Here is a 576,716-nt window from a genome sequence, read left to right as displayed (position 1 = left end):
GATACAGCATTGCTATTTGTGAGGTATAAGGAGGGAACACGCAGGAAAGGGGGTATCCACTGTTCCAGATGTAACGAATTCGAAGGGCATATTATCAAGGACGGCGTTAAAGATTTTTGCCGGTTTAGTGGCAGAAAACTGCAGCTAAAGCGGCGATAATGGGCTTGATAATATGCCGCAGAGAATTCCCATAGAAGCCCATGTTCTGGTGTGAACATGGGCTTCTATTGGAATTCTCAAGGGCATATTATCAAGCCCATTATCGCCGCTTTAGGGGCAGTTTTCTGCCGCTAACGCGGCGATAATTTTAACGCCATTCTTGATAATATGCCCCTGAGTCTCTCTCTTTCTCTACTTGCAAAGAGGCCAATGAATAGATGGTCATGCAATTTGGATACTTTTCTGACCCAGTGACAAGCACTGACGAGGACATACACTGGTTTCAGCCTCAGCTCCACATCTCTAAATCATGTCCCATCCTCAACACCCATTCACCCTTTAAAGTCGCATTTTACAAGACTCATGAAAACCAAAACTACAGAAACTCATCGGAGAACAGGAAAAACTACTGCAGGTTAGGGGAGCACACCATGCAACACGATCCGAAATGATTGAAATGTAAAAGGGGACTGCGTGGCTGTCTTGAATTATTTTAAGGGTTCTTACAGTCTTTGCCGAGAACAGATCAGAGTTTTTTATTTGCAAAGTTAAAGACTTTAATATAAAACAGCATAGAATGACATTTCAATGGCAGGCTGTAATTACTTGAAGTGCTTACCACTGGCAGGGCCCTTCCCTGCACATAGCACAGTCAGAAATGTAAACGTAAAGGCTGTGTCTTTTCTGGTCGTTTCTCTTGTGGCAAAAAAAGCCTCCATGGTAATTGTAGAGCCACAAGGGCCTCCTGCTCCCATGACAGGCCAATGACATCTCTGGCCCTCTTCCGCACAGAATTTGCCTGCCCTGCTGCGCACCGAAAGAAAGACCAGCAAGCCGGTTGTCTTTTTATATAACAAACTGCTGCTGCAATCACAATCTTTCTTCTGGGGTGAGGAGTGGCAAGAGCGCTCCCACACAGCCTCTAAGCTCAAGGACAGCAAGATGGGCGAGCAGGCACGCACCTTGCTAGCTCCTAACCATGTGTGCTTTAAGCGCCGCACCCCAGCTTGGCACCCAGTGCCCTGCCTGGCCCCCACAGCAAGACCCATTCTTCCTCGCCCACTATGCCCTGAATTAGAAGGGCTGTGGGCGAGGTGAAAATGGCTCAATGGTCTGAGCAACACCTGGCCCCCAGGGAGGCCAATCCTGGCACACAATCACCTGCTCCCCGGCCCACCATCAGCGTGATTGCTTGGCTGGTGGTCAAGGAGAAGCCACAACTGATAATCGCTGAATGGCCATAACACATGGCTGACCAGTGAGGCTGCTTTACTCTCCCTGTCCAGTGCCCTCTGTGAACTGGGAAAGGAGAGAAAAAAAACGGCCCACAGAGGGCACTGAGACACCGGCCCTTCAGCCAATTCCCGAGTGCCCGCAGTACCAACCCGACCCTGGTAGGCAGGATTGTTTTTGTGCAGGAAGGAAAACCTTCCTGCACAAAAACAATCCAGAGAGGCATTTTCCTCTTACCGCACACACAGAAAGATGAAACAAGGAGGAGAAATAAACATATTTCTCCTCTGTACGCCTCTCCTGGGAACATGTAGCATTTTGGTGCATTCCCAGGTCTACCACTAATTGTAAATCCAAGGATGCATGGAAACACCGACGCTCCACCCATGGAATGCCTCCCTGCCGCAGAGTAATGCAAGGCAGTGATCTCCCCTGCATTGCGTTAATCTAGATTTCTCAAACCAGGCAGGGCCACGCAAGGTGGACTTGTGTGGCTTGATAAATCTCACTTAGGTTTTGCGTCACCCTTACGCCCCCTTGCATTGTGCAAGGGTGTCGCAAAAGCTTCATAAATCTGTCTCTTAGTATAGATCTTTGTCAACAATTTTAGATTAATAAGAAACAAATAATTGGTATGAATTCTCAATCGGTCTGTGGCGTAAACAAATACATTGAAGAGCAGTTTGACATTATAAAAATGGTTCTCAGGACGCCGGATAACGTTGCGCGTGTACCGCATCTACATCGCCTGTTTCCTCGGAAGAGCTTTCGTGAGGTTCCTACTTCAGAGGCCACCTGGGCCGCTATTTTGGCCATATCCGCACGTAGGAGCGCTATTCACCTTCTTCCCCCCACATTGAAGAGCCGGCGAGAGGTGAGAGGCTCAGCCGCTAACGGATACCGCTACTTGGGCGGTTGGTTACGTCTGCCGTAGCTACTTCTGGCCTCTGTTCTCTGGTGCCTTTGAATCCTCATTTCCTTCTGTTTGAAGTTGCTCCGGACTTTGTACTACGTACTGTGAGAAAGTGCCATCTTTCTTGCATGGTATGCCCCCACTTTTTGCTAAATTGCTTAATGTACTTTGAATGAGTGTACCCTGGACTCCTGCCAATCAGGTGCCCAGGGCCTATGTTCCTTCCTTAAACACACAAACTCCAAATTGGCAAACCCTGGCCACATGTCAGCCCCTGGTAAATGGTACCCTAGGTACCCAGGGCCTTGTGACCAGGGAAGGCCCCTAAGGGCTGCAGCACTCATTGTGCCACCCTTAGAGGCCCTGTACCCTTACACACACACACTGCCTTTGCAGGCTGAGTGTCTGGGTGCAGGACAAAAATGAAGAGTCGACATGGCACACATCTCTGTGTGCCATGCCATTACCTACACTGCCAAGGCATATGTCAGCCACCCCTCTGGCTGGGTGCCTTATGCCCATGGTGTGGGCACAGGAGCAGGAGCCCTGTGCCCCTACAGTACCCAGGTCCATTCCCGGGCACTGTAAGTGCAGTGCTGCCATTTAAGAATACATGGTGCTGAGAGCTCGTCAAACACGAGCTCCACAGCACCATAATGGCAACACTGAAGCCTTCAGCACATTGAACCCACACTGATGCCAGTATGGGATTTAATGCACCAAGCACCCCAGAGGGCATCTTAGAGATGCCCCCTTACAACTAACCTACAATCCACATCTGCGCACTGTGAACACCGGAACAGGCGTAGCAAAGTATTTTTACTTGCACTGAACCCTATGTAGGGACTTCTACATGCCCGCACCCGACGAGTTATCGTGGTCAGTAGAGAAACAAGCTTGATAAGTTTCCGCGTCAAATAATCTTACGCCAGGAATAGAAGGATTATTACTCTAACATTGAACCTAATACCTGGAAGTCTTTTCAGACTCGGAGGAGATAATTTTAAGGTGTCTACATACCCTATGGGAAGGGCTTATATGGGCCACAGAAAAACAGCTAATGGTGTCTACATACCCTATGGGAAGGGCTTATATGGGCCACAGAAAAACAATTGAAGACCCTCTGTTTGGAGATAGATTGGAATAAACTGCCAACCATTAAATATTTTCGTTTGTATTTGTAACGAAATTGGGACTCCATCTAATTTTTCCTGAAGAAGGTGTTGGCTGATAATCTAAGCCCACCGAAACGCGTCGATGCTTTTAAAAGAGAAAACCACATAAAATCATTGATCACTGGTTTGGTGACATGTACAATAGAAAACTACATTTTTAGGGTCACCTTTGATGAATCGTTGATTTGGTGATTTTTCTCTAATCAATAGGATATAACTGTCCTCTTTTATTGTGTTCCCAATTTGTATATTGTGTGATGTTCATCAATTTATAATATGTGTAGTGTTTTTTAATAATATATGTATAGTTGATCAATAATGGTTTATGAGACACTGATTTGATTAGATTGTTACCGCTTCATAAATTAGCTATATAACAATAGATTACATATACCCTGTATAGTGTTTAGCACAAATTAAATAAATATTGCTTTTTTAAGAAAAACATTTTTCTTCTTCTCAGTTGTTTTGATTACATTTGTCTTGCCGGTTCTCATCCTACTAGTGTGCAAGGTGTATGGATTGTCATGTATCTCTGACAAGGAGGTTCTATTTGTTTGACTAAGTGACCAGGAGCCCAGCTCCCACAGCCGCGTGGCTTGCCAGACAGCAGCCACCAACCAAGGCCCCCCTATCCCTCATAGGATAACATTGGGCCTAACTCTCTCTGCACCCGGCCGTCCTGAAACCGCTGAGGGTGAACTAACTGTACCTACCTGACACTGGGGGACCCCTGAGTCTATGCCCAGAACTTCAACTCTGCCAGTCGAGTACTTACCCTTAAACCGCTAACTTCATTTTCCTCATAGGGTAACATTGACTGGCTTTTTCTTGGAAATTCTTCTAAGTGTGAACTTTTCAAAACTCAAAATATTCACCAAAAATCAGCCGAGTACCAAAAACGAATTTACTCACCTGCTCTTAGGTGAGCTCCCAGTGCTGGATCTTGGTGCCCAGCACTGACTCTGAAAAGTACCCACAACTATACTTACCTTTAACTCATTTTTCTTCCATAGGAAACCATTGACTGCTTTTCTGTGAAATTTCTTTTAAGTGTTGATTTCTGCAATTTCTAAATATTCCTCAAAAATCGTATAACATCTGAAAACATAATTACTTACCTGTTTTGGATAAATGTCCCAGTACTGAGTCTAGACACCAAGTACTGGATTACAAAAGTAACGATAACCTACTGTACCTGTAACCTACATTTCCTTCCATAGGGAATCATTGATTGTTTGCTCTGAAATATTTTCTTAGTGCTCACTTTTGAAATAGCTAAATATTAGTTAAAAATCATTACAGTACCAAAGTCGACTTTCAACAGCTGATTCTGAGAACTGACCCAGGACTGGATCTAGGATCCAAGCCTGGAATTACAAAAGTAATCTACAAAGTAATCTGTTGCATATAATTTAAATTTATCATTGAGCTCAATGTATTGTGTTTAGAAATAGAGTTGCCTACTGCAACTATTTGTAACTGTTTACTAAAAAGTCTATTGCATATACAAAAGTATTTTTATGAAACATCTCCTGTCGATAAAGTATATTTTAATTCCAAGTGTTGGTTCTAAAATAAAACAAGCATATATTTTTTTTTATACAAACCATTGGCCTAGAGTTCAGTTATTGAGTGTGTGGAACTATTTGCTGACTGAGTGTGTACAACAAATGCTTTACACGTCCTCTGATACTGCCTTACTGCTCGACCAGGCTACCACTTTGGAGAGTAAGGTTATATCTAACTTTAACCTCTGTTAAACCCTTGGGGTCTGTGGACTCTGTACACCCTGTACCTATTAATGAACAGTATATACAGAGCCACTTTCTCACACGTACCACGGGGGGAGTGTTGGGACGGGACTGCGAGGACCAGCAGCCCTGTAACTTTGTAACTTTGTGCAGCTGTGTACCTCTTCCCGCCCTCTGCCCGTATGTACCCAATTGTGAAGGCCCACTGCTGTGCGGCCCGGGTCGGCCCGGGTCTCTTGTAGCTCATTTGAGCCCGGAGGAGATTGGACCGGGCCCCCTCTCTTTCGCCATCTTGGAAAATTGATCCTTCTCCAAAAACGTCCTGTAAGTACTGTGTTGTTACCGGTTCAGAACTCTTTTTAGAAATTCTTTTTTTTTTGTGTGTTTGTTTTTCGAATCATGGCTGGGAAGGAGTGCAGGAACAAAGCTCCTAATGGTAATTTAACGGGCACCCTGGACAATTTCATACTGAGAGCTAACTCCATGATTGACCAGGGCATTGTTTTGATGGAGCGTAGAGTTTCGCAGGATCTCGCTATGGCCAAAAGGTCTTCAATGGGCCATTATGCAAATGCTCGCACACCAAAGGCCACTAAGGACTTGAACACTGATAGCCCTGAAATGTCTGTGTATAACCAATCCTTAGCACAGCATTTGGATGAGTCTTCCCCTCATGGTCATTTGAGTCATTTGAGTCAGCAGGGGTCCCCTGTGACCTTGGGTGATTCTACGCCATCCAAGACTACGGAGAGGCCAAATACTCGCCAGCTCCGGGGAAAAGGCATGGGTGTGATATCGAAAAAGAAGTACCCCACTGCAGGAGCCAGGAAAGCTAAACCATCTAAACCACCTAAACCACCTAAACCATCTAAACCATCTAAATGCCGCAGTAACAGCGCACAGTTAACTGGCTCCAAGGATGATGAGGAATCCGGGGCATATGCCTTGCCAGGTGCCATGCCTGATTTACCCCTACAACGAGAAAGTCCTGGGGAAGGCATTGCGCAGGGTCCGGCTGCAACTACAGATGTATCATCACCAGGGGAGGATTCTTTATGTTTGAAAAATTCTGCACTTCTGTGTGTTTCACTTCGCCTGCTGGAAGAGAGACTTGCTCGCATTGAGAGTCAACTCTCCAAGTTTGAGCATGGTACATTGGGTATCTTAAATAGTATCGTTAATAAAGTACCAGATCGGGGCGATCGAGGTTTAATTAGTGTAACTGAAGGGCATGAGATGCATGACAAACCAGATATTTCTGCGACTTATCTAATAGATGGTAATTGTGTTGTATCACGGGGGGGTGCTGTCGCAGCCCCAAATCTACTGCAAACCAAACCGGGAGTGGGATCCAGGGCAGATCAGCATTTAGTCCCCAATAGTGCAGGAGTGGTCTATACTGATACGGCTAGACACGATGGGCGGGTATCGATGGATGGGGGCACGATAGAGGAACCCAGAAATAGGCCTAGAATTGATCTACCACCAGAGGTGAGCCCATACTTGGCTATTCTAACTGGGGTCCCTGAAATAAGTGCTTCGAATGTTGAGACATACAGTTCCTTGAAAAATAAAACCACCCACTGGCTTAATATGTATAGGCCACTCCCCCCTTACATTACAAGTGAAATATCAATGGTTCGAAGGGTGGGATGGGTGGGTCGTACCCCCAAAAATTCAACCGGCGATTGTATATTGGTCAATTTCAGGGACCCACAGACTGCAGACTACATCTGCAACTGGAATGTATCCAGCCCAGGTACAAAAATCGTAGCTCGCCCCCTTTCGTTTTTTTACCCCAGCGAACACTTGAGAAATCTGGATGATGGCTTGTCTTTTGTATCATACCAGCGAGGGGGTAGGGGCGGGAAGAATAGGTATGGCCACAATCTGTCAGCCCAGAGCGTTATCCCTTGTTATAATAGGTTTAGCGACCTGGATCAGGTTGATTGACTGAACTCAACCGGGCTGGAATCTTCAGGTAAAACCTTAAGCCAGGATGATAATACTGAGGCCATTAAGGCTTCAACGGGAAGCCACTCAGCGCTAGCATTACTAAGAGCTCATCATCCGCCACAGGGGAGCAGTATGAGTAGTGATATGCTCGATATAGGGTGGACACCCCAGGTTCAGAAATCATCATTATCACTAGAAATCACCGGTGCCGTAAACCCCCTGGGGAGTGATAACATTCCTGTAGTCACGGAACGGCATAATCCTGATAATATGAAGCATATGCTTATTATGTCATGGAACGTGGCGGGTCTCCCAAATAAATTAGCCTGTCCGCAGTGGGGATCTTTTGTGGATAGGAACGATATATGCTTATTTCAGGAGACTTTCGGCTAGGGAGGACCAATGCAGAGTAGGCTTTGCGGCCTTTAACATCGCTGCCCGCTGGGGAGGGAAGGGGCGACCATTTGGGGGCCTTACAATCTGGGTTGGGCTACATTTAGGCTGTAATGGTGTGTCTATCCCGACCAACTCTGTTGACATCCAGTGTGTCCTCCTGACATGGCCAACCTCTTATAAATTTGCAATCATGAACGTTTACTCCCGCCCGACAAGTGTGGCCAAAGAGTCTAGTACCATTGGGGAGCTGTCAATGTTTCTTGACTCCCTCAGTAATGATACACACAACATGGTGGCTGGTGACTTAAACTGTCACTTTGAGCCCTTGCGAGGGCTGAACGAGGGAGCGCTAACGGGGTGGATGAATATTGGGGAATCCCGCCATGCCAGTCTCCCCATGTAAGGTCCTGGTCCCCACTGGCCATGCAGATCACGACCCTTACACTAAACAACTCAATTAGGGCCTGTAATGGTCGGACGCCCTCCGATATCCCCTCAAAGTGCACCTTTAATAAGAGAGATCAAGAATCACAATTGGATTATATTATGCTGAAGACACCCCTATGGTCGAAGGTTGTTGACTTTGAGGTGATACCAAGGGCAGACAGCGACCATAACGCATTGAGTCTGAGGATGGACTTCCCATGCCCAGGGGCTAATGAGTATGAAGCTGCCCCAGATATGGTAGATGGGTTGATAGCCACCAATAATAGACGTAGGGTCAAGTGGGGGAAATTGGTGGCTTCTCAAGTTGCACTACCTAAACTATATAGTGCAATTTTACCTTTCCTCACGAAGGCCAGTGACATAATGGTTCAGCCATTGGCACCAGATTTGCATGGAAACATGCTGACCGTGCATCAGGATTTGGTAGACTATCTATTGGAATTTTTTAACCCGCCCAGCCCTTGCAGGAAGAGTAGGGTGCCTGTATCCTCCTGGTATAATGTTTCTTGCAGGAAGGTAAAAACGGAGCTCATGGGGGCTGTAAAAGATGGGAGAGATAAACCAAAAATCCGCTCTTTAAGATTATTATATAAAGAAACAATGAATCATGCAAAGAAAGAGTGGGACTTGAAAAGATGGCTTAATCTTTCCTCCTCCCTAGACATGAAAGATGCACGTATATTCTGGGCAATAGTCAGTACGGGGTCAGGTGAGCCCAGATCCGCGATTGAACCCAATATTGAGGCTGGGGTCTGGGAACTCCATTTTAAGGCCTTATATGCAGCAGCTCCTGGCCTAGACAGCATACAGTTACACACGCTGCCAGTTGCTGAGAATGATGAACTGGAATTTACATCCAAGGAGGTTTACATTGCCATAGGGAAATTGGCTACGGGAAAAGCTCCCGGCTTAGATGAACTCCCCGGCGACCTTTTTAGGGATCAGCCAAGGATATGGGCTCCTTACCTCTGTACCCTATACAATGCAATCTTGGGAGGCATGGAGGTGCCGGGTACCTGGCTGGGAGCAGAGATTATCCCAATTTTCAAGAAGGGCTCCCCTCTGCTCCCAGCCAACTACAAGCCCATCAGCCTCATCGATGTCCCCCAAAAAATCTTCTCACAACTAATTCTAGATCGTTTGCAGGAGTGGATTGACGAGCACGAGATTCTCACCCCATTTGAGGCCGGATTTAGGAGGAACACATCCACCATGGACCAGATCTTCAGTTTAATTCTGCTATACTGGAGGACGGTCACAGTAGAGGGTGGCAGACTCTACATGGTGTTTGTGGACCTCCGGTCCGCGTTTGATATGGTTCCTAGGGGGAAACTGTGGGCGGTGCTTTTGGACATGGGAGACCCACATGCAATATTGGGGGTATTGATGAGGTTGCATGCACAGAACTTTGCACAGGTTAGATGCGGGAGAAATGGGGCGTTGTCCTCCAGGTTTCCAGTTTGCAGGGGGGTCAGACAGGGCTGTGTTTTGGCACCAACCCTGTTCTGCCTCTATATGAACGATGTAATATCGCACCTGGACGCGGTTCCCAATAACGACGCACCCAGATTGGCAGGCAGGAGGGTGCCGGCGATAATGTTTGCCGATGACACCCTCCTGCTTTCCAAGTCCCCTATGGGGATACAACGCACATTGAACGGGTTTATGGATTTTTGCCGCTCCCGTGGTCTAGAAATCAACGTAGAAAAAAACAAATGTATGATCTTTAATTCCCCGGGATCCACCTGCCTTACACCTATCCTGGGCTCGGTTAGACTGGAGAGGGTACAGACCTTTCAATACCTAGGGGTCACGATATATGAAAATCTCTCGTGGGGCCCCCAACAGGTCAAGTCCCAACTCAAATTGTCTCAATTATCGGGTGGCATCCTTAAGATGTAAAATGCATCAACATTTAAGCCAGTGAGTCCTGCGCTTGAGATTTATAAAGTCAAAGTAAGGGCAGTGGCTCTCTATGGGGGGGAACTCTGGGGGCACTCCTGCAGGCTCGAAATCCCAAATGTGGAGAATAATTTTATGCAACAGTTATTGGCGCTTCCCCAGAGTACACCCCTCCTACCACTAAGGCTAGATCTAGGATTAAGTCCCATTCAGGATGAGCTAGCCCTAAAACCTCCCAGGTTCTGGCGGAGGCTCTGGATAACTCCTGAACTCCTAAATCACAGGCTGGAATTGAAGGACGTATTGAGCCATAGTAAAGCAGCAAATATACCTTGGATTGCATTTGTGAAACAGGAACTGGAGAAAATGGGTTTACCTGCTCTGTGGTATGAACCAGAACAGGCGTGTAGGGAGGTTTCAGGTAAATCCCTTACTAAGTCTTTCAGGGTTTACAAACGCAACATATAGCTGCACGATTCACGAGTTGGCATTATGACAAAACTATTTATAAATAATAAGACTGCTTATGTCTTTGAGGACTTCCTGAATGTTATCTATCCAGTAGCAGCAAGGAAGCTCTATATTCAATGGAGGTATGGTACACTACCACTAAGGGCCTTTACAAGTAAATGGCCCTCCTCCGTGAATAAAGCTTGCCCAAGCTGTGGTGCCGTCCACGAGGATGAACTCCATATACTCTTTTTTTGTCCTGCTTATAGTAAAGCCAGGAAGTTCTGGTTAGTACCTTTATGCAAGAACCTGGGCTGTGACAAATGCTCGGTTGCTTTGAGAATTCTCAAGACCAATACTTCAGGGCACATTGTCTTTGCACTATCGAAGTTTCTGATAGCCATATGGTCCAAGAGATGTTTTATAATGGCGAATAGTAGCCAGGGGTGATTGCTTATTCTTGTTTTTATGGAATTTTATTGTATAATATGAATTGACAATTTTATACTATGTGTTGAAATGCCTGTTTTTATTTGTAATCTTTTATGGCTGAAATAATGTCGAAATAAAGATTAAATGAAAAAAAAATGTACATAGTCAAGTGTTTTAGAGTTAATATATTGCTTAAAAATAGTAGCCTACAAATTAATGTTTTTATTTTTTATAAGGTCAAGCCTCAAGATCACAGCCATCAGCCACAAATGCATTGGCCACTCTGCCTGAGGAAAGAAAGCAACAAGCCTTCAGTGTGAGCAGCACACCTGCTGTTGAAGATCAGTGTGGCCCATCAGGGTTGGGTGACTTGTTCCCTTCACTTCTCCCTCAGAACACAAGATCTAATACTTCTAGCAGAGTCCTGGCCCCATTACATCCATCATTGGCCCCACAATCTCTCTGCTGCCCCACAACAACCATGAACAACCCTGTTTTGGGTCCTGCGACAACCACAGCCATATCTTCTGCTGTCCACTACACCTGTGGGCACCATATCAAGGTCACATGGTGATTCTGATATGGCTGGGGCAGGGCCTGCTGTCGAGAGGGATGCTCAAAGTGTGGTTACCAGTGTCAGCACCATGAGTAGATGCCTGGTGGGTGGAGGTACACAGCAGAAGAAACAGCGGGTCCAGATTATTGAACATCTAACGGCCCAGAATGCTCTCATAAGGGCTAGAATGAGATCCAAAAAGCTCAAAATGAACATCTGGTGTGGCACCTGAGTGTCGACACTTCACACGATGGGGTGGTGCAGGATGGCTTCAGAACATTTTCTGCAGCAGTGTCTGATTTTGCTGCCACTCTCTGTGGTAATTTTGTATACAAAACAAGTATTTAGTTGCATTAGTACACTATAAAGCTCTCCGTGGTAAAGCATGTTGTGCTGCCAGCTCAGTCCCAGAAACATTTACAGCTGTCAGCTCCACACAAAATAGGACACTATTGCATACAGAGCCATCTGTCACTACACCACCTCTTGACACTCAGGCCACTTCAGTGGCCCTTAGGAGAGGTTGTTAATCTTGCCATGTCGAGGAAAGCACCTAATACGTAACCACCAAGAGACACAAAAAGTCATGCCCAAGTGTCTTGGCTATTCAACGCATCCGCCTGGAAGGAGGCAAAGACCGAGGGCCAAGTTTGAGGTGCGAGGGAAGCATATTGACTTAATGATTGATTCAGGATCTTTATACACTATTGTTCCAAAAAATGTGTTTGTGTCAAAATGGCCAAATGTAAGATTGCTCCCCAGACATATTATCCCAGGAGGTTATCAAGGGGAAAAATTGACATCATAGGGTATATGGGTGCTCAGATTGTCTTTGGGGGCAGGAGCATAAGAGAGAACGGGTATGTAGCTGTGTCAGGTCCACCAATATTAAGATGGGTTCATCAATATGATTTATACATTTGATAAAACCTCATGCCCCAACTCAAATTATGGTAGATGAGGAGGTAGGACTGGATGACATCTTCGGGGATGCTGATAGAGTTTTTAGGGATGAGATGGGACAATTGAAGGGTGACACACACAGAATTAGGTTAAAACAAGGGGTTATCCCTGTACAGCACAAAGTTACAGGAGTTCCTATAATGGTTAGTGATGAATTCAGAAAATTGTTGGAAGAAATGTTGGAGAGTGGAGTGATAGAACCTGTGGAAACATCAAACTGGATCTCTCCAGTTGTTATCACACGCAAAGCTGATGGTAAACTCAGGTTTTGTGTAGACCTGAGTAGTTTAAATAAGAACGTGGTGGAGGTAATTTCCCCCTTCCCAGTATTAATGAGCTCGTATCAATGATTAAGGGGGGGTCTCATATCTACATTTAAAGCATTCTTACCATCAGGTTAAACTACACTACAACTCTTAACCTTTAACTGCGCTTATAACCATGGAAGGCACTTTCTAATTCACGAGGATGCCTTTTGGGCTATGCTCAGCAGCGAGTGTCTTTCAAAGGGTAATGAGGTATTCAAAGGTATGAGTAACGTCATTTATTTTCAGGATGGCGTATTGCCCTTTGGAGACACAGTGGAGAGTCACAATTTCACTCTGAAACAAGTCCCAGACAGGATTTCAAAATCTTGATCAACTTTGAGGAAAGAAAAATGTGTTTTGTCTTGCTAAAGAAATCGAATATCTTGGACATACATTGTCAGCAGATGGGATCAAACTTAAGAAAGACTTGTTGGATGCTATTAGGTTGGCACCACCACTTCAAGACAAGGATCAGCTGAGGTCTTTCTTAGGTTTGATTGAGTACTATTCCAAGTTTGTTAAATATTTTCTATCCAAGACAGCAAATCTTAAAACCTTGTTAAGGAAAGGTATCAATTTCACTAGGGCATCTCCGCAAAAAATGAGTTCTGAAAATATAAAGAAAGAAGTGTGTGAGTGTGTCATTCTAGTCCCATTTAATACCAAACATAAGTCTATTGTCACAGTGGATGTGGGAGTGAGTGGCATAGGAGCAGTCCTTTCACAAGTTCATGGGTCCAGTGAGAAGACGGTGGCGTTTGCATCACGCTCTCTAACTTCTACTGAACATTATTATACAGTCATCGAGAGGGAGGTGTTGGCAGTGGTATGGTGAATGGAGAACTTCAGGACCTATGTTTATAAAGGTCAGGTGAAACTGTGCACTGACCACATGCCTTTAATGAAAATCTTGTCTCCTGGAGGTGCTGGTAAGGGGTCAGCTAGACTTGCCAGATTGGCTGACAGGTTGCAAGAGTATAATTATATGCTAGAGTAGATTACTCAGTGCAGAAATGTACAGGCTGATTGTCTTTCATGCCTACTGTTGGATTGGGAATTAATGGATAAGCAAGCAGTGATGAGAAATGAAAGAGATGGTGCAGTGGCAAGTGTGAATGACATTGTGCAGTGGACATTGGGTGCTGTGACTAGTGAAGAATGGAGTGAGGCATACTATAGGATGAAGTTTTAAGAGGGGTAGTCATGGTATTGGGAGGTGGACAACGGGAAAGTACGTTACCTAAAGCCTTAAGGACATATGGAAAGGTGTTAGATGAATTGTCCTTAATAGGTGACAGGGTTTTAGTAGGAGGCAAAAGGGTTGTACCACCTGTTGGAGTAAGGAAAACATTTATTTATTTTCTATAGCCCACAAGGGACATCTTGGCTAGACCATAAAAAAAGGGCCCAGGGCTGAATTTTAGTGCTCAGGAATAGGTGAAGATGCTTTTACTAAAAGCTTTTCTTTTTTTCGGCAAAAGCAAATGAAGGATCAAACTAAGGATCGGCTTGATGAACTACGTAGAGCTGAAATCTTACTTACTACTACAATCAGGGAGGGCGAGGACATTACGCTAATTCAGGCTCAGGTAGCACGAATTAAAGTCTCAGTACAGGATGTGAGAAGTTGGCCTGATGTATGATGTCACTAGTTATAGTGTACACCTTATATCAGTCCAAATACCCTTATGGTGATTGGTTGTAAAGTCAACCTTATAGACCAGCTATCCTAGTGGTAGCATGGACAAGAGCAGTCTTAGGCTAAACTCTGAATGGCATGTGAAGCCAGCTGTGATACCATATATAATCCCTTGAATACCAAATGAAAGGACACCACAACAGATATATATATAAAATAAAGTGTATTTATTCTAAGCAAACCCTCAGCACTCTTTATGAGTTTAGAGGTAAGTACAACACAGTCTTATTAATGCATACAGTAAGTCACACAGGTAAGTAATACAGTTAGGCCCTAGGGGCCACGCAAACCATATACTAAATAAGTGGTATAAGAACCACTGTCACGGAAATAGAATAGGCCTAGGCCTGGGGAATCGCTGGGGCTACACTGCACTAGCGTTAGTTAGGAAGTGGGAGGCCCACGGGATTCGTGTGCAGAGTGGAAACACTCACGCGTAATGCGTGAAAGTCAATAGTAAGGTTACAGTTTAGAAATAGATAGATTTAGGACACTTCCGGAGTAGCTAGGAAGTTGAGACTTGAAAACTAGACACTAGGATAGTCACTATCCGGATGAGCACCGGAGTACCCAAGTTACCTAGCCCACAGGCTGCGGGTGCATAGGGGTGAAGATGCGTCGTTTTCGTCGTCGACTCCTATGGATGCCTGAAGAAAGATGCTGACAGGCAGTCAGGAGAGAGTGTCCGGTGGATCCCAAGCCTGGGATCAAGAAGAGAAGAAACCTGCAAGCAGAGGGGACAGAGTCAAGGTCACTAGCCAGTGACCACGTGGAACCAGGAAGGAACCAGGCGATGTCGTGAAGAGTTGCAGGTGAAGGTGAAGCTTGTCGCTGCAGCCAGGAGGACCAGGAAGCGTCGAGGACGACCAGGACCAGGAGGCGAGCTGTCCCACGAAGGCTCTTGCTGTCAGCGGCATCGAAGTTGGACTAGGACTCACCAAGCCTTGGCAAGCGGAACCCACGAAGAACAAGGGACTTGCTTCTGGTGCAGACCAGGAAGGTCTGGGGTGCTTCTCCTTTGCAGAGAAGCGGGAGCCAGTCTGGAGGAGCCAAACTAGCGCAGAAGATTTCAGGGAGCGTCGTCACAGAGGCCACTAGCCAGCGGGCAAGCAACCGGACAGACGCGGCAAGCAGGAAAATGCTGAAGGGCCCCACGCAGGACTCGTGGAGTGTGGGGGGCTGGTCTTCGGTGCAGATGGTGCTTGGTGTTGGGGCTTCTCAATCCCCGGTGCACAACTTCGAGGGAACCTCAGAAGCTGCGCTGTAAGTTACTAGCCACTTTTCCCAGGTAGCCGGTCCCACGTCGCTCGTCGCCTCCACGGATCTCAGCTCTGCTGCAGATGTGGATGAGGGTCGGAGGAGTCTGGAAATCAAGGCTCTGGTCGGGCTCTGCAATCGGTTCCTCGTCGAACGTTTCACAAAGCAAAGGGTAGTCACTTGATGGTGCCTGTTTGCACAGGGTAGCCACTCCTTGGCTACAAGGGAGATTCTTCAGTCTTCTTCTTTCGTCGAATGTCGAAGGTCCAGAGTTTCTGTTCAGTTTTGCAGGTTCAGGATAATCTAAAGTCTTGAGGCCCAACTCCCACTCTTATACTAATCTGGGGGGCTGGGATACCTGCTAGGTCACGCCTTATGGGTGGGACCTGGGAGGGGGTGGTTACACCCACTTCCCTTTGTCCAGTTTCGCGCCAGAGCTGGGGCTGGAGTGCCCCAGCGCCGGTTTGAACTGGACTATGCAAGGAACACCTTGTGTGCCCCAGGCATGTCTCATTCCTTTCAGCCCACCATGCCCCAATACACTAAAGGCTGTCTGGGGAGGTGCTAGCACCTCCCCAAGCAGGAAACCTATTGTCCAGGCCTCCCTGGCTGGGATCACTCCCAGCTGCAGGAGGTCAGACTTGTGTCGTGGCAGCAGCATCCATTTTGTGATGCTGAGGCTTTGGTCCGAGGCTAACAGTTGAAGTATGATTTTAACATGTCTCTCCCTCTAGAAGGGGGGAATAATATTCTCATGTCCAGAAATGGCATGGGGGTATTATTCCCGAGTGTTAGACACCTTACACGACATGTTTTGATAAAGCCAAACCATAGTTACCATAACCGTCTAAGATTATAAGGCACTTTAAGAGTATATGGTAGGCTATATCATAGAACAGCTATAAGGACATGGTTCCGAAAGCTGCAGACAGGCTCAGCTCATGCTAGAGCACCATCTCACATGTTACCAAGCACTCTGCCTCCAGGATTGTCAAGGCCTGCCATAGGAGTGACTGATAGGTACACATGTGTCTATATGTAAGTTAGGTATAGGAATACTACACCTAAGCAAGGGGTGATTACACGACCTTGCCCCAGCTGAGTGATCAGCCAGTTGTGTCAAAATGGAAGGCCAGGCCAGGGGTGGCACAATACATGCTGCAGCCCCTGGTAGGCCTAGGGTACACCTATGCCCTGGGTACCTAGGGTACACTGTACAGGGCCCAATAAGGTGATCCTATCCAAATGGGTTATGCACCTAAAGTACATAGTATTAATTTAGAGAGAGAACAGCAGGGCTGTGGGTCTGATTAGCAGGCCCACAGCCACATCTAAGTCGAAAACCAGTAAAGCAAAAGCAAAAAGTGGGGGTGAACATAGAAAGCAGACCCTACTCTCCTACACAACCCCCCCCAAACTTAGGGACATTAAACTAACCTTGACCAGTTGAGTCTTCATGTTCTAAGTGGAAATATCTGGAGAGTCCATCTGCATTGGCATGGTCAGTCCCAGGTCTATGTTCCACTGTGAAGTCCATCCCCTGTAGGGAAATGGACCACCTAAGAAGTTTGGGATTTTCACCCTTCATCTGATTTAGCCACAAGAGGGGCTTATGGTCTGTCTGAATCTTGAAGTGAGTGCCAAACAAGTATGGCCTCAGCTTCTTCAGGGCCCAAACCACAGCAAAGGCCTCCCTCTCAATAGCTGACCAACGTTTCTCTCTAGGGGTCAGCCTTCTACTTATAAAAGCAATGGGCTGGTCTTGACCATCTACATTCAGTTGTGAAAGAACAGCTCCCACACCTAACTCAGAAGCATCTGTCTGGACAATGAACTCTTTGGAGTAGTCTGGACTTTTCAGAATAGGTGCACTGCACATGGCCTGCTTCAGGTCATCAAATGCTTTTTGACAGCTTGCTGTCCACTGAACTTTCTTTGGCATCTTCTTGGAGGTCAAGTCATTAAGTGGTGTCACTATGGACCCATAGTTCTTAACAAACTTTCTGTAGTACCCAGACAGGCCCAAGAAAGCTCTGACCTGAGTCTGGGTAGTTGGAGGAGCCCAGTCCTTTATGGTCTGGATCTTGCTCTCCAGTGGTTGAACCTGACCCCCACCAACTAGGTGGCCCAGGTATACAACCTTGCTCTGCCCTATCTGGCACTTAGTGGCCTTGATAGTGAGGCCTGCCTTTTGCAGGGCCTCTAAAACATTCCTCAGGTGGACCAGGTGATCCTCCCAGGTGGAGCTAAAGACAGCAATATCATCAAGATAAGCTGCACAATAATCATCCAACCCAGTAAGGACTTGATTCACCAGCCTTTGGAAAGTGGCAGGTGCATTCTTCAAACCAAAGGGCATTACCACAAATTGATAATGTCCTCCTGGGGTCGAGAAAGCAGTTTTGGCCTTTGCACTCTCAGCTAGTCTGATTTGCCAGTAGCCTGCTGTTAGGTCAAATGTGCTCAAAAACTTAGCAGCTGCCAGTCTGTCAATGAGCTCATCTGCCCTAGGTATTGGGTGGGCATCTGTCCTAGTGACAGCATTGAGACCTCTGTAATCCACGCAAAACCTCATCTCTCTCTTACCATCTTGGGTGTGAGGTTTTGGCACAAGGACTACAGGACTAGCCCAAGGGCTCTCTGAAGGTTCAATGACTCCCAGCTCCAACATCTTTTGTACCTCAACTTTTATGCAGTCCCTGACATGGTCAGGTTGCCTGTAGATTTTACTCTTCACAGGCAGACTGTCACCAGTGTCCACCTCATGGGTGCACCAGTTTGTCTGACTTGGGGTCAGAGAGAACATATGTCTGTAGGCCTGCAGAACTTGTCTACAGTCCTGTTGCTGATGGACAGTGAGGCTGTCAGAAAAGACCACACCATCAACTGAGCCATCATCAGGGTTCTGAGTCAACAGGTCTGGGAGAGGGTCACTCTCTTCCTCCTGCCCCTCATCTGTAGCCATGAGTAGCCCCATGTCTGCCCTGTCAACATATGCCTTCAATCTGTTGACATGAAGCACCCTGTGGGGGCTTCTGGGAGTCCCAAGGTCCACCAAGTAGGTGACTTCTCCCTTTTTCTCAACAATAGTGTGGGGTCCAGACCATTTGTCTTGGAGTGCTGCTGGGGCCACTGGCTCCAACACCCACACTTTCTGTCCTGGCTGGTAAACAGTCAGCACAGCCTTTTGGTCATGCCAAGCTTTTTGGAGTTCTTGGCTTGCCTCAAGGTTTTTAGAAGCCTTCTTCATATACTCTGCCATCCTGGAGCGGAGACCAAGTACATAATCCACTATGTCTAGTTTGGGTTGTCTGAGAGGTCTCTCCCATCCTTCCTTCACCAAACACAGGGGTCCTCTTACAGGATGCCCAAACAAAAGCTCAAAAGGGCTGTAGCCAACCCCCTTTTGTGGGACCTCTCTGTAAGCAAACAGAAGGCAGGGTAAAAGGATGTCCCATCTTCGCCTAAGCTTGTCTGGTAATCCTTTTATCATTCCCTTTAGGGTCTTGTTGAATCTCTCAACAAGCCCATTGCACTGTGGGTGATAGGGTGTGGTGAACTTATAGTTAACACCACACTCCTTCCACATTGCAGTCAAGTATCCTGACATAAAGTTGGCACCTCTGTCAGAAATGACCTCCTTTGGAAAGCCCACTCTGGAGAATACTCCAAGCAGGGCCCTTGCCACAACAGGAGCTGTTGTGGTCCTCAGGGGAATTGCTTCTGGGTACCTGGTGGCATGGTCCACTATCACCAGTATGAATCTGTGCCCAGATGCTGTTTGTGGGTCCATTGGTCCTACAATATCTATGCCCACTCTTTCAAAGGGGACCCCCACCACAGGTAGTGGTATGAGGGGGGCCTTTGTGGTGCCACCTGATTTGCCACTGGCTTGGCAGGTGACACAGGAGCGACAAAACTCCTTAGTATCTTCTGACATATGGGGCCAGTGAAAGTGAGGGACAAGCCTGTCCCAAGTCTTGTTCTGGCCTAAATGTCCTGCAAGGGGAATATCATGGGCCAAGGTTAGAAGGAAGCCTCTGAACTTCAGTGGTATGACCAACCTCCTGGATGCACCAGGCTTGGGGTCTCTAGCCTCTGAGTACAGTAGCCCTTCATCCCAATACACTCTATGGGTACCTTGAGCATTCCCTGCAGCCTCAGCAGCAGCCAGCTGTCTGAGGGGTTCAAGAGAGGGGCAGTCTAATTGAGCCTGCCTCAGATCTGCCCTGGAAGGTCCCCCTGTCCCAAGAAACTCAACCTGATCAGGTTCAAGTTCTTCTAGGACAGTTCCTTCAGGGCTCTCAGAATCATCCTCCTGGGAGGGCTGATCCACCACCTGAGGCAGGGGGGAAGGCACAGCCTTAACCCTACTGCTCTTTCTCTTGGATTGTGACTGGTCCATAGTTTCAGGATCCAGCACTTGTTCAGTGTTGCACTTTTTGGCCTGTGACCTGGTCACAGCAAGGACATGTGCATCTATCCCCAGCATTTCTGCATGGGTCCTATACTCCACTTCAGACCAAACTGAAGTTTCAAGATCATTGCCCAGTAAACACTCTACAGGAAGGTCTGAACTAACAACAACTTTTTTGAGGCCAGTTACCCCTCCCCAGGAGAAGTTAACAATAGCCACACTATGGGAGGTAGTGGCATTGCTAGCGTTGGTCACTAGGTAATTCTCACCTAGTATGATCTGTCCAGGGTCCACAAAAGCAGGTGTCACCATTGTGACACTAGCCCCAGTGTCCCTGTAGGCCTGAGCCATTCTTTGGTTGATAAAAGGTGTCTGTCTGTACTTGCCCAGGTTACTGGGGCCTACAGTAGAGGACAAAGCTAAGTCCCCATCACAGATCAGGACAGCCTGAGTAGGTACTCTGACTAGGCCAGAATCCTCCTCAGTTCCCAGGGTTAACCCTACTACACCCTTTTGCTGGGAACCACCACTTACAGCTGAACTAGGGGGTACAGTTGCCTTAGGGGCAATGGTGGTTGGGGGCTTATCCTTTTTGGTGCACTCACTAAACCAATGTGAGGTAGACTTACAATAGTTGCACCATGGTTTCTTTTGGCCTTCTTTCTTCTTATCCTTTTTGGAACCACCCTCCCCCTGAGCCTTTTGGGGGCCTGGTGAAGACTTCTGGTCTTTTTGTTTCTGCTCATTACCCTTCTGGTCTGCCTTTTTCTGATCACCGCCCTGGTTCTGGTTTTTCTGCTTAACTCTAGTCCTGACCCATCTATCTGCCTTCTTTCCCAATTCTTGGGGAGAAGTCAGATCAGAATCAATCAGGTGTTGATGCAGTAGCTGGTTTTGACAGTTGTTAAGTATTTGTTATCTCATGATCAAATTATACAATCCTGTATAGTCCTTAACCTTACTTCCCATTAGCCAGCCTTCCAGAGCCTTAGTGGCACAATCTACAAAGTCAGTCCAGTCCTGAGTCTGTGTCTTCTGGGTATCCCTGAACAACAACCTGTATTGTTCAGTGGTTAGGCCAAACCCATCAATCAGAGCACTCTTCAGGACAGTGTAATTATCTGCATCCTCATCACTAACTGTGAGGAGCTTGTCTCTTCCTTTCTCAGAGAAGGAGAGCCACAAGATAGCTGCCCACTGACTTTGGGGTACCTGCTGTACTTTGCAAGCTCTCCCCAAAGCAGTTATCCATTTGTGGATGTTATCCCCACACTTGTAGGGAGGGACAATCTTGCTCAGGTTTCTATTATCATAGTGCCTGTCTCTATCTCTAGGAATGTTGCTGCCACCAGTGGGTTCTAACCCACTTAACTTTTGTTCTCTAGCCAGAGCAAGCTTCTCTTTGGCAAGGGCAAGTTCTTCCCTCTGAATCCTCAGATTAGCCTCCCTCATTCTGGCTGCATGCTCCTTTCTCTCAGGTGAAGTCATTCCCCTGTGAGAGGAAGCATTAGAGATGTTAGAGACATGGGAGTGGATGGATTCCCCTGAAGGGGATCTGTCCTTCCTGTTTCTCTGTGAATGTCTACTTGTGGGTCTGTATGGGGGGACCCCATGCAAACTCCCATGTAAACTTAAGTTAGCCTGGCTAAGTCTCCTTACTTGGCTCTGGCTGTCTACCTCCCCATCTGAAGCCCCATCTGACTCCTCTGTGGTGGGTAGACCCTCCTCTGTGCCTAGGGCACCTTCCTGTGATGCCCTCTGAGCATCATACTCCTCTAGGAGTTGTCTTAACTGAAGGAGGGTAGGGTTTGCACCCTGTTTTATTCCTCTGGAGGTACACAATTGTCTCATCTCCTGGAATGTTAAGGTATCATACCTAGAGGGGGTCTTCTGCAGACCTGCCCCTCCTGACAGAGCATCTACTTGATCTCCTCCCAGAGGCATGATCTAGTGAGGGTGTGGTGTGTGCACCTACCTACACTAGTTGTATCTACTAAACCTTTCTAGTAGTTGTAGTCAGGGTGTGTTATTCCCTTCAACCTACAACTACAAAGTCCAGTAGGACTTAAGTATAATAATCTATGTTATATGTACCTAGACAATATCTGTGTGATCTTTCAATTTAGTATCTCAAGATTACAATGGTATTACAACAGCAAGCTCAGATCCCAACCGCTGCTCACCAATGTGAGAAGTTGGCCTGATGTATGATGTCACTAGTTATAGTGTACACCTTATATCAGTCCAAATACCCTTATGGTGATTGGTTGTAAAGTCAACCTTATAGACCAGCTATCCTAGTGGTAGCATGGACAAGAGCAGTCTTAGGCTAAACTCTGAATGGCATGTGAAGCCAGCTGTGATACCATATATAATCCCTTGAATACCAAATGAAAGGACACCACAACAGATATATATATAAAATAAAGTGTATTTATTCTAAGCAAACCCTCAGCACTCTTTATGAGTTTAGAGGTAAGTACAACACAGTCTTATTAATGCATACAGTAAGTCACACAGGTAAGTAATACAGTTAGGCCCTAGGGGCCACGCAAACCATATACTAAATAAGTGGTATAAGAACCACTGTCACGGAAATAGAATAGGCCTAGGCCTGGGGAATCGCTGGGGCTACACTGCACTAGCGTTAGTTAGGAAGTGGGAGGCCCACGGGATTCGTGTGCAGAGTGGAAACACTCACGCGTAATGCGTGAAAGTCAATAGTAAGGTTACAGTTTAGAAATAGATAGATTTAGGACACTTCCGGAGTAGCTAGGAAGTTGAGACTTGAAAACTAGACACTAGGATAGTCACTATCCTGATGAGCACCGGAGTACCCAAGTTACCTAGCCCACAGGCTGCGGGTGCATAGGGGTGAAGATGCGTCGTTTACGTCGTCGACTCCTATGGATGCCTGAAGAAAGATGCTGACAGGCAGTCAGGAGAGAGTGTCCGGTGGATCCCAAGCCTGGGATCAAGAAGAGAAGAAACCTGCAAGCAGAGGGGACAGAGTCAAGGTCACTAGCCAGTGACCACGTGGAACCAGGAAGGAACCAGGCGATGTCGTGAAGAGTTGCAGGTGAAGGTGAAGCTTGTCGCTGCAGCCAGGAGGACCAGGAAGCGTCGAGGACGACCAGGACCAGGAGGCGAGCTGTCCCACGAAGGCTCTTGCTGTCGGCGGCGTCGAAGTTGGACTAGGACTCACCAAGCCTTGGCAAGCGGAACCCACGAAGAACAAGGGACTTGCTTCTGGTGCAGACCAGGAAGGTCTGGGGTGCTTCTCCTTTGCAGAGAAGCGGGAGCCAGTCTGGAGGAGCCAAACCAGCGCAGAAGATTTCAGGGAGCGTCGTCACAGAGGCCACTAGCCAGCGGGCAAGCAACCGGACAGACGCGGCAAGCAGGAAAATGCTGAAGGGCCCCACGCAGGACTCGTGGAGTGTGGGGGGCTGGTCTTCGGTGCAGATGGTGCTTGGGGTTGGGGCTTCTCAATCCCCGGTGCACAACTTCGAGGGAACCTCAGAAGCTGCGCTGTAAGTTACTAGCCACTTTTCCCAGGTAGCCGGTCCCACGTCGCTCGTCGCCTCCACGGATCTCAGCTCTGCTGCAGATGTGGATGAGGGTCGGAGGAGTCTGGAAATCAAGGCTCTGGTCGGGCTCTGCAATCGGTTCCTCGTCGAACGTTTCACAAAGCAAAGGGTAGTCACTTGATGGTGCCTGTTTGCACAGGGTAGCCACTCCTTGGCTACAAGGGAGATTCTTCAGTCTTCTTCTTTCGTCGAATGTCGAAGGTCCAGAGTTTCTGTTCAGTTTTGCAAGTTCAGGATAATCTAAAGTCTTGAGGCCCAACTCCCACTCTTATACTAATCTGGGTGGCTGGGATACCTGCTAGGTCACGCCTTATGGGTGGGACCTGGGAGGGGGTGGTTACACCCACTTCCCTTTGTCCAGTTTCGCGCCAGAGCTGGGGCTGGAGTGCCCCAGCGCCGGTTTGAACTGGACTATGCAAGGAACACCTTGTGTGCCCCAGGCATGTCTCATTCCTTTCAGCCCACCCTGCCCCAATACACTAAAGGCTGTCTGGGGAGGTGCTAGCACCTCCCCAAGCAGGAAACCTATTGTCCAGGCCTCCCTGGCTGGGATCACTCCCAGCTGCAGGAGGTCAGACTTGTGTCGTGGCAGCAGCATCCATTTTGTGATGCTGAGGCTTTGGTCCGAGGCTAACAGTTGAAGTATGATTTTAACATGTCTCTCCCTCTAGAAGGGGGGAATAATATTCTCATGTCCAGAAATGGCATGGGGGTATTATTCCCGAGTGTTAGACACCTTACACGACATGTTTTGATAAAGCCAAACCATAGTTACCATAACCGTCTAAGATTATAAGGCACTTTAAGAGTATATGGTAGGCTATATCATAGAACAGCTATAAGGACATGGTTCCGAAAGCTGCAGACAGGCTCAGCTCATGCTAGAGCACCATCTCACATGTTACCAAGCACTCTGCCTCCAGGATTGTCAAGGCCTGCCATAGGAGTGACTGATAGGTACACATGTGTCTATATGTAAGTTAGGTATAGGAATACTACACCTAAGCAAGGGGTGATTACACGACCTTGCCCCAGCTGAGTGATCAGCCAGTTGTGTCAAAATGGAAGGCCAGGCCAGGGGTGGCACAATACATGCTGCAGCCCCTGGTAGGCCTAGGGTACACCTATGCCCTGGGTACCTAGGGTACACTGTACAGGGCCCAATAAGGTGATCCTATCCAAATGGGTTATGCACCTAAAGTACATAGTATTAATTTAGAGAGAGAACAGCAGGGCTGTGGGTCTGATTAGCAGGCCCACAGCCACATCTAAGTCGAAAACCAGTAAAGCAAAAGCAAAAAGTGGGGGTGAACATAGAAAGCAGACCCTACTCTCCTACACAGGAGTTCTTTGGGCAGGACCTTGCGGCCAAATATCTGCAGTTTCGCTCGACAATGTTTGAGTATGGCGAGAAGTCAGGGCGGGTCCTTGCTAAGCGGCTTCAGCAGCGTGGATTAGCTAATCGTATCATCAGGATTCAGTATCCTTTGGGGGTTATTCATGAGACCCCGGAAGGGGTCCTATCAGTTTTCTCTGAATTCTATTGTTCCCTATATACCGAGGAAGCTACTTCTTATACAATGGATCATGAATTTGCTGCTTTTATTGAGGGACTCGACACAGTTAAAATCTCGGATCATCAGAATACGGTCTTGGAGGCCCCAATTCAGTGGGATGAAGTGGAATTAGCATTGAATTAATTGGCTAGTGGGAAGGCAGCGGGACCCGACCTTATTACCTTGGAGTTTTACTGCACATTTCGATCAGAAATACAGGAGGATCTCTTACGGATCCTGAGAGACGCCCAACTCGGGACTATTCCGGATTCCTGGCGTTTTACTTCTATTATTTTGTTTAAAAAAAAGGACAAACCCGAGCTGGATCCCGACTCATTTCGTCCGATTTCTTTAATAAATACGGACAGTAAAATTTACTCAAAGATCCTGGTGGCTAGATTTGCTTTGGTTATATCCCCTTTAGTCTCCATTCGCCAACATGGATTTATTCCCGGAAGGGACACGGCGGATCATGTCCGCCGTGTTATTGCTCTTCTGGATTGGGCGCAGGTCACTCATTTCCCTCTCGGAGCAATCCTGTTGGACGCCGAAAAGGCGTTCAACAGGGTTGCCTGGGATTTCATGTGGAGGGTTCTTCTGTGAAAGGGGCTTTCCCCGAATTTTGTTCACGCCCTTCAATCACTTTATATCGCCCCCCAAGAATTTTTGTTAATTTCAGGGAATCTTTCAAGACCATTTGCAATAAACCAGGGCACCAGACAGGGTTGTCCCTGCTCGCCCCTGTTGTTTGCTCTCTATATTGATCCTTTCCTAAGTAAAATAGAGCTTTCTAGTAAGATTTTACCTGTTGAGATCAACGCGGTTGATTTTAAGGCATTAGCTTATGCCGATGATATCATAGTTATAACTAGGAAAGTGACATTGGCGTTTTCGGCTATTAAGACCCTAGCGCATTCTTTTGGGCGGCTTTCAGGGTACAAACTTAATGTTCAGAAAACCCAGATTATTCAGTCGTCAACTATGGTATCTACGGAAATCCCGGTGGTACAAACTGCATCGTATCTGGGGGTTAAAATCTCGGCAGCAGTAGTGTGGTAAATATTTCATTACCGGTACTATTTTTTATGCGGTAAAGTCTAGTAAGAATAACTCAGTAAATATAAGAGGCAGAATCCGTGGTATTAGAGGTTCTAAAAGGCTTTATTCCTCTACAAAGGAATTACAGTTCGAACTATAGGCTTCAAATTCCATCACCACGAAGGTTCAGGAAGGGAAGGCAATACATTATTGACAAGTAATGGTATTTATATGGAAAGCATTACATTAAGACAGATGCAAGAGGCGTAACAGCTGATAATACAGATATGATACACATACGTAATGAAAAAAGGCGTAAACATAGGCGTAACTAAATACGTCATTAAACATGATGTCACAAGTGGGTGGATCCATAAGAGAATCCTGCAATGTCAGCAGAAAATATTTGGCAGAGATGCGCGCGCAGCCGCATGACGTGTGATTGACGTGCAACTAGAGGGTGAAGGGGACTTGACATTTAGCTCTACATGTGGAGACAGAAGTCTGAGGGGTCATGTCAACCTAATCCCAAATCATATCTAATATCTTATGTTTAAAGAACTGTATTATCCAAAAGGAAAGGTCTCTATGATGGAATCTATTCTATTCTGACTGTTAGTGCGTGTACAAGCGTCTAAGTGTCTACATGAGATGCGAGGGGGCAGAAATCTTCCATGGTAACAGGGGCTATGAATTACTTGCATGAGGACAGTGAGGCCTGGCCCTTTGCACGGTAGCTGGAAGAATGTTTACCTAAACTACTAGACAGGAATGCATCGGATGAGGAGCGGAGCAGATAATCTTGAAGGTGAAATACAGTTTTTGGCAGGCAACAGGCTGGATCAGGCACCGTTAGCCGCGCAGGGAGTAGGACAAAGTTCATGGATACAGATGCGGGCTCGGACTGGAGCTTTCAGAGGCAGAAGGCAGGAAAAGGCTTGATGGCAGAATTCAGGGCCTACTCGCCTGAATCTGTAAAATGTGGAAAGTGAACCACATAAAGTCGGTGGCCTTTCATACTTAGGAATGGAATATCTGACCCATTCATGGCGAATCTGAAAGAGGACATGTTGACGGTGGACGCACATGTATTTGCGTCTTCATAACTGGAACTGGAGGGAACATACATGTACTTATAGCATGCACATGGAGCCGTTGGGGTCTACGATAGGGGACATAACTGATCACAAAATTCATATTTCCTCATTCCCTCCTTGTCCCCTACGGACCCTCAGGAGATATCGATCTTCATCAATCCATCGATCTGTTCATATAGCATCATTTGTTCTTCTTTCTTCTTCCGAAATTTTGAACGAAAACTTGGATGCGGGATACACGATGTGGCACACAGACCACAAATCGCTGGCCCACATTGTAGACATAAGCAGCAACTGAATAGTATGAGAAAGCCAATACCTAGGAAGGATAGGATCCTCCATCCCCAGGCTGACAACACGCTCCAGAACCAACCGGACCAAGTCCAGGTGCCTGGACTCTGGTGTATCTGGCTTATAATCTTATGAAAGCGAGTTATGGCTTTATATACTGACGGCAAATTTTCTGGTATGAAAACACAGCAACTTGATCCGATGACCCTACAAGCTCCGCCCCTATCGGCCAGGATGACGTCAAGGACAAGACGATTTTGAAGCACAACAATCCGCATCGCAGACTGCTCTTCTGTTAAATTGCCTAAGGCGGAAGTAGTCTCGTTCACTACTGCTTCAAGGGTTCTAGTTAATCTACGTATCAGCTTACTATTAGTGACTGTACCTATATAGGGAAAGAAACCTTTATTGAAATCTGTGTATTGCTCCCATGCCGTTTCAGTGTAATCGACAATCGGGAGATCTCTCTCCTGTCTATTGTGTACTAAATGAGTATTTCTGTGATAGTCAGGAGGGGCTAGGAAAACAGGTGGCAGAAGGAATGCTATGTAACAGGTACCATCCCAATCTAGAGGTAGACGTATATATGCAGTCTGGCCACATATGAAGTAGGAATGACGGGAAGCTCTAAATGTAGACTTGCCTTGATCACTGAATTTTATTACAGTGGTGCATTTACTATGGCCCATGTGTATGGAACCATTCTTTCTTACACATAATTCCCCTGTAACTGGGAATACTGACACAGCGGATAAGATTGGCGTAGCTTCGGATTCAACATTCAGAATCATGAGGTTAAGTGTAAAATTACCTAATCCATATACTTCATTTTCTAGATCAGTTCCTGTTCTTTTGGGAAGTCCCTCCTTGTTAGGGTAACAGACTTTGAGTAAAACTAAGTTCAGATTTCCCCATACCCAGTTATTCTGGTAAACTGCAGAATTCGAATCTAGGGAATTAATTAAACTAAACCATGCTCCACAGGAGCCATTGTGTGTGAACGGGTATGGAAAGAGAGGCAGAATTCCTTTATAGTTCTGATAGGGAGGGAGTCGGCCACATATCCAACAATTTGTAGCATTGCTGGTCTGATGGGAATGATGTAACATACTAATAAAAGTGTTGTTGCGCAGCGCAAATCTATAGGACAACTCATGCGGAGGTAATTCGCTAAAAGAATGTTCAGCAGTAACATTGTAAACACGCTTAGAAATAGGGTAATACATATGAAGCAATACACTAGTTATAATGATCAGAAAACTTAGAGAAAACAAAATTAATAATGTTACTGTGCAGTGACTACGAAGTGATTTACAATACGCATGCTTTTTAAGCTGCATCTGTCGATTTCTTTCTCTATTCCGGTCTAGAGGATACATGTCAGAGACAAATTCAACCGATTCACCTTGGAGAGGACTTAAACAATCAAATTGTCTGACTTGCTAGACCTTAGCTTCAGTTTATAGAGTTCGTGTTTTGTTTGTTCAACCAAGGGGAGCTTTGAGTCTGTCTGTGAGGGAATACAGGGCTGAGTGTTCACATCGGACGGTAGTCCATAAAATTTCTTGATATGACTCGAGTGTAACCACCCTTTACGTCCCTCAACCTTCACGGCTGTCCTTGTTGTCAGCAAGACGAGTTTGGGCGACTTCCACCTGGGCTCCAGCTGGGTCTTTCGGTCGAAGTTCCTCACAAGAACCAGATCACCTGGAACCACGTCATGGGGCTTCACCTCAGTGTTATCGGGAAAAGCTGCAGCTACCTGTGAACGACAAGATTGTAGTGCAGACATCAAGGAAGCCAGGTAATCTGTCAGCATATTACAGTCAACATCAGTGATTTTGCGAGGTATAGGCGTCCCCCACATATTTGGTGGTCTACCGAAGATCACCTCGTACGGGGATAGCCCTGTTCGAGAATGTGCTACCATTCTCATGTAAAAGAGCGCAACTGGTAAGGCTACTATCCAATCGACACCTTTTTCTCTACATATTTTGGACAATCTAATTTTCAGAGTTTGATTATGGCGTTCCACGAGACCTGCTGCCTCGGGATGTCGGACACAGTGGAATTTCCATTGGTAACCTAACAGAAGTGAAACGTGTTTCATTAGTTCGGATGAGAATGGCTGGCCGTTATCTGAGTACACAACACGCGGTAAACCGAATCGTGGGAAGAATTCTCGAACTAGCTGTTTGGCAGTAGTCGGGGCAGTGTAATCTGAAACCGGGTAGGCTTCTGTCCAACGGGAAAGAGCACAGACAACTACGAGAACATATTTGAATCCTCAACATCGTTCCATCTGGATATAATCCATCTGGAGGACTTCAAAAGCATGATCGGGAGGTTGAAATCCACCCTGCTCTACGGGGATGCTTTTACCTGGATTAAACTGACAACATATCATACAGGTACGTACTTTCTGTTTGGCTGCTGCTCGCAGATGTTTGTTAAACCAAATGTGTTGAATGCTGTCTAGCATAGCTTTTTCTCCTAGGTGCGCTGGACTATGTATTGTGTTAATGATGACTTGAACCATGGAGTCGGGAAGAAACCATATAGATTTTTCCTTCGTCATCCATCCTTGATCCGTTTGGATCCCTCCTAATTCAGTCCATTTCTTTATTTCTTCTGGTGTAGCATGTGTCTGTATGTCAATTACATCAAGGGCGGGATCCTTAACTGTCATGCAATGTGTTGGTGTCTGAACTATTGTCTTTGTCGTGTCAGTTGTATGAGTCTGGTTCTGAGCAGTCTGTTTAGCTGTTCTGTCAGCTAGGTCATTACCCTGAGAAATGATATCGGTAACTTTTGTATGGGCTTTGCATTTCATAATCGATATTGCAGTAGGTAGATGAATCGCATCTAATAGAGCTTGAATGAGGGGTCCGTGTTGGATGTGGGCACCGTGAGAAGTTAAATAACCTCTCTCTCGCCACAGTACGCCGAAGTCATGGACGACTCCGAATGCATAACGTGAATCTGTGTATATGTTGACTTTCTTATCTTTGGCTTGAATACAGGCTTGTGTCAGAGCGATGAGCTCTGCTGTTTGAGCTGACAAAGTGTTAATACAATTTGTTTCAATTACTTCAGTGTCTGTTGTGACTGCGTAGGCGGCCACTAACTCTCCTGTACTTGTTCTCATACATGAACCATCTACATACAATGTCAGGTCTGGATCTGATAAAGGGATGTCTGTCAAGTCTTGTCTGGGTTTCGTCGTGATAGTAATGACTTCAATACAATCATGTGCTAATGGATCTGTTCCATTTACGGGCAAAAGTGTGGCAGGATTTAACGTATTACAACGTCTGATTTCTATATGTGGCTGAAACAATGTTAATTCATAACCGGTGAGTCTCGCTATAGTCAAGTGTTGTGTTTGTGTGCGGTTCAAGAGAACCTCTACTGCGTGTGGTACTTGTACTGTCAATTGATGTCCTAACACTATGGCATCGCTTTGTCTGATTGCTAAAGCTGTTGCTGCCACTGATTTCAGGCACGCAGGAAGAGCCTGAGCTACTGGATCTAATGTACTAGAGAAATAAGCACATGGTTTGTGTGATCCTGCTTGTTCCTGAGTGAGTACTGACAAGGCAGTACCTTCGCGTTCTGTAACAAAGAGTGTAAACTGTTTACTGTAACATGGTGTTGCTAAAACAGGTGCTTGGCATAAAGCTTTCTTTAAGCTTTCAAAGGCATGTGTATGTTCTTGAGTCCAAGGGAGGACAGTCGATGTGGCTGCCTCCTGTGTTGTCAACTGGATGAGTGGTTTTGCTAGAAATGCATATTGGGGGATCCACTGCCTACAGTATGAAGTGAGACCTATAAAAGCCCGCACCTCCTTTTGTGTCTTGGGTGGTGACATGTTAGCAATTAACTGGATGCGGTCGGGTGTAAGCTGTCTTCCCTCCTTGGACAGCGAGTGCCCAAGGTAAACAACTTGCTGGACACAGAATTGCAGCTTAGAAGGGGACACCTTGTGCCCCTTGTCGGCCAGAAATCTTAAAACCGTCAGTGACGCTTTTTCACATTCAGGTTCGCTTCGGGCGGTGATCAGCAGATCATCGACATATTGAAGCAAGGCAGTGTTGACTGGCATGTGGATACTGTCAAGTTCTCGTTTCAGTGCTTGGCTATAGATGCTGGGGCTTTCTGTAAATCCTTGAGGTGCGCGTGTGAATTTAAAACTTCGTCCATTTAAACTGAATCCGAACAAATATTGACTTTCCGGATCTATTGGGACGCTAAAGAAAGCATTCTTGAGATCAATTACAGTGAAGAACGTTGCTTCTGAGTCAATAGCTGTTAGTAATGAAGAGATATCTGGGACCACAGGGTATTGTGGTACAATACATTTATTTAATTCGCGCAGATCAATAACTAATCGATATACTGGTGATGCTTTTGGATCCGTTCTCTTAAGAATCGGAATTATCGGGGAATTACATACATTGGAGTCGGTTTCGACAACCACTCCTTGTGCAATGAGCTCGTCAATGATTTGCAGCAAAGCCACAACAGCATCTGGGGGTAACTTGTATTGTCGCATTCGTGGTAGTACCACTCCTGTTTTTAGTGTGACTCGGTATGGTGTAATGTTCATGCAACCAACATCAGTGGGGCCTTGTGCCCATAAATGTGTAGGTAAATTCTGCAGCCGGTGATCCATGTCTCTGGACACGTAGTGACCTTTAAAGTCACGTAAAAATAATCGTACTCCTTCCGGAGAACAACATATTATAGCTCCTAGAGCTTTCAATGTTTTTATACCTAACAAGTTTTCTGGACATGATTTAGTAAGCAATAAATCTGTAGTACGTGTCAATGGACCAACCGTAAGTGGAAGGGGTTGCGTTACTTCATTAATGATAGGCTTTCCTGAGAATCCAAGGGAAATATTCTGTGAGTCTGAGAGGGGTGCCCCTGGAACTTCACTGCGTCGTATAGTTGTTCTGCTTGCCCCTGTATCAAGTAAAAACTTTCTGTCTTCCCCTAATAGTTCACTATGTACATAAGGTCCTTCTTGATCTACAGGAACCTCAATAAGGGGTAAGCCAACTTCCCTCTCTAGGCTATTTCATGTGTATCGCTGATAATCGGGATAGTCATTTTGTGCATACTGGTACATCTGTTGCGTTGTTGCTTGTGTGGCAGCAATAGGCTGTGCTTGTGGTGGTGCTACGGGCTGTTGTGGAGCTGCCTGTTGCGGAGCTAGTTGTTGCGGAGCTGACCTAGGTTGTGCATGCTGAGGGATTTGTTGTTGATTCTGATCCTGTCTAGGCGGACGTGGTCTTTCCTGGGTTCTACCTGTGGCAATATTATGTTTCAGGACTGGACAATCGTGTATATAATGACCTTGTTGTTTACAATAGTTGCATGTCCCTTTCGTCGGACCTGCGGAATCACCCTTTTTATGACCATCAGCTGGAACTGACTGAGCCACAAGCATTTTCATTTTCGTATCTTTCATACGTCTTTGTTCATGTTCTTGTTCTTCTCTTATTCTATTGTGGTGATATTGTAACATCTGTAACATCTGTGATGGGGTGTTACCTTGCCAGGTACTCTCAAATTTCAATACTCTATTCTTAACTTGCGGCAGGGAATTTTCAACTAATTTTGTCACAAACAGATGTGGATATGACTCGCTACTTGCTTTTATGCCACTATTAATACCAAAACATTTTTCAAATCGGGAATAGAAATCACTAGTGTCTTCATCTTGCTTTTGTTTACAGGCTGAGATTGCACCCCAGTCTTCCTTTTTCGTAGTTAATAAACGTGGCAGTACCTGCACTAGTAATCCTGGTAGTGCTGTAGTCTTTTCCCCAAGTCCTGATCCTGCAGCTCGGGCCTTTTCTTCGTTTTCTAATGCTGTCCAATCTATCTTTTGGTCTCCCACCTCCCATTCCTTTTCTTTGAGTTTCTCGTAAACACCGGCAGGCATTAACACTTTCAATATTTTCATAATGTCGGGGTAGGTATACTCTCCCATGAGTAACATGTCTTTTATCTCACGGTGGAAACCTGCTGGATCCTTGTCATGGCTGGGTACTACTTTCTTCATTTCTAATAATTCAATTTTAGTTATAGGCGTGTACACAAACACGCGTGTAAAGTTATTATCTTCACCTCTGATTGGGTGTACTTCGCGTAACGGATTCTGTCTATCTATGTGATACATTTTCCTTCCCATAGTGGGAATTGGAACGTGTTCTGGGCATACGAAAACTATATACTGGTTTCGAAATTCTAGAATTTCTTTAATTAAATCAGTACCTGACCCTCTCCATTTATTCGTGAGTAGTTCTGTTAATATGTCAGGTAAGGGTCCAGGATCGGAGTGTTGGCTTTTATATAATATAAGGAGGTGTTGAATCATGTATATACTAGCTAAACGCTGTTCGTCTGGGGCAAGATTCAGAAACGTGTGTGCTAGTGCATCATCACTGTATTTGCTGGGACTGTCAGCCCATTGTACTGCTGACCTGGCTAATTCTTGTTCATCCATGGAATCGAGCATATGGTACCCCCTTCGGTCTCGGAGTAGTTTATCAGCAGCTTGGAATAGGTGTTCAGGGGATCTTGTATTTAACATAGGGGTTTGAAAATGTCTGTTACATTCTGGACGTATCGGACGTATCGGATCATTAAAGCATCTGGTTTTATTAAAAGACCTTCCTTTACCTACGTAAGCTATCGTTTCTAATTCTTCTAATTCTTGCTCCTCCTCTCCCTCTGATTCAATTCTGTCTGCTTCTCGTCTTTCTTTATGTATTCGTTCTACTTCCTTGCGGATCTTTCGATACATGGCTATTATACACGCCTGTCTATCATGTTTCTCGTCTGATATGTTCTGACCCCATTTGGCAAGTTTTTGCATGGTATCATGATCTGCCTCAGGCCTGTCTTGGTTCCTGATCACGCAGTTTATGAAAAAACGTAGTAGTTGTCTTTGTACATCCACTTTCTGGTATTCCATAGCTTCGTTAATACTTTCTGGGCCTCGCCCTGTTTGGACAAAGTGATATATATTGTCTAGGTGTTCAACCATTCCTGGTATCGTCATTAAATACAATGTAGCTCGTCGTATACGTAGTGATGATAGTAGCAATCTGTCCTGTTTACCTGGCACTGGATCGTATCTACAATCCACAAGATGTTCTTTAAACATGTCGGATGTCGCTAGTTGGGGTGTACGTTGGAGTGCTAAATCTCTAAGGGTCTGTTTATTTCGCGGCGGTGTGGCAAACATGTCTGTCGTACCTCCTGTAGCACCATCTGAGGTGCTGGGCAAGAAAGGATTTGTTGGACGTAGAATAGAAATTGTAGATGCGGGAAAAACGGTAGAAACGGACGGACCTGTGGGAATGGGCGTAGGAGTTTGTTGTTGCGGGGATACAGACGGATGATCTTGGTGTTGAACACCATCGGCAAGCGGTGTGTGTGGTATGGTATTAGCATACTCGGGAGCTACGTCATCTAAATAGGAGGAAAGGAAAACGTCTTTTGCTGTTTTGGGATGTGCTTTTATCGGGAGCAATGGAGGTGTCAAGTGTTTCGGTATTTCCGGGGTGGCCTGAGGTAACCCTTCGGCCAGAAGAGGATACATACCGTTCATAAGAGTGTTTCGTTGTCTGTCTACTTGTTCTGCTTTTACTCGGGTACCTTCCTCAATTAATAAATTTTCTCGGGTTTTATTCGAATTCTCCCTACCTTTCTCTTCCTGTCTGAGCGCTTTTTCTGTACGTCTATATGATTCTTTACGCCATAATTCAATGGCATCTTTCTGTGACTGTCTGGCTTTCTTTTTCCATAATTCTTCTTCTACTCTCATGATGCAATCTGCATCCCAGGTCCCCGCTGCGGGCCATCTCTGACTCTCTGGCAACTCTTTGGTGTAGTCCACCCATAAATCAAGAAATAACACGGCATCTAGGCCATGCTTATGATACATAAAGTATCCTGGAGTGTCCCTAGGTGGGATGGGAACAGCTTCTTCGAGTACCCCTTTTCTGGTTTTGATCTGTCTTAATTTTGAAAAGAGCGGCATTTTTAGACCTTATTACTTGAACACACTTAATACAATAAACACAATAATGAACAATCATTCACACCACAATATGTAGAACGTATTAAAACATTTAACATTTAACAGTTTAACGAACGATAATAATTAATAGGAAACTAGTTACCGACATAATACTAACACTAGATAATACTTAATTATATGCAAGACATACTAGATATACTGCTAAACAGTACAGATACACTGCTGAAACAGTGCAGACCGGATTTGTGTACCCAAACCCGTCTTGACCGGCACATCCTATGTGCACGTTTAAATGCCTCCCCGGCAATGGTACTCACCGGGTAGCGCGGAACGGAAGGCCTCGGAACTGAACTGAACTGGACCGGACTGGACTCGACTGGACTCGGAACTTTGGAACCTGGTGGGCCTCTGTATACCTCGGATCTTGCTCTCTCAGCTAGGCTCTGGTCGGGATACTTCGCACTTCTCACCGCCTCGTCTGGGTGTTGATCGCAGCCTCAGTCACCCCCGCTCGGCCGGAGGGAGATACAGGAAATCCTGCAGGTACGCGTTTTTGTCCGTTCAGCTGTGGCAGGAGACCGGGCCTGCAACGCACCTCCGGCGCGTGAGATGAGAAAGTGTCCCTATTCGGGCGCCAATTTATGTGGTAAATATTTCATTACCGGTACTATTTTTTATGCGGTAAAGTCTAGTAAGAATAACTCAGTAAATATAAGAGGCAGAATCCGTGGTATTAGAGGTTCTAAAAGGCTTTATTCCTCTACAAAGGAATTACAGTTCGAACTATAGGCTTCAAATTCCATCACCACGAAGGTTCAGGAAGGGAAGGCAATACATTATTGACAAGTAATGGTATTTATATGGAAAGCATTACATTAAGACAGATGCAAGAGGCGTAACAGCTGATAATACAGATATGATACACATACGTAATGAAAAAAGGCGTAAACATAGGCGTAACTAAATACGTCATTAAACATGATGTCACAAGTGGGTGGATCCATAAGAGAATCCTGCAATGTCAGCAGAAAATATTTGGCAGAGATGCGCGCGCAGCCGCATGACGTGTGATTGACGTGCAACTAGAGGGTGAAGGGGACTTGACATTTAGCTCTACATGTGGAGACAGAAGTCTGAGGGGTCATGTCAACCTAATCCCAAATCATATCTAATATCTTATGTTTAAAGAACTGTATTATCCAAAAGGAAAGGTCTCTATGATGGAATCTATTCTATTCTGACTGTTAGTGCGTGTACAAGCGTCTAAGTGTCTACATGAGATGCGAGGGGGCAGAAATCTTCCATGGTAACAGGGGCTATGAATTACTTGCATGAGGACAGTGAGGCCTGGCCCTTTGCACGGTAGCTGGAAGAATGTTTACCTAAACTACTAGACAGGAATGCATCGGATGAGGAGCGGAGCAGATAATCTTGAAGGTGAAATACAGTTTTTGGCAGGCAACAGGCTGGATCAGGCACCGTTAGCCGCGCAGGGAGTAGGACAAAGTTCATGGATACAGATGCGGGCTCGGACTGGAGCTTTCAGAGGCAGAAGGCAGGAAAAGGCTTGATGGCAGAATTCAGGACCTACTCGCCTGAATCTGTAAAATGTGGAAAGTGAACCACATAAAGTCGGTGGCCTTTCATACTTAGGAATGGAATATCTGACCCATTCATGGCGAATCTGAAAGAGGACATGTTGACGGTGGACGCACATGTATTTGCGTCTTCATAACTGGAACTGGAGGGAACATACATGTACTTATAGCATGCACATGGAGCCGTTGGGGTCTACGATAGGGGACATAACTGATCACAAAATTCATATTTCCTCAGTAGAACGGATACCCGATATGAATATTCTACCTATTATAGATACCATCAATTCTACCTTACGCAGGTTAGATAAGTTACATTTCTCTTTATTTGGTAGAAGGAATGTCCTAAAGATGCTGATCTTGCCGAAATTTCTGTACATTTTTAGGACAATTCCTCTGGAATTTTCACAGGCTAGCCTTAGTAGTGCAGAAAGATGCTGCAATAGATTTATGTGGAGCTATCGTATGCCTCGTAGAGCAGCTAAATGGATGGTTCTTACATTGGATAGAGGAGGGTGGTCAGTTCCTAGTCTTTTCTTATATAACTGGGCTGCTTTACTTCAGCATTTGGCTCCCCCACTTTTCGGCCTGCGTGGTGCACTTCCTATATCCTGTAGTCCCTCTATTTTTTAGATTAGTTTAGGACAAGAGGCTAAGGGGTTGCTCCTTCTTGAGCCGAGTTATTATAAGAAAACTAAATTTAAGGTCATCGCAGCTATGTACTCTGTTTGGAGGAAGGTTTGTCAGAAATGGTCGATACCAAAACTACATTTTTACACTTCCTTGGTAGCGGTTAGGCTTTTACCTCCAATTTTTCAAGACTCAGTTACAATCAGGTGGGGATCTTACGGCATCCTTACGTTGGGGGATTTGCTTTATGAGGGTAAGATGGCCTCTTTTGCATCTCTAAAAGATAAATATGCTTTGGCTTCATGCGATTTTTTTTTATTTTTTTTTTTATAAAAACCTTTATTTCTTCAAGAATCTGGACACAGCTATTCAGCCGACAACCCGGAGGTTCGGCAGCTTCATTAGGAGAGTATAGAGAATCGTCCACAGTACATTGAAGGAGCAGTGAGAAGGTTCCATTTTTAATAATTACAAACACACAACAAACCCCAGCAAGGCAACAACACTGAATGCCCACGGTGGTAGCCCCCCAGGGGGAGCCGGACCCCAATCATCTAACGGTCACAGTACTATGATAAGAGGAAAAAGGGGGAAAAGCAGAGGCCCAAGAGGTCAATTAACCATCACATCTACATACGGAGCTGGAAAGAAGGTCAAGAAGAAAGCTGTTCCTCGGGGGATCCAGATCAGGGGCAAGACATATTCCCCCCCTGTATTGGTTCCACCGCCCCCAGATGGCATGCCACCTCCGAGGGCGGCCTCTGGCGCAATATACTGTCTTCTCCCTGAGCATACTCCAGTCCATATTTTCTTTCCACGCAGTTAACGTGGGGGGCCCCCCGGAACCCCACAAGCGCGCGATGTCCCTCTTAGCAACCATGTTACCCAGGGTCACCCACTGGGTCTGTGCCTCATCATGGTCAGTGGGCCCCCAGACATTCAGGAGACAACACCGCGCCTCCGGCTGCTTGGCAATGCCCGTCACCTCCCCCATCACCGCATGAACTCGCCTCCAAAATTCCGTGATGACACCACATTCCCAGATGATATGTAGGAAAGTACCCACCATACCGCATCCCCTCCTACATAGGCCTTCCTCAGAGAATCCCATATGAACCAGTCGCGGCCCCGTCACATACACTCGATGCAGGATCTTAAGCTGCACCAGCCTCAGACGCGACGGGATCGCAACCTCCTTAGGAGAGGAAACAGCAGACTGCCAGTCCTCATCGTCCAACTCGAGTCCGTCCCTAGTCCACTGGTCCCGAAGCCCCAGTAGCACATCAGCCCGAACATTTATCAGTTTCTTGTAGATGAGCGAGATCGTGCTCTCCGGCATATGGCCATCAAGGATCCGGTCCTCCAAAGGAGAGGACTCAGGCACCTTCTCACCCTCCACAAGGACTGACCGCAGGGCATGACGCACCTGAACATATCGGAAAAACTCAGACGCCCCCAACTCATACTCCTTCTGCAACTCTTCAAAGGACTTCACCCTACCCTTAATCAGCATATCTCCAACCCTGGAAATGCCGATCAAATCCCATTTATCAAACCCTTTCGTATGCCAAAGCCTACCCAACCTTTCAGATTCAAACAACGGGGCAGCTAAGGTGAGCCTATCCTTCCAGCCCAGAGAGTCAGTCGCCATCTTCCATACACGCACCGCCACCCCAGTGGGCCCCGTGAGGGATGAGTCGAGGGACCGCGAGTACAACGCCCTAAGATAGTTCCCACCGCGCAACAACCATCTGTCCATGGTATAACCAGGGCTGAGGGCCGGGCCATAGAAACCGTGGTTAATCGCGGACAACTGGGTGGCCCAGTAATAGCGTCGGATGTCTGGAAGCGCGATACCCCCGTCATACCATGGAAGCGTCAATTTAGCAATCGCTATCCGTGGCCTCCCATCCCACAACAGCGTCCGTTGGAGGCTTTCGACCTCCCGGAAGTACTTGGCCGGCACCCAATCTAGAGTGTTTTGCAATGCGTAGAGGAACCGAGGAAGGGACATTATTTTGAACAAGGCAGCGCGCCCGACGAGGGAGAGCGGCAGCCTCCGCCAGCCCTCAACATCCCGCCGCAGGCGCGCCAGGGGGGGAGCAGGTTTCTCTCATACCGCAAAGCGGGGTCCATGGAGATAAAGATCCCCAGATACACGAAGCCCTGCTGAGCAATCTGGATCGAGCAAGTTCGCGGGACCGGCGGAACCTCACCACTCAGGACGTATAAATACGATTTACTCCAGTTGATGACGAGACCCGAATTCCTACTGAAGGATGTAAGAACGTCACAGACCACTATGAGTGAGTTCTTGGGCGAGGCAAGATACAACAAGATGTCATCAGCGTATAGCGAAATGCGGTCCTCGTGGTCGGGCGACCACCGAAGGCCACGTATATCCGGGTGCCAGCGTATCCACGTCGCCAGAGGTTCAAGAGCAAGGGCGAACAACAGAGGCGACAGGGGGCAGCCCTGCCGAGTCCCCCTCCCAAGCCGGAACGGAGTCGATACCCGGCCATTTACCACCACGCTCGCAAGGGGTCCCTCGTACAGCAACCTCACCCAGCTCACAAAACCAGGGCCAAAGCCGAACTTGGCTAGCACAGCCCACAAATACTCCCATTCCACCGTATCGAAGGCCATCGTGGCATCAAGAGACGCCACAATAGCCGGTTCTCGCAGCGTGCCAGCCCTGGCGATCACCCCATGAAGGCGCCGAAGGTTCAACGCGGTGTTGCAATGCGGAATAAAACCGGATTGATCCGGGTGAATCAAGTCTCCAAGTACCCTGACCAATCTGCCCGCCAGGATTTTAGCCAGGATCTTCGGCTCGGCGTTGAGGAGTGATATGGGCCTATATGAGGCACACTTATCTCGGGGTTTACCATCTTTATGTATCACAACAATTGCCGCCAGCCTCTGGTCCAACGGGAGGGTCCCACTCCCCCGCGCCTCCACAAACATGGCGCGCAGGTGAGGGGCTACCCTATCCGGGAACAATTTATACAGGTCAATCGGCAAGCCATTCGGGCCCGAGGCCTTGCCCGAGTTCAGCGCGCGAATAGCTCCCGCCACCTCATCGACCGTTAAGTCTCCATCAAGATCATCTCTATCTACATCAGAAAGACAGGGCAGAGCGATATCCCGCAAGAGGTCACGCGAGTCCCCGGGCGGCCTATCCGACACTGAGGCATAAACCTTACGGAAATAGTCCGAGAAACACTGGACAATCCCCTCAGGTTCCACAATCACCTCTCCCCCCTCACCCGTCAGCTCCGGCACTACTCTATTAACCCGTTCTTTTTTATCCAGCCAAGCTAGGAGCTTCCCGGCCTTGTCACCAACATCATACAGGCGGCCCTGCTGCTCCCTACTGAGGGTCTTAGCGGCATTTGTCACAAGGTCCTTATACTCGGCTTGCTTCAAGCTCAGCTCATGCAGTGAGGCCGCTGTTACCTCCTCCTCTAGCGCTCCTTCCAAAGCCATGATCTCCTCCTCCACCTGAATAACCTCGCCATCTCTCCGCCGCTTGGCCGCCACTACAAGTGAGAGGGCCTCCCCTCGCAGAACGGTCTTAAATGCTTCCCAGAGCGACACTGCCGAGTCCACGGACCCCTGATTATCCTTGAAAAAATTATCAACTGTCTTCACCAGTGCGCTGCGCATCTTGGAATCTCGAAAGTACCAGGGGTTAATAGGAGCCACCCTTCCCCCTCCCTCTCGGCCGACATCCAACCTGACCCACACTGGCGAATGGTCCGATATGCCACGCGCCATGTGCCTGGCCTCAGAAACCAAAGGGGCGTGCACAGCCAAAGTGAGCAGATAGTCAATCCTAGAAAGGCTACCATGCGCCCCGGAGTGGAAGGTGTATTGACGCTGTGTGGGGTGTCAGAGCCTCCAGCAGTCTATCAGGCCGAGTGTGTCTAGGAAGTCTGGAAGCCACTTCTGAGCCCCATGCGATTTTTTTAAGTACCTGCAGCTTCGTAGTTATATAGATCGTCTTGCCATTAATTCCCCTAATGCATTAATTAAGAATACTCTTATGGAGTTAATTTTGAGGAAGGCCCGTTTGAGTGCCCTTTATCAAACCCTATTAAAAGGACTTCCTGATTATCTTACTGCTCAGAAGGCAAAATTAGAAGGTAAATTTGGTAAGGCAGATATAGATATTATCTATGCACTGGATCTGTCTAATTCTGTATTGATCTCTGGGAGCTTACGTTCGCAAAGCTATATGGCTATGTTTGACTTATATTTCACCCCAGCCAAAATCTCAAAATGGGGAGGGAGTGGTGTTCAGGGGTGTCCTAGATGCGGGCTGGCGGCAGCCAATGATGTGCATATGTTTTTTTCATGTGTTAAGTTGCATACATTTCTTTATGATATTCAATTGTTTATTAATAATTCACTTAACATTCTGACAGAACTCTCTTCCGAATTAGTAATTATGGGGTGTTTGACGGATCCATGCCTGGATAGACCATTCTTTGAATCACGTTTTCTTTGTATTATAATGTCTTTAATTCGATTATGTATAACCTCCGAATGGATTAACCCCTCACCTCCGACTTTATGAATTGGAGGGTAAGAATTCTCGCCCTTTATAATTTGGAATCAGCTGTGTTCTTAAAAAGCGGGAAAAGGAGGCGGGAGAAGGGTTTAAGGATCTGGGCGCCCTTTTCGGCTTGGTATAATAAGTAATATCTTTTGGGCTTTGTGTTACTGTTGTTGAGACTATTTGTGTTTTTGTTTGCAAATCTATACTTTGTCCTGACTGCCATGATTGTCGATGTTATGTGTTTTTTTGGTTTTCCCTATGTCAAGCGGAAATAAAAAAAAAAGGAATAGGTGAAGATTTAGTGTACTGGGTGGAAAGATATGCAGTATGTATGTGAGAAGAGGTTGAAGATGGGAAGTCATATGGACTTTGGCAACTTTTGTGATCTTGGCCAAGTGTGGCACAAAATGTGTGTGGAGACTTGATAGGTCTCATTGATGGTGTTAGACATAATAAGAATTTTGCGTATGTGTTGCTTGACGTACATACGAGGTGGTTAGTTGTGAAGTTTATGTCAGAAATGACAGCATCCACCATAGGTGTGTTATCAGAAATCTTTAAAGATGAAGGTTTTCCAGAATATCTCCTAACTGACAACGGGACACAGCTGACTTCTCATGAGATGAGAGGGTTTTTGGTAGCGTGTGGGGTGAAACTGTCATTCAGTGACTTGTCTAAACCTCAGGCAAATGGAATTGTGGGAAGGGCCCATAGAATGATCAAAGGTGCCATTCAGCTGGCGTTGGTCAACAAGATAACATAACGTGTATTTGTAAAGCGCACGTTCACCGAGGGGGATCTTAGCGCTAAATAACAGATGTTTATTGTTTCCCAACTCAATGGTACTCATATTATCAACCTCAGAAGGATGAAAGGCTGAGTGTACTCGCTGTGATTTGAACACAATGAGATCAGTGTAGAGAGAACGGTTGCTGATCTGGTGTAGGCGTATCACACAATGGAGAATACCAAGGTAAAAACTTCACCGTTTTTGTTGATGCAAGGTAGTAAGCCTAATACCAAGTTGACACAGTCCTGGGTAAAAAGAACTAATGAAGGGTGATAAGGAAGTCTCTGTGGACTGTGGCAAGAATAATGGGACTGATGTAAGGGTGAATGGGACTGATGTAACAGTGAATAGGAGCAGTGGTGTGGCAAAAGTTGAGGGGGCCCCCTGCAAAGTACATGAAGGGGCCCCCCTTCAGAGTCAGTCCAGAGCGCTCAGGCCAGGGTATTGTGCTGAGAGGGTCCCCTGGAGCCTGGGGTCCCCCGCACCGCGGGAGCTGCGGGGGCATATGTTACACCAATGAATACGAGCAAGATTGTACCTGGTGATTGGGTGAAGATTAAGTCTGGACGTACGGTCAGAAACCTATATAAGTTTCGAGGACCGTTTCAAGTTAAAGAAGTCCATAGGTGGCCTGTAGTGTTAAACAATGGAGAAAGATGGTATTGCAGGAGAGTGGTGATGTTTGGGTCAAGGGAGAGTTTGCACGGGTACAATGAGAAAGAGGATGGATGCAGTGGGTTCTTGCTGTTGGATGAGAACAATCTAACCACTTCTGCTCCTTTGTCTGTTCCTTCTCCACAATCAGTTGATGTATCTTCTCCTTCTGATGAGATTGTAGGTGGGAGGGAAAATATCTGGAAGCGAATAACTTGATTTCTGGAACCAAAGGAGCTTAAAGACAAAAAAGAGTTCCTACGTATTTGCAGGATTATTTAACATAAGATATGTTTGAAATTTTGTTTTATGTGAGACGTTTACTTGATTGGCGGGTGGAAAAGGCTGATAACTGGGTTATTTAAGTGGTTACATATTTGACTTGTTATTGGTTTAGGTTACTTTGTCATGTGAAGGGAGGAGATGTTGTAATGTACTTGTACACTTTTGTTTTTTGCTTGTTAAATTGTTTGATGTGCCTCACCAAGGGAGGCTTAGAACATTCTTAGGTTCTATGGGTTGTCTAGAGATGTCCGCAATCAATTTGCCCCAATACACGCAGCACAGGCTGCACCAACAAGAGTGAAATATTAAAGACTACTACTGAAGTAAGTGTTATCATGCACTGCATATACCATGATGCATTGGGGCAAATTGAGTGCTGGGATATGAGGCAGTGCGCTCCCACCCTCCTTCTGTTCGAAAAGGCTCCATTGCACCACTGAGCTGACAAGCTTGTGTTGATGCACCTGCACCCCGTAAGCGGTACAGAGACCTGAGAAGACTTTGGGCAGCATTTCCAGACCTCCAAATAAACTTGTTGCCCTTTTCAGAAACACGTGTCTCAAGTTAGACAGCACAGCCTGCACCAACAAGGGTGAACAATTGCAAAAATGACCTTGATGCATTGGGGCAAATTAAGTTTTGGCATGTGAGGCAGTGTGCTCCAAACATTCTTCCATGTGTTTGTAAATTATCTGATATCATATCTATAACTGAGGGATTATGTTCTCTAAAATAATTCCAACCTATCCTTTTGTCAGGTGGTTCATGAGATTCACACTCCGGGGTGATGTCTTCTCTCAAATGGGTTTTAATGTAGATTATGTCACATTTTTGTTATCTCTTGGCTGTATTCTGATTAAGACATCGCAGTCCCAGGCAAGTGTATGAACACACTATTGTTAAAAAATTGGCTTAGGTATGGGCATACCTTTTCAAAATAGTAGTGCAACTAAGTAGAATTGTGAATGTTGGGCATGTCCTACGAGTATACACCATGGACAGAATAGTTCAGTCCACAATATTACAAACAAAACACATTCAATATGTGCCTGAGCTTCATTTCACCAGACAGGATAGTCTTTTACAAGATGTTAAAACACACAAACATCATTTTTCAAGAGTAAAAAAGTATTTGTAAATTGCAATGTGTTGGGCAAAAAGTATGCCATATATGTGACTTTGGCCCTGGCTGAGAGTTTGACAGAAGGGCTACTCTGTCACAACTGTTCTAGATTATGACATTATTGCTTCTATATGAATCTGCTCTTTTATCCTTTGTAAAGCGCTCTGATACCCACGAGGGACATGTTTGCTCTATCTAACACCTTTCAAATAAAATAAAAATGAAATGCAAGGAATATTCCATGGCTCTATTAAAGAGCATTATGTTCTATGGCACTTGTGATAAGGTGGACAGGATACCTGTAACATTTGTGATGGAGGAATCTGTATGTCAAAATCAGGCCCTTAGTTTAATGTACCTTGAAAGTAGATAAATAGCAGATATAGTGCATTCTCTAGAGTTTTTAGATGGGTAGTTTGTCACAAAAGCTGATAGTTATCCCATCCACATTATTACAAGTGCTACACCATATAATGTACTTGTAATACGGCAAACAGAATCTCCCTGAAAATTGTGATAGAGAAACTTCAGGCCCTTTACGATGTCCCATTGTGTGCCTTATTATGGTAAAATGTTTTATGTTTCTGCTCTCTTTGATTTGTGTACCTTTTGATATTGACCTCTGTGGTACATAACTGGTGTGTGCATATGTGTGCTTTCAGATTCTTCTGGTACAAGCAAGGGAGATGCTGGCCAGACTTCAAGGGACACTCTGGAGAGCCTCTGGAAGTTGGTAGGTGGAGCCATCTAAATCTGATCCTTCGACTCAGGCTAGCCCCTGCGGTGGTGGACAAACCAACACAGGATGTTCCATCTGTTCCTGTGTCTGCCACCCATACTACAAACATCCGCACACTCACTTCTGCCCCCCAGGTAACAAGCCAACACCCAGTCCATAAGCGGGTGAGGGTCTCCTTTGCCCCACACCTCTCCCCCTGTCCCCATTCCGCCAGTACTGATGTCAGAGGAAGCACTGGTAGTTCTCAAGAACCCCAATGTGGGGCAGACAACATTGGGGCATATTCTCAAGAACGTGTGATAACCATCGCAAAAGTTACTTAATGCAACTCTCTACTTCACAGTGTATCGTGGGAAAATTACACCGTGTTAACCAAGTATTCACAACACGGCGATACCATGCAATAGTCTCCAGATAACGCGTCAACTGACCGCATTAAAATCAACGCCACGCTGCAAGAATGCAAAACACGAACGCAAAAAAAGCTGCGATGAGGCCAATCGCGATACAAAAATCAACGAAACCCAGCTACAGGCCTGCAATTCACATTCGTCAAGGGGGAACAATCACCATAAAAGTAGAAAAAAAACAGACAAACAAATGCCAGACAACAGCGAAGCACAATGGATGTTGTCGGAGCAAGTACGGAGGAGAACCAGAACCCCACAAGCCCCGCGGAGGACCAGCCTGGGACCTCGGTGTCAGGAAAGGCCAAGGAGAAGAAGAGTAGGAAGAAAAGGAAAACAGGATCCTGATAACGGAGGTGGTAGAAGTCCATCAACAACTGTTCATCACCTCCACTGTGTCATTGGAAACAAAAAATGGACTATGGCAGACCATCGTGGACAAGGTGAATGCAGTCGGAGTGCTGAAGAGGGAGGACAATGGACGAGGTCAAGAGGCGCTGGAATGATGTAAAGCGAAAAACCAAGTTGAAACTCGCCAACAACCAGAAGGCAGCAATGCAGACTGGAGGTGGCAGTACAGCGCCACAGGAGGAGCTGGACGAGATGGAGGAAATGGTGTCCACAGTCATCAGCGGAGAGACTGTGGCAGGAGTTGGGGGCCCGGACACTGCTCAACATGACCGGACACAACAGCAACAGGGTGGGTAACAACCAGGGCCTGGGGGGACGTGGGAGATGGGCACAATGGCACACATGCACAATTAAGCAGAGCACAGCTGCGGACAAACCATGCCCCAGACCAACTCCCACCAAAAGACCAATGTACCCAAGTATGCAACATGTCAGCACTGTACAAGCACAGAAGTCAAAGGCACACCGCATGAAAGGGATAAGGGGCAGCAAAATCTGAGCTGTAGGGGCGACTACCCCAAAATGCAGCACACACACATAACATCCAGAGCACACCAACACTGACAATAATGTTGTACAAACAGCAAAACACCTACAACAGAACACAGGACACAACTGGTGCCGCTTGGGTGCAGACAATAGCCAATCAAATTTGGCATTGCAGGGAAATGTGAGCTGATAATGCAAAAGTACAAACACACACACGTCTGTTGTCGAAATATCCACTGTCCCCCATTAAATAGGCAGCTCCTCCCAAACAGCCACAATGTACCAGCCATGCAGTCTGTATGAAAAGATGTACAATGCGACAACATACATGTGGACACATTGTTAAACTGCATCTCCCCTTCACATTGCAGAGGAAGAATCAACACCTCCTGCAGAGCAGCCCGACCCTCTCTTCTCTGATGACGAAGAGGACAACCACAGCTTCGACTCCGACACCCTCCAACTGCTCGTGGAGAGCCTCCACAGCACACTTCCAGGAGCTGGGCAGCCCAGCTGCTACGAGGAGAACCCACCCCCTGCACAGAACACACAGCAGGCAGCACCCCCCACCACGGCTGCCTTCCAATGCCGTGTGTTGGGTGCCAGGAGAATCTGGCTGGACAAACTAGATGCCATACGTAGGTGTCTAGGTCCCATCAGGGACCACTCACAGTCCCTAACGGACACCCACAGTCCGCTCCATGCTCTCCAACAGACCATGGCTGACATCGCTGGAGTCCTGACTCAGAGATTCCTTTGGTTTTGCTTCAGAGATTAGAACAACTGTCCTGTCAGAGTGGCTCTAGTGATGTCACACGGGAGTTGGGAAACATGCGGAGGTTAATGGAGACTATGGAGCGGGCGAATGCGGAACGAGCGGATGCCAAGACTGTACACCAGCGAGAGGTAGCTGGGTTCCACAATGACCTCAGGAACATCCTCATAGCATAGCTACCACAAGGCCTGGCGCTGATGCATGCTGCTGCTACCACTCCATCCACATCGCCGGCCCCTGAAGTGTCAGTGCCACACAGTGCTGGAGACAGAACACCACCACCCACACGTGAGGCACATGAAACAGCAGAGGACAAAGATGCAGATGATTCTGCCCTCGTAGTAAGAAGGACGCAGTAGCATGCATCTCCGCCATAAGGCCGGCTTCAGCTTGGTTCTGCCCTCTGCATCATCACCTTCCACTGTCCCCCGATGCACTCTGCGACACTCACCTTGGAACTCGACATGGACCGCCATATGCTGTTTGATCACCAATGACACAGCAATCAGGCTGTGGACTGAACTCTTCCTCTCCCTTTGGACTTGTCATTCCCTGAAGGACTCTGGCTGGCCCTCCACGGGCCAACATCGTCATGTGGGGTTTGCATGGCCCTGTACTGTTCCAGATGCAACACTCCACTGAATGTGCATTAAACATTCATATTCACACAGATGTGTCAAGTCTATGGTCTTTCAAGTTTGCAAGTATGAATGAATGTAGGCTCACTGGGCTCCTCTTACATCCATATGGCTCATGTCGTAGAACAGGGTTCACAGGGTGACACACTGCCGAATGCGGTCCAGGTGGCGCTGGCACAACAACAGGGACACACACATGCATTACTTCCTTGTCCAGCCCAGTACGGAACCACGCCCAGGGCCCCGGGGTCATTTACAAACCCTTATGCTGGACTGGCATAAGCCAGGCCAGCCCACTCCACTTACACTCACAGGGGGGGACGGCAACGCTACATGTCCCAGGTCTACCCTGTAGTGATCTGCTGCTCACAGGTCTAGTTGTCAGCATGTCACAGCCACTCCCTCACGGCTGGTTTACACCCACACCACACCCATCCAGCACACATGTCACAGGACATGTGACCCTACCAATGAAAAGGCCCGGGCGCACGTGCTTGACGCCATTTCCACTCTCTATCTGGGTGCATCCGTGTGGTGTTAATGTAGGCATGAGGGCCTCGGGCCCTGCAACATCACATTCCTCAGGACCGGAGGAGACATGATGGCGTCCGCAACACGATGTCCAATCATACAGGGTCCATGACTTTGGGGCACAGACTTGGTGGCACTGGATACATTGCGGCCGGCACAGGCACACCACCATGGGACGCTGACTTTGGGTGCACTGAGGTAGGGGCACCTTAAGTGCTGAGCGGGTGTGCAGCCTGCAATGATGCCCAGTCCCGGTGGTCGGGACTGCTCAGGATTTGTGTGCCCTGCTGGACTGCAGTGTAGTCGATGTGGCATGTCTTTGCACCAGGTCAGAGCAGGGATTAATTTCCTGCAGCTAGCACGCCTAATCGTGTGTTTTGTGATCTTATCGCCGATCTGGCTGGTCGTTGAGAATGTTGCGGAGTGGTGTTGTTGCGGCTTTTTGCACGGGAATGCCTACTCTTCATCTCATTAGCGATAGTTGCAGGGGTCGTCTGTGGCGATGTTTTTTGCGGCTGCTATCACGGGTAAACTGGTGTTATGGGCTGTTAGCACCAGCTTGTGAATGGGACGATAAATTTATCGCAACTTTGGCTGCGATGAAGTGCCGATAACTCGGCAATAGCTCCTTGAGAAAATGCCCCATTGTTTTATGCTGTCTCGTGTGTTAGTCAGAGCCTGTCACAAGTAATTGCCAACTTGGATTGCGTGTGTTCTGCCCTGTCTGCCTTACTGAGAGGTGCTCTCTCTCCTAGTGCCTCAGCTGACACCAGGGCTTACTCTGGCCCTATTCCTCCTTCTGCCTCATCCCTCCAACATGGTTCAACCCCCTGCCCCATCCAAAGCTCTGACACCATTCCGCTACCTGCCCCCAGTCAAAGACCACAGGCCACCCCAATTCTTCCTTTGGACCCAATCCCTCCCCATCCCTCCACCATTGCACCTGGCCTGACAACACTCAAAACCCCCACAATTCCCATACCGCAAAACACTCCCACACGCCCAAATCTCACCATTCCTGACACCATTCATTCCCAGAACCCTTCCGGAGCTGCTCTATGTAAACAACCCCATAAACCCCCATCCAATCCCAAAATGTATGGCCCAGTATACCATCTCCTCTAGGAGGACAAGGAACCCTCAGAGGAGGAGATTGTTGCAGGTGTTGGGACAGAAGACTAATGCATGGGGGCAACTATAAATAGACTTTAATAGAACGCTAGGTTTTCTACCTCATTCCTGGACTTTTATTTTTATTCATTTTGATTTAAAAACATTTCTGGCCCCATTGGAAAAAGATATTTGTTGTCCCTTTTTCTTTCTTTGATATAGCAAATTAGGAAATGTCATATGTGGTTGTGTATTGCAATATGTTGCATAGGTTAACCATTAACTTCCATTTGCAGGTCTTGAAAGATTTCCTATGTGTTGCATTGTGGGAGATGTAGTTTATTCTCTTTCCCGTGTGTAAAAGGAAGTGGTAGTGTCGTTGTGAGGGCCTAGTGTGAGTGGCATTCAGAGTGTTAGTCTGTGGGACTAAATTAAAGTCCAATATTTTTGTGGTTAAATGTAGGAATAGCATGAGATGTGTGATTTACATATAGTCCATACCGGACATTATGTATGAAAACACCTAGGTTATATATTTGAGTGCAATGTCTGGCATGTGAGTGTGTGTCCTGCCCTTGATATTATAAGCCACTTTTAAAGAGATCAACTAGAAAGGGTTAGGCCCTTAATCAGTAAGGCTGGGCCTGTTTAATGGACTACTGACCCCAAGTAGCCATAACAAAGCAAGCACATATATACAACATTTAACAATCGCACAACTTCATACGTGCCAGTAAGTGATCAGTGGGATCATGATGTGAGATGGCAAATTGGCATCAGTACTGGCACGTATGAAGTTGTGGGAGATTATAAAGAGGTAACATCAGCGACTGTGTGGGGGAAATATATACTTGGAGCACATGGTTGTATCATATGATCGCGGAGCGTGTAGTAAGTGGGTAAAGTGGGGTAAAGGTTCGAATCTGAATACTCATGTGATTTATGTTAAACACTCCATATGTGGAATAGTATTAGTGTATGTTTATTGTTTCAAAGATTTAAAACAGGTTACTTATTGGGTGTTAACTTCATATGTTTGAGTGACTTTGTAGGTGTATTAAAAATGTGCATTAAGTGACTTTAGGTGGGCGGTGTAGTAAAATTGTATTAGGTGAGTATTTAACATGGGTGTGTGGTGTGAGGCATGTGGCCAGACAGGGTAAATGACAGTTAAATATGGTTTGGTGTTGAATAGCTGCAATTACATCTGACCTATAACCTATTGCATTTGGACATTTGGAGCCCACTCCGGCGGGTACCTGTTACTCCAGTATCATGACTCTGTGAATACGGCCACTACTGCAGTCTGAGAGAATGAGGGGGAAGGCTGTCCTGGATTCCCCAACGAAATGCCTCTGTCGATTGTGACTCTCTTCCTACCCATGTCACAAGGGAAGGTAGGAAAAGACTGGTACGTCATTCGCTGACCAGGCTCTCTCATCATGGCAATGTCCCATCACACAGTTATGCCCTGAAGTAATTTGTATAATTGGAATACGTTACAAGGTTGATGACACCCATTGTCAATTCAATTCAATATGTCTTTATTTCGATTGAAAATCATGAAAGACGTTTACATTTAAAACATAATAACCAATTTCATTTGCATGGGTTTTGACAAGTTTGTGCATTTAAAGGTAATAATAAAAGGGAAGGGAATAGATCCACAATGAAAAAATGCCTTAATACATAATAAATATTTAAAACTAATAAAACTTCTGACAGTGGTGCCACAAAAATCAGTACCTGTAACCTCATCTTATGTATAAAAATAACCAGGTGCGTGCACTGAATTTTAATACAACTCATTACTATTTGTACTTCTCCCTCATTATAAAATCAAAAAAACTGAGTATCATAGCTTCATCCTCTTTGCATGTGTGACCTACATCCAACTTAAAAATTTGGCAACAGCAATCACTATAGGTTCATTGGTAGCTGTTTTTAAGATCCTGAATGCTTCATTGCCAGAACTAGTGCCCAAGTTTAGGCAAATTGGTATGAGCCATGTGTGCCTAGGAATTTTATAAACAGGGCATACAAATAAAATATGAGCTAAGGATTCGTTCTGTGTTGGACAGAAGGGGCATTTACTATGGTTCAGGGCGTGCCATTTACTAACAAACTAATTGATTGGGAGTGAGCCCACTCTAAATTGATGGTAGAGTTTCCTATCAAAGAAACCGAAGACCTCTGAGGCGGAAGCCGGAGGTGGTGTGACTCGTGTTTTTGAATTGTTTATTTTGTGCTTACCTCATATTTTAAAACTTTGTGTCCTATACAGAGATCCTCTCTGTATTTTAAATTCCCGCAAGCATTTGACATACAGCGGATTTAGCGCTGTCCCTTGCATTGATTCACGGCCGCCATCGCTAGCGCGAGGCCACGCCCACCCGCTAGGCCACGCCCACCTCCCCAGCCTATGAATAGCGCAGATTGCTAGCGCGCCCATAGAAACCGAAGACCTCTGAGGCGGAAGCCGGAGGTGGTGTGACTCGTGTTTTTGAATTGTTTATTTTGTGCCTACCTCATATTTTAAAACTTTGTGTCCTATACAGAGATCCTCTCTGTATTTTAAATTCCCGCAAGCATTTGACATACAGCGGATTTAGCGCTGTCCCGTGCATTGATTCACGGCCGCCATCGCTAGCGCGAGGCCACGCCCACCCGCTAGGCCACGCCCACCTCCCCTCTCCCTAAATGTGCTACCCACGCAAGCGCAGCGGACGAGCGCAGCGGAAGCGCCGTTTGCGCGCCGAAGGCGCGCCTAAGGCAAGCCCGTCTGCGCCCGTCCGCGCCGGGACCGGGCCCAGGGCCACAACCCCTGCCCGACCGACGCCAGATACCGACAGGACGTACACAAGCCATGACTTATTGGCACTTCAGCCAGCGCCCAACACTCGCTGTACAAAAATAGAACCTTCAGGATTACATAGCCAGTCTGCTACCTACTGCCCCCATTGTAACCACACAATACCTTTACGATTACCTGTCGTAAATACGGTACCTACAAGGAAAGGAAAAACAGTTGTCAGAACAATTGCCCTTATCAATGCGCGCTCACTCGTTAAGCATAGGCAAGAGATCTCAGACCTCATTACTGACTTTAAATTGGATGTTCTGTTTGTCACTGAGACATGGACCGATGAATCTTCAGAGCCAGACTTAGCCATAGCAGTACCGGATGGTTACAAAGCATACCGCCAGGACAGATTTAGACAAAGAGGGGGTGGGCTAGCTATAATAGCCAGAGACTCATATCCTGTCAGAACGATTCCTATCCCATCCATATCCTGTGAAGCCATGCAGTTTGCCATCAAGTTATCACCTTCGTTTAATTTCAAAGGAATATTGATATATCGTCCCCCTGGAACAAAAACAGCCTTTCTCAACAGCATCAACACAATCATGCAATCAATTGCCACTGAAAGTGCATTTAAGGTCCTAGGTGACCTGAATTTTCACTTGGACCAATTCCATCTAACTGACACGGTCACCCTAACTTCCGATCTGGAAATACTAGGGTTAAAACAACGGGTCACTTCCCCCACTCACCTAGCCGGCCACATCTTGGATCCCATATTTTCCAATTTAGAAGGCCTACAAATAACCAATATATTACCGCTGCCATGGACTGACCATCATGCTATTTTTGCTATTATCACCATTAAAACTCCTTGCGATAACAAACCCACTCCCATCCCTCAAAAGCCTTTTAAAGATTGGAAAAACATCAATCTGGACGATCTAAGGTCAAAACTGGATCATACTTGCCCAGTACTATCTGCTGACCCCAATTCAGCACTATTTCAATTCCACTCCTGGCTGGGTTTGGCCACGAACCAATCAGCCCCGACTAAAGAATTATCTAAAAATAGATCTAAACCCACTGCCCCTTGGTATAACGAAGAACTAAGGGCACAAAAGCAAATCAACCGGAATAAGGAGAGACAATGGAGGAAAACCTACGATATAGTAAGCAAAGCAACCTATAAGGAATCTCTGGCACTCTACAAAGCCATGATTACAAAGGCAAAAAAAGACTACTACACTGATCAAATCCAAAAATCCAAAAATTCCAGTAGACGATTGTACCAAATCACAAAATCACTGTCAGGCAATTCCCCGGATCTCACTCCCCCCCCGTCACAATCTTCATGTGACTCTTTAGCCTCTTTTTTCTTTACCAAAGTTGACGATATCTATCAGGCATTCTCGGCAAACTCACTCCCCAGGACAGTCAATTCCCTCATTTTACCTCCAGCCAACACGTTCCCCAGTTTTCAACCAGTTACAATGGACCAAATCAAAATCATAGTGTCCACCATTAAATCAGGATCGGCCCTGGACCCTTGTCCACTCTCAGTGCTTCTGCCGGTAATGGACTTCATCATTCCACTACTCACCCAAGTATGTAATTCAACTCTACTTGCAGGCACTTATCCAGACCCCTTAAAAAACACCCTACTAAAACCCTTGTTAAAAAAACCTTCCCTGGATAAAAATGAGCTAAAAAACTACAGGCCCATTGCGAGTCTCCCGTTTGTGGCTAAGGTGATTGAAAAAGCCATGAACATTCAGATCTCTGAATTTATTGAGAAACACCATCTCCTGGATGACACGCAATTTGGATTCCGGAAATACCATGGGACAGAGACAGCCTTGATTAAGGCTGCCGATGATATCAGGGTAATCCGGGATCAGGGGGGAACAGCCATCCTGGGAATGTTGGATTTATCAGCGGCCTTCGACACGGTCGACCACACAATTTTGGTTGATCGTGTCGAGGGATTTGGAATCTGCCACTCCGCTAAAAATCTAATTGCCTCCTTCCTAGCCAAAAGAACGCAGGCTGTCATCTTAGGCCTATTTCAATCGGCACAACTTTCATCTCCCTGCGGAGTTTAATATTTATGTGTCGGACCTTGCTAAAACCATCAAAGCACACGGGATGAGCCTAACCTCCTATGCCGATGATACCCAGTTGGTACTGGCAATCAAAGGTGACGGAGATCAAGTGGCTGAAAAATTTAAGAAGGGACTTATCGACATAGGAGAATGGATGGCCACTAATTGCCTCAAATTAAACTCAGATAAAACTGAGGTGGTCATATTTGGACCTCTTCTCCCAGCCTGGCCATCAAGTTGGTGGCCAGTTGCCTTCGGTACCCCTCCCACTCCAACCGCCAAAGTTAGGAACCTCGGTATCGTTTTCGATGAAGGTTTACACTTCATGGATCACACCAATAAAACAGTTTCCACAGCACATCTAAAACTAAAGATGATCAGAAAAATTCGACCTTTTCTCCCGGAGTCTGCCATCAAAACTCTGGTCACCTCCCTAGTATTCTCCGCTCTGGATGACTGCAATGGCCTCTTTCTTAACGCTCAATCCAGAGTAATAACCAAACTACAAACCATCCAGAACGCAGCAGCATGCCTGCTTTCAGGAAAAACAAAATATGAATCAATATCAAGAAGCATAAAGGATTACCACTGGCTCACCGTTCGAAACAGAATCCATTTCAAGTCCCTTTGTATCGTGTTCAAAGCGCTCAATAATCAAGGACCTTACTTTTTGAAAGAGCAGCTGCAACTGTACAAACCTAGCAGAACGTTACGTTCAGCCACCCTCGGCCAACTGGTCATTCCTCGTACAAAGACGGTATCCTGGGGTGATCGACGCTTCCTGGTGGCAGCCCCAAAGCTCTGGAACACTCTACCCCTAAACATCAGGCAGAGCCCCTCCCTCCTTCACTTCCGTAAGCTCCTACAAACTTGGCTGTTCGATCAATGATTCCTCCATCCCCACGTTTCTCACCACAAGTAACTGGTTTCTTAGCGCCAAGACGCCCTAGGGTATATGCTGCGCTTTATAAATATTAAAAATAAATAAATAAAAATATCATTATAGGTAGTAATAAAATCCCAATAGCCTTCATACTCCAAATCGTGCTTATGCTCTAAGAATTCCCTTGTTAGTGATGGACTTGTTAAAGTGGAAAAGCGCTTCGTTTTGACCATATTCCAGTATATCGCCTTAAATTCCTTCTTCGGAGGAAAGGGGTTATCAGCAGGGTTTTCCCACAATCTACTCATCCCCATCTCGCTCAAGGTAGCTTTTACCCGTCTCAACCAGGGGATTTTACGCATACGGTCTGCCTCCCTAACTTCAAGAAGAGCCTCGGCATACCGGGACAATTCTGGTGTAACCCAGAGCCTTCTCCAATATGCACTGGTCTAAAGCGCGCCGTGTCCTCAATAGAACAGCAACCCAAATCTAAAAAGAGGGGCAATAATGACGTTGATTGGGGAAGACCAGTTATGGCCCTCAAGAACTTATTTTGGGCTGTAGCCAGGGGAACTAAGTTGTCAAATCCCCATAATTCAGCCCCATATAAAACCGAGGTGCTAATTTTAGAATTATATATTTTTAGGACCGGTGCAACAGGTTTAGTATAGGAGAGGCGCTGCTCCTTCAACAGGGCACCAGACAATTGAGCGTGTTTAAGGGCCAGAAGATCGATCTGCGGCTTCCAATTAAGTTTACTACCTAAGGTAATCCCCAAATATGTAAATACCTGAGTCTGCTCCAAGATAACTTCATTCATTGCAACTCTACCTTTTATTACCTTATGTTTATGTAGAACCATGAATTTGGTTTTCTTCACATTAACTATCAGGTCATGATCCCGACAAAACTCCTCAAATCTAACAATGGCCGACTGGAGTCCTTTTTCTGTTTTGGAAAATTATCAGGGTATCATCTGCAAACATGAGCAGGGGAATCTTCATGCCTGCTAGGGTAGGAGCATCGGTAGGGTGGTTCTGAAAATACTGCACTGCCCTATTGATGAACAAAGAAAAGAGGGTTGGTGCTAAAACGCACCCCTGCCGAACCCCCTTTGCAATGGGAAACCTATTGGTGACTCGCCCCTACGGGTCCCAACGTACCTGTGCATAATTGGAGTCATGTAGCGTAACTAAAAATGCCAAAAGTTCAAATAGCATTCCCTGTTCCACAAATGCTCTCCACATTTTGGTACGTGGGACAAGATCGAAAACCGAATTAAGGTCAATTAAGGCTGCATAAATGGTACCCCCTCCTATCATTACCACTCGCCAGTAAATAAAGATAAACCTAAAACCTGGTCAATAGTGCTGGTGTGTGATCGGAACCCCGCCTGTAGTGGAGACAAGATGTCAAATTTGTCTATCCAGGCCTGGATTCGACTTAATACCAGCCTAGTTGTGACTTTTTGTATACAGTCAACTAGGCTTATAGGCCTATAGTTGCCTGGGTTGGAGCGGTCACCTTTCTTAAAAATTGGGAGGATTTCTGCTCCTGACCATGTTTCGGGCATGGGGGCCCCACTGGCAATCGCATTCACAAGGAGCACCCGTTGTCACTTAGGGCCTTATTACGAGCTTGGCAGTGTGGCAGCCGGCCATCATGCCAATGCCCCGTTCCCACACCGCCAAACTCGACCGCCCGCTAGATTAGGAGTTTTTTCTTGTTCTGGCAGGCGGTGCTTAGGTGGTCCCAGGTGGTGAGCCTTAGAAAGGCACCGTAATGGGAACGCCAAGGCCCGTTCCTGCATGGCATGGACTGGTGCAGTCCATGCTGAGCAGGAACTGGGGTGCATGTGCCCCCCTGCATGCATCCCATGGCCCTGAGGCAACAGGGGGCTCTGTAGGGCCCCATTAGTTTTCTCACCACCACAGTTTTCATGGCGAGCTCACCGCCATGAAAACTGTAGCGGTGAAGAAACTCGTAATATGCTTGGCCGTGCCGTAGGGGCACCGCCAGCATATTGCAGGTCTCAGACCGCTGCAAGACCGCCAGGGATCGCAGACCCCTGGCAGTAGCAGCAGGAGACATAGTCTAGCAGGATGGGGCAAGGCTGAGACGTTCTTGAGTGTGACCCAAAAATCTTGGCCACCTCCAATAGAACTAATATCATAAAAGGGGTCTAGACAGGAATTCTGTGAAGTCTTTTTAGGTCTCGGCTAGCGAAGGCTGCGCTTGCGCAGTCTCGCTCGCGAGATTTAACGTTTTCAGAAGAGGGGCTTGAACCCGCCCCTCTTCTCCCCTCTTCTCCATTGGCTGGCCTCTTAAATGCTGGTCAGCCATTGGAGAAGAGCGTTGTCTCTCCAAACAAGCCCCGTCTTTTTCGGATTCGGGGCGTGTTTTTTACTTTCTTTCTCTCCTCTGGAATGTAAACATTCCAGCCAATGGCAAGAGGAGAGAAAGAAAAACACGCCCCTGAATCTGAAAATGCCGCTGTGTTTCTCCGAGGCATTTCTGCTTGACCTCGGAGAAAGGCGGTGGTGTTCAGGGCGATTCCCTCAATGACTGGCAGCTGGGTTCGCTCGCCGCAGCAGCACGTAAGACTTGTTTAACATTACAATGTCGCCGTAGGACAGTGTTAGTTTCAGAAAGCAGTTACATTAACAATAGAAATGTCTGACATCGAGAGTTAGTTTTGCGGTATTATGCCGATTGTTGTGCACATGTTGAAAATATATAACGTTGGTTTTCGAGTGCTGTAAGTGGCCGACCTCGATACATTTTGTGCGCATCTTACCCGAGTCGTTAGCGGCTGTTTTTAAGCTACCGAGACTAAAGATGCCTAGAAACGCAGTCACTCAACAATATGCATCGCAACGTTGCATGGCTTTGAAATCCGCACAATGACTACGGTTCAATTGTGAAGCATTATAAAATTGCGTATTACAGTAGTGTCAAGTCTTGAGACCGGCGTGCCTACGCCATACCACAGCGATTTTCAGTCAAGCAGGTGGGACAGCCGAGCAGGTGAGCGCAAAGATGGTATAGACTCGTGTTATCTCTCTCAAACGGGCGGCACGAGTCGCCATTAAGAGACTTTCTGCCATTTCAGTCTCCCTCTTAGTCTCGTCTCGGCCTAATGGCGGCTCCGTGCTGTTCGTGTAATGGCGGCAGGCGGGCGCGGTCGCTGTAATGGCGGATTAAGCAAGTCGTGTAATGGCGGCGTATGTTACTTCGAACCTCTCGATGGCTTCCCAAGGACTCTTATAGAGCAAATGTGCCATAATTTGATGCCCCGATTTCGAACAGGTGCTATCAACTTGCTTTGAAGGCAGTATCTATTTCCTTATGGTAGAAATAAGTGAACCACCTACAAAGGGTGACCCGACCCCGGTGCAATAGGAGCGTTGCGCGAAGCAACTTACTATTGACGATGGACCCCCCACCCCCATTAAGATTTAAGTACATTAGTTTAATCTTAAATATCCGAATGCGCGCCGTAAAACCATAGTGCTGTTCTACTTGTATTTATTGCTCGTGTGTGTTCTTACCGAAAATCAACTTCAAGGAGTATTCGTTTAAAACGACACTGTTGGCCAGTAAAAGCCCGCCCAGACTAAAACTGTTTCCTGGTCGCGTTTTCCAACTACCTCCTTATCCTCCAGATTGGGTGTCGGTGATTCTCGGTAGCCAGGCGTAGCCTTGTCAATGAAATATCGTTGTGGCGTGGAACCTGTCCAGCATTATACTATTCCAGTATCTTTAGGTGCATTGGTAGGGCCGAGATCAATTTCTCGCCTCCTAGTATTTATTTTCCACACACGAGAAGGGGGGGGTGGAGTTTAACACCCAGAGACAGCAGTAAGCTGCTGGAAAAAAGCTCCACCTTTGAGAATGGCCTTAGGCTGCCCAAGTACGTTTACGTGTTTTAGACACTTGATCCATTTCGGTTAGTATTTTGTTGTGAATACGCATGTTATGCCGCACATGGGTTGTGTGGTAATTCCACCACAGCGGTAAACGGAGTGGCAACAGAATAGCATTATTCCAGCGGTCCTACCTTTCACCCTTGCACTGCTGTTTAGTACGACAACGGCCTAGGTCATTGTCTGCATTAAGTGGGACAGTAACTGACTTGGTCAGGCACAGCGTGGTTCTCCGAACAGGGACATGCTGCTGCCATAACGCAGCCCGCTTACTAGCTAGCGGTGAGAGCAACAGAGTATTGAGGTGCGCGCATCAGCAGCCGACAAGAAGATAAATTGTTTCACTTTCACATGCTCCGCAGTTGCGGTCTTTGATGCGTTAAGCAAACGTCAGCTTCGTTCAGGTTTTGTTTTCCTCCCAATAAGCTCATTAGTGGTAACCTGAGCTTTTCTTTGTTACGGGCTAATAAATTGAGTACTATCGTTAAGTGACTTGCTGCACATAAATGCTTGTAACTTTGTATTCTTGGCTCTGTGTGTGTGTGGGAGGCTCTGTGTGTGTGTGTGTGTGTGGGAGGCTCTGTGTGTGTGTGTGTGTGTGGGAGGCTCTGTGTGTGTGTGTGTGTGGGAGGCTCTGTGTGTGTGTGTGTGGGAGGCTCAGTGTGTGTGTGTGGGAGGCTCTGTGTGTGTGTGTGTGTGTGTGTGTGTGTGTGTGTGTGTGTGTGTGTGTGTGTGTGTGGCTCTGTGTGTGTGGGTGGCTCTGTGTGGGGTTACTCTGTGTGTAGGTTGCTCTATGTGAGTGGTGGGGGTAACTCTGTGTGTAGGTTGCTCTATGTGAGTGGCTCTGTATGTGTAGGTGGCTCTGTGTGTGTGGCTCTGTATGTGTGGGTGGCTCTGTGTGTGTGGCTCTGTGTGTGGGTGCAAATGCAATAGGTCTCGCATTGGAGAGTGATTAAGCTATTGACATTGTAAATAACAATGCCGTTTATTTAAATGTTTTAAAAACAAAAACATACAAGAATGTCATGAGCAATGCCAACAGCTCTAACTTTAACAATGCCGAGACCATTGCATTGTAAATGCTTGTTTAATAGTTGAACCCTAAAATGCATAAAAAAGGCATGAGGTGGGTGTGTATGGGCTATACATTCTGCAAAGTCTTCTTCCATGAATAGGTGTGGTGCACCTCTGGATTTTGAGAACTAAGAGTAAGTCCCACCTGCTGCCAGAAACATTCACACAGCTTTTTGTATAATCTGATCAAACTGAGATTGAAAAAAGTGAATGTTGAGCATGATTGCATGATTGCCTTCATAACACATAAATGTGTCGCTGACGCTTAGACTCAATTTTTCACATGCAAACAGGGTGGTGACGAAATAATCTTGGGGTGGTCTGGGTTGGGGTTAGTGCAGAACTGGAAAGTGTGACTAACCACGACTAGCAAGAGTCCCTGCCTCACACCTTGGCGCACCTGGGTGGATGCACAACCCACGGTATACTAATAGCCCTGGCAGTAACACCAGTGTCTGAAATGTATAGGTCCAGTGAATGAACCTGCTCTTTGTTTAAATCATTTCAGACTCAATATATGGGGGTCTTCATTAGTTATACATAGATTTTTAAGGCGATCAGCCGCCAGCAGAATTGTGGTCATCTATTGTGGTCCTCAGTCTAGATTCTAACTGGATGTGAGCAGGAGAACTGTGTAATGACTCAAGCAAGTAGGTAACCATGGTGGTGATATGAACTCCCTGAAGATGGGCAATGGATGTTGGTTTTTATGATATATGGGCGCACTTAACCACTGCCCTGCATCGGAGGAGGGAATAGTAATCCCTAAATATAGATTAGGATGAGATACTTTCCCATTTATTGTTGATTTTAATGGAAATCCACAGAATTTAATAATGGTTTGGAAGAGAAAGGTTGGGACTGAGCATGTCTGAGATATGTGAGAATGTGGCAATTAGAGGAATTCTAAGAACACTGTGAACACAAAAGGACAGAATTGGATTCAAATAATTTTCTGTGTTAATGTGATTTATTTATATAGGATTTAGAGCTGGATTGTATATGAATAATGTGCATGGTAGTGATCTTGTTTTTTTTTGTAAATTCTGCCTTTAATATACAAATACAATATCGAACATATTTTTATTTGGGAAGAATATCAATATAAAATGTCCTGAAGAAGGTGGTTTTACACCTTAATCCACTGAAACGAGTTGATGAATAAGCCTTTACATAATCCAATAGCAATGACTAAACGTACATGAAAATCTATTCATATTTGTCCAGTGACATGAAATATTGGATATGTATTTCTGATAGCTAATGTTATAGCTTGATTTATATATCTCTTCCTATTACTATATACAGAATGATTTTTATGGGATTTTAAATGTATTTTAGATTTGATTATTCTGTAAAAATTGATGAATTGATATATAATTGTAATAAATATATTTTCTGCCAGACTCCAGTTACTTGAGGGATTGGCTTCACAGTGTTTAAAGAATATATTATGCATGGAATTATGTATGATTGTTTGACTGTTTAACAAATGAGTACGACAACCTAGGTGAAATAGTTTCTTCTGATCAATATCTCTCGGTCCTAGAACAATAAAATGAAATTTATAAAGTGCAGAGCTGCCAAATTAGGTGTCTCAGCACTGGACGTGGACGTGTTCTGCTGGGCCCAGAAATAGCAAGATATTCCAGGGCAGATTTTTAATTATTTCACACAGAGCAGCAAGCCACCTTGCTGTGTGAAAGGTAAAGGGAAGAATGCACCGTATTTAACATGATACGGCGCTTTCCTGTCTTTTCCTTGGGCTGGCGCGCAATGTGCTGCCTGGCGCCAACGCAGGCACCCTTGCACCTTGGTGCAATGTTGCCGGCATTGCAGACAATATTGTTTTTGAGTAGGAAGGGATACCTGCACAAAAACAATCCTCTGAGGCATTTCCCTATTCTATGTGTGTGGCAGAAAAAACGAGAAGACATTAAGATATATCCCCTTCGTTATGCCTCACTTGGGGGAGACGTAGCATTTTGACACATTCCCAGGTCTACCACTAATGGGAAATCTGTGAACCCGTCCAAATCCATGGGTGGATGGGTGGGAACACCCACGCTCCACTCCTGGAAAGCCTTCCTAGGGCAGAGTCGCTGCGTTGCTCTACATTTATTAAGGCAAGGTGGCCTTGTGTGGCTTGCTTCATCTGACGTAGCAGTTGCGTCACCCATGATTGGCAAAATGGCAACGTAACTCAATGATAAATTTGTCTTTCAATGTTGAAGATCCATGTTTTAGTTAATGCTTGGACTGGCTTTCCCTTATGAGTTGACGTAAAGTGAGTGGAAGGTTGTTCGAGGCCTCGCAGGTCCAGGTAGATAAAAGAGCTGTCCTCTCAGCTTGCAAGCCTGGACCAGGGAGTCTTCAATAGCACAGCATCCCAGGATCTTAGAGCTCTGACTGGCTGATAGGGGCAAGCCCTGTGACGGATTTTGGAGAAGTTTTGCAAAATCCCATGATGGACCAGAGCCAGAGTTTTGAAGAGGATACATTTCTTTACTGGCAGCCACTGTAACTCTTTAAGGCATGGCCTGTCAACAGTCGACAGGGGACCTGTAGAATCAGGCTTGCTGCGCTGTTTTTACGGTCTGTTGGTGATCTAACAGGCAGTTAGGCAATCCTAAATATTACATTCGCATAATCAATTCTCACAGTAATTATTTATGTACAATGTTTTTTTCTGGTTTCAATCCAAATATAGTCCAAGGTTTTCTTCAAGGCCCGGATCTGTGAAAAACTGGTTCCTGCTGTTGATCGTAAGTGGGGGGAAAGAAAGTTTGCTATCAAATTTGACCCCTAAGTTTTTGACTACTGTTGTAGGCTTGAAGGGCGGGGCCAAAAGTCTCCTCTGATATCTAGCTAAACAGTAGTACCTCTGTTTTGCCAAAGTTACATTTGTTACAGTACCCCTGGCACTGCACCTTTCTTGTATGCATAAACTGGTATGTGAAAAGTAGAGGTGCAGGCCAGGGTCAACGATTTCCCCTAACTGCATTGTACACCCCTAAACACAAATGCTTATGCAGGCCATTAGTACTGGTGGACATCATCACCCTCATACTTCAATTTCAGGGTTAGAAAGTAAATGCTTCACCTCTCTCTAGATGGACCCCTTATGGCCTGTCACTGAACATGCCCTCTCTGGGCCCGCAGGCGGAGGGCCGGGTGCCTGTTGGGGAGAGCATGCCCATATCCTTCACCCCATTTGGAGCCAAAGAATACTTGAGCAGCTGGCCCTTGTCTGCTTTTTTTGGTATGCAAGGTGGGTGGGGCTTCAACAATATATAAGTTTGTCTGGAAATCAGGGTGTAGGAGTAGGTAAAATGCACGCAAACATTTGCAAATGACATTTCGCAGGTGGCAGTCTTTGGGCATCTACCCAATGGAGTCCGCAATGAGGAGGCCCATCTAATACAAAGACCTTTAATACAGTTTGGACAAAATATCGAGTTTTAAACATTGTGAAACAGAAATATCGGGAAAAAATTGTGATACAAAAATTTTGTGATGCAGAAATATCATTGTCAAAAATAATTTTTTTTAAATAAGTAATATCATTATTAAGAATATCGTTGTTGCTAATATAGATTTTAATAATATCGTTGTAAAGAATATCGTTTTTTTATTATTTGAATGTGTTTTAGTTCATACGTTAATTTGATGTGTTATTATTGTTTGTATGATTGTTATAAAAAAAATAATATCATTTGTATTTATAAGTGACTTAGAATTTTTTATATAATTGTTAATAGTAATTTATAGTGTTGCAGCATGTTGTTGAGTTTGTAGGGGGATAGGGTGGGAAGTTAATTAAGTAATAATTAATTAATAACTTTAAGTATGAAATTGATATCAATTATGTATAATATGTAATACTCATGTAATTAATTATATTTTAGGTGCAGTTTGCTATATTTGTAGGTGTATAGGCTGTGAAGTTAATTAGGTAATAATTAACTACCAATTAATTTTTTATGTATTATTAATTATTTAATTGATTATTAAGCATGTAAATTGTGTAATAACCATATATTTTAATATATACATTTAAGGTGCAGGCTGCTGTGTTTGTAGGGGTATAGGGTGGGAAGTTAAGTAATAATTAATTAATGATTTATTATGAAACATAGAGTGAATATTGATTATGTATATTATGTTATAATGAGTTATTTTAGTTATAGGTTTGTAGGGGTGTAGGGTGGGAAGTTAATTAAGTAGCATTTAAAAAAACTATTAATGTATAATGAACTATTTAATGGATTAATAATTATGTAAATTGTGTAATAAATATATATATTCGTTGTTTTTTAGGTGTGGGCTACTGGGTTTGTAGGATTGTTGGGTGGGAAGTTAATTAAGTAACTATTAATTAACAATTAATAAATAATTGTTCATTAGTTATTTAATTGATTATCAATTATGTAAACTGTGTTGTACTTATTTATTTTAGTTATATTTTAGGTGTAGGTTGCTAAGCTTGTAGGGGTATAGGGTGGCACATTTATTAAGAATTAATTAAATGACTATTGCTTATAAATAGAAAACTAATTATTTATAAATATAATGTGCTTTTTATAGTAGTACATTCAAACAGTTAAACAAAAAAATTATATAATATAAAATATATATTTTAATAATTGTGTTATATTACATATATATGAATATGTATATATATAAACATATATAAACGTCAGAATTCCAAATAGGTAATATCACAGCCAGTCTGAACAGAATGCAGCAAATACGTGTTTCGTCTCGTGGATAATTTCCACCAACTTCATCAGGGCTAATAAGTCATAATCAAGTTCAGTCCTCAGTAGTAAAAGATAGATTTTCGCAAGCACCTATATCTCAGTGCTTCATCCCTTAATTCCTCATTATCTTGCAAACCAACAGTCGGCAATTCATGTATCTGTAAACAATGGGGAGCCCATTGTTTGCAGATACATGAATTGCCGACTGTTGGATTGCAAGATAATGAGGAATTAAGGGATGAAGTATTACCTATTTGGAATTCTGATGTTTGGAATAAAACAAAGCAATTACCTTAACTACGGACTGCTGGATTTACTTTGGAATGGACATTTGCTCAGGATAAGATTATGTTTGTATTGTTATTTGGGGATTCCATCTCAAACTTTGGAACGTTGGGTGGCTTCTCCACTTATCCTTGGATCAAACTTTGGAATTTTGATTGTACTACATTGACTCAGCGCAGAGTTGGCCCTGACACTTTTGGACTGTTGTATTATATATATTAAGAAGCTATATTTTTGTATGCTTTTAATGATATTAGTGTGAAACTATATATTTTTTCAATATTTTTGTACTTACTATTATAAGGCTAGGGAAACAATATTTTTCTATACAATATTTTTGACAAATTTTTTTTGTAACATGATATTGTTGGTTTCGATATTAAGTCAGTAATCCACTGAAAAGCTTGTCCTTCATCTCAGAGGAGGGTGATGTCTGTGAGTGTGCATGTCGGAATAAATGGTAGGATGAGCACCAATTCGAGTCAATCATTTCAGGCAGCTCCTGTATGACCATCACCAGAGCCTGGGCGAAACCAGTCCTTGATTGCTTGTGTTCTGGTTCAGGGAGGACCTGGCCAGGCGGTTTGGGCTGGACTGTTCCCACAAGGAACACTGTCAAGACTGATTTGCATATAGCTGGGTCCAAATTGAAGTGGCATGGTGAGCACAAGAACGATGGGTTGGGATGTTACCCCGAGCGATTGCCATTGGTTAGACAAACTGCAAGCATTCCTCCCATCACCTTTTGTCTGTTTCATCACCAGAACGTGGCAACCTAATTCTTGCCACTCATTCTGTAGTATCCCAGGCCCTCTTGCCACCTCAACCACACCCTTACTACAACATGCAATCAATCAATCAATCAGAGATCCATAGGGGGTCCCCTCTAAGCCATCGCAGCTTCTGTCCCTCCCACCACACACCAGGTTCCTCTACCGTCATTCACAGTAGCGGCAGCCAGCGTGAAATGAACCAACTGTCTTTCAATATCATACACTGTGTACCTATCAATATAGTTAATGGTGAAATGATGTGTGATGTCACCACTAATGTGATATATAATGTCATTTGCTGCCTGTGACATTGTGTGAGAAAACCTAGAGAATTTCAGTTGTCCTTCGATGATAATGCAGATTTTCTTAGCTAGAATAGTGAAGCAAAGACATCATTTTACTAAAGACACAGAGGGGAATATTATGATTTCTTAACCTGCTATTTTCATCTTAGAAGCATCGAAACACAGAAATCTACGTTTCCCAGAAAACCGTGGATCGCGGCAAGTGAAGCCACCAATCCGTCATGAACATGATTGACAGCCTTTTTTCTAGGTGTGATGAAAGGGCCCTTAGACTTCATGAACGAAACAGGAAACATAACATCAGATGAAGGAAATGCAATAAAAATAGGAAATTTGGGGGATTTCCCAGGTGACTATTCTGAAAGATCCTGGTGTCTGGACCCTTGATATTCATGTATGGCCTCTTGAGATTAAACTTTAGGAAGGAACATGAGCTGTAGCGATAGCAAACTCTAAAAAAAGAATCAAGAACCTCTGTAGGACTTCAATGGTCCTGAGGATGCCAAAGGGGCTAGTAGATGTAGAACTGCATTGAAATTTGCTAAAGTTGGTTTGAGATTCCTGTCCATGCGCCAACCAACACAAGCTCACTGAGCTGATTCATAAGCCTTGAGAGTACCCGGGGCCCAGAAGGATTAATTCAGGCAAGCAGCTAAAGACGAAAGGTCTGGGAGAGAACACTAAAAAAACAGCGCTCTGTGCAGTGTGTTGGTCTGCACCTGGACGTCTGCAGCGGCCCTATGATGAAGCACACATAGTGGGTGAGGGCAAAATTGATAATCTATTGATTTTCCTCTTGTCTTGTCTTCCCTCTGTTTACTATTACGTCTACACAGCTGATAGGACAGGGACGCGAATCTATACCTCTACTTAGGATAGTGTCCTCGGTTTTTTTATCAGTCCTTCTCTTTTTTGTGAATCTAGAGAACATGATGACCCGAAAATGTCCAAGCCAGCAGCTGTAGATTGCCAGTCAAGTTCAGATCACGACTTATGCTGAATATCGGAGGAGGTGAGGGTTACATTGAAGTAATACAGGATGGACATTTCAAAGAGAGATGGGCTCAAGTCCTGAGCCCGCCACATTGGGCAAATGAGGACCACCAAGACCTTCTGCCTGCAAATCTGCAGCAGGTATCTGAAGAACGTGGCAAAAGGAGGAAAACCCTGAAGCTGAGCAGTTGACCAACCCTTCTGTGGTGAGAGCACGAGGGTCTGGAATCCGGCTGTAAAAGTATCGCGACTGTGAGTTCACCTGTGAGGCATATACATCTATAGGTACTGGATGACGTCCTCAAATACTGTCGTCTCGTAAGTGTTTTAAGTGCCAATCTCCCACCATGTTGTGAAAGCCAGAAACCGAAACGGTGATGGAGTCTGAACTTTAAAATGCATTTGCCAACTCTAGCAGAGCTTGGAAAGGAGTAAGAAATAAGGCCTGCCTGGCAGGGGAATATCTTGATTCAATTCATGGTTACATATGACAGGAGCCTAGTAATAATGTACAGCTCTTCCATCAACCGTATTTATATTATATAGGCATGTTTATAATTAAAATAGGATGAATAGGAAAATTGGTCATTTACTAATATGAATACAAATGTGTATGAAAAAACGAATATGCAAAAACCTAAGGAGGTAATATCTCCTTTGTCTGATTGGTACTTCAACCAATAAATCTGAACGATGGGTTTAAATGCTACCCCAAAAGATTGCTAATGGTTTGACTTATTGCAAGCATTCCTCCCATCACCTTTTGTGTGTTTCACATAATACCCTAAGTGGCCATGGGTATGTCCAGACGTGGGTCTGTGCTCACTGTGATACTGGAACCAAAGTACACCGACTGAAAACCCCTAATCAGGGTGAAGCCAGTCCTGGCTTGCTTGTGCTCTGGTTCAGGGAGGGCCTGGCCTGGCCGTTCGGGCTGGACTGTTCTTATTGGAGCAGGACCAAGGCTGATTTGCACATGACTGGGTTTAAACTGAGGAGGCATGGTGGGCGAAAGTGCTAAGCAATTACCAACGGTTAGACTTATTGCAAGCAGCCTCCCATCACCTTTTGTGTGTGTGGTGAGCTCAGAATAGGCACCTGCTGGCGCTTATAGACATGTGACCAAACTTCAGACTGGAACTGTTTACATCCTAGAGCATATATTTACACCTTGCCTTCTGTTTACAGGCTTGCTCCAATAACTGATGCTGAGGGAAATTCTGGCCGGTTGAATCTGTGACTCAGACATTATGATTTTTTCTTTATGTCAATAAGCTCTTTTAGACTGCTCTGGGCCTGTTTGCAGATTTCTTTGGCACTTCTTTTTGTGCATATCACGCTCCACAAAGATCAAAGTAAGACTAAGGCCCAGGTTTTAAAAACAGTCACGGAACGCAGGGCAGCAGCCAAACATGAGGTGCTGCATTGTGTGGCAAGGAGGGACCAGGAGAGCACCAGATATGGCTTCCTCCTCCCTCTCCCTAGTGCCGGCACAGATTTTAGCTCGTGCGCTCCAGGCACACACCTTAGCATCATAGTGCAAGGATGTGTGCTTGAATCTACCATAGGTTTTGTACTGGAAGAACAGCCTTCCAGTACACAATAGTATGCCTAGACACACTTTAAACTGTTCCTACCTTGCATGTGTGCTGCACAGTGCAGCATGCATGCAAAGTCAGAAATGGAATGAGAAATAAAAACATTTCCTTTCAAATGGTGTTAACTTTTGGCGCTAAACCCTGTTTACTATTGTTTGTAGCTAGGGTTTTGAGTTAAAAGGCACGAGTGGGTGCTTGTGAACGCCAAGGCAACACCTATGTACCATCCATGTAAAGCCTCCTTGGCGTTAAGCAACGCAAAGCAGTGCTGCGCTCTGCCTTGCGTCACTTTCAGGGCACTTTCCAGCACAAAACAAGTTTTGCATTGGATAGTAAATTAGGAAAAAATTATTCTGTTGGTTATCGTCACTTTTGTGACACTAACCCAGAGCGAAATGTTTGTAAATCACCCCCAAGAGTCGCATAATAATTAGTGATGGGTGGCCATTTTCATGCAAATAGTATAGAGAATGAGTCTGCTGTGGGGTGCAGTCTGTGTTCTGGCACATTATATCAAACATCATTTGCATCTTACATCAAGCAGTAGAAGAAATGTTTAAAATCTCTAATGGGATTCAATGTTGAATATGCAAAAATGTGGTGGGCTTTATGCAATGTTTAATAATAGCTACAAACAAACTAACATTTCTATAAGGTTCAAACAGAAAAAAAGTTTTATAGGCAAATGTGCCTAAGTGGTAAACTCTTAATCTGGCAAACAGCAGAAAAAGTCGATGGGATCTGTGTCAATGTGATCAGGTGTAAAGGTCAAATATTCCATAGGGCGGCAGCAATTCAAAACGTGTTTGTAAACTTATATGACAATCTATAGGGCTCAACTGGGTTAAACACATATTTTGAACATCAATTAGTTAAAGATTTTAAGGCGCCCCTAACTCTGTCATCTCTACCAATCTCCACACAATGCGAGCTATCTGCCCCAGTGTCCCTGGCCTAAAGTGCTGGAAGGTAGCTGACCCAGAGAGCCCACCCAGAGCGCCCACCACCAGAATTTTGGAAATGTTTATCGGCTATTATTACCCTACCATTTCAAAAACTATGCAAGGAAATTTTGAATACAAATGTTTTCACATTTCCTCGAAATAAACTTCCATTACAATATTTTCCAAATGTACCTAATTCTATGTCTTGTTCTTCAGTGACCTTTCCTCCTCCATATAGACCACCCCTCCTTGATGCTGATATTAACATTTATGCATAAATACTAAATTACAAATATGCATTCTGATCAGAGAGCTTTTAGGAAGAGATACAACATTGGCAAAAATATAGCACAACTCTTGGCCTGTGCAGATTGCACAAACATCACAACAACGCCGTTGCTGGCTTTATTGCTGGATGCAGAAAAGTCTTTTGACTATTAATGAATGTATTCTTACAGTCAATAAATAGGTTTATTAAGAAAGATGGTACAGTTTATACACATAACAACTATGAGCACTAAATGGATTGATTTCTATTGGGAAGGACCTTGTGACGTAGAAGTCTGATGTCACGCGCAAATTCAGGTGCATCACGAGATACTTAACTATCCCATGAATGCGTAAGTAGCATCCACAGGAGACTTTCACTAACATCCAAGGGCTGGAGATGACGAATAGGTGACAAGAGGACATGGACATTTGAAGACGAAAGTTCAGGGGCTGGAAGATTTGATATAACAGACAGCTCGCCGCCTTCCTCGAGACAAATGGATCCCTCGACCCCTCGCAGTCTGGCTTCCGAGCCAACCAGAGCACCGAGACCGCCCTGATCGCAGCCACCGATGACATCAGATCCCTGCTCGACAACGGGGAAACAGCAGCCCTCATCCTCCAGGACCTCTCCGCAGCGTTCAACACTGTCTGCCACCGCACCCTAGTACAGCGCCTCAGCAACATCGGAATCCAAGGGAAAGCACTAGAGAGGATCATCTCGTTCCTCGTCGGAAGAACCCAGAGAGTCCGCCTCCCCCCATTCAGATCCGAGGCCACCGAAGTCATTTGCGGCGTACCACAAGGATCATCACTCTTCAACGTCTACATGAGCCCCCTCGCAGCCATCGCACGCCAACACAACCTCAACATCATCTCCTACGCCGACGATACCCAGCTAATCCTCTCCCTCACCAACGACCCCGCCACCGCCAGAACCAGCCTACACGAAGGGATGAAAGACGTCGCAGAGTGGATGAAGAACAGCCGCCTGAAACTGAACTCAGACAAAACGGAAGTCCTCATCCTGGGATCATCACCCTCCGCCTGGGACGACTCTTGGTGGCCCCCCGCCCTGGGCACCACTCCCAAGCCAACGGACCACGCATGCAACCTGGGCTTCATCCTAGACTCCTCCCTCTCGATGACCAGACAAGTCGACGCTGTCTTCTCATCGTGCTTCAACACCCTGCGTATGCTCCGTAAGATCTTCCGTTGGATCCCCACCGAGACCAGGAAGACTGTCACCCAGGCACTCGTCACCAGCCGACTGGACTACGGGAACACCCTCTATGCCGGAACCACAGCCAAACTGCAGAAAAGACTCCAACGCATCCAGAACGCCTCCGCACGACTCGTCCTGGACATCCCCCGACACAGCCACATCTCCGGCCACCTGAGAGACCTGCACTGGCTCCCCGTCAGCAAGAGGATCACGTTCAGGCTCCTCACCCACGCACACAAGGTTTTACACGACCTGGGCCCCAAGTACCTTAACGACCGCCTGACCTTCTACGCGCCCACCCGCCAGCTACGATCGACCAGCCTCGCCCTCGCCACCGTACCACGCATCCGCAGAGCCACCGCCGGAGGAAGATCCTTCTCCTACCTGGCAGCCAAGAGTTGGAACTCCCTCCCCATCCATCTTCGGTTGACCCAGGACCATCTTTCCATCAGGAAGCAACTCAAGACCTGGCTGTTCGTGCAGTAACTTACCCCCCTCCCCCAGCGCCTTGAGACCCTTCCGGGTGAGTAGCGCGCTATACAAATGCTTGATTGATTGATTGATTGATATATAAAAAGGGCAGGATGTCTAATGTGTGCAACCTTTCACTTTCGATTTTCTAGTCTTTTAATGTAAGGTCCGCCCGACTCTCACACCCTATAGGGTGTTAAATGTACACCAACAAAGTATGTCTGGCAAAACAACAAAAAGTCCTACATCATGCAGAAGTTGACAACGAAGGGCCCCATTAGGAGTCTGGTGGTGTGGGAGCGGGCTGCCACACCACTGCCCCGCTCCCACACTGCCAAACAGGACCGCCACCCACTCGCCAGATTACAAGTATTATTGTGGTCTGGCAGCGTGGCAGTCCGGGGTCAGTGCAATATAAAGGCTCATATGTGAACCTTAAACTGCACCACCAGGGGACCGCCAGTGCACCTTCCAGCACGACATAGACTGTGCCGCCCATGCCATTCAGGAATGGGGTGCATGCACACAAGGGGGCACATTATGTGCCCCTGCATGCACCCCCGTGCATAGGGCCAAGAGGTAGCCGTGGAGGGCTCTTTTCTTTGCTCACTGCCCACAGTTTCATGGAGTAAGAACCTCTATGAGACACTGGTGCAGAAGAAAATCATAATATGCTTGGCAGTGCCACAGGGCACCACCAAGCATATTACGGCCCTCAGACTGCAGCGCCACCGCCAGGGATCTCTGATCCCTGAGCTGTTTCAGCGGTGCCATGGCGGTCTGACTGCCCAAGTTCTAATCTGGCGGTCGGACTGCCGGTGCAAAGGTGGCCGGACTGCCACTGCTGATCAACCGTGAGTTTGGCTGTCCTTGGACCGCCAAACTCATAATTAGGCCCTTAGTGTCTTGGAGCATAACAGTAGTGCTATAAGGGTATGGGGTCTTGTGTGTGGCACAGCCGTTTGTTTACCCACACTACAAAATAGATGAGTGCAGTATCCGCAGTATGATTCACTGCAAACAGTGATGTTTCTATGAATGGTATTAGTGCTCTCCCTTCTCTACCCAAAGAACAAAAGCTGAGAAAAATTCAGGCTGGTTTGTATGACATGGAATGTCTGAGTGACTGAAATTCAGTTTTAATTTTCTACACAAATGGTGTAATGAAATAATCAAAAACGCACCAACACAGGAATTAAATGGGTTCTAAGGTCGGTCCTGAAGAAAGCCAAATGAACCATAGGGCAGACCATGTGGCTGAAACATGTTGACCTTCAGATGCTGGAGTAAGTAATTCCCACCAAGAGCATTGTATCTGGTTTTTAATCTTGCCAGGGGACCCTGGAATATATTAGCTGGTAGCTAATAGGGTTTTATTCTTAGATCCCCTATCCCTATAGTAAGTCCTCCTTAGATGCTCATGGTAGAGTCTGCCCACATACAGACATTATCTGGGCAAGGACTCGATGGCAAAGCATGCCACTAGGAGTCCTATTGTGTGAGAGTCCTTTTTAACAACAAGGAAGGGCTCCTCGGACCAGGTATGGAGACTCATATGAGTGAGTATCCTCTCCTCATCAATAATTATGTTGTAATATTGGAAATGGAGTAAACCCACCCAAAAACGTCTATGCCACTCACCCTTTTGGTAAACCAAGTATAGCTCTGAATATGATTCTCATGTTATTACCCAATTCTACAACAAAACAAATTGAGGTTAGACAGCGGTGCTTGGCCACAAAAGTCAACTAAAGTTGGAGTTCGGAGATCATATATTCTCACTAGTAACTGACACGTCCATACCAAATCCAAAACAGAATTTGATCCCTGGCACACTTTAACATATTTTTTTTTAATATGTTTATTGAATTTTATCCATACAGACATAAAACAATACATTGATCTTGTTTTGAAAAAGAAAACCACTATCGGTTGCAAACATGCAGAGGTACTTGTACGACTCCTTAGGAGACAGTGTAGCAAAAGCAATTACACCATATGCATTTTTTAGTGAAGTGAAAGTCAGCGTCATGCGCCTACATTTGCTTCTTGTTGCCCCTAGTCACTAACATTGTTTTCACGTATTATTCATGCGATCGACAGCTGCGATACTGCTTATCTCTTATATTTAACTGGGGGATAATGCGACTCTTCAGGTGCTATAAAGCGATCCTGTAGGAATATTTATGTGACAATATACTAAGGGCAATTCTCAAACCAACAGAGATATTTCTTTATAAAAATCATGCTGGCACACTTTAACATGTTAACGAAGAACTTGGACTTATCCATTCTCTGCTCTATCGACTCTCTAAGTCTTTTTTAGCTTTCCAATCATGTTCCGGGGAATCGAAATATTGATGTCTCATGATTAGCTGAAGACCCACCAGGGATTGAGATCCATAGATGCTAATCAGGATCGTGCATGCCCTATCACAGGTTTTATTATGGGTGTATGAAGACCTTTTTATTTTAAATAATACATTGAAAATTCTTAAGCACACTACGCATGCATACATTTGCGTGTTCTGCCTTATGACCGCAAACCACATTGACTTACTGGCCTTGACAGGTGGGTTCAGGAGAAAAGACTTCCTTCATACGTACATTTGCACTATAATAATATGTTTTAACATATTTTTTTAGAAAAAAACATCAATATACCTATTCTACTTGTGGGAATATATGTCTAAATGAACTGCTATTGTTTTCATGTGCTGGTTTCAAACACATCAAAAGTTGTTACTGGTTTAGGCATGGCAGGCATGTGTTGTTTTACACATTTTTATAAACTGAATACATCTTTGTTGACTGTTTTTATTTTTGTTTTGTAGATCATGATTTCATGTAATGGAGTGTGTGAGTTTCAGATTCCACTGACAAGTAGAGGGAGTTGCTTACACACCATTGAGGTGGTGCAGGAGATGCCAGTGGAGTCCGAGGAAGGTGGGACTGGCACCATAGACCCAGATCCTCAGTGGCAGAGGCTTTGAAGTCAGCTCAGGGTCAGGTTCATCATCAGAGTCTCAGGGGTGACTTGTCTAACACCGGCCAGCCACTTGTGTTGGAGGCTGAGAATATTACTATTGCTCGATAGACTGTCACTACCAACACCAACAACTCTTTGCAAACCCAGAAATTCATTGGCTGGCAGCTAGGAGACACTGGGTTGGGGTCGCCTTTGCCCCAGGTAACTCTGCCTTTGTTGCTGTACCACCAGCCCTTGTTTCAGCCTGGCTGCCCTCCAGGATGTGGGCCAGAAGATGGACATCAACTCTGCATAGGCCAAGCACAGGAAGTCGTCTCCAAGTGGTACTAACTCCTGGGACAGCAGGGCTGCACCTTCCTGGTGGATGCCTAAATGTTCAACCAGCCCCAAATTCCCCTTTGTTGACCCCATCCTGCTATCCATTATTATGGACGCCCTCGGCCCACAAACCTGTCAAGTGAAGAAAAATCCCTTGAGGAGAAGGACTAAGATGGGCATTGACAAGGCAATGGCAGGACATACCAATACTTGCACCTTCTGAAATGTATTTGTTACCAATTATGTCCCACCAAGTCGCCCTGAACCATTCAAAGTCAGTTATAGTTATGCTATTTTTATTTAAAGGTAACCGCTTGTGAGTTCCTTGTAATTATAAGTATACAAGCATAATATTTGGCTACTTTGCATTATTTGAGTTTAGGAACAATTATAACATAATTATATATGAGATAAAATACCCCCTACTGTACATTATAAGGATATTGCAAGTCCATGTGGAGTTTCATGACCATATAAAGGAACAATTCTGCAGGCCTTTATTAGGTCATTGAACTCCAAGTCCCAGAATTCAAAGAAAAAATCTGAACTGGAAAAGTGCATCATGCATGGAGATGGTAAATGTGGCAGCTATGTAGTATGTGCAGTAAAGGAAACAAACGCCATCCTTACATGTTTTTTATAGTTTGTAATTAAATACTGGTTCTGCACGTTAAAAAAACACACGCCCAGGTGGAAACCCTCGGTTTTCCGTGTGTAATCGCCTGGTCGTTTCCGCATCATTTCTTTGCAGCCTACAGTGCAGTTCCGCCTCTGACCGGCAGATGCCGCTGTGGGCCGCAGCGCCCGATGGCTCCCCGGAAGTCTCCTCTTGCTCTGCCAGCCTGCCGCGCTCTCCTTGAGAAGGTCAGTCTGTGCTGCTGCTGCTGTGTTTTTCTGCCTGTGCTGCCTCTGCCGCTGGGATGAGCAGGTCGGGTCGTGGCGGGCGCCTGCAGTGAGACCTCCCCAGCTGCCGCACTCTGGCCACCCCACCGAGGCAGGTGAGTGCTGCCCCTGCCTGGAGACCCCTGCCCCGGCGCGGGGCCCGCTCTCCTGCTCACTTGTGCCTGCCGGTGCAAACCAGGGACCAGCCCACTCGGGAGATGTGCTATGGCGTAAAGTGCCCAGGATCACAACATGTGAACTAGGTCAGATGGGGGCGACTGGTAGGATAAGTCGAGGCTTTATGTCACTAACACCAACTGGCTGCAACACAACATAATTTGCTCCGGAACCAAAACAGTGAGTACAGCTTACCAGCTGAATCTTTAGTTGAAGGGTGAAGCCTGGGATTCTCAGGAACTTGAAGCACTGTTTTGAGAGAGACAACAGACGCCAGCCAAAGTCTGACCTGTATCATTTCTCAGCAGGCGACAGTTCACGAGGATCACAGTAGTCTCAGAGTCCTGCATGGTAGATTTGTGAATTTGGAAACTTGCATGAACTTCTTCAAAAGGCAATGAAATGTGTGACGATGCCGTTCATATCATCCTAGTGTGATTTTTACAGTGATGGACACGTAAGTGTTATACAATACTTTTGAAGCCTTTAGTCCTAAACTGTAGCCCATTAACCAATTAGGCGGTTGCTGGAATTCCAAATGCAGTGGAGATCTTATTTAATGCATGGATAACGACCTCAGCAAAGGTGTCAGGAAAGGCTATTACTTCTGGACGTGGCAAGATTGTCCATGGCAATAAGGAGATGCTAACCTAGCAATACTCAAAATATGGCCCAGGGGCCGCATGCTGCCCCCTGACCTTTACATGCAGTCCCCTGGTCAACAGCAGCATTGGGCTGCTGTTTACTCAACTCAGCACTAACATCAAAAAGATGTCAAATTAACAGGCAGGCATTTGTTTAAAGGTTAACAAACATTAAAGGAAGTAACTAGGATTTCCAACAGTGCTTAACTTTAAGAACTCCTTAATTTGTAAAGACCTCTTGCAGCAAAAGTGTAAAAATATGATAAAGTATCTTCAGAATTCAAAAAGTGTATGTTATAAACATGCAGACCGTTTCACCTTAGTATTATATTCCAAAGAAGATGCTCAAACAAGATGTAGATGTTTGAATAGTTTAATCCTTGAAGAAAGATCCTATCCACCAGTAAGCAGAACAACAGCACAACTCCAACTGTCTTCTCAAGAACTTTTACTTCCCAACCTTCCACCCAACAGATAGTACATGTCATACATGGCAACATTAGAATAACTAACTATGTCATACCTAGCAACCAGCTAGAGAAGGAAGATACCACACATCTCCCTTCCTCATAACAAAACAACAAACTAAAAAAACATTGGCACAAAACGCCTAAAATAAAAACAAAAAAATATATATACAAATCTTCCAGTTAACCAGAACACCTAGCAATCAAGAAATAAATGAACAAAATCAAACATAGTCTTTCAAATAACCAGGATATGTAACAACTCTCGACGAGCGTCGGAGCACTTCCGCAGAAGAGCGTGGATTCACACTTGAAGAATTCTCCCCATTTCTTCCCACAGACCCATTCAACTTATGATGAGCCCCCTTGAAAATAACAACTCTGTTCAGATTCCATACACGGTGGTCTTGCGTCTTGACAGCATTCCTAAAAACCTTAATAACGGTCATAGGATCAAAATACTTTAGATTTGAATTACCAGTTTGACCAGGTTTCTTTACAGCAACTAAGTCACCAACCTTCACCTTCAACGCTTTGACACCTTCCCTAGAATCAAACATAACTTTCCTCTCACGAGCTTTAAAATCCTCTCTTACCTTGAGTTTACCCTCATCACACACATACTCTTTACCTCTGTTCACACCATACTCATTGACCCAACTGGGATCCAAAAAAGTGTTGGGGATTCTTCTACGAAATAAAAAGAATGGAGTTTTCCCTGTAGTGGAATGAGGAGTTCTTCTATATTCCTCAACTTTCTTTAAAACCTCACTCCTCCAATCCAAAGAAAGAGACTTCGCTAGAGTAATTGTCTCCTTTAACACCCTATTGAATCTCTCCACCATCCCATTAGCTTCAGGATGGTAGAGAGAACATGTCTTGTGCACAATCCCACAAGAGCTCAAAAATTCCTTCATTTCTTTCGAAACAAACTGTACCCCATTATCAGACAACATAGATTTGGGGAAACCTTCTCTACCAAACAAACTCTTCAAACATTTAATGATGTTCATAGAATCAATATGAACCAAAAAAAACACCTCTGGCCAGCGAGAGTACATATCCATCACAACCAAAAGATAAACCTGGGAACCACTAATATTAATAGGGCCCAAAATATCCACTGAAATCTCATCCCAAGGAGCCTTAGGACGGGACCTCACAACCATTGGCTGAACCCTAGGAATCTTAGATTTATCACTCAGATTACACAAAACACATTCACGAATCTCTCGCTCAATAAACTTGTCCATACCTGGCCACCAATAAGATGACCGCAACCTCTCTTTGGTTTTAGTAATCCTTGGATGACTATCATGACCAAGGTCCACTAATTCCTTCCTTAATTTCACCGGAGGAATAAGTTTAGAACCCCTAAATAGAATACCTCCATCAACCGCCAATTCATTCCTCACATACCAAAAAGGTCTCGTCATATCAGACCCACACTTCGCACTCAACCAATTGCCATGCATTAACTTCATTACCTCACAAAGAGTACCATCCAGAGCTACTTCCTCAGACCATTTTTCTTCTGAAGTATGATGCGGTTCAACCATACAAACACATTCATCACCTTCATCGACCTCATCACCATCAACACAATTCTGAGGGACCAACCTTGAAAACACATCCGCAACCATATTATCCACACCAGGAATATATCTGACAGAAAAAGAATACTCCTGAAGACCGATCACCCATTTGGTAATCCTACTAGATATCAAATCCAAACCCTTCTCCTCAAATATTTGCACCAAAGGCTTATGGTCTGTTCTCACTTCAAAGTCAATTCCCCACAAAAACTTCTTTAGCTTTTTCACAGCCCAAAAAATTGCAAGGGACTCCCGCTCAACCACCGAATACCGTGACTCCGGTTCCCTCAAAGCACGAGAAAGAAACATGACAGTTCTCACACCTTCTGAACCCACCTGCTGCAGCACAGCACCAAGACCCTTCAAACTGGCATCCGTAGTCAAGATGGTTCTCAATCTAGTGTCATAACTTTGCAAAAATGGAGCAGATGCCAATTTTTCCTTAATACTCAAAAATTCCCTTTGACACTCACTTGACCACACAAAGGTAACACCCTTCTTAAGTAAGGATCTCATTTCTGACGTGTGTTCAGAGAACCCTTTAACAAACTTCGCATAATATTCAATCATGCCAAGAAAACTCATCAGTTCATCCTTAGAAGTAGGTGGAGATAGCTTATGAATCGAACTAAGCAAATCTTCTTTTGGTCTAACACCCTTCCCAGAGATGTTATGACCTAGGTAATTCAAAGAATCAGACTTAAATTTACATTTCTCAATTTTCACAGATAAATTGCCACTAGCCAACTTTGATAACACAGCTTCCAGACGAGCATCATGTTGCTCCGCATCATTACCGAACACCAGAATGTCGTCTTGATAAACACATACGCCCTTCACACCTCTAAGCAAACTGTCCATAACCCTCTGGAAAACCGAGGAAGCAGAAACAAGACCAAAAGGCATCCTAATGAAACGGAAAGTTCCAAATGGAGTAATAAATGCCGTAAGATCACGACATGATGGTTCCAATTCAATTTGGTGGTATGCCGACGTAAGATCGATTGTACTAAAAACCTTAGCACCACCCAGCAAAACTAACAACTCATTTATGTTAGGCAAAGGATACCTATCCACAATCACACATTTGTTCAATTGGCGCAAGTCTACACATAGACGCAAATCGCCATTGGCCTTCCTGGCTGCGACCACCGGAGAAAGCCACTCAGTACCTTCAACCTCCTCAATTATTCCATTTTTTTTTAACTTTTCCAGTTCTTTCTCTACCTCATCCTTAACGGACAAAGGTACACCCCTAACCTTTGATGTAAAAGGAATCGAATTGTTCTTAAGCTTAATCAAATGCCGATACCCTTTCAAACAACCCAAAGTATCATTGAATACACTGGGAAATCGCATCTTCAATTTTCTAGTAAATTCACACTCATCACCTTTACCAACTGCACACACAGGATCCCTCAGCAATATCTGCGGATCTGAATTGGGATCCAAGTACACACCAAGGTCACCCTGATGTAACCAACTTATCAAACTATCGCCCTTTTTCGATACATACACCTTTCCAGAAGTCATCCTTCCTTGATACTCAATCATGCCCACAAAATACCCATGTAATTTTATAGGTTCGCCCCCATAAGCAACTGGCGTTATATCAGGTTTAAACAATTTCACTTTGTTTCTCAATTGGTTCACATAAAAATCATTGGACACAATTGTTATCTTAGCACCAGAATCAAACAGGACACGAGTCGAAATCCCATCCACAAGGATCTCATCAAAAGGGCATGATTTCTTATTACCATTACAACTCACCTCCGAAACAATCTGCCCACACTCATACTCATCTGCACTCGTAGATTCAATAACATCCTCACATACATCCACTCTCTTAACCCTTGTAGTGGGTTTGGTTCTACAAACAGAAGGATAATGCCCCTTCTTCTTACACTTAATACAAGTATTATTAAGAGCAGGACAATTTCGATCATTTGCAAGATGACCAGACTTATCACATCTAAAGCACCTAAAAGAGGAAGGCATGCTATTCATACCTCTCAACACACCTTGAGCAGCACCATTTTTTTGACGAATTCCAATTTGGGTTTCGCCCAGCCCATGGCACTGAAACCGCGGTGCTCACGGCCATGGAGGAGCTTCGAATGCGCGCAGACAGGGGCCAAGCCGTGGCCCTCATTTTACTTGACCTGTCTGCCGCATTCGATACTGTCAATCATAGGATCCTGCTACAGCGGTTGAAATCGGCAGGGATCGACGGCACGGCCCTGATCTGGTTTCACTCCTACCTCAGCGACAGAAAACAGGCTGTTTCCCTCCCCCCTTTCCAATCAGTTTTCTCCCCTGTCCCTCACGGTGTCCCCCAGGGTTCCTCTATCAGTCCGATTCTTTTTAATGTTTACCTTAAACCTCTGGTCACGTTAATTAAATCACACAACATGACCACAGTAAACTATGCGGACGATACTCAGCTCCTTCTCTCGTGGGAAGGCGAAGACTCCATTCCCTTGCAAGCCTTCCATGATTGCCTACGAGACACGGCATGCTGGTTGCACCGGAACTCACTCCAGTTCAACGCCTCGAAAACCGAGGTGATGTACTGCCCTGCGAGTCGCATACCTCGCCCTCTGCCCGCTGAGTTCTGGCCCCCGGAAAACTCCAACAACCCCCTACCAGCTACCACCGTTCGCAACCTGGGCGTCATGCTCAACCATCAATTAAGCATGGAAACACAGGTCTCAAGAACAGTCGCAACTTGCTCTGGCCTTATGCGCTCACTACGCAAAGTCTTGCCTCTACTTCCAGCCTCCGCCAGAGCTCTAGTAGTCAGGTGTACTATTCTTAGTCGCCGTGACTACTGCAACGCCCTGCTGCTTGAATCCCCTGCGACACTACTGGACAGACTCCAACGAGTCCAGTCGGCAGCAGCCAAACTGGCTCTGGGATGGACCAGGAGATCCTCGGCCACTGCCGCACTGGCCGAGTTGCATTGGCTGCCTTTGAGGCAACGCATTGCCTTCAAGGCCCTTTGCCTGGTCTTCAAGGCATTACATGGAATAGGACCCAGACCTCTTCAACGTCTGTTCTCCTGGTATACTCCCACAAGAACACTCAGGTCCACAACTGCCTGCCTCGCGAGAGTGCCCAGCTGTAAGAGGGCCAGGATGGGAGGAAGATCGTTCCGAGTAGCTGCAGCCAAGCTTTGGAACAGTCTACCTGTCGACATACGCCATATCCCTCACCTCTTCCCATTCAGGAAACGTATTAAAACTTGGCTCTTTCCCCTGTCCCTATAAAAACCGGTTCAGTTCCAGTTCACCCCCGTCAATAAACCACAAGAGTAGCTACCAGCGCCAGGATACCTGCCAGGTGACAGTCGCGCTTTATAAATGTTTTAAATAATAAATAAATAATAAATAATAATAAATAAATAATAATAAATAAATAATAAGCTTTTCTTTAGTATCTTGCACTCTAGGAAACACCTTCTTCTCAATCACAGGTCGCACCTTTTTCTCTCCTATAGCTTGCACTTTTGTGCCATCAGACTTATCCTTACTAATTATCGCCACACACTTCAAAGAATGCTCGATTCTTTTGGCCACCGCAATGACCTCATCCAACGTTGGTTCATCTCTTGCCCACAGTTCCTCTCTAACCTTATCCATATTGCAACCCAACATGAACTGATCACGTAAGTGCTCATCCAACAAAGCATCAAATTTGCATGAAGATGCTAACTTCCTCAAGTCCGTTAAATAACTTTCAATCGTTTCCTCCTCCCGTTGCATCCTCTTACCAAAATGATACCTATCCAAAATTGTGCTTACTTTGGGAAGGTAATGTTTATCCAATTTAGATATGCAGATCTCATAATCATTCAAACCAGCAGCTTCATTAAAAGGCAAATCTGGTAGATGATCAAAAACATCTTGCCCTTCTGATCCTAGACAATGAAGTAACAAAGCTGTTTTCCTTTCAGCACTTAATGATGCACCACATACCCTCGCATATCTTTCAAAAACTTTTTTCCATTTTTTCCACTTAATGGTAGGCTCACCTGGAGAACTCAAAAAAAATGGAGCCGCAGTAACATTTTGCATTGCTCCAAACATCTAATGTTCCCCTTTTTAAAATAAAACTATATTATGTAAAACTCCTTAATTTCAATTGCACATTAAAGAAAAATTAAATACATAATGCGCAAATACAGAGTATAGCAGTGTACCTATAGCAAAACAAGCACAAGAGAAGTGTGCGTGTCACTGTCGAATTCTAAAAAAAAAAATATGTAAAGTACCAAACAAGCGTGCACCACTCAGCATAAGCACGTGAATATTTTCAGCAAAACGCTCACCAGAAAAGCGTGCTTATCGCTGACGAAATGTCTACACGACGATAAGACTCTTCGATAAATACCTGGACTAAATGTCAGAAGAGCAGCAATGGGACATAAGCCAGGTGAAACTGTCCTCCGCTTCAACGATTCAAAAACCAACACGAAATTAGAAACAGAGTGACTGACTTAACACTCTAGACGTCGCTGAAACTGACACTGGACTCGATGAACACGATGCAGCTCCAACGTACGCAAGAGCGCACACGCCTTGACAAGCTGCCGCCTGACGTAGACACGAACTCTGCACTCTAGACGTCGCTGAAACTGACACTGGACTCGATGACGTAGACACGGCAGGAGAGACGCTCACGCTTCACCAATCCCTTGACAAGCTGCCTGACGTAAACACGAACTCTGCACTCTAGACGTCGCTGAAACTGACACTGGACTCGATGACGTAGACACGGCGGGAGTGACGCTCACGCTTCACCAATCCCCTTTGAACGTTGCACTGCGTCATCAAAGCAGAGAGAGCCTCACGAAGAACGGAGCTCCGACTTCCAACGGTCACCTCACGGCGCTTCCAGAGAAACCTGATCCAGAGAAACACAGAACGCTGAATCGCCGCCCACAGCACCGCAGGCAACCTCAGACAGCAAGCTCCTCCGATTCCGGCGCCTCGGCATCCAGAGCACAGCAAGTAGATCGTTGTCTCCCTCCTTTTAAAACCGATGTTCTTTCGCCAGTGGCCAGTGGGTAACGGTGACAGTCCAAAGCATAGACTAGAGTAAAGATTTCTTGTTGTAAACTGACCAAGAATGTCCCTCGTAGCAGTAGAAATACGATCCTCTTCTTTTGAAGAGAAAGATCTTTGAACTAACAATTAGTACAAGCAAGATCTTATCATCCAGCCTCAGCGTTGATCTTTAAGTCTTGTGTTAGGATCTTCCTTGGATGTGATCAGCTGCCGACTACGCCAGTATTATATTCCAAAGAAGATGCTCAAACAAGATGTAGATGTTTGAATAGTTTAATCCTTGAAGAAAGATCCTATCCACCAGTAAGCAGAACAACAGCACAACTCCAACTGTCTTCTCAAGAACTTTTACTTCCCAACCTTCCACCCAACAGATAGTACATGTCATACATGGCAACATTAGAATAACTAACTATGTCATACCTAGCAACCAGCTAGAGAAGGAAGATACCACAACTGCCTTAGTACATAAGATTATCAGTGCATTGAGAAGTATTTTCTTTTTTAAGTGATAGTTTTCTAACATGGATTTAGAAACATTCTTTCTTCCCCCCACAATGACAGCAATGCCAATACTGAACAAGAGGCAAGTCAGTTATGTGCATTGTATGGGTGCCCCTGGGTTTCTAATATACATGAAAAATAGAGTGTATTAACACAGGATATGGTTTTTACAGGGCATATATGGAAGTCATACATTTCAAGGTCCTCTTATATGTGATAATAAAGAAAGAAGATTAATAGTGGAATAAAAAATTGGCTAGGATCAAACAGTTTGGTTAAGGGGGGAAGCTGGGATTAATCCCAAGTATTCTGGTTTCACATTGAACAATTCAGCTTCTAAAAATATATTTTTCGATTCTCCTACACACCCACTGTACCACCAACCCATCGCCTCTACAGTCCCGTGACCGCCACCCTGCTGGCATCAGTGTGGCCCTCGGTCACATTACAGACCAAACTTTTTGCCCGTGGGAAATTGTTTGCAAGTACTTTTGAGCTAACCTTTTGCAATTGGCCTGAAACAAAAAAATAACTGCCACTTCTTCTTATACATCTTGTGGTGGTTCGCAGATTTTTGGTGGGTTACTAAGACTGCCGTTTCTTAGCATCTGAAAGGCACCATAGCCACCCGTATTTTCTTCACCTTTCATCGGGAAAAGGGAACCTCATTTTCTGTATTTGGAGGCTATTGGTAGCCACGAGTCCCTCGATGCCTGGTTATCTCCTTTGTGTATGGGGAATGGCAAAACAAGTTCTCTGAAGTATGAGTCTCTTCTGTTAAAAGGTGAGCCAGATCTGAAGTCTAACTGCCTGCAGCTCCTTGAGGTTACATTGTCAGTACCTGCTTTTAGTCTATTGAGATTTCTTCACCGCCGGGGGTCAGCCAGATCCTTCACAGTTTATAGAGAGTGGGGATCATCATTTCACACCGTGTTGGTCCCAGTGTTATCCAGTACAAGTGGGCAGGGTTGCTTTATTGTATGTTTGTATTTTTTAACGAGGGAAGGATCGGGACACAGGCAGTGGAAAGCAGGAGAAGAAATGGGCAAGATTTTCATCCTTCCCAGGTTTGTGGACAATGTGAAAGCAATAATCTTTGGGTTTTAAAACCCATCATTTAATACGAGTGGCATTATAGTCCTCAGGTTACCAAAGATTAAGACATTGGCTTGATTATCAGTGACAACTATACATTTATTTATGTACAGGAACAAATGAAAATGTTCACAAATCCACACCAGGGCCAAGGCTTTTCAGCTTGAATGTAAGCTTTGTTAGACTCCAGCGGTAATATAATATAAAAATAACTTTTGCACCTGATTTTTTAACGGTTTGTGCACTTTTGGAATACAGAAGGGGCCGCAGATTCTTGCGCAACTCTTTCAATAACACCTATTGCACCTTTGCAAAAGGTGTGCTGGTTCGATAACTAAGATGGATGTTTGCCTGATGTCTCCGCTACCTCACCTGTACGGACAACATATTTGCTGGGGACTTAAATTTGCGCTGCCCCTGTGACCTCATTGGGCAGTTTGATTGTTTTTCCCTTTAGTCATTGGTCACTGTTTTACGCCCATCTGTGTTCCTTTGGCTCCCTTCACCCTTTTGCTTCTGGGGGATGGTGAGCCTTCACTTTTGGCCCTTATGGTCACCCTCAACCCCTTCTTTTTGCTGCCTGTCATCCCCGTCTTATTTCCTTCCCACACTCTTTTTGTATGGCTGCGTCCTGCAGTTCTTTGGCAGGGTGAACACTCCATCTTCCTAATACTGACTCTGCGGGCTGGCCTCTGCCATTTACCTAATTTGCATGGGCTCTAAGGCCCTTGCAAACAAGGACATCATTTACCTTATGCGTTTACCGTATTGGAGAAATGGGCAAAGAGGCATGAAACCCATCCCGAGGCACACTGATTATGTGCCACATATGAGTGGCACACAGTCTGTATGCTTCCAGAGGGTGCACCTTGGGCAAGGGTACCGGTCAGATCATTCCACAGGAGCCTGAAGAAAAAAATGGATACAATGCCACAGAGCCACAATTTCAGGATGGTGTGTAGCACATGATACATGAGAAACAGTCCATGCATGCAGAGATAAATGGGAGATGGATAGGTTGCAGGTGCTTGTGGAACAAATAGATCGTCCATGGAGTCTCACTGTCTCATACCTTTTCACAGAAATCATTGGAAAAGGTGAGCAGGATCCTGTAAATATTGGGTAAACAGAGATAAGAAATAATGGAAAGGAGAGCCTGTGGAGGCTTGGGTGCTGCTCCTGTGTCACTTGACCAATCAGTAACAGCAATCATTCCGCCAGTGGAAGAGTAAGCAGCAATGCGAGGTGTACTTATGAAACTCATTCTATATGAGTCAACTTTTACAAGTAGTCTGTTTTGATGAAAACCTAAGCCCTTGAAGGCCATATCCCCTGCTTTTTCTCCATATGCTCATGGGGAAATCTTCAGATTCAGCCTAGGCAGTGTACTGTGAAGAAGAAATAGCAGTAATGAACTCCGTGCTAGAGGCCAACGAAAAAGACAAATGTCCAGCCAGGATCTACAGTCAGTACCTCTACTCCCAGAACCCACTGGACATGGCCTTCAACTTTGCTACCTGGTCTAATGGGCATCCTGTGGAGTGCCATCCTTCAGCCTGGACCGTCACCTAACCCAAGGGTATACTAGTGACCAGAGGGCTCTACGCGTAACCCACTGTGAACGTTAATCACTGTTGGTGCTGGGCCTAACCTGCAACATGTCACTGCACTCACCACCCCTCCCCCACAGCTCACTGGGCTACGCCTGACAAACACTGGTGAGATGTGATATCACCAAATGGTTTCATCAACAATCACATAAATAAATAGTCTCTTTTCCTAGGATTCTGCCATCAGTCCTCCTCACTCTTGTTATTGCTCTCTGTGATGTGGTTTGTGATTGTTAGTACATTTTGAGGCTGATGTTAATACCATTAATCTTTTGTTTTCAAAGACGTAACCAAGAATCACCATGGCGGCTCTGGCAGCACTCAGAAGATCTTGGCAAGTGCCCACACGTTGCTGGAAGCTCAGCAGCACCACTGCAAGGGCAGCAAACTGGTGAGTACCCTGCAAGCAGTGTGCTGAGACAAGAGCCAGTTAGAATGCTAGCCAACAGAGAACATTAAGTTATTACACTTCTGTATAAATCATTGGTACCACCTCACCTGGAGCATTCATTCTGTCCAGTTGTGGAGGTCATGGCAACAGAGGGATACAGAAAGAGAGTGCAGAAGAAAGCTACCAAAATGTGTCCGTATCTCCATCAGAAACCTTATGAAGAGGGATGAAAGGTCTTAAAGCTCCTGAAGAGAGGAGTGGAGTATGAGTTACGCTTAGCTATTTAAATGTAATGAGCAATAAAGAACCGACTGGAATGCGGCCATCAGCAACTGAGACTTTTGCAAGCATTCTACCCATCTTATTTGTATTTTCCAGGGCCTACTGTTACTCCTTGGCAGCTGGAGACATTGGAATTCATTACAGCCCAGGTTTCTTGTTAATGCTTGTTGCCCAGTGTGTCATTACTCTCCATTTCAACATTCATGTCTATTGGAGGCTTTATGTTTTATCTTTATTTGTATATTTATGAAGCATAAACCTAGTTATAAAGCACGATAGAGCTGTTGAGATTTGCAATGGAAGCTATTAGGAGAGCAGGTGCAACTTGCTGGAGTGACATGTAGTGACTCTACATATGATGTCCTTGGCTAGGGTCATGCCGATCTGTTTCTTTACAAACAATATGCCCTTTGAAGAGATGAGTTTTCAGTTTTGTCCAAAAGTGGAGAAAGAAAGGATCCAATTGAATCTGTGGTGAGAGTAAACTCCTGATTTTAAGTACGTACCAGACGATTGGTTGGTCGATAATCTCCTTTGTGATTTTTTTCTTTTCTTCGCCCTGTGATGTTGCTGCATTTGCTGTTCAGCTCACTGAATATCATGGTCAGTTTTCTTGCTATCAGAGTGTATTGGGTCTGTCTGTTGGGAATAGTGTGTGTTTTGGAGAACTGTATGTTAGACAATAAACATCAAGATATCCCTCTACCGTAAGAGAAATTACAGGAGAGTTATTGGTACATGCAACACATACACACCACCTCACTAGGAGGCAGGAAAAAGGAAAATAATAATTTTTATAAATAACCCATGCCCAACCTAATAGTGGCATGCTTCATCATCGGGTTCACCACGACCCCTAAAAATCAAGGTGGGTTCGACCATATTCCAGGGAGCTTTTTGTATATTACTATCAATGGGGACGTAACATGTAAATAAGCATTCCTCATCCACTCCAAAGGTATTTCTTTATTTATGGGGTGGATGGGAACGATACAAAATTACCTATAAAATGGGCAAAAAGGATACTATGGTCCTATGACCCTTTTAGCACCAACATGTTTCTTCCCTATACTACTGGCCGTTCAAGGTCCTGGGCATTTGTCGGGGAGGGTTTGTTTTTCTAGTCCTTCTGTGACTGTTTGGCTCTTACGTCAACGAGTTTTGGCCACCAAAGCAATTCTAAGGGGTCTTCTCAGGATAGATACAAAACAGCCTTGTTTAATCCACCTCTTTGTGCTCATTAGTTAAATGAAGATTGCTCTCTGGGGTGCAGTGATTAAGTATCTCTCAGGAACTGCTGTATCCCAAATTGCAAGAAACTCAGAGATCCTCGAGCTGAGGTTAACCCTGCTGGTTTGGCTTAGTTGATTTGTACATAGTTAGGGAACCTTATTGTTCCTAGATGAGTAACCTAAAGATCCACCGTAGGTTGGCATTCTGCGCCTCTTTGAAATGACTGATTTAATTTATATAGTATTGGCATGGCTGGTGCATAATTGTGCTGAGGAAAAGCTATCCGCTGAACAAAGTTCGATATCCTGTTCTAAGCTCAACTTTCTTTTAAATTTCTCACCGTTCAGTTAATTACACTATTGTTATTTTCCCCACAGGCAGCCATGTCGTGGTCATCGTCTCTCTCCTTCAGATGATGAGCTTTACCAAAAGACCACAATTACTATGCTCCAGAAGGAGTCTCCTGACATGATGTTCATTGATAGCTACAGCACTGAAGGCTTCGTCATCAATGGGGACAAGGTCATAGGCCCCTGTGTGATCTTCCCTAGGGTCATCCTTCAGTGGAACGTAAGCAAATTATACGTACATTTTGTGCAGCCTACGTACAGTCTTATCCTTGGAGCATGTTAACGGTCTGGAATCTTAGAACTGAAGACAATCTGGTCCTAAAGAGACAAGTGTGGGCTTGTATAAGTGTCTGGGGTAAAAAGTGGTCATGGGAAGAAAGGTGTAACAGCTAGAAAAGTGTACTAGTCGTTGTTTGTGTGCAGGAAACTCTGGGGACTGCTAAAACAGGAGGGTCTAAGGCCCAAATCAGCAAGCATTTAAGAAGTGATGTGATACCGGCTGCAATACTGGCTTCTCCCTGACCTTCTTCGACTCTTACATTCTCTCCAGGTCACTCTGCGCCCAGTCCACTCTAAAAGTTGTGTGGAGCGGGTTCAGGAGATTATTCTTCAAATGTGGCGGGTTCATGACTGCATCTCCTTTACATAGAGCGACCAAAACTCTCTTGGAGCATCTTAGGGAGCGGAGTAGATGCTGCAACCATCATCAAAAGATTGAGGTTCATAAACGCTACAGGAAAACATGTTTATAGATTTTTGATACATGTTGGTTTGCAAAGGATGTGGTGATGTAAAGCTTAATCTCTTTTTACGTGTCCGCTTATCAGACTACTGGGAACACATGGAACACGATCCAGTCCATATTCTGCATTTCTGTACTTCTCATCTAGGACAATTTACTCCTTGGCCTGGTAATTAATCCATTAATTAACAACCTTAATATCCCTTGGCTTAACCAGTCTTGCCCTCCTGGTAACACTGACATCAACAACATTTACACAGAAGTTCTTGCCATACGTCTGACCGGCAAGAACATCCAGGTCTGCCATTGCGCAGATGGCAAACAGGACTAGCTGAAGATCTCATGCAGTGGCAACAAGACTCACCCAATGGACTCACTCTCCATCGTTCGGGTTTGAATGCAAAGGGACTAACAGAAGCTGAACCCCCATAGTTTGTTCTAACAGAGAAGGTAAAGTATGTGAATGGCTCACAGCAGGGAACCTAGATTTATTCACCCCTCACCTCTTAAGTATAACCTAATTTATCAGATGTCTCATTGACAGCAGTCTCTGATTCCTAACCCGCTTTGAAAAGAATACTGAGACAGCCTAGCACCAGCTTGCCATCTGCGTACCACCTGTTAAGGTCAGACAGGCTGGCACCAGCTCACACATCTACGTACTGCCTTATAATGGTCAGACAGGTTGGCACCAGCTCACACATCTACATACCACCTTGTAAGGGTCAGACAGCCTGGACCAGCTCACACATCTACGTACTACCTTGAGTCAGACAGGCTGACAGCAGCTCACATATCTATGTACCACCTTGCAAAGGTCAGACAGGCTGACACCAGCTCACATACCTATGTTCCACCTTGTAAGGGGTCAGACAGACTGACAGCAGCTCACATATCTACGTACCACCTTGTAATGGTCAGACAGGATGACAGCAGCTCACACACGTACGTACGTACCACCATGTAAGGGTAAGACAGGCTGGCACCAGCTCCCACATCTACTTACCACCTTGTAAGGGTCAGACAGGCTGGCACCAGCTCAACCATCTGCATACCACCTTGTAAGGGTCAAACAGGCTGGCACCAGCTCACACACCTACGTACCACCTTGTAAGGGTCAGACAGCCTGGCAGCAGCTCACACACATACTTACCACCTTATTTGGAGTCAGACAGCCTGTCACCAGATCACACATCTATGTGCCAACCTGTAATGATCGAACCAGCTGGCAGCAGCTCACACTTCTACGTACCACCTTGTAAGGGTCAGACAGGCTGACACCAGCTCACACAACTATGTACCACTTTACAAGGGCCAGACAGGCTGGTAGCAGCCCACACAGTTACGTACCACCTTGTAAGGGTTAGACAGGCTGGCAGCAGCCCACACACTTACGTACCACCTTATAAGGGTCAGACAGGCTGGCAGCAGCTCACACTTCAAGTGTCACGCCCTGCCTTTTAGTATTCCACAATGGAATTGCAGTTCAATCCCTGTTATATCTCACCCATACAGTGGCAGCAGCCTCTTGCTCACTGTTATCCGAAGCATCACCTTGCACCACTGAAGAACATCCTCCACACAGCCATATAACTCATTGAAGTATTTGGAAAGTAGAACTGGATCATGCCCATGCTTCAGGAACTCCATTGGCTGTCCCTAATTATGCTCATCATCTTCAACACTTCATGCGCCATTGTTTAGGCTACGTCCCCCTAACTCACCGATTGCCGGCAGATCAGCTTAAGATCTCGTGCTGTGTTCAGCACATGCAGCTTTGACCCCACCAACTACAAACAAAGAAGACCAATAATAAAAGGTCTGAAGATGGGCTTCTTCTGTGAACCAGGGACCAGGAACTCCATCCTGACAAAGATTCAACAAACTCTTTCACTCCTCCACGCAGGGAGAAGATGAAGACCCACCTCTTCTGCCAACATCTTGAGAGCATCTGGCAGCATTGATTATATCTGCCACATGGACACGTGCCCCTTATCCATAAATGGCTGCACCCCTCCCCCTCTGCACAGCACTATGCTGCTTTACAACCAGGCTTGTCTGTCATAGAAACCACATCAAAGAACTGTAACACCCAATTAGAAACATATGGAAAAATCACCTACAGCTTGTGATGGATTCAGCTCTGACACTGCGAGACACTTGAGAGAATTACACATACAATTAACACAAAATGTGGAATATATTGAGAGTCGCTTCTTTGTTGCTGTCGGAAATGAGTCCGTCACAGCAATAGAGACCATATCTGAGTCGGCACAGTAGAAAAACCATCAGGTGCTTTCCCTGATGTATCAAAAAGATCTGGGTATTTTTTATTTCAATAAGGTTTTATTGGGTAATTTATAGTTTAACATCTGAGCAAGAACATAGAAACATAATAATAATGTTGAGCAGTCCTATAAGGATATAGATTTCCCCAATGCATAAACCTGGTCCTAGAATATTTTGATTAATTTATTTTCTAGTGCACCCCCATTAAGTTCATTTGAATTAAAACATAGGCCCAGATTTACAAACCTGTCACACAAACCAAAGTTGCTGCGCAGCGCTTGCGTAACAGGGAAAGAGCAGGAAAGCGCCATATCTACAGAGATATGGTTTTATCCTGCTCTCTCCTCAGCGCTGGCTCAGAATCATGCTGCCTAGCGCCACATATACACCCTTGCTCCATAGCGCAAAGGTTTCTGTGGGATCTGGCATAGGTTTTTTTTATACTGAAAGTGTAGCCTTCCAGTACAAAATACTATACTTGGACTCACTGTAAAACTTCTCCTACTCCCCTTTCCTCTCGGACCCTACACCTACCACTTGCGGAGTCCCACAGGGGTCCTCCCTCAGCCCTATGCTCTTCAACGTCTACATGGCTCCGCTCAACCCCATCGTCAGAACCTACGGACTCAACATTGTGTCATACGCAGACGACACCCAACTCATCCTCTCCCTATCCAATGAACCCAACACCGCCGGACACAACTTTCAAGAAGGCATGGAAGCTGTCGCCAAATGGATGAAAAACAGCTGCCTACAACTAAACACCAACAAAACGGAAGTACTCATCATGGGCCCAAAACCCGACGCCTGGAACGACACCTGGTGGCCCCCCGCCCTCGGAAGCCCACCCACCCCCACGGACCACGCACGCAACCTGGGAATCATCCTGGACTCAGAGCTCAAAATGCACTGCCAGATCAACCCCGTTTCGTTCTCCTGCTTCCACACCCTCCGCCTCCTACGTAAGACCTTCAAATGGATCCCCCTTGAACACAGAAAGACCGTCACTCACGCCCTAGTCACCAGCAGTCTCGACTACAGCAACGCACTCTATGCCAGAATAAACAAAAACCTCACCCGCAAGCTACAGAACATCCAAAACGCCACCGCAAGACTGGTCCTCAACCTGCCAAGACACTGCCACATCTCCCAGCACCTGCGCACACTCCACTGGCTCCCCATTGAAGCTAGAGTCACCTTCAAGATGCTAACCCACGCTCACAAGGCCCTCCACGACACCGGACCAGCATACCTGAACAGCTGACTCAAATTCCACGCACCGCAAAGGACCCTACGATCAGCCCAGCTCTCCTACGCCATGGTTCCCCGCATCAGAAAGACCAGATTGGGAGGCCGCTCCTTCTCCTTCTGCCTGGCCAGAGCCTGGAACGACTTTCCGCTCCACCTCAGACAGATAACATCGCTCCCCAGCTTCGCAAGAAACCTCAAAATCTGGCTGTTCAACAGACCCCCTCCTTGATGGACTGGAACTTGCGACCCACCGCCCAGCGCCTGGAGACCCTTACGGGTGAGTATTCGCGATTAACGAACACCTGATTGATTGATTGGTATGTGTGCGGTACAGTGCAGCTCACATGCAAAGTCATTAAGAAAAGAGAAATAAAATCATTTCTCTTATTTAACACCTACTTTCGAGTAGCGTTAGTTTTGTGTGCAAAATACGGTCTACTATTGTTAGTAGATGGGGTTCTGCATCACAAACCACGTGTGGTTACACAGGAACCACCCACGGAATGCCCCCCTCGATGCAGATTAATGCAGTGTGTTATGCTGGTTTACATGACCTTTTCGTACAAACCAACATACATACCAATTTGCATTGGTTAGTAGATCCTGAAAAGTATTTTGCGTCTGGTCTGTGTTATAAAAGTAACGCAAAACAGACACAAAATCTGGCCCATAATGTTATAAAGAAGGCCAATGCAGGGCTCAGTTAACTTAAAACAATTTTATGCTGAAATTAAGGTGAATCGCAAGAATAAATCAGATTATGACTATTTATATCGCACCACATGCATGCTTGTCTGGGTAATATTACAGGAGAGCCCGGACTACGTTACCAGTGTAACTTGTAAGACACAGATAGGCCAGACTTTTCTTTTGGTGTGATAGAGGACACCTTGGAGAGGCAACGCTCTGCTGTCAGTGGCAGAAGGTGAGACACATATAGGCCAGACTTTTCTTTTGGTGTGATAGAGGACGCCTTGGAGAGGCAACGCTCTGCTGTCAGTGGCAGAGGGTGAACCCACACAGGCCGGACTTTTCTTTTGGTGTGATAGAGGATGCCTTGGAGAGGCAACGCTATGCTGTCAGTGGCAGAGGGTGAGACCCACACAGGCCGGACTTTTCTTTTGGTGTGATAGAGGACGCCTTGGAGAGGCAACGCTCTGCTGTCAGTGGCAGAGGGTGGACACAGATAGGCCTGGTTCTGAAGTCAGGGTAACAAGAAACAGCCTGAAATCCAAGATCAGCACATTTATTGCAAAAGACTCCAGAGGTCAGACTTTGCAGTCAGTGTGGCTAGAGGGAGACAAAGATGGGCCATGATCTGCAATCACTGTTACCCAGGAAATACCTGGGTTCTAGGTTCTTGTGTAGTGTAACTGGTGCTCATGCAAAGTGCTCCAAGACCTTCGGTTTGAGCTCACACTATGCAAAACTGGAGAAAAAACGAGTTTAATCAGCACAACACACCAAAGCAAAGCTCTACTACCAGTGCAGGCGGGTAGACCCATAGAGGCCAAACTCTGTTGTCAGTGTGACAAGCAGGAGACAGAGACCAGCTTGTTAGTCCATGTAACCTGGACGACCCAAGCTGTGTGGTCATAGTGACATTAGTGGTCCATAGAGGCCATGCTCTTCTGTTAATGCAACTGGTTGGAGACGGGGGAAATGCCAGGCTCTATGACCAGTGCAGCTTGGTCGACTCAAGACATTCTTGGCCCTGTGGTTATTAGAGCAGAGAGAAATAGGCCTCAGTAACCATGCTTTCTTCAATGAATGAAGGTGTATTTTACTCTTGAAAGTTTTAGAAAGTTTCAAGTGAAGAGTAAAATACAATTACTTACAACCTACTTCATGAATTAAGACCCTAAAAAAGCACACATTTTAGTCAGTGTGACACAGGTACTTTGGGAGAGATGAAGCTGAGCAGCCGTACAGCAAACAAAAACAGTGTTTAGGGAGTGCCAGACGCTTCACCTACTCTACCAATACTTTGCCACACCTTGAAGACCATTTGCAGCATCTGGCATTCTTCTGTTTCTTCTTCAATTCCCCCCGTTGCACGTACATTCGTCCATTATTCATTAAACCTGCATATTATTTCTCATTTTCATATAGCGCAACTCAATGAAGGTGGTCTCAGTGAGTTGTGTGTTCCTGAATAGTGTTTGAAATGTTTGACTGCACTCTTTCTTGTAGATTAGTACACACGTGCACACTGTTGAGTGGTTGTCAGCTTAGATGATTGCTTCTATTGTGGATTTGTAGTCTTAACAATTTCCGCAACTCATTAAAGAGCCTTCACTGATGCTGTCTCCTCTCTCTGCAGGTTGGGTCTTACAAAGATATCTCGGAGGAAAGCCTGGCCATGTTCCACATGCTGGAGCCCAGGATAGGTACGTATACAGAGGTGCTCAGTATGGTATTTATAGTCCTACTTCATGAATTGTGGCATCCGACTCCACACTTAGTGTAACTTTGAAGTGACACGATCAAGTGCAGTACCTGAACCTCCCAGGGGCACAAGTGCTGTGAAAATTTCTGAAGAAGAATGGGGAGCGAGAGCTACGGCAGGCCTGCAGTGAGTAGATTAAAAGGGGAACTACAGATAAAGGTTTATTTTTCCTTCAGGTTTTTTTTGGTTCCTTAATATCTATTTTTATGTATGTAGTCTTGGATAATGCAGAATCCCTGAAGCTTTGAAATAGGTTTTTATTCTTATATCGAAATAAATCACCCTATGCTCTACACAATCCAAACCTCTGTCCCTCCAGAAAACACATTTTCGAAACATATTTCCTTGGATGATTTCTTAACATCTCGTGTTTCCCCGTTTTGGCTTTTTATTTTAGTAGCTAGCTGCAAAACGGATCTACTACTATTCGACTTCCCTTGTCCTTCTTTGATGTACACACCTCCAGGTAGGCCTCTCATTCTCTGTGGTTGAGGAAACCAGCTCTGGATCGGATGCACCACAGGATTTACATTTTCTGAGCATTGTCATCCTACTCCTCTGAACGAACTGTAGTATTCAACGTACAGACTGTACGGTTGACTCTATAATCTGTCTGTGCTTACGTTTCTGTAGACCCACACACCTCACTCTGTTCTGCTCTCTCCTCCCCCACTGAATTGTAATGCATTTGTAAATAAATGGGGCCTTTGCCATTTACATGTTATTTCTTCCCCCTACTTCGTTATATGCATTTTATGTTTGGATTCTTTCAGTTTCATTTTTTCCCCAATCTCTTTATAGACCACAAAACCCCATGGGACTCATATTTGTGCATATAATATGTACATTCCATTGTTTGATTTTGCATTTGATATCTCTGCCTTAATATTCTTTCTGTACAATGTGTCTATTTTGTATATTTCCTAATTGTCTTTGTAAAGCACCCTGACACTTTGGTCTGTTTTGCGCTTAACACAACCTAAAAATAGATAGATAGGAAGATAGATAAATAGCTATTCACCCCACACAAACTCTTCTTGAGTAGCCAAGTTTTACCTCACTGTGAAGGCACAATTGCTGCTCAGTCTCCTCAAATTACCAGAGGAGTTATTGCAAGTCCCCAGTAATACCCTGTCAGGTGTGCTACAAGGCTAACCCTTGTCTTCCTTTCTGACACAACCTGAACTAACAAACACCACCCAATGCAACATTCTTGGCTGAATTGCCACACCAAGCAAAGACGCACATTACAGCCCAAGAAAACCTATCATCAGGCTTACTACACCTAGCAATTAATCAAAGATGGGAATTAGAGGGTGTAAGCGGTCCATCACATATCACCCCAAAAACAAAACTCATTTCATTAGCCAGCAGGCCCCTCCGAATAGCCCCCTTCGGAGAGGCCCGCTGGGTATTGCGCCATCCAACCAGCATGGAGCACGAACCGATGATAAAGCATGTCACCTTGGTGGATGAGGGTCCGTGCATCCTAAAAGGGATACTCCTTGCAGTATAGGAAGAACATCCACAAGACTTGGTTTCTTGGGTCCCCCCCTCCACCCCAATGTGGACAGGGTTAACCTGACAGGACGTCACATTATTTTGCAATTACTAAACCTAGCATTTTACAGTAAAGTGACTGTGCTCAGTAGTTATACAAGTCAGAACTACTCGAAAGACAGGGTGGTGAGGACCAGAGGAAATAATACCTTTTCTTCGAAAAGTATAAAAAGAGCTGCACTGAGGAGCTGTCAAGTTTCTTCTTCGAAGACCTGTCACACACCAATCTCAGCACATGTCCCTCATCAGCAGATCCTACCTTATAACCAAATCTCCCCAAATTTTTGTCTTTGCATCCTCACTGTGCAGTTTGTAGATTTCTTGTAACTCCAGGCCCTGAAAGCACCAGCATCCTGGCTACCTTTCACCATACAACCAGTTCCATCAGCAGGCAGTCTTGTAGGTAACCACCTAGTCCCAACCTCCCCTGTTCCAGTAGTTAGAAGAACAGTTTCCTCAGTTAAACAAGTTTCAACTTTGTTTGCAGAAATTTGTAATATAACACAACTTGTCTATTTGTAAAGTGCACATTCACCCTTTACTGCGAAATAACAGATTTGTATTGTCACACAACTCAGAGGTACTCACTTTCAGCTTTGGAATGATGAAGGGCTAACACGACCCCTTGGATTGAACCTTTTACCATGAAGTCAAACTCTCATTCCTGGAGTGGCTACATTAGTTAATGAGCACCCAGACCCGGCATTATAGGCCAAAATATCTTTTTAATTACGGTCTGGCACTCCAGCATGTCGGATAATCAGCCATTTTATAGACAGATCATCGTGGGTTGGCTGCGAAGCACTGAGACACACAACTGAATCGTCCTACACCCAACCAACAATACTAAAGTCAGGAAATTGCCACCTAACCTTACTCTGTCCTATCTCTAACCGAGGTTCAAGCATCCAGCTACTTTGTCTCCCAGCTTAAATGTCAGAGCTCAACCAGGCCTGATGTCAGCCGCTGTGGTGCCATCACCCACTTGGATGGTTGGTAGACTCTTTTGGTGATCCCAATATGCTGCCCACTTATGTACCTCTTTTCAAACAGCCCGGTGGGTAGACCAGGCCTCTGAGGTGTCCATCTGCTAGTGTCTCAGAAAAAATTGTATTCACCTGAGTTGCCAAGATGTCTGTTGGCTAATGTATGCTTGGACCTCCATTCCTGGAGCCTCTCTCACTCTGGTGGTAGAGGCTCTCTCTTCCAGGCAGGGTAGATACTAGCTGAGCTTCTCAATCTGTGCACTCTTGCGGAACTGACTCATGTTCCTCAATATTCTCCAAAAAGGTATACCTCAGGCACTCCCCTTCACCCAGCCAATCCCATTCATCGATCACACATGCTGACATCGAGGTCCTTTCATGCAGACCCCAGGCCTTCTGCTCCCCTGGCACACTCCCAGCCAATCACAGTAAGGCCGTCTGAAAGAGCTATCCGGCACTTCCACTTAGGTACTTTACACTAATCACTCTACCAATCACATTTACTCTGACATTCTGAAAGCCGTTGCATGCCACGCAGCTTCTCCCTCACCCTCCTACTGCCAAGGGAAGCCCACTGATATCCCACCATTTGTAGGCCCTGTCACAGTACTGACCGCTATGGAGCCAGGCTCATAGGTGGCTCCCACCTTCTAATTCAGACTCTTGCTTCTGACCTGACATAGCGTGTGTTCATCCATTCATTGACCTTGGAAGAAGCAGGGTGTGTGACTTTGAGGTCTGAGGGACAATCTGTCAGCCCAGGTAATGAGAGTTGGTGAATATTGGGCGCTGCCTCCTCTGATGGCTATTTTGGGACACCAGCATAAGTAACTGTGCTAAAATAACAGGTTTTGCTTGTAGGTGTGGCCAGTATGTAGCCTTTTCCTTAACATTCCAACATTTGCCTCTGCTTTTTGTCCCTGTCACTTTAGAGATCCTGGTTCTTGGAACTGGTGACAAAGTTCAGCGTCTTGACCCTGCTATCCTCAAGTTCATGAGACAGAAAGGAGTAGCTGTGGAGGTGCAGGACACGGTGAGAGCATAAACCCATCTCAACTTAAAACTTTATTTGAAAGATTTTTAGAGTGGACTTTCTAAATGTACCTTTATAAAACAAGCACATGCAATGCAATAGGTCTCGCATTAACGGGAGTTTGAGCTATTGGCATTGTAAATAACAATGCCTTTTTTAATGAATTGATTTTAAAACAGATAAATAAAAGGCATTGTCATTTACAAAGCCTAGAGCTTAAACTTTCGCAAACTCAGACCTATTGCATTGCAAATGCGTTTTGCGCCAGTGCTATAAAACATTTTTTAAAGCGTTAGGAGAGAGCGGGTCCTGCCTGCTGTTGAAGGCAGGACAAAGCTATTTGAGAAAATAGTGCTTGGTGGCTGTAATTAAAGCGTACCGAGCAAGAACACAATTAAAAGGGAATGTCGCCATGGGAGGTTACAAAATAAGACAAGGCGGTACTAAGGAGGGACTACTAAGACTATAGACCAATGAATAGCCACAGTTTACAGTGGACAATGACACAAGCCAATGAAAAATAGGGGCGGAGAGTGGGTGGAGCTTCAAGTTCCTACCTGAACACAGCATGCTTCGCTGAACATCGCATGCGCTGCCCAGGCTCTACCTAAAAAGGGACACTTGCACTCCAATATGCTCGCAAAGGCACAGTTTGTTCAGCCCTCTGTGGCTACGTGTTTTTGTCAGTCATGCCCACACAGCACAAATCCCACTTATTACACAGCATAAGGCATAAAAGTGGCCTTATGTACTTATTTATTCATTTTGTAGTGTGCTACACTTGTCTCTACTAGATCTCTTCACAGTGTTCCGATAAGAGGGAGTCAGTCTCATGGTGGTTCGCACTAGGCAGTAGTCAGGGCATGGTCGCTTGTTCCAAATTTCTATAGTCAAGCACCAGCAATAGGAACCCCTGCAGCGCTCTGACGTCCGAAGCGAGACGTGATGTTGTCTTCAGAAGTATGCTGACAAAGACTGTATTTGTGAATAAAAAGTCTCCTTGACTATGTTGTTTTGCATTGTTCTTTTCAACTGCGGTAATCTGGCCAATTAGTTCAAGTACCCGTGGTCCTTCGATATATACTTTAGTTTATCAGTTTAACGCTGCTGGACCAGAGATTTTGGCCGGGACTGTTTGGGTGAGGAAAAGGCAGAAAGTATTTTCTGGAATATTTAAAATCTTTCCTTCCCAAGGGGGTATAGAAGATGAGAAGTACTTTTAATTGCATTCTTTGTTCCATTGCCATCCAGCTGAGTTCTTTCAGAGGCAGTGAGATATGAGCTGGAAGTTCATAAAGTTTTACAAAGTCCAGCCGGCGGATTCTATATGATATGGAGGTACAGAAACCTACTTTGAGGAACCATGACGGACTATATTAGAATAGTCTAGCTGTTACACAACTAATGCTCTTTATGTATAACCCAGAGATTCATCTGTAGTAGCAGGAGGACACTTGAATGTATCGTGAGCTAGAAGTTATTGGTTTGTCCTACACCTGTGTTTTGCTAAAGGAGACCTCCAAGTCGAACCAGACCCTCCAATGCAGTGTGCCTAGTGTGCAGCACGTTCAGAGATGCAGATGTATCTTTAAGTACCCCCATCTTGGTGTCCTTTTCTCTCCCACAGTCCATTTCGTGTGTCAGAAATACACCTTCTGTGAGTGATGCTGCCATGACAGAGTTGTGGCACTTTCACTCCAACCTGCTCTTGCATGTATCGAGTTCTTGTTTAATCTGTTTGGCTGCATTTAGGTTTTTAAAAGGGGAGTCCAGTGTGAACAAAATCGAACACAAAGCTGGAGAACATCAAGACAAGAGGGTGAAACGGCATAAAAGTCGAAACATTTTTAAAAAAACCTCACATAAACAGCAATTTGTGAGATCATTCGATGCAGTGTGTATCTTTGTGAGCCAATACAGCTGCAGTTCACGTGAGTCATTAGTACTTTCAGAGGGACATAACATATCATATAGTCTAGACATATGTAAAACATCTGGCTCACAGGAGTGACCTCAGACACCTATATGGTCTCTCTACATAGGTGTCTTAAAGTGTATCCAAGTTGTTTTTTATTCCTTTATGCATTTGGTTATTTACCATGGCTGATGGGTTTCTCCACTGCATCAATGTTCCACACTTTTGTTTAAAATGTGAACAATGATGCAGGGAACTGTAGTTTCCAGGTAAAGGATAGCACCGGATGTGTAATTAGTTTACCTCTTAGAGTAGTGAGTGAATAACCTATCTGCCCTATGGTCGCCCAGTAACAATAGAGTGAGGATGAGTGGAAGATCCACCCTTCTAATAGACATGATGTGAGCTAGAATTTCTTTCAAATAAGACAATGTTTTTTTTATAGATTTTAATTATGTGTTTAAAAAGAACATACAAGTTGTTCATGCACATGTGGTTCGGCATTACACAGTAAAAGCATTTTGTTAATCACTTAGCATCAAACATATATTAGTGCCCGTTTGTCCCCCAACTGCATTTGCCTGCATACTATATAAGCACATTCCAGATTGATTCGCTCATGTATTGTCCTGCCGCTATGATCAAATATTAACAATCCACAGTTCCAGTGATTTCCAATCAGACTGAATGTAAACGCAGAACTACCACATATGGAATTACTTGCAACATAGGTCAGAGCCACCAAACAGCACCTTTAGTCTGGATGGAGTAAAATACCATCTAGTAATAATTTGTCAGTGTTTTCTTAATGTTGAGTACTTATGGACACCTTAGCAGCTATAGACCATATGTTGGAGCACATTTCATCAGACATAGGCTTCAATGTTGAAAGTAGGTATTGTTCTAAGGTTCAGGAGGTGTGAATGAGTCAAGTGTGGCCCTTTACAATTTTGCAAGTGTGGGGGAGAAAAGCATCAATTTTTAAGGTGTGAGAAAGGGTTGACATGCTGTGAATGGGAAATCCCACACCAAAAACCTCTAAATTTCTATCCCCACTTTTACTTCTGAGCGAGAATGCAATATGCAGGTAATCGGACTTTAAGCACACTTCTCAACAAGACAGCAATTTGTTTGATGGGCCAGTAACAGCATTTCTCAGCAGAGCGGGAAAACATACAGCAATGATATATCCCTGTAATACAGCAATACATTTGATAGGGCAGCCCCATACTTTTCCGCTGGACTCCAACATATTAAATGGGGCCATGGACAGGAAGAAATTACAAAGTAAAAGAAGTACCCAGTCTGCATCCGTGTTTTCACATTTCAAAGCCACAATATTCATGAAGCTAGTTAATGACTTATTACAATGTTCGACTCAATGATGTGAGCAATTTCTGAATGACATCCTCAAAGATGAATGGATTGCATATGTATGTGGTTATATTTGTGATTTTGCTAAATAAAAATTGGAATACAGTTTTTCACCTGTCTTAAAGCATGGCCCTCACACAGTCACATGTTTGCACAAAGAAATGAATGAGAGTAAACCCCATTAAAAAATGCTGTGAGCTTTGTAGTACACGCTTAAAATATCTGGAAACGAGCCCGGCACTGGTGCGCGCGCTTGGCCCGCCGCTGCACACGAAAAACAGATGGCACGCTGCGCGTAACCGCAAGCCATAGGCCGTGGGTGGCTACAATTATTGGCAAAGATGGGACATGCACCCGCCTTTGTCCAATTGCGTGCTGCCTCCGTATGCAAAGACCAATAGAAAGAAAGCAACAACAAAAATAAACACACACACTAGCGTGTGAAAAGTACAGATTGATTCCAAGAGGTCGCGTTCCTAGAGCAGCGCATGCCCGCTGAGCTAGGCTCGACCTAAAAAGGGTCACAAAGACAGAAAGAAAGTTCAGAAAGACGAGGGTACCTGATGCAGTGGAGAAAGAGAGTGCACACCACTTGCCTGCACATATCAATTATACACTCTTTTCTATATGGATTGTATCATTAGTTCCACTGCAGCATTTTGGGAACAGGTCATGTTTTGAAGATCATAGGTTCTTCCATGTGCATATTGCTTGAGCCCACAGCATGGGTGGTGCAAATCAAAATTAGATCGATGGTGTCTCAGACTGCACCACTGGTGCACGGAGTGCTGCTGTGTTTTTTTTTTTAATGTATCTAAGTTCCGTGCACATTTTATAATTTCTGTTTATTTTTTACTTCAGAACTTACAGACACGTGGGAGCACATTTACTTAAGTTTTGCGTAGGCGCTCGTGTGACACAAACAGTAGTGACTATTTACTCATTATTGTGCACAGCAGCTAACTGTATTGTCACGCGAGTGCCAGCACACATTTTAGCAAATAAGGGCCTTGGTCCTCCAGTTAAATCAGTTATTGAAAGCAGCAGCCGCAAACTCAACTGTCTCCTTAAGATGTGTTGTAAAATGCTATAAAACAACAAAATATAACTTAACAGGGTTATTGCCCTGTGTAAAAAGATCAGCTTGGCAGAGCCTTCATTGTATGTCCAGGAAGTCCAGCTTCAGAATGCGGGGCTTCCTTGCATGACGTTTTATTGCTTGTTTATATAAAACGAGCTCCCATTGTGGGTTAGAAGTGAGGATAATGCCGATTCTAAGCACACCACATCCTTGCATTTCATACCAGGAAGCTCCTGCTTCTGGACCCACACCCCTGCTTGAAACAATGGCAGCCTCCACATCCAGCTGCTGGGTCTTTTCCCATCTGTGGGCATCCAGAGGCTCCAGGACGTTGTCCAAGTGAATTAAGCAATGGAGTCAGATTCACGCACAATCAGGTGGCTTCAGGTTCTTAAGACAGGAGAAGGGAGCTCCTAAGATATGTGTTGGCCCTCATGTCACGTATGCAGTCAAACTACTGCCATGGGGCTGCTAATATAGGAGTTGACGGTTCTTGCCTTAGTATGAAATGTTGATTACAGTGTGTGAAGACCATGGCAGTTAACAGCAGGATAGAGGCTCCTCTCAATGGAGTGAGACTTGCACTGGGATGGCTAAAATGATCAAACCTTGGCTGTGCATGAGTAGAATATTATGTCAAGCCGGTGTCTTTTTTTTTAATGCTGAGATGGTGCATGATTGCGAATCCTAAACATTGGAAATTGCTCATGTTGTGCGCTTTCTTCCAACAGCCCAACGCCTGTGCAACATTCAACTTCTTGACCAGTGAGAGGCGGCTTGCAGCTGCTGGCCTTATCCCTCCACTTTACGTAGAGAAAGATGTTGTGTAAACTCACCTACACTTAATAATCTGAGAACAAATGAACCCACCAGGCCTGGAGAACAGACAGAGAATAATCTGCCTTCACTACCATCATTGGAACCACTGTCCACGGGTGCTTACTCTACACAGGAAACGCAAGATACTCCTAATCTTAATTCACTGGAGAAAATCTACCATATTCCATGTTCACCAACTGCTGTTTTACTTTTAATTACAATGCATATACACAACCCAGGAAAGGTGTGTAGGCAATGTTCTGACTTATTTTGACACAGAAACGATAGCCCGACCCTTACCTGGCTATAGGACTGATATTCATGGATATAGTTTGCTGACTTTTAAACTCTGCTGAAAGAGAAACTCATTAATCCAAAGCAAAAAATAAAAATGGTTCGTTTTTGTCATTTAAAGGGTCTTGAATCAACTTTTTTCAGCTTCATTCCATGTAATATCGAGATCTTCTTTCATATCGTCCTTTTTTTTCTTGGCATAGAGTTAATATTTATTTGTTTTTATTTCCACCATTTTGATTTTGTTTTATAAGTGGACATTCAGAACATGAAACACCAGTAGATTCCGCAGTTTGAATTTATACTTACTACGTTTCCTTCCGTCTGCTGATGGCAACAAAAATCCATGACCAAACTTAACTGGGCGAAGGGGTGGGGGAGGAATTATTGAATACCGAATATTCATCTACCACTCCACAAGAGGCGTAATGCATCCCTCTACCGTTTCAGAGAAGTAACGTAGTACTGCATTCAGGATGAGCTTTGATTGGAATCTCCTCATCCTGGCTATTAATACTGGTGCAGCCATCCCTAACTGCGCTAATACTTCTAGTAGGCCAAAGACGATCAATTTTACCATTCCACTGGATCCTACTATTAGTTGTAGTACACTAAGCACATCTACAAGTAGTACCCCTATAAACACTTCTGTTGCTAATACTACTATTGGTACTAGTAAAACAGTTTCTACTCTTGCAAGTTCAGAACACTTCTACGGGAAACATACTTTACTACGAAGCCGGAACCACGATGTGCCTTTACAACAGTGCAGAAACACGTTGTTACCATGTGTTCCTTTACAACGCAAGTCATTACAGCGACTTGCTTTTGGAGGTGCGTTGTTAAACTGGTGTCGGATGTTAAATCCAACACCTTCCCTACTGTTGCGCAGACTGGAGTTGGAATAGTAAATGATACTATTCCAAAGTCCAGCACCCCCTAAAGCAAGTCATCATAACGACTTGCACGGTAGAGGAACTCATGATAACAATGCATTTGTTGTAAAGGCATGCGTGTTTCTGTCATACAACCTGCTTTTACTTCTTCAAGTAGTGCTGTAACTAATTGTGCTTTGTAGTTCCAGGATTTTCCCTGTCGGAAGTCCACCAGTTCACTGGAATCTTTCTGATAGTGAAATCCCACTTCTTCCCCCATTTATATGAGGGCTTTGCTTCTCCTGCACCCCATGTTCCTTTTTATTTGACTACTGAGAATACTTCTGTCTTGCCTGGAAGTGCATCGTTGTAGATTGGCAAAGTGGGGCAGCCACTACCAAGAAACAAAGCTGTGGTCGGCCACCCTGAGCCATGTCCTTGTGTGCTACTCTGACTTCTTGTTTACTTTTTCTTTTTACAGTGGTATCCTGCCTGTGCATGTCCCTGTGGTTAGGGTTTTTTCCCCATGTTTCCTTTTTAGATCGCTGTGCTGTCTGGGTTGCTCACGACTTCTTGGGGACATTCTGAAACCTTCCCTAGGACTGCTTTCTGCCCATTGCTTACCATTGGCTTTGTGTTTTGTTACACTTGCTTGCATTCTATTTGCTGTCTTTATTTATTGTAGGCTGTCCCGCTTGCGTTCATCCCTCCTATGGAGCACAGCCTATTTACTGTATTCTTCCACAAGGGCTCTCTTTCTATAAGCAGACCTTTAAATCTTGTTATTCAAAGACAGAGGTCAAATGTCAGGCTCTGTCTTCAGAGGAAGCTTGGTGTGTACTTTTCTTTCTCTGACTTCAAAGTGAGAGGATTTATGTGACAATCTTGCAGTTAAAGGCAACAACAAAATGTACAGGTTTGTAAATGGACTGTGCATGCATTTTAAAATGTACACGAATAGGAAAAGCACAAAAGAAACACATTATTTATGTAATTCTGAAGTGTGGTGGACACAAATATTTTAATACGATCAAAACAACTCAATACACTAGGTGTTGACATTTCTACCCATTATCGTTTGTGCGCTGTATAATTTTATCAGTAAAACGGTATGTCTTTGCAAACGGAATGGTCATTTCAATTGAAAATGTGTCATCTGTAATGGCAGGGTGCTACCACATTGCATACTCCACTCTACAACACACCACTCCACAACATTCAACTCAAATGTATACCTCTCCACTGTAAGACACTCTACGACACACCACTGCTCTCTACGACACGCCCCTCCACTCTACAACACTCCACTCTATGTACCTCAACCCTGCTCTAGTCTATGCCACTCCACATCACACTACTTCAACTCCCTCTACTCTACTATGCGCCACTCCCCGACACTCTGCCACTCCTCTCTACAACAATCCATGCCAATCTAATACTCCACGGCATTCTAAGCTTCTCCACTCTATCACAAACTACTCCACTGTACTATACAACACTCTCTATGCAACTCCCATGCCACTTTTCTCCACTCTAAGCTACTGCACGACACTCTACTCCTTCCTAACACTTGGTGCCACTCCATTCTATGACACTCTACCCCACGACACACTACTCCACTATACGCCACTTTACTCCACTCTACTCCCTCCACAACACTCCAAATCACTCCACTCTAAGTCACTCAACTTTGCCACTCTACTCCATGTCTCTCCACTCTACTCCCCTGATGACACTCCATGCCATGCCATGACACAATTCCCCAGTCTACGGCACTCCAGAACACTACGCTACTCAACACTCTCCTCTGCACCACTAACTTTTAGCCATGCTGTACACCAGTCACGCTGGTGTACAACATGTCTAAAGCACATTGGCAAATCGGAGAGCTCTTTCATAGGCAAGACCTGTTGGCTTTGCCGAAGCTTGATACGTCTGCATATTGTACTGTGTTGGGTGATACACTAAAGTAAACAATAAAGTGATGGATGTAATGCTTGAATTAATTTCCAGCACTGATAATTACTTGGGCCCTCATCCCAGCCCCTCGGTATTTTGCTATCATGTCACCTCTGTTTGGACATACCATGGAGATGGCCCTTTTATTGGAAAGCAAGCTCCAATTTGTTACAAACACACACCAATAACACCCATTGGGTAGGAACCAATATAATCATGTTTACAGCGGATTATAACCAATTTTGCTCTTTTTTTATTTTTTAAAGGAACTCCCATATTGCTACACTCACTGGTGATTGAACAAACACCTTAAGCCCTTATTTACTTGCCTCTAATTATAGTGGGAACTGTTTATTAATGCTCCTCTATTTTGTATTCCCTCTGTGTAGTTCCGTCTCCATTAGAATTTTCAGGCCAGTGCCCATTTCCTCTTGAGCTTTTCTCTTTTCTTTTGCAGGTAATTTGAACTTCGCAGTTATTTCATTATTATTTGTCTTACCAGGTCTTCTTTTGAGGGTGAAGTGGCTGTCCTTGGCCTCTGCAGGTGACATAAGTGGCTCAGTGCGGGAACAAGCAAACCTTTCACATTAGCAGGCATAGTCACATTCTTGAACAACTCTACTTTTTGTAAGAAAATTTAGGTTTTATGTTGGATACTTCTAAATGCAGATTTGTCACATTATGAATACCTCCAAGCACCAGAGTGGATTCAGAGAATTATTCCAGTAATTCCGTTGCGCACTGGTAGATGGCGCCATGCACCGCCACATCTACTCAGTCTGGTCCCACACCTGAACGTTGACGACACTTCCCATCTTTCCACACCGATCCAGAGCTCGCTCCCTCACTCCTTCATGGTAAAACAAAATTCTTCAAATTCTCAACAGTGTCTAAGGGGCCTATCAACCCCCCCCCCCCTAAAATGGCAGGGTTTAGACCTTGTAGAGACTGTCACAAGCAAATGTATGACTAACCCTTATGTAGTATGGGGCATACTTAACAAACCTTCATGCAGTGAGCTAGAATTCTAAAACATTCCAAGGTCTACCACTCTCGGTAAATCACATCCCTGGAGGTTTCCCCCTCCACTCTGCACCAGCCCCAAAACCAGAGGAAGAACCCATTGTGCTATCTGACTCAAAACCAAATGTGACACAACCTTGGCCAAGCTCGCATGCCTCAACAGACTGCACAACCTCTCTCACAAACCAGACTGAAATTACTCCTAAATACACAATCTATTCTGAATTCCTTTGCCTGGGATTCAGACCATGGTCAACATAGTCTGGATGACAATCAAAATGACATGGATCAATATCAGTTTTGCAATGACAAAAATGTTTATATGGACCTTAAGGAGGCCTGTGAGCTAGATACTTCCCCAGACACTGGATACCCCTTCCCCTCCCCTCGTCCCCCTACTGAGGAGTCGGGCTCTTTCGCCGTGGTCATTCGCCGTGCTGCAGAAATCCTTGCTCTTTAGTTGCCATCTGTGGAAGTTAAGCATGCTCACAGAAGTCCTGTAACCTAGGTAGACGTCCTCTGAACCGCTCTTGCCATTCAATGAAGCATTGACAGACACATTGATGAATACATGGGCCAAGCCCTGTTCTTGCCTGCTGGTAAATAGGTAAGCAAGCAGAAGACCTAGAACTGATCCAGGAGACCCAACCTTCCTAATGCAACATCCTACACTGGAAAGATTTGTAGTCAAAGCTTCCACCTTCTGATAGGCAGTCGAAACATATGGAGGCTTTGGGGAAACTGATGTTCTCTTCTCCCAGCTGTCTCCGTGGACATTACTCCGATGCACTGTGGGACACAGTGAGACCTTGCCAACTGTCTCTAAGGAATATAGAGCTAACCTTGCACAAATTATTCAGGATATTGCAAAATAAGTCATCCCGACTGAACAGTATCGACTGCTTGGGCAGAGCGGTTGGTACCAGGGTGTTGCTTAGGCACCATTTCTGGATGAGATGGAATGGTTTCTTACCTGCAATGCTAGTTCTCGCTCAGGGAATCTCCATTGAAATCATAAGCACTGAATGTTCCCGCCCACATGTGTGTACCCCGGAGATGTTCTTCCAAAGTCACATCCACTTCTCCTTAATTCGGAAAGGCCAGGAGACCTATGTGGCAATCATGTTACATTTTGCAGCCTTAAAACTGGCTATTTTGCCAGTCTTAATGAATTACTTTTAAAATCTAGACATGAAAAAGGGTCATACCCTAAAAGTCAGTTAAGTAAAATGAGAAGTGACCTTTTAAATAAGTAGTTCACAAACACTTTTTACTTCTTTTTTTAAAGTAAGAAATAGGGCAATACATAGAAAGTAGCTGTATATGTTGTAGCATTGTAAACAATGAGAATAGGACACTGCGCCGTTGATGGCCTCTTGACCTCCTGTGACCTATCATGCCCTCCCCTGACTGTTTACTCAGTTCTTTTAGACGAGCGAAATAGCATTATAGAATTAGGCATACTTTTATCTCTTCCCTCGGGGTGGAGGGAGGGTTGTTTATGATTTCAGTTGCGATTCCCCTGAGAGAGAACTAGGATGACAGGTAAATCATTACTTCTCTCTGAGGGGGATCTCCATTGATATCATAAGCACTGAAGAGATTAGCAAGCGCATCCCCTATAATTCTGCGAGGGAGAATATAAAAAGGAAAAATACAATCAGGCAAATAAGTTCCTCAGAGAGCCTTGCCCTACTTGAGTATCAGGTTTAGCATCCAAATCACGACAATAATGTTTTGTAAATGTTTGAACCTATCTCTAAGTTTCAGCTTTGAAAATCTTGGCAAGATGTTTCTATGTGATGCAGCAGTAGTAGTTTTGCACCTGGTGGAATGGGCTCTAGGTTTACCTGCAAGTTGTTGTCAGCCTTCTGATAACAACGGATTATGCAGGAAGCAATCAATCTATACAAGGATTGTTGAGAAGGAATTCAGAATGGGTTTTCATCACTACCCTGTTGCAGAGAAATACTGTGTATGGTTCATGTTGACATAGGGCCTGTATCTCACTAAATCTACGAGCAGAATGAATGGCCACCAAGAAGGGAGCTGTCAACGATAAGAGTGGGAGAAGAGCCTTATGAGTAGGTCCAAAGAGGGGACCCACAAGGCGAGAAAGGACAATATTCAACTCCCACACAGAAGAGGGTCTTGTGAGAAGAGGATACATCTTTTTAATGCCTTCTGAGAAATCATTAACTACAGGCATTCTGAAAAAGTACATTTGTGAAAGATATTTTTAGCAAGCTGTGATTGCTGCTAGATGAACTCTAATAGAGGAGAATTGCAATTGTGTTTAGGCAAGTGGAGGAGGGATGGAAGAACAGCTTCTTCCTGACAAGAGAATTGAAACACCAGATGCAGAGCCTCTCCTGCTTGAAAGAATAAGAAGCTCTAGAGGGTGGCCTTTTGACATCTCTCAGCACATCCAAGCATTCAGGAGGGATGTTTATGTTACAATATTGTATGAGTTCAGAAGCTATGCAGCCAAGTTCAAGGAGTGAAGTTTGGCATGTTTATCTGGCCTCTGTACTTTTGAAGAAGATCCAGTTGCCTGTGTGAACGCTGAGAGGTGAAGGAGATCCGTGAACCACCACTGTCAGGCCACTACAGAGCATTTTGAATCATTATGGCCTTTGAATGTGACCGCTTGAGGATCACTCTGGGTTGAAGGGGGATCAGAGGAAAGGCATTAAGAAATTTGCCTGACAGGGGCAGTCCCCAGTGAGGCTGGTTGGCAGATCCTAGAGGTGAAGCTAGGGCATTTTATATTTTCTCCTTCTGCGAAAAGATCTATTTGGGGAAATCCCACATCGGAAAAGATGTTGTGAATAACGTAGTCGTTTAATACCCATTTGTGATTTACTTGAATGATTCTGCTGAGAGTATCTGCTTGAGCATTCTGGGTTCCTGGTAGCTGGACTCCTGTAACTTTGAGTTTCCTGGTCTGGATCTCGTTCCACTCTGCTTGTTCGGATAATGTATGGATGTTGCATTATCTGTCTGAACAAGGAGAAAGTTGATCCTGAATGATGAGAGAAAAGCCTTCAAGGCTAGATGAACTGCCCTCAGCTCTAGCAACTTGATGTGGTAAGACTGTTCCTTCTGAGGCCACAGGCCTTCAATCTGGAGATGGTCCATATGAGCACCCCAACCTGCTGAGGAGGCACGTGTCACTATGGTTAATTCCTCTGAGTAGATTGTCTGAGTGGCACCACCATTTGAGTGATTGTATCGCATGAGTGGTTAGTATCACTCTGCCCGAGAGCTGATCCCATTGATCTGTTGGGGAGACTGCATGTAGAGGGGTGCATTTGGGACTAGGAAGATGCATGACACCATTGAACCCAAGAGGCAAGACTTGCAATGCTGCTGGATGTTCTTCTGATTGTGACATTTCTGAAGGATAGATAATCGTCTCTCCCCCAAAGGAAACACTTTGGGGCATATGTACAAGGGAAGAGGCGGATAGAGGCGGTAGCCTTCCTGGATTAACGCCTCTCTCCGACACTTCAGAAACGCATGGCTGCATCATATTTACAAGACTATAGGTGTCTGCGTGCAGGGGAATATTGTTTATGTGCAGGAAGGCACACCCCCTTCCTGCACACAAACAATCTTTAAATACTGTTTTGTAACTTCTATGTGTGCTGCTTAATGCGGCACATACACAAGTTTCAAAACGGCATTTTAAAAAAATCATTGTTTATGTGCAGGAAGGGGGACCCTCCTGTACATAAACAATCATTGGCCTTTTGATGTTTCCATGTGTGCTGCACAAGGCAGCACGCATGAAAACAGCAAAAACAAGGAGAAATTAAACATTTCTCCTCGTTGCACGTGTAAGACCAGGTTTTCCCTGGTCTTAATTCTGGCGCTGCCTCCCATTTACGCCTCCCTTGTAAATAGGAGACAGCATCAGAATCAATGGGTGTTGCGGTGGAACGCCCACAGCAACACCCATTGCCCTCCCCTTTCATGCTAAGCATAGGGTGAAAGGGGGCCTTATTTACAGGGCAGTGTTAAGCCACATTAAGTGGCTTAACACTGCCTTGTAAATAAGGCAAAGCCCGTATCGCCACAGGAGCATCGCAAAAAGTGACATTCCTGTTGCGATAGGGGCTTGTACATATGCACCCGAGTGGTGTACTGTGTCTAGAATCGCACCACGATAGCGCAGGGATTGAACAGAATTCGAGATAGATTCGTCATGATCCACATGTAGACCCAGTCGATTGTGAGTCATGACGTTTAGATAATAATGTTGACTTGTTTGCTGATAGGAAGATGCCTTTATGAGACAATCATCCAGATGTGGATAGATGAAGATTTTCGTTTTCCTGATGTGGGCTGATACAACCACCATACATTTGGAGAAAGTTTGCGGTGTTGGTAGCGCTCTTTTCCTAGAATGAACCTCAGGAATGTTGAATATTTTTTAGCTACTGTGATGTGAAAATAGACATCTTGTAGGTCCATCAAGCATAACCTGTCCCCTTGATTAAGTTGAGGTTAGATGTTTAAGAGTCCTTTCTTTTTCACCCGAAAGTAGCAAGAAGAAATTCCCATTCCTTTCAGGTGAGAAGGTACCTTTTCCACCTCACTTTCTGCAAGAGGATCGAGACTTCTTGGCGCAGTTTTTCCTACTGGAATAGGGATGATTTATTTTAGATGGTGGTGGACACTTGAATCTGAGAAAGTATTCATGCTGTACAATATTCAGAAACTATTTGTCGGTGGTTATTCTTTGCCACTTTTGTAGAAAAGAGGTTATGCTTCCTCCTACCCGAGTGGGTAACGGAAGAGGGGGAAGATTGGACTCGTATGCCTCAGGTAGTTGGTTTTCAGGTTTGGGCAGTGGATGCTGCCCTCCTCTGCCTCTTTACTGATGGCTGCTGTTGAGGTCTGCGTGGCTGCTGATGCGGTCGTTGATGTCCTTGAGACCAATAAGGAATTTGAACCTCTGATGGTAGTACCAGCGGTCATATGGTCTATAAGAGTGTGGTCTGTAATCCCTTCTTTTCTCCAGTCCAAAAGCTGTAAGGGTGTCCAGCTCCGTCTTCATGTGAGACATCTCAACAACAGCATGAAATCAAAACTACATATTCCCTGAAAAAGGGAGATATAAAATACGGTGCTGTGCTTTTGGTTTTAAACTTGTAAGCCTGAGCCATGATGAGCAACAGAGAGCTAGGTCGTGGCAATACCCATGTGCTGCAAGAGTAGACCTATCAACTGCAGCACTGATAATTTGAGTTAATGCCTTCATGCCCTCGTTGATAATCTCCTGGAAGTCTTGACGTCTCTCTCTTGGCAGAACCTCAATGAATTGTTGGATCAAACCCAAAGAGATCAGTCATATCATCCCAGAAGCGCAGGCCGCTTTCAGAGTGACAGCGGAAGTACCACACAACTTTCTTCCCACAAAGACTCCAATATGTTGCTCTTCTTTTCAGGAGTAACAGTGGATGAAGGGGCTGTAGCATGTAACTTAGGGGCGGCAGAGAGTATAACTGACACGTGCGGACCCTGTTCCAGACTCAAAGAGGGATCCTGATCCAGAGGCTTTTGTTCCTCCTGAAGGTGGGCTGGGGCAGCCTTAACAGAAGCTGGTGGTAGAAATAAATCCATAGCAGGCTCCGACAAACCGAGTACCAATGGTCTAGAAGCAGACCTCTGATGGAGCGCTTCGAAGCTTACTGATGTGGAGGTGGTGGTAGTCAGTAAGTCAATTTTTAACTCCTCGGATGAGAACCTTCTGATAGGTGTTAATATGGATTAGTTACTTACCTGTAATCCTAGTTCTCTTCCAGGGGTATCCTCATCAAAGTCATGAGCATTAGAATATTCCCGCCCATGTGCGGGATCCCGGAAACAGTATATTATATGTGCCCCACATATATATATCCATACATATATACCTATATGTATACACAAGCAATTGCAGCCCCTAACACCCTAGAGCTGAACCATGCTGTAAGGAATTTCCACTACACATAAGAAAATAGCATTATAAACATGAGAAACAACATTATAACTTGTTTGGAAACTGTTTTAATGCTTAGAAAACAGCAGAAATTCTTAGAAAACACTGAAAGCATAGGAAGCTCCCAGGCTGCATTGCAAATACCCAGTCTAAAAAGACTGAAAAGCTAACTCATAGCTACATAGCAAAAACTGACACCATGCCTTTAAGGCACACCTGACCCCCACCTTCCCATCATGCCTCAGGGGTGGCAGTTAGGTCAGTTGTTCTTTGCGGAGACTGAAAAGTCATGGCACAAAGAAAAATAACAACCTCTGAAAATTATTACACCTTTGCCCGGGGAGGCGGGAGGGTTGCTTATGACTTTGATGAGGATACCCCTGGAAGAGAACTAGGATTACAGGTAAGTAACTAATCCTTCTCTTCCAGGGGATCCTCATCAATAGTCATAAGCATTAGAATAGAATAGCGAGCCTCACCTCATCCCCCTGCGGGCAAAGGAAAGAAAATAAACAGAGAAGGAACAGTATGCTCAGATAGCTCAGCTACCCAAACAGGTTCCTCAAGGAGGCTTGGCCTACTTGGGCATCCGCCCTGGAATCGGATTCGAGGCAGTAGTGCCTGGTAAAGGTATGGACCGATTTCCAAGTGGCCGCCTTGCAGATCTCTGCCATTGGAACGTCATGCAAGAAAGCTACTGTGGCCGCTTTCCCCCTAGTAGAATGAGCCTTAGGGGCCAAAGGTAAGGGCCTTTTCGCCAGCTGGTAGGCTAGGGTAATGCAGGAAACAATCCATCTGGAAATTGATCGTTTAGCCGCTGGGAAGCCTGTTCTCATGGCGCCATAGTTGACAAACAGCTGGTCCGTCTTCCTAATGCCTCTGGTACTTGCCAGGTAGAATTTAAGTACCCTCTTGAGGTCTAAGGAGTGGAGCGACCGCTCAGCCGGGGTCGCTGGATTCGGGAAGAAGGATGGCAGAGAAATGGACTGATTAATATGAAAATCAGACACTACCTTAGGGAGAAAGGATGGATGTGCCCTTAAGACCACTTTGTGCTGGTGAAAAACCGTGTACGGCTCTTTAGTACACAGAGCCTGGATTTCGCTTACTCTGCGTGCCGATGTAATGGCTACCAGAAAGGCGGCCTTCCACGACAGATGCTGTAAAGAAGCTTTGTGGATCGGCTCAAAAGGTGGGACCATCAACTTGGATAACACTAAGTTCAACTCCCACGGAGGCGAAGGGTTTCGAACAGGGGGGTAAACTTTTTTCAACCCCTGCAAGAAGTCCTTGACCACCTGCATCTGGAAAAAAGAAGGTTGACTGGGAGACCTCCTGTAAGCTGTAATGGCAGACAAATGGACCCTGATGGATGCATACTTCAAGCCTGATCTAGCTAAGTGAAGGAGGTACGGAAGGATGACGTCCTCCTGCCCCTTTGTAGGATCATGGTGATGCTCCCTACACCAAATGAAGAACCTCTTCCACTTAAACGCATAAGACGCTCTTGTGGAGGGTCGCTTCGCTTCCTTGAGAATATGCATGCAGTCAGGCGGTAGACCTAAATGTCCGTATTGCAGGACCTCAGGAGCCATGCTGTTAAGTTCAGTGAGGGAAGGTTGGGATGCAGAATCCTCCCGCCCATCTTGGACAGCAAGTCCGGCCTGCAAGGCAGCCGCCTGTGAGGTTGAACTGAGAGATGAAGAAGGTCCGGGTACCACCACTGGCGCGGCCAGTCCGGAGCTATGAGGATCATCTTCATGTCGGATCTGAGCAGCTTGGATACCACCTTCGGAATCAGAGGCAGGGGCGGAAAGGCGTAGGCAAATGTCCCTGACCAGTCCATCAAAAGAGCATTCCCCCTGGTCCCTGGACGGTGGAATCTGGACGCGAAGGCGTGGCATTTTGAATTTTCGTCGTCTGCAAACAGATCGATGTCTGGACGACCCCACCAACGGAACAGGTCCGCCACCACGTCGTCGTGCAGCACCCAGTCGGGCTGATCTTCGAAGTGCCTGCTGAGTGCGTCTGCCTTGATATTCAACTCCCCTGGAAGGTGTACTGCCACCACCGAGAGGTTCCGGGCGAGCAGCCAGTGCCAGATCGCCTGCGCCTCCAGGGAGAGGGGGCGTGACCGAGTCCCGCCCTGTTTGTTCAGGTAAAACATGGTCGTGGTGTTGTCGGTCTGCACCAGGACTGAATCGGTCTCGATTGCTGGGAGGAACGCCTTTAGAGCAAGATGGACTGCTCGAAGCTCTAGCATATTTATGTGGTAGCCCTGTTCTTTTGCAGACCACTGACCTTGTATCTGGAGGCACCCCATGTGGGCCCCCCATCCTTGTAGCGACGCGTCTGTTACCACTGTTTGCACCGGAAGTGGCTGGTGAAACGGGACTCCCACCAACAGATTGTTCTGACGAGTCCACCATGCTAGGGAAGATTTCGCTACCTGGGAGAGAGAGATTCGATCTCCCCAACGGCCTGTGGACTGATCCCATTGGTCCTCCAGAGCTTGCTGCAAAGGTCTCATTCGCAGCCTGGCGTGAGGAATTAGAAAAATGCAGGACGCCATGGAACCCAGCAGAGATGCTACCTGCCGAACTGACGGCCTCCGCATCTGCTGCAAAAGCCTGCATTTTCTCTTCATTGAAGACAGTCTCTCCTCCGAAGGATACGCTCTTCCCACGCTTGTGTCCAGAACGGAGCCAAGGTAGTGGATGGACTGAGTGGGCTGCTGCACGGACTTCGCCATGTTGACGTGAAGGCCGAGAGCGTGCAACTGTCTCAGACAGATTTGGAAGTCTTTCTTCACCTGCTGCTGGGTTGGAGCCTTCAGTAACCAGTCCAGGTACGGGTAGACGAAGAGACCCTGCTTGTGTAGGCAGGCCGCCACCACTGCCATACATTTGGTGAAGACTCGCGGGGCCGACTTGAGTCCGAATGGGAGCACTTTGTACTGGTAGTGCTTGCCTCCAACCACAAACCGTAGGTACCTGCGGTGATGTTTCGCTATTGGAATGTGAAAATACGCATCTTGGAGGTCCACCGAACACATCCAATCTCCGACTTGTAGATGTGGACATATTTGGTGAAGCGCCAACATACGGAACTTCTCCTTGACGATGACTTTGTTTAGGAGACGAAGGTCCAGAATCGGCCGAAACTTGTGCTCTTGATCTTTCTTGGGCACCAGGAAGTACCGGGAGTACACTCCTTTTCCGACCTGCGAAGGAGGAACCCTTTCTATGGCTTGCTTTTTCAGAAGGGACCTCACCTCCTGCTTGAGCAGGTTGAGGTGGTGAGGACGGGACCTCTTTGGCGGGATGTCTCTGGGACGCGCTCGAAAACGTAGCGCATATCCATGACGCAGTATATTCAGCACCCAGCGATCTTTTGTGATGCTGTCCCACTCTGCTAGATGTTGTGATGCACTTCCTCCCACTGGAGTGGGCAACGGCCGTAGAGGAAGCCACAGCTCATGACTTTCCTCCTCTTGTGGTAGTGGAGGACTGTTGCTGGTGTCCACCTCTGCCCCTGCCAGACTTTCCGCCTCGAAACTGGGTTTTCCCTTGGGGTTTGCTCTGAGACCACTGAGGGGTTTGAACCCTCTGTTGAGGCCCCTTGCGTTGGGTGGGTCGAAAACGGCGCTTGAATTCCTTTTTCTTCTCCAAGCCCACGGCTTTGAGGGTGTCCAGCTCCGTTTTCATGCGCCCCATCTCCTCATCCGTGTGAGTGCCGAAGAGGGAGTTGCCAGAGAACGGGAGGTTTAAAATCCGTTGCTGTGCGTCTGGCTTGAGCCCTGTCAGAAGTAACCAGGACGACCTCCTGGCGCAGACGCCGTGTGTGTAAGAGTGGGCTGAGATTAGCGCACCATCCGCCGCTGTGCTAATCGACTGATTAGCCACCAGTGCCCCTTCCGTAACAATCTCCTCAAAGTCCTTTTGGTCCTCCTTGGGGAGCTTGGATTTGAAACGCTCCATCGAGTCCCAGAGGGCCCTGTCGTACCTGCCCAGAAGCGCCGCCGCGCTGGAGATCTTGAGGGCCGCCGCCGCAGAAGAGCAGGCCCTGCGTCCCCATGAGTCCTGGGTTCTGCTCTCCTTATCTGGAGGGACGGAAGAGGAGGCCGACGCCGTCTGACCCTTCCTTGCCGCTGCCACTATGACAGAGTCCGCAGGTGGGTCTATCTTCACAAAGACGGGGTCAGAGGTAGCTGGCTTGTATTTTTTCAGGATACGAGCCGGAACGGCTTTGACAGTCGCCGGAGTGAGAAAAGTGTCCATGACTGGTTCCATGATTCCTGGGACCAAAGGCAGCAGCGGACGAGAGGCAGACTTTTGGTGAAGTGTTTCAAAAATCACCGAGGTGGTGACTTGGGGGACTGACATCTCAATCCCCAGCTTCTGTGCTCCCCGCTGCAACACCTCCTGGTAGGTGTTGATGTCGTCTACGGGCGAGACCCTGGACACTGGGCAGCCCGAGAGCGTGGGAGAATAGTCCCTGATGGAGGACCTGGAGGACGAGGAAGAGGACGATGATGGAGTCCTTCTGCGCTTCCGGCGATGATCACGAGCCCGTGAACCAGGTGAACGCTCCTCCCGTCTGGGGGAGCGCGATCTGCGTCGCCTGTCGTCCGGAGACCTCTGACGTGCTGGCCTGGGGGGACTAGCTCTATCCACAGCCGCCACCAGCCGTTGTATTCCCGCATCCTCTTTGTAGGCCCTGAGTCCTGCCAATGATGTGCTGGCAGTAGCCATCTGGGCGACAGATTAATGGTCTGAGTCTGAGGAGAAGACCTACGGGGTTGAACCGCAGGTTCTCGTGGATTTGCCGGTCGTGGAGAGGCCCCTGAGTGGGAGGAGGAATGGCGAGACGCCGACTCTGTCACCAGGACCACCGACCTGTCCGAGGCCTGTCTCGACGTCGAGCGCGGTCTTGACGTCGATCTGTGGTGTCGTCTCTTTTCTCGCCGGGACTCTCTCGACGTCGAACGCCGTCTCGATGTGGACCGGCGGCCATGTTCAGTGGGCGAAGCCTGCCGCCTCGACGTCGAGCGGCGATGTGAAGCCGACGACGGAGGCCTTCTCTCCCTAGACGCCGAACGCCGCGGGGACGCCGGCGGAGATGCTGCCACTCTCGACGTCGAGACGGATGCCAACCTAGACGCCGAACGTCGCTTGGATGACGACGGCGGAGGATCCTGTTGCCTCGACGTTGAACGCCGATGGAGCCTCGACGACGGAGGGGATGGTGCCCTCGACGACGGAGGGGTGACACTCCTCGACGCCGGTCGTCGCCTGGTTGACGACGGCGGAGGGTCCATGCTCCTCGACGCCGATCGACGTTGAGATGTCGTCGACGGCGGAGGGTCCCTGCTCCTCGACGCCGAACGCCGCTGGGTTGGCGACTGCGGAGGCTCTCTGCTCCTCGACGCCGATCGTCGCCTGGTTGACAACGGCGGAGGTTCCCTGCTCCTCGACGCCGATCGCCGCCGGGTTGACGACGGCGGAGGGGTGGTGTCTCTCGACGCCGAACGTCGCCGGGTTGACGACGGCGGAGAGGCTCTGGATCTCGACGCCGATCGTCGCCGAGTTGACGATGGCGGTCTGGACTTCGACGTCGACGTCGTACCTGCTCTCGACGGCGAGCCCGCTGTCGAGAACCTCTTTTTCGAAACACGACCTACCGGAACATCTTTTCTCAGCGCCGAGCCCGACGCTGAGGCGGAAGGACGAGAGGACTTGCTTCTAGATGAATCTTTATGCCTCTTGGAGCCCTTCCTCACCGGAGATCGGCCTCTGGATGGTTGTGCCAGGCCATAAGCGCGACTTCGCTCTCTGTCCTTCAAAGTTCTTTTGGACAGGCCCTGGCAGTGAGGACATGTGCTGGAATCATGATCCTCCGGTAGACACAGGATACAGACCCTATGAGAGTCAGTCCTGGCCTTTTTCTTGCCACATGCAGGGCAAGAATCGAAAAGAGAGGGCATTTTAAGATGGAAAAAATGCCCAAAAATGCCTAAAAAAGGCAGCCTCTTACTGACTTAGATGAAAAACGTCGAAGTAAGGGAAAAAACAGTTGAAAAACAGATAATATTTTCTGAGAAACTCAGAAAAAAGTGGAGCTCTGTTGCCAGGATCCTTCCAGAAGGAGCCGGAAAGAACAACTGACCTAACTGCCACCCCTGAGGCATGATGGGAAGGTGGGGGTCAGGTGTGCCTTAAAGGCACGGTGTCAGTTTTTGCTATGTAGCTATGAGTTAGCTTTTCAGTCTTTTTAGACTGGGTATTTGCAATGCAGCCTGGGAGCTTCCTATGCTTTCAGTGTTTTCTAAGAATTTCTGCTGTTTTCTAAGCATTAAAACAGTTTCCAAACAAGTTATAATGTTGTTTCTCATGTTTATAATGCTATTTTCTTATGTGTAGTGGAAATTCCTTACAGCATGGTTCAGCTCTAGGGTGTTAGGGGCTGCAATTGCTTGTGTATACATATAGGTATATATGTATGGATATATATATGTGGGGCACATATAATATACTGTTTCCGGGATCCCGCACATGGGCGGGAATATTCTAATGCTTATGACTATTGATGAGGATCCCCTGGAAGAGAACTATAGGAGAATGTTGGAAACGGGTAGCATGGTGCAGAGCGGGTGGGCCAAACTCCGGAGGAAATGTATAAAGCATCCATGCAGTGCACACAGGCGACACAAGGCACACTCCAAAAAGAGACGCTACACAAGTTTGTATATGAATAACTTTTGTATTGTCAAAACACAAGGTATTTTTAGTAATGTCTATACTGCGCCAACCGGCGCCATGGCAACATTTACAGGGGGGAATTATATACATGGCAGGGCCAATCGGGCCCCTGCCGGAACCATTGCAACATACAGATAGGCTAAATGCACATATGAGGAATAAAGGTAAAGTCCGTCAGCCTCAATCCTGCAATGAAACGCATCAGGGCATAACATTAGGCATAAACGATATGAATGACCCCTGAGGCAGGAACGCTGTAAGGGGACAACATTAGGCATCCACCTGTGGGCATAAACATAGCAGGCATGAAGCATTTTCATTAGGGTAAAACGCCTGGCAACATCACATTAGGCATTAGCAGATGCATAAGTCATTACTCTCGAGCCTGAACCTGTGGGCATAGACATGTGAACATTAGGGGCATATTATGCACAACGACCATCAGTATAAGGGCATCCACACATTGGCATAACAACAACAGCCGTGGCCACAACTACATGCGCAGGAGTCACCTTGTACATGTCCCCCCAACGTTGTAGCCGTGCAGGATCAGGCCCATAAGTTAGGGGCTAGGTATGAGTCCCTCTCCTGGACACACCAACAGTCTTGCCCCCCTTGGTGCAGTTGCCCGCGCCCTCCTGGTGCCCTATGATGAGCGACAGGACCCTAGCAGCAATGGGCGTCGGTGTGAGCCCCACTCCGGGGCTAGGGAAGGAAGAAAAATGCCCCAGAATATTGCAGGTGGGAGCCCCTCTTCGGGGGCTCTCCGGTTACCAAGGACGTGGCCTCCAACGTGTCTGCCCGGTGGAGCCCCCTCCGGGACTCCGAAATCCACAACGCCCCCCAGCCGTTGCAGCGGCCCACTGTTAGGCGGGGCCGCTGTGGGGTCCCACCGGTGCAGGGGGGCGGGCACCGACAATGTGCCCCGCTACCCCCCCCTCCTTCACCAACAGTCCCCCACTGAGGCCCTCACTCACCGGGACTCTTGGAGCCGGCTCCGGACGGCGCAGGCTTCATGCAGGGCTCTCCTCTGCTCACGGGGAGCCCCGCCAATGTCAGCACCTCGCCAGCCTTCACCCGGGCCCCCTCCTGGGACCCGGGACTTTTAGGCACGACTCGCGGGGCTCTCCCTCCACCACGGGAGCCCTGCCGACAACCAGCAGCACTTCCGCTGCCTCCGGGTTCCTGGCTTCACCCGGGCCCCCTCCTGGGACTTTAACGGGATGTCCGTGACTTGGGGGAGGCGGGGTAGGCTCCCGTCCTTCTCCTCGGGTCTTCACCAGCACGGGGTGGGCTCCCGCCTGGTGCCTCTGCAGCCATGGCGCCCTCAATGCGAGGCGGGACTTCCTGGCGGCGCTCCAGCCGGCACCAATCGCTGCGCGGCTCCCCTGATGTCACGGGGAAGCCCGCGCAGCACTCCCGGGCAGACGGCGGTGATTCTTTTTCCTTTCCTCGGCGGCAATATGCGGGGTGGGCACCCGCTGTAAAAAAAGAAGTACACAGGCGGCCGAAACACGGGGTAGGCTCCCGCTGTTTCAATTGGGAAAGGGCGGCAATCACGCGGGGTGGGCACCGCTTAACTTCACAATGTGCAGAGCGTCGCTATTACGTGGGGTTGGCTCCCGTGGCGCTTGCAAATAAAACAGCTCTTCCTGGCCACACAGCCCTACTGGGTCCCGCAGTGTAGCGCTTCACAGGCGCTAGACAGCCCCATCAGCTCCAGGGGCATACGACGGTGCTCCTTTTCTCCTGGGCACTCAGCGCATAGCGCCACCCACACCAAGTGCTAGATAGCAGGCAGGATACAGTCGCTCCAGCGTAGCGCCCACCGAATATAGTCGTATGTGTTATAGACATCGACCCAGCCCTTGACGGCAAACAAGTAGGTGCTCTATCTCTTCTAGACATTGATGCCCTTGACGTCAAACGGGAGCATCATTTTTCTCCAGATTGTCTATTTCTGGATCTCCCGCTGCTGGAGTTCTCAGAGCATGACTTAGGGGCACTGGTAGAGGGAGCAGTCTCTCCTCACCCCTCAGAAGTCTCTTCAGCCATGGAATCTTGTCATCTGCGGATCTCTACTTGGCTATGAAGGCAAATTTGTTCTCTTTTCCTCAAAGTGCGCCTGAAGAGCGTCTTTCAGTGGTGACACGTCATGGGGGCCACAAGAGTCCAGCAAAGAAAGGATGCATATCCTGTGTGGGTCTGTTTTTGCCATCTTTTCTACAACATTCTGGGCATTTTGCAAAAAGAGATGGCTTTTAGCAAACAAGCATTTGCAATGCAGTAGGTCTCGCATTTACGCAAGTTTGAGCTATTGGCATTGTAAATGACAATGCCTTTTATTTATTTTTGTATTTTAAAACATAAATAAAAGGCATTGTCATTTACAATGCTAATAGCTTAAACTCTTGCAAATGCAAGACCTATTCCATTGCAAATACTTGTTTTATTTGCTGCTAGTTAGAAAGCTCATTAAATATTAAGATCTCGGGTCAGTGGATTAGCCGCAAACCCTCTTCCTGCGGATGCATGCAAGAGAGTGAAATTAAAAAGCAAAAGCAAACCTGTGGAAGTTTGAGCGTGTTCAGAAACTCAGCAGCACCCCATTTTTTGACGCTTGGTAAGTGGGGCATTCTTAAATACTGGACAAGTTATTTGGGGACAGATTAGAGTACTATTTGGTTGCCTGTGTCGGCACCAGCTGCATAGGATTGTAGTCTGTGCTTTACCTGCACTCCGGTTATAGTTGCTTATATTTCTAAGTAATAGACAGGGATGCAAATTATCCACACCGAGAACAAGAAGGAACGGGCAACAGTATGGGGTTACAGGGGCGGGCAGGTTCGGGGCTTGTCTTTGATGGCAGGTGTAGCGTTATTCACTGTACAAAAGGCAGTGCTGCTCTGTCCTGTGTGCACCTAATAATGCTTGGTGCCACCGCATATTACTTCCCCCCCCACCAAGAGATCATATTATCGAGTCAATACAGACCACGGTAAGCTCTTCCGCTTGGGCTGCATTGCAAGCTTTTTAACACAGCTGAGATGCGTTTGTTTATTTTGAATTGGGCATGGGCTGTTACTTTATTTCCAGGTGATGCATGGGGAATTGTTGTTTTGCCTGGTACTGTGCTTCGCCGCCTGGTGAATGCGTGGCCCATGAGGCACAGGGTCAAGACTGATTTGCATATGGCCAGGTTCAAACTGGGGTGGCATGGTGAGCAAAAGAATGATGGATTTAACCCAGATCCCTTGACTGGGGGTGAATGTTTTGATTTGTTCTGCATTCCGTCCATCAATTGTGTGTCTTTTGTGTGTAGACTAACACAGGGGCAGGGCGAGAAAGCAACATAGGGGCATGGGTGAAGTTGGGAACAACATAGGGGTGCTGGTGGGGTGGGGTAACACGCCGTGGAGAACATCAAACCTGCAATGGGAAGGTGCGGATCACGTAATGCTGCAGTTGCTGAGGGGAAGGGCATGGAAAAGAATGAAGGACGAATGATTTAAAGGACAAGCAGTCCTATCGAATGGCCGCCATGATGGAACAGGTAGGAAGAGTCGAAAAACTAAAACGCGAGAGGCTTCAACAGTAACACTCTTTCCATTGTTAAAATATTACGGTATGTTTGTAATATAAATGCAGCAGAAGCCTTGCCTTCCCATGAGCTGGCATACATTAGGGCAAACAGTGCTATGGGAGCGGGGACGCGTTCGGGCGTCCCAGCTTGTTCCACCTTACACTGCACATGGGGGGGTGTGAATGGAGTAGAAGTTGTGACGAAGCTCTGGTGCATTACAAGAAGCAGCGGGTGGGTCCTTTTACTGCTGGAGGCTCCATGGATATGTTGTGGGCTGCGCCATACAAGCAGGAAGGGGCTCGACTAGACAACAATAACACACAATGCAAATAACTAGCTGCAAGGGGCGGGAGAACTGCACCAGAAGATTAAAGTTAACTGCCGGCTGCAAGGAGAGAGCAGAAAGACAAAGTAGCAATGAGACAAAAAATTCCACAGGTTATGACAGGGCACTGGCAAAACAAAATGCTCTGAGTTAAATCGCCAGAAGCAGAGGTAAGCACACAAAGTAGGGACTGTTACTGAAATGCAGCAATAACAAAGCTGCATTTCTGATTGACACAGACAGCAGCCAATAAGAATTGCTGGTTGTGCTACAAGTCATGGTATAGGATACACCAGGTCTTGCAAGACAGCGCATGCACTGTCTTAGGCTCAACCTAAAAATGATACAAAAGTGAAACAGTCACCTAATTTTATTAACCCTTAGCACACTACTCACATAGCCTTTCCTCCAGGATGTGTTTACTGGCCTTGAGTCGCAACTCCCCTCTTCCATATCCCACATGCTAACGACATTGTAAACAAGTTTCCTAGGAGCACTACATAATAAAATGGGCATGCACACCCACCTTTTTTAATTAACAACACTGCTGAAGAAGAAACTAACGTCTCCAAGTCAAGGATTTACCATCAGCTGCGAGGGAGGTGAACAAAACAACAATTCAACTCCTGAAGGGCCTTGCAGTCTTTTGTTGGTAAGTAGGAGAAGCAATGCTGCTGTTGGAGATCAACACAAGCAAGAGAAATTAGTTCATGACCTCAGACCTCCATCTCAGTCCCTACTCTTAATTCTACTCCTCCCCTTCTCTCTAACTGAAGAAGCTTCCAAGGCATAGAAAACGCCCCCCAAATCTTGTTTACTTTTCAAAACACTGCAGGGGTCCAATTAAAATAGCACAGACCAATGGCAGTGTGCATTATATAAACACCGAACAAAAGGGAGAAAAGGTTTAAGGGTGGGTATGCTGGGAGGGTGGCTCAGGAAACGTAGATAAAAGCCCAAAAAAATGCCAATCATCTCATAGACATGTTGTGGCATAGTATCTAGAGATGCCGACTTGGGAACTGGGAAGCAGGGCTTGAGTTTCGGCATAGGCTCTCCCCTATGCCTTTAAAAAATAAAATAAAAGTGGGTCTCCTGTGCCTTTAAAAAAAAAAATTAGAAAGCAAGCTGCAAGAAGAGGGTGGAAAGAAAAAGTAGTGCATGGAAACAAACCTTATGGCCACTAATGAAACGAATGTGTACCGGGGCAGTTGCCAGGGTGTTACGAAAACAGCCATAAGGCGGAACAAACATATTGTTCACCAACCAAAGCAATAGAAATTGTAAAGGCAGACTAAGCAACCAAGCATTGGCATAGCCAATAGGTCTCGCCTTTGGGACCTTATAAGTGTTTAACCATGCAACAGTTGCATAACTAAACACTTATAAGGTCCCAAAAGCGAGACCTATTGGCTATGCCATTGCTTGTTTTAACTGCTGCAATCTATTGAAGCCTCAGAGGAGAACATCAAAGCGGCCGTGCGGCCGCGAAAGTGATCGCGATCAAACATCAAAGCGGCCGTGCGGCCGCGAAAGTGAAAGTAATCGCGGTAAAACGTGCACACCCGCGCACATGCACTGTAGGTCTAGGCTGGCTGGTAGCACTTTTTGGAGCCCTCACAAAATGTCTCGCCAGACCAGCGCATGCGGTGGGTCAGGCGAGACCTAAAAAATGACAATCTCGGCCCAAATGACAGCAGGATCTAGCGCCACATACCAGCCCGTATCCGGCATCCCAGAGTCTCAATGTCCCAAATCAATGCAGGCAACAGCAGGGGTCCAATTCACAGCTGATCGGCAGGGCCGCAGCTTAGGCAGCAGCGACGAGCCCGCCCAGCTTCAATCCCCCGCCAGGCCCGCGGCCCACAACGTCCAGGAGTGCACAGCTCACCCTCCGATCCGCGGAATCAAGGATCGTGGCCACAGCACACCACGAAGCCGCGACACCTGCGAGTGAGCGCCGAAGATCCGCAGCACACCCTCCGATCGTGGACGTGGCTGGCTCATACAAGGCACCGCAGCACGCACGCCAGCCACGCTACAAAGCCACACGCCGATGCGAGAAGCGGTGGCCCAGTTCTCCAAATCCAGTGGCGCTAGGCAGGATTGGGTAGCCTCGGTAGGAACAGCAGGCAGCCTGGAACTCCTCAACGGGCTTTTCCCTTCCCTTTAGAGCTATAAAAGCTGCAAATTATGCCGAATAGCAGCTGTGGACGGCAGAGCTCAATCACCGAGCGGCCATCTTGCAGCTAGGCAAGCTCCTCCCAGTGATTTAGGGTTTAGAGTAGGGCAGGGTAGTGTTACTTATAAAACACACTTTTACCAAGTGTATGTCTTTACCACGCATGCCTTTACGTTGTAATGGCATGCTGTAGTGACGCTTTATGTATGCGTTCGAAGTGAAGACCCATTAATTTACAAGGGACGTCATTAAGCTCCGAAAGAAGGCGAGTAAGAAGTAATCAGAGGATAGACCTTCAACCGTTCAAGGAAGTCCTTAACTACAGGCATTTGGTAGAAAGAAACCTGCGTGGGTGGCTTTCGATAGACTGTAATGACCGCTAAGTGCACCTTTATCGATGCTTACTGGAGCCCAGATTTGGCCAAATGCACGAAGTAGGGAAGGATAACTATTTCTTGCCCTAGGATAGAATTATGACCATTATTCATGCACCACAAACAGAATAGCTTCCATTAGACGTAGGACTTCCTTGTAGAGGGCGTCCTAGATTCTTTCAAAATGTTCAAACAGTCTTGGGAAAGACCTAGATGTCCATATTAGAGGGATTCAGGAGCCACTTCGTCAAGCTCAGAGAGGAAAGGTGGGGTGAAACACCTTTCCCTCTAGTTTGGAGAGGAGATCCATTCTGCATGGCAACTTCCTGTGAGGGGTTTCGGACAGGTGAAGATGGTCCGGATACCACCATTGGCAAGGCCATGCTGGTGCAATGAGAATCATACTGGTCTTGGCTCTGTAAAACCTGTTGATGACCAAGGGAATTAGTAGCATTGGAGGAAAAGCGTACAGTAATATCTGATCAGCTGATCAAAGGAGCATTCTCTATGGATACTGGTTGGGGATGCCTGGAAGCGAAGACGCAACATTGTGTTTCTTGCGTCCACAAACAGATCGATGCCTGGAAATCCCCATCATTGGAAAATGTCCTGCGCAACTTAGTCATTTAACACCCAGTCGTGAGCTTCCACGAAGTTGCGACTGAGGGGCGTGTGCATGCACATGGAGTGTGCCTGGGAGATGGATCGCAGAGATGGTCAAACCTCTGGCCATTAGCCACTTCCATATGGCTTGAGCCTCTATAGATAAGGGCCTTGACCTGGTTCCTCCCCATTTTTTCACCGGACACTTCTTTGTGGTGGTACTGTCCATTTGAACTAAGAGGGAGCATGCTTAGATGGAAGGGAAAAATGACTTTAGCGCCAGATGTACGGCCCTCAGTTCCAACATGTTGATATGGTACAACAGTTTTGTTTCTGACCACAATCACTGAAATTTGGAGAGGACTCATGTGGGCTCGCCAGCCCTTCAGCGACGCATCCATGAAATGAGTCTGGCTGGGAAGGTCCCGATGAGAAGGTACCCCTGTTAACAAATGAGGACGTTTCATCCACCATCAAATGGAGTCCTTGGCCATCTGAGAGAGTTACTTTGTCCTACCAGTGGTCCGTGATCTACGACCACTGATTTTCTAATGCCTGCTGGACAGGTCGCATGTGTAGTCTGGCATTGGGGACAATGAAGATGCAGGATGCCATGGATCCCAATAGAGAGGATACCTGTCTCACCGTGGGATGAAGAGTGTCGAGGAGGGTGAGACACTTGTTGGCGATTGAGGATAGCCTCTCCTTCGAAGGATACACTTGTGTTTTAGGTATTCAGAGTTGCACCCAGATAGTGGATCACTTGAGATGGGTTCAGGAAAGACTATTTGCATTTGACTTGAAGACCCAAATATTACTTGAATGCAGAATTGCAGATGTTCCTGAAGTAGAAGAGGTGAAGAACTTTTGAGCAACCAATTGTCTAGGTATGGATAGACAAATCGGTTTCCGCAAGAAAGCTGCTACCAGCACCATACACTGAATGTGCGGGGTGCTGATGAGAGTCCGAAAGGCAGGACCTTTTAATAGAAGTGCTGGGACACCACTTAGAACCGTAGGAATTTGTGGTGGTGTTGTTGGAAATCAGCACATGGAAGTAGGCGTCCTGATGATCGAGGGAGCACATTCATTCCCCGTGATGGAGCTGGGGAAAGATTTAGTGAAGGGTCAGCATCCTGAACCTTTCGTTGCGGGTTAATTTATTTAAGAGTTTGAAGTCTAGAATGGGTCTTTACTCCTGAGTTGGGCACCTCTACACCAAGAAATAGCAGGAGTAAACTACATGATTTTATTGAGAAATGTGGATTTTTTCTATGGCTTCTTTTGTATCACAGAACAGCTACTTCTGCTTATAGCACGTCTTGTTGATGAGCAGAAGTTCTCAGAGGTGGAACTGTCGGAGGAGGGGACTTGAATCTGATTGAGTAGCCATTCTGTACAATATTGAGCACCCATTTGTCTTTTGTTCTGGGTCACTCGTCCGGGTGTGCCATAATACTTCCCCCACCGGAGTGGGAAACGGGGATGGAGGAAGTAGATGCGCAATGTTTTGCCGGCAGTTAAGCAGAGGAGGCGGATGGCCAGAAAGCTTCCCTTCTTCGTCCTAGCTGGGGCTGATGGCAGTGGGGCCTGGCCTGATGCTGTGTTGCCCAGTGAGTTTGAACCCTCTGCTGATAATGGCTGCAGCCAAAGAGACTGTATCTGAGCCAAAAATCTTTGCACTTCTCCAGACCCACTGCCTTCCAGGGTGTCTAGCTCAGACTTCATTTTCGCCATGTCATCATCGGCATGCATGCCAAATTATTAGTTGCCACTGAATTGTAGGTTTAAAATCCTGTGCTGAGTCTCTAGTTTTTACCCCAGTGAGCCTTAGCCAGGAGGAATGCCTAGCACAGATACCATGTGAGTAGCCATGGGCTGCTAGGTCTGATGCATCTTGTGTAGCATTGATCACTTGATTAATCACTAATCCAACCTCTTGGAGAATCTCTTGGAAAGCTTGCCAATCTTCCTTTGGCAGTTCTTCTGTGAACCTAGATAGAGAGTCCCATAGAACCCTGTCATACCTCCTTAAAAGCGCTTAGGCACTAGCGACCTTCATATAAGCCAAAGAGGTGTTACACTTCTTTTTCCCAAGTGAGTCCATCTGATTACTGTTGTTTTCGGAAGGTACTGTAACCTTTGTAAACTTCACAGACTGACTGTTCTTCGGGCCTCACGTCCGTTATGATCCCGTTTACAGATGTCTTTTGTCCATAATTTTGGGGGCTGCAGCAGCTGCGCCACCCCCTCCCTGCCAGAAGTCTCTGGGCTCTGCAGAGCTTCCTGGGGGGGGGGGGCACTCTCCACAGCACAAGAGCTGCTCCAGGCATACTTTTCACCGATATCTCAGCCAAGTGAGGAGCTGTGATGATTGCAAATCGCGGATCGCGAGTAGCGACTTCAGGGATCATTGGAACGTCAGCTAAATCCCCGAATGTCCCTCCAAGCACCAGATTATCTAGCACTTACTCAGATACACCCTCCGGTAAGGTATTTGTGCAGATAAAATCCACTTTTGAGATTTTGTGCTGCTCTTCTCAGAACGAAGCCTGACCCGAAAATGGCGTCGGTGAGTTTATGGCGGGGAGCGGCGAGTTGAGTACAGCGGGGAGTGAAGGGAAGCCTGTGCGTATGTCCTACTGCTGCTATTGCACCGAAGGAAAGCCCTTGCATGTGATATACCCCTGCTATTGCAGCGCACATGGCCTATGTGAAGCGCTTCCTGCAGAGACCGACGTCAGCTTCCTGACAAACTTACTAAAGAATGGTGCCGGACAACTTTAAGCCGATTGTAATGTATTTGCAATGTAACCTCAAAATGGCGCCCGCAAGGGCCATATCACCACAAAGAGACTACCCTGCATCCGGGTCCTGCCGTACCATCTGAAAAGAGACTCAGAGAATCAGTACTCAGTGGCAAATCCAGCCTCAGTCACCGGGATCTACAGATTCCTAGAATCAGCGCATTCTTTTTTCCCCTTCTACAGTGAGTGCCTTTCTCTACCAGCCGGACTCCCTAAAATGGACCCCATAAGTATGCCCTTGTCCAAAGCACTCCTACTCCCCTTGTTGGGGATGTGTTAGACCTGTCAGCCCTTTGGGTGGTCCCTCCTCATCATTATTTATTTTGTCCCACTTTTGCCTCAAACCCTGTTTGAATTTTTCCTTTTTGGGAACCACCAGACTTTTTAGTGTTGCTGCAGATTCAGGGAGCCATTTTAGCTACCCCTGAAACTTCTGTCTGAGGGCCTGAAGCACAAAATGGTGGCCACCTGTGACATCACCAGCATCCACTGGAACCTACCAGCACCTTCCAGAACATTCCAGAACCCTGTGACAGTTGGAGGCGGTTTGGAATGTTGGGAGGTTAAGACAGAGTGTTGGCAGTTGGAGCTGGCAGTTGGCACCTGACTGGTGAAGAGTGAGCAGCAAAAACGTGAAGGAGGAAGGAGTGAAGCAGCAGGGGTGGAAACTTGTGCCTGGAGTGGGGTCCATAAACCCACCCTTGATACTTGTCCCTACTGATGGATCCCAGCCTGTAGCCCTGTGTGGGAAGAAGCCAGAAAAACTCATCCTAAGGACCTGGACAGCAGGAACAGGCCTTCGAAGCAGAAAGCAGCAAGATCCTGACCTGGAAACTGGTTTCCCTGGAGTCCGGCGTCGAGTAGCCTAAGACCTGGAGCCCGAGGTGGAGAAGCGGCGCTGACTGAAGAAGCAGACGTCGTACCCGGAGCCGCCTGAGGTCGTGAGAGGGCGCCGACGGAGGTCGTGAGGAATACCAAAGGTCGAGGAGGAAGTTAACCGAGGTCGAGTGAGCGGCGTCATCGGAGGAGTGAAGTCCGCCCTCCGGAGTCGTCGGAGACCGAGGTGAAGTGTACCGGAGGTCGGGAGTGAGGATCGCACTCCGGAGTCGCCCGGAACCTGAGAGGAGGAGCACCGGAGGTCGGGGGTGAGGATCGCACCCCGGTGTCGCCGGAAGTCGACATCGAGGCCAGGCCGGCCGACGTCATCGAAGCCGAGAGCGCCATCGGACCGGAGCCGCCCGAAGTCGACATCGAGTAGAGACTGCCCGACGCCGTCGAATCGGAGGTCGAGATCGAACCGAGGCCGCCGACATCGGACCGGAACCGCCTACCGGCGTCGTCTAGAACTGACATTGTGCCGAGGCCGCCGAGACCGAACCGGAACCGCCTCACGGCATCGACACGACTCCAGCGGCGTCGGAACATCAGAAAAAGGGCAGTAAGTGGAGTAGAGGGCGCCTAAGGCCCTGTGGAGACCTGAGACTGCTCTAAGGGGCTAGGGAGGTGCTGGAACCAACCTGACTGTGCCAGGGGTGAATTGGGACTAACCTAGAGAGGTTGTGTGGAGAGAGAAAGCCAGGGCACTGGTATTCCCCCCCCCTTTATCTACCTCAGTTTAGGCCTCAGCCTTGTCCCAGCCAGGGAGTAGAACCCCTCAAGCCTTCCACAACCCTACAAGCTGTGCCTGGGCCAAATCAGCCCTTAGGAATTGAAAAGTGATCTGATTACATGAGTGCTGCTGTATACTTTTAATTATTTATTGGGGGCACTGTATTTATTGTGTTAACCTATTTATTGCTTCACTATATTTATTGGTCTACAGGACTTGTTGGTGTACAATATTTATTGGTTCAGTATTTATTGCCTCAGAATATTTAATTGCCTGTATTACCTGCACTTATATTTATGTCCCTTGTATTTATGATCATCCCTATTTATTGAATCTCCAGACAGTATTTATTTGACCTGCACTATTTAAAATTTGTATATTGTGATTGACTTATTTATTTTCCCAATCAGCAACTAAGAGAAAAAGATAAAGAAAGATATTTTCATAATTTTTACGGTGTAGAGTCGTTTTTGGAACAGATGCACGCATGGTTATTGTATGGGTATATTGTATGCTTAGCACGGTGCCTGTTTCCTGACCACTCGAGCCAAGCTACCACAGTGTGTTCGGGGAGTCCACCACCACCCTGCGGAGTGGGAGTGGGCTGTTTCCAACAGGATGGATCCAGCATTTTTGCCCTGGAGTCTGAGACCCTTCTGAGAGAGTCCACAGTGACAAGGGAGTCACACACAGAGGAGGACTGGGATTGATCTCCTTACCACTGAGAACCATCTCCTACCCTGGCTGGACGTCGGACACAGTGTTCACGCTGGGTTTTCTACCCCCTCCCCCACCTCTTCCCTCCTTCTTTCCTCTGAGTGTGCCCGTGACCAAAGCACTCCTCTCCCCTTGTTGGGGAGGGATCCAGCATCCATGCCCTGGAGTCTCAGCGACCCCGCTGAGAGAGTCCACTGTGACAAGGGATTCACACTTAATGGAGGACGGGGAACGATCCCTTTACCATGGGGAACCGTCTCCCACCCAGCCGGACGTCAGACAGTTACTCCTCGTCTCCACGCTGTGTCTCCTACCCCCTCCCCCACCTCTTCCCTCCTTCATTCTTTGCCTACCTCCCCTATTCCTTTCCTCTCTCCCCTGAATTTCTCCCCCCTGCCTGCTTTGTTTATCCTTATGCCTCTGCTATGCTTAATCTCCTTCCCCATTATCCGGTTACATTACCCCCTTACCCTTCTTCATGCCATGAACCAACGGATGTAACTTGTAATTGATGTACCTTCTGTAGCAACATGTAACTTGTAACCTATGTAACCCTCACGTAAAGCGCTCCGATACCTCCAGGTCTAGCCAGCGCTATATAAAACTCAAGTAAATAAATAAAATAAACTGTAGAGGACGACGCCCCTGGATGTGCCTTTCTAGCCACTGCTATGACAGAGTCAGGAGGTGGATCGGCTCTTAGAAAGAGTGGGTCCTGGTCTGGTGCTTTATATTGCTTTGTAATGTGCGATGGTGCAGACCCTATTGACGCTGGCATAAGAAATGTTTGAAGAGCTGATTCACACAGACCAGAGACCAGCGGAAAGCAACCTGTGAAGCAGTGTCTCAAATATTACAGATGCCGATGTGGTTGGTGCAGGCATCTCAATAGTCAACTTAGTGACACCTTTAGTTAGGACCTCACTGAAGTGAATATCTTCCACCGGTGAAACTACAGATGGAGGGGTTGCAGGCAGTTGGTGAATAGTTCAGCACAGATGATCTAGACGTGTCTGAACACCTATGCCCAAGTCTCTGAGATCTGGATGATTGAGAGTGGGGAAACCTAGGAGATGATCACCTGGGAGGTGTTCCAGAATGAGAACTTCTTGTAGAATGAGCCCGTGTTCTCCTTAGAGATCTTCCAGGAGACCTGGTAGCAGTTGTCACACGGGGGAGAGGATGCCAGCTGGGACCCTAGAAAGGGGAGCAGATTTGTGAAAAGTCTGAAACTGGACTCTGTCTTGGTACTCTCCACTCTTTCACACTTTGCAACCAGCATGGTGAAAGATTGACCTGTGGCGTTTGTTTCTCCCGAACCGGAGATACCTCTGGAGTAATCTGCAAAATCGATTCCTGGGAAGAAAGATGTGCTCCTCGACGTTGACCACATAGATCCCGACACTGATCTTTGCAATTCAGCCACTTGTACTTCTCTCAACGTCAAGGGAGGTCTTGCCATCGGTATGACTTTGGATGGCAAGTGAGTTTCTTCAGTCCGTGGACCAGAAGTCCGCTGTCTCATTGTCAGTGGCGTCAGGTGCAACAACGGATGTCTCGACATCAACCGTCTCAGAGCGGAACGCCTTTTTCTTGACGTCAGCAGTTATCAACATCAACCGTCTGTTTGGATAATGACGAGGCTCGACGCTGAACGTCTATGTCCTGACGTCAGAGGAGTTTAACGTCGACCGTCATTGCAGATCTACCTGGGTTGTCAACGCCAACTGGTGGTGTGGCGGCGTAGTTAGACCAAAACCTGTTTTTTCATCGTTGACTTAACTATCGCTAACTGTGACTACAATCGTTTGTTTAAATCCCAAAAAAAACTGTGACTACAATCTGTAGACTTCGGTACCTTACGCCGAAATAAGCGGTCTCTACGTCTACTTTTTCTTAATCGACGGAGCAGTTAAATGCCTCAATGGAGATTTCTCCCTCATCATCATCGCATGCTGCACAGGCCTTTGAGGAGTCGTTCGTGAAGCAGACAGTGAGCACACTTAACTGTCGCAATGTCAACCTCCTCCCCGTCAACAGTAAAGCAGAGTGGTCTTCTCTTTTCCTTTCTGCCCCGGTGCTTAGATCTTTTGAGATAGGAGGGCTCTTTTAAAGTTTATTGATGCCCTTCAAGGCCACTTGTAGATCTCACCTTTTCTCTCTGAAAGTTGTAACGCTTGTCTGACTTGTGAGAAGATGGCAAACACAGTAGTGTGTGGATCAGATTGTGTCATCTTTTTCCCACACGAAGGACATTTGTTAAATAAAGCTGGCATTTCTGACCAGAACATATGGCAAAATAGTCAGAAAAACTGTTCAAAAGTATAGCTTGTACTTAAAACACTTGAATGAAAGTCAAAAAAAATTGAGTACTAGATCATTCTTGACAGAAAAGTCAAAAACTGACTAGCTTAATGCTAAAGGATCATCAAAGGAACTGGAAAAAAAGAACTGACCTGTCACCTGTGGGGCATGATGGGATCATGGAGGCCTTAAAGGCACAGCACCAGTTTATTTTGTTGTGATTTATCTATGTAGCGTATGGGCTAACAATGCCCATTACTTTGCCTTTTTCTTTACAAATAAAGGCAATGTTTTAAATGTGAAAGTGTGCATGTTCTATATTACAGAAATGCTACATAGATAGGTTTATTTTAAATGAAAAATTCAATGCAATTTTGGCATTTTTGCCTATTTGGTTATTTAGGCTGCATATATATGTATGTTTATATAAATATATGTATGCTTGATGGTACTTTGTACTTTTAAGTTTGCAAATATATATATGTATGTATTTTGTATGTTCTCCGGGGTCACTGCGTGTGGACGGGACTATTCAGTGCTTCGGATTATTAAAGAGTATCCCCTGGAAGAGAAATGTTCATGTCGCCACATTACGTTTTGGGTCTTTTCCTGCTGTTAAGACGCTAGGGGCAACCATACAAGAAGAGTAGTGTTTTTATCACAAAAAGTGGGGGAATGCTGGGAAGAGAGGAATTTTGTGGATCCCTGTGTATTACGTAAGTTTACAAGACAGAATGAACTGCAAGTCAAATGTGTGATTTTAGGCAGGGTTTGAGGATTGCAAAGTACTGTGGGTAGGAAAACAAAACAGAATTCATGCAATTATACCACCCTAGCCTACCCTCTGTGTTGAATTTTCAGAAATGTCTATCTGGTAGTTTTCCCCAGGTGGCAGCTTGCCGGAGCTCAAAAGGTGTAGCCATTCACCATGGCAAAAGGAACGATATTGGGATTTAACCTCACGCTCTTGGCCCATATGTAAAAACACCCAAAAGAATCATTGGGATGGAATGTTTTAGTCCACACAGGTGCAGAAAGACATTTGAGGCTTTAGGGGGTGAGAGTGGGGCCTGATGTCAGGATGGGCTAGACCCATCCCTAAAAAAGAAAATCTTGCTATCTAGTGGGGATTATTGCCCTCCAAGAAAGCCAAAATACTAGTATGTCCCTATTGGGATGGGAGTATGACCCAATGTCAGAGTGCAATGCCCGCACCCATTTTTCACCCCAAATGCAAAAACCCTGCTATCGAGTAAGCCTTTATCACTATCCTCTTGAGGGCCAGAATTGGGGAAAATACCCCGATTAGGACAACCTATCTGCCAACAGCTGGCAGAAAGACACTATTGCCCCTACTGGACAGAAGGGTACAACTCAATGCCACTGTAGACTGCCCATCCTTTTGTTTGGTTTGCACCATTTTGAAATCCCTAGTGTCGGGCGGGGTCTTGAGTTTATTGTGCCTCGGGTGGGTTAAACAACTGGTCCAAGAAACAGTAAAGCCTGTCGTTTGGTTATTACTGGTACCAAAAGAAGCCAAATTGGGTGCATCATGGGTGTGTTGAACAGCACTGGATGAGCAATACTATTACATAACCGTAGCACACTAGGTTTTGATTTATTCAAATGTCATAAGTACAAAAATATTGTTCCAATCAATATATCTAAAGGAGGTTTGTACCATGAAGGTTTTGATGATGCCGCAACTTTCAGCACAAATGTTGGAATTTAAGAAATTTGACTAAGATGAGCACAAGCTGCTTATCAATATTTTACTTCAAAAGCCAGCGCACACTTCAAGGTTTGCTGGAACACTTGATTCACTGAAATGACCACAGATAAAGCAGCAGTTCTGAATTTGGACAATTCAATGAGTTCTGTAATGGCCTGTGGTTTGAAAGAAAAATCAAAGGCAAGAACAAAATGAAGGAATTGTCATATCAAAACATTTCCTCCGCTGTATGTCCATTTGGAGAATGTGAACCGAAGGCTGGAGACCCCTGAAATAGCTGAATTCCATGCAATTCATAGAGGATTTTGCTTCTCAGAGTAGGATTCAAAATAGTCTTTTCTCATACCTGCAAAGAAGAAAATAAAAAATGTGACATTAGCTATAGCAAAAAAGTTACCAAATATTTTTCCAAGAGTTATTTTTCTATCTGAAATGCTTCATAGTGGTTTTTGGTTAATATTTTCATAATAAAAAAATTACATTTTACATGCATTGAAAAAGACATTCCACACTACCAGTAATTTCTACCTGCTTCAAACTAACGTGCAACAAATGTGAAAAGCATTGGATACATAAGTAGTAAGGGCCTTTTAAGGGGTAACACTATAGCCAATCTAGATTTGGTACTTTAATTTTACTTAATGTCTTATTGCAAAATGTGTTCAATTGTAAATTTGATTGGTTTTATGAATAAAGACGGGAAGAAAATGGAACTGAATATATAGTCTGTGAGCAAGGGCGGATGCCCGAAACGCGTCAGATATTTGTGAAGACTCGGCTTTAAAATAAACTAACAACTATTGTGCCTGACTTTGGATCTGCGTGGTTTCTGCTTTCCGTGGACACGGATTTTTTGGAGACTGCAAACATGGGATATATATAGATATATAGATATATATATATATATATACATACAGACACACACACATATATATACATATATATTACCTACTGGCGGTCGGTCGCCAGTAGGTAGTTATAGTTAGGACCTATTTTCCATAGGAAATCCGCAACATTTGACTCCCAATAAGTCTGGTGCCGGTTGACGAATCTTCGCGAAATTTTCCAAACTTTTGGCCAGCTCTGGTCCGCTCCTATCCTGAAAGTTTCGTGGTGATTCGTCAAGCGGGGGCTGAGAAAAAAGGGGGGATCCCAAAACGCGTTTTCCCCATGCAATTTCCCATAGGACCTGTTGACGCAGCTACAGCCCGAACTGCTGAACGGAATTCCACCAAATTTGGCAAAGAGGTAGTCCTCAGTTCAGGCTCGTGCCTTTTGCATAAATGGTGTAGATCCGTTCAGTAGTTCCTGAGAAAATGAGTAAAAAAGATAGATATATCTATGGCCTCGGAGGATCCGCGCACCCTATGCGCACCCTCTGCGAACCAAGCGCGCACCCTCCCGATCACGCACTGAATGCCAATTGGCTGTCAAGTGTCTGTCTACATTCGAAACCAGGAACTGTTGACAGCCACTTTGTGCCTCGGTAGAAGCGAGGCTGATTAAGTAAGGGAAATAAGTGTGTGAAAAATGTAAAGGAGGCAGGGTAGAGATACTCTGACCCTCTAGTGTTGCTTAGGAGGTCCCAGAAGGACCCCCTGGGAGCCCCCCTCTTTTTTTTTTTAAACTGCGAAATGCGCGCAGGGTGCGCGGATCCGGACGGGGAAAAAAAAATTAAAAACGAAGCGCGGGGGCAAAATCTTTATAGATTAATGGGGGAGGGGGGCTGCGTGGCCCCCCTCCTGGAGCCCTCGAGGGCCCTGGGGACCGCCACCCCCCAGGGCCGGCTCCTACAGTGTCCTGGGGTGCCCACCCCCAGAACACTGTTTGCTATGAGAGGGCATGAGTCTCCCGCCCTCCCATAGCAAATTTTGAAAGAGAGCAGGGAAACCTGCTCTCTCTTTCAAAATCCAAACGATATTGCTTTTCCACACGTGGAGCTGCATGTCAGCAGCTGCCCATGTGGAAAAGCTATGCCGGCTCCCGAAGGACGCGGGGCGCCGGCTGGGACTGTGGGGGCGTTTGGGCTCACCCCACGGGCTCCAACTTTTTTTTTATAAGCCCCGAGGGATGGGGTCCCCGGGGATAATAAAAATTAGTGATAGGGGCTATTTATTTTTTTACGGTAAAATTAGGAGTCGCGCATCCTAACGCGTTGGGTGCACGGTTTCTCACGCGCAGGGTGCGCAGATCCAAGGAAAAATGAAAAAAATAAAATAAAGTAGTTTAAAAAATATAAAAAATATTTACTTTTTTTTACAATGTTTATTAAAAAAACATGAACATATTTTTAAATTTTTAAAAGAATTGAAAAAATAAGTTACAAAAATGGTGAAAAAAAATATTTAAAAAAGCAAAGGAATTGACACTGAAATAGAAAAATGTAGAAATCCAATGAAAATCATTAAACATCATAGCTTTAGAGATAAGTTATAGATAGGAATTAGCATTTAAAAAACCTTTGAAATTCACTGAAAAAACCATAGGTTTCATGCACGTTATAGTTAGTGAATTTCTAAGGTTTTTAAAATGCCAATTCCTAACAAAAACATAGGTTTCAGGGGCGTTATAGTTAGCTGGACATTTCCCTAGTACAAAACCCTAGAAATTCCCCCGTTATAGTTAGTTCAGCTAACTATAACTCGCGCCCCCGCAATGCACTGCTGATGACGTCACACATTACATCACTCATGACAGTCAGTGACATCACTGATGACATCTCAAATGACATCACTGATGACATCACTGATGACGTCATCCAGTGAGTGTGTTTCTGTAAAGTTAAAATATGTTTAGTATATATAGGGAAAGGCCTATGGAAGAATGAGTGGGTTTATAAGTGTGAATGGATGATTTTGTAGGTGCGTGACTGACTATAAGTGAGTCATTAAACGTATCTTACTGCAGACCAGTGACTAAACTGTGTGAATGTCTGTATCTGTTCGTCTGTTGGTGTATAAGTGGCTGCATGGTTTTGTGAATAGCTATACGAGTGCCTAAATGGGTTATTGATTGGTTGTCCGAGTATCTGTATGGGTGCCTGAGTGTTTGTGTGGGTGGGGTGTGTGTGACTGTGCATAGATGTGCGATTGGTTGATTCTATGGGTGCATGGTTTTAAGAGGGCATCTGTAATGGACTGTATGGTTGGGTGAGTGTATGTATGGGTGTGTCAGTGATTGAATGTATATCTCAGTGGTACATGTGTGAGTAACTACATATGTGAAAGGCAGTATATGTGTGCAAGAATATATAACTGGCTATATGTGACTGTGTGATTGTGAGAGTGGCTGTATGGATGAGTGTGCTTGCATCAGTAATTGTATAAGAGCGTAAGAATGTGATACTATTTTTATGAGTAAGTGAACTTGTGTGTGTATAACTGTATAGGTGAGTAATTGGGAGTGTGATTAATTATTTGCATGACTGACTAGGTGTGTGAGTACCTCTATGGATGATTGGCAGTGTGTGAGTGTCTATATAGGTGTATAAATGCATATGATAGTCCTGTACTGAGTGACTAAATATGAGTGACTGTACAGGTGAGTGAGTGGATGTGTGTGTGTGTGTAGACCTAAGGGTCAATGAGTGGGTATGTAGTTATTGGTATTGGAGTATCTATGGTTTTGAGAATGGCCGTCTGAAATTGAGTCGGTGTATCAAAGGTTATATTAGGGTGTGAGAAGATGCACTAATTTATCACATGGATGATGTCATCAGTGATGTCATTTGAGATGTCAGTGATGTCACTGACCATGTCATGAGTGATGTAATATGTGACATCAGCAGTGCATTGCGGGGGCGCGAGTTATAGTTAGCTGAACTAACTATAACGGGGGAATTTCTAGGGTTTTGTACGAGGAAAATGTCCAGCTAACTATGACGCCCCAGAAACCTATGGTGTTTTTAGCGAATTTCTAAGGTTTTTTAGATGGCAATTCCTAACTATAACGTGCATGAAACCTATGTTTTTTTCAGTGAATATATACACACACATATATATATATATATATATATACACACATACATATACACACACACACACACACACACATATATACACACACATATACACACACATATATATATTTATATTAAAGCTCCAACATCAATGGGGCACTTGTGGGGTCACTTCCATCATAGATTTATTTATGCATACGCGTTTCAGTAATAGGCCTTCCTCCGTGCTCTAAATGCATGTTCATGGCGCAGAAGAAAACCAGTTACTTACCTGTAACTACAGTTATCCAGTATTGGTATCTTTCATAGATTCACATGCCTGAATCATTCCCCGTCGCCGAGGCGGGAGTCTCGGTAGATAAAAAAGTAGTGCCAAAAATAATTAGTAGTAGTAGGCCCATTAAAAAAAGGCCCCAAGGCCTATATCTTAGAAGCCTATCTACCTCGTTATGTAAAATAACCCAAGAATTGGTAACAACCAATCAGACATCAGCACCATTCTAGAACCCTCTCAGCAGAGCCAGCTCTCCTCAGATTTTCCTAGCACGAGTGGGAAGCACATATCCCAAACAGAGAACTGACTCTGCGGGGAGGAGGGTGGGTGCATGTGAATCTATGAAAGATACCAATACTGGATAACTGTAGTTACAGGTAAGTAACTTGTTTTCTTATCCAGTATTGGGGTATCTTTCATAGATTCACATGCCTGAATCAGAGTAGCAAGCAGTATGCCAAGCATACAGTCGTTTGCGGATGGTGGGAGACTATTGCTGATACACTCCCAATTACGCCCGCAATTTGATAACTAGAAGGTATAAGATGTCCTCTCTTAAAACCCAAACATGTATCTTACAGAAAGAAATGACAATGTAGCTTAAGAAATAGCAATTATAAACAGCAAATTGAAAATGCATAAATATACACAACTCAAGAAATCGCTCATAATAAGCAAAACATATATCTGACCTTAGTTTAAAAGAGGTTGAAGTACGGCTTGTCCTACAGCTGTATCGTCCTGTAGAGTAGATTGCAGACAGTAGCGCTTCGTGAATGTGTGAACATTCCTCCACGTTGCAGCACGACAAATATTTTCCAAGGATACTCCTGCGAACAATGCAGTAGATGCTGCCATAGTTCTAGTAGAATGCGCCCTGACCTTCCTTTGTAAAGGTTTATTGGCTTTATCATGACAAAAATGAATTGTAGAAGCCAACCATCTGGCTATCGTCGCTTTAGTCACAGCAGACCCAAGTGTAGCTTGACCATAAGCTATGAGCAATTGATTGGACCGCCTGATGTCCTTAGTCCTTTGCAAGTAAAATTTCAGACAACGTTTTACATCCAGCGAATGTAACGCTCGCTCAGATGGAGTGGCTGGATTTGGAAAGAAAACTTTCAGCTTCACTGGCTCATTTAAGTGGAACTGAGTCGGAACTTTAGGGATGAATCGTGGATTTGTCCTGAGAGTAACATAATCTTTAGAGAACTGCAAAAAGGGCTCTGAGATGGTGAACGCTTGAATCTCACCGACTCTTCGAGCCGATGTAAGAGCCAAAAGAATAGCCACCTTCCATGTTAAAATTTTTAGCTCAGCCTTGTGGATAGGTTCAACCGGTCTTTTCATTAATTGAGCTAGTACTGTGTTCAACTCCCACTCTGGAGGAGGTGCACGAATTGGTGGATAAACACGGAATAGCCCCTTCATAAATTGTTTTATTAATGAAGAGGAACAGAGCGAAGGTTTAGAAGTACTCTTCCTGAATCTTGATAGAGCCGCAAGATGAACTTTAATTGATGAGAATGCAAGCCCAGATTTGGCCAGGGATAACAAATAAGGAAGGATTTGTTCTACTGGAGCTTGTAAAGGATGGACATCCTTCCCCTCGCACCAATGACAAAATCGTTTCCACTTTAAACGATAAGTTTTTAATGTACTTTGCGCGCGTGATTTAGATAGAATCTTACGGCATTCCTGTGAAATGGTTAGATCTTTGTATTCTAAGAAATCAGGTGCCATACGTGCAAGTGCAGCGACTGTGGATCTGGATGGAGTATTTGACCCCTTTCCCTTGTCAACATCGTGATTGTTGGTACTAGACGGATGGAGCTGTGAGCTAGAAGAAGCAGCTCCTGGAACCAATATTGCCTTGGCCAATGGGGTGCAATCAGGATGAGATGTCAACCTTCCATCTTCACTTTGCGGATCACTTTCGCAATTAGTGGTATCGGGGGAAAAGCGTACGCACAAAGCCCTGACCATCTCATGGACAGGGCATTTCCTCTTGATCCCTGTTGAGGGAATCTGCTTGCGTAATAGCGGCATTTCTTGTTTTCTTTTGTAGCAAACAAATCCAGGGCTGACCTGCCCCATAATTGAAAAATTTCGTCTAGTTGCTTCTGCTCTATCTCCCATTCGTGACAGCCTGCCAGAGATCTGCTTAGGTTGTCGGCCAAAGTGTTGTGAAGGCCTTTGACGTGCTCCGCTCTTAAGGTTATCTTGTGTGTTGTAAGCCACTCCCGTAGTTCCTGAGCTTCCTGCGAAAGGGACAGTGACCTCGTTCCTCCCTGCTTGTTGATGTAATACATGCTGGTCGTGTTGTCCGTCCGGACCAGCACTGAGGCCCCTGCAATCCTTGGGAGGAACGCTTGCAGAGTGAGAAAAATGGCGCGAAGCTCCAATCTGTTGATATGCTGTTGGCGGTATTCCTGGGACCATCGTCCCTGAATCTGTAAATCTTGGAGATGTCCTCCCCATCCCTCCATGGAGGCGTCTGTTACCACGAATTCTGGAGGAGATGTTAGAAAAGAAAGGCCCGGAGCCAGGTTTTTCATCTGAGACCACCAATGCAGAGAGACCATCATGTGAGGTGTTATCATGATGAGTCGTTGAACGATCCTACGGCCTGTTTCCATTGTAGATGCAACTGCTCCTGCAGAGGTCTCATTCGGAGCCGTGCTAAAGGTACAAGATTTATTGTTGATGAACACATCCCCAGAAGAGACGCAAACATCCGGACAGAAACTGACTTTCTTCTTGCGATTGATAGTGCTAGCTTTTGTAAACGAAGCTGACGTTCCTCTGACAAGAATGCCTTGCATTGTCTGGTGTCCAGCATTGCTCCCAGAAACTGAATCCTTTGAAGAGGAAGCAGTTGAGATTTGCTTTTGTTGAGAGTGAGGCCTAAGTTTGAGAATAGACTTAGGCATGCTGAAACTGCCTCTACGGTAGTCTGCTTCGAAGGGCCTTTGAGCAGCCAGTCGTCCAAGTACGGGAATACTTGTATTCCCTGTAATCTTAGAGTCGCTGCTACTGGTGTGAGACACTTTGTAAAAATTCTTGGAGCAGATTTCAGCCCAAACGGAAGGACTTTGAACTGATAGTGGACGCCAGCCACTACAAATCACAGGTACTTGCGATGCTTGGGAAGGATAGGAATGTGGAAGTACGTGTCCTCCAGGTCCAGAGAAGCCATAAAATCCCCTTTGTTCAGGCAGCTCAAAACTTCGGCCAGCGTAACCATCCGAAAACTCTGCTTCTTTAGAAATTTGTTGAGCTTGCGGAGATCCAGAATCGGGCGCCACTCCCCTGACTTTTTCTTTATGAGGAAAAATCGAGAATAGAACCCGGTTCCCTTCTGGGACGAAGGAACCTTCTCTATTGCGTTCTTGCGGAGCATTATTAAAGCTTCTTTGAACAATAAGTGAAGATGAGGGGGAGGGGGACCCCTGGGCGGGGCAGTAGGAGGTTGTTTTAAGAACTCCAGGGTGTGACCGTTTCTGACTAGGTCGATGACTAGGCCTGGGCGAAGCACTACGCTACGCTCGCGTAGTTTGCGAAGTTCGCGCTACTTCGCACTACGCGAACTGCACGTAGCACAGTGCGAACACGCGTAGCGTAGTGTTGCGTAGTGCTGCGGTCATTTTTTGCTTGCTCGCGGTCCTCAACGTCAAGTTGGCGACCGCGAGCAAGCAAAATGACATCCTGGCGAGACTTTTTCCTTGTTCGCGATCGCGAGCATGGAAAATAAACCTCCCGGCGAGATTCACAACGCGAGAAGGTCAGGTTTCTCATTGCGAGGGGTCGCGTATGCTCGCGACCGCTCGCGATGAGAAACTACCAGTTCGCGTTGAGAAAGCTGCAGCTCGAGGAAAAATCTACTCGAGCAGCAGAAAACTACAGCTCGCACTGTGCAAGATGCCATTTTCAATGATTGCACAGTGCCGGTTGCTTGTCCGCACTGTGCAATCATTGAAAACAACATCTTGCACAGTGCGAACATGTTACTTCGCAGTTCGCAAAGTGCTACGCGTAGCTCGCGTAGTGCGAACTTCACTTTGCGTAGCTTCGCGAAGTGCTACTTCGCGAACTACGCCCACCCTTATCGATGACCCAACGATCCGAGGTGATCTCTTCCCAATTGTGTGCAAAAGTTGTTATCTTTGCTCCCACTGGAAGGGAAGGAGGGATGACTGGCATCCAGCGTAAATCATTGCTTCTTGTTGGCGTCGCGACCTTGATTGTTCGATCGCCTTCTTCCTCCCTGACGAGAGAAACTATTCGAAGAAGATTGCCTGTATGATGATCGTCCATAAGGCTGTCTATATTGAGATTGATATTGTCTGTTTTGCTGACTTTGATAATTTCCCCTTGATACAAAACCTCGCCCTCTTGCACCACGGAAAGATCCCCGTTTGTATTGGAGAGCAGCTAGTGACTTAGCTGTACCCGTCTTGATCGCTAGGAGGGCCTCGTCTATATGTTTCCCAAATAAGGATTCTCTATCATAGGCCATATCGATGATTTTGGCTTGAACCTCTGGCCTAAAAGATGTTGCCTTAAGCCATCCTTGACGCCTAAGAACTGCAGCCCCTGCAAGTTGCCATTAGCAATATCCAGAGCACAGTCTATGATCTCCGATGCGGCTCGTTCTCCCTCTAGAAGTATCTTTCTTGCCTCTTGTTGACGATCTTCAGGAATGAGGTCTATAAGTTCCGAGAATTCTGACCACATCTGGCGGTCATAGCGACCAAGTATGGCCAAGGAGTTTGCAGCTTTGATAAAAGTTGCCGCCATAGTAGAGAACTTCTTACCGATAAGATCCAATCTTCGTCCTTCCCTATCCGGCGGCGTTGATATTGGCATAGCTGGATTTTTGGACTTTTGTTGAGCAGCCTGCGATATAACGGAATCTGGTCGGGGATGACCGATTAGACAAGAAGGCGTTTCTGGAGGAGCACGATATTTCTTGTCAATACGAGGGAGGACCACAGGTACGGAAGCAGGTGTCTTCATAATTTTTAACCCCTCATTCCATATAAAATCGATGATGGGGATTGCTCTGGTAATTTTCCTTTGCTCCTCTTTAAAATCATGGAGGAAACAATCCGTATGCTCCACAGTGACTGGTAGTTGAAACCTGACTGCGGCACGTTGCATTAAATTGTGAAAGCCACCTATATCCTCTGGAGGAGAATCCGATGGCTGAGGAATGGGTGGAGAAGGCATGGGAATAATGTAGTCATCCCAAGGATCCAGAGTGGTGTCTTTATCCGGTACCTCACCTTCTTCGATATCTTCCTCATCAGAGGAAATGGTATCATGGTGTGATTGCGTCCCCGAACCAGCAGGGTGAAGCGGCGAATTTGGAATGTCCGTATGTGACTCTTCAGTCGGTTGTAAATTAGGAAGAGGTTGTTGTGGAGGAAAGCATTGGCGGTAATCCGCCAGCATGGCCTGAAGATCTTGAATCAGTGTAGGCGGGAGATGACTAGTTTCTCTACGATCCCAATCCCTTGAGGGATGCCTGTAAACTGGTGTAGCAAGGCCTTCCTGGTAAGCATGCTCATGATAGTCTTCTTCCTCATCCACCTCTTGACACTTTATATGTAAATCCGAGGGGTGCCGAGCTATTCCGAAAGGACCCTCATCATCCTCCTCTTCAAAATCATCCCCTTCTGCATAAGAGTCTAAGATATGCGAAGGCAGCAAAGGAGAAATATTACTGTAATCCTGTTTGTGAAATGTTTTTAAGTGAATATGCGTGTACGCAATAGGCGTAACATGAGTAGTTGGTGGAATCGCTTTAAGGAAACCTCTCGTCGACGGGCTTCCCCTCGTCGACGGAATTGCTGCCTTCTGAGGCGTCGGCAGGGTCTTAGTCGTCGGCGGCAGGGTCTTAGTCGTCGGCGGCAGGGTCTTAGTCGTCGGCGGCAGGGTCTTCGTCGTCAGCGGCAGGGTCTTCGTCGTCAGCGGCAGGGTCTTCGTCGTCAGCGGCAGGGTCTTCGTCGTCAGCGGCAGGGTCTTCGTCGTCAGCGGCAGGGTCTTCGTCGTCAGCGGCAGGGTCTTCGTCGACTAGGTCATTGACAGAACTTCCTTCATGCTAGACGTCGACGCAGTTGTTGACGGAGTCTTAGATGTTTTAGGAGACATGATAGGTGAGGATATTGAAGTAGTGGAGACTGTAGCCGTCGACAGAGGAGCAGCAGAAGTCACAGAGATAGTATATGACGATCCCACTGACAAAGTCTTAACCTGAGATTTACTCACGGTTTTAGAAGCTGAAGACTTCTTGGATCTCTCAGAGTCTTGTGACTTCTGTGAATGGTCAGAAGTTACATGAGAGGCCTTATGATGTTTTCTCCCTTCACTGGAAGAACTATCAATAGATCTAGCCCTTTTGCTAGATGTCGAGGCCCTGTCATCCTCCTCAGCCGAGGAAGATTTCAACCATAATAATACTCTTGCCTCTCTGTCCCTTAAGGTCTTGGGAGGGAAAGTCCGGCAAATTCTACAGTCCTTAGCAACATGCTTAGGATGCAGACAGTAAATACACTCCTCATGCTGGTCGTCTACATGGACCCTCTTCTTATCACAGGTCCTGCAGGGTTTAAACAAAGCTTTCTTGTCAGACATTACTGAAGAAAAAGAAGAAACTGAGTAAGCACTCAGGGAGACTCCCTTCCACACGACGTGCGGTGAAAATCTGAGGAGAGCTGGCTCTGCTGAGAGGGTTCTAGAAGGGTGCTGATGTCTGATTGGTTGTTACCAATTCTTGGGTTATTTTACATAACGAGGTAGATAGGCTTCTAAGATATAGGCCTTAGGGCCTTTTTTCTTTGGGCCTACTACTACTAATTATTTTTGGCACTACTTTTTTATCTACCGAGACTCCCGCCTCGGCGACGGGGAACGATTCAGGCATGTGAATCTATGAAAGATACCCCAATACTGGATAACATTGAGTTCATTTAAATAATATATACACCCTTCTCATTGGGGAGTTTAAAATGATGGCAAGAAAGAACTGCAAGGACTTTCAATCAATATCGGCCGCCATGTTGGAAAGGCAAGGTCTTAATACTTCTAGTTTATAATGAATTATCACCGCTAATGCCCCAATAAAACATTCTGCCTCAATGGGTGAGTATTCCTTCATGGTCCTTAATTTCATAGCATGCCACATTGCACGCCAGTCACTTCTTGTAATTCCGACCTACAGAGGCTTCTGCAATGTTTTCTTGCACTGTACACCCCTCGCCTTGCCCTTCCATGAAAAGGGGTATTTTGACACAATTTTGGTTTTGATCTTAATTTGAAGACAATGACTCCTCCTGCTATATATAACATTTATGATTGGGTTCTGGCGGTGGTATTTCTGTAGCACAACATATCTGTAGTCAATACTCTGGCAAAGAAACTCCAAGGCATTGGGGCTGGGTGGAAGGTGACTTACAGCTGCAAGCTTTTCACAAATGGCATCGAACATCAAAGCAGAGTTAGCAGGAAATGAGTAAAGGGGTGTGGCCCAACCCACACTACCTTGAATAAATTGCCAAAGCCTTTTGTTAGGAGATAACCAATAAGGTGTATTGCCAATGTCTAAAATAAGACATCAATTCCAAGCTTCACATCAAGGTCTCGTCTGCTTAGATGTATATAAAACACGATGCAAATAGGAATCAGAATCCTCTTCCCTTGGTCCATTTTGTATGGAATTTAATAATACATATTACATGAATACAAGCAAAATAAACTAACATCTAACACCCTGGCCACTCAACGAGTGTAAATTTATCACAATTTCATTTCCACTTTAGCTGTGAAGTTTTACACCATGCGTCTACAAGGCAGCATGGCATGCATTTGGCGTAAACAACTTTGTCTAAAACATCTTGATTAAATATAGCTCTATTTTACAGCACAAGAGCAATGCATCTTCAAGTGTGGGCCCACCCTGTGCTGGCTCAGAGCTTGCGTACACAGTTGCGCCAATTTCTCGAGTATGGTTATCAACTGTCCGTCCTCTCTATGCCACTGGATGTTTTTCTATCAGTACTTAACTATGACTTGAGTGATGCCCATATGTATTTCAGTTTCGATTTAGGGGGCATAAAGTCCCAAATATGCATTTAGTTGTTCCCTTCAGTATGACATGTCACAGCTGATCAGTTGTTTTAGGCGATGGTCTGCAACTTCAAAGCATGAAGACCCTTCTCTTCTCCAATACCACTGACATTGCAATGAATATGCGGTTTGACAGTACCCCAGCTGGGCCACCTAGGGGACTGAAGCACAATACAGCCCACTATGTGTATTTGCTTTCAGCATCACTATCCAACAATTGTACATCAGCAGCCAGTACCACAACACATGCATAAAATATGCACTTGCTAAACCACATCTGGCACAGTGCGCTTCAGCCTTCACACCCACTCTGTGCAGAGATGCACAAGCACAGTAGATTCTGGGCAGAAATTCGAAATGTATTAAGTGCAAACATGTCTTATCTTTGCTCTGCATCTCTGTATACAATCTAGATAAGTCTCCTTAGCCAAGGAGTTAAAAGGAGCTTTTCTGAAGGGTCAAATGTTTGCGGGGGAGCTGGAAAATGTGTGTCAGTCCAACTAGAGGCTACTCTTATTCTGAAGTATAAGAGGATATTTAACGCTATGCGTTCTATTCAGCTCTTTAAAGTTTCCAAGGGGAGGAAGGCTTATTAGGGTATGTTGCCTAACGTGGTCAAATCTAAAAAAAATATGAAAAAATTAAAGAATCAAGTTGCTTGTTTGATCTAGAGACGCACGTCTGCTGTACAGCACGGTTGAAGGCCGGCAGCAAAGTAGGAGCATACAATGCCACCAGCTTCGCTCTACAACGGATACCATACCACAACCAACCACAATGTGCACTGCACAGTGCATCTCTCCCAGTGAGCAGCTGTGGGGTGAGTAGATGGCTGTTTACAAATGGTTCAGACAAATGGAATCCGCTTCAACCGTCACACGAGGCTGGCTAGGCCACCCTCTGAATAGCAGTGTTAGGGTTTCCCATTTAAATATAGGTTGCTTGCCTAGCCACATTAACCGAGCTATGCTTCACTTCAAATGCAGAAAAAAGACCTGTTCAGTGGAATAGGTATGTTGGCAAATATGTATAACTATCTAGGCAGGATTATCATTTTAACTAAACCAAGCCTACTGTGGAGGGAAAATGGCAGCTTAAGCCACCTCACTAATTAGGCCTCACTATTGGTCATAGTTTTCTTGCAGTACAACTCTGAAGTCTCTATAAACCCAGATGCCCAGATATGTGATCTATGATTAAAATAGCTGCAGGAATTGTGCATTTAGGAGGTGACGCGCGTCACAGGGAATATTTCTCATTTTGCACAGTTCATTAAGATGCCTGAAAGGGGACCGAAGTGGAGGCATGCTGGCATCAGGGGGATACCATCTGTAAATATGGAGAATATCCGCCTAAATATAAAATGTTGGCCTCCTACCACACAATGCTGGCAGAGACTGGCTCTATTCCCATCGTGAAGGAGATGTGCAATACCGAAAATCCGTGCAGCGTAACTCTGGTTATTTCTAGGGACGCCGATAAGATAAAACTTTGCATTATGCTGGCCATAGATGCACAATATAAGACTTTTACCCAGGCTTCAAACATTAGCACATACAAGAATGAGGTCCCTGGTGGATAATCTAACCGCAAATTTTTCAACTTGAATAGTCCCCAGGGGTCAGACTGGATCCGGAAACATTTAGAGCAGTTCTCCTACATGCTGACAGGTGACGTCATGTGGTATAGCCCCAATTGACAATGTTTTAGTACTTGCTTGTCTGTAGTGGTGCCTTGCCACTGTTGGAGTAAGTGTAAGATCTTGCCCCTGACAGGAAGACTTTGCTGACAAGAACATACTAAAGCGGTGGTAGGAGAGGCTAGTGACCGAGCTGCACGTCTCTGCTATCCTCCTTGTCCCCAAGAACAGCGGCCCGCCACTGATGGGATGAAAGGCCTGCTTGGGTGGAGAAGTCTGGCGTTGGTAAAGTGAAAACCTTCTACCGTAGCCACGGAGAGGGTGAAAGCATGCTAGTAGAATTATCTTGTGGGAGCAGAAAAAGGAATGTGCCATGACTACGATTTCCTTGTAATGTTCTAATACCAAGACTACCTTTTAGCTGAAATGAAAGAGACATCAAGTGCCTGTACGTCGCTGGAGAAGTCCATAGACCACATCCAGGCAGGATGCCGAAGAGCCACACTGGTAACCATGGTGTTTTCTAACTATCAGTTGCAGTTGTTTCTAGTTTCCAGTCCAGATGACAAACTTGCTGCATCGTGGGTAGCCTGGGTAAGGGACGCCAGGAGGTCTCCAGAACAACTGGTAAAATGGGCGCCAGTGTGCCCCAAGAGGCATTGGAGTAGAAGTCGAACAACAGCTGGCATTTACTGATCTGAGAAAGTCTTGTAAAACAAAATCTGTTTTTCAAATGTTTCTATTTTTCCTACTCACGATCAGGCGAAGTGATAGGAAAGGCACTGGGACTGACTTTCCTGGTGATAGCCTGTACTAAAACTCTGGCGTCAGATGTGATAGAAAGGCAGGGTCATCTGGTGCAAAGCAATGGCAACAAGCAACCGGTCTAAACAAGGCATTGGCCAAGTGCCCAAAAGAGTCTCAAATGGCAATAGCGACTGTGAGCCTTGCCAGGTTGCAAGAGTTCCGTTTTTGTTTAGGTTTCAGACTGCTACTGCTCTGTGCATAACCACAGGGAGAAGGCACTTTCCGCTTGGGAGTTGGGAAGGGGCAAGACCCATGTCTGATTAACTGTCCAGCACAATGGCATTTTGAAGCTATTACACCAATGTTGCTCATACTGGGGAATATAGTTATCCCAGTCATCATTACTATTGCTGTCTGAATCCATGCAAAAAAGAATGTGTGAAGTCTGAAACCTACTATATGGTAAGGGCAAAGTATCAGTCTGAAGGTTTGCTGGGTGGCTGCGCACCAGTCAAGGTGGATTCAGCTCAGAGTCGGATAGCACTATGAGCTGCACATCATCCGGCACAGACTATCACTGTAAGAAGCCGGCCAGGAGATGGAATCGGGGCCTAAGCCTACACCAGGTTGGTGTAGAACCGGATGTGGTTCCAAGAGGCACATACTGTGCCGAGGGTTGACCCTCAGGCAGTTTCCAACTGGAGGCTCCTGCAGATCCTAGGGGGTTTGAAGGCACACCAGAGGGAGCTGGTAAATTGCCCAATGTGTGCAGCTGCAATGTTCTCGATGGGCCTGAAAATTTAGGGTTTATCGGTACCAAGCTCTAACCCTGCTATAATGGAGATTTGGAGCAAAACCAGGATGCATTCTGATGCCTTTAAGCCCTCTTTGGAGATCGAGAATGGCAGGAAAGGGCATATTTCCACTTTGACTTCTTGCACTATTTCTTTGACTTGCCCAATGGCTTAGACTGCAATGACTCCGACAGGAACGACTTGGGGACAGAACCTTCCTTTCACTTTCAACCAGTCATGGCACGGAATCTTGTGTTTGGCAACATTGAATTTGGCCTTAGTCCCATATAGCCTTTAGGCTCACCTGGGAGCAGCCGCCACAAGTCTGAGTTCTGCTCCAACCCCAGACACCACAAACAGACTACGTGAGTGTTCATCACAGACATCTGTTTGCAACAGTTCCACCACGGTTTAAAACCTATTGTTTTAGGGGCTGACATTTCCCTTGCTCATTGCTAGGATTTCTTTTTTTAAACAGCTAGAGAGAACCTCTGGATCTTAGTCTGAATGTGCAGATAGAAAGGAACTGGCTTGAGCAGGCATGTGTGGCACTTTATATGTGGCTCAGCGTGTCCCTTTTGGATCAGAACAAGGTCAGAGCAGAGATCTATTGGCACACAGGAGAACTGCACTAAAGATTTCTGGATACAGTGTGATGCATGGGGGAATATCAACAAGGCAAGGAATCTAGTTAGAAGTACCCATCAGAAATGCCTCTATGTATACCAGCACCTGAAGTATTGTATGTGAATTTAGACCTCAAATTTTCCAAGTTGTCAATCTGAGTACAGATGGTGTCTTGTGGACTATGCTGATAGATGTGCGCATAGCATGGTTGGCCTGGCATCAGTGTGCACTAAATAAATTAACTTCTCCCCCACAAACTCGGACTACCGCAACTGTCAGAAAAACAGTACCCACACACCACACTTCTCCAATTTGTAATTAGTGTAGTGTGAAAATGAATGCATGAATCCCTCTTGGATGTTGGGGAGTGAAGCGGATACCAGCTTTGGATGACCTGGTTGCTGGGGGAAATTGAATATGCTACTTACCAGTATGCATCTGTTCTTGGCATGTAGGGCTGCTGACATTCATATCTGTGCATAGATCGCCGCCTAGTGTTGGGTCCGGATGATTGCACATTGTTGTCCTGGAAGAGTCTTCGAAGTATCCTGAGATGGGTGACTCCTCCCCTGGACCACAGTGCGCATGGGCATCCTCTCCATCCCCAGATTGTTTTTCGCCATTGTGGCAGTGATGGAGTAGATACAGGAAGTGATGACCATGCTATACAGTAATTCTGAGAGCTGCAGCTGCTACAGGCGCCGGGGAGGAGGGTGGGCGATATGAATGTCAGCAGCCCTACATGCCAATAACAGATGCATACTGGTAAGTAGCATATTCAGTTCGAGGCATGTGGGCTGCTGAATTCATATCTGTGCATAGAATACACAGCAGTACCTCCTATTAGCGGCGGCTACCCGTGCCAGCTGCAGCAGTCTGAAAAAGAGTTTTGAGAACAGCCTGTCCTACAGCTGCCTGCTGTTTTGAGTGTACATCTACACAGTAGTGTTTGGTAAATGTATGTATAGTGGACCATGTGGCTGCTCTACATATTTCCTGTAAAGGAATGTTTCCCAGGAAAGCCATGGACGCCCCTAACTTTCGTGTTGAGTGGGCTCGTGGTGGAATCGTTAATGTGCGTTTAGCTTTTTGATAACAAATTTGGATACATTTAACGATCCATCTGGCTATACCTGCTTTGAAAATGGCGTTGCCTTTGTGTTGTGGAGAGAAGGCAACGAAGAGTTGTTTAGTCTTCCTAAAGTTTTTAGTTCTGTCAATATAGTACAGGAGGGCCCTCTTTACATCTAGTGTGTGGAGCATCCTCTCAGCGACATTTTGTGGGATTTGAAAGAAAACAGGCAGTTCAATGGTTTGGTTCATGTGGAACTGCGATATTACTTTAGGCATGAATTTGGGGTTGGTACATAGTACGACCCGGTTTGCGTGAACTTGTATAAATGGCTCCTGAATGGTTAGTGCCTGGAGTTCACTAACTCTTCTTAAGGAAGTGATGGCAACCAGGAAAGCCACTTTCCAGGTGAGGAATTGAATCTCACAAGAATGGAGAGGTTCAAAGGGTGGACCCATTAGTCTGGTGAGGACCAAGTTGAGGTTCCACACCGGTGCAGGGGGGTGCCTTGGGGGAATCACCCGTTTAAGTCCTTCCAAGAAGGCTTTGATGGCAGGCACTCTGAATAAAGAGAGGTGCTGCCTGTTTTGGAGATAGGCTGCTATTGCTGTTAAATGGACACGTATTGAGGTGTATGCCAGATTGCATCGGTATAGGTGTAATAGATAGCAGATTATGTTCTGAATAGATGCGTCTAGCGGGTTAATGTGATTGTTGATGCAATAAATGACAAACCTCTTCCATTTGGCTGCATAGCAAGCTCTGGTAGTGGGTCTCCTAGCTTCCTTAATGATCTCCATACAGTCAGGTGGCAGGTTTAGGTAGCCAAACTCTAGGACTTCAGGAGCCAGATTGCCAGGTTCAGCTGTTGCGGATCTGGGTGCTGAATTTCTCCATGGTTCTGCGTCAAAAGCGCGGGTTTGATCCGCAGCCTTTGATGCGGCACCTCGGAAAGTTCCAGAAAGGTGGTGTACCATGGCTGGCGTGCCCATGTTGGAGCAACCATGATGAGTGTCAGTGAGTGCTGTCGCAGTTTGCGTGCCACCAGTGGTATCAATGGCGCTGGGGGAAAAGCATACGCAAATCTGCCGGACCAGTTCATCCATATCGCATTGCCCTGCGACTGTGGATGTGGGAACCTGGCGGCAAAGCTTTGGCATTTTGCGTTTTCCCTTGTGGCGAATAGGTCGATCTCTGGATGACCCCACTGCTGGAGGTACGGTTGGAGTACTGATGGGTGTAACTCCCACTCGTGCATCTGGTGGCTGTGTCTGCTGAGCAGATCCGCCATCTGGTTGTCCTTGCCTGGGAGGTGTTCCGCCATGAGGAATATGTTCCTCTGAATGGCCCACTTCCACATGCTCTGAGCCAGATGAGACAACTGTGGAGAGTGTGTTCCTCCCTGCTTCTGTATGTAGTACATGGCAGTCATGTTGTCCGTCCGGATCAACACGACCTTGTTGCACAGGTGTACTTTGAATGCTTTCATTGCCAGGAAGATTGCCATCAGTTACAGAAGGTTGATGTGCATCTTCTTTTGTAGTCCATAGTCCCTGCACTGTGTAATTGAGTACATGAGCTCCCCATCCCTGGAGAGACGCGTCCGCTGTCAGTATTTGTTGAACAGGCTCTTGGAACGGTCGGCCCTTGCAAAGGTTTTGTGGATTCCACCAATGCAGAGAGTTGTATGCCCGACCGCTCACCAACACTAGGTCTTTTAGTTGCCCGTGAGCCTGATTCCATTGACGTGCTAAGCACTCCTGAAGCGGGCGCATATGTAGTCTCGCGTGTGGGACTATGAAAATGCAGGAGGCCATCATGCCTATCAACTGCATGAACACTCGCGCCGGAAGGGAGTGTTGAGGTTTGAATTTTGAGATCAGCAGTTGCATGCTGTTGATTCTCACTAAAGTTGGCTGAGCTGTGGCAGCCAGAGTGTTGATTGTCGCGCCCAAGTACTGTTGTACGTGCGCAGGTTGGAGACTTGATTTTGGGTAATTTAGTGAGAATCCCAGATCGTGAAGAAGGTGAATGGTGTGGGACATGTGGGTGGCACATTGTTGTGCTGACTTGTCCTGAACTAGTCAGTCGTCCAAATAAGGGAAGACGTGAATATTTTTTCTTCGCAGATGCGCGGCCACTGTCGCCAGGCACTTGGTAAAGACCCTGGGTGCTGTTACTCCGAAGGGGAGAACTTTGAACTGATCGTGATTCCCTTGAATAGTGAATCTGAGGTATTTCCTGTGTGAAGGGTGTATTGGTATGTGGAAGTATGCATCCTTCAGGTCTAGCGTAGCTAGGAAATCCCCCTGACTGAGTAGTGGGAGAACCTGTTGGAGGGTGAGCATATGGAAATGCTCCGATAGTATATATAGGTTTAGGGGTCGCAGGTCTAGGATAGGTCTGAGCGAGCCGTCCTTTTTTGGGATCAAGAAGTACAGAGAGTACACTCCTGTGCCCTGTTGGGCGATGGGCACTACTTCTATGGCCCCTTTTGCGAGCATAGCAAGCACTTCTTGCTGGAGTAAATCCAAGTGTTCGGCTGACATAGGACGGTGCTTTGGTGGTATGTTGGGTGGAGTGGAAGTTAGTTCCAGACAGTACCCATGTTGAATGATGTCCCTGACCCACCTGTCCGTGGTGATGTTCTTCCATGCGGACAGGAACAGCTGGAGTCGTCCCCCGACAGGTGTTAAGTGGTCAGGGGGTAGGGAGATGGCGTCACTGTTTGTTCTTTGGGGAGGACCTGGTGTTGCCATATCCACGTCCCCTGCCCTTGGTGCTGGATCCACGATATCCACCCCTTTTGTTTTTGTCGTAGGTGGTTTGTGTGCCACCTTTAGCATACTGTTGTTGTGACCCCTGACCCCTTGACGTTCCCCTATTTCCAGTGCGATGAAAGGAGCCACTACGGAATTGTTGCGTTTGTAGCGCCCCCATAGATTTGGCAGTGTCTGTCTTTTTATTTTCTCTAGGGTAGTGTCAACGTCTGGGCCAAATAAAAATTCCGTGTTAACCGGTAAGTTGAAGATATTGTTTTGGATCTCGGGTTTGAAGCCTGAGGTGCGTAACCAGGCATGGCGTCGCAGCATGACACTTGTGTTTATTGTCCTGGCCGCTGTGTCAGCTGCGTCTAGGGCGCATTTTATGGATACATTAGTGAGGAGTTGTCCTTCTCTAATGAGGAGTTCCGCTGACTCTTTCTACTCCTCTGGTAGATGTTGGAGCAGTGACTCCAGCGTGTCATAATGTGCCCTGTCATAACGTGCCATGAGTGCCTGTGTATTGGCAATGCGCAGGATATTCGCTGCTTGCGCTGCAACACGTTTGCCCGATGTTTCAAGGACCTTTGACTCTTTGTCTGGGGGAGGAGCATCACCAGTCGTCTGTGAGTGGGCTCTTTTGCGAGCGTTGGCAACCACCATAGAGTCTAATGGCAACTGACCCCTAATGTATTTAGGGTCACCAGGTGCAGGCTTATATTTCTTTTCAATCCTGGGGTTTAACACCCGGGCTCCTGTGGTGTCCTTGAAAGTGTCTTTGGCAGGCTTCAGAACCCCTTTAAGCATGGGCAGAGTCTTGACAGTCCTTTCTGAAGATGCGAAAGTGTCAAGCAGGAAGTCCTCCTCAATGGCGTCAGAATGTAGCTCCACCCCATGATGAGCAGCAGCCCGTTCGATAAGGGCATTAAATGCGGCCGTGTCCTCTGTAGGAGACGTTTTAATATTGTAGAGTTGAGCATCCCGAGTATGTGGCGCGATACTTTGGTCTGTGGGGTCATCACATGCCTTATCAGGGTCTTGTGGTTCATCGGGATCTGCGTCCCCGGGGTAGATGGTATCGTCCCCACCATATTCCTGCATCGGGTCCGATTCAGAAGGGGTAGGAGAAAAGGACTGCGGATCTAGTTGGAGGGGATGGAAGTGTTCTTGTAGCACTGGTTCCTGCTCCGCCGGTAGCTTGCGTTTAAGAGGAATTTTGTATGGCACCTCTTCCCTGACTGGCGTTATTTTGCGCTTGTGGAGCATTAGCCTGCCAGTGTCGGCGTCGATAAATTGTGGCCCTGAAGAGTCTTGTTCTGTTAGGCCAGAGGTGGTGGACTGTGTGTGGAGGACACGTGTCCGAATTTGAAAGAGTTTCGGTGCCGATGTCGGTGGCAGCCCAAATATAATGTTGGTGGGCTCCGAGTGCACTCTACAGGGTGAGGTAGTGTCGGGACCCGAGGTAGAGTGGAGGGCTACCTGGTCACGGATGCGTTGTAGAGATGCAGAGACCTGCTGCACAGCAAACTGATATGGTGGTTTGGTGGGCATCTTGGTAGTAGGCGTCGAGGCCGACCCCGACTTTTTTGTTGGAAGGGGGTCACTGGTTTGAAGGGATGCATCGATAGTCGACGTAGTCGAGGACTTATTCGGCATCGGTGCTTTAGGCGTCGACGTAGCCGAGGCGGCCATTTTGACTGTGGAGGTTACAGGCTTCGTTGTCGGCGCCGAAGGTGTGGGTGCCTTGTGGTGCCCGAGGGCGCACTTCTTCTGTGCGTCGACCGCGTCTGCTGCGGTGAGCTCGGCGCCGAACGTATCAGTAAAAATCATCATTCAGTAACATGATCAATGAATTAGTCATGACAGTAAAATAAGAGACCGGATACCACTTTTTGCCAATGTAACTATGATCAGCAGACTTAAAGAAAACAAGCATATTCTATGCGATCATTGCGTTTCACAATACTTGAAAAGATCACACAACGCCGAGACATGGATCCTGTTAAACAAAGACTAAGGACAGAATATTTTTGGATTAAAAAAGCTAAATTGTTCCCACCCCATTGGGTTGAATGATCGCATAGAATATGCTTGTTTTCTTTAAGTCTGCTGATCATAGTTACATTGGCAAAAAGTGGTATCCGGTCTCTTATTTTACTGTCATGACTAATTCATTGATCATGTTACTGAATGATGATGTTTACTGATACGTTCATATTTTGTTTGTATTCTGTTTGATTTCCTCACTATTTTTTATTTCTTATTTTTTCACTCTATTTTTTCACTCTAACTTTGAGTCTGTCTATTCTCTAGTGTTTTCCCAACACCTCGTTTCTACACGGCTTGAACTTGTCTGGCCGCTGTATTGGCCTTGCCGCCAGCTTCCTCACCCGTATTTTTTAGTCAGCCTGACTCTCATAGGTTCGCGTACTGTTTCCATATCGTGATCGCGTAACCGATTGGTCCACACTGTCTGCTCCCTCATCATGTGACTTAGTCCACATATACTGACCAATCACAGGGTGATTCTGATCTGTTATCCAGTTCAACGTTGAACTCTCACGCCAACTGCAGAGCCTTAGACACGAGAAAACCGTTTGGTTTCCAGTAAGTTTGTGGTTCTGTACTTCAACTACGCTCCACTCGGGTTCTTAAACGGGTTACTGTTAGATCTCTTGCTATACTCCTTAATTCATTTTATGCTTGTACTTTTCATTTAAACTGGGCTTCGGTCCTGGGTTACCTTCACCTTTATTTTTCTAATCACACACTTCACTTCTCGTATGCTTCGTTAACTTTTATTTTTCCAATCACACACTTACTTTTCGCACGCTTCGTTAACTTTTCCTTATGTCTCGTTCTCTTGCTCACCATTTAACTTGGTTTGTTTTAATAACTGTTTGTGTATTGTGCATCACATTTGTTGCGTTTGTTGCACGTTTTGAATTCATTGACCTTACTGTTTATATAGTTGTTTATTTATTTAGGACAGTGAACTTAATGGTCCTGTTTCATTTCATTTTTAGACCCCTGAAGAAGGGTCAGATATTATTGACCCGAAATGCATTGGGTGGATGTCTAATGTGCTCACGAAGAACGATCTTTACTATGTATAATTATATCTGGAAATGATATTTCAACCAGAGATTCAACTGGATGAATTTTTGAAACTCAATCTATGAAGTTAATAAATTGATGAAGAAACTCAGTTTCATTGTTTACTGCGCGCCCTTGTTTTGTGAGAAGGTGATTCTCCTCACTACATACGAATTTCTTTAAAGACGCGGGGGGACTCCGCGTGACACAAGGAGCACCAACATAAATTCTTTGAACTTTGTCTAATCGTTAAGAGTGCACAGGGATAACACAGTGGTCTATAAACTTGCACCTTAATATAGTCAAGCCGACCTTTCAGTGAGTCTACTTTAGAATGCATTTTCCATAGACTATGCTCAGATTATCAACACAAGCAGAAGCACAATACTTTGAAGGACAGTCAAGTCCTAAATAACCTTAAAGTTGATTTTAGAATACGTTGTACCCCAGTAACAAAGCACCAAACGTACAGTCTGAAGTAAGGAATATGCTACTTACCAGTATGCATCTGTTCTTGGCATGTAGAGCTGCAGAGTCACACACTGAGGATAAGATCGCCATCTGGTGTTGGGCTCGGATGATTGCAGGTTGTCGTCGTCTTCGGAAGAAGCCTTTGGTCACGAGGTTGGTGACTCCTCCCCTGGACAACAGTGCGCATGGGCATCCACTCCATCGTCAGATTGTTTTTTCGCCATGAAGGGAAAAGATGGAGTGTATAGGAATGAAAGAAAGGATGTCCATGTGTAATGTCTAAGTAAGACAGATGCTGGAACAGATACAGGTCCCGGGGAGGCGGGCGGGCGTGTGTGACTCTGCAGCTCTACATGCCAAGAACAGATGCATACTGGTACGTAGCATATTCCGTTCGAGGCATATGAGCTGCAGATCACACACTGAGGATAGATTGTATAGCAGTGCTTCCCCTTAGCGGTGGTCGCCTGTATCCGTTGCAGCAGTTTGAAATAAAGTTTTTAGGACAGCCTGGCCCACTGAGGCCTGTTGTTTGGCTTGCACATCAACACAGTAGTGTTTAGTGAAGGTATGCGTGGTAGACCACGTGGCTGCCTTGCAAATGTCTTCTAAGGGAATGTTACCTAAGAAGGCCATAGAAACCCCTATTTTACGCGTGGAGTGCGCCATAGGGGGAACTGTAAGTGTACGTTTAGCCTTTTGGTAGCATATTTGGATGCATTTAACTATCCACCGGGCTATACCGGATTTGGAGATGGGATTGCCTTTATGTGGTGGTGCGAAAGCAACAAAGAGTGGTTTTGTCTTTCAAAAAGGTTTCGTCCTGTCGATGTAATAAAGCAAGGCTCTTTTGACATCTAAGGTGTGTAGTGCCCTTTCAGCTACGGAGTCTGGGTTTGGGAAAAAGACTGGTAGCTCTACTGATTGGTTAAGGTGGAAAGGGGAAATCACTTTTGGGAGAAATTTAGGGTTTGTCCTAAGAACCACTTTGTTACGGTGTAGTTGTAAGAAAGGTTCCTCTAGTGTAAGGGCTTGTATTTCACTTACTCTTCGTAGGGAAGTGATTGCGATAAGGAAAGCTACCTTCCATTTTAGGAATTGTAATTCACATTTGTGCATAGGTTCAAATGGGGGACCCATAAGGCTTGTTAGAACCACATTGAGATTCCACACTGGGGAAGGTGGTAATCTTGGGGGAAGAATTCTTTTGAGACCTTCCATAAACGCTTTGATGGCTGGTACCTTCAAAAGGGACAGGTGTTGCCTATTTTGCAAGTAGGCTGCTAAGGCTGCTAGGTGTAAACGTATAGAGGAATACGCTAGATTGCATCTTTGCAAGTGTAGTAGATAGCAAATGATGTTTTGGATGGAAGCATCCAATGGATGTATGTCATTATTAGCGCAGTAGATGGCAAATCGTTTCCATTTCGCGGCATAACACGCTCTAGTAGTAGGTCGTCTGGCTTCCTTTATGATATTCATACAGTCTGGAGGGAGATTGAGGTATCCGAACTCTAAGACCTCAGGAGCCAGATCGCTAGGTTCAGAGTTTGAGGATCTGGGTGTCTGATTTCTCCATGGTTCTGGGTTAATAGATCCGGGGAGAGGCGTAGCCTTTGATGTGGAACTAAAGATAGTTCCAGAAGTGTGGTGAACCACGGTTGACGTGCCCAAGTGGGAGCTACTAGTATTAGTGTTAGCGACTGTTGTTTCAGTTTGCGTACCACAAATGGAACTAGTGGGAGAGGCGGAAAAGCGTACGCAAATCTGCCTGACCAGTTCATCCATAGGGCATTGCCCTTAGACTGTGGGTGTGGAAACCTGGCAGCGAAGGTTGGGCATTTTGTGTTTTCGGGAGTGGCGAACAGGTCTATGTCTGGTTGTCCCCATTTTTGGAAGAAGGGGAGTAGAACCTTGGGGTGTAATTCCCATTCGTGGATCTGCTGTGTGTGGCGACTTAGGAGGTCGGCCACCTGATTGTGGATCCCTGGGAGATGTTCTGCTAACAGGTAGATGTTTTGGGGAATTGCCCATCTCCAGATTTGCTGTGCCAGTTGGGACAGTTGGAGAGAATGTGTCCCTCCCTGTTTCTGTATATAATACATTGTCGTCATGTTGTCTGTGCGTATGAGGACAGTTTTGTTCTTTAGGTGTACCTGAAAGGATTTTAGTGCTAGGAACACTGCTAAGAGTTCCAGGTGGTTGATGTGGAGCAGTTTTTGTTGACTGGTCCATCTGCCCTGAGTGGTATGGTGAAGGAGGTGGGCTCCCCACCCTGTGAGAGATGCGTCGGTAGTTAGCACAACTTGTGGAAGAGGCTCTAAGAACGGTCGCCCTTTGGACAGGTTGATGGTGTTCCACCATTTCAGTGAGCGAAGTGAGCGACTGTCCACCAACACCAGATCGGTAAGTTGTCCGTGAGCTTGGTTCCACTGTTGTGCTAGACATTCCTGTAAGGGACGCATTTGAAGTCGTGCGTGTGGGACTATGGAGATGCATGACGCCATCATGCCTAGGAGCTGCATGAACACTCTTGCTGGAAGAGATGGATGAGTTTGAAATTGAGAGATGAGATTTTGTATACTGGCTATCCTGGCAGTGCTGGGATAAGCAATGGCTTTGGATTTATCTATGGTTGCTCCTAGATACTGATGTAAGTGGGAAGGTTGTAGATGGGATTTGGGGTAGTTGAAAGTGAATCCCAAATCGTGGAGAGTTTGAATCGTGCGATGAGTGTGGAGAACGCATTTTTGGTGAGTATTGGCTTTTATGAGCCAATCGTCCAGATAGGGGAAGACATGGATCTGTTGTCTTCTGAGGTGCGCTGCCACGACTGCTAGGCACTTGGTGAACACTCTGGGTGCTGTTGTTACTCCGAATGGGAGAACTGTAAATTGATAGTGTTGGCCATCTACCACAAATCGTAGGTATTTTCTGTGAGCGGGATGCATAGGGATGTGAAAGTACGTGTCCTTGAGGTCCAATGTGGCAAGGAAGTCTCCCTGTTGTAAAAGTGGGAGGACTTGTTGGAGGGTGGTCATATGAAAATGATCCGAATGTATATACTGGTTTAGTAGTCTGAGATCCAGTATGGGCCTTAGTGTTTTGTCCTTTTTGGGAATGAGGAAGTATAGAGAATATACCCCTGTTCCCTGATGTTGAAGAGGGACTGGTTCTATCGCATGTTTTTGTACCAGGGATTGAACTTCTTGTTTGAGGAGAGAGAGATGATGTGAGGACATTGGACGTTGTTTGGGCGGTATGTTTGGGCGGTATGTTTGGGGGGGATTGTATGAGTTCGAGGCAGTAGCCAGACTGGATAATTTGTCTTACCCACCTGTCTGTGGTGATGGAAGTCCAGACAGGTAGGAATTGTTGGAGCCGCCCCCCGACCGGAGTGGAATGGTCTGGGGGGAGTGGTGGCAAGTCACTGTTTAGTGGCTGGGGAGGTGCGGGTGTTATTGTTGTTGCCCCGCCCTCGACCTTTGTTATTGTTTCCCCGATAACCTCCTCGGAAATATCCTCTGTTAGGGGATGTTTGTCCCGAATTTTTAAAGGTGGATGTGGTCTCAGTTCCCGTGTTTTTGGAGCCTCCTCTATAAAAGGAGCGACGAAAGGAACCCCGGGTTTGAGGAGACTGCAGTGCTCCCATAGACTTGGCAGTTTCATTATTCTTTTTCATTTTCTCTAATGCAGTATCCACTGCAGGGCCAAATAACTGCTCTTGGTTTAAAGGTTGAGCCAGAATTGCGGTTTGAACCTCCGGTTTAAAACCGGAAATACGGAACCAGGCATGTCGTCTGAGTAAGACGCTAATATTGACCGCCCTAGAAGCAGTGTCTGCTGCATCTAAGGCGCATTTAATGGAGGCATTAGATATTAATTTGCCTTCTTGGATGAGGTCAGTGGCCTGGGGTAGGTAGTGGGGTCAGGCATGTCAGGTATTGGATAAGACCAGTCATCTACGGGTGCTGTGTCTGGGAACGTAAAAGGGTCGTTTGGATCAACAGGATCATTAAATAAATGAGGGTCCGCCCCTCCCCCCAAGTCATCATTATCATCCTGTGGAGGAGGTGAATGATAGGGGGATGGTAAAGGTAAAGGAGAAGGAGGAGGAGGAGGAGGAGGGGGGACGGGTTAGGAGGTAATAAAGGAGAGGAAGGACGAAGTGGTGAAGTAGCACAGTCCTTCTTCCGTATGGGAGCTGGAGGTGGTGTGATGTCCAGCTTCCGTTTCTTGTATGGGACGGCAGTCACATGTCCGGTTTCGGGATTGATGTAGATCCGCTTTTGAGTAGGATCTGGGCGAAAAAGTTCATCTGGCTCCGAAGGCGGTGGCGGTGATGACCGTTTCGGGTCTTTATGAACTTTTTTCGGCGTGGACGGAGTTTTCGGTACCGATGGATTTTTCGGTGCCGACAGAGGTTTCCGCGTCGATGGGTTTTTCGGCGTCGATGGATTTTTCGGCGCCGATGGATATTTCGGCGCCGATGGATTTTTCGGTGCCGATGGATTTTTCGGTGCCGATGGATTTTTCGGTGCCGAGGGACTTTTAGGCATCGATGTCGAAGAACGTTTTGGCGCCGGTGGAGACTTCGGTGCCGAGGAACGTTTTGGTGCCGAAGGAGATTTCGGTCTTGAAGCCTGTTTCGGTGCCGACAGTGGAGTTTTCGGTGCCGAAGGTGTTATAGGTACAATCACATGAGGTTTGCTCAAGCCCGAGCCACCTACAGGCTTAGATGTCTTCGGAGCCGGGCCCGAGGGCGGGGCTTCTGAAGAGGATTTCCGGTCTCGACTGGGCCCAGCTGGCGGAGTCTTGACCAATGACTTTTTGGGTGGGGCAGGGGGGTTGGTACTCACACGCTGCCCTGGAGTGATGAGGTCATCGGAATAGTCGGCCTTGGACACGATCGAGATCTTCGGTGTCATCTTCAGGAACATCCTGAGCAAAGATGTCCTCCGGTTCTGGAGCTGGTTTGGCCATAATATGGCGTCGAGCTCTTCGGTCCCGGAGGGTCTTCTTGGAACGGAAAGCAGAACAAGCTGGACAGGTAGATTCGTTGTGTTCCGGCGACAGGCAGAGGTTACAAACCTCGTGGTGATCACTGTGGGGGAACTTCACTCCACACCGGGGGCATTTCTTGAAGGGTGTCCTGTCCATCAGCCGCTTCCGGAACCGGTCCGAGATGGTTTCGATGTCGATGGAAAGAAGATTGAAGAATTAAATGGATTGCTGAAAGTTTTCTGCTGGAGCGGAAAAAAGTTCATCCGAATCCAATGGCGGAAAAAAACAATCTGACGATGGAGTGGATGCCCATGCGCACTGTTGTCCAGGGGAGGAGTCACCAACCTCGTGACCAAAGGCTTCTTCCGAAGACAACAACAACCTGCAATCATCCGAGCCCAACACCAGATGGCGATCTTATCCTCAGTGTGTGATCTGCAGCTCATATGCCTCGAACATACATTTTAACTAGGAAAACACTCTAAACCTCATGTGGAGCTCTACTTAGAGACATCCCGAGCACTGTAGAATTATGGGATTACAATGTGGCAGTGGTAGGTTAACACTGTGGGCTGCACTCTTTCCGGGAGCCATTAGGTTGGCAGACTGGGCATACATATATATATATATATAACAAGCACAGTTAATTTCTGAAATACATTCTTATGCATATAAAATATCTTATCAATTAAAAAGTCGCAAACTGTTAAAGATAAAATAACATTTTGATCAATGTGTGGAACAGGAACATTAAAAGATAATGAACTTACGAGTGAAGTCCGTGTACGCCTCCTTCAACTTGTGCAGACATTGTTCTCTTCTCAAACTTTAACTCTCCAGAATACATCATTGCTCTGAGAATCCAAAAGAAAATTTCAGTTGAAGGACAGATCCTACACTCCAATATGGGCAGTAAAGAGACTCCAAGTAAAAAGTTGAAACTCATCTAAACAAAGTGCGCCAGCCCAGGAACCGACAGAGCAGATAACACATCAACCGCACGCCCCATAGGCATTTTAGTTTTAAGCAGCATGTATACAAAACATTACAAGTATAAATTACACCACATAAAATAGCAAATAAAATTGCACTACAAGGAGCACCACGAGGCATTGCAAAGAACTAAATTAAGTAAACCCAATACAAGAACATATATAAATGACATCAATGGTTCCTTCTTTTATTTACTCAAAATATACCCTACAGACATGCTGAAACAGGTGCATTTTAACCATCAAATTAATCCACCTAGCAGTTGCCTGCAATACCTTTACTCCAAAAGAAAAACATACAGCCCATGAATTGAACAGATACAGCTGTGACAATTAAAATCTAGTCTACATATTTTCAGTGTGACCAGATCAAAGTGTCTGTCACCCTTTCTGAGTGAATCAACAGCTGGAGTGGTAATGAAAATGGACATATTTTTTGCTTACTGTCTCACCAGCAAACTGGACCCGTGAAAATATACCAGCAGTTATTTGCTAATCACCATGGGATTCTTTAGAATGTTCATCTCAATAATATTTAAGGAGGTTGTTAATAAAAACATCACATTTCAGTAATTAAAATAAGTGAGTTGTGGCTTTAATATAAAGTACATCAGGCAGCACAGTAATTTATTTATGAGATGCATGCTTACCTGAGTTGCGTGAGACTCTTAGAACCAATGTCCTGACAGGAGTGCTGGATGCCAGCAATCAGATATGGAATGAACTTGTGGATGGAGCCCTTGTCTTGAACAGCACCAGAGACACCCTGTGCCACTTTTATTTTATCTGTCTCACTGAGAAGATAAAGATCAATATTATATTAGGACAAGCATGAATGTAAAAATAAAGAAACAGCCCTTTGCACCTTGGAAAGAAATTTAACAATATGTAAAAAGTAGTACTTAAATTTAAACGCCCCATACTCAAGTGGTTTGCTTAATGGTAATGCATATGCCTGGTATAAGAAACCAGGGCTTTCATTGGCAGTGTACGGCACGTGCACATTAAATAATATGTGGGACAAAGTAATATCCCTTTCATGTACTGTATTTTAATTTCTTATTGTAGGCACATTCTGATTTCTGAATGCGCCTAACAAGTTACTTAACTTCGGTAAGGCTCTCAGTCGTGCATACTTTAAGCGCAGACTTCTCACCTTATAATAGATGCCACAGCAGTACCTCTCCACGTGATCAATTTTTGTGTAGACTCAGACCAAAAGGTCTTGCAGGACCAAAGCAACTACACCTCCTTCCCACTAGATCTGGCTGTCACAGTAGTGCTGCATGAATGTATGCATCAATTCCCACTTGACAGCCTGGCACATTAGGGCAGGAATGCTGTGTGCCATCCCAGTGGTAGCGGTCTTAACCCTGGTGGGTTGGGCTCTCAGGCCTGCTGGGGACTGCTTCTTGGCCAGAGCAGCAGATCTTAATGGAGATGACTGTCCACCTCGACAGGATTCTCTTCTGTACAGCCTTCCTTTTTTCACTCCATTCAATACCACAAAAGCAGATTGTCCACTCAGTGGTCCTTAGTAGGATCAATATAGAAACTTACAGCGCTTTTGGTGTCCAACCAATGGAACCTCTCCTCTTTCGAGGGGCATGGGGGAACAAAGAACACCAGTAAGATGGACTGCCTGAGGGGACACAGCGTTAGCTAAGTAGGCTACTGGAATCCTCACCTATTTGCCTGGGTAAAAGTTTCTGTAGGGTGGGTGCACTAAATGTGTTCCCACATGCAAAAAGCGGATGTAATCGCCATGAGGAAGACTGTCTTAAGGTCAGGAGGTGCAGCGAACAGCTAAGCTTCAGCTCGAAGGGTATACACATGGGGAACGTGGAGACCAAGTTAAGGTCCCATTGTGACGTCACAAAATGTTTGGGAGACGACATATGTAGCAAACCTTTAATAAATCTCAGGAAGATTTCAACAAGGTCAGTTGGTCCAGCAAATACAGAAAGGCCAAAAGAGCTGCCAACTAACATGAAATAGTGTCCACTGCAAGACCTTGCCTGCTTGTAAGGGATCAGTCTTGGGGATGCCACACCAGACCACAAATATGTACCAGCACGAGGGGCGTGATTTGGCACCGGCCAAGATGGCGGCATAACCTTCTCGCTCCGACCGGGCCCCCGTTCCAGCCCGCAATATCTGCCCATTTATCCTGTGGCCGGACAGAGGAGAAGGCGAGTGCTGTGCGCCCGGTGGTGTGCTGAGGTGTCTCCGACCTCAGACGAAGCCATGACCTGTGTGCTGTGGTGAGGGGCCTGCCCGGCAGCCAGTATGGAGCTCCGGACGACGAGGAGGCGGAGCCGAGTTTGGAGTGCTGCTGGCTCCCAACGTGTGAGGCCCAGGAACCTGGCCACGCGAGGCCCGTTGCTTGGGCCCTGGGACTGCTTGGACATTGCGTGCTAGTGGGAGGCACCCTGGGGGCTGCATTGACTGGGGACTGCCAGCGTCAAACTCCCCAGGGCTAGCCATCTAACTGGGTGAGCCCACCAGTGGTCTCTTTATTGCGCTGGTGTGCACGGGTGAGGAACTATGTGGCGGGGCCCACCCTATGTGCCGACTGGACGATGTGGTCACCTCTGTGGCCCCCCTTTCCCCCTGGCTATACCCACTGAGGATGCTGGACTCGGGAGCAGGACTGTGAAGTGAAGCTGGGACTTGCGCTATGTGGCACTGCTGTGGTGGGCCTACAATCTTCTTTATGCCCTGCGGTCGTATTCCAGGGCAACACAGGGCTGGGACTGCTGGCAGGTTGAGACCCTACGGAGCGACGTCCTCGTTGTGTGCCCAAGAGTGCCCTCAGAATTATGTTGTGCCGCACACACAGGTGAGGAGGGGCAGAGGCAGCGACCAGAGGGGATCTTCCTCGGCTGCATGGATGCTCCTGCAGGACCCCTCGCACGGCGGTGACGCGGTGCGATCTGTGGCTTGGTGGAGAGGCTGGGCTGCAGAGACTGTCGGGCAGCCAAGTCAAGAGTGTGGACGGTCTATATGGAGTGAGGAGCGGCATCTCCCAGTGCATGTCCCTTTGATCAGTCCCACTATTGATCACTTTGGAGGGGCCCTTGTATGCTGCATGAATGGGGTGTGACACGTACCGGAGCAGGTGACAAGTGGAGAGCCTTTGCATGAAGTGTTCCCCAACGGACCTCTGCGACGAATAAACTGGACAAGTATGCTGTACCCCGCCAACTGGCGTCCGAGGAAGGGGCGACTGGGGAAAAGAAAAAAGGAAAAAAAAAAAAAAAAAGAAAAAGAAAAAAAAAAAAATCGGCCGGAGAGGAGCCGTCCCTGGGCTCATGTCGGCAATCCAAGCTTTGGGAACGACCTTGGAGACCAAAATCGATAAGTCACTATTGAAATGAACTTGAGGGCGGATATGAGGAAATCCGCAGAGGGGGTCACGGCAACCGAGGGGAAGGTGGGGGAGCTCCAGTCTGCAATGCACAGGCTAGAGGAGCGCGTGCAGAAAGTTACACAACACAAACTGATGGCCCAGCGGCCGGATGATCAAGAAGGGGTTTGCACCAACGCTGCACTGAGGGGGACTGGCGCAGAAGTCGCTTATGTGCTGTCGAGTCTCCGTCTGGATGCAGAGAAAGAGGAAAGTCGGCGTTCAGATCCAGGAGTTCCTGGTCTGGAAGCCCTGAGAGTGAAGCACATTTTCCCAGGAAGTGAGGGACAGGACTCACGGTGGCGAACTGCTGTTTAAACTTTGTGGAGCTTAAGGTACTGTCTTGGTCGGATATTTGCTCCTGTTCTAGTGCAGTAAACATTTGGGGGCACGTCCTGAGGAGACATTGTTTTGTTTGTTCCGGCTTTATGATGTGTGGAGGGGTGGACTTGGGGGCACCGGGGGTGATACTGTGTGGTGGTGCCAGACAGCCCTATCTTTGTTTCTTGTTCACTGGGGCGACAGGCGCTCTGCTATTTGGGATGTGGGTAGTTTTACACCTACAAGGTAGGGTTGCAGGGTGGGGGGTTGTTGTAATGGGTTTGTGCGTTCTTAGCATGGTTCTTTGTTTCATTCTTGCTTAAGATATTATGCGTCACTTCTGGTGTCAGATGACATCCTTAGATGAGCATGGTCTTGCCGCGCGTAAGGGGGTGTCTCTATTGCAAGGGGGGGGAGGAGGGTTGACATAGGCTCAACGCATGGCCACACGACCTAACAAAAAGTTGCCATTCCTCTCCTGGAATGTGAACGGCCTGGGGGACAAAATCAAGCGCACTATGGTCCTACAGTATTTGCATCTACACTCCTAAGACATTGTCCTGCTCCAGGAGACGCACCTCAAGGGGAACAAATACTTGGCCCTTAATAGATATGGTTACACACTACAGGTCCACTCTGGTTTCACGTCCGGTTCCAGGGGCATGGCCATACTCAAAAAAATTGCAATCCCTCTGGTGATACAGCGCACATGGTGCTACCATCTGGGTCGTTATGCGGCCCAGTCAGGAATTTGGGAGGGGCAGGTGGTAAACGTATGTTCTGTATACATTCCCCCATGATTTCACAAAATACAATTTTTGGATCTCAGTCCGCTTCTCCTGGATTTCCCGCCTGGTCTGTTGCTACTGGGAGGTGACATGAACGACACCCTTACGCTGAGCATAGATAGGGAGACTCCCCTCTGGAGCCAAGAGGCCTAGACAACAGTTTTCATTCGCGAGGGCTCTGGGTCTGTCGGACCTGTGGAGATGTCAACTCCTATCAGCTGCGCATGGCAGCGGAGCTAGGATTGACTACGTCTTTACACACACTGCCTCAGCAGGCCTCTTTCAGGGCGGGTGCCATAAAGGCGCGCAGTATATCCGATCACTCACCGGTGAAGGTGCAGCTTCACAGGCCAGTTCGCGACTGGTCTCTCTGCCGACATTTGCTGAAAATGTCAGCTGTGTTAGCTCCGCTGGGACCCCATGGGAAGCGTTTAAGGTGGTAGCAAGGGACTTTGTGCAGGCGGCCTGCGGTGCCAAATGTAAAGAAACTATTCGGTGCTAGGAACTTGAGCAGGAGATACTCGCCCTGGAACGCGCAGAGGCAGCGGCGGAGGCCGAAAGGCATAAGCACTTCCTTAAACTCACTGATCCCTCCGAGACCTTGCCGACAATGTGGCTCAGGCTCGCGCGCTTGCCACACAACGGAGAATATACGATTTGGGTGACAAAGCCAACAAGCAGATCACGTGGCTGGAACGGAGGAACAGGAGTCGCACTGGGTGTCTGAGATTTGATCCACAGAGGGGGTACAGGGTGGTACAGGGGCGGCCACAACACATTTTTGCCAAATATTATGAAGCTGTTTACCAGTCTCAATCTACAAGGGGGGAGCCGGAATGAAATGCTTTTCTGCGCGATGTTTTTCTTCCGACTCTTGAGTCGGAGGACAGGGAGTTGCTAGAGTCTGATTTTCATGTGGAGGAAGTGGAAAACGCCATGCGGGATTTGCAGTCTGTGCCCAAATGGGCTCCCCACTGAGCCGCTTAAATGTGTGGCGAGCAAGCTGACTCCCTACATGCTTGACATGTTTAAGGAAGCGCTTGAAATGGGGCAACCCCCAGAAGACATACGAATGGAAACTATAGTTATACTCCTTAAAAAAAGGGAAACTGCATGACCTTTGCAGCTCCTACAGGCCCATCTCCCTCCTTAATTTCGAGGCTAAGGTTCTAGCCCAAATTATCACGAATTGGCTTGGCCCGGTTCTGCAGTCTGATTCACCCTGATCAATCGTGCTTTATGCCCTATAGGAGCACGAGGCTCAACTTGCGACGTTTATATGGAGTCATGTACATGACCCGAAGTCAGCCCAACGTTCCTGCCGCTCTCCTTCCGTTAGACGCAAGGATGGCGTTCGACAGTATTGAATGGCCGGACCTCTTTGCTCTCCTGGAGAAGGTGAGCATTGGCCCGCAGCTGCAAAGGTGAATCCGGTTGTTGTACACTGGCCCGATAGACCGTGTTCAGATAAACAGGGTTGTTTCACGAACATTTGCACTGCATAGGGGGACGCCTCAGGGGTGTCCTCTGTCCCAGATGCCATTTGCACTAGCCCTGGAGCCCTTGGCAGCGTGGATCAGGAGGGACCCAGTGGTGAGGGGTCTTGATCAGGGGGTGGGGGGCTGGGAAGAACGCATTTCGTATGCGGACGATATCCTTTACCCGCATTGGCCTTGACAAACGTTCCATCGACTCATTCATATAAGGTCTTTTGGTTCCTATTCTGGATACCGCATTAATTGGGACAAGTCCCTGGTTTTTTCGTTAGCTGGGGACCTGCCGGTTTTAATGTCGGCGTGCTCGGAAATAGTATTGCAGGACAAATTTAAGTACTTGGGCATATGGATAAACAAGTCCGAGGCGGAGTTTACACAGTTGAATTTGCAGGTGCAACTCTCTAGGTTGCGGGAGGATGCGATGTATTGGCGGGGGCTCCCCATCTCCTTGAGGTGGGCAGTCCTCTTCAAGATGATGGCCCTTCCCCGCTTACTGTACGCTATCCAAAACACGCCCTATCACATTCAGGATTCCTTCTTTCGGACAACTGACTCCGAACCACGCCAGTTACTATTGGGGGGGAGGAGGGGGGGGGAGCTCCAGGATTGCACTCAAGAAACTTCAGAAAGGGATGTATGAGCGGGGCTGGCAGTCCCGGACCTTAAGAAATATTATTGGGCTGCCCATCTCAAACGTGAATGGGTGGGTCTTCTCCCCACTGGTCGAGCCGGCTTAGAGGGTGGACAGATTGGTCTTGGGTAAGCGCAGCTATGTGGGGGAGTTGTACTGTAGGGGCTCCATACATCTGCCACCACACACTAGAACGGTCATAGATATCGGTCTAGCAGCCACTAAAATGACGGGGTGGGAGTGAAAGCTCACGGAACAGACACCGCTCTGGGAGGGAGACTTTCTGAAGCAGGTGCACAGACTGCAGGGCTTCCGGAAATAGAGCCTTATAGGTATCGACGTGCTTGGGGATGTCTGGAAAGGTGGCAAAATGGTGACGTTTGATAGTTTGAGGGAGGGCTTTCAAATGGGGGTAGGGGAATTTCTTTGTTACAGACAGTTACGGTCGGCACTTCATTCCCAATTGACAGAAGGGAGCGTGCTCCTAGAATATTCACCCTTAGAGGATAGGCTCCTCTTGGACCCTATGATTCAGAAGGCAGTGCCACTTGCGTACAAAAAACTGGTAAACAATACTCCGGACTGCCTGGGTACCCTGCGGGAGGCCTGGGAAACGGACGTTGGCCTGTTGGAGGATGAGGATTGGTCGGAGGCACTTCAGTGTCCAGGGAAATAGCTATTAGGGCATGCTTTCGACTGATCTAGCTCCGCATCCTCCATAGATCATATGCCTCGAGAATGGTGACGGCCCGTATTAAGGGCTATGGCTCAGATTTATGTGCCAGGGGATTTGGTGAGAGGGGATTGTTCTTTCATACTTTGTGGTCCTGCCACAGGATCACGAAGTATTGGAAGGGCCCGCGTGATGGAGGCTGGGGGGGGGGGGGGGGGGGGAATGGGGTGCTGTGCACAGGTCCCGCTGGACCTTAGGTGGCAAATTATCGGCTTCATGGGGGAGATCACGTGGCCAAAGTGGGCAAAGTTATGTTTGGCCTTGGGGGGGAGGGCGTAAAGAGGATCATTGCACGTGCATTGGGGGCTGTGGGACCTCCAACTGTGGCCACGTGGATCTGTGATTTGGACTGGTGTCATGGGGTGGAGCAGGTGGTGTACCAAAGCCGCGGTCATTATACAGAGGTCTGCGACGGGTCCTATGTTGGGTTCTGACTGGGTATTCTGGGAGGGTTTAGAGTCTTATTCCAATGGGTGGGGGGCGGCTTGTCTACAATATGAGTACAATGTGTTCCATAAGGCACGATATGGCCATGTCTGGCAACTGCTTTATATGTATAGCCTTGAAATGCTTAATTCTGAAGCTTGTTTTTGATTTAATAAAAAGAACCTTTGAAAAAAATATGTACCAGCACACCGCATAAATGGATTTCATGTAAGGGTGCCTTGTGGCCAGGAAGGCAGCCAACACTTAAGGTACTGCTGGGCGGATTGTGTTCAAGCAGGCACCACAGCAAACCTTGCAGTTTCCCCCAAGATGGATGGAATCTGACAGATTGCCTTGAAGCTGGGACTAAAGGAACTTTAAATTCCATTGTAAAGTACACGTCATGTGTCTTAGTTAGGCATATGAAGGAACACTACCATTTTCCACCACATACAGGTTTCTTACAGTGCCCTTCCCTTTCACACAATAACCTTTTACACATTTGCATGCATGACAATGCTGGATTAATTTCTCTGAAACTGCCTCGCTTACAAATTTCACTTCATGAGACCATTATCACTACTCCTTGAACACCATGTACAAGGCCTCGACACACGCTGTGCAAATGTTGTTCTATTTTTCATCGACACGGCTATCTATAGACCATAACAATGCTGGCACGCCTAGAGGACTGAAAAGGGTGCTTTTCATTATAAATAAACAAGCATTTCCGGGTTTAGGCAGACAAGTGCTTTGCTGTCATTGGTGAGGTCTCTACACTGAAGCTTCGGGCCAGCAATTTGCGGATATCTCTTCGAAGGATGTCCAGCATGTGACCAAGACGGGGACTTTCATTTATTCCTTTCACGTAACTGCGGTGGTTCATCCAGTACAGGGATTCTTGGCAGGAAAACACACGTACCCAAGATACTTGGGTTAGAGACTACATAGTAGGAGTACGCCAGATTATTATATTTGTCATATGCCTGCATATATACATTGCTTTAGCATGATAGTGGAACTTTTTATTCTGTTCACTATTCTGGTGCTGCTAATAACAGTTGCTTCGGTCTATTGATCACTGCAGCACATATTTTATACAAGAATCACACGTTGGATAAATAAACATTGAAACGTCCCACTGTGTATTCCTTGTATATTTCTCTCAGAAGAAGAGAACACGAGTGACTGGGCAAAAGAGTTGAAGATTTGTGTCCACAATCACTGGGGGATCAGTGTTCTCCTGTTCAGTGGTTGCCAGAACCATTTGCTAGCCGCCTAGGTTTAGGGATACGCATGGTGGCACTGTGAGCTAGCTGGCCTGTAGGACAACCTATCCCAAAGGGTTACATAGTAACAGTCTGGCACCATCTGGACGGTTATGCTGTCCACAAAGGTGCAGTACCTACGTAGGGTGGAAACTACACGACAACGTTCCGCCTGGCGAGGAGGATGCATGAGGCAAAATATCCTGAGAACTGCTCTGACAATGACCCAGAGCAGTATCATCATAGCCTGAATATTATGGGCTTGCTGCAGGAAAGCCCTGAACTATACTGTGTCCAGGATTGTCCAAATGAATGGAAGCCTCTGCAAAGGTACCAGGTGGGACTTTGGCTCGTTGCCAGTGATGTCAAGATGTCCGCCACTTTCCAGAGGTGATCTATGACGGACTGTGGCAAATCCGCCTTCAAACGTTAGTCGTCAAGGTACAGAAATACTAGTATCCCTGACCTCTGGAGACGGGCAGCACAGGAAGACATACTAAGGCTGAAAGTCCAGAATAGGCGAGTGAGCCCCCTTCCTTTTTTGTAACAAGGAAATGACTAGTATAATAGCCCTTTCCCTTGTCTTGGAGAGCAAAAGCCACAGCCACAGCTCCTGTAGCATGGACAGGCATTAGTCTGAAATGCGCTCTGGTGCGGTAGGAATAGTGGGAAGGAAAGAGCCAAGAGGCAGGGCAGACATTTTCATCAATCTGAAACATTCTGCAAGACCCATCTCCTGATGTGATAGTCAACCTGGGGGGAAATGCTTAATTCTGCCACCCACTGGTAAGTCGTGTGCCATTAAGAAACTAAAGTGGTTTGGTGGCCAGTGTAGCAAGAGAAGAGAAATTGGAAGTCTGTCGTCCCACACACTGCATGCCAGAACCAGGCTTACTGCCTCGGAAGGACAGGGGTATCTGCTGAATCACTGGTTGAGAAAGCTTGGTCTATACACCAGCCATGTACAATAGCCTGTAACCTTTTGGAATGGATGTGGAAATTGTGTGGCAGGTGGTCAACAGGCCCAAGGAGCACTGTAGCTCTGCAGTCATTAAAGTACTCCAACGCAGAGTCAGTCTTCTCAATAAAAATGCATGGCATATCAAAAGGCACATCAACCAGGCAAACCTGTACATCGCTGGACATTGTGAGTTTGGATACACTCAACAGGTCGAGATCTGTGCAGTAAGACTCTGGAGCTTTGAGTTTGATGAGAAAATCCAGATCACCAGCCCCTGCTCTGTGATGTTTGGCTACCTGCTTATTCAAAGGCAGGTAAGAAGCACAAGTTACTTACCTTCGGTAACGATATATCTGTAAGAAACAATTAAGTTATAGATTCCATACCTTAGCATTACCCCCAGGAGTCAGACTGGATCCGGAAAGTTTTTTCATCAGCAGAACCTCTGCGCGTCGGAAGGTGGCATCGGTCAGCTCCGCGTCCGTGGTGGTGGTGGACACCGGGATGACATCACGGCAGCTACTTGGATGTGGCCCTCGCTCGCTGACTTCAGTTCTGTACACGACTTTCCGCACCAGGGAACGCAGAGCCATGCAAGACACTGACCACTGGTGCATAAAACTAGGGCCCTAAAAGGATGTCCTTAACCCTAGAAATCAGTTCGCAGAACGGGGAGGACAGGCGGGCAGTAAGGAATCTATAACTAACTGATGTTTAAGGATATATCGTTACCGAAGGTAAGTAACTTGTGCATCTGAAAGAAACACATTAGTTATAGATTCCTTACCTTAGAATAGATACCCCCGCAATACCAACCCGGGTGGTAGGTCTGTGAACCAAGATCACACCAGAAAATCCTGAAGAACAGAACTTGGCAGTCCAGGCAGTAGTGTTTGGTGAACGTGTGCAGCGATGCCCCAGTTGCTGCCTGACAGATGTCTTTCAGAGGGACTCCTCTTCCCAAGGCAGTAGTGGCTGCCGTTGCCCTGGTGGAGTGACCGTGTTGTTCGACTGGAGGCTCCTTTTTAGCCAGAGAGTAACGAGCCTTAATACACAACACGACCAATCGAGAAATGGTGCGTTTATGTATGGCCCGCCCCTTCTTTGCGCCCACGTAGCCAACAAAAAGTTAATCCCGGAACGGTTTTGTCCGATCCAGATAGAAGAGCGCATGTTTTGGGTCCAGACGGTAGAGCCTCTCTTCCTCCTTCGAAGGATGCGGAAAGAAGGTGGGCAAAGTAATGGTCTGCCTGATGTGGAAGGCAGTGACCACTTTAGGAAGGAAGGATGGACAGGTTCGGAGAACCACCTTGTCCGGATGAACAGACAAGGAAAAGGTTGAGGAAAGAGCCTTGAGCTCACTCATCCTTCTAGCAGAAGTGATGGCAGAAGTGATGGCTACCAGAAAAGCAGCCTTAAGAGTCAAGTAACGTAAGGGACAGTTATGAAGCGGCTCAAAGGGAGCGCACATTAAGTAACTTAGCACAAGATTCAAGTCGCACTGAGGCATAACGAAGGGGATTGTAGGAAAAAGGTGTTAAGCCTTTTAAGAAATTGTTAACTACCGGGGACTTGAAAAGAGAAGGCTGATCTGGCAGCCGAAGGAAGGCAGAGATGGCTGAAAGATAGCCCTTGACAGTGCCCAGAGCAGAGCCCTGCTGGGCTAAAGAGAGAAGGAACAAGAGTACTTCGGAAAGAGGGGCAGAAAGGGGATCCAAAGCCTTTGCTGTGCACTATGCCATAAATTTGTTCCACCGGCAGGCGGATAGCGTCTTAGTGGAGGGACGCCTGGCTGCCAAGATTACGTCACAGACTTCGGGAGGCAGGTCGAACGACATCAACTGCCGCCACTCGATCTCCATGCAAGGAGGTGGAGACTGGACAGGTTCGGGTGGAGGACCGTACCCTGCTGCTGGGACAGAAGATCCTCCCGAAGAGGCAGTCTGATGAGAGGATTGAAGGCCATGTTGAGCAGCTCGGGATACCAGACTCTTCGTGCCCAATCCTGAACCACAAGAATGACTTGGGCCCGGTCGCGCCTGATCTTCAGCACTCTGGACAGAAGTGGTATAGGTGTAAAGGCGTACAACAGACCACAACTCCACTTGCGATGAAAGGCGTTGCCGAGCGAGTGCGGCCTTGGAAATTCCAGCGCGCAGAATTGCTGACATTGCGCATTCTCTTCGGTGGCGAATAGACCTAACCAAGGCTCTCACCACTGTTGAAAGAGACCTTGCACCACCTCCAAGTGAAGATGCTAATCGTGATCCATCATGCACCTGCGGCCAAGTTAGTCTGTCCTGGCATTCAGAGAACCAGCCAGGATATGCCCTGATGTTGCAGCCATGTCCAGAGGTGGAGGGCCTCCTGACCTAGGGTCCATGACCCCACCCTGTTTGTTGCAGTACCACATGGCGGTGGTGTTGTCCGTGAACACCTGCACTACTCTCCCCCTGACAGTGGGTAGGAATGCTTTCAGTGCAAGACGAATCGCCCGGGGCTCCAGAAGGTTGATGTGAAGCCCAGACTCCGCTGGAGACCTCTGATCTCCGCCTCTCCCTTGTGGCCGCCCCATCCCAGAAGGGATGCATCTGTCACCAGTGTGGTCTGGTTGGGGAAGGGAGAGGGATCAGCCATTGACCCAATCCTGGTTAATGAGCCACCACTGCAGTTGTTGTGCGGTGCCCTCCGAGATCTGTACGCAATTGGACAGATTCCCCTGATGCGGTGCCCACTGGAACTTCAGGGCCCACTGCAGAACCTGCATATGCCACTTGCCATGATCGACCAGTAGGACCCATGAGGCCTAGCAGCCTCAGGGTCATTCTGACCGAAACCCGGGATAGAGGCTGAAAGATCAGAATCCTAGCCCGAATATCCCAGACCCGCTGTTCGGGAGGATAGACCCGAAACTGCGTCATGTCCAGAACCGCTCTGATGAAGAGGAATCAGGTGCGACTGCAGCACATTGATGGAGAACCCCAGCAAATGCAGAAGGTCGACCGTAATCTGGAGGTGGGAGACGACTGCCTGGGACGAGCCCGCCTTCAACAGCCAGTCGTCGAGGTAGGGGAAGACTGAAACCCCTGATCTGCGCAGATAGCGGACACCGCCATCACTTCCGTGAACACCCGAGGGTCGCTGGTAAGGCCAAAGGGGAGCACGGTAGACTGAAAGTGCTTGTGGCCTACCATGAACCATAGGTAACGCCAGTGGGCCGGCAGGATGGGAATGTGAAAATAAGTGTCCTGCAAGTCCAGCGCTATCATCTAGTCTTTCGGGTTGAGGACAGACCAGACCTGAGCAAGAGTCAACTTCTTGACCTTCTCCTTCCAGAGGAAGCAATTGACGTCCCTGAGGTCAAAGATAGGACGCAGGCCCTTGTCCTCCTTGGGGCCCAGAAAGTAGTGGGAGTGACAACCACAACCTACTTCTGGGACAGGAACGCGCTCGATGGCTCCCTTGGCCAAGAGAGCTGTAACATCCTGCTGGAGAAGGGCCAGATCCTCCAACATGCGGTGGTATTGTGGTGGCATGGCTGAAGGGGTAGTCTCGAAGGGGAGGGAGTAGCCCCTTTGGACTATTTGCAAAACCCACCTGTCCGACGGGATGGTGCGCCAGTGGGGAAGGGGATGGCAAATCCTGCCGCTCACTGGCATTCGATGGGCCTGAAAGGTCGGGCAAAGAGTTTGGAGGCTGCTGCAGAGGGGAGGGAGGGGGGGGGGGGGGGGGGTGGACAACCCCACCCGCTGCCCCCCTGAACCATGGCGTTGGTTCCCACATTCCTGGCCACACGAAGGTTGGGTAACTTGCTGTGGCCGGTGGCTCTGGGTGGGACGTAGTGGGGCACCCCTTCCGTAGCTACGAAAGGAGCGAAAAGCAGACTGCGCCGGATGGTTGGAGAGGCCCAAGGACTTGGTTGTAGCCCTTGAGTCTTTGAAGCGCTCTAGGGCGTTGCCTGCTTTGTCGCCAAAAAGGCAATGGCCATCAAAGGGCATGTCCATCAAGGTGTTCTGGACATCCCCTGAAAAGCCAGTGGACCTCATCCAAGCGTAGCGACGAAGCGCTACAGATGTTGAAATGGTCCTGCCCAAAGAGTCGGCGGTGTCCAGCCCATAATGTATCGTTAACTTTGCTGCATCCCTCATGGCGGCAACAGCCGGGGAGAGCACTGCCCGGGCCTCCTCCGGACACCGAGGCAGCACTTGCACCACCGTATCCCAAACTGAGTGGGAATAACAGCCCAAGAGACATGCGGTGTTTACGGACCGCAATCCTAAGCCGGCGGAAGAGAAACGTTTCTTGCCAAGGTGGTCCAGCTTCTTGGATTCCTTTTCCGGTGGAGCGGTAGGGAAGGCGCTCTAGGAAGTGGAAGCTTGGACTACCAAGCTCTCCGAGGTGGGATGTTGGGAGAGGAAAGTGCGGGGATCGCCTGGAGCCGGGCAGTGGCGTTGGGCAATCATCCTGTCCACGGGAGCACCCGTGTTGGTCCTGGACCATGTGCCCAAGAGGATGTCTGTGAGGGCCTCATTAAACGGCAGCAGGAGCTCCGAAGAGCTCGCAGCCGGTTGAAGCACCTCAGTCAGGAGGTTAGTCGTGAGTGCCGTCATAGGAAGCTCGAGGTTGGGAAGCTCGAGGTTGGGAGCCTCGGCCGCCCTACTCAACACCACTGCGTATGACACTCCCTCCTCCGTAGCCACGGTAGGGAAACATCCCAAGAACAGGGGAGGTGTCCAAACCACTTGCATCCCCCAGTTCCTCTCTCCAGTCCTGTTCACTGTCCAACTGGTCAGTTAAAGGGTCACCTGACTCCTCCCAGTCCTCCTCCTCCTCATCATCCTCTGGCTGTCATTGTGGTTGAAAAGGGACCCCAGGAGTGAACAGCGGCATAAAAACCCCACCCGGCGCCGGTCCGGCTCAGTGTCCACGTCGGGATAGAGGCCGGGGTAGACGCCGGCCGGGGTGGCCAACCTGCGTCAAACGTGGTAGTGGTGCAGTAACTAGGTCAACCGGTTTCAATCCAGGTCCAGGCCTTGATCCAAGGGGCGGGGGCCTGCGGCGCCTTAGCAGCCGGCAGCGAAGACCTAGGACCCCCAACCGAGTCAGAGGGCTCGAAGGCATGCCGGCGGGGTCGGTCTGCCCAAAGATGGCATGCATCACCTCGTAAAACATACGAAGCTGGGCAGGAGTCGCTCCGGGTCCCAGAAAGGGAGGGAACTCTGAGTCGGCCCTTCGGGCTCCACGCGCGGAGCTGCGGGAGTGGCACCACCCGTGTGCCTTGTTGGATCGACCAACGAGGAGCAGTCAAAGAGCAACGATGCTTCTTCCACGAATTCTTATGCTTCGACTTACCCGACCCAGAGTGCAAAGACTTTGATGATTTTGAACCGGAATGGTGGTGGCTCCGTGACCTGTCCCGCGACCTCCCTCTCGACCGGGACCTCGAACGGCACGGAGCCGACTGCCGGTGTTCAAGCAGCTTTAGGGACCGCTCCCACAAAGCCTTCAACGCCATTAACCGCCAGTCGGAGCACGACTTGGGGTCGTGGTCGTGCTCCAGGCAAAAAAGACACGCGGTGCAGATCAGTCACCGACATCCTGCGATGACAGGAACCACAGGCCTTGAAATCGGGCATCCCTCATGCACCTTTTCGGACTCAAAAAAACAAGTCAAGAAAAAGTTTGTCAAAAAAATGACCGAGGTACCCCTCTTCCCGGATCTGCGTTGGCTGGTGCGGAAAAAGAACTGATGTCAGCACACGAAGGCGGCGTCCAAGTAGCTGCCGTGACGTCATCCCGGCGACCACAACGCCGGAGCTGACCGATGCCACCTTCCGATGAGCAGAAGTACTGCTGACGAAAAAAACTTTCCGGATCCAGTCTGACGCGTGGGCGTAATTCTAAGGTAAGGAATCTATAACTAACTGGTTTCTTTCAGATCTAGGCTTTGATAAGGTATCCATTAAATGATCAGTGAGGGTGTCTGTGAGAAGTTGGCCTGATATATGATGTCACTAATTCTAGTGTACACCTTGTATCAGTCCAAACAACCCTTATGGTGAATGGTTGTAAAGTCAACCTTATAGACCAGCTATCCTAGTGGTAGCATGGACAAGAGCAGTCTTAGGCTAAACTCTGAATGGCATGTGAAGCCAGCTGTTATACCATATGTAACCAGTTTGGCTTCCCTCATTCTGGCCTCATGCTCTCTCCTCTGGGGGGGGGGGGGGGAGTCATCCCCCTGTGGGATGAAGCATTGGAGCTTCTTGAGTGATAGGAGTGGAGAGAGTCCCCTGAGGGAGATCTACCCCTCCTATCTCTCTTTTTAAGATTACTTGGGGGCCTGTAAGGGAAGCTCCCATGCAAGCTTAAGTTAGCCTGACTAAGTCTTCTGACTGGGGTCTTGCTACCTCCCTCTTCTTCTGAAGTCTCTTCTGCCTCATCTGTATCAGTTAAGTCAGGGGTCTCTTCTGTGGAGGGGAGGCCCTTATCTACAGCTAGGGCACCATACTTGGCAGCTCTTTCAGCATCATAGGCCTCCAGAAGCTCCACTAGCTGTCTAAGGATAGGGTTGGAACCCTGTTTTAATCTCCTGGAGGTACACAGTAGTCTCATCTCCCGGAAAGTGAATGCATCATATCTAGAGGGAATCTGTCTAGGATTCTCCTCTCCTGAGGGAGTATCAGGGTGATCTCCATTCGGGGACATGATTCTAGTGAGGGTGTGGTGTGTGCACCTACCTACACTAGTTGTATCTACTAAACCTTACTAGTAGTTGTAGTCCGGTGTGCTAGGCCCTTCAACCTACAACAACTAAGTCCAGTAGGACTTAAGTATTATAATCTATGTTATATGTACCTAAATAATATCTGTGTGATCTTTCAATTTAGTATCTCAAGATTACAATGGTATTACAACAGCAAGCTCAGATCCCACCACTGCCACCAATGTAAGAAGTTGGCCTGATATATGATGTCACTAATTCTAGTGTACACCTTGTATCAGTCCAAACAACCCTTATGGTGATTGGTTGTAAAGTCAACCTTATAGACCAGCTATCCTAGTGGTAGCATGGACAAGAGCAGTCTTAGGCTAAACTCTGTATGGCATGTGAAGCCAGCTGTTATACCATATGTAACCCCTTGAATACCAAATGAAAGGACACCACAACAGATGTATATAAAAATAGAATGTATTTATTCTAGTCAAACCCTCAGCACTCTTTATGAGATTCGAGGTAAGTACAACACAGTCTTAATTATGCATACATTAAATCACACAGGTAAGTAATACAGTTAGGCCCTAGGGGCCACGCAAACCATATACTAAATAAGTGGTATAAGGACCACTGTCACGGAAATAGGATAGGCCTAGGGAATCGCTGGGGCTACACTATCCTATCAGTTGCTAGGCAGTGGGAGGCCCACGGGATTCAGGTGCAGAGTGGAAACACTCGCGCGTAATGCGTATAATCGATAGAAATAGTACAGTTTAGGATTCTTAAGATTTAGGACATTTCTGGAGTAACTAGGAAGTCGAGACTTGAAAACTAGACACTAGGATAGTCAATACCCTGATGAGCACTGGAGTACCCAAGTTACCTAGCCCACGGGCTGCAGGTGCATAGGTGTGAACTTGCGTCGGGTTTCGTCGTGGACTTCTATGGATGCCTGAAGGAAAGTTGCTGACAGGCAGTCAGTGAAGAGTGTCCGGTGGATCCCAAGGCCGGGATCAAGAAGGAAGGATACCTGCAAGCAGAAGGGACAGAGTCTGGGTCACTAGCCAGTGACCACGTGGGACCAGGAAGGAACCAGGCGATGTCGGGAGATTGCAGGTGAAGAGGTGAAGCCTGTCGCAGCAGCCACGGGTACCAGGAGACGTCGAGGACAACCAAGACCAGGAGGCGAGCTGTCCCACGAAGGCTCGTTATGTCGGCGGCGTCGAAGTCGAACTAGGACTCACCAAGCCTTGGCAAGCGGAACCCACGAAGAATGGAGGACTTGCTTCTGGTGCAGACCAGGAAGGTCTGGGGTGCTTCTCTTTTACAGAGGAGCGGGAGCCAGTCTGGAGGAGCCAAACCAGCAGTGGAAAATTGAAGGTGTGTCATCGCAAAGGTTACTAGCCAACGGGCAAGCAACCGGACAGACGCGGCAAGCAGGAAAATGCAGAAGGGCCCCACGCAGGACTCGTTTAGTGTGGGGGGCTGATCTTCGGTGCAGATGGTGCTTGGAGTTGGGGCTTCTCAGTCCCCGGTGCACAACTTCGAGGGAGCCTCAGAAGCTGCGCTGGAAGATACTCGCCACTTTTCCGAGGTAGCCGGTCCCACGTCTCTCGTCGCCTCCACGGATCTCAGCTCGGATGTGGATCAGGGTCGGAGTAGTCTGGAAGTCAAGGCTCTGGTCGGGCTCTGCAGTCGGTCCCTCGTAGAACTTCAGCAAAGCAAAGGGGTAAGTCTCTTGATGGTGCCTGTTCGCACAGGGTGGCCACTCCTTGGCCACAAGGGAGATTCTTCAGTCTTCTTCTTTCGTCGAAGGTCCAGAGTTTCTGTTCAAGTTGCAGGTTTAGGATAATCTAATTTAGCAGGGCCCAACTAGCTACTAATATACTGGGCTAGTGGGCTGGGCTACCTGCAATGTCCCTCCTATGGGTGGGACCAGGAAGGGGAGTGGCTACAGCCGCTTTCCTTTGTCCAGTTTCGCGCCAGAGCTGGGGCTGGAGTGCCCCAGCACCGGTTTGAACTGGACTATGCATGGAACACCTTGTGTTCCCCAGGCATGTCTCATTCCTTTCAGCCCTCCCTGCCCCAATACACTAAAGTCTGTCTGGGGAGGTGCTAGCACCTCCCCAAGCAGGAAACCTATTGTCCAGGCCTCCCTGGCTGGGAGGACTCCCAGCAGCAGGAGGTCAGACTTGTGTCTGTGGCAGCAGCATCCATTTTGTGATGCTGAGGCTTTGGTGAGAGTTAAACAGCAAAGTAGGATTTTAACATGTCTCTCCCTCTAGAAGGGAGGAATAATATCCTCATGACCAGAAATGGTATGGGGGTATTATTCCAAAGTGTTAGACACCTTACACGACATGTTTTGATAAAGCCAAACCATAGTTACCATAACCGTTTAAGATTATAAGGCACTTTAAGAGTATATGGTAGGCTATATCATAGAACAGCTATAAGGACATGGTTCCGAAAGCTGCAGACAGGCTCAGCTCATGCTAGAGCAGCATCTCACATGTTACCAAGCACTCTGCCTCCAGGATTGTTAAGGCCTGCCATAGGAGTGGCCGATAGGTACACATGTGTCTATATATAAGGGTACATATAGGTATACTATATCTAAGCAAGGGGTGATTACACGACCTTGCCCCAGATGAGTGATCAGCCAGTTGTGTCTGATTGGAAGGCCAGACCAGGGGTGGCATAATACATGCTGCAGCCCCTGGGAGGCCTAGGGTACACCTATGCCCTGGGTACCTAGGGTACACTGTACAGGGTCCAATAAGGTGATCCTTAGCAATTGGGTATGTACCTAGGGTACATGGAGTCCATTTTAAAGAGAGCAGACAGCCTGAGACCCTGAATGGCAGGATCTCAGGCCAACTAAGTTGAAAAACCAGCTAAGCACTAGGCAAAAAGTTGGGGGTAACCATAGTCAGATATCCACCTTCCTACAGTGTCATTAAAAGGGAGTGAGGGCTCGGACGTCGCCACACCGGTTGCAAAACCTCTATTAGAACATTTGTTTTGGCCTCAATTGGGGGGAGGGGGGGGGATGTGGGGGGAGGGGGGCGATGATGCAAATCTATTGCTTCAGCTGCCCTCTAGAACACCACTGAAAAGGAGGAATTATTCTATTGATGGCACAAATGGAGAGCCAATTGCTGTCTCAGGTGTGGTCTAAAGCCCACTGACATTCTGTAAATTAATGTACAAGGCAGGTACCATGAGGGGGGAGCAAGTCACCCAATCACCGTCTACATCCTGTGGTGCCACCAGCTATGGTATAGGATCAGAGTCGGAGCCAAAAAGATACAGGAGCCTCTGTTCGTATGTGCAACATTGAGGAGACATTGGTTTAGAGTCGGAGTGCATGTTGACCGGTTGGGCTTTTGCAATTTCCGATCACATTGGCTGGGTTTGAGCGAAGACTATTCTGGATCCAGTGGCATCACAGGCATTGAGGTAGCAGGGACTGGTATGGATCTTGGGACTGAAGTAGATGCCTATACTAGCATAGATAAGGAACCAGTAACGTGTCCATAGGAAACCGGCGATTCTGGGGGTGGACCCACTGGCAGTAACCAGACTGGAGAATAATGCGGTTCCATGGGGGTTGAAGGTGCCTCAGAGGGAGCTGAAAGTGCACCAAAGATTTGCAGCATGGCATCTTTGAGGCCAACTATCTGATGTGGGGTCAACAGCGGCCACGAAATTCAGCGTGCATCAGGATGAGCAGAGGATTCAGCTCAGTGACTGGCAAACTCAATGAATGTAGCTGTCCGAGTGGTGGGATGGATAGAGTCCTGCTTCACTTTCTTAGACTTGTACTTAAAATACCTTCAGGTGCGAAGTTGGGCAGTCGTATGAGCGTCTTCATAACAAAGACTGAGTCAGAGGGCAGGACCTTGAGTTTAAGCAGGACCAAAGCAAAAGCAGCAACTTCTTGCCTACCCTTTGGGTGCATGAAGGTACACTTATTACAAGAGTCGCATCTGCAGCCCAGATATTGAGTGAATCAACTTCCTGCCATCGTAGTAGGTCTTGAAACCTGTTGCCTGTTTTGGATGGGGACATTGTTCTCTAGCACGCTGTAGAAACTTAAAGGCCACTAGAAAAATTACAACAAAAAAACCCTCAGAAGGAGTGTAGCTCAGGATCCGCATCAAAAGTACAGAAAGAAAGGAATGCATGTCAGTGCGCTGGGATGGCCCTGACTTATATTTCTGCCACTTCAGAGACTGTGTGAAATCAGGCAGAGCTGGACAATGCCACCTGCCAGGGCATGGTAGCACTACTATGAAAGGAAAATGCTACTTACCAGTATGCATCTGTTCTTGGCATGTAGAGCTGCAGAGTTGTACACTATGCATAGATCGCCATCTGGTGTTGGGCTCGGATGCTTGCACTTTGTTGATGTCTTGGAAGAGTCTTTTGTAGTCAGAAGATCTGTGACTACTCCTTTGGACGATAGTGCGCATGGGCATCTACTCCATCCTCAGATAGTTTTTCGCCATGATGGGAAATGATGGAGTCAGTAAGAAATAAAGAGATGTCCATGTGAATGTATCTAATTAAGATAATACTGGAACAGATACAGGTCCCGGGGAGGCGAGTACAACTTTGCAGCTCTACATGCCAAGAACAGATGCATACTGGTAAGTAGCATTTTCTGTTCGAGGCATATGAGCTGCAGATTGTACACTATGCATAGACTGTACAGCAGTGTCTCCCCTAGCGGTGGTCACCTGAATCTGTTGCAGTGGTTTGAAAAAGTGTTTTAAGAACAGCTTGGCCTACAGAAGCTTGTTGCTTAGCCTGCACGTCAACACAATAGTGTTTGGTGAAGGTGTGTGGTGTAGACCATGTTGCTGCTTTACAGATGTCATCTAAGGGAATGTTCCCTAAGAATGCCATTAAAGCCACTAGTTTGCGTGTTGAGTTTAAAAATCAACTTGTATAAGACAAGATATAATCTACGTTAAAAATTACACCCAAGGGTGGGCAGAGCACTTAATGTAGACACTTAGGGAGGCTTCGGTAGGAAAGGGAGGAAAAAGAGTGTGTAACACGGCACGGAGTACATTAAGGGTTTCGCGAGGAGTGACGTGATGCATCATGGAACCTGCAGGGTAAAAGGTGGAAGTCAATGGGACACGTGGCATTTGGAGGGGAGGGGTGAAGTCACAGGTGTTTAAAAGAGACTGAATAGCGTATTGACCGTTTGGAAGGCTGAGAACAGATCGGGAAAGTGATCGCATTTACAGTTGTTAAAGGTGTCGTGTAGTGAGTGGCAAACGATGAGTTTGGTAAAGGGTAATATACGCACAGGGGTAATAGCTAATGAGATATCCATAAATAATTAGAAATGAGGGTTTCAAGCATGGAAGGATGTAGTATCTAGGGAGGGTCACAAGGTACGGGAAGAAGTTCGCCTGAGTATTTATGTTGGACGTAATGTTTAAATTACGGAGTTAGCGGGAGGACGTGGATTATGGAGTGAGCCGTTTTACACAAGGGAGGTATGATTTCATATGTTTAATGTGCGTATATACACAGTCTGATATTGATGTGAAAAAACTGTAGAATCATGTATTGTTTAAACACAGAATCTAATACCGATGCTTTTTAATTTGTAGAGAACCCCTGACGAAGGGCCGCTAATAGGTCCGAAATGCATTGGGTCAAGAAAGAATAACAAATGTGGATGCCTTATGTAAAATTTGCGCTACAGAAAAAGGCCTGGATGGGCATATCTGCCGCATTTATAAATTATAAATACATAAGTGTCTCGTGACAAGAGCAAAAATTAGAAAATTGGAAGTTTTTGAAAAAATGCAGAATAAACATTTGTAGAATATGGAAAAATGGTGGCATCTTTGTTATGCACTAATGATCAAAGCTGTGCGTCCGGATTTGGGGCGATACCTCAATCCACTTGTCGCAGTCCTCTGGTAAGCCCATTTTCCTTTTTTCTGGCAGTTTAGCAGCAATATGTCCAGTTTGTGGATTAATTATAATCTCCTTTTGTTTTGGACCCGAAGGTGGAACATCGGTCCGAGACGCTTTTCTGGAACAGCTGTCTTTAGATGCCGGTTTCGGCATTGAAAGTTTCGGTACCAAAGTTTTCGGCTCCGAAGATTTTACCTTGGTTAACGGTGGCATGGACACCAGAATGTGTTTGAATTTCGACGCCGAAGGTTTCGGGTCGGCATTGGCATGGAGACTGGTAGAGCCCGAGCCAGGAGGCTGTATCTCGGCGCTGAGCCCGAAGGCGGGGTTCTTGAAATTTTATCAGTACCGATCTTGGCCTGGAGCCTTTTTATGTAGGAGGTGGTAGGGGAAGGAAGTCTATGTACTCACAATCCATTGACCCGGTGTGATATCTTTGGCGGAATCAGCTTCCGATACGGAGATGTGTTCCTCCTCGCGTTCGGACTCCTGTGTGTGGGAATCTTCCTGCTCGGAGTAGTTTCCGATGAGATCCGGTGAGGATACGCTTTGTTGGTGCATTTCGTGATGTCGAACCAGACTGTCACAGAGAGTCTTTTTTGATCGAAACGATCAACACTCGTTCCATTCTGTCTCGTCTTGTTCTGGGGATAGACAAACATTGCACACCTCGTGCAAGCTGGTGCTTGGAAACTTTGCGTGACACCCAGGACAGAACTTGAATGGATTCTGTTCCATCGACCGCGGTATGGGTAGGCCCCATGGCCTTCCATGAGTCTTCCGATCAAAGTTTTGAGTGAAGACGATACGCGGAGAATGGAAACGCGATCGATAAATACAGTTGAGGGGGGATGGATTGCATGTCGAGAGGGGCCCGAAGAACAGTGTCGAACCGAAGCGCAACATTTTACATCCAAACACGATGGCGGCAAAAAAACCAATGGAGTCGATGCCCATGCGCACTATCACCGAATGGAGTCGCCGCCTACCTTGTGACTGAAAAGACTTCTTCGAAGAAAAACAAAGTGCTAACATTCGGACCAAACACTAGATGGCGATCTATGCATAGCATATGATCTACAGCTCATATGCCTCAAACCAGTGGTTTCTCCTGTTTGCCTCTTATTGCAAGAATAGAGTGATTGTGTAGGAAAGGAGGGTCTAATCTGGATAGACAGACTGCATAATCCTTTACCTTTTTGACTATGAGGAATTTAACATGTCGACCTGGCTCGAACAGTTGCTGTTGGATGGTGTGGGAACTGGTGGTCAATGATAATCTGGCATACGGAGTTGCCATAGAGTCCTGCTTCGATTGCGAATACGTTGGGGCAGAGCCCTTCGACAGCAACACCATAAGTTTCAATGTCCTCAGATGTCAAGAGCGGTGTTGGTGCAAGTGTCTGATGTGGGATGTTCATTCTCTAAATAGGTCTTTGGAAATTTTTGAGATGGTGGTACACTTAGATGCACTTTGAGAGACAGACTTTGAGCATGCTCCCATTTATCTTTGTCAGTCATCATGTCCACCATAATGCAAACAAGTCTGATGCATTCCCCGTCTAAAACGTCAGACTTTTTTTTTTTTTTTTTACATATTTCACTCCAACAGATACAGGTAGGCAGACCACACAGACCTTGTGGGCATATAACTGCCTTCACCCTTCAACATGAACAGCAGTTTGAGAAAAAGGATGGTATTCTAACTAAAATATTTGTCAGGAAAAAATTAAATCACTCAACAGTAGGTGTTAAAAGTCACTGAGTGAAAAAGTCAAATGATTTGACAGAAAAAGCTAATATTTTCAGAGGTGTGAAATCCCCACAGATGCTCCGAGATCCTGTTGAAGCGAGTCAAGCGAAAAAGAGAACTGGTTGTTTGAATACAACACAATGCATTATGGGAAGGGGAGCTTCCTAGGCCCTTAAAGGGGCTTTTTCAGCTACATCTTCTGCCTTCACGTGCACAATACTTGAAGGGGTTTTTACATGACCGGTAGTACAATCCACTTCACTTTGGAAAAGATAGCAATACTATGGACATTCAGGAGAAAAATTACCCTTCCGATAGGCTTCAATGGTCTATGACTTTACATGAATTTATGGTAAAAGACATTCTAGAATGAAATTTCCATGAAAGAACTATGAAAGAGGTGTTTCTGGTGTCCAAACATGCAGTTTAAAATTATTTAAGCATCTAGAATGGATATCTACGATGCAGAAAACCTATTTCCATGCTACAAGACCCAAGGATGAACATGTGCTTTAAAATTCATGTTATTTCACATACTCCAGATTAACACTTAACCACTGTGATATTTTATTACAGAAGGTTGCGATGAAGAAAGAAGGGCACAGCATAGAAAACCTTTAGACTTATAAGATCCACTTTTGTGGACACATTTAAATACAATAGACAATGTTGCCTTTCATATTATTTTCACAAATTCAATTATACTGTCAGTGCATTGACAAGGTTTCGGTTTGTGTGCATATAACGTACTCTCCGCTGCAGACGAGTAGGCAAAGTATGAGGCTTCTTTTATGGCTCCTTGAAAGATTTGAGAAACCCCTTCACCCAAAGCAATGCACATTTAGTCCACTTATACCTGCAAGAACACTGCAGGTACCTGGACTCCTAGGTGAAGTTTCTCTTCACCACTATGCCCAAAACAATTATCAGAAACACATTCATTGTATGGCAACATATGAAGAATGGTGTAACACCACATCACTGCATTCATCCCTCCTGGAAATGTTATAAAATGTTCTTTGTATAAAGTGACATTAAAACCTCGATTTCTTACAAAGGAACGAGTCTTCAGGTCATACTATTGGGAAGTATGCTCTGTCTGCATGGCTCACTGCCTGGAGACAGGAGGAGACCGGTTGTCACATCCCTGAATAAGCCCTCAAGGATGCCAGGTTGCAGGACTAGTGCATTCCCAGCGAAAAGGCCAGTGCTACATATTCTCTTGGTCTCCACAAAAACAGTTTAGTAGTAGAGACCAGGACCCATGAAAAAAGAAACAGATGATGGGTTCTTGAGGGCTATGAAAACTATTACAGGTTTGATTTGGTAGAAATCAGTGTGGGGAGAGTAAGTAAAGGGTGTAAGCTTCAATGAAAAGTATATGCTGTGGTCCTGTAGAAGAGAGCCATAAGGCACAACACAAGTCTACGTCTCAAGAAACCAAGAATTCGCAAATGTTTAGAAAATGGCTAATTGATGCTATTTATTTTTTAACAGTTAAATGCAAATATTTTATGAACATACAGTAACATCTCGGCTCTTTCACCTTGGCAAGAATAGGGAAACATTTAAAATACAGGAGAGAAGAGACATCTTACCTAAAGTATCTGTTCTGGCTACCCAGATTTTTGTCCATAGCATCCAAGGAGCCCATTCCTCTATATTTCTTTAGCCGGATACCATCCGAGAAGAAGAATTCCCCAGGAGCCTCAGAGGTTGCAGCAAGCAAAGACCCCATCATAACTAGGAATAAGAAATGTACATCACAAAATATTACCTCTATGCAGACAACACGCAACTCTACTACAAAATCAAATCACACAGTGACATCCTACATCTTAACATCACACTAAGTAGGATTCAATCTTGGTTTTATTCCAACCATCTAAAGTTAAACCCCATCATTCGGTTCTTCCCTAAAAGTAACCACCTTCCAATCCAAGGCTGGATCAGTGGCCTGAAGGCCCTAATTTGTACGCTCACTCTATACAACTCTGTCAAATCCTTAGGCTTCACCTTGGACAAAAATCTGTCACTGAAGGATCATATCAAAAACTCAGCCAAAGGAGCTCTTTACACACTAAGACACCTAAAAAAACTTAAACCATACAGCCCATTGGACGATTTCAAATTGGTGGTTCAATCTCTGGTCCTCTCTAAACTTGACCACCGGAACGCTAACATCGCATGGACCCCAAAAACTCACATCCCCCCCCCCCCCCCCCACCTCAGATCAGTACTAAACATGGCCGCCTGGCTTTTCAGACTTTAAACGGTACAAACACATCACACCTGCCCTCAAGCCCCTAAACTGGCTTCCCATCAAAGGAAGATGCATCTACAAGACTGCCTGCATCACCCACAAAGCACTCCACTCTCATTCCCCTATTTAGGGAACAAAGTCACAAAAGCAGGAAGTATTAGATCTAGGAGAAGATCAAATGCTCTTCTCAAGCCTCCCAAACAAAAAGGAAAACTGCCCCGGCTTGCTCTTTTTCATGTACCGCTCCCAGCATTTGGAACTTGCTCCTGAGGGACCTATATTGCAACCACTCCTTCCCAGCATTCAAGAGACTTGAAACGCCATCTCCTCAATAAATACTTGAATGCAAGGTAAAGTAGAAGAAAGGAAATGCACCCTTTTATATTATGAAACCTCAATTAGTTAATTTGATCAGTGAAGGAGTCTGTGCGTATAACCAGAGTGTCTCGGAACTGAACCCTGGTTTGCGCTTTGGAGGATAGTAACATTTCAGAATATATCAGCAAACAATGTTGCTGCTTTTGTAAACTGGAGAGAACAGATCTGTGCCATTTCTACAAAGAAATGGCATAATTCTGTTTTTTCCATGCACTGGCGCATTTTGTGCCACCATTTACCAACGCAGGCGCCCTTGAGACATAGTACAAGGGTGTGTGCCTTTGGTCTTCATAGTTTTTGTGCAGGAATGTGTCCCTTCCTACCCAAAATCTGTTTTAAGGCTATTTCCTCGATGTATGTGCGCAGAAAAATGCAGCATACATTTAAAAAGGAAAAACAAGGAGAAATAAAGAGATTTCTCCTTCCTACACCAACCTGCGGTAGGTGCAGGATTTTGGTGTAAATCCAGATCTACAAGTCTTTGCAGACGTGTCAAAATCCATGCGTGGAAGCACGATAAGGAACGCGTTACTTACCTGTAACTGCGGTTATCCAGTATTGGTATCTTTCATAGAGTCACATGCCTGAATCATTCCCCGTCGTCGGGATGGGAGTCACCGGTAAATAACAAAGCAATGTCTTAGTAGACATATATTGCAAGAGGCCCAGAGGCCTTAGCTTAGTAAGCTATCCATGTCCTTATGTAAAAAGGACCAAAGTTTGGCCATCAGCTAGCACCACCCTCTAGAACCCTCCTGGAAGGAGCTCTAGTCCCTCAGATTTTCGTAAGCACAGTGCTAAGCAGTTGTATTACTGAGAGATCCAAGAGAGCCCTTCCAGGGGAGGCGGGTGGGTTGCATGTGAATCTATGAAAGATACCAATACTGGATAACCGCGCAGTTACATGTAACGCGTTCCTTATCCAGTATTAGGGTATCTTTCATAGATTCACATGCCTGAATCAGAGTAGTAAGCAATGAATAAGCACATTTCGAAAGGTGTTGTAAATATACAACCACTAGATAATCACGTATATGTGAGAAACAACAGCACCAAAAACAATGACTCAGTCAAAGTATACATAACTGTGCGAAATGTGCGTACAGCAAGGATGGTGGGATGAAAGAAAGGGCTCACCTCCATGGGCGTGCGCGGGGGGGGGGGGGGGGCAAGGAGGGGCACTTGCCCCCCCCCCCCCCCTTAGAGCGCCAGGCGCCAGGCCGTGGACCCCCAGGGGTCCGTGACACATTCCCAGGGGGTCCGCAAACTGGATCGTATGAAGCGCCCATGCCATGCGTTACTACGTACGGCTACAATGACAGCGCAGGACCAAAAAAAAAAATAATTGGGCCAATCACCATTTCAGCGTTGGGGTGGAAGCTGAAGGGTGATTGGCCTATTATTTTATAGGCGCGCACGCTCGCCTCGCGCACGTTCCGACGGCAGTGCGTCTTCCCTCCCTCGCGTTTGCGGCCAGCCCAGGAGCATTTTGCCGCCCAACGCCCCCCTGTCTCCGCTTTCGTTTCGGCTAAGAAGAACACTAGCATTCGTTCCGGGCGGCATCTCGGACCACTCAAGAAGCAGGTGAGTTTATTTTTTAATTAAATTTATAGCTAGTGGGCAAGGGCAAGGCCAGGGGAATTCGGACGCTGTGTATGTTATTGAGGCCGGGTGTTTGGGGCCGTGAATCGGGTTACTGTCATGTATGGGCCTTGAAAGGGTGTTGCTGAAGGATCGGACATACATTTAAAACGCAAATGCACGTGTTTTTCTTATGGAGCGCCGCTTTAGGGCGGTGCGACCACCGGTGCCACCTTCCTGGGGGCACCGTGCTTGAATATTACGCTTTTGAAGCTGCCACCTGCTGCAGCGTTTCTTTCCCCGGCAATTACCAGGCTCGCTCACATAAATGTCACAATAACTCCTGTGATTAATTATCGTCCAAGAGAGATCATCAGCATTTTGCATAGTTGAGGTTTTGACTTATGTGAAGTAATAGTGCAGAGGGTTAAATATGCCTCTTGGAAACCGGTGCAGCTGTATTGCAAATTAGTGTATGTGATTGCTGGGGTGTGTCTACTAGCAACCTAGAGGTGATGCTGTCTGCCAAGAATTTTGATGATGAGCTCTGGTCCAAAGGCATCATTAGTCTGAAGATCTGGTTATGCTTTAAAGGCAAGCATCACAAAGCTATTTTCAGACCTCTGTTCCATGAGAATTTGTGAGAGAAAAAGCCCATTCCTGATTCGCAGAATCTGGAAAGGTGGAATTTCACCTTGCAAACAAAGTTGGTCCACAGAGATCCAGTGTGATGCATATGTTTGGGCAAATCTAGTTTTCAGTTTGGGAATATTGTCAGAATTCAGTGTAGATTTAAGGCGAGAGATCTTCTCTGTGTTTTCAGTATAGAACAAAGAAAATGTTTTGCACATTTCCTCAAGGAGTAACTTACACCAGATAAATGTATCTTTTCTGAAAGAGTAATACATGCTTTTTCCATATATTGCTTATGAATTCGTAACAAGAAAATGGACCTATGTGCCGAAGTAAGTCTGCCCGTGTACCAAGTGATTACAGAGTGCGTATGTACAGATCAGCAGGTTACTGCTTTCAAAAGAAACCTCCTTTTGTTACTTGCAATTTATATAACTTAAAGAAGCATGGAGCGCCAGGGCCGGCTTTAGGGCGATGCGACCACCGGTGCCACCTTCATGGGGGCGCCGTGCTTGACCGTTTATTACGCTTTTGAAGCACCTGCTGCAGCGTTTCTTTCCCCGGCAATTACCAGGCTCACATAAATGTCACAAATTAATAACTCCTGTGATTAATTATTGTCCGAGGGAGATCAGCATTTTGCATAGTTGAGGTTTTGACTTATGTGAAGTTAGTGCAGAGGGTTAATGCCTTCTGCAAAGAACGTGTACCAAGTGATTACAGAGTGCGTATGTACAGATCAGCAGGTTACTGCTTTCAAAAGAAACCTCCTTTTGTTACTTGCAATTTATAACTTAAAGTCCTAATATAGAATAGTGAGCTATTAACTTTCATCCCAGAACTGCATACACACTGCAAATAATACATTATTAGGAAATTGATTAATGTTGCAAAAAGGATTAATTTGGCTAGAAATCGATTCTTATTATTAAAGAGAACTCCCAACTATGCTGTTTCTTTTTCGACTCTGAGTTTGGGCTTCTCCACACCAAGCACTCTTAAACTATACTGCCTACCAGTATGGAGGACATGTGACTCCTACACTTTTAGTCTTTTGGCTTATGTAACATTTCAGAGGACTCCATTGTGATGCTTTGGGTTGACAAAGAAGCCGTCAATCAATAGACCTCACTGTAAGTACGCAACGAGAGGAATAATTTACAAGTTTTTATATTTTCCAAAGCGAATACATCTTAAACAATACTTATGAAATAAAGAGAAAAAAAAATCAGCACATAACATACCAGCTCTCTTGTTTGAAAGTGTATGCCTCCATAGTGAGTGCTTTCTAGTCATTGTCAGGTGTTTTACTTTTGGCAAACAATCGGAATTCCTCAAACAGCACTTTTAGAACGTTTTAGCACCCCCAGGCAGCTGTTGGAGTGCATCTACCCAGAACCTGACTGCTCAGCAGGAAGTAATGGCAGGCTGAACATACAGTGTGGCCGGCAAGTATTTAGTTCTAATTTTGGTTCCTCTTCTGTGGAAGAATACTATCGGCAGTCTATCTATGTTCCATACATGGACTCTATCATCGCATCATTAGAAAGCCGGTTTGGCAATGAAAACAAGAAAAATTTGAGTTTATTCTCACTTTACCCAAAACATATGGCACACATGACACTTGAGCAATACAAATGTCATATTGCAAACATCAGAGAAATTTACGACATTGAAAACCTGGAAGCCGAAGCAGTCACATGGTTTCAGATCTGGTCAACGAAGGATGAGCAGTTAGACAATGGATTTCTGGATTTGCTAAACCACACAGATTTATTTCCATCAGTCCAGCAAGCAATTCTCATTGCTCTCACATTACCAGTGACCACTTGCACAGTGGAAAGGTCTTTCAGCACAATGAGAAGGGTGAAAACCTGGTTGAGGTCAACAATGGCAGATGATCGCTTATCGGGTTTGTGCATGATGAGCATACATCGAGCAAAAATTGATGGAAACAAACAACAGCTGATTGATAAAGTAATTGATAAATTTGCACAAGACTACAGACGTTTACAGTTCCTTTTTCGAGATCAGTACACTAACCAGTGTACAAAAACTGAATAAAACTACTACTCATTGAAGAATGTGACTGTTACATTTCAGCAAGACTCTACATGTTTGCAGTTCCAATTTGGAAGAGAACAGCTGTTATGTATGGTAATAAATTTGATTTTATGTATTTTAATATATTTAAGTTAATACATTTTCACAATAAATACACTTGTCACATATTTTAATTCTCATTTGTTTGTGAATATTAACACCAAATGCAGACTGACTTTTCATGTTTTTTTTTATAATGCAGTTATAGTGCCTTCGCTACCTTGATCATGTGTGTATGAATAATGTGGTATATTCAATAGCGGTGACATGAAAACAGATTAGAAATTGCTAATCAGACAATAGCAGCTTGATCGGACCTTCCATTAATATTTTGCATCAGGTTTCTAAATCCTTTGCATGCCTGTGCTTTTTCACTTTTGGCCAAGAGCCGCTCCTGTCGGCAGCTGAGCTCTGCTTTTTCTTTGCCAACTGCTAGAAGATGTGAATGATATCTTCCAAAGTCCACAAAAGAAAGAGATGGCTGTGGCACAACAACCCTATGATGTATGAGATCATATGCAGCCTGCTTCCTGTCCCCCATGGCTCCTTCTGCGCCCCAGTGTTTCTTGTGCCCCACCTGGCACACATCATGTCGGAGGATAGTGATGACGTTAACATTTTGCCCCCCCCCCCCCCCCCCTGGAAACATTTCTGCGGATGCCCATGCTCACCTCTATTGAAATAGAGGACGAAGCACCGCTTGACCCACTGACGCATCCTTCATGATCTCCGTGTCCAGGCAGTAATGCTTGGTGAATGTATGCGGCGTCTTCCATGTAGTCGCTCTACATATGTCTACAATGGGTACCCCAGCAAACAGTGCCATAGAAGTAGACATGGTCCTTGTGGAATGGGCCCGAACTGTTGATTGCAGCGGACGTCCTGCTTGTTGATGACAGAAGGTGATGGCTGAAGAAATCCAGCGGGAAATGCTCTGTTTTGTGAGCGGTAGCCCTTTGAGGCCTACTGTACGCTATGAAGAGCTGATTAGATTTACGAAATGATTTAGTTCTATCAATGTAAAACTTTAGACAGCGCTTGATGTCCAAGGAATGTAGAGTTTTCTCCGCCACGGTTTGTGGATTCGGGAAGAATGAACGTAAAACAACAGGTTCATTAAGGTGGAACTGAGATGGAACTTTAGGAATGAACGCTGGATTTGTGCGGAGAAGGACCCTATCCTGTTTGAACTGCAGGAATGGGTCTTGGATGGAGAACGCTTGGAGTTCCCCCACTCGCCTTGCCAAGGTAAGGGCCAGCAAGAGCGCAACCTTCCAGGAGACATACTTAAGGTCAGCTCTGTGGTTTGGCTCAAACGGGTGCTTCATCAGTTGAGCTAAAACCGTGTTGAGATGCCAAGCCGGTGGAACAGGCTTTACTGGAGGAAATGTTCGAAACAGTCCTTTAAGGAATTGCTTAATGAGTCTATGAGACCATAATGATGGACCTGAAGAAGATCTCCTGAAGCGTGAAATTGCAGCCAGGTGGACCTTAATGGAGGCATGAGCGAGCCCAGATTTTGCCAGATGCAGGAGGTACGGCAAGACTTGCTCCGGGGTGGAAGAAAGAGGGTGTAACCGGTTTGTTTTACACCAGATACAGAATCTCTTCCATTTGAGTGAATAGGTTTTGTTGGTACTATCTGCTCGAGCTCGAGCTAGAATTTGTCTGCAGTCCGGAGGAATGTCTAACCCCTGAAACTCTGAACTCAGGAGCCATGCTGATAACCTGAGAGACGCTGGATCCGGATGTTGAATCTGCTGACTGTTGAGCGTTAGAAGAGATGGAAACGGATTCAATTTGATTGGAGGTTCCAGGGAAAGGAGGTGAAGTGGCCAAGCCGGAGCCATTAATATCAGAGTGCAGGGTTCCGCTTTCATCTTCCTTAGCACTCTGGGAATCGGGGGAAACGGCAGAAAAGCGTACGCAAAGAAGTTGCACCATGCTATCGAAAAGGCATTCCCCAGGGACCCCGGTTGGGGATGCCAGCTTGCAAAGTGTTGGCATCTGGTGTTGTGCTGGGTGGCGAAGAGGTCCAGTAGAGGGGTACCCCATTGAGCAAATATGTCGCTGAGAACTAGTTGATCCAGGTCCCACTCGTGGCATACTGCCTGCCTTCTGCTGAGATAATCTGCCAACACGTTGTGGCGGAGCAGCCAGTTCCAAATTCTTTGCGACTCGCGCGAAAGTGTGAGCGAGTTCCTCCTTGTTTGTTCAGATAATGCATTGTCGTGGTGTTGTCTGTCCGGACCAGCACTATGGAATTTTTGATCCTTGGAAGGAAGGCCACCAGCGCCAGATAGACTGCGCGTAGTTCTAGAAGATTGATATGAAGCATCTTCTCTGAAGGAGACCACTTTCCGCTTATCTGCAGTTCTTGAAGGAAAGCCCCCCAGCCCTCCAGAGAGGCGTCCGTGGTGATTATATGAGGAGCAGCAGGAAGCAAGAAAGGCAAGCCTTGAGAAAGCTTCTGGGGGCAAACCCACCATCTCAGAGCCTGTTTGATCCCCGGGGTCACCTGGATGATGTCGTCGAAGGACCCTGTACACTGGATCCACTGATCCGACAGTGCTTCCTGAAGGGGTCGCATCCGAAGACGGCAATGCGGGACTAATAGGATGCAAGAGGACATCATCGCGAGTAGGGATTTGAAGAGACGCACTGAGAGTGTCTTTCTGGACATTACCCGGAGTGCCAAAGACCGAAGTTTGTCCTTGCGCTCCTGAGATGGGAATGCTTTCCTCTGTATGGTGTCTAGTGTAGATCCCAGAAATTGCATGTGCTGGGACGGTTGTAGGACAGACTTGCCATGGTTGAGAGTTAGTCCCAGTGAATTGAAGAGCGCCAGACAAGCGTTGGAAGACCTTGTCGCGCCTTCCAGAGATGGAGACTTGATAAGCCAGTCGTCTGGATATGGGAAGACCTGGTGATGGTGATGGCGTAGGTATGCAGCCACTGGAGCTAGACATTTGGTGAAAATGCGTGGTGCTGATTTGAGCCCAAATGGCAGAACCCAAAACTGGTAGGGAATGCCCGCCACCATGAATCGCAGGAATTTTTTGTGCGGTGTATTGGTATATGAAAATAGGCGTCTTGTAGGTCTAACGACACCATGTAGTCGTCCGCATTGAGCAGATGTAAAACCTCCTGAATGGTGATCATACGAAACGACTGTTTCTTCAGAAATTTGTTCAGATCCCTCAAGTCCAATACAGGTCTCCATTTTTTCTCTTTTTTCCGAATGAGGAAGAAGCGGGAGTAAAACCCTTTTCCCCGTTGGCTTGGGGGAACTCTCTATAGCTCCCTTTTGGAGCATAAGTTTCACTTCTAGAAGTAAAGGGGGTAGGTTGTGAGTTTTTTGGCGGGGAGGGGTATGTGGAGGGATCTGTATGAATTCCAGAGAATGGCCGAATTGTACTAATTGCAGGACCCATCGGTCCGTCGTTAACTTTTGCCAATTTGGGAGAAAGTGGGAGATTTTTCTGCCAATCTTGGAGGGTGGAGAGAAGTTTGAAGCCGGCTGCAGTTAAAAGTCATTGCCGCCGAGCGGCGCCCTTCTGTCTTCCTCCTTTGCCACGAAAGGAAGATCTGTGGTATGAGGATTGCTGTCGCTGTTGGTATTGCGGACGGTTTTGTTGGGAGGAAGAAAAGGAAGGACGTTGTTGGAATTCTCCCCTAGGGTAAGTGTGACCTCTCCCTCTTGAACCACGAAAGGAAGGATTCCTAGACTGTAAAGAACCCAAAGCCCTGGCAGTATCAGTATCTTTTTTGATACCCTGCAATGCCTCATCAATATAAGGACCGAAGAGAAGTTGCCCATCATATGGCATATCCAGCACCTTGGTTTGGACCTCCGGCCTGAAAGAGGTGGCCTTGAGCCAACCCTGGCGTCGAAGGACTGCTGCACCAGCCAATTGTCTGAATCCGGTTGAAGCAATATCCATTGCGCAGTCAATCAATTCAGAGGCAGATCTTTTTCCTTCTAGCAAAATCTTTTTAGCCTCATCCTTTGATTCGTCTGTCAAGTCTGCCAGGTATGGTGCAATGTCCGCCCACATTTGACGGTTGTAACGTCCCAACAGTGCAAGGGCGTTGGAGGCACGCACTGTTAAGGCGGACATTGAGGAAAACCGTTTGCCTAGGTTTTCCAGTCGCCTACCTTCCTTATCTGGCGGGGCGGTCAATAGAGCAGCTGGGTTGTTCGACCTCCTCTGTGCAGCCTGAGTAATTACAGAGTCCGGCTTCGGATGGCCTGTAAGACAAGCCAGAGCGGTATCAGGAGCCTTATTTTTTTTGTTCAGACGTGGTAGTACTGGAGGGACTGTTGAAGGATTCTTCATAATCTTTAAACCCTGTTCCCAAATGTAGTCAATTATAGGAATTGCCCGGACAGACTTTTTGAAAGGTTCCTTAAAATCATAAAGGAAACGGTCTTGTTGGTACGAAGGCATCGGAATCTGGAAGCGCTGGGCCGCTCTTTCTATGATGTTATGAAAACCGCCGATGTCTTCTGGCGGCGAGTCGACTGCGGTAGGGGTAGGGGAAACCAGGCAGGGAAGGATGTAATCATCCCATTCATCCTGGTGAGATTGGGTGTCCTGAATTTCTCCTCCTTCAGGATCTTCCTCATCCTCGTCATCCGAGATGGGACGAGGTGGTGATGTTATAGGCTCTGGTTGTAAAAGCAATGGAGGCGGACGTGGCTGTGGTATTGCAGGCCCAGCTGGCATCGGGGAAGGTGCCGGCGTCGGGAACCTTTGCTTGTAATCCGATATTAGGAATTGAAGGTCCGTGACCAGAGACACAGGCAGACACACGATGGAAGGTGGGAGCTGTACGTATACCTGAGGATCCTCCTGATATTCCTGGGCAATGTCTTCATAGTCTGAGACATCTTGATACTTTACATGCAGCTGTGATGGACTTGTCGCTGCAGGAAAGAGACTGGCGTCATCTGAATCTTCCTCTTCAAAAAGATGAGTCTGAGGCAAGGTTGGGACCTTACTGGGTGAAGTGAGGGCTGGAGTCAGTACACGTTTGGTTATTTTGAGGTGCACATATGTACTTTGTATATCAGAGTCCAAATCCGTCGACGGGCCCGTTGACGGTAGCACTGTAGACTGTTACAGGCATCAACGTAGTCGACGAGGCTGTCGCCGTCGGTGTCGTCGTCAGCGACGAGGATAATGAAGAGGACGTCGACGGCGATGGTCTCGTCGACTGTGTTCTCGTCGTCGAATGCTTCGTCGACGCTGTCCTCGTCGACTATGTAGACGTTGACGAGGAAGCTTTCGTCGACTGTATCGTAGTCGACGCTCCCGTCGGCAGTTTACTCGCCGACATCATTTTAATATCTAGCGTCTACGAGATAGCTATACCTGCCGTCGACGATGAAGTGGTCGTCGAAGACGTAGAGTGGGAAGCCACTGTTCATAGTGTCATCGTCGAGGTGACAGAAATAGCTGTCGGAGATCTTTTCGTCGACGCCACCGTCGACGAGGTCGTCGATGGGGTGGAGACTGGCTTTTTGAAGGTATGTGGCACAGTCTTGGGAGATGCAATTCCTGGCGGAGACAAAGCCAAGCCCTCTGAAGACTTTTTCTGTGTCTTTTGAGGCAGCTGCGACGAAGGGTCCGGAGATGACACCCTTGGTCTTTTACGTGAGAGGAGATAGAAGAACCCTCACTTTCCTCAGAGGACACAACCGTTTCCTTGTCCTTTAGCCTTTGCAGCCAAATTAAAAGGCGCCCTTCTCTGTCTTTCAGAGTCTTAGATGAGAAGTGCGACATACCTTGCAATCTTTTGAATTGTGGCTGGGATAGAGGCAATACAGGCAGTCTTTATGCTGGTCGTCGACGTGAAGCCTCTTCTTCCCACATGAGGCACAGGATCTGAAAAGTCCCTTCTTTGGGGTATCAGCCATGTTGAAATCCAAGAAATTAGAGCAAAATACTGTAAATCCAAAGAAATGAGCAGAGCTCAGTGGAGACTCCCTTAGCACGACGTGCGGTAGAAAATCTGAGGGACTAGAGCTCCTTCCAGGAGGGTTCTAGAGGGTGGTGCTAGCTGATTGGCTACTGGCCAAACTTTGGTCCTTTTTACATAAGGACGTGGATAGCTTACTAAGCTAAGGCCTCTGGGCCTCTTGCTATATATGTCTACTAAGACATTGCTTTGTTATTTACCGGTGACTCCCATCCAGACGACGGGGAATGATTCAGGCATGTGAATCTATGAAAGATACCCTAATACTGGATAATGCCCATGCACCACCCATGAAATGCCTCCCTGACACAAAGTAATGCAAGGCGCCATATTGTGCTGTGTTGCATTACTTTTAGTTACAAACCAACACAAATCGTTTTTTGTGTTAGTTTGTAAATCCCAGCAGAAGACTTTGCATCAGGTTTGTTTTTAAAAAGTAATGTAAACCAGACGCAAACGCTTTGTAAATCTGGGCTCACATGTTTAAGTTAAAAGAAGGGCTTACAAAATAGATTTTAGTAATTTGAAATCTGACTACTTAGCACAAACTTTGCTTAAAAGTTTCCATTAAAAACACCTCCAGAACTCAGCAGGTAGCGTCCTCTTGTAAAATCTCAAATCACTTCACTAATTAAAGGCCAACAAAGGCAACCAACACAGCCTTTAGATTTTCAAATTAACCAATTGCACACATTTACAGTTTTTCATATTGCCAGGGATCCTGGCAAGAAGGCCTCTAGCTTATAAATGTTGTTTACAAGAGCTAGTCATTGGGAGCGTGTGTTGGTGGAGAACGATTGTAGCATTTGCATCTCCCCAGTCTGCAATATTTTGAAAATGTAACCACCAGCTGTCACATTTGCACAGCCCACCATCCTTTTTTTGTTTAAATAAAATGTAAACAGCTACACCATGTATACAGTGCACCATCCATCACAATATAAAACTTTACGGAACTATTTAATGTCTCAAACACAAGTTGCTCAAAAATGCAATAGTGTGGCGCCAAATGTTCTAATCCATGCAGCAATATCCTGGGGGTCTGAAGAATGCGAGTGCAAAGATCTCTTGGCGGTGGTTGTTGGAATTAGGGTAGATCGATCACAGAGTTACAAATTCATTTAAAGAGTCTGTCTGGACTTCTGGCACGAATCTAGAACTGGCACGAATCTAGAACTGGCAGACAAGATCACGGTCTTTGGTAAACCAAACGTATGGTTTCTTTTTGGTGAACGCCTGTACTGTAATTCCCCAACTATCCTTGCTGAGGTCCAAGGGAGCAGAAGCGCAGTCTTCCACCGAAAATTTGTGGAGCGCTCCGAGGATGGGTTTGGAAGGAGGCAACATGATTTGGTTCTATACAGCTTATCTCCAAAGGAACAGAACACCTCACTTTACGAAAAGGACGTAAAGAGTCCATTCAAGAAGTGTTTGATAAACCTCATAGAGAACAAATAGAAGGCAGTGTCCTCAGTTGTCTGGAATATGAAAACTGCGGTCAGGTGGACCCTAAATGATAAATACTTGTGGTCACTCTTAGCCAGCTCTAGCATTAGCAGAATGAGATGTGGTGTGGGGAGCGCACTCTCCAAATGGTTCAGGTATTTCAGACACCAATTCTTGAGGACTCTGTTGGTCTTCCTCCAGGCAATGTAGATTCATCTTCCTGTCCTTCAGCGTTCTCCTGGAGATTTTCTGTCAGTAGGAACAGGAGTCTGGTCGATGAGAATTGTGAAGGCAAACAGATCTGTTTGAGCCTTTTTTCTTTGACAAGAATATTCACAAAAATGAACTGCATTTTGAAGTAATATTTTTCTGTCAGAAAACAAAATAAAATCTACTCTATCTTTAAAGATGTTGACTGAAGTGTTTTCTGTAAGGTTTGGAAGGTTTCCAAAGAAAAGGGCAATAAAGGCGTAGGTCAATGCTTCAGAAAATAGAAGCGCCAGCTATTAGAACTGGTTCCGCTGTCACTGCATGGTGGTGTGCCTTACGTTAAAGAAGCAGTGACAATTGTATATCCCTTTAGGCTGCAAGATATTCGGTTGCACTGCCCTTCTTTTCTCTCCACCTTCCTTGAAAGGTTTGTGAACGTTTTCACTTTCTGAAGTTAGAGACTTTAAATCGGTTACTCTTAAACAAAAGTGAGAACTGGCTAATACAAAACTGTAAAAAAAAAAAAAAAGTTTGCTTTGAGTTTACAAAGCTGTCTTTAAGAGCAGAGTTTGCATGTAGTGCTTTAGAACTATAAAGGATGTTCTCTGGAGTTGCAAGATGCATTCAGTTGAAAAGGCCGGATGTATTGATGTCGGTAGTCAATTTTCTTGCCAACTAGCATTTCATTTTGTTGCTTTCCGGAAAGGGAGAAGCATCTTGCTCATCCACTTCTTAATGATCAAGCACTAATCATTGAGGTTCCATAGCAAGACTGAGGCATTCTGATCTAAGCAATAAGCTGCATGTTTTCTTAAGACCACACAGAAGCCATTGCATCTGACGAGCAGAGGAACAGCTGAACAGAGGTTGAAAGGCATACCACAGCCTTGCAGAGCAAAGTGATTGTTCACAATCTGAGCATTTCCGTGGGGATAGTGTCACAACTTCTGCACTTGCATTTTTTGGTGTGCGAGTAAAACACCCTCCATTTGTCAGTCATGAGATCTTTTTACCAAGGGTCTTGCAAAGTCTGACACGGGATTTCATCTATCATTTGATAAAGATTTGAAATCACCTATTTATTGATCAGTGGTGATATTCCTCCAGCCCGAGACACATCTTTTTTAGAATTGTTCTTTTTATTAAATGAAAGGTGTAACGTGGAAAAACAATATTCAAGCAATAGTGTTCACCATGTATCAGTCAACAGTGGTACCCCAGAATAATCATTACACCGACAAGAGTAGAGCATGGTACAATATTTCAACATTGGAGTCTAGTACACAATGTCTTGTCGTCTGTCCGTCAGCGGTTCGCAGATCTCTCCCCTATATGCGTTCCACTTTTCGGCCCAAGACAAATCTTGATTCTCCCCCACCCCACCTGTTCTCACACTCCGAAAGGACAGGGCCCACAAGCTGTCACTTAGATACTTTGCAGAATTCTGTGAGCAAGAATGCAGGGATCTGTTCTCTTGGATGCAGGTTGGCCTCTTTTCAGAAGGGCAGCCCTGGTCACAGTATGTACGGAGGTATGGCTCCTTTGCCCTGGCATGCCAGGTCCTCCTCTACCAGACTGAGGTTTGTTGGCGGCACTTTGGAAGTTTCCCTCTGTTTACCACTAAAGCACACTATCCACGTTAGGCGCGCTCTCATGCAAACAAAACTATGTGCTTCCAAAAGTTGCAATGAACGGCATGCCCAATACTTTGCTCTGGACCTCGAGCTGGAAAGCTGCCACTTGGTGTAGGACGAGGAAGCAAAAGACAATTGATGGACGGAATGCAGAACAAATCAAAACATTCACCCCCAGTCAAGAGATCTGGGTTAAATCCATCATTCTTTTGCTCACCATGCCACCCCAGTTTAGACCTGGCCATATGCAAATCAGTCTTGACCCTGTGCCTTATGGGAACAGTCCAGCCCGAACTGCCAAGCCAGGTCCTCTCTGGACCAGAAACAAACATCCTAGGACCGGTTACCGGGTTTCACCCCTCTTCAGCCAGGATAGCTTGATTCCAGTGGCACAGTGATTCCAAATTAACCATGTCTGGGCATACCCAGCGTACTTAGGGAGAGAAAGCAAAAGACAATTGATGGACGGATAGCAGAACAAATCAAAACATTCACCCCCCAGTCAAGAGATCTGGGTTAAAGCCATCATTCTTTTGCTGAAAGACAATTGATGGACGGAATGCAGAAAGAAGACAATTGATGGACGGAATGCAGAGGGTCAAGACTGATTTGCATATGGCTGGGTCCAACTGGAATGGCGAGCAAAAAAACGATGGATTTAAACCCAGATCTCTGTACTGGGGTGAATGTATGACATTGTTCTGCATTCTGTCCATCAATAGTTCTTTTTGCACTTGGTGTAGGATGGCAGCTTCCTCAAGTTAGTGAAAACTGGCATCTGATGCGACCACAGCAGCAATGATAGGAGCTGCCACAATATCCACTTATTGTAGGATAGTTCTCACTTTCAACAGTATTTTCTCGCCAATCATAATCACCAGTGAAATGTAATTCTCCAGGTCTTACTGCTGTGGAGGTAGCTGCTGTGGTGCAGGCAACTAGCCGAATTGACAGTGCTGGTAATACAGCATAAAAAAGTTACTGTGTGCAGAGTTTACACAGGAAGCGAATTGTTCTATCTCATTGGTTGATAAAAGAACTGGTATTCTTCCGGCTAATGCTGTTAATATAAAGATAAAAATTTGTAAAAAGCGACAATTAACCACATTATTCAGAGAAGATGTAACGGGCCATTGGTGCTCTTGAGAAGTGTGTGACGAAGTTTCCAAACAAGTTAGTACCATGCCCTTATCCGTCACAGCTGCATGTCTTGCTCTGTAACCTTTCACATATGGTTTTACGGAACATTTTTCAGGACTTATTCTCATGCTGAGGCCTAGATTGCAACTGAATATCTGTTATTTTAATAAGGCCAACAAGACACTGGTTCTTTCCCTGGTGTCTTGGTTATTGTAGGGGATATATCTACCCATTGCTTCAGGCATAGTGTCAGCTAGTATGAACTTTGCAGCTCCACTGTCCAATTACTCATTAAAGTGGAAACGTTAATTTGAAAGACTATCGCTTACAGTGTTGTATGTTCTTGGTGAAATGACGAGATTGAGATACTTGTATGTTTAATTCTATGTGAATGGGACACGATCTCGAATGACATGGAGATGTGGAGCTAAGTGGTGCTCTTGATTGTCGGGAGCCTCTAGATCTGGTGTTTGGATGGCTGGACATAAGACAAGCACGCCTAGAGTCTTCTCATGTACGAGGAAAAATTTATTAGCGCTGTTTTTTGAAAAGCTACATCAATATGGCTCAGTTTCTAATTTTGTGTATTTCAATTGCCTAGATATACTGGAGGTACATTGGAGGTAATTTCAGACCATCGTGGTGGGTTATGTGATGGTCTGGCAGAATCTATGGTGTCTGACCCAATTTTTGACCTCAGTCAACGGTTTCTAACATGGTCTACCATGCCTTAGTTGATGTGCAGGAAGTTGGCGAGGCAAACAGAACGGCATAATTCATTGTGATCATTTCTCTACGGCCACATGAATTACAGCTGTAGGTGGCAAAATTAGCCTCTAGAGGCCTCTTTCAGCCACTAAATATTGGTGCTTGCAGAACCTAAGGGAAATAAACACTCAGTTAAAGATATCTTAGATTCAGAGGTTGAGTCTGTAGGCCTCCGATTTCCTTCAACAAACTGGGAAAAAAACATCCTTCTAGGCTTCACCTAGAAATGTGTGCAGTGATAGCAATCATATCCAAATTGAACTTCGGTACTGATTTTTATTTTTTCCTTGTGCAATTACTATCTTATCATACGGTCAAGAAGTGGTGGCTGTATTACTAAATGTCTGGAAATTCAATCATGTTGCACCTTTGTGAAATCACTGGATGAACTGCCTCCTAATCATGGTAATGTCAAAACCTACAGGTTGGGTGAAGGGAATGGAAAGAAAAAGTGGAAATAATCGTGCAATATCAGACTGCTCAGGGACATTGGCTGGTTTAATATTCATACCAGACCACTTAAAGTTCACAAAGACGAATGAAAGCACCAAGCATCTTTATGTGAGCATTCTTGCAATTCAAAAATATGTAGGAAGATTTTCTTGTGTTTTCTAAGCAGTCTACATTTTGTGAAAAAAACTAATTGGAATTCAAGTTACAAATTTAAATACAGGCGTTACTATTATTGCCAAGTCTACAACCAACAATTCAGTCAAATTAAGGTTTCACAATTAGAACATACCTGTGGAAGCCCCTAAAGCAAGAGCCTTTGCAATATGTCCTACTGACTGAATCCCGCCATCTGCAATTACTGGCACTCCAAACCTTCGTGCATACTCCGACACCTTGTACACAGCAGTGGCCTGTGGTCTGCCACATGCCAACACTAAATTGGGGAAAAAGAACAAAGCTGCCAAACATGTTCTGTTCTTTAAATGCATTGCACTACAAATTTTGTAAATCGGCAGTACAAATATTCATTGAGAATGTTGACATACAGCAGTTGGTGATGATAGAAATTATGCAAGTTGCAAATGGTTCTGAATACAAAACGTAACCCAAAGCTGGATAAATAACTGAGTTTCTGTATAATAATTCCACAAGGGGAAAGGAAACGTTTAAAGCAGGTTAATACTTGTAAAAACGAAGTGCTTCATCTTGGCTATTTTCTCTGAATTCATAAACAGCTCAATATCTCAGTGCACCTGCAGAATCTGAGCATCTTTAAAAGTTCAGAATGATATATAATTGAAGGAAAAACAGAGCCAATTGTCTTCACCAAAAGCCAATTAACTATACAAGGAAATTCAAAATGCGAGGACTATGAAATCCGTTTTCCAAAACCTCCATCCTTGAGAAGGTCTTAACTGGATTGGTTTGAATAATAAAAGATGTTTTGTTTAGCATTCTTACAGATCTCACTACGTATAAAAGGGATACCCAAATTTAAGCCGCATGAGGAGAGAATGATTCTCATTGCTCCAGAATGGTCCCAACACTGGTGGTACCTAAATCCTCAGTTGCCCACCGTTCAACTTATAAGGCTTCGGTGCAGATGCGATCTTATCAGGATGTTGTGAAATGTTCTCTAATACTAGGGGTTCATTACAGAACTTGAAGACCTGGCTTCGCAGCACCTGAACAGAAAAACCTTCCAGAGGACCATTCACAGGGAAGCAAAATGTTCTGGTAATAGAACCTTGCCAATCTTCAAATGGGTGAGGTTCTTCATTTGATGTCTGGAAGTTCAAGCAGACCCAACTTGCCAGAGAGAAAGAAATACCACCATAGTTTCTTATCTAGGTCTGGCTTTCAGTTTATATCTATTAAAGTACATTTTACTGAGATTAACAATTACTGCACAAGTACTTCGTATGCACCCTTTCTGCCTGAGAAAAGTTACCTATAAGGCCTTAGAACACCAACTAAAGCTTTTAAGCAAACCTCTCACAGAAGAGCTAGTTTGGTATTTTTAATAGAACCACCTTTTCTTCCAATGAGAAAGGTTGACCTCCAACACCAGTCTTAGCTGCCTTTTTAGTGAGCATCACTGCAGCTCAAGGATCAGTGGGCTACAAGCTGAGTACTCAAAAACAGTATACTGTATTTCACTGTAATTAGGGCTTTTTATGGATTTGCGCTTTTCTTGCAAAAACAATCCAATCTCCACATTAACCAGAGAACATCCATTTAGACATTGTGCTTGAATTAATCCTGTTCAGCAGAAAGGCTACTGCATAATTTGCATGTTAAAAAGGTCTCTGCATTACTAATTGGACTGGTCAAAGATACATGGTTGATCTTACAGGACCTTTGTTCTCAAACGACAACTAAAAGGTTAGTATCCAACATTACTGCACGTCTCCTGAAGGCTAACTGACCCCTTGGGCAAACCTGAGGCTCATTCTAATAGGGGGGGAAAAAACAGCACATGCTGCCTTAAATTGAAAAAAAATGGATTTCTGACATTAGCAGAGCTGTTAACCTGAGAATTCCATAACCTTGCCAAGCAATAGTGCTTTGATTGCAGCACCAAACGGATATCCTATGGTGCAGGCTTTACTGCCTTATCTGTCAAAGTTTTCACTACGTCCTCATTTTAGAGTCAAGTTAACTATTCCAATATTGAGATTTTCATACTCAAGCAGGTCCCATGAAGGTAAGGATGCTTTCTTGTAATCATGGTTCATCATGGGGGAACTTTCTGAATTCATAAACATTCACCCTCTGCCCCAAGGATCCTTTCACAATCAAACTTCCAAAGGCTTCGAAGACCATGCGCTGCATGAGGAGACCACTCCAACCTTTGGAATTCTTGAAATGGCAATTTCGCCAAATTGGCGTTTCCAGTGTAATGCATCATTTGACTTGGCTTTAAAAAAATGAAAACAATTAACATATTGCATCCTTTATGCTTATTCTCCACTCGAAACCTTTTAAGTTTTGAAAGGTATTTACTTTTAATGGCTTTCCAGGATTCCTCACATGAAGACTTCTACAATAGTTTAGGAATATCAGAGAGAATCTTATGTTCGAGAGCAAATTGATCAATATTCTTGCAGCACATGCACGTGAAAACTTTGAAAGTCTCACTCTGAATGCCTGTAAGTGGCAGAATGTGGCTTTGAGTGTCTTTCAAAGCTTTCACATGCATGTTAAACTTGTTGATCAATACACAAACAGATAATATAACTTTGAAAAATATCAGTACTAATGTGACCCAGAGAATGTGTAGATTCCTTAAAAAGGTTTAGTTGACACTTATTTCCAGGACTCTAACGAATCGAAAATGCATTGGAGTGTTTCAAGCAAATCACAGCTAATGCATATTTCACATTATCATGCAAGTTAGTACACCAAAATGCATACTTCATTCTTAACGCATGGGGTTTTGAAAGTCTTGGAGTAAACCTTAAAACTGTTCCAGAACTCAAGATATATCCTATTATCCAAAAGGATCTGTGCTGAGCTGAATGAAAATAATGGGTTAATGTCTAGATTAACCATCAAACGTGGCGTTTTATGCCAGTGAACAGCCTGGGATTTTACTCCAAGTAAAAATAAAAAGCGACAGTAAAAAACACTCTTGCGTTCTTAATAAGGGGCATAACCAGATTCTCAATCCAAATTTGTGATGTGCATTAGTGCCAAAAACATTCGAAAATATTGTCTAACTGAAGATACTTGGGTGTTGCATTAATCACTGTGAAAGGAAAAACTAGACTCAACAGCATGCCTACAAAAATCCTAGGATCCCATTGATAGAAAAGACGTGGCAGAATTGCAATGACTAACGTGTCCAGCACTGCCCCATCCTTACATAAAAAGTCAAATATAAACAATCATTAGAATCCAGAGATCATTTTTAGACCAACCTCAGGAGGTTGCCTCTTAGCCCTAGGCAGGTAGGGATCTCCAGTAACAGCCCTTGGCACTGGTAAGTCAAAACATCCGGATGCCAAAGAACTGAAATGTGGTGTGGGACACACCCAAAAGCATGGTTCAGAATTTACATGCTTCTAAAGTAAATTAGAAAATTTGCATCGCTAGCATGCAAATAAATGATAGTTAATTTTCTAAAGCTTACATTACTAAGGAACATTTAAAACCTATTCCAATTCACCTATATTTAGCCAAAACGTCTTAGGATTACTCCAGGAAAGCCAAATTCTGGACAATTTAGGCAGCAGAACACTGGTACTTACAATTAATATCTGAACACTGAAATGTTAGCAGTGCTTACAACGACTGCTGCAGATAGGACTGACGAGCATTGGTTTGGCAATTTGGTGAGGTAATTAGAGCACAATTCTGAACCCTGCTTTTGAATAATAAAAAAGTTACTACTTTTTTTTTTTAAAGCCAACCAGTATCCAAAGCCACAAAACCCCAAGTGCATCTACAACTAAACGGGTTATAAGTCAAGCAGGACAATAAACAGCCAACCAAAATGCTGCTTTCAGGCACAGAACGAGGGTTGGAAACAGGGGCATGTAACTTACTATAAGTGCCCTTGACAGTAGAACAACATTTGGGGCTGTGGGACTTTAGGTCTGGAGGGATCTTTGGAGCAGCTAAACAATGAAAACAAAAATGCACAAGTAAAGAATAAAGTGGGACAGGCATTATATTTGAGTCAGAAATTTACCAGGAAAGCGAAAATAGGAGAAGAACCTGCTTCAAGAGCTCCTATAAAGGATCAAATCCACGTTCCTTTTGTAGAGTGGGTTGGGTGAACCGCATCTGAATGCACCATTTTATAAAACAGATTTCGCACTTGAAAAATCACGTAAACCGTGTTGTAATTTTTAACTTACTAATTTGCCACTTTAGTACTGGGCCTAGAGCAGAGGACCATATTAAGATTCAATGCAGAAATAATAAAGGACTTAACTGGTCAAGATCACCAACTCACTGTAAAGCAGCAGTCATCCTCTGTCTAAAATACACAATTAGAGTTCTATTTTGAGAATTACTGAGGAGATTTCAAATGCAGAACACGGAAGGCTACTCTTAGTTAACATCTTCTTTGGCTGAAAACTTTTTCCAAATATACTCTGGCCTATCGGACATTAACTCTTGTAGGGATGGTAAAGTCTGATAAGAAAATTTGCCAGATAAACACATTACAGATCATTTCATGTATCAAAAACGGGTAGAAAAGCAAGCTAGCAGAAATGACTAGGAATTCCCGGTCTCAGCTGTGATTTTACCCAGCTATTGTGAGAAAGCATTTGGTTGTGACAGTGACAAAAATGCTACCCAGAAGAACTAGTAGATAAATGATGTTAAACATCCAGGTACATTAGAAGAGTAACTACATAAAGGAATATGCTACTTACCAGTATGCATCTGTTCTTGGCATGTAGAGCTGCAGAGTTGTACACTTAGCATAGATCGCCATCTGGTGTTGGGCCCGGATGTTTGCAGTTTGTTTTTGTTCTTTGGACAGTCTTTGGAAGTCACGAGTTCGGTGACTCCTCCTTCGGTCCGTACTGCGCATGGGCTTCGGCTCCATCCTCAGATTGTTTTTCGCCAACAGGGAAATGATGGAGCGTAGTAATAACAGTGAGAAACCCATGTGTGTTGTATCTAAATAAGATGTACTGGAACGGATACAGGTGGCCGGGGAGGCGGGTGGGCGTGTACAACTCTGCAGCTCTACATGCCAAGAACAGATGCATACTGGTAAGTAGCATATTCCGTTCTAGGCATATGAGCTGCAGATTGTACACTTAGCATAGATTATATAGCAGTACCCAACCTTAGCGGCGACCACCGGTATCCGTTGCAGTGGTTTGAAAAAGTGTCTTTTGTACAGCCTAGCCCACCCTAGCTTGCTGCTTGGAATGCACATCTACACAGTAATGTTTTGTGAAGGTGTGCGGTGTTGACCATGTGGCTGCTTTGCAGATGTCATCTAAGGGTGTGTTCCCTAGAAAAGCCATAGAAGCCCCTAACTTTCTTGTAGAGTGGGCTTTAGGCGGAACAGATAATGTTCTTTTTGCCTTTTGATAGCAAATTTGTATGCACTTTACAATCCACCTAGCTATCCCTGATTTAGAGATGGGGTTGCCTTTATGTGGTGGAGAGAAGGAAACGAACAATTGTTAGACCTGTCAGCCCTTTGGGTGGTCCCTCCTCATCATTATTTATTTTGTCCCACTTTTGCCTCAAACCCTGTTTGAATTTTTCCTTTTTGGGAACCACCAGACTTTAGTGTTGCTACAGATTCAGGGAGCCATTTTAGCTACCCCTGAAACTTCTGTCTGAGGGCCTGAAGCACAAAATGGTGGCCTCCTGTGACATCACCAGCATCCACTGGAACCTACCAGCACTTTCCAGAACCTTCCAGGAGATTCCAGAACTGTGTGACAGTTGGAAACCGTTTAGAATGTTGGGAGGATAAGAGAGGCAGTTGGCAGTTGGAGCTGGCAGTTGGCACCTGACTGGTGAAGAGAGAGGAGCACAACAGTGAAGGAGGAAGGAGTGAAGCAGCAGGGGTGGAAACTTGTGCCTGGAGTGGGGTCCATAAACCCACCCTTGATACTTGTCCCTACTGATGGATCCCAGCCTATAGCCCTGTGTGGGAAGAAGACAGAAGAAAACCATCCTAAGGACCTGGACAGCAGGAACAGGCCTTAGAACCAAGAAAACAGCAAGATTCTGACCTGAGAACTGGTTTCCCTGGAGCCTGGCGTCGAGTAGCCGAAGACCTGGAGCCCGAGGTGGAGAAGCGGCGCTGACTGAGGTAGCAGACGTCGTACCCGGAGCCGCCTGAGGTCGTAAGAGGGCGCCGGCGGAGGTCGAGAGGAATACCAAGGGTCGAGAAGGAGGTGAACCGAGGTCGAGTGAGCGGCGTCATCGGAAGGGTGAAGTCCGCCCTCCGGAGTCGTCGGAGACCGAGGTAGAGGAGCACCGGGGGTCGGGAGTGAGGATCGCACTCCGGAGTCGCCCGGAACCTGTGAGGAAGAGCACCGGAGGTCGGGGGTGAGAATCGCACCCCGGAGTCGCCGGAAGTCGACAGCGAGGCCAGGCCGGCCGACGTCATCGGAGCCGAGAGCGCCATCGGACCGGAGCCGCCCGAAGTCGACATCGTGAAGAGACTGCCCGACGCCGTCGAATCGGAGGTCGAGATCGAACCGAGGCCACCGACATCGGACCGGAACCGCCTACCGGCGTCGACAAAGAACTGACACTGTGCCGAGGCCGCCGAGACCGAACCGGAACCGCCTCACGGCGTCGACACGACTCCAGCGGCGTCGGAACATCAGAAAAGGGCAGTAAGTGGAGTAGAGGGCGCCTAAGGCCCTGTGGAGACCTGAGAGACTACTCTAAGGGGCTAGGGAGGTGCTGAAACCCATCTGACTGTGCCTGGGGTGAACTGGGACTAACCTAGAGAGGTTGTGTGGAGAGGAAAGCCAGGGTATTGGAATTCCCCCCTTTGATCTACCTCAGTTTAGGCCTCAGCCTTTGCCTCAGCCAGGGAGTAGGACCCCCCAAGCCTTCCACACCCTACAAGCTGTGCCTGGGCCAAATCAGCCCTTAAGTATTGAAGTGTCATCTGATTCATGAGTGTTATTGTATACTTCTAATTATTTATTGGGGAAACTGTATTTATCAAATTCTTATCTATTTAATGCTGCACTGTGTTTATAGGTCCACAGGACTTGTTGGTGTACAGTATTTATTGGTACAGTATTTATTGGTACAGTATTTATTACCTCAAAGTATTTAATTGTCTGTATATATTGCACTTGTATTTATGCCCTGTTATTTATGATCACCCCTATTTATTTCAGCAAACAGCAATTATTTATTTGACCTGCTCTATTTAAGAATTTGTATATTGTGATTGTTATTTATTTTCCCAATCAGCAACTAAGAGAAAAAGATAAAGAAGGATATTTTCATAATTTTTACGGTGTAGAGTCGTTTTTGGAACGGATGCACGCATGGTTATTGTATGGGTATATTGTATGCTTAGCACTGCGCCTGTTTCCTGACCACTCGAGCCAAGCTACCCCATTGTGTTGGGAAGGTCCACCACCACCCTGCGGAGTGGGAGTGGGGCTGTTTCCAACATAAATTGGTGTTCAGTGGTGGGATAGAGCTGTGCCTACATATACTCAACAATAACTGTGGGTAGTCCATAGGCCTACACCGGGAGTTTTCTCACAGCGGCCTTCCTAATTGTGGGTTTTTGTTTTTTCCAAATTTACTCTGGTGGTGGGAGGAGGTATTACTAAAGGTACCCCCCTGCATTGTTACTACACAAAACCTGTCCTCTAACCTGAGTGGGCAAGATGGAGTTTGTTCTTGAAAATCTAGACACGTACACTGTGGCCCAACTCAGGGAGTTTTGCCAGCGAGAGGGGGTGTACTGTCCCCCAGGAGCAAAGAAGGGTGCACTCCAAACCAGCTTAAGGGCTTGGGGGGAGGCACGCAGGGAAAGCAAGGCTGAGGAGGAAGACAGGGATGGAGAGCCTGACCCCGAGGGGGCTGAGATGTACCAACCTGAGGTGGGGAACCTGTCCGCAGGGCCCAGGACACTTTCTAGGAAGGGCAGCACTGTCTCTAGTGGGGGCTTATCCGAAGTGGAGTTAGCAGACCGGAGAGAGAAGAGACAGCTCACATGGGACTTAGCAAGGCTGGAAAAGGAGAAAGAGGAGCAGAGGATGGCCCATGAATTGCGACTGAAAGAAATAGATCTTCAGATTTTGAGAATCGGGGCACAACCTGTTCCTAATGGTGGCAGCCAAAACCAAGAGTCCACCAGGGAATCCAAACCTTACCTGCCAAAGGACATTGTAGCGAGCTATGGGGCGGGTGACGACATCGCCAAGTGGCTAGCAGCCTATGAGGTCTCATTGAGGGCCCATGGGGTTCCAGCGAAGTATTGGGGAGGGGGATTGTACAAGTACATGCCTCCAGCAGGTAGGGATGCTTTATTGGCCCTCGAGGAGGATGAGCAGACCCACTACCCCACCATGAAACTGGCGCTCATCAGAAAGTTTGGACTAACACCTGAAAAGTACAGACAGAAGTTCAGGGGTAGTCACAAGCTGGGCACGCAGAATTGGGTGGACTTCCTGGACTATGCGAAGAAGGCAATGGAAGGTTGGATTCAGGGCAGTGAAGTGAGGAACTACGAGGAGTTGTTTGACCTAGTACTGAAGGAACACCTGCTCGAGAAATGTTTCCCTGAACTGCGGCAACACCTGGTGGATAGCAAGCTGACCAGTCCCCGGAAGCTTGCTGAGGAGGCGGACATTTGGGCTAGTACCCGGGTGTCCACAAGGGGGACTGGAGGGGATACTCAAAAGGCCGGACAGGGCGCCCCCCAGAAGAAAGAGGGAGGGGAAAAGAAAAAGGAGTTCTCCAAAGGCCCCCAAAATAACTTCCAAGGGAAGGGAACAGGATTCACCTCTAAGGCTAACCCACCCAGAAACCCTAATCCTGGCCAGAGTCAGCAGCCAAGGGTTGTCCATTGCTACGAGTGCGGTGGCGTTGGACACTATAAAGGAGATCCGAAGTGTCAGAAACGATCACCCCCTCCCACTGGAGGAAAGCCCCCCGGAGTAGCTAGTGTAGTGCTCGGGGAGGAGATGCCCTTAACTAAGGGAAGGGAGTGGGCGGGTGTCACTTTAGTGTCCCTGGGAGAACGGGAGATGGTTCCTAAGATCCAGGTGCCCGCAAATACTGCAAAGTATGGGCAGTGGATCACCATCAACGGCCAAAGAGGGGAGGCTCTGAGAGACACAGGAGCCAGTATGACTATGGTACGTAGCCAACTGGTGTCTCCAGAGCAAGTCATTCCCGATGTACTCCACCCAGCCGCGATGGCTGACGGCAGAACCGGCCACTATCCCGTGGCTGAGGTTCCCTTTGAATGGGGGGGGGTTGCAGGTTCACTTCGAGTTGCCGTAAGCCCTGCCGTGCCAGTCGATTGTCTGCTGGGCAATGACATGGAGCACAACGCTTGGAAGGAGGTGGAATACCGGACTCATACCGAGATGCTGGGTACACCTGACTGGGCCTGTGTTAGCACAAGGTCCGGGACTACCCGAAGAGGGAGTTCATTCCGGCTGGAGCCTGGAACAAAGGCCCAGCCAGCTGCCAGTCAAGGGAAGAACCGAGGACAGGAGGAGCCTGCCTCGGCGTCTCCACCCCGTAGGACGGATAGGCCACCGGAGGTGGTGGACCAGGAGTCTGCGGAGGGGGACGTTACCAACCTGGAGGACCTACCCATCCCGGCCGAGTGGCACGTGGAGGGAGGCCCGTCCAGGGAGGAATTCTGCCAGGGCCAGAGGGAGTGCCCTACCCTTGAGGGGCTGAGGCGACAGGCCGAAGCCCAGGCAGCAGGGAACGTTGAAGGGAACTACAGTGTTTACTGGGAGGATGGCCTCCTCTACAGTGAACCCAAGGCACCCCTACATGGATCGTCACGAGCCTTGGTAGTTCCTCAACGTTATCGAGCCTTCCTTCTGGAGTTGGCTCACGAGATACCATTGGCAGGACACCTGGGGCAAGACAAGACCTTCGCCCGTCTTGTCCCACACTTTTATTGGCCTCAGATGAAAGTGTCGTCCGATACCTACTGCCGGACATGTGTGTCTTGCCAAGCCAGTGGGAAAACAGGGGTGAAGCTGAAAGCTCCCCTGGAACCACTTCCTGTCGTTAGCACCCCCTTTGAAAGGGTGGGCATCGACATTGTGGGTCCATTAGATCCACCAACTACAGCTGGTCACAGGTTTATCCTGGTTCTGGTGGATCATGCCACACGGTACCCAGAGGCAATACCTCTGAGGACCATAACAGCACCTGTTGTGGCTAGGGCCCTGATGGGAATCTTTACCCGAGTGGGTTTTCCCAAGGAAGTTGTGTCCGACAGGGGGACCAACTTCATGTCAGCATATATGCGGGCAATGTGGAAGGAGTGTGGAGTGACCTACCGGTTCACCACTCCTTACCACCCCCAGACAAATGGTCTGGTGGAAAGGTTTAACAAAACCTTGAAAGGCATGATCAGAAGTCTGCCTGAAAGCCTGCGGAGGAAATGGGACGTCCTCCTACCCTGTTTACTTTTTTCATACAGGGAAGTGCCACAGAAGGGAGTGGGCTTCAGCCCCTTCGAGCTTCTGTATGGGCACCCTGTACGTGGACCTCTTAACCTGGTGAGAGACGGATGGGAAAGAACTCCCAGAAAGCTCCCCCAGGATGTGGTGAGCTACATGCTGGCCTTCCGGAGCCAAATGGCTAAGTTGTGGAAGCAAGCTTCTGACAACTTGGAAGCCAGCCAAGCAGTAATGAAGGCGTGGTATGACCACAACGCTCACCCGGTGGAGTTGGAGCCTGGCCAGAAGGTGTGGGTGATCGAACCCGGAGAGCTTAGTGCCCTCCAGGATCGCTGGTCAGGACCCTTTGAGGTGTTGGAGAAGAAGGGTAAGGCTACCTACTTGGTGGACCTGAAGACCCCTCGTCAGCCCCTGCGGGTGCTGCATGCCAACCGCCTCAAACCCCACCACGAGAGGCCCGAAGTCATCTTGATGATGGTGACTGACGGAGGAGAGGACGTGGAAAGCGAGCCTCTCCCTGATCTGTTTGCGTCTCAAGAAAAGGATGGGTCGGTGGAGGGAGTGATTCTCTCCCCATCTCTAACTCCTGAACAGCAGGAAGACTGTCGCCAGGTCCTGGGGCAGTACTCTTCGTTGTTCTCCCCTGTCCCGGGTAGGACTCACCTGTGCGTCCATGACGTGGACACAGGAGACAGCCCACCTGTGAGGTCCAAGATCTACCGGATGTCAGACAAGGTGAAGGCCAGCATTCATAGTGAAGTCACTAAGATGCTGGAGCTAGGAGTGGTTGAACCTTCTAGCAGCCCCTGGTCCAGTCCGGTGGTGTTAGTACCGAAAGCTGCACCACCGGGTGCCCAACCAGAACTGAGGTTCTGTGTGGACTACCGGGGACTGAATTCAGTGACAAAGACTGATGCACATCCGATCCCAAGGGCGGATGAGTTGATTGACCGGCTGGGAGCTGCCCAATATCTAAGTACCTTTGACCTTACTTCAGGGTACTGGCAGATCTCGTTGACTGATGGAGCAAGGGAAAGGTCAGCCTTCTCCACGCCCAATGGCCACTACCAGTTCTGTGTGATGCCCTTTGGGCTCAAGAACGCACCTGCCACGTTTCAGCGCCTGGTAAACCAGATCCTCACCGGAATGGAGAGTTTCTCTGCTGCTTATCTGGATGACATAGCCGTCTTCAGTAACAGCTGGGAGGATCACTTGCGTCACCTGCAAGCTGTTCTCCAGGCCCTGAGACAAGCTGGATTGACGATCAAGGCCAGCAAGTGCCAGATCGGGCAGGGGTCGGTAGTGTACCTTGGACACTTGGTGGGTAGGGGAACGGTGCAACCCCTCCAGGCGAAGATCGAGGCCATCATGGCCTGGGAACCCCCCAAGACACAGACTGAGGTCCGAGCATTTTTGGGCCTCACGGGATACTATCGCCGCTTCGTGAAGGGGTACGGTACCATCGTAGCCCCTCTCACGGAGCTCACGTCCAAGAAACAACCTCGACGGGTAGTCTGGACGGAGGCTTGTCAGCAAGCCTTTGAGAAATTGAAGAAAGCCATGTGCGAGGCCCCGGTCTTACGGGCCCCAGACTTTTCCAAGAAGTTCATTGTCCAGACAGATGCATCAGAACATGGCATTGGGGCAGTGTTATCGCAACTCAACGAAGAGGGTCTGGATCAACCCGTGGTCTTCCTATCCAGGAGACTACTTCCCAGGGAACAGAAGTGGAGTGCAATAGAGCGTGAAGCCTTTGCAGTGGTATGGGCTCTGAAGAAGTTGCGGCCATACCTGTTTGGCTCGCACTTCTTGGTTCAGACCGACCACAGACCCCTTCGTTGGCTGATGCAAATGAAGGGGGAGAATCCCAAGTTGTTGAGGTGGTCTATTTCCCTACAGGGAATGGACTTTCAGGTGGAACATCGGCCTGGAGTGGACCACGCCAATGCAGACGGTCTCTCAAGGTATTTCCGCCTTAGTGATGAGAACTCCCAAGGGGTTGGGTAGCTCTCCCCACTTTCAGCTGGGGGGGGACGCGTGTTAGACCTGTCAGCCCTTTGGGTGGTCCCTCCTCATCATTATTTATTTTGTCCCACTTTTGCCTCAAACCCTGTTTGAATTTTTCCTTTTTGGGAACCACCAGACTTTTTAGTGTTGCTACAGATTCAGGGAGCCATTTTAGCTACCCCTGAAACTTCTGTCTGAGGGCCTGAAGCACAAAATGGTGGCCTCCTGTGACATCACCAGCATCCACTGGAACCTACCAGCACTTTCCAGAACCTTCCAGGAGATTCCAGAACTGTGTGACAGTTGGAAACCGTTTAGAATGTTGGGAGGATAAGAGAGGCAGTTGGCAGTTGGAGCTGGCAGTTGGCACCTGACTGGTGAAGAGAGAGGAGCACAACAGTGAAGGAGGAAGGAGTGAAGCAGCAGGGGTGGAAACTTGTGCCTGGAGTGGGGTCCATAAACCCACCCTTGATACTTGTCCCTACTGATGGATCCCAGCCTATAGCCCTGTGTGGGAAGAAGACAGAAGAAAACCATCCTAAGGACCTGGACAGCAGGAACAGGCCTTAGAACCAAGAAAACAGCAAGATTCTGACCTGAGAACTGGTTTCCCTGGAGCCTGGCGTCGAGTAGCCGAAGACCTGGAGCCCGAGGTGGAGAAGCGGCGCTGACTGAGGTAGCAGACGTCGTACCCGGAGCCGCCTGAGGTCGTAAGAGGGCGCCGGCGGAGGTCGAGAGGAATACCAAGGGTCGAGAAGGAGGTGAACCGAGGTCGAGTGAGCGGCGTCATCGGAAGGGTGAAGTCCGCCCTCCGGAGTCGTCGGAGACCGAGGTAGAGGAGCACCTGGGGTCGGGAGTGAGGATCGCACTCCGGAGTCGCCCGGAACCTGTGAGGAAGAGCACCGGAGGTCGGGGGTGAGGATCGCACCCCGGAGTCGCCGGAAGTCGACAGCGAGGCCAGGCCGGCCGACGTCATCGGAGCCGAGAGCGCCATCGGACCGGAGCCGCCCGAAGTCGACATCGTGAAGAGACTGCCCGACGCCGTCGAATCGGAGGTCGAGATCGAACCGAGGCCACCGACATCGGACCGGAACCGCCTACCGGCGTCGACAAAGAACTGACACTGTGCCGAGGCCGCCGAGACCGAACCGGAACCGCCTCACGGCGTCGACACGACTCCAGCGGCGTCGGAACATCAGAAAAGGGCAGTAAGTGGAGTAGAGGGCGCCTAAGGCCCTGTGGAGACCTGAGAGACTACTCTAAGGGGCTAGGGAGGTGCTGAAACCCATCTGACTGTGCCTGGGGTGAACTGGGACTAACCTAGAGAGGTTGTGTGGAGAGGAAAGCCAGGGTATTGGAATTCCCCCCTTTGATCTACCTCAGTTTAGGCCTCAGCCTTTGCCTCAGCCAGGGAGTAGGACCCCCCAAGCCTTCCACACCCTACAAGCTGTGCCTGGGCCAAATCAGCCCTTAAGTATTGAAGTGTCATCTGATTCATGAGTGTTATTGTATACTTCTAATTATTTATTGGGGAAACTGTATTTATCAAATTCTTATCTATTTAATGCTGCACTGTGTTTATAGGTCCACAGGACTTGTTGGTGTACAGTATTTATTGGTACAGTATTTATTGGTACAGTATTTATTACCTCAAAGTATTTAATTGTCTGTATATATTGCACTTGTATTTATGCCCTGTTATTTATGATCACCCCTATTTATTTCAGCAAACAGCAATTATTTATTTGACCTGCTCTATTTAAGAATTTGTATATTGTGATTGTTATTTATTTTCCCAATCAGCAACTAAGAGAAAAAGATAAAGAAGGATATTTTCATAATTTTTACGGTGTAGAGTCGTTTTTGGAACGGATGCACGCATGGTTATTGTATGGGTATATTGTATGCTTAGCACTGCGCCTGTTTCCTGACCACTCGAGCCAAGCTACCCCATTGTGTTGGGAAGGTCCACCACCACCCTGCGGAGTGGGAGTGGGGCTGTTTCCAACAACAATTGTTTAGTCTTCCTGAAGGGTTGCGTTCTTTGTATGTAGTACAGCAAAGCCCTTTTAACATCGAGTGTGTGTAAGGCCCTCTCTGCAACAGATTGAGGTTGCGAGAAGAAGACAGGTAATTCCACCGATTGATTGAGATGGAAGGGGGAAATGACCTTGGGCAGAAACTTCGGATTTGTGCGAAGTATGACCTTGCTGTGATGTATTTGTAGGAAGGGTTCCTGTATAGTGAACGCTTGTATTTCACCAACCCTTCTAAGGGAAGTGATAGCTACGAGAAAAGCTGTTTTCCAGGTGAGAAACTGTAGCTCACATTTATGCATTGGTTCAAAGGGCGGACCCATTAGCCGTGTATGAACTAAATTTAGATTCCATACAGGGGAAGGTGGTGCCCTGGGAGGAATTACTCGTTTAAGACCTTCCATAAAGGCTTTAATAGCGGGCACTCTGAACAGTGATAAATGCTGTCTGTTTTGTAGATAAGCAGCAATCACTGCTAGGTGTAGGCGTATGGATGAATATGCCAGGTTACACCTGTGAAGATGGAGCAGATAGCATATGATGTGCTGTATGGATGCATCTAAAGGGTTGATTGTATTGTTACGGCAGTAAATTACAAATCCACTTTGCGGCATAGCATGCTCTAGTGGTAGGACGTCTGGCTTCCATGATGATGTTCATGCAATCAGGGGGAAGGTTAAGGTATCCAAATTCTAAGATTTCAGGAGCCAGATCGCAAGGTTGAGCTGAGCTGGGTCCTGGTGCCTGATTTCTCCATGGTTCTGGGTTAGGAGGCATGGGGATAGGTGCAGTTTTTGATGTGGTACCACTGATAGTTGTAGTAGTGCGGTGTACCACGGCTGCCTGGCCCACGTCGGAGCTACTAGAATGAGTGTGAGGGAGTGTTGTTGTAGCTTCCTTACCACTAATGGAATTAGTGGGAGAGGTGGAAAGGCGTATGCAAATCTGCCTGACCAGTTCAGCCATATCGCATTGCCCTTGGACAATGGGTGTGGGTATCTGGCGGCGAAGCTTGGGCCTTTTTTGTTTTCGTGGGTGGTGAAGAGGTCTATCTGAGGATGCCCCCACTGTTGGAAGAATGGGTGAAGAACTTGTGGATGCAGTTCCCATTCGTGTAGTTGTTGCGTTTGTCTGCTGAGCAGATCTGCCATGGTGTTTTGTACGCCTGGAACGTGCTGTGCCAGGAGAAAGATGTTTTGGGGAATTGCCCATCTCCATATGCTCTGGGCTAAGCGGGAGAGCTGGGGAGAGTGTGTCCCCCCCTGTTTTTGGATAGAATACATTGCAGTCATGTTGTCTGTGCGAATGAGGACTGCTTTGCCCGAAATCTGTTTTTGGAAAGATTTTAGGGCTAGAAAGATCGCCAAGAGCTCCAGATGGTTGATGTGGAGCGATTTTTGCTGTGGCGTCCATAGACCTTGCATTGTGAGGTGTAGGAGGTGCGCTCCCCAGCCGGAGAGCGATGCGTCCGCTGTTAGAATCACCTGAGGAACCGGGTCCAGGAACGGCCGCCCTTTGGAAAGGTTTGTGGTGTTCCACCACTGCAGAGAGTGATAGGTGCGGCCGTCCACCAACACCAGATCCGTCAGCTGACCCTGGGCCTGGTTCCACTGTTGTGCTAGGCACTCTTGAAGTGGACGCATGTGGAGTCTTGCATGGGGCACTATGAAAATGCAAGACGCCATCATTCCTATGAGCTTCATAAACACTCTTGCTGGAAGAGAGTGTTGAGGAAGGAATGTTTTGCGTAAGGCTTGAATGCTTGTGATTCTGGCTGAGTTTGGATAGGCAATACCCTTGGAGGTGTCTATAGTGGCCCCGAGATATTGCTTTGTGTGAGATGGTATGAGGTGGGACTTTTGGTAGTTCACCGTGAAGCCTAGCTGGTGGAGCAGTTGGATGGTGCTGTTTGTATGTTGCACACATTGGTCGTAGGACGCGGCTTTTATCAGCCAGTCGTCTAAGTAAGTGAAGACGTGAATATGTTGACGTCTGAGGTGTGCTGCTACTACCGCTAGGCATTTGGTAAACACCCGTGGTGCGGTGGTGACCCCGAAGGGGAGAACCGTGAATTGGTAATGCTGCCCGTCCACCACAAACCTGAGGTACTTCCTGTGAGAGGGGTGTATTGGAATGTGAAAGTATGCGTCTTTCAGGTCCAAGGTAGTGAGAAAGTCTCCCTGACAGAGGAGCGGGAGGACTTGTTGTAGGGTGACCATGTAAGCATTTAGCGGTGGGAGGTCCAGAATGGGCCTCAGGGTCCCGTCTTTCTTTGGTATTAAGAAATATAGGGAGTAGACCCCTAGATTTTGCTGATTGACGGGGACCTGCTCTATAGCGTGTTTTTGGAGGAGGGAGAGTACCTCCTGTTTGAGCAGTGTGGAATGTTCTTGAGACATTGGACGGTGCCTTGGTGGGATATTGGGTGGGGTAGATGTTAGCTCGAGACAGTACCCTGACCGAATGATTTGGGTCACCCATTTGTCCGATGTTATTGACTCCCATGCGTGGATAAAGTTTTGTAGTCTGCCCCCGACCGGAGTGGGATGGTCTGGGGGGGAGCGGAGGGAAGTCATTGTGCGGGCGGGGTGGCAGAACGGGTGGTGTTAGTTTTGCCTCTGCCCTTATTGTTGCCTCTGTAACCACCCCTTTGGTTGCCCTTTGAGAAGGTATTTTGAGGAGGGGACTTGTAGGAGGTAGAGGCGCTATCGGTGGAGAAGCCTCTGCCTGTGCCACGAAAGGATGAGCGTCGAAAGGAACGTTTAGAGGCTTGTGTTTGGAGTGCCCCCATAGACTTTGCTGTGTCTGTGTCTTTTTTCATCTTTTCCAACGCTTCGTCCACCTTTGGCCCAAAGAGAGTTTGTTGGTCAAAAGGGTGATTGAGTATGGACGCCTGGACTTCAGGCTTGAACCCTGAGATCCTGAGCCAGTCATGGCGACGAAGCAGGACACTGGTATTTATGGCTCTAGAAGCAGTGTCGGCTGCATCAAGGGCACACTTAATGGAGGTGTTTGTAATTAGTTTACCCTCCTGTATCAGGTCATGAGCCTTGCGCTTGTGTTTTTCGGGGAGGTGCTGCATAAGAGCCTCAAGTTCGTCGTAGTGTGCTCTGTCATAGCGCGCAAGTAGTGCTTGTGTATTTGCAATGCGCCACATGTTTGCAGCTTGGGAGGCGGTGCGTTTGCCAGACGCGTCTAAACGTTTCGATTCCTTGTCTGGCGGTGCTTCTCCTGAGGACTGGGAGTTAGCCCGCTTTCTAGCTGTGGAGACAACTAGGGAATCTAAGGGAGCAGGGCCCTTAATGTATGCAGGGTCTGTGGGTGCCGCCTTGTACTTTCTCTATTCTAGGGTTCAGTACCCTGGCTCTGACAGGGTCTTTGAACACCTCTGCAGCATGCTTGGTGACACCTTTAAGCATGGGTAAAATAGACGTGGATTTGTCCTGAATGTCAAATGTGTCCAGTAGGAAGTCGTCTTCCACTGGTTCGCTGTGCATGTCCACCCCATGGTAGTGTGCTGCTCTCTGCACTAAGTGAAGATACCCTAAGGAGTCCTCTGGAGGAGACGGCCTGGATGGGTATAGGTCGTCCTGAGGCATATCAAGTATATCAGGGTTGTGGTAGTCTTCCCATGGGTCTGGGGTCCCCGGTGGAGTGGGGTCCATTGGGGCGTCCGCCGGGTCATCATCCGGGTCCCCGTCATCCGGATCTGGGGACGGGGTCGGGGAATAATGAGGTAAAGGTGGCAGAGACCTGGGAGGGGGAGGGGGTGGAGGAGGTGGAGGAGGCAGAGGAGGAGGTAGTGGGGAGGGCACTCTGAGGGGAGAAGTAGCAGAGTCCTTCCGTTTGGGTGGTGGAGGAGGAGCCGGAGTGTCAAGGCGTCTTTTCTTGACAACTAAAGTCAATAGCCCAGTCTTTGGATCTTTAGATAGAGTCTTTTGCAAAGGGTCTGGTGTAAACAGAGCCAGTGGCGCCGAATCGTCCGCTGGCGCCGATGATTTCGGCGCCGAGGGCTTCGATGGTTTCTGTGCGCCATGCTTTTTTGGGGCCTCCAGTTTTTTCGGCGTCGAAGGAGTTTTCGGCGCCGGAGCGTCGGTGCCGACAGATTTGTGTTTGTGTTTGGTCGGCACCGAGAGTCCAGGCTTCGGCACCGGTGGCTTCGGAGTCGAGCTGGGTATTACTTTCTTCGGTGCCGGATGCTGTTTTTCGGCACCAGGCGTCGGCTGGCTCGAGCCCGAGCTGCCGTGAGACTTTTGAGGCTTCGACACCGGGCCCGAAGGTGGGGCGATAGAAGCTTTGTGCTTGGTTTTACCCAGGCCTGCAGGCGAGGGTGTAACCTGAGTCTCTTTGGTTTTGGGCGCGGGGGTGGGAGGGGGTACAGTACTCACGACCCGCTGCGCCGGTGTGATGTCCTCCACGTCGGAGTCGTTGGCCTCGGAAGCGCTGACGACGTCGTCCTCCTGCTCGGTGTGTAGTTGCCCCGAAGCTTCGGCGCCGTCTCCGAAGATGTCCGGTGGAGCTGCGGACGATGAGTGCGCCATGGTGCGTCGAGCTCTTCGATCCCGGATGGTCTTCTTTCATCGAAAAGACTTACAGGCGGGGCAGTCTCTGGCCTCGTGTTCTGGAGAGAGGCAAAGGTTACACACCTGATGGAGGTCGGTGTGGGGAAATTTAGACCCACATTTTGGGCACTTTTTGAACGGAGTCCTTTCCATCGGCCGGGACCGGAGTCGAGGAGGGCCCGAAGGCCGGTGCCGATGTACAGGATGGAGAAAAGTGCCGCTTCGAGAGATGAAGATGATGATGAAGAAACTCGAAGAAACGAGGATTTTCCGTCTAGGCTGGAACCGTAGAAGTTCGAAGCAGCAGCACGAAGTATCACATCCGAGCCCGATGGCGGAAAAAAACAAATCTGAGGATGGAGCCGAAGCCCATGCGCAGTACGGACCGAAGGAGGAGTCACCGAACTCGTGACTTCCAAAGACTGTCCAAAGAAAAAAAAAAAACTGCAAACATCCGGGCCCAACACCAGATGGCGATCTATGCTAAGTGTACAATCTGCAGCTCATATGCCTCGAACATATAGTTCACATTAGCATCCAGGTTAGAAATCTTGTGTGTTTTCCCATGTAAGGTTTCTTGGAGGAAATGTTAGGAGTAATGTCTTTGAGATTAGGTTTAGGGTCACATTTCAAACCACAGATTAAGGAAACCCACAAACTTCGAAAAAGGCAGAACATAGCTTAAGCACTGTATACGATAACCAGACTGGAGGACAACTTGTTAAAATGATGTAATCAACTGCAGCATAATGCATGAGTCAGTCAAGCTACAATTACGTTTTGGGGACCACTAGAGTAATTTCCCTTAGGTTTTAAGAAGAGATATTCAAGATCATAAAATTTGACTAGGTTTTTGTACCCGAGAATTAACTTCCCTTACAGTGCAACAGGGGACACTTGGCAAGAAGGTTCTAATTACCACTCATTATTAACTACTGAAAGGGGTGGGAGGTACAAGTGGTCACTCAGCTAACCAACATATACAAACTTTGACTAAAACAATCATGCATTAAAATCCAAACCTAGTGCAATTCTGGCATAACCATTATACACAAGAGAACAAAGATCCTCAATAAGTAGCGATCAAAAGTTATTGCAAACGTATTGCAGCATTTATACAGCAGTTACTACCTCTATGTACACTGAAGTGAAGCACACTAGACTGTGTTGGGTGAGAGGTTGGCAGGATGCGGTCTTTGTTTTGACCATATTAGGGAAGTGTTTCTATGTCATGCATAACAACAACCTTGGTGCGGTTATTGTGTTATTGGACGCAGCATGTAGCAGTGTGGTGTATAATAAAGTGTGAGAGACAAACACGCAGTTTAATGGTTCCCAAACTTTTTTTTTTTTAGGAAAAGTGAGAGAAAAGGTCAATGTACCTAATCAGGCTGTAGTCTACACAGGCTGGAAAACTGAAACTGCTTCTTTAAGAAAGAGCTATCCATTAATCATCATTAAAGCCCCCTCAGTGACAGGGCAGATTATTTGCAGCTCCTGGAGACAGGATAATGGAACATTACGTTAGGCCTGATTTTTGTTTTTGCAAGGAAAACCTTATGAAAACCAACAAAATCTTGACAAACGGCTAAGAGAATTTTCAGTTTATTAACATACACATTCCGGTTTTCCAAGGAAATGGTATCTCTTTGGGAGGTGCTCTTGATGTTGCAGAAAAGAAAGAAAAAAAAAAAAAAGACTGACCCTCACAACATCTACATGGTTGCTTGCTGAATTCCACTCGGCCTGAAGAGTAATTTCTTTAAAGAAACATGCAAGAGGACTGAAGGACAGATGTGAAGATCACACAACATGGCCAATCTGAGGATCAGCAAGGTAAAAAAAACTATCTGATGGTCAGAGAGAAGATTCTGCAAGATCGCAGGCGACTCCCTGCGAAGGGGGTGGGGTGGGGGGGTAGGGGGGAATTGTGTCCAAAGAAAGGTCTCAACGAGAGGAACACAGATGCTTCCAGTCAATTTGATGGACAGTTTGAGCTGCAACACGCTCTCCTTTAAGGCGTTCTTCAAAAAAAAAAAAAAAGTACACTAATCATACAAGTAGAGGTGATGGTCTCTACACAAACATTAAACAAAGGAGCAGTAAACTAGTGCAAAAAATGTTATGGAAATTCTTGTATTAATCTGAGCCAGTGGTATTTACTCCGGGCATGTTCCACAATTTTTTATTTTTATTTTTTTAAGCAAATCAACTTCACACCTGCCCTTAAAAAAACAGTTCAGCCCTACCTGCCTGTAGCCTTGTAGTCCAGAACAGACTAATCCTATTTTAAGCAAGAGCAAGTCAGATTACTATTTTCCAGTGGCCGAGATTAATCAAGTATTACACCCATCATGGTTTTGTTTTTAGTGTAAGCAATACTTTTACAGGGGCTCAAGTGGTAGATCCATTAACATCGGCAAGACTATGGTTAATTTATATGGATGTTTAATTATACATCAGGACCAGACTAGAGTATCAGGCATTACATTCTTGCTTTATTAACCCAGCCCCCATAACAATCAAAGCCAACTTCAAACTTGGGACTGAAGCTCCTGAGTCACTACAAACCACAGGCAACACAACCACCAATGAGCAACCAGAGCCCAAGTACATAATAGCACAAAAGAAGCAACGCTTCCTCTACTTTGCTGTTCTACATGCAGCTAAGGGTCTTGCTTCTTTTGGTGGCTTGCATACAAATCTGTATGGCACAGTGAGGGGGAGGAAGAATAACTCTTTAGGTGAGCTTTCTGGCTGGCTGTACAATGCTCGATTTGCTTTACTTCGGATATTCTTTTTTACGCCTCACAGTGTGGCACCACAAGCCCTACCCATTATGGGAGTTCGATTCTCAATAGGTGCTGCATCTGAAGTGGAATGTCCGAGTGCTCTCTGGCAGAAGACTGCAAGTTGTACCAGGCCAGGGGTTCAGAGGATGGTGCCATGAAGCACAGAGGCGGCATTGTGGTACACAGCCGACAGCAGACCTTTTTCAGGTCCATAACAGAAGTACCACAGCAACAAAATTCAGGTGTGGAGCGCTGCCTTTTGAACACTGCTTCTCCCACCCAGATTTAATCAATCTGGGAGCTCGTAATTGATTTCCTTTTGTGCCTCAGCTTTATTACATAATTGCTTCTTCCCTCACCATCGCCCACCATTACTCAGCATCTTAAGTTGCTATAGAATGAGACAAGCCACCTAATGGGTATAATACAACAGATAACCGGTGTGGGCCACTACCTTTAGGGCTTTCTCCCGATGCTAAAGGGGTGCACTCCATTTTAGGTGTTCTACTTTTCAAGTTAAGGATACAGCTGGCTCTGTACTCTGCCTACTGCTAACCTAGACCAATTGCTATGGCAAATATCCTCTTAAGAGAAAAGTTGTGAGGGGATGGTGAAGCATGAAGCCATCATTTTGAATAGAGTCAGGCATCTTGTAGTTCCTCTATAAAACAAGCATTGGCATAGCCAATAGGTCTCGCCTTGGGGACCTTATAAGTGTTTAGCCATGCAACACTTGATGTTGCACCAAGGATATTGTGCTGGATAACTAAAAACTTATAAGGTCCCAAAAGCGAGACCCATTGGCTATGCCAATGCTGGTTATTATGGCTAGGACCCTCTTACGTGGGAGTGATCCAGGGTCTCTCCATGCCTCCGAGAGCGCCTTTCGCTGAATTCAGGGCAACATAGCACCCAAAAGCATTCTTCGTATGGAGTTGTGTACTAGAGTCTTCGAAAACTGGGTTACACGCGCAAAGTAATCGCTTTCTGTGAGAATAGGGTAGATTGTTTGCAAGTGAAAGGTCTTCAGTACGCTGCCGCTCGCAGTGATAGGCAGTTTAACCAATGAGCGCTCACTAGAACCACAGGACAATTCTGTAAGCACCCCTGTGAAAATCTGCCTATGTGAAAAGGACGGGCTTGCTTACCTGCGCATGCTCGTGTGTCTGTCTCTCACGTGCAACATGAGGCACACGAGTATACGATGAGCATTAACTGAATCCTTCATTTAGACAATCGATTATACTCCAGAAAGGAATAGTACAGTTATTGCATTTACATTGATGTCCGTGGGTGGAAAATAATTGACACTTTAAGCTTTCCCATCATGAACGGCATCATATCAGCATACACTGCAACTGTTGTTGAGAAAGAAACGTATCAATTGCGCCATCTACTGGCTGTAGCTCGTATAAGTCACTTGCAGTGTTAGATAATCTGTCTTTAAGAAGCTCGTGTTTGCCATTTCTCAGTTTGAGGAAAAACGTAAAATGGCATTTCAGGAGAAAAAAAAACAAGAGTTGAAGAGAAGCAAGCTTAGAAAGGAAGACCTAGTTTGTAAAATCTTGAAAGACTTACGTCGATGGCAAGGTCCAACAAGCATTTGCCACGCGCCAGCAGACTAGGGTTATTACATACAGATGCAAAACATTCGCACGGATACTAGTAAGACATGTCTGAGATGGTTGACTTCTACCATTCCAGCTTCTCAGAGCGGGTGCCTGCAATGAAGGCGGCCTTCGTAACAGGATTGTAAACCATCTTTTTGTTTCTTTATGAACACGCCAGAGTGTGTTGACAAGTAGGCAAGTATTGCCAACATTCTTAATTCCTAAAATATAGGAAATAACTACAGATAGGGAGAATATAATTCAAAATTGCGCGATCTGAATCCTGAAGAAGGCCTGAGACCCTTATGGGCAGCACGAAGAGGCTGAAACATGTTGATACTGGCAGTTGAGGGAAATGGAGACAATTTCTCCAATATCCCCTCCAAAAACATTTTAAACCTGGTCAAGGGTGGCCCAAGAAAAAAATTAGGCAGGGCATGCCACTTAAACAGTTTTAATACTTTTCTTCTTCTCTGCATGTGGGATCCCTTTCCAAGAGAAAATTGCTCGTTAAAAATTACAAAAAAAATATGCGCTCCACCCTGAGCGTTGGTCTGCGCCAGGGTGTGTTCAGCGGCCCAATGACGAGGCATGCCACTATCTAGTGGGTGAGGGCAGTATTTACAACCTTTTAGGTTTTCCTTCCTAAGAGAATAGCACTTAACCAGAATACCATTTCTGAATGTCCGAATTGGGTTCTTAAGAATTTTAGTTTAGACGTTAGTCCTTCCCATTAAATTAATTATGGCACTAAATTCGAATTGATGTCCAACTCGAGATTTATGTCATTTTTAAGGTTAAGCAACTTTTTAGAAAGTTGCCACTCTGTGCCCCAGCTAGTCCAGTGGCCTTGCAAAGGCACTGAAACACTAACCTCTTTCTGCCCCCATGGGGAGACGTGTAAACGACTCGGGTACAAAGGCAGTTGCCACAGAGGTGTGACCTCTCCCAGGAAGGCTACAAGGGGTGATGGCCCAATAGGCGAGCTGTAAAGAGTAAACCGCATTTAAAGGGCCACCTATGGCAACAGACCAGAGCAAGCTGCCTTTTGTTCCTGTAGACAAGATGGAGAACGAGCAAGAGTGGTAAAACCCACCCCAAACCAGCTTTCCTGTGCGCGTGTAATCCTTGGGTAGCCACACCTCTGGGGTGGGCTACCAATCTCCTCACAGTCTTGGAAGAGTTCAGACATCTTCAGAATGGCAAGAATATTGCACTCTGGGATTGCCAAATACCACATCACCAGAAAGTTGTCACCAGAGAGGAGGGGGATCTACTAGCTCTTTGGCTAGTGAACACATTGCCCCCCCCCCAGAGCACTTTCATGGGATATGATGGGCACGCTGAACTTTTCCACCCCATGGATTTGGAGAAAGGTACAAAAGAAAAGCTCCTGGCGCTAAGGAATCGAGGTAGGGAAGGATCAATAAGAATTCCGTGTGAGATAGATTTAGATTAACGCAAAGCAGTGGCCATCTGGGAGATTATATATCCATGTTTTTAGTGCCTTCCTGAAAAGAGATTCGGATTCCTGTAGTCTTAGGTTGATTGGAAGTGCGTTCCAGGCTTTAGACCCCAGGTAAGCAACCGTTTTGCCTCCCTTTGTGGTTAATTTAAAGTTGGGTGGTTTTAGGAGATTAGCTGTGGATGATCTGACAGTCCTGATGGTGGTGTAAGGGGAGAAACGTGCTGAAAGGTACTTAGGTCCTGACCTGCGCGCGGCTTTATGGGTAATTAAGAGCATCTTAAAGAGGATTCTCTTACGGATTGGAAGCCAGTGCAGGGATTTCAGCGCCGTGGAGACAGATGCTCTGCGTGGGAGCCTCAGAACCAGACGAGCTGCAGCGTTTTGGGCCACTTGCAATCTTTTTATTGTAGTTTTATTGGTCCCTGCTAGAAGGCTATTGCAATAATCCAAGCGCAAGAGGATCAGGGCTACTGCTACTGATTTCTTCGCCGCAAATGGAATGAGATCAAAAAATTTCTTCAGTGATCTTATTAAGTTAAAGCAGGTTCCTGCTGTGATTAACGCGTGAGGGAGAAAAATAGAGCAGAATCGAATTGGACACCTAGGTTTCTAGCTACTTTAACCATATCTGGGGGGGTGGGGGGGTTCCTTCTGGCCACCAACTATCCGGGATGAAGGTAACATTTGTCCCAATGGGTAGAATTTCTGTTTTGTCGGTGTTACATTGCAAATGATTATCCCTCATCCACTGTATGACATGTGATAAACAAGTTTTGAAGTTCGCTTCGGCATCTGTATTATTTTTGTATATTTGGGTATCGTCAGCATAGGATGTTACTTCGATTCCGAAGGAGTTTATAAGAAAGATAAGAGGGGCCATATAAATGTTGAACAGAGGGCTTAAGGAGGAGCCCTGAGGGATGCCGGTTATGATTTTCTCTGTTGAAAGAAAGGGGCCTAGGGAGACAGTTTCTCTGCGGTTGGTTAAGAACGATTTAATCCACTCTAGAGCGGTACCTGTAATGCCGCCGCGTTCGAGTCTCGTTAGAAGGATGTCATGCGAGATAGTATCGAACGCGGCAGATAGATCCAGTAAGACCAGGCCTGCTTTCTTTCCCTTGTCAGAAAGAGTTTTTAATGCTTCCATGACCTCTAGAAGGGCAGACTCCGTTGAGTGTCTGGGACGGAAGCCAGGTTGTTGGGGAAGAAGAGTATTATTAGATTCGATGAACCTTGAGAGTTCTTTGTGCACGAACTTCTCCGTGATTTTGCCCAGTAAAATGGGTCGGAGGTTGAGGAGAACTGAGGAATCCACATTCTGCTTCTTTTTAAGAGGTTTGGCCAGGGCGAGTTTCCAGTCGTCTGGAACAGTGCCTGTACTTCGTGAGGAGTTGACAATTTGATTTATGACCGGGTTGACTTTGTCAATAAGTTTGTGTAGGATCATGGGAGGGGCAGGCATCTAATGGGGATTCTGATTTACAGGTCATAATGGCCTTGAAGGTTGATTCCAGTGATAACGGTTTAAAGGTCGCAATACCATAGATAGTCTGACCAGAGTCTGAGTCACTAGCCTCTTTATTGGTAGGGGTAGAAGGAAAATTCTTTTTAATTTTGATAATCTTGTCTTCAAAGTAACTGGAGATGTCATATATAGCTTCAGAGCACCGCTTGTGTAAAGTGTAGGTTATCAGTGGGTGATAACCTGTAGAAAATGGTAAGTCAGCAGAGCAGAGCCTATATGATAGAAGTTGAAGAGGAGGATATCAAAGTGGATGTAGTAGTCATAGAAGCGTTAGCTCTTTAAGGGCTCTTTTCCCATAGGATGCTTGAACTTCGATGCACAAGTGATATCTGTTGTGTGCGATTTGATTGTAGGTGTAACAGGTCTTCCCAAAGCAGTTCCTACTGGTTTAGTGTGTATTAGAATTAGAGGAGGTATATTGACCACTGATACAAAAGGTGGGGTAGCAATAGCAGATACAGGAACAGAGAAGATCGGCATGGAAGGAACCACAAGGAAAGACCAAATATTGTGTAGGTGAAGGTGATTCTGCAATATCCACTACAGGTGTCACGTCTCTAAAGTAAGTACATACTACAACACTAAATCATGAATTATGGTCAACATAGTTATTCAACACAAGTCATTTATGAGACATCATCTGAGCAAATTACATTATCAATGTCAAGTGGAAGCTGCAAATTGCTTTAATAGTGTCAACATATAATTGGTAAGCAGGTGGTCAAATTTATGAGTGCGCTCCAGTTTAGAAACTTAGTACCAAACAATACAAATTAGTGTTCTAGTCCTGATAAATTAGTATTTGGACAATCTAGTTGCACAATACAGCTATCCTGTAACTGAAGTCCTAAATAACATTGTTAGTTTAATCACTGTTGCAGAGATTAAAGAAGAAAGCAGCTGCTGAATATGTATCAAACAGCAACGTGATAGTTTTACTATGTGGTTAAGAAATTGTTGCTAATGTAGAACTACAGACCAGTTGTTTAATTTTCTTCATAATAACAAGATAAATGGGATTGGCACGCCCAAAATGTATATATTGTTTTTAATTCTGCAGCCATAGGCCTGTTACGAATCACCAGCCTTGACCGGACACAAATGAGGATGGCATGCAAGGGACTAACATTTTTTAATTTCTGTAATTAAAGGCAAGGTGTGCATTATGGGTCATCATTTATTTTGTTTTTACTCAAAGTAGATCATACCCAAGTTAATTCTGCATTTACAGTAAATTAAACTTTATCGATGGATGGATGAAAGTATTTAAATGGTCACTCAATTTTAGCAATCCATTTTATTGTTGTACTTTGAAATATTTCACAAAACAATAACGACTTCATTCCTTCAACTATTCATAATAAGTAGACCAACTTCAGACTGAGCTGGTTGATCTAGGAGACTGAAGTAATGATCTACTCAACAGTTAATGCCTAGTCATTGAATTCTTCTAGATCGCTTGGAGGTACCGCTTTGATAAGAGTTCATTCACCGTTTAGCCAGCTCGATAGAAAGCACACGACTCACAAACCAGTTCTTGACTGTGCTTATGAGTAGGCCTGGGCGGTGAACTCCACTCGGAGTTTTCTGCACTCATTGGAATGCAGAAAACTCAGCTTTGCGTAGCGGACTATTTTTCCCGCTCTGGCTCAGTGACTGTAAGTTAGCGAGAGTGAGCTGCCGCTCGGGTTGAATATTTACTATAACGGCAGGAAGATCAGCAGTTCACACCGCAGTCCGCCGCTAGCGGAACTCCGTGGAGTTTTGTCACTTCACGAAGTTACGCGCAGCTGAACTCTGCCCAAGCCTACTTATTAGGACAATCTTAGTGGATTACCCTGGAAAGTCAGATAATGTGAACCAAGCTGTGTCAATTCTTCATAATTTGTTTTTCCAAAACGAGATTTGCAGATTCAGATATTCCTGCTTAACATGTATGTTCATTTTATCTCCATCCTTAAGGGTTCACCGAGACAGACAGTGCAGGCATTCATTACGACTGGAATCAGGCAGGCACACTAGCAATCAACTCTTCATAAATAAAGACTGAAAAATCAAATGTTTGCACATGCTGCATAAATAAGTCTGCTTGTCACTGTGTATCAAATACACTTAATGGTTTGGAAACGATTTAAGGAAAAGTATAAAAATCGCCATAAGAACAGGAAAAGAAAAACAAAAAGAACGGAGGTAACGTTCACTGAAAGGGCATGTTGAGATGCTACATATGCTCTTCAAAAGGAGCATTGCCAGTTTAAAGTTTCCCGAAACTGAAACCCATCTGCATGGTCTCAATTTTCTTTTACTACTAAACAATGTTTCTAGACTTTCAATTGCGAATCACAGATTCTAATTATATATTTATTTAACCGGTGACCTTCTGTTTGTAGCATGTAGTGTTGTAAAATCACATGCAATGCATACTTCTGCCATCTTGTGTTGGGTATGATTTTGCAACATGCTTTTCTGAAAAGCATCTGAATCTGAAAATCTGTTGCAACTTGACCCTTCATTCACACAGTACTAGCATACCAGCACACCAACTCCACCTCAGATTACTTTCCACTCTGCAGACTAATAGTGCAGATGAAGCGGTATCACGGCTAAATTGTGTGGAGAGCATAGTTCAGCGTGTAAAAATAAAAACTTAAAGAGTAAAACATTGCTGGCTGCGGGGAAGGAGAGTGGATGCATGTGAATCTACAGCACTCCATGCTATGAATAGATGGTTACAGGGTAGATAATATTTTCTGTTCGTAGCATGTGTGGCTACAGATACCCATGCTCTGCATACATAATATAACAGCCCCTCTTTAAAGAGGTGGCTTGCAAGATCATGCAAGTGTTCGGAAGAGTGTTCAGAGGACAGCTTTAGCCAACTAAAGCTTGTTGACATGTTAGAACATCTACATAATAATGCTTGGTGGAGGAGTGAGGCATTAACCAAGTAGTAGCCTTCGCAGATAGCTGTTAAAGTGATCTTGTCCAACACGTTTTGAGTGGCTGTGAGAAAGTGCCCTCTTTTTGCATGGTTGCCCCCACTTTTTGCAGAATTGTTGATGTGCTTTGACTGTGCCCTAGGCATCTGCTAAACGGGTACCCAGGACTTATGTTCTTTGCCTAAAACTGCATTGAAAACAAAACCCAATTACCATCTCAGGCCACAGATCAGTCCCTAGTAAATGGTACCACAGGTACCCAGGGCACTTTGACCAGAGAAGGCCTGTAAGGACTGCAGCAATTATTGTGCCACCCTTAGAGGTCCATACCACTACTCACTTTGCAGAGGCTGCGTGCATTGGTGCAAAACAAAGTAAAGAGTCAACATGGCACACATCTGTGTGCCCTGCCTACAACCCACTGCCCTGGCATAGATCAGTCACCCCTCTAGCTGGGTGCAATATACCAGTGGTGAGGGTACAGGTGCATGAGCCCTGTACCCCTACAGTGTCTAAGTCCATTCCTGGGCACTGTAAGTGCAGTGCTGCCAAAAAGAGTATATGGTGCTGGAAGTCTCATCATGAACTCCACAGCACCATAATGGCTACACTGAAAACTGAGAAGTTTGGTAACAAACTTCTCAGCACACTTAACCCACACTGATGCCAGTGAGGGATTTAATTAAAAATGCACACAGAGGGCATCTTAGAGATGCCCCCTGAAGAACAAATTACTTACCTTCGGTAACTATGTATCTGTAAGAAACATTAGTTAGATTCCTCACCTTAGAATATCCCCAGGCATCAGGCTGGATCCGGAAAGATTTTTCGTCAGCAATACCCCTTGCGCGTCGCTAGGCATTGTCTGCGGCTCCTAGTCAGTCGTCGGCGTCGTGCGCCGGAATGACGGAGTACTTAGACGCCGCCCTCGCGCGCTGACGTTAGTTCTTGTACACAGCTTTCCGCGCCAGGAACGCAGAGCCATGCAAGAGACCGACACTGGTGCCAAAAACTCTAGGGCCCTGAAAAGGATAACCTAAACCCTAGATGTCGGTTCGCAGAACGGGGAGGATGGGTGGGTCGGTGAGGAATCTAACAAATGTTTCTTACAGATACATCGTTACCGAAGGTAAGTAACTTGTTTATCTGAAAGAAACACGTTAGTTAGATTCCCCACCTTAAAATAGATACCCCAGCAATACCAACCCCGGTGGTGGGTCTGCGAACCAAGATCACACCAGAAAGTCTTGGAGAACAGAACGGCCAAAGAAGCCGTCTCTCCGGACTTGGCTGTCCAGGCAATAATGCTTGGCAAACGTGACCAGCAAGGCCCACGTTGCTGCCTGACAGATGTCCTGCAAGGGGACTCCTCGGACCAGGGCAGTAGTTGCCGCTGTAGCCCGGGTGGAATGGGCTCTCAGCCCTACAGGCGGGTCCTTTTTAGCCAAGGAGTAACAAGCTTTTATACACAAGACGACCCACCGCGAGATGGTTCGCTTTTGTACTGCCCACCCCTTCTTAGCACCCACGTAGCCAACAAAGAGTTGGTCGTCCACCCAGAACTGTTCGGTGCGGTCCAAATAAAAGGACAGCGCCAGTTTTGGATCCAGACGGTGGAGCCTCTCCCTCTTTCGAAGGAGGCGGAAAGAAGGTGGGCAATGTCACAGACTGCCCGATGTGAAAGGCAGTCACCACTTTCAGAAGAAAGGAAGGACGTGTCCGGAGGACAACCTTGTCCGGATGGACAGAAAGAAAAGGAGGCTTAGAAGATAGAGCCCTGGAGCTCACTCACTCGTCTAGCCGAGGTGATGGCTACCAGAAATGCAGTCTTAAGTGTCAGAAGACGAAGGGGACAATTATGAAGAGGCTCAAAGGGAGCGCACATCAGATATGTCAAGACCAGGTTCAAATCCCACTGAGGCATTACGAAAGGGACAGGAGGAAACATGTGAGTAATGCCTTTGAAGAAACGAGAAACAGGGGATTTGAAAAGAGAAGGCTGATCAGGAAGCCGTAAGAAAGCAGAGATAGCAGAAAGATAACCTTTTAGGGTGCCCAATGCAGAGCCCTGCTGGGCCATGGAAAGAAGAAAGAGGAGAACGTCAGAAAGAGGGGCGGAAAGGGGATCCACAGCCTTTGCTGTGCACCATGCCACAAATTTGTTCCACCTGCAGGCGTATACCGTTTTTGTGGAGGGACGCCTGGCTGCCAGAATCACATCGCAGACTTCAGGAGGCAAGTCAAATGGCATCAACTGTCGCCGCTCAATCTCCACGCATGGAGGTGGAGACTGGACTGGTTCAGGTGGAGGACCGCCCCCTGCTGCTGCGACAGAAGGTCCTCCTGAAGAGGCAGTCAAATTGGGGGATCGATTGACAGACTGAGTAGCTTGGGATACCAGTACCTTCGTGCCCAATCCGGAGCCAACAAGATGACTTAGGCCCGGTCGCGCCTGATCTTCAGCAGTCTGGGCAGAAGTGGTATAGGCGCAAAGGCGTACAACAGACGAAAAGCGTCCCAGAGCGAGTGCTGCCTTGGAAACTCCAACGTGCAGAATTGCTGACATTGCGCGTTCTCTTCGGTGGCGAATAGATCTAACCAAGGCTCTCCCCACTGCTGAAAGAGGCCTTGCGCCACGTTCGAGTTTAGACGCCATTCGTGATCCATCATGCACGGCGGCTGAGTTTGTATGCTTTGGCGTTCAGAGAGCCCGCCAGATGTTGAACCACTAGGGTGATGCCCTGATGTTCCAGCCATGTCCAGAGGCGCAGAGCCTCCTGACAAAGGGTCTACGACCCCACCCCGCCCTGTTTGTTGCAATACCATATGGCGGTGGTGTTGTCCGTGAACACTTGCACCACACTTCCCCAGACAACGGGAAGGAATGCCTTCAGTGCAAGTCGGATCACCCTCAGCTCCAAAAGGTTGATATGGAGCCGAGACTCTGCCGGAGACCAGAGTCCTCTGATCTCCGCCTCCCCCATGTGGCCCCCCCCATCCCAGGAGGGATGCATCTGTCACTACTACGTGCTCCGGTTGGGGTAGGGAGAGGGATCTGCCGCTGACCCAATCACAGTCCGTGAGCCACCACTGCAACTGCTTTGCAGTGCCCTCCGAGATCAAGACATGGTCGGACAGGTTGCCCCGATGCTGGGCCCACTGAAACTTCAGGTCCCACTGCAGAGTCCGCATTCGCCACCTGGCGTGATGTACTAACAGGATGCAGGAGGCCATCAGACCCAGAAGCCGCAGCACCAACCTGACCGAAACCCGTGATAGAGGCTGGAAGATGGGAATCGGAGCCTGAATATCCCGGACCCGCTGCTCCGGAAGATAAGCCCGGAACTGCGCAAAGTCCAGAACCGCTCCGATGAAGAGGAGCTTCTGGGAGGGACTCAGATACGACTTCGGCACATTGATGGAGAACCCCAGCAAATGCAGGAGGTCGGCTGTAGTCTGGAGGTGGGAGACGACTTGCTAGGGCGAGCCCGCCTTCAACAACCATTCATCGAGATAGGGGAAGACTGGGACCCCTGATCTGCGCAGACGAGCTGCGACCACCGCCATCACTTTCGTGAACACCCGAGGGGCACTGGGGAGTCCGAAGGGGAGCACGGTAAACTGAAAATGCTCCGGACCTACCGTGAACCGCCGGTGGGCCGGCAGGACGGGGATGTGAAAATAAGCGTCCTGCAAGTCCAACGCTACCATCCAGTCTCCAGGGCAGCCAGAACCTGAGCTAAGGTGAGCATCTTGAACATCTCCTTCCGGAGGAAGGCGTTGACGCTCCTGAGGTCCAAGATAGGGCGTAGGCCCCCTTTGCCCTTCTTGGGAACCAGAAAGTAGTGGGAATAACAACCACGGCCTATTTCTGGACCAGGAACGCGCTCGACGGCCCCTTTGGCTAAGAGGGCCGTAACTTCCTCCCATAGAAGATTCAAGTGATTCCCCCGACATGCGGTGGCACTGCGGTGGCATGGCTGGAGGGGTCGTCTCAAAGAGGAGGGAGTAGCCCCTTCGGACTATTTGCAGCACCCACCTGTCCGAAGTGGATTGCAGATGATACGCTGATTATCTCCAAGACCCCAAGTGGTTTACAAAAGGCACTTGGGCGTTTTGAAGAGTTCTGCAAAGTGAGGGGCCTGGAAGTTAACACTGAAAAAACCAAGTTCATGTCTTTTAATGAACATAAATCATGTAAGGGAAGGATTTATATGAACAACTTACCCCTGGAGCAGGTTACTTCATTTACATATTTGGGTATTACATTGCAGAAAGACATGCGTTGGGGCTGCCAATTAGATCGTGCCGCACTAATACACAAACAAAAATCAGGTGCTCTTCTCTCCAGATTTAAAGCCTCATTTACAAAACCGATCTCCCCAGTATTAGAAGTTTATAGGATGATGGTTTTGAGCTCATGCTTATATGGGGCTGAGCTCTGGGGATTTGGTAATTTGAACAGCCTGATGGTGCTCGAGAAAGCATTTTTACGCAAGATTACAAATCTTCCTTCAAGCCCGCCACTGCGACCTCTATTATTGGATCTTGGCAAAAAGCCAATTGAATATCTCGTGAAGCTTCGCCCAATACTTTATTGGCGCCGGCTTTGGTGCACAGGAGAACTCATCCACTATAGGAGTGGCTTTATGGATGTAATAAAATCTGATTTGTTTAATAAAATACATTGGTTGCGTGGGATCAAATTTCTTCTTGGTAACATAGGCCTGATTGATCTCTGGAATGACCCATTAAATGCTGTTTTCCCTACAAAGGAAAATTTGAAAATAATATACTGGGAATGGGTATTCAAGGTAGAAACTACACAAGGACTTTCTACCCACCTAACATGTCGTTTCCTCGACCTAAAAGTATGTCCATCCTTAGAGAGGAATTGGGATATAATCGAAAAAACCCTTGATCGTAAATTGTATTTCCAATTACGGGTGGGTACTTTACCCGTTGCTGAATTTACCTCCAGATGGGGGGGCCGACACAGCAAAAATGATAAGTGCTATAGATGCGTAGATGTATGTGAATCAGTAGGACATGTACTATTTTTTTGTCCCATGTATGTAGTACCTCGAAAAATTTGGATAAAGCCCATTTGTAGACTTTTGGGCACTAGGAGATACGCTATAGCTCTGCGCATCTTGTGCACAGATTCTGCTCCCCCCATTTGTATAGCTGTGGCTAAGTTTCTGGGGTGGGCTTGGTGCATACGGTCAAAAGCCCTGAGGTATGATGCAAATTGTTTTTAACATACTCATATTCTGTAGCATCTATTAGATATAGTTAATCTTGGTTGGTAATTAAAACAGTATGACAGTATAAATTGTGCCATGTTGACAAAAAAGTAAAATGGATTGGTTTTTAGATTGGCTTAATAGCTTTTTATGTATTGTATTCGATGGTTGTTTAGAGATTTAATTGTAATTTTAAATTTTAGATAATTTATTAACTGTTTTATGTTATGATTGTAATGTGCTTTTATGACTCAACTGTCGAATTAAGCTTGATTGAATTGAACGCCAGTGGAGCAGGTGATGGTGAACTCTGCCTCCCACTGGCGTGGAATGGGCCTGAAAGCACTGACTAGGAAGGCTTTGAGGCGGATGCTGCTGGGTGGATGTGGATGGACCGGCACGTTGTCCCCCTGTACTGCCTCGGTGGAATCCATGTCCGCGACGAGGATGATTCTGTGGCCAGGCGGACGTGAGGCCTTGGCCACGAAAGGGGCGAAAAGCGGAAGTTTGCGGGCGCGGGGCCGAGAGACCCAAGGACTTGGCCGTGGCCCTGGAGTCCTTAAAGCGCTCCAGCGCACTGTCCGCTTTGGCGCCAAAGAGGCGATCGCCATCAAAGGTCATGTCCATGAGGGTGCTCTGGACATACGCGAAAAAAGACGTGGACCGCAACCAGGCGTGACGACGAAGCGCCACCGTGGACGACATTGCCCTGCCAAGCGAGTCTGTCGTGTCCAAACCACATCGGATGGCATACCGCGCTGCGTCCCGCCCGTCGGCAAGAGCCTGGGCGAGCCGTGTCAGGGCCTCCTCCGGACACAGGGGCTGCACGTCCTCCACCGTATCCCACAGAGAGTGGGAGTAACGGTCCAAGAGACAAGCGGTGTTAATAGACCGCAGCCCTAAACTAAGGGAGGAGAACAGCTTTTTGCCAAACTGCTCCAGTCTCTTGGACTCCCGATCCGGGGGAGCGGACAGGAAGGAGGTCTGGGAAGTAGAGGCCTGGATAACCAGGCTTTCAAGAGTGGGGTGTTGAGACAGAAAACTGGGGTCGCCCGGAGCAGGGCGGTGGCGTCGGGCTACGTTCCGATCCACAGGAGGAACTGTGTAGGGCTTGGACCAGGTGCCCTTAAAAACGTCCATCGGTGCTTCGCTAAACGGCAGCAGAGGCTCCGAGGAGCTTGCGGATGGTTGGAGCACTTGAGTGAGGTGGTTAGTCCTCACAGCCATAGTAGGGAGCTCGAGCCCGAGGGCTTCGGTTGCCTTACGCAACGCCACAGAAAAGGTAGCACCTTCCTCCGAAGCCACGGTCGGAGGAGAGATGAAGCCAGTGTCAGAGGAGGTATCAAGACCACTGGCATCCCCCAGCTCATCTGCCCAGTCCAGTGATAACTGGCTCTGGTGGGCCACAGGGTCCTCAGACCCCTCCCAGTCGCCCCCGTCATCCGATTCCTGATAAACAGGGGGAAGAACCGGAGCCGGACGGAAGATGAAATGGTCATCCATCAGCGCCGGATGCGGCGCCGGACGGTGCTGCGCCGGGCCCGGACCGGGGAACGGCATCGTCCGGAGACTGCGCCGGGGGTGGAACCGGTGTCAGCGCCGGGGGTGGAACCGGTGTCAGCGCCGATGGAGGAGGCGTCTTGAGGTTGACCGGCACCGACAGATCCAGGCCTGGATCCCACAGGGACCTGTGGCATCGGGACCGAAGTAGACAACTGCACCGGACCGGAGCCGCCGGCTCGCTAGGCCGCCCAGTTGAGCCCGCGGGGCCCGAAGGCGCACCAGCTGGCGTTGACGGCTGAGCCAGACCCCTCATGGCCGAGAGGAAGGCACTGATCTCCGCTGGAGTCGCATCAGTCCCAGGGACCGGCGGGTATGGGGACGGACGCGGCTCCGATGGAGCCGCGGGGGTGGTACCACCCAGACCCTCGACCGAGTCACGCGACAGGTGAGGGGAGTCCGAAGAGCGATGTCGTCTCTTGGACTTCTTACCATGCTTCGACTTAGCCGAAGAGTTGGAACCCGACGAGCAGTGATGGTGGCTGCGGCTCCGCGACCGGTCCTTCGACCTCCTCCTGGACCGGGATCGTGAACGGCGCAGAACAGAGTGCCGGAGCTCGAGAAGCTTACAGGACTGCTCCCGCCTAGCCTTCGAGGTCAAGGCCTGGCAGTCGAGGAACTACTCCGCATCGTGGTCGGCCCCAAGACAGTAAAGGCACCGGCGATGGTGGTCCGTTACCGACATCAGTCGGTGACAGGAGTCACAGGCTTTAAACCCAGGCATCCTAATGGCACCAGTTCGAGTCGATGAGTAGACTAAAGAGTCCAAAGAGTTTTAGTAAAAAAAACAATTACTAAAGGGGTAAGTTATTCCCGGATCGGCGCAGTCTGGCGCGGAAAAAAGAACTGACGTCAGCGCACGAGGGCGGCGTCTAAGTACTCCGATGACGTCATTCCGGCGCACGACACAGTCGACGGACGCGGAGCCGCAGACGCCTAGCGACGCGCAAGGGGTATTGCTGACGAAAAAATTTTTTGCATCCAGCCTGACGCCTGGGGATATTCTAAGGTGAGGAATCTAACTAACGTGTTTCTTTCAGATAAACAACCTACCACTAGTGTCCAGGCTGAGTGGCTGCTTTCAGCTGCCACCACCAGATATGATTCTGGGCCCCTGGGTTGAGAGCCTGTTGCTATGGGGGACCTGAAACAATGCACATCCAGCCCCCCCCTACTACACCCAGGATGGGCAGGGTCTACGAAGGGGAAGCTTCAAAGGCTTGCTGCCTTTGTGAGTTTCCCCAGGCCACTTGCTGCTTTCAGCAACTGGTCCCCACTGGTTCTGAACCCCACTTTGAGCCCTCTGGCCATTATTCCCCTTTGGTATCACTGGTATATACAATTACAATCCAAACTGTTACAACTGTATATTTACTGCAAAGTATTTATCACTTACCTGTGCCAGGCTTGCTTGGTTCTAGAAAATAAAAACTAAAAGAATATTTGTATACAAAAACAATTGGCCTGAAGTGTGTGAATTCATTTGCTGACAGTGTGTACAACACATGCTTAACACTGTCCTCACTGCTTGACCACACTACCACAAATAGAGAGGGAGGTGCCATCTACTTTACCGCTGCCTACCTTTTGGGTTCCACTGGACTCTCCACACTATACCTCACTTTGGTATAGTATATACAGAGCCAGCTTCCTACAGTGTCCCCTTTCTTCAGTATAGTGTGGGCTGTAGGGGGCACAAGGAATGTGTGCACTGGCTTAGTTTTTGTTGCACTTAACTATCCAAAAGCTACAAAAGTTTTGTTTGATTTCCTAAAAGGTTTAGTTTTATCAGTATAATACTGGAATGCTCTCCTAACACCCAGAACGAGAAGGACTTTCTGCCACAGACTCTGGTTGGGTGGGGAGGGGGGGGGGGGGGGACTATGGGCAGCTCAATGGTCTGGTTAATGGTTAGGAGAAGACAACTTTATGCAGAAATGTGGAGTTGGTACAAAAAACTACCCTAAACTTTAAGCCTGGATGAACATTTAGGGCTTTGTAAGACTGGAGCTCACTAAGAAATCTGACAGAGGTGATTGAGACTAGGAAGGCCACTTTCCAAGGCTAGAACTGCAGGTCACAAGTGTAGGATTTCAAAGGAAAGGCCCCCAGTGTATGCGAGGAAGACACTAAGGCTCCATAAAGATGTTGGGGTGTTTGCAAAGGTATGATCCACTTAAGACACTTGATGAAGACCTTAATAACAGTCCTCATTTATAAGAGCTGTGTTGTCTTTAAGATGAGATACACTGCAACTGAAAGCATATTTTGGTTAGAGCGCTTTAATGAAAGTAGAGTGACCGCACGCGCCCTGGGTCGGTTGACCCCTGCCAAGCATTTTCTACACCAAATCAAAAAGTTCAAAAGCTATTCCAGAAGGTTGGTGTAAAAGCAAAGAGAGTTTTGACAAATGGGATCTAATAGGAATCTCCCGAATTGGGGACCTCTATGGACACAACGGAATGGTCTCCTTTGCCTTACTACAACAGACACACGAGCTAGCCGAATCAGAATATTTTAGATACATGCAGGTTAGGCACTACCTTCAAGCTAACATCCCGGCGGGGACCCACCTACTGGAGTCCTCCCATCTAGAGGACAGACTGCTCGATGGTCATCTGCCGGTCAAAGCTATCTCCATCACATACAAAGAGTTAATCCGCAACACTCCAGATCCTCTGTCATTGAGGGAGTAATGGGGGAGGGCCGGCTTGGAGTTAGATGACGAGGAGTGGCAGGAAGCCCTTTCCTCGCCGAAGGAGGTCGTCATCTCAGCAAAACTGAGACTGATCCAATTAAAGATCCTACATCGTATATATCTCTCTGGTCGTAGATTGGCACTGATGGGTAGGAGCGAGGAGGGGCTGTATAAAAGACACTGTGGCCTAGAGGGATCCTTCCAACATATTATCTGAGAGTGTCTGCTAATACATAACTATTGGAAGAAAATTCATGAAGGTATGAGTGAAGTATGGGGGTGGAAATGCGGCTCGAAGCTAAAAGGTGTCTCCTGAATGTTTGGGAGCCCACGGACCTGAGCACCAAGGGAAACTTTGGACAACACTTGGCTAGATGGTAGCTAAGCGGAATATTGCCCGCCTGTGGGGAGAAGCATCGCCACCAACACTTACCGCTTGGAAGACAGATATGGATTGGTGTATGGTGCGGGAGGAAACTGTACATGTGGCACGTGGCTGTCCCCAAAAATGGATAGCGCTCTGGACGAAATGGAACATTTATCGTGGTAATATATGTGAGCCCCCATATGTCCCCTTCCCAACGAACCAGACACCTTGATGTGTAGTTAACTGCTATCCTCCTTTCTCACTGTGATAATGTACGAAATATTTACCTGAACTGCGCATCTGTAACGAGACTTTAGTTAATGATTTACTGTATGTATTGACCACTCCACCTGTACTATACAATAAAAAGAATTATAAAAGATAAAAAAAAGCAAAGACAGTCACCCCAACTAGTACAGTAGTACGGTCAGTGTTTTTGAGACCATTGATGAGGATCTGGCAGAGTGCGGGCCAGCAAGGGCATCAGTCCTCCCATTCCCCCTCCCTTGTTGCAGCAGCCACCAAACTGGTTTAGGTTGCCCTTTGATATGCATTTCCATTTAGTTGGAACCACGATCCAGCACTTCCTCCCGGGAACAGGTATGTGTTACCTTTTTTTTTTTTAGCAAGTCAAACATTCCCTCACCCCCACCTCAGCAAGAACTTCAGAAGAGCATCTGTCAATTCCTTTGCAGGATAAGCGAACATTATTCTACAAGGGTGCTATAGAGAGGCTATGACTCAAAGAGCAGAAGGTTGTTACTCACGTTATTTTTGTGCCATAAAAGGGATGCCTATCTTAGACCTTTGACCTCTGAATGCCTTCATAAGGAGGGACACATTCAAAATGCTCACCCTGGCTGATATCATGTCTTCCCTGGACCCCAGCAATTGAATGGAGACCTTTGGCTTGCAGGACGTTATCTTCATATATCATCCTGCAGTACCAAAGATGTTGCCTTAGGCTCAAAGTAGTATTTTCAGTTGGCTTTGCTCCATTTCATCTTCACCAGCGCCCCTCATGTGTTCACATAAGTGATCGTGGTCGTGGCCCATTTTCAGAGGGCAAAGATACCAGTATTCTTCTACATCAATGACTGTTGAAGGCAGCCTTGTGACACTCCGCCTTTGACCTCCAGACGATGGTAAACCCCTGGCATTGTTGGAGATCACGATCAATGAGCCAAAGTCATGCCAGACTCCTTCACAGAGGCTTCCATTCAATGGAGCTGTATTGGACACAGCAGTTTCAGGCCTTTCTTCTATCGCAACAAGACCAAGTAATTCAGACTATAATCTAGATATTTCAGCCTCTGTCGTATATCACAGTTAGCAGCTCTGATACTTCTAGGACTCTTAGCCTCCTGCATCCCCCTGGTCAGCTACGCCAAGCGTATAAGCCCAAATCTGAAGTTCCAATGGGCTCAACATCAAAAAAATCTGACCGATAGCATACAGACTTTAGCAGGGACGGCACTGCAGTGGCGGCTGCAAGAATGACATTTGCCAAGTGGCAGACCCCTTTCCCTACTAAAACAGACAGTGGTGATTCGGCAATGTGGCTGCAGCAGGGGATGTGGAGGACCAGTCTGGCTGAGGCGTTCTGAAGTTTCCTGAGGATTTTTTGGGTGGGACCTGTATAGTGTGTTGCCGTAGTAGAGTCTGCTGCTGATGAAAGCGTGGGTGACTGTCTTACCGGCCTCAGTGGGGATCCACCTGAAGATCTTCCGAAGCAGGCAAAGAGTGTGGAAGCATGACGAGGAGACTGTTGATCCGGTGGCTCATAGTGAGCTAAGAGTCCAGTATGATGCTGAGGTTTTGTGCATGGTCAGTGGAGAGGGCTAGCTTGGCAGCCCACCAGGAGTCTTCCCAGGTGGAGGTGTTGGGCCCCAGGAGGAGGACGTTGGTCTTGTCGGAGTTGAGCTGGAGGCAGCTGTCTCTCAACCAGGTGGCAACGGGGCCTTCACCCCGTTGTGAAACTTGTTTATCTGATAGAGACTTCTAGCTGTAGATTCCTTAACTTGGAATAGATACCCCAAGCCATATCCTCCTGGCGGGTGGCTGCAGAGAAATTACTCGCACTAGAAAGTCCTGCAGGACCGAATGGGCAAAATGCCCATCCCTCCGGACCGGACTGTCCACGGATTAGTGCTTGACAAATGCGTACCGAGACACCCTTGTTGCTGCCTGGTAAATGTCCAGGACTGGGACGGCCCTAGCCAACGCGGTGGTCGCAGCCTTTCCCCTTGTAGAATGGTCTCTTAATTCCTCAGGGGGCTGCTTCTCAGCCAAAGCATTGTAGATCTTTATGCAGAGAACGACTCCGTAACAAATGGTCCTTTTCTGCACTGCCCGAACTTTCTTAGCTCCCCTGTACTCCACAAATAGTTGGCCATCCACCCAGAACTCTTGTGCTGTCAAGGTAGAATGACAACGCTCTTTTTGGGAGCAGGCAGTGGAGACGTCTCTTCCTTAGAAGGATGCGGGGGAGCAAAAAAGGTGGGCAGCGTGATACCGTGACCCAGATGGAATGGAGTGACCACCTTTAGAAGAAATGAAGCACTGGTGCGAAGCACCACTTTATCTACGAAAGTCATCATGTAGCGGGGCTTACATGGTAACACTTTTGCAATTCAATCACCCTCCGGGCAGAAGTTACTGCCACCAGAAAGGTTGTGCAAAATCTCGAAAGGAGCACACATAAGTAAACAGAGGACCAAATTAAGGTCCCATAGTGGCATAACAAAAGGCGTGAGGGGAAACAAGTGGCCCAGCCCTTTCAAGAACCTATTTACAATGGGAGATTTAAACACTGAAAGTTGGTCTGGCATCTCCAAAATAAAAGATCGAGAAGAGAGAAAACCCTTAGGATACCCAGAGCAGAACCCTGCTGGGCATGCGTAAGAATAAAAAGACGAACACTAGAAAGAGAAGCAGAAGGAGGGTCAATAGACCTTTCTGTACAATGGAGTACAAACATAAGCCAATGGCAAGCGTATATCGTCTTAGTGGAGCGCCGCCTGGCTGCCAAAATAGCAGTGCATACTTCAGGAGCAACGTCAAAAGCTATTAACTGCTGTCACTGAACCTCCACGCATGGAGGCTGAGAGCTGACAAGTTCGGGTGGCGAGCCCTCCCCTGTTGCTGCAACAGAAGATCCTCTGAAAGTGGCAGCCTGATCGGAGGATCAATACTCATTTTCAGAAGCTCTGGAAGCCAGACTCTCCTTGCCAAGTCTGGAGCCACAAGAATGATTTGGGCCTGGTCATTCCTGATCTTTTTCAGAACTCTGGGCAGACGTGTTATGGGCGAAAACGCATACAACAAGCTTGAGCTCCACTCGCGACGCAAAGCGTTGCTGAGAGATAGCCACATTGAAAACTCCAACGCGCAATACTGCTGACATTGCGCGTTCTCTTCTGAGGCGAACAGATCTTACCAACTGCTGAAAGATCTGGCGCCACCTCCGGCTGGAGACGCCATTCATGATTCACTAGACATCGATGCAGAGTTTGCCAACAATGGCATTCAGAGAACCTGCCAGATGTTGAACCACCAGGATTATGCCCTGTTGTTTCAGCCATGTCCAGAGACGCAAGGCTTCTTGACAAAGAGTCCACGACACCACCCCGCCTTGCTTGTTGCAGTACCACAGGGTCTGTGAGCACTTGCACTAACTTCCCCTTGACAGAAGAAATTTTAATGCCAACCAAATCGCGCAAAGCTCTAACAAACTGATGTGGAGCCGGAGACCAGTGTCCCCTGATCTCCACATCTCCCAGATTGCCTCCCCATCCCAGGAGTGATGCATCTGTCACCACTGTGTAATCTGGTTGGGGAAGGGAGAGGGGTCTCTCCTTGACCCAACTGTGGTTTGTCAACCACCACTGCAGATCTCAGTTACTTCTGAGCTCTGGACCATGTCTATGAGATTTCCCAGATGCTGCCCCCAGTGAAACTTCAGTTCTCACTGCAGAGCTCACGTGTTATCTGGCATGCTTTACCAACAGGAGGCTATGAGGCCCAACAGCCTCAGAGTCAGCCTCACCAAAATCCAGGATAGAGGCTGAAACAATCTGTATCATAGCCCGAATAACCCGGACTCGCTGCTGGGAGGATAGACCCAGAACAGCTCCGATGAAGGGGGAAGTCGGAGAAGGAGTTCAGTATGACTTCGGCACGTTTATAACCCCAGCAAATGCAGAACGTTGACCATAGTTGACCATAGTCTGAAGGTGGGAGATGACAGCCTGGGCGAGGACGCCTTCAACTGCCAGCTGTCGAGGTAGGGGAAGACTAACCCTCAACTTACGCAGATGAGCTGCCACCACCGCCATCACCTTGGTGAAGACCCAAGGGATGCTGGTAAGGCCGAAGGGGAGCACAGTAAACTGAAAGTGCTTGTGGCCTATCTTGAACCGCAAGTAACGTCTGTGGCCCTGCAGAATGGGGATGTGAAAATATGCATCCTGCAGGTCCAACGCTACATTACAGTCTTCTTGGTCTGGGGCAGAAAAGACCAGAGCTAAAGTAATCATCTTGAACTTCTCCTTGAGGAAGAGATTGAATGTCCGAAGATCCAAAATGAGCTGTAACCCCTAGTTCCTCGGAATCAGAAAGTAGCGGGAATAACAGCCACTGCCGACTTCTGAAAGGGAGGCCCTCTCTATAGCCCCCTTGGCCTGTAGGGCTGTAACTTTCTCGTTGATTAATTTTAAATGATCTCTACCAACCGTTCTTAGAGTTGCGGCATAGGAGGAGGAAAAGAAAGTAAAGGCAGAGAATAGCCCTCCTGAATGATCTGCAAGACCCACTCATCTAATGTGATCGATCTCCAGTGGCGTGGTCTTGCAGAGTCAGACTAAGAGTGCTTGGCGGCTGCGGCTGCTGAGGGCAGGGTGGAGGACTAATTCTGGCTTCCATTCCTAGGGCAGAATGAGCCACGTCCACACAACTTGGAAAGTCTGCGCAGGTTGGTGGCTGGGATAGGGCTGGCATGGCAGAAATCCCCATTACATTGCCACGAAAGGTGGACTGGCCGTGAGGTGTAGTAGAGAGGTCCAAGGATCTGGCCAGAGAGCGAGAGTCCTTGAAACACTTAGGGCAGAGTCTACCTTCTCCCTAAACAGACGGGATCCATCAAAGGGCATGTCCATCAAATTATCCTGATCATCGACACTAAAGCAAGACGTTCTAAGCCAGGTGTGGCGCCATAGGGCCACTGTCAATGAAATCGCTCTGCCAGGGAATCAGTTGTGTCAAGTCCACAACCGATGGTGAATTTTGCTGCATCTCAATGGTCTTTAACTGCCTGGGAGAGCACAGCCCGGGCCCTCCTCTGGGACTTGTGGAAGCACCTGTGCAACAGTCTCCCCGAGGGAATGGAAGAGGCGGCACAATAAGCATTCAGTATTTACAGAGCGCATTGCCAGGCTGGAGGAAGAAAACTTCTTCCTAAGTGAATACAACCTCAAATTCCCTGCCATGGAGTGGGAGGAGGGGGTGGAGGGAACGCGCCGTGGGAGGTTGAAGCCTGCACCATTACGTTTTCTGGGGTGGGGTGTTGGCTGAGGAACTTTGGGTTGCCTGGTTCCGGGCGATGGCAGCCTGCCATTGTCCTATTCACAGGAGCATCCTCTGCTAGGCTTTAACCACGTGCCTAGTAGGACATCTGTCGCTGCTTCGTTAAGGAGCAGAAGGGGTTCAGAGGTGGAAGCCCCAGGCAGAAAACTTCGGCCAGGAGATTAGTACTGACTTGCACAGAGGGCAATTCCAATCCAAGGACCTCAGCTGCCCTGTAACCACCGTGGCATAAGATGCCCCCTCCTCCGTGACCGCAGTAGCCGAGGGGGGGGGGGGGGGGGGGGGGGGGGGGGGGGGTCAGCCTGCTCGAATACGCGGCACATGGCCTAATGGGACTCCAATTTGAGCGGAGGTATCTCTAGCTCATGGAAAAGGGGGCGTGCAGTTTATCCTGGCTCCGCAGAACCATGGCTAGAACGTCAGTGCTCCTTACCCCTCTCATCAAATGACAGCCGAGGTGAAGACGAAATTCACTTAGACTTCTTCTTGTGCCTATTTCCTGAGAGTCGCAAGGACTTGGGGCTCCGGGAGCAGTCCCGCGACCACTTCCTCAATTGGGACCAGGATCACCGCAGAGTTGCTGCCTGGTGTAGACAGCCGGGTCACAAAGGGCTTCAAAGCCCGCTCCTACAAGGCCTTCGGAGCCATGGCCTGATAAGCCGAGCACGACTTCGAGTCATGGTTGCGAACGAGACAGCACAGGAAGACTAGGTGGGGAACAGTAACCGACATGGCGCAGTGACAAGCCTCACTGTTTAAAAACCTGTCTTCTCTAAGACATCCCTCAACACAAGAAGAAAAAATTGTCAAAGTCAGAAAAATCTGTCAAAAAGTGACACTGGGTAGCTCTACCCAGATCGGCGCTTAACTGGCATGCAAAGAAAATAACTTGCATCCACGCGCCTAGATGGCGCCTATAGGCGACGGCAACATCATAACCGAAGCAAAGACACAGAGGACGTCACGCGGAGCCAAATGGAGACACCCGACGGTGCGCGAAAGGGGTATTGCTCACGCAAATGTTTCCAGATCCAGCTTGACGCCTGGGAAATTCTAAGGTAAGGAATCTGCAGCTAGCAGTCTATCAGATAATCCATTTATTAGAAAGCTAGAGAGAATAAAAACCAACAGCCACCTCTCAGCTCAGGCCAACTGACTTTAGATTTTTCCCCAAACCATTCTATTACAGGGATGCATCAGAATGGCAAACCACGATGCAGATACATTCTTTTAGCATCAGAGAATGCCCATGAAGAGACATTCTCTTAGCATCCTAAAATGTAATACACAGAATATAACACATTGTTATATCCTGCTAATGTCAATCCAATGTTATTCAATCACAAGTGGAATGTTAAGGTGATGATGCTATCAGAATGTTGGGGAGTCTGTCAGAGAAGGTACAGTTGACTGGGCTGAGCTGCCTGCTGGCTGCTCCTGGTGGGGTCTTTATCTGATCTAGACTTGGTCTTAATTTGATCTACTTATAATCTACCTGTGATCTTTTACCAACTTGAAATAAATCTCTTTAAAACATCTCAACTGAGTGGACTTGATCACTACAGAATGTTGGCGACGATTTGAACTTAAAGAACCTGCTACTTCAACCTCATCAATCTTCAATCAACTCAAGCTGGCAACGCTTTCTACTCTCATTCTAGACCCCACCAGTGACCCCCATCGGTCACCCTCTATGCTAAGTGCCAGTTCAAGTCTATTATCAATCTTCAATCAAAGTGCCTGTTCCAGTCTACTCAACACAGACTGCCTTCAAAGCAATGAAAACAAGTTACTTACCTGTAACTTTGGTTCCCCAGTATTGGTAACTTTCATAGATTCTCATGCTTTGTATCATTCCCCGTCGTCGGAATGGGAGCCTCGGTAACAAAAATATATATATATACATATGTATAACCATAGAAACAAAAGAGAAAAATTAGGCCTAGGCCTCATCTCATTTTGTAGTATATCACCCTCTTTGTGTAAAAGAGCCCAAACTTTTGCCAGGGCCAATCAGCACAGCCTCACCCTCTGGAACCTTCCTGAGAGAGCTCAGAGCCTCAGATTTTCGTAGCCGTTGTGCCAACAGCCACTATCTTAGTAAACCTGCAGAGCTTTCCCAGGGGAGGTGGGTGGGCGCATGAGAATCTATGAAAGTTACCAATACTGGGGAACCAAAGTTACAGGTAAGTAACTTGTTTTCTTACCCCAGTATTGGAACTTTCATAGATTCTCATGCTTTGTATCAGAATAGCAAGCAGTAGATCACGACAAGCACATTTCGGTAATTACATGGCTTTACAAAATCATCTCAGTGCACATGATAAAACAACCATTACTGAAACCAAATGTGCTTACCAGGATGGAGGGATTGTAGGGAAAGCTCACCTCTCATTGAAAAAGATTCCGGAGGACTGCTTGACCAACCGCAGCGTCAGCTCGTCCCACCGATTCCAGGCAGTAGTGCTTCGTGAAGGTGTGTACACTGCTCCACGTTGCTGCCCTGCAGATGTCCTTAATCGCCACTCCAGCAAAGAGAGCCACTGAAGACGCCATCGCTCTCGTAGAATGCGCCCGGGCCCTTTTATCCAAAGGTTTGCCCGCAGCCTGATGACAGTACTGAATTGCACTGGAGATCCAGCGGGAAATGCCACTCTTGGCGAGCGGTAACCCCTTCCGTGGTGCACTGTAGGCGATAAATAGTTGAGTAGACTTTCTGAAAGAGCGTGTACGCTCCAGATAGAATTTCAGGCATCTCTGGACATCCAAAGAATGCAATGTTCGTTCCGCTTGAGTGGAAGGACGCGGAAAAAAGGAGTTCAAAATTAAGGGTTCATTCAAATGAAACTCCGAAGGCACCTTCGGGATGAATTTTGGGTTGGTTCTCAAAATCATGACATCCCTCTTGAACTGTAGAAAAAGGCTCCACTATAGAGAGAGCCTGGAGTTCACTAACTCTCCTAGCCGAAGTCAATGCTAGGAGAAGGGCCAGTTTCCAAGATAGGAACTTCAAGTCCGCTTTGTGAATCGGCTCAAAGGGCGCTTTCATCAGTTGAGCCAGTACCAGGTTAAGTTGCCAGATAGGCGGAGGTGGCCGGACCGGAGGATACATCCGAAATAACCCCTTAAGGAACTGCTTAACAATTCTTGCAGACCATAGAGATGGCCCCGATGTCTTCCGTCGAAAGCGGGATAAGGCAGCCAGATGCACCTTGATCGAAGAGTGCGCCAGACCTGATTTGGCCAGAGACAGGATGTAGGGCAGAATCTGATGTGGCCGGGATTTGTAAGGATGGAGTTTATTCCTCTGGCACCAAAGGCAAAATCTCTTCCACTTTGCCCTGTAGGTCTTATTAGTGCTGGGTGCCCGTGCCTGAGATAGAACATCCCTGCATTCCTGAGACAGATTCAGATGGCGGAATTCTCTGTGTTCAGGAGCCACGCTGACAAGTGAAGTGACTCCGGATCCGGATGGAGGACTTGCCCCTGATTTCTCGATAACAGAGATGGAATCAGTGGCAAGCGAATCTGGCGATCCTGGGAGAGAAGTAGGAGTTCCGAGAACCAGAACTGCCGCGCCCATGCTGGAGCAATGAGGATCATTTTGCATGGTTCTGCCCTGACCTTCCTGAGAACTCGAGGAATGAGGGGAATCGGAGGAAAGGCGTAGCAAAATGCGCCGCACCAAGCAATCGAAAGGGCATTCCCCAGAGACCCTCGCTGGGGAACCTTGCTTGCGTAAAACCGGCACTTGGCGTTCTCCGGGGTCGCAAAGAGGTCTATGGTCGGAGTGCCCCATTTCTTGAACACTGCTTCCAGAGTGGCCTGATCCAGCTCCCACTCGTGTGTCACCTTCGTCTGCTGACTTAGAGCATCCGCTGTGATGTTGAGACACCCCGCCAGGTGCTCGGCTCGCAGAGTGATCCCGTGAGAGATGGCAAATTCCCAGATCACCTGAGCTTCTTTGGACAGCGTCCGTGATCTCGTTCCCCCTTGCTTGTTTATATAGTGCATGGCCGTAGTGTTGTCTGTCCGGACCAGCACTGCACGGTTCTGAAGTCTGGGGAGGAACGCCAGCAAGGCTAAGTGAATGGCCCTCAGCTCCAAAAGATTGATGTGGCGCAGTCTGTCTGCTGGACTCCAGTGACCGCTGACCTGAAGCTCCTGGAGGACAGCTCCCCACCCTTCTAGGGAAGCATCCGTGGTCACCACCATAGGAGAAGGAGGGATTCTGAACGTTAATCCTCCTGCGATGTTTTCCTTCCCCAGCCACCATTCGCAAGCCGTGCGCATGGCAGGTGTTATCCATACTTTGTCGTTGAACGATCCTTCTGCCTGACGCCACTGTTTGTCCAGCTCCTCCTGTAGAGGACGCATATGTAGCCTGCAATGCGGTATCAAAGGTATGCAGGATGAGATTGATCCGAGCAAGGACTTGTACTGTCGAACCGATACATGTCTCTTGTGTAGTAGTAGACGAGCGGAAGCGGCCAGTTTGCCCTGACGCTCCTCTGACGGACGAGCCGTGCATCGTCTCGTGTCCAGAATTGCCCCAAGGAACTTCCGTGACCTGGAGGGTATCAGTTCCGACTTGGACACATTGAGCTGAAGACCCAAATGGGCGAACAATCTTATGCAAGTTGACACAGCCTGAGACGTTGCCCTGAACGACGGAGCCTTGATGAGCCAGTCGTCCAAGTACGGGAACACTTCCAAGGACTGCTTCCTCAGGAAAGCAGCGACTGGTGCCAGCATCTTCGTGAAAATGCGGGGTGCCGACCGAAGGCCAAACGGGAGCACCTTGAACTGGAAATGGCTCTTGCCTACTGTGAAGCGTAGATATTGCCTGTGAGCTGGGTGGATCGGAACATGAAAGTAAGCATCCTCTAAATCCAGGGATGCCAAAAAATCTCCCGGATTGAGCAGCCTTAGAATATCCTGGAGTGTGACCATCCTGAAAGAGAGCTTGATGAGATAGGTGTTGAGCTCCCTGAGGTCTAGTATAGGACGCCATGCCTCCTCCGTCTTCCGAACCAGGAAGAACCTGGAATAAAACCCCTTGCCCCTTTGTGAAAGTGGCACGGGCTCTATCGCCCCCTTGATGAAAAGCTGGTGGGCTTCGAGATGTAATAGTCGGAGATGTTTCGCTGCACGGGCGTCTGGAGCTCTTGTTGGAGGAAGATCTTGGAACTCCAACGTATGGCCACTCTGAACTATGTTCAAGACCCACCGGTCTGATGTTAAACGCACCCAGCTGTCCAGACAAAAAGATATCCTGCCCCCGACCGGTGTTCGTGGCAGGGGAGGAACAGTAGCCAGAGCCAGGAGGCCGCTATTGCCTCTTGGCGTTGTCTCGTCCCTGACGATTCTGACGTCCTCTCTGGGACTGCCGAGAGAAAGACGCCGACTGTCCTTGGCGCTGGCTGGAGTATTGTCCTTTATAAGACTGTCCAGATTGAGAGGAATACTGTCGTTGGTTTCCTCTGTAGTTAGAAAACCCCCGACCACGTGCCCCCTTAAATGGCACCTTGCGGTAGGTCAAGGAGCCTAAGGACTTAGCTGTATCGGTGTCCTTTTTAATGCCTTGGAGGGCGTCATCCACATGCTTTCCAAAAAGCATCTCTCCGTCAAAGGGGAGGTCCAAGATCTTATTCTGGACCTCCTGGCGAAACCAAGTCGCCTTCAACCAGCCTTGGCGGCGCAAGACGGCTGAGCCCGCCAAAGCCCTGAAAGCAGTTGAGGCAATGTCCATCGCACAGTCGATGACTTCCGAGGAGCATCGTTCTCCCTCCATCAGCACCTGTCTGGCTTCGTCTTGACTAGTTTCTGGTAGCTGGTCCAGGAATGGTTCCATATCACACCACATCTGGCGGTCGTATCTGCCCAGAATAGCCAGAGAATTTGCTGCCCGCACCAACAAGCTGGCCATGGTGGAGAATCTTTTACCCACATTGTCCAGTCTTCTGCCTTCTTTATCTGGAGGCGTGGTTAAAGGAGTGGACGGATTCTTAGATTTACTTTGAGCAGCTTGTGAAATAACAGAATCCGGCTTAGGTTGTCCTAGAAGACACGCAGGACTGCCCTCTGGTGCCTTGTATTTCTTCTCCAGCCGGGGAAGAACCGGAATGACAGTTGCTGGATTCTGCATTGTCTTCAATCCCTCATCCCAGACATGTTCTATAATGGGAATTGATCTTACAGACTTCTTATATTGGGCTTTAAAGTCATATAGGAAGCAGTCGGACTGCTCCACCGTAAAGGGCAAACCAAACCTCTTGGATGCCCGTTCCATCAAATTATGGAAACCACCAATGTCCACCGGAGGCGATATATTTGTCTCTCGGCCTACAGCATCAGGATCCTGTGTATCATCAGGGTCCCCATCTGGATCCCCTGGATCTGTAAGAGGGATCACCTGTCCCTCGTCGTCTTCGTCCGTATCTCCATCGTCCGCGTCATCAGCAGGTTCCGTACCTGAAGGTTGGGGAACCACTAAGGGCAGCACTGGTGAAATGGACCGAGGTACCTCTCTTGGTAGGGGTGGCAAGTCCATTGGTATGTCACGTGGCACTTCCAAAGGAGAAGGACGCACTGGAGTGCGATCCGGCAACGTCGGAAAACGAGATCTATAGTCTTGCAGCATCTGTTGCAAATCCGACACCAAAGCCACTGGCAAGGCAATTAGGTCCTGCCTTATAGGGCGGGGGCGTAATCCCTGTTGGTGCCCCTCCTGCCCCTCTGGGCCATAAAACTCCTCCGTATCTGTGTCCTGCTGTTTGACATTCAGGTCTGAAAGGCTGTAAGCGTCCCCAAACTGCCCATCCTCCTCATCCTCCTCCGAGTCCTCGAGAAGCATGGATGGTGGCAAAGCCGTGACCCGCCTAGGGGAAGTCATGTCCGGTGTAATCACTAATCTTTGGGTTAAAAAAATCCAAATTTTTCGTCGTCGACGGTCCCGACGGCGGTCTCGTCGACGGAGTCGATGGCAACGGGATTTCCAATGTCGACGTACTCGACGACGACTGAAAGGCAACTGTCGTCGACGGAGCTGAAATCGTCGTCGACGATGAGGCCGTCGACAGTCCTGTAATCCTCGTCGACGGAGCAGTCGTCGACGGAGCAGTCGTCGACGGAGCAGTCGTCGACAGAGCAGTCGTCGACGGGGCAGCCGTCACCGGAGCAGTCGTCGACGGAGCAGTCGTCGACGGAGCAGTCGTCGACGGAGCTTTCTTTTTCGTCGACGTAGTATGTTTCATCGTCGGCGGAGCACCCGTCGACAGTCTCGTCGACGAACTTGTAGTCATCAACATCGACGAACTCGTCGTCGTCGTCGTCATCGTCGACGTGGTCTTCGTCGTCGACACCGCCGTCGACGAAGTAGATATTGTCGACGGTCTCGTGGACGACCCCATGGAAATAGGCTTAATTGAGGAGATCGTCGTTGACGTACCTGCTGCCGCCTGCGTCGACGGACGCGGTTTCTTCAGTGGCACCAACTGAGGAGTTTCTGCAGCCTGTTTCTTTACAGGTTTCTCCTTCTGGGACGGAGGGGTAGATGTAGCAACCCCCTTATTGTCCTTAGGGGCTATGTCCACAGTAGCCCGTCCCTGCCTCTCCTTTACACTGTCGTGAGGAGATTTTTTGGGACCAGCCTCCTCAGACCTGTCAGAGATCCCGTGAGGGGCTTTGAGAGGAACCTTGAGAGGGGGTTCCGCAGAAGTGGAGGGCGATGACCTACCCCTCTTCTTCGATCTCCTGGAGGAGGTGCCAGAGATAGATTCTTCCTCATCCGAAGAAATGACCTCCCTGGTCTTTATCTTCTGCAGCCACGTCAGCAAGCGCCCCTCTCTGTCTCTCAAGGTCTTGGTCGAGAAGGTCCGACAGATTTTACAGTCGGTGGCCTTGTGTTCCGGGTACAGGCAGTATATGCAGTTCTCATGCCTGTCTTCCACAAACAGTCTCTTCTTCCCACAAGAGGCACAAGCCCTAAATAAAGCTCTTCTCCTTTTCTGACATTCTGTCTCAAAAGATGGTAATAAAGATATCCAAAAGTAACTCTGTGAAAAACTGAGCAGAGCTCAGTGGAGACTCCCTAGCACAACGTGCGGTAGAAAAATCTGAGCTCTCTCAGGAAGGTTCCAGAGGGTGAGGCTGTGCTGATTGGCCCTGGCAAAAGTTTGGGCTCTTTTACACAAAGAGGGTGATATACTACAAAATGAGATGAGGCCTAGGCCTAATTTTTCTCTTTTGTTTCTATGGTTATACATATGTATATATATATATTTTTGTTACCGAGGCTCCCATTCCGACGACGGGGAATGATACAAAGCATGAGAATCTATGAAAGTTCCAATACTGGGGTAAGTACCAGTTCCTATCTGCACAACACAGACTGCCTTCAAATCAAAGTGCCTGTTCCAGTCTGCAAAGCACAGAGTGCTTTCAACTCAATGTACCAGTTTGTCTGCACAGCGCAGAGTGCCTTCAAATCAAAGTGCCTGTTCCAGTCTGCACAGCACAGAGTGTCTTCTAATCAAAGTACCAGTTCCACTCTATATAACACAGGGGGCCTCATGTAGGTAGCGAAATACCGGTCGGTAACGGCCGAAATTCGGTAAATATGCCGTTACCGACCGGTATTCAGACAAGTGAGATGTAGGAGTCCAAAAACCACTGTTCGGTAAATATGAGGCGGTAAATACAGATTCATAGTTACCGAATACATAATTAACGAATCGGTAAATATGAAGTGGTAAATATGAAGTGGTAAAAATCAAAATGACATGTAGGAGCACTCGGTAATTAAGAAATCCAAGAAAATCGGTAAATAAGAGTCGGTAATTAACACGGATTGAAAGCAGGTGGTAACCAACAACAGTGCAGCTAAGCAATCCCAAAATGCAACAGCGTGGACACCCTGGCAGCTATGTACGTCATTGCAAGGCGCCTACGTCTACAGGCAGCAGGACTGAGGGTTTGGCGACGGAAGGAACGCATCCACAGACAGCGCATCACACTATTCCAGCTGACTGATGCAGAGATACATGAGAGGCACAGGCTACACCCCGAAACCATCATGGACTCAATCAGGGACCCGCACCCACTCCTGGACCAGCCAATAAGAAGGGCGCACGCAATACCCCCACATGTGCAGGTGCTCTGCAGCCCACATCTGCTGGCATCCGGCATTTCTCAGGTGGTGACAGCTGCGGTGGGTGGTGTATCCCAGAGTTGCCTGTCCCGTTCCTTCAGGAATTTCTACCACCATTATATTGGCTGCATTGATGGGACACACATCCCACTCTGTCCACCAGCTGACACAGAGCACATCTACAGGATCAGGAAGTCCACCCACTCCATCAATGTGCATACCGAATGGAATGATGTTGTGAATGGTCCCGTGGGTGGCAGAACCAAAAGGTGTGCGTATGCTAATTACAACGAGGTCTGCAAGTTGTCGCACAGTGAGGCGGCTTCCAGACTGAGAGCTATTGACCAAGCAAACATGGAGAAGGCCTAAGCCGTTATAGATATTAGCTCTAGCACTCTCACTTCTAGGATTCATACATGAGACAATAGGCACATGCAAGTACACGGCGCATGCAATGTACAAGCCCCGATTTTGGCGTGCGTCCTACGAGGTATCCCAGTGCCTGTGATTACACCTTCTTTCACTGTGCTTGCAAACGGTATTCATTTAATTATGATTAATGAAGTTTGCTGCGGGATGTGAGTGGTAATCCCGTACATAACTGTCTCGCATGAAGTTGTCTGCTGCTATACTGTTCTTTTTCCACCCCCGCATGGGCGGCGGGATGTTTCCATCTGGCCTTCGATTCCAACCTTGAAAGCAGAGTCCAACAAGTTGAGCAGAATAGAGCGCCATTGTCCCACAAAGAGGTGCCTTTGACTTCCTCTCGTGAAATATTTGTCCTTCACGTTGCTACTTCGCGCACTGAGGAACAGGCGCCTCTGAATACTGACCTCCCCCTGCATTTCGGCTCTTTGATCCAAAGTATTATCAATGCCTCGTCCACGACCGGCCTGGCTCAATTTTTTTTAACATGTGGGGCTCGGGTCTCGTGACCTCTTTCCAAACTATTTTTGGTGTAATTCCGGCATTTGTTCATTCACTGTTCTCGAGCATCTTTGGAGGTGTTCCGCTGCTTCTGGCGCTGGTGGCAGGTGTGCTGCTTTTACTCTTCATACTCCGGAATGGCTGCTCCTTCTGTGCCACACGAGCACCTGTCCCGTCTGCATCTTCTTCGTGATAGGATGCTTGACTACTATGGTACTTTGCCATTGGCGACTTTGAGCCTGGCTTATGGATTATCCTTCAGGTATTCCTACTTCACCTGCGTACAACCTGTATTACACTGCCTGGATTGTCCCTTTGAATGGCCTCTGGATTTGTGCTTGACCAACATGGTGTCTCCGGTGCCGGATTTCGATCGACTGATGCGGCCCTTAGTGTCTCACGAGTTGTCCTGTTCTGGTGTCCGGATCATGGCGTGTGGAGCGGCGCATGGTATCCTGGGTAATTGGGACATCTCAGCGGCAGCCTACGACTTCTTGTCCATGAGCTATTTGGAGGAACATTCCGGGTGCCCTCTGATTGTGCTGGAGGCTCCGTTGGTTGGAGAACACGTATGTTCCTTTTCTTTACTCAATTGGATGGCTGAGACTTTCAGTGGCCCTGGAAACGATTGCTTGTTGGAAGCCGTGGCCACATATGCTGCCTATACATTCATGGATTAACTGGATTGTCGTCCATTGCGCCTGTGCTACTGGACAGCACCCTGGCGCAACATTTATTTCTTTTATTTCTCGTGTTTCTCTTCCTGATGGTCTGCTTGAGTTTTTTACTATACTTGCATTGTGTTTTTTGGAATTGTATGCTGCAATGAATTGGACTGTAGGACTTTGGCGCTGCATTGGTTACGCCCTGTTCTGCTCTGACGAAACTGAACTCTGCGTTCTCTCTTTTCTTGCCTATTACATATTGCTTCGCTCAAGGGGGCGTGTAGTGAGTTCTCCCTGAATACGTACATGCATTGTTCAGTTGGCATAACCACGTTGAATGTTATGTAGCCATATTTGTGTCTTTGCACACGACACTGCGTTTACATGTTCTTTCTTGAATAAACTGCTGACTCGAGACTTCCTTCAGACGAGTGCATTCTGTTGTTCCCATCCCAAGCTCTGCGCAGCGACCTTGGTCTGTACATGCTGTGACACAGTCTGGAATGTTACACAATGCATGTTTTCCACTATAGGTTGTTCGACCCACGATTTAGCCATGGCACACGCGCAGCTGCACATACCTGACAGTTGGTGCTTTTCATAGCTCAGACATCATGTTTATTATTCAGACCGAAGACGAGCCTTCCTGCGAGGAGACTCCTGATGCTCCTGTGATGTGATTTCACTAAGCTGATCTTTGTGGTATGGGGTCCCCTATTCAAGCCTGAGAGACCTTCTGTAATGACATGATTGTGATATTGGCTACTTAGTTAAGGGAAGGTGGTAGTATCCTCGGTATTTTCCGATTCGCTAAATACCACCTCGGTATTTACCGATTCGGTGGATACCACCTCGGTATTTACCGATTCGGTGAATTCCGATTCGTATTTACCGACTGTTACCGAATCGGTAACTGTTACCGAATTTTTACCTACATATAACTTACCGGTTCTAATTTACCGATTCGGTACGGCTCGGTATTTATGAACCGGTAAAATTTATTTACCTACATGAGGCCCAGGGTGTGATGATGTGATCTTACCCTCTACGTGCTCAACTCAAGTTCAATCTTCAAGGGAAGATATTCAAAAGCTTCATCAATCCTCAAACTTCAAAGACTCTGGCACCGCATCCAACTTCAAATACAAACTCTGGCACCATGCCAGATCTGTTTTCTATTTTCTTCAATTCAAGTTTGTTCTCAACATAGTCAATATCAAGCAGAGCTGAGTTCTTCCAAGCATTTACTCCTCAACCTCAGCACTACAACGGAAACACCTCAAGAACCAAGTCATCCACTAACTTTCAAGCGCCATTCAATATTCAAGCTTCTGTGTCTACAGAGCCTCTACAAGCAAGGTAATCAGCTGCTGCCTGTGCCTCACACTACGCAGTGTAATTTGAAGTGCACTCGTACACAAGCTGTTTTGACTATTCTCACAGCGCCAGAGGCTAGTGGACATACTTCTACTTTTGGAATAAGCTAGCAGTGGGGTATGCAGTGAGCAACAGTGTCCACTCAACTCCTAAAAGGTCTGTTTTTGCTGTCCCTTCAATGTAATTGGTCTGCTTCAACCCAGGGATTCTGAAGGGCACGCAAGCTGTTTTCCTGTTTTCACAGCGTAGAGGCAAATGAACTTACTAAAACCTGCTAACTTTTGGAAAGTGCGGTTATCAACGTCCCAGCGGCATCAAAGACATTATCTCAATTAACATCATTACACCTTCTACAAGTGTATTTGTGGATTTCTGGGGTAGGTTTATTTTTATTGATTTTGGGTTCCCCAGTTGCCCCTTTCGACTGGATCACAATCAACCCACCAGGTGATCTGGTTCTTTTATTCAATATGGGGAGGACTCATGCCTGTGTCATGGATTTATTTCTTCAGTACTTTCCCGTTTTTTTACATTTGCGCCTCTGCCTCTAACTTTTCAATCGCAGTTGAACCGCTGCCTGGCTTTTCAAATTTGCCTCGAGCTTACAAGCAGAGCGCGCGCAGCTTTACCTTCTTCGCAGAGTTCTCCGATGTCTCCATGGTTTCCCGCACCTTATTCTTCTTCGATGTCCATTGCTGCTTCTGGACGTCTACATGCCAAGACGTGCTGTGAGCCACCCGGCTCAGCGTTGGTTTCCCGCACCTTCTTCTTCGATGTCCATTGCTGCTTCTGGACGTCTACATGCCAAGACGTGCTGTGAGCCACTCGGCTCAGCGTCACAAACGTGGCACCATCTTGGGTTTGGCGGTACCACCGATTCCCTGGAGCTGCACTATTTCATGGGTTTTAAAGAGTTGTCTGCCAACCACCTTCGTATCTTGGTGTTTCAATAAAGTTATCATTACTTTCAATGACTTTAGATCGGTGCAGAAGATCTTCGTATTTCACTGCAGGTACTTTGTTTTTCATTTTGGTAAACGTTCTGTCCCTCCTGCATTGGTCTATGAGTGAACTCTTCTATTCCAAGTGATTTTAGGTCGGTGGATTCTACTCTTTACAACAAAGTACTCTTGGTTCCTGGACGCCTGTCTCGCTGATCGCGGTGACTTATGGCAATGAAAATGAAGACACAGACAATAAAGAAGAAATGTGTGAGGCCCTTAGAGCATTTGACAAGGATGGCAATGATTACATCACTGCAGACAACGTGTCAATACTTGTGGACCCCATGTCTTTTTTTGGTTTGGACGCGCTCCAGTCAGGACACATGTCGACCAATTTCAATACTGCATTACTTCAATATTTCTATGCGGTGAAGGTACTTTTCCATTTTGAACGCTACGCAATCGTTGGAACTGTTCAGGGTCTCCTCACGTGTTTTTGTGTTAAGACAGCTCTAGCCCTGTCATATCTAGGTTTTCAAGGAGCGTGCTGTTCTAGCTCAATGTCTTTCTTGTGCTTTTTCAAGCTAGTGATCACACGTGTTTACCTGAGCACAACCTCTCATGTGCTTTTCAAAGGGAAGTTTTTCTCGCGTTTCTCATGTTTCTAGCACTATGTCAAAGACCAAGCTTTGCTGTGTTCTTTCATTTAGTTCAATATGCTCAATTTTAAATGCTATATTTTTTTTCTGCTTGGGCATAGTTTGTCCAGTGCAGTTTTTCTTTTAAAAGGGCAGTTTAAGGTTAACCATTACATGACCTTGTCCTCAAACATTCGCTATATGGCATGTTATGTCTTTCTATTCAGTTTAAAGGGGTATATACGACCCTAGTTTCAAGCTTTCAATATTTCAATTTTGCAATTATCAATGTACTTGCATGTGTTCAATTACTCATTTATTTCAATGTACATGTATTCCTTAGTAGGAAGTGGGTACCTAAGTTCACTTATCGAGTTGCATGCATTCCAGTAGTATTTCCAGTAGTATAACCTCAACATTACAACAGCAGCACCTCAACAAGGAAGGTAACTGGTGGTTGCCTGAGTGTGTCTCCTGTGCGTAGTAAGGTGTTCAAGTTCTGCGCATATCAACTTCAACCAAGCAAGTGTGGTAAATTGTTTATGTGCAGTGCTGGAGTGGTGTGGGCAAGAGTTGTGTTCAACAACAGAGCGGCATTTCTCCAGTGTCTCGACACTACACTAATGGACTTCTGCTCAACCTGCCAGTTCCTGTTTCTTGCCATTTCCTGCCACCCTCCTGCTGCGCTCACAGACCTCAACTTCTACCCCCACAAGCAAGGTAATAACTCTGGCTGTGTTTGTGATCAATACCTTTTGGACAAGCTTTGTCTGCACACAGTCAAGTTCACTTTTACTACAATGTTAAACTGCTTCAAGAATCAAGGGTTGCCAGTTCCTGCTGCCACGACGTCTAGATGTGGGCGCTACAAAGGGGTGTGTACATGATGTTTTAAAGTGCTCCTTGCATCTACAGTAGGAGCAGAAATCTCTACATAGGGTCCTGCAATAAAACGGACCTGCCAAAATACTGTCAACTGTGAACATATTCTACGAGGAAAACATCGCATGTAACAGAGCTGTGCACATTTACAACGTTGATGCTTCTAATCAAGCAGTTATCCAGTTATGAACTGATTTTACTCAATTGTGGCCCCAGTCATCCCCTCAACATTTTGCAAGTTCAAACGGTCTGAAGAAATGGCAATATTATGTTTTTGTAAACACCATATTGGTCGCCCCTAACCTGTACATAACAGATTTTTCAACTCAAGTGTGTTCCCAAAATATTCAACATCAAGGGAATCGTAGACAAGTTTTCTACCACCTTCCAGAGGGTAGCCTGACTCAAAGTGCTTCCCTAGAATCAACAATTCTGTCAGCTTTGCTGTATGTGGTGGGACTGTGTTTTACTATGCATCAAAACAACTGGGGAAGTGTTGGCTAGGATTTTTTTTGTTTCGCTCAATATTTTCTGGCAATCCACAAACTGTTTCCATAAGATGTCAACCGCTTTGCACGGCGTCAAATGTTTGATGGCAACTTTATGGTTCGGAGTGTGACCAGTGCCACACTTTGCGACATGTCCTGTTTTGCCTCGAACAAGTGTGGACAGCTGTTCATGTGCAGTGTTGGACCGGCATGCACAACACCGGAGCCGGGTTTTCCAGTGTTTCGATTTAACATGAAGTGACTTCGCACAACATTACGAATGTCTCAACACGGCTTTCGGGTAAGCCTATTTTTTTTTTTTTGGGGGGCCCGACCGTTCGACATTTTGGGAGCTCAACTGCCTGTTTGAAAACTCTTCACGAGCCACCTGTTGCGCATTCTCCCTGCGCGTTCCTGGTTTCAAAAGATGCATCGCTAAAGCCTCTGCACATTGAGTCTTACCTGTTCCAGCGAAACCCCGTGCATCCCTTGTGACGTCATTCTTTTGGAGTCTTCTATGCGGTGAGGTCTTCGCGACCGCCGGCTCCTGCTTGATGTTTGGATGTATAAATGTGTCGTGATCCACCCGACACTACCTGCAAAATGTGCCGCCATCTTGTGTTTGGCTTCACCGTGCTCTCCTTTTGTTTCTGCCAACCACACTCCAAAATTGGCAGTTTACCTTGTTGGTTTTCCACTTTCAGCCCCATTTCATTCCTGTTCTGGCCAGTGGGTGCGTTTTGGGGAAGTCTTTTGTACCTTCTTATATCCTCTAACGTTGTTGTTTTTCTTTGCTGTTGTGTGAGAAGGAAGGATGGTTTCTATGTTTCATTTCTTTTGTGTCTTGGTTGCTCTCCTTTCTATGGTTGTTCTCACATTGCTCTTCTTTTGATCGATGTTCTTTTATTGTTCCTTTGGTTTGTATAATCTTTCTGTTTTCACTTTATCAGGGTTTTCTAACATTTCTAGTTTTTTTTTGTTTCCCGTATAAGAAAGGGAGATGTTATATCCTGCTAATGTCAATCCAATGTTATTCAATCACAAGTGGAATGTTAAGGTGATGCTGCTATCAGAATGTTGGGGAGTCTGTGAGAGAAGGGACAGTTGACTGGGCTGAGCTGGCTGCTCCTGGTGGGGTCTTTATCTGATCTAGACTTGGTCTTAATTTGATCTACTTATAATCTACCTGTGATCTTTTACCAACTTGAAATAAATCTCTTTAAAACATCTCGACTGAGTGGACTTGATCACTACACACATCCCCTACCCTTCACAAATACACAAAAATAGCAAAACAAAACAAACAAAAACGTAATAGAAATAATAACTATATAAAATTATTAAAATCCAAAAGAATAGTGAATGGAAAGTTACACAAAGAAAACATAATTAAATGGAGGTTTCTTCATAGCCTATACAATTAACGTTTAACCCTTACCAGTCTAGACATGCTTCAGACTTCCCTAGAGTTCAGACTTACTATGTTTCTTTTCATCTTTGTGATGACATACAGACCCATGAATCTCAATGTTCCTTTCCTCACATGACCTGGTTTTCTCACCAAAACTTGGTAATCAATCTTCCAATCACAAGACTTTGCACTAAACGCATCATTTACCTTGGTCTTTGCGTCTACTGGCAATCTCAGGCAGAATCTTTACACTCTTGATGACCAAAATGATTATCACAATCTTCCTCACAAGTGGGGATTACCTCTCTTTTTACCGGTAGTCTACACATGCAGTCTGCAGCCTTGTTACATGCCTCAGGTATATTTTCTACATGGAAACTGTACTTTCACAATCCTTCTGTCCACCTTTTAATTCTTGGTGTCAAATTAGCACTGCCCTTACATGTAAAAATCAGTGTTAGAGGTCTATGATCAGTCCTAACAGTAATAAAAAGGAAGGCCCACAAGAAAAACTCTAAATTATGTACAGCCCATTAAAACGCTAAGGCTTCCTGTTCAATCACTGAATATCTCACCTCTGTCTCCTTGACAGAGAAAGATGTGAATGCAATCACTTTCTTCTCAATCAAGAATTTGTAAAACCGCACCCAACCCACTGACACTTGCATCCTTGGATAGTATTCTGCGACACATTAAATTGATCTAAAGTTGGCAAAGTACCGATACAGCATTTAATCTCTTCAAATGCCATAACCGAATCCATACACCATTCAAACTGGATTTCTTTCTTCAACAAGAATCTCAAAGGTAGCGAACGAAAGTTAGAAATTAATTTAGAGCGGAACTCTGGCAATAAAAGATGTCACTTGATCCTTGTTGGCTGAAGGTGCATTTACAATGCTCTCGCCAACTCTAATTTCGGACTCATCCCTTCATGAGAAATAATGGGCCTTAGATAGGTGACAAACATCACCAACTGTACTTTCCTTAAGCTCAAATCCATGATCACACATGCTGGTTAAAACCAACCTCACAAATCTGGTCATGTTCTTTTCTGTCAATGTCAGAACCAAGAAGTCATCCTGAAAATGTAAAACCTTTAGTTTGCTTCCCCCCCCCCTCCCACCCTCCCGTCTCCCCCCTCCTCTCAAAGTTACCCCTTCAAGATGTTCCAGTCTGAATAAAAAATGTCACGTTCCTACTAAAAACAATCAAAAAGGTGTAGAAGTCATTAGCAGGCAGCCAATACCGGATTACTGAGGGTAAATTGTTCAGTTCTTGCGATGCGACCCAAATAGAGCAATTCGTTCGAACATTGAGATCGGCAAATTTTGCCCAATCCAAAATTATCGCCATAACGCTGCATGCATACACTTCGCGTAATGTTAAAACTGGACTCAAGCTGGATGAAACTATTTGTGCGCGCGCACACGTGATACTTGAATCTGCTTCATGAGGACAACACGTAGTGCATGTGAAACTCGCAGGATTACCATGTTGACTAGATGCGGTAAACGGCTGTCAGTTTGTTCAGTCGTTGCTGTGCAACCTGTTACTGTAGAATATGAAATGGCCGCTAGCAGGCTGTGTCCATAGTTGCTATGCCACCTGTTATTGCTGAAGTAGTATCGTGCACTGGTACCTAGCAAAACCAGAAGGTAAACGAGAGAAAGTAAAATTGATATGCAGGGATATCACCAGATAACGCAAGACGACCCGTTTAGACACCATGTGCAGTGCTAAGTTCCGTAGGTGGCAAATTAGGTCGGTGGGCTCTGGACCAACTGGTGGCTTCCAAACACAGCCAAAGGAATCCTTGTCACCAGTATTAATCTCCTCTTCCTCCAGTAAAATCCACAGGCTTGAGATGGTGTTAATCCATTTATTAGAAAGAGAAAAGCACAGAAACCTTCGGCCGACTCACAGCTCAGTACAACTACCTTCTTTAGAATTTTCCCCAAACCATTCTATTACAATAGGAATACATCACAATGACAAATCCCAACGATGTAGATACTCTTTTAGCATCAGAGAATGCCCATGATGAAGTGACATTCTTTTAGCACCAGAGAATTCAATATACAGAATATAACATTGGCCAAGAAGCAGTCTCTGGAAGGACTGAGGGCCCATTCCATCAGGGCTAAGGCCTCTACCACTGCCTTGGCTCATTGCGTACTTGTCCTGGACATCTGCCGGGCTACGATATGGATATCAGTGCATGTGCTGACGGCCATGTCTGAAAGGAAAGACTTATTAAGCTTGATGCAGGAGGGCATTTTGGTCTGAGTCCACTCCACAAAACCGCCACCTGGGGAGGTACAGCTTTGATATATATTCTAAGGTGAGGAAGGTGCTGGTACAAGTATCCATCAGAACAAGTTACTTGACTTCAGTAATGCTCCTTGGGTGAATACTCTATTTGACCACAGATCACTCACTGCCCTCCTACCTCCCAGTTCTTTGGAATGATCTCGATCTTTTTAAATATCTACAATTGTCGCAATTTAGAGAGCAGCATACTGGTACCAACAATCGTTCACTGTATGACAGAGCAAGAAAAAGGGAAATAAACTGTTGTCAGTGCGCAGGGGTGACACTTATATCCGCCATTTCCAGGGGGTAAGGAGCCTATGCGAAGCTGCACAGTGCCACCTAGTGGTGCACAAAAGCACTGCTTAAGAAAAGTTTTCTGTTCAAGTCTGACACCTAGGGGGAGGGGGGGTATTCTAAGGTGAGGAATCTATGGTTAGATAGAGTATTGACTAGAAACAGATACCCAAGTTAAGAACCTTGCTTATAGCTGTGGACTGGGCTACAGTGCATTCTCAGCTTGACCGTTTTGTCATACACTCTTGACATGCTGATGGTCTGTTCAAGATCTCAAACTTGCATCTGGATGGTGGAAATGCCCTACTCCATGGCCTCCCATACTCAACATTACTACCACCCCAACCCGAGAGCATCTACAAAAGCCCAGAATGTCTCATCCAGGACATGAAAAATTGAATCACATCACTCCCATCATGCTGGAACTCCACTGGCACCCCTTGCCAACTGCAACATCATTTACAAAGCCATAACAACCAGCACTTATGCGAAAAAGCTCAAGATCTTATTGTTCTCAGCACACCCATGACACTGCAGAAAAGTGTAAAAAAGAATAGAAGAAAAACAAGGCAGCAGATCTTTTCCATTTATGTACCTAGAATCTAGGCTGGTACATCAACATTTCGATCAAGACTACCCGAATGTTGCTCCAATTTAGCAAAAGAGATTAAGACACCTCTTTAATTAACATGACATCACAATGCATTCACCATCCACAAAGCTACCTCTTATTTTACTCATTGACTTTATGGTTATCTTTCTCACTGTACAGCCTCTGCAACCCTTTGGCTAGGTTTGAACTAAAAATACTACATGCATATATATATACATTCATAGCATGACATAACTCAACACGTCAGAGCCGCCTCCTCACTTCTTGAGTTCCGCAAGAAGCTCAAGGCCTGGCTCTTCAGTGAAGCATCTTGGGACCACAAACCTACACACCTGCCCAAGCGCCTTAACAGCCTCGCTGGTGATTAGTGCGCTATACAAATCAAAGTATAACAGTTATCTGAGGTCTGGTCATTCTTAAGTGATCGTTCGGTAGAAACAGGCACTGTATAACAAACTATAGCCATTATTGGGGATTCTGTGCATTCATGTATTCCCAAGAAAAAGTAAAGCATACATATCTAGCCGAGCAGCCAGAGTGAAGTGGGTTCTTACCTCAGACTAGCACTATAAATGAAGATGTGCAGAATCTCTGTACAAAGAACTACAGTGAACAAATTTGAGTACAGACAAATTCGCGTGACAAGGATAATTACCTTCTTGTGTGATACAGATCGAACCACTGCCCATCCCCACTCTTAAAGCATCAACTCCAGCATCAATCAAGTTCTTGGTCTGAGCAGCAGTCACAACTGATAAGAAAAAGCAAAGGTTACACACAACAGGTATAGAAATAGTTTATTATTTCGTGACAACTTAAAATGACAGGAATTCTTAAAACTAAATTATGGACAATGTACTTGTAACCCCAATTCTCCATGTTAAGTATCAACACTGCATTCATAAACATGGCTATTTGTCAACATGAAAGATCCTCGAAAACTGCTAGTCTTTGACATTCTTACTATAAATGCCTACCTAAAAACACTTTTTAAACAAAAATAAGATGTAATAAGGACAAAATTTAATTAAACACTTGGCTAAAGGCTTTAATGTTTTCATTTCTAAGGGCATGCTGGACACATCCTGGCACTGCCTCTCAAGCAACTAAGGACATGTCCATAACGTCCTGCACTGGAGGTTGGAAATCCTCTCACCCAAGTCATTACCTTCATTTTTTAAGCATGAGCTGCTGGAAGCTAACTTCCACAGCAACCAGAGGCTGTTTTTTTACCTAATCACGATCAGTAAAAATGGAACGCTGAGGTAATTATTGTGAACATGCAACTAAAAGGAGCCTATCAGAGATATGCCCCCAGCACGGATTTCGAGGAGGGTGGTATTGTGCATAGTGGAGACCTCTCCCCTTAGCAAGGATAACTCATTGATCCTTGCTTGGGGATCGCTCCAAGAGGGCAATCACTATGCAGGGATCAAACATGTAGACAGATTTATTTTGGGGTGGAGCAGGGGGAAGGAGGTGTGAGTGGCTATCCTGGCAATAGGCCTGTGCTCCCATTCCATCCCTGAGCACAAGAGATTTTCTGCTTCTGGTAGGGGGTTGATAGGAGCAGCGTGTGCCCCCCCCCCCACCATCTGGCATTGACCCCACTAGACGTGGGAATCTTTGTAAGGCATATGGCTGAGCCATCACCCTATTCCTGGACACAACAGTTTCTATTAGCATAAGCACACTTACATACAGTCGCTGTCCCACCCTTAAATCCTAACCGTCTTTCTGCTCAAGCTGGGCATTGAGCAACCCCATCTCAAAGGCAAGCAGGAGTATATTTGGATTCTTTAGACCTTGTTTTGACATGAGCTGCAGAATAGCGGTAAAAAGAAATTTCCTCTTACTTGCAATGCTGAATGGCTGCATTGTTTGGACTCTGGGTCAGCCAATAACCAGAGAGCCCTGCACAAACTATACATTTCTGAAATCGAGACATCCAAGAAGTACATAGTTGTAAGGGTGGCATGAACCATATTATAATTTGTTTAATCAACAGCTTCATGTTTTACAACAGCACTGAAGTCTGGATTACCACCCGCAACTCTTACTCGGGTGTATCAAAAAACGGTGGCGGAGAGAGCTTGAATAGGTCCAACGTACATGCCCTATACTCTATTCACAAGAAAGAGGGTACGAAGTTCCTAAGTGATGTATTAAACACTCGAGAGTAGGAGGTTAAAAAGGAAACTACAGGTTGTGAGGAGGGGGATCCCTCCTTTCGGAACTAATGTCCTCACACACCCAGCAAGCTAGGTGTCATGCTTCAACATATGGGCCTGCTCCTAGTCGGGCTGGCGCTGCAATGCCCGACAGGCACCCTTAAAGGGGCTCTTTTTCAGAGATCTTTTGTTCCTTGTCGTAAGGGTGCAGTGGGTGTGAGGGGCCTAAGTGAATGTAGATGTGTAAAAGGATGGTAAAACAGGTAAGGAAATCCTCTGTGGTTAATTTATTCTGCGAGGGACCCAACCGGATTAAAAATCAAAAGGGAGAGGTGACTCCTTTGTTTATAATGTAACAAAAAATGTCAACTCCCAGATGGTCAACCTGTTTCTCGCCCTATATTGTCATGGAGTGATCATTGGCGATTCTTCAGGACCGTGTGAATTAAAAACTATCTACATAAGAGTGGCCAGGCGCAACGCTACCTACCGCTGGTTAATCCCCTGGGACATTACCCTAGGGAAAAAGAGTTAACCTAATTAAGCTGTGTGTGCTGCCTCATCAGTTGCAACGGAGTCTAAAAAGATACAGTAAGTGGTGTCTCTGCTCCTACTAGGAGCTCGTCGGCTGACCTGCCCCGCTGCATCCAGGAGTCTATTACTTTGGTACCAGTGCAACCTATGGCACTGCAACAATCCTCTCTGGAATTGCTTTTAGGGGGACACGTTCTAAGAGCCCCCAGAGGCAGTAACAAATGTCCAGTACACATTCTAGGAAATGCCTTCATGTCACTCAAGACACTCCAAGGGCTAGCCTGGATTCGATGCTGCTAAGATTTTGTACAAAGAATGAATGGCTTTTCCTCTGCCTCATCCATACAAGGTTATTAACCAACTTTAGCAGGGTCTCCTCCTTCAAGATTATCAATTGCTTACACCTACACCTTTAATGAAGAACAGGTCAGTGGAGCTGCAAAACTCAATACTCTGATGACTAACACAATCATCTGCGCCACGGACCTTGGATACTCTACACTAAATTGTTTAGCTTAAAGACCACTTCTGCTATTGCTGCCAGGGCACACGAAAATAGCAATGCACTGGCTCTAGCTCCAGTTTCAGCCAGACCTGCTTCCAACCAGGCCCCTAAAGAAGTACATCCCTCCAGAGTAGGAACCTCTCTTCGTACAGACAGATGCGCAACCAAAGTGTGAATTTTTCTGCAGAAAGAAAATCCCATGCCACAGCCCCTGCTTTCATAGTTTCCTCCTGAGAAAGAGCAAGCGGCTAGACTCATCACAATGAAGGTCACCAGTGCCACTGCCTTGCTGCCTAGGTAAGACATCTCTCTGGAGCTCACTTCGGTGGTTCCCCAAAAAGCAGCCACATGGCAGAATATCAACAGATTCTAACAGGAGGAGAAAGGTGGTCTCCAATCAGGTAACTGGTGCAGATGCAGACGTCTGATTTAGCAGCTATTTGATACTATCATAGTTTGGCTACAAGGTGAAATTCTTAGCTGTGGCTAACAAGCTTTAAGCCACAGGCACTAAGAATTTTAAATCTTACTTTCTCCGGCAATATGTTATTTGGAATCACATGCAGATAAAATCAGAGCTTAAAAAACAGATGCAAAAACTAAGTGTGCGCGCCTTGAAACGGAAGAGCTTAAGAAAGGACACTGTTGGTTCAAAATCATATTCTTGTCAGAGAGAGATGACCAACCCTTGGCAGCCATAGTAAAGCCTTCAGCAACTCTTAACTGAACGTTTTGCAGGAAGGATGGGAATGAATATGCTACTTACCAGTATGCATCTGTTCTTGGCATGTAGGGCTGCTGACATTCATATCTGTGCATAGATCGCCTCCTAGTGTTGGGTCCGGATGTTTGCACGTTGTTGTCTTCGAAGTATCCTGGGATAGGTGACTCCTCCCCTGGACTACAGTGCGCATGGGCATCCTCTCCATCCTCAGATTGTTTTTCGCCATTGTGGCAGTGATGGAGTAGGTACAGAAAGTGATGACCATGCTTACAGTAATTCTGAGAGCTGCAGCTGCTACAGGCGCCGGGGAGGAGGGAGGGCGATATGAATGTCAGCAGCCCTACATGCCAAGAACAGATGCATACTGGTAAGTAGCATATTCAGTTCGAGGCATGTGGGCTGCTGAATTCATATCTGTGCATACAATATATAGCAGTACCTCCTATTAGCGGCGGCTACCAGTGCCAGCTGCAGCGGTCTGAAAAAGTGTTTTGAGAACAGCCTGTCCTACAGCTGCCTGCTGTTTTGATTGCACATCTACACAATAGTGTTTGGTAAATGTGTGTGTAGTGGACCAGGTGGCTGCTCTACATATATCATGCAAAGGAATGTTTCCCAGGAAAGCCATGGAGGCCCCTAACTTACGTGTTGAGTGGGCTCGTGGGGGAATCGTTAATGTGCGTTTAGCTTTTTGATAGCAAATTTGAATACATTTAACGATCCATCTGGCTATACCTGCTTTGGAGATAGCGTTACCTTTGTGGTGTGGGGCAAAGGCAACGAAAAGTTGTTTAGTCTTCCTAAAGACCTTAGTCCTGTCGATATAGTACATGAGGGCTCTCTTCACATCTAGTGTATGGAGTGCTCTTTCTGCGACAGTTTGTGGGTTTTGAAAGAAAACAGGCAGTTCAATAGTTTGATTCATGTGGAACTGCGATATCACCTTGGGCATGAATTTGGGGTTGGTACGTAGTACGACCCTGTTGGCGTGAACCTGTATAAATGGCTCTTGAACGGTTAGTGCCTGGAGTTCACTAACTCTCCTTAAAGAAGTGATTGCTACTAGGAAAGCTACTTTCCAGGTGAGGAATTGAATCTCGCATGAGTGTAGAGGTTCGAAGGGTGGACCCATCAGGCGTGAGGACCAAGTTGAGGTTCCACATTGGAGCTGGTGGGTGGCGTGGAGGGATTACTCGTTTGAGTCCTTCCAAGAATGCTTTGATGGCCGGCACTCTGAATAAAGAGAGGTGCTGCCTGTTCTGGAGATAGGCTGATATTGCGGTCAAATGGACACGTATTGAGGTGTATGCCAGATTGCATCGGTATAGGTGTAAGAGGTAACAAATTATGTTTTGGATGGATGCGTCTAGCGGGTTAATGTCATTATTATTGCAATAAATGACGAACCTTTTCCATTTGGCTGCATAGCAAGCTCTGGTAGTGGGTCTCCTGGCCTCCTTAATGATGTCCATACAGTCAGGTGGCAGGTTTAGGTAGCCAAACTCTAGGACTTCAGGAGCCAGATTGCCAGGTTCAGCTGTTGCGGATCTGGGTGCTGAATCTCTCCATGGTTCTGCGTCAAATGCGCGGGTTTGATCCGCAGCCTTTGATGCGGCACCACGGAAAGTTCGAGAAAGGTGGTGTACCATGGCTGGCGTACCCATGTTGGAGCAACCAGGACGAGTGTCAGTGAGTGTTGTCTGAGTTTGCGAGCCACCAGCGGTATCAACGGCGCTGGGGGAAAAGCGTACGCAAATCTGCCGGACCAGTTCATCCATATCGCAGTGCCCTGCGACTGCGGATGTGGGAACCTGGCGGCAAAGCTTTAGCATTTTGCGTTTTCGCTTGTGGCGAATAGGTCTATCTCTGGATGACCCCACTGCTGGAAGTACGGTTGGAGTACTGATGGGTGTAACTCCCACTCGTGCATCTGGTGGCTGTGTCTGCTGAGCAGATCCGCCATCTGGTTGTCCTTAAGGAGGTGTTCCGCCATGAGGAACATGTTCCTTTGAATGGCCCACTTCCACATGCTCTGAGCCAGATGAGACAACTGTGGAGAGTGTGTTCCTCCCTGCTTCTGTATGTAGTACATGGCGGTCATGTTGTCCGTCCGAATCAACACGAATTTGTTGCACAAGTGTACTTTGAACGCTTTCATAGCTAGGAAGATTGCCATCAGTTCTAGAAGGTTGATGTGCATCTTCTTTTGTTGTGTTGTCCATAGTCCCTGCACTGTGTAATTGAGTACATGAGCTCCCCATCCCTGGAGAGACGCGTCCGCTGTCAGTATTATCTGTGGAACAGGCTCTTGGAACGGTCGGCCCTTGCAAAGGTTTTGTGGATTCCACCAATGCAGAGTTGAATGCCCGACCGCTCACCAACACTAGGTCGTTTAGTTGTCCTTGAGCCTGATTCCATTGACGTGCTAAGCACTCCTGAAGCGGGCGCATATGTAGTCTCGCGTGTGGGACTATGAAAATGCAGGAGGCTATCATGCCTATCAACTGCATGAACACTCGCGCGGGAAGGGAGTGTTGGGGTTTGAACTTGGAAATCAGCATTTGTATGCTGTTGATTCTCACTAAATTCGTCTGAGCTGTGGCCGCCAGAGTGTCTATGGTCGCACCTAGGTACTGTTGTACGTGTGCGGGTTGGAGATGTGATTTTGGGTAATTTAGTGAGAACCCTAGACTGTGAAGAAGGTGAATGGTGCGGGACATGTGGTTGGCACATTGCTGGGCTGACTTTGCCTGAATAAGCCAGTCGTCCAGGTAGGGGTAGACATGAATGTGTTGCCTCCGTAAATGTGCGGCCACAGTAGCCAGACACTTTGTGAAAACTCTGGGCGCTGTTGTCACGCCGAAGGGAAGAACCTTGAATTGGTAGTGCTGCCCTTGAATAGTGAACCGGAGATATTTCCTGTGTGATGGGTGAATGGGTATGTGGAAATACGCATCTTTGAGGTCTAGCGTGGCTAGGAAGTCTCCCTGTTTGAGCAGTGGTAGGACTTGTTGCAGGGTGAGCATGTTGAAACGCTCCGAGAGAATGTAGCGGTTGAGGGGTCTCAGGTCTAGTATAGGTCTGAGTGACCCGTCCTTTTTCGGTATTAAAAAGTACAGGGAGTACACCCCCGTACCTTGCTCGTGGACGGGTACGACCTCTATTGCGCCTTTTTGTAGCATACTTAGCACTTCCTGCTGTAATAGCGTTAAGTGCTCTGAGGACATAGGACGGTGTTTTGGAGGTATTGTGGGTGGAGTCGAGGTTAATTCTAGGCAGTAACCGTGTTTGATAATATCTTTGACCCACCTGTCCGTGGTGATGGAGTTCCATGTGGACAGGAACCTTTGTAGCCTTCCCCCGACAGGTGTTATGTGGTCGGGAGGAAGGGAGAGGGCGTCACTGTTTGTTCTTGGGGGAGGACCTGGTGTTGCCGTATCCGCGTCCTCTGCCCTTTGTGCTTGAGCCACGATACCCACCCCGGGTGTTTTTATCGTAGGAAGTTTGTGTGTTTCCCTTGTTGTAGGTTTGCTGTGACCCCTGTCCTCTACCTGCTCCTCTATTTCCGGGGCGACGAAAGGAGCCACTCCGAAAGGTCTGCGTTTGGAGAGCCCCCATGGACTTTGCAGTGTCTGTGTCCTTTTTTATTTTTTCTAGGGTGGTGTCAACCTCTGGCCCGAATAAGTAGTCGGGGTTGACCGGCTGGTTGAGGATGTTATTTTGTACCTCAGGTTTGAATCCGGAGATTCGTAACCAGGCGTGTCGCCGTAACATGACGCTAGTGTTTATGGCTCTGGCAGCTGTATCTGCGGCATCCAGTGCACACTTAATGGATGGGTTCGTGAGGAGTTGTCCCTCCCTGATGAGGATCTCTGCTCCCTCTTTGTATTGGTCAGGTAGATGTTGGAGTAATGTTTCTAATGTGTCATAATGTGCACGATCGTAGCGAGCTAGGAGCGCCTGAGTATTGGCAATACGCCATATGTTAGCTGCTTGTGCTGCAACCCGTTTGCCAGAGGTCTCTAGCACCTTGGACTCTTTGTCCGGGGGAGGAGCATCTCCTGTCGTCTGCGAGTGCGCCCGTTTGCGAGCATTCGCGACTACTATGGAATCCAGAGGTAGCTGGCCTCTAATGTAGGTAGGATCCCCAGGTGCCGACCTATATTTCTTGTCAATCCTGGGGTTTATTACTCTTGCCCTGGTGGGTTCTTTGAAAATGTCCTTTGCTGGTTTGAGGACACCTTTCAACATGGGTAGAGTTTTTATATTCCTTTCTGAGGATGCGAAAGTATCCATGAGAAAATCGTCCTCGGTGTCAGAGTGAAGTTGCACACCATGATTGGCCGCAGCACGTTCAATGAGGGCGTTGAATGCGGCAGTGTCCTCGGTGGGAGACGTTTTTGCGCCATATAGCTGCGTGTCCTGTGTATCCATAGGTGCACCCGGGTCTACAGGGTCATCCCAAGCCTGGTCAGGGTCCTGTTGGCCTTCAGGGTCCATCTCTCCGGGGTAGAGGACGTGGTCACCCATGTAGTCCTCCAAAGCGTCAGTGTCGGAGTGTGTCGGAGAGAAGGACTGTGGATCTTGGTAAGAGGTATGGAGAGGTTCGTAAAGAACTGGTTCCGAATCCACTGGCAGCTTTTTCTTTAGTGGGATCCGGTAGGAGTCCAGAGCTGGCTCTGAAGTTATTCTCCTCTTGTGGAGCATCATTCTGCCGGTGTCGGCATCGATGATGTGTGATGGTGACGTCTCCGCAGGAGAGCGTTCTGCCTCGAACACATCGAATTCCTAAAGCATGCGACTTCAGAGGCGTCTTGGTGCAAACATCCTGTAACAAAGCAGAAAAAAGCCTACTTTCTGATCACTTGGAAGAATGGATAAGTGACACTAATCTTCCTCCAAGAAGATCCTCCCAATATCATTAAGAGACCTCCATCAGGAAGTAAGCACTTTTGGAAAAAAGGCAGTGGAAAAAGGCTTCTCATCTCCAAAAAGGAATGAATTACATCTCTTATAAATTCGGGTTTGAAAAAAAGGACCCAAGGAGTTCAGATCCATTCACTGTCGAGAAATCGATTAAATGAATTAAAATAGAAAAAAATAAGGCTGCTGGCTTTACATCAGATTCTCCCCTAGCTACATCATGGGGAGTTGGATGTGTGCTGCAGATCTTCAAGAAGCTTTCATTGACATTGTTGTCTCCCATGATCAGGAATTTCTGAGGTTTCTCCACAATCACTACTGGTACAAGATCTTCCATTCAGCCTAAAGTCGGCTCCACAGATTTTATCCAAATGTATGGTATTTGTAGCTATATACCAAACTGGCTGACCAAAGCCTCAACAAATCCAAAGGCTTTGTGCCACAGTCAGACCTAAGCTAGGGCATCAATTGGATTAAAGGGGATTCAGGACAGCTTCTCAGCTGCAGAGTTGTGTTCAGGGTTCAAAACTCATGGATACAGCCAAGTGGTTGGAGGCAGACCATTTTGAAAAGGTGCAGTTCTCACTACTTACATAGCTAACTAACATCAGTTTAGGCCCCCATAACTCCATACAATCTCTTTCAAGACTGATTCTCACTGCAATCCAGTCCGATAATTCCTCTTCTAGGGCATTTGAGGTACAGTCAGTATATAGACATAACAGTACAATAACATTGTGCCTAGCAACATAATGTTGATGGATTTTATCTGTTGCTTCAAGTTCATTTACTTAGCGCTCCACTTACGGTATCTTCTTTGTTTTTTTTGTTTTTTTCGGTTCCTTGAATGCTTGCTGTTTGTTCTGTTATTGTTTGAGTTTTGCCTTGTTTTTTACACATTGCTTCAGTTATCTACTGCTCACACCAGTCTATCGCTTCTCATCCTCAGTCTGTCTCAAGATTCAAAGAAGATGAATGCTAGATATTTTATCCTTCTGTTTATGTGCTGTTACCTACTATTTCAGAAGAAAGTGTTACCTAAGGAAAGACTGAGTTTCTCTCTTTCTTACGGTACCCTATATCTCCCACTTTCCCCACCTCTAGCCCCTAAGGTTTAGCTCATCATATTTTTTCTACTTTTGCAGAGAATGGTGGCTCAAAGGCAACAGTGAAGCAGGTTGGCGGTTGTAATCATCCTTGACTCTTACATTAGACACAGACCGGACACTCCTCCACTCGCTAGTTCTGTATGCAAAGTGCATGAAATCCACTTCAGTCCAGCCATTATCTGCATGCATTTCTGGACTCAATATGCAAAAAGACATCATTCGAAGAGGAGATTATTATCTGTCTAAAATTTCAATCTTTTAAAGACATATTTGACCACACACCAGATCTTGGTCTTGTTCAATGGCATCCAGCGTTTGTCTTTTAGTACCTCACGCCTGGTTGAATACAGGCTTTTCAGCAGTGTATAGAGGACCAGTGGTGCCAGTACTCACGCAGCTGGGAAGTCAGAGTCTCATTCTGAAATTTAGAATTTTGCCCCTGGTAGTGCCAGTCAGTCAGCTGCAGGAGAACCATTCCATAAGAATTTCATGACAAATGATTGTGATCGATGCTTTGCTTATGAGATGGCAGTGCCACATGGAAGAACCTCAAGTTTAAAGACATGCTGTACCATATCAACCTTCTGAAATTGAGGGCAGTTTATCTAGCACTTAAGTCCTTTCTTATAGCACTCAAGATAAACTACCCACTGACAGTGTAAGAATGTAGTATATAAAAAGCAAGGAGTGACATATGTCTTATCACTGGAAGCCGTCAATCTAAAAATCTTATTTCAAGGCAAATGATAATCACAGATGAGCAGCTCATGTGTTCAGACAGCAGAGGTGGAAACAAACCCCAATGTTTTAACAAAGTCATGAATGATTTTTTTTTAACAAAGTACTGTTTGACGTCCTCAGTGATTGGGTGTTTCTTCAGGTAGACATTTCTGCAACTACAGAAAATAAGAAATTACCAGTCTGTGCTTCCTAGTATTACCAACCCAGGAATAGTGCTAGTATGATTGGAGACGTTTCTGTACACATTTTGGGGGTCAGATTCTGCAGAGGTCCTTCACACACAAGTTTTTTTTCCCTGTACTAGTGACCAACGTTTTCTAGAGGTATCAGGAAGGTATAACCACCAGTTGAGAGGCTTTCTCCTCCATGGGATCTTAAAATTGTTTTTTTTACAATGATGTGAAATGTTTTGAGCCCATAAATAAAGCATCTTTACAGCTTTGGACTGTGGAAGATGGGTACCTCTTAGCCATAACCTCCACTTGCAGGTTCAGTAACATACAAATCCTTGGTGACATTAACCTTAAACTGTCCTACAAAACACAATGTGGGGTGGGGTGGGAAGACACTGTCGAAAGGCAGAGTCAGATTTCAGTAATCAGACTATTTTTTCAGGCTCCATCCTCAGAAAGATCATCCCCCCCCCCCCCCTTTTGATGTTATAAGTTCATCCCTGATAAAACTAGAGACTTAAGACAGTGGTTCCTGTCCTCAGAGCGTGGGCTCTCACCTCCAGGGGGTCAGTGGTGGAAGGCTAGTCTGTGGTGGCAGGCTGGTCGCTATCAGTCAGCCAGCACACTAGAGGACTGGTAGGTTATGGGGCACCTCTAAGGTGTCCTCGGAGTGCATGTCATAACCCCAATACTTGCATCAGTGTGGATTTATTAAGAGGTGTTTGATACCAAACACCATAGGGTTCAGTGAAACCATTATGTAGCGGGTAACTTGTAATGACCAATGCCCAGTACATGCCCTAAGATGGTTTCCCTGTTCACTTGCAATACCTAGTAATAGAACTAGACATCACAGGGGATTTCTGCTCATGCGGATAAGTCTTCATATGCATTATAATACACCATTCATTAGGGCTCTTAAGGCCTGAGGTAGGGGTGCCCAACAGTACCTGCAGAGTATTCTGGCATTGTGCACCGTGTTTTCAGAAGGGCATGAACTCTCACGCATCCTGCTAAGGCAGTTTGCATGCGATTTATGTGGGGGGCCTTGTGGGTGGAATAAGACATGATGTAGCCCATAGGGACCCTCTTTAGTACTCATGCCATGGGTACCATAGGTAACAATTACCAAGGACTTACAAGGGTGCTAAATACCTTACCAACTGGGTGACAATTAGACCTTGTGTTTAAGGGAAACACTGGCACAGCAGCCTGGCCAGCAGGCTTCAGCACACGGTCGAAAAAACAGCATTTAGAAGTTCAAATGGGCCAAAAAGGGGAGTGGGGACATGTGCAATGAAGTCCAGCTTCTTACAAAATTACACATACTTTGTCAAGTTCCGATTAAAAAAGATTCAATTCTAAAAGTAAACTGAGTAAACTGGCACCAACAGGCAAGATGAGATACTGGTGGAGTGTTTTTCAGTACAGGAGCAGTGGCAGTTTTCCAGCCTTCGAGGTATGCATCCTGTTTGACGAAATTGCCCAGCTTCCTTTTTTCATTTAAAGAAAGATTTGTGGACAAGTTGTCACTATTCTTATTTTATTGACTTTCGAACATGAAACTTTTTTTTTTTTTTTTACAGGAAATAAATTAAATTTAGCCAATATAATGTACTAATAGGCTGCCAAAAGTTAAAAAGTTTAAACTGGCATTTATACTGACAAGTGTCAAGTATGGAATATGCTACTTACCAGTATGCATCTGTTCTTGGCATGTAGAGCTGCAGAGTTGTACACTTAGCATAGGTCGCCATCTGGTGTTGGGCCCGGATGTTTGCAGTTTGTTTTTCTTCTTGGACCGTCTTTGGAAGTCACGAGTTTGGTGACTCCTCCTTCGGTCCGTACTGCGCATGGGCTTCGGCTCCATCCTCAGATTGTTTTTCGCCAACAGGGAAATGATGGAGCGTAGTAATAACAGTGAGAAACCCATGTGTGTTGTATCTAAATAAGATGGACTGGAACGGATACAGGTAGCCGGGGAGGCGGGTGGGCGTGTACAACTCTGCAGCTCTACATGCCAAGAACAGATGCATACTGGTAAGTAGCATATTCCGTTCGAGGCATATGAGCTGCAGATTGTACACTTAGCATAGATTATATAGCAGTACCCAACCTTAGCGGCGACCACCGGTATCCGTTGCAGCTGTTTGAAAGAGTGTTTTTAGTACAGCCTGGCCCACCCTAGCTTGCTGCTGGGAATGCACATCTACACAGTAGTGTTTTGTGAATGTGTGCGGTGTAGACCATGTGGCTGCCTTGCATATGTCATCTAAGGGTATATTCCCTAGAAAAGCCATAGAAGCCCCTAACTTTCTTGTAGAGTGGGCTTTAGGGGGAACAGATAATGTTCTCTTTGCCTTCTGATAGCAAATTTGTATGCATTTTACAATCCACCTAGCTATCCCTGATTTTGAGATGGGGTTGCCTTTATGTGGTGGAGAAAAGGAAACGAACAACTGTTTGGTCTTCCTGAAGGGTTGCGTTCTTTGTATGTAATATAGCAACGCTCTTTTCACATCTAGTGTGTGTAAGGCCCTTTCCGCAACAGATTGGGGTTGCGAAAAGAAGACAGGTAATTCCACTGATTGATTGAGGTGGAAGGGGGTAATGACTTTGGGCAGGAACTTCGGATTAGTTCGAAGTATGACCTTGCTGTGATGCATTTGTATGTAAGGTTCCTGTATGGTGAACGCTTGTATTTCACCAACCCTTCTAAGGGAAGTGATAGCTACAAGGAAAGCTGTTTTCCAGGTGAGAAATTGTAGCTCACATTTGTGCATTGGTTCGAAGGGCGGACCCATTAGTCGTGTAAGGACCAAATTTAGATTCCATACAGGGGAGGGTGGTGCCCTGGGAGGAATTACTCGTTTGAGGCCTTCCATGAAGGCTTTAATAGCGGGCACTCTGAAGAGTGACAAATGCTGTCTGTTTTGTAGATAGGCAGCGATCGCTGCTAGGTGTAGGCGTATGGATGAATACGCCAGGTTACACCTGTGAAGATGGAGCAGATAGCATATGATGTGTTGTATGGATGCATCTAGAGGGTTGATTGTATTGTTACGGCAGTACATTACAAATCTTTTCCACTTTGCGGCATAGCATGCTCTAGTGGTAGGACGTCTGGCTTCCATGATGATGTTCATGCAATCAGGGGGAAGGTTAAGGTACCCGAATTCTAAGATTTCAGGAGCCAGATCGCCAGGTTGAGCTGAGCTGGGTCCGGGTGCCTGATTTCTCCATGGTTCTGGGTTAGGAGGCATGGGGAAAGGTGCAGTTTTTGATGTGGTACCACTGATAGTTGTAGTAGCGTGGTGTACCACGGCTGTCTGGCCCACGTCGGAGCTACCAGAATGAGTGTGAGGGAGTGCTGTTGTAGTTTCCTGACCACTAATGGAATTAGTGGGAGAGGTGGAAAGGCGTATGCAAATCTGCCTGACCAGTTCATCCATATCGCATTGCCCTTGGACAATGGGTGTGGGTATCTGGCGGCGAAGCTTGGGCATTTTTTGTTTTCGTGGGTGGCGAAGAGGTCTATTTGAGGATGCCCCCACTGTCGGAAGAATGGGTGAAGAACTTGTGGATGCAGTTCCCATTCGTGTAGTTGTTGAGTCTGTCTGCTGAGCAGATCTGCTATGGTGTTTTGTACGCCTGGAACATGTTGTGCCAGGAGAAAAATGTTTTGGGGAATTGCCCATCTCCATATGCTCTGGGCTAAGCGGGAGAGCTGGGGAGAGTGTGTCCCCCCCTGTTTCTGTATATAATACATCGCAGTCATGTTGTCTGTGCGAATGAGGACTGCTTTGCCTGAAATCTGCTTTTGGAAAGATTTTAGGGCTAGAAAGATCGCCAAAAGCTCCAGATGGTTGATGTGGAGCGTTTTTTGCTGTGGCGTCCATAGACCTTGCATTGTGAGGTGTAAGAGGTGCGCTCCCCAGCCGGAGAGCGATGCGTCCGCTGTTAGAGTCACTTGGGGAACCGGGTCCAGGAACGGCCGTCCCTTGGAAAGGTTTGTGGTGTTCCACCACTGCAGAGAGTGATGTGTGCGGCCGTCCACCAACACCAGATCCGTCAGCTGACCCTGGGCCTGGTTCCACTGTTGTGCTAGGCACTCCTGAAGTGGACGCATGTGGAGTCTTGCATGGGGCACTATGAAGATGCAAGACGCCATCATCCCTATGAGCTTCATAAACACTCTTGCTGGTAGAGAGTGTTGAGGAAGGAATATTTTGCGTAAGGCTAGAATGCTTGTGATTCTGGCTGAGTTTGGATAGGCAATACCTTTTGAGGTGTCTATGGTGGCCCCGAGATATTGCTTTGTGTGAGATGGTATGAGGTGGGACTTTTGGTAGTTCACCGTGAAGCCTAGCTGATGAAGCAGTTGGATGGTGCTGTTTGTATGTTGCACGCATTGGTGGTAGGACGCGGCTTTTTTGTGAGCCAGTCGTCTAAGTAAGGGAAGACGTGAACATGTTGACGTCTGAGGTGTGCTGCTACTACTGCTAGGCATTTGGTAAACACCCGTGGTGCAGTGGTGACCCCGAAGGGGAGAACCTTGAATTGGTAATGTTGCCCGTCCACCACGAACCTGAGGTATTTTCTGTGAGAGGGGTGTATTGGAATGTGAAAGTACGCGTCTTTCAGATCCAGTGTTGTGAGAAAGTCTCCCTGGCAGAGGAGTGGGAGGACTTGTTGTAAGGTGACCATGTGAAAGTGGTCTGAATGTATGTAGGCATTTAGAGGCCGGAGATCCAGAATGGGTCTGAGGGTCTCGTCTTTCTTTGGGATTAAGAAATATAGGGAGTAGACCCCTAGATTTCGTTGATTGTCGGGTACCTGCTCTATGGCGTGTTTCTGGAGGAGCGAGAGTACCTCTTGTTTGAGCAGTGTGGAATGCTCTTGGGACATTGGACGGTGCCTTGGTGGGATATTGGGTGGGGTAGATGTTAGCTCGAGGCAGTACCCTGACCGAATGATTTGGGTCACCCATTTGTCCGATGTTATGGACTCCCATACGTGGATAAAATCTTGTAGTCTGCCCCCGACCGGAGTGGAATGGTCTGGGGGGAGCGAAGGGGAGTCATTGTGCGGGTGGGGTGGCAGAACGGGTATTGTTGGTTTTGCCCCTGCCCTTATTGTTGTTGCCTCTGTAACCACCTCTTTGGTTGCCCTTTGAAAAGGTATTTTGAGGAGGGGATTTGTAGGAGGTAGAGGCATTATCGGTGGAGGAGCCTCTACCTGTGCCACGAAAGGACGAGCGTCGAAAGGAACGCTTAGAGGCTTGGGTCTGGAGCGCTCCCATAGACTTCGCTGTGTCTGTATCTTTCTTCATTTTTTCGAGCGCTTCGTCTACCTTTGGGCCAAAGAGTGTTTGCTGGTCAAAGGTGTGATTAAGTATTGATGTCTGGACCTCAGGCTTGAACCCTGATATCCTGAGCCAGGCATGGCGTCGAAGCAGGACACTGGTGTTTATGGCTCTAGAAGCAGTGTCTGCTGCATCGAGGGCACACTTAATGGAGGTGTTTGTGATTAGTTTGCCCTCCTGTATCAGGTCATGAGCTTGGCGTTTGTATTTCTCTGGAAGGTGCTGCATAAGAGCCTCTAATTCATCATAGTGTGCTCTATCATATCGCGCAAGCAGTGCTTGTGTATTTGCAATGCGCCACATGTTTGCAGCCTGGTAGGCGGTGCGTTTACCAGACGCGTCCAGAAGTTTAGATTCCTTGTCTGGTGGTGGGGCATCTCCTGAAGATTGGGAGTTAGCCCTCTTTCTAGCTGTGGAGACAACTAGGGAATCTAGAGGAGCAGGGCCCTTGATGTATGCAGGGTCTGTGGGTGCCGCCTTGTACTTCTTCTCTATTCTAGGGTTTAGTACTCTGGCTCTGACAGGGTCTTTGAATACCTCTGTAGCGTGCTTGGTGACACCCTTAAGCATGGGTAAAATAGCAGTGGAACGATCTTGTAAATCAAATGTATCCAGTAGGAAGTCTTCTTCCACTGGTTCCGTGTGCATGTCCACCCCATGGTAGTGTGCTGCTCTCTGCACTAAATGGTGAAACCCTAAAGAGTCCTCTGGAGGAGACGGCCTTGATGGGTATAGGTCGTCTTGAGGTACATTGGGTACATCAGGGTTATTATAATCCTCCCATGGATCTGGGGTCCCTGGTGGAGTGGGATCCATTGGGGCGTCCCCTGGGTCATTGTCCGGGTCCCCGTCATCCGGGTCTGGGGATGGGGCCGGATCGTAGTGAGGTAAAGGTGGAGGGGGTGGTGGTGGGAGGGGGGGTGGCAGTGGGGAGGGTACTCTAAGGGGAGAAGTAGCTGAGTCCCTCTTTTTGGGTGGAGGAGGAGGAGCCGGAGCCTCAAGGCGACGCTTCTTAGTAATCACAGTCAAAAGGCCAGTCTTTGGATCTCTGGACAAAGTCTTTTGTAAAGGGTCTGGTGTAAACAGAGCCAATGGCGCCGAGTCGTCTGTCGGCACCGGCGATTTCGGAACCGGAGGTTTCGATGTTCTGTGTACGCCCTGCTTTTTGGAGGTCTCCGTGTGTTTCGGCGTCGAATGCTGTTTCGGCGCCGGAGCGTCGGTGCCGACCGATTTCTGTTTGTGTTTGGTCGGCGCCGAGTGTCCAGGCTTCGGCACCGGTGGTTTCGGAGTCGAGCTGGATTTTGCAGGCTTCGGTGCCGAGTGGTGTTTATCGGCACCGGGCGTCGGCTGGCTCGATCCCGAGCTGCCGTGAGACTTTGAGTGCTTCGACACCGGGCCCGAAGGTGGGGTGATCGAGGCTTTGGTTTTGGTTTTGCCCAGGCCGGCAGGCGAGGGAGTAACCGGAGTCTCTTTGGTTTTCGGTGCGGGGCTGGGAGGGGGCATTGTACTCACGGCCCGCTGTCCTGGTGTTACGTCCTCCAGGTCGGAGTCGTCGGCCTCGGAAGCGCTGACGATGTCTTCTCCCAGTTCGGTGTGTGTCTGCCCCGAAGCTTCGGCGTCGTCTCCGAAGATGTCCGGTGGAACTGTCGAGGATGAGTGCGCCATGGTGCGTCGAGCCTTTCGATCCCGGATCGTTTTCTTCGATCGAAAAGACTTGCAGGCGGGGCAGTCTCGAGCCTCGTGTTCCGGAGAGAGGCAAAGGTTACACACCTGATGGAGGTCGGTGTGGGGAAATTTAGACCCACATTTTGGGCACTTTTTAAACGGAGTCCTTTCCATCGGCCGGGACCGGAGTCGCGGAGGGCCCGAAGGCCGGTGTCGATGTACGGGATGGAAAAAGTGCCGCTTCGAGAGATGAAGATGATGAAGGAACTCGAAGAATCGAGGATTTTCCGTCGAGGCTGGAACCGTAGAAGTTCGAAGCCGGAGTACGAAGGATCACATCCGAGCCCGATGGCGGAAAAAAACAATCTGAGGATGGAGCCGAAGCCCATGCGCAGTACGGACCGAAGGAGGAGTCACCAAACTCGTGACTTCCAAAGACGGTCCAAGAAGAAAAACAAACTGCAAACATCCGGGCCCAACACCAGATGGCGACCTATGCTAAGTGTACAATCTGCAGCTCATATGCCTCGAACAGCTATGTTTTTATTTTGTTTTTTTTAAAGAGCTCTGAGTTCCCACACTTGGGTGTGACTAATCAGTGTGGGAATGCACTGAAATCAGTCAACACTGGCATCAGGTATTTAATGCATTGACAAATTATTGGGTCTCCCCTACATGCATCACCGTTCAAAGCCCTACTAGTATACACAGCGGAGGTAGAGGCAACGTATAGGAAGTACACAGCGAGGGGGTTGTTATGCAGAGTCGCCTGTAGATGGGGAATGGGAAGAGCCCCTAAATTCAAGGAATGGATTCATGATCCTATATTTTGGCAAAAGCAGTCACTCACGTATGCGGAGTTGCTTCCGCTCTCTTCCAGGCCAAGGGATGTCTGGAATCCATTGAAAGCATAACTACTAACTACTCTTATAATCAAAGATGCTGGACAGGAGGAGAGCTATGAGGGATAATAGTGCAACAGTTACAGGAGTCATTTATTCACATGTGTACATGCCCGCCCGCTCAGGTACTGAGCTGTAGGGTGGGTTAAGAGACCCAAGTGCCCAAAGCAAGCGCCAGAGATAACGTTAAAACATGTTAAGATGACACGGACAGAAATGGAAATGACCCAAAAGAATGCTGATGATGTACTATGAAACAACCCGACAATGAAAATTGTGCATGCTGGCAATGTGATGTGAACATTTTAACTGAATAGATGTATTGTATGTGCACTGCTGATTTATTTGAAACGCAAATTAACAGTTTCAAAAATCTCTATATATTTTTTTCTGCATAACTAAACAGGTGGTTATTACTAATGCACTTCAGTAAGTATTTATTTACTCTTGCCTTCTGGGGCATAATCGGTTTCAGGCAATGTTTTACTGTAATAATGCCATCAGTGCAACATTATGGGTGCTACAGGAATCGAACTAAAGTAGGTCCAGGAAAGATGCAAGATTGTCTAGAGGAGCTCTGAAGTTTGCAAGTCTCCTTTCCACTATGTTTGAGTGATCAAAAACAGCAAAGGAATACTGTATGTTTAAAGGTTCATTCAGATTAAGGGACCTTTGATACACGTGCTGAATGTCTGAGGCAGAGGTCTCCCGTGACCTAAATGCACAATTGGATAAGACATACCTTTTAGGCAAGCTGAAAGAAGCAGATCTTAGGTACTTGAATAGGTGTTGAAAGAAAAGTTGCACACCGATAAACTCTTCAATGGCAAACTTAACAAGGCTAGGACAAATTCCTACTCATTAAAAAAGAGATGCATCAGCGATAAATCAAAATGTAAAAATTCTGAGTTACCAGTCACAATTATGAGTCTAGGATCAAACGGTCACTACTGCAATTTCTTAAAAAGGAAACATACTGCAAAATTCATTAAAACGTCTGCACCTCTCAATTTTCAAGAGGCCAATTAAAACACAGGAACAGTAAGGAAGTAAAGCATATTTTTTAATTGTACAACAAGCTTTCTTACCATTGCCGCCAATGACCTGCAGTTCTGGGTATTTCTCCTTAATATATTTGATCATATTAATCTGGAAAATTGAATTCCCTTGGGAAGAATCCTAGAAGTAAAGAAACAAAGTTTATCAAAACATTGGTTTAAAAACTTTCATTTATAAAGTTATTCAAAGAATGTTATCCATATTTATTTTTCATTTATTGTGGAGGGTTTTACGTGTCAATCTAGAAAAGACACTAATGAATGAAAGAAAAGTTACTTATCTGTGAACACAGCTGTCCAATACTCACATTTCGTATATGCTGCAATCTTTTATATTCTATGTCTACAGAGCAATGTACACACACAATTACCATTTATTCGACCATACACTATGTGAGAAAGTGGCTCTTGACATTGTTAGCCCTACTTTATGCCTGGACATTGATGTGGTTTTCACTGTAGTGCACAGGGTCCCTGCCTATCAGGTCCCCTGTGCCAGTGCTACTTCCCTAAAACCTATTCCCCTATTGGTCCTTCAGGCCCGTTTGTCCATAGTAAAAGGTACCTGGGTACCAATGGCATGGGAACTGAAGTGTCCCAGGCTGTCACTGCAGCATGCATGGCTTGGTGCAGACAAAATGACAGTCAACATGGCACACTACCTGGGTGCCAAGCCAGCTACCACTGCCCAAGATATAGGCAAGTCACCACTCTAGCAGGTCTTACTAGCCTTCAGTTGGTGTGCACTATATCCCAGTTGAAGGTATATCTAAATGGCCAGATTTGCCCCAACAATATTGGGGGCTATTCTTTAATATTGTAACTGCAGTGAAGCCATTGAGAGCACATGGGCTGCAAACGCAACAACTCAAGTTCCTCAGCACCATGATGGCTTCACTGAACACAGGAGTGTTTGGTACCAAACTAATCTTCACAAACCCACACTGATGCCAGTCTGAGATTTATTGTAACATGTACTCAGAGGGCACTTCAGAAGTGCCCCTTAAAAACCTACCGACCCTAATGTGGGCACGGACTGGCTTTAGGTAGCCTGCCACATACAGACATGTTTCTGGACCTGTGGGTGGAGAGCCTCTGCTCTCTAGAACCAGAAACCATGCACATCCTGGACAGAGGTGTGTCACCTCCACCCACACAATGGCCCAGTGCTCGAAGGGGAAGCTTTAAAGGCCTGCTGCCTTTGTAATGCAACCCCCAGCCTCAGATGGCAGCCCCTGGTTTACACCCCCACTTTGGGTTTGGAAAAATGGCTGTTAAACTTAGAAAGGCTAGGATGTGTGCCAAATCACGCCAACTCCACCCGCCGGGTGGAGAAGGTGAAGTTAAGCACACTTCAGTTCCCCTCCATCTTTAAGATGAGGGGACACTTCCAAGCAGGGCTAGGTCTATGTTCCTTCCCACAGGAGGGAGGCATAATAGTGGGTGTAGTCACCCCAAGTAAGGTGCCCATTGGCCCTACCTACTACTCCCCTAAAACAGCCACTAATTTTAGCATTTAAGTGGCTCTCCCAGACCTAGAAACCAGTTAACTTCGACCAAAGAAGGACGAAGACTATGCCGTGCAGCGAAGCCGGTTGACAACTACTGACTTGACCCCAGCCCTGCCGGCCTGTCTCCAGCTTCCAAGACCCTGCAAGAAGACTATGCCTGTCCTGCAGCCAGCGACTTCCAGAAACCCAAGTAAGACTGACAACTTTGAAAAAGACCAAAACTCAGAGGACAGCGGTTCTGTCCCCAGAATCCAACACAAGGACTTCAGAGTACAGCAGATTCCAGAGTCCTGCCCACTCTGCACCCAACGCCCCCAGCCCATGTCTAGATGGAGATGGGGTACCCCAGCGATCCTCATCTCATCCAGCATTGGCTGGCCCCTCCTGGACGCCACGACACCTGCAGCCTGAATCAAGAGGCTCCCCATGACAGTGTCCGGCTCCGGTAATAAGACTCAGACATCTAAAGGCACCCCCCGCACCCAAAGCCCCCGAGCCTTGAACTAAATAGACTGTGCCCTTACAAACGCCTACAATCCCCATTTACCTCTGCTGTTGTTTATCTCCCTCCCGCAACCTCCGGTGCGACACCTGTAGCCTGTTTGATGGAAGCAAAGTCTCCATTAAAAAGAATTGGGCGCCCAACGTCAAATCTGCACCCCTCCGCTGCTGGTATTGTATGTTTGGTGCCGCTTTGTGGCCCCCCCATACTTTTTCTAACCCTCAAAGCTCGGACCCTGTGTAGGAAGATGGTTCTGTATATACTATACCAAAGTGAGATATAGTGTGCACAGAGTCCAGTGGAACCCAAAAGATAGGCAGAGGTAAAGTTAGATAACACCTCACTCTCTATTTGTGGTAGTGTGGTCGAGCAGTAAGGCAGTATCAGAGGACAGTGTTAAGAATTTGTTGTACACAGTCAGCAAGTGAATTCACACACTTTGAACTTCAGACCAATTGTCTTTGTATAAAAATATTCTTTTAGTTATTTTATTTCCTAGAAAAAAGCAAGCCTGGCACAGGTAAGCGATATGTACTTTGCAGTAAATATACAGATTGCAGCACAGTCTGGATTGCAATTGTAAATGTACTTTGATTTGATTACATTACAGTAGTGTTAATGATAATTCAATGCTTTTCACAATATAGTACATACACTTTGAATGGGATTTTCAGTAAGATTACAGGCAAGTTACTTTTGAGATTACTTTTCTTACACAGAGTAGTATACTGGATACTACTCTGGGACATTTCCTGTAGACCGTTAAGTAAAATCGTTTAGGTTAAACAGAACAATTTTAAAGAATTTCTTTAGGTTTTCAAACTCCACACTTAAAACCTTTTCACTGAAAAACAGCCAATGTTATCCTATGGAGGAAAATAGTGTTATCGGTTTTGAGGTACGTATTTGGTAGTAGGAGGTTCTGGGGGTAGACTCAGGTCCCTGAGGGGCACGGATGCACTCTAGTTACACCCTCAGCAGCACTAGGGCAGCTGGGTGCAGAGTGCTGAGGCCCAATGTTATCCAAAGAGGGATAGGGGGCATCCAGTTTGTGGCTGCTGACGAGCAGGCCACTTGGTTGTGGGAGCAAAGCTCCTGGACTTTAGCTCAGGGCAAATGGGGAAACAAAGTAGCACCAAGGGTGCACCCTCAGCGGCACTAGGGCAGCCAGGTGCAGGGTGCGGTTTCGATGTCAGGCGCCCTGTTTGAAATGGGGAACCTCCGGTTTGCAAAGGCACTGCAGGTTTGGGGACGAAGGTCTTCTGGGTGCAACCACTACTTCAAGAGGTGAGTTGGGAAGTTAGGGGTTGGTTAGGCACCTGTTTGGCCACCCAAGGCCGTGGGACATCATGGGGAGGGGTGCCTTTTGGGGTCGGATCTTCTTACCAGCTTCTGGTCGTGGTTGGGGGGGGCCTTCTGGATTTAAGCTGCAGGTGTCTGCTGGAGGCTTGAGGCAGGTCAAGGATCGCCGGATCTCGGGTTAGGATCGCCAGGGCGACCTCCTCGTGGTGTTTGCCTACTCTAGCTCGGGCCGTGGACGGCGGGTGCTGAGTGGGGCGGATTTGCGGTGTTCGGCCAGAGAATGCAGATGAACAAAGCCGGTGTTCACGGGAGACAAAGTCTTTGTGGTTGAAGGAAGGCAGGTCCTCCGGGGTTTGAGGTTGCTGGCTGCAGGGCACAGTGGAATTTCACAGGAGCAGGTTTGAAGTAGAGACGGGCCGGTAGGGCTGGGGCCAAGTCAGTGGGCATCTTCCTCTTGTTAGCTGCCGCACAGCTGTGGTCCTTCTTTTAGTTTCTTCTCGTCTGAGGAAGAAAGGTTCTGGGGTGCTCCTAAATACTAGATCTAGGGGCGTTACAGGTAGGTAAAAAGGTTGGGACCAATGGGTCCCTTCCCTGGGGTGGATACAACCCCTATTATGCCAACCTCCAATGGGAGGGGACATGAGCCTCTCCCTGGTTGGCGGAGTCCCCCCCATCTGCAAGATGGAGTTGTGCTTCACCTCGCCTCCCCCACCTGAGGGGTAGAGTTGGCAGAGGTGGGCACACCGGTCTTCCTCACTTGTTTTTCCCACCGGTTCTCCCACCCAAACTGGGGGTCAGAACCAGTGGGGACCAGTTGCTGAGAGCAGCAAGTGGCCTCGGTAAGCTTTCCCTCTGTGAGCCCTGCCCATGGGGGAGAACGCTTGGCACCTCGTCCCAGGAAGTACATTGTTTCAGGCCCCAGAGAGCAGCAGGCTCTCATCCCAGGGGTCCAGAAACCTGTCTGGTGGTGGCGGCAGAAAGCAGCCACTCAGCCTGGACACTAGTGGTAGGTTAGATGCCCTCTGTGCATTTTTCATTAAATCCCACACTGGCATCAGTGTGGGTTTAATGTGATGAGAAGTTTTGATACCAAACTTCTCAGTGTAGCCATTATGGTGCTGTGGAGTTTGTACTGACAAACTCCCAGCACCATATACTCTTAATGGCAGCAATGCACGTACAATGCCCAAGAATGGACTTAGACACTGTAGGGGTACAGGGCTTAAGCACCTGTACCCTCACCACTGGTATAGTGCACCCAGCTGGAGGGGTGGCTGATCTATGCCAGGACAGTGGGTTATAGGCATGGTCGACTCTTCACTTTGTTCTGCAACAAAACACGCAGCCTGCGAAGGCAGTGGGAGAGTAATGGTACAGGGCCTCTAAGGGTGGCGCAATAAGTGCTGCAGCCCTTAGAGGCCTTCTCTTGTCACAGTGCCCTGGGTACCTGTAGTACCATTTACCAGTGGCTGACCTGTGGCCGGTGATGCCAATTGAGTTTAGGGTTCAATGCAGTTTTTAGGAAAAGAACGGAGGCCCTGGGTACCCGATTAGCAGGAACCCAGGGCACACTCAGTTAAAGCACATCAGTAAGTCAGCAAAAAGTGAGGGCAGCCGTGCAGAAAGAGGGCACTTTCTCACACCCTGCAACCGTTTCACCTACCTGCAAATAGTGTGGCTTCGAGCACCCCAGTCTCCATTGAAACACATTGGGCTGAACCCAGATTTTGACCTCTGCACTCGACCACCCCTGTGCCGCAGTTTTGGGACTTACCTGACCCTTACCCCTTGCTGACCTTTAGGTCCATAGACTGATATTTACCTGAACAACATTGTTTTAACATGATAACATTAAACTGTTCAGAAATTGTTCAAAATGTGTTGACTTTTGAAAGCGAACAGTATTTTTATTTTAAAACGTTCATAACTTACCACGAAGATCTTGGTCTTAAGATAACGTCTAAACAAAGCTTATTTTTCTATAATTAGTGTGGATCTCCTTTTTGAGTCGTGTCCCCATTATTGGTCAATGCTGTGCAATAAATGTCTTACACTCCTCTGGTTTAAGCATAAGGCTGCTCACCCACGCTACCACTAATCGAGCACTTTGGGTTTTTACATGGAGCCCTGTACACTTTTGGGAAACCCCTGGACTATGCACGGGTATAACCAGCTAGTGGAATACCATATACAGAGGCATCTTCCTACAAGCTACTTCTTATCTATGGACCCTAATGTAAACCAAACTCCTGCCAATGAGGAGACACAAAGCTAACTTTTGTCAGTGGCTCCACAGCTCAGATTGAGAGTTCAATGCATTTCAGCACCTCATGAAAAAGGAGTGTGGCTCTACCCAACTATTTACCTGCCACTACCCAACCACCCACCCGCCTCTACATACCCATTGCTACATACCGATCCATCTATAGCTCTACCTCCATCTCTCTATACATATCTATCTCTATCTATATATGAGATAATAACGCAGCCTAAAAAAAAAAAACTAAGCGATACCAAAGGGGATGATTGACGGAGCGTTTGAGCAAATCAAACACTCACCCCCAGTCAACTGATCTGGGTTTAATCCATCATCTTTCTCTAGCTCACTCCACCACCCCAGTTCAGACATGGCCATATGCAAATCAGTCTGACTCTGTGCCTCATGGGAACAGTCCAGCCCGAACTGCCAAGCCATGTCTTCCCTGGACCGGAAACAAGCATCCTGGGACCGGTTTCGGGTTCATAACCCTCATCAGCCAGGCTATCTTGAATCCAGTGGCAAAGTTGTTTTTGCATTTGTCACCCCGAGTGGGACGGGTATGCTCAGACGCGAGTCCGGTGCTCTCCATGCCACTGGAATCAAGCTATCCTGGCTGAAGAGGGGTGAAACCCCGAAACCGGTCCTAAGATGCTTGGTTCCAGTACAGGGAAGTCCTGGCTTGGCAGTTCGGGCTGGACTGGGTCAAAACTGATTTGAATATGGCTGGGTTCAAACTCGAATGGCATGGTGAGCAAAAAAACAATGAATTTAGGCCCAGATCTCTGTACTTGGGTGAATGTAGGACATTGTTCTGCATTCTGTCCAACTTTTTTTGCAAAAAAACAAACTAGGCTCAAATATGTCAATATTGCATTGTATCTTTATTTAAAATAAAACAAACATTTCTATGACACAGAGAAATGTACTCTTAACTCGTTTGAACATAGACTTTATTTTCAAGTAAAACGGCAAGGCGATACGAGTTACTTACCTGTAACTGCAGTTATCCAGAATTGGTATCTTTCATAGATTCACATGCCTGAATCATTCCCCGTCGTCGGGATGGGAGTCCCCGGTACATAAATAAAGTAATGTCCCATTAGACATACAGAGGAATAGGCCAAAAGCCTCACATTAGTAACATTCTGGTCCTTTTGTAATAAGGACCAAACTCTAGAGAGCAACCCAATCAGCCGCCACCACCCTCTGGAACCTTCCTGGAAGGAGGTCTAGTCCCTCAGATTTTCATAAGCACAGTGCTATATAGAGGAACTAAGAGTACTAGGTGAGTCCTTCTAAGGGAGGCGGGTGGATTGCATGTGAATCTATGAAAGATACCAATACTGGATAACTGCAGTTAAAGGTAAGTAACGCATTTCTTATCCAGTATTAGGGTATCTTTCATAGATACACATGCCTGAATCAGAGTAGAAAGCAATGAAGCACGTTTCCTTTTGCATAAAGACCATGAAACACTGGTCAACAAATACATACCTATCTATGTATATACAAATGCATACATTACAACATTAAAAAGCAAAGCAATAAGTTGCTAGTGTAGGTATAAAAGTGATAAGGAAATGTGCGTGTAAAAATAATAGAAAGGTTGGTGGGAAGGAAGGAAGGCTCACCTTTAATGAAATAGATGGCGCAACACCGCCTGTCCCACTGCAGCATCCTTTGTGAGTTCTGTATACAAACAGTAATGTTTGGTAAATGTATGCGGCGTCTTCCATGTTGCTGCTCTGCAAATCTCTGTGATGGGCACACCTGCAAACAGTGCCGTAGAAGTAGAGACTGCCCTAGTGGAATGGGCACGTATCCTTGATTGTAAAGGCTGACCAGCCTGCTGGGGACAGAAGACAATAGCAGCAGAGATCCATCTGGAAATGTTTTGCTTTGTGAGAGGGAAACCCTTCCTGGGCAAGCTGTAGGTCCGAAAAAGGTGGTTGGATTTGCGGAAAGTTGTTGTTCTGTCAAGGTAGAATTTAAAGCCGCGTTTTAAATCCAGAGAATGTAGAGCTCTTTCTGCTGCTGTTTGAGGATTTGGAAGGAAAGTTTTTAGGACAATAGGCTCATTTAGGTGGAAATCCGATGGTACTTTCAGAATAAATTTTGGATTAGTCTCGAAGAATTACCCTGTCATTTTTGAATTGTAGAAAGGGATCTTGTATCGTGAAAGCGTGAAGGTCACTAACTCGTCTTGCGGATGCAAGGGTTAAAAGGAGCGCAGTCTTCCAAGATAAGAACTAGAGGTCAGCTCTGTGTATCAGCTCAAAAGGGTGCTTCATCAGCTGAGCAAGTACTGTGTTTAGTTGCCATGTTGGAGGCGGCGACTTTACAGGAGGGAAAGTCCAAAACAGACCTTTGAGAAACTGTTTTATTAATCTGTTTGACCAGAGAGAAGGCCCAGTACAAGATCTCCTGAAACAGGATATTGCTGCCAGGTGAACTTTGATGGAAGCGTGGGCGAGGCCTGAAGTAGCCAAATGAAGGAGATACAGTAATATCTCTTCTGGAGACGACGTGAAAGGATGCACCTTAGCCGACCTGCACCAGATACAGAATCTCTTCCATTTAAAGGAGTAAGTCCTGTTTGTGCTATCTGCTCGAGCACGGGATAGGACAGCCCTGCATTCCGGAGGAATGTTCAAATCTTGAAATTCGTGGAACTCAGGAGCCAGGCCGATAATCTGAGAGATGCTGGGTCCGGGTGCTGGACTTGACACCGGTTCATTGTGGGGAGGGATGGAAACAGCGGCAATGGAATTGGTGTTTGCAGGGAGAGGAGATGAAGCTCCGTGAACCAATGTTGGCGAGGCCATGCTGGGGCTATTAGTATTAGCGTGCAAGGTTCTGCCTTCATCTTCCTGAGGATCCTGGGGATCAGTGGAATCGCCGGAAAGGCGTAGGCGAATACGCCGAACCATGCAATTGAAAATGCATTCCCCAGAGATCCCTGTTGGGGATGGCAGCTTGTGAAGTGTTGGCATTTGGCGTTTTGCCGCGTGGCGAAGAGATCCAACGGGGGTTCGCCCCACAGAGAGAAGATGCTGTCTAGAGTGTGTTGGTTTAACTCCCACTCCTGGCAGGTGGTCTGCATTCTGCTCAATGAATCTGCCAACGCATTGTCTTTCCCTGGAACGTATTCCGCTTGTAGAGAAACTTTGTTCCGAAGAGACCAGTTCCAGATTTTTTGCGATTCTTGAGTGAGAGCGAACAAGTCCTTCCCTGCTTGCTCAGGTAGTGCATTGTTGTAGTATTTTTTGTCCGGACAAGCACTTGTGCCCCTTTTATTCTGGGAAGGAACGCCAGGAGGGCTAGGTAGAGAAGCCCTGAGTTCTAGGAGGTTTATGTGTAGTCTCCACTCGGGAGGCGACCACTTCCCACTGATCCGCAGCTCCTGCAGGAAGGCTCCCCAACCTTCTAGAGATGCATCCGTGGTTATAAACTGAGGAGATGCTTGAGTCAGGAAGGATAGACCTCGAGACAGATTGTGTGGCTGAATCCACCAGTTGAGAGCGGCCACCATCTGAGGAGTCACCTGTATGGAGTCGAAGGATCCGCTGACTTGAATCCATTGTGCAGAGAGAGCCTCTTGAAGAGGACGCATGCGGAGACGACAGTATGGAACCAGGAGGATACAGGAAGACATCATTCCGAGGAGGGATTTGAAGAGGTGCACTGAAAGAATTTATTGTGCGCACGCATTCTGCCAATCGTAGGAGTCTTTGGTGCCGCTCCTGCGATGGATAAGCTTTTTTAAGAACCGTATCTAGGACAGCTCCCAGAAATGTTATCTGCTGAGAAGGCTGTAAAACTGACTTGTCCGGATTGAGGGTAAGACCCAATCTTCTGAAAAGCCGTAGACAGGCGTTGGAAAACCTTCTCGCGAGAGAGGGTGCCTTGACGAGCCAGTCGTCGAGATATGGAAAGATTTGGTGATGCTGTTGCCTGAGAAATACAGCCACTGGCGAAAGGCCTTTGGTGAAGATGCGTGGGGCTGACTTGAGCCCAAAAGGCATGACCCAGAATTGGTAATGTCTGCCCACTACAGCGAATCTCAAACTTTGTGCCTTCTGTGGATCGGAATATGAAAGTAAGCATCCTGGAGGTCCAAGGATGCCATGTAGTCGTTCGCATTGAGAAGTTGCAAGACTTCCTGAATAGTGACCATGCAAAATGATTGTTTCTTCCAGTATTTGTTGAGACTTCTCAAATCTAGGATTGGTCTCCATTCCTTTTCCTTTTTTCTCACCAAGAAGAACCGGGAGTAAAAACCTTGCCCTTTTTGATTGACAGGTACCCGTTCTATAGCACCCTTCCGGAGCATCGCTGACGTTTCCATGAACAAGAGGTGCAGATGCTTGTGATTCATAGGTTGAGGGGGCGTTGGCGGTGGAGTTTGGACGAATTCCAGGGAATGTCCGAACTGCACCAGTTGAAGAACCCAACGATCTGTCGTGATTTGACTCCAATTGTGAAGATAATGGGGAATTTTTACTCCCACTCTGGAAGGAGGAAACAAAACAGACTGGCGGTAGAGAGAATTCATTGACGTCGCGCGGAATCCTTCTGCCGTCCGGCTTTTCCGCGAAAAGAAGACTTGTTGTATGAAGTCTGCGCTTGCTGCATCTCCTGAAACTGCGGCCTGTATTGGCTAGAGGAGGAATGTGAAGACCTATATTGTTGGTAGCCTCCTCTAGTAGCCTCCTCTAGTAGAGTATTGTCCTCTACCCCTTGAGCCACGAAAATTAGTGTTCTAATATTGACGGGTACCCAGGGCTCTGGCCGTAGCTGTCTTTTTTTAATACCTTGGAGGGCCTCATCAATATGGGTACCAAAAAGGAGTTGTCCGTCATAAGGCACATCAAGGATTTCGGTTTGAATTTCAGGTCGGAAAGATGTTGCCTTAAGCTACCCCTGGCGCTGCAGATCTGCCGTCCCAGCCAGTTGGCGGAAACCAGTTGATGCGATGTCCATAGCACAGTCTGATTTCAGAAGCCAACCTTTCGCCTTCCAGAAGCAGGTGTTTTGCTTCGTCCTTAGAGTCTTGCGGCAAGGACTCCAAATATGGTGCAATATCGGACCACATTTGTCTGTTGTAGCGTCCTAATAGTGCCAGTAAGTTGGACGCTCGTACTGTAAGCGCTGTGAGAAGTTGGCCTGATGTATGATGTCACTAGTTATAGTGTACACCTTATATCAGTCCAAATACCCTTATGGTGATTGGTTGTAAAGTCAACCTTATAGACCAGCTATCCTAGTGGTAGCATGGACAAGAGCAGTCTTAGGCTAAACTCTGAATGGCATGTGAAGCCAGCTGTGATACCATATATAATCCCTTGAATACCAAATGAAAGGACACCACAACAGATATATATATAAAATAAAGTGTATTTATTCTAAGCAAACCCTCAGCACTCTTTATGAGTTTAGAGGTAAGTACAACACAGTCTTATTAATGCATACAGTAAGTCACACAGGTAAGTAATACAGTTAGGCCCTAGGGGCCACGCAAACCATATACTAAAGAAGTGGTATAAGAACCACTGTCACGGAAATAGAATAGGCCTAGGCCTAGGGAATCGCTGGGGCAACACTACACTAGCGTTAGTTAGGAAGTGGGAGGCCCACGGGATTCGTGTGCAGAGTGGAAACACTCACGCGTAATGCGTAAAAGTCAATAGCAATGTTACAGTTTAGAAATAGATAGATTTAGGACACTTCCGGAGTAGCTAGGAAGTTGAGACTTGAAAACTAGACACTAGGATAGTCACTATCCTGATGAGTACCGGAGTACCCAAGTTACCTAGCCCACAGGCTGCGGGTGCATAGGGGTGAAGATGCGTCGTTTCCGTCGTCGACTCCTATGGATGCCTGAAGAAAGATGCTGACAGGCAGTCAGGGGAGAGTGTCCGGTGGATCCCAAGGCTGGGATCAAGAAGAGAAGAAACCTGCAAGCAGAAGGGACAGAGTCAAGGTCACTAGCCAGTGACCACGTGGAACCAGGAAGGAACCAGGCGATGTCGTGAAGAGTTGCAGGTGAAGGTGAAGCTTGTCGCTGCAGCCAGGAGGACCAGGAAGCGTCGAGGACGACCAGGACCAGGAGGCGAGCTGTCCCACGAAGGCTCTTGCTGTCGGCGGCGTCGAAGTTGGACTAGGACTCACCAAGCCTTGGCAAGCGGAACCCACGAAGAACAAAGGACTTGCTTCTGGTGCAGACCAGAAAGGTCTGGGGTGCTTCTTCTTTGCAGAGAAGCGGGAGCCAGTCTGGAGGAGCCAAACCAGCGCAGAAGATTTCAGGGTGCGTCGTCACAGAGGCCACTAGCCAGCGGGCAAGCAACCGGACAGACGCGGCAAGCAGGAAAATGCTGAAGGGCCCCACGCAGGACTCGTGGAGAGTGGGGGGCTGATCTTCGGTGCGGATGGTGCTTGGGGTTGGGGCTTCTCAATCCCCGGTGCACAACTTCGAGGGTACCTCAGAAGCTGCGCTGTAAGTTACTAGCCACTTTTCCCAGGTAGCCGGTCCCACGTCGCTCGTCGCCTCCACGGATCTCAGCTCTGCTGCAGATGTGGATGAGGGTCGGAGAAGTCTGGAAGTCAAGGCTCTGGTCGGGCTCTGCAGTCGGTTCCTCGTAGAACGGTCGCAAAGCAAAGGGTAGTCTCTTGATGGTGCCTGTTTGCACAGGGTAGCCACTCCTTGGCTACAAGGGAGATTCTTCAGTCTTCTTCTTTCGTCGAATGTCGAAGGTCCAGAGTTTCTGTTCAGTTTTGCAGGTTCAGGATAATCTAAAGTCTTGAGGCCCAACTCCCACTCTTATACTAATCTGGGGGGCTGGGATACCTGCTAGGTCACGCCTTATGGGTGGGACCTGGGAGGGGGTGGTTACACCCACTTCCCTTTGTCCAGTTTCGCGCCAGAGCTGGGGCTGGAGTGCCCCAGCGCCGGTTTGAACTGGACTATGCAAGGAACACCTTGTGTGCCCCAGGCATGTCTCATTCCTTTCAGCCCACCCTGCCCCAATACACTAAAGGCTGTCTGGGGAGGTGCTAGCACCTCCCCAAGCAGGAAACCTATTGTCCAGGCCTCCCTGGCTGGGATCACTCCCAGCAGCAGGAGGTCAGACTTGTGTCGTGGCAGCAGCATCCATTTTGTGATGCTGAGGCTTTGGTCAGAGGCTAACAGTTGAAGTATGATTTTAACATGTCTTTCCCTCTAGAAGGGGGGAATAATATTCTCATGTCCAGAAATGGCATGGGGGTATTATTCCCGAGTGTTAGACACCTTACACGACATGTTTTGATAAAGCCAAACCATAGTTACCATAACCGTCTAAGATTATAAGGTACTTTAAGAGTATATGGTAGGCTATATCATAGAACAGCTATAAGGACTTGGTTCCGAAAGCTGCAGACAGGCTCAGCTCATGCTAGAGCACCATCTCACATGTTACCAAGCACTCTGCCTCCAGGATTGTCAAGGCCTGCCATAGGAGTGACTGATAGGTACACATGTGTCTATATGTAAGTTAGGTATAGGAATACTACACCTAAGCAAGGGGTGATTACACGACCTTGCCCCAGCTGAGTGATCAGCCAGTTGTGTCAAAAATGGAAGGCCAGGCCAGGGGTGGCACAATACATGCTGCAGCCCCTGGTAGGCCTAGGGTACACCTATGCCCTGGGTACCTAGGGTACACTGTACAGGGCCCAATAAGGTGATCCTATCCAAATGGGTTATGCACCTAAAGTACATAGTAGTAATTTAGAGAGAGAACAGCAGGGCTGTGGGTCTGATTAGCAGGCCCACAGCCACATCTAAGTCGAAAACCAGTAAAGCAAAAGCAAAAAGTGGGGGTGAACATAGAAAGCAGACCCTACTCTCCTACACAACCCCCCCCCAAACTTAGGGACATTAAACTAACCTTGACCAGTTGAGTCTTCATGTTCTAAGTGGAAATATCTGGAGAGTCCATCTGCATTGGCATGGTCAGTCCCAGGTCTATGTTCCACTGTGAAGTCCATCCCCTGTAGGGAAATGGACCACCTAAGAAGTTTGGGATTTTCACCCTTCATCTGATTTAGCCACAAGAGGGGCTTATGGTCTGTCTGAATCTTGAAGTGAGTGCCAAACAAGTATGGCCTCAGCTTCTTCAGGGCCCAAACCACAGCAAAGGCCTCCCTCTCAATAGCTGACCAACGTTTCTCTCTAGGGGTCAGCCTTCTACTTATAAAAGCAATTGGCTGGTCTTGACCATCTACATTCAGTTGTGAAAGAACAGCTCCCACACCTAACTCAGAAGCATCTGTCTGGACAATGAACTCTTTGGAGTAGTCTGGACTTTTCAGAATAGGTGCACTGCACATGGCCTGCTTCAGGTCATCAAATGCTTTTTGACAGCTTGCTGTCCACTGAACTTTCTTTGGCATCTTCTTGGAGGTCAAGTCATTAAGTGGTGTCACTATGGACCCATAGTTCTTAAACTTTCTGTAGTACCCAGACAGGCCCAAGACAGCTCTGACCTGAGTCTGGGTAGTTGGAGGAGCCCAGTCCTTTATGGTCTGGATCTTGCTCTCCAGTGGTTGAACCTGACCCCCACCAACTAGGTGGCCCAGGTATACAACCTTGCTCTGCCCTATCTGGCACTTAGTGGCCTTGATAGTGAGGCCTGCCTTTTGCAGGGCCTCTAAAACATTCCTCAGGTGGACCAGGTGATCCTCCCAGGTGGAGCTAAAGACAGCAATATCATCAAGATAAGCTGCACAATAATCATCCAACCCAGTAAGGACTTGATTCACCAGCCTTTGGAAAGTGGCAGGTGCATTCTTCAAACCAAAGGGCATTACCACAAATTGATAATGTCCTCCTGGGGTCGAGAAAGCAGTTTTGGCCTTTGCACTCTCAGCTAGTCTGATTTGCCAGTAGCCTGCTGTTAGGTCAAATGTGCTCAAAAACTTAGCAGCTGCCAGTCTGTCAATGAGCTCATCTGCCCTAGGTATTGGGTGGGCATCTGTCCTAGTGACAGCATTGAGACCTCTGTAATCCACGCAAAACCTCATCTCTCTCTTACCATCTTGGGTGTGAGGTTTTGGCACAAGGACTACAGGACTAGCCCAAGGGCACTCTGAAGGTTCAATGACTCCCAGCTCCAACATCTTTTGTACCTCAACTTTTATGCAGTCCCTGACATGGTCAGGTTGCCTGTAGATTTTACTCTTCACAGGCAGACTGTCACCAGTGTCCACCTCATGGGTGCACCAGTTTGTCTGACTTGGGGTCAGAGAGAACGTATGTCTGTAGGCCTGCAGAACTTGTCTGCAGTCCTGTTGCTGATGGACAGTGAGGCTGTCAGAAAAGACTACACCATCAACTGAGCCATCATCAGGGTTCTGAGTCAACAGGTCTGGGAGAGGGTCACTCTCTTCCTCCTGCCCCTCATCTGTAGCCATGAGTAGCCCCATGTCTGCCCTGTCAACATATGCCTTCAATCTGTTGACATGAAGCACCCTGTGGGGGCTTCTGGGAGTCCCAAGGTCCACCAAGTAGGTGACTTCTCCCTTTTTCTCAACAATAGTGTGGGGTCCAGACCATTTGTCTTGGAGTGCTGCTGGGGCCACTGGCTCCAACACCCACACTTTCTGCCCTGGCTGGTAACCAGTCAGTACAGCCTTTTGGTCATGCCAAGCTTTTTGGAGTTCTTGGCTTGCCTCAAGGTTTTTAGAAGCCTTCTTCATATACTCTGCCATCCTGGAGCGGAGACCAAGAACATAATCCACTATGTCTAGTTTGGGTTGTCTGAGAGGTCTCTCCCATCCTTCCTTTACCAAACACAGGGGTCCTCTTACAGGATGTCCAAACAAAAGCTCAAAAGGGCTGTAGCCAACCCCCTTTTGTGGGACCTCTCTGTAAGCAAACAGAAGGCAGGGTAAAAGGATGTCCCATCTTCGCCTAAGCTTGTCTGGTAATCCTTTTATCATTCCCTTTAGGGTCTTGTTGAATCTCTCAACAAGCCCATTGCACTGTGGGTGATAGGGTGTGGTGAACTTATAGTTAACACCACACTCCTTCCACATTGCAGTCAAGTATCCTGACATAAAGTTGGCACCTCTGTCAGAAATGACCTCCTTTGGAAAGCCCACTCTGGAGAATACTCCAAGCAGGGCCCTTGCCACAACAGGAGCTGTTGTGGTCCTCAGGGGAATTGCTTCTGGGTACCTGGTGGCATGGTCCACTATCACCAGTATGAATCTGTGCCCAGATGCTGTTTGTGGGTCCATTGGTCCTACAATATCTATGCCCACTCTTTCAAAGGGGACCCCCACCACAGGTAGTGGTATGAGGGGGGCCTTTGTGGTGCCACCCGATTTGCCACTGGCTTGGCAGGTGACACAGGAGCGACAAAACTCCTTAGTATCTTCTGACATATGGAGCCAGTGAAAGTGAGGGACAAGCCTGTCCCAAGTCTTGTTCTGGCCTAAATGTCCTGCAAGGGGAATATCATGGGCCAAGGTTAGAAGGAAGCCTCTGAACTTCAGTGGTATGACCAACCTCCTGGATGCACCAGGCTTGGGGTCTCTAGCCTCTGAGTACAGTAGCCCTTCATCCCAATACACTCTATGGGTACCTTGAGCATTCCCTGCAGCCTCAGCAGCAGCCAGCTGTCTGAGGGGTTCAAGAGAGGGGCAGTCTAATTGAGCCTGCCTCAGATCTGCCCTGGAAGGTCCCCCTGTCCCAAGAAACTCAACCTGATCAGGTTCAAGTTCTTCTAGGACAGTTCCTTCAGGGCTCTCAGAATCATCCTCCTGGGAGGGCTGATCCACCACCTGAGGCAGGGGGGAAGGCACAGCCTTAACCCTACTGCTCTTTCTCTTGGATTGTGACTGGTCCATAATTTCAGGATCCAGCACTTGCTCAGTGTTGCACTTTTTGGCCTGTGACCTGGTCACAGCAAGGACATGTGCATCTATCCCCAGCATTTCTGCATGGGTCCTATACTCCACTTCAGACCAAACTGAAGTTTCAAGATCATTGCCCAGTAAACACTCTACAGGAAGGTCTGAACTAACAACAACTTTCTTGAGGCCAGTTACCCCTCCCCAGGAGAAGTTAACAATAGCCACACTATGGGAGGTAGTGGCATTGCTAGCGTTGGTCACTAGGTAATTCTCACCTAGTATGATCTGTCCAGGGTCCACAAAAGCAGGTGTCACCATTGTGACACTAGCCCCAGTGTCCCTGTAGGCCTGAGCCATTCTTTGGTTGATAAAAGGAGTCTGTCTGTACTTGCCCAGGTTACTGGGGCCTACAGTAGAGGACAAAGCTAAGTCTCCATCACAGATCAGGACAGCCTGAGTAGGTACTCTGACTAGGCCAGAATCCTCCTCAGTTCCCAGGGTTAACCCTACTACACCCTTTTGCTGGGAACCACCACTTACAGCTGAACTAGGGGGTACAGTTGCCTTAGGGGCAATGGTGGCTGGGGGCTTATCCTTTTTGGTGCACTCACTAAACCAATGTGAGGTAGACTTACAATAGTTGCACCATGGTTTCTTTTGGCCTTCTTTCTTCTTATCCTTTTTGGAACCACCCTCCCCCTGAGCCTTTTGGGGGCCTGGTGAAGACTTCTGGTCTTTTTGTTTCTGATCATTACCCTTCTGGTCTGCCTTTTTCTGATCACCGCCCTGGTTCTGGTTTTTCTGCTTAACTCTAGTCCTGACCCATCTATCTGCCTTCTTTCCCAATTCTTGGGGAGAAGTCAGATCAGAATCAATCAGGTGTTGATGCAATAGCTGGTTTTGACAGTTGTTAAGTATTTGTTCTCTCATGATCAAATTATACAATCCTGTATAGTCCTTAACCTTACTTCCCAATAGCCAGCCTTCCAGAGCCTTAGTGGCACAATCTACAAAGTCAGTCCAGTCCTGAGTCTGTGTCTTCTGGGTATCCCTGAACAACAACCTGTATTGTTCAGTGGTTAGGCCAAACCCATCAATCAGAGCACTCTTCAGGACAGTGTAATTATCTGCATCCTCATCACTAACTGTGAGGAGCTTGTCTCTTCCTTTCTCAGAGAAGGAGAGCCACAAGATAGCTGCCCACTGACTTTGGGGTACCTGCTGTACTTTGCAAGCTCTCTCCAAAGCAGTTATCCATTTGTGGATGTCATCCCCACACTTGTAGGGAGGGACAATCTTGCTCAGGTTTCTATTATCATAGTGCCTGTCTCTATCTCTAGGAATGTTGCTGCCACCAGTGGGTTCTAACCCACTTAACTTTTGTTCTCTAGCCAGAGCAAGCTTCTCTTTGGCAAGGGCAAGTTCTTCCCTCTGAATCCTCAGATTAGCCTCCCTCATTCTGGCTGCATGCTCCTTTCTCTCAGGTGAAGTCATTCCCCTGTGAGAGGAAGCATTAGAGATGTTAGAGACATGGGAGTGGATGGATTCCCCTGAAGGGGATCTGTCCTTCCTGTTTCTCTGTGAATGTCTACTTGTGGGTCTGTATGGGGGGACCCCATGCAAACTCCCATGTAAACTTAAGTTAGCCTGGCTAAGTCTCCTTACTTGGCTCTGGCTATCTACCTCCCCATCTGAAGCCCCATCTGACTCCTCTGTGGTGGGTAGACCCTCCTCTGTGCCTAGGGCACCTTCCTGAGATGCCCTCTGAGCATCATACTCCTCTAGGAGTTGTCTTAACTGAAGGAGGGTAGGGTTTGCACCCTGTTTTATTCCTCTGGAGGTACACAATTGTCTCATCTCCTGGAATGTTAAGGTATCATACCTAGAGGGGGTCTTCTGCAGACCTGCCCCTCCTGAGAGAGCATCTACTTGATCTCCTCCCAGAGGCATGATCTAGTGAGGGTGTGGTGTGTGCACCTACCTACACTAGTTGTATCTACTAAACCTTTCTAGTAGTTGTAGTCAGGGTGTGTTATTCCCTTCAACCTACAACTACAAAGTCCAGTAGGACTTAAGTATAATAATCTATGTTATATGTACCTAGACAATATCTGTGTGATCTTTCAATTTAGTATCTCAAGATTACAATGGTATTACAACAGCAAGCTCAGATCCCAACCGCTGCTCACCAATGTGAGAAGTTGGCCTGATGTATGATGTCACTAGTTATAGTGTACACCTTATATCAGTCCAAATACCCTTATGGTGATTGGTTGTAAAGTCAACCTTATAGACCAGCTATCCTAGTGGTAGCATGGACAAGAGCAGTCTTAGGCTAAACTCTGAATGGCATGTGAAGCCAGCTGTGATACCATATATAATCCCTTGAATACCAAATGAAAGGACACCACAACAGATATATATATAAAATAAAGTGTATTTATTCTAAGCAAACCCTCAGCACTCTTTATGAGTTTAGAGGTAAGTACAACACAGTCTTATTAATGCATACAGTAAGTCACACAGGTAAGTAATACAGTTAGGCCCTAGGGGCCACGCAAACCATATACTAAAGAAGTGGTATAAGAACCACTGTCACGGAAATAGAATAGGCCTAGGCCTAGGGAATCACTGGGGCTACACTACACTAGCGTTAGTTAGGAAGTGGGAGGCCCACGGGATTCGTGTGCAGAGTGGAAACACTCACGCGTAATGCGTAAAAGTCAATAGCAATGTTACAGTTTAGAAATAGATAGATTTAGGACACTTCCGGAGTAGCTAGGAAGTTGAGACTTGAAAACTAGACACTAGGATAGTCACTATCCTGATGAGTACCGGAGTACCCAAGTTACCTAGCCCACAGGCTGCGGGTGCATAGGGGTGAAGATGCGTCGTTTCCGTCGTCGACTCCTATGGATGCCTGAAGAAAGATGCTGACAGGCAGTCAGGGGAGAGTGTCCGGTGGATCCCAAGGCTGGGATCAAGAAGAGAAGAAACCTGCAAGCAGAAGGGACAGAGTCAAGGTCACTAGCCAGTGACCACGTGGAACCAGGAAGGAACCAGGCGATGTCGTGAAGAGTTGCAGGTGAAGGTGAAGCTTGTCGCTGCAGCCAGGAGGACCAGGAAGCGTCGAGGACGACCAGGACCAGGAGGCGAGCTGTCCCACGAAGGCTCTTGCTGTCGGCGGCGTCGAAGTTGGACTAGGACTCACCAAGCCTTGGCAAGCGGAACCCACGAAGAACAAAGGACTTGCTTCTGGTGCAGACCAGAAAGGTCTGGGGTGCTTCTTCTTTGCAGAGAAGCGGGAGCCAGTCTGGAGGAGCCAAACCAGCGCAGAAGATTTCAGGGTGCGTCGTCACAGAGGCCACTAGCCAGCGGGCAAGCAACCGGACAGACGCGGCAAGCAGGAAAATGCTGAAGGGCCCCACGCAGGACTCGTGGAGTGTGGGGGGCTGATCTTCGGTGCGGATGGTGCTTGGGGTTGGGGCTTCTCAATCCCCGGTGCACAACTTCGAGGGTACCTCAGAAGCTGCGCTGTAAGTTACTAGCCACTTTTCCCAGGTAGCCGGTCCCACGTCGCTCTTTGCCTCCACGGATCTCAGCTCTGCTGCAGATGTGGATGAGGGTCGGAGAAGTCTGGAAGTCAAGGCTCTGGTCGGGCTCTGCAGTCGGTTCCTCGTAGAACGGTCGCAAAGCAAAGGGTAGTCTCTTGATGGTGCCTGTTTGCACAGGGTAGCCACTCCTTGGCTACAAGGGAGATTCTTCAGTCTTCTTCTTTCGTCGAATGTCGAAGGTCCAGAGTTTCTGTACAGTTTTGCAGGTTCAGGATAATCTAAAGTCTTGAGGCCCAACTCCCACTCTTATACTAATCTGGGGGGCTGGGATACCTGCTAGGTCACGCCTTATGGGTGGGACCTGGGAGGGGGTGGTTACACCCACTTCCCTTTGTCCAGTTTCGCGCCAGAGCTGGGGCTGGAGTGCCCCAGCGCCGGTTTGAACTGGACTATGCAAGGAACACCTTGTGTGCCCCAGGCATGTCTCATTCCTTTCAGCCCACCCTGCCCCAATACACTAAAGGCTGTCTGGGGAGGTGCTAGCACCTCCCCAAGCAGGAAACCTATTGTCCAGGCCTCCCTGGCTGGGATCACTCCCAGCAGCAGGAGGTCAGACTTGTGTCGTGGCAGCAGCATCCATTTTGTGATGCTGAGGCTTTGGTCAGAGGCTAACAGTTGAAGTATGATTTTAACATGTCTTTCCCTCTAGAAGGGGGGAATAATATTCTCATGTCCAGAAATGGCATGGGGGTATTATTCCCGAGTGTTAGACACCTTACACGACATGTTTTGATAAAGCCAAACCATAGTTACCATAACCGTCTAAGATTATAAGGTACTTTAAGAGTATATGGTAGGCTATATCATAGAACAGCTATAAGGACTTGGTTCCGAAAGCTGCAGACAGGCTCAGCTCATGCTAGAGCACCATCTCACATGTTACCAAGCACTCTGCCTCCAGGATTGTCAAGGCCTGCCATAGGAGTGACTGATAGGTACACATGTGTCTATATGTAAGTTAGGTATAGGAATACTACACCTAAGCAAGGGGTGATTACACGACCTTGCCCCAGCTGAGTGATCAGCCAGTTGTGTCAAAAATGGAAGGCCAGGCCAGGGGTGGCACAATACATGCTGCAGCCCCTGGTAGGCCTAGGGTACACCTATGCCCTGGGTACCTAGGGTACACTGTACAGGGCCCAATAAGGTGATCCTATCCAAATGGGTTATGCACCTAAAGTACATAGTAGTAATTTAGAGAGAGAACAGCAGGGCTGTGGGTCTGATTAGCAGGCCCACAGCCACATCTAAGTCGAAAACCAGTAAAGCAAAAGCAAAAAGTGGGGGTGAACATAGAAAGCAGACCCTACTCTCCTACAAGCGCTGACAGAGGAAAACCGTTTTCAGATATTGTCTAAGCGCCTGCCCTCTTGATCCGGAGGAGCTGAAAGTGGGGCAGAAGGGTTTTTTGATCTGCGTTGCACTGCCTGAGTAATTACTGAATCAGGTTTTGGATGCCCAATGAGACAGGCTGGAGCGTCATCTGGAGCCCTGCATTTCTTGTCCAATCGTGGCTGAACTGGAGGAACTGTAGAGGGATTTTGCATGATCTTGATGCCTTGATACCAAATGTAGTCTATGATGGGCACAGACCTAACAGACTTTTTAAAAGGTTTCTTGAAATCGTAAAGGAAACCGTCTTGGTGGTGAAACGGCATTGGTAGTTTGAATCGTTGGGCGGCTCCCTCCAGGAGATTATGGAAAACTCCTATATCCTCTGGAGGAGAGTCTGCCGGAGGAGGTAAAGGCGACGCGGGAAGAGGGATAACGTAGTCGTCCCATTCGCATGTTGAGGCTGCTTATCTTGAAACTCCCCCTCTTCCTGTCCGTCATCCTCATCGTCCGTGGATGGAAGGAGTTGCACCGGCACCTCAAAAGGAATAGGAGGTGCCGGTGTGGAGGTGCACTCTGTGGCGGTGAAAACGCTGGAGCAGGAGACGGCACAGAGGTAGAAAACCTCTTTTTATAGTCCGAGATTATAAATTGTAGGTCAGAGACCAAAGTTGAAGGAAGACAAACCATATGCGGTTGTCGCCGAGGAGTGTCCTTATGATAATAGTCCTGTTCATCCATGTTCTGATCGTCATAATCCGAATCTGCCTGATATTTAACATCAAGTTCGGAGGGACTTCTTGCAGCCCTAAACATGCTGTCATTCGAATCCTCCTCCTCATCCAACAGGTGCGAGGGTAGCAAAGGCTGAACCCTACTGGGTGACGTAAAAGAAGGCGACATCCTCCGTTACGTAATTTTATGATGGAAATATGCACTTTTTAGTCCTGACGCAGGAGTCATCGACGAGGCCGTCGTCGGTATAGACGTCGTCGAGGAGGAGCCGCCGATGATTGTAACAGACGCTGCCGTCGACGAGGGACTTTGTCGTCGACGCGATCGTCGACAGGATAGGCGTAGACGGAATAACCATTGCCGACGAAGATGCAGTCGTCGAGCGAGTCGTCGACGCTGCCGTTGATTTCTTGATCTTGATTGTCGTCCAAGGGATACGTGCAGTCGACGACGAAACGCCGACGAGACTGACAAGGTTGAACTCGTCGTAGTAGACGACGAAGTCACTCCACTGGCAATCTGTGGAGATGGTCGACTTCCATGCAATTGTCAACCTTCATACAAGCGGCCGAGGTGCTACACATACTCTTCCCGATAGAGTGCAAAGATTTGCTGCCTTTATCAGGAGGGACTGCGGAGGAGAACACTGCACTTTTCTTGCTGCTGACACTGACCATCTGGTAGAGGTTTGGACCTGAAGAACTGTTCTGGAGCTCTGTACTTTGATTATGCGCAGTGGCACTGCTCCTATTGATGCAGGAGTGAGGAAGGTATGAAGCGCTGGTTCTAGTAGCCCCGGAACCAAAGGAAGAAGAGGCCTGGTGGACGAACTGTGATGGAGGGTTTCAAAGATAACAGATGCCGATGGGGTCGTTGATGGCATCTCAATGTTGAGTTTCGCAGATCCTCTGCAAAGGACTACATTTAAAGTCATGAGGTAGTCTACTGGAGACACTGGTGGGAGGAGTGGTGGCCGACAAGGTAGGAGAATAGTCTTCCACTGATCTGGAAGTGTTGGTAGACCATGATGGAGACCTGTATCTATGCTCCCGAGTCCTTGAGGAATGGGACTGTCTAGACTGGGAGTGCTTAAGAAGCAACCGTGATAGACGTCTCCTTGTAACTGGGGATTGTTATGGAGATCTGAGGAGACCTTGTAGCTGGTGTCGGTGGACGCACCTCTCTAACTGGTGGATGAGAGGGGGAATATATCGGAGTAGTCAGACTCTGGACTACGTCTTGGCACTCCCCATTTCTTCACACACTTCAGCCATCTCAGGGATAGGTTGAACGGAGGAGTATGCTCGCGAGATAGGTGAAACCTCCGGTGTAATTTGAACAATTCTCAGGCCCAGAGAGGATGATACACGCAGACATCGATCGTCTTGACGTCGGTTCCTGAGAGTCCACCTCTTGAATATCCCTCGCCATCGAAGAATCCCTTGACATCGGTATAGGTGAAATTGCCAATCTCTGCTTCTTTGCTGACCACCCATGTCGGCGTTGGACGTGTGACTTTGATGTCGAACGTATGTTCTGCCGTCAGAGGTGAAGCGGACCTAGACCGTCGACAAGGGATTGTTAATTTTGATTTGTAGAGCGCTTAATACCAAACAGGTCTCTAAGCGCTTCAAGAAGAGCAACGTCAGTTCCAGGGAGAGTAGTATACAGTTCGGCCCAAGCTTCTGTGAATAGAAGGGTCTTCAGTTTTTTTCTGAAAGGGAGAAGGCGGCTTTCTGCGCGGAGCTGGCCAGGCAGCTTGTTCCAAACTGTGGGTATGAGGACGGAGAAAGCTCGGCCCCATTTGGAGGAGTAATTGAATCAAAAGCATTTTAAAAGGCCCTCAGTGGAGGACCTTAGCGAGTGACTAGGGGCGCATTTCTCAAGTCGTTGTTTGATGTAGATGGGTGCCTGCCCGTAAAGGGCCTTATGTGCGATGCAGAGGCCCTTAAATTTGGCCCTCTGCTTTATGGGTAGCCAGTGGAGTTGTTGCAGTAGGGGTGATGCACGCGTGCGCCTAGGTAGTTTGAAGATTAGCCTGGCAGCATCATTCATCACATTCTGGAGTTTGCCCACCAGTGAGTCTGGCAGTCCGATATAGAGCGAGTTGCCATAGTCCAGGCGAGCCAGGATCAGGGCGACAGTCCACATAGTTTAAAAGGAGGGGATGGGAGAGAGTCGCCTCAATAGCCTGAGTAGGCCCACGCAAGTTCCAAACACAGTGGAAACTTGATTGGTCAATGAAAGTTTGGCATCCACTTTTATTCCCAGACTTTTTACCACTGGAGCTGGAGCATCACCCAGCTCATGAGGACAGTAGAGGGAGTTCCAAGGGTTATGATCATTGGTTACGGCCAGGACCTCAGGTTTGTCCTGGTTAACTTCGAGTGAATTGGCTGTCATCCATTGAACTGTGAATCGCAAAACATCTTTGGCCCGGGAGTGGGCCTGTGGGGCGTTTTTTATTTGCAGAATGATTTGTCTGCATAATTGAAAACTTGGCAGTCCATTACCGTGAGGGCATTTATCAGAGGTCTGAGATATATGTTAAATAGGAGGGGGGAGAGAGCCGACCTCTGTGGCACTCCAGAGAATAGACCCCTGTGGGACTCCACAGGGAATAGGCCCCCTTTCTGAAACCCAATCGCCCATCTGGACTCTCTAGGTGCGGTTGGTCAGGAATGAGGTAATCCATTGGAGGATAGGCCCACCAAACCCAAGGTTTCTTAATCTTTCCAGGAGTAGGGCGTGGTTGACAGTGTCGAGCGCTGCCGACAGGTCTAGGAGGACTAGGACACATGGCTTCTTGTTGTCAGCTGTCATCCTGATATCATCGAGTACTGATAGCATCACCAATTCAGTGCTATGGTGTGCTCAGAAACCAGCCTGCCTGTCCCCTAGGAGGTGGTGGTCCCATGAACCTGGTTAGAGTTTGCAGGACATTGTTCTAGGATTTTGGCCAGAAATGGTGAGTTGGGAAATGGGTCTGTGGATTTTCATATAGGAAGTATCCGCACCGGTCTTCTTGAGCAGGGGGATTATTCTGGCTTCCTTAAAATAACTTGGCACCTTCCCAGTCTCCAGAGAGGTTCAACAAGGTGAGAATATCTCCCTCAATCTCTGCAAGAGCTAACTTAAAAATCCTCGGGGGCAGGGATCAGCGGGTGAGCCGGATTTGATTTTTGTAGCAATGCAACGGAGGGTCTCAATGTCGAGTGTAGAAGGAGGAAAGCAACTCTACCCTCTTTCCCTGGGTTACCTCCTCTACATAAAGGGATTGCTTGAATGGGGATTTGTCGATCTCAATCAAGATCTTTTGTATTTTATCGGAGAAGTACGATAATAATTAAAGTTACTTACCTGTAAACTGTGGTTCTCCAGTATTGGTGTCTTTCATAGATTCACATGCTTGAATATTCCCCGTCGTCGAAGCGGGAGTCCCACGGTATATAAAAAGCAATAGGTGTCATGTATATACATAAACATACATAACCACATAATAGCATATACATATCCAAATACATTTCATATACATTTCAAAACTAGCATATTAAGTGAAAAATACCATAGGATAGTATTGACACAAAGCATTGTGAGAAGTTGGCCTGATATATGAAGTCACTAATTCTAGTGTACACCTTGTATCAGTCCAAACAACCCTTATGGTGATTGGTTGTAAAGTCAACCTTATAGACCAGCTATCCTAGTGGTAGAATGGACAAGAGCAGTCTTAGGCTAAACTCTGAATGGCATGTGAAGCCAGCTGTTATACCATATGTAACCCCTTGAATACCAAATGAAAGGACACCACAACAGATGTATATAAAAATAGAATGTATTTATTCTAGTCAAAATACCCTCAGCACTCTTTATGAGATTCGAGGTAAGTACAACACAGTCTTAATTATGCATACATTAAATCACACAGGTAAGTAATACAGTTAGGCCCTAGAGGCCACGCAAACCATATACTAAATAAGTGGTATAAGGACCACTGTCACGGAAATAGGATAGGCCTAGGGAATCGCTGGGGCTACACTACACTACCAACAGTTAGGAAGTCGGAGGCCCACGGGATTCAGGTGCAGAGTGGAAACACTCACGCGTAATACGTATAATCGATAGAAATAGTACAGTTTAGGATTATTAAGATTTAGGACACTTCTGGAGTAACTAGGAAGTCGAGACTTGAAAACTAGACACTAGGATAGTCAATACCCTGATGAGCACCGGAGTACCCAAGTTACCTGGCCCACGGGCTGCGGGTGCATAGGTGTGAACTTGCGTTGGGTTTCGTCGTCGTCTCCTATGGATGCCTGAAGGAAAGATGCCGACAGGCAGTCAGTGAAGAGTGTCCGGTGGATCCCAAGGCCGGGATCAAGAAGGAAGGATACCTGCAAGCAGAAGGGACAGAGTCTGGGTCACTAGCCAGTGACCACGTGGAACCAGGAAGGAACCAGGCGATGTCTGGAGATTGCAGGTGAAGCGGTGAAGCTTGTCGCAGCAGCCACGGGTACCAGGAGACGTCGAGGACGACCAGGACCTGGAGGCGAACTGTCCCACGAAGGCTCGTGCTGTCGGCGGCGGCGAAGTCGAACTAGGACTCACCAAGCCTTGGCCAGCGGAACCCACGAAGAATGGAGGACTTGCTTCTGGTGCAGACCAGGAAGGTCTGGGGTGCTTCTCTTTTACAGAGGAGCGGGAGCCAGTCTGGAGGAGCCAAACCAGCAGTGGAAAACGGGCAAGCAACCGGACAGACGCGGCAAGCAGGAAAATGCAGAAGGGCCCCACGCAGGACTCGTGGAGTGTGGGGGGCTGATCTTCGGTGCAGATGGTGGTTGGGGCTTCTCAGTCCCCGGTGCACAACTTCGAGGGTGCCTCAGAAGCTGCGTTGGAAGATACTCGCCACTTTTCCCAGGTAGCCGGTCCCACGTCTCTCGTCGCCTCCACGGATCTCAGCTCGGCTGTGGATCAGGGTTGGAGAAGTCTGGAAGTCAAGGCTCTGGTCAGGTTCTGCAGTCGGTCCCTCGTAGAACTTCAGCAAAGCAAAGGGTAAGTCTCCTGATGGTGCCTGTTCGCACAGGGGGGCCACTCCTTGGCCACAAGGGAGATTCTTCAGTCTTCTTCTTTCGTCGAATGTCCAGAGTTTCTGTTCAAGTTGCAGGTTCAGAGTAATCTAATCTCCTGGGGCCCAGCTACCACACTTATACTAATCTGGGGGGCTGGGTTGCCTGCTAGGTCACGCCTTATGGGTGGGACCTGGGAGGGGGGTTGTTACACCCCCTTCCCTTTGTCCAGGTTCGCGCCAGGACTGGGGCTGGAGTGCCCCAGCACCGGTTTGAACTGGACTATGCATGGGACACCTTGTGTGCCCCAGGCAGTGTCTAGTTTCCTTCATCCTTCCCTGCCCCAATACACTAAGGCCTGTCTGGGGTGGTGCTCGATAGGCAGGAAACCTGTTGTCCAAGCCTCCCGTGCCGGGATCACTCCCAGCAGCAGGAGGTCAGACTTGTGTCGTGGCAGCAGCATCCATTTGGTGATGCTGGGGCTCTTGTTAACTTTAACCGGGTAAGTAGGTTTCAACATGCCTTCTCCCTCTAGAAGGGAGGAATAATATCCTCATCACCAGAAATGGGATGGGGGTATTATTCCAAAGTGTTAGACACCTTACACGACATGTTTTGATAAAGCCAAACCATAGTTACCATAACCGTTTAAGATTATAAGGCACTTTAAGAGTATATGGTAGGCTATATCATAGAACAGCTATAAGGACATGGTTCCGAAAGCTGCAGACAGGCTTAGCTCATGCTAGAGCACTATCTCACATGTTACCAAGCACTCTGCCTCCAGGATTGTTAAGGCCTGCCATAGGAGTGGCTGATAGGTACACATGTGTCTATATATAAGGTAGGTATAGGAATACTACATCTAAGCAAGGGGTGATTACACGACCTTGCCCCAGCTGAGTGATCAGCCAGTTGTGTCATAATGGAAGGCCAGGCCAGGGGTGGCATAATACATGCTGCAGCCCCTGGTAGGCCTAGGTTACACCTATGCCCTGGGTACCTAAGGTACACTGTACAGGGGCCAATAAGGTGATCCTATCCAATTGGTTTAGGCACCTTAAGTACATAGTGTTAATTTAGAGAGAGAACAGCAGGGCTGTGGGTCTGATTAGCAGGCCCACAGCCACATCGAAGTCGAAAACCAGTAAAGCAAAAGCAAAAAGTGGGGGTGAATATAGAAAGCAGACGCTACTCCTACAAGCATTGAGAAAAAGAATCACTTTACTGACATATTCATGTCGTTTTATAGTCCAAACTCCAGCCAATCAGGCGCAAGCACCCTCTAGAACCTTCTCCTCAGAGGCTCAGTCCCTCAGATTTTCGTAGCACAAGAGTGACAAAAGAGCCGAAAGAGGAGAAGAGAACCTCTGAGGGGAGGAGGGTGGGTCGCATGTGAATCTATGAAAGACACCAATACTGGAGAACCACAGTTTACAGGTAAGTAACATTTGTTCTTCTCCAGAATTTGGGGTGTCTTTCATAGATTCACATGCTTGAATAGAATAGTGAGCAGTAAGCAGCCTTAGAGAAGGCCGTAATAATATTGCCTGTAATATAATAACAATGTATTTAATATGCAATAAAGAATTCCCAAGGAGGAGGGAAGTAGCAGAGGCTCACCTCATTTAAACAGATTCCTTAGAACTGCTTGTCCCACAGCTGTGTCCGCTTCATTAATCGATTCCAGGCAGTAGTGCTTCGTGAACGTGTGCCTGCTGGATCACATAGCTGCCCGGCAAATCTGGTGGATGGGTACACCAGCGAACAGGGCCGTGGAAGAAGAAATGCCTCTGGTTGAATGAGCCCTTACTCCAGAAGAAAGAGGCTTGCCAGCCCTTTGATGGCAAAAGGAGATAGCTGACTAAATCCAACGGGCAATCGTGGGCTTGGTAACCGACTGTCCTTTACAAGTGCGTCCGTAGGCCACAAATAGCTGATCCGATTTGCGAAAGGATTGCGTTCTGCTAATGTAAAATTTCAGAAAGCTCTTCAAGTCCAGAGAGTGTAAACTCTGCTCCGCCGGGGACTGCGGATGCGAGAAAAAGGTCTTTAAGATTACTGGTTCATTGAGATGGAAATCGGATGGCACTTTAGGCATGAAAGCCGGATTAGTGCGGAGAATAACAGTCCGATCTGAATTGAAGAAACGGAGATTGTACTGTAAAGGCGTGGATGTCACTGACCCTGCGGGAGGAAGTCAGAGCAAGGAGGAAGGCCACTTTCCAAGTTAAGAATTTGAAATCCGCCAAGTGGATTGGCTCAAAGGGCGTCTTCATGAGCTGAGCCAATACAATGTTCAGACGCCACATGGGTGGAGGTCGCCGAATGGGCGGGAACATTCGGAAGAGGCCCTTGAAAAACTGCTGTATTACTCTAGATGAATAGAGAGAGGACGAGCCATCCTGTCGAAAGCGAGATATTGCCGCTAGAAAGACTTTCAAGGTAGAGTGAGACAGTCCAGACTGCGCCAACTGCAGGAAGAACGGCAGAATGTGTTCCGGGGAGGCGTGCACTGGATGAATGTGGGCGGACGCACACCAAAGACAAAACCGCTTCCATTTTAGCTTATAAGTCTTCACTGTGGAAGGCGCCCTTGCCCTAGCTAACACCTCCCTGCAGGCTGGCGGAATGTTCAAATGAGCAAATTCAAGGTGCTCAGGTTCCAAGCTGACAAGCTGAGTGAACTGGGATCCGGATGGCATATCCGTCCCTCGTTCATCGTTAGCAGATCCGGCCTCGGGAGAAGGATGGGTTCGCATTGGGAGAGGAGTATCTGGCACGGTTGTTGCCGCATCTTCCGCAACACTCGAGGAATCGGCGGAAAAGCGTACGCAAATGTCCTGTACCAATTTATCGAAAGGGCATTGTAGGAGAGTAGGGTCTGCTTTCTATGTTCACCCCCACTTTTTGCTTTTGCTTTACTGGTTTTCGACTTAGATGTGGCTTTGGGCCTGCTAATCAGACCCACAGCCCTGCTGTTCTCACTCTAAATTAATACTATGTACTTTAGGTGCATAACCCATTTGGATAGGATCACCTTATTGGCCCCTGTACAGTGTACCTTAGGTACCCAGGGCATAGGTGTACCCTAGGCCTACCAGGGGCTGCAGCATGCATTATGCCACCCCTGGCCTGGCCTTCCATTATGACACAACTGGCTGATCACTCAGCTGGGGCAAGGTCGTGTAATCACCCCTTGCTTAGGTGTAGTATTCCTATACCTAACTTACATATAGACACATGTGTACCTATCAGCCACTCCTATGGCAGGCCTTAACAATCCTGGAGGCAGAGCGCTTGGTAACATGTGAGATGCTGCTCTAGCATGAGCTGAGCCTGTCTGCAGCTTTCGGAACCATGTCCTTATAGCTGTTCTATGATATAGCCTACCATATACTCTTAAAGTGCCTTATAATCTTAAACGGTTATGGTAACTATGGTTTGGCTTTATCAAAACATGTCGTGTAAGGTGTCTAACACTCGGGAATAATACCCCCATACCATTTCTGGCGATGAGGATATTATCCCTCCCTTCTAGAGGGAGAAGACATGTTGTAACCTACTTACCCGGTTAAAGTTAACCAGAGCCCCAGCATCACAAAATGGATGCTGCTGCCACAGACACGAGTCTGACCTCCTGCTGCTGGGAGTGATCCCGGCAAGGGAGGCTTGGACAATAGGTTTCCTGCCTTGGGAAGTGCGAGCACCACCCCAGACAGGCCTTAGTGTATTGGGGCAGGGAGGGATGAAAAGAATGAGACATGCCTGGGGCACACAAGGTGTCCCGTGCATAGTCCAGTTCAAACCGGTGCTGGGGCTCTCCAGCCCCAGTCCTGGCGCGAAACTGGACAAAGGGAAGGTGGTGTAACCACCCCCCTCCCAGGTCCCACCCATAAGGCGTGACCTAGCAGGTAACCCAGCCCCCCAGATTAGTATAAGAGTGGTAGCTGGGCCCCAGGAGATTAGATTATCCTGAACCTGCAACTTGAACAGAAACTCTGGACCTTCGACATTCAACGAAAGAAGAAGACTGAAGAATCTCCCTTGTGGCCAAGGAGTGGCTACCCTGTGCAAACAGGCACCATCAAGAGACTACCCTTTGCTGAAGTTCTACGAGGGACCGACTGCAGAGCCCGACCATAGCCTTGACTTCCAGACTTCTCCGACCCTGATCCACATCCACAGCCGAGCTGAGATCCGTGGAGGCGACGAGAGACGTGGGACCGGCTACCTGGGAAAAGTGGCTAGTATCTTCAAGCGCAGCTTCTGAGGCACCCTCGAAGTTGTGCACCGGGGATTGAGAAGCCCCAACCCCAAGCACCATCTGCACCGAAGATCAGCCCCCCACACTCCACGAGTCCTGCGTGGGGCCCTTCTGCATTTTCCTGCTTGCCGCGCCTGTGCGGTTGCTTGCCCGTTGGCTAGTGGCCTTTGTGACGACGCATCCAGAAATCTTCACTGCTGGTTTGGCTCCTCCAGACTGGCTCCCGCTTCCTTGCGAAAGAGAAGCACCCCAGACCTTCCTGGTCTGCACCAGAAGCAAGTCCTCCGTTCTTCGTGGGTTCCGCTTGCCAAGGCTTGGCGAGTCCTAGTCCAACTTCGACGCCGCCGACAGCAAGAGCCTTCGTGGGACAGCTCGCCTCCTGGTCCAGATCGTCCTAGACGTTCCCTGGTCCTCGTGGCTAGAGCGACCAGCTTCACCTTCACCTGCAATCTTCACGACATCGCCTGGTTCCTTCCTGGTTCCACGTGGTCACTGGCTAGTGACCGTGACTCTGTCCCTTCTGCTTGCAGGTCTCCTCTCTTCTTGAGCCCAGCCTTGGGATCCACCGGACACTCTTCACTGACTGCCTGTCAGAAACTTTGCTTCAGGCATCCATAGAAGTCCACGACGAAACCCGACGCAAGTTCACACCTATGCACTCGCAGTCCGTGGGCTAGGTAACTTGGGTACTTCGGTGCTCACAAGGGTAGTGACTATCCTAGGGTCTAGTTTCTGAGTCTCGACTCTCTAGCTGCTTCAGAAGTGTCCTTAAACTGTTAATTTCTAACTGCTAGTAATTCTATCGACTTTTACGCATTACGCGCAAGTGTTTCCACTCTGCACCTGAATCCCGTGGGCCTCCCACTTCCTAACTGTTGCTAGTGCAGTGTAGCCCCAGCGATTCCCTAGGCCTAGGCCTATCCTATTTCCGTGACAGTGGTCCTTATACCACTTACTTAGTATATGGTTTGCGTGGCCCCTAGGGCCTAACTGTATTACTTACCTGTGTGACTTAATGTATGCTTAAATAAGACTGTGTTGTACTTACCTCTAATCTCATAAAGAGTGCTGAGGGTTTGACTAGAATAAATACACTTTATTTTATATAAATCTGTTGTGGTGTCCTTTCATTTGGTATTCAAGGGATTATATATGGTATCACAGCTGGCTTCACATGCCATTCAGAGTTTAGCCTAAGACTGCTCTTGTCCATGCTACCACTAGGATAGCTGGTCTATAAGGTTGACTTTACAACCAATCACCATAAGGGTTGTTTGGACTGATATAAGGTGTACACTAGAACTAGTGACATCGTACATCAGGCCAACTTCTCACAGGCATTTCCGCACGATCCTTTGTGGGGAAAACCAGCTTGCGTAGGACTGGCATTTGGAATTCTGAGGGGTTGCAAACAGGTCGATACTCAGGCGACCCCAACGGCCGAAGACAAAGTCCAGAGTCGGCTGATGTAACTCCCACTCGTGGGTCGATGACGTTGACTGAGTGCATCCGCCAGAGTATTGGAAATGCCGGGCAGATGGATTGCCTGTACCGTAATCCGATGGGCTATGGCCCAACTCCAAATCCTCTGAGCCAGACGTGAAAGCAGTGGAGATCTTGTCCCGCCCTGCTTGTTCAGGTAGTGCATGCAGGTGGTGTTGTGCGTCTGAATGAGGACCGACTCCCCTTGGAGCTGGAGGCGGAAGGACTTCAACGCCAAGAAAATGGCCATCAGCTCTAATCTGTTGATGTGCCAGAAACGCTGAGCCGCTGTCCAATTGCCCTTGATGGATAAGTCTTGAAGATGTCCGCCCCAGCCTTCCATGGATGCGTCCGTGGTGAGGACGAGCTCTGGGGCTGTTAGAAAAGATGTTCCTGCTGCGATGTTGGAAGGACGGGCCCACCAATGCAGCGCATGCACCATGCGGGATGTTACCACGAGCTGATCATTGAAGGAACCGGAGATTTGACGCCACGGCTTGTCCAATTCCTCCTGAATGGCACGACTCCTCAGTCTGCAATTGGGGATCAAAGCGATACATGAGGACGCCATCCCTAGAAAAGACTTTAATGTGCGGACTGAAGCGGACTGTTTTGCTGCGATGGAGCTTGCAAGCTGTCAATTCGTACTTGACGTTCCGCAGAGGCAAAAGCCATAGCAGTGTTTGTGTAGATGGTCGCACCCAGAAAGGTCTTGCACAGAGCTGGTGTAAGCTGCGACTTTTGCAAGTTGATCAACAAGCCTAGAGACTGAAACAGATCGAGGCAGCGCTGAGTATCGAGAGTCGCTTGGTGGGAGGATTGGGATTTGATGAGGCAATCGTCCAAGTACGGGTATATTTGTATCCCAGTCAGTCTCAAATGAGCCACCACCGGAGCCAGGATCTTTGTGAAGACCCGTGGAGCTGATCGGAGGCCGAAGGGCAGGACCTTGAATTGGAAATCCCTGTGGCCCACACGAAAACGCAAGTACTTCCTGTGGCGCGGAATTATGGGCACATCAAAATAAGCATCCTGAAGGTCGATTGGTGTCATGAAAATCGCCCTGAGAGAATTGCAGGATGTCCTTTAGTGTGAGCATGCGGAATGATTGGGACTTGAGGAATTTGTTGAGTGACCTTAGGTCGAGGATGGGGCACCACTCCCCAGATTTCTTTAGTACGAGGAAAAAACAGGAATAGAACCCCAATCCTTTTTGTGATTTCGGAACCACTTCGATGGCCCCTTTTTTGAGCATTATCTGAATCTGATTGAAAAGTTCTTTGAGGTGGGCGGGAGGAGGCCCGGATGGAGCGGTGCGTGGGGGAACCTTCACGAACTCTAGAGTATGGCCCCTTGAAATAATGTCCAGAACCCAGCGGTCCGAAGGTATTGAGGACCAAGTTGAAAAGAACTGGGAGATTCGTCCTCCAACAGGAGAAAGGGGAAAACCTGCAAGAGGGGTCGTTTGATGTAAGCAGGTATTGTTTCTTGGAAGAATTTACTTTGTAATTTGACTTTCCTCTAAAAGACTTGCCAGACTGCTGTCTGTAAGATTGTGGTTGTTGAGAGGAATAACGTTGTTGACCTTGGTTGTAGGAGCGGTACTGGGAGGAGGAGCCACGAAAGGCAGAGGAGGTGCCGCGGCCACGCGCACCCCGAAATGGCTGCTTCCGTAACTGGAGAGTGCCGAGGGAGCGAGCCGTCTCCGTATGCTTTTTGATGGTTTGCAAAGCGTCCTCCACATGCTGGCCGAATAAAGATTCTCCGTCTTACGGCATGTCCAGAATCTTGGCCTGTACCTCCTGACGGAATGAGGTGGAACGAAGCCAACCCTGTCGTCTTAACACAGCCGCTCCAGCCAATTGACAAAAACCCGTGGAGGCAATGTCAACTGAGCAGTCGATGATTTCTGAGGATGCCCTCTCACCCTCCTGCAGGATCTTTAGAGCCTCCGCTCTAGACTCTTCCGGGATAAGCTTAACCAAAGCCCCCATGTCCGACCACATCTGTCGATCGTAACGACCGAGGATGGCGAACGAGTTTGCTGCCCGGACAGTTGTTTAAGCCATAGTTGAGAACTTCTTGCCAATGGCATCCAGGCAGCGGCCGTCACGGTCCGGAGGCGACGAGAGTGGAGACGATGGATTTTTAGAGCGACGTTGCGCCGCCTGGGTGATCACAGAGTCTGGCTTAGGCTGCGACACTAAGCAAGCTGGGGAAGAGTCCGGGGCCTTGTACTTCTTCTCCAGTCGCGGGAGGACAGCCGGGATGGAGTTAGGCGTTTCAGTTTAATGCCCTCGTTCCAGATAAAGTCAATAATAGGCACGGCTCGTACCTGCTTTTGCGGCTGTGACTTGAAGTCGTACAAAAAGCAGTCTTCCTCCCTAACCATCATGGGAAGGTGAAAGCGTTGAGCTGCCCTGTCCATCAGTTGATGGAATCCGGATATGTCGACAGGTGGTGAATTGGCGATGTTGGAGGGGACGCTGGCGAATTGACTTGATAGTCATCCCAGTCCGCCATAGAGTCGTCATCAGGCAGCTCTCCATCCTCAGTATCCAGATTGTCCCCCACCTCCTCTGTCGCAGGAGGAACCAATGCCGGTGCGGATGGTGTCGGTATTGGTGGCATCACAGGGGTAGACGGAACAGCCGATGGGAGTCTCACGTGGAGAGCCATGAGACGAAGCTGGAAACCGTCGATTATAGTCCTCCAACATGAAATGAAGGTTGGAAATGAGCGACAACGGAAGCTGCACCATGGGAATTTGTGCAGGGGGATGTTGCTCCTTCTCCTGACAATAATAGTCTTGCGCATAATCATCCTCTTCGAAATCTTGGCATTTGATGTGAAGCTCAGAAGGACTACAAGATCTCGAAAAGAGGACTGAACATCGTCGTCAGAGTCCGAAACCTCCTCAGCATCCGTGGGGAATAGCGGATGAGATGGCCGAGTGACTGGAGGCAGCATAATAGTCCAGCGCAGCCTGGCGTCGCTGCAATAAGGAGGTGTCCACCAATACTGGCGCCGATGTAGAAATTGGCACCAAAGGCATCATTACAAAATTTGACACCTCCGTCGTCGAGATTATCGTCGACGAAGTCGTCGATGAAGTAGTCGTCGAGAAAGCCACCGTCGACGAGGCTGCCGCCGTCGTGATAGTCGACGATGTTGTCGTCGACGAAGTAGTAATCGTCGTCGACGAAGGCTTCTTTTTCCGCTTCACTATCGTCGACTAGGTTTTTGACGTCGACGGGAGCACAATCCTCTTAGTCGACGAAGATAAAGGAATCGTCGACGAGACAGTCTTGAGACACACACGCTTTCACCGTCGGAGTCGTCGTCTACGACGCTGGAATCTTGCAGGAAACCGTCGTCACAGTAGTCGACGAGGCAGATGAAGTGGCAGATCTCGTCGACAGGTCGACGGTTTAGCACGTTTTTGAGCAGAAACATGCGTAGACTGAGTCAAAGACATCAGATCTCGGGGGCGTAGGCGTGGTATCAGAGACTCGACCTTTAGACACTTCCATAAGATGAAGTCTCTTCTTTTTTAGAAAAGGAGATGGCAAGTCCTGGACACTACCACGCTTTGAGGAGACTCCTGTCCGAGTAGATGCCACACCTATCTCAGAAAGGGGGTTATCAGTATATTTAAGTTTCTGAAGCCATAATAAAAGGCGACCCTCTCTTTCAAAGTCTTTTGCGAGAAAGTTCTGCAAATTTTACAGTTGGAAACCTTATGGTCCAGATAAAGACAGTAAATACATTTATCATGGGGGTCTTCAGAAAACAGCTTCAACTTCCCACAAGAAGTACAGGGACGGAAAAGAGACTTCTTACTTGAAGATATGGTGAAGAAAAAACCAAAGTAGACCAAAGACTGAGCAGAGCTCAGGGAGACTCCCTTCACACGACGTGCGGTAGAAAATCTGAGGGACTGAGCCTCTGAGGAGAAGGTTCTAGAGGGTGCTTGCGCCTGATTGGCTGGAGTTTGGACTATAAAACGACATGGATATGTCAGTAAAGTGATTCTCTTTCTCAATGCTTTCTTATGTGTCAATACTATCCTATGGTATTTTTCACTTCATATGCTAGTTCTGAAATGTATATGAAATTTATTTGGATATGTATATGCTATTATGTGGTTATGTATGTTTATGTATAGACATGACACCTATTGCTTTTTATATACCGTGGGACTCCCACTTCGACGACGGGGAATATTCAAGCATGTGAATCTATGAAAGACACCCCAAATACTGGAGAAGAATTGATTACACTGTTCCTGGTTGGATGGTGTTTTATTAGTGACTGTTTTTGACTTACTTCTTTAAGGATTTTAAATGTTTTTTTGTTTCTTGGTTGCTGCTAAGATCCTGTTTTCATAGTATTCTGCTTTCCTGCTAAGGAGTGCCTTTTTGTGGATGGAGACGTTATCTCTATACTTTACAAGAGCCTGTGGCTCACAGTCTTTACGCCACAGTAGTTAGTGGTGGCGGAGCATGCGTTTCAAAGCCCTGAGCTCTTCCGTGAACCACGGTGCACCCTTGCCTTTATTACAGTTTTTTATTTTTTTTGACTGGAGCTAGTTTATTGATGGCAGATAGAAGCTTGCTTCGGTCCAATCATCAATATCAGCTGTCTCCGGCCTCCTGACGGGGTTGTCTCCACAGGTGCTTTCTAATGTTGGGCCCTCGATTTTTGACCAGCTCCGAACATATTTCCATTCCGGGGGTGGGCGTGTCTAGCGCCTAACAAGGGGGAGTAGAAGGTTGATACAATAGTGGTCCGACCTTGCGGCGTCTGCATGGGGTCCTCGCCAGGGCGGAGCTCCTCACCGAACCGGCCGTGCTGGTTTCTTTGGATGCCACGATGGCATTTGACACTATTGAGTGGCCATTCCTCTGGGCCGTCTTGGATAAATTCGGCTTTGGAGAGGGATTTATTGGCTGGGTGAGGCTCCTTTACACGGGACCCATGGCTCAAGTGGTGGTGAATGGGCGGGTCTCTCGGCCCTTTGCCCTCGGCAGGGGCACGAGGCAGGGGTGCCCGTTGTCCCCGTTGCTTTTTGCTCTCGCCCTGGAGCCACTCGCTGCCTGGCTCCGTTGGGAGCCCTCGCTTAGAGGGATCCGGTGGGGCCCGGGCTTTGAAGATCGGGTCTCGCTGTATGCGGACGACATTCTCCTGTATCTCACCTCACCGCGGCAGTCACTCAACGTCCTCTTTGACGTTCTGACCTCCTTTGGGAACAATTCGGGTCTCACGATCAATTGGTCTAAATCCTGCGTTTATCCCATCGCTGGTGGTCCTCCTCTCTTGCCGCCTCGGCTCCCGATTCAAATATCTCTGAGCGGCTTTAAGTACCTGGGGATATACGTTTCGCTGGACCCGGTGGCTCGTTACGAGCAGAATCTTCTGCGTCCACTTCGGCGACTGCGTGAGGACACGGCCCGGTGGTGCAGGCTGCCCCTGTCCCCGCTGGGTCGGTCCGCGCTGTTTAAAATGATGTCCCTTCCCAGGTTCCTCTATGCACTCCAGAACTCCTTCGACGTTATCCCAGTGGCCTACTTTCGGGAGGTGGAGAGCCTGCAGAGGAGACTGGTGTGGAACGGCCGGGCGCGTATTGCTCTTGCCAAGCTCACTCTCCCCTGGTATGACGGGGGCATCGCGCTTCCTGACATTCGCAGGTACTATTGGGCCTCGCAGCTATCTGCCATTAACCACGCCACGTATGCGCCCGGCTTGAATCCGGCGTATGAGATGGACAAGTTCCTGCTTCCCGGCGGGAACTACAACAGGGCACTTTATTCCCGCCTGGCTGACCGGACCCTTACGGGTCCTACTAAGATTGCTGTGCGGACCTGGAGGGCTGCCACTGCGGCCATGGGCTGGAGTGAGCGAATGACATGTGCTACTCCCTTGTTTGCCTCCGACCGCCTGGGCAGCTTGTGGACCACCAAGGGGTTTGACCAGTGGGACACGATTGGTATCAGCAAAGTGGGAGACCTGTGGCACAAGGGCACGGTCAAGACTTTCGCGATGCTCCAGGCCGAATACGAGCTGACCGACAGGGAGTTCTTCCGCTACGCCCAGGTTCGACACGCCCTGCTCTCGGTCTTCGGGGAGGGGACCAAGATCCCTGTTTCCTCGCCCCTCGAGGACCGCGTACTTGACGGACATGTCCCTGATAGTACTATTTCTTTAATTTATAAAAAATTGATTAATCACCGGGCGGATCTCCCGGTGCGCCTTCGGGAGGCTTGGACTGGGGATGGGGTCGAATTGGATGACGAAGACTGGCAGTCTGCACTGTCGTCCCCCAAGGAGGTTGCCATTCCGGCTCGTCTCCGGTTGGTACAGCTCAAGATTCTCCACCGGGTGTATGTTACGGGTCCGCGCTTGGTCGCGATGGGATTTTCCGACGACGGGCTCTGTAAGCGAGGCTGCGGGCTCAGCGCCACCTTTCTTCATATCCTTTGGGAGTGTCGCGAGGTGGCGGACTACTGGCGCCGGGTCCACACGGTTATGGGACAGGTCACCGGGGTTGTGCTGCTGCCGGAGGTGCGTCGCTGTGTCCTGAATGTGTGGGAGCCCAATGACTACAATGCGGCTCAGACTCGGTGGGCGGCCCTAGGGAACATGATTGCTAAGAGGGATATAGCGCAACTTTGGGGCGCTCAACGGCCGCCCACCGTGTCAGTATGGAAGGAGAACATGGACTGGTGTATGTTTCGGGAGAAGACAGTGTATGTGGCCCGTGGCAAGCCGGGGGCATGGGGTAGAATTTGGGGTCAGTGGAATGCGTATCGCGGAGGCATCTGTACGCCCCCCCTGGTAGACACTGATATCGCCATGTCCCCCTGACCCTTGACGGCTCCTGGCGCTTTTTGTAACAACTCCATATGGACGTTCATCTCCCTTGATCCCCTTCCCCCCCCCCCCCTCCGTCCCCGGCCTCCCGGTACTCCTCTCTTTAGCGGATTGCTCGAATGTTCTGACTGGAGTTCCCCGGGGGGAGCCTGAACCGCACCGGTATCCCTCGTAACTCGCCTTTTGTTTTTATAGTTTTTTCTTTTGTTTCTGTTACTGTTGGACTGATGCTTGCTGTTCTTCGAGAACTATCTTGAGCCACTGCGGGGCAGTGCCCTGGGAACGGACTGCAGCCTTGATATGTATATATTTCCTTATGTACCTAGCGGCCGGCCCGGGTGGTTGTAGGCCCATACTTGTAACCGAATTATTGTTCAATAAAAACTTTTTCAAAAAAAAAAAAAAAAAAAAAAAAAAAAATAGTGGTCCGACCAGGCACATGGGGTGATATCCCTTAGGGTCACCAGAGGAAGGGTAGACCAGACCAAGTCTAGGGGAAGGGCAGACCAGACCAAGTCTAGGGTATGTCCTAGCTCATGCGTAGAGGTTATTAGCTGTGTAAGCCCCAGAGTGGTGAGCGTCTCCTCTAGCTGTCGGGCCTGTGCCTCTCTGAGTTGTTGGTCCCAGTGGTAGTTGAAGTCTACCACCAGGAATTGTTGGAAGCCTGAGCAGAGTTTAGAAACACATTGTCAGGAGGTCTATGAAGCGTGGGGGGCATTTAAGTGGGTGATATACTACCATAATTACTAGACTGGATGAGTAGTGGCAGACCTGAATTGTTAGAATATCAGCTCCTTCTAGGTTATTTCCTGACACCTTATCAATGGTCAGGTGATTTTTATACAGAAGCGCAACCCCCACCTCCTCTTTTTCCCGATGGCCGATTATGCCAGAAGGCGTCATAACCATTGGGTAGTGCTCCCAAGATGGTAGGACCGGAGTCTTCGTCAAGCCAGGTTTCGGTTAGAGCTAGTATGTCAGGGGCATCATCTTGTAGGATCGTGAGGATCTCAATAGCATGTTTCTGTAATGAGCTTGTGTTGAGGACCGTGAGTTTCAGGATATCATTGCCGCTGGGATTGTAGTGGCCCGGGTTGTGTACCGGTGTGGAGCTAGAGGTCTCTCTCCCTGTGGGATGAGGAGGCCTTTGAGTGTGATCACCATCTCCGGTTTTAAGGGATAGGGTCTGAGATCAAAGGATCTTGGATCAATACCCGAATATGCCCGGAATTGGCCAGGGTTCCTGGCCCCTGGGCCCATTCGGGCGCAGATGGGCTTGCCTGGTGCGCCAGCGGCGTGTCCGCTGCGCGTCTGCTCCAGTGTGCGATTTAATGCCTCCCGTGACCCCTGACCCCTCCCCGCCAATCAACCCTGCTGTGCAGCAGCTGACACCCTCACAGTCGCTAGACCGCGTGAAAGTGTGTGGGAAATGGAGGTCAGGACCGGCCAAGTGGGAGCTCCGGTGTGAGGGTAGCGCAGCAATTGCAAGTAATAACACTCAAAATGGTTAAAAAGTTAAAAGCGCGGATAAGAAAATGTTAACAGAGCTATAAAAAACATGCGCTGCCTGGGCTAGCCCGTCTTAGTCTGCGCGTCCGCTCCAGTGTGCGATTTAATGCCTCCTGTGACCCCTCCCCGCCAATCAGCCCTGCTGTGCAGCAGCAGACACCCTCACAGTCGCTAGACCGCGTGAGGGAAATGGACGGCAGGACCGGCCTAGTGGGAGCTCCAGTGTGAAGGTGAGTAGCGCGGCAATTGCAAGTAATAACACTCAAAATGGTTAAAAAGTTAATAGTCAACATCTATAGGGATAGTCAACATCAGCCGGTTAGCAGCCGACGCTTTTCTAGACTTAATTGGCATCGATGTGCCAGCCATTTCGACGGCGATCGATCTTTCACTGTCGACTGCTATAAAGGTCTTCATGTCGACGACTTGGAAGCAGACGGTGAGCATAAGACTATCTTCGACGCCGATCTTTTCTGTCAACAGCATTACCCCGACCGATGTCTTATTTTTCCCCGCTTTTTCTTATGCTCAGACCTTACTTGAGAGGAGGGCTCTTTAGACGGATGCCTTTCCAGGCCACTTGTAGATCCATGTCCTCTATTATATAGCATGCAATGTGATCCTTTCCCTGTCATGAACGGTCCTTCTGGAGAACTGCTGGCAGTAATAGCACTTGTGAGGTCTGTGTGAGGATGGTAATTTCACAATACAAGAAAAAACAAAGAGAGAAAGGGTATTCTGCATGAGAATCCTCCTGATCCCCTTAATCAATATAGCCAAACAATAAGAGGAGTACACCCTGGAGGTACCTCAATGCCTCCGTAATAAAGAGAGAGGTGCACCAAAAGGACTGATTAGTCCTTTCTTAGAAGACCCCTCACTCACCAACCTAGTTGGTGACATGCTTAATCATCGGGGTCCCACCCGGATAGCCGAATGCCATCCGGGTATGCTGCGACACCCGATTACAGTGGAGCTGGTATTTTCTTTTGTGTGCAAGTGAAAAGAAGTGGTTTAAAAATTGGCCAGTTTTAACTCTCGGTGGATAAAACTCTTTATTCTGGAGCAATTGGACAATGTTAAAATTTCAGGGGATACCATTCGAGGTTAAATTGGTCCGAGGTATCAAAAGGTGAAGGGAGAGAAAGAAAATAAAAGTGGTCTACATGTTTCAACCTCGTGGAGGATTCTCCAGTGTAGGAAGGTGGATATCTGACTATGGTTACCCCCAACTTTTGCCTAGTGTCTAGCTGGTTTTTCGACTTAGTTGGCCTGAGATCCTGCCATTCAGGGTCTCAGGCTGTCTGCTCTCTCCTTAAAATGGACTCCATGTACCCTAGGTACATACACAATTGGTAAGGATCACCTTATTGGACCCTGTACAGTGTACCCTAGGTACCCAGGGCATAGGTGTACCCTAGGCCTCCCAGGGGCTGCAGCATGTATTATGCCACCCCTGGTCTGGCCTTCCAATCAGACACAACTGGCTGATCACTCAGCTGGGGCAAGGTCGTGTAATCACCCCTTGCTTAGATATAGTATGCCTATATCTACCCTTATATATAGACACATGTGTACCTATCAGTCACTCCTATGGCAGGCCTTAACAATCCTGGAGGCAGAGTGCTTGGTAACATGTGAGATGGTGCTCTAGCATGAGCTGAGCCTGTCTGCAGCTTTCGGAACCATGTCCTTATAGCTGTTCTATGATATAGCCTACCATATACTCTTAAAGTGCCTTATAATCTTAAACGGTTATGGTAACTATGGTTTGGCTTTATCGAAACATGTCGTGTAAGGTGTCTAACACTTTGGAATAATACCCCCATACCAGTTCTGGACATGAGGATATTATTCCCCCCTTCTAGAGGGAAAGACATGTTAAAATCATACTTCACTGTTAGCCTCTGACCAAAGCCTCAGCATCACAAAATGGATGCTGCTGCCACGACACAAGTCTGACCTCCTGCAGCTGGGAGTGATCCCAGCCAGGGAGGCCTGGACAATAGGTTTCCTGCTTGGGGAGGTGCTAGCACCTCCCCAGACAGCCTTTAGTGTATTGGGGCAGGGTGGGTTGAAAGGAATGAGACATGCCTGGGGCACACAAGGTGTTCCTTGCATAGTCCAGTTCAAACCGGTGCTGGGGCACTCCAGCCCCAGCTCTGGCGCGAAACTGGACAAAGGGAAGTGGGTGTAACCACCCCCTCCCAGGTCCCACCCATAAGGCGTGACCTAGCAGGTATCCCAGCCCCCCAGATTAGTACAAGAGTGGGAGTTGGGCCTCAAGACTTTGGATTATCCTGAACCTGCAATCTTGAACAGAAACTCTGGACCTTCGAAATTCGACGAAAGAAGAAGACTGAAGAATCTCCCTTGTGGCCAAGGAGTGGCTACCCTGTGCAAACGGGCACCATCAAGAGACTACCCTTTGCTTTGCCCACGTTCTACGAGGAACCAACTGCAGAGCCCGACCAGAGCCTTGACTTCCAGACTTCTCCGACCCTGATCCACATCCACAGCAGAGCAGAGATCCGTGGAGGCGACGAGCGACGTGGGACCGGCTACCTGGGAAAAGTGGCTAGTATCTTCAAGCGCAGCTTCAGAGGCACCCTCGAAGTTGTGCACCGGGGATTGAGAAGCCCCACCCCCAAGCACCATCTGCACCGAAGATCAGCCCCCCACACTCAACGAGTCCTGCGTGGGGCCCTTCAGCATTTTCCTGCTTGGCGCGTCTGTCCGGTTGCTTGCCCGCTGGCTAGTGGCCTTTGTGACGACGCATCTTGTAATCTTCACCGCTGGTTTGGCTCCTCCAGACTGGCTCCTGCTTCTTTGAAAAAGAGAAGCACCCCAGACCTTCCTGGTCTGCACCAGAAGCAAGTCCTTCATCCTGCGTGGGTTCCGCTTGCCAAGGCTTGGTGAGTCAGAGTCCAATTTCGACGCCGCCGCCAGCAAGAGCCTTCGTGGGACAGCTCGCCTCCTGGTCCTGGTCGTCCTCGACGCTTCCTGGTCCTCCTGGCTGCAGCGACAAGCTTCACCTTCACCTGCAATCTTCCCGACATCGTCTGGTTCCTTCCTGGTTCCACGTGGTCACTGGCTAGTGATCTTGACTCTGTCCCCTCTGCTTGCAGGTCTCCTCTCTTCTTGATCCCAGCCTTGGGATCCACCGGACACTCTCCCCTGACTGCCTGTCAGCATCTTTCTTCAGGCATCCATAGGAGTCGACGACGAGACCCGACGCAACTTCACCCCTATGCACCCGCAGCCTGTGGGCTAGGTAACTTGGGTACTCCGGTGCTCATCAGGATAGTGACTATCCTAGTGTCTAAGTTTCAAGTCTCAACTTCCTAGCTACTCCGGAAGTGTCCTAAATCTATCTATTTCTAAACTGTACTATTGCTAGTGACTTTTACGCATTACGCGTGAGTGTTTCCACTCTGCATACGAATCCCGTGGGCCTCCCACTTCCTAACCTTTGGTAGTATAGTGTAGCCCCAGCGATTCCCTAGGCCTAGGCCTATCCTATTTCCGTGACAGTGGTCCTTATACCACTTACTTAGTATATGGTTTGCGTGGCCCCTGGGGCCTAACTGTATTACTTACCTGTGTGACTTAATGTATGCATAAATAAGACTGTGTTGTACTTACCTCTAATCTCAGAGTGCTGAGGGTTTGCTTAGAATAAATACACTTTATTTTATATATATATCTGTTGTGGTGTCCTTTCATTTGGTATTCAAGGGATTATATATGGTATCACAGCTGGCTTCACATGCCATTCAGAGTTTAGCCTAAGACTACTCTTGTCCATGCTACCACTAGGATAGCTGGTCTATAAGGTTGACTTTACAACCAATCACCATAAGGGTATTTGGACTGATATAAGGTGTACACTATAACTAGTGACATCATACATCAGGCCAACTTCTCACACCACCCATAAGGCGTGACCTAGCAGGTATCCCAGCCCCCCAGATTAGTATAAGAGTGGGAGTTGGGCCTCAAGACTGGAGATTATCCTGAACCTGCAAACTTGAACAGAAACTCTGGACCTTCGACATTCGACGAAAGAAGAAGACTGAAGAATCTCCCTTGTGGCCAAGGAGTGGCTACCCTGTGCAAACAGGCACCATCAAGAGACTACCCTTTGCTTTGCCCACGTTCTACGAGGAACCGACTGCAGAGCCCGACCAGAGCCTTGACTTCCAGACTTCTCCGACCCTGATCCACATCCACAGCAGAGCTGAGATCCGTGGAGGCGACGAGCGACGTGGGACCGGCTACCTGGGAAAAGTGGCTAGTATCTTCAAGCGCAGCTTCCGAGGCACCCTCGAAGTTGTGCACCGGGGATTGAGAAGCCCCACCCCCAAGCACCATCTGCACCGAAGATCAGCCCCCCACACTCAACGAGTCCTGCGTGGGGCCCTTCAGCATTTTCCTGCTTGCCGCGTCTGTCCGGTTGCTTGCCCGCTGGCTAGTGGCCTTTGTGACGACGCATCCCGTAATCTTCACCGCTGGTTTGGCTCCTCCAGACTGGCTCCTGCTTCTTTGAAAAAGAGAAGCACCCCAGACCTTCCTGGTCTGCACCAGAAGCAAGTCCTTCATTCTGCGTGGGTTCCGCTTGCCAAGGCTTGGTGAGTCCTAGTCCAACTTCGACGCCGCCGACAGCAAGAGCCTTCGTGGGACAGCTCGCCTCCTGGTCCTGGTCGTCCGACGCTTCCTGGTCCTCCTGGCTGCAGCGACAAGCTTCACCTTCACCTGCAATCTTCCCGACATCGTCTGGTTCCTTCCTGGTTCCACGTGGTCACTGGCTAGTGATCTTGACTCTGTCTCCTCTGCTTGCAGGTCTCCTCTCTTCTTGATCCCAGCCTTGGGATCCACCGGACACTCTTCACTGACTGCCTGTCAGCATCTTTCTTCAGGCATCCATAGGAGTCGACGACGAAACCCGACGCAACTTCACCCCTATACACCCGCAGCCTGTGGGCTAGGTAACTTGGGTACTCCGGTGCTCATCAGGATAGTGACTATCCTAGTGTCTAGTTTTCCAGTCTCAACTTCCTAGCTACTCCGGAAGTGTCCTAAATCTATCTATTTCTAAACTGTACTATTGCTAGTGACTTTTACGCATTACGCGTGAGTGTTTCCACTCTGCATACGAATCCCGTGGGCCTCCCACTTCCTAACTGTTGGTAGTGTAGTGTAGCCCCAGCGATTCCCTAGGCCTAGGCCTATCCTATTTCCGTGACAGTGGTCCTTATACCACTTCTTTAGTATATGGTTTGCGTGGCCCCTAGGGCCTAACTGTATTACTTACCTGTGTGACTTAATGTATGCTTAAATAAGACTGTTGTACTTACTTCGAATCTCATAAAGAGTGCTGTGGGTTTGACTAGAATAAATACATTCTATTTTTATATACATCTGTTGTGGTGTCCTTTTATTTGGTATTCAAGGGATTATATATGGTATAACAGCTGGCTTCACATGCCATTCAGAGTTTAGCCTAAGACTGCTCTTGTCCATGCTACCACTAGGATAGCTGGTATGTATGTATGTATTTAAATTTGTAGAGCGCACTGCAACCCTACGGGCATCCTGGCGCTAAAGACAGAGTGAAGGAGGAAAAACGGAGGGGAGGCTAAGAATTAGGCTCTAGGGAACAACCAGGTTTTCAGCTGTCTGCGGAAAAGGGTCAGATCCTGGATCACTCGTAACTCAACAGGAAGGCTATTCCATAAACGTGCAGCCGCAGAGCTGAAAGCACGACCACCCAAGGTGGCTCTCATTGTTTTGGGAATCAAGGCCAACCTAGCTGAAGAGGAGCGCAACATGCGCGTAGGTGTATACCATCTAAAAAGATGTTGCAGCGGTAAAGGGCCAAAGCCATGAAGAGCCTTAAAAGCTACACACAGAGATTTAAACAAAATTCTCTGATGCACGGGCAACCAATGTAGTTCGGACAAGGCCCTAGTGCTGGAGGAGAAACGCGGTCTAAGAAGAGCAAGTTTTGCGGCAGCTGCCTGGATCCGTTGAAGTCTCAGAATAAGATATGCAGGGGAGGCAAGCAGCAGGGCATTGCAGTAGTCCAGGCGACTGAGAATAGTACATCGGACCACGGTACCTCGAACATGAGAAGGAAGAAGGGGCAAAATCCTACGTAAACCTCTCATGATCAGATAGCAGCTTGAAACTATCTTATTAACATGTGACTCCAGACTTAGCTTCTCATTAAGGCAGACCCCCAAATTACGAACAGTCTTTACTGGAACCAGAGGGGTATCCAGAGGGAGAGGCCAAAAATTGGAAGGCAGGGTAAAAAGGCACCCTCCCCACTGAGCAATGTAGAATCTCAGTTTTGGAACCGTTAAACTGGTGACTTTACAACCAATCACCATAAGGGTTGTTTGGACTGATACAAGGTGTACACTAGAACTAGTGACATCATATATATCAGGCCAACTTCTCACATCCAGGTTTTCGTCAAGACCAGTTGTAGTAACCAGGGCAGTCTACACATGCCAAGGTGTACCCTACCCTTGGTTACTGTGAAGCCCCACCTTATACTCACAATGGGGATAGATCCTTTCTTAAAATTCTAGAAAGGAAAAGCCTGTGAAGACAAAAGAACAATATACGCAAAGCATACTCAATTACATACAGGACGTTATTAAAGTGCTCCTCTTATTCAACATCCAGTGCTCCAAGATGTGGGGAAAACATCGGATGCATCAGATGACTCTCAAACCGGTCATGCTTAATGTACCATTTAGAATCTGTGGCACCATGGGGCTAAAGATAAGTCCAACATGTAATTAAACAGGGCTGGAATCCGCCCGTGATCAATTAATACAACCCACTCAAACAGAAGTGTGCGCGTGTGCACTCTCACAGAATATACTGGGGTGCACAAATACAAAGCCGAGCGGTCAAAGATCTACCAAAATAGCATATACATATCCAAATAAACTTTATATACATTTCAGAACTAACAAAGTGAAAATACCATAGGATATTATTGACACATAGGAAAGCATTGAGAAAAAGAATCACTTAACTGACATATCAATGTCGTTTTATAGTCCAAACTCCAGCCAATCAGGCACAAGCACCCTCTAGAACCTTTTCCTCAGAGGCTCAGGTCCTCAGATTTTCGAGCACTAGAGTAACAACAGAGCGGAAGGAGGAGAAGAGACTCTGAGGGGAGGAGGGTGGGTCGCATGTGAATCTATGAAAGACACCAATACTTGAGAACCACAGTTTACAGGTAAGTAACATTTGTTCTTCTCCAGTATTTGGGGTGTCTTTCATAGATTCACATGCTTGAATAGAATAGTGAGCAGTAAGCAGCAGCCTTGGAGAAGGCCGTAATATTATTGCCTGAAATACAATGACAATGTATTTAATACGCAATAAAGAATTCCCAAGGAGGAGGGAAGTAGCAGAGGCTCACCTCATTTAAACAGATTCCGTAGAACTGCTGGTCCCACAGCTGTGTCCGCTTCATTAATCGATTCCAGGCAGTAGTGCTTCATGAACGTGTGCCTGCTGGACCACGTAGCTGCCCGGCAAATCTGGTGGATGGGTACACCAGCGAACAGGGCAGTGGAAGATGACATGGCTCTTGTTGAATGAGCCCTTACTCCAGAAGAGAGGCTTGCCAGCCCTTTGATAGCAAAAGGAGATTGCTGAAGAAACCCAATGGGCAATCGTGGGCTTGGTAACCGACTGCCCTTTACAAGTGCGTCCGTAGGCCACAAATAGCTGATCCGATTTGCGAAAGGATTGCGTTCTGCTAATGTAAAATTTCAGAAAGCTCTTCAAGTCCAGAGAGTGTAAACTCTGCTCCGCCGGGGACTGCGGATGCGAGAAAAAGGTCTTTAAGATTACTGGTTCATTGAGATGGAAATCGGATGGCACTTTAGGCATGAAAGCCGGATTAGTGCGGAGAATAACGCAGTCCGACCTGAATTGAAGAAACGGAGGTTGTACTGTAAAGGCGTGGATGTCAAGGCGTGGATGTCACCGACTCTGCGGGAGGAAGTCAGAGCAAGGAGGAGGGCCACTTTCTAAGTTAAGAATTTGAAATCCGCCGAGTGGATTGGCTCAAAGGGCGCCTTCATGAGCTGAGCCAATACAATGTTTAGACGCCACATAGGTGGAGGTCGCTGAATGGGCGGGAACATTCGGAAGAGGCCCTTGAAAAATTGTTGTATTACTCTAGATGAATAGAGAGAGGACGAGCCATCCTGTCGAAAGCGAGATGTTGCCGCTAGAAAGACCTTTAAGTTAGAGTGTGACAGTCCGGACTGTGCTAACTGCAGGAAGAACGGCAGAATGTGTTCAGGGGAGGCGTGCACTGGATGAATGTGAGCGGACGCACACCAAAGACAAAATCGCTTCCACTTTAGCTTATAAGTCTTCACTGTGGAGGGCGCCCTTGCCCTAGCTAACACTTCCCTGCAGGCTGGCGAAGTGTTCAAATGAGCAAATTCAAGGTGCTCAAGTTCCAAGCTGACAAGCTGAGTGAACTGGGATTCGGATGGCATATCCGTCCTTCGTTCATTGTTAACAGATCCGGCCTCGGGAGAAGGATGGGTTCGCATGGGGAGAGGAGGAGCAACTCCGAGAACCATGCCTGCCGAGGCCACCGTGGAGCTATGAGGAGTATCTGGCACGGTTGTTGCCGCATCTTCCGCAACACTCGAGGAATCGGCGGAAAAGCGTACGCAAATACCCTGTACCAATTTATCGAAAGGGCATTTCCGCACGATCCTTTGTGGGGAAAACCAGCTTGCGTAGGACTGGCATTTGGAATTCTGAGGGGTTGCAAACAGGTCGATACTCGGGCGACCCCAACGGCCGAAGACAAAGTCCAGAGTCGGCTGATGTAACTCCCACTCGTGGGTCGATGACGTTGACTGAGTGCATCCGCCAGAGTATTGGAAATTCCGGGCAGATGGATTGCCTGTAACGTAATCCGATGGGCTATGGCCCAACTCCAAATCCTCTGAGCCAGACTTGAAAGCAGTGGAGATCTTGTCCCGCCCTGCTTGTTCAGGTAGTGCATGCAGGTGGTGTTGTCCGTCTGAATGAGGACCGACTCCCCTTGGAGCTGGAGGCGGAAGGACTTCAACGCCAAGAAAATGGCCATCAGCTCTAATCTGTTGATGTGCCAGAAACGCTGAGCCGCTGTCCACTTGCCCTTGATGGATAAGTCTTGAAGATGTCCGCCCCAGCCTTCCATGGATGCGTCCGTGGTGAGGACGAGCTCTGGGGCGGTTAGAAAAGATGTTCCTGCTGCGATGTTGGAAGGACGGGCCCACCAATGCAGCGCATGCACCATGCGGGATGTTACCACGAGCTGGTCATTGAAGGAACCGGAGATTTGACGCCACTGCTTGTCCAATTCCTCCTGAATGGCACGACTCCTCAGTCTGCAATTGGGGATCAAAGCGATACATGAGGACGCCATCCCTAGAAAAGACTTTAATGTGCGGACTGAAGCGGACTGTTTTGCTGCGATGGAGCTTGCAAGCTGTCGAATTCGTGTTTGATGTTCCGCAGAGGCAAAGGCCATAGCAGTGTTCGTGTCGATGGTCGCGCCCAGAAAGGTCTTGCGCCGAGCTGGTGTAAGCTGAGACTTTTGCAAGTTGATCGACAAACCTAGAGACTGAAACAGATTGAGGCAGCGCTGAGTATCGAGGGCCGCTTGGTGGGAGGATTGGGATTTGATGAGGCAATCGTCAAGTACGGGTATATTTGTATCCCCGTCAGTCTCAAATGAGCCACCACCGGAGCCAGGATCTTTGTGAAGACCCGTGGAGCTGATCGGAGGCCGAAGGGCAGGACCTTGAATTGGAAATCCATGTGGCCCACACGAAAATGTAAGTACTTCCTGTGGCGTGGAATTATGGGCACATGGAAATAAGCATCCTGAAGGTCGATTGTTGTCATGAAATCACCCTGAGAGAAGAATTGAAGGATGTACTTTAGTGTGAGCATGCGGAATGATTGGTCCTTGAGAAATTTGTTGAGTGATCTTAGGTCGAGGATGGGGCGCCACTCCCCCGATTTCTTTAGTATGAGGAAAAAACAGGAATAGAACCCCAATCCTTTTTGTGATTTCGGAACCACTTCGATGGCCCCTTTTTTGAGCATTATCTGAATCTGATTGAAAAGTTCTGAGGTGAGCGGGAGGAGGCCCGGATGGAGCGGTGCGTGGGGGAACCTTCACGAACTCTAGTATGGCTCCTTGAAATAATGTCCAGAACCCAGCGGTCCGAAGTGATTGAGGACCAAGTTGAAAAGAACTGGGAGATTCTCCCTCCAACAGGAGAAAGGGGAAAACTTGAAAGAGGGGTCGTTTGATGTAAGCAGTCATTGTTTTTTGGAAGAATTTACCTTGTAATTTGACTTTCCTCTAAAAGATTTGCCAGACTGCTGTCTGTAAGATTGTTGTTGAGAGGAATAACGTTGTTGTCCTTGGTTGTAGGAGTGGTACTGGGAAGAGGAGCCACGAAAGGAAGAGGAGGTTCCGCAAACGCGTGCACCCCGAAATGGCTGCTTCCGGAACTGGAGAGTGCCGAGGGAGCGAGCCGTCTCCGTATCCTCCTTAATGGTTTGCAAAGCGTCCTCCACATGCTGGCCGAATAAAGCTACTCGTCATACGGCATGTCCAGAATCCTGGCCTGTACCTCCTGACGGAACGAGGTGGAACGAAGCCAACCCTGTCGTCTTAACACAGCCGCTCCAGCCAATTGACGAAAACCCGTGGAGGCAATGTCAACTGAGCAGTCGATTTCGGAGGATGCCCTCTCACCCTCCTGCAGGATCTTTAGAGCCTCCGCTCTAGAATCTTCTGGGATAAGCTTAACCAAAGCCGCCATGTCCGACCACATCTGTCGATCGTAACGACCGAGGATGGCCAAAGAGTTTGCTGCCCGGACAGTTGTTGAAGCCATAGTTGAGAACTTCTTGCCAATGACATCCAGGCGGCGGCCGTCACGGTCCGGAGGTGACGAGAGTGGAGACGATGGATTTTTGGAGCGACGTTGCGCCGCCTGGGTGATCACCGAGTCTGGCTTAGGCTGTGACACTAAGCAAGCTGGGGAAGAGTCAGGGGCCTTGTACTTTTTCTCCAGTCGCGGGAGGACAGCCGGGATGGAGTTAGGCGTTTCAGTTTAATGCCCTCGTTCCAGATAAAGTCAATAATAGGCACGGCGCGTACCTGCTTCTGCGGCTGTGACTTGAAGTCGTACAGAAAGCAGTCCTCCTCCCTAACCTTCATGGGAAGATGAAAGCGTTGAGCTGCCCTGTCCATCAGTTGATGGAATCCGGATATGTCGACAGGTGGTGAATTAATTGGCGATGTTGGAGGAGATGCTGGCGAATTGACTTTATAGTCATCCCAGTCCGCCATAGAGTCATCAGGAAGCTCGCCCTCAGTATCCAGATTGTCCCCCACCTCCTCTGTTGCAGGAGGAAACAATGCAGGTGTGGATGGTGTCGGTATTGTTGGCATCACAGGGGTAGACGGAACAGCCGATGGCGTCTCACGTGGAGAGGTATGAGACGAAGCTGGAAACCGCTGATTATAATCTTTCAACATGAATTGAAGGTTGGAAATGAGACAACGGAAGCTGCGCCATGGGAATTTGTGCAGGGGGATGTTGCTCCTGCTCCTGACAATAATAGTCTTGCGCAGAATCATCCTCTTCAAAATCTTGGCATTTTATGTGAAGCTCAGAAGGACTACGGGCATCTCGAAAAGAGGACTGAACATAGTCATCAGAGTCCGAAACCTCCTCAGCACCCGTGGGGAATAGCTAATGAGATGGCCGAGTGACTGGTGGCAGCATAATAGAGTCCAGCGCAGCCTGGCGCCGCTGCAACAAGGTGTCCACCGATACTGGCGCCGATGTAGAAATTGGCACCAAAGGCATCGTTGCAAAATTTGACACCTCCGTCGTCGAGATAATCGTCGATGAAGTCGCCGAAGTCGTCGTCGAGAAAGCCGCCGTCGAGAAAGCCGCCGTCGAGAAAGCCGCCGTCGATGCAGTCGACGAGGGTGCCGACGACGAAGCCCGTGTCGACGAGACTGCCGTCGACGATGACGAGCCCGCCGACGACGACGCAGTCGATGATGCAGAGTGCGTCGATGGCGCGGACTTCTTTTTGATGATCGTCCACGAAGCCTTAGACGTCGACCGAAGTGCCAACTTCCTATTCGTCGACGAAGATGATAGCGGAATCGTCGACTAAATGGTCTTCAGGGAAACACACCACTGTCGACGGTGAAGACGTCGACGAAGAGGGAAATCTGCTAGACACCGTCGTCGACGAGGTTGATGAAGTGGCAGATCTCGTCGACGGAGGGGCAGTCGACGGTTTAGCGAGTTTTTGACTGGAAACATGCGCTGGCGGAGTCAGAGACGCCTGAGAGCTAAGTCTCGGGGGCGCTGGCGTGGTAACAGAGACTTGGCCTGTAGACACTTCCTCCAGATGAAGTCTCTTCTTTTTCAGAAATGGAGACGGCAAGTCCTGAACACTACCACGCTTAGAGGAGACTCCTGTTCGAATAGAGGCTACACTCTCCACCTCAGAAAGGGGGTTATCTGTATCCTTTAATTTTTTAAGCCATAATAAAAGGCAACCCTCCCTGTCCTTCAAAGTCTTTTGTGAGAAGGTTCTACAGATTTTACAGCTGGCCACCTTATGGTCAGGGTAAAGACAATAAATAAATTTGTCATGAGGGTCCTCAGAAAAGAGCCTTAACTTCCCACAAGATGAACAGGGATGGAAAAGAGACTTCTTACTTGAAGACATGATGAGAAAAACTCAAACCAGAGCAAAGAACTGAGCAGAGCTCAGGGAGACTCCCTTCACACGACGTGCGGTAGAAAATCTGAGGAGAAGGTTCTAGAGGGTGCTTGCGCCTGATTGGCTGGAGTTGGACTATAAAACGACATTGATATGTCAGTAAAGAGATTCTTTTTCTCGAAGCTTTCCTATGTGTCAATACTATCCTATGGTATTTTCACTTGATATGTTAGTTCTGAAATGTATATAAAGTTTATTTGGATATGTATATGCTATTATGTGGTTATGTAGGTTTATGTATATACATGACACCTATTGCTTTTTATATACCGTGGGACTCCCACTTCAACGACGGGGAATATTCAAGCATGTGAATCTATGAAAGACACCCCAAATACTGGAGAATGGTAGTGTCTGATGTGTCTAAGGGCATGGCGGCCAAAGTAAAAGGTGTGCTCCTATACGTTGAAGTTAAAGGAGGCTAAGCATCGCGCGCTCGGTTGCTAAGGACGCTAAGGCTATTAGCAACGTGACACTGGGGCCAAGAGCCATGGAACCCAGCAAGGTGGGGAACACAGCCAATAGTGAGCCAGGCACTCTAAAAATAAAGAAATGTATTAAAGATAAAGACTATTTAAGAGGCTCAAACAATGGAAGACAGGCGGAGGGGAGAGGACAAATGTCCTGGGAACCCAGCAACTACTAGAAAAATGGCGCATACCTTGAATAAGGCGGGCAAAGTTCAAATAAAATATAGAGAAGACAATAGGGGAAATCACATTCAATCAGGTTTATCTTTAGCCCTATGGTGCCACAGATTCTAAAATGGTACATTAAGCATGACCGGTTTGAGAGTCATCTGATACATCCGATGTTTTCCCCACATCTTTGAGCACCGGATGTTGAATGAGAGGAGCACTTTAATAACGTCATGTATGTAATTGACTATGCTTTGCGTATATTGTCTTCACAGGCTTTTCCTTTCTAGAATTTCAAGAAGAGATCTATCCCCACTGAGTATAAGGTGGGGCTTCACAGTAACCAAGGGTAGGGTACACCTTAGCGTGTGTAGACCGCCCTGGTTACTACCACTGGTCCGGACGAAAACCTGGAGAATCCTCCACGAGGTTGAAACATGTAGACCACTTTTATTTTCTATCTTTCACTTCACCTTTTGATTCCTCAGGCCAATTTAACCTTGCATTGTATCCCCTGAATTTTAAACATTGTCCAGTTGCTCCAGAATAAAGAGTTTTATCCACAGAGTTAAAACTGGCCAATTTTTAAACAACTTCTTTTCACTTGCACACAAAAAAAGAAAATACCAGCTCCACTGTAATCAGGTGTCGCAGCACACCCGGATGGCATTCGGCTATCCGTGTGGGACCCCGATGATGAAGCATGTCACCAACTAGGTTGGTGAGTGAGGGGTCTTCTAAGAAAGGACTAATCAGTCCTTTTGGTGCACCTCTCTTTTTATTACGGAGGCATTGACATACCTCCAGGGTGTATTCCTCGTATTGTTTGGCTAATTTCACAATACAGAGTGTGGGTCGGATTTTGCCATTTTCTTCCCCCATGAAGGACACTTAAAAGGGCTGGCATTTCTGACACGAAAATAACTGGAAAAGTCAGAAAACATGGTAGAAATGTACAGCTAGCACTATAAGATGTCGAGTGAAGTAAACAATGTCAACTTTTCAAAACCAATTTGTGATGGAAAATCACTGATGAGCCCAATGCTCCAGGATCCTCACAGAAGGAGCCAGAAAAAAGAAGGAGCCAGAAAAAATAACTGACCTAAGTGTCACCAGTGGGGCATGAGGGGAGCATGGAAGTACTGGAGGTCTTAAAGGCACGGCGCCAGTTTTTTGATGAGTGTTGCATATGCAGCCTTCTGGGCTAATCTGCCTGCTATTACCTTGCCTTTTTACTTGAAAATCAAGGCTATGTTCAAACGAGTTAAGAGTACATTTCTCTATGTCATAAAAATGCTTCTATGGTTTTTTTTGGTTTTTTTTTTTTATAAATGAAAAAATATATTGCAATATTGGTATATATGAGCCTAGTGTGTTTATTTAGGCTGCATGATAGATCTATATATATATATATATATAGTTCGAAATGCTCCGGGGTCCCCACACGTGAGCGGGACAATTAAGTGCTTATGACTATTGCTGAGTATCCCCTGGAAGAGAAGTGGAAGTAACAAAGGTAACAAGAGACCAGAATCATGATCTTGCAAGGTGACAAAGGTTTGCTAAAAATGATGGAAAGGCACCATGGCCGCTTGTCCACTGGCTGGCCTAAAGGGTCAAATTCTAGGACCTGAGGAGGTAACTGCAGAATGTGGGGCACTTGGCAACCGGTTTAGCATTCTGGAATTACTTTCATTACAAATACTGTGCCTAATCCTTATGCAACTTCAATTGTAAGCACTACCCAACATTGCACTGCCCAACAATGCACTTCCTACTCTAGTCTTTTTGGCTCTTCCTAGGCAAAAAATACTTGCACTCACATACTGACAAAGAATTATTAAAGGGAAATTAAGTGGGTATGGTGATGGCAGAATCAAAAATGTAAGACCTCCATTTGTACTAATGTAACAATTCTTACACTGAAGGAATTACAAAAGGAGTGCTCTGCTGAACACCTACTCGAAGAAATACATAAAGAAACTTACAAGTACAACCGCATCCACTCCTGCCTGTGCTAGAAGATCCAGGCGATACTTGTCATCTTCATGAGTCCCAATGGCAGCACCACACAGCAACTGCTTCTTTGTATCTTTAGATGCCAGGGGGTAATCCCGGTTCTTTTTCAGATCTGTCCGTGCAATGATGGCCACCAATTCATCCTCCTCATTCACAATTGGAAGCTTCCCTTAAGGAAGAAAAATACCGTAAACATAAAAAAGAAGCATTGGAAATGCAATGTCTCGCATTTGTTTGTGTTAGAGATATTGGCATTGTAAATGGCAGTGTGTTTTTTCTATGTGTTATTGAGTGTATGTATGTGGTGTGTAGAGAAATTATGTGGGATGGATTTGATTAGTTGTGAAATTATGTGGTGCGGAGTGAATTTGTGTTGTGAAATTATGTGGCAGGTGTGATTTGGAATTATGTGGATAGCAATTATGTGGTATTGAGTGTACTGGAATTATGAGGGGTGAGATTGTGTCAGGGGTTGCAATTATGTGAAATGGTATTTTGTGTTGTGGAGTGTATGTATAATGTATATATTGCACGATTACCTAAAATCATTATGGTAAAAAGAACAAACAAATTAAAAAACTGTCAAATCAGAGTGCTTTTGTTTCAGAGTGGTATGTAGTGGAGTTTACTTATGTGGTGTGCGGTTTAATTTCGTGGCATGCTGTGGAATTGTGTGATGTGGATTGGATGTATATGGTGTTTTGTGTAATTATGTTGTTGAGTTGTATTTTGTGGTTTGGTATCTAAATGTGTGTTGTGGATTGAAAATAATTGGAGTTGAAGAAGGTGTGAGCTCATAGGGTGCAAAATCTGGTAGAAGAGAAAAATTTACACAAAGTAGGATGAACTTACACCATGGCCTTGAAGACACACGTGATGAGGTTGAAGTGAGATGCAACTAGCAGAAGTGTGCCTAGCCAAAGTTATGAAGCAACATCACCAACAATGTCCTGGTTCCTGATAAAAATGGTAGGAGGAAGTAAAACTCTACATACTGTAAAGACCCTCCAGCTCTTGATTAAGAGGTAACCCCAGTAGCAAGTTGAAGCATTAAGTAATAAGCAATAAGCAATAAGGTGACGCCTGGGGCGGATTTCTGCACGTTCGCTTCCTCCTAGCTGCCGCCGTCACTCCTGGCCCCTCCCCCATGCGTATCTGGAGGAATCAACTTCATCCGTTACCATCAAATGGACCGCGAGAGTAACCAGCCGGAACAACCTGCTCAGCGCCAGAGTACATGGGCGTCCGCAGGGGGGGGCAAGGAGGGGCACTTGCCCCCACCCCCTAGAGCGCCCCTCTTTGGGCCCTGTGGGCCGCGGACCCCCAGGGGTCCGTGACACATTCCCAGGGGGTCCGCGAACTGGATCGTATTATATTGAAGCGCCCATGCGCTACTACGGCTACAAGCACTGAATGACAGCGCAGGCCAGGGCAGCAGGACCTTTTATAGGCGCGCACGTTCGCACGGCAGTGCGTCTTCCCTCGCGTTTGCAGCCAGCCCAGGAGCATTTTGCCGCCCAACGCCCTGTCTCTGCTTTCGGCTAAGAACACTAGCATTCCGGCATCTCGGTCCACTCGAGGTCGGAGCACGTGAGTGTTTATTCTTTATTTAAATTTACAGCTAGTGGGCAAGGGCAAGGCCAGGGGAATTCAGACGCCCTGTTTATTGAGGCCGGGTCACGGTGTACTTACTTACCCATACATGCCACCATTTCAGGAGAGCAAAGTGGGAGATTCTGTAAAAAAAAAATAAAAAAAAATCGGGAGAATGGGGCCTTCAATCGGGTTACTGTCATTTATGGGCCTTGGAAGTGCGTTGCTGCAGGATCGGACATTTAAAACGCAAATGCACGTGTTTTTCTTACCTGTTAGAAGCATGGAGCGCCAGGGCCGGCTTTAGGGCGGTGCGACCGGTGCCACCTTCCTGGGGGCGCCGTGCTTGAACGTTTATTACGCTTTTGAAGCACCTGCTGCAGCGTTTCTTTCCCCCGGCAATTACCAGGCTCACATAAATGTCACAATAACTCCTGTGATTAATTATCGTCCGAGAGAGATCAGCATTTTTTTGCATAGTTGAGGTTTTGACTTATGTGAAGTTAGTGCAGAGGGTTAATATGCCTTCTGCAAAGAACGTGTACCAAGTGATTACAGAGTGTATGTACAGATCAGCAGGTTACTGCTTTCAAAAGAAACCTCCTTTTGTTACTTGCAATTTATAACTTAAAGAAGCATGGAGCGCCAGGGCCGGCTTTAGGGTGGTGCGACCGGTGCCACCTTGCCACCTTCCTGGGGACGCCGTGCCTGAACGTTTATTACGCTTTTGAAGCACCTGCTGCAGCGTTTCTTTTCCCCGGCAATTACCAGGTTCACATAAATGTCACAATAGCTCCTGTGATTAATTATCGTCCGAGAGAGATAAGCATTTTGCATAGTTGAGGTTTTGACTTATGTGAAGTTAGTGCAGAGGGTTAATATGCCTTCTGCAAAGAACGTGTACCAAGTGATTACAGAGTGTATGTACAGATCAGCAGGTTACTGCTTTCAAAAGAAACCTCCTTTTGTTACTTGCAATTTATAACTTAAAGAAGCATGGAGCGCCAGGGCCGGCTTTAGGGTGGTGCGACCGGTGCCACCTTGCCACCTTCCTGGGGACGCCGTGCCTGAACGTTTATTACGCTTTTGAAGCACCTGCTGCAGCGTTTCTTTTCCCCGGCAATTACCAGGTTCACATAAATGTCACAATAGCTCCTGTGATTAATTATCGTCCGAGAGAGATAAGCATTTTGCATAGTTGAGGTTTTGACTTATGTGAAGTTAGTGCAGAGGGTTAATATGCCTTCTGCAAAGAACGTGTACCAAGTGATTACAGAGTGCGTTTGCGTATGTACAGATCAGCAGGTTACTGCTTTCAAAAGAAACCTGCTTTTGTTACTTGCAATTTATAACTTAGAGTCCTAATATAGAATAGTGAGCTATTTACTTTCATCCCAGAACTGCATACACATTGCAAATAATAATACATTATTAGAAAGTTGATTAATGTTGCAAAAAGGATTAATTTGGCTAGAAATCGATTCTTATTATTAAAGAGAACTCCCAACTATGCTGTTTCTTTTTCGACTCTGAGTTTGGGCTTCTCCACACCAAGCACTCTTAAACTATACTGCCTACCAGTATGGATGACATGTGACTCCTACACTTTGTCTTTTGGCTTATGTAACATTTCAGAGGACTCCATTGTGATGCTTTGGGTTGACAAAGAAGCAGTCAATCAATAGACCTCACTGTAAGTGCGCAACGAGAGGAATAATTTACAAGTTTTTATATTTTCCAAAGCGAATACATCTTAAAACAATACTTCTGAAATAAAGAAAAAAAAAATCAGCACATAACATACCAGCTCTCTCTTGTTTGAAAGTGTATGCCTCCATAGCGAGCGCTTTCTAGTCATTGTCAGGTGTTTTACTTTTGGCAAACATAATCAGAATTCCGCAAACAGCACTTTTAGAACATTTTAGCACCCCCAGGCAGCTGTTGGAGTGCATCTACCCAGAACCTGACTGCTCAGCAGGAAGTAATGGCAGGCTGAACATACATTTCTTATAAAAAATGTGTCAGATATGCTTATCTTCCGAATTAGTGCTATATTAGGGTTCAGCGTGGTGATGAGTTTTGGTGTGCCAGGGGTAATTTTAGGGTTCAGGGTGGTAATGAGTTTTGGGGTGCGAGGGGGTAATTTTAGGGTTTCGGGAATGTATGAGTTTTAAGGGCCAGGGGCCATCTACAACTCACTTTATTCAATACAGCCAGCCTGGTGATGAGCAGCAAGACTCTACATGTTTGCAGTTCCTGCAACAGTTATCCAGGTTAAGTTTATATGTTTTATTTTCCAATTTGGAAGAGAACAGCTGTTATTTATGGTAATAAATATATTTAAGTGAATACATTTTCACAATAAATACACTGGTCACATATTTTAATTCTCATTTGTTTGTTAATATTAACACCAAATGCAGACAGACTGACTTTTTTTTATAATGCAGTTATAGTGCCTTCGCTGCCTTGATCATGTGTGTATGAATAATGTGGTATATTCAATAGCGGTCTCAAAAAAGAGAGTTTCCCAGGGACCAGAAAGGACTGGGTGTCAGATATTTATCAAAAAAGATTCCTTTCTGTGTATTACTCTTTTAGTTGGTGACCATGAGGCCTACACATTTAGATCAATAACCTTTGATTTTTGACTGTGACACTGGACAAATATAAGTTACTCCAGCCTAGAATATACTTTTTGTTACTCTCAAAATTTATTTTTCATAGGAAAACACTTGTATTCAATAAAATCATATTTTAAAATTGCATTCAATATATACTCTGATTGGGTGCTCTGGTACAATCTTATATATGCTATCTAACAATTCCATATTACGGTATCTATCTCCGTCACACACAGTTCAAATCATGTACTTTCAAAATTGCAAATTAAATACTACACAAATACATTTCATATACTTTAAAAAGTCCCACTGTCGACGCGTTTCGGTGCATAGGTTACAATAGTAGCACCTTCCTCAGGACGGACGAAAATTTAAAACCAAAGTTTTGTTCTTCTTTTTTAAGTGTAGGGGTTGAAGTCCTTCTGTGGGTGTTCAGGACGACTTTATCACCTCTCAACTTTTGTGATTTTAGACCACTTGCATCATAGTCAGTGGAGTCATAGAATTTTTTAAAAAGTCACGTTGACACATGTTCAATGGTGTCTTAAAGCAGGTACGTCTTTCGATATGCACCGCCTGTATTCAGTTGTTTAGCTGTGCCAATAGGTTTTTCGCCTAATGTTTAAGTTCAGGCTGTCCTTCCCTGCACCTTTTCAAGTGGTGTCCTGATACCAGTTAGAGCCAGTTAGAGCCTGCAATATCTTGTGGCAGCCTGAATCTTGACAACGCTTGTCACAACGACCAGTTGCGGTGGAAGCAGGACGTTGTGACAAGCAGGCTCGCCGATTTTTAAAGGTTGGGAGTAAAAGTAAAAACACCCCCAAGAAAGCCTACAGTGTGGCTGACAGCGCTTAAAGAAAAGACAGCGTTGTCAAGATTCAGGCTGCCACAAGATATTGCAGGCTCTAACTGGTATCAGGACACCACTTGAAAAGGTGCAGGGAAGGACAGCCTGAACTTAAACATTAGGCGAAAAACCTATTGGCACAGCTAAACAACTGAATACAGGCGGTGCATATCGAAAGACGTACCTGCTTTAAGACACCACTGAACATGTGTCAACGTGACTTTTTAAAAAATTCTATGACTCCACTGACTATGATGCAAGTGGTCTAAAATCACAAAAGTTGAGGTGATAAAGTCGTCCTGAACACCCACAGAAGGACTTCAACCCCTACACTTAAAAAAGAAGAACAAAACTTTGGTTTTAAATTTGTCCGTCCTGAGGAAGGTGCTACTATTGTAACCTATGCACCGAAACGAGTCGACAGTGGGACTTTTTAAAGTATATGAAATGTATTTGTGTAGTATTTAATTTGCACTTTTGAAAGTACATGATTTGAACTGTGTGTGACTGAGATAGATACCGTAATACGGAATTGTTAGATAGCATATATAAGATTGTACCAGAGCACCCAATCAGAGTATATATTGAATGCAATTTTAAAATATGATTTTATTGAATACAAGTGTTTTCCTATGAAAAATAAATTGAGAGTAACAAAAAGTATATTCTAGTCTGGAGTAATAATATTTGTCCAGTGTCACAGTCAAAAATCAAAGGTTATTGATCTAAATGTGTAGGCCTCATGGTCACCAACTAAAAGAGTAATACACAGAAAGGAATCTTTTTTGATAAATATTCAATAGCGGTGACATAAAAACAGATTAGAAATTGCTAATCAGACAATAGCAGCTTGATCCTTCCATTAATATTTTGCATCAGGTTTCTAAATCCTTTGCATGCCTGTGCTTTTTCACTTTTGGCTAAGAGCCGCTCCTGTCGGCAGCTGAGCTATGCTTTTTTCTTTGCCAACTGCTAGAAGATGTGAATGATATCTTCCAAAGTCCACAAAAGAAAGATGGCTGTGGCACAACAACCCTATGATGTATGAGATCATATGCAGCCTGCTTCCTGTCCCCCATGGCTCCTTCTGCGCCCCAGTGTTTGTGCCCCACCTGGCACACATCATGTCGGAGGATAGTGATGACGTTAACATTTTGCCCACCCCTGTAAAAATTTCTGCGGATGCCCTATGGCCAGAGATGCACAGCAAGGACATATACATTCGTAGAAGAGGCACATTTAAACAAATGGCATATGACATATGTAAAGAACATACGTATAGTGAACAGACATAGCAGAGAGACACAGGAGATGTGTACAGAGAAAAGATATCGAGTGCCCAAACATACCAGAGAGCCACATATAGAGGACGGAGAGAGAGGAAAGGGGCATGCAAATTGCATATGTAGAGGCAGACTATGCACGAAAGATACACTTACAGGACAAACACGTATCCGTCAGGAGAGACATATCTGGAAGACGTGTAACACACACTGGCTTAATACAGAATGCCGCAAGAATAAAACATAGGTAGAATGTCATAGGTGCAAGTGTGAGCATGCAAATCTATGTACTTCAACAAACCGATTCACAGAATGCAGAGATGCATGTAGATCAGAAACACAGGATGTGTAAGATGCAGCAGGTAAGCATGCAGGCTGCATGGATATAATGAACACATGCATAGCGAGCACATGTAACGATGCTTACAGAGGCGCTCTATGGTAGATGTGTACATATAAACTGTTACATATAGCCGATGCAGGTACTAAGTTAACTGTGGTACAACAGCCTCTGCCCCCAAGGACAGACTGGCTATTGGTCAATCCCAAAAGCAGCATGTGGTCCGACTTCCGGAATCCGATCCACGATTCCCCAGATCCACCACAGGTGGCTGAAGTCTTCGGTACCCGGCTGCCACCCACTCCCCACAGCAAATTACCGACCCAGGCAACCCCGAGGGGCGACCACCCATTTACACTACTCCGTGAAAAACAAGTTGTCCCTCCTCCCCTCAACACAGAGCACTTGGCTATTCCATGGGCTTTTTAGTGCACATGCATACACATAGCACAGTAATGCAGATCAGGCGCTGCGATGCCATGTCAACGGCAGATTGTGCGCTACACAAATGCTGATGCAAAAAATACTTAAGAGCAGAGCGTGAGGGCGCAAGCTTTTCATGCAAGGTGTCGGGTGGAGGCACAGTTTTCATTGTACTTATCTGCACTGTTGTATCACTCACTGTAATGTGTTCATGGCATTTTGATGTAAAGTGCCCTTCTGCTATATAGCAAGCTGTCCCTATAGGCTTCAGCTAGTAATTGTTTAAGAATGTATATTGGGAAGAGGAGCCAAGATGGCGACCGAGACGGCAGCGTAGATTCCCGGCTCCGTGAGCCTCCGCACCCCGCACGGATATCCTGCAAGAGATCCTTATTCTGCACCACGAGAATGTGTTCGTAAGCGAAAGTGGCAACCGATCGTGTGACCCCGAGGTTTCTGACTGCCATACAACCGGAGAAATCAGCGATCGAACTTTGCGGCCCGTGCGGTCCCGAAGCCGGGACCTCGAGTGGGCACCTTGGCCGGGTGGCAGTTGAACAACAGCGGCCTGTGGTGACTGGGTGGAGCCGGTCCACCGGAGTGGAGCCCCCATCGGCCTGCATTTTGCCGTGGCCGCTCCCCCCTACTGAGCGCTGCGGACTGAGGACATGCCCGGGTGTACGATTTCCGGATTCTGTGGCGTTTGCCCCTGCCTTTGATGGTGAGCTGCCTGGGCGCCGTCCCTGGCCCGCCTTGATCCTTGCGGGCTGCTCCCGGCTTTTTGCGGGAGATGGTCCGTGGCGGAGACGACTGTTGCCTGTGACCGCGCAACGGCTGGATCTGTGCCTGTCCCGGGATCCCTGTCTTCAGCGACGTGGCCCTTGAGGCGTTGTTCCCTTGGTCCTGGCCCCTATACGAGTCGGGCCTTCCCAGCGGCCATTTTGCCATTATGCAGCCAGCCATCCTGTCCGCGGGGACGCAGCGGGACTGGGGGTGTGTGACTCTCGGGAGTGTGGCGGAGCGATCGGAGGGAGCCGCTCTGGGATATGGCGACCTCCTGGAGGCCCTGGGTACCCTTCATTACTCCTTTGCTCATGGCGCCGGGGTCCTGGGGGGGAAGCTAGATGGTGTGGTAACAGCGTTGGGACAGTGGCGGCATGCTGGTCCACAGGTACGCAGTGGCTTTCCACACTGCACACAAGAGGAAGATGTTGCGGCCCCCCCGCGATTAGTGTACAGCCGGACACTTCGGACAATATGCTACCGTGTGGTCGGCCAACTGTGAACTTAATCTGTTCCGGAGGTATTGGACCTGCGCGGAAGATGGTGGCCTTGTCCCGTGCGCGGTCTCCGGCGGCCCGGGGACACTTCCAGCAACGTGTATCTCATTTGGCTGCTCCAGCCTATCTGGTCCTTGTGGGCAGTGCAGATCCTGGGGCAGCACTGGAAAAGACGCCCCTCCATGAAGCGGTCTGTGCGGATGCCCGGAGACTTCCACCCCACCTGTGTGCGGCGTTTCCCGACTGTTTTTGGACACTCCTGTACTTTGGGACATTGGACATGGTGCTGGGTCAAGGGGCAGGTATGGGTAGAATCGCGAAAAGCGGTCAAGGCTGAGGCTGATCCTTCGAGGGTGGTCACTTCATAGATAGGTGGACTCGTGGTTGTGCGCTCCTGGGGTCATTCGAACATTTGGTGTGTAATGCTTCCCATTTTCCCCCCCCTCCCCTATTTTTGTTGATATGATCGGCTTGGTACCGCTAATTGTTTGTTGGGGGGAGACCTCACCGTGCGGGAGGGAGAAGCCGGGGGTATGTTTTGATGGCCCTCCTCCAATTTATTATATTCTCTCCGCCCACCCGTCTGGGGGGGCCCTTTCTCACTCTCTTTTTCCCTGTCTCTTCTATATTTCGGGTCTAGTTCCAGGGCGACAGGCACACTGCTGGGGGGTGGGGCCATACTCATTCGCAGAGGTGCAGGGTGGGGGGATGGGGGAGGGGACTCTTTCGTCTTTATCTCCTTTTCTATGGCCTCCTTTTTCTCCACTGTTTCTTTTTGCTTTCTTTTTCTGGGATCAGTGCGATACACCACCCTGATTGTGACTCGTTTGCTCTTCATGTGTGCCACAGTCTCTGGGGGGTTCGCTGGGCTTTAGGTACGGGGACCAGTAGGCGCAACTATTTTTGATGTTTCTCCCCATCCGTACTTTCTCGCGCCTGCGCCATCGCCTCACTGTATTGCTGCTTATTGTTTGTCTCTTATCCTGACCCTTCTCGCTGTTGGCAAATTGTCTGGCACCTGATCCTATTCTTTCGTTTCATCATAAAATGAAAAACCCTCTCTCTCCTGGTGCCCTACCTGCGCGGCTTATTGGCCGGACTATATTGGACTGAAGACTTCGCTCTCCGAGGTGCCGCCTGTGTTGACATTTGCTTTTATTATCCTGATTATTTAGCGGCCGGCCCCGGGGGGTTGTAGGCCCATACGTGTAAATGATTGAAACATCAATAAAGGTTTTTCAAAAAAAAAAAAAAAAAAAAAAAAAAAAAAGAATGTATATTGATGTTTGAGGTGATGTATTTTTAGTTTTCTGTCTTTTCCTGCCTAAATATCTCAAAAGTCACCCTTTGCTCCACATAGCGCTGCGCTAAAGAGGCACAATAGATACATATGGTATGCCATGCAGCCCTCGGCAAAGCATTAAGGCAGCGGCACCTGGGTTATCAGCACGCCTCAAACATCACCTGAATTCATACATGCATGAAGCTGAGAAATAGACAAGCGGATTTAAACACATAACATACATAAATGTATTACTTAAAAAAAAAAAGGGAAAACAAAAGGGAAAGGCACAGAAATAAACACCTAATAAGTAGGTGGCAACCCATCGTATTGATGGAGAACGACGCCTGTCATACTCACAGCGCCGCGAGCGCATCTGCTCCCACCTGCTCCACTTATTACATTCCCACCTTCTGCTGCTGCTGGCAGAGACCGCTCAGAAACAAGTACAGAGATCAACACCGGCACCAGCCCGGAGGCCTCTTATTTTTTTAGAAATTATGATAATAAAAACAAGCAGTCGCCAATATGCCAAGGCAGCCGCTTGTTTAGATTTGCATCGCGCTTTCACTTTACAATAGTTGCCACCCAACAGCACTCGTCGGGTGGGGTGGCAGCTATTGTTAAAGTGAAAGCATGATGCAAAAATAGACACGCGGCCGCCATAGCCAATGCAGACTGAAAAAAAAATCATGCTTACCGACCAAAGTATCGGAGACCGTGTACCACCGCAAGTAAAAGATCCAGTCGTTACGGGCAGTCACAAAAGGAGACATGGCTGTAAAAAGGAGGGACTAAGAAGCCTCATATCGAATCAGAAGCCAGCGTTTACCAAAGCAAATGGCCAGTCAATGAAAAATATGGGCGGGGCTTTCACAGCACTTCAACATACCTTACTACAGCATGCCTCGCAGAGCAAGCAGCGCATGCGCTGCAATGCTAGGTTCGACGTAAAAAATTATACCAATAAAGAACTTGGACAAAACAAAAGCAAAACAGATATGCACAATCTGCATCTATTGACCTTACGGCGCAGTTGCTTAACCGCTATAGAACAGTGTTTAAAAGCTTCCCATCGCTTGAGTGAAATAGTAGTTCAGTGTTAATAAACTGAAGATCGCCACAGGGCCTTCCTCAGAATGCCACTCAAGCATCTGTGTAGACATTAAAGTACAAATATTTGAGTAGATCCAGGTTTCACTTATCAAATAATGCTGTGCAGATACCCACATCAAGCAGTTCTCACCTTCTAAGGAATTAGCTACATGGCTTGAAAAATGTTCACGAGCAAGTTACTTACCTTTGGTAACGATCTATCTGTAAGAGACCTATATTCGTTATAGATTCCTTACCTTAGAATTACCCCCAGGTGCCAGACCGGATCCGGAGATTTTTTCTTTAGTAGTAACCCTGCGCGTCGGTAGGTGGCGTCAGTCGACTCCACGTCAGTCGTTGGTGTCGTGGTTGTCAAAATAACATTGCAGTGTACTTAAGATGCCGCCCCTGCGCGCGGATGTCAGTTCTTTACACAACCCTCCACGCCAGTAGCATAGAGCCATGCAAGACACTGACCACTGGTGCACAAAACTAGGACCCTGAAAGGGAGTCCCTCACTCTAGGTCAGTTCGCAGAACGTGGAATATGGGTTGGGGGGGGAATAAGGAGTCTATAACGAATATAGATCTCTTACAGATATAATGTTACCGAAGGTAAGTAACTTGTACATCTGAAAGAGACTTTTAGTTCTAGATTCCTTACCTTAGGATACCCAGGCAATACCAACCCCGGAGGTGGGTCTGCGAACCACGTTCACACCAGAAAATCCAGGCAGTAATGTTTAGTGAACGTGTGCAGTAATGCCCATGTGGCTTCCTGGCAGATGTCACTGAGGGGGGACTGCAGGTTCCAAAGCAGTAGTGGCTGTCGCCCTTGTGGAATTGGTGCACAGTCCTACTGGAGGCTCCTTCGCCAAGGAATAGCAGATTTGAACGCAAAGGAAGACCCATCAAGTGATGGTCCGTTTTTGCACGGCCCGACCAATCTTGGCGCCCACATAGCCAGCAAAGAGTTGATCGTCCACCCGGAATGGTTTGTGATCCAGATAAAATGACAACGCATGTTTTGGATCCAGACGGTGGAGTCTCTACTCCTACTTGGAAGGACGTGGGGGCGGGAAGAAGGTGGGCAAAGCGATGGCCTGTACTATGTGGAAAGAGGTACCCACTTTCGGAAGAAATGAAGGTCTAGTTCGAAGGACAACCTTGTCCGGATGGACAGCAAAGAAAGGAGGTTTTGAAGATAGAGCCTGAAGCTCACTCACCCTGTGAGCAGAGGTGATGGGAACCAGAATAGAAGTCTTTAAAGTCAAGAGTCTGAGAGGACAATTATGTAGTGGCTCAAAAGGAGCACACAGTAAGTTAACACCAGATTCAAGTCCCACTGGGGCATTACGAAAGGAATAAGAAGAAAGAGTTGAGTAATTCCCTTAAGAAACCTATTTACAATAGGGGACTTGAAAAGAAAAATATGATCCGGCCAAAGATAGACTGAAGAGGAGAACCTCTGAAAGAGGGGCAGAAAGGGGATCCACAGCCTTTGCTGTGCACCATGGCACAAATTTGTTCCATCTGCAGGTGTATACCGTTTTAGTGGAGGGATGGCTGGCTACCAAGATGACATTACAGACTTTGGGAGGAAATGTCGCCGTTCAATCTCCACGCAAGGCGGTGAAGGCTGGACAGGTGCGGTTGGAGGACCGTCCCCTGCTGCTGCAACAGAAGATCCTCTTGAAGAGGCAGTCTAATCGGAGGATCGATGGCCATGTTCAAGACCTCAGGATACAAGACTCTTCATGCCTAGTCCGAAGCCACAAGAATGACTTGGGCCCGGTCTTGCATCATCTTCAGCCCTCTGGGCAGAAGTGGCATAGGCAGAAAGACGTATAGAAGACTGCAATTCCACTTGTGTCGAAAGGAGTCACCAAGCAAGTACCGCCTTGAAAATTCCAATGCGCAGAACTGCTGACATTGCACGTTTTCTTTGGTGGCGAACAGATCTAAACAAGGCTCTCCCCACTGCTGAAAGAGACCTTGCACCACCTGCGAGTGAAGACGCCATTCATGATCCATCATGCACCGGCGGCTGAGTTTGCCCCCCCTGGCGTTCTGAGAATCTGCCAGGTGTTGAGCCACCAGGAACATGCCATGATGTTCCAGCTAGGTCTAAAGACGAAGAGCCTCCTGACATAGGGTCCAAGATCTCACCCCACCCTGTTTGTTGCAGTACCACATGGCGGTGGTTTTTTCCTTGAACACCTGCACTATTCTTCCTTTGACAGAAGGAAGGAATGCCTTCAGTGCAAGACAAATCGCCTGGAGCTCCAGAAGGTTGATGTGGAGCCCGGACTCCGCAGGAGACCAGAGGCCCCTGATCTCCACCTCCCCCATATGGCTGCCACATCCCAGGAGTGACTCATTTGCCATCACCGTGAACTGTGGGTGGGAGAGGGATCTGCCATTGACCCAATCCTGGTTCGTTAGCCGCCACTGCAATTGGTGTGCAGTGCCCTCCATAATCTGGACGCAATCTGAAATATTCCACCGATGCTGCGCCCACTGAAACTTCAGGTCCCATTGCAGAGCCCGCATATGCCACCTGGCTTGTTCCACCAGCAGGATGCAGGAGGCCATAAGGCCCAGCAGCCTCAGGGTAATTCTCACCAAAATCCAGGATAGAGGCTGAAACCATGGTATCAGACCGGATTTTCCAGACTCGCTGCTCGGTAGGATAGGCGCGAAACTTGTCTGTGTCCAGAACCGCTTTGATGAAAAGGAGCTTCTGAGAGGGAATCGGGTATGGCTTCGGCACATTGATAATGAACCCCAGTGAGTGCAGGAGGTCCGTCATAATCTGGAGATGGGAGACGACCGCCTGGGGCGAGCCCGCCTTCAGCCAGGCGTCGAGATAGGGGAAGACTGGAACCCCGAATCTGAGCAGATGAGCTGCGACCACCAGCATCACTTTCGTGAACACCAGAGTGGCGCTGATAAGGCCAAAGGGAAGCACTGTAAACTGAAAATGCTCAAGGCCTACCGTGAACCGTAGGTAAGGTCTGTGAGCTGGCAGGACGGTGATGTGAAAGTAAGAGTCCTGCAAGTCAACGCTACCATCCATTATCCATGGTCGAGGGCCGACAGGACCTGGGCTAATGTCAACATTTTGAACTTCTCCTTCCAGAGGAAGCGGTTGACGTCCCCGAGATCCCAGATAGGACGCAGGCCTTTGTCCTTCTTGGGTACCAGGAAGTAGTGGGAGTAACAACCACAACCTACTTCTGGGACAGGGACTTGCTCAATAGCTCCCTTGGCCAAGAGCCGAAAAATCCTGACGGAGAAGGGCCAAGTGATCCTCCGACATGCGATGGAGTGTTGTTGGCATTGAGGGAAGGGTAGTCTCGAAGAGGAGGGAGTAGCCCCTTCGGATTATCTGAAAAACCCACCTGTCAGACGTGCTGTTGTGCCAGTGGGGGAGGTGATTGCGGATCCTGCCGCCCACTGGCAACTGGTGGCCCTAAAAGGTCAGACTAGCAAGGTTTGAAAGCGACCGCAGAGGGGGCACTTGTTGACTGGCCCGCCTGTTGGCCCCCAGACCCACGGCACTGGGTCCCACGTCACCGGACGCGCAGAGATTGGGTAGCTTGCGCCAGCCTGTGGCCCTGGGTGGAACGTGTTGGGGCACCCCTTCCGTAGCCACGAAAGTCAGACAATGGGGCGGGAGGTGGCATCGAGGCCCAAGGATCTGGCCGTAGCTCTAGAGTCATTGTCTGCCTTGTCGCCAAACAGGCGACACCCATCAAAGGGCATGTCCAAAAGGGTCGATTGGACATCCCCGGAGAAGGCAGTGGACCTCAGCCAGGTGTAGCGCCTCAAGGCTACTGACGTAGAAATTGTTCTGCAGTATCCAGCCCACATCAAATAACAAACTTTGCTGCGTTTCTACCATCTGCGACCAAGAGACATGCAGTGTTCTTCCCAAAATGGTCCAGCTTCTTGGATTTCCTATCTGGGGGGGGGGGATTGGGCAGTAGAGAACAGACTTTGGATGTTGAGGCTTGGACCATCAAGCTCTCGGGGGTAGGGTGTTGGGATAGGAAACCTGGGTCGCCTGTGGCCGGCCGGAGGTGTTGGGCACTCAGCCTATGCACAGGAGCCCTTGTGCTGGGCTTGGACCAAGTGCCCAGAAGGATGTCTGTGAGGGCCTCCTTGAACGGCAGCAGGGGCTCCGAAGAGGCCGCAAACCTGCTGAAGCACCTCAGTCAGGAGGTTAGTCCTGACTGCCAGCGTAGGAAGTGCGAGGCCCAAGGACCTACGGAAAGCCACAGTGCAGGAGGCTCCCTTCTCTGTGGCCACGGCAGGAGGAAAGAGCATATCAAGGTCTGGGGAGGTATCCAGACCAACAGCCTCACCAAACTCCTCTCTCCAGTTCGGCTCTTGAAGCTGGTCCTCCAGAGGGTAAACAGACCCCTCCCAGTCCTCCTCCACCTCTTCTGGCTGCCACTCAGGGCGATAAGGAATGCTGGGATAGAACAGTGGTACATAAGTACCGGTCTGCGCTGGTGTTGGTCGACGCCGGTCCGGTTCAGTATCAAAGTCGAGGGGGAGGCAGGGGACACAACCTGCGGAGGAGTCAGAGGAATCGGCGCCAGGAGAGGTGTCGTGAGGTCGACTGGCACCAATCAGGATCCAGGTCTGGATCCCTGGGGGCCATGCAGTGCCTGGGCTAGAGCCGCCAGCATCGAAGGCCTAGAGCTCACAGCCAAGTCCGCGGGGCCCAAAGCCGCGTCAGTGGAGTCGGGCTGCCCAAAGATGGAATGGAGGGCTTCGTAAAATGCACAAAGCTAGGCAGGGGACGCTCCGGCTCCAGGGAAGGGGGGGCAGACAACAACATTCCGCATCCTGAGTCGTGTCAGCCAACGGACGGGAAGAAGGCAAAGAGGGACGGTGCTTACCTTCTTCTTGTGCTTCGACTTACCAGATGACTAAGACCTCAATGAAGAATGATGGTGGTGACTCCGCGAACAATCCTGCAACCTCCTCTCGACTGGGACCTCGAGCACAGCGGAGCGGACTGCTGGGCCTCCAAAAGCTTTCGGGTTCATGGCCAGACAGTGAGAGCATGACTTCAGGTCATGGTCACGCTCCAGGCACCAGAGGCACACGAGGTGTGGGTACATGACAAATCAATTTGTGACAGGAGTAAAGGCTTGAATCCAGTCCGACAATGTTTTAGTCAATAAATGACTAAGGGTACCGCCCTCTCAGGATCTGCACTGGCTGGCGCGGAAAAACAAAGAATGGACGTCAGCGCGCAGGGGCGGCGGCGACATTCCGGCGACCACGAAACCAATGACTGATCCGGAGTCAACCAACGCCACTTACCGACTCGCAGGGGTACTGCTAAAGAAAAAAATCTCCGGATCCAGTCTGATGCCTGGGGGTAATTCTAAGGTAAGGAATCTATAACTAATAGTCTCTTTCAGAGGACGCAGTCACGCGGAGCCGAATGGAGCCACCCGACAGCAAGCACAAGGGGTACTGCTCAGCACATTCTCCAGTGGTTTGCCTTCGAGCCACATGTTATACGGGTGGGCTGGCCGCTTACTAATCAGCATTGTTTTTGTTTTATTGATTGCCAACTTGTTTACTGTTCGAAATTCTACAATTTCAGGTGGTAATCTGGTTAGACAATCTTGGTTAGACTAAGTAGGACGATGTCGTCAGCATAGGCAAGGTGCGAAAGGGCTAAAGTACCAAGATGTGGGGAATGGGAATTAATTGTGTTACGTTTTGGTGACAGGTTGGATATGAATAGATTGAATAAATGTGGGGCCAGCACACAATCCTGCTTCAGGCCCTTATTTGTGTAAAATATTCTTGAAACTCTTGACCGTCCCGAAGTTTCACTCTTACCCATAAGTATAAAATAACATTAATTCTTTTAAAATTCTTTCTGGGATGTTGCATGATCGTAGTTTGGCCCACAGAAGGTTCCGGTCCACACTATCAAAAGAGGCTTTTAGAGCACTAAAACAGAGCTGCAAACTGTTTGTTCTCTGATATTAGGTAGATTGATAAGATGTTAGAGATTGTTCCAATCCCTTTTCTAAAACCAGTCTGGTCTGTAGGGATCAGGATAAGCTCTTCGGACCATTCAACCAGATCTTCCAGGATCAAGGAGGCAAGGTATTTTAATTCAACATCCAGTAATGCAATAAGTCTGTAGTTAGATGGATTAGATCTTTCTCCCCCCTTTGTATATTGGCGTTATAAGTCATCCTTGCCAGCTGCCAGGGATTTGATTTAGGAACTCAATGTCAGCAAAAAGATTCCCTAGCTGGGTGCTCCAGAAAACAGGATCATATATAAAGATGAACACCGTTGGGCCCTGGGGCACCATATTTTGCTTTTGTTTATTATACTTTTTAAAGCATCCACTAAGTAAGGGAAATCTATTGAGCTGAAATCTTCTGGCGAGTCAAGGTTTATTTGTGGCTTTTGCGTGGATGGAATTGTCACCACCTAGTTGGTGGGGATGACTTGAGGTCCTGCGAAGTCTGTGCCTGTTGAGGAGTAATATACTGTGTTTTAAATTACTGGTTTATAAAATTGGCCCAGTCCTGTTTCTGTACGCTTGATGTTAAGATGTTCCTCAGCTAGTATTAATGTGAATTATGATGGCTTGCGTTGTGTATTAATTTGACCCAGAAATTGTCTGCACACAATCTTTTGTTCTCCCATAGCTTCTTTTTATAAAGTTCTGTTGCTGAAATGCTTTACATATGACATCTTTACTGTTATTGGAGTGTAATTTCCTCAATGATCTTTAGGTACGTTCCTAATTTTTGCACCTCACTGGTTAACCCTTTGTATGGATTGGAACATATTACCTTATGCTGAGGTTTTGTCCTTGCGGTTGGAAGTTCTGTAAGAAAATTAGATCCTGCTTTTATCCTGTTGGTATTCACTAGTACAGACTCAGTGAGATGCTCTGTTACTGTTGTAAATTGCTGCTGATTCGTTCTGCTTGACCAGGTAAGGCGTTTTAAGTTTGTGTTCAAGTTAGATTCCTGTGATGTGGTAGTTTGCAATCTTGACCAATTCAAATTAAAGACAATGTTTTAGATTGAGTGGTCATACAGTGTGGTTTACTCTATATGGAAATGTGTAAGGAATAGCATTAATGGGAGCGTTATGATTGTGTAGTTGTTAGAAGGTGGTTCTGACCATCTGAGCCGCCGAGATTTTTCGCTTTTTGAACACCTAATTGTTGAGATTTTACTGTGGGAGAGCCTCATAAGTTGGGACTCGCCCATATTGAACTCATGATGAAAGACTGCATGGGGATTTTACCGGGGTTCCCCTGGTGAGGCTAGGCCGTGGCGCTGCAGCCGGAATAAGGGGCACCAGGCTGGTTGCATGCAGACACGTGTGTACATGCAGGTGCACAAATGTAAGGGTTTGCGCAGGGGAGATTCCTGGCGTGCGCAGACCAGGAGCAGCTACAAAGTGAATGGTGTGGCAGGACTTATGCAGAGCTGGGTGGTGACATGGAATAGGCTTTATACAATGGGAAGAAACAGAAGAGGAAGTCAGTGTGCTTTAATGTTTTCACTGAAAGACTGCTTCCTTATTCCCCTATGAGGATGGGGACCGCATGGGATAGTTTCACTTTCCCAGGGCCTACAAATTCCAAGACATGCACTGCAACTTAGGTGAGAAGAAGTATTCTGCAGAGTCTAAAGTCATATTTGTACTGCTTTTGGGTCATCCAGAAATGTCAGATTTGTCTGAGTCAGCTCATAACCAGAGCCTGGCTGGGGCGGACCCTGTTAGGCTGGATTAATGACCTTCCTCCCCAAGCTGTAGCATCAGAGGCCTAGCCCTTCACGATAAGCATTCCATGGGCGAAGGCCTCCTCTCCAAGAGGAGACGATGGGTGGAGTTACAGGTTAATCCATCAGCAGCTGTCACCTGGTGCCAGGCACCAAGCTGCTCTGGAGAGAAGGCAGCAAGGGTGGTGTGGAGGAGGGGGGGGGGGCTTTTCAGAGACCATGTGGCATGAGACCACTGGACGATGCCATTTTGAAGCGACCCAGAGGGCTGGGCAGGAAGAAGGGAGCAGGGGCAGAGACGTGATGTGTCGCTTTTTGATAGGGCAAACAGACTTCCCGTCAGCCCCCTCAAAATTGATCAAAAGAGTTTGCACAGGAAGAGTAGCTCTCCCTGGGGTGTGGTCTGCTGAGGAAGACTGGTGCTGGAGCCTGACACCATGGGCAGTTGGAAGGAAGAATTCCAACTGTCCCAGGATGCAGAATTGCGCCCGGAGGGGAGTCCAGGCCCAGTGAGCAGAAAGAAGTATGGGCCTCTGCGCAAGGAGAAGAGCCAGGTGGGAGGCTGGCGCAGGGAGCCAGTGAAGGCAGCTCCCAGCTAAGTTCCCCCTCCTTGAGACAAGGAAAGTGAAGGAAAGTGCTCCAGAAAGGTAGATCTGGTCATCTCGAACAAGAGGAGACCAAAATGAGGAAAATCTGCCTGGGGGCCGAGGTATGCCCCCCCCAGAAGGTTGGCGATCTTTGACCTCCCAAGGGACCGACGACGAAGCGCGTGGGGCTCCACCGCCAGTCCAAGATGTGCCCCCGGGGTGGGTCAGGTCCGGGGGCTGCCCCACAAGAAGCGGAAGTTGGGGAGCACCGTCATGCTACATGTGAATTATTCCACGGGGTACCAGGAGCCCACCCTGGCCCCCCCGAAGACACTGGTGGGGGCCTGGGCCCCGGTGACGGTGATTAGGGAGAGGGGGCGCACTGTTCCGCGTCCCCCCGTCGCGGGCGAAGTCAAGCTGGGGAGCGCTGTTAAACTCCCTGTGAAGTGGTCCAGGGGTTCAGGACCCCATCTTCGGGCCCCGACACGAGGAAGAAAAGCTGGGGAGCACCATCGCGCTCCCCATGAAGATGTCTGGGAGCCCGGGACTCCATATCCGGGCCACGAAGTGATGGCAGAGGGGGGGAAGGGGGGCGGGGGGAGTGCCGTCACACTCCCCCCCGAAGACCCGCCAGGCTGGAGAAAGCCTCGCGTCTGCCTGCCGGAGGGGCAGACCAGAAGAGAGCGGCACTGGCTCCCGTGGCCACACACGAGGGTGCGGGACGGACCGGGAGCCAATCGGAGCAGTTGGGGGTGGGCTCCAAAGGCTGCACTTACCTCCCCAAGTGCCAGAAATGTGGGGGGCCCGGGTGGGACTGGACCCCCGTGGAGAGGAAATGAAGAGGTAAGGGGTGCCCGGGTGGGACCAGGCCCAGAAAAACAGCCGGAGCAGCCAGGGGTGGGCTCCCCGAGCTGCTAGACACCTGGGGGTCCGGCTGGGACTGGACCCTCCAATGAGGCCAGGAAGCGGCGTGAGGCCGCCGACAGGGCAGCACGGCTCTCCCTGAAGCAGCTCTAACATGCATGGGCCTGAAGAAACGCGCCCCATAATGCCCTGCAGAGCCCAAGAAGGTCTGCAAAAAGAAACCGGTTTGGTGGTGGCCCCAGGAGGATGGGGTTACCGCAAAAGGCATGAAAAGGTGCAGGGGGAGCTGCAGGAGCAACGCAGTCTCCACCAGCACGAAGGAAGAAAGTCCTTCCCTAAGTCTCTAGGGACTTGCAAAGAATAACCCCTCTAGGGCTCAACCCAGTCGTCAACAGCAACCTGTGGCTGGAACTTTTGTTCTTCAGCTGGGGGTGCGTTAAGGATTGCACCAAGGAGTGAAATATGAAGGGCTGAGTTTGGGGAGGTCTGAATGAGGGCATCCCCTGGAGGTGAAGAGGTAATTGCACCAGAAATGCATTTACCCATGTTATTTCTTTTTAGATGGACTGAACGTCACATGTGTAACGTGAAGTACCTGTGTATGGGGGAGTCATAAGCAAAGTAGGGTTATGTTGCTGGACACTCCTGCTAGGGTGTCTGGCTGTATCTGCCTAATCCTGTGATTTTAACTGACACCTTTTAGGGGCTTTAATTGCAATGCATTATAATTGTTATCAGCTGTGATGAGTACCTAATTAAGTGATGCCCAAACATGTATTCTTGCTACTGCGTTAGGGTAGGAACCCAGACTGTTCGCCACTAAGATGTAGAGGTGTATACGGTATGGACAGTATGAGATGCTCACCAATAGAGAAAAGGTACCCCCTAATATATTTTCAGGTCCTAGAGGAGGGGGAAAAACAGAACAGAGCATATACAGAACCTCCGACCTATATTTCTTTCATCTCATTAAATATGCTGGGCCCCTTTCTACAAATAAGAACAGTTATTCTGAAGCAATCTTGAAATAGATACGTCCATTTTATAAAAAAACATTTTTTTGTTTTTTACTCATTTTCTAAGTACATATAATTTTTTTTAATGAATTGTTCATAATAAAGTTTCAAAAATCAATAAATCAACATGTCTAATAGAAAAATACAAGATTTTACATTGTGCTGAATAAATCATACCCCTACATACTCGACCATTAAAAACAAACATTCACTCCATAGCATACCAATCATTCATCCTGTCACCCCCCAAGTGTAAAGTTAAAATTCTAACTCGTATAGCACATGAGGGAACCGTACATGAAATGTTTCAACAAACAATCTCAAATTGAAAACATGTGTTGAAAATTTCCAACTTTATCAACAGACAAACAATATTTCTCTTCTTTTTTGTCTATCCTAGAAATTATGGTTTACTTTGTTTTTCTTTAGATTTTATTCAGTCAAACGGTTCCTTAGCGTCAATGGTCGACGTACGTTTCGGTGGAAAGAGAAAGATTTTTTTTTAAAACCACCTTCTTCAGGGCCACAAATTATACAGTGCTAATGTAGAGTAGGACGGGGAATTATCTGGTAATCATTGTAGTTATTCTGTGCGTAAATTAGTTCATGTCGTATATCACTATTTTGGACATCATGAATACTTCTTTTCATATCCAGAAATGATTAAAAATGAGACTATATAGCCACTTGATTCATGGGCACGCTTTTTATGGACATGAGGTAGTCGGCAGGTTTTATTCAGGATATAGAGGAATGGGCCTCAAGACATAAAGTGCCTCTGATTTTCCGATATTCTTAGGTAAGGCGATATCAAACAATCCGTCGGATCGACAATGGCGAATCGTCCAGCATATTTAATATGAGATAGGAAAGAAATATAGGTCAGATAGAGGTTCTGTATATGCAGTATGAGATGCTCAGTCAGGGTCGTGTCACCAGGGCAGGTGTACCTATTTTATTGCTTGTTGAGATGATGGGGTGGGTCGCCACTGGGATGGTACCAGTTGGCAAGGCCCTCGCTCCAGGTTGTATCAACCCACTGCATTAGGGGGCAAGATTAGGTGCATACATGGGAGTGGTGGTACTAGACCCCATCCCCCCCTGCTGGGAGGGGTGGAGATGTTATGCAATGTCACAAAGTAATTCCAACAGCTTATGTATATTTGTAAATTGGCGCATAGTATTAAGTAGTGTATGTGTTTAATAAATGTACTCTTACTTTTATAAAGCAAAGTACAGACTGGACAATCCATTGAGTGTTATTTCTGCGTACCTGTAATGGTGATTACTAGCCCACACCACCTCTCTTGAGTAAGCCATAGATTGCTCTGCAATGCTACCCTCCAAGAGTCAAGCGCTACAGTAGGGTATTTGGTTCCCAGTGATGGACAAGTGTGACATGTTATTTGTGCAGGCCTCACAGTTACTGCCTCGTTTTCCAACCGAAGTCAATTGTCGACTTGGACCCGTCACCGTGATACATGTATTTGGGAGGATTATCTTCTTATTTTTGGTTGATCACACTCATTCCCATGTACTCTAAGGCTGTCACTAGCTGCTGGCCATTAGAATCTGGACGAGTCGGCCCGTTTGAAAGCTGCTGCTTTAAGCTCCAAAAAGTATTTGGCTGTCAAGATTGTCTTCATCAGGTGTGTGGAGCAAGTTTACATTAAAATCTTCAGTCAGAATAATGTTCCAAGCTGGTTCTGCACAACGCAAGTCCGAAATGGCTTTGATTAGGAGTACATTGTTGTGCTTTTTTTGTTAGACCGTTGGTTGTATATAGTAATCAATCAATATTACTGATGTCCTTTTTCCCCAGACAGTGATGACCAAGTTTAATGGGCTGAAAACTAGGATCTGGAGAATTCAGCTGCTCTGATGTAATATTTCGAGCTAGCGCAACAAACTGCCAGTCCCCCCTTTGCACAACCATAATAATTGCATTTTTCTGCCACAACTGTGTAGTGAGTAGAACCAAATATGGGGAGATCTTCCAGTGCCCATGTCTCTTGCAAGGCAATTATGTCACAAGTGTCCCACTCGTGACGAGGAAGACCTTTGAGAAGCTTTTTTGCTCCAGCTATAGTCCAGGACAAAATATGGATTGCTTTTTCATAAGACTTACTAGTTTTATCTGTTCTAGGTCAGTCTCTATTCCAGTTGGATGAGGGTACCTGGAAGCCAGTTCCATTGATTAGAGCTAAAATTAGTTACCACTTGCCGGTCTGTAGTCGTTCTGTCCAAGGTCACCTCTGTGCTACTGAATCCCTTAGCATTCTGTAGTATTGAATACACTTGTTTGGAGACCAGTAGATAGATAGAAAATCCTTATTCGGTTTTTCAAACAGAAAAAACCATAAAAGCACAATAACAAATAAAAACTTGATGTACAGAGATAAAATACCCAGGTATTAAATATGCATTAATAACAGACACAAAACATATCATGATAGCAGCAATTCTAGACATTTAACTCGCCCTGGTGTTTGAGTTTTAAGGCAGATTTTAAAAAAAACAGTCAACAATAATGTACTTTCGGGGTTTAACATTTGTAAATAACAAAGGGCTGGTCTAACCTGGGTAAAGTTCTTTTTTTTTAAAAGGGGCTTTAGATCAAACCTCCGGGGTAAATCGTAAAAAGGGACAAATAAATAAAAAGTGCACCAAGTTCTGCGGAGACTCATTGTCACAGCCGCAGTTTGGCCGCACTTGACCACGATGACAACCCCTTGGAACAGATAAAAGAAGATGAAAATAATCCAGCCGGAACTTGATTAACAAGTGTCGCTCGAAGCCCGACAAGGGCCAGGATAAATAAGGCTCCATTGAAGGTGTAGTTTTCAACATGGCGTGTTTTCGAACACTCAGTTTATTTAATTCCACCTCTTCACGATTCATTTGTCGTGATAAGGAAAAGGTTTTCCTCACAAACTCTACATCAGCAAGTGTAATCGACTCGGGGTTAAAAAAAACAGTTGTTTAAGGAAGATGTTTTCTGCCACCACGATATCATTAGCTTCCACATGCCCCCAAAGTTCACTACCGTAACTCCCTATTGCCACACTCTTTGCCTGATAGATCTTTAATAGTGCAGCAATAGAGCTTTTACCCATTTTCCTGGCGAAATTAAATATTGCAGCGTTAACCCGAGTTCTCCCCCCTTTTCCTTTGGAGTAATGGTCCCCATTTCAACTGATCATCGAATAACACTCCCAGATAAGAGAATGTTCTCGTTGTGGGGACCTTCTCCTCGTTAACCCTAAATAAATACGGTTTCTTAGGGCGCTGCCTCACCTGCATTATGAAAGATTTGGTGTTGTTAATCGATAAGTCACGAGCATCCATGAATCTATAAAAGGCATTTAATAGGGTTTGAAGACCTCTTGCGGTCCTAGCCAAGAGGACGGCGTCGTCCGCATATAATACAGGCAAACCCTTGCGGCCGACATAGGGGTAATCTGTACCAGTATTTAATAAAAACTCCTCCAGATTATTAATATATAAATTAAAAAGAAAGGGGGCCAAAATACAGCCCTGCCTAACACCCCTATGAACACTAAAATCCCTTGACACCCTTAGATCCTGTAAATACCTCACGTTGGCCTTGGTATCCTGATGCAGGTCCCTCAGAAGGTTAACCAGGTTAGGCTCCACCCCCATGGCTCCCATGACCTCCCAGAGCTTACCCCGGTTGACACAGTCAAACGCGGAGGAAAGGTCCATGAATGCCATGTGGATAGTGCCCTGCCGGGCCATGGTATATTTCCCTAGGTCCATGTACAGGTTGAGGCATTGCGCTATTGTTGAGTGGCCAGGCCAAAACCCATATTGGATTCTGGAAATGATCCCGCGCTCATTGGCCCAGGCAGTTAACCTGTTCAGGATTACTCCACCCACTACCTTGACCACGGAATCGATGAGCGAGATCGGCCTGTAACAGGTAGTACTATTACGGTCACCTTTCTTAAATACTGGTACTATCGTAGATGTCCCCCAAGACCTAGGGCAGCCATGCTCTGCAGCTGCGTTAAGCACAGCGGTAAGAACTGGCGCCCAGAGAGATACTTTGAATTTAAATAAGTCCGGAGGCATACCATCTGGGCCAGGCGCTTTGTTACCAGTAGTTTATTAGAATCTCGTTTAGACTGATCTGGTTAGTATTTCATCTGAGGAGCTGGGTACCAAGGGATTGTTTGTGAGGATAATTTTATACCCAGGCTACAAATTGCTTAGAGCCGTTTAATAACCGAGCTACCTCTGCAGACTGCCTTGCATTTAATGTTTGTTCTTTGGCGTCTTTTTGTCCTGCTGGAAGGAACTGGACTGCCAGAAGATCGGCCGTGTGTATCTGGGTTAGATCTGGAATTACCGCTGTGAGTCTTAATATATTACTTCTGTTTAAGATGTCATGTCTGCCTTGTAATTCATATTCAGGTGTCCATATTATCTGCTGTGCTGTGTGGTTGGACTTTATTAAATCCCTTAAATTTACCTTGCAAGTCCTTCGATATGGAATTTATCTGGTTTGCAATGTGAAATCTTAGTTGGCGTTGCGGTAGCTGGTCATCTTTACCAGCCTTCCGGAGTACGGCATTTTTCTAGATACCTCTGGTAGTGCTGAGCAGTTAATCTCTTTGATTTCCAGGTGCTGAGAGCCCATTGTAGTGTCTGGGCTGGTTAAATATTCAGTTTTCTCGATTCATGTTTGCATTGTTAACAGAATTAGGACTTTCCGTTATTGCGGTTGAGTAATTTTTAACTTGAGGAAATGATTGTACAATTGGCGAGTAATGTGAGCATGAAGGTACCCGATTGGTCCTTTTATTATTACCTTCTCTTTCTTTTCATGCCTTGATGTCTTGTGTGCCAAAACTCACTCCGTCAGCCAATGTGTGTGTTACTGATTATACTTGATGGTTAGTGTGGACCGAGGCAGTGGTGTCACTGGTTTGTGTTTTATGAAACCCTAATGCTTTTGAGTTTGTTCCTACAGACCCCTTATTTAAGTCAGTTTCGGTAGGCGGAGGAATTGCTGGTGTTGGAGAAGGAAACTCCTCTGATTTTCGTACGATGCAACGTGATAAAAAAAAATCGGATATACTTTGGTTGCGCTATCCGTTGTGTATGCCTTGCTTTCCTTTCTCTTTTTTGCCTTCTGTATTGCAGCAGTGGTTTTAATGGGCTTGGAGAGACCTTCGGTTTCATAATTTGCTCGGCATTTGCACATTCAGCCATTTTTATGGAGAGTGGCTGAGTGGAGTTGTTAGTTCCAAACTCAGTAATTGGTGCTACCGGCGACAGCTGCTCGTTTAAGGTTGGACCGGTATGATCTTTATCCAAGGACACCGGAGGAGTTAGTAATAACAAATGTTTGGTTAAGACGGAGAATCTGTTCCATCAAATTCGGTAAAAAGCTTAAATTGAGCCGCATGCACCTGCTGGAAGTATGTGGATTTGTGTTCTCGTTATTAGATTGGTTATTTATTTATAAGGTTTTATATAGCGCTGGCTAGACCCAGGGGTATCAGAGCGCTTTACAAGAGTTTGAAGAGGAACATAGATAAAACATTTGCTCGAAGATATAGCATTTAGAACCATTAGGACAAAAAGCATAAATTGAAATAGCAAGGAATATTTACATAAAGATTACATGCGGCTTTAGCGGGTAATGAGTAATATGGATAGGGTAGGGGGTGAGGAATAGATAGAGGAAGGGGAAGAGGAGTAGGTGGAGGGATACTGTGAAAGGGGATGGGTAGGAGTAGACCAGGGAAGAGAAGTTGGAGGCAGGGAGGGGAACTAGGGAGGAAGGGGGAGAGAAGCTTAAGGGAGATAGGCAAAGAGGAGGAGTGGAGAGGTGAGAGACTGGATGGTAGTGTAGGGAAACCTGACAGAGGGAAGCAGAATAGGGGTCAGCGTCCGAGGCAAGGATTATGGACCCCAATATTTATTAAGAAGGTGCAGTTTTAGATTTTTTTTGAAGCTGAAGTAGGAGGGGTTACAACACAGGTCTTTGAGAGGGTATTCCAGATGGTTGGGGCGGTTCCGGAGAAGGAGCAAAAAACGGTGTGGATTTTTTTTATTTAGCAGAGGAGGGACTAGAACAAGAGCATTGGTGCTCATCGGTCGAGAGCAGCCTGTTTTGTGGAGCTTATCCGAGAGGTACAGTGGGGTCTTTTGATGGAGGGCTTTGTGAGTGATGCATGCAATTTTGTTGGAGGATCACCTTCGACGGGCAGCCATTTGAGGGCTTTAAGGGCAGGGGAGATCTGGTCAAAACTTTGTAGTATGTGATGAACCTAGCAGCTAGGTTGAGCAAAGATTCAAGTTAAGTTGTCCAATTTCAAGTTTATCCCTTCAATGTACGATGCAATAAAGTTCATTAGATTTCGATGAATATCTAATTTGTCTGAATGCAAAATCAGAGTATCTGTTGATGCTTATAGTGATTGCAACAACGGGGAAATGAATTCCATCTGGGTCGGTGTCTTATCACTTGCCCTGTTGACTGTTGGAAGAAAGAGCCGGTCACTTTCCTGAGCTTTGGGTGGAGAGTTTATTTCCAAGTTGGAAATCACATAGGACACTGGATGAGGGCGAGATTGATTATTGCAATTTTGAGGCAACATTGTTTTTTTTTGTTTTTGTACCTTGCCTGTTTTGACTTTGGTTAAGTTGAGGGTCTTCCTGATCTTAGTGACACTTCAGTCAGCGGCTCTTGCAAGTTTACTGTGAAATTGCTAGCGTTCAAATCATCCTCGTCTATTAGTGGTATACATAGAAATTGGCATGAAAGATCAGATTCTTCAGTGCTCAGTTGAGAGGTTTGTGGGGTAGACTTGTAACCTTGACCTAGACCTTGTCCTAGAACCTGAGGGAATGTGCCCGATGGCTTGTCTTTGGTTTTGTTATCATGGTTTGTCTAGATTTGACTAAATACTTGCTCCATCGGTTTTGATTAGGCTGAGTGGCTACATTTGGTTTACCATTTTATTGTTTTCTGTGCGATCGGTGTGTACAAGAGATATTATTGAGGTGTGGTGCAAGGCAGAGCCACTGACAGTATGTTTCCTGCCTTGATCTTCTGCTTGGTGACTTTAAGCACAGGAGTTTTGATCCACGTTAGCAGTGAGTTAGTTGGCCCTGTGGCATTATTGGCGAGGTTCTCATCCATTTGCGTGACGGACCCGGATGAAGTCTTGAGGGGGGCCAAAGGAGTCCTCAAACCAGGAGTGTCTCCTGTTACTACAAATGTAACTGATCCCGGGTCCTTAAGAAATTGAAATTGTGTGCTTTTGGGCCCTGGTGCACTTAGTTGATCTTCCAAACATAGTAGCTATTGGGGAAATTAATGAACTCCTTGGTGTAGAACTTGCTCCGTTTAAGTTTACGGTTTCCTTGGTGTTATGTTTTGGTTTAGTTCCTTTTTTATGAGCGGCTGTTTAATCCCCGGTGTCTTCCTGACCTTGCCAGATCACATATTTACTTGGGGTTTTGCCCCTCCTTGGATTCCTTTTAAGCTTGCTTGTTTTCCTTGTTTTTATTTTATTTAACTTCTCGGGTGCCATTTGCTGGCACTAGTTGATTCACTGTGTGCAGGTTGGTTACTTGACCAGGGAGCTGGGGGTAAAGAAGAGCTGATAAGCAGTCACTGTGTGCACACCTGCTGGGACAACACCTGGAATAAATGGGACGTGGTGAATTAAAGATCTTAACCCCCGCTGTGACCCGCTAGTCGTTCTGGACTCTGTCCTCAATACCCTTCCGTCCTGGGAGCCAACTGCTGAGGGCCAGCAAACAAGCAGGGACACCACAGCGTGCCTGCAGGCAGCACCTAAACCTGGGCGGGCCGTCTCCGCTGGCCACCAGGTCACACATTTGGCAGTCACCTGCTAACTGCGGCTGCGCTTGTATTGTGCCCGCTGGAGGTATAGATCCCACGAGGTTGGCCTTTTGAGCGGTTGTGGGTCTCAGGGGACAGGTCTGCAGAAACTGCTAAGACACAGCAGTGTTAGGCGCTATTGCCAGACCACTGCTTGCTCCTCAGCATCAACTCGTATGCAGGAGCCAGAGTAAGCCGAGCAAGCAGGTGCAAGCTGAAGGGGCAGAGGCGACCGGGGAATAAAGCAGGAATCAAGAGCTGAGCAGGAGCCGAGTAGGGGGCAGGGCTGACTCGTGAGACGCTGCTGGACCAGTCAGGAGCAGGCCCAAGACTCTTGGCGAACGTTCGTGCTCAGCTCTCTCCACCCCGCCTCACCTCTGCCGGTTGTCGTTTTTCCGTTTTGCCTGCTACCTACGGTCTGGCTCAGGGCTCCGGTGTGGATCGGTGCTCCCAAACGCCAACCTCCGGCACTGCAACTACCAGAAGCACTTCTGCGGCCAATCAACCACTGAAATGCTGAAGGACTTAGACCCTGCAGCTGCCGGGGGGTTGGTGACGGACGACTTCGCGCTACCATTGTCACGAGGTCAGAATGCACCACGTTCTCGCATAGCTAGGGAAGCCCGTGTAGGACAGAGGCTGGGCTATGGCTGATGCAGTTAAAAGCCTCTTCCATTGCCATGAAAGGGGCGAAAGGCAGACTGAGGACCAGGAGTCACTGAGAGGCCCAAGAACCAGGCCAAAGCCGGTGAGTCCTTGAAGCGCTCCAGCGTAGAGTCTGCCTCCTCTTCAAACAGATGAGTCCAATCAATGTGCATGTCCATGAGACTGGCCTGGACATCCCTCGAAAAGCCAGATCTTAGTCAGGTGTAGCACCACAAGGCCACCACTGACGAAACCACACTGTCCTGCGATTCAGTTGTATCCAGACCACACCTAATGGTGAACCTTTCTGCATCCCTCCCATCTCTCACTCCTTGGGAGAGCACAGCCTGGGCCTCCTCCGGGACCTGTAGCAGCACTTATGCAACTGTTTACCATAAGGTATGCGAGAAACTGCCTGAAAGGCTGCTTCTTCAAACGGCGTGGTTGGGGCAATGATAATCACAGTACAATAGTCCATCTTCCATTGCCTCAGGACCCTGGGTATCCGGGTTAATGGTGGTATGGTGTAGTGGAAGTGTGGACCATCTGATCGAAAAAAACATTGCACATGGACCCTGGTTGCTATAACCTGTCCAGCGTTGGTTGGGCCCATTTGTGGAAGATGTAATCCACTTGTTTTTGGTGGAGCACCGATTCCTGACAGTCCAATAACGTTCAACAGCATGCTGGCCTAATCATTTTGTGGACTAAGATGATGCTCCACAGAAATGTCCACGATAGGAGGTAGCCCAGTCCCACAGTGACTGCACCTCTGCCCACAGCAGACGTAACTCGGTTCCTCATGGTTTGGTGATTTAAATCAATGTAGTCTTGTCTGTTCTTATGAAAACTACTTGAGATGCCAGCCTTAAATGCTTGAAGACCCAGTCTTATGGCCCGGAGCTCCAGGCTTCCATGGAGGTATCGGTTGTATCACTGTATTAGATGTAGGATGCAAGGGAAGACCTATTGAAATTCGTAGGGACCTGCCATCAGACCAGCACTTCATTCAAAGTCCCTGTGACTTGGATTAAGTTGTTCCGTGGCCATGAATGGGTTTCATTGGTTGTCCAGTTCTTGTTGGATGTCCCTCATGCAGGATCAAAAGGGTAGAAGACGTCTGCATGAATATAGATGCCGCGGAGACTTCCACTCTCACTGTGCCCAACTGTTAGGCATGAAATCTTTGCCATGAAATAAAGCTTTTTAATGTTTACGCTTAGGTGACATTTTTTCCCCAGTTGTGTGTCCAGTATACCATGAACTGTAGTCTTCTTTAAGGATCTGTGGATGACTTGTCAATGTTCAGTGTCGAGCCTTATCTGCGGAAGAGTGATGCAGGCAATGGTCAAAATGTTTGCAGTTTCCTTTGATGGAGCCTTGACCAGTCACGCTTGTTAATTCTTTGTTTGATTACTTAAAATCTTACAATGCGACACTATACATATAATAAATGATACAATATAAAACAACTAAAACAAGATAAAAAATGCATCAAATTTGTTTTAAGCCAGTTGCAATAGATACAATCAATTTCATGGTATGTATATATAAAGTGTTCATTTCATAATGTAAACAAAGTTTCATACTGTGCTAGTGTTTTCTTAATTGTGATCTTCCAATTTGGCTCCTACTCTTAATAAAAACTTTACGAAAGCAGAATTCATAATTATATCATTAGGATGCAGACATTATCAAAGCTTGCCTACATGACCTTATTCCTCAAGCATTAAAAAGTATCTTAAGTATAGTTTCTTTCAATTTGCAGTTCAGGGCGGATACATAATAAACTAATAATGTTCTCCTCTCCGGTTTTACATAGTCTACATAATGTGTTCCCTTCCGACTTTATCCATGGAGGGAGATGGCATAGTCAAGGTAGTACACCAAATCTTGCCTTTATCAAGATTTGTTTTTTAATGACCATGGTATTTCTAAATATGGTTGAATCTGCTTTTTTGAAAACCCACTCAATGGCCATGCATGTTTTCTTTTTGCAAATATGTCTATCTCGTACAATTGATAGATTTGTTATTTTATTGATTGCCTTTTTAAACGATTCCTTCGTTATTGTGGTTTTCGAGATTGATATCACGTCAAATTCTTCCAGCCTGTTTTTAAATATTTCCAGGCTTGTAATTTTCTGTTTATTTCTTACCATAGTAGCCGAGACATTTGATTTTCATGGTCATTTTTTATCCTGTATCATACTTTGATAAATTGGCAATTTCTTGCGTACAACTGGTTATTTAGACCAAACTCCAGCCTTATTTGTGCTGGTGATGCGTTATTTGGTAGGTGAAAACGGGATTTAAAAGTTTTTGAAACTGCATTGTTTATAATCACAGTGTCTTTCCCACTTAGCGCCTCACTACTGTATGTTGAGGTAGGCAGGAGTTTTGCTGATATAACCTTTAAAAAGGGGCGATCATTAAGATTTCCTAATGGTTTCTGCAGGATCCTGAATGCTGCCGTCAGAGCGTTTGCTTTCCTTTGTATATCTAATTTTTGCAGGCGAAAGTTTCCATTGTCATCGAATAATACTCCCAAGTACCTGAATGATTAAACTTGTTCTAATTGGATATTCTCCAGAAACCTTTGGATGTTTTAATCTTGCGTTTTTAGTGATAACCATAACTTTAGTTAAACTTAACTTTAGATAAACTTCATTTATCACCATCCAGTTTTCTTTTGAATAAGAGTCTTTTCGATTTATTAAGTGTTGCAATCCCACTTTTGTTTGGCTTAGGAGAATGACATCGTCTGCATATAGCAGATTAGATATTTGGTTGCCAGCTAATTTAGGCGGGTGTGCATTTATTTCATTCAGGACCTCCGTTAAGTCCGCTAGAAACAAATTAAAAAGTAGAGGGGCCAATACACACCCCTACTTAAGACCTGCTGTTAATATTTCCTTGGTTAGTGTCTGGCCATCCCCCATCCGCACTCTAACTCATGTATTGGTGTACAAAAGTTGAATTAATTTTAGCAATTGCTCCGGAATATTTTTTTGCTGTAGTTTTCTCCATAGAAAACATCTGTGCACACAAAAGCCGATCTAAAATCTACAAAGCACAAGTACAAAGGTTGTTTTGTCCATTAAAAGTGATAAGGCTAATATATTTGTTGTAGTTCCAAGTCCTTTAATAAATCCAGTCTGATTCAGAGGTAATATCTTATCCGTTGTCCATTCAGCGAGATTTGTAAGTAAAATCCCCGCAAACAGCTTCATATCTGTTTCTTGTATAGTTATTAGTTGATAATTTTCAGGGTGGGCCCAGTTTCCTTTTTTATAAATAGGGGATATTAACGACCCTCTCCAGGATTCGGGTATATTTGCCATCCGTACTATTTCTTTAAACACTTCTGTGAGGTGTTCTGACCATAAATCCGTTTTTTCTTTGTAGAGGGCGAACGGAATACCGTTGGGTCCTGGTGCCCCATCTTTTTGTTTGGTGATTAGTTTAGGGACTTGTGATTTTGATATGTGAATTTCACCATCATTGTTATAATTTGGTGTATCCATCCTGCCCCGAGTACCTTCCCTTATTTTTGCTTTTATTTTCCAATCAGAGTTTAGATGATTTACCAGAAAACGAACCCATTCTTTTTCCGTTAGTGTAGATGAGACCACTGACTTATTAGGTCTCACTACACCATTTATCGTTTTCCAAAATTCCCTTGAATTTGTTTGGTTGCTTGCGTAAAAAGGTTTTGACCAAAAGTTTCTTAGAATGATTTCTTTCATTCCAGATCAGTTTCCTCAAATTCTGATTTAGGGTTTTTAATATAATTGGTAATTCCTCATTATGCGGAAAATTGGTACTCTGTCTCCTTAGATTGTTACGAGTCCTTCTCAGTTTTTTTTATTGTGTAAGGTAAATTAATATCGGATTTCCTTTTCTCTCCTTGTAGGACTTGTGTCTCCTTAACCTCAGATACAGAGTCCTGGGGTTTGACAAGTTTACGAGTAAGGTTTACCCATTGTTCAATTGGGGAAGTCAAGATCTTATCTTCAAATCAATCTCTAATGAGTTTTTGCACCAGTTCATTGGTCTCCTCTTTGTTATATACCGTCCAGATGAGTTTCCTGTAGTTGATAGTTCCCGTCTGACCTTGCAAGGACAGGTACGTTTGATACTTTTTACTCGAAAAATGTGTAGTGTTTGTTGACTATGATCACTATCAGGGACCTTTATCAATTGATACAAAGTAATGTTGTTAAAGATATTAAGTGATGCAATCGTATAGTCAATCATTGACTTTGCATTATGGGACTGAAACGTAAATGCTGGTGGTGAATCTAACGTGAATCTCCCATTTAATATTCGTAGTCCCATTGCTTCCATGTCTTTTACAAGAAAAAATCCTATTTCGCCTCGAAGGGGTTTTGTTTCTATATCTAGTACCTGGTGAGGAATAGCCCATTAATGGTCTTGTGACTGCGTGATGTCATCTCTGATAAAAGGTACTAAAAGATGTAGATTTGGTACGGTGCGGTCGGGGGGGATCCGGGATGTGGGGGGGGGGGTGTTTGGGGAGTTTGTTTTTCAACTGAAATGCATTTCCAAATATCCTCCTTTGGTAAAATGTCAACGTCATCATGGGGGCAATGCTTGGGCCGGAACTCCTGGATCTTCAGGGGCCAGTAATTTATGTGTTTGTTGCCGAATAAAAACAATTTTTAAAAAATGTAGATTTTATACTTACAGGGGATTTTAATCTAAACGTGGGGCATCCAACATTTGTTCCAACAAAAAACTACTAAGGGTGGCACATATATTAGCCCGTGTACTTTGTGTCGGATGTATATATACATCTATCAAAAATAGGGTCTTTAATTTCATTTGATTGATTGTTCTATATATTAACTTTACCGTTAGGATTTTCGGGCCAATTGTATCCAGTTGTTCATGTTCTACTTGTAAGTCGATTGATATGAATGTTGCTAATCCCCCCACTTGGATGCCCATATTTATGTTGTTTGATTGCAGGCTCATAATAGCCTTTATATCCCTGTAGCATAATTGGATTGGTTTCCCATGTTTGTTGTAGCAAAATGATCTGATAGGAGTTAGACAGAGTTTAAGTGGGCATTGTTGACCTTACTTCCTACCCCATTTATATTCCATGAGCACATCATGAATATTTCACCATCCTTTTTTCCTTCCTTTGTTGTAGTAATAGCTGTATTCGGTCATGGGTCCTTATTACCGTGTAAAGCCGATGATATCCATTTTTCGTTTATTCCTGTTGGCTTTTCTATTTTACTTTGGGCCAGTATTGCCTCAATATCTCGCTCTGATCTTCCAAGGGCATTTTTCAGTACAGAGAGAACCAGCTTGTTCTTTCCTTTTCGTGTCATATCCTCTTCGTTAATGAGAGGAGTTGGGTATACCTTTGGAACTGTCCTACAGATTATTATACCCCAGCTGTTGAATATTTCTTTTTCGTTTAGGACTTGTTCTGCTACAGACACAGAATTTACAGTTAGCAAGGTCGATGTCTGGGTACCCTCAGTATTTGGTATGAATCCTATAGATTCAATTTCCTTACTCATCACTTTTGCTAGTGACGGGATTGATTTGAAGAGGCGAAGGAGGTTTCCTCTATTTAGTGTATCTTGACTACCTCTAGAGTCGAATTCTGGTTTAAAAATTAACTGTACCTTCTCATTGACTGGCAGATCTTTATTCCTTTCTTCATCTAAATTTTGTAGGACTTTATATGTAACTTGTTTCTCCTCACCATATCTTTCAACAACCATATGACCCAAGTTTGGTAAGCACCGGATAATTTCAGCTTGCTCTATTATATTGTTTTGTTTAAATATTGCTTGGTTTGGTTTCTTTTGCTGTTCTACATTTAGCCCGTATTGTTCGTTCCGATTGAGTTATTTTTAAGCTTGTACTATGGTGTATGTTATGATCCCAAACCTGAGGCCTATGTACTACCGGGCCAATATATGTTTTTTTCTCCTCTTTCTTGTACCATTCTTTGGATTTTAGGGGAATTGGTAGGTTCTTTGACTTCACCAACTCTTCAGGTGGTATACTTTTTATATCCTCTGGTGCATGTTCTATAATGCAACCATTTCCCAGTGGCTTAAGTTTCTTTTCACTAGTTCTTTCCTCCCCTATCTAAAATTCATTCTGGGTTTGTTTTATTTTATCTGTTGTAATGGCTATATCTCTCTGATAAATTATTTGGTCAATAGTTTGTTTTTCTTTTTTAGTGAATATGGCGAAATACTTATTCTTGTTCTTTATTATGGGAGACCGCTTTCCGTACAAGACATTTTCCTTGTTTCCCTGATGGTTCCCTCTATAGATCTTTACCTTCACTGCCTATTTCTGGTGGGGTTTAATCTTCAGGCTGTGTTGGTACTGTAATTTTCGGTTCAGTTTTTTTTTCTTGCTTTACGTAGTATTTTCCCATGTCTTTTTGTCATAGTAAACAATGGGGAAACTGGTTCTTTGACTTCTTGGCCATCCGTTATCTTTTCCATTTGAGGAACTGACGGTTTTATGCCTATTATCTTCTCACCATCCTGACGCCAGGTCCGCAGTTTTGTCTGTGTTATTAGTTCTTTGCCATCTTGTTGCAGAATCCGCAATTGTATAGTGGTTAGTTGATCTGGGCCATTCAGTTTTTATGGGACCAAGTTGTTCCATATCGATAACTGTAGTAATATTGTCTTTTTTTATTTTACAACTGTCCTATTTATATTTCTACCACTGGATGTTCATTTTGGCATCTTCTAGTATGGTATTAATGACCTCCGGTATTGTGGCCAATTGGTCTATTATAGGTGCACATGTGCAATCTGTATTTGTTTTGGCACTTTCGGTTTGGGCTCTAACTATCAAGCTATTCAGCTGAGCAAGTTTATGATCTATGCCAGCTACTGTATTTGCCATCACTCTGAGTAGGTCTATTTGGATGTCCATTGTATTTGACTGATAGGTTAGTGCTTCCAACGTTAATGATTAAGTTTGGTAGAAAATATCCCAGATAGAGCCCAAATCCTGGTTGCCTATAGTTTGTGTCTTGTTTATTCAGATGCTCATGAACAATGTTAGTAGAACTTTTGAGTACAATACTCGGGATTTCTTGTACTACAGTTTTTTTTAGTGAAGTTCCGCAGGGCTCTTCTTAGTCCGACACTGTTTAATGTACACGTTTCCTCGCTTGCACCCCTGATCAGGTCATTTGGATTTGCTCTGACATCGTATGCAGATGACTCAGATCGTGGTGTCTCTACTACCAGGGCAAGAGAGGGGGACAGAACTACGATTGCATGGATGCAGTGGGTATAGGGATGTCCCAAAACTGTTTAAAACTCAACTCAAGCAAGACGGAGGTTATTCTGTTTGGCAGTGCTCCCAAGTTTTGGACCCCAAGTTGGTGGCCAGCTTTGCTGGGTTTACTTCCAATCCCCTCCAGGAAAGTAAAAAACCTGGGAGTTCTGATTGACGATAGGCTTCAGTTTGAAGACCGAGTCAACTCAGTTGTTTCGGCTACCACATTTGCCCTGAGAACATGCAAGAAAATTCTACAGTATCTACCAAAGGAAAATCAACGTACAGTAGTGACCGCATTAACTATGACAAGGCTGGATTACTGACACAGCCTCTACCTGAATATCCAGGAGCGTCTGCTGCATAAACTCCAACTTCTACAGAACTCGGCCGCTAGACTGCTCACAGGGACGCCAAAGTTCGCCTCTGTTTCTGGCGACATCAGAAGACTCCACTGGCTGCCTATTAAGAAACGGGTGCAGTTTAAATCACTCTGTACCGTCTTTAAAGCTCTTCACAAGACCAGTCCAGAGCATCTGAAGCAGCAGTTTCAGTGGTATGTTCCGAATAGACCACTACGCTCCCCAGGAGCTAAATTAGTAGCAGTTCCAATCTTTAGAAAAGCCTTCTGGGGTGGCAGGAGTTTTCAGGTGGGGGCAGCCAAAGCTTGGAACGCCCTCCCATTTCAGCGTCGAAATAGTATGGATCTCCTGGGTTTCAGGAAAGCCTTAAAAACCTGGTTGTTTAATGTTTAATCTGTGGCCTTTTGGTGAGCTCTTGGGAGGTTCTCTGTAGATAGCGCCAGGACACCCTTGGGTAAAAGTTTGCGGTTTAGAAATATTATAACATAACATCCATATCAATATATTCGCTATGATCTTGTCCATTATATTGGGTTTTACTATTATTAGTGCTGTTTTACTATTATTAGTGCTATAGTTAGATAATATTGTGTTTTTGTTCCTAGATTTACAATTATTCTTTGAGCACTATCTTGCATAGGCTCTACATTTTGTTCTTCGGTGATCAATAGGTTTTGATGGTTGTGTGAGTGACCCTCCGTATCCTCATGTTTTATTTTTGTATTCGTTCTTCCCTTTGGTTTTAATGGCGAGGTTACCTCCGAGCGGAGTCTAGTATAATTTTCACCTTGATTATCCTCGTGCTCGGGTTTTGGTTGATTACTTGCCTATGTGTTATAATCTCGCCGGTTGTTTCTATTTTTTTTCATATTTCTACCTCCACTTCTAAAGGTAGCATGGTCCTTGGGATCAGCTTTTTTTGGTGTACGTCTCCCTGGTATATCTCATCCTGCAGTTTTCCTGGCACCTCCATATCTTTTTCACCTATATCGATAGGTGAGATTATATTTCGCATTTCCTGGTCGGTAATTTTGGATTCATTGTCAACAATGTGGTATGTCTTGTCTTGTGATTGTCGGTCCTCCTAGTCTCCGCTGGTCTGTGTACTTTGTACCTCGTAACTAATTGGCTTAAATCGGGGTTTGTAGTTTATTTTCTCAGATTCTATTTGCATTGTTATTAGGGCTCCAGATGGATCTTTCATAAAATCAAATTTATGCGGAACATTTGTGGATTTTTCAAACACCCGTGCTATCAGTGAAATTAACGATTGGTTCAATCCTGTTGCATTTGCATTTTTTGATCACCTTTAGTATTTGTATTTTCTTCACTCGTCTTGTGGAGGGGTCCTCTCTTTACCTGAACTCATAGCTGCTTTTATTTTCTTTTGGGGTGAAAGTAGCCCAACAGTCTAAATATGTGATATCCAATATCGTAATTAATAGGTTTATCCTTCTGGTTCTTTTAGCTCTTTTCAGTTGTCCCTCCCACACCTCTTTCAGCCCCTGTACCTCCTATTGTAAATAGATGAATAAATGATAGGTACCACTAATAATAGATTGATAATGGACTGAGTATATTGGGGGGTACAGTGTGAGGCATCAATGTAGAGGTGCACTGGTGTTGCAGGGAAGAGCACGAGAGCAGGGCACACTGGATACCGCTGGCCGCACACCACCTAGATCGGCCGCCTCTGCAGGATTCCTGGGCTCTACACTCTGCGGCCACTACTAACGGCGGCCGCGCTCTCAGTCCCTCTTTTTTTCTGCTAGCCTAGTCTAGGCTCTTCTCCCTGAATTCCATAATATTTCTTAATAATTTGATGGAATCAAGGACCCCCTCACACCATCCACCCGCCGTTTTCTCCCGCTTGCTCCTGCTGTCAGCGCATCTCAATCTCTGCTCATTAACAGTCACTTACTGGTCTCACCGCAAGGTCGCACTCCGCTCCCACTCTCCTGGCCCTCGGGGTTCCTGTGGGAGCCACCCTACACCACAAGTTAGCGGGACTTTTTTCTCCCAGGCGGAGGGAAATGAGCCGGCCGGCCAGCAGGCAGACGAGCGAGCGAGCAAAGCGGCAACGGCAGCAGCATCTGTAATGCTGATCTTGCCGATCCTGCTCAAGCTACGCGCTGGCTGGCTGGCAGGCAGTCAGTCGAGCGAGCAAAGCGGCATTTGTAATCTTGCCGATCCTGCTAAAGCTCTAGCTCCTCCTCCTGCAGTTCCTTCCGGTTCAGCAGCCAGCAGTTCCGATGGCAAAACAAGCCTTAACCAGTCAGTTGTCCAAGTAGTATCTGAGGCAAGCAGTAGTTTAAATATTCTGAAAAGCTTTCACATGCTTGCCACATTTGCTTGAACTTTGGGACGGAAAGCACTGTAACGCAGTCAACTCTGCAGTCTCAAAACAGCTTCTCCTGCCAATTGTCGAAAAGCTGCATTGGATATGCCTATAGCTGCATCAAATACCTGCTGAAATTGTTGTACCTTCGACATTTGCCTTACCACAGACCCTTTTATGCTCTGTTATCAGATCAATCAGTGAGTGGTGAGATGGCAAGCCACATCTGGTGGTCTTAGCGGCCTTCAATTGCCAAGACATTTGAATCTTTGATCGACGCAGCCTCCATTGACCATTTTCAAACTGTCAAAGCATCTCCCATCCCTCTCTGGAGGAAGACGAAATTTAGGTTTCCAACTTTCGCTGCACAGCTGAATTTTTCACTAAGTCCGGCTTTGGATGGCTTATGAGGCAGGCAGGGGCCATGTCAAGAGCACTGCATTTCTTCCCCAAGCGAGCCACCACTGCGGATACGGTGGGCAGCATTTTCATTAGCTTCAGACATATTTACCAGATAAATTCTAGTTCAGGAATTGCTTTTATAGTGGTTGTTACTTAAAATCATATAGGAAGCAGTTTGGTTAGCTGCGCACTCTAAAAGTGTATGGATACCGGCATTGTCATCTCGTAGAGAATCTAGTTAGGCTGGGGACTGGTTGCCTTTCTTAGGTGCTACGTAATCATCCCATTCATCAACACCTTCACGGGGTAATTGGCAGTCTTCTTCCATGTCTGAATAGGGTGATTCAGAGGAATCTTCTCTCCCATATCCTCAGGAGTTGGTGGCACCAGTTTTGGTGTTACTGTATTTGGAGCTGGTCCCTTGGAGGAACAGGGTGTGGGGGTGGTGATGGAGGCAGCAGTGGTGGATGCAATAGAGTAGGGGCAATAGTGGAGACAGAAGCAGAGGGGCAGACATACGCAGCCCCCACAGGTTGATGCCAAAGTAGTCTGATACATTTCCCTCATCTGTTGCATTGTCAGAAAGACAACAGGGACGGACAGCTCATGATTCCACATCGCCATAAGGACTTTCATGGGGTTGACTAGGATGATGTGGAATGCCATCTTGTAGCTAGTAATTATACTTGTGGTAAACTTAGTCCTAGTCGATGGCATCCTCCTCAAATTCTGGTATGTAACGAACATCAAGCTGCGTGGAGCTGAAAGCAGTCTGAGGCATCTTGGTCACAACAGTCAGCTTTCAATTCAGAGTACGAAATTTGCATTGTTCGCAGTTACATGAAGTGGTGAAAAAGTGAGTGGCATGAAATAACTATTCACGATATCTACATAGATGTTGATGTTGACTGGGTTGTCAATGAAGTCTACGTCGTCACAAAGGACATTGTTTATGTTGTTGATACAGGGACTCCTGGTCCACGAAGCCTCTTCAGGGGGTCTGTGACTACTTAGAAAAATTAAATATTAACAGTTTAATAAAATGTAAATAAATAGCTATATGTACAGCTGGAAGTTTTAAAACACTAAATGTGAAGGAATTTGAAATTGGAGGCTAAAAAATAAATTAGTATCCTCAGATTGATTTGTGGGAGCAGTACAGGTGCAAACAGAATATAGTGTGGACTATGAGAGGCCTCAATTGAATTCAGAAAGGCTCTGACCGTTCAATTAAAATTACATTTTGATTTTTTTTTTAAATGTATTTGCAAATTAAATAAAATGTCATTTGTGTAATGGTTTGATGAATGCTAATTTCTGTATTTTTTGTGTATTGTTATGCAGGTGAAATCGACAATGCTTAGGCCGGAGCAAAAGTTTAATCTATGAAAATAAACAAAGATTTTGTACAGTAGACTTGCTGAACTCACATATTTGAAGGTGCGCTAATATGTGATGATTGAAGAACGAGGTGACTCTGTAAAAAATATTTGCCTAGGATCACACAATTTGAGAACAGTTTATGGGTCAAGCATATTACAGCTAAGTAGAGTAGATTTTTAAAGTCTCTAGACCTGCAGGTCTGGCAAGATTTCTGGTGTTGAGGCCTGATAGGAGCTAGGGTCATCTGCCTCCGAGTTCTCTGGGTCAATCCTACTATGGCTCTGCAAACTGTACCACATACTTCCACTTCAGCACTTGACTATGTGGTAGCGATTGAGAGAAGTCTCAGGCTTCTCACAAAGATAAATGTGGGGAAAGTTCAAGCGCAGAGGCCTACAATCCACCAACAGCATATTATACTAGATAGTTAAACACACTCCTGGTCTCTTTCTAAAAGAAAGTAGTTCAATAAATCAAAAACAAGACACTACACACCCCCAAAAGTCACCTGTGAATAGATAATAGTGCAAGGTCACTGTATCAAGCGTTCAAGTTGCATTTCTGTCACCCCCTCACCTTTCTTCTATTAAAAGGTAAAGGATGTATAGTACGTTTCAGATGCAACGATACCCTTCTCAGGTAGAGTTCCTGCGCTTAACTCTACAGTCCTAGTTCCAGCGTGAATCTTCTCACCAATGTGACATCTCATGCTGGTGAGGGGTGCATTACCCTTCGGTGTCCTACTCCCACTTTCTGGAAGAAAGATGTGCTGGTGACTGTCTGCACTTGGTAGCAAGTGTGGGGGCTGCTCCACAGAGTCTGGCTGGTGTCAAGCGCTGGAATTGCTGACCCTCTCCGGAGATTCCGGGCCCTCTTCTGGGTGCAGGGGGAGTCTGCACAGTCAAAGGTCATTATGTTACTGCAGGAACTTCAAGGCAGTGGACCTCTGATGCCACACATGCTGGGTCATCTGCTTGGGCCATGCAGGCCTGGTTAGTTGTTGTGCCACACTCCTGACATGTAGCAGCTTGGTCCGTTTCATGGCACAGTAGTTTAGGAACAGCAGCAAACTCTGCATGAGCACACTTCAAAACAGTGCCACCGGCTATCTGCGTTCAGGATCATAGTGGTGAGTTCAACTCTGGCACCATACGGTACAGTGCCAAGGGGATGCTTCTGAGGGTGCACACTCCAAGGGAGGCACATGCCGATCACTCTCGTGAAAATCTCTGGGCGAACAGACCCTCAGCTCTAGGGTCAGCAGCTTCTGTAAATGGGATGGGGTATTATTCCAAAGTGTTAGACACCTTACACGACATGTTTTGATAAAGCCAAACCATAGTTACCATAACCGTTAAAGATTATAAGGCACTTTAAGAGTATATGGTAGGCTATATCATCCGGACCCGGCAGCAAGAGGCTGTTTAGGCATAACGCGGGTGGAGAGCAGCAAGGGCGCTGTGCCATTTTGCTCCCACCCCCCTACCGGGATCCTTGAGGCTTCTAACGGACAGGCCTCTCTAGTAAACTCGTTCCTCTCCCCATAATTAATTTACTTGGCGGAGTTCACACTACTCAGTGTTTTTTGATTTTTTTCACACATCAGCCCTCGGTTGGGTGGACCTTAGCGAGTGCACACCACCGGGGCTACGCACATCCCCCTCTGGCCCTGACGAATGCCCGATTAACACTCCATTAGGCAGAAACATGTTGGCCGCCACGGAGTGAACCAGGTCTTTTATTTTTTTGACCCTCACTCCTTTTTATCTCTTTCCATTTAAGCAAAATTATTAAAGTTCCTTTTTTTGACTTGATTGGTTATTTTAAATTCACTTGCCCCACACAACCAACCCAGCTCCGCAGTAACCTGGCGTCGCAGCACACTGGGATGACATTCGGTCGTCCCAGTGGAAGCCCAATGATGAAGCATGTCACCAACCAGGTTGGTGAGTGAGGGCTTTTTTCATACCCACTGGGTATTGTTCAAAATTGACCAAGCCTACTCCCTTTGAACATAACGGTTCACAGGGAATCTGAGGCTCGTTGCTCGATCGATTGATGTATCACATTGATTAGAGTGCCCCCTACTTCATATTTTTGTACACTGGCTTTATTGTTTATTGATATTCTACTGAGGGGACTAGCCGTGTTGATCCCTTCCTCTCCCGTTGTTTATGACAGGCTATATCATAGAACAGCTATAAGGACATGGTTCCGAAAGCTGCAGACAGGCTTAGCTCATGCTAGAGCACCATCTCACATGTTACCAAGCACTCTGCCTCCAGGATTGTTAAGGCCTGCCATAAAAGTGGCTGATAGGTACACGTGTCTATATGTAAGTTAGGTATAGGAATACTACACCTAAGCAAGGGGTGATTACACGACCTTGCCCCAGCTGAGTGATCAGCCAGTTGTGTCATAATGGAGGGCCAGGCCAGGGGTGGCATAATACATGCTGCAGCTCCTGGTGGGCCTAGGGTACATCTATGCCCTGGGTACCTAGGGTACACTGTACAGGGGCCAATAAGGTGATCCTATCCAAATGGGTAACGCACCTAAAGTACATAGTATCAATTTAGAGAGAGAACAGCAGGGCTGTGGGTCTGATTAGCAGGCCCACAGCCACATCCAAGTCGAAAACCAGTAAAGCAAAAGCAAAAAGTGGGGGTGAACATAGAAAGCAGACCCTACTCTCCTACACAACCCCCCCCCCCCAAACTTAGGGACATTAAACTAACCTTGACCAGTTGAGTCTTCATGTTCTAAGTGGAAATATCTGGAGAGTCCATCTGCATTGGCATGGTCAGTCCCAGGTCTATGTTACACTGTGAAGTCCATCCCCTGTAGGGAAATGGACCACCTAAGAAGTTTAAATTTTCAACCTTCATCTGATTTAGCCACAAGAGGGGCTTATGGTCTGTCTGAATCTTGAAGTGAGTGCCAAACAAGTATGGCCTCAGCTTCTTCAGGGCCCAAACCACAGCAAAGGCCTCCCTCTCAATAGCTGACCAACGTTTCTCTCTAGGGGTCAGCCTTCTACTTATAAAAGCAATGGGCTGGTCTTGACCATCTACATTCAGTTGTGAAAACAGCTCCCACACCTAACTCAGAAGCATCTGTCTGGACAATGAACTCTTTGGAGTAGTCTGGACTTTTCAGAATAGGTGCACTGCACATGGCCTGCTTCAGGTCATCAAATGCTTTTTGACAGCTTACTGTCCACTGAACTTTCTTTGGCATTTTCTTGGAGGTCAAGTCATTAAGTGGTGTCACAATGGACCCATAGTTCTTAACAAACTTTCTGTAGTACTCAGTCAGGCCCAAGAAAGCTCTGACCTGAGTCTGGGTAGTTGGAGGAGTCCAGTCCTTTATGGTCTGGATCTTGCTCTCCAGTGGTTGAACCTGACCCCCACCAACTAGGTGGCCCAGGTACACAACCCTGCTCTGCCCTATCTGGCACTTAGTGGCCTTGATAGGGAGGCCTGCCTTTTGCAGGGCCTCTCAAACATTCCTCAGGTGGACCAGGTGATCCTCCCAGGTGGAGCTAAAGACAGCAATATCATCAAGATAAGCTGCACAATAATCATCCAACCCAGTAAGGACTTGATTCACCAACCTTTGGAAAGTGGCAGGTGCATTCTTCAAACCAAAGGGCATTACCACAAATTGATAATGTCCTCCTGGGGTCGAGAAAGCAGTTTTGGCCTTTGCACTCTCAGCTAGTCTGATTTGCCAGTAGCCTGCTGTCAGGTCAAATGTGCTCAAAAACTTAGCAGCTGCCAGTCTGTCAATGAGCTCATCTGCCCTAGGTATTGGGTGGGCATCTGTCCTAGTGACAGCATTGAGACCTCTGTAATCCACGCAAAACCTCATCTCTCTCTTACCATCTTGGGTGTGAGGCTTTGGCACAAGAACTACAGGACTAGCCCAAGGGCTCTCTGAAGGTTCAATGACTCCCAGCTCCAACATCTTTTGTACCTCAACTTGTATGCAGTCCCTGACATGGTCAGGTTGCCTGTAGATTTTACTCTTCACAGGCAGACTGTCACCAGTGTCCACCTCATGGGTGCACCAGTTTGTCTGACTTGGGGTCAGAGAGAACATATGTCTGTAGGATTGCAGAACCTGTCTGCAGTCCTGTTGCTGATGGACAGTGAGGCTGTCAGAAAAGACCACACCATCAACTGAGCCATCATCAGGGTTCTGAGTCAACAGGTCTGGGAGAGGGTCACTCTCTTCCTCCTGCCCCTCATCTGTAGCCATGAGTAAGCCCATGTCTGCCCTGTCAACATATGCCTTCAATCTGTTGACATGAAGCACCCTGTGGGGGCTTCTGGGAGTCCCAAGGTCCACCAGGTAGGTGACTTCTCCCTTTTTCTCAACAATAGTGTGGGGTCCAGACCATTTGTCTTGGAGTGCTGCTGGGGCCACTGGCTCCAACACCCACACTTTCTGCCCTGGCTGGTAAACAGTCAGCACAGCCTTTTGGTCATGCCAAGCTTTTTGGAGTTCTTGGCTTGCCTCAAGGTTTTAAGAAGCCTTCTTCATATACTCTGCCATCCTGTAGCGGAGACCAAGTACATAATCCACTATGTCAAGTTTGGGTTGTCTGAGAGGTCTCTCCCATCCTTCCTTTACCAAACATAGAGGTCCTCTTACAGGATGCCCAAACAAAAGCTCAAAAGGGCTGTAGCCAACCCCCTTTTGTGGGACCTCTCTGTAAGCAAACAGAAGGCAGGGTAAAAGGATGTCCCATCTTTGCCTAAGCTTGTCTGGTAAACCTTTTATCATTCCCTTTAGGGTCTTGTTGAATCTCTCAACAAGCCCATTGCACTGTGGGTGATGGGGTGTGGTGAACTTGTAGTTCACACCACACTCCTTCCACATTGCAGTCAAGTATCCTGACATGAAGTTGGCACCTCTGTCAGAAATGACCTCCTTTGGAAAGCCCACTCAGGAGAATACTCCAAGTAGGGCCCTTGCCACAACAGGAGCTGTTGTGGTCCTCAGGGGAATAGCTTCTGGATACCTGGTGGCATGGTCCACTATCAACAGTATGAATCTGTGCCCAGATGCTGTTTGTGGGTCCATTGGTCCTACAATATCTATGCCCACTCTTTCAAAGGGAACCCCCACCACAGGTAGTGGTATGAGGGGGGCCTTTGTGGTGCCACCTGATTTGCCACTGGGCTTGGCAGGTGACACAGGAGCGACAAAACTCCTTAGTATCTTCTGACATATGGGGCCAGTGAAAGTGAGGGACAAGCCTGTCCCAAGTCTTGTTCTGGCCTAAATGCCCTGCAAGGGGAATATCATGGGCCAAGGTAAGAAGGAAGCCTCTGAACTTCAGTGGTATGACCAACCTCCTGGATGCACCAGGCTTGGGGTCTCTAGCCTCTGAATACAGTAGCCCTTCATCCCAATACACTCTATGGGTACCTTGAGCATTCCCTGCAGCCTCAGCAGCAGCCAGCTGTCTGAGGGGTTCAAGAGAGGGGCAGTCTAATTGAGCCTGCCTCAGATCTGCCCTTGAAGGTCCCCCTGTCCCAATAAACTCAACCTGATCAGGTTCAAGTTCTTCTAGGACAGTTCCTTCAGGGCTCTCAGAATCATCCTCCCGGGAGGGCTGATCCACCACCTGAGGCGGGGGGGGAGGCACAGCCTTAACCCTGCTGCTCTTTCTCTTGGGTTGTGACTGGTCCATAGTTTCAGGATCCATCACTTGTTCAGTGGTGCACTTTTTGGCCTGTGACCTGGTCTCAGCAAGGACATGTGCATCTATCCCCAGCATTTCTGCATGGGTCCTATACTCCACTTCAGACCAAACTGAAGTTTCAAGATCATTGCCCAGTAAACACTCTACAGGAAGGTCTGAACTAACAACAACTTTCTTGAGGCCAGTTACCCCTCCCCAGGTGAAGTTAACAATAGCCACACTATGGGAGGTAGTGGCATTGCTAGCGTTGGTCACTAGGTAATTCTCACCTAGTATGATCTGTCCAGGGTCCACAAAAGCAGGTGTCACCATTGTGACACTAGCCCCAGTGTCCCTGTAGGCCTGAGCCATTCTTTGGTTGATAAAAGGAGTCTGTCTGTACTTGCCCAGGTTACTGGGGCCTACAGTAGAGGACAAAGCTAAGTCCCCATCACAGATCAGAACAGCCTGAGTAGGTATTCTGACTAGGCCAGAATCCTCCTCAGTTCCCAGGGTTAACCCTACTACACCCTTTTGCTGGGAACCACCACTTACAGCTGGACTAGGGGGTACAGTTGCCTTAGGGGCAATGGTGGCTGGGGGCTTATCCTTTTTGGTGCACTCACTAAACCAATGTGAGTTGGACTTACAATAGTTGCACCATGGTTTCTTTTGGCCAGCTTTCTTTTAATCCTTTTTGGGACCACCCTCCCCCTGAGCCTTTAGGGGGCCTGGTGAAGACTTCTGGTCTTTTTGTTTCTGATCATTACCCTTCTGGTCTGCCTTTTTCTGATCACCGCCCTGGTTCTGGTTTTTCTGCTTAACTCTAGTCCTGACCCATCTATCTGCCTTCTTTCCCAATTCTTGGGGAGAAGTCAGATCAGAATCAATCAGGTGTTGATGCAGTAGCTGGTTTTGACAGTTGTTAAGTATTTGTTCTCTCATGATCAAATTATACAATCCTGTATAGTCCTTAACCTTACTTCCCACTAGCCAGCCTTCCAGAGCCTTAGTGGCACAATCTACAAAGTCAGTCCAGTCCTGAGTCTGTGTCTTCTGGGTATCCCTGAACAACAACCTGTATTGTTCAGTGGTTAGGCCAAACCCATCAATCAGAGCACTCTTCAGGACAGTATAATTGTCTGCATCCTCATCACTAACTGAGGAGCTGGTCTCTACCTTTCTCAGAGAAGGAGAGCCACAAGATAGCTGCCCACTGACTTTGGGGTACCTGCTGTACTTTGCAAGCTCTCTCCAAAGCAGTTATCCATTTGTGGATGTCATCCCCACACTTGTAGGGAGGGACAATCTTGCTCAGGTTTCTATTATCATAGTTCCTGTCTCTATCCTTCGGGATATTGCTGCCACCAGTGGGTTCTGACCCACTTAACTTTTGCTCTCTAGCCAGAGCAAGCTTCTCTTTGGCAAGGGCAAGTTCTTCCCTCTGAATCCTCAGATTAGCTTCCCTCATTCTGGCTTCATGCTCCTTTCTCTCAGGGGAAGTCATTCCCCTGTGGGAGGAAGCACTAGAGATGCTAGAGACATGGGAGTGGATGGATTCCCTTGAAGGGGATCTGTCCCTCCTGCTTCTCTGTGTAAGCCCACTTGGGGGTCTGTATGGGGGGCATCCCATGCAAACTCCCATGTAAGCTTAGGTTAGCCTGGCTAAGTCTTCCTACTTGGCCCTGGCTGTCTACCTCTTCATCTGAAGCCCCATCTGACTCCTCTGTGGTGGGTAGACCCTCCTTGGTACCTAGGGTACTGGCCTCTGAGGCCCTAAGAGCATCATACTCCTCTAGGAGTTGCACTAGCTGAAGGAGGGTAGGGTTTGCACCCTGTTAACTTTCTGGAGGTACACAATTGTCTCATCTCCTGTAAAGTTAGGGTATCATATCTAGAGGGGGTCTTCTTCAGACCTGCCCCTCCTGAGAGAGCATCTTCTTGATCTCTTCCCAGAGACATGATCTAGTGAGGGTGTGGTGTGTGCACCTACCTACACTAGTTGTATCTACTAAACCTCTCTGGTAGTTGTAGTCAGGGTGTGTTACTCCCTTCAACATACAACCACTAAGTCCAGTAGGACTTAAGTATTTATAATCTATGTTATATGTACCTAGACAATATCTGCGTGATCTTTCAATTAGTATCTCAAGATTACAATGGTATTACAACAGCAAGCTCAGAACCCAACCGCTGCTCACCAATGTGAGAAGTTGGCCTGATATATGATGTCACTAATTCTAGTGTACACCTTGTATCAGTCCAAACAACCCTTATGGTGATTGGTTGTAAAGTCAACCTTATAGACCAGCTATCCTAGTGGTAGCATGGACAAGAGCAGTCTTAGGCTAAACTCTGAATGGCATGTGAAGCCAGCTGTGATACCATATATAATCCCTTCAATACCAAATGAAAGGACACCACAACAGATATATATATATATAAAATAAAGTGTATTTATTCTAGTCAAACCCTCAGCACTCTTTATGAGATTAGAGGTAAGTAAAACACAGTCTTATATAAGCATACATTAAGTCACAGGTAAGTAATACAGTTAGGCCCTAGGGGCCACGCAAACCATATACTAAGTAAGTGGTATAAGGACCACTGTCACAGAAATAGGATAGGCCTAGGCTTAGGGAATCGCTGGGGCTACACTACACTAGCAACAGTTAGGAAGTGGGAGGCCCACGGGATTCAGGTGCAGAGTGGAAACACTCACGCGTAATGCGTAAAAGTCAATAGAATCACTAGCAGTTAGAAATAAGCAGTTTTAGGACACTTCTGGTATAGCTAGAAAGTCGAGACTCGGAAACTAGACCCTAGGATAGTCAATACCCTTGTGAGCACCGAAGTACCCAAGTTACCTAGCCCACGGGCTGCGGGTGCATAGGTGTGAACTTGCGTCGGGTTTCGTCGTGGACTTCTATGGATGCCTGAAGGAAAGTTGCTGACAGGCAGTCAGTGAAGAGTGTCCGGTGGATCCCAAGGCTGGGATCAAGAAGAGAGGAGACCTGCAAGCAGAAGGGACAGAGTCAAAGTCACTAGCCAGTGACCACGTGGAACCAGGAAGGAACCAGGCGATGTCGTGAAGATTGCAGGTGAAGGTGAAGCTTGTCGCTGCAGCCACGAGGACCAGGGAACGTCGAGGGCGAGCTGTCCCACGAAGGCTCTTGCTGTCAGTGGCGTCGAAGTTGGACTAGGACTCACCAAGCTTTGGCAAGCGGAACCCACGAAGAACGGAGGACTTGCTTCTGGTGCAGACCAGGAAGGTCTGGGGTGCTTCTTCTTTGCAGAGAAGCGGGAGCCAGTCTGGAGGAGCCAAACCAGCGCTGAAGATTTCAGGGTGCGTCGTCACAAAGGCCACTAGCCAACGGGCAAGCAACCGGACAGACGCGGCAAGCAGGAAAATGCAGAAGGGCCACACGCAGGACTCGTGGAGTGTGGGGGGCTGATCTTCGGTGCAGATGGTGCTTGGGGCTTCTCAATCCCCGGTACACAACTTCGAGGGTGCCTCAGAAGCTGCGCTTGAAGATACTAGCCACTTTTCCCAGGTAGCCGGTCCCACGTCTCTCGTCACCTCCACGGATCTCAGCACGGCTGTGGATGTGGATCAGGGTCGGAGAAGTCTGGAAGTCAAGGCTCTGGTCGGGCTCTGCAGTCGGTCCCTCGTAGAACTTTAGCAAAGCAAAGGGTAGTCTCTTGATGGTGCCTGTTTGCACAGGGTAGCCACTCCTTGGCCACAAGGGAGATTCTTCAGTCTTCTTCTTTCGTCGAATGTCGAAGGTCCAGAGTTTCTGTTCAAGTTGCAGGTTCAGGATAATCTAATCTCCTGGGGCCCAGCTATCACTCTTATCCAAATCTGGGGGGCTGGGTTACCTGCTAGGTCATGCCTTATGGGTGGGACCTGGGAGGGGGGTGGTTACACCCCCTTCCCTTTGTCCAGTTTCGCGCCAGGACTGGGGCTTGAGTGCCCCAGCACCGGTTTGAACTGGACTATGCACGGGACACCTTGTGTGCCCCAGGCATGTCTCATTCTTTTCATCCCTCCCTGCCCCAATACACTAAGGCCTGTCTGGGGTGGTGCTCGCACCTCCCAAGGCAGGAAACCTATTGTCCAAGCCTCCCTTGCCGGGATCACTCCCAGCAGCAGGAGGTCAGACTCGTGTCTGTGGCAGCAGCATCCATTTTGTGATGCTGGGGCTCTGGTTAACTTTAACCGGGTAAGTAGGTTACAACATGTCTTCTCCCTCTAGAAGGGAGGGATAATATCCTCATCCCCAGAAATGGGATGGGGGTATTATTCCAAAGTGTTAGACACCTTACACGACATGTTTTGATAAAGCCAAACCATAGTTACCATAACCGTTCAACCCCTTCAGCGCTGCGCGGATTCCCGCGGGGTGCTGAAGGTTCTGAGCGCGGGCGGGGCCATGACGGAACGGTTCCGTCATAAGCGTCGAAGGGGTTAAGATTATAAGGCACTTTAAGAGTATATGGTAGGCTATATCATAGAACAGCTATAAGGACATGGTTCCGAAAGCTGCAGACAGGCTCAGCTCATGCTAGAGCACCATCTCACATGTTACCAAGCACTCTGCCTCCAGGATTGTTAAGGCCTGCCATAGGAGTGGCTGATAGGTACACATGTGTCTATATGTAAGTTAGGTATAGGAATACTACACCTAAGCAAGGGGTGATTACACGACCTTGCCCCAGCTGAGTGATCAGCCAGTTGTGTCATAATGGAGGGCCAGGCCAGGGGTGGCATAATACATGCTGCAGCCCCTGGTAGGCCTAGGGTACACCTATGCCCTGGGTACCTAGGGTACACTGGCCAATAAGGTGATCCTATCCAAATGGGTTATGCACCTAAAGTACATAGTATTAATTTAGAGTGAGAACAGCAGGGCTGTGGGTCCGATCAGCAGGCCCACAGCCACATCTAAGTCGAAAACCAGTAAAGCAAAAGCAAAAAGTGTGGGTGAACATAGAAAGCAGACCCTACTCTCCTACACTGTACACCAGGTTCGTGTACACCTCTTGCAGAGCTGGCTCACTCCTAACCTCTAAGCAGGCAGGTCAGCTTCCAGCCTCCTAAGGAGGGTGACTGCTATTCTTCCAGGTCAGACTTCAGATGAGGTCCCCTCATTTCTGGAAAGCTGAAGGTCAGCAGACTACATCTTTGGTAACAAAGCAGTAATTTGGATAGCACCATCTTCCTTGGCCAAAGAATTTGGAACTGGAACAAGTGGGTCAACCGCTCCAGCATTTTGTATTTTTTTTTTTAAACTGATAAGGGATGAGTATTCTTGGTCTTCCCTTTCAGAAGAGTTCTGGGTCAGTACTTCTTTCATGTGTCCTTTACAGGCTGTCATTCATACTTTGTGCCTGACGAGAACCAGGGAGTGACCACTGCGTCTTCCGGCCTGGTCACCCCCACGCTCCTGTGCCTGCTCCCGCAGCCCCAGCCACCTGAGGGCCGCCGAGCCCACTCCAGCTTTCCCGCCGCCCCAGCCCGTGGCCCCGCCCCCCCGCCAGCCGATTGGCTCACGCTCCCCGCAGACCCTCCCGACCGGCTCCCTTCTTAAGGGGAGCCTGACCAGAACTAGGGAGTGACCACTGCGCCTTCCGGCCTGGTCACCCCCACGCTCCTGTGCCTGTGCCTGCTCCCGCAGCCCCAGCACCCGAGGGCCGCCGAGCCCACACCAGCCTCCCGCAGCCCCAGCCACCCAAGGGCCGCCAAGCCCGCTCCAGCTTTCCTGCCGCCCCAGCCCGTGGCCCCGCCCCCCCCACCAGCCGATTGGCTCACGCTCCCGCCTCCCCGCAGACCCTCCCGACCGGCTCCCTTCCTATGACTTCCCCAGAGCGACCGCGCAGCGGACGCGCGCAGCGGGAGCACAGATTGAGCGCCGAAGGTGCGCCAAAGGTAAGCCCGTCTACGCCTGGACCGCGCCCAGCGCCAGGACCCCTGGCCCCCGCAGACGAAAGCCCACCCGCCGGACATACGACGCCGCCACCCTCAACGCCGGCCGAAGCCCAGGATGCTACCGAGCCACCCCGAGACGCACCCACGGACCCTTCTGCTGCAACTCCTGCAAGTTGACCTGCATCCGGACCTGCACTACTCCAGCACCAACCAAGACCAAGACGAGCAACAGCAGCAGCCACCTGAAATGCATCCTGCTCAACACCCGCTCCGTCCACAGACACGCCGTCGAGCTCTGGAACCTGCTCGACACCACAGCCCCAGACGTCCCCTTCCTCACGGAAACCTGGATGAACGCCTCCTCAACGCCCGACATTGCCATCGCCATCCCAGACGGCTACAAGATTATGAAGGGACCGCATCAACCACACCGGAGGAGGCATCGCCATCATCCACAGGAATACCATCCGCATCATGACCAACACCGACTACACCCTCGCACCCGCCGAGCACCTGCACTTCCAGGTCCACATCAACTCCAAGACCACCCTCAGAGGCACCCTCATCTACAGACCCCCGGGACCACGCACACAATTCAGCGAAGACATCGCCGACTTAATCAGCCCACACGCCCTCCACTCCGCTGACTACATCCTCCTCGGGGACCTCAACTTCCACCTGGAGAACAACAACGACCGCAACACCACCACCCTGCTGGACAACCTCGCCAACCTCGGACTCAAGCAGCTGGTCACCACCCCCACCCACTACGCCGGACACACACTCGACCCCGTCTTCTCATCCAGCAAGGACATCGCCTTCAGCCACACCACCGGACTCCACTGGACGGACCACAGCTGCGTCCACTTCAGAAGGACCACGATCCACCACCACCACCAGCAACAGGTTGCACGCAGAAGCTGGAACAAGATCACAGCCGACCAGCTCGCGACCGCCCTGAGCAAGAACCCACCCACCAGCGCAACGAACCCCAGCCAAGCAGCCACCAACCTCACGAAGTGGATCAGCGACTGCGCAGACGACCTCGCCCCTCTGAAGACCCCGACTAGCAGACCCGGTAGCAAGAAAGCCCCATGGTTCACCGATGAACTCAAGAGCTCCAAGAAGAACTGCCGAGCCCTCGAGAGAACCTGGCGCAGAGACCCAACACCGGACAACAGGACTGCCCTCAAGCTCGCCACCCGAAAACACCACCAACTCATCCACGCCACCAAGAAAACTGCATTCAAGGAACGACTGGACAACAACGCACACAACAGCAAGGAACTCTTCAACATCGTCAAAGAGCTCTCCAACCCCAACGCCGGTAACAACGACATCACCCCTTCACAAGACCTCTGCAACTCCCTCGCCTCCTACTTCCACAACAAGATCGCGGACATACACAACAGCTTCAGCACTCAACCGACGCACGCCACGACCGAACCACCGCCCCCCACCACCACCCTCCGCGCCTGGACCCCGATCAGCACCGAAGACACCGTCCGCACGATGAACTCCATCCACTCCGGATCTCCTACCGACCCCTGCCCTCACCACGTCTTCAATAAGGCCGACGCTGTCATCGCACCCCACCTGCGGGACATCATCAACACCTACTTCGACACCGCTACCTTTCCGGAGAGCTGGAAGCACGCCTAACTTAGCGCTCTACTAAAGTAGCCATCAGCCGACCCCACCGACCTCAAGAACTACCGCCCCATCTCGCTGCTCCCGTTTCCAGCAAAAGTCATCGAGAAGACCGTCAACAAGCAGCTGGCCTCCTTCCTCAAGACGAACGGATCCCTCGACCTCTCGCAGTCTGGCTTCCGGGCCAACCACAGCACCGAGACCGCCCTGATCGCAGCCACCGATGACATCCGAGCTCTGCTTGACAACAGAGAAACAGCGGCCCTCATCCTCCTAGACCTCTCCGCGGCCTTCGACACTGTCTGCCACCGTACACTAGTGCAGCGTCTCAGCAACGTCGGAATCCAGGAGAAGGCACTGGAGTGGATCATCTCCTTCCTCGCCGGAAGGACACAGAGTCCGCCTTCCCCCGTTCAGATCTGAAGCCACCAAAGTCATCTGCGGCGTTCATCAAGGCTCCTCGCTCAGTCCAACCCTCTTCAACGTGTACATGAGCCCCCTCGCAGACATCGCACGCCAGCACAACCTCAACATCATCTCCTACGCCGACGACACCAAGCTGATTCTCTCCCTCACCAACGACCCCGCCACCGCCAGAGCCAACCTCCACGAAGGGATGAAAGGTAGCCGAATGGATGAAGAACAGCCGCCTGAAACTGAACTCTGACAAGACGGAATTCCTCATCCTGGGATCCTCACCCTCCGCCTGGGACGACTCCTGGTGGCCCCCCGCCCTAGGCAGCGCACCCAAACCAACAGACCACGCACGCAACCTGGGCTTCATCCTGGACTCCACCCTCTCCATGACCAGACAAGTCAACGCAGTCTCCTCGTCGTGCTTCAACATCCTGCGCATGCTACGAAAGATCTTCCGGTGGATCCCCACAGAGACCAGGAAGACGGTCACCCAGGCCCTCGTCACCAGCCGTCTGGACTACGGCAACTCCCTCTACGCCGGAACTACCGCCAAACTCCAGAAAAGACTTCAGCGGATCCAGAACGCCTCAGCACGACTCATCCTGGACATCCCCGTCTCAGCCACATCTCCGGACACCTGAGACCTGCACTGGCTCCCGGTCACCAAGAGAATCACCTTCCGTCTCCTCACCCACGCACACAAAGCCCTACACAACCAAGGCCCAGGATACCTCAACAGCCGCCTCAACTTCTACGCTCCCAAACGCCAGCTTCGATCGACCGGCCACGCCCTCGCCACCGTCCCCCGCATCCGAAGAGCCACCACAGGGGGACGGTCCTTCTCCTTCCTCGCCGCCATGACGTGGAACTCCCTCCCGACCCACCTCCGCCTGACCCAGGACCACCTCGCCTTCAGGAAGCAACTCAAGACCTGGCTGTTTGAGCAGTAGCGGACCCCCCCCTCCCCTAGCGCCTTGAGACCCTCTGGGTGAGTAGTGCGCTATATAAATGCTTTGATTGATTGAAAGTGGTACTCCTCACAGATTGGTCTCCATAATGGACCAACAACAACAAAACCACAAGCAGATGAGAAATTTCTACATCTGCTACACTTTACAGTAATCAAAAAGGGATTAAAAGCCTCGCCTTAACAGACTGCAGTGCTACCCTTCACCCCCACCATCTACCAAATGGACTTAAGCAAACCTCTAAAGGGAGCCCTGTCTCCTCTGTCTTCCACGTCTGTGTCTTTCCTCCAGCTAAAGGAATGTCAAGAATACACTTACCATCTGGGAAAATAATCTTAAACTCATCTTGTACACATGAACCGGCCCAGGGCTTTCCAAATGTAAGCCACAGGCTTCCATGACTGGTTCATTCATACACCAGTTATGCAACATGCAAACCTCACATACATATACGCAAACATGCTCTGGGATGTTATCTTTAGACTGCAGATTAGTATGTAGCCACTCAGCAACAAATGAAAGTACACTTGGTGCCCCTCCAGATCCGAAACCAGACTCCTGTCAAACAACAGGCCTGTGCCTTTATGCACAATCTAGATTAGTGAGAGGCTAGGGCCAAAATCAAAAACCATGTCAACCATACTAACTAGTGCCCCACATTTTAAGTAATACAATTTAGGTTTAAAAAGGATGTTTTCTGATGAATGTACTTTGCTTGGACAGTCAATGTGAAATGGCTAGCAAAATACAACTGAAAAAGTTCTTTTCATTAGGCATGATTTCCTTGAATGAATTTCAAATTTGAAAGTACACCAAGTTGTGTTTGAGGAATCCACCGTTCATGAACAAGTTAACTGGAAAGCAGGGGGCTGAAGAGCATGATGAAAGAATAGGACAGTTGCAAATTCTGAGTTTTAAAAGCTGGTTTAACAATCTAGAGACTCTGATCAACAGACTCCAGCCCTTAGTGACACCATCCACATACAGCCTCATCATGCCAACTGGGTGAAAACTATCAGACGGCTGGGAGAGAATATCACCCACTCAAGTGAGAAAGACAGACTCCAGCCTTTTTGATAGGGCAAAAAAACCTAACATTTCCAAAACGTAAGTCACGGGGCGTTAGAAGTCATCAGATGACCCTAGCTGTCCTACTAATGAAGCAGTGGTTAGTTAGTAAAATCAAGTACCATGACATCACTGTGAAACTCTGATGCCAATTTCACGGGAATGTGCAAATAACAAATAATCCAGAAGTTCACAACAGGCAAGTGGCAATATCACCCTTTGTAGGAAACTGGCTCTATATGTACTACACCAAAATGAGGTATAGTGTGTATATAGTCCAGGTGACCCCAGAGGTAGGTGGTGGAAGGGTCTACTCCCCTCTGGAACTTCCAGCTTACGTCTTGGGCCCATTTTCCAGTTGAAGGCTATGAGGACTTCCTCATCTGAGGACCCCTGCTACACTGGCAACCCCTGGAGCTACACTAGTCCCCCCTGGAGCTGTACTAGGGGCTTTGTTTTTAGGACAACTAGGGTCCTTGGTGTGATGTCCTGCCTTTTGACAGTTGTGACACCATACTCTGTTGGGATCCCAATTTATACCTTGGTACCCTGTTTTAGTTTGTGAGGCGTCTTTGGGTCCACCCTCCTGGACAGGGTTTTGGGAGGCTACCTGGGACTCCTTACTTTTATCTTTAAGGGGTTCACTGTCTTTCCTCTGGGGAGGTTTTGTAACTCCTTTCTTTTGGTCACCCCCAGTGGATGTCCTAGTTACCCTTGTTTTGACCCAGTGGTCTGCCTTCTTTCCCAAATCTTGGGGAGAAAGTAGACTTCGGTCTACCAGATACTGGTGCAACTTTTCATCAATGCAATTACTTAATGTGTGCCTTCATAAACAGGTTGTAAATTCCATTTAAGTCAAGCACATTGTTTCCAGTTAACCTGCCAACTATTGTTTTTACTGAGTAGTCTACAAAATCAATCCAGGATCGGTATTGGGTTTTGTGAGCCCCCCTGAACCAATTCTGTACTCAGTTGTGAGTCCAAATGCCTCAGAGTTCTTCATGAGGTCATAGGACCCAGCATCTGCCCCAGAAAGAGTCAGGAGTCTGTCTCTGCAGTTACCAGAGAACAGTTTCCAAAGGAGTGCCCCCCAGAAAGTCTTCTTCACCCTTCTAGCTTCACAAGTCCTCTCAAAGGCTGTGAACCACCTGGTGATATCATCACCCTCCTATTTAGGGACAATCCCTTTGGGGATTTTAGGATCATAAGATTGCTCTCTATCCTCATTATTTTGATTGCTGCCACCATTGATGGGTGCTAAACCCATCTCCTTTCTTTCTCTCATTAGAGCCAGGAGTGTGGACTCTAGATCTAGTGTTTTGGCCAGCCTTGCCAAAAGGCTGTCAATGTCCTCACCAAAAGCTGAGCCACCTGTGTGGCCTTTAGGTCCCCAAAGGTTGATTCTTGGCAGTAAGGGAACAGGGTTCCTTTCTTCCCTAGGTAGTGATGGAGGTGGGTACCTTTCTCCATCCTCCTCAACTCCTACTCCCTCTGACTGATCACCATTTTCAGAGGGGTGGGCCTTTGCATACACAGCTCCTGGAGCTTTTGTTTGGTGGGATGAGGGCCCATTGGTATATGTTTAATTTTACATAAGGACCTTACTTCCTTGACAGACAAGTGAAGGCAAGGGGTGAGGTCAAGCTCCTCAACCATATCCTGTATGTCATTATGGTTATCTTCACTAGTAGCTGGGTTCCGATTGAGACATTCTAACAAAAAAGTTCTAACCCCTCTACCCTGGACTACAGTGACTTGATTTTCTAAAATTCTAAAGGGACTTAAGCAAGGCCCTAACAAGACTTTCAGTAGTTTGGTAAAAATGCCAATTTGAAAAACTCAGAATTCTAAAGGCAATTTAAGAGTTCTGTTGTGCGATCAGGTAGTAACCACGTAGTCCAACAAATGCAAGTTGTGCATCCCACCGCTGCCACCAATGTAGGAAACTGGCTCTATATATACTACACCAAAATGAGGTAGTGTCTTTAGAGTCCAGGTGACCGCAGAGGTTAAAGTTAGATACAACCTAACTCTCTATTTGTGGTAGAGTGGTCGAGCAGTAAGGCAGTATCAAAGGACAGTGTTAAGCATTTGATGTACACACTCAATCAAAATGAATTCCCACACTCAAGAACTGAACTCTAGGCCAATTGTTTTTGTATAAAAAATATACTGTTTTATTTTTAGAACCAAGCAGGCCTGGCACAGGTAAGCATTAAATACTTTTCAGTAATAAGTTGCTGAATATAGAACACTTTCAAAATGCATAGAAATTGTACTTTGTTTGATTTACAGCGGATGCAGTAGGTTGCAACACTTAGCAAATACAGTACATTGAAATGAATAGGCTTTTTCAGTAAATTACAGGCAAGTTACTTTTTACATTGCTTTTTTAACTCCGTGCTGGACACCTAGATTCAGCACTGGGACATTTCCTGCAAACAGGTAAGTAAATACATTTGGGTTATTTGTGTGATTTATAAAGAATATTTTTAGATTTCAAAACGCCACACTTAAAAACTTTTTGGAAGAAAATTGTCAATGTTATCCTATGGAGGAAAAACAATTATCGGTTCACATGTAAGTAATCGACTGGGGGAGTTAAGGTTCTGGGGTTAGACTCAGGGGTCCCCCAGGGTCAGTGATGCACTGTTGCACCCTCAGCGGCACTACGGCGGCCGGGTGCAGAGTGTTGAGGCCCATTGTTATCCAATGGGGGATAGGGGGCCTCCGGTTAATGGCTTCTGGCAAGCAGGCCACTGGGCTGTGGGAGCAAAACTCCTAGGGTTTAGGTCAGGGCAAATGGAGAAACAAAGGAGCACAAAAGGTGCACCCTCAGCGTCACTGGGGCGGCCAGGTGCAGAGTGCTGCTTCAACGTCGGGTGCCCGGTTTTCTATGGAGAACCTCTGGTTTGCAAAAGCACTGCAGGCAGGGAGACGAAGGACTTCTGGGTGCGACCACCACTTGGAGAGGTAAGTTGGGAAGTTAAGGGTTGGTTAGGCAAGATCGGTTTGGGCACACAAGGCCGTGGGGCGTCTGGTGCAGGGGTGCCTTTTGGGCTCATATCTTCTTACCAGCTCCTGGTAGCAGTTAGGGGGACCTTCTGGATTTAGGCTGCAGGTGTCAGCTGGAGGCTTGAGGCAGGTCAGGGGACGTCGTATCTCGGGTCAGGATTGCCAGGGTGACCTCCTCGTGGTGTTTTTCAACTCTAGCTCGGGCCGGGTTCGGTTGGTGGGCTGGATTTGCGGTCTTCGGCTGCTGCCAGAGGTTGCTGTTGAACAAATCCGGCGTTCATGGGAGAAGTAGTCTTTGGAAGTGAAGGCAGGCAGGTCCTCCGGGGTTTGAGGTTGCTGGCTGCAGGACACACCGGGATTTCGAGGGGAGACAGGCCTGTAGTGCTGGGGCCAAGTCAGTGGGCGTCTTCCTCTTGTTAGCTGGCTGCCCGGCTGTTCGGTCCTTTTTTTCGTTTCTGAATCTGAGGAAGCAAGGTTCAGGGTGGCCCCTAAATACTAGATTTAGGGGTGTTACAGGTAGGTAAAGGGCAGGGACCAATGGGTCCCTTCCCTGGGTGGGTACACCCCTTATCGTGCCATGCTCCAGTGGGAGGGGGCAGGAGCCTGTCCCTGGTTGTCTAGGTCCCCCCCCATCTTCAAGATGGCAGGGACTCAGTTGTGCCTCACCTCGCCTCCCCTAGAGGGGTGGAGTTGGCAGAGGTGGGCACACCTCTTTCCCTCACTTGTTTTTCCCGCCGGTTCTCCCGCCGAAAGTAGGGGGGGGGGGGTAGAACCAGTGGGGACCAGTTGCTAAGAGCAGCAAATGGTTTGGAGAGGCTCCCAAAGGCGGCATGCCTTTGAAGCTTCCCCTTCGTGAACCCTGCCCCTCCTGGGGAAGGAGACTTGGCACCTCGTCCCAGGATGTGCATTGTTTCAGGCCCCCGAGAGCAGCAAGCTCTAGACCCAGGGGTCCACAAACATGTCTGTTGATGGCAGCTTAACCCCTTCGATGCTGCGCAGATTCCGCCGCTGTGCTGACGGAATCTTGCGCGGGCGTGGTCATGACGGAATGGTTCCGTCATGAGCACAGCTCAACCGTGGGTCATGACGGAACCATTCCGTCATGAGCACCGAAGGGGTTAAGCAGCCAGTCGGGTCACTTATTATTGCAACTTGTAGAGCGCACGGCTACCTCCAACGCAGGTGGGTTATTTTTCAGGGGACATCTCTGAGATGCCCTCTGTGTGCATTTTTCATTAAATCCCACTCTGGCATCAGTGTGGGTTTAATGTGCTGAGAAGTTTGATACCAAACATCCCAGTTTTCAGTGGAGTCATTATGGTGTTGTGGAGTTCGTAATGACAAACTCCCAGCACGATATACTCTTAATGGCAGCGCTGCACTTAAAAAGCCCAAGAATGGTCTTGGGCACTGTAATGGTACAGGGCTCATGAACCTGTACCCTCACCACTGGCATAGTGCACCCTGCTAGAGGGGTGACTGATCTATGCCAGGGCAGTGGTTTTGTGGGCATGGCACACAGGGATGTGTGCCATGTCGACTCTTCACTTTTTCCTGCACCAAGACACGCAGCCTGCGCGTGTGTGTGTGTGTGCGTTCTCGTGTGTGTGTGCGTTCTCGTGCGCGTGTGTGTGTGCGTTCTCGTGCGCGTGTGTGTGTGCGTTCTCGTGCGCGTGCGCGTGTGCGTTCTCGTGCGCGTGTGCGTTCTCGTGCGCGTGTGCGTTCTCGTGCGCGTGCGCGTGTGCGTTCTCGTGCGCGTGTGCGTTCTCGTGCGCGTGCGCGTTCTCGTGCGCGTGTGCGTTCTCGTGCGCGTGTGCGTTCTCGTGCGCGTGTGCGTGCGCGTGCGCGTGTGCGTGTGCGTTCGCGTTCTCGTGCGCGTTCTCTCGCGTGCGCGTTCTCGTGCGCGTTCTCTCGCGTGTGTGTTCGCTCGTGTGTGTGTGTGTGCTCGTGTGTGTGTGTGCTCGTGTGTGTGTGTGTGCTCTTGTGTGTGTGTGTGCTCTTGTGTGTGTGTGTTCTCTTGTGTGTGTGTGTTCTCTTGTGTGTGTGTGTTCTCTTGTGTGTGTGTGTGTGTTCTCTTGTGTGTGTGTGTTCTCTTGTGTGTGTGTGTGTTCTCTTGTGTGTGTGTGTGTTCTCTTGTGTGTGTGTTCTCTTGTGTGTGTGTTCTCTTGTGTGTGTGTTCTCTTGTGTGTGTGTTCTCTTGTGTGTGTGTTCTCTTGTGTGTGTGTTCTCTTGTGTGTGTGTTCTCTTGTGTGTGTGTTCTCTTGTGTGTGTGTTCTCTTGTGTGTGTGTTCTCTTGTGTGTGTGTTCTCTTGTGTGTGTGTTCTCTAAGGGTGGCACAATAAGTTTTGGGGAAAGAACACAGGCCCTGGGAACCTAATTGGCAGGGACCCAGGGCGCACCAAGAAAACGTGCATCAGTAGTCTGACAAGGGGGGGGGTTACTGCAACAGAAACCCACTTTCCTACACCCTTTGCTTCTCAAAACATGATACGAGAGCCAATCTATCAGCTTAATGATCTGATCACAAGGAAGATGTGTGAGGGCGTTCTGCTGTTGATTTCCTGCAGGAACAAATTATGCAGAACAATATTTTATAATTTGTTTTAGAAGTCTGCAGTTTGGCTGTAAGTAGTACAGTTACAGCACTAGGAAAGCAAACTTTAACAGAACAAACAGGGCTAAACTATGAAAAGTCTAAACACAAAATTGTCCGAGTAGGATGAAGAAAACTGTCAAAAGGACAATAAATGCTGAATGGCACTATTATTGGAGTTGCCAGACAACAGCCACTAATTCTAACCAGAGAATAGGCATACCGCATGCCCCATCCACCCACCTACCACCAGCTGCCCCATGAACTGGAAATTGGGGTCCTTAAAGAAGAAAATACCACCTTTTTAAAAAACCATTCTGTGCCATCATTGTTAAAGTATGCCCATAGCAGTTTGATGTGGTGCTTCAGCATCTTCAACTCCTTACAAATATAGCAACATTCACTTCAGTTAAAATACCTTTTTTACTTCTTTGTAATATTTCGTTTGCTTCTTTTAATGTCACACCAGCTGGCGCAACCACAAGATCTTCACGTTTCGTCATGATCTGATAAAAAAATGGAGGACAAACATTGGGATTTCATTTTTTTTAAACGATTAATGGTTAAGCAAAATGCACATCAAAATTCAATTTCAAAAACATCTTCACCATTCCAATTTTATTGATTAGACAGGTTTGCAAAGACTATGCACAAAAAGCCAAACCACCAAGCTTTACTGCCCTTGTAAACTACCAATCTTGCCCGAAGTGCACATGCAAGTTACTAACCTCGTGAAGAAGAAGATCGTGCTCCTCTTCTTTCAGGAAATCAATGTCTCTGGAAGATATTATTCCGACAAGTTTACTTCCCATCTTCCCATTATGCGTGATTGGAATTCCACAGAACCCATGTCGGGCTTTTGCTTCAAAAACATCCCGAACTCGGTCTTTGGGACTGAGGACTACTGGGTCTGTGATAAATCCCTGTTCATATTTCTAAAGAAAAAAAAGGTCTGGTTTAATTTTTTTTTATACAGCACTTGCCAGACCCAGAGGAGTGTTGGAGTACTTAAAATACGTTTCACTGAAAGGCCTGGCGCAAGCTAAGTCTGCACAGTTATGTGGACAGTATGTACATTTGCAATCAGCAGCAATCCAAATGTAAGGCACATACAGGAAATCTCCATCAACATTTTAGGTTTATTGCCATGACAGCATATAATGGTATGCCAGGTTTAGCATTACTTGGGTGATGACAATGGACAGTCTTGTAGCTGCAAACAGTCAAAAGCAGAATGTACAAGAAATGGTAATATATAACCAATTCCACTCCAATCACAATTCAGATTTAAAACAAGCATTCATGGAAGAGGGAAAATGCATCCAGTGCAGATGCTGAAATTTTAGAGATATTTTACCGGGTAGTTCTACATGATATTTTAGGATCATTTGCTTTTTAGAAGAACTAGTTAGCTGTAACTCTAGATAGCAGGTGAAACTGCCACTACAATGCGGCCGTTTCCACTCATAACATTAACCACGCAGCATTACAACGCATGCGTGGTTACCACAAATAGCCTTTTCCACGCACACCTTTACTACGAGATACGTAGTAAAGGCATGTGTGGTAAAGGTAAGGGGGCTTGGGGGGGGGGGGTCTCCCCACCCCCCAAAAAAATGAACGGGCAAAAAAAGGGGGGTTGGGGGGGGGGGGGGGGGGGGGGGGGTCTCCCCTCCCCAAAAAAAACTCACCATTTGAAGTTGCGGTGTGAAGGAAATGAGTCGTTAGAGGAAACGGAAAGACACTTCCGGTTCCTCTTTACAGCATGCGCCATGACGAGAGGAGAGGTAAGGGGGATATTAGTATTTAAGATATATATATATATATATATATAGATATATATATATATATATATATATATATATATATATATATATATATATATATATATGGGATGAGGGGTTTGTGTAGAGAAGGGGTAAAATATTAGGGTTAAAGGGAGGGGTATTTAATAAAAGGGTTTGTGGGTGGGAATTGGAGCAGTATATGGAAATGGGGAAGTGATCTAGATAACCTTTAGCAAGAACATGCCATTAACATGTATGGTTTAACAACGAAAAACGTAAAAGCATGCGTGGTAATGTTATTTTTGTCGTAAAGGTTATGCGTACAAATGGCATTCTCATAACGCATGCGTGGTAAAGGCATACGTTGCAACGGAATGCGTTGCAATATACAACTGATAGCAGAGCTTTCGGTGTGTATCTAAATAGCCCGACACATGCAGCTAGGAATTAAAATAATCTGCTCCTGCCATCACCCTAGAAGTACCAAGGTATCTCTCCATCACACCACCTACCCACCCAATGTATTTGCTTATTACACAATGCTGTCAAAAACAACTTTACTTCAGTAAAACCGCAACACAAATTTCACAAAAGTTAAAATATCTGTGTTATTTGAAATTTGTATAGTTAGGCATGATCAAAGTAGAAACTACTTGATGGTACTTGCTGCATATGTGGCTGCAAGGCACTCATGTCCATGAGAACACAGCCCAGTGAAACACTGGGAGGTAACTCGCTATGTACAACCACTTCAGTCTCACTTTTTCTGAAGGCAGTGCCAACTAAGGATTTCACTCAATGACCCATGTGGAGTGTACAATCCAATGACTAACGAGTCTTGAGGTACAGTGCATCATCAGCAGTCCCAATATCCAGCGACTGGAAGCCGACCCTAAAGAGTAGGCTGGACACTTTATATCACTGTTTACTTTCAGTAAGCAAGCATGTCTTGCAAAGTATTGAAATTAAATGGTTAATATTCTCACACTGATTATATTACTTTAAAATGACAATAGTCTAAAAGACCTTTTACACTCACTACTGCAAACAAATAACTAGAAATCACAAGTTAATATTGTTAAATGGAGAAGGAAAGAAAGTTACTTGGAATCCTAATTCTTCTATAAGTAAACTCTCCTAAGTAATAAAAAGGTAGAACATCTCCCAATAGGTGAAAGTGCCAGGAACACTTTTTAAATAAAATGGATATTAAAAACATGCCTAGATAAGCATTTACTACATTTTTTTCTATAATCAAGCAGATACAAACAGAAAAACATTAGACTAAACTGTTTATTACAAAACAAACAGAAAAGTAGGAAAAAGTTGTAACTAAGGCACATGCTACAAAATACAGGATAGTACAATATGTATTCACAAAACAATTGTCTCTTATTTGAGGATTTATTTTTGGCCACTTTGCCTCTTTTCAAACTTCATTCATGCTTAGCCAACATGTGTTTCGTTCTCTTAGGGTTTTCACACTACTTCATCAGGGCTATCTCACCTAGGATCTCTTAATGGCCGTTCCTCAGCTTCCGGTTTTAATTCCAAACCAGATTATCTGTTGCACAATTCACTGTTCAAATCAATAGTGTGTCTGTACATAGATCAGTAATTTACAAATCACGGTCCTCTATGTATAGTTGCACCTTTCAAGAATTATCGACAGTGGGAGATTTCCCTTTTAATATCAGTCCAACATCCCAGCTTTAGACTGATACTGAAGGGGAACTCTCCAGTTGTCTAGATCCCACAAATCTGAGGAGGAAGTCAGCCAGCAGTTGTATAACTGCATGCAGGAGCAAGTTGAGGAATAATCTTCAGAAAGCTCTGGTCATTAGCACCTCAAGACTCCGTTCTGGTCAAGGATGTTTATGAACTCTGTCCTAGGCTACTCTTGGTGCCTTGTACAGGAATGACATGATTCAGGTCTTAACTAAGCTTTACAATGGAGGTGTAATCTCTTCCTCTGAAATCTGGATACGAATGATACACTGCTGGAGAGGGCTTAAACGTAATCTCATGTGGGACAGTGGAAATGTAGGACGCCATGGACCCTAGTAATACAACAAACAAATGGACGGAAAGCTGACAATGCATACATTCTCCCCCAGTCAAGAGATCTGGGTTAAATCCATCGTTCTTTTGCCCACTACACCACCCCAGTTTAGACATGGCCATATGCAAATCAGTCTTGACCCTGTGCCTCATGGGAACAGTCCAGCCCGAACTGCCAAGCCATGTCTTCCCTGGACCGGAATCAAGCATCCTAGGACCGGTTTCTGGCTATCAGCCGTCATCAGCCAGGATAGCTTGACTCCAGTGGCGTAGTGAGCACGGGTCCCACGTCTGGGAATACCCATCCCACTTAGGGCGAAAAGCGTTACAACAAACAAATGATGGACGGAATGCTGACAATGCATACATTCTCCCCCAGTCAAGAGATCTGGGTTAAATCCATCGTTCTTTTGCCCACTACACCACCCCAGTTTAGACATGGCCATATGCAAATCAGTCTTGACCCTGTGCATTCTGTCCATCCATTGTTATTTTTGCATTTGTCACCCCGAGTGGGAAGGGTATGCTCAGACGTGAATCCCTTGCTCTCCATGCCACTGGAATCAGGCTATCCTGGCTGATGAGGGCTGAAAGCCCGAAACCGGTCCTAGGATGCTTGTTTCCAGTCCAGGGAGGACCTGGCTTGGCAGTTCGGGCTGGACTGTTCCCATGGGGCACAGGGTCAAGACTGATTTGCATATGGCTGGGTTCAAACTGGAATGGCATGGTGAGCAAAAAAACGATGGATTTAGGCCCAGATCTCTGTACTGGGGTGAATGTATGACATTGTTCTGCATTCTGTCCATCAATTGTTATTTTTGCATGGACCCTAGTAAGGCGTTTACTTGCCCGACAGACATTTTGATTGAGGGCTCTCATCCAAAGGAAACTTCCTTACACTGCTTCCAATGCTGCTGCCAGATAAGACCGAACCTAAAGACCGAACCTAAATGGAAGTTACAGACTCAGAGAGCCTTTATCAGTCTCTAGGGAAGACTAGATGAATATTCCTCGAGGTCGAAGTTGGGCTGCTGCTGCAACCAAAGTTTGAGACGCAGATTTCAGACCAAAAGGAAATCGCCACGTAATGGTAGTGCGAAATTTCTAATATACACCTTACATACCTCTTGAGCTTTTTTCATATAGGAATGTGGGAGTAGGCATCCTGTGAGTCTGGTGTACACATTCCATCACTTTGCCTGTGAGCAGGGAAAAATGTGAATGAGCGGTTTAACATTTTCACCCATTAGCTCTTCATCGATCAAGGACTTTTCTGGATTCTTCAAGACTTTTTTCAGAATCAGAAAATATTTCAAGTAGGCGTCTCTCCATTGTGAGGGGAAGAACTGGTTCTATAGCACATATCAGCAAGGAAGTATTGAACTGCCATAAGAGGTTGCACTTAAGAGTTGGATGGCTGAGTGACTCAATATTCCCTTAGATCGTCTTTTTGGCCTCGCTGATAATGTAGATTGGCAAATTCAGAGCAAATAAACTCTATATGTGAAGTGTCCAGTGCAACAGCCATTTCACATGTGCAAATTAAAGACTCGCAGTCTATGGCAAATTCAGGGCAAATAAACTCTATATGTGAAGTGTCCAGTGCAACAGCCATTTCACATGTGCAAATTAAAGACTCGCAGTCTATGCCATCCTACTAACAGCTGAGGGAACAGATTTAAACAAAAATAGGACTGTAGATGCCCGTGCAAAACTGGCATGTCTAAAGTCAATACAGCTCTAATTTTCTCATTGATTTTACAATGGCATAATGGGTACAGGATTTTTTGAATATGCATTTCGCCCTTTTTTCCCCCATTCGCATTAGCGTGTAATGCCACCTTGGCCCACACAAACTATGTTTTAGTAATTTGCTCAGGGTCAGAAAGAAAGATTTGGTCTACCAAGATCACTCAAAAGACTTTTGACATAATACAATCATGGACAATATTGACTAAAATCCAGGCCCAAACACAGTCTTTCAGGATATTTCTATTAAACTTTACAAATTCTGATTGAAAAATAATCTATATAATCAGAAATAAATCCTGCCCCCAATTCTTCATGCACTATCTCCACTGGCATGCTCTGGGCTATCCTCAGAATCCTCCTAAAAAATGTGTTTTCCGCAATTTGAACAGGATGACAAGGCTTGTGCCCCAAGATTTCGATCCCATGTAAAACTGTTGGGACACACTTTGCTCTACAAACATCTAATATAGATGTTGCATGTATATGGCCAAGGTGCCTGGCACAGGCATATCAATACTATGAGCAATCCCATTAAAGGTCTTCACATGGTTACTCATCAACAGGTCCCAATTAATTTTGCTGTCCAGCCAAATGTCTAGATAACAAAATGAACTGGTATTACCAACGTGGTGTCCATCGATCCCAAATGTTTTAATTTTAACATTTTTTCTACCTTCCACCATGGTACAGGACTTTGAAATTTTTGTTTTTAGGCCCAGGTTATCCATAAATTCATAATAACAATCTAGCAAGAGTTGCAGGCCATTAGCTGTGCGCACAAGTACAGTGTCGTCTACACAGAATAATGCTGGAACCGGCCTCTTGTCAACCATCTGGACATTCTTGCACTAGGCCACTAAAAATCTCTGAAGCGGATTAATATATATTATAAAAAGCAAAGGGGCTAAAATACAGCCCTGGCGTACTCTTCTCCCCAGTTGACAGTGTGTTGTGAATACCCCATTGGGACTGAATCTTACGGAGTCCTCCAGCACAGTTTTAATCTGCAGGTTTCATTATTCATCTGTGATCTGTGAGGCTGAGAATTTCCAGCTGTGCACCCGGCTTCCAGATGGGCAGGTGCAAAGATAAGGAGTGGTGCAGTGATGCAATGGCAATAGCCAAATGCTGCCAACTATGCGCTGAATCCACCGGACTTGAGGCGAGGTAAGAGCTTTATAAACCATCTCATTAAAATCCTGCCTCTGATGTTGCAGTTGGACGTTGAAGGATTAAAGGCTTTCCGTGATTTTCTGACCACAACAGCCCAACAGAGCTGTTGCACTACATATATTTACTACAGTATCCAAAGTACCACATTTTCTTGCCAGCAACAACCACACTCTTATTTTCTCAATCGGGTGGTGTCTCAGGTGACTAAGCTATACCATCAAACAAGTGGGTCTATAGAAGAGTCCCAATTGGAATCCGACCTCAACAAATCCCACTGAGTTCCCTTATATGTTTGCGCAGCTGTGGAGTTAATGCATTTATAGTAGCAGAAGTTAGGCATTTGTCTTTCCTAACCTCCCACAAGCCTGGTACCACTGAAAGAAGAGGTAATGAAAACACTTGACACTATGTTATGTTATGTTATGATGAATTTTTAGCGCACATACACCGGATTGGTTTCTTGGCGCTACTTGGGTCAGAGACCAGGGAAATATGAATCAGTGGGTCAGTCGAATGCTTGTTTGAAAAGCCAGGTTTTTTGCAGTTTACGGAAGGCCGTGAAATTTGTACAGCTTTTGATCTCTAGGGGTAGGGAGTTCCAGTACCTTGGTCCCAGAAAGGCAAACCTTGATCCACCAAAACGCTTCTGTTTAAAGGGGGGTATTGTTAGAAGATGCTTATGGGTGGATCTCAGATTGCGGTTTGGAATATATCTGGTGATTAAGCGGTCAATGAACTTAGGGTTTTTTCCATTCAGAGATTTGAATATTATGCAGCCCATCTTAAAGGCGCACCTTTGTGATATGGGGAGCCAATGTAGTTTTTTGAGAAGGGGAGAGATGTGTTGACGTTTATTTTCTTGAAATATCAATCTGGCTGCTTGATTCTGTATTAATTGTAAGCGATAATTGAGGTAGGCTGGGATACCAAAATATAATGAGTTAGCATAATCAATATGCGAGATCACCATGGCAAGAATAGCTTGTAATTTTGCCTCTTGCGTTAAGAAAAGACTAATTTTCTTTATTTTTCTCAATTGAAAGAAACATGTAGATGATACTGATCCTATTTGAGTTTTCATGGATAGATCATTACCGATAGTGACTCCTAGAGTTTTGGCATGCTTGGAGGTTCTCCTAGTTCATTTGGCCAGAAGTTGGGGGTCCAGTGATTTAGTGAGCCACCCGTGAGGATCAGTTCAGTTTTGTCTGGATTCAGTTTCAATTGGTTGCTGTTCATCCAGTCACGAATGAACAGCATAGTTGTTTGGAATTCAGAGATGGAGTCCGGGGAGGCATTAATGGGGAAAATCAATTGAAAATCGTCTGCGTAGTTAAAAGTCTGGATATGTTTTTCTTTTAGTGCATGAACCAGGGGGAGAAGATACAGATTAAACAAATGAGGGGATAGGGAAGATCCCTGGGGAACTCCACATGTATTTTTAATCATGGGGGTTGAGAATCCACCAAGGCATACAGCTTGTGAGCGATCTGTTAAGAAGGATCTGATCCACTCAAGAGCAGCTCCTTTGATACCTGCGTCTCCGACACGGTCGAGCAAGATGTTATAGTCGACCGTGTCAAAGGCTGCTGATAGGTCCAGTAGTACCAGTGCTTGGGGGGAGACCCTTGTCCGCCTTTTCTCTCAGGGTGTCCAGTACAGACAAGACTACTGACTCTGTAGAGTGGGCTGGACGGAATCCTGCTTGGTGGATATCCAGGTATTCAGACTGCTCCAGAAATGCTGACAAATTTTTGGCTACATGTGCTTCCAACACTTTGGCCAAGTAAGGGAGCAGCGAGATTGGGCGATAATTAGTCAGTGTTTTAGTATCTGCCCCTGGCTTTTTTAGGAGAGGAATAACAACCGCTTCCTTAAAGGTCTGAGGCACCTGACCCTGTACTATTGATTTATTTAGAAGGGCCATGGCTGGTCCAGGACAGGTGGTAAATACTTCCTTTAAAATCCAGGGGGGACAAAGGTCCCTTGGGGACCCAGACTTGACTTTAGCCAATAGGTCGTTGAAATTTTCCTGAGTTATTATAGGGAATTGTTCCAACTTGTCAGGGTTCGCCGGTTTTTTGGGGTATGCAGGACTTGGACAATGAGGGATATTCGATTTGATGGTTTTAATTTTTTCTACAAAGAAATTATTTAAAGAGTCACATATGGATTGGTAAGGAATGGGTTTAATCGTTCTCTCAGGGTTGGAGAGTTCATTAACGATTGAGAAGATTTCTTTAGATCGATTAGTGGAGTTAATGATTTTGGAGGAGAAATATTCTGCTTTGGAGGCCAGTATTGCTTTTTTGTACAATCCTTGTATGGTTAAATACGCAGATTTGTCGTCAGATATTTATTTCTCCATTTCCTTTCTGCTTGCCGCAAGGCAAGTTTTAAGTTCTTTAGTTCGATAGAAAACCATTTCTGGGCCTCATGTCGACGAGTGTGTAGGTTTTTTTTTAGGGGAGCATGTTTATTACTGGCTGTCAACAGCCAGTTTGTAAGGGCATTCTCGCTAAGCTCAATGGAGAGTTGGTCCGCGGGGATGGTGTTGACCAATGACTCCAAGAAGAGACTAGAGAGTCAACATTATAACCAACAGTGATATCCGTGCTGCTACCAGTCGAAAATTCAATGAAGAAGCTCCCCTAACCGAGACATCATGCAATGTAGGGATGTCACTCACTGGAGAGATACTAGACTGTGAACCTACCAGAGCAGAGCATTTGCAAGAACAAAATGGAGATGGTAAACGGATTATTCTATGCTTGCTTGTTGTGCTTGGATACTCAACCCCTAACAAACTGAGGTGTCTTATGGTAAGAAATACCTCAGATCTTCTGGGCATCAAAGACAACTTTATCAGACATTAAAATATGCCTTGATACCATCCTTGGGGGAAGTGGAAGATTTAGAGTCTGAAGAAGAGTTTGCAAATTATCTTCTGACAGAACAACAAAAGTGGAGACCCCAAAGGTTGCGATGTTTAGTCAGCAGATTGAGAAAGCCTCAGTCTTTCCTTAATGGTCAACTGAGGTTCTCTACGTCAATTTAGGCGACGTTTTATGGTGTCCCAATGCAATGAGTGCTGCCGGTGAATGATGTATCAAAGTTGAATGACTAGACAATCAAAATTGAAGGTAATACTGCTGTGCAGTTGGAGAGCATCAACATCCAAGACTTACTACTTCTGTGGCAGGGCCCAAAAGTACCCCATCGCATGCAGAGTCCCTCAGGGTTCCATATGGACTGTGATCACTTTCAACCGCTATATGAAACTGTTTAGTGCTCTTCTCACAGAAAACAGCATCATGATACACCAATATGCTAACTACACTTGAAAATCTCCTCTGCCTCAGACAATCAATGCCACAAACGCTGCCTGCACATCATTCAGACCTGTATGTCTAACCCCTACCTGAAGTTCAGCCCAGAAAAAATAAATTCATATTTGTCCCAAACAAAAAAAAAAGACCTACAAATATTGCCTCAATGACATGAACATAGGCAGCTTTGAACCCCAACATTCACCAAATGCCAGTTCACTTGGACTGACCCCGACATGAACCTCACCTTGCAAAAAAATAAAGCCTGGCATCAGTTGTCTTCTAAGGAACATAAAACATTCCCTCAAGTAAAACTTAAAAAATGCTAGTCCAGCCCTCTTACTCTCACATCTGGATTGTGGCAACGCCTTACTTTAGCCATGGTGCAGTACCCAGATGAAGGCAACTAGGCTTGCAGGTAACCTTGTGGCTTTAGAGAGGGTGTCTGGGAGCAGTGGGGCCCTACACCATGGGGGGGGGGGGGGGGGGGGGGGTGGGAGGACAGCTATACCATTTGTACTCCCTGGTTTCAAGTGGGCTTCACCTGTCTTTGGGACAGAGGAGAATACTTTGAACTTCTATCCCAGATACTGCCACTCAGGGAAGTAGAAATGCAGTGTAAAGGTATGGGGTTGGGAGAAATCTTGCAACCCACCCCTACTAGAGAAAGTTGGGTAAAAAAGGGCACGCCACAAATCTGCTCAAAGAAAGGGGGTATGCTGTTTTTGCCACAGGAGGGGAAATTCTGCACTCCCATCTATACAATACCCGCTATCTAATGGATGCATTCATCATGCTCATGGATCACTGGCATATCACGATCATGTGAAATTTTTAAATAGGAGGACTGTCGGACTAGGGAGCCATTTCTCTGTCCACTGGTGCCTCTCCGATGCAAACTAGAACCCAGAAGTTAGTCCCATAGTTACCGCTCCAAGGACTGTTTTTGTGACAAAGTTCGGGATTGGTAAAGTCAAAGTGCTTCATTCCCACAGCAACAGCTTCAGTAAGGTCACACATTAGACCAATGTTTTGTATAAGACATTAGGAAAAAACAAAATGATGAAATGACATGTTATCATTAAGTATGCTTTGAGTGAGGTGTAATGGTAGTGTTACTCAGGAGCTCCGTATTGGAGGATTATTCGTCACTCACTTAACAGGTCAATGTGCACTTTTTGGGTGTTTGTATTGCAACCATAACTTCCACAGAACCGAGGTTTGTATTAATTTTCGCAGGAATTTTGGTTTGTTATAACAAAGATTTTGTCTTCAAAGAAAGAGCAACATACAAATGAGCTATCAAATCTGTGTAAATTACAGAACAGAAAACACCAACTGATTTACAAGTCTAATGTTGGTGTGCGGTCTCCAGTAAAGGAGTTTAAGTTCTAGAGGCACCTTGAATCCGTGCGACAATACAAGAAAATTAAATGACAACAGACCCCATTACGTGTGTCTTGGAAATCATTCAGGATTCAGAATCAAAATAGAGTGTGCACTTGAACCAGGACACAACCCTGGTAATTTTTCCATGTAAACTTTGTCAGTTCATAAATGCATTCTTGTTTCAGAAAAATCACTCTAAATGAAATAGATCGCTAAAAATGAAGTGAACTGAGACTTGTGTGGTCTTTGATCTAGGTCAATGCAGTGACACAGGCTTACGATTTTACATATCCACTGTAGCGTAATGTGTGGTAAAATGTTCCTACACATCTTTTGCTGATTTCTGTTCCAAATCACGTTTTGCCTAACCTCCGTGACATCTTAAGTCAATTTTAGTAGTACTTTATAAAACAAAAAACAGTTAGAGAAGTGACTAACTATCCAAAAGAAGAGGGGTCCCTAAAGGTAGGCTAGGTAGACAGGGGGGAAAAAAAGGGAACAGAAGTCAACCGGAGAAAGCACAATCCGCTGTCTACACTGAATTGATTTACAGTATGCCCACAGATGGGTCAAATTTATAAAAAGGAACACTAGGCCAAAACAGACTAGAAAAGAAGATATAGCAGGTCAGGATTTATTTCAGTTTGAATAATCACGATGATAGTACTTGCATAAAAAATCTAGACGGGTTGTGCTTTCTCCGGTAGAGAAGTGACTAACACCACAGTTTTTAATTATTTTGTTAAACATTTTGAAACACTTCAATATGTACCATCTCAAAACCTATAGAAGTTTAACAATCTGCATGGCACACAACCATGAATGCCAATTACTGCAAAAACCACTTTCTCCGATTCTTTCAGCAGTTGATTGTGCCTAGCAAGAGCACTGGGTAAATAACGTAGACAAGCTATTTACAAGTCTAATTCTTAAGGCTGACTTAAGTTACACACCGTAGGATACGACAACTGCAGCACACATTTCTCGGCAGGGACTTGAGCACAATTGTGTGAGGTGGGAGGGGCTGTTAGTCGCCTACAGCCTCAAGCTGCCCCATTATGAAAGGAAAGCAAAGGCAGCAGCAATGTTTGTTAGTAGTTCCCTCCATGAACATCTCATGCCCAGATCACTCCACACACTCGTTCCTTCACCCTCCACCATGTATAACCTCTAATGGGCGCCACACATTCACCTCAATCTGCACAGGCTCTGACTCAGCACAGAAATGTTCTCCCAGAGTCTTGCCTCATAACCTTGTCACACCCAAACAGCAGAATGCGTCAAGAGTTGGTAAAAAAGTGGTCACAGCAAAAGTCACAGAAAAATGTAGCAGAATATTGTTTGCTCATTAATATGTGCAGGCAGCACTTTAAGCTTTGTAAAGGATTTCAAGATATTCGACACAATGGTAAACTTTTGTGCACATTACCCTCTGACATTTAGAGTGACAGAATAGATTCTCACTATCAGAAGCTAGCTGTCAAAAATCTAACCGTTTTTTTTTTTACCTTTACTTTCCGCACTTCATTTGCCTGGAATTCTGGAGTACAATTGTGATGAATAAAACCAATTCCGCCTGTGAGCTGCACATAAAAAGAGCAAATCAGAGGTAAATGATCATGTTCACATTTACAAATGTTACATTATGTGTGGATAAGCAAACAAAAAAATACTGTTGCAGAAGAACAGGATCGGTTACCAGTTCCCAAAACCAGGGCATAGTAGAAAATGATATCTACTGCAAAGAGTTTAGCACATCAACCCTGAGTATGACATACACATGTATCCCCATCTCACCCCATTTTGATTTTTAGAAACTTCTGGAAACCCAGGTAGTTGTATAACACTGCTTATCTGGAGATCAATAACAAACTAAGCAATCTCTAAAATGGTTTAGTTATTTTCCTTACGACAGAAATCATTCTGATAAACAGTCTAATCGGTAGTCACTTGCAACCGTGGCCATTTATGTGCTTTCATTTTTCAGTATCCTTTAAACATATACACCATCAAACAGGTCAATGCTAAAAAGCCTGGCTGTGTGTGCTAGAGCTGGTGCAATTGCCCGTATACTGGTGCACATCCTTCACTGCCTAATTATGTTCACGGACAGCTTTGCTCCCCATTGCTTGACATCACTAGGATGCCTTATGGAGTTTGAGGAATCTGCACTCCACCACTCCTCTTCAGTGCTTAAATAGACCCTTCTACAGAGATGTATGCAGAAGACAATGCTTTTAAATCAATCTGGGAACACTCAATAGTAAACATCTTAATTTATGCACAATTTAAGATTAAGGTCAAGTGACAATCTGTCAGAAGATAGACTCTGCTCCTGGGACCAGTTAATCCTTCATTCTCATCTTGGATGTGACCAGAAGTAATGGGCATACACCAGTACAGAAAAATTAACCAGCAATTGATATTATACAAGGACCTTTCCGTGCATATTCCACGTCAAAAAAGACAAATTAATCATATGTTAATTGTATACAACTTAGTCCGCAGTCTTCACAAATAAACGTTGCTTCTCGTCATAGTCACTTGCCAGTTAAACTATTGCATGCAGATCACACACATTTTTAACAAGCCCAGAACTGGACAGACTGGCTCTTTGAACCAGTCAATGCAATGATTCCTGCCTGCTAGATTTGCTACCAATCAAAAACAACAAACTTATGTTACCTGGCCCACAAGGTGCTACACTTTGTCTCCTGGCTATTTCACAATGATTTGCCAGCTGCGTTATCACTACAGAAGACAGAACAGCCTTCCAAACCCTTCTTGCTACCCAGCTGCCTAGAAGTAAACCATTTGCAGTTAAGATACCTCAATGCAAGCGCATCTGGAGTCACTCAATGTACACTTAGGAAAAAGAAAATCTTCCAAAAGTTCCAAAGTCCTAAACTGCCTGAAAAACAGTGCTTATGTTCCAAGTTACCATTCTCACATTCTACTCAGTTTCATGCATGCAAACCAGCCACATATTACGCCAAACCTCAACACTGCCCTGCCCCACCAGAGCTGGCACATGGTCATATAGAGCTCTAATAAAAGTCTACTGGCATCTTTAAGTAGAGGAGCTGCAGCACCTATCTGCTGGATCCTTCCCAAAAACTGCAATTTGCCTTTTTATAGCACCCAAAAGAATGATACCGCTGCATGCCCCACTGTGACAATAAATATAAATAACCTTCAAGATTCAACTACGGCCACTAAGTATTAATATGTACCCATGATAAATAGATTTGTAGATCTTAATGCCAGATCAAAGGATCAGACAGTCCACACAGCGTTACTCCTACTTCCTAGATGTGGAAAAAGCTGAAAAAAAGCCACTCAATACTCACTGCCATTGCAATAGCCATGTTCGCCTCTGTGACTGTGTCCATAGGAGAGGAAACCATCGGCGTTTTCAAAGTGATCTTCTTGGTTAGTGCTGAAGTAAGATCCTTTAAAAGACAAGGATACAAGTGTCACTCAAATATTTCATTAAAGACATGCTACGAGCTAGTGATTTACACATTTAAAACCAGGCTGGAGCATTTGTGCAAGGTTCCAAATACCAGGAGAGCAGAGAGGTTAATATGAATGACAAGCCAGATAATCATGGAAGGGAAGAGATCCTTAGAATAAAGTCCTTCAAGTTATGGCAACAGAATGAGGGCTCAGCTCCCGACATAACAGGGCACTTCCAAAGCCAGCCGATGGGGATTACAAGAAAATGTGCCTACCCAGCGGTGCACTTCTGGAAGTCAGAGCTTCCTTTCCTTAAACAAGGAAACTATTTTACTTCCCGCTTCACAAAGGAACCTTAATCCTATTTGTTTTCATGCCTGTGCTGTGTTTCTCCCTCCAGCCACGAAGACCCATGCTAGACTTCGCCCCTTATGTACACCATTTCCTAGACTTATGGTTGTATTCAGTGTACACTGTAATAGTAATTTTGCTTCTGACAAATCCACTGCACAACATGGTGGATCTTCGTGCCATTTGATCTTTGCATATGTTTCATGAACTGAGCACTCAGTATTTGAATGCTCAAAATATACATCAAGATTTTTCAGATACTCAATTGCCACGACCAGCTTCTTCCAATCCATCTACTATGCCTTAAAGTTATTTTCGATGTCACAACATGGCGTTTCTAGATTAAGGACATGCATGCACCCCAATTAGAGTATCTTTTGTTCATTCATTCTGAAGTATTCCCAAATTATTAATGGGCTTTTCGAGCAGTATCACAAGAGTCCACTGGTGACAGTACCAGACCTGGCCACCAGTTCACCTGCGCTCCGATTCAGGAAACCATTGAAAAGACGGACCCCTTCTGCAGACTGCTTTAAGATTATGCAAAAAAGGTTCAGTACTTACCACCTCGTCAGCAGTAAAATCAATGTACCCCGGAAGAATAAGGAAGTCGCTGTGGGAGAAAGAATGCATGGTTTTAAAAGATGGTTTCACAGAAACAAGCAATTAGTCAACACATGACGCTAAAAAGATCAAGGAACGTAAGGTAATCCTCATTGAACTGCCAAGTGGCAACACAGTGAGCAAAAAGGCTGCGAGCGGTAAAGGCAAGGGCAAATATAAAGCTGATGTCCTTGTACAATCGCTAGTCTGGGCAGATTAAAAGTACTGAGTCCAATTATAAACCCACAGATGGGGGGGGGGGGGGTCAAACAATGGTGAAGGCCACACTGCAATGTTTACTGAGCCAAAGATCATGTCAGTACAGCGTCCACCTCAGCGACATCACATCTAGGCAGCTCTGGAAGCCACGATTTCATGAACAGAAGAAAGACTGTAGGCACTCCATAGATCAGACTTAAGACAGTGTATTGAGAAACTGCTGCACTCTAACTCCAATCCATACATTAGAGTACAAGAGGACATACGAATTTCGTATTTCTAATAAGAATAAGAAGCGAGCACTGCTCAACAAAAAAAAAAGAAATCCAACTTGGGTGCGATATGAGAAGGGCTACGAAACAGCCTTTCCCAAAAAAGGTAATAAAAGTATGAAAGAAAGAACATGAAGAGAAAACCTTTTATTTTACAAAATGACTCATACATAGAGAAACATGGACAACGCAAGGGCCTAGCAGAACACTATGGTATGCGAGATAGAGCAGTCTGGAAACTGGTGGACTTTCCACCCAATGTTTCACATCTGGTTTTTCTGTTTACTGGATATGCACACACCCAACACTGTTCAACTAACGGCATCAAATTAGACACCTCCTCCTTCTGGCAGGGAAGCGCACCACATACACAAGTACTGTTGAATCGGACCATGGTAGTCTGTCTAATATATAAGGTTTGCTTCTCCCAAGGACATTAATACATTGAGGACATCAAATGCAAACCCATAGCACCACCGTGGCCTGCTATGTATGCATGCTGAGAAAAGCCCCACCAAGCTGGAGAAGAGCAGGGCACTGCCCACCCTGGAGTTCCCAGCAGAGTCGTGTACAATGTTACAGACAGCTGCATATGTATGCCTCGGTACCAGGGCTATTTTTAGGATGCCACTGCAACACTGTGCAATGCAAGCCATGTCGCACACTCGTTTGTTTTGGAACAGAGGTGCCGTTTATTTATAGATTGGTTCAAAACGTTAGGGCCATGGACAAACTTCTATACGAAAGCCGGAATTATCAACAGTTGGATCATGCGACTAGTTAAAGTTTATGCCAGTGCTTCAAGCAAGTCAGGTGTGTAATGAGTCAACCCACACTGCTGAATCAAACAGAACTGGCAATTGCTCATGACGGCATTCTAGCAAACCTAAAGACCACTTAATTAATCTGACCACTTCAAAAATAAAATCTGGACTTCTAAATCTACTTCCCAGTAAGTATCCTACTTGGTTTCAAGGTGATGCTGTTGCATACAACATGCCACCTAAACATGACTTTCTCGGCATGCGGTACAACTGGGAAGAAATAAGCTTTAAGGTTTAAGCACCATCAGAAAAAGACCAATTGTAGATAGTTTTACATTGCTCGAGGAGAAGTGTCTTTGCCGTACCGAGGACAAGCGCCACTAGAAAATAACTTCCTGAAGATCTGTAGACATACTGTGCATAGTGAAGGCCATCTGAGAAGCCGAACAATGTTTGGCTAGCACTCGCTTGACAGAAAAGGGTAATAGCCAGGATAGATGGAACTGACATACTGCAAGTAGCTAAAGTCACTTGAAAGTCTCGCAACAATATGAAACAACTAGCCTTTACTGAAAGTTAACAGAAAAAGGCGTGGGGAAGTTTACTATATTGGGGATTTAGGGGCACAATTACTTCTGTATTTCTTCAGAACTCCGGTTTGTCCTTCAGACCAAAATTAGGGGCAGATTGTAAATTATTTTTTTCTAAATTGGAGCCTTTGACCTTTTTTCCTACGATTTTGATGTAGGTTTAATAATAAGTTTTATTTTTGGGGCCATCTGCCAGCCACAGCACCTCTGTGCCCTTACCACACCACTGATTATAAAGGAAAAGCCACTGGCTCTAATAATAAAACAAGCATAGACTAGAGGTCTGGATTACAACTTAAAGTTCCTGGTCAGTCACTTGCATGTTTAAGCACTCAATAAGTGATTTATGCAGTCATTCATCCTTTTACCCATACGGCCATTAATTCACACAATGATACATACTTTAATTTACTTACCTAGCCAACCACAATAAAATGCAAACTCAAACGTCGAAAAGATTAAAAGAAAAAAAAAAATGTACCAACCTAAGAGTGGCAGGCTCCTTCTTCAAAAACTTTAATCACAGATTTGGAAAGGTATTGTACATGGCACATTGTTTTGAAGTTCTATCATGGGTGACAATTAAAAGTGATGTGTTTGGTATCTTAGAATTATAAACAATGCCACCATGGGCAACACCATTCTAAGATGGCCGTTGGTTTAGAATCAATACGCAGAGTGCTGCAGATGACATGAGTGGTCCACATAGATGCACAGCCTCGGAAGCAGCAGAACAAAAAAAAAAAGTAAAGAAAATAAATGAAGGTGTCTACAAAAGGAGAAAGTAGTAAACTCAAAGGAATAAATAGCACTGATGTGCACTCTTTAAATATATTTTTAACCGAGTAACGTGATCAGAAAACATACATAGTGTATAAACAAAGAATTAATCCTTGGTTTAAACAGCCGTAGCAAAGAGGAGATGTTCTAAACTAAAGTTAAAATGACAACAAAACTTCTTCATAATCAAAAATGTCAGTCCGGGCATGATTAAGGAGTGTGCCGCCAGTATAGCGTACTAAGATCTGAGAAAAGAGTGCCCACTACTCAGATACCGTTAGGGGAATAGAGCCTAGCCAAGATCTAGCAATACAAAGCCAAGCGGTGGCAACTGCAATTGATATAACCAGGGATAATCTAGGGCTAATGGCGTACTTGTATGCGAACAATGTCTACATCTTGGCCTAGGTGAACGGAACGGAGCTGCACCATATCAGACAGCTTTCAGCAAGGAACATCCTGTAAACATATGAATAATGTCTGCAGCATGTTAGCCGCACTTTGGACAACATGGTCTTGTGATTAGACTTGTTTGTGGCCCACTTACTGATGCTTTCCTGTGTATAATATAGGATGATGCAAACAGCCTTAACCCCTTCGGTGCTCATGACGGAATGGTTCCGTCATGACCCACGGTTGAGCTGTGCTCATGACGGAACCATTCCGTCATGACCACACCCGCGCAAGATTCCGTCAGCACAGCGGCGGAATCTGCGCAGCATCGAAGGGGTTAAATAGTCTTAAATTTTGGAGAGACTGAGCGACTAAATCACTAATGCATACGCTGATGCTGCAATGTATTTAATTGATCCTCTATTTGCATTGGATCAAATATCAGTGGAGGCTGAGAGGTTTGGGGTTGTCTCAGATTACAAGCTTACTTTATCAAAAACCCATGTTTAGGAGGAGCCTAGCCGGCAACAGAGATGGCCGCCTGAGCCCTCGGCTCCGCCGACTCGTCCGCTTCCCGCCCGTACCGCTTCCTCTCCTGATTGCTGAATCGTGTTTGTTGTGCGGTAACGGGTCGGGGAGGCGACGCTGCCTCCGATGGTGGGCTCCCCGTCGTCCCTCCTGCACCGGGGGTGAAGAACCGCCCTGAATTCCCGCAGACGCCTACGGAGTGGGTCCGGTCCTTTGTTCTCGGCGGCGTCCGGCTGGAGGGCAACAACAGCGGCCATTACAGGAGAATCCCAAACCGCCGGCGAGACGCGATATGCCACCGAGACTCCCAGAAGTAGCGCAACAGTTTCTTTTGGAGCCTCGCCGCTACGCTGCTTTACCACCACCGATGCAACAAATGTATCCCCCCTGTTGGAAGTTCCTCTTTGATCTCTCGCTACGAAGTGTAATGGAAGGGGCCATCTTTATTGAGTGATCGGCGCTTATACACGGCGCCTGCTTGGACCTTCCCTGTGCTGTCCCTGTGCGTGGCGCTGGGCTGGGGGTTGCTGCCCTGTCCCTGTGGTTTGGCGCTGCCTTTCTGGGAGCAGACCTCCTAAACGACGCCTGGACATGTACGCTGAAGACTGGGCTCGAGGGTCGCCACACGCTTGCGGATTCCGGGAACAGGGAGCTGGCATCTCTTCCTCTCACGCTATGCCCGTGAGTATCGGCGACGTCCTGGAAGCTTTGGCTGCTATGCGAGCTGCCTTCTGTTCCAACGCCCGTGACCTGGAGCGCCGGCTAGACGACGCTGTGCCCGTTCTCTCCTTGGCTGACCGGGCGGGCGGCTGTGCGCGGAGCGGATCGCCTGGCCCGGGACTCGGCGGTCGTGTGCAGCCTCCCGGGGGAGACGTGGAGGAACCGATTGTGAGTGAACTTACCATCACCGCCGCTCGGACTGTCGCAACTATGGAGGACACAGTGCATTCTATCTTTGGATGGAACCTAGAGGTTCGCCGTCGGATGCCAGGACTACCACCGCCAGCGGGTACTGCTGACAAGATCGCTCTGCCTACTCTGCACATGTTGCCCGGGAGTGAGTTGCCCAATTTTGGTGGACTATCACTGTATGCCTACCCGTACTGCACTCTTGGGGATAACATTGTCCTGCTTTGGATGGCGATTACTGGCTGTTGCCATCTCTCTGGGTGTTCACGTCGGATGCTCTTCCTACTCTGCGGGACTACGCCGCAACTGCATTATGCTGGCGCACTGGCACGTAGGGGTCAGGGTTGAGTTTGTCTTTTTCTTGCCCTGATACCGGTAACTACATTCATGGGACTGTGCTGGACTGACGAGAACGCTGGACTTTGGGTATGGTTTGCATGGGGGTCCGGGAGGTGAGGGCCGGATACATTTCTGTTGAATTTTTCTTTTGTTCTCTTGGGTTGGCCCTCCTCCGTTGATAAACGTATTGCACCGTTCTTGTGGGTGGGGCAGCCGGGGAACTAGTTTTCTCTGAGCGACCGGGACATATATCGGTGGTGCTAGAAGACTATTGCGGGGGCTTACGCTTATCAATCATGGCTTGAAGATTCCTTGTTGATATTTTGGATGTTTCGGTTGGGTGTTGCTGCCTTACTTACCCTGCGCGCTGCTGCTGTGACCCCAGTTCTCTCGTCATTCCGGGCATGTTATTACTATTGGGTGTTAGACTACTGTTGCTATTATGGGGGCGAGATGGCGGAGCTGGGGGACGAATAATGGGCTCCTCCCCACCTTTCTTAATTTTATAAGAGTTTTCGGATTCTCTCTTTTTCTTACTTTCTATATTTCGGGACTCCTTTTCTTGGGCGACAGGCACACTGCTAGGGGGGGAAAGGCCGTAGCCAGCTGCAGGGGTGCAGGGTGGGGGGCACTTGGGGGGAGGGGTTGCTTTCTTTTTTGTTTTTCCTTTTTGTTCTATGGGCCTTCTATTCTTTGTCCTTTTTCCTTCCCTGGGGTTCAGACGTTCCTTGCTGGGTGCCACGCAGCGACTTTGGTGTTTTCTACGTTTATACGATTATCTATCCTGATTGTTTACCACCAGTATTGACTTGTTGTGCTACGATATCCTGCTTATGTCTATCCTACACGGAAAACTTTTAAAACTAGACCTCAGTCCTTCTGTAAAATATCCTCTGTGTTTTCGTAAGTTGTAATGTACCTCATGTGTGAGCCCCCCCGGGCTCCTTGTTTGACTTTGTATTTGCCCTTTTTCTATCAATAAAGGTCTTCAAAAAAAAAAAAAAAAAAAAACCCATGTTTAGAATTTTCAAGAGGACAGCCTGATTCTGGGAACTGTTGCAGTTCCTACTTAGCTGAGGGGCAAAATCAGTGCTAATGCTGACAGTATTCTTCAGCCAAACTATGAATCTCTGCTGCAGTCTGTTACCACCAAGATGCGATCATGGAATCGCCTCCCAATAACCATTATTGGACACTGTAATATTGTCAAAATGAATATTCTACCTACATTTTTTACACCCATTTCAGGCGATCCCCTTAAATGTCCCTGGTTCTTTTTTTAAACAACTCTAGGGGGCTATCAAGTTTCTTCTGGGAATACAAGACGGCAAGGAGGACTATATACTCCCTGAAATTTGTCTTTAATCAAAGAGGAATACAGCTACCGGATTTTAAGATGCATTTTTGGGCTGCCTTTGGTTCTCATTAAGAATATCCTAACTGATCATAACCCAGTTTTACATTGGGGAACCAAATGGCCTTGGGACCAGATTTCAGTTTTTTCCTTTGAACACGGTATGATCCAAATGATTTCAAACGGGTCTGGTTCAAGATAGTCAGCGATGTCTCCCAGATCTGTGGGGAAATCTATCCCAAAATATTCCCTTCCACCGATACACTCATTTACACTGCTGTGGGGCAATCCTAATTTTCCATCTAACTTTCAGGACTCCGTGGCAAAATTATGGCATAATCCGGGGCGGATTTTCGACCCTCATTGTTTCTGTACCTTTTCTGCTTTGCAGACATGCTATTGTCTCCTGCAACAGTTTTTTTTTAAAATATCTAGTAATCCGTGATATTTTTCTATGTAATCATTTATATACTGTGAATGGACAGGAATCTTATCTGGATCTACTATTTTTCCACAGTAGGCAAGTTATCAATCAGGACTTTATATAGGATTATGTTTGCCTATGGAGGATGACTGGCCAATTCTGGCTGCCAAATAGAGTACCATGCTTGAACAGACTATTCTGCAATCTCATTTGAATGTACACGTGAAAGTGGGCTGGCTCATTGGCACATGCTGTACGCAGTCACGGACAGAAGCAGAATATCAATGACACTAAAACCAAGAGCAGAAGAGGACTAACCTAAAGCCCCTCTACGTATTTATGATTTTTTTTCATTCAAGAGCCTGACCTTCAGCTAAAGCGGTCAGGGCCTAGTAAAAATCTAGCAAGAATTATCACAGTGCAAATCTTACGCACCCCCTTGACAAATCCCCCCCCCCCGCCCTGGGTTTCTCTAAGGGGGTAATGAACACAAAACCTAACAAAGCCTTGAGCCTACGGTAGTAATTTGGAGTATCCACGTAACATAACACATGTCTATAGGTGTTAACAGTTTAATTATGCACTTAAAGACTATGGATTTTAACATACGCTTTTCAAAAAAATATATGTTCGGTCTACGGTTTTTATAATAAATTAGACCTTCTGTATCAAATACTTTTTCCCAATGTACCAATCAGGCCTATATCCTTTACCACCAATTTTTTTTTTTTTTTTACCTTATGCTGCTTTCCATTTCCTTCCATTGGTTATAATGCAACTGTTCTTTGAAAGTGCTCCCCTTCCCACCACCATGTCCCTTTCAGTTCCTATGAATCCGACTTTCTAGGAGACTAGTGTCAATGAATCCCACAGCTGGCTTTTAAACACATCCCATAGATATCCCTTCCAGACCCCCACCTCCCGGTTGGCAACCCATGCTGTGGAGCTTCCCTAAATGAGCAGGGTACAAGACCCAGCGGCTTCAAAGTATCTAAACACCTAGCGCTTGGCTACGATCTATTTGTAGTAGTCAGAGATTTGTGTCCGAATGCAATATTGTTACTGGACGTTGTTACGAAGGCGTTACAAAACGCCTTTGTAACAAAGCTATTATGAACTGTGCTCTTAAACTGCAGGCAACATATTAACTCAACCTTCCAGACTGATATGATTTGAAAGCATTCTCCTTCATACCATTATTTGTCGCTAATTTAGAATGCAATTTAAGTTTTCTGCACATAATGGTCTGAAATTTTTAAACAAAAAAAGGTAGAACTTTTTTGCTTGCTCACCTTGGGCCTTCAGCACCTGCAATACATGCCTACAATAACAGACACGCTTGTCCTGCTTCATCAGTATAACATTTCTACAGTACGTCCCCTTCGGAATCGTATGCATGTTTGGAATTAGTGGGGCTGAGGGAGCTTCAACCCCAAGGAACAAGAACTCCCTGCAGCAGAAAACAAGCCTGGAATCGGTCAGCTTCGTTCACAAGTGAGGAGGGTAGATGTACCAAGTGCTCTGCTGGCTTGTTAGGCTCAAAAACGTTTCCTGTATCTCATAACTAAACATGCCGCTAGAAGTCCTAAGACTCCAATTATTACACTGGAAGACTGTCTGCCTACAGGGAGGTAGTCTCTTTCTAATATTTGTTGATCTTAGATCAGCATTTGACTTGGTCCCGAGAGAGAAGTTATGGTCTGTTTTAGCCAAGATGGGGGTTCCTGTTTATTTAATTCATCTTTTTAAACGTCTACACGAATGCAATTATGCTCAAATTAGGTATGGGAAGGATGGCAATCTTACTGCCCCCATTCCAATAAACCGTGGAGTTAGACAGGGTTGTGTTCTTGCACCCACCCTGTTTAGTCTTTACATTAATGGCCTAATTGACATTCTTTTAGCAGCAAAAGATTTAGATGCCCCCAAACTAGCTACCCGCAAAATTTCGGCCATGATGTTTGCCGATGACACCCTTTTGGTTGCTAAATCGGCCATGGGGATACAAAAGGTTTTGGATATTTTTGAAGAATTTTGTAGGGATCGTGGTCTTGAAATTAATCTTCAAAAAACTAAATTTATGGCATTTAACTGCCCAAAAAGCACACGTCCCAATCCATTCCTACATGGTAAACCTCTCGAAAGGGTGTCTTCTTTTGTGTATCTAGGACTAACAATTACTGAGTCCATGGATTGGGGGGTTCATACTGCTAAATCTACCATAAAACTAGCACAATCTTCAGGAGGGATTATGAAGGTTTTTAACACTTCTAGCAAAAGAAATGTTAGCCCAGCTCTGGAAATTTATAGGGCACAGGCAAGGGGCGGAGCATTGTATGGTGCAGAATTATGGGGCCACTTAAATATGTCAAAATTACTGCAGGTGGAGAACCAATTTTTAAGACAATTATACAGATTACCCCGTAGCACACCTTTGGTCCCGCTACGCCTAGATACAGGTATAACTCCAATAGATGAAGTTGTAGGACTCAAACCCATCATGTACTGGCGTCGTCTGTGGACAACCCCCGAACTTACATCTTACAGGGAGGAGCTTACGGAGGTATTAAGGTCATGTGGTTCGCTGAAAATCCCATGGTTCGATCATATAAGACTCCTCCTATCTAGCCTGGGTCTGGGAGATTGCTGGTATCACCCAGAGTCTGCTTGTTTACGGATATCAAAGGGCCAAATGAAGACCTGCTTTAGCGAGCATAGATTAGCACAACTCCATATTTCTTCCGGGGTTGGGAAATGTACCAGTGCTTTTCTAGAAATTAAATCACTTTCCCGTTTTGAACCGGCAATTGATCTTATAACTCCACCTGCAGCCAGGAAGCTTTTTTTACAATTCAGACATGGGGTACTTCCACTGCGTTGTTTTACATCAAAATGGAGTAAACAAAACCCGATCCATTGCCCCATGTGCGATTTTCCTGAGGAAACAGAATTGCATGTTTTTTTCTGCTGTGTTGGATACCAGAAGGCAAGAAGGCGCTGGTTGACACAGATCTGCAGGAATCTCGGCACCAGGTCGTGCCTAGAAGCATACAGGATATTGAAATCCGACACCGGTATCCCAATAGTTTATTCGGTTGCTGGATTTTTATTTTCGACATGGTGCACTAGAAGGGCCCTTCTGAAATCCCAAAATGTAAACTGATTGTGTAAACTTATGTTAGAATTGCATTTTTAATTGATTTTTTATACACTAGTATTAAATATAGGATCCTTCCTTCCTATTTTTATTGAAGATTGCCTTTTTTAAGCTCAAATAATATATTTATTGTTCCATGAACTCTCCGACAAAACTGTATTACTCTTGTCCTAATTCTATGACTCAATGATTCGATGATTTTCTTAATCTGAAATTGTATGTACAACTGCATTGTTTTATTTATTCTTATGTACTTTTTAGGACATTTTGTCCGAAATAAAGTTTTGTATTGGTTGATTGATATGATTTCAAAGCATTCTCCTTCATACCATTATTTGTCGCTAATTTAGAATGCAATTTAAGTTTTCTGCACATAATGGTCTGAAATTTTTAAACAAAAAAGGTAGAACTTTTTTGCTTGCTCACCTTGGGCCTTCAGCACCTGCAATACATGCCTACAATAACAGACACGCTTGTCCTGCTTCATCAGTATAACATTTCTACAGAACGTCCCCTTCGGAATCGTATGCATGTTTGGAATTAGTGGGGCTGAGGGAGCTTCAACCCCGAGGAACAAGAACTCCCTGCAGCAGAAAACAAGCCTGGAATCGGTCAGCTTCGTTCACAAGTGAGGAGGGTAGACGTACCAAGTGCTCTGCTGGCTTGTTAGGCTCAAAAACGTTTCCTGTATCTCATAACTAAACATGCCGCTAGAATGCATTTTCCTGGACTGGGGCTTTTTATGCAACAACCCAATTCATTCAGATAGTTCTAGTTCACCTTAATTGACCAAACTGCAGAGGAGATTTAGATTGCAATGGTAAACAGAAGGAGAAAGCTAAACTTGAATCTGAAAACCTGTCAGCCCATCACCTGGTAACTTTACCATGGTGGCTCAGAGCATGCACACATGGGCGATAGACAAGTCACAGCTATATTTGATTAACTGTTCGTTCCCCAACCTCCAAAAAACTACTCCGTCAGTTACAGACCGCCAAAACGTGTAAATACCCTGTCAAATGTAAAAGGCTCATGTCTCTAGGTACCAGACTAAACCACCAACTCGCATGCCTCAGACTCCCTTGCCTCAGACTCCCCACCTTTTTTGTTCCACCGCTGGTAAAATCTCAGGTCCCTTATGATTTTAAGGTTTGCCATCTCAATGTGAGGTCATTGGTCAAACATCATTTGGACGTTTATAATCTACTTACGGAGGAAGCTCCTGACATTCTTTTTATGTCAGAGACATGGCTGCATGAGGAAGCCTTGGCAGCGGTTAATCTGGCTCTTCCCTCTGAGTATGCGATTTTTACCCACAATCGTAACTCGAGAGGCGGTGGCATTGCGGCCGCTGTTAAATCTTGTTACTCATGTGTATGGAAGGCTTAGGACATAGCAGGCAGCGAAAGTGCTCACTTTCGTATTTCTGTTAGTCCTCATTTTACTTTCTCTGGGCTACTTACCTATCGGCCTCCGGGCCCGGACGCTGCCTTTAGGTCAGCTCTTCCTTAAGTTGTCAGCGCACTAGCCTTAAGGGCTGCCAACTTTAGTATTATTGGAGATTTAAATCTTTTTGATACTCCCCTTTCTCCTGCGGCCAGTAGCACTCTTGCCGATTTGGAGGCTCTCCAGCTATCTCAGCTGGTTAATCATTGGACTCATGTTGGTGGGCACATTTTGGACCCTATTTTTACCAACCTAACTTCGGCTTAAGTGTTGCCTCCCAGGCCTATGGCCTGGACTGATCATCTCATAGAGCTGCACCTCACGATTGAGGACTCTCCTCACAGAGCAATCGTGCCTGTGTTTTTTGGACGCCCATGGAAAAAACTGAAGCTAGCCGATTTTCATCGGCTACTTGGTCTATATCCTCCGGGCCCCTTTGCTGATGCGGAGTCGGGCTATGATCTTTTTTGCAGCTGGCTGACTGGAGCCTTAGACTGCCTGATCCCAATTGCGGAGAGTAAACGCCGTCGCGCTGAATCCAGACCCTGGTATGATGACTCGCTTCGGCTCCTAAGAAAATCTTGTAAACAAGCTGAAAGAGCCTGGCGTAAGTCATATCTGCCTGATAGGAAAACGCTGTATCTTGTCAGGACTAAGAAATATCATAGAGCGGTCTGTAAAGCTCGGGTCGCTTATTTTTCTCGTGAATTTAACATCAGCACCAATCCTACTAAATTAATATTTAAGGTGCTTAAGGATCTTACAGCCAGTAGAGCCCCAGTCGCTGAGATCTGCTCTGCCTCGCATTGTGAGGGCCTGGCCGCCTTTTTTGTGGAAAAAGTGAAGGCCATTTACCGTTCTTTTCCTGGCTCATCCGCATCTTCGGAGAAGTTGGAATCTGGCCCGAAGACAACTATGTCTTTGTGCTCTCTCCCAGAGCTCTCGATGGAGGAATTTAATAAAATTGTGGCAAAAGTCAAATCAGGTTCACCCATAGATCCTCTACGACCTGCCCAATTCAGAGAATCTACGTCACCGTCTCCCTCCTTTATGCGACCTTGTCAATCTTTCCCGGACGTCAGGCTCTGTCCCTGGCAGCTGGAAACAATCCCAGTTGATGCCCATTTTAAAAAAACCTGCCATGGATCCATTAAAATTTGAGAACTATCGTCCCATATCCCTTCTTCCGTGGGTGGCAAAATTGACCGAGGCCCACGTCAATGCTATTCTATCCAACCATCTCCATTCTGCCAATATTTTAGATCCCTCACAGAATGGTTTTCGACCTGGCCATAGCACTGAGACTGCGCTGCTCTCAATGGTCGATCACCTGCGAACTCTGGTTGATTCTGGTCAAACGGCGGCACTGGTGCTTCTTGATCTTAGCGCCGTGTTCGACACAGTCTCCCACGTGATTTTATTACAGCGTTTGGGTGAGGCTGGTGTCGATAACGTGGCACTTAAATGGTTTCGATCGATTTTATCCGGCCGCACATTTAGGGTTGTCACCCCTCCCTTCCAATCTAAACCCTATCCCATTGCACAGGGTGTTCCACAGTGGTCGGCTCTCAGCCCCACACTTTTCAATCTATGTGCAGCCGCTGGCTGCTGTCGCCAAGCGTTGGAACCTGACTATGGTGTCCTATGCTGACGCCACGCAGCTGGCGGTTGCAATAAGTGGGGCTTCCGACCTTGAGGCTACTAAGTTTCGTGAGGGAATTAGCTCGGTGGCCCGCTGGATGACAGATAATTGCTTGCAATTGAACGCCAAAAAAACCGAGGTGCTCATTGTTGCCAGGCAGAGTCATCTCTGGGGTGATCATTGGTGGCCATCCGAGCTTGGTCCTACTCCTCTTCCTGCCACCGAGGTTAAAAACCTAGGGATTTGGTTGGATTCTAAACTTAGTTTGGTCTCTCACACTAAGAAAACCGCTGCCATGTGCTTCGGGACTCTTCGTAGGCTCAGACCCATTTTTAAATTCTTTGATGCCCCAACCAGACAGCTTATTGTACAAGCTACGATTTGGTCTAGGTTGGACTACGCGAGTTCCCTTTTACTGGGAGCTAATTTGGCCGTACTTTCTAGACTTCAACGCGTTCAAAACGCTGCCGCCAGGGCTCTGGTTGGCTTGCCGAGATTCTGCTCGGCCAAAAAAACCATCTATAAACTCCACTGGCTCCCTGTTGCTCAGAGGATTAAAGTCGCTTTGCCTTTCATTTAAAATTCTGAAGCACTCCTCCCCTCAGATTTGGGAGCATTTTATCTCGCCATATGTACCCCTGCGGTCTTTAAGATCCTCAGGGCTCCACCTGGTCACAGTCCCGCGCTTTAAGAGGGCTAGGTCCGGTGGCCGCTCTTTCAGAGTGCTTGCTGCTAGGCTATGGAACTCTCTTCCGGTCCATATCCGTGCTATTGATGAACTTCTGGTCTTTAGGAAGGCCGATAAAACCTTCCTTTTCCTCCTTGATTCCTAGAGCTATCATGGTTGTGTCCTTTGGTACTGCTTGTGTCCGGTTTCTTGTCCATTATAGCGCCAGGACGGCCCTTTGCTGGGGCAGCTGCACGCTCTACAAATCCGGTTAACATAACATAACATAATAACCCTACACTGAAGGGGAGTAGCCAGCGAGAGGATACTAGAACCAGGATGAGAGCAGACATGCGCAGTTGAGCTAACCTGGGTAACTGTAGAACATGTGTCCAAGAAATGTCAGACACAAGCAAATTATGCAGGGGTGCTTGGGAGAAATTTTAATAACGCCCGCTAAATTTGCGACATGTACCATTTGAGGTTTTTTTTTGTGAGCGTAATTTATGGTTTCAATCTTTTTATTGAGAACATTATCCAAACACATTTAGCATTTCAAAGGCAGTACCATAGCTGTGAGCACACGACCAGAGCCTGCCGTGTCAACAGGATCAGTGCAGTTTAAGCAACTAGAGCAGTTGAGTAAACAACGACTTATAAAGGAATCTTATTCTAACCCCCCCACCGCCCCTTGTCCATGGAAAAAGGTAGCGTTATGAAAGGAACATGGCCTAGGTTTAGTCATGCAAAACAAGACGTCATGACCCTATATGTTGCTGGTCTGAGAGTCGCAGAAGGCGAAGATACCTGGGACAGGTGACTTCCCTGAATTCAGACAAGAGGAGGGACAGGAATGATTGCCATAGCTCGTTGAATGTGGATCCCTTCCCAGTTATGGCCAGAGTTAATTTCTCCATACGCAGCACGTGCCAAAGGTGGTAGCCAACCTGTGAAGGTGGGGAGCTGGGGAGTGCGCCAGTGTGTCAATATGTTTTGGACTGCTGACCCCAGCGCGATGGCGATCAGGCGGTCCCTGCGAGACTTTAACGAATAGGTCAATGGGTTCGGGAGGCCCAAGAGAACGTATGCAGGAAAGCACGGTATTTGTGTGTCAAGGTGCTTATCCACTTCATCGAGTACTTGGGCCGAGTAAGGCTGGAGATGGGTGTATTCCCACAACAGATGCACAAGGGTACCCTGGCTCTCGCAACCCCACCAGCATTCTGCCCCCTGGGAGGGATCCATGGAGTGTAGGCCTTCAGGGGTAGAATACCAATAAGTGACCAGTTTAGTGAGGGTTTCGGTCAATCCCCTGTGGTAAAACAGAAAATCTGTGCACACGTGTACAGTGTTAAAAGTATTGAGTACTGTAAGTAAATGAACAAAGAAATTAATTGAACACAAAATCAATGAACATCAATACGTTGACTAGTATTTTCTTCCTTCGTAGATTTAGTCGGTGACTACTGAATTCGTGCTGTTTTTGACTATGGTACTTACCCTACCTTACACGTTGCCCTCACTGTGACTGATATTCCCTGTGACGGAAGTACAACCGGCGGAGTGACACACCATTTTGCTTTTACTTGCCCATTAGCCCTGAAGAAGTCGTGGGTTAAACACCCTGACTAAACACGTGTTGGCTGGGCATTTGGTCACCGAATAAATCTACAATGGAAGAAAATCCTCTTCAACGTATTAATGTTCATTGATTGTGTTCAATTAATTTTTGTTCATTTACTTACAGTACTCAATACTGCTAACACTGTACACGTGTGCACATATTTTCTGTTTTGCTGTACAAAGACTTCGGTCTACCTAGGGGGTTTAGGGTCATCCCCTCATCTGTAGCACCGTAGATATTCTACCTAAATACTGACGTTTACACGCAGAGGCGCCATCACGCAACGCATACTAGAAACCCCACGCAAGATTGAATCCCCTGTGGTACGCTGAATGTCGAGCTCTATAATACACCCCCTCCCATTCTTTGCGGGTTAGTGTGCCCAGGTCCCTCTCCCACCTTTCACGGCTAACATTGTACATGTGTGTTCCTAAGTAGCAACATCTTGTATAGATCTGAGATAAGTTTGTCAGAAGTACGGGTGATAAGCCATTTCTCATATACGGAGAGGGGTCTATTGGCAGAGGCCGAAACTGGTTGTGTAAGGCCCAATGCCTGAGCTGGAGGTACCGAAGCCGTTCGGTTTCGGGTAGCCCGACTTAAGCTGCTGAAATGGTATGATCCTGTCCAAGTCAAACAAGAGGCCAAGGGAACGACACCTTGTGGACGTCCACCTTGTAAAGGCAGTTCCATCCAGACCTGCCCGAAAGTCTAGGTTATCGAATAGGGGAGTAAGCGGAAAAGGGAAGGTGGTTAATTTGTGTTTGGTGTTGGTGCAGTCCCATGTTTCAAGGGTGGCTCGGGTGATACAGGACGCATATAGATTGGGTGGCCTATGCACCCTCCGAAGGAAGGGTATCCCCTGAAGGGGCCTGGCGGCCACTGCTTGGTCTTAAAACAACCAGCTTTTTTCGGATTCCCATCGGCTCCACTACACCAAGTGACGCAGTTGTGACGTCTGAAAATACAGCCGGTGGTCAGGGACACCAAGGCCCCCCTCCTCAGGGGGAAGCACCGTCCAAGCTTGCTTCATCAGCGGTTTTCCAGATGAATTGTGCCAGTTCAGACTGAGTTTGCTGAATCCACCCCTGCGGAGGTCGGAGAGGCAAGGTTTGGAATAGGTACAAGATCTGAGGTAGTATGGTCATTTTGACTGCTGCTATTCTACCTAGCCAAGACAGCGGGCAGTGCTTCCATTGGGTCAGTTCCTTGCGCATCTTCACCCGTAGTTGTGCGTAATTAGTAGTCACTATGGACGGCAGAGAGGAAGCTAGCTGGATCACGAGGTAGGGAACTGAACTGGACGCTCATTGTATGGGTGGTCTTCCTGTAGGTGTGCTCGAGAGGAAGACAATAAGGAGAGATCTAGCGCCACAGAGTTTTCCACATTCACCTTGAACCACGAGATTTGTGCAAAGGCCTCTAGTTCTGTGAGGCATGCTGGCAATGCGAGGGTTGGGTTTGACAACGAGATCAGAACGCAATGCGAAGGTTGGGTTTGACAACGAGATCAGAACGTCATCTGCGTATGAACTAATTGTGAGAGTGTCCCCGCCAAACTTAATCCCCGTTTTCTCTGGGTTATGTCGGAAATGAGAGGCCAGGGGCTCCAAATAGAACGCAAAGAGAAGGGGTGATGAAGGGGCCCCCTGCCTTGTACCCCTCACTTTTGGAAACCGGGACGACATATAGCAGTTAACATGCACTGTGGCCGTGGGGAACCGGTAGCAGTTGAAGATGCGCGTTCGGAACTTCTCCCCCACCCGCTCGAGAACCTGTTCCAAGTATGGCCAGTCGACCTTATCAAAGGCCTTTCCGGCATCAATGGTGAGTAACATGCATTACCCTTGAGACTGAACGACTCTCTCTATGAAGTGGAGTGCCCGTTGTGCGTTATCACTTGTTTGACTGTGGTAAATATTTCATTACCGGTACTATTTTTTATGCGGTAAAGTCTATTAAGAATAACTCAGTAAATATAAGAGGCAGAATCCGTGGTATTAGAGGTTTTAAAAGGCTTTATTCCTATACAAAGGAATACAATTCGAATTGCAGGCTTTCTATTCCATCACCACGAAAGTTCAGGAAGGAAGGGCATACATTATTGACAGATAATTGGTTTTATAGGAAATGCATTACAGTGAAACAGATGCAAGAGGCGTAACAGCTGATAGTACAGATAAAAGGTGCATACGTAACTAATAGAGGCGGATATATGGGCGTAATTTAATAAACGTCATCATACATGTCACAAGTGGGTGGATCCATAAGAGAATCCTGCAATGTCAGCAGAAATATTTGGCAGAGATGCGCGCGCAGCCGCATGACGTGTGATTGACGTGCAACTAGAGGGTGAAGGGGACTTGACATTTAGCTCTACATGTGGAGACAGAAGTCTGGGGGTCATGTCAACCTAATCCCAAATCATATCTAATATCCTATGTTTAAAGAACTGTGTTATCCAAAAGGAAAGGTTTCTAGGATAGAATCTATTCTATACTGACTGTTAGTGCGTGTACAAGCGTCTAAGTGTCTACATGAGATGCGAGGGGGTAGGAATATTCCATGGTAACGGGGCTATGAATTACTTGCATGAGGACAGCGAGGCCTGGCCCTTTGCACGGTAGCTGGAGGAATGTTTACCTAAACTACTAGACAGGAATGCATCGGATGAGGAGCGGAGTAGATAATCTTGAAGGTGAAATACAGTTTTTGGCAGGCAACAGGCTGGATCAGGCACCGTTAGCCGCGCAGGGAGTAGGACAAAGTTCATGGATACAGATGTAGGCTCAGACTGGAGCTTTCAGAGGCAGAAGGCAGGAAAAGGCTTGATGACAGAATTCTGGGCCTACTCGCCTGAATCTGTAAAATGTGGAAAGTGAACCACATAAAGTCGGTGGCCTTTCATACTTAGGAATGGAATATCTGACCCATTCATGGCGGATCTGAAAGAGGACATGTTGACGGTGGACGCACATATATTTGCGTCTTCAAAACTGGAACTGGAGGGAACATACATGTACTTATAGCATGCACATGGAGCCGTTGGGGTCTACGATAGGGGACATAACTGATCACAAAATTCATATTTCCTCATTCCCTCCTTGTCCCCTACAGACCCTCAGGAGATATCGATCTTCATCAATCCATCGATCTGTTCATATAGCATCATTTGTTCTTCTTTCTTCTTCCGGGATCTTGAACGAAAACTTGGATGTGGGATACACGATGTGGCACACAGACCACAAATCGCTGGCCCACATTGTAGACATAAGCAGCAACTGAATAGTATGAGAAAGCCAATACCTAGGAAGGATAGGATTCTCCATCCCCAGGCTGACAACACGCCCCAGAACCAACCGGACCAAGTCCAGGTGCCTGGACTCTGGTGTATCTGGCTTACAATCTTATGAAGGCGAGTTATGGCTTTATATACTGACGGCGAATTTTCTGGTATGAAAATGCAGCAACTTGATCCGATGACCCTACAAGCTCCGCCCCTATCGGCCAGGATGACGTCAAGGACAAGACGATTTTGAAGCACAACAATCCGCATAGCAGACTGCTCTTCTGTTAAATTGCCTAAGGCGGAAATAGTTTCGTTCACTACTGCTTCAAGGGTTCTGGTTAATCTACGTATCAGCTTACTATTGGTAACTGTACCTATATAGGGAAAGAAACCTTTATTGAAATCTGTGTATTTTTCCCATGCTGTTTCAGTGTAATCGACAATTGGGAGATCTCTCTGCTGTCTATTGTGTACTAAATGGGTATTTCTATGATAATCAGGAGGAGCTAGGAAAACAGGTGGCAGAAGGAATGCTATGTAACAGGTACCATCCCAATCTAGAGGTAGACGTATATATGCAGTCTGGCCACATATGAAGTAGGAATGACGAGAAGCTCTAAATGTAGACTTGCCTTGATCACTGAATTTTATTACAGTGATGCATTTACTATGGCCCATGTGTATGGAACCATTCTTTCTTACACATAATTCCCCTTTTACTGGGAATATTGACATGGCGGGCAAGATTGGTGTAGCTTCGGATTCAACGTTCAGGATCATGAGGTTAAGTGTAAAGTTACCTAATCCATATACTTCATTTTCTAGATCAGTTCCTGTTCTTTTGGGAAGTCCCTCCTTGTTAGGGTAGCAGACTTTAAGCAAAACTAGGTTCAGGTTTCCCCATACCCAGTTGTCTTGATAAACTGCGGAATTTGAATCTAGGGAATTAATCAAACTAAACCATGCTCCACAGGAGCCATTGTGTGTGAACGGATATGGAAAGAGGGGCAAAACTCCCTTATAGTTCTGATAGGGAGGGAGTCGGCCACATATCCAACAATTTGTGGCATTGCTGGTCTGATGGGAGTGATGTAACATACTAATGAATGTGTTGTTGCGCAGCGCAAATCTATAGGACAACTCATGCGGAGGTAATTCGCTAAAAGAATGTTCTGCAGTTACATTGTAAGCACGCTTAAGAATAGGGTAATACATGTGCAATAGTATGCTGACAATGATGATCAGAAGACTTAGAAAAAACAAAATTAATAATGTTACTGTGCAGTGACTACGAAGTGATTTACAATACGCATGCTTCTTAAGCTGCATCTGTTGATTTCTTTCTCTATTCCGGTCTAGAGGATACATGTCAGAGACAAATTCAACCGATTCACCTTGGAGAGGACTTAAACAATCAAATTGTCTGACTTACTAGACCTTAATTTTAGTTTGTAAAGTTCAGAGTTTGTTAATTCAGCCAAGGGGAGCTTTGAGTCTGTCTGTGAGGGAATGCAGGGCTGAACGTTCACACTAGATGGTAGTCCATAAAATTTCTTGATATGACTCGAGTGCAACCACCCTTTGCGTCCTTCAATCTTCACGGCTGTCCTTGTAGTTAGTAGAACCAATTTTGGCGATGTCCATCTAGGCTCCAGTTGGGTCTTTCGGTCAAAATTCCTGACCAAAACCAGGTCGCCAGGAACCACGTCATGGGGCTTCACCTCAGTATTATCGGGAAAAGCTGCGGCTACCTGTGAACGACAAGATTGTAGTGCAGACATCAAGGAAGCCAGGTAATCTGTCAGCATATTACAGTCAACATCAGTGATTTTGCGAGGTATAGGCGTCCCCCACATATTTGGTGGTCTACCGAAGATCACCTCGTACGGGGATAGCCCTGTTCGAGAATGTGCTACCATTCTCATGTAAAAGAGCGCAACTGGTAAGGCTACTATCCAATTGACACCTTTTTCTCTACATATTTTGGACAATCTAATTTTCAGAGTTTGATTATGGCGTTCCACGAGACCTGCCGCCTCGGGATGTCGGACACAGTGGAATTTCCATTGGTAGCCTAACAAAAGGGAAACGTGTTTCATTAATTCGGATGAGAACGGCTGGCCGTTATCCGAGTAGACAACACGTGGTAAACCGTACCGTGGGAAGAATTCTCGAACTAACTGTTTGGCAGTAGTCGGGGCAGTGTAATCTGAAACCGGGTATGCTTCTGTCCAACGGGAAAGAGCACAGACAACTACGAGAACATATTTGAATCCTCGACATCGTTCCATCTGGATATAATCCATCTGGAGGACTTCAAAAGCATGATCGGGAGATTGAAATCCACCCTGCTCTACGGGGATGCTTTTACCTGGATTAAACTGACAACATATCATACAGGTACGAACTTTTTGTTTAGCTGCTGCTCGCAAGTGTTTGTTGAACCAAATGTGTTGAATGCTGTCTAGCATAGCTTTTTCTCCTAGGTGCGCTGGACTATGTATTGTGTTAATGATAACTTGAACCATTGAGTCGGGAAGAAACCATATAGATTTTTCCTTCGTCATCCATCCTTGATCCGTTTGGATCCCTCCTAATTCAGTCCATTTCTTTATTTCTTCTGGTGTAGCATGTGTCTGTATGTCAATTACATCAAGGGCGGGATCCTTAACTGTCATGCAATGTGTTGGTGTCGGAACTATTGTCTTTGTCGTGTCGTTTGTGTGAGTCTGATTCTGAGCAGTCTGTTTAGCTGTTCTGTCAGCTAGGTCATTACCCTGAGAAATGATGTCGGTAACTTTTGTGTGGGCTTTGCATTTCATAATCGATATTGCAGTAGGTAGATGAATCGCGTCTAATAGGGCTTGAATGAGGGGTCCGTGTTGGATGTGGGCACCGTGAGAAGTTAAATAACCCCTCTCTCGCCACAGTACGCCGAAGTCATGGACGACTCCGAATGCATAACGTGAATCTGTGTATATGTTGACTTTCTTATTTTTGGCTTGAGTACAGGCTTGTGTCAGAGCGATGAGCTCTGCTGCTTGAGCTGACAAAGTGTTAATACAATTTGTTTCAATGACTTCAGTGTCTGTTGTGACTGCGTAAGCGGCCACTAACTCTCCTGTACTTGTTCTCATACATGACCCATCTACATACAATGTCAAGTCTGGATCTGACAAAGGGATATCTGTCAAGTCTTGTCTGGGTTTCGTCGTGATAGTAATGACTTCGACACAGTCATGTGCCAATGGATCTGTTCCGCCTACTGGTAACAGTGTGGCAGGATTTAACGTATTACAACGTCTGATTTCTATATGTGGCTGAAACAATGTTAATTCGTAACCGGTGAGTCTCGCTATAGTCAAGTGTTGTGTTTGTGTGCGGTTCAAGAGAACCTCTACTGCGTGTGGTACTTGTACTGTCAATTGGTGTCCTAACACTATGGCATCGCTTTGTCTGATTGCTAAAGCTGTTGCTGCCACCGATTTCAGGCACGCAGGAAGTGCCTGAGCTACTGGATCTAATGTACTAGAGAAATAAGCACATGGTTTGTGTGATCCTGCTTGTTCCTGAGTGAGCACTGACAAGGCAGTACCTTCGCGTTCTGTAACAAAAAGTGTAAACTGTTTACTGTAACATGGTGTTGCTAAAACAGGTGCTTGGCATAAAGCTTTCTTTAAGCTTTCAAAGGCGTGTGTATGTTCTTGAGTCCAAGGGAGGACAGTCGATGTGGCTGCCTCCTGTGTTGTCAACTGGATGAGTGGTTTTGCTAGAAATGCATATTGAGGGATCCACTGCCTACAGTATGAAGTGAGGCCTATAAAAGCCCGTACCTCCTTTTGTGTCTTGGGTGGTGGCATGTTAGCAATTAACTGGATGCGATCAGGTGTAAGCTGCCTTCCCTCCTTGGACAGCGAGTGCCCAAGGTAAACAACTCGCTGGACACAGAATTGCAGCTTGGAAGGGGACACCTTGTGCCCCTTGTCGGCCAGAAATTTTAAAACCGTCAGTGACGCTGTCTCACATTCAGGTTCGCTTCGGGCGGTGATCAGCAGATCATCGACATATTGAAGCAAGGCAGTGTTAACTGGCATGTGGATACTGTCAAGTTCTCGTTTCAGTGCTTGGCTATAGATGCTGGGGCTTTCTGTAAATCCTTGAGGTGCGCGTGTGAATTTAAAACTTCGTCCATTTAAACTGAATCCGAACAGATATTGACTTTCCGGATCTATTGGGACACTAAAGAAAGCATTCTTGAGATCAATTACAGTGAAGAACGTTGCTTCTGAGTCAATAGCTGTGAGTAATGAAGAGATATCTGGGACCACAGGGTATTGTGGTACAATACATTTGTTCAATTCGCGCAGATCAATAACTAATCGGTATACTGGTGGTGCTTTTGGATCCGTTCTTTTAAGAATCTGAATTATCAGGGAATTACATACATTGGAGTCGGTTTCGACAACCACTCCTTGTGCAATGAGCTCGTCAATGATTTGCAGTAAAGCCACTACAGCATCTGGTGGTAACTTGTATTGTCGCATTCGTGGTAGTACTACTCCCGTTTTCAGTGTAACTCGATATGGTGTAATATTCATGCAACCAACATCAGTGGGGCCTTGTGCCCATAAATGTGTAGGTAAATTCTGCAGTCGGTGATCCAGGTCTCTGGACACGTAGTGACCTTTAAAGTCACGTAAAAATAGTCGTACCCCTTCCGGAGAACAACATATTATGGCTCCTAGAGCTTTCAATGTTTTTATACCTAACAAGTTTTCTGGACATGATTTAGTAAGCAATAAATCTGTAGTACGTGTCAATGGACCGACCGTAAGTGGAAGAGGTTGTGTTACGTCATTTATTATAGGTTTTCCTGAGAATCCAAGGGAAATATTTTGTGAGCCTGAGAGGGGTGCCCCTGGAACTTCACTGCGTCTTATAGTTGTTCTGCTTGCCCCTGTATCAAGTAAAAACTTTCTGTCTTCCCCTAATAGTTCACTATGTACATAAGGTCCCTCTTGGTCTACAGGAACCTCAATAAGGGGTAAGCCAACTTCCCTCTCTAGGCTATTTCATGTGTATCGCTGATAATCGGGATAATCTGCTTGTGCATACTGATACATCTGTTGTGTTGTTGCTTGTGTTGCAGCAATAGGCTGCGCTTGTGGTGGTGCTACGATCTGTTGTGGAGCTGCCTGTTGCGGAGCTAGTTGTTGCGGAGCTAACCTAGGTTGTGCATGCTGAGGGATTTGTTGTTGATTCTGATCCTGTCTAGGTGGACGTGGTCTTTCCTGCCTTCTACCTGTGGCAATATTATGTTTCAGGACTGGACAATCGTGTATATAATGACCTTGTTGTTTACAATAGTTGCATGTCCCTTTCGTAGGACCTGCGGAATCACCCCTTTGATGACCATCGGCTGGAACTGACTGTGCAACAAGCATTTTCATTTTTGTATCTTTCATACGTCTTTGTTCGTGTTCTTGTTCTTCTCTAATTCTATTGTGGTGATATTGTAACATCTAACATCTGTGATGGGGTATTACCTTGCCAGGTACTTTCGAATTTCAATACTCTATTCTTGATTTGCAGCAGAGAATTTTCAACTAATTTTGTCACAAACAGATGTGGATATGACTCACTACTGGCTTTTATGCCACTATTTATACCAAAACATTTTTCAAATCGGGAATAGAAATCACTAGCGTCTTCATCTGGCTTTTGTTTACAGGCTGAGATTGCACCCCAGTCTTCCTTTTTCGTAGTTAATAAACGTGGCAGTACCTGCACTAGTAGCCCTGCTAGTGCTGTAGTCTTTTCCCCAAGCCCTGCTCCTGCGGCTCGGGCCCTTTCTTCGTTTTCTAATGCTATCCAATCTATCTTTTGGTCTCCCACCTCCCATTCCTTTTCCTTGAGTTTCTCGTAAACACCGGCGGGTAATAGGACTTTTAATATTTTCATAATGTCGGGGTAGGTATACTCTCCCATGAGTAACATGTCTTTTATTTCACGGTGGAAACCTGCTGGATCCTTGTCATGGCTGGGTACTACTTTCTTCATTTCTAATAATTCCAGTTTAGTTATAGGCGTGTACACAAACACGCGTGTAAAATTATTACCGTCACCTCTGATTGGGTGTACTTCGCGTAACGGATTCTGTCTATGTGATACATTCTTCTTCCCATGATGGGAACTGGAACGTGTTCTGGGCATACAAAAGTTAAATATTGGTTTCGAAATTCTAGAATTTCTTTAATCAAATCAGTACCTGACCCTCTCCATATATTCGTGAGTAGTTCTGTCAATATGTCAGGTAAGGGTCCTGGATCGGAGTGTTGGCTTTTATATAATATAAGGAGGTGTTGAATCATGTATATACTAGCTAAACGCTGTTCGTATGGATCAAGATTCAGAAACGTGTGTGCAAGTACATCATCATTGTATTCGCTGGGACTGTCAGCCCATTGTACTGCTGACCTGGCTAATTCTTGTTCGTCCATGGAATCGAGCATGTGGTACCCCCTTCGATCTCGGAGTAATTTATCAGCGGCTTGGAATAAGTGTTCAGGGGATCTTGTATTTAACATAGGGTTTGGAAAATGTCTATTATGTTCTGGACGTATCGGACGTATCGGATCATTGAAACCTCTGGTATTATTATGGGGTCTTCCTCTACCTACATAAGCTATCGTTTCTAATTGCTCTGATTCTTGCTCCTCCTCTTCTTCTGATTCTACTCTGTCTGTTTCTCGTCTTTCTTTATGTATTCGTTCTACTTCCTTGCGGATCTTTCGACACATGGCGATTATACACGCCTGTCTATCATGTTTCTCTTCTGATATGTTCTGACCCCATTTGGCAAGTCTTTGCATGGTATCGTGATCTGCCCCAGGCCTGTCTTGATTCCTAATTACACAATTTATGAAAAAACGTAGTAGTTGTCTTTGGACATCCACTTTCTGGTACTCCATAGCTTCGTTAATACTTTCTGGGCCTCGCCCTGTTTGGACAAAGCGATATATTTCGTCTAGGTGTTCACCCATTCCTGGTATCGTCATTAAATATAATGTAGCTCGTCGTATACGTAGTGATGATATGAGCAATTTGTCCTGTCTACCTGGTACTGGGTCGTATCTACAATCCACAAGCTGTTCTTTAAACATGTCGGATGTCGCTAATTGAGGTGTACGTTGGAGTGCTAAATCTCTAAGGGTCTGTTTATTTCGCGGCGGTGTGGCAAACATGTCTGTCGTACCTCCTGTAGCACCATCTGAGGTGCTAGGCACGAAAGGATTCGTTGGGCGTAGGATAGAAATTGTAGATGCGGGAAAAACTGTAGAAACGGACGGACCTGTGGGAACTTGTGTAGGAGTTTGTAGTTGCGGGGATACAGACGGATGCTCTTGGTGTTGAACACCATCGGCAAGCGGTATGTGTGGTATGGCATTAGCATACTCGGGAGCTACGTCATCTAAATAGGAGGAAAGGAAAACGTCCTTTGCTGTTTTGGGATGTGTTTTAGGATGTGCTTTTATCGGGAGCAATGGAGGAGTTAAGTCTTTTGGTATTTCCGGGGTAGCCTTAGGTAACCCTTCGGCCAGAAGAGGATACATACCATTCATAAGAGTGTTTCTTTGTCTGTCTACTTGTTCTGTTTTTACTCGGGTACCTTCCTCAAGTAATAGATTTTCTCGAGTTTTATTTGAATTCTCTCTACCTTTCTCTTCCTGTCTGAGTGCTTTTTCTGTACGTCTATATGATTCTTTACGCCATAATTCAATGGCATCTTTCTGTGACTGTCTGGCTTTCTTTTTCCATAATTCTTCTTCTACTCTCATGATGCAATCTGCATCCCAGGTCCCCGCTGCGGGCCATCTCTGACTCTCTGGTAATTCTTTGGTGTAGTCCACCCATAAATCAAGAAATAATACGGCATCTAGGCCATGCTTATGATACATAAAGTACCCTGGAGTGTCCCTAGGTGGGATGGGAACAGCTTCTTCGAGTACACCTTTTCTAGTTTTGATCTGTCTTAGTTTCGAAAAGAGCGGCATTTTTAGACCTTATTACTAGAACACACTTTATACAGGAAACACAATAATGAACAGTCATTCACACCACAGTATATAGAACGTATTTAAAACATTTAACACTTAACAGTTTTACGAACAATGATAACTAATAGAAAACTAGTTACTGACATAATACTGACACTAGATAATACTTATTTATACTTATTTATATGCAAAACATACTATATATACTGCTAAACAGTACAGATACACTGCTGAAACAGTGCAGACCGGATTTGTGTACCCAAACCCGTCTTGACCGGCACAGACTATGTGCACGTTAAATGCCTCCCCGGTAATGGTACTCACCGGGTAGCTCGGAACGGAAGGCCTCGAAACGGAACTAAAACTGGACCGGACTGGACTCGACTCGATTGGACTCGGAACTTCGGAACCTGGTGGGCCTCTGTATACCTCGGATCTTGCTCTCAGCTAGGCTCTGGTCGGGATACTTCGCACTTCTCACCGCCTCGTCTGGGTGTTGATCGCAGCCTCAGTCGTCCCCGCTTGGCCGGAGGGAGATACAGGAAATCCTGCAGGTACGCGTTTTTGTCCGTTCAGCTGTGGCAGGAGACCGGGCCTGCAACGCACCGCCGGCGCGTGAGATGAGAAAGTGTCCCTATTCGGGCGCCAATTTATGTGGTAAATATTTCATTACCGGTACTATTTTTTATGCGGTAAAGTCTATTAAGAATAACTCAGTAAATATAAGAGGCAGAATCCGTGGTATTAGAGGTTTTAAAAGGCTTTATTCCTATACAAAGGAATACAATTCGAATTGCAGGCTTTCTATTCCATCACCACGAAAGTTCAGGAAGGAAGGGCATACATTATTGACAGATAATTGGTTTTATAGGAAATGCATTACAGTGAAACAGATGCAAGAGGCGTAACAGCTGATAGTACAGATAAAAGGTGCATACGTAACTAATAGAGGCGGATATATGGGCGTAATTTAATAAACGTCATCATACATGTCACAAGTGGGTGGATCCATAAGAGAATCCTGCAATGTCAGCAGAAATATTTGGCAGAGATGCGCGTGCAGCCGCATGACGTGTGATTGACGTGCAACTAGAGGGTGAAGGGGACTTGACATTTAGCTCTACATGTGGAGACAGAAGTCTGGGGGTCATGTCAACCTAATCCCAAATCATATCTAATATCCTATGTTTAAAGAACTGTGTTATCCAAAAGGAAAGGTTTCTAGGATAGAATCTATTCTATACTGACTGTTAGTGCGTGTACAAGCGTCTAAGTGTCTACATGAGATGCGAGGGGGTAGGAATATTCCATGGTAACGGGGCTATGAATTACTTGCATGAGGACAGCGAGGCCTGGCCCTTTGCACGGTAGCTGGAGGAATGTTTACCTAAACTACTAGACCGGAATGCATCGGATGAGGAGCGGAGTAGATAATCTTGAAGGTGAAATACAGTTTTTGGCAGGCAACAGGCTGGATCAGGCACCGTTAGCCGCGCAGGGAGTAGGACAAAGTTCATGGATACAGATGTAGGCTCAGACTGGAGCTTTCAGAGGCAGAAGGCAGGAAAAGGCTTGATGACAGAATTCTGGGCCTACTCGCCTGAATCTGTAAAATGTGGAAAGTGAACCACATAAAGTCGGTGGCCTTTCATACTTAGGAATGGAATATCTGACCCATTCATGGCGGATCTGAAAGAGGACATGTTGACGGTGGACGCACATATATTTGCGTCTTCAAAACTGGAACTGGAGGGAACATACATGTACTTCTAGCATGCACATGGAGCCGTTGGGGTCTACGATAGGGGACATAACTGATCACAAAATTCATATTTCCTCATGACATTGGGGGATAAAGCCTGCTTGATCTGGGTCATTCAGGCCGGGCATATAAGGCGCAAGGCCAAAATCCCGGTGTAAAGCTTAATATCGACGTTAAGGAGAGATATGGGGCGATAAGCTCCATGTCATCTTACCTTTACCCGGTTTCCAAATGGCCACTATGGAGGCTTCCAACATGTTGCCCAGGATCACCCCGGGTTCCGTGAATGAATGAATTAAAAAGTTTAGTGAGTATCGGGGCCACTAGCGCGCAAAAGGTTTTGTAAAAGGCGGCCGAAAATCTGTCTGGTCCAGGGGCTTTAGCAGGTTTAAGGCGAGAAATTGCTGCATTAACCTCTTCTTTCCGTATGTCTGTCCAAAAGATCAGCCTGGGCCTTGGTCAGAGTAGACAGATCAGTGGCTGTAAGATAATCGGCCCGTCTGTAGAGGACAAGGGCGTGCTCGCATACAAGCGGGCATATTAGTCGCGAAACACCTCCGCGATTGCAGAGTCCTCCGTGACCCGGCCACCACCCCCATCCCGGATCTCCTGGACCCCTTGTCTGTCGGGTCTCACGTAATTTGTGGGCAAGGAGCCGGCCGCATCCGTCACCCCCGGTGTAGTAAGCATGGCGCAGCCTGAGGGCTGCATACTCTGCTCTGTCTTGGTCAAGTGCCGCTAGCTGTTGCCGCACGGCCTTCAGTTGGCACCAAACCCGTGGTCCCCCCGTCCGTTGGTGCATCTGTTAAAGCGCCCTTGTTTTTTGGGGGAGGTCTTCTCTCTTCCGCTCACGGTCTGCATTTTCTGCTACCGAGATGGCCAGTATTTCCCCACGGAGGACCGCTTTTTGCGCTGCCCATTGGGTGGCTAGAGACGTGTCATCATTGTGGGAAAGATAGTCTTTTATAGTGCGTTGAAACTGGTCTACCACTGTTGGACTGTGTAATAGAGGGTCGCGAAGGCGCCATTGTCGCGTGGGTCGTTGCATGGGGGGGAAGAGTGAAAGTAGCAAGTACTGGTGCATGGTCTGAAAAAAAGCTACACCCATTTCTACAGTTGTCGCAAGCCCATGTAGGGGGGCCAAGGTCAGCAAGTAGTCCAGTCTAGCGTACGTTTGGGCTCCACATTTTCACCTTCCTATGCGAACCTGTTCAAGGGTTGGCTTGAGGAGGTGTGGATCTGGGGCAGCATGGGCAGCCGATGGAATGACTCCATCTTATACTGGGGGCGTTACATTGACGATTGCCTAATGGTATGGACAGGGGATAACAATAAATTAGAAGAATTTGTTTTACATCTCAATAGTAACAACGTGAATATCAGATTCACTCACGAGAAAAGTAAAGACAAGATCTCTCTTCTTGACACAGAAATCTACATCAAAGATGGCAAGCTACAGAGTAGATTATACAGAAAGGCCACTGCATGCAACTCTATTTTACATGCTTTAAGCGCACACACCCCCACATCAAATCAGAGCCATCCCTTATGGTGAACTTATCAGAGCCAGACGCAATTGTAGCCAGGACTAGATGTAGATGATATGGTGAAAAGATTCAAAAGGAGAGGATCTGACAATCGAACTCTCGACTCTGCTAGATTACGGATTAGCAAAATCAAAAGGTGTGACACATTAACAAACTTCTGATCAAAAAAAGAAAAATAAGAATGACACCATAATATTGGTTACTAACCATAATCGGTTGTCTAAGGTACTAGTGAAAAGCCTTAACCCACATTGGCACATACTTAGGGGTGACAATAGTCTCAACAAATACATCAAAAGCAGACCAGATATCTCATACAGAAGGGGCATTTGTCTTAACCTATTGAGCCCCAGCTATCGCATCACTAAAAAACAAAGATTGGTTAACCATAAGAACTATGGGATTCTATGGATGTGGACACTGTAGCGTGCAAATGGGCACACAATGGCAAAAAGGATTTTGTAGGACCAGGTGACAAACGTTACAATATTCAGACGAATATAAACTGTACCACTAAATATGTTGTATATATAATTGAGTGCAAATGTGGGAAAAAATATGTAGGGAGTACGATACGTACTCAGAGAAAGAATGGGGGAACACGTAAGGGCTGTAAAACAGTGTGACGTCCGGTACCCCATAGCTGCACATATCTCCCAATGTGAATTTCAAGGTAGAAACAAGGACTTCAAGTTTTATGGTATTGAGGAAACACCTAGACATCCTCGGGGGGGGTAACCGGGAACTGACATTAAGGAGAAATGAGGCGACTTGGATCTTAAGATTGCAGACCACTGAGCTGGGTCTGAATATTGACCAGGAGCTACATTACTTTCTAGGATCAAGATGAAAACTTGTTACCATCTTAATTAAATATATTAGTCACCTGTTGTAACCTATACTCTGTACACACTGTCTCTTAGGATTTTTCTGTAAATATGATGTTTATATTCATTATTACCGACGACCCAACTGTTTCCAATCATGAAGATGAATTAGTAAAGATTTATTGACCTATGTAATTGTTATCAAGTGGGGACACTTTACTGACGTAATACATATTGTAACAATTTGAGATAAGACATACACAAGAATTCATTTGTCACCCACTTTTAGTCTTGTTGATAGATATATTCTAGATACTTGTTGTTACTTTCTATGCTTAGTTATATCAATTTAGGATTCTTTATAATGCTAATTAGGCCTAATGTCCCTATGATTGATTTGAAGAAGATTTTGGTATGCAGGGTTTTGACGTTCTATCTCTATTGATTTCCACACGTCGTTATAGACCTTGTATATTTGGAACAGGCGTTTTTGGACGTGAATCACGGATATACAATAATCTTCCGCAATGAATCCGGTTAGGTAGGATTGAATTAATAGTTTAAAACAAAACCACCAGGTAACGTTTGATGCAAGAATTCGGGTCATTCATATATTCTCTGTGGCGAGATTGAATTTCAATACTCACATGAATTTCACTTATTTGTGGACACTGATATATGTACATTGCACTTAATATAGCCGGATATTTGCACAACAATAGTTATTCTCATTACTACGCTGAGGCCAGTATAGTCTCCGTTGCGGGATAAATATTTACACATTACCTCGGGTATTTTCATACTATCTGTCTGGATGAGGCAGAAGTTATGTTAATTCTACTTTGTCACACTCACGTTTTCATTCATGCCTCGTATCATTGCTGGACGTACTATTTTCCGGTCATAACCTATTGGGAACAGTAGCGTAGTTTTCTGACCTAAGATGGCGCAGAAATTATCAGTTTAATGCACCACATACGTGGCATACACGCGGTCACGTGATATTAAATTATGCTTAAAAACACGGAAATGACGTGTCGTCCTCCTCGTACTCTAGGAATACGGCGTGAGGGGGCGATTACCATTAGACACAGCTGACTTTATCTGTGAGTGCACTGGACGCATTCTGCTTTAAACATAATAGCCCTAGCTAATAATAGCTTACATAGCATTCAAACTTTATTTTTCCACGATATGATAAACGCATACAATTCTCTGCCCATTCGTCATCGACCCATTTCCGGTCACCACTATGTCCGCTCATTATCAGGCATCTAATTTTCATAATAAATACTTCTATAGCCTTAGATAAACGATACTTTACATAGAACTCTGAATTTATTTCGTCCACTATATGACAGACGCTGGCTTGTTTCTGCCCATTCGTTTCTGACCAATCTTGTGTCACTACAATGTCAGTTCATTACTCTGCACTTTTTCTATTTTGTAATCACGTCTGTTCCAGAGCATTTTTTTTTTTAACCTAACTAACTTCCTTAATGATGACGGGGCCGCACATACTAAACTCATAGGATACCTATATCGGCTTATGTTTACAGAATTATATTTTTTTATACATTTCGTTAGTTTTTATTATAAATCTAAATTTAGTTTGGCCATTGTTGTCTTACAGACTGCGCTCATGAAAGAATCTTATTATTCTGCCCGCCCGCGATTAACCACGCCAGAGGTCAGTGTGGGTCGGAATTAACACCACACTGAAAGTAGGTACCCTTATTCTTTGGTGATAACTATGGACCTTAATTTACCGAATACCTTAGGGGGCTGAGAATTAGTCACAAGTTCTCCTCTCTTCTTGATTTACTTACAGCGGTCCCTTAATAGAAAATTAAGGTCGGTACTATTCTGCATAGTATTAGTTCAATGAATGTTGGTCACGGTGCACGCATGGCACATTTGGAGTTATTGGTTTCAATAGGAGAACTAGACTTACGGGTGAATAGCCACATAATAAAATGCTAACGGACACAATACACCAGGTCTTATTTTGATTCTTTTCCTTGACAAATGGTTATAAATATCAGAAATCTACCTCTCTTTAAAACTCTTGTATCAGTCCATTGAATATGTTGGATTTAATCTTCACAGTATACACAGTCAATTTTGACTGATATGGTGGCGGCATGTATTGTACCATTATCGGCAGTATGTGGCATACCAATGGATGCTTTCACATACCATGAGCTTTAAGTTCTTATGTACACAGTCACTGCTATAATTTTGGTTGGAATGTCGTATAGCGTATATAACTATGTACCATTCTGTCCCGAGATAGTGACTGTAGTCTATTCTTTACTTAGCCTTGAAAAAGTTGCATGTTAATTGAACGTGAAGCGACGAAACACGTGTTGGCTTTGGGCTTACAAACAGTCACAAGAAGATCAACCAAAGGAACCTACATATGAATTAAAGAGTGAAGACTTCAAGATATACAATTTGTGCTGCTGATTTATATGTTGTCTCATGTTTATTTCGTATCCTTTGAATTACTGTGTTAATTAACATTGAGAATCAACGTGTGCTAGGGACTTATGTTGCTAATTGTTTGCGGCCTAGGCTGCTGATTAGGAGACGCTGGTGGTTCTCTCCTCCTTATAGCACTGTACTAAGCAGGATAACACAATCTTAGTGAATATTTCTGGCAGCGCCTGTCCTATTACTCATACCACCTTTCTCCTAGTTAAATTCAGTCTAGCGTACGTTTTATGCGCATTAGAATAGTGAGAGTATTCCCTGGAAGTGGGGTGGAAACAGCGCCATAAATCTTTGAGGCAGGGGTCTCGATAGCGCCCCAGTCGGTCCCATGCGCTGGCACGATCTGTCTAATATATTATCAAAGACCAAGTTCAGGTCTCCCCCAAGGAGGATCAGTCGGTCCGCCGTGGCTGTCGCCTCAGTGAGTGCAGTGTGTAAAAACTTTTGTCCCTCATTGGGGGCATACACGGAGCCCACAGTGAATGTGAGGCCTCCTAGGATGAAGCGATATGCAAGTAGTCTCCCTTGGATCTCAGCTTCCTTGTGAAGGATCTTACCTCGAAACCCCTGAGCAACCAATATAGCAACTCCTGCCATTTTAGTGGGACAGGAGGAAAACAGTTGGGTTGGGAATTTACGAGACTTGAGACGTTAACAATCTTTGGGTAAGAGATGTGTTTCCTGCAAGAGGCATATATCTGCTTTAGTGTTTGAGACAGGACAAAACAGCCCTGTGTTTAACGGGATTGTTGAGCCCTCTCACATTCAGGGTAAGGATCTTAAGTGTGGAGGGAGCCATTCAGTCAGGTGGGGGTGGTGAGGGCCACAGGGGGAGCCTGACGTCAATCTCTGATCGCAAGGAACGATTTGTGGTGCCAAAAGGATCTATCGTTATGAGACTGAGTTATTGATACAAAAGGGTGGACAAGGGACCCCAGAACCTCTAAAAAATAACCCCAAACCAATAACAAGACAGAACTCTTCTGCTTAGGGCAGAAATAAAAAGGAAAAAATAAAGTGTAACCATTATGAAGTCCGTCATCCTCAGATGAACGAGTAAGAGTCTCCATGGGGGAAACGTGACCGGGGGGCATTCCCCGCCGGCGGCCCACTGTTAGGCGATGCATATAAAAACATTTTTTTAAAAGGGAGTCGGTGGGACAGTTAGTTTCAGCTAGGCTGCGTTTTCGCCAGTTCAGTGGTCAGTGTTTCCAGCACTGATTTTCGTCCCTCGGAGATTACGGCAGGGTCCGGTCGCCGCGGCCAGCGGAGTCGTCTTTGTTGTATCCAGCTCAGTCCCGTGCCCACTGTCTGGGGAGTGGAGCAGTCATCTCTGCTCTTATCCGCCGGGGGATCGATACCCAGCAGGTGGCAGGCCTCCGACAAGGAGCCGGAGCCAAGCTGGAAAAGTTTGCCATCCATCCGGAAGATTACGCGGAATGGGTGACCCCAGCTGTAGGATATGTTGCGTTGACGGAGGTACGAGGTAACCGGTCTGAAGATTTTTCGCTTCTGCAGGGTGAGGGCTGCTAGGTCTTGGTATAGTACTGGGTGCTGTCCGCGGAATGTTAAGGGGTGCTTCTGTTGGGCTTTCTGAAGAATTTCTTCCTTGGTTCGGTAGTCCTGAACGCAGACCAATATGTCAGAGAGGGGCTGTAGCAGGGCGTGGGGGCCCCACCCTGTGTGCCCTATCGATCTTAAGCTCAGCATCTGGTGGGTTGCCCAAGACATGGTTAAAGAGCTCTGGTGTATTAGAAAATGTCATCTGCCTCCTCATTGGCCTTCACCCCTCTGATCCTGATGTTGTCGCACAGTTAACTCCAGGTCCTCTAGATGAGACTAAGTTCACCTGCTGGTCGTGTATGCGGACGACCTCTTGTTGAAGAGCAGACAACTCTGTGTCCCTCTCGCTCTTCTCCTCTAGCTCGGCAACCCTCTCGCCAATGCCATCCATTTCCCTGCGGACGTCTTTGATTTAGACCGTGAGATCCCGCTTGAGTGTTTGCAGGTCTTCACTAAACAACTTAAACAAGGACTCCAGGAAGGCCTTAGTAATGGGTTCTTCGCCGTCATTGCCCATTGGTGAAGCCAAGTCAGCAGTCCCAGGGGTGTTGTCCACCTGACCGACAATCTGGGCTTTAGCAAACAGTTCTTTTAGGGTTTTATCCTTCTGTCCTCGAGAGGAGGACATGGTGCGTGGTTGCAGGCAACCGGATCGGGGCTAGTAGGATTGAGGCGGATTGTGACCCAATGTCTCTGGATTCTAGTGGCTTCTAGTAGCCCCCTTTCTGAAGTACCATGCGTCGAGTCTGCCCCGCCGCTGCGCCTCACAGGCCCCGAGCAGACTCCAGGTGCCTGGAACTCCCACGCGTCACTCGGGCAATCGCAGCGGGCAGGTATGGAGGGGACCTCCCTCGGCACGCCCGTTGCCAACCTCCCCCCCCCTCGCTCTGGACTCGCGGCACCTGGAAGGCTCGAAAGATCTTGATGCCTCCGGTAGTGGGCGTGGGCCGGGACCGGTGTATCTGTGCTCCGGGCAAGGGGGCAGCCGTCTGCTCCCTGTGCAGCGCGGTGTCTCCCCCTAACGAGGCTGGCCTCCTTAACTGCGCCTCCTCTGTGGTGCGGCGCTCCCATCGAGCCCTCAGTTGAGCCGCTACACAGCACCCCTAGGCTGCCTTCGGTGCTGTCCCAGGCCTATTCGCTGCAAGTTGTTTTCCGGGCGTGGGTCGTCTCTCCCCGCTGCGCTCCCCGACTGGCGAATGCAGCTTGCTACCCTGGGCTGGGGATTTGGTAGAATCGCGGTAGGGGATGGCAGTTAACAGGCCCTCCGATCCGCCCCACCACTAGGCTGCGCCGCCGAGGTCGGGTCTCTCGCTGCTTCACTGCAGGCTACACTGCCATAGGGCCTATTCGCTCTTTGTGTGCTGCGCTTTCACAGGACCGTGTGTTGGTGCAGATTCAAACTTGGTCGCGCTGCATTGGGAGTGCTCCGCTTGCCGCCATAATTCTCGGGCCCTCAGGGGAGAATCACTGCTCTTCTTCCTGCCTCCCAGCACTGGACGTGCTTCGCACTAGCTGTCCCCCAGTTGTGCACTTGCCTGAGCCACGGCTTGGTGGACGGAGCACCGTCGTCTGCCGACCCGACAGTTGGTTCCAGGCGATACGCAGCTGCAAGGCTGCATCGCAAGATGGCGGGTCTCACTCCATTCTGTTTGCGGCCTGGAGATGTGCCGGTCCTCTACCCAGATGGGGTGTCTACTGCTCCCAGGGCACCGCCCGTCTGGCGGCGCATTCCGCCTCTTACAGGCCGCTGTGGAGAGAGAATTGGGGTATTCTCTGGCCACCTCAGCGTCGGGCTGCTCCTGGGCGGAGCTGCGACTCAGCCGGGCCGCTCCCACCTTCGCTGCGTTTCCACAGTCGCGGGCAAGGGATTTTACCGCCACCCAGCCCAGCTACCATCTCCGCTGCAGTCTCTTTGTGCGGGCTCCCTGCGACAGGAGTCTGCCTGCTATATTCCGCAAAACGCCGGTGCTTTACGGGGTCACCAGCGGGAGCGGAGGAGCCGAACGTCCTAACAGTTCGCCATCTTGGCCAAGCCCCCTTGTGAGCGTAATTTAGGTATATTTTTACCTGAGCGCACAGCATGTAATTGTTAGGCACAAAACTTAATTAGAATGACAGCGGCAGTATTTTGAAGGCGAGCGACTGGACTTCTACTCAAAACCTTTTTCACTTGAATTTCCACCTGAATGGACCATTAGGGTCATTTTTTTTTTGAGTAAGAGGGCATTTTGCATACATAAACGTAATCAATGTAATTTTGCACTAACTTTCCATTATTATGTCGCAACAAATTAAGCGAGTCTCAAACCTCCCGTAGAATATACTTAGATGGTTTCACCGAGACAAGGTGGAGTCTATATGCTAGGAAGCCACACTTGTTGGTGCTCCCTAAATGTCTGTCGGTGTCAAACAAATATAAATATGAAAAGAAAATATTGATTATTCCTGGGGAGATAAGTACAAAAGAAATATTGATGTAATTTGCTGCAGTCAGTAGGGGACGTGCAGAACTGCATCTGGCAGAGCCTTCAACAGTGGGCATTGCAGCTGTGGCAGTACCAGTAGTTACTAGCCACAAGGAAATTATGGTTCTGTTGGGAATTGGTAAGCTTAGTTAAACATGCATTAAATGCTAAATCTCATTAAGTAAATATTCATTCACAGAGCAAAAAAAGGGAGTATACACACATGAACGAAAGGATTCAGAAATTAAATTAATTTTTACTCTATAATCAGTGTCCGGAAATTTTTCTCTCACAAAGGTGTGCATTTACAGGTCTAACCAACCATAATACAAATACAACATAGAACATTCAGTGCTTACATAGACTCATTAACATAAAATCACATTTGCCATATACACAAATAACAAAAATAACAAAAATAAAGTGATACAGACAAAGTCCAAAAATCAAGAGCATTAACCACAATTGGACATGATTTCCTAATTCTGATTGTGGAAGTGCGTGGACAATTTGGACAGAGCACGTCGACGTTTCGACCCTATATAGTAGTGCTGGGTTGTGTGCATCTAGAGCGGGTCTTCCTCAGGACAAAAAGTTGGGCTGGCTGCCTGGAGTCAGAGTGGTATAGGATTTTAATTTCCTTGTCTCTCATTAGAGTTCTCAGCCGACATCTGAATTAATCAGGGATTCTTCACAGTGAATTATTCAACTGGAAATGAGTGGTGCCGTCAAAACGATCGCCACTTAATAGTTTTCTCCGCACAGACGTCTGTATCCGTCTCAGAGCGTGAGACGGATACAGACGTCTGTGCGGAGAAAACTATTAAGTGGCGATCGTTTTGACGGCACCACTCATTTCCAGTTGAATAATTCACTGTGAAGAATCCCTGATTAATTCAGATGTCGGCTGAGAACTCTAATGAGAGACAAGGAAATTAAAATCCTATACCACTCTGACTCCAGGCAGCCAGCCCAACTTTTTGTCCTGAGGAAGACCCGCTCTAGATGCACACAACCCAGCACTACTATATAGGGTCGAAACGTCGACGTGCTCTGTCCAAATTGTCCACGCACTTCCACAATCAGAATTAGGAAATCATGTCCAATTGTGGTTAATGCTCTTGATTTTTGGACTTTGTCTGTATCACTTTATTTTTGTTATTTTTGTTATTTGTGTATATGGCAAATGTGATTTTATGTTAATGAGTCTATGTAAGCACTGAATGTTCTATGTTGTATTTGTATTATGGTTGGTTAGACCTGTAAATGCACACCTTTGTGAGAGAAAAATTTCCGGACACTGATTATAGAGTAAAAATTAATTTAATTTCTGAATCCTTTCGTTCATGTGTGTATACTCCCTTTTTTTGCTCTGTGAATGAATATTTACTTAATGAGATTTAGCATTTAATGCATGTTTAACTAAGCTTACCAATTCCCAACAGAACCATCTTTTGCCTTTATCACAAATGCCCAGGTTCTGAGGGTTACTGGGTTACCCCATTATCTTTAATGCACAAGGAAATTATGGCAAAAAAACGTAGCCGTTGCGCCATACAGTGTTCTCTGGGGCAGAGTATGCAGGTGTGCAATGCTTTCCTGGGTAGTCGATCCATCAGGTTTCATTTTGAGGCAACAATAAACGGGAGGCTCTTTCAGGGCTCACTACTAGCGAGGGGCAATGGCACCCACCACCATGAGTTGTGGGGTTTCTGGTGCAGTAAATGCAATTGTTACAAGGTATGTTAGGAACGCAATGGTGAGGAGAAGTGGCAGCCATCCCTGACCACCCTGTGTCCACCGGTCCCATCACATTGTCAGTCTTGGGCCTTTCTGTGTTCAAACAGTGGAGAATGTTCATGGCAGCACTGCCATGCATGAATGATCAGCGACATTCCCTTCATACTAAGAGTGTGGTATCCCGCTATAGGACGCTGCCCAAGCAACAGTAAGGCTCAAAAACTAGCATTTGGAAAAAAGGAGGGAGAGCCTCCAGCAAAGCCAAAGCATTCTTTACTTTAATACACCAAGCTCTTTGTCTCAGGGTAACATAACGTGAATTTGTAAAGCATGTTCACCCAAGGGCATCTTGGTGCTGAATAACAGATGTTTATTGTTACCCAACTCAAAATCAATCAAAAATTTCTTTATTCGGCTCGCCAAAGAGAGTCATAAAAGATACAATTTTTAAAAATACACATTAAAATACATTTTCAGAAACACATTTAAAATTCATTGTGTTTAAAGGTCATGTCTGATTGTAGATATTCACAATAATGGCAGTTTTCCAAGATGTAAACTATAGCATACACCTCTGGGTATAGCATCAATTAAAATGGTACAGTTTCTTTAAATAAAAACAGGTCTGGGTTAGGTCAGCCTAGATTCTGTCTATGGCGCATGATGTATTGTAGGAAATTAGAAACAATATGGACCAACCCCTCCCCCTCAAGCGACTGTAAAAACAATAACGCCGGGCGACAGGTACGGAAGCCCGTGCGTCTTAAAAGGGGGATTAATAGTTTCTTCCGCTGATCTGTGTAATATTTACAAAATAAGATAGTGTGAATTGTGGACTGGGAAGAACTCCCGTCACAAGGGCAGAATGGAATTGTTTTGGCCCAGTTGTTTCTCAATGGAAAAGTGACTAGTCGATGGAAACAATTCAATCTAAACCTTACAAGAAGGTATAACTCATAAGAAGTAATGTTGTACATCAGGTAAGGTTGTATCCCAAAGACGGTCTGGACTGTTAGACTCTGTCTGACCGTTTGTTTCATGATCTCCGAGTTAAGTCGTAAGTCTTCGAGATGACTATAGCAAAGATCGTGAAAGACTTTTCTTGTTAACTCCTGAATTGTAGGGGGATCATTATAATATTTTCCTAGGCCAAGATCAGTAAAACAAATTTTAACATGGTACTCATTTTATTGACCTCGGAAGAATGAAGGCTGTGTGGACCCACTGGGATTTGAACCTGTGACCATGAGTTCGAACACAGGCTACTACTGTGGACGCATTAGTCCACTAAGCCACCACACCCAGGTATGCAACAGTTCAAAGGTCAGTCTACCACCAAATGTGACTATGTACAGAACATCCTCAAGAGCTCAAAATGCGCATCTTTCCAGTTTTATGTGAAGAAAAAGCAGAGATGATGGAATTATTTCTCACCAAAATAAATGCAGTTTTAAACAAGACTAAGTCAAGCAGCCTCAATACTTGCTTTCCTATAAGTTGATCTGTCCGTACAATTGCAGTGTAAACATATGGGAACACACAGCAAAGGGAGAACACTTGAGGGACCTTGCCCCCCCCCCCCCCCCCCCCCTTCCTGACGCATGCACTTCTACGGTCACAAAACAGACCCCACTCGAGAATAAATAGTATAACCTTTCTGGGCGGTGACGCAGCTTTCTGCATCAATCCAAAGCAATGACCTCTTGGAGAACATGAAAACACTTTCCCATCTAACACCAACATTGGTACAAAGGTTCATTCAGGACTATGTACAGCCGAAAAATGTTCACTCTTTGGTTTGGCCCAATCATACAAAGCTGAAAATAAAGTTTGCACTCTAATGGGGATGAGAGATGAGCGAAAAGACAATACATACTATAAGTTTTATTTTTAAACAAGACGAGAAGACCACTGCTGCACACAAGGGCAAGATCGATTGGCTGATCTTGGCAAAAAGTAGGCTTGGCACTAACATTAGCTTTGACATTAGTAGGACACCTATTAACTGAATATAGAAACACCACATTGTGGCATCTGTGTTCCTTAATGGAATCTTATACTGCCACGGACACAGAGGCGTGGAACTGGAGGTCGAAAAGACAGACTGCTCAGTGAAGGCGGTATTGTACTAGACAAAAAATGTCTTCAAAGGGCAGGCCGTGGACGGACCTAGCACGGAAGTACCATATATTAAGGGACAGCCTCTTTCGTGTCTAAACGGACGAATATTGCAGTGTGGCCGTGGTAAAACATCTTGCACTCCCAAAGGAGACGATAATGTGGTAACAAGGCAGGAAAACTGATTCCATGGACAAGCAACAGTGATGCAAACAGTCGAACTCTTATCGCCTGACACAAAGGACATTGTTTGGGGTCAAGGACATCAAGTATTCATGTTTAATTTGTCTTTTGGACTAGCGGGCCCAACCCAGCTCCCAGAAATCTGTCTGATTAGATGGGAATACATGCAGAAGCCTCAAAGCAATATTGAGGATTCTTTCATTGCAAAATAAAATGTAACAAAAATAGCAACTACAAGAAAAACATTTAGCTAAACTGCATTTTAGGTACATTTCTTTGTGGGATGAATTATTCAAATTTGTTTGATGCATGTTAGGAGTTTCAAAAAAAGAATAATGGAAAATTAGCGTACACCCAGTTTCAACGAGATTATTGGAAACCTGAAAATAAACACATTGTCAAAGACAAGGGGTCTGGCGCAGATTCCCATCTTTTGGTTTGTCAATGTGTTTTTTTGTTTCAACAGTTTTTGTAAAACTTTATTGTAGGAGCTGCAGGGCCCTCACCAATGTATCACACAAAGTTGGCTAAAGGCAAATATGTTTTAGTCTTAAAATGCACAAGTTGCCATAGAAGCCCCTGGCAATGAAGGAAACTACTTTGTGAGCTGTTGTGCTTCTTGTGAAAGAGCAGAATGCCGTCACTGAATAATTAACTATTGATATATTTATACATTTTAACAAGGACAATGGGTCTTGGATAAGTAATTAGAGGCCCATTTATTAAAGAGAGTTACAAAAGAGCACCCATGGTATAAGTCCTTGCGTCAGTGCATCTTTACTATTTTCACAAATTCACAAGAATTCACAGAAGCCTAGAAACCATACTCTTGCAAAATTTGTGAACTGCATTTTCACGTGAGCAAATATGCATATTTGCATGCGCAAAATCTAATTCGCTTGCAAGCTCACTTAACCTACAACCCCTTTTTTCCCACGTTTTCCTTCTGACTTTGTCAGGAAGGAGTACATTTCTAACCAAGGGACAAGTGAATTTATGAAGCATCCCGACCCATGCACAAGCAGATATTTCATAGAATTCAACACCCCTAGATGTGCACAAGAAAGTCATGGGATGCAGCCAGATATTGGACTTGCGTGTGTTCCGGCTATAGTCCATGTATTTTCTGACCATCATATGGCTCTCTACACTGCTCACTTCGGCAATAATGAGGATTAATTAGCGCAGTTCACACAGTCGGTGTTCGACAAGGAAGTAGCAGAAGATTTACTGGGTTATGCTACTACAATGAAAAAACAAAGCTTTCAATTTCCTGTTGAGTATTAGGGTTCATAACTCAGAACAGTGTGTCATTCTTGCATTAATACGTACTTCTGGAAGGTACACAAACCGATCCGGACCGCAAGTGAAGCTTCATGAAACAGCATGTCCACATAACTTGTGTTGTAATGCTTGCCTCCAAGTAATGGAAAAGTGCCACCAAAGCTAATAAGAAAGGTGACTGGTAAAACGATCAATTTAGTAGGAGTAAAGTATTTTACGGATCAACCCAGGCAAGCAAAACAAACCACAGAACGAATCAAACTGTGGTAAGTCTACGATTTTCAGCGAAAATCAAACTGAAAAATCCAAGCTTGCTAACCATTTGTCTTAGGCCTTGCAATGTCAACCAAATATGAATCGCCTGCCTTTGTTTGGCAGGTCACGAGACATCCTGAGCCAAGTGACTTAACCAACGGGTCTGTCAAGCCTCCAAACTCCATTAGCCATAAAAGATCGATGATCAGCTCTCTAGTCTGATCTAGAAGTGTAGTAACTCCATGAAAGAAAACCCATGGATAGGTTGGAGGGCCTAGCTCGCCTCGAACATTCAGCATATTAGTGAGACCAGGCCATCGGGAACAGACAGCTCATGGGAATGCAATTTCAGTGTCCACACTGTTGGATGAAATGTCACCACTCGTCATGGGCAACAGAGAAAACAATACCCAAGTTATAGGTCTCACATCCATGAATGCAATGTAGTCAACTTCCCCAGCACCCAATGTGATAGAAGGATTAAACTTGCCATAATAGCAGAAGAAGAGACACCAGCCGAACTCTAATTGAGGCCCTGGGAATTTCAAATGATATCCAAACGTTTTGTAAGAATGGCTCTGTAGCAAGACCAGGTACTACACACCGCTGGTACCTCAGAGATCTACATTAATTTGATACATTAACATCTACGATATGCCAGAATCATCACCAGCTCCGCCAATTAATTCATTGTAGAGTAAAAGGCTGCAGGGTAAAATCAGCAAATGGTGCTACTGACTTGAATCTGAATTAATTAGTGAGAAAAACAATCACGCCGAATAAGTTTCTTGCCCACATTTCAAAAACTAAAAGCAAACTCCAAACTGTTGTAGGTTTGCTATGTGAGGTTTTATTTTGTATAGCACTTCTTCAACTAATGTACTTTGCATCTATGCATATGATTTTGAGGACCAGTTTCCCCCTCTAGAATTCCAAAGCAGGATTTTCAATAGCACTCTGCATGATGCGTTTTATTAGTGTTGTGCTTTAAAGCGATTTGTCGTTTGTTTAGCTCCTCCCAGCTTGTAACCACTCGCTACACAAATTAAACAAGCAAATAATTCATAAATATTTGTAAATCCAAAGTGAACTCGACATTGTTGCATTAAATCAACAGAAGAGTTTGTGTGGATGCCAAATGCCATGCAACCCAGCTATCAAAAAAGGCAACTATGTAACGTTAAACTTGATTGACTGATGCCAGGTGTAGCATACACTGTACCTGGTGGTCTCTTCAGCTGAACCGCTCCTAAAATCAACCTTTGAAATGATACTTGGTTTTAGGGGCCTTTTTCTACTCAAGGATTGCTGTACTTCTTATGAGGCAGGATCCATGCATGGGAGGTCCTGCAGCAGTTTGGAGCTACAGTAGATTGTAGGAACAACCCCACCTCAGTGGTGCTGGAACAATTTCTGGAGTGGGGATGTTGCCTTATAACGAACGCCAGCTCACTAAAACAAGGTGTATTTAACAGTGTTTCTTTAGAAACACAACCTGACAGAAGAAAAATGTTTGATAGGCCCCTATATTGTTCATTCTCCATAAACAATGTTGCAACTTTTAGAGAGGAAGGAGGGGTCCTCCAGCACTTCTATTTGTAGCGGCAATGCCCAATAGAATGGTAGACTCAAGAGCAAGAAATTAACAAACGTCATCTCGCCTGCCCTATGGCGAGTCTATACATTGCACAAAGATTAAATGCATCCATATGGCAGATACTCAGGCTACATGATAAACTGGACGAAATCGGTTTTATTTGGCCTCCACGGTCCCCCCCCCCCCCTCCGCCTACCCAGGGGAGTAACGATACAACTTGGGAAAGACTGTTTTAAATACCTGGGCATCAATATTACACCTGACCACACAATTCTATGAGCGAAATCTCGTGCCCCCTCTCCTGAGACTTAAAAACGATGTAAAACATTGGCATACACTACCCCTGACCCTCCTGGGCCGTGCAGCCTTGTTCAAGATGATGGCTCTCCTGCGGTTCCTTTACACCATACAAAATACACCTAGCCCAGTCCCAAGCTCCTATTTCAAAGCCATCGAGGCTGAGCGGAGAAGCTCCTCTGGGGTGGAAACCCCCCTTCCCCCCCCCCCCACATAGCCCTATCTAAACTCACTAGGAGCTGGTACAATGGTGGAATCGCCCTGATCAGTATACAACTGTACTACTGGGCTTCACAACTTATAGTAGTAAACCACTGGCTGCATGCCCCGCAGGAGGAACCAGCCCTCCGGCTAGACAGACACTCTTGGGGCCTGATGGACCCCTGGTGGCGCTTTACAACAAGAATAAGAAAGAACCGTGGATCGGCCCCACTGCACACCCAATATATATATGGTTTGCTGCGCAGCGAGCGCTCGGCTGGGAGGGAGTCCTCACTCAACTCACACCATTGTGGGACATGCCAAAACTGGGTATGCTCCGCTACAGTAAAGGTTTTGCACAATGGGACCTTATTGTCATCTCGAAAATTGGGGACCTCTGGAAGAAGGGAGATGTAGTGATGTTTGACCAACTGCAAACAATGTATCATATGGCAAACTCAGAACAGTTTCGCTATACACAAATTAAGCACGCACTCAAGGGCCATACCAAGAGGCACCGCTCTCCCCGAATCATCGCCACTTGAGGACCGCCTCCTTACAGACCATCTCTCTAAAAAAGCCATTTCTCTCACCTATCGTAAACTAATCAATAATCAGAAAGATCCCACGCACACCCTACGAGACAAATGGCAGACTGAACTGGGAGACATGGACGACCAGGACTGGCAAGAAGCCTTGGCATCCCCTCGAGAGGTGGCAATTCCGTCCCGACTACAATTAGTGCAATTAAAGATCCTAAACAGGACATAATACACTAGAACCATGCTCCATAAAATCGGTTAGGCTGAGACACCTCTCTGCCTGCGGGACACAGGGCACGTTTTACCACACACTATGGGATTGCCCCATCATAGCATACTATTATGAGGCAGTCTTGGGAGACAATTACTCGGGTGTGTGGCTTCACCCTGAGCCAAGAAGGTGCCTTCTCAATATATAGGAGCCAACAGACCTTAACCTCGCAGCACAGAACTGGGCGACCCTTGGGATTACGCTAGCTAAACGTAATATCGCACAACATTGGGGCGCGTCCACTGCCCCCCTACAACAGCACTGGTGCCATGACATGGATAGAGCAATGGTGACCGAAAAGGCAGTCTTTACACACAGAGGGGGTCCCAAAAAGTGAGAGCGGGTGTGGGGCAAGTGGAATTCTTTCTGCTGCAATATCTGTGCCCCACCCTTCCCGCCCCCCCCCCCGGCTGAGGAATCAGACCCAGATTTGAGCTGCTAGCCCACAGGAACAATTAGAGTGCCACATACACGCCCAAGTGCGAGGGTCCAGACACTTAGATGAGTGAAGTTTACGGTACAAAATAAGGCAACTGTGCACAATGTACTACCTGTTTAAATACCCTGTAATTAATGTAACATGACAATGAATATTGCTAAGTGTAACCAGCAATGCTTCTTTTCCACTTATGAGAATAAAATAAAAAATAAAAATTCAAAAAGGCATCGGGATTTTATATCAATATTATTATGTGAAGACTTATGCAAAGCATAATATGATGGGAACATTATTGCTGAATTGAATACAGACGATTTAAGCAAAAATTAAGAATAAAAGAATTTGAAAAAAACTGTCTGATCGAAAGACTTCTCATTAACACACCATCTCAGGAGTGCCGGGAGAGTGCGATTGTCCTCGTTGGAGAACGTTCCTATTGCATCGAGTCTACACATTACCTTGGATCCTCACATTTTCAAGAGAGAAGACTAACTGGTTGGTTGACTGATTTCAGGTATGTCCATTACTTATTCAGGGCTGGACTGTATGTAACCACAAGTGTCCCTGCCAAAAATGCTTAAGCCAGCCCCATTCCCTTCGTCTTGTGTAGTCTCTCTCCATTCTCACTCTCTTCTCCATCTCCGATTGCTTACCCTCTAGCCACCCCACTTATTCTCTTTCTCTTGAAGCCTCCCTCTGCCTGCTCCAATCAACCTCGGGGAGCCAGGGAACAGGGGCAACAGGAGCATCCCCGACCCTTCAACCCCAGGCTCTTGGGGCTCCAGCTCACTGGGAAATGCCGATGGGATAAAAGCACTAAACTTGTTGGGCAACATGCCCACTAAACCCTGCATGAGATCGCACAAACTCAGCCAAGGTTGCCCTTCCCACTCACTTCTTAGGTCCCCTCACTCCAAAGGTTCCTTGTATTTTAGACCCTGATGTGTAGACCTATGGGACCTCACTTGTTGGAAGCCGCCAACTCACCTGGAGGGCTCAGGGCCACTTGTGGCACTAGCATGTGGGACACCCCCTCACACCATCATTGACATTTTCGTGGGGCACTCCTAGCTAACTTGTAAACCAGCTTCTCCCTCAAGCGCCTTCCCACTTACCAATGTCAGCTTTACCACAGAAAACACTAAGTGCGTGTTTTGTGACTCTAGGAAGGCCAAGTGCTCGCAGTTTAACGAGTTTATGTAAAGTTATCAATATTATTCTTTAACACAGACATTCTACCTCTGTCTGCTCCAACAAGCACTACAGAACATTTAAGAGACTCTTACACCGGTTTGTAGGGGAGGTTTCATTTAAGCTGCGGTCTCAGAGGCGATATAACAACGGATTTGGGCCATTTTTGCAGCTCCGTTGCTGGCCTTGGCAGAAAACACAGATCACTCAGGTGAAGTAAGTACGGCAGGTGACAACAGCCCCCCTCCTCCTTGTTGGGCCCTTGTTGGCCACCCCCCGGCTCAGTCTCTCACTCACTTGTAGGTCAGCCCGTCCCCGCCGTTGAAGAGCTGCTGGGCGCTCAGCCCGTCGTCGGGCACGTAGCAGGTGCCCCCGCTGATGAGGTAGTCCGCCATGGCCGGGGTGGGAGCGGGGTGCGGGATGGTGTGGAGGGTGCAGAGGGAAAGGACCGGCGGCGCGCGCGCGCCCTTGACTAGAGCCTGTTGGACGACCCCCGCACGCGCACGGCGCGCTCCCGCCGCCTGCAGCTGTCTGGCCCTTGCCGGCTCGCGCGCCTGACGCAAACGGACTCCTTGCGGCGCGCGCACGGCCAACTGTCAGAGCAGGTGCCCGAGGTTGTACACACAGCCACGTGCAGCCCGCTTTTAGAGGCCACAAGCTCCCGCGTCGCCGGTATATAAAGATTTCAGTGCGTGCCTCCCTGATGTCATCACGCTGGGCGGTGCATACCCGCGCCTAGAGGCTTGTTTAGTAACGCAGGGGGAGGGCAAAGAAGAAGAAAACTTTCCTCTCTTGATAGTCACGTGACTGTCAGTAAATATGTTCACCTTAACCGAATATGATCTGGGGCACGCGCTCACTGCCATGAAATTGAGGCTTTCCTCAGGCTGACAGGGGCAGCACTCACTGCCATGAAATTAACAGTGCCTCAGCCTGACTCATGGTGGTAACATGACTGTCACATTCTCAGCTCAACCCGTGATCAATGGTGGTGGAACAAATTTCAGAATGGGGTGCTGCCATTTATCTTAGATCAAGGAAGTCATTGGTGTTGTGAAGGATTAAAGCTTTACATAAACAAGTGTAGCACATTTATTCAGCAAGAGCTTTATAAGGGCGTAGTGTATAGCTGGTGGCGCATTTTTGAGCACACTGTAGCAAATATTTTACTTAAGCATAGTGTGATAGTGCACTGTCATTTATAGACAAAAACATTTTCCATTGAAATAGCCACAAAATGTGCACAGCAGTACAGTTTTCCTCACAAAAGTACATATTGCGCTAACAATCTGTGGCAATCAGAATTCAGCAAATATTTCATTTTCCCATCAGTAAGTGTGATGATTTGTTTTCATTCAAATCTTTGCTTCCATCACACGGCAGAATTACAAAAAATGTTTACTCATTTGTGCTTTCTCAACTCAATATGTATTCTTAAATATGTGTATATTTAATTTGCAGGTATTTACATTTCATTATTTGTGAGAAAAAGAATGCCACCCAACAGACATTTCTTTCAGTTACTGTACCCCAGCAAGATTGTCACATAGGTCACTTTACAAAATCTTCTCACTTTGCAAGAAAAGTAAATGCCAATATCCATCTTAAATAAATTAGCAGCAATTTATGTCATAAAATATAGCCTGACATTTGACCTATTTTTGAAGCACAGTAAATGTGTCAAGATGAAAAGCATCTTAATTACTCATTCACCTTCTGAACTCTAACATGTTTATGTTGGGGGTGGTGCATCACTCCCGCAACCCTACTTCCAGTGATTACATCTGTGACGGAGGACATTGGTGTGTGTTGTAACTCTTATCTTAGGCTCCACAAACAGCAGACCCAGACTTCAAGGCTTGAGCAACTGGGAAGATTTAGCAACAAAGTATGGAACATCAACACCGCCAACATTCTGTTGTAATGACACCTGACTGATATTTAGAGTAAACAAAGACAGAAAGACCATTTTAAAAACAAGAATATAGATCAATTCATATAAAGTTCCACTTAAGAATCATGCAGAATCTTAAATCATGAACAGATGGTGTGAGAAAGTAGCTCTGTATATACTGTCCCTTAATAGGTACAGGGTGTACAGAGTCCACAGTCCCCCAGGGTTTGACAGAGGCTAAAGTTAGATATAACCTTACTCTCTAAAGTGGTAGCTTGGTCGAGCAGTAAGGCAGTATCAGAGGACAGTGTAAAGCATTTGTTGTACACACTCAGCAAATGGTTCCACACACTCAATAACTGAACTCTAGGCCAATGGTTTATATATAAAAAAATATAGGCTTGTTTTATTTTAGAACCAACACTTGGATTTAAAATATACTTTCTCAGAATGAGATGTTTCATATAAATACTTTTGCAATATGCAATTGACTTTTGTAAACAGTTACAAGTGGTTACAATAGGCAACTCTATTTTAAACACAACAATGCATTGAGCTCAATGGAAAATTCAAGTTATTTGCAACAGATTACTTTTTAGATTACTTTTGGAATTCCAGGACTGGATCCTAGATTCAGTCCTGGGTCAGTACTCAGAATCAAGTGATGAAAGTCGACTTAATTACTGTAATGATTTTTAAACAATATTTAGCTATTTTAAAAGTTGACACTTAGAAAATATTTCAAAGAAAACAGTCAATGATTCCCTATGGAAGAAAATTCAAGTTGCAGGTACAGTATGTTCTCGTTACTTTTGTAATCCAGTACTGGGTGCCTAGACTCAGTACTGGGACCTTTATCCAAAACAGGTAAGTAATTACGTTTTAAGATATTATACGATTTTTGAAGAATATTTAAAGATTGCAGAAATTGACACTTGGAAGAAATTTCACAGAAAAACAGTCAATGATTTCCTATGGAAGAAAATTGGGTTACGGGTAAGTACAGTTGTAAGTATTTTTCAGAGTCAGTGCTGGGCATCAAGATCCAGCACTGGGAGCTCACCTAAGAGCAGGTGAGTAATTTCGTTTTCGTTACTCGGCTGATTTTTGGTGAATATTTTAAGATTTGAAAAGTCCACACTTAGAAGAAATTTCAGGAAAAAGCCAGTCAATGTTACCCTATGAGGAAAATAGAGTTATCGGTTTAAGGGTAAGTACTCGACTGGCAGAGTTGAGGTTCTGGGCATAGACTCAGGGGTCCCCCAGGGTCAGGTAGGTACAGTTGGTTCACCCTCAGCGACTCTAGGGCGGCCGGGTGCAGAGAGAGTTAGGCCCAAAGTTATCCTACGAGGGATAGGGGGGCCTTGGTTGGTGGCTGCTGACTGGCAAGCCACGCGGCTGTGGGAGCTGGGCTCCTGGTCACTTACTCAGGGCAAGTGGGGAAGTAGGTAGGTGTAGAGTTTTCACTGCCAGGGCCACTCGGGCGGCTGGGTGCAGGGTGCTTTTGAGCCTTCGGGCGCTCAATTGATTTCAATGGGAAATCTCCGGTTTAGAAAAAGACTGCAAGCTCGGGGACGAGGACTCTTCAGGTGCCACCACCACTTCGAGAGGTAAGTTGGGCCGTTGGAGGATAGGTAGGTACCCCGGGATTGGGCACAGGGGGCCGCGGGGCGCTGCGTGCAGGGGTGCCTTTTGGTGTCGGGAAATCTTACCCTCTGTTGATCGCGGTAGGGGGGCACCTTGTTCTGAGGCTGCAGGCTTCTTCAGGAGTGTCGAGGGAGGTCCTTGGGTGCCGGACTCGGGGTCACAGTCGCCGTAGGGTCGGCCTCGGGGTCTTTGTTCACTGCGGCACTGGCCAGGCTTGGCTGGTGCAGAGTGTGCTGGGTTCGCGGTTCCGGGCTGCTGCCAGGGATTAGAGGTAGGTTTTGAGTAGAGCCTCTACTCATGGGAGTCCCAGGGGCTTAGAGCCAAAAGGTAGCCAGGTCCTCCGGGGTTTGTGAGGTTGCTGGCCACAAGAGATGCCTGGTTGGAGCAGGAGCAGGTTCGAGGGTCGACAGGCCAGTAGGGCTGGGGCCAAAGCAGTTGGTGTCTTCCTCTTTTTAGCAGCTGCAGGGCATGTCTTCTTTCTTCTTGCTCTTCTTTGTAGTTTTGAATCTGGAATCTGGGGAAGGAAGGTTCAGGGTGCCCCTAAATACTAGATTTAGGGGCGTTACAGGAAGGTGAAGGGCAGGGACCAATGGGTCCCTGTCCTGGGGTGGGTGCACCCCCTATCCTGCCTCTCTCCTGTGGGAGGGGGGCAGTAGCCTAGTCCTGATAGGGTAGGGTTCCTCATCTTGGGGTGGGGTTGGCAGGCTGGCACATCCCCTGTCCTTATTTGGGATTTCTGGCCAAAGCTTCCCGCCAGAGTGGGGGGTTGCAGTGGCCTGGGGAAGCTCACAGAGGCGGCATGCCTTTGAAGCTTCCCCCTGCCCATCCTGGGGGAGGAGATTTAGCACCTCACCCAGGATGTGCATTGTTGCAGGCCCAGGAGAGCAGGGGCTCTCCTACCCAGGGGTCCAGCAACATGTCTGCTGGGTGGCAGCCTAGGCAGCCTCAGAGCAGACGTGGATTGTAGGTTAGGTTTAAGGGGGCACCTCTAAGATGCCCTCTGGGGTGCTTGGTACATTAAATCCCACACTGGCATCAGTGTGGGTTTAATGTGCTGAGAAGTTTGATACCAAACTTCTCAGTCTTTAGTGTTGCCATTATGGTGCTGTGGAGCTCGTGTTTGACGAGCTCTCAGCACCATATACTCTTAAATGGCAGCAGTGCACTTACAGTGCTCAGGAATGGACCTGGGCACTGTAGGGGCACAGGGCTCCTGCTCCTGTGCCCACACCATTGGCATAAGGCACCCAGCTAGAGGGGTGGCTGATGTATGCCATGGCAGTGTAGGTGATGGGCATGGCAATCAGGGATGTGTGTCATGTCGACTTTGTTTTTGTCTTGCACCCAAACACTCAGCCTGCAAAGGCAGTGTGTGTGTGTAAGGGTACAGGGCCTCTAAGGGTGGCACAAGGAGTGCTGCAGCCCTTAGAGGCCTTCCCTGGTCACAAGGCCCTGGGTACCTAGGGCACCATTTACCAGGCGCTGACAAGTGGCCAGGGTTTGCCAATTTGGGTTTGGTTTGTTTTAGGGAAGGAACATAGGCCCTGGGCACCTGATTGGCAGGAGTCCAGGGCACACTCAGTCAAAGTACATTCAGCAATTCAGCAAAAAGTGGGGGCATACCATGCAAGAAAGATGGCACTTTCTCACAGATGGCTGCTATTTTTCTCTGGAAAGGTGGCATTCTAAGTAGAATCCCCAACACAGTACAATTTAAATGACAATCCAAGGTTACATTGCACACTGTATGTCCTTGTGGGGTTCCATCAAGGACAGTGGGGACAGACAAAGGAACAAGTAAGAGACTACAACACCCTAACTGTTCCTCATCTGTACTCAAGGTATTGATAATGGCAAAACTAATTAACAAATTAAAAATGTAGTTGACATTTTTGGGTCACTAACTGTTATTCTTTAAAACATGCATAACAAATAAATGCACATAAATTTCTCTCTTTGTAAAACAGAAACATATTGTGAATTAATTTTCAACTGTGGTCTCCGTGTCTTTCCTTAGCTAACAAGATAAAAGGTTTCAAGGGCAAAGGCTGTAACCTGTAGGCAGAAGTGAATGTTTCCATGGTCTATCATGTGAAGCTTTCTGCAGTGTAATACAGTGCTGGAAAAATGTGGCGCAAAAACATGAATTGATGTGATGTATTTTAAAATCTGTTTTATTGATTTTCTTAAAGAACATTTATATTGCAGGACACAAAACTACAACCCGGTGCCTTCACGTCTTACACACTAGGCAGTCATGAGTAGGATTACACTCAACAATGTGATGCACCAGACATACCAGGATTAAAGCCCATCTCCTCCACCCCTATCGGTATCCCCGCATTACAGATTTTGCTGTGGACAGCTTATCCACATCGACAAACCACAGTGGGAGGATCAGCATCCCAGGACACAACGCCCTATGGCAACCCTTCTTCCACACACTTTCATGGACCCCAGATTTTAGTAAAGTTTTGTGAGCAACCTCTTGCCTTATACATTTGTTCTTCTGCCCACATACTCCAGTTTATATAACATTCCCACAGTCTCACCATAAAAACGCTCACTCTCCCCCATCACTGTACTGTGTCTCACCTAGCAAGGGCTGCCACATCCCCCAACTGTGTCTCCAGTGTTAGTTTGTTCTGCCACCCCAACGCTTATGTCCCACTTCTCCATATCCTAACTGCCATCGCCATTGGGGTCGGGAGCACAGCAAATCTCCCTCTATCATACAGATGCCTGACATAGCTTCTCAGGTCCATAGCGCTCCTATCCACCATTATCAATGGCTCCCTTTCTTACGCAAAGAACCGTTATGGACCACTAGTAGGTGTGTCACCCCGAAGTACAACCGCAGGTCTGGAAGGGCTATACCACCGTCAATTAGTTTCCTGGTTATTTTAGATAGCGCTATCCTCGGCATCCCCTGTCCCAATTTAACAGTCTTGTTTTGGTCTCCATCTATCCAACAAACCACTAGGGGACCTCAAAGAGTGAGTTCTGTTAGAGACAGAGGAACATAAGGAGCCACCCTACCCAGTAACAATAGGGGAAGCCAGCGCCAATGACCCACATCCTGTTTTTTTTCATCTGATAGTCTACCCAGATTCTGATTATGGAACAATTTCTGATAAGGGGTTACGTATATCCACAAATTGGTGAAATCCCTTTCTTCCCAGAGTAAGGGACAGTCCCATCCCCTGCTGAGCTGCCACCTCTAGAGTGAGCAGGCAATTCATTTCCCCCAATTAATTTGGAAACCCTAAATAGTTTCTCAAAATTCAAAGGATCTCTAGAACCCTCGGAATGGACCTATTCAGATCCATTGGGTATAACAGGATGTCATCCACATATAATGAGATAAGATCCTCCCAGTCGATATCTCATCAGAGTTCCTGTATCAGGGCGTCGCAGCAAATCCAGTTTGCTACTGCCTCAACTGCTTCTGCAAACAGTGATAGGGACAGGTGGCATCCCTGTCTGGTTCCCCTGCCCAGCTCATACTCCCTTGAAGTGGTGCCGTTCACCCGGATTGAGGACGTCGGAATTTTGTAGAGAAGCTGCACCCAAGCCTGAAAGGAGGGATCAAAGCCCATCCACTCTAGCAGCGCCATCAAATAAGGTCACTTAAGTGAGTTCAACGTTTTCTCAATATCCAAAGCTAACAGTACCACCAGCTCCTTCACACACCCTGCACGGTAGGCATTCGAACACTTACTTAGTTGATTTGTAAGGCATAAAGCACAATTGATCTGTGGCGGTAATGCTATTTATCACCTAAATCAGGTGATTTACTAATACCTTTGTTTCTATGTTTAGGAGGCATATCCGTCTATAAGAAGTGCAATTCTCCTTTGGTTTTTCTTGCTTGTAAATGAGAACGATCTCTTGTCTAAGATCCCTTCATAGCTCACCCACTGTCCTGGACTCATGCAACATGGTCTGAATTAGTCGCACCACCTGACTTCTCACACAAAAAATAATCTGCAGGCAGGTGTAGATAAATTGACCATTTTTGCATGGTTGCCCTCCACTGTTTGCCTAATGTTGATGCTCTTTGACTGAGTGTGCCCTGGGTTCTTGCCAACCTGGTACCCAGGGCCGATGTTCTTTACCTAAAACTGTATGGTTGAAAACCCAACTGGCAACTCTCAGGCCACATATCTGTCCCTTGTAAAAGGTGTCATGGGTACCAAGGGCACTGTGACCAGGGAAGGCCTCTAAGGGATACAACACTTATTGTGCCATCCTTAGAGGCCTTGTACCTTTACACACACACACGCTGCCATTGCAGGCTGAGTGTTTTGGTGCAGAACAAAGTGAAGAGTCGTCATGGCACACATGCCTGTGTGCCATGTCTACCACGCACTGCCTATGGCATAGGTCAGCCACCCCTCTAGCTGAGTGCACTATGCCACTTGTGATGGTACAGGTGTATAAGCCCTGTAGCCCTACTGTGTCTAAGTCCATCCTTACACATTGTAAGTGTCGTAATGCCTTAAAGAGTATATGGTATGGGAGTTTGTCATTATGAACGCCACAGCACCATAATTGCTTTACTGAAAACTGGGAAGTTTGATATCAAACTTTCAGCACATTAAACCCACACTGATTCCAGTGTGGGACTTTAAGATGCCCTCTGTGTGCAATTTACTTTGAGATGCCCCTTGAAAAACGACCCGACAAGTGTCCACTAGTGTCCTGGCTGATGGGCTGCTTGACAGCTGCCACCACCAGATATGTTTCTGGACCCCTGGGTTGGGAGCCTGCTTCTCCCCCAGGGGTCCTGAAACAAAGCGCATCCTGGGTCGAGGTGCCAAGCCTTCTCCCCCAGGATGGGCATGGTCCATGAAGAGGAAGCTACAAAGGCTGCAAGCCTTTGAAAGCTGATCCAGCTCTTTGCTGTTCCCAGCAACTGGCCCCCACCGGTTCTGACCCCCAATTTGGGTGGGAGAATCAGCGGAAAGACCAAGATAGGAGGAGAGGTGTGCCCACCTTCACCAACTCCATCCCTCAGGTGGGGGAGGAGTGGTGCAGCACAATTCTCAGTCCTGGCCATCTTGAAGATGGGGAATCCAGCCAACCAGAGTGAGGCTTATGCCCCCTCCCACTGGAGGGTGGCATAATAGGGGGTGTACCCACCCCTAGGAAAGGACCCATTGATCCCATCCTTTACCTACGTGAAACGCCCCTAAATTTAGTATTTTGGGGCAGCCCTGAACCTTTCCTCCTCAAACAAGAAGTAGGAGGACTGAAGAGCCGTGCTGAAGGAAGAAGAGGAGGACACCAACTGACTAGGGTCCCAGACCTACCGGCCTGTCCCGACCTAGACCTGCTCCAGCAAAACCCCGGTGTGTCCTGCAGCCAGCAGCCCCCCAGAACCTGGAGCACCTGCCCTGCCTTCCCCAACAAGACTTTGTCTCCCGTGAGCACCATATTTGCTCACCAAACAGACTCTGGCCAAATCAGCGAATCTGCACAACTCTGCACCCAATGCCCACAGCCCAAGTTCGAATGGCCCAACACCACGAGAAGGTATCCCCGGTACCTGACCTGGGATTCGGTGATCCCTGACCTGCCTCAAGTCTCCAGCCGACGCCTTCAGCCCCTTTCTGTAGGATCCCCCCCCGACCGGAGCCGGTAAGAAAAACCCAACATCAAAAGACACCCATGCACCCAACGCCCCACGGCCTTGGGTGGCCTAACCAATGGTGTGCCAAAATCCCACCTTACCTCTCTAACAGGTGGTCACCTCCAGAAGATTTTCGTGCACAAGGCTGCAGTGTTTGTTGCAACCGGAGAATCCCCATTGAAAACAACAGGGCATCCAATGCCAAATGGGCACCCAATGCCAAACCGGCACCCTGCCACCCCTGTGCCGCTGTGAGTACAACTTGTGTGCTAAATCGGATCCCCCTTTGCCCTGAGCTTAAGTCCCGGAGCTTTGCTCCCACAACCTTGTGGTCTGCTCATGAGCAGCCAACAACTGGAGGCCCCCTAGCCCCATTGGAGAACCTTGGGTCTCAGGACACTGCACCTGGCCGCCTTAGTGCACCTGAGGGTGCTTTGAGAGTGCATCCTCAACCCTGGAGGAACCCTTGTTCTAACCCCAGAACCCCAACTCCCAAAACCAGGTACTTACCTGAAAACCGATAACTTCATTTCCTCCTATAGTATTGCATTAACTACTTTTCTGTGGAAGTGTTAAGTTGGGAAATTGTATGAAAACATAAGTAACTGTATATTTATCAAAACTGATTAACTCACCTTTTATCTAGGAAATGTCCCAGTGTGATATCTAGGCATATCACACGGAGTAGAAAAAGTAAGTTAAAAAGTAATCTAAAAAGTAACTGCAAAGTAACTTACACTGTGCATGCACAAGTGACTTACCGGTAACCAAACCAATTGCATTCAACTGCATTTCAACTGTATTCAACAACATTCTTCTTGCAAAGTATTATTAGACTTACCTGTACCAGGCCTGGCTTGGTTCTAGAAATAAAATACAACTAAATCATATTTTATACAAACAAATTGGTCTGAGTTCAGTCTTTGAGTTTGTGACATCATTTCTGTGTGTACAATAAATGCTCAACACTACCCTCTGATAAAGCCTTACTGTGTGCCCACGCTACCACAAAGAGATTAAGGTATTATCTACTTTTACCTCTGCCTACCTTTGGGGATCCACTGGACTCTGTGCACACTATACCTCACTTTGGTATAGTATATACAGAGCCAGTCTCCTACAGCAGGTCATTAGAGCCTCGTGATTTCCCACTCTTATTGTGTGATTAAGCTTCCATAATCTCACCCTCTTGTAACTCCCCGTCCAGAAGTCTCCTGGCCTTTTTCCATAACTTGAGGACAGGTATCTCTCTGATGAAATTGTCAGGATCCCTCCCAGACTCCCCACTGGTATGTGGGTGTACAGATTTCTCAGAAAACACACACATGCTTGCACAAATTCATTAGTTAATTCCACCAGAGCTCCATCCTCTGTTTTCATTTTTGTACCCATCTCTACCCCTCTTTTTCCTTGCAAGCCAGGCCAGTGGTTTTCCTGCCTTATTACCCATTATATAAAGCTTGCTCTTTTTTTCCCTGTATAGTATCCTCGTCACCTGCTGCATAAGGCATCTGTAGTCCTCCCGGGGCTGCTCTATCTGATTGGCCAATCCTGGATTTGGAGATTCCACATACTGTGCTTCCCAGTCTTGCTGTTTCTTTTCCAGTTCCCTGCCTTCTTTTTCCCTTTCCTCTTTTTCCCTTATAAATGAGATAATAACTGGCCTCTCATCACTGTTTTATATGCCTCCCACAAGACCACCCCAAGTTCACGACCCTTCATTCTCCTTAAAATACACATCCAATCCCTATTGGGTAAACATCCTTAGTAGCTCAGTCTGTTGGCTCCCATGGATCCAGTCTCTGCCTAGACTCAGCACGGGGCAGAGGTTGCAACAGGCTTGAAACTAAATGAGAATGATCAGAGATGCCCCGGGGGGAAATATCTTGTGTTTCAATATCTTCCCGACTGATGCACTGGCACAAGAAATAAATCAAGTCTAGACATGGATTTCATAGAGTTTTGAAATAGGAATATTGTTTGTAGCCCTGGGTGAGAGGCCCACCGGAGATCTGCCAGCCCCAGGGCCTCAGAAAATGGGTTTTAACCAAGTATCCTCTCTGGGTTGCCCCCTGATTTTGACAAATCTATCCATGTCCGAGGCAGGGTTAGGTTAAGATCCGTCTTACTATCAGGAGCTCATCCATAATCTTAGCTATCCAATACCCCCATGTCATCAGCCCAGCAATCTATAGGCCTGGGAGAAGGTATCATGAAGCCACTACTAATGACTCACTGTTCCGTGTACCCCCTCTGCTGCCCAATTGCCTAGGGGTTCTGACCACATCCTGGTCACCTGAAACGGTAAGGGTTTGCGAGCTAATATCCCCTACCTACTAGTTTGGAAACTGGGACTGCGATAGCCCCCATTGCTTTGTAATTCTCTGCTCTGTCTTTGCTGTATTGTATTCTGTTTTGCTGCTGTTGTATTCATTGCTGTTCTGTTGCTTTCTCCGCTCCCGCCGTTTTTCCTGTTCTGTGCCCTTCGACCTCTTGCTAGCCCCTCCCACTTCCCGCCTCCCAATACTACTTACAGAGGCCACAGCATAGACGTGCCCAGTGGTCAAACCTGTCTGGTCCAGTCCATGCCTTGGTCGCACCCAGTGCCAGGAACCCTGGCCCTACAACCACCATAAGATACACCGCCACCGAACTCCATGCCCTAGCACTGAGACTCCGCAACAACAATACCTGGCGCATCTTACCCAGATCCACGGTAGAACCTTTCACCTGCTGGCACTGCCTCTTCTCCTGCTACACCAAAGCTCCTGCACACACGGCGACCACCAGCACACCTACCACGACTTCCTCAGTCCATCTCTACCACTTCCTGCTCAACATAAGATCACTCTGCAAGCACACCACCAAGATTTTGAGATACCATCACCTCCTTCACATCCAGCTTCATCTTCCTTACCAAGAACAGGCTCAACCTGCATTCATGCCCAACGTAGTCTTCGGCTCACCTGATGGCTACAAGATTGCACACCGAGACTGCATCAACAAACACAGAGGGGGTATCATCATCATTCACAAGGAAACCATCCTCTGCACCACCACCGCAGACAACATCATCTCGATCATGGAACACCTCAGCTTCCAACTCCATACTGACAGCAAAAAAACACACCATCCAGAGGCACCCTTGCCTATGGACCTCCAGGACCTTGCCACAGATTCTGCAACACCATTCCTGAGTTCACTGCTCCACTTGCCATTGACTCCGAAAACAATATCTTCCTCGGTGCCCTCAATTCTTACCTCAACTACCCCAATGATATCAACATCACCAACCTCCTCAAAAGCATGAGCAACATTTTCTCACCCACCTGGTCACCAACCCCACTCACATCGCAGGATTCACACTCGACCTGATATGCACAGCCAGCAACAGACTCGGTACAGTCATGTCATCGAGCTCACCTAGACTGACCACGCCATCATCCACTTCACCATCTCGGGATCCCCTGGCACTGCCTCCAAGCTGCCCAGCATGTCATACCACAGCTGAAACAAGATCTCAGAGAGCCAATGGCCCAAGGCCCTTAACACCTACCGACCTCACACCACCACCAACCTTGATCAGGCAGTCAAGAACTTCTCCGCCTGAATCACAGACTACGCCAACAGAGTTTTCAGTAGGAACTGTTTGTTTGTTGGACAACATCCCCACGCTAGCCAAATTCCTAGAAAAATGTGTACAATCCCAACTTTGTGCTCAAATAGAGAACTTCCAACTCCTAGACCAGAATCAATCAGGCTTTCGGAAGGGGCACAGTACTGAATTGGCTCTCACTCACGTTATGGATGACATCTTAAAAATGCTTGACCAAAATGATTCATGCCTCCTAATCCTCCTTGACCTTTTCTCCGCATTTGACACGGTTAATCATGACAACCTCCTATCCATTCTGAAGAATAGGATGGGTTTCTCTGTCAGGTGCTACAATGGTTCTCATCCTTCCTCCACCACAGATCACAAAGTCAAGCCAAACCACTCCCTCTTCCAGCCCTCTCCAGTACTCATGAGTGTCCCCCAAGGGTCAGCCCTATCTCCTATCCTCTTCAACCTTTTCTTGGAACCATTAGCTAATATTCTATATTCCACGAACATTCTTATGCATATGTATGCGGATGATACGCAACTTTATATGAAAATCTCATCCCCGGATGACATCATTTCACTCTACGCTACCCTAACGTCTACACAAAACTGGTTAACTGAGAACCATCGCCTGCTCAACACCTCCAAAACTGAATTCCTTCTCTTCTCACCTCAGAACCACGTCTCCAAGCTAGACCTTTGGCTACACCACCTCACTGCTTTCAACTGCACCCCTCTCATCATAGACTCTGCCCAATCCCTCGGAATCACCCTTGACAAGCACCTGAATATGAAAAATCACATCAGCAATGTGTGTAAGGGAGCTAATCTCTTGATGAGGACACTTAGAAATATCAAACCATTCCTTCCACAAACCAATTTCAAGCAGGTGGTCCAAGCGCTTTTCTTGCCGAGGCTTGACTATGGCAGCGCTACGCTCTGTGACCTTCCCAAATACACCCTGGCTCCACTAAGGGCATCTCTGAATGCTGCGGCTAGATTGGTGACTGGTACCAAACGAAATTAGCACATATCCCCTGTCCTAAAATCTCTTAAATGGTTGCCCTACGAAGCTCAAATTCAGTTAAAGATTGCCGTTCTGGCGCACAAAGCTCTGCATCATAAAACCCTCAGGTACCTAGCGCAAAAGCTTCAACTATCCTGTGGTGGTAGAGGTAGAGCCTCAAGAAGCGCTAACACTTTCCTCCTGAAACCACTCATTCTTAGCAAAAAGAGAATTTGTCACTGAGCCTTCTCTGGCGCTGCCCCAAAGATATGGAACTCTCTCCCACCGGAAATACGCAGAATATCCTCAATGACTGCCTTCAAAAAGCCAAAAAATTCCTAATGAATACATTCTTACCTTAATTGGGCTAACTCACATGCTCGAAGCCATTGATCCAACAACCATTGCTCTGACATTTGATGCTGCTCTTCCTTATCGCATAGTGTGTCTCCCCTCGTAGCCTGCTATATACCGATGTACTGTATTACTCTCCCTGTCTAATTTGCTTTGTAATAATGCGATTTTTCCTGTTTTTGTATTTTCACTTGATGTCAACATAGCTTTTATATCCTTCCTTGCATCCTTTTTGTAAAGCGCGCCGATATCCTTCGGGATCTTGTCCCGCGCTATATAAAACTTTATAAATAAACAGTGTGATGGTGTCAGACTGATTCTATACATCCCCTCAGAATATGTTGGCATATAGACCAGCTAGCTCACAGTGCCACCTTAAGTACCCCTCCAGGCTTCTCCGAGTAGCTTGTGAGCTCCTTGTAACTCTCCAGCAACCTGTAAGTAACTCTCCTGCTTGAAGCCCAGCTTACTAAATTAAAAGCTTTGACTCGGTTGAATTAATATATGTATACCAAAATTCAAGACAAAATGTGTGTATTTTTATAACTCAAACTGATGTTTGGAGAAATATGGCAGAATTTTCAAAATATAGTGAAAGCTGAATTTGTCAGTGATAAATAGGAGGCTTTTTTAGGGCAGGGGCGTTGGAGCTATAGCTCTTATATATTATGCACAAAGGTGCATTCCACTTTCACAAATCCTTTTTACATTACTGCTTGCAACTGTGCATGATAACCTGAGGTGATCAGTCCTAGTAATCTTGCACATGGTGGCCACTGATGTAAACTTGTAGGCTGTGGCCACTGTTACAACATTAATATTAGTAGCTCAGGATAATTTTCATTGATCATAAGTAGCTCTTATTACAGAAAAGGTCGGAGATCCCTGCCCTAAACCTAGTTAGGTAACAAATGGTTTAGGCACCCTTAGAACATGACAACCCTGAGTCCCCAAGGAATTGAGGTAACAGATTTAGAACCTTTTCTCTCAGTCACACATGCTCACTCAGAAAGCTTCACAAGAAATACACAAAGGGGTATTTTCAATATTTATTTAACCATTGTGGTTCTTGTATGAAATATATGAGCTGTAATAGTTAAAAGGCAGAAGCAGATAAAAGTGATTAGCAAGATAAGGACAGTGAAAACAATGAACAATGCCATCACCGTGTCAAATATTGTATACATGCTGGCATTTAAGTACTGTGTATAGTGTACTCCTACTATGCGCTACCTAACCAAGTTACCTAGGTCAGGTGTTCTGTCAAGAATCCCCTATTCGATGATCTAATCCCCCATTATCTGAAGGCACGGTATATAGGTTCCTGTTTTGGTCACAAGTTGGACATCCCTCCTCTCAGAGGGAAAAACAGGAACCAGCTGAGCTGAAACTCCAACACAGCAACAACCTCGCAATGACAGCAGGGTGCTCATCTGATTTGAGCACAGAAATACGGGTGTATTTATAACAACAAAAGCCATGCTTGATGTGTCGATGCTCCAGCTGAGCTGATATTGTTTATTGTTTCTGTGATAGCAATGTCGCCTCATGGACAAAATAACAAGCAACAACATTTGCACAATGTGTTTTCAAGCCTTGTACTGAGTGTTGAAGGTTTCGTGGTAGTGTACTTACGAGGTGGAATTGTAAGTAATATGGTTTCAGAGAAACTAATCCTTGCACTGTCACACAAGCAAATGTGTGTCAAAGGTCATCGTGTTGAAGAGAAAGCAACTTAAGAAATTTGTACAAATAAAAATGGCAGTGTTTCTTCCTGGGCCTACCCTAGCCACGTGACACTGTAATATATTACACAGTGAAAGAGAATTCTGATAGTCTGGCTGACAATCTAGCAATCATAGTCGTAGAACATTCCTGCTCTCTTTCCGATAAAATATCAACTAAAAGGCAATGATCAGTTTTCAACTCAAATGGCCTGCCCCCACAGGTACGGCCTAGATTTCTCCACACTCTAGACACAAGGAAACAATTACTGAATATTTCCGTTCCGCCTGGCTTAAAGTCCTAGAAGCAAAACCTACCATATTCTCATATTTATCATCTGACTGAGACAGCACTGCCCCTAATCCATACTCGCACGTGTCCACCATAACAATTGATTTTCTTCTTTCCACAAATGGTTGTAAAGTAGGTGTCTTGACAATTTCTACCTTAATTCTTTCAAACATACACTCACACTGCTTGGACCACCCAAATTCAGCACCTTTCTTCAGGTAAATTTGCAAAATTGTTCATGAATTTAGTGTAAAACTCATAAAGACCTAAATAGGATAACAACTTCTCCCTATGTTTAGGTGCTAAAGCCTCAATTATATGTTTAACCAAACTAGGTTTGGGTTTCACTCCATGTCCTGGAATAAACATTACCTAAATACTCGATCTCTATTTTTTCTAAATATACTTTTCTTTCCTGAGTGTAGCCCCTCTTTTCTCCAACACCCCCAGCACTTCATTAAACACGCGACCATGCTACTGTTCATTGTCAGAAAACATCAAAATATCATCCTGAAAAACTACAACTTGAGATAATCAGAAAACATTTTAGACATAAGTCTTTAAAACTCTGGTGCACCTGACGCAAGGCCAATCATCATCCCACAGAATAGGAAAACTCCTTTTGGTGTAATGACGGCAGTAAGATGTCAAAATTCCACATCAAGCTCAACCTGATGATACTCTGCCCTCAAATCCAATTTAGTGAATGAACTGGATTGTCCAATTTTTGTAATTAAGTCTACAATTCTAGGCAACAGAAAGTTGTCCACCCAAATGGCTTCATTAACGCTTCTCAAGTCCACACCCATTCTGAGTTCACCTAATTTATTCTGTCCAAAAACGTTTGGAGAAAACCATTAAGTTTCCTCAGACTTCTCAAAGATACCCTATGTACATGTCTTTCAACATTTTAGAAACATCTTTTCTCACACTCCAAGGAATGTCGTAGTTTGTGTTTCACAGGTGGCACACCTTTCTTTGCTTTAATATTATATGTAAACTCTAATATTTTGCCTAACCTATCCTGGCAAACATTTTTGAACTTTTCTTCCCAAGACTCCCTTGTGTCACATACACACTGACCTTATTTCACTTTTCAATTGTGATGGACTTGTCTAATCCTGGTTTTATTATAATTTAAAATTATGCTTGAAGCACCCACTCTAACACAGTGATGCCTTTTTTATTCACATATACTTTTCCCTTTTATGACTCACCCCACACCTCAATTGTGGCCCAGAAATATCCAATCAAATCAACTTTGCTTCCGACTCAGAATCCACAGTTAAAATGTCTGGTGGAAACAAACTCTTATAAGGTCACAATTGGTCAAATGTCTCTTCAGACACAATAGTAATCTGAGCACCTGTGTCAACTAGAATTTTAATTCCTTTTTCTTTCATCAAGACTTCAATGTCTGGATCAGCAATGTAGCTCATCTTCATTGCCTTCAAGTACACAACAAACACTACCATTCTTTCTACCTCAACATACTCTGAGAAAAGGGCCAACTTTTCCACATTTTTACATTGCTGACGTAAAGCAGGATAGTTCTTAAATGAGATATTCAACCTGTTCACACCAATTGAGTTAGGTTTTCTATTATCCAAAGAGACAGTAGTGACAGATTTATTAACCACAGCTCCAGAAATTGTTTTAACTAAAGCTTCCTCTAAGAGTTTCGCAACTTCACTTGACCCTTCAATACTCTTGGCAATATCTATTGCGTTAACCAAAGAAGGATTTTTACACTCCAGCAATCGTTGCAGAATTTTCTTTGAATTGCATCATGCAACCAACTAATCTCTAATTAATAATCCATCTTAAAGACATTACCACAGAAGGTTCTATTATTCCTGGGAGAAAAAGGATGTATGAACATGTGAAGATCTGAGAAGTCTCTCTGAGGGGGGCATATTCATGTAACATGTGCGATCTGCTCCATCTCATAAATGGAAGCTTATCCTTTTGATTTCACAAAGTACTGCTTAAAAATATGTATTCAATAGAAATAATTTCATTTTTGCAAATTTTCTGGTTATGCCAAGGTTTCAAATCTCTGTACATGTTTACGGCCAGGGCTCTTTGTCCAGAAATGTTGAATCATCTATAAATAATAAACTAATCAAAATTAGCTTTTTCAGTAACAAATTTTACACATTTTTTAAATGTTTTCTCTATGCCTTTATTAATATTGTTGCTTTGGGTTTACATTCAATGCACACACCTTCCCTTATGCGATTCATTTACTAACCTGGTGTTGTCTCTCACAGGTTTATCAGGCCATTGTCTTCTAGCCACCTGGGTCTATGTGGTAGTGTTGTTGAAGTCCCCTCAGGCATCATTTCATCCTCATTATTTCAGTGACAAAGATTATCTGTCTTTTCCTCATGCAGTAATTCTTGTTAGTTATATATTATGTGTATGTTGTCTTTGAGTTTCTCGATCATTTGTTTAAAATATAATATAACACTTTTAACTTACAAGTCAATATGTTCATTGTAGGTTGATCAGCATGCTTGTAATTTGTATTATTGCAGTGTCTTTGTTTACAAAAACAGGACCATTGCTGTTCTTCATTTAATATATGTGGATGAAACATGTTTAATAAATTACATTACAATGTCGTTCAATTTTCAGGCCTTTAAATAGTTGAGGTGGCGACCATCCAAGATGGTGAATTACACGCTGGAATGAACAATGAACCACTGAAGAGCAGAGGACATGGTTCATCAGCCCGGGCTGGTGGCAGAAGTGTGTAAATGGGCCAGAAGGATCCTTGCTTGCTCTGACTCAACATACATAGCCAACGAAGGGGAGCATCCCACCAAATTTGGTGACTGGCGAACCTGCCAGACAGTAAAGCAGATCTTTGATCACCAACAGCCCCCAAAATGGCATCTTGGAGGGATCTGACTGCTAAAGAGGGTAATTTTACATCCAGTCAATGATGAAGTGGCTGTTCTCTGCATTGAGAGTCTACAAGAAGGACAGAGAGAGAGACTAGGCTGAACTCCCTGGTTAAGGCACATAGCAAGGGAGCAGGCTGCAGCATTGGTGCCATGAAGGAAGGGTGGTGCTATTGTGCTTGTTGGCACCACTATGAGTTTTTATGCCACTTAAGTGGTGTGTGCCATACAAAGCTATTGAGAGTGGTTGGCACCACTATGAGTTGTTATGCCACTTAAGTGGTGTGTGCCATACAAGGATATTGAGAGTGACTAGCTACCAGGGACAGAGTACAATGATTAAAGGATATAATGGGCTCAAGATGCTATAGCTCCCATGTGTTACATGAAATGTGCAGCACCTCTACTATGAGAAAGGGAAGCATGGCGACAGTCCTCAATCGGAAGAGCGCGCGTCTCTTTTGACGGAATTGGTTTTTGCAATACACTATACTGGATCCGGACAGCGGTTGGAGTTAGCCTTCGGTATGTTGTGATCTATTGACTTTGGACTGTTGACTTTTTTTTTGAAGGGGGAATAAAGAAAGAGGACGGACTACGCTGTTCACAATCAGATAGTGCTAAGGACAGTCTGGTGGTTGGGGGCCATGACTAAGTTGAAAGTGTTCAGAGGAAACAAAGTTTATTATTTAAAATGTTTTCATTGGTTGCTTTGTGTTTGGAGCAGTAAAGATGGAGAAGCAGAATCAGAGCCTCCGGTCCGGACACAGAATACACAATATTCATAGAGATATGGTCCGCTCTCTTGACAAACACTTAACATCCTAACTACAATGGGTCCTCCAGAATCCTAGAAGAGGAGCATGCTAATTCCCATACACAAAAGGGGGTACAAGATCCTACCTTGCAGTTATAGGCCCATCTCACTCTTAGACGGAAACGCTAAATGAATGGGCTGTGTATTGCTAACCAGGCTAGAGGATTGGACAGAGGACAAGGAAGAGGGAAGAGGTGTGGCGCAGCGGCCAGGGCGACTGACGCTGGAGATCACGGTTCAATCCACGGCTCCGGCGGCAGGGGTCTGCCCAGCACCATGTGACTCTGGGCAATAGCTCGCTTAATCTTCCCGACGGCACCCAGCGCCTTGACACCTTCAGGTAATTGTTCGCACTTTACAAATACTGGACATTTACATTTTCCACAATTTACATATCCCCGTGCAAAACACTTTTAAACGAGGCAGAGGGACCACTGACCAGTGTTTAAACTTAAGCTTGGGGATGGCCAAATGCATGGCAGCTAAGATGGAGCACATCTACCAGGCCTTTATAGACCTTTTAGCAGCTTTTTATTGTGTCTTGCACTCCAAATTATGGAGCGGCGTGGAAGCAATGGGAATAGACCGAACCCATAATAATCCTCATCCGCCAGATGTATTCCCAGGCATCGGATAATGATCAGTACAGTAGGGAAGGGGACTGTACGAGACCATGCAAAATCCAAAGCGGGGTTTAGACAGGGTTGAGTCCTCGCCCCTTTCCTCTTCTCACTTTACACTAATGGGTGGAGGCCGCACTGTTGGGGTCTACAATGGATATTCCACCCATAAACGCCGCTCCACTTCCCCTCCTCCTATACACGGATGACGGAGACTTAATTGCAAGAACGGGTAGAGTACTGCAGACCCTAATCGATGCTTATTCTAGCTTTATGAAGCAAATGGACCTCAGAGGTAATGAGGCGAAAAACACAAATATTAGTGACAGGCCAACGGCTAAAGAAGCGTCCATCATTTCACGTAGAAGCACGCAGGCTGGAAGTGGTACATACCTTTCCCTATTTGGGGATCTGTTTTGACGAAAACCTAGCATGGAATTGCATGGTAGCAAACAGAGGCCTCTCCTTTGAAAAAAAGCATAAGGGCCATCTTCAGGGTTATTAAAAAAAACTGGGTTCTAAACCAATCCCAGAAATTCTGAAGGTGTATAAAGCCAAAGCAGTATCAGTGGCCACTCATGGGGCAGGGATTTGGGGAATGGCCGATGGTGATACTCTACAGTGTATTGAGGACAGATTTGACAAAAGATTACTCTCCCTCCCGCGTACATGTTCCAACTACCATTGCCACACTGAATTGGGGGCCCCATTTATTTGTGATATGATTCACGTAGCTCCAAATATATTGTGACACTCCATTTGGAGGAGAAAGACAGTAAAATTAAACCAAAACATCCTGAGTGATTGTCTAAAGCTGGACCATGTTCATCTATTTAAATGGCTGCATTATGTGAAAACCACTTAGGGGCATTGGGCTGTTTGGATCTTTACGAAAATCCAACCTGTTGTAGGTTGATCCAACCTGTTGTAGGTTGATCCAACCTGTTGTAGGTTGATCACTAAAGCGAATCTGAAGGACGCCTTCTGCCTGAAAGCTATGCGGGAAAGAAGGGAGGCATCATCTGAAACCTTCCCTGAATCTTTACCAATTGTCCCCTAAATCCCCTTGGATACGCATTCCTATTTGGCACAGGTTCCCAACTTACATCGCTTCATATTAGTAAGGTTGCGACTAAATTACATTCCTCTGATGCTGGGGTACCCGGCGAGCAGGTACGGTTTACATGACTTACCTCAATGCCCATGTGATGGTTCATCCTCACAAGCAGATTTACACCTGATTTTTTCTGAAAATTCTATGATGAGCCAAGGAGAAAATTCATCTTGCCCCTTGTACGCAGACATAATTTTAGACAGAGCCGGGTAGCAGTTTATTTTATCCAAATGCTTGGGGATCAGTTTGTGTGCTATTGTATCACGTCGTTTTTAGAGTCAGCTTTAAGGCTGAGGAGAGCCCAGCTCACATTTGTCCTATTAAAGAACAGCGAAAGTTGATGACATGTTTTTAAAACTTTACAAAGATTCTGTTTTTAATGATATCAGCTTTCATTGTTTTTAGACGGAAATTATCTTTATGATAGATGTGTGTGATGAAATGGTCTACACTTCTGCACTTTATATGCAATTGAAAGATTGTGAAATAAAGGAATTTGATTGACTCTACACTGGCTCCTCTTACAAGATGACATCAAATCCAAACTCTTCTCCGTCAAACTCAAAGCACTACACTCAGACAGAACTAGTTACCTGTCAGGGGCCGTGCTGCATACAGTGCTCATGAAGTGCAACGGGCGCGTAAACCGGTTTTCTGCACCCCGAGGAGTGCTGTATTATAGAGGAGGCCACACGTAAGAGTATACCCTATCTGTAATATATATAGCGCCAGATCAAATTCAAGATTTAAGTAAGTTTAAGAGGGAGGGATCAGGTGGTCAGCGATTCGGACCAGCATGAGAAGATGTTGGGGATCTTGCAGCTTAACTTAAACAATACTGTTCCTCAGTGTTCCTCAATTTCACGCCCATGCCATAGGTGCTGAAAGTAGGGAAGTGTGAGTGCCGAAGAACCCCCCAAATCACCCTGTTGGAGTTCAGACACGGGGAGGAGGCTGTAGGATGTTATTTTGTTCTAGCACACCATAACATTTAAATGCCAGTAAATGACTTGTACACCTGTTTAGGAATAGATCAGAATTAGCAAAGCATAAATGAAGCACATTTGTTTTGGTGTGAAGTAAACAATTATTTAAATACAATCAAAACAAGTCAACAGACTAGGTGATGCCGATTTCCACACATTTTCATTTGTGTGCTGTAAAACTGTATGTCTGAGCAAATGTAAAGTGAATTTCAACTGAAAATGAGTTGTCTGTAATGGCAGTGTGCTACCACACCATGCATACTCCTCTCTATGCCACACCATTCTACGATTCTCTACTCCAGTCTACGACCCTCCTCACCATTTCACTCCAGTCTACGACCCTCCTCACCATTTTACTCTGGTCTACGACCCTCCTCACCATTTTACTCCAGTCTACGCCACTCTAATCCACTTCACTGAACTCTACACCTTTCCACTGTACTCCACTCTACGACACTCCACTCCACTCCACTCCTCTTCACCCTATGCCACTCCACAACACTGTACTCCACTCTGTGCCATTACGCACCACTCTACAACACAACCCCACTCAACAGCACTCTATGACACTCCACTCTGTGACACTCAACTACCCTACATGATACTCCACTCTACAACACTCCATTTTACATCACTCCATTCTATGAATCTCTACCCCATTCCAGTATAGGACACTCTCCTCCACTCTATGCCACTCCACTATATGCCCCACCACTCTACTCCACTTCGTTGTCAGACATTCTACTCTACGACACTTCACTCCCCTCTCTTCTGCACTACTAACTTTTAGACATGTTGAACAGCAGCCACACTGACACACTGCCAATGCTGGATGGACTGTTTTGTTGCTGCTGGTACTAGAGATAAGGCCCCCCGTAGTGCCCCGGACCTTTGTGACTTTGGAACAGTGTGAAGTCATTGTCATTAAGGAAATTTGAGAACTGTGTTTCAGCTGGGTCCGAGTGGTTATCAAAAATACGAAATGAAGCCCTAAGTCCAGCAAAGGAAAGGGCAAAAAGAACTCAAACATAACATCTAATAAAGTTTTAAGAAATGCAGTATATTTTTGAAATCCTAAAGATTAAGCATTAGAAACATTATGCACAAAGTGAAGTCCCATAAGGAATGGTATTACTCTGAGCTACTGACACAAACAAATGCCTGGGTTTGAAGAAAAAGCCCACAATGCAGGAAGTACCTCGTTTCACTTTGTGGTGAACGTGTATGGAACTTGCAAAAAAGCCGCTGCAGCCCAGGACAGGTTGTTTGGGATCAAGGACAACAAGGGTTCATGTTTGTTTTGTCCATTGGACAAGTAAGCCTAGCTCAATGAAGCACAAACTCTTTGTCTGCCAGTTTGCAGTAGCCAGGTATGGCTCTTTGAAAGGTGGATTGTCTGCCCTTGAGGTAAGCTTTTTAGGTCTCGCCTGACCCAGCGCATGCGCTGGTCTGGCGAGACTTTTTGTGAGGGCTCAAAAAAGTGCTACCACTGTAGCCTAGAGCTACAATGCATGTGCACAGGCGCGCGCGCCTCACTTACGCGGCCGCACGGCCGCTTTGATGTTTGATCGCGATTGTGATCACTTTCACTTTCGCAGCCGCACGGCCGCTTTGATGTTCTCCATGAGCCAGGTTTTTTTTCTCCTGTTTATCACTTCTATGTAGTAATGGTGGCACCCGTGCGCCGCCATTACTACAGAGCAGTAATAAACAGAAACAAGCATTGGCATAGCCAATAGGTCTCGCTTTTGGGACCTTATAAGTATTTAGTTATGCAACTGTTGCATGGCTAAACACTTATAAGGTCCCAAAAGCGAGACCTATTGGCTATGCCAATGCTTGTTATCCTTATATAGGAGTTGTTCAACAGTACATATGGTTCAATAATGAAAACAATTACTATTAAGAGCACGCTAAGGAAATGCAGTTAGCTTTAATCTCCGTTTGCATTACTGGCATTGGTTCTATACCTTAAATGATCCCAGAATGCTTCCGGACTAATTATTGCCAGAAAGCACGAACCTGGTTGTCCAGATTCAACTGGAGCGATGAATATTTCCACACTGTTCACAGCCAACCACGCGCAGTAGCAATAAGCGGATTCACTTTATACCTGGGAAAAAGGGAATGACCATAGAGTGAATATTTCTAATACTTGTATCATACCTTACACTCCGCAGATGACAAGTACATGGCTGAGTTCAGTTACTCAGCACATAGTTAAGGAGCTCCGTCTCAGGAGAGAAAGGGTGGGCTAACTGCCACTTACTGGAATCTCAGTGCATATAAGGTTCCAGATTCCAGCACGATGCCACACTTGCCTCCATTAAACAACAAAATGTAAACTATGCGCGAATAATTTTTGTATACAACATAACATTTAGAACTCAATAAAACAGTACAATCTAAATAATTTGCTATAAACCACATAACATTTAGCAAGACAAATAAAATAAACTATATTGTGGAGTAGAGTTCCCAAACAAAAAAAAAAAAAAACTAATTCTACTACTTAAAAATGAAATAGTACTGTAATACAGAATTAAGGTTGATGTTTACAGATACAGAATAAATATTATGTTATATATGCTTATACTGACAAAAAAGCCTGTGATACTTATCACACAAAATATATATTTTTATTTTAAAAGACAACCCCTATCACATGAATCTGTCGGGGGAGGGCCATATTCGGGGTCTAACCCTGCTGTGCGTGATGCTTTTACCAGGCCCAGTGACAAAGGACCAGCACATTAAAACAGTTCATAAAGATTGTGTAAAAAAAATAATATATATATATATATATATATATATATATATATATATATAGGAAGTGCTTGATGTAAGCAATCACAATGAGCCTGTTTGTAGTTACTCGCCAACTTGCTCGCTTTCTCATCATTGGCTGCTTTCCTATAGACCAGAGGAACCAACACTCCTAATCTAGTAGGGCTGCTTGTGTGTACTTCTGTGAGGCCAGTCACACACATCAGCCTCCTTAGGTCATCATAAGGGAAGAAATGGCTATACTATCTTCCTCACAAAAAATATAGAAACTAAAAAAAGAGTTAAATGTGGCATCTAGCATACGTCTTTATTCTATGCCCATACTCATGACTAAAACCAAGTCACATGTTTAGAACATTTTAGTGTGACTGGCCAACATGTTTCATTGCAACACACCAACTTACTGGCAAATACATCAGGGCATGAGTACCAGCAATCACCCAGTTATGCCCCGGACCATATGACCCCCAGGTAAGTGCCTACCAGTAAGCCATAGGAAGAACTTATCTAGAAGCAACATTGTGGTTACCGTGGGTGCCAGCGGCCCATCTGAAGAGCCCACTCCACATGCCGCAGCCAGATTCCAGCACAATGACACACATTCTCCTCCGTTAAACAACAAAATGTAAATTATGCACAAATATAATTTACAGTATACAACATAACCTTTAAAACAAATAAAATAGTACAACAAAAGTAATTTGCCATAAACCACATGAAATTTAGAAACATAAATTTATTGTGGGGTAGAGTTTCCAAACAACAAACAAAGAAAAATTCTACTACTTAAAAATTAATTAGTACTCTAGAATTAGGGTTGATGTTCACAGATATAAAATAAAAATTATGTTGGGCTGATATACGATTACCCTATACATATATCATGTCCGTTTTTTGAGTTGGTACATCTGATAATCCTTACACCAGGTGGGAGAATGTCTCATACGTTTAGGAGAAATTGATTTGTACTCGTATCACCAGGAACAGCCACAACTCTCGCTAACAATGTACTGGCTTTACAACCCTCCTTATCCTCTTTTGGCCACAAACACTGCTGTAATTTAACCACTTTGCTCATGCTCCTAGCATCTCCATTAGATAACTTACCTATCCTGTTTACCTCCTACTCTATCTTCATGGGAACAGAACATTTTGATTCCCTAACTTTAAAAATCTCCCTTTTTTCACACAAACCCAATCACCTAATTTTAGAGCTGTTGTTCTATTACCAGACCCTAGATTGAATTTTGACCCAGATTTGCATTTTTCAGAAGACCATTTGTAAATTTTCCACACTTTGCAACTCCGCAACGAGCTTTGAAATTTGTATCAATCATCCACATTTTTTTTCAATTGCCCACTGCTGCCCTACCTCTCATTCTTTTCAAACGGTATTTCTCTCCAACAATTCTTGCTGTGGTGTGATAACTTCAAAGTAAATCTTAAATCGTTTGATTATACAGTACATATGGATATCTAAAACTTTTGTTTCGAATAAAGGGGTGCCACAGGGATCGATTCTGAGCCCTACCCTCTTTAATATAAATGTGGCTCCCCTGGCCAAGCTTATCAGGTCATGCGGCTTCGATCCGATTTCATATATCGATGACATGCATCCTGTCATCACTATGGGTTCTAATATAGAATTTACCAAAATCAATTTTAAAAATTGCATGCTAAAAATTGCCTCCTGGATGACGGCTCACTTCTTTCAGCTTAACACTAGCATGATGAAAATGTTACTCTTTGGGAAGGCACACACAGTCTGATCTACCGATTAGTGGCCATCTGAACTGGGACTGTCCCCCACTTTTGAAAAATTGATAAAAAATTTGGGTGTCCTCTTGGACGATAATTTTTCCATGAATGAGCATGTTAAGCCTATCTCTGGGACTTGTTTCGGTCTGATGTGCATTCTTAGGAAAGCCTTTCATTGGGTTCCTTTGCATTCAAAGAACACCATGGTCCAGGCATACATAGTGAGCCACCTGGACTATGGGAATTCCCTTATGGTCGCAATGAATGAAGGCCTTTTCTCTAGATTTCAGGTGGTACAGAACATGGCAGCATGCCTTGTCTGCAATCTTCCCCCGTGATCTCCCTCTCAACCTTTATTACGTTCTCTCCACTGGCTTCCCATAAAAAAGCGTGCACTTTTGAAACTTATGTTTGGTTTTTAAAAACAAATTGCAGCCATATATCCCAGCATGCCTACTTGGATCCAGTGAGCTACTATTGCTACGCCCCAAACGCATTTGTACAGCCAGATATGGAGGCCATTCTTTTTCTTCTCTGGCTCCCAAACACTGGAATCAGTTACCCTTACAGCTACGCTCTTGTTCAGACACTCTCTTTTAAGAAATCCTTGAAAACATGGGTGTTTGATCTTTAATCTTCTTATGGAATTGTGACCCGTATAGACTGCTCTGGCACTGAGAGATCCCCAGGGATGATTTGTGCGCCTAACAAATCTAGAATATATATAATCCTTTCCATTAGCTATCACAAGCTGTAATCCTTTTTTAAATCTCAAATCCATCTTTCCAAAATTCCATTGCTCTGGGGTAACATACAATGTTAACTGTATACCATTATCTGTCCCTATACATTTGGGAAAAAAATCTCTTTCGAAAACTTAATTCATAAATTGAATACCTGTCAAGAATTCCTGTCATACAAGGGAAACACGCCCTTATGTAAACAGGAGAGCTGTTACATAACTCAAGGGAAACACGCCCTTATGTAAACAGGAGAGCTGTTACATAACTCAAGGGAAACACGCCCTTATGTAAACAGGAGAGCTGTTACATAACTCAAGGGAAACACGCCCTTATGTAAACAGGAGAGCTGTTACATAACTCAAGGAAAACACGCCCTATAAAGGGAGGAACCGGGAGGTACAAGGCTGTCGGATATTGTGTTTACACCGACGTACCTGCTTCGTGAAGAGCAGTGTTCCGGAGTGGTGCTCCAGTAAGGCAAGAACGGAGGTAGGTCGAGTCGTTACTCCCTGGGCCGTGTCTTGCCCCATCGTCACCTGTGAAGGACCCGGAAGCTCTACCGGTCAACCATTGAGCTTCGCTTTTTTGACTCGGCTGAGTCCAAGCGCAGTGGCGCTTTTGCTGGTTGGAGTCGTAACTCCCAGCCCGACCAGAGACACAGGGACTGCCAGCTGTAACGCACACCAGGAGGTGTTTGCCGCGTTACAGACTCGGAAGTCCACAGGATCGATCGAGCGGCTGCTCTCGGTTCAGTCTTCTTGCTTGTGATTGGGGTATCGGTGACGCATCACCAGGAGGTGACTCCGCGTCCCGGTGCAGTCTGAGGAAGAGGTTGAGCGGCTGCTCCCTTCAGGTAGAGACCCCGGCTGGGTGTTTCCCTGACTCCTCGATTCTCCCCAACACTCTTCGTGCCCCTCACAGCCTACCGATTGGCATTGTCGGCCATTTCATTTCTGCCCTCTGTTGGCATACGCCGGGATCGGCGTATATGCAGAGGACAGTTAGGACCATCCGTGCTGTGGGCTGGTAACGTACTTAGCCTGGAGGATTCCAGTGACTATAACTTTTGTTTGTTCTTTGTATTTTATTTGCCTTCATTAAAAGAACTAACCCTTCACAAGTGGTTGCGTCCTCATTGTCGTGTCTGTTAAACGATCCTGAGACGTTCAGGGCGTTACAAAATATCCGACCTTAATAACACTAACTGTCTCCCGGTCGATAACAGACATGGCAACACTTGATGATGTGCTGGCTGCTTTAGCGGCCATGCAAGTTGAAGTGGCTGCCTCTAGGCAAGAAACAGCCGATGTAAAAGCCAGACTGGATGCCATCCAATTGGACCCGCTCACGCCCAGCACCTCCCTCACGAACCAGACCCCTGCGGTAGTAGTGGAAATGCCGGTAGCCATCCCCTTGGCAACACCAGAGAGGTACAGTGGGGATCCTAACACAGTGCAGGTATTCCTCACACAAGTGGCGCTACATTTATCGTGCAAACCAAAGGCGTTCCCCACGAGTCAGGCTCGTGTGGCTTTCCTTATATCCTATTTGGCTGGAAACGCGGCACAATGGGCCGTACCTCTGGTGAGCAGGGACGACCCCCTCTTATGTGATTGGGGTGCTTTTCGCGAGGAATTCCTGAAGGTATTCGACAGAAGGGCTGACTCGTACACGGCGGACCGTGAAATGCTTGAGTTGAGACAGGGATCCAACGACCTGGTGCAGTATCTCAATGCGTTCCGAAGGCTGGTTGCGGAAACCAAGTGGCCTGTTGCTAAACAGACGGCGCTCTTCCATCAAGGGCTGTGCGATGAGCTCAAGGACGCCGTGGCTCATATTGACCCTCAACCCAAGACATGTGAGGGCCTTATCAACCTGGTATTACGGCTGGAACATAGGCTAAGTGAAAGAAAGGGGGATCATGGGAGAAAAGGAAAATCCCTTCCATACTATGTGACGGTGGGAAGTCCTGAAACTTCCACCGCATCCAAGGGAGAACCCATGGACATCAGCGCAATACGAGCGAGCCTCACAGCCACGGAGAAAGAGTCACGCCGTAAACAAGGATTGTGCCTATATTGTGGCAAAAAAGGCCACTACGTACGTGAATGCCCTGCCAAACCGAAGACGTCACGTTATCGGGCCAACCGGTCGGTAACAGCCGTGGTGGACATACCGGCGGAAAACTAGAGGACTCCAAGACCAGAGAAGGGGCATCTCGGAGTCACTCATCCATCCCTTCACTTTCCAACTCGGTCACTAAGGGACAACGACACCTGTTTATCACGGTGCACGTGGGAGTGCATGACCAGTGGATACCCGTTGTGGCCATGGTGGATTCAGGGGCCACTGGCATGTTTATGGACCACAACGAGGCATGCAGGCTAGGGCTAGTGCTTCTTCCCAAAGCAGTACCCGAAGACGTCTATGCGGTAGACGGAAGGCGATTGGTGACGGGGCCCATCGGACAGCACACGGGGGTCCTTCCGATGAGATATGGGAGGAACCATTTGGAACAAATCGATTTTAACATCATCCGAGCGCCCCAATATGGCGTCATATTGGGATTGCCGTGGCTACAGAAACACAACCCCTTTGTGGATTGGCCAACACATCGCATCGAAATGACGTCACCGTATTGCATCCTGCATTGTGGAATAAGAACGGAATCCCTTGACGCAGATGAGAGCGGGAGTCAGACGGTGGCTACAGCGGCAGAAAAAGATGTGGCTCTCCCCCAGGCTTATCACAGTTTTGAGGATGTATTTGATGAGGTGAAGGCGGAAGTGCTACCACCACATAGACAGTTTGACTGCCAGATCGACCTGGTGCCAGGGGCCAGCGTTCCCAGCGGCAGGCTGTATGCCCTGACGGAGCCCGAAAACGTGCATCTCCGGGGGTACCTGGATAAACTCCTCAGGCTAGGATTCATCCGCCCGTCCAAGTCTCCGGCCGCCTCGCCACTCTTCTTCATCCCGAAGGCTAATGGGGAGCTGAGAGCCTGTGTGGACTTTAGGGCATTGAATGCGATAACCATAAAAAATCGGTACCCCTTGCCTCTCATCAGTGTACTTCTGGAACAGGTCAAGAAAGCTCGTATCTACACCAAGTTGGATTTGAAAGGGGCATACCATCTGGTGCGCATGAGGGACGGAGACGAGTGGAAGACCGCCTTTAAGACCAGGTTCGGCCTTTTTGAGTACCTCGTCATGCCGTTCGGTCTGTGCAACGCCCCGGCAGCCTTTCAGTACTTTTTGAATGAGGTATTCAGAGAGGAGTTGGATATCTACGTGGTCGTATATATCGACGAGATCCTCATCTATTCGTCCAGTGTGGAGGAGCACGTACACCACGTCAAAGCTGTGCTCCAAAAGCTGAGGGAAAACATGCTGTTTTGTAAACTCAGCAAGTGTGACTTCCACGTCACATCCGTGGAATTCCTCGGAGTGATGCTGAGTCCAGAGGGACAGGAGATGGCAGAACGAAAGATCAAGGCGGTGAAAGAATGGCCGGTGCCCCAAAGCGTGAAGGACGTCCAAAGTTTCATTGGCTTCGCCAACTTTTACAGGCGGTTTATAGATGGATTTTCAGGAGTGGTGGCCCCAATCACACAGCTACTGAGGAAGTCCAAGGAGTTTGTCTGGTCCCCTGAAGCGAACAAAGCCTTTGAGGCCCTGAAAAGCGCCTTTGGTAAGGCGCCGGTGTTGGCTCACTCCGATCCGGATCTCCCCTACGTGGTGGAAGCGGACGCGTCGGATGTGGCGCTGGGGGCTATCTTGTCCCAACGCAACCACGACACAGGGGTGCTTCATCCCGTTGCGTACATGTCCCGCAAACTCAACGACGCCGAACGCAACTACCATATTGCGGAGAAGGAGCTTCTCGCAATCAAGGACGCCTTCACCGAATGGAGGCATTGGTTGATGGGGGCAAGACATGTGGTATCGGTGTACACGGACCATCGCAACCTACAGTTCATGACGGCCACTAGACACCTTTCTCCCAGGCAGCTGCGGTGGATGATCTTCTTTGCGGGGTTCAACTTCTGCATCACATATCGGCCGGGGACTGAAAACCGGAAGGCGGACGCCCTGTCCCGTCAATCTGCAGTTAAGGAACCATTGCCTGCAACCGAGCGTTCCATCATTTCCCCGAGGATGGTATTGGGGGTTATCCAACCGGATACTTTCCTGAGGGGAATAAAGAGAGGGATCAGGTCATTCGCATGGCGGAGGTGGCTCCTCAGTCACAGAGAATGGCAGCTGAAGGACGGGATACCCCTGAAGGGCAGGTGCCTATTGATACCCACGCCTAGGCTAAGGAAACAAGCATTCATCTGGTGCCATGACTCTCCATGCGCAGGTCATTTGGGCTTTGAAAAAACGGTGGCCAGCATGGGACGGCATTTCTGGTGGCCAACCATGAGAGTGGATGTCAGGAGGTGGGGACAGGAGTGTCCTACGTGTGCTACCATGAAGGCCGACCATGGCCGAACCCAAGGGCTCTTACATCCACTTCCGACCCCGGATAGACCATGGGATAGCATATCACTGGACTTCGTGGTGGGCCTACCGGTAGACCAGGGGATGACGGCAATACTGGTGGTGGTGGATTACTTGACGAAAATGGGGCACTTCATCCCCTGCAAGAGAGTCCCTACGGCCGGGGAATTGGCGTCGCTACTCCTAAAGAATGTGGTACGACTGCATGGATTACCTGGGGTGATCGTGTCGGACCGGGGGTCGCAGTTTACTGCGCAATTCTGGAAGACTTGGTGCACTGCGCTGCATGTTAAGACCGCCCTGTCCACCAGCTACCACCCTCAAACGGACGGCCAAACCGAGCGCCTGAACCAAACGCTCAAACAGTATCTGCGATGTTTTGTGGACCAGGGCAGGGAAGAATGGGTCGACTTGCTATGGGTTGCAGAGATAGCCTATAACAACGCCACTCACAGCTCCACACAGTCATCTCCGTTCTATAGCAACTATGGCCAACATCCCAGGTTCTTGCCATTTCTACATCCGTTCAGAGAGGACAGGATTCCCGCCACAGCGGACAGGGTGGCACACATAAAAGACACGTTGATGCGCTCAAGGGCTGTCCTAATAGAGGCCAAGAGAAGATACAAGGCTGCGGCAGATAGGAAGAGAAGGCCCGGGCCACTGTACCGCACTGGAGACTACGTCTGGATATCCACAAGAAACATGAGGTTTCGAAAGAACAGTGTGTTCCATCCCAAGTACATGGGCCCCTATCGAATTACCAAGTGTATGGGTCCCGTGAACGTGAAGGTGTGCTTGCCCCAGTCATTGCGGATACACCCTGTCTTTCATGTATCATTGCTCAAACCAGCACCCTCCAAGCCGTCTGGGACACCTAGGCCGGTATGCGTGGAGTCGGAGGTGGAGTATGAAGTGTCGGGCATACGGGCGTCCAAATGGCGCAGGGGGAAGCTGTGGTACCTGGTTGCGTGGAAAGGCTATGGCCCGGAGGAGCATTCATGGGAACCGGCTGAAGGGGTTCATGCTCCGCACTTGGTCTCCTTGTTCCATCGGCGTTTTCCTGCCAGCGCTGGACCCGTGGGGAGCCGCTGAGAGGGAGGATGTACTGTCAAGAATTCCTGTCATACAAGGGAAACACGCCCTTATGTAAACAGGAGAGCTGTTACATAACTCAAGGGAAACACGCCCTTATGTAAACAGGAGAGCTGTTACATAACTCAAGGGAAACACGCCCTTATGTAAACAGGAGAGCTGTTACATAACTCAAGGGAAACACGCCCTTATGTAAACAGGAGAGCTGTTACATAACTCAAGGAAAACACGCCCTATAAAGGGAGGAACCGGGAGGTACAAGGCTGTCGGATATTGTATTTACACCGACGTACCTGCTTCGTGAAGAGCAGTGTTCCGGAGTGGTGCTCCAGTAAGGCAAGAACGGAGGTAGGTCGAGTCGTTACTCCCTGGGCCGTGTCTTGCCCCATCGTCACCTGTGAAGGACCCGGAAGCTCTACCGGTCAACCATTGAGCTTCGCTTTTTTGACTCGGCTGAGTCCAAGCGCAGTGGCGCTTTTGCTGGTTGGAGTCGTAACTCCCAGCCCGACCAGAGACACAGGGACTGCCAGCTGTAACGCACACCAGGAGGTGTTTGCCGCGTTACAGACTCGGAAGTCCACAGGATCGATCGAGCGGCTGCTCTCGGTTCAGTCTTCTTGCTTGTGATTGGGGTATCGGTGACGCATCACCAGGAGGTGACTCCGCGTCCCGGTGCAGTCTGAGGAAGAGGTTGAGCGGCTGCTCCCTTCAGGTAGAGACCCCGGCTGGGTGTTTCCCTGACTCCTCGATTCTCCCCAACACTCTTCGTGCCCCTCACAGCCTACCGATTGGCATTGTCGGCCATTTCATTTCTGCCCTCTGTTGGCATACGCCGGGATCGGCGTATATGCAGAGGACAGTTAGGACCATCCGTGCTGTGGGCTGGTAATGTACTTAGCCTGGAGGATTCCAGTGACTATAACTTTTGTTTGTTCTTTGTATTTTATTTGCCTTCATTAAAAGAACTAACCCTTCACAAGTCGTTGCGTCCTCATTGTCGTGTCTGTTAAACGATCCTGAGACGTTCAGGGCGTTACAATACCTATATTTAATTAAAACTATACAGAACACTTGACTCTTAGATCAACACAAGGGACCAGCTAGATCGAGGGATACTCTTTCCCATACCGTTCCCAGTCTAGACTTGGGTACCTTGGTATTGTTTTCTGTGACTTACAGCTAGTAGAACTTTCTATACGCGATCTTACCATATCTTCCACAGATGTATCCACACCAGACCACAAAAAATCATATCCAATTCTTCATGCTATTCATTCCAGGATGTCCTTCATGGGACATGCCAAGTATAGATTGCCTTAAGCTCTCAGGCACAATCAACTGTTTGCCATGTAAAAACAAACCATCTTGTTTAGAAAGTTTATCCGCAATGTGAAAGTAAGATTACAAAGTTTCATCCATCATATTATTTTTGGGCCATTTTGTTCTAATATACTTCAAAACCATTTGAACCTCTGCACCCACATCACATGCTTCACTCTGTTGTGTCTCCGGATACACCCCCTTCACATATAGATGATATCTTGTCCATATCAAAGTCTTTCACTGAAGGGTCCTCAATGTCCTCTACTGGAACTGGAAGTTTCAATAAGCAATCTGCTAAAACATTTCTGGCTCTAGGATCATATTCCACATTAGAATTAAATTCCTGCAATTTATATTGACTTCTTCCCTCCCTGGGCGTTACTCTCCTGCAACCCTTTGTAGTAAACAAATCTACTAAAGGTCAATGGTCTGTACTCTTGTGGAAATGTGCCTAAAAGTGGGCACACTGGTGCAGGGTCACCCTCTTGTCCACGGGTCCAGAGACCAACAAAATAGAGTTCAGCACTGGAGTTGGAATAAATAACAAGTTTATTAATCACTCATGAGTGGGACCACGTCCACACAGCACTCTCAAGTGCTGCAGGATGTAGTACACTGAATTCACAAACCATGTCCCTTTTATACCAGTTTTCTACAATGTAAGCATGTGAACAGAAATAGGAAGAACACGTTTTAGAAATAGTTATCAGCAAACAAGAGCAGATGAACAACTACGTGGTCAGCAAAGTGGGAGGGGGAAGCAGAAATGCTTATGGCAGCAGTAAATGGTCGAGAGTTAACATCCGAGACCAGGTGCACTGGCAGCTACAAACCCTCAGCACGTACATTGCTTTAGCTGAGTCAGGAAGTCAAGTAAAATAGATAACACAAGCAGAGTGAAAAGACGAGCAGCAGAGGACGGAAGAATCACGTAGGAAACAAAATGAACACCACAGCCAAAATGGCTGTCGCTTATGCTAAGTAAAATATTACACATTTCTACACTCTTTAAATTTAGGGACATGTACACATTTTCTAAAGTATTCAATACCCCACCAACATGCTAGGGTTTCTTTCTCCAAAGTTGAATAATTTAACTCCAAGCCTCTCATTAGTCTACAAGCTAAAGGAATAGTTCGCCTTTGTGATCTTGTAATAAAACTGCCCAAATTCCCACATTACTAGCATCAGTCATTTTATTTATTTTTTTAAACATATTTTATTGCATTTCTTATTTTCATTGGCATCATTACAATGTTCGCAGCTTGTAACATTTTATACATCCAGTCCTGTATACATTAGTCCTTTGCAGCTCTCCGCCACAATCCAGGTATATACAACATCTTAATGCGGCTGTTACATTGTCTAGCAATGAACTGAAAGAAGGTGGACATTTGTGACAAGCATATTACTACAATATTGATACTAACTACCCAAAACTCCCCTCTTCTCACCCTCCCCGGTATTACTAGCATCAGTCATAATGATGGAAACACTTTCAGTATCAAACAAATACAATGCTTTTGAACTTGCAATAAATTTGTTTTGTAAGTTATTGAATTCAGAGTCGTTGTTCCATAAAAATAGCTGTTTTTTTCATCAACTCTCTCATAGGTTTTGTTTTGTCTGAAAATGCTGGAATAAATGTAGCATAATATTCTGTTAAACCTAAACACAATCTGAGTTGGTCTTTGTCTCTGGGCTCAGGTGCATCCTCAGAAGTTTTGACCAAACTTCGTTTTGGAGAGATACACTGGTTTCCAATACTGTGAAACCAAATAATCAACAGATTCTAGTTCAAATTTACATTTACTCTTTGTTATGGTTAGACCATTATTTTGTAAAATCATCAATGCTTTAAACAAAGTTTCAACATGTTTCTTCTTTGTCTTACCAAACTACAAGATATCATCTTGAAAATACAGTAAATTTTTAAAAATCCTTAAATCAAATATATGGATTATCCTTTGAAAAAACGCAGACGCAGAAATTAGCCCAAATGGCATTCTTCTGTAACCGAGTGCTTCCTCTGGTGTAATAAAGGAAGTATAGTGCTTACTATCGTCATGTAAAGTAATTTGGTGGTGCGCAGTTGAAAGATCTAAGATGGACAACACTGTGGCATCATTCAATAAAGAAAACTTTTCACCAATATTGGGCAATGGCTGATCTACTGATACACATTCAGATCTTTCAAGTCAACACAGAGTCTGATCCTACCATCCAGTTTATGTACTATGGACTACAGATGACAACCACTCCGAAGACTATCTCTTCTATTATGTCACGTTAGCACAGTTTTTCAAATTCTTCTTTTAATGCCTTTGACATAGATATGGATATGCTTTTGACTTTGGGAACCTCAGCTACAGCATTATCCTTTAGAATGATCTTATGAAGAACTTATTTTAATAAGCCCAACTCAGATGAAAAAACCTTGGGTAATAAACTCTCCCATTCCATACCCTGATCCTCATTGACATGTAAAATTAAATGACAACAGCCCAAAGCCTGATCAGGAATGAGAGTTATCATAAGATTCCTCTGTTGTGGCCATCCTAACAAACATTATCCTTCTTAGGCCACATATATTTTTGGGTCAATAGTCTTTCCCTTGCAACTTAAAGTTGGAGTAAAGTACCCAAGCACATCACTGGGCTGGTTACAATAACCCAGCAGCTTGATATCTGGTGGTAAAAGTTTACATCGGGGAATAAATGTAATAAATCATACCCAATCAATGTGTACCATTACAATTATATCTTTACCTTTACAATATAACCTACATAAAAAGGTGCATCTTTTTTTATTTCTATTAATTTCATATACACCTAGAATATAATCATGATATGACTTGAATTTGGCTTTGTTACAACATCCTTATCCCCATTACATCGGGTTCTACCTCTGCACATCCTTGAACAATGGCCTTTCGTTTTGCAAATCTGACCAATGGCGGGCATGATCTATCATTAGATAAATGACTGAGCAAACCACATTTAAAGCACACGTATTCCTTCTTCTCCAGTATATGGTACACCCTACCACAACCAATTACTTTAGGCTTGGTTTCAGCACTCATGCTGTTTTTACCCAAATCATCCTTTTTGACTAATTGTGCTTCAGTCAGGACCTTGTGAGCCAATTCTTTCATCTCTTTAAATTGGTGTTCAATATCACTTGCTTTCTCTAATGTTAAATCCTGCTCCAATAGTAGTTTTTCTTGTAGCTTAGCATTGCATGTTCTATGTACCATCTGGTACCGAATCATCTGATCTCGAAAGGTTCCATATTAACATTTAGCAGTCATTACTCTTAGGTCCATATCAAAAGAATATGTTGATTCATGAGGCAACTGGCCTCATCCTAAAACATTATGCCCGGCAGCCACTTAATTTACCCTTTTTTGTTGTTGTAATAAATGTTGAATTGTTTTATTGCAGTTTCATATAAATCCATCACTTTGCTTCGTCTTCTACAACAAATGGTGGTAAATGATACAAAACCCTGGTCCCTTCAGAACCTAGACAGTGCTTTTAAATGTAGATTTCTGTTTGTTTCCGTGTAAGCATCTCCAACAATGGTATCCAAGTACGCTTCAAATCCATTTTTTCATTGCCTAGAGCTGGTTCACCTGAATTTGATCGAAATGACACAGGTGCTGTAATATCTTCCAAAGTAGAAACAAATGAGTAAAAAGAGCTTAAATTGTTAAATCTGCAGGATGGTTGTGCGAATCACAGAGTTGTGTAATTGGAAATAGTACACAGTGTTACTATCAGTGTGCAAATCACTAGTTAGCATGCATGAAATCCACACTATGGACTGCTATAACATGGCTGATGTATCAGATTTACCAACTGTACTGACTATACAAGTGTGCGAATCACCCACGGATGTCCTCGGCATTCGCAGTTTTCACCTAGATAAGGATATATTCAAAAAATGCAAAGGTGATCACCAGAGGAAAATGGATTTAAAACATGTCTAAGTGATATTTCAAGACAGGAGGCTAGCATTATGCATTGTACTTTTATTCGCCACCTTCTGAGCAGCATCCATTAAAAGCTTACAGAGATCTCCAAAACATCACAATAACCAACTAATGTTCAGTCCCATAAATAGCATGTAACCTCCATCTGCCTCCTCTTTTGTTTTCTGCTTCTGACCAGATAAGTACATCCAGAGATTATTATTTTATTTAAATTAGGGGATTTTTAGGAAATTATGTTTCAATGGTGAAAGATTTATTTTTTTTATAAATATTTTTATTTATATTTTGTAATTTAAACTCACCAGCAAACAAGTTATAAATACACGATACAAATTGGAAGTCAGGCCGTCACCTACATTTTAGGGCAAATAATATAACCACATTTCCTCCGAAAGAGAGCATGCATTTGAGCTCAAACACCATATATGTACAAGAGACGAGGGGCACCACAGAATTAGCCCCATTTACCAACAATGGGTTAGGCATTGCAATTGTCAAGGCTCTCCCCTCGATCTTCCCGATGTCAAATTCACTTCCTCCCCCGACCTTCCTATGTCCAAACCATAATATTCTATCCAGGGAGCCCATATCTTCTAAAACTTTCGAGGGCAACCTCTTGCCTGATATGTCACTTGTTCTGCAACCATGTATAAATCAAGACATGTTCTCCACTGGTGAAAGATTTTTGAATACCCAATTTATGGGTGTATGTTTAAGCGAAGGGATAGCTATGCTTGTTGCAAGTTTATATTTTAAAAATTATTTGAACTAAGCTGTATGGTTAGTTTCCTTTTTTAAAGGTATTCTGTTAAGCAGAATGTTTACATTTTAAATATTTAATTTGAAATTAAGGTTGTAAAGATCTTACTTGAATTCTCTAAGCCGCGCAAGTTTTTTTTGGAGAGGTAAGCGTTAACAGGTTTGTGTTTGGGGCCACGAGCGATTGCTGATGGAACTGTTATTTTCGTGGTTGCCATCACGCACCTTGGCTGGAGACTCGCACTGAGTAGTAACTGCGTGTGGCTCGTTTCATGCACTCAGAGAACACAGACAAACGAGGAAGGTGAGCCGAGTGACATAATGCTGTTCGGCTTGCTTTCCGATAGGCTGATGTTTGGCTCAATTTTTATAGGCAAGTAGAGCTTGCTTTGCAAAATTTGGGTTTGTTTCTACAGCTGCTTGCTCTGTGAGGATGTTTCCAGGAGAATGAAGCTTCATTAGCAGCTTTGTGTCAGACAGTTTTTTCAAATGGTAGGTGATCGTTTTAGTGCTTTGAGATTATTTTTGGTAGTTTTGGGTGAATTAAAATGACTGAATTAGATAAAAATAAGAAGGATCAGAAGTTTAATTAGAAATATTTCTAAAGAGTTAAAGGTGGTGATTCAGGAGTCTGTAAAGCAGGCTTTGGGAAAGAGAAGGAATATTGATGAAGGGGAGAATTTCCAAGTTTCAGATGAAGAGGACCATATGGTGGTCCAGGAGGAGAGTGTCTTTCAAAAAGAAAGCATTTAGATTTAAAAGCAGGACAGAGTGTAGCCCCAAGCTTCTCGCAAAGGGAAGGTGCCTGACACCGTGCAAATAGAGGTCAGTTTCACACTAAGAATGGAGGGAATACATCGGAGGATGTATCCAACAAAACTGGTATGGATATAGATGACTTTATCTTGGCTTTAGAGTTCAAGGATGGATTTGATGATGAGAATGAATCAAGTGATAGAGGTAAAAGTAAGGATACAGTAGTTGATCCTTTTGGAGAACAATTATTTAGTCCAATGGAAATTAGACACCCTAGGGGAAAGGATCGGTGGCCCCTGGAACACATTTCCGATTACATCAAGGCTAGAATAAGGAAGCATTTGGAGAAGGATGAGGGAAATGTGATGTGAGCTGAATTTTCAAGGCCAATAATTGATGATAAAGTGTCTATGACACCTAATTTGGATCCGGAGCTCATAACTTATCTTTTTAGGATGGGTAAGGATCCTTGCAAAGATCCTTGAAACAATGTCAAGATAAGGTTCTTGACGTTTTGGGGCCTTTGACAAAAATATTTGATGCTGTAGAGGAAGCGTATATTAAGAACTTGTATTTGGATTTGACTTTGATACATGGCTGGTGTCAGAGAGCCATTTGCTTTTTAGGAAACGCCAATGCAGGATGTTTAGCAGAAAAGTGAAAACTGTGCTTATGCACATGAATCCTAAATTAGGTGATTTAGCAAATAGGGAATCTAATGAGGATGCCCATGGTTTACTGTTTGGTGAAGTCTTTGACTAATTATGTATGTACTTTCACAAGTCTGGATTAGGCGCAGTCATCTATGTGTATGGTGTTTTCAAATAGTCGTTTTTATGGGCAGACTGGTAGGAGAGGGCACCCTACCAGCCGTGCAAACTACAGAGCCCAGTATCAGACCCAAGGCAATGTATACTATAGATCAGGACAAGCAGGTTCTTGATTATTTCCCCAAAGAGGGAGAGCTCGAGGTCACTCAATCAGAGGAAGGGGTCAAATTACAAGAGAAGGACAGAACAGTGAGTATGAAGATTATTTCTGTTTCTATCCTGAAAAGTATAAGAGGAAGATTAAGGTATTTCAAAGAAAATTGGAGAGTGCTAACAAAAGATGTTTGGGGTCTAAGGACTATAGAGGGTTATGTGATACAAAGCCAGTGCAGGTAAACAAACCGCACAACTTGGTGTTTCAAGCAGATTTGGAGCAAATAGTAGAAGAGGAGGTTTTGCAGATGTTAGAAAAGAATGTGATTGTGAAGGGTGGAAGAAAAGAAAAAAGGGATTCTAAGCACTTCGTTCTTGGTGGAGAGGAGAAAAAGGACAAAGGTTGGAGACCGGTAATAAATCTTAAGAGGTTTGAATCAATATGTGACATATCAATATTTCAAGATGGAAGGTGTTCATCTATTAAGAGATATACTCCAGGATGGAGATTCAATGGTGAAAATGTATCTCAAAGATGCGTATTTCACATTACCAGTAGCAGACCCAGAAATTTCTGCAGTTCCGATGGAGAGGTCAGTTACTTCAATTTCAGAGCTAACCGTTCTGGCTTTCTTCCGCCCCTAGGTGTTTTACAAACATAATGAGACCGGTGGTTGGTTTTCTCAGGGAGAGAGGATTGAGAATGATCATTTATCTCGACGTCATATTAATAATGAGTCAAGATATTGGAGAGTTAAAGGATCATTTGGATATGGTGAGAAGTCTTGAAATTTGTAGTGAATCGAGAGAACTCTGTTTTGGTTCCTGTGCAGAGGTTGGAATTTTTAGGATTTGTAATACACAGTTTTATGCCAATTACGTCTTCCGGAAAAGAAGGTGAGGAAGATAAAACAGGAGGTACAATCAGTAATAAAAAAGGTGAAATACAGTTAAGGGAATTAGCTTGAGGGGTTGGCTTGCTGTCTTCGTCAATTCAGGTAGTATTTCCAGGACCATTACTTTAGAGGGCCTTGTAACGTTTAACAATTTCAGGCCTAGCAAAGGAGGCAAAAGAAATATTGGTTTGGTGGAAACAGAACTTGGGAGCTTGGAATGGTCGAAGCAGTTTTTGGGATAAATCTAGATTTTGTGTTGGAGACGGATGCAAGCAGTTCAGGTTGAGGAGCTATTTGCCTAGAAAAAGAAACTGGAGGACTTTGGATTCCACTGGAGAAGGAGAAACATATAAAATGTCGGGAAAAGAAGGCAGGATTGTTTGCTTTGAAGAGTTTCAAAACAGGCTTGCAAGAGAATTCTGTGTTGCTGAGGATGGACAATATAACTGCTGTGGCATACATAAACAGATTGGGAGGAACAAGGTCAAAGGGACTAGCAGATCTGACAAAAGAGATATGAGAGTTTTGTTTGGAACAAAAAATAGGATTGAAGGCGGACTATTTACCGGGAGTACAGAATGTCTAGGCAGATTGGAATTCTCAATACATTACATATTACAGAGATTGGAAGTTGGAGGATGTCTTTCAAAAGATATTTAGAGGAGCTAGGTCCTTTGGAAGTGGATCTCTTTGCATCGAGGCTAACCTTCCATTTACCAAAATATGTGAGCTGGAGGCCGTATCCAGGGGCGATGGCAGTGGATGCGCTTTTGCAGAATTGAAAAGGATTGAGAGGGTATGCGTTTCCCCCGTTCTCCATGATACAGAGGGTTTTCAGTACAGGTGAAGAGGCAGAAATGTCAGGTAGTTTTGATTACTCCGTTTTGGCAGACCCAAACATGCTTTCCATCGGTGATGGAATTAGCAGCGTAAGAACCTTTTTGGGTGATGGCCTACAAAGGTCTTCTGACAAATGTGGACGGTGAGATCAACCTTCGAGGATGGAAGATATCAGGTGTTCAGGAGGATTGTCGGAGATTTTGGACTCAGCTGCAGAGTAACTCAATGAATCTTGGGCCCCAGGTACAAGGAAGAGGTATAGAGCGGCATGGAAGGTGCGGCTTGGCTGGTGCTTGGAAAGGAGTTTGTATCCCTTGGAGGCAGAGGACGCTCTGGTAGTGAGTTGTTTGAAAGGGGGATGTAGGACAGTGATCTGCTACAGGTCAGCGGTGTCTGCTGGTCATTCTCTCAGACAAGGTATTTCGATTGGTAAAAGCCTGTTGGTATGTAGGGTAATGAAGGGTATTCGATTGAGGAGACCTCCAAACCCCAAGTATCACACTTTATTGAATGTTGATTTAGTTCTAAAGTTATTTGAGGGGTGGCCAAGCAATAGATATTTTGAAGCGAGAGAATTATCTTGGAAGTTAGCTACTTTGTTATGTCTTATATCTTTCCAGAGGGTATCAGATGTGAAGGCACTGGCGAGATCACATAGGTTTTATCAGCCGGATGGCGTGATTTTTGAGGTATGCAGGAGGACTAAAACAATGTCTGGGTCAATTTTTTATCCTATATTTGACGAGTGTGCTAGGTTGTGTGTGGTGCATTGTCTAAAAGTGTATGAAAGCAGGATGTTGGAAAAAAAGAGCTGCAGGAGTTGAGCAAGTGCTGATTTCTTATGTGAAACCTTCTAAAGCAGTTTCTAGTGCAAAAATTGCAAGATGGGTAAAGGCTGCTATGAAGGAGGCAGGTGTGGATGAGTCAAAGTTTACAACACTTTAAGGGTTGAGAAGCTATGGCAAGATGGCAGATTGGAGGATATTATGAAAGCAGCAGATTGGTCTTCTGCTCAAACGTTCAGAAAGTTTTATTTTAAGTCACTAAATCATGTTTCAAAATGTGTTTTGAAAAGCTTTGAGCATGCATAATGCTAGCCTCCTGTCATAAAATTGTGATTCTAATAGGTTTACTGTATAAAGAATCGAGATTTTATTAAAGACTAGGAGCCTAGCACTATACCACCCACCCAGCCCTATGGGTGTGGTTATTTTTTGGTATTATAAGAGTTTCTTAATATGTTGTGATGATGATAAGTTAAGAGATTTAAGAATAAATGGTTAGGAAGGAACTGAAAATGAATGACTCTGCATAACTTGACAGTGTCGCGTGAGCTTCCTTACTGCAACTGCTCGTCCAAGGACTTTGTTCTGTGCGCGTGCCTAGCCTCAGGTGACTCCTCGTGCTGGTTCCACTTGAGCTATTGCTCTCACCGGTGACTGGATTTTGTTTTAACGATTCAATCTAAAAAGATCATTTTCCAGTATTACCTTCTGAACGTGCTCACCACAGCCCACCAACAGGGCCGCTGTACAGTTCCTGATGATCCATGGTGAATTTGTTCCTTTACCACAGGGTTCTAGGCTTCTCTAGTCCTCCCCAGTATCATAATTTATACTCCGCACATGACAAGTACACAGCTGAGTTCAGGTAAGTGGATTTATTCAGCACAAAGTAAAGTAGCTCCTTCTCGGGGGGAAAAGCCTGGGCTAACTGCCACTTGCTGGAAAGCTGAGGGTATAAAAGGTTACACATTCCAGCAGGATGCCACAACCTGCTTAACACATTGACCCATCTACCACTTGCTATAGTGAGGATATACCTTCGGAGTATCTCTTTCTCAGCCTCTGTTGATTGGAACACTGATATTCCTGAAACTAGAGCACAATTCATTATCTGGAAAACTATTATTATCTGGAAAACTATTATTATTCAATGTTTGACTTAATTCTCTCTCTCTCTCTCTCTCTCTCTCTCTCTCTCTCTCCATGCTGGCCACATAACTACATTCTGTTTTGCGAATACATGCTTTGTGGTGGTGGTCCTCATTTAGGGGTGTCTTTTCATGAAACATAACACTTATCAGAATGATATAGCTCATGCAACTTAGTCACTTCCCTCCCACTACCTTAACTACAATGTCCATTTCCTGACAGAAAGATCCACAATGTGCAACAAAAATATAGTTCTATATTTGTCCAAGGTCTTTTAGAATCAGTACTTAAAACTATTAAAGTTCATATCTAAAAATGTGTTAAATCTATGAGACACTGCCTTGTGTTCAAGCTCAGTTTTCAAATTCCTTAAAATCAAATTCCCCCCAGGCTTCTGTGGGTTTTAACATTAAAATCTTGGCTGAAGCAACAAAATGTTTTGATTGTTCAGCAAAGATGCGGTTAATCATGAGGACATTTATACCCAATGAGCTCAAAATGGCTGCTACCATTTTCAACAATGCAAAAATGGGAGAGTTCAGCAGACTCCTGGGAAATGTACTGGGATTGTGAGTGTAGGTGCATAGGGCATTCTCCAGAGACACAACACCCTTCCCAAGTAGCACCCATATTCTGGGTCCATTATCAGTCTTTCCTTCCCTAGAACAAACTCTGCGAAGGCGAGTTTTGCGTGCCCAGTGAGCGCTGCTGGGAGACAGACAGCTCATACCAGTTACTGCGGTCTCTGCAGTGGAAATGTCTGGATTATCAGGATTCCTCCATAAAATTCACATTAAAAATGTGGAGCATGACGATAAGATGATGGTTCTCATGATGAGCCACCAGCACCAAACCCCTTCCAATCTACCAAATATTGCAGTTGTTTCCTAACATGTCTCGTATCTATAAACATATGCAATTTGTTTAACATTTCATCTGAAATGAAACAGAATTTGCTGCAAAAAGCATTCCTCAAAAGGAGAATTTCAACATTGATACATGGAAAACAGATTTTTTTTCCTTGTATTTGGACAATTTCAATTATACAAAGAGGATTCACAATGTGTTCAATGGGAAATTAACCAACACATTTTGGATGTAACCTGAAAGATTTTTTAAGTGTATTCCTTTCTGAGTAAGCATACTTTATAAACCACTTCCTATTTGGTTGGAAGGGTTCGTTTACAAACCAATATAATTTGTACCTAACTTTTTCTTTTTCTAATGCTTGCTCTGCTGATTTTTGTACCTACCGCAATTCAGTAAAACATTCTTGTACCAAATGAACTGGTGTTGACAAAGACAAATCTAATGGCAGCATTCTGGGATAATGTCCATACACCACAAAAAAGGTGCCATCCTAGCAACTGACTGTTCAGTATTATATGCCAGCTTTGCTACCCACAGCTCACTCCAATCCTCATCCTGCTGCAAAGCTTGACATCTCCAATATAGTTCACACATTGGTCCAACCTTTGTCTGTCTGTCTGAGGGTGATAACCAGTAGACAGAGAGACTTACACATCGAGTTCTTTTAAATAAGGCAGGCCAACATCTTGAGGTGAACTGAGGTCCCTAGTCAGCAATCACGACATATGGAATACCATGGTGTGAAATGATGTGGTGTACAAACATTTGTGCTAACTCGCTTGAAGTGTGTAAACTTTGTAATAGAATACAATGGCCCATCATTGTCAAATGGTCCACAGAAATTACAGTGCATTTTTTACTTTTAGATAACTCTGCTATAAAATCCATTGATGCTACAGAGTCAGTAAGCCCGTGAAGGTCACGGGGGGAGAACATGGTGGCAGCAGGTTGAGCTGCCGCTGCATCTGAAGGCTCTACCCGCTCTCCCGATGTTCGTGTAAAGGAGTGTTGAGGGCTGAGCGCTCCATAATGATCCATAATGTTGCGGAGAAGCTTCCTACCTTGCTGTGAACCTGTTTTTTCGGCAGGGCAGCTCCGTTTGTATGGGTAACGGCGGTGGCTGATTCGGTCCCGGGTTTTGATGCTCAGCGGCGCCGGCGCCACTTTCTTTCCTCTTCTCTTTTCGGTGGTGGCGCTGTCGAGCGTCTGTGCGGAGGCGGCTGCGGTTTCACCGCGGATTTGCTCGGGCTTTCGATCCAGTCCGCTGCAGGTCGGTAGAGGCCGGTGGATTGATGGGATGTCCCATATTCAGGTAGGAGGCACCCTAGCTAATGTGGGGTCGCCTTTCTTGGCCCCTGGTCTTTCACTTACCTCAGCCTCCCCCTTGGATAGCAGCAAGAGTTTTAGGAAGAATAAAAGTCATAGGGGAGGAGGAGGAGGGCTTGCAAAGGCTAAAACTGCTAACTCTGCTAAGGAAGCTATCGACCAGTTAAGTGACTTGGGGGGGGGGGGGACCTGGTCACTAGTACACTAAATACTGGCAACATCCTGTGTAGTAGTGCCGGTGGAGATCACGGCATTTGAAGTAATAGTAGCTATAGCAATACTAAGTGGAAGGTTAAGTCTCGTAAGGACGGGAAGACTGATAAAAAAAATACTTCCACTTTTCTATCAGGGGAAGAAGTAAAAAATAAGAACTCTAAAATAACTAAGGTTAAGAGCGCCTTCCCAGATGCTAAGCCCAGGATTACTCCTTCCCTAAGATCATATTTTAAGGTACTGCCGGAAGTATTGTGTCTTGCAAGACAGGGAGAGGTTGGAAGATTGGGGGGGCGAGACCACAACTGATGTGTGTGGACCTGCTAACCCTGATTAGGAATAGTGAAGTCGACAGGGAGATATAACAGGATGGAGGTAGTAAATGAAGGGATAGAGGCAGTGGACCAGACTCCTCATGTGGTCTCGCCAGAAAATCTTCAGGATCCACTTAATGGCTCGATCTCTGTGGAAGGACGATCGGAAGGGGGAGTAACAGTAACAACCTCAAATTTAGAGACCCCAATCTCAGAGACACACTCGATTTCCTCCTTGGAGCGTCTTATGGCTTCATTGGCGGTAGATATTAAAAAGGGTTTTGAGGTCTCCGCCGCAAACCAAGGAGAGATCCGGAGCTTTTGTGAAACACTGGATAAAAAAAGTAGACCTTCTAAATGCAAGGACGGAAACTCTAGAATCTAACGTGGGGGCATTAACGGAGCAGCTTGATGTTATGAAAGTAGATCTTGAAGCCATGAAAAAAGAAGAGGGAGCCCTACGGGATAGACTGGAAACATTAGAAAATAATTCTCGTAGGAACAATTTACGAATATTGAATGTTCCAGGGGGGAGTGAGGGCGACGATCTTAAACCCTTTATGATTAAGCTTTTGAAAGAATCACTCGATTTAGAAATCTCTGATGAGGAAGTGGACAAAGACATTCAGAGGATTCATCTGGACCCCTTCAGAAGGAACCCGAATCGCTCTAAGCTAAGGAAAATCCTTATTAATTTTCACACTTATTCAGTGAAAGAGGATACTTAATCTATCTCTCAAATATAAATCATTAAAAGGTAAGGACTTTCCTTTCCAGATTAGATCGGATTTGGCTAGAGCCACGTTAGATAGGCAGTGGGAACGGAGCAGAAAGTTCGAGGACTTTAAAAAGCAGGGAGCAGTGGCCCAACTCAAATTCCCTGCCTCTTTGAAGATCATGTTTAAAAATAAAATGTACAATGTGAGATCGGTACAGGAGGCAGAGGATGTTAGCAAATTTACAGTTGGGCTAGGTATATTTTATCCACTGGGCTCCGTCTTCAACCTTAGCCCCCGTTTGCCATTTTTTTTGTTTTTGTTTGTTTTGTCCTCTCCACTTGCTATACCGGCATCTTTCTTTTAAGTACTCTATGCTGAAAGATTAGGGGAGTAGAATAGTAACCGTTTTAAAGACGGGGAGAAGGGATTAAAGAGATCAAGATGAGTATAGATGGGGCCTCTCTGCTTTCCTTTTTCTCTCTCTTTTTCACAATATCTTAAACTTATATTTATTGCTTTGTAGTAGGCTGGCTTAGGTATAGGTATATTGTTTTTTTATTTTGTTCTCTGGAATCTTTTCTTCTCTTGTTGTGTTTCTCTTTTGGGTGGATGCGGGTGACAATCCTCAGGATGCAACTATCTGGACTCCTCTGTCCGGATGATTGGGGGTTGGGTTCTCTATGGGTGGGGGATCGATGGGTATGGGGTAGGGGTGGGGGAGGGAGGAGTGGGGGGAAAAAAAAAATAAGAAAAATCCAAATTTTCGCCACTCTAAATATGCCCAGTCTTAGAGTTGAGATAAAGGGCGCAAGCAAGGTGCTGACGATGCTGAAAGCTGACACCCCTTGTTTTGATAAAGTAGGGAAGAGGGAGCAGCCATGACTTCTTTTCAGATTCTTTCCTGGAACGTCAATGGCCTGCGCACCAGACCAAGGAGAGATAAGATCTTGCAGTATTTGCGGGACTCTTCAGCGCAGGTCATTGTCCTCCAGGAAACACATCTAATGGAAAATGAAATGATCTCCCTGTTAAAGCCCCAAAGTTGGGTGGGTTCCCATGTAAGTACAAATCAGTCAGCAAATATTAGAGGGGTTTCAATTATTTTTAAGAAGACAGCAAGTGCCCATATCTGTTCCTACATAAAAGATCCAAATGGTAGATGGGTGATAGTAAAAGCTTTAATAATGGACACCTTGCGGACTTTAATTGGATATTATGGTCCTAACCAGGATGACCCTACTAGTGAAGGACTGGGCTATTCTAAGGCCCAGCGGTGCCAGGGGACAACACCTGAAACCTTCGTGGGTTACCTGTTCCGGCGTACAAAACACAGAGACACGGGACACTTCCTGCGGCGTCAAAGATCAGTATTTATTTACTGCAGGGATACAGAAATCGCAAGAAGTACACAACGTGTAGGTTCTGAGAGACTGCTTCAAATTGCAAAAGTGGATCGCTCCTTTTATACACATTTTCGTCATTGAACAACATAGCGAACAAAAGGTTACAACTCAGTTCCCACAGTAAACTTCAAAAAGGGTCGTATTCATGTTTATAGAAACCCGGAACATAATTACAGCAGCATTGCCGGTTCCCAACTGTGAAAGCACGTTATCCCCACATTAAGCACATTCCATTCTGACTGTAAACGAATTAGGAGAAGGGACAGAAACAGGTGCAAAAGAAAAACAAGGATGGACAACAGATTGAAAAAGAGTGTAGGGAGCCATATCGGAAACATGATTGCAGGATCAAAGGATTCGTGCCTAATGCATGCACGACTGAAACAATAGACTAGTATGACAAGATGAGCCTCGAGCGGAGCCATCTGCCTTTACAGTGTCACCCCCCTCATCATAAAGACACCCTCAAAGGAACACGTGTCCTCCGCGAAAGCCTGGGAATCCCAGGGTCATGAAGCGGACAGTGTCCGTTCGCTGACTACTTGAGGGCAAGAGACAAAATGGATGCCGTATCTAAAATGGAACCCAAGGGTTCAGATGGACATACCCAGGAATGAGACGAACCATACATAGCAGCGTAGCGAAAACGCGTACACCCACTAAACTCGTCATTTGCGGTTCATAGATACCAAACTCGTCCATATTCGGACAAACCCAAAAATGTCATTACGATTCTCACGGAACCTCAGACGCTCCTTTTGCCCTCATGTAGGCAAGCACTAGTCGAGATCAGAATCGATTTCGATATTCATCAGATCGTCCAGTTGTTGCTGGAACATCATTCTATCCATCAATGTCTCTTTGGTAACAGATGGCCGTCTTATACATGTTGTAGCACAGAGGCCACATAAGGCAGGACCGCACTGCACACAAAGGCAACACGTGAACAGAAACGTTACAACAACCCCTATGATCATCAGAATCTTCCAACCCCAAGTTGACATCAGGCCCCAAAACCATCCTAGAAGTGTCCAATTACCTTCGTCCACGTGTATGGACTCAGAAATCTTATGCAACTTCGAGATGGCTTGGTAAACAGTTGGAGCGTTGTCAGGGAGGAAAATGCAACAGCTCGAATGGATCACCTTGCACACTCCACCTCTATCTGCAAGAACAACGTCTAGAACCATACGGTTCTGCAACGTCATGAGTCTATCCGCCTGACGTTCTGCTGTTAAATTACCAAGAGCACTTGCAGTTATGTTAGCAGTCAATTCTACCACACGGGTCAACTGTCTCAGGTTCCTACTATTAACCATAGGTCCCCAAAACGGCAAGAAACCCTTAAAGAAATCTCCTGCTTCTTGACCGGCAGTGTCCTCTTCGCTAATAGCGCCTCTCACAACTCTAGTCTTGTGATAGTCTGAGGCAACCGTAAAAGTCGGTGGCAGAAGATTCGCAATATAACAGGTACCCGAGAAGTCACGAGGCAACCATGTATATGCACGTTCATAACATACAAAATAGGTACCCTTGGCAGTCAGGAAAACGGGGGAAGAGAGCATCAGTAGAACATACGTATCAGTACAAGCACTCTTCCCAAGCTGGGCTCTCGGATTTCGACCAAGACCTTTCAAGCAGAAATTACCGAGGTGGGGTACGATCCATATTGGAGACGAGCTCTTAAGCTGTCTATCACCCACTGACATACTATACTCAGCCTCACTCAGATCTTTATATTCTTGCACCTCTTCATCTGGAATAAGCGATGCATCAAAAATATCTCTATCTAAATCAGCAATCGCTATCGCCAAAGGCTTGTGGTACGGACCAGTGTGGTAAATAAAATCTTCTTTACCGGACTGAATTTCATACGGAATCTTAAAATAAAGTAAAATAGCTCAAAATAACAAGAGGCAGAATCCGTGGTATAAGAGGTTTTCTAAATGGGCTTTATTCCACTCAAAATGGCCGACTCGAGTCGCGGCCTTCAGGTTCCGTCACCACGAGGGTTCAGGAAGTGAAGTACAATACTTTATTGACAGACATGCATTTTTATAATAAGTACATTACAATGAAACAAATGTAGAAGGCGTAACATTTGATAAGAAAAGTGACATAACAGGTACGTAATCGAAACTAGGCGTAATAAGGAATAAAAGAAACATGATTGGTTAGGATTATCAGACATAGGTGGATCTATAAGATAATACTTGGCATAGATGCGCGCGCAGCAGCATGACGTGTGAGTGACGTGCAACTAGGGGGTGAAGGGACTTGACATTTAGCTCTACATGTGGAGACGAGAAGTCTGGGGGGGTCAAGTCAACCTAATCCCAAATCATATCTAACATCCTATGTTTAAAGAACTATGTTATCCACAAGGAAGGACTCTCGGACAGAATCTAGTCTATACTGACTGTGTGCGTGCACAAACGCCTAAGTGTCTATATGAGAAGCGAGAGGCAGAAAACTTTCCATGGCAGCAGGGCTATGAATCACTTGCAGGAGGACGGAAAGGCTGAGTCCTTTGCTTGTGAGCTAAAGGAAATGTTTACCTAAATCACTAGACAGGAATGCATCGGCTGAAGAGCAAGATAGATAATTCGAAGGTGAAATACAGCTTCTTGGCAGGCAGGCGAAAACTGGCCGATGCAGGCACCGTTAGCTGCACAGGGAGTAGGACAAAGTTCATGGATACAGATACGAGCTCAAGCTGAAGCTGTCAGAGACAGAGAGCAGGGAAAGGCTTTGAGGACAGAATCGGGCCTACTTGCCTGAACTGTAAAAATGGAGTAACTTAGCCATATAAAGTCGGTGGCCTTTCATACTTAGGAATCGAATATCCAGCCCATTGATGGCGGATCTGACAGAGAACATGTCGACGGTAGACACACATATATTTGCGTTCTTAGAAACTGGAACTGGAGGGAACATACATGTATTTGTAACATGCATATAGAACCGTTGGGGTCCAAGATAGGGGACATAACTGATCAGGAAAATCCACATTTCCACATTCCCTCCTTGTCCCCTACTTGCCCTTTAAGAGATATCAATCTTCATCATTCCATCGATTTGCTCATGGAGCATCATTTCTTCTTCCTTCTTCTTCCGGTGTTTTGAACGAGAACTGTGATATGGAATGCATGATGTGGCACACAGACCACAAATCGCTGGTCCACATTGCAGGCATAAACAACAACTGAAAAGCATAAGAAGGCCAATACCTAGGGAGGATAGAACTCTCCATCCCCAGGCTGATATCACACTCCAAAACCACCCGGACCACGTCCAAGTGCCTGGATTCTCGTGTATCTGGCTCACAATCTTATGAAGGCGTGTTATAGCTTTATATACAGATGGCGAATTTTCTGGTATAAATATGCAGCAGCTGGATCCGATGACCCTGCAAGCTCCGCCCCTATCGGCCAGGATGACGTCAAGGACAAGACGATTCTGGAGAACAACAATTCTCATCACTGATTGTTCTTCCGTCAGATTGCCTAGGGCGGCTATAGTCTCGTTTACTACAGCTTCAAGAGTCTTGGTTAGTCTGCGTATCAGCTTACTATTTGATATTGTACCTATATAGGGAAAGATACCTTTATTGAAATCTACATACTTGTCCCATGCCGTCTCAGTATAATCGACAACTGGGAGATCTCTTCGCTCTCTATTGTGTACTAAATGAACATTTCGATAATAATCAGGGGGAGCTAGAAAAACAGGTGGCAAAAGGAATGCTATGTAACAGGTACCATCCCAATCTAGAGGCAGACGCATATATGCAGTCTGACCACATATAAAGTAAGAATGGCGAGAAGCTCTAAATGAAGATTTACCTTGATCACTATATTCTACTGTAGTAACGCATTGGCTATGGCCCATGTGTATGGAACCAACTTTTCTTACACATAATTCACCCTTAACTGGAAATACTGACATAGTGGGCAGAATTAGTTCAACTTCGGTTTTGACATTCAAAATCATAAGATTAGGCGTAAAATTACCTAATTTATACACTTCATTTTCTAAATCAGTTCCTGTTCTACTGGGGTGACCCTCCTTATTAGGGTGACAGACTTTGAATAAAACTAGATTCAGATTTCCCCATATCCAATGTTGTTGATAAACTGCTGTGTCTGGGTCTATGGAATTTAATAAACTAAACCATGCTCCACAGGAGCCATTGTGTGTGAACGGATGTGGAAAGAAAGGCAGAACTCCTTTGTTATTCTGATAGGGAGGGAGTCGGCCACACACCCAACAATTGGTGGCATTACTAGTCTGATGGGAATGATGTAACATACTAATGAAGGTGTTGTTGCGCAGCGCAAGTCTATAGGACAACTCATGTGGGGGTAATTCACTAAAAGAATGTTCATCAGTTATATTGAAAGCACGTTTAGAAACAGGATAATACATATGCAACAATATGCTTGCAGTAACTATTAAAAAACTCAAGGAAAACAAAATTAATAAAGTCACAATACAGTGGCTACGCAGTAATTTACAATAAGCATGTCGTTTTATTATGTTTCTGGACTCTACATCATTCAGACCTAAGGGATACATGTCGGGACAGATTCAACCGCTTCACCTTGGAGAGGACTTAAACAATCAAATCGTCCGACAGTTTGGATCTGGACCTGAGTTTCTGCTTATAGAGTTCGGTGCTACTGGCTTCAGCCAAAGGTAGCTTTGAGTCAATGGGGGAAGACACACGAGGAGTACTGTTTGTGTCAGGAGGAAGTCCATGAAATTTCTTTATATGGCTGGAATGCACCCAGCCTTTTCTCCCTTCGATCTTCACAGCTGTTCTGGTTGTCAGCAGGACCAACTCAGGAAGCCTCCACCTTGGCTCCAGTTGGGTTTTCCGATCAAAATTCCTGACGAGAACATAATCGCCGGGAATTACATCATGAGGTTTCACCTCGGTGTTGTCGGGAAAAGCTGCGACTACCTGTGAACGACAAGATTGTAGTGCAGACATCAAGGAAGCCAGGTAATCTGTCAGCATATTACAGTCAACATCAGTTATTTTACGGGGTATAGGCGTCCCCCACATATTCGGTGGTCTACCAAAGATCACCTCATAAGGTGATAGCCCTGTTCGAGAGTGTGCTACCATCCTCATGTAAAATAGCGCAACTGGTAAAGCTACTATCCAGTCCACACCTTTTTCCTGACATATTTTAGACAGTCTGATTTTTAAAAGTTGATTATGTCGTTCCACGAGACCTGCTGCCTCGGGGTGTCGGACACAGTGGAATTTCCACTGATATCCCAACAAAAGCGAGACATGTTTCATTAATTCGGATGAGAAAGGCTGGCCGTTATCTGAATATACAACACGTGGTAAACCGTACCGTGGGAAGAATTCTCGAACTAGCTGCTTGGCAGTAGTCGGGGCAGTGTAATCTGATACGGGATACGCCTCTGTCCAACGGGAGAGAGCGCAGACAACTACGAGAACATATTTGAATCCTCGACAACGTTCCATCTAAATATAATCCATCTGGAGGACTTCAAAAGGATGGTCAGGAGGCTGAAATCCACCCTGCTCTACGGGAACACTCTTTCCTGGATTAAACTGACAACATATCATACAGGTACGAACTTTTTGTTTAGCTGCTGCTCGTAAATGTTTGTTGAACCAAATGTGCTGAATGCTGTCTAGCATAGCCTTCTCTCCTAAATGTGCTGGACTGTGAACTGTAGCTATAATGGCTTGAACCATGGAATCAGGGAGAAACCATACAGATTTCTCCTTCGTCATCCATCCTTGATCTGTCTGGATCCCTCCTAGTTCAGTCCACTTCTTTATTTCTTCTGCTGTGGCATGTGTCTGTATGTCAATTACGTCAAGTGCGGGATCCTTAATTGTCATACACTGTGTTGGTGTCTGAACTATTGGCTTTGTCATGTCTAATGTGCGATTCTGAGCAGTCTGTTTAGCTGTTCTGTCAGCTAAATCATTGCCTTGAGAAATGGTATCAGTAACCTTCGTGTGTGCTTTACATTTCATAATCGATATAGCAGTGGGTAGATGTATTGCGTCTAACAAAGCATGAATGAGGGGTCCGTGCTGAATGTGGGCACCATGGGAGGTTAAATAACCTCTCTCTCGCCACAGCACGCCGAAGTCGTGTACAACTCCGAATGCATAACGTGAGTCAGTGTATACATTAACTTTCTTATTTGTGGCTTGAATACAGGCTTGTGTTAGAGCAATAAGTTCTGCTGCTTGGGCTGACAAAGTATCTATACAATTTGTCTCAATAACTTCAGTGTCTGTTGTGACTGCATACGCGGTCACTAAATCTCCTGTATTTGTTCTCATGCACGATCCGTCTACATACAACGTCAGGTCTGGATCTAACAATGGAACGTCTGTCAAGTCTTGTCTAGGTTTCGTCTTTATTTCAATGATTTCAACACAATCATGAGCTAGTGGGTCTGTTCCAATTACAGGTAATAGTGTAGCAGGATTCAATGTATTACACCGTCGGATCTCTATGTGTGGTTGAAACAATGTCAGTTCATAACCGGTAAGTCTTGCTATGGTCAAGTGTTGTGTTTGTGTTCGGTTCACAAGAACCTCTACTGCATGTGGTACTTGTACTGTCAATGGGTGTCCTAATACTATGGCATCGCTTTGTCTGATTGCTAAAGCTGTCGCTGCCACTGATTTCAGGCATGCAGGCAAAGCCTGAGCTACGGGATCTAATGTACTGGAAAAATAAGCACATGGCTTGCGTGATCCTGCTTGATCCTGAGTGAGTACTGACAAGGCAGTACCTTCGCGTTCTGTAACAAAGAGTGTAAAATGTTTGCTATAACATGGTGTTGCTAAAACAGGTGCTTGACATAAAGCTTCCTTTAGGCTTTCAAAAGCTTGTGTATGTTCCTGAGTCCAAGGGAGAACAGTCGATGTGGCTGCCTCCTGTGTGGTTAACTGAATGAGTGGTTTTGCTAGAAATGCGTACTGAGGGATCCACTGCCTACAATATGAAGTGAGGCCTATGAAAGCCCGCACCTCCTTTTGTGTCTGGGGTATTGACATGTTAGCAATTAACTGGATGCGATCTGGTGTAAGCTGCCTTCCCTCCTTGGACAGCGAGTGACCAAGATAAATAACTCGCTGGACACAGAATTGCAGCTTAGAAGGAGACACCTTGTGCCCCTTGTCGGCTAGGAAATGTAAAACTGTCAGAGAAGCTTTTTCACATTCTGGCTCGCTTCTCGCTGTGATCAGCAGATCATCGACATATTGAAGCAGTGCAGTATTGACTGGCATGTGGATACTGTCAAGTTCTCGTTTCAGTGCTTGGCTGTAGATGCTGGGGCTTTCTGTGAATCCTTGGGGAGCGCGTGAGAATTTAAAGCTGCGCCCATTTAAACTGAATCCGAACAAGTATTGGCTTTCCGGATCTATTGGGACGCTGAAAAAGGCATTCTTGAGATCGATTACAGTAAAGAATGTTGCTTCGGAATCAATTGCTGTCAACAATGATGATATATCAGGGACCACAGGGAATTGTGGTACAATGCACTTGTTTAGTTCACGCAAATCAATAACCAATCGGTACACTGGTGGGGCAGTAGGATCAGTTCGTTTAAGAATCGGAATTATCGGTGAATTACATACATTGGAGTCTGTTTCTACAACTACTCCCTGGGCAATCAGCTCATCAATGATTTTCAGCAAAGCCACTACAGCATCATGCGGTAACTTGTATTGTCGCATTCGTGGTAGTACCACTCCTGCTTTCAGTGTGACTCGATAGGGTGTAATGTTCATGCAGCCAACATCCGTAGGGCCTTGTGCCCATAGATGTACTGGTAAAGTCTGTAGTCGGGGATCCATGTCTCTAGACACATAGTGACCTTTAAAATCACGTAAAAACAACCTTACTCCTTCCGGGGAACAACATATTATGGCTCCTAGTGCTTTCAGAGTTTTAATTCCTAACAGATTTTCTGGGCATGATTTAGTAAGCAATAAATCTGTAGTTCGTGTCAAAGGTCCTATCGTAAGTGGTAGAGGCTGTGATACTTCATTAACAATAGGTTTTCCTGAAAAACCAAGGGAAACATTTTGAGAGCCTGAGAGGGGTGCCCCTGGAACTTCACTATGTTTTATGGTTGTTCGACTTGCCCCTGTATCGAGTAAGAATTTTCTATCTTGACCTAATAATTCACTATGTACATAAGGTCCTTCTTGATCTACAGGAATCTCGATAAGCGGTAAGTCAACTTCCCTCTCTAGGCTGGTTCATGCGTAACGCTGATACTCAGGGTATTCATACTGTGCAGTCTGATACATTTGTCGTGTTGTGGTTTGTGTGGCAGTAGCAGGCAACGGTGGTGCAGCTGGCACAAACTGTATGGGTTGCTGTGAGGCTGGCATGGACTGTTGTTGAACTGGCATGGACTGTCCATGCTGCATAGCTCCTTGTTCATTCTGATCTTGTCTAACTAATCGTGGTCTCTCCTTTGCAATACCTGTAGCTATATTACGTTTCAGGACTGGACAATCGTGTACATAATGGCCCAGTTGTTTACAGTAATTGCAGGTTCCCTTTACAGGAACTGCAGAATCACCAGAATGTGTCACACCCTTTTTGTGACCATCTGCTGGTACTGTCTGAGAAACTAGCATTTTCATTTTTGTATCCTTCATGCGTCTATGCTCGTGTTCTTGTTCATCCCTAATTCTATTGTGATGATACTGTAACATTTGTAGCATTTGCGACGGAGTGTTACTTTGCCAGGTACTCTCGAATTTCAATATTCTATTCTTTACTGGAGGCAATGCATTTTCCACTAATTTTGTCACAAATAAATGTGGATATGAGTCACTACTTGCTTTTATACCACTATTTATACCAAAACATTTTTCAAATCGAGCATAATAATCGCTTGTGTCTTCATCTTGCTTTTGTTTGCAGGCTGTGATTGCACCCCAATCTTCCTTTTTTGTAGTTAATAAACGTGGCAGTACCTGTACTAGTAAACCTGGTAACAGTTTAACTTTATCCCCGAGCCCTGAACCTGCAGTTCGGCCCCTTTCTTCCTCTGCTAATGCTGTCCAGTCTATCTTTTGGTCACCCACTTCCCACTCTTTTTCTTTCAGTTTTTCATAAATGCCAGCAGGCAAAAGCACCTTTAATATCGTCATAATATCAGGAAAGGTGTACTCTCCCATCAGTAACATGTCTTTAATTTCTCGGTGGAAACCCGCTGGGTCTTTGTCATGACTAGGTACTACTTTTTTCATTTCTAATAATTCCATTTTTGATATGGGTGTGTAAACAAATACACGGTGAAACTCATTGTCTTCGCCTTTTATTGGGTGCACTTCTCGTAGGGGATTTTGTCTATCCATATAGTACGGCGCTCTTTCTCTGCGGGGCAGCGAGAGAGAATCCGGACTTACAAAAAGGACATACTGCTTACGTGACACTAATATCTCTTTAATTAGCTTGTTACTAGAACCTCTCCATCTGTTCGTGAGTAGTTCCGTTAATATATCAGGTAAAGGACCAGGGTCAGCATGTTGGCTCTTATATAATATGAGGAGTTGCTGAATCATATAGATTCCAGCTAAACGTTGTTCATCTGTACTGAGATTAAAAAACGTGTGTGCTACGGTCTCATCACCGTATTTTTCAGGACTGTCAATCCAGTGAACGGCTGATCTGGCTAATTCTTGCTCATCCATGGAATCGAGGAGGTGGTAACCCCTTCGTTCTCGTAGTATTTTATCTGCGGCTTGAAACGAATGTTCAGGAGACTTCAGATTTATTATAGGCGTCGGATACGTTCTGCTATTATTTGGGCATACTGAGTGTATGGGATCAGAAAAACATCTAGCATTATCACAGGATCCTCCTCTGCCTACATAGGCTATGGTCTCTGACTGTCTTGCGGAATTCCCTGATTCGGACACTTCATCTTGCTCAAACTCGTCTGTTCCCAATCTTTCTTCATGAATACGCTCTATTTCTTTACGGATTTTTCGGCACATGGCTATTATACAATTTTGCTTATCGTGTCTCCCTTCTGATATATTCTGACTCCATCTTGTAAGAATAAGCATTGCATTCGGGTCTACCCCCGGGCGGTCTTGATTTCTGATCACACAGTTTATGAGGAAACGTAACAGTTCCCCCTGTATTTCTACTTTCTGGAATTCCATAGCTCTGTTAATACATCCTGGATCTCGTCCTGTTTGAACAAAATGATATATGTTATCTAGATGCGTAGTCATTCCTGGTAACCTTGCTAAATACTCTGCGGCTCGCCTGATACGTAATGATGCCAGGACCATTTCGTCCTCTTTACCAACCACCGGGTCATATCTACAATTTACAAGGAGTTCCTTAAGCGTACGTTCACTTACGAATTTAGGTGTACGTGAATGTGCTGACTCTTGAAAGACAAGTTTATTTATTCTAGGTGGTGTAAAGGTAATGCTAGCACCTCCCGTGGCCCCATCTGGGGCGTCGGGTGTGAATGGGTTCGTTGAACGTGACACAGCAACTATGGGTGTCGATACCTCTGTAGAGTCGACTGCGGAGACAGATGCGGAAACAGATGTGCTTGCCGAAGCTTGTGTCGGGACTTGCTGTTGCACGGGGACAGATACCTGATCCTGACGTTGAACCCCTACACCAGACGGTCTATGTGGTGCGGCGTTAGCATACTCGGGAGCTGCGTCGTCTAGATATGAGGAAAGAAAAACATCTTCTGCGGTTCTGGGATGCCCTTTTGGATGTACCTTAATTGGAAATAATGGGGGTGGCAAGTCTTTTGGCATCTCTGGAGCAGCCTTAGGTAGTCCTTCGGCTAGAAGGGGATACATACCATTCATAAGAGCATTTCTTTGTCTATTTACTTGTTCTGATTTCACTCGGATACCTTCCTTAATTAATAGATTTTCTTGAACTTTATTTGAACTTTCTTTACTCCTCTCTTCTTGTCTACGTGCTTTTTCTGTTCGTCTATGAGATTCTTTACGCCATAACTCAACAGCGTCTTTCTGTGATTGTCTGACCTTTCTTTTCCATAACTCTTCCTCCACTTTCATGATGCATTCTGCATCCCAGGTTCCCGCTACGGGCCACCTTTGACTTTCCGGCAATCCCTTGGTATAATCTACCCATAGATCAAGAAACAATATGGCATCTAAGCCATGCTTATGGTACATAAAATGCCCTGGAGTGTCCCTAGGAGGAATAGGAACTGCTTCTTCAAGCACCCCTTTTCTGGTAGTAATCTGTCTTAACTTCGAGAAGAGCGGCATATTGACAACTGATCTGATACTTACTCTTGAACTTACTTAATACGAAAAAAACCCCAATAATGAACAGTGTACAATGAACAATCATTCATACCACAATATGCAAGACATTTCTGAAAACATTAAACATTAAACATTTAACAATGACCGACAATGATGACAGTCTGCCTAACTAATCACCACGCTGAATTCTTGACAATAACTGCATACTTCGGAATACTTGATATACTGCTAAACAGTACATATACACTGCTAAACAGTGCAGACCGGATTTGTGTACCCAAATCCGTCTTGACCGGCACAACCTATGTGCGCGTCAACACGCCTCCCCGGCGATGGTACTCACCGAGTAGCTCCTTGAAACGGAAGGCCTCAGAGAATGGACAGGACTCGATGACTGCGGACAGCGGACCCTCTGGACATCGGGATTTCGAAATATCTGGTGGGCCTCTGTATACCTCGGATCTTGCTCTCTCAGCTAGGCTCTGGTCGGGATACTTCGCACTTCTCACCGCCTCGTCTGGGTTGATCGCAGCCTCAGTCGCCCCCGCTTGACCGGAGGGAGCTTACAGGAAATCCTGCTGGTACGCGTTTATGGTCCGTCCAGCTGTGGCAGGAGACCGGGCCTGCAACGCACCGCCGGCGCGTGAGATGAGAAAGTGTCCCTGTTCGGGCGCCATTATGTGGTAAATAAAATCTTCTTTACCGGACTGAATTTCATACGGAATCTTAAAATAAAGTAAAATAGCTCAAAATAACAAGAGGCAGAATCCGTGGTATAAGAGGTTTTCTAAATGGGCTTTATTCCACTCAAAATGGCCGACTCGAGTCGCGGCCTTCAGGTTCCGTCACCACGAGGGTTCAGGAAGTGAAGTACAATACTTTATTGACAGACATGCATTTTTATAATAAGTACATTACAATGAAACAAATGTAGAAGGCGTAACATTTGATAAGAAAAGTGACATAACAGGTACGTAATCGAAACTAGGCGTAATAAGGAATAAAAGAAACATGATTGGTTAGGATTATCAGACATAGGTGGATCTATAAGATAATACTTGGCATAGATGCGCGCGCAGCAGCATGACGTGTGAGTGACGTGCAACTAGGGGGTGAAGGGACTTGACATTTAGCTCTACATGTGGAGACGAGAAGTCTGGGGGGGTCAAGTCAACCTAATCCCAAATCATATCTAACATCCTATGTTTAAAGAACTATGTTATCCACAAGGAAGGACTCTCGGACAGAATCTAGTCTATACTGACTGTGTGCGTGCACAAACGCCTAAGTGTCTATATGAGAAGCGAGAGGCAGAAAACTTTCCATGGCAGCAGGGCTATGAATCACTTGCAGGAGGACGGAAAGGCTGAGTCCTTTGCTTGTGAGCTAAAGGAAATGTTTACCTAAATCACTAGACAGGAATGCATCGGCTGAAGAGCAAGATAGATAATTCGAAGGTGAAATACAGCTTCTTGGCAGGCAGGCGAAAACTGGCCGATGCAGGCACCGTTAGCTGCACAGGGAGTAGGACAAAGTTCATGGATACAGATACGAGCTCAAGCTGAAGCTGTCAGAGACAGAGAGCAGGGAAAGGCTTTGAGGACAGAATCGGGCCTACTTGCCTGAACTGTAAAAATGGAGTAACTTAGCCATATAAAGTCGGTGGCCTTTCATACTTAGGAATCGAATATCCAGCCCATTGATGGCGGATCTGACAGAGAACATGTCGACGGTAGACACACATATATTTGCGTTCTTAGAAACTGGAACTGGAGGGAACATACATGTATTTGTAACATGCATATAGAACCGTTGGGGTCCAAGATAGGGGACATAACTGATCAGGAAAATCCACATTTCCACACCAGGACCGAAGTTTGCAGAACGTGGCTCTCGACTGGGGTAGGAATCTAGTGCACTACGGAACATAGTTTGGAATGCTCGAGCTGACCCCTGGGAGCTGTAAGGAAGAACCAAATACGGAATACCCCTATCCATGGTATGTGGCATTAACCCACACACCCAACAGTTGGTAGTATTCATCACCAACTGATGCTGATGTAGGAGTTGAACGAAGGAGTTATTCATGAATTCCACACGTCTAACCTGTTCATGTTGGGGCAAAGGATGAAAGGAATGTGGAGAAACAGTGGTAATAGAACTTAGTTTAGGAGACAAAGTAGGTGAAATGGAAGGCAATAACGACTGTATCCCAAAATATACTCCACCCACCAATAGCATAGAAACAGTCAGAAACAGCAGGAATACCCGAAACAAAAAGCATTTTGTTCGTACAATCTTATGCAATTTTGATCTTTGCGCCGACATCCTTTCCACTTCCAACAGCTCAGAGAACGCCATCCTCTAAAAACCGTCCGTGTCATCCTTGACGCACTTCGTTCTGAGTAGAGATTATCAATTCCCAGGAGTTCCCAGGAATCGACAAAAAGTAACCGACCTAGTATCAGGAACCTGCTAAACAGAAGGAAGTACCCGCACGGCCCTACGGTCAACCCGGATGATAGGTTTTTTAAACAAACATCCAATTAATAAAAAAAAAAAGGTCTCTTAGCTGTAAAAAGTACACATGAAAAGGAACTCGAAAATCAGTAAAGGATGCAATTGTTCTTAATGTTCGTGGCTACAGTAAAGGACAATATAAATTCAAAAAAATTATTAGTCTTTGTCATGTGAACGAAAAAAATATCGACTTCTTCCAGGTCGAGTCTGCTCTTCAAATAATTGTTCAACTTGTGAAACAGTGTTCAGTCGATCAGATGACAATTCAGACCTTGAGTTCTCCAAAACTGACGATTCAACAGATGTGTCTGGCTGCAATGAATTGTTTCCTACAGGTTGAGCATCACTAAACGGCACGAAACATAGAGGGGTCTCGGTTTCCGTTGCCGCAATACCAGTCCTCACCCAATTGTCTGCCGGTGAAGGGATCGGAACCTTTTTGGTATGGGTGGCATGCGCCCAGTTCTTTCTGCCTTCCAACCGAACTGCAGTCCTTGTAGCCAGTAATACTTGGAAAGGACCCACAAATCTCGGCTCCAAGTTGCGTTTTCTACCAAAATTGCGGGTGACAACCCAGTCACCCGGTTGGAGCCGATGTCCAGGACCCTTTGTCTGTGCCGGTAGAGCTTCAAAGACCTGTTGATGAATTAACCTCAGTTTAGCAGTCAGATCATGAAGATAATCAATTGACATTGGATACTCAAGACTATCAAAGGCCTTAGGCCTCGGGACTCCCCAAATGTTTGCAGGGCGGCCGAACACAATCTCATATGGGTTAAGCCCTACTCGAGAGTGCACCCTAGTCGATAAGAGAGCCAGAGGCAAGGCATCAGGCCAAGACAGACCAGTCGTAGCTTGTATCTTCGCAAGTTTCAGTTTCAAAGTACCATTGTACCCTTCAACCAAACCCGCTGCCTGGGGATGATTGGCGCTATGGAATTTCTGTCGAATTCCAAGACCCTTACACACACTCTGCATCACGCTTCCCACAAACTCACTTCCGTTATCTGACCACACAATCCGTGGCATTCCATACCGAGGAAAGTATTCCTTCAGTAGGACTTTCGCTGTGGACAGGGCAGTATTATCCTTAAGAGGATAGGCCTCGATCCATCTAGAGAACGTACAAACCACAACTAAAACATACTTCAAGTTATTGCATCTCTCCATGTGGATGAAATCCAGTTGGATAACCTCAAAGGGACATGTAGGAGGAGCAAAATGGCCGGGTGGAGTGGGGGTGCCCTTGCCAGGATTATGCATCAAACACACCATACAATTCTTAACCACTCTTTCAGCACATTTAGCAATACCAACATTCTTCCATACAGGGGACAACAACTTACATATACCTTTCGCACTAATATGTGACAAACCGTGGGCCATAGTCACAACGGCTAGTACATATGCATCCGGTAACATCCACCTCTGACATTCTGACAAGTCAACCCAACATCCATGCATGTCTAACTTTCCCGTGCTTTCTTTCCACTTGGTCTTCTCAGTTTCAGTGGCCTCATCCTGAATTGCTTTCACGCTCTCAGTGTCTTCACACATACCAGTCTCCGTCGGCCACCTCACTGAACTCGTAACATACATTCGGGTCGCAAGATTCTTAGCCGTTTCCTTAGCAATCTCATCCGCAAATGCATTACCACGACCAACATCATCCGTAACCTTTCGATGCGCACTACATTTAATGATTGCCACCTGTTTAGGCAATGTAAGTGCATCCAAAAGATCGTTTACGAGCTGTCCGTGTTGGATCTTCGTACCATGCGATGTCATAAATCCTCTTTCTCTCCACAATCGACCAAAGCTATGTGCAACGCCAAACGCATATTGACTATCAGTAAACACATTAACTCGCTTTCCCTTAGATAAAACACACGCTCGTCAACGCAATCAACTCTGCCGCTTGCGCTGAATTCTGACTCAATCTCGCAGTTTCCACAACCGTACTCAACGTCACTACAGCATACGCAGTCGTCACATCACCATTCGGCAACTTAAAACATGAACCATCAACATACAAAGTGCCATCGGGGTCTATCAATGGAGTGTTTTTCAAGTCAACACGACCCTTCGTTTCTTCCTCAGTTCGTAAATAGCAATCATGTGGTGGTGCATCGTTTGATTCCATATTAGTCGGCAACAATGTCGCCGGATTCAGCACATTACAACGCTTGATCTGTATATGACTTGCCAAAAGTGTCAACTCATAACCGGACAACCTTGCACTTGTCAGATCTTGAGTTTTTGTACGATTCAGGAGAGTGTCAACTGCATGCGGAACCATCACTGTGAGCATATTATCCATGACCAGACCTGCGGATTGTCGAATAGACACCGCAGCTGCCGCTGTCGCTCTCAAGCAACTCAGCAACGCTCTAGCTACCGGGTCTAAGGTCGAGGAAAAATATGCACATGGACGCTGCTTACCACCAAATTGTTGCGTCAAAACACTCAACGCACAACCTTCTCTCTCATGAACGTATAGTGTAAATGGTTTACTGTAATCGGGAGTACCTAACACAGGAGCCGAACACAACGCATCACGCAGTTCAGAAAATCTTTTCTGACATTCTTCCGTCCATGGCAAAGGAGTCGAAACATCCTTGCACGTGAGAGCTATCAATGGCTTCGCTAACAGTGAAAAGTTCGGAATCCACTGTCTGCAGTATGACGCGATACCTAGAAAGGCACGCACATCCCTCTGAGTTGTTGGCACAGTCATTCGAGCGATCGCTGCAATTCTTTCTGGGGTCAACCTTCTTCCCTCCTTTGACAATAAGTGACCTAGATAGGTTACTTCTTGACAACAATATTGTAGTTTAGAAGGTGACACTTTGTGATGTAAGTCACATAGATGCTGTAACAGTGATACTGTAGCAGTTTTGCAAACCTGTTCAGTGTCAGCAGCTACCAACAGATCATCAACGTACTGAATCAAGGCCGCACCAGCCGGTAACACAAACGCATCAAGTTGACTCTTAAGAGCTTGGCTGTAGATCGATGGACTCTCACAGTAGCCCTGAGGTGCGCGTTTAAACCTGAAGCTGCGACCACCTAATGAGAAACCGAATAGATCTCTGCTTTCCTCAGCAATCGGAATGCTAAAGAAAGCATTCTTCAGATCGATTACCGAGAACCATGATGCAGAAGCTGGAATCAAAGTCAGCAAGGCTGTAATGTCAGGTACCACGGGAAACTGCGGAATTACAATCTTATTTACCTCTCTTAAATCAATAACAAAACGATACACAGGAGGCTTGGATGGATCAGTTTGTTTCAAAATAGGTAACACAGGACTATTACACACGTTACCCCGAGTTTCTTCGATGACATCTTTATCGATCAAATCGTAAATGATCGCTAACAGTGCTCGTTCTCCATCAAGAGAGATACGATACTGGGGAATGCGTGGTAATCGCACGTTCGATTTCAATTAAACAGCATAAGGTGGTATATCCAGCAGGCCCACGTCATTGGGACCTGTTGCCCACAAAGACTCAGGAAGAGAACTCAATTCCGGTGGGAGCTTATCAGTTAACAAATACATAAGAGAGATCACTCTCTGACCCAACGTAAGCTCCACTCCCGCAGGAGAACAGTACAAAGTCGCGTATAACCGCTTCAACAAATCCAGGCCCAAAAGATTCTCACCACAACCAGTAGTCAAAATCAAAGGAGCTTCTAACTCACGAGACCCAATTGTAAGGGGCAAAGGGCTAGAAACTGGATTGCTAACGGGGGCGCCAGAGAATCCAACGGAAACATTCGTTAAGCCAGACAAAGGCGCGCCAGGGAGTTTCGAATGCATGATGGAACTTTTCGCTGCACCAGTGTCCAACAGAAAAGGCTCAACTACGCCCAATGTGGCAACTGCAACGTAAGGCCCTCTCTGATCAACCGGAACTGATACTACTCCCTCTCTTCGTCTATGGCTGTCCTAGTAATTACCATCAGCATCAACATCATGCTCAACATAATAGTCGTCCACATGATACTGTGCAGATCTACCAGACGATGAATCGCGCCGATCAAAGCAATTTTGCGAGTCTGATGAAGTGGCAAAACGCTCACTCTGATTCTGAGGAACACCGCGACCTCTACCGCGTGATGCTTGTTGAGGACCACTACGACCTCCTCGAGCCGAAACACCATTGTTTCGGTCACGCAAAACCGGACAATTAAACTTCAGATGGCCCTCACCCCTACAATATGCGCATTGATTATACCCCAGCATAGATCGTGGTGTAGAGGAGTCAGTACGCGACTGCGACCTAGAAAACTGTGATTGCAATCGATTTTGCTGTTGCGAGTCATTTTGATTCGAGCGCGGAGGATACGCTTGCTGCAATAAGACCTTAGTTTTAAGATCCTTTGTTTTCTTATCTGCACGTTCGCTTTCTTCTTTCTCTCTATTTTCGTAGTATTGGGCCGTGGCTAATATTTGAGCAGTGGTAGAAACGGCCCACGAACTTTCAGAATTCTTCAATTTGTTGCTTAGTTCAGGCAACAAATTCGATACAAATTTATCAACAAACAGTCGCTGACCTCCCTCAGTGCTCATATCCTGACCACTGTGATCGATGAATGCCTCCTCAAATCTCGTAAAGAAATCGGAGACACTCTCTCCCTTCTTTTGTTTGCACGCAGACAGTTTGTCCCAGTTAACTCTTATTGCTGGCATAAGCGTCTTCATAAGTGTAATTATCCTCTGGGGCAGATTCTCAATGATCTGTTCAGGTTTAGACCCACCAACTTGTCGTCCGTCAGCCGCCGCAAGAGCAGCCCAATCACCGCCCAACTCAGCTGCGTGATTCTCTTGACGGATTTTCGCCCAAATCGGTTGAGGTACTACATTACCGAACAACATGTCAATATCGGCGAGGTTCATAACAGTAGCATCCACTAATTGGGATAACTCCTTATAATAACCTGACGGATTTTTGCGGGGGTCAGGCAAAGTTTGCTTCACCTGCAAAACTTCCGATCGCTTCCATGGGAGGTGTATCCAAACTCTCTGAAAGTGTGGTGGAATAACAGGATTAGCAGCTGGATCACCTGGCATCCACACTGGGGGAACTTCCCGCATAGGATACTGACCAGGTTGTGCCATCCGCTCCTCAGTTTCGTCCTTAAACAATGCTCGAGGTTGTACTGTAGATCGAAAAGATAACAAACGCTCTAAAGCACGTCGGACATTACCACCCACAATCATACCATTCGAAAACTGATTCTGAAGTTCAGTCATCTCGGGCGGTACATTGTCTACCTCATCATTATCCCACTCTTCTCTCAAGGACTTACACATTTCCTCGAACACGAATCTTTGTGTGGGCTCATTAAACTGAGAAAATGTTTCGAAAACTATACGCGAAGTGTACTTAGCAGGATGCCTAATCCATTTACGCGCCATTTTCACTAATGTCTCACTTTCTCTATCATCAGGAATTTGACTGCGCCTCTGAGAGACATCAGAAAGATCGGACCCAAGTATTGGCCCAAAAAGTGGAGAATAGAGATTAGCAACAGCATTAGGTATACGACTACGAACAGAAGGGGAAGAAGAAAGAAGTACAGGAGCAACAACATTAGGAGTAAACGTAGAAACAGTAGCAGTAGTCGCGATAGCAGGAGTAGTAGTCTGATGAGGTACAGGCAAAGGAGCAGTAGGAAGAAGAGCGGGTAAAGGAGTAGGGACAATTCGGGGCACAAGGGGATTCGGAAGAACAGGAGGAACGACAGGCTGACCAGCAGCCGCCAGAACAACAGGTTGAGGAACAGGAGGAATCACAGGAACCATAGTATCTTGTGCATAGGGAGGTGGTGATTTCAATAGATAAGACAATAATGGATCCTCTACCGCTTCTTCTCCCTTCTTATCAGAACTAGACGGTAAAACCGGATAACATTTATCCACCGCCATATGATGCAGTCTAGCAAAAACTTCCTGTTCCTTCTCGTCTTTGTCTCTCTGATACTGTTCTGCATTTCGCATTACCGTAATAATACCTTCTCTCTTATTTTTCTTAAACTGTTTAATTTCTTTCTGTTTGGCCTCTTTACGCCATAAACGAAAGGAATCAAACATGGCCGGCCTAGCCTTCTTTTGAAACAATTTAGCTTCAAGATTATCTAATATTGCAGTTTCGAAACTACCATGTGGTGGCCAACTAAGAACACCATCATTTTTAGTGTAACGAATCCAATATTCATTATATACGATAGGACCTACTCCGTGGCGACTATAGAGCTCATAAATTGGAGTTCCAACTGGAGGTATCGGACATGAATCCTCCAGCCGGGAATCCGTGCTGCAACACTTAAGGAAACCAAACAAAGTACTATGGCCAGGCATCGTGCACACTAACCGAGTTTACAAACTTCAAGGGCTATCGAATTACGATGTCCTCGCAAAAAAAATGCAAGACCCTCGGTTTTTGGCGATTGCAATTGTCAAATAAAACCCAACAACTAAGAACCAACAACTAAGAACCATAAATGCAATGGAACCATGCAAACAACCAAGTTTTAACCAAGTTACAAAAAATACAAAGTAACCGTCCCAAAAAGGAACTGCAAAACCATGGACTCTGGGAGCGACCCACAAATACTTAACTGAAAGAGCAATGGCGTCACCAGGAAGGCCCGTCTATCGTCTCGCCGTACAAAGGACTACGCCAGGCGCCAAAACAGGTCGACAGTCAGGGCATCAGTCCGTCGCAGCCGTCAGGAGGCGGGAATCTTCGCGGGAAAAGTCTTCGGACCACTTATTTCGACAACTGGATCGATGAAGCGGGGTGCACCTTCCCTCGGAGATTTCACACGAAGTTCCTCACGATCGTCGGGCTTTTTTATTTATTTATAGGTTTATATCGCGATAGACTCGACTCCCGAAGGAGTATCTCCGCGCCGTTGGTCGACCATCCTACAGTAAAAGAGGGCTAAGCAGTATGTCATAATAGTTAGTTCTGAAATAGGTATGTTTTTAATTGCTTCCTAAAAGGGAAATAATAATCACAAAGTCTTAAGGATAATGGGAGGTTATTCCAAAGAGTAGGCCCAGCAACTGAAAGGGCTCTAGCTCCCTGTCTTGTTCTTTTTACTCTGGGTACACACAGCAAAGCCTGTGCACTGGATCTCAGAGGACGCAATGTTACATAAGGGGAGAATTTCTGAGACAGATATGCAGGGCCCAACCCATGCAGGCATTTGTGTATAACACAACAGACTTTAAACTTCACCCTTTGTCTGATGGATAGCCAGTGAAGCTTCGTTAACAGAGGTTTGGAGGGAGTGCGAGGGGGCTGATTTAGGACAAGGCGAGCAGCAGTATTCTGGACCACCTGGAGTCTAGAAATTACTCCCTCATTTGCTGCCAATAGTAACCCATTACAATAGTCCAATCGACTCATTACTAAAGCCTGCACCAAAGTCTTTCTAGCAGAATCTGGCAGCAAAGGGAAGACTTTCCGTAACAAACCAATAATGTGGAAACAAGAGCCCACCACTTGGTTGCCATGATGTTTTAGGGATAACTCCTGATCCAATCTGACCCCGAGATTTTTCACTACGTGTTTGGGTTCAGGGACTGGACCCAGATCTTGAGGCCACCAATCCGGTGACCACAGGAGTTTAGCCTCCCCGAATAGCATCACTTCCGTCTTTGCCACATTGCATTGCAGGAAGTTAGATGCCATCCAGTGAGCCACTGCTTTCATTCCCCGGGAAAAGTTGTTTGGACCGGTACCGCTGATGTCGCCCCACGTTGGGCGCCAACTGAAGGACTAGGCTATTCTAAGGCCCAGCGGTGCCAGGGGACAACACCTGAAACCTTCGTGGGTTACCTGTTCCGGCGTACAAAACACAGAGACACGGGACACTTCCTGCGGCGTCAAAGATCAGTATTTATTTACTGCAGGGATACAGAAATCGCAAGAAGTACACAACGTGTAGGTTCTGAGAGACTGCTTCAAATTGCAAAAGTGGATCGCTCCTTTTATACACATTTTCGTCATTGAACAACATAGCGAACAAAAGGTTACAACTCAGTTCCCACAGTAAACTTCAAAAAGGGTCGTATTCATGTTTATAGAAACCCGGAACATAATTACAGCAGCATTGCCGGTTCCCAACTGTGAAAGCACGTTATCCCCACATTAAGCACATTCCGTCTGACTGTAAACGAATTAGGAGAAGGGACAGAAACAGGTGCAAAAGAAAAACAAGGATGGACAACAGATTGAAAAAGAGTGTAGGGAGCCATATCGGAAACATGATTGCAGGATCAAAGGATTCGTGCCTAATGCATGCACGACTGAAACAATAGACTAGTATGACAAGATGAGCCTCGAGCGGAGCCATCTGCCTTTACAGTGTCACCCCCCTCATCATAAAGACACCCTCAAAGGAACACGTGTCCTCCGCGAAAGCCTGGGAATCCGAGGGTCATGAAGCGGACAGTGTCCGTTCGCTGACTACTTGAGGGCAAGAGACAAAATGGATGCCGTATCTAAAATGGAACCCAAGGGTTCAGATGGACATACCCAGGAATGAGACGAACCATACATAGCAGCATAGCGAAAACGCGTACACCCACTAAACTCGTCATTTGCGGTTCGTAGATACCAAACTCGTCCATATTCGGACACACACAAAAATGTCATTACGATTCTCACGGAACCTCACTAGTTTGAAGGTTATTTTTTCGCACTTACTGGATTCCCCAGAACCATTGGTCCTGGCAGGGGATTTTAATACTGTTTTAAATCCCACATTGGATAAGACCCCAACTAACAGGGCTGTGGTCTTTTCCAAATCCCGGCAGTATCTGCTTGGGGCCATGAGACAGTTTACTCTATCAGACATTTGGAAAGAGAGATCAGGGCAGCAGCGAGGGGTGTCTTATCAAAATTTTAAATATAGACATCAGTCAAGAATCTATTTCGTTTTGGTCAGCTATTCATTAAGGAGTCTGGTTAAAAATATAGTTTACTTGGCTCCTCATCTTTCGGACCAATCTGGCGTTCTCCTGGTTCTGAAATGCCAAGCACCTAGTCCAATTAGGACCTGGTCCTTTAATCGAGCCATACTCTTGGAGGAGGAAGAAGCTTCTCTCTCACGAGAGGTGGCATGGTTTCTGGAGGTGAAAGTTGGCACTGCTTTAATAACCTCAGTCTGAGACACTATCAAAGCTTTCCTACGTGCCCAAATTACTAATAGATCCTGCTATAGGAACAAAAAAAATAAGGAAGAGATCACTGGTATTGAAGCCAGGTTGAAGGATGCAGAGGTGGATCTCTCAGTTCCTGTACCCCCTGAAATCCTGCAGGAAAAGCGAGATAAGGTCAGCAGCCTGAAAGCCCAGCTTGAAAACATTCTGAAGACTAGACTTATTCGAAGGTGGGAAGCCAGCAAGATCTCCCATTTCGAATATGGTGAAGGAGCAGGTAAACTCCTTCCTTGGAAGAGTAAATCAGACCGAGCAAGACAGAAATGAGAGGGGCATTTTAGCCACCGATGACGAAATCCGGGATGCCTTCTAGGCCTTTTTTCACTACATCTATCAGGAGGATGGCAATGTAGATAGCCGGAGTGCTCCGAGCTGACTCGCAGATATCTCGCTTCCCTCTCTTAGTTTAGAGCAACAACTATACATGGACAGGGACTTTTCCTGCGCGGAAGTAAGGGAGGTTATCTTTAATAGTAAGAACAGTAGGGCCGCAGGGCCAGATGCCTTACCTTCTGAGATCTATAAAGTAATAGGGGAACAGGTTATTCCTATTACGACCAAACTCTTCAATCAGATCTTGCAAAAAGGCCTGCCCCCATCCCCCGATTCATGGAATGAGGCCACTATAGTTTTAATTCTGAAACCAGGGAAAGCGGCATCCAATTGTGGGTCTCATAGACCCATATCTTTATTGAATGCCGATTATAAAATCTTTACCTCTATAATGGCAGCGCGTCTGGGTACAGTGGTGGGGGACATCCTGCATTCAGACCAGAAGGGCTTTGTGAAAGGGCACCAGATATCGCACCTAATTTACGATCTAATCGGGGCAATAGATCTGGCGTCCGCATATTCCATCCCTTTAGCAGCTATGACTTTAGACGCCACCAAGGCCTTCGACAGGGCAAATTGGCTATACCTGTCGGAGGTCTTGGAAAAATGTAATCTTGGCGAGAAGTTTTGCCGTACAATACAATCCATATATAGGAGCCCCACAGCTTGACTTCTGGTAAACAGCTGTGTTATGGCACCCTTCAATATATCTAGGGGTACTAGACAGGGCAGCTCACTCTCCCCTCTCCTTTTTGACCTATATATTGAGCAGTTTGCTCAACGGCTTAGAGAGGACGTTAACATCCAGCCTTTTAGGTATGGAGAGTGGGAGAGGAAGTTAGCCCTGTATGCCGATGATATCTTGATTTTTACTGCCGACTTAGATAAGGCATTTCCAGCAGTCATCAGTCAAGCCCAGGAGTTTGGAGTGGTGTCGGGGTATGAAATTAATGCTGCCAAAACAGAGGTAATGGTCTGGAATCAGGTGGTTAACCAGTATCAGCACCAGATAAGCCCCAAAATGAAATATCTAGGAGTCAATATAGTGCAAGATATAGCCAAGATTGCGGAGTCAAATTTGACTGTAGTGGCGAGAGAATGTGTGAAGCTTATGAAGACTTGGGCCTCGCTCCCCCTATTATTGGTAGGGTCAACTTGGCTAAAATGTCGATACTTCCAAAAATTACTTTCCTTTTTAATTGCATCCCACTTTATTTTGAAAAATCACAAATTGATAAAATTCAGAGGGATATCAATTATTTTGGTTTGGGGGTAAACATTCTCACGATTAGCCTGGAAAAAGCTGAGACTCCGAAGGGAGAAGGGGGCCTTACCCTGCCTGACGTTCAGCTTTATGCATGGGCTTTCCAACTCTCCCACTCTCGCATGCTATTAAAAATGCCCGTTAATGTTGGGGTTGGAGGGTTGTTTTTAGCAATGCTTCAGGGCGCACATTTACCGGTGGAGGGTTTTTTGTTTAAATTCGAGGATGTTAAGTTCTTCAAAAAAGTTAGGATTAAGGTTTTGCAGGGTCTGGGTAAAACTTGGGCAAACCTGAGGAGGTCGGTTACTCTTGGTTACTTCTCCAACATGACCCCTTTATGGGACTCTCCCGGTGGGCCAGAGTGTCTGAGGGACAGTTTAGCGACGCCGTTAAGGGAATCTGGCTTGGCGGTTTGGGGGGGATCTGATCTCAGATGGCACTTTTGCAACATGGGAACAACTTAGGGAGAGGGTAGGGCCAGGTCTCTCTAGATTTAAATATCTGCAGCTGGCTAGTTGGGTTCAGGCTCAGTTACAAACAACCAAGGGGGGCTTATTAGGGAGAGGTAACGACTTAGAGTACAATCTTGTGACCAGACCCCGTGGGAAGAAAGAAGTCTCCTTTTGGTATCAGGCAATTTTGGAAGCAGAGGACGGAGAGTTTAATCTCGCGGAGGAATTATGGGGTCGTTTCTTACCAGGTCAAGAATGCGACTCTTTATGGCAATCTTCGTGCAAACGCCTGTATCACACAGAAAAGCCGGCGTGGTTGAAAAGGAACCATCTGTTCACCATCCACAGGGTTTACTTTACTCCGCTGAAGCTCTCTAAAAATCAATAAAGAGCTGCCTGTATGCTGTAAGAAATGCGGTTTGGCCTTGGCTTCCGACATCCACATGTTTAAAGAGTGCCCAGCGCTGATTTCCTTTTGGGATAGTGTAGGCAAATGTTTGTCGGACATAATAGGAATCGCGGTTACTAGGGATTTTCCCCTGATTTTCTTTGGACTTCAAGACAATGTTAGAGGTCCTGCAAGATTGCTAATTTTTTATGCTGTGCTCCTGGCTAGGAGACAAATATGCAAGAAATGGACAGATCCTACCCCTTCTTCCTTTTTTGACTGGCAATCTTCTGTTCTGGCGACTTCCAAGTTGGACTTAATGAGAACAGGAAGCAAAAAGAAGAGAACATTCTGGAATATACTGGAAGGAAATGGGACCCGCCGTTGAGAGGATGTTTTTTTTTTCCCCCCTCTCCTGGGTCCTATGATTAATGCTGCCTGAATACTCTAAGGGTCAGGTCGGGAACACCCCCCCAGTATGGGGTGGAGGCCCTAAGACAAGGCCATCGAGCCCTAGAAGCTCGCAATATAGAGTTATCTCAGTGGGTGCTTTGATGTACACTTCAGCAAGTCTTAGTGCCGGTAGGTGGGCGATTTTAATCTATAGCCGCCTACGCCTCTCAGCTTGCTGAGTGTGGGCATGGACTGCTTGAATGTGCATTCAAAGGGAGATTGGCGGTAAACGAGCACAAAAAAAAAAATCAAAAGAAAATCCATTGATACTATGTTCCAAGTCCTGGGTGGAACAGGTTAAGTCCTCAAAAGGCCCACAGGAGTAACATGGTAACTCAATTAAGGATCAGAACATCTCTATATGTACTGTTTTACATCAGCAAACAAACTTGACCACCAAAAATATTTCCTGACTACTGGCCATGTTTGACCTATTGCAGGATGGCCTGCAGCTTTAGAGACAAGAAGCCAACTCCAAGCCTGCCATCTTAATTGAACTGATGGCAAATACATACCCTTCCCTTCATAAAGTAATCCATCTCCCATATGTATCTTCCTGTTCTTGAGCCAAACCACCTTATCTCCAAATTGTGTTTTGGTACGTACTTTTGTTAAAAAGGAGTCCACATTTATTAAAGCTATAGAACCACTGAAAACTTTGAACACAAAATAATGTTAGATCGCGTATCTGCTTCTCATTTTCAGGTTGAGGTAATCAAGACAAGGTTTTGGTATTTCCATTATTAGGACCTGGTCCATATGTACCTAAATAACTTTCTTTGCTTAATTCTCTGTGTTATGTTGGCAGGTGAGAACTTGTTTAAGTCTCTGATAAAATAATATAGGTCCAGAAAGAGTTTTCCCAGATAATTTCCTGGTCCATATGTACCTAACCAATCAGGTGCTGCCCTGCCCTCCCCCCACTCTCCCACAACCCCACCCTAAGATGAGCTCTTTGATCATTAGGGCACTGAGCTTAAGTTTTCATATTTTTTTACCACCAAAAGATATTCAGGACAAATTTGTGTCTCTTTTTTCCCCTCACATGGTAGGACTTCTAAAGGTAACTAAGGTTTGTGGATTTCCCTCGAGCGAACCAAGAAAAGTGTTGTGCAAGAAAGAGTGTGGTCTGTTTTCCAAAAATTAAATCAACAAAAGGTTTGCTGTGCTAAGATCATAGTCTTCCCAGCTTTCAAGAACAAGCATAGTTGTAAAAAAAATGTTTTCTAAGTGATGGTCAATTTTTCCTATTTTTTGTGATTTCAGTCTACTTGCAGTTAGTGGTGGAAACAGGTGTGAAACCCATGGGTGAACCGAGAAAGCTATACATCTATGACAAGAAGACAAAAGTATGGATTCAGCAAGGGGGCCACTTGTGTATATTGCTAATGTTTATTTTGATCCCACATCTGACAAAAGTCTAACCCTTTTCTCAAAAGCAATTCAGAGGCAACCTCTGTGATGGAATCCATACTAACTCTGAATCCAATGCCAAAGAAAGCCCCAGTTGTGTGGCTTTTATTGACTGACAACCTCGTTGAACTGTGATGTCAAGATCTCCACAAAGATCATCACAGACAGACAGACGTATGCATGACCATCATTGGTGGTATCCTCTCATTAAATATAGGCAAATAGGCGAAGAGGGCTACACTAGATTAGCCTACTAATCAACAAGGTTACCCGTAATTACAGTCACATGCTCCTACTCTTAGTCGATGCAGAAAAGGCATTTGCTATAGTAGATTGAACACTTATTTTTGGAGTTGGGGGAGGGGGGTAAATCAGGCTTAGGGCCAAGAATGATCTCCTTCATAAAGACCAATGTAAAATGCCCCTCTACTAAGCTAATGGCAAGGCAACAAATGTCCAAGTCAATAATATAATCCAGACAGACAAGACAGGGCTATCTCATATCCTCTGGTGTTGCCTCGCAATGAAAAATGCAAGGAAACTCGGGCCATTAAAGGTCTACACATGCAATTGGCCCTCATAAAAAGGGCCCTCTTCACACAGCTGATATTTTGTGGTTCCTGGCCGAGCTGAAGTCATCAGCTCTGGCCAGATAGCTGAACTCCAGAAGTTTAAGGAAGTTTCTTTATTTAAGGTTGCTTAGCATACGTTCAGTCATATGGAAGTCGCTGTCAAACAAGCAAAGATTTGAGAGATTTTACAAAGACAAGGTCCCAAACAGGTACAGAATACCTGTGAGAAGTTCTACCCCCCTCAGCCCCCAAGGATTTCTATCACGAAAACAGTCTCCCAATCCTGTGTGACACCTGTTCAAGGACCTCTATAGATAGGGTAAGTTAGACATTTCCAGGATCAGAAGGGTTAATTGCATCAAGTTGAACTTTATACCTCGATGACTTTATGTCACCACAGTTCTCCCTGTGAGGGATACGTGTCTCAGAAGTTGGTAGATTTATTTTAGCAATACAACTAGCTCCAGCCCTGCCATGGGTAACACTACCCAATGGCAGACCCTTGTGGCCACTGGAGCAAAAATGTGTAAGACACCCACAAGTGAACACATATGGATGTCCCCTAAAACCTACAAATTTCAGGGACACCTTCTACAGTTGAATCTGATCACCTCAATCATTGGAACAAAACAGTGCAAAGTTATCACGTGACTAGCTTACCATCCTCTCTGACAGCGATCGTACACAACCCAGACTACCCTGTGGTATGACAGATGGCGGGTATTTGTAATGGGCTCTTAGCTACCACCCTCCGTTAGGAGCAGTGTACAATAATGAAGCTTGCATGACACGGTACAACAGGGGGCAAATATGGATATCAAAGCCATTTAAGATCTACTGAAGCAAGGTTCTATATAGTAGACGGTTTCCCACTTGTATCTCTTATTAGAGATGAGTCGACCTTACCAAACATTGACTTACATTAAGCAGTGGTCAACAGACCTTCAAGCAGACATCTTGGAAACTCTCAGATCCTTATTTGGCAGAGGGCAGATAAATCATCTTTGGGTACACAGTTCAAGGAAAATACATACAATGTGATCTGTGTTGGTAAGTAATGTCAGTCTGATTGAAGGAAATTTTGTTGGTCCTAATGTATGTTAGGAGGTTTTAGGGGGCATATGCCCGTATCCACATGTGTGGTATCAAAGGATTTTGAAGAGATTCTTTCCCCGATTAAAGACATCACCAACGCCAAAGACAGTTGCCACCAGATCCACTGAGTTTCATTAGGGGACGTAGAGGGGGAAGGCTAATACTTATTCTCCTCCGATATCCTAAGCTTGATGTACATCATTGATTGCTAAGATTCCCATATTTATTTCAAGCTGTAGCTCATATGTTATGTTTTAAATAAGCTAAGACAATCAATTTGAACTGAGGAATATATATTAAGCGAAACGAATCTTTTCATGATTTCCAAAACATGCCAAGGGACTTGTATGTGTATATAACAATGTCAGACCTACACACAAACTGAAACCATTAACTGCCATAAATTCACCAAGGATCTTTTTCTTGATCACTGGTATGTGTAAAGATTGAACACGCGTAATGTCCAGATAGTTTCTCAGAGTTTCTGAATCTAAAAGTCCTAAAATATTCTTTTGAGATCTTAAGAGGGGACCAGTATAAACTGTGGATTGTAAAAAAGTGGTTCTTCCTGAGTGCAGCAGATTTTATTAGTGGGTAAAGAGTGTCTATGGATACTTGCCATATCTCATCCAACTCCTCGCTCAGCAAGTATTTATTCCAGACTTGATTTGGCTTCTTCATCTTAATGTCTGCTGCGGAGAGAAAATGGTTGTACCATAGAGCCACTTCTTTTTTCCTCAATGTGGGGATTTGTAAATCATTTTCTATTGAGAGTTCAACCGGAGAGGGCCAGCTTTGTGCCTTACTCCATGAGGGGATCTGGTAGAATTTAAACCTTGAAAGGGCACCGCCGGTGATGGCGTTCCAGTATTCCCAAGGATGACATTCACTAGCCTGCATAATGTCTTTCCAATGCGTGACTCCAGCCTCAATCAAAGGACGAGCTAGAGCATCTAATAGATAGTCTGGAGTACCAGGGGAATCCCACACCGGGGCCCAGTCACTATAGTAAGAAAGTCCGAAACATCCTCGACAGGTCGACCAAAGCTTGGCCGCCGCACGCAAAGTCTTCAGACGTACTTTCTTTAAAAATTTGAGGGACCCAAATTTGTACATAAACCCAGATTCCGCTATACCTACTAGCATAACATGCTCCCGGTTAATGTGTCATCCGGCGTTTGCAAAAGCATCCTACATTTTTTAGTTGATAGGCCCATGAATACAATTGTAAATCCGGCAAACCCATACCTCCACTCTGAAGTTTACGTCTGAGTTTTTTCCAAGAGAGCCGAATTCCTTTACTTGCCCAAATAAAGGAAGAGATCTTACCCTGAATTTTGAGCAGGTCTGCCCTTGCAAATTCCAGCGGTATGTTATTAAATAAGTAGGTATATTTTGGGAGTATGCACATTTTAACGAGGTTAACTCTACCAAAATGGGAAAGTGGGATACTCTGCCACCTCTTTAATAAGACATCCACCTCTTTAGAAACCTTGTCTAGATTCACTTTTGGAATATTAGCAGGATTTTGGGTGATTATGACTCCGAGATATCTGAGCTGTTTTGCAAAGATGTTCCTATGATCGGGGATGTTCCAGGCCATGATCTCGGTTTTATCTTCATTAATCTCATATCCTGCGAGATTCCCAAAAAGCTGAGCTTCAAACAAAAGTTCTGAGAGAGTGACCTCAACATTCGAAGAAAATAAGACTAGGTCGTCTGCATAAAGGGCTAGCTTCCTTTCAAACCCGTTCGATACAAAAGGGGCTATCTTCATATTCTGCCGTAGGCTTTGTGCGAAAGGTTCAATATAAAAGTCAAAAAGAATAGGAGATAGTGGGCAGCCCTGCCTAGTTCCACGACCAATTCTGACCGTGGAAGATAAACTGCCATTCACTAAAATCTGAGCAGTGGATGACTTATATATTTTTTTAAGGACTTCTCTGAACCCTTCACCGAACCCAAAAACCTTCAGAGCCCTATCTAGAAAGACCCAGCTCACACGGTCGAAGGCTTTGGCAGCATCAACCGTGAAAATAGAAAGTGGCTGACAGTGTGAAACTGCTAAGTCTGTTGCTCCTATTAAGGTGTAAACTAATTCCGACATCTGTCTGCCCGGTAGAAAACCTTTCTGGTCTTGGTGTATAATAGTACCTACTATCTTGGACAGCAGAGTATATTCAGTACCCCTGCAAAAGATCTTATAATCAGCGTTTAATAACGAGATTGGCCGGTACGATTGGCATTGCATTGGGTCTTTCCTGGGTTTTAATATCAGAGTTATGACAGCCCCACTCCAAGAAGCTGGCATGGGAGATCCACCTGCCAAAATATAATTGAATAACTCCAACCGGACAGGGACAAGCTCTTCCTTAAGTAGAGAGTAAACCTCAGTCGGAATTGAGTCTGGACCGGGAGCTTTACCCTTCTTAGCTTTTTCCAATACTGTCAGTATCTCACTCCCTGTAATTACTTCTTTTAGAGACATTTGATTATCCTCACAAAGTTTTGGCAGTTGTTTAGCTATAAGCCATTTATCAATGTCTAATTTGGCAGCAACTTCTTCCTCTTGATATAACTCTTGGAAGAACTGTGCAAAAGCCTGCTCTATTTTATCTTTGGCCTCAATTACTTGAGCATTTACTCTAATCTTTTTTATGTAATTGTGAGACCTATCAATTCTACTCTTCATGGCTAATATTTTTCCACAGTTCTCCCCCTGTTCAAATTCTCTCATCTTGCTGACTTCCCATTTTTGGATCAGAATCTCCTCCGACTTGAGTCTGAATTGTAGCTGCAGCTCTTCCAGTCTCTTCTCTAAATTTTCATACTCTTTACCAGGAGGGGTCCTAAACTTTGTCACCTTCAGCTTTTTTTTATTTGAGTTTCTAAATCCGACAGATCTTTCCTCTCTGCCTTGCTCCAACCGGATATTGCCCCCTTTAGTGTACCCCTTAACCAGGCCTTAAATGTGTCCCAAACATTATTCAGAGACGTTGACCCCACATTATCTTTTAGAAAGCAGGCTGTTGCAAGCTTCAAAAAACCTGGAGTAGATGACTGCAGTACAAATCTCCTATTTAGGGTCCACCTCCTCAAGGGAAATTCTTGAGGGAGATCTAAAATAAGGGCTACAGCTCCATGGTCTGAAATAGGGATAGGCTGATATTCGATTAGGTTGACTTTGTCGATTTCAGAGTGATCCAGAAATATATAGTCGAGCCTGGAGTAATGCGAGTTCTTTTTACTATAAAAAGAATATTCCCTATTCTGGCCCTTTATTTCCCGCCACACATCACTCAAATTTAAATTCTTGAGAGTGGACATAAGGTGGGCTTTAACACGTGGTGCAGAAATCTGATCTCAAGAATAAAAGGTGGTAGAGAAGCGAGATGTCTTAGATGTGGCACTTTGAACGCGGATGACACCCACATATTTGCTTCCTGTCCCAGGCTCCATGAATTTTGGGCAAGAGTGGGTAAGACCATCGCTAGGGTGCTGGGTCCTGCTGTGGAGGTAAGCCCAACTCATATATTATTTGGGGTAGCAACCAAAGTTGAGGGTGCACAAACTCTAAAGGGGGTACAACAGAAGTTACTATTTTACTTGATACTCCTGGCCAAGAGAGAGATATGTAAGTTGTGGCGCCAGGAGTCTCCTCCTTCATGGAGCGTTTGGTGGAACTCTGTTAGATACTTTAGAGCTTTAGACCAGAGAGTAAACGTACACAGAGAGAGACTGGATATTGGGTCATTCTGGAATTTGCTAGATACCGTATTCTCTGCTTAGACAGAAGTTATTAAGGGTTTGGTTTGATTCCAATGATTAAAACCTCTGGGTCAGCTCAGGTTGAGTATTTCGGGTGATCCCCGAAAAAGAAAATATCGGCTGAGACTGTAATCCACCAAGCTATTAGTAACAGAGGTGGACCAGGTCGAGAGGTTGCTATAGCTGCGGAGGTCATATGAGGAAAATAAAAAAAAACATTCTTTTGCCCTGTGGTAACCAGAGTGCCACTTTCCAGAATGGCTGTATCTCAGGTTTAAGCTTTTTCTCGTTTGGCCAACTCACAACTAAGTACTTTAAGACTGTACACTACCTCACCATCCTTCTTCCATTCACTGTCGCATCCAACAGCATTCACATTGAGGGTACCAATAACACATTCCACTGTTTCATCTACCAGCTCAACATGGTTTTTAAATACTGGTAACCTTGGGAGATAATCAGCCAGACTGTTCTGTCCTCCAGGAATGCACTTAATTTTTAAGCCAAACTTTAGCAGTTTCTTTGCTAACCTTGCTAATTGTGCGGAAGAATTATTTTAACCTGGATACCTCACAAAATATCAACGGATTACCATAGTTAGGCAGAAATCAGGTGTCTGCAACAAGCACTTTTTCATCTTATTTGTGATCTAGTACAGAAATTACTTTTATGAATTTGCCTGGTTGCTCCTTGAAATCATACAGAGACCCTTTAACAAGCATAGGTAGGTTGCATGATTTTGAGGATCTTTTTCATCAAGCATTCAAAGTTGTCAATGTCATACCGTGCAGAATCAGGCACGGATGGAGCCATCTGTTCCTCAACTACAGTCAAATCAAGCTATTCATCTTCCTATTCATCCTTTGGCACCTCTTCTCCTTCCTCCATCATGACCACTAGCATGATCAGGAACTAAGAGCATCTGGTCTGTGAGGCAGAACTGCTGGTTTTGGTTGTGCAGGGTGGCTAGAGTTGTACTAGGTGATAAGAGCCCAGAAACCCTGTGTAAACGTTGTTCATCGTAGTATATAAAGAACCTATGAAGTCCACTTGGAAATGCAGTTAGGGGTTCTCGATACATAAACCGTTTCTCATGGTAATGTTAACAGTCTTTATGGTACTGAAGCCTGCAACATTCGGCCTCTGATTGCAGGTAAAGCTGGGAACCCGATGTTTTTCTCTTGATGTCTACAATCTTCACTTTCATCTATTAAGTAGCAAAGCCAAAGAAACCAAAGCAGCCTCTGTGTCATCACTGTTGTCACTTTCCAGGATCTTAGCAGACGGTTTAGATGGCACCTTGGTTAGTCAAGTATGTGCTGGGCGGATGGCCATTGTCATCTCTATAGGAGTTGTCATAACCGTAGGGGGTAAGCAGAAAAAAGCATCTGGTTGCATCAACATTTTGCCATCTGGGAGACCTTATTTGGTGTCTGTGACAGTGGGAACATTGACAGCCGATGACAAGATGGTAGGACATGGTCAAGCATGGTCTTAAGCATTGAATCAGTGCTTTACTTATGTGGAGATGGTCAATGACAATACAGTCCAAGACTTTCATCTTATCTGTGCCCTTTCACAATATTGGTAGGAAAATGAGCAATGCAAAGAAGGGCCGAGAACAGATTGCTGGGGCTATTTAGCAGCTTTTGGCTAAGGTTCATTAGTGCTTGAGGTTGCTTTTGATGGCACATTGAATTTCTGAATGTTTAATTCGTGGTATCTGCTAAATTGTAGCTTATAAGCCTGTGGGGCATTCCCTACAGCAGAGAAGATACAGCAGAGAAGACATTCAAAGGTATGAGAGGGATTCTGATATTTGCCTGAAGGGGTTTTTGAAGAGTAGTCAAACATCAAAAAGGTATACTGACCTATATAGTGAACCACTAATTGTAATCAGGATAGATAAGGAGGATCAGGGCGTATCAACCTTTCAACACCCATATCAAGATCACAGACACTGCCAGAGACTTCAGCCTCGACGCATGTACTTGTTAAAAGTACTAAATTCAGTGGTTAAAAAAAAAGAAAGTGTCTATGACAAAGATAGTTCAGGCTTTTCTGAAATTGATGGCTCTCTACAAACATTATTCTCTGACAGCAAGGAAGACGATCGAGATCTTGGGCTTGATGGATTCAAGCGCATTTCTTGGTCCCAAAACCAAGGTCACACATGCAACAGCAAAAAAAGTGTTTTGTGAGTCCATGATCTCAAGCACCTGGTCCTTGGGAAGTTGTAGTGTTGGAATAACCCGCAGTACCATAAAGGTAGAAGAGAACCACATGTTTTCTTACCATGTGGGTCTTTTGCAGGCCCACAGACTGAAGTGACCATTACAACTGATGTGCTGCTCTCAGTGTGGGGGTTACACAGCAAGTAGTGATTGACTGTGTCAACAACATATCAATGTGATGGAACTCAGAGTGGTTGGTTGCAAATGCCCTGAGATTCTTTAAGAAAAGGCTTTACCAGTTTGAGCAAACAGCAGATTTACCTCCTATTGGCACATCTGCAAGGAGACATGAACAGCACAACATTTCTCTGCTATTGGCACATCTGCAAGGAGACATGGACAGCACAACATTTCCCTCCTATTGGCACATCTGAAAGGAGACATGGACAGCACAACATATACCTCCTTGTGGAACATCTGCAAGGAGACATGGACAACACAACACTTACCTCCTAGTGGAACACCTGCAAGGAGACATGGACAGCACAACATTTTACTCCTAGTGGAACATCTGCAAGGAGACATGGACAACACAACATTTACCTCCTAGTAGAACATCTGCAAGGAGACATGGACAACACAACACTTACCTCCTAGTGGAACATCTGCAAGGAGACATGGACAACACAACACTTACCTCCTAGTGGAACATCTGCAAGGAGACATGGACAACACAACACTTACCTCCTAGTGGAACATCTGCAAGGAGACATGGACAACACAACACTTACCTCCTAGTGGAACATCTGCAAGGAGACATGGACAACACAACACAACACTTACCCCCTAGTGGAACATCTGCAAGGAGACATGGATAACACAACACTTACCTCCTAGTGGAACACCTGCAAGGAGACATGGACAGCGCAATATTTTCCTCCTAGTGGAACATCTGCAAGGAGACATGGACAACATTTACCTCCTAGTGGAACATCTCCTAGGAGACCTGGACAGCACAACATTGACCTTCTAGTGGAACATCTGCATGGAGACATGGACAGCACATTTACCTCGTAGTGGAACATCTGCAAGGAGACATGGACAGCACAACAATGCTCTCTTAGAAGAACATCTGCAAGGAGACATGGACAGCACAACCTTTACCTCCTAGTGGAACATCTGCACAGACATTGGTCATAAGTTCTCTTAGAGAACACTTTCACGTTGGGGAGGGGCTTCTCCAAACAAAGACAAGTTTAGAAGTGAAAACCCTTTGCTTCCAGAATCCCCTATTCATAACAATGGGGGCATACTTTGTGAATAGACTAGTCTGTGATACTTTCTTGCGTGTTCCCCCTCCCCAGCTTTAACTCCCTTGCTATACAAACAAGCATTGGCATAGCCAATACGTCTCGCCTTTGGGACCTTATAAGTGTTTAGTTATCCAGCACAATATCCTTGGTGCAACATCAAGTGTTGCATGGCTAAACACTTATAAGGTCCCAAAGGCGAGACCTATTGGCTATGCCAATGCTTGTTTTGAGCGAGTGGCTCGTGCAGGTATGCCATTGTGAGGTAGAGATGCTGCGAGTGCTTTTTGCAGGAACCCCTGTGACATTGCACCTCTTCAAAATGTATCTTGGGTCTGGTGTAATACTTCAGCCCCTATTTCCGTCTTCTCGCACCCAATGCATCCTTAAATGTCCCATGTACAGCCGGGGTTGACACTCCTATCACCCCTACCCTCCAGTGACACTTTACCTGTCACGGGTGGTGGTGGTGGTGGACGTGTTGCTGGTGTAGTATGTTTTGGTGGTGGAGGATGTGTTGGTGGACGTGGTGGTGTTGGTGGAGGTGGACGTGGTGGTGGACGTGGTGGTGGTAGCCAAATGGTAATTTAATGTACCAACAAAGTGCAAAAAAGCAAAAATGTAATAAATGACAGAGTGGGTGCTAGTGATAAATGTGATTGGTGCTCTTTGAAGTGTGTTACACACGTGCAGTAAAAATGATAAAAGTGGATATCAAATCATTAAAGAACAGAACACTCCTTAAATTATAATATGCAATAATTGGGCTTTGTGCGAGCCAATGACAGTTTGATCCTTTAGTAAATATAGGTTCATCAGAAATCTGTCAAATATGGAACCCGAGAGACCTCTGTAAAAGGACAGAGAAAGGAATCCTATTCCAAGATACAAGTAAAGGGCAACATACATATGAGAAGGAAGAAAGCAGTGTGTGCTACTCACTTCCTCAAGTCACAATACGCACTGTAATAGAAAAGAAAAACAATTCTGTGTAAGGTGCCAGTTACGAAAATGGAAAAGGGAGGTGAAAAGAAGGATCAAAAGCTCACCCAAACTATGAAAAAAACGGATTAGCAGCTGGGAGACATTGATCATGAAGAACGGTGTGTGTAATGCACCAGGGGACATGAACCAGCCTGGAAGAAATGATGTAAGATATGAATGGATGGCAGAGCAATAGACATGAGAACATGTAATAACCACGTGCATGTCAAGGAGTGAGCAGGGGGGAAATGCTCCAATGACCATAAAGAATTCTTATTTCATAGGCAGGAAGTCTGGCAGTGGAGGATCAGCCGAGCAGGTTCTCTGATTTGCAGGAAGGCTAGGATGCCGTATGGGATGCACAATTAGAAATAGAAAGGGGATCAAAAGAAGGGGAGTACCCCGACGGCCATCTTGGAAAGGTGTACATGCACAAAAGAGGTGGCCATCTTGGAGTTATGCATGGAGGGCAGTCAAAATTCAAGGGAGATGAGGTGAAAGTGTGAGTTTGAACAAACCAACAAGGAGAAAGAAAGTTGCAGGCACATGAAAATGTATGGACGTAAACAAAGGTAAGAATGGCTGAAAAAACAGTGGCAAGAGGTAATCGAGGGAATAGGCTAACACAGAAAGAACAAGCGCTGGGCACATGCTGCACCCGGCACACTAAAAAACAAAAAAAACATGCGTGTGCGCTGCACTAGTTAACAAGCAGCAGCTGTTTTCGGGAGTGGTGTGCGTGCGCGCGCAGTCTTCACTTTTCAAGCACTCATGCTTGTGGCGCGCAGCTGCTTGCTCCCGAAAGGTGGATGCCGCCACAAGCATGAGTGTAGTGCTTGAAAAGTGAAGACCGATGGCTAAAGGCTCTCCCAGAGCAGCGCATGCGCGCTGCCTAGGCGAGACCTAAAAATTGACCAAACATGAGACCAGGTTTCACTCTGCTCCTGTTTTGGGACAATAACCACCGTACTTCCTACTGTACACCTTTTCACCAAGTTACCAAATTAGACAATGCATGCCCATTTTGAGTCATTACAGTCTTCATGGAAAGACATGAGTTATTCCAACAAGGTCTTTTCCAACACGTTTAGACATAGATAAAACAGCTAAGAGGACAAAGCTAGACAGCCGCATGGTAGGCAATTAAGATCTATCAGCTGCATGGGAACAGTTAAAAGCTCCCAAATGTAGGAAACCCGTTTTAGCGTTCTTCAAAAGCACCTTGATGCAACTCATGAGTCCTGATGGCATATCATTGCGTAATGCTCCCAGCTCCTGTGCCTCCAGAGTGAAATGGTCTTTTTGTTCAAAATAATTTACACATCATATGCTTGTACAAATCAGCTAATAAGATAACGGGCAGTAGTCTTTCCAGGGATACTCCCATCGCCTCCCCAGAGTCATTTTCATACGCCCCGGCAGTTCAAGCAGAAAAGTCGAACATACTGTCAAGACTCAACTTACTCCATACCGGGGGGCGGGGGAGGAAGAAGCAGTGGGGACACGGTGCGGAATGCACATTCAAAAGTCAGACTATGCTGCTGTTCTTGGTTATTGGGGTTTTGTTGAGTTTTGCCCTTTAATGTTTTCTTTCTAACATCTGTGCACACATGTATGCTGCAGACTCTGCGTAGACTTTGTACACCATACCACTGGAACCATGTCACCAATGTATGATGTTGTTTATCCTGTCCAGGTTCAACTTGTAACTACACCACTAATGTGCTCGATATGTACATCGGTTTATCATTGGTCCACAGTCATGTTCATCTGATATTGCCAAATGCTTTAAGGTATGGTGGATGTTAAATGCTGCCTGTCTACAAGATGTAAATTCTTCAAAACAATAAAAACAGATTTACCAAAAAAAACAAAGACTCAGCTTACTCCACTGTCAATGGCTCAACAAGTGGTCTCTGTGGTGTATTACTTTGTTTTTTCCAATCTTTGGTACAGATTTACAATCTCAATGTGCAGCTTTCCATAGAGCTCTCTGAGCACCTCTATACCCAAATGGAGGAAACAATAAATAGAGAGGTTTGTTATCTCCGTGCATTGCGATTTTCAGGAACGATGATTCCCCATTCAATGGAAGTCTGAAACTTAACTAAAAGATATTGAGAAAAAAACATGTTGCTATATACAAAGCACTAAGTGGTATAAGTGCACAGCATGTGAATCAACACGCACGCTGCACTCCACACTGCAATACTAAAGTAATGGCTGCCACTTTTATTAACTTACCACATTTAACCAGCTTTGCCAAAGTCACAAAACAAAATGGTTACTTACCTGACCTGTAAGAGATGTTTTGCAGGTTGAAGAATTTTCTGGATTCACATACTGTGCATTATTCTACCTACTAGTGGTTGGGTCTGTAACCCTCTCCTTGCATAGTAGTCCTTTCTTGCTTTTCTCTGTTTTGTTGTTGTTGGGGGTTGACGGTCCCCATCATTTGGTGCTTGTTCCATCCTCCTCTGATGTCAGACGCCCTCCCCGGAAGTTCCCTCTTGGTCGCCATCTTCAGATTCATTTTTTGTGTGATGTTTGTACATTTAATGGTCTGTGAGCTTCCTCTGGCTGTATTCTTTTAAATGTCTCATGTTTACTTATCTTGCCTCATTTCCTGGGGAGGCATGTGAATCCCAAAACTTCTTTAAGCTGCAAAACTACTCCTTTAGGTAAGTAACAATTTTGTTTTTACACAGCAAATCTTTTCTGGATTCACAAGTGTGCATTAATTTTTTGTTGTTTTTTTCACTGTGGTGGTGGTAGAGGAGGATAAGCTTGTAAACAGTACCCTCTGTCCCAATTGTTCTTCCCTGTTCACCTGTACATCAATGCAGCATTGTTTTGTGAACATGTGTACTGACGACCATGTGCCTGCCATACATACGTCGTTAATTGAAACATTAGTCAGGAAGGCTATTGTCACTCCTTTCTTTCTTGTCGAATCTGCTCTTTAATTTTGTCTCTAGCTGCATTCTCGCTCTCCTCTCGTGACACATTTGGATTGCCTGAGTTATCCATCTTGCGATGGTGTTCTTTATAATCGGTTCTCCTTTGTTATTGTCTGAGAATGATACAGAGAATTGTTTTCCTTTCCTGATTTATTTTTATAAGTAATGACGCTTGCAGGCATCCAGTGTGTGTAATGTTCTTCCGACTCGAGTAGGTAGTTTTTGGAAAAAAATACGGCATTTGAATAGCTTTGTTTATGTGGAAGTGGGCTATGACCTTTGGGAGGAAGTGTGGGTCAGTCCTCATTACTACTCTTTCTTTGTGTTTCCATATACTTGTATGGTGAGTACTTGTACTGATCATCTTAATCTTTCCCTTTTGACCAAATGCTTGCAGGAGCTTGTCATCTGTTCTAGTGGGTCGTCTTGGCCTCGGAAGATCCTAGATGCATTCTTCTACATTACCGGTGTAGTTGCAGGATCCATCACTCCTATGCTGGCACTAAATCTCCCACTGGCACAAAATGGTCTGATCATTATTGCTCACTTACCCGAAGAGAACTTAAATGTGCCCTTAAGGCGTCTCCGAGAGATGCTATTTTCATGTGTCAATGTCACTGTACTTATAAATCGGAGCAAAAATGAGATTAGGGACATAACATTGGAGAATTTGCTTGACCCAGAATGCCTACGAAACAGTACCAAGTTCTGGGGCATCACTAAGAGGCAGGTTAGCCGCTAGAAAGGGTCTCCCATCTTGTATTTACCAGGGAAGAAGTAAAGAAGGGTATTCTGGGTATGTCCAGAAACAAAGCGTCAGATCCCGATGGAATTCCCCGATTTATATTGTAGTGATGTGGATATTTAGACCTTCATCTTGACCAATGTTTTGAATGCTGCCCTGAAGGAAGGTTCTCCTTCCTCGTGGGCTTCTGCGGTTGTAATAGTTGTCAAGAAGAGGGGATAGGGATTGTCTGTCTAGTTCTAGACCAATCTCGCTTCTTGATTCTGTAATCACAGTTTTGGGGGTGTCCTATTGGATACACTTACTCAGTGGTCGGATGAGCACAAGACACTGTCGGACCTCCAATACAGTTTTAGACCGAGAAAATCAACTATGGATCAATGTTTAAACCTCTATTTGATTTTCAATAAATATACAGGGGCTCAGTCCAGTTGGCCTTCATGGACTTAATGTCGGCTTTTGACTGGGTTAATCATAACAGTCTTTGGAGGATTATTCTGAATATGGGGGGTTGATCAGAACATAGTTTCTTTACTAAGGGATCTCTACGCCAATACCAAGGCTGCAGTTAGATATACTTTCGATCCCCCTTGCACAGAGAGCTTTATAACCTTGCGGGGTGTTAGGCAGGAGTGCATTATAGTTACTTTTTTATTTCCATTATATATAAACTTGTGCAAGTTTTAGTGGAGGAGGGAATAGATTCCCACAGGTAAATTGGCAACCTCTGCCTGTTCTGCTCTATGCAGACGCCCTTTTAATGGCAAAAACAGCAAAGGGGCTTTCCGTATTTAGGTGTTTTATTTGATGCTAATCTACGATTGACAAAGCTGATAACTGGAAAGTTGTCTAATGGCAAAAGGTCTAATGCTGCTGTTTAGAAAATTGCCTCGACTGGGGAGGAGGCCAGGTAGCGCTTTATTACAAGTTTATCGTGCTAAAACGGTTCCTACAGCTGTATATGGGTCTGACATCTGGGGATATGCTAAAGATACTCCTTCAGGTAGTTGAAAACAAGTTTTTGCGACATTTGCTCTGTGTCCCTCAAAGTACCCCTTCTAATATACTAAATGAATAATTGGGGCTAAGCCATATCACTGACACCAATGCCCTCCTTCCCCTCTTATGTTGGGTTGATTTGTGGTTTAAAGGAGCACACCTGAATAGGGAGATATTGCAAGATTGTCAATCCCTTGATTGCCCATTGCAAATTCCCTGGCTTAAATATATCAAAGGTGAGTTACATAATCTAGGTAGGGGGGATATTTTTATTCATTCTGATAAAATTGAAAAAGGCAGATCATGGTTGGGTGAAAGATAATTCTCTAAGACATAAAATGTTAGCAAGAGATTCTGAAGCTCTTTAGAGTGTCTCGGGCGCATGGATTTATTGTTGAAAACTAGCCTACTTATAGAGCCCTACCTTACAGTGGTAACTTCATACAATTTCTGCTAAATAGATTTAGGCTGAATTTGCTGCCACAGCTATTTGCTTTTCCTCTGGGTTGGCATACATCTTTATCTCTAGCTCCTTGCAGCTGCGTCCAAAAGTCTCCACAAGATATCAAGCATTTTACTTTTTTTAAATAAATACTATGGGGTCCCGAGTAAGGCCTATTTAATCCCCCTTCTTAAGGAGCATGGTTTTAAACAGACACGGCCAGCTCTTTTAGTCTCGCAAATGCTCTCTGTAGAGATCATTATTCATGTTGCCAGTTTTTTTTAAAAGCGGCAGTATGATTAAGGGACTCGATTAGGGACTGATTCGGTTTATTTTATTGTATCAACTGTTGGCTATCTATGGTATTTTATTGATTTTAATTACTGTATGATTTCAGTCATTTTATATGTTTACTATGATGTATGCATCTATGGTTTTCCTACTATAACCAAATAAAGCTTTCTTGAGTACCTGTAGCTCGCTTACTCTGCAGTGCAATGTCATGGCAGTTAGGAACACGGATTTCAGCACGATGAATTTGAAGGTGGCCTTGTGGAGTGCTTTAAATGGTTCCCTCATCCATTGTGTCAGTAACATGTTAAGGTTCCACATGTGTGTAGGCGCACTGCTTGGTTGAGCTATTCTTGGTTTCCTCCAGAAACATTTTGATGACCGAGGCTGTGAAAAAAACTACTCCCTATGCATCCCCTTGTGTAGGCTACTATTGCTGCCAGATGTAACTTTACCAACGCATAAGTTAGGCGTTCTCTGAACAGGTGTTTAATGTATCTGATACTGTAGTTTTGCATGTCCTCTCTTGAAGCAGACCAGATCGCTGGCACCATTGTGTGTATCTTTCCTATTTTGTGACTTAACATTTTCTAGTTGTTGGTCTCCTTGCTTCCCTAGTACTGCCATTGCTTTTTCTGCCAGTCCCAGGTGATCAAATTCTATGTCTTCAGGAGTCATGCCGTTAACTCTGTGTTTAGTAATGGGTGTAGAACCTTCCCTCTTTGCATGGAGAGCATGTCTTATGATGTTAGCAGTTTCAGTATGTTGTGTGCCACCTCTATTAAATCAGAATACCAAATTTGTCTTGCCTACTTGGGGGCTATAAGTAAGAGTGTCATCCGCAACCACCAGCATTTGTTGATCACCATGGAGAATAGTGGGATCAGGGGTGGGTGTATAAGAAAATTTCCCTGACCAGTATATGGATGGTGAATTCCCCATGGAATGAGGGTACGGGCGCCTGGATGCGAAGTATTGGTATTTTGCATTTTTGGGGGTTGTAAACAGGTCTATTTCTGGAGTTCCCCACCTTTTAAACACTTTATCACTGTCTAAATTAGCTCCAAATCGTGTGAGGTGGATGCTGGTCTGCTTCCACATTGTCTACGCCTGGTAGATATATCAGGGTTATTGTTAACTGTTTCTGAATCTCAATATCTGTTGTGCTAGTCTTGAGAGGGAAAAGGATTTTGTTCCCCCTTGTTTGTTGAAGTAGAACATCGTTGTTGTATGGTTTGTTTGAATTTGTATTGATTTGTTCCACAATCACTTCTGAAAGGCTTTTAAGGATAGGAAGTTTTCAACTCCAGTAGATTTATGTTGTATTGATTATTGTGGTTTCCATACACCTCTGAGGTTTAGTTTCTTCCTATGCAAGGCGTCGTGGTGATGGTCACTGTTGGAGCAGGTGCGATGAAGGGTCTACCTGTCGTTACATTCACTTTGTTTCACCATCTAATTTCCTCCTGTACTCTGTGTGACAACCATTACTTTCCAGCTCCCCGTTGCCTGTGACCATTGGTTTTGGACCGAGTCCTAGATCGGTCTCGTGTGTAGCTTCGCATGTGGTATTAGTGGCATGCAGGAAGCCATCATTCCTAACCATTTCCCCACAGTCCTCACTGTACGAGATTGACCCTTCCCGTAACAGTGTGTTTTGTTTTATAGGTAGGACTCTTTTCTCGTATGGAAATGCCCTCACTTGTACCATGTTTACTCTTGCTCCAAAGAAGAGTTTCTCTTGTTCTGGAGTAGGTGAAGACTTCTCCATTTTTCTTGTGAATCCTAATCTGTGCAGTGTAGTCCTCACTGTTTTGATACTATCTCTGCACTTATGAGTGGAATTTGGGCTCAAGTGGGGTATACATGTATTCCCTTTCTTCTCAGATGAGCGCCTACAGGCACCTTGGCATAAAGTCATCTCCCTGGGTATTCACAAAGGGCAGAACTCTTAATTGGTCAAGTATTTTGTCTATTATGAAGAGCAGGAACTTCTTGTGTCTGTGAGTCATTAAAATGTGCAGATGGGCACCCTTTAAGTCTATAGTTGCCATTTAATCCCCCTGTTGGAGCTGAAGAATAACCCTCCTGTAGAGTTGTCATTTTGAACCTGTGTTCTTACTAACTTGTTTAGGAAGCGTTGGTCTGGTATGTGCCGAAATGATTTGTCTGGTTTTGGTATGTTGTGTAGACTCCTTGACTGACCTCTTCTATGAGTACCTTTTCTATTGCTTGTTTTTATAGCAGCTCTTTTGCTTCATTTTGAAGACAGGTCTTTCTTTGTGTGGGTGTTGTGCTTCGGACCCCTCACTGGTGGGTGATTTTCCAATTTTATGCAATAGCAGTGTTGAATTATGTTGAGAATCCATTTGTTCGATGTGACCTGTGGAAGTCCAATTCTGGTAAGCCACTTGTTTACTACAGCTCCTCTTAACAGCTGGCCGTTGCCCCTTGCTCGCCTGCGAAAGGTCAGTCTCTACACATGGAAATCCCACTGTTGTGTTGCTTTTTGTGTCTGTCTTTGTGTTGAAGTCTTCTAATGGGGGTGGCTCCCCTTTTCTGCTGGCCCCTAAACTGCAAGGGCCCCATCAACTTGGCTGTGTCGTTATCTTTTTTGATTTTTTGAAGTGTGTCATCTGCTGAAGTGCCGAAAAGGTATTCTCCGTTAAAAGGGGGGTTGATGAAAACATGCACCTTATTTTTTAGTCTAAAGATTCTTAGTCACGTGTGGCACCTTATGTTCGTTCCTCTCACCAGTTGTCTAGCTGCTCTGCCTGTGGCATCAAATGTGACTTCAAGCATGTGTTGGCTATGTTCCTTCCTTATTCTGTGAGGGCACTTGCCCTCTTCTGGTATTGCTCTAGGAGGTGTGATACACACCTGTTAAGCAAGGCTTTGGAATTTGATATGCGCCATTGTGCTGCTGCTCCTCTTCGCCCCCGCCCCGATTTTGATCCTTTCACGGTCTCTATCCGGAGGATGTTGGTATATTTGTTCTCATACTGGCAGTGGCTATAATGATGGAATCCGCCACCACATTACCCAAAAAGTAAGGTGGGTTCTTGAAGGAATGTTCATATTTTTTTTCGCCCTTGAGTCAGTGACCTGCAGGTTTTTTTTTTTTACTTCTCTCGCCCCTGATCACTGATGCTTGGGAGCATTGGAAGGCACTGGCTTTTATTTTGTGAGGGTAGTAGTGTCACTAGTAGGAAACAGGTTATGACATTTCCTTGACCACTTGGACTCCATACTGTTACGCCACCATCTTAACCAGCTGACTGTACAAGGTAGTATAACCTGGAGGCGATGGCCTCGACGGAGAAGGGTCTATGGCTTCTTCAGATAAATCTGCCTCGAGGTCTTACCATTTTTCTTCGACACCTTCTGACTCTTCAATGTCCTGGTATATACCTTGTTCTTCTGTGTCCTCGTCCTTGCAGAAGAGCTCTTGTTCTTCCTCCTCTTGTGTAAAATGGTATTCCAGTTTCCCATAATCTTTATCCTCCTGTGTGCCTTCTGTGGAAGGTTTCAATAGAATTCTAATTCCCATCCCAGGAGGGAGGCGTTGAAATCATTTTTTTAAGGATTGCGGTCATTTGGACTTTGTGACGTCTTTTCTTGAGCCCGATTTCAAGGGCGTTCTTTGGTGTAGAGCGTAGGCGCTACTGTCTTTTTTGGTGAAGTTTCAGCTGCTGTTGACTGAGCTGCCGTTTTCTTTTCTTCCTCTCGACTTTCTTTTGACGCCAGTGTCTTCAAGGCTTTTTCGTCAGCGGTATCCTTATGGGACCCGAGGGCTCCTTTTTAACCTTGACTTGCCTATGGCTGGTGACAACTTCAGCAAAGAGGCAGTCTTGTGTGGTCCAGAGTCTGAAGCTTTCAGCTCAACTTTTCCCATTGTTTTTCAATGTTACCTGTACATGGTTCTCCTTCGGTCTCTTGCTCTTTTTCAACGATAACTCTTGTGCCATCAGAGCCCTCTCCTTCCACTTCTTCAGCAGCGTTATTCTTTTTTTCACTCAATAGTCCGAGATCTGAGTGAAGTTTTCTTTTGTCCCTGCATGGCGAGCATGCCGGTCTTTGTTTTTCCCCAAGTTTTAACTTTTTTGGCTTGGACACCACGCACGCCTTGCAGGAATCAGACTTGTGGTCTATTAGCAGGCAGAGATTGCACATTTATGGCGGCACTCTGGGCAGAACCAAAATGGTGTCTTCTCCATTTCATGAAGAGCAAGTAGCCCCCATCCTCGCATTTTCCTTTCCCTCGATGCCAGTTACACTTACTTAGATGTTTTACTCTACAATTCGGTGGAACCTCTGGGAAAAGAAACCCATACTTTGTTATGGCAATGATCTCCGTTTTCGTCAATGAAAATCCAATTTTGTTTCTTCATCTTCCTCTGGGTGCTTGGAGACCTTCATGACACTTCCAGACCCAACAGCAGAAAAAAATTATCTGAAGATAGCGACCAAGAGTGGGTACTTCTGGGGAGGGTGTCAGATGTCATAGGAGGATGGAACAAGCACCGAATGGTGGGGACCATCACCACAAAAAAAGAAAATGCAAGGACTACTAAACAAGGAGTGTGTTCCGGAGCCAACCACTAGAAGGCAGAATAATGCACAGCATGTGAATGCAGAAATAAATTGCGTCGCAAAAACTGTGCTAGGACTAATTCACACTCAAAACTGAAACTTCTACTCTGGCCACTCCTTTACCAAACTGTAACCAAAAAGCTTTTGCAAGAGACCATGGCACTCCCTCATCACTAGGGATCCGTGGCTCCTTTAGAAATGATTCCATCTCACTAATCAAACCACATGCATCAGCCAGAGGACACCCCCTCTGTATTTTTATAGTGTCTGCCATTCCATAGTCTTGATTCAGGTCTGACACCATAGACACACCACTGCATCAGCTCGAATAAAATGCATCCCTCTACACAGAAAAACATATAATAGATTCTGGCCAGAATAAAACGTAAAGGTTACACTTGAGCACCTATAATCCTTACTAAGTACGTCATCTTAGTACCTTTGACTAGTGCCAGGTCCTTCACCTTCCTGGAACAACTATAATCTTTATAGTCTAGATGTAGGAAATGCTAAGCATGATCAACAATTCAGTGTGCAGCAAGTACTACATAAATTGTGTAACAAATACTACAAAGAAAAGTGAGATTTTTTTAAATTGTTATAGCGGAAACACCACGTAAGCAAATCCTTGAGTGTTCAGGGATCCTCTCACAAGTAAGAGAAGTAAGCTGTAAAGTAGCATGGTAGG

At 46.3% G+C, this 576,716-nt stretch overlaps 2 protein-coding genes across 3 annotated transcripts; one reads left to right on the top strand and one right to left on the bottom strand.

Moving 5' to 3' along the window:
- Nucleotides 1-76,952: 76,952 nt before the first annotated feature.
- NDUFAF3 (NADH:ubiquinone oxidoreductase complex assembly factor 3) lies at nucleotides 76,953-106,329 on the top strand. The gene is made up of 6 exons (XM_085624346.1): nucleotides 76,953-77,112; nucleotides 88,445-88,551; nucleotides 90,444-90,636; nucleotides 97,022-97,088; nucleotides 100,626-100,726; nucleotides 105,828-106,329. Exons 2-6 carry the CDS (start codon nucleotides 88,463-88,465, stop codon nucleotides 105,924-105,926), a joined length of 549 nt encoding a protein of 182 aa, XP_085480472.1. The 5' UTR covers nucleotides 76,953-77,112; nucleotides 88,445-88,462; the 3' UTR covers nucleotides 105,927-106,329.
- A 32,746-nt stretch (nucleotides 106,330-139,075) lies between these two features.
- IMPDH2 (inosine monophosphate dehydrogenase 2) lies at nucleotides 139,076-479,650 on the bottom strand. Of its 2 annotated transcripts, XM_085624344.1 has the most exons (15): nucleotides 479,258-479,613; nucleotides 431,690-431,738; nucleotides 430,666-430,767; nucleotides 428,824-428,898; nucleotides 416,553-416,759; nucleotides 416,243-416,330; nucleotides 353,114-353,313; nucleotides 296,287-296,377; nucleotides 277,042-277,137; nucleotides 215,712-215,783; nucleotides 211,952-212,095; nucleotides 194,667-194,811; nucleotides 169,266-169,409; nucleotides 168,394-168,477; nucleotides 139,076-139,395 (listed from the first exon to the last, which is right to left on the bottom strand). In XM_085624344.1, exons 1-15 carry the CDS (start codon nucleotides 479,353-479,355, stop codon nucleotides 139,374-139,376), a joined length of 1,617 nt encoding a protein of 538 aa, XP_085480470.1. In that variant the 5' UTR covers nucleotides 479,356-479,613; the 3' UTR covers nucleotides 139,076-139,373. The 2 variants fall into 2 exon arrangements, with proteins under 2 accessions (XP_085480470.1, XP_085480471.1); XM_085624345.1 differs by lacking the exon at nucleotides 215,712-215,783 and having other exon boundaries at nucleotides 479,258-479,650.
- Nucleotides 479,651-576,716: the final 97,066 nt, after the last annotated feature.

The sequence above is a fragment of the Triturus cristatus genome, chromosome 9, assembly GCF_964204655.1.
Source record: "Triturus cristatus chromosome 9, aTriCri1.1, whole genome shotgun sequence".
Taxonomy (NCBI): Eukaryota; Metazoa; Chordata; class Amphibia; order Caudata; family Salamandridae; genus Triturus; species Triturus cristatus.
Note: the sequence above shows the minus strand (reverse complement) of the source record. Positions and strands in the feature narration are given on the sequence as shown.

Bases quoted from the DNA above. Each gene is read 5' to 3' on its own strand.
- NDUFAF3 (XM_085624346.1), top strand. From the start codon at position 88,463: ATGGCGGCTCTGGCAGCACTCAGAAGATCTTGGCAAGTGCCCACACGT. The intron at 90,637-97,021 runs GTAAGCAAATTA...CTCTCTCTGCAG, and splicing joins GGGTCATCCTTCAGTGGAAC to GTTGGGTCTTACAAAGATAT. The intron at 97,089-100,625 runs GTACGTATACAG...CTGTCACTTTAG, and splicing joins CATGCTGGAGCCCAGGATAG to AGATCCTGGTTCTTGGAACT.
- IMPDH2 (XM_085624344.1), bottom strand. From the start codon at position 479,355: ATGGCGGACTACCTCATCAGCGGGGGCACCTGCTACGTGCCCGACGAC. The intron at 428,899-430,665 runs GTGAGTATTGAG...TTTTATGTGCAG, and splicing joins ACATGGCTATTGCAATGGCA to CTCACAGGCGGAATTGGTTT. The intron at 139,396-168,393 runs GTAAGTTCATTA...TCTTCTTTGCAG, and splicing joins GGCGTACACGGACTTCACTC to GTATGAGAAAAGACTATTTT.